The sequence below is a fragment of the Gobio gobio genome, assembly GCF_949357685.1.
Source record: "Gobio gobio genome assembly, chromosome: 5".
Classification (NCBI taxonomy): Eukaryota; Metazoa; Chordata; class Actinopteri; order Cypriniformes; family Gobionidae; genus Gobio; species Gobio gobio.
Genome location: NC_137101.1, coordinates 34,006,057 through 34,470,851, shown reverse-complemented (window position 1 = coordinate 34,470,851; position 464,795 = coordinate 34,006,057). Strand labels below are relative to the sequence as shown.

Here is a 464,795-nt window from a genome sequence, read left to right as displayed (position 1 = left end):
GACTCATTAAAAACAACATTTGCTCCTCCATTCCTGACACTTTGGACCCTCTTCAGTTTGCCTATCGTCCCAATAGATCGACTGAAGATGCCATCTCTCACATCCTTCACTCCTGCCTCACTCACATCGACAGCAAAAGTGGGAACTATGTCAGGCTGCTATTTATTGACTATAGCTCAGCCTTTAACACCATAGTTCCCATTAAGCTAACACACAAACTCCTGGATCTAGGCCTGAATTCTTCTCTCTGCCTCTGGATTGAAGATTTCCTCACTGGCAGACCCCAGGCGGTGAGAGTAGGCCAGTTCACCTCCACCTCCATCACCCTGAGTGTTGGAGCTCCACAGGGCTGTGTGCTGAGTCCCCTGCTCTACTCTCTCTACACCCATGACTGTTTGTCCACACACAGCTCCACCTCTATCATCAAGTTTGCTGATGATACTGTTGTCCTGGGTCTCATCTCCAACAACAATGAGACGGCATACTTGGATGAAGTGGAGCAACTGACATCATGGTGCCAGGACAACTGTCTCTCTCTGAATGTTAACAAGACCAAAGAACTGATTGTGGACTTCAGGAAGAGACAGCATCGGTCATACTCCCCTCTCATGATCAGCGGGACACCGGTAGAGAGAGTGAGCAGCTTCAAATACCTGGGTGTGAACATCTCCGAGGATCTGACCTGGACTACACACATCCAGACACAGGTGAAAAAAGCCAGGCAAAGACTGTACCACCTGCGCCAGCTGAGGAAATTCAGGGTTTCACCAGCCATCCTGAAAACTTTCTATCGAGGGGCGATAGAAAGTGTCCTGACTCAGTGCATCACAGCGTGGTACGGGAACAGCACCAGTCACGATTCCAAAGCCCTGCAAAGAGTGGTGCGCTTATCCGAGCGCATCTCAGGCTCAGCTCTCCCGTCTCTGCAGGACATCTACACCAAACGCTGCAGAGGTAGAGCTACTAAAATCATCAGAGACATTAATCACCCTGCAAACTCTCACTTCACCCTGCTGCCATCTGGTAAGCGCTTCCGTAGCCTGATGGCAAAGACTGAAAGACTCAGGAGGAGTTTCTTCCCCCAGGCCATCAGACTCCTGAACTCAGTCACGTGACTTCACTTCACCCCAGCACACACATAAACATCCAGTTTAAACATTAACATCCACATACTGCAATTGCACTGCACTTTACTTTCCTATTGTTACTGCGTAACAACCTGTAATAAACCTTGCACATTATACTTCTTTATATATACATATATATATATTTATGTTAACCACTTATTTCTAAGTCTACAGTTTATCTCACTTATCATATCCACTTATTTTGTTATATTTTTATATTTTAATTTTTATCTTATTTCCTATTTTTATCTTTTACTTGATTTATTTATAATTCTACTTATGTTAATACTTTTTATTCTAATTTTATTCTATTTCTATTTTAATTTCTTGTAACTGTTATTTGCACTGTCCATGGAGCGGACCTGTTTACATTTCACTGCCAGTTGTATATTGTGCATATAACTGTGTATGTGACAAATAAAACTCTTGAATCTTGAATCTTGCACATACATTTCAGACATTTTAGAAAAAGTGAAAAGTCTTTACTTGAAAGCCCCAAACTACTTGGAGATGCTGGGGATTGAAGCCAGGACCTCATACATGCAAAACATGCGTTGTCCAACTGTCTAAGAAACAGTTAATAAGGTTGGTGGATTGTACCACATTGCTTGGAGATGCTGGGGATTGAACCCAGGACCTCATACATGCGAAGCATGCGCTCTACCACTGAGCTACATCCCCTAATTGGACATGGCTTTTTAATCTTGTGTAGATACATGTGCCTTCTATTTGAGCTACATTGGTTATAAAGGGTGACATTGGAATAGATGCACATACTAAAAAGTCAAAAAGTATTAAATGCCCATGAGAAGGATGCAATACTAATGCAATACTAGACATTGCAGTTAAGGCATGACCATTGGACAGTGAAATGCTCGTTGGGTCAGCAGGGTCAGACAAAAACAGGTGGTGAAGAAAAGACACCTGTTAACTGCAAAAGAATTAAGAATTAAGGTGAAGAATTAAGGGTGAAACCATCAGGAACCCTTTAGTCTCCAGCGTATCCATTTTCCAAAGCTGCAACTCCGTTTTGGGAGTTCATTTTAGTCCATCCTGAAGTCCGTTTTGCAGAGATGGACTAAAATGAACTCCCAAAACGTACTGCCAGATTCTGGAAGATGAATTCTTCAAACAGTGGTACTAGAGGATGTGGTGCTGGTCCTTCAAGAGTCACTCTCAACCTATCTGTCCATAAAGCCTATAAAAAAACCTTCTTCATGTATTTTACAACACTTCAGCTTGTGATTCTTATCTAGTGGGGGTCATTTTTTAGGATTCTTTACCTAAATGAAGTCTCTGAGATCCTGACACCTTGCACTTCTGGAGACTCCAGGTAGGTTGCAGCTTTGGAAAATGGATGCGCTGGAGACTAAAGGGTTCCTGATGGTTTCACCCTTAATTCTTCACCTTAATTCTTAATTCTTTTGCAGTTAACAGGTGTCTTTTCTTCACCACCTGTTTTTGTCAGATCCTGCAGACCCAACGAGCATTTCACTGTCCAATGGTCACGCCTTAACTGCAATGTCTAGTATTGCATTAGTATTGCATCCTTCTCATGGGCATTTAATACTTTTTGACTTTTCAGTCTGAGTTAAATCCCTTTTTTGGCTCAATTTATCTGTAAAAGAAAACATGCGTAATAATTCTGCACACCTGAATATAAGGTGATTTTCATTTCCAGCCTTCATGAACAATTATATATCACTTATACATTATTAAATACTAAATCAATAGTAGTTATTAGGATTACTGTGGTTTGGAATTGGTCAAATGTGCCTGGAAAAAAAATATGATCAGAAAATCAACGTGCCTAATAATTCTGCACTCCCTGTATTGACATGAGAGCCAGAGGTCTAAGAAACAGTTAATAAGGTTGTTGGATAGTACCACATTTCTTGGAGATGCTGGGGATTGAACCCAGGACCTCATACATGCAAAGCATGCGCTCTACCACTGAGCTACATCCCCTGACTGTTAACAAAAGTTTTCTGCTTTGTATTTACATGTGCCTTTCAATCAAAATGTGCAGGTTATAAATGTCATTACTGGAATAAATTGACGTGAGGTACAGAGGTTTAAGAAACAATTAATAAGGTTGGTGGATAGTTCCACATTGCTTGGAGATGCTGGGGATTGAACCCAGGACCTCATACATGCAAAACATGCGCTCTACCACTGAGCTACTTCCCCTAATATAAACATAGTTTTTTTAATCTTGTGTAGATACATGTGCCTTATATTTGAGCTACATTGGTGATAAAGGGTGACATTGGAATAGATGCACATACATTTCAGACATTTTAGAAAAAGTGAAAAGTCTTTACTTGAAAGCCCCAAACTGCTTGGAGATGCTTGGGAATTGAAGCCAGGACCTCATACATGCAAAACATGCGCTCTACCACTGACCTACATCCCCTAACACGGTCTTTATTTCTTCATCTTGTGTAGATACATTTGCCTTCTATTTGAGCTACATTGGTGATAAAGGGTGACATTGGAATAGATGCACATACATTTCAGACATTTTAGAAAAAGTGAAAAGTCTTTACTTGAAAGCCCCAAACTGCTTGGAGATGCTGGGGATTGAAGCCTTTCAATCAAAATGTGCAGGTGATAAATGTCATTACTGGAATATATTGACATGAGGGACAGAGGTCTAAGAAACAGTTAATAAGGTTGGTGGATTGTACCACATTGCTTGGAGATGCTGGGGATTGAATCCAGGACCTCATACATGCGAAGCATGCGCTCTACCACTGAGCTACATCCCCTGACTGTTGAGAAAAGTTTTCTGCTGTGTATTTACATGTGCCTTTCAATCAAAATGTGCAGGTTATAAATGTCATTACTGGAATATATTGACATGAGGGACAGAGGTTTAAGAAACAGTTAATAAGGTTGGTGGATAGTACCACATTGCGTGGAGATGCTGGGGATTGAAGCCAGGACCTCACACAGGCAAAGCATGCGCTCTACCACTGAGTCTTTGTTTTTTTCACCTAGTCTAGATACATGCGCCTTCTATTTGAGCTAAATTGGTGATAAAGGGTGACATTGGAATAGATGTTTCAGATATTATAGAAACAGGAAAAGTCTTTACTTAAAAGCCCCAAACTGCATGGAGATGCTGGGGATTGAACCCAGGACCTCATGCGCTCTACCACTAGCTACATCCCCTGACTGGCTGACAAATATTTTCTGCTGTGTATTTACATGTGTCTTTCAATCAAAATGTGCAGGTTATAAATGTCATTACTGGAATGTATTGACAAGAGGGGCTGAGGTTTTAGAAACAGACAATATGGTTGATGGATAGCTCCACATTGCTTGGAGTTGCTGGTGATTGAACCCAGGACCACTTTACCACATCCCCTAACAGGGTCATTGTTTTTTCATCTTGTGTAGATACAAGCGCCTTCTATTTGAGCTAAATTGGTGATAAAGGGTGACATTGGAATAGATGCACATCCGTTTCAGAAACAGGGAAAGTCTTTACTTGAAAGCCCCAAACTGCTTGGAGATGCTGGGGATTGAACCCAGGACCTTATACATGCAAAGCATGCACTCTACCACTGAGCTACATCCCCTACTGTAGTCATTGTTTTTTCACCTTGTGAAACACTGAAGCAGTTTTGCAGCCCTTTCTGAGGGTCAGGACAAGGGTTTAGCAAAAATCTCTGGCATGCATAACCCGTCTCCTACCAACAGCCCATCAAAAAACCCTGTCATAGAACAGAAATGGGAAAATTGAGGACATTTTGTTGTCACAATTAAAAAGTGTTTTGTACCGTACCAAATACCTTCCTCAAAGCGCTGACACAAAACAGACTCACAGATATTTTTAGAGTCATGCACTATCAGGAAAGGCAAGGGTATTTTGTCTGTCCCTAAAAAATCTTTCTCTGTGATATGCTTGTCTAACAATTTGCATGGAGATGTCCATAGGATTTGGAAGGAAATGTGAAGCCATTGCAACAGATGCTGGGAATTATTTACATCACCTATATGTGGCAAAGTGCCGGGTTGTGATGATGTAACAAGACATGGGCGGCTGACACCTCAGTGGCACAAGCTGAAAGCGCATTGAAGCTGAGGGACATCATCGGGAACCCATGCGTGGGGAGGCAAGGACTCGGATTCACCCACTTCCAGCAATGGGGAAAAGCAGTCTCAAGGCAGAAGAGGGACATGATTCAAGCCGAGGTCCGACACCTGGAGGAAGAAAGGCGCAGGTCTAGGGCTGTTGAACTCGGAGCACAAGGAGCCTGGACAAAGTGGGACCTGCCAAAGCGGAAGATCACGTGGCCGGAGATCTGGAGACTGGAGCCCTTTCGTATTTCCTTCCTGCTCCGTTCAGTGTACGATACCCTTCCATCACCAACAAACCTCCACAGATGGGGAATGAGGGAGGACCCATAGTGTAGGCTATGCGGAGGGAGGGGAACAATGGCGCACATATTGGCAGGATGCAAAACAGCTCTTAGCTGGACATTAGGAACATTAGGAAGATACAGATGGCACCATGACAAGGTTCTCAGTGCACTGGCTGAGAGTTAATATACATAACGTTATATATTTAGTCCTTCAAATTGTAGTTTTTCCAAATATTGTTGTACACAGAATTCTGTGATATTACAGTTTTTCTCAATTGCTAAAATACTAAAACCCATTGGCTGAACAAAATTTGCAGATCTCACTTCCCAGCTAGCAGGGAACGTTCTCAGAACTTTGGCTAACATTCCCTAAAAGTTTGGTTAAAGTTCTGAAGAAAACATTTGAATGTAATGTTTAACGAATATTTTAGGAATGTTTTCTCATTTAAAATTTTTTTCCTATAGCGTTAAATGTAAACCAAGATATAACATTTTAACTGCAACATTCAAAGGATGTTTTAGGAATGTTTCTGAGGTAACAAGTTGTACAATGATCTCAATAAAACATTGTCCCAATGCTTCATAATAACAAAGGAAGAACATTCTCTCTGCCACATTAGGAAACTGTTTTGAGGATATCATTGAGAGATGAGATGTTGAATGTTCTTTATAAAACGTTCTTCTAATGTGACGAGTTAACAAAATAAGAACATTTTACTTGCAACATTTTGAGTATATTTTGGGAATGTTATTAAATTGAAAGTTTTCATAATGATCTCAATAAAACATTGTCCCAATATTTCATAATAACAAAGGAAGAACATTCTCTCTGCCACATTAGGAAACTGTTTTGAGGATATCATTGAGAGATGAGATGTTGAATGTTCTTTATAAAACGTTCTTCTAATGCGACGAGTTAACAAAATTAGAACATTTTACTTGCAACATTTTGAGTATATTTTGAGAATGTTTATAAATTTAAAGTTTTTATAATGATCTCAATAAAACATTGTCCCAATGTTTAATAATAACAAAGAAAGAACATTATCTCTGCCACATTATATATAATATTTCAACTTTTGCCGCTGCGCTCTGTGACGATTACCAGCGCGGCATCCAAAAAGTTTTGAAAACTCCGCCTACTTTGCTCTGGCGTAGCACAACGCAAATCGTGTTGTATCCGAAGGGCAACGCTGAACCTAGCGGCCAGAGCCGCGCATTCCGCGTCCTGTGTGAAAGCCTTGTTTATACTTTCGCCTATCTCCGCAGCGCGAGACTCCGCTGACTGCTCGCGCTCCTCCCCAAAAAGGACGAGGCGTTTATACTCGACGCGCTCGCCGTTGTGCAATTCTTTGAAACGACAGGGGGCGACTCGGAGTAATTGTTCTTTAAACCATCATAAAAAAGCGTCGAGAAGAAGTGGGCTAATGTACACAGGTGATGTTTATTTTAGTATACTTCACCGAAAACGACACTTCAAAAAAATGGTGTAAAACTCAGTAAACCTTGATATTATTACTTGTGACATGAGAACTTGTGACAACTAAATTAACGATCTCTTAAATAGTTCCTAATTTCACTAAACTTTTTCATTTAGTTTCGTGATTTAAAAAAAAAAAAATCTTTATTTAAAAGGGCTTATTTCTGCGTTTGTAGGCTCATTTTGTAAATATAAGCACCTAATTTGTATGTGCAAACTGCCTCGACTCGGGTAAAAGACTGTTTGGTGGCTCTTTGTATTTCTTTCCATTTTTCAAAAGAATATCTAATGTTACACTGTATGTATGTATGTGTGTATATGTATGTGTATATATATATATATATATATATATATATATATATATATATATATATATATATATATATGTATACATTAGGGATGCCACAATTCTCAATATAATATTGAACCGTTCGGTACGGCATTCACAGTTCAATACGCGCTTGTGAATTGCGTTTTTTTCGGTTTCGCATTTAATTAATAATTTTTCTACAAATTATATAATTTGCCTCCATCCCAATACTGAACAACACGACATACATTCACATCACACGTTACGTGGTAGAGTTATACTGACGGAACACTATAGTTATTCACAATCACGAAAGTTCATTATTTGCATGCGTTTTAAAGCCTTGCCGGTTTCATTCGCGTGCGCGGTTTTAACATGCGCTTTTCAGAGCGCGCGCACTAAACGTCTGTCAAACACGTGATTACAGGACTAAGTAGTCGTCTTACTGCGCTAATACTGTCAAATACACACATGTTTAACATAAACACAGTCGGTTATGTCTAAAGTGAAAGTAAAATCGCAATCGTTTCTGTATATTAGATGCACGCAGGTCTTAAATTGACAACAGGGCAGTGAACACACGATCCTTAAAGGGACAGTTCACCTATAAAATGATGTCATTATTTACTCACTCTAATATTGTTCCAAACCTGTATTCATTTCTCAATGACAGAATTTTCATTTTTGAGTGAAATATCCCTTTAATGTTAATACAACAACAAAAGACAAAGAGAAAATCACTCACTGCTCTTGACTGAAAAACTAATACAGTAGCTTTAATAAGAATCAGTCTATATTTTATATTGAAGTCTATGTAGTGTTTTATTTTTACATTCATTCATTCAATTTCATACTTAAATGCTGCTGTACTGCTCTGAGCTGCCAGTGTAAATCTTTATATATATTTATTTTATATTATACAATACACTAGGAATGTGTACAAGGTTTTTTTTTAAGTAAAGCTTTAAGTTTAAGTAAGGTTTTTCAATTCTTTTAAGTAAAAAAAAAAAAAAAGAGTATTGCAATAAAAAAATTGTCTTTTTTCTCTTTAACCTCTTGCTGTTCCTGTCGCCTAAGAATAGAATAACAAAAAATGTATGTGACAAGCCATCAGAAACGAACAGAACCGAACCGAAAACCGTGGTTAAAAACCGAGGTATGTATTGAACCGTGGACTAACTGTATTGTTGCATCCCTAGTATATATATATATATATATATATATATATATATATATATATATATATATATATATATATATATATATATATATATATATATATATATATATATATATATATATAATCCATTAGATACAGATATAGATGAGCCCTTTGCCAAGAGAGAGAAGAAAATAACTGCCACTGCCACAATGAATCAGACTCCACAGATGCCAAAAATGCCATCCTGTAAGTAAATGGTACTGAGTAACCACAAAGTGTTTGATGTCTGTGTAATATCTTTGTCTTGTTTTCCTCAGAAATTTGTATATATACTTTCAGTGAACTGCATTGACTTTCTAACTTGCTATGACGTTGTGTTTTTAGTCACCCCATCAATGGATTTGTTTTCAGCCAGACACAACGAGGACAGCCCAAGTAAGTTTCCATTTTAACATTAATCCATTTTGGTTTTTACCCCTGGCTGGCTGTACATTTAGGAAAATAGGGGTAAAATATGCACGCCTCAGCCTAAAAACATACAAGAACAGAGTAATTGAGGGACTGCCGAAGAAAAAAAAACACCCCTTCAACTGAAAATTCATTACAAAAATTAGTTAGCTTTCCTACTATGGAGGTCAATGTAGAGCTCAAACGTCTGTTGCTAACTTTCATTAAAACATCTTATTTTGTGTTCAGCGTAAAAATGTAATGTGTACGGTTTATTACAAGAGTAAGTGATGACAAAATTGTCATTTTTGGGTGAAGACGTACTTTTACACTCTCTTTGGCTTTGAAAATGCTTTTAAACACTTAAAGGGATAGCTTCACCCCAAAACTTATTATTTTTATTTGATGTTTATCTGCTTACCCCCAGGGCATTAGATGTAGGTGTGTTTGTTTCTTCAGTAGAACACAAATGAAGATTTTTAACTTCAGCCGTTGCTCTGTGTCAGTCGTATAATTGATGTCAATGGGGCCTGTTTATTGTATGAGAGCTATGAGCGTGAAAAAAAATAGACATACGAATCCATATTAAACCCTGCGGCTCGTGCTGATACATTGATGTCTTAAGACACGAAACAATCGGTTTCTGCGAGAAACCCAACAGTATTTATGGTATTAGTTTACCTCTTATCAGACGAATGTCATCACGTCTTCCCACCCACAGTATTTATGGTATTAGTTTACCTCTTATCAGACGAATGTCATCACGTCGTCCCACCAGCATCATTTCCGGCGAGTAAGGTCAAAATACCGGTGCGTTCATAGATCTACATAGATTCCTCATTAGTGCCATCAATTCCTCATTAGTAAGACATCAATGTATCGTCACGAGCCGTAGGGTTTAATATGGATTCCTATGTCTGTGTGTTTTTTACTCTCATAGCTCAAATACTATAAACGGACCCAAGTGAAATAAATAATACGACTGACATACTGCAACGGTTGGAGTTAAAATTTAATTTGTGTTCTACTGAAGAAACAAACACACATACATCTTTGGATGAACTGGGGGTAAGCAGAAAAAACATAAAATTTTCCTAACTATCCCTTTAAACATTTGTACAATCAAAAGCTCCCATGTGTTGACCATTGTAGACAATCACAGACATATTTGTTGAGTGCAGTACCATAATGGCCAATCAGAAGCATTTATCAATATACTCAACAGTGCTCAAAATTTATTTTTGGGTGAACCAACCGCTTTTAAAGAAGAATTCAAAATTCTGTCATCATTTACAACCCCAAATCAGAAAAAGTTGGGACAGTATGGAAAACGCAAAAAAAAAAGAAAAAAAGAAGTGATTTCAAAATTTACTTTGACTTGTATTTCATTGCAGACAATATGAACACAAAATATTTAATGTTTTGTCTGGTTAACTTCATGTCATTTGTAAATATGCATCCTTTCCTGTCATTCAGACCTGCAACACATTTCAAAAAAAGTTGGGACAGGAGCAATTTAGGGCTAGTAATGAGGTATGAGGTAAAATGGTTAAATAATGATGTGATTTGAAACAGGTGATGTCAACAGGTGATTGTAATTATGATTTGGTACAAAAGCAGCATCCAAGAAAAGGTCTAATCCTTTAGGAGCAAAGATGGGCCGAGGATCGCCAGTTTGCCAACAAATACGTGAGAAAATTATTGAAATGTTTAAAAACAATGTTCCTCAAAGAAAGATAGGAAGAGATTTGGATATTTCACATTCAACAGTGCATAACATAATTAAAAGATTCAAGGAATCTGGAGGAATGTCAGTGCGTAAAGGACAAGGGCGCAAGCCTAAGCTGAACAACCGTGATCTCCGATCCCTCAGGCGGCACTGCATCAAGAATCGTCATTCATCTATAAGCGATATCACACATGGGCTCAGGACTACTTTGGCAAACCTTTGTCAAGTACCACAATACGTAGTTACATCCACAAATGCCAGTTAAAACGGTACTGTGCCAAAAGGAAGCCCTATGTTAACAGTGTCCAGAAGCGCCGTCGACTTCTCTGGGCTCGGAGGCATCTGGGATGGACCATCACACAGTGGAAACGTGTACTGTGGTCAGATGAATCAGTATTTCAGGTATTTTTTGAGAGGAATGGACGCCGTGTGCTCCGGACCAAAGAAGAAAAGGATCATCCAGACTGTTACCAGCAACAAGTCCAAAAGCCAGGGTCTGTCATGGTATGGGGTTGTGTCAGTGCCCTTGGCAAAGGTAACTTCTGTGAAGGCTCCATTAATGCTGAAAAGTACATAGAGATTTTGGAGCATAATATGCTGCCTTCAAGAAGACATCTTTTCCAGGGACGTCCATGCATATTTCAACAAGACAATGCAAAACCACATTCTGCACACATTACAAAGTCCTGGCTGCGGAGGAAGAGGGTACGGGTACTTGACTGGCCTGCCTGCAGTCCCGACCTGTCTCCAATAGAGAATGTGTGGCGCATTTTGAAGCGCAAAATGCGAGAACGAAGACCCCGTACTGTTGCCCACCTTAAGACTTGTTTGCAGGAAGAATGGGACAAAATTACAGAGACACTTCATCACTTGGTGTCTTCAGTCCCTAAACGTCTTTTAAGTGTTGTGAAAAGGAATGGCAACATTACAAAGTGGTAAATGCTTTACTGTCCCAACTTTTTTTTAAATGTGTTGCAGGTCTGAAGGACAGGAAAGGATGCATATTTACAAATGACATGAAGTTGACCAGACAAAACATGAAATATTTTGTGTTCATATTGTCTGCAATGAAATACAAGTCAAAGTAAATTTAGAAAGCACTTCTTTTTTTTGTTGTTCCATTTTTCATACTGTCCCAACTTTTTCTGATTTGGGGTTGTACATGCCCTCTTGTCATTTCAAACCTGTATGAATTACTGTCCTCTGCAGAATTTTGAACAATGTTGGTAACAAAACAGCACAGCCCCCATTCACATCAAATGATAACACAATTACTTGAGCTACTTTAAAGCGATATGTCACTACCAAATCAAAATTTCCCCACATTTTACTCACCCTCAAGGTTTGAGAGAAGACCTTTGTTAAGACCACAGAGCCATGTCGAGCATTATTTGATCGATGGATGCACTATTTGAAGCTTAACTTGTTAACCCGCATCGGATCGTGGGCGGGGCGGGGCGGTTGACGTGAGTGGGCGTGTGTGTACTTTTATTTACTTTTGTTTTATACAAAATATTCAATCAACTATCACAAACTATGCATAATTTGAAAGCTAAAACACTCAAGATTCATGTTCTGAACTTGTTTTTGCAATAAATACACCAGAGAGGAAAGGGTTAAATGAAACGCTAAAGGACCGGCCATGTAAACATTAGCATAATATTAGCGATACTCATCTTTCATCTCCTGTCGTTCAGATCAGATCGGACGAATCCAATAAACACCCGCATACATCTCTGTGTAAGAGTCCACTCTTCAAAATGCATCCCACTTTTTAATCCAAAACAACGAAAAAATAGGGAAAAAACTAAAAATCCTCCGTTGTTTGCAAGAGAGTTTTGAGTTAGCGTAATCAATCATGTCCATTTTCAATGAAATATCGATTCTAATCCGTTTCTGGCAAACTCCCCCTGCAAGAATAGTCTCTCCCACGTGAAATGGATCAACCCTCGTCTCTCTCCTTCAATCAGAGTCTCTCCTGTGATGCATCATATAGAGGAAGCGCCTTACAGGCTTGGTGAGCTGTCAATCATTGCACCCATGGTTTTCGTTGGATAAAGGCACTCGGTGCCCAGCCAATGCCTTTCCAACAAAGGTTTGATTGATGGACTTAGTAACCAATCAAAAGGCATTATCTTGCGCAGTTTACGTAAGTAGGCTTTGGTGAATACTGTTTGTGCGCTGTGGGCGCGCTCTCTATGGCAGAAACTGCAGTGGAGCCCGCAGACTCTTACTGACACTTATTATCAGCTAAATGAGTTTTTTACACTTTGTAATCTCTGTAAATAGTTGCTTTAGTTTTTCAGTAACTGTTTATCCATTATAATTAGTAGTTTATTGCAGTTTATTGCAGATTTATTTGAATGAAAAACTACTCTTTACAATAGCAAATGTTCTGAAATAAATGGCCTTTTTGAAAGGACGCCTAGACTTTTCTTGACATAAAAGCTCACAGAAGCTACATTACTGAGAGAATCATCCTCATATTTGAATCATTACATGATTAGACATTCAGTTTTATATTTAAGTTATTTTCAGGCTCTTAACATTAAATTATAATATTTTTTTCCCTAAGTGAAAACAAAAAACGTGAGTCACTTACATGTATATTTACATATATATTACTCTGTTCCCATATTACTTTGAGTTATTATGACTGTTGGGTAGCAACATTTCAAGTGTCTAGTTTAAAATAAGACCAGGTTTATGAATATAGACCATAGGGTTTAAGAGCTGCAGACATTTTCATTTGGGTATATCGTTTTCAAAGAATTCTCAAAAATGGGGCGCAGGTTAAGAGGTTAAAAAAGTCAACAATTCACTCCCATTCTACCGATTGGAAGTAAAATTATACGTAGGATTTTAACTTTGCCTGTATTGTTCTTCAAGAATATAACCATATTCAGTTAGGATGCCTTGAGGGCGAGTAAAACATGAGGAAGTGTTGATTTGGTAGTGAAATATCACTTTAAGGCAAACATGGTTGGAGAAAATTTCTGTATTTTGCACTGTCTACATTACCTGGTATTCTTTGATCAGACAGCTCGTCTCTTCACCAAGGTACATGATCAGGCACTTCAGCAGGCTCTCCTTCTGATGCCTGTGACTCTGCAAAATGTAAAAGATGTATTGTTTTTATTAGACCAAAACACTACTAAATTAATAAGCAATTTTGTTCACATGCAACCAATACCTGATCCATAACTTTATAATAGTGTCCTTAGTTTTTTCACGGAGGACTCCACCTTTGCTCCTAACAACCTGGAGAAGCTGAAAGCTCTGTCTGTCCAAAAAGGCCATAAATCTCGATTGTAAAGGTAAGGTCGTGATGCGCAAAAATTCAGCATTAATCTGTAAGAAAGAGAAACAGAAAATAGACTTCTGTAAAAAAAAAAAGATTTTACTCTGAGAACTAGTTGTAAAAATACACAAAGTAGGGCTGCACGATTTGGGGGAAATATCTAATTGTGATTAGTCTGGTTAAAAATTTTTTACAAATGAAAAGTGTGTGTGTATTACATTGTGTTTATATATTTATATGAATAATAATAATCATTATGATTATTATTATTGCTAAATAAAAATATTTAATAAAATAAGAAATATTACTATTACAATATTTCCATTATTAAAAATTGAGTATTTAAGAATAAATATAACAATATAATACTACTACTACTAATAATAATAATAATATTTATATTTTACAGAAAAATTATTTAACAAAAACTGTTAATATGCAGACAACCTATGACTAATAATCATTAGAAAGGTCTAAGGATTTATTGTAAAATTATTATAAAAAATCTGTGCTTTTTCTGTGATATCAATTTCTTAAAGTCTGTCTTTAATATTAAATATGAGCCTCTTATGCATCCACTGTGGGGAAAAAACAACTGTATATTTAAGAAAAACATATGGCTTGTCATATAGAGCATGAACTGTAGATAAACACTCTCATTATTGTTGTTTTACTATGAGAATTATTTATTTAGAGAGAAGTATGATTTCTCATTTGTTACCAAAAAGTTTAATTCATACTGGAGGCCAGAGGGCGCCCTCGAGCGGAAACTCCATATTTGCCCTAGAAGAAGTAATCGTTCGTTTTCAGGAAATCCCTATGGGAAATCTCTAACGTGAAGCGGCTGAATAAAAGGAAGATAGGAACGCTTTGACTGAGAATATATGAAGACAATAAACATGACTGCATCAAGATATGTTATTCGAGCCTTATCGGGCATTTTTGTTATAATAAAGCAGAGCTGATTTACATAGACTCTTATCACTGTATATAATACTCTAGAATAACAACATCGTCTGCCTCATTCTGTGATAAGAAACCACATCAGCTCTCAAACACTCGACTGACTAAATGAAGTGAGTTAAAACATGTTATTAAACGTATTGTGTTGGACAACATCGTGATGAGGGAAACTTGTAAACCTTCTAGCTAAGTTAGTAAAACAGCAGTACAACATAATATTTTATGAAATCATACATGTATAATGTTAATAATAACGTAGACTAACCATGTTCCGTACACTTTTCGCCATTCACCGCACGCTGTTGAGAGCCAGACAAGCATGTTTGTGTGATCCTTCCCTAGGTGAATACCCATTGGACAGTCCACACTTTGATTGATGTCTTTTGGACCAAAAATATTTGAGAAAAGTGGGGAAAAGTACCTCCTCCGCTGGTGTACGGAAGATGATGAGCGTTAATGGTGTTCCGTACAGGTTACAATGATGTTCCGTACAGAGCGAATAACTTGATTTCAACTGCGAAAAGTGACATTTATCTGATAAATTGTGAGCTGTGTGTTTATTTTAACTAAAGAAAACATCATTTAAATGAATAATAAAGGTGAATACCTTTTTATTTGGTTAAAATGTAAGTTAATTGCAGGTTCAATAAGAGAACCATGCGATCTACGCATGATTGTGTCGTGATATTAATTATGGCATGTGAGTTAAGCATGAACCATGTGAAACATTGGGGAATAATATTACCATATATTTCTGAAGACAAAGAAGGGCAAACAATTTGCATTGATTACTTTTTTTTAATGATAAACCAATGTGTAAACTTCAAAACTCTGCCTGTCTCAGCCTGAGTGGCGCCAAGCGGTCATCGCCTGCAATTTAACGTTTAAAAAATCCCATTTAAAAGCATTTATTCAACAAAAGGTCATATATTTAACAATTTGTGATAAAATAATATTCATTTAATAAAGACTGTAATACTCTGAGAAGCATGAATTAAATCAAAATGTACATTTTCGCTGCTCTAGTCATCTCCCCACACAAGCTGCACTCTGACGTGCAGCTTCCCCACCCTCCAATTTCAAGCGCAGTGGGCGCACCATGCAAATTTACTGAAATCTCACTGGAACAAACGGCGGTAGGCTCTCTGTCTTGATCGGATGTGAAAGAGGGAGAAATGACGATGACACGGATATATAGTTTATGTATGACCAGGAAATATTCACCCAGCGATCAGTGGTAAAAGTTCATCTGTGCGGAACATCGTTGTGTACGGAACATGGTTAGTCTACGTTACACCCAAACTTATGTTTAAAATTACTTACCAATTTTCTTGATTCCCGTTTCACCACACCGAGTTCATCCATGCGGTGTAACAAGATGGCGGTAAGCTGAACGTCCTCACGCACGACCACGGATGACGTTAGAAGTCACGTGACAATGGGAAGTAATATTTTTAATTTAATTTAAAGAAATGTATTTACTTTACACTCACAAGACTTACTTTTAATTTGAATCAACCTAACTTTTTTACTTAACACTGATGGCTTGACAGAAAATTAAATGTTTTGAGTTAGATCAAGTATAAAAACTTATTTAGAGTAATGACATGCCTTGTGCACTTTTTTCAGTGTAATAAAGTATTCTCGTAAGTTTATAATATGCCATTGAAAATACATACGGGTGAGGGGTTCAAATGCGGGTCGCCATGTTGCCCCTCCATCTTGAAAGTACATTAGCCAAAGTAAAATTCAAGCTTTGCCTTTCGCGTTTTAACACTCGATGGCACCGTGTCGAATGTGTACGAGGTCGAACTGGAAGCCATGTTAATCTTGGACTAAATCGGCCACCGTAGGAGTTAAAACGAAATCGGAATTGAGAGGAACAGAAACTAATATTCACTGGATGGTAGGGCTGTGCAATTAATCGAATTTCGATTTCGATTTTGCCTCCCAACGATCACCAAAATAGTACAATCGAGAAAAAACGATTATTTTGCCATGTTCAGTTTTGCAAGAACACTCTTATTTTGTCTTGCGTTCTGAATGAAACGCGCACGCGCACATCCGCCCCTCCCGAAGCCACAAACACTCTCAGGTCGTGAGTCTCGTGACTCGTGTGCATATCATCCGCTGGAATTTAAAAACTCGGCGCGAGTAAAGATGGCAGAAGGAGGGCAGTTACAGCAGCGTTTGGTGAGCAAAAAAGGCAAAACCAACTCCGTTGTCTGGGAACAGTTTGGCTTCGAGGAATCAGACGACGAGCAGAAACATGCTACGTGCAAGATTTGCTACATATGGTAGTGGCTGCAACGCAAGGGAACACCACGAATTTGTTTAACCACTTGAAAATTAAACACAGAGTGATCTATGACAATCTAATATACACAGCAAAATCCCCAGTGTTAAATTAACACTCCTCAGTGTACATATGTGTCCACACTACAGGGTGTTAAAAGTAACACTTAAGAAGTGTTAAAGTTAATGAGATAATTAAGTGATTAATTAAGTGATGATTGACCATTAGTGATGAGAAACACAAGAACTACAACTGACTTCAGCCACAGCTTTAGATGAAATCAACTGAAGATAAAAGAAGACATTAAATCTCTGCAGATCTCAGCAGAGGAGGATTAAACAACTCCACAAACAGCATTACCAGCTTCACACATTACTAGCCAGACTGACTTTATTTCTGTCAGACGACTACAGAAGCTCTTACTGAGGTTTAGATGTTGATGATTTATTGAAAATAATAGTTTTGTTTGACGCCACCATTATGGTGATCAGTATTGCTTTAGTTGGGCTCTTCACCCTTGACTTGTCAGCAGTTTCTCTCTGGCTGCTGTAGCTGTTTGATACAGTGAGAACAGCAAAAGAAAATTGATGATGACAAGTTGATGACAGATTATGTTGGCTTGTTGTTGGTGATACAGTTGTTATCATATAGTGCCTTATTTGCTGATCTCCTGACAGTCATTGATTATAGTAGCCTTGTGACTCTACAGCCGGAGATCGAGCAGTGTTTTCATCAGATAAACTGATCAATGTTTAAAATGTGTACAGTCTTGTTTTCCGGTTTAATAACACAGCACACAATAAGCACTCAAACTCCTGCGAGTTGTTCTCACACACATACATCAAGAATCAGCCTATGAATCTCAACAATGGTGACATGCTTCATGCCACAATGCATTCTGGGTGCATCATGCAAAACTCATCAATGGCTCCTAGAATGTATCGAGGCATGAAGCATGTCACCATTGTTGAGATTCATAGGCAGATTCTTGATGTCTGTGTGTGAGTTAATTTTGCAGGACTTAAAAGTGATTAGTGTAGAATCTGCTTTACAACCTATTCAGCTTTACTGATTAAAACTTATCTGGATCTTTCCTGGAATCACAGTAAAAACAAAGTTAATAGTATATTGCTCAGACTCAGCCCTAAGATCAGTGATTTAAATCACTATACAATGATCATGTTCTTATCACTGAGCAGCCGAACAGCATCTGTTGTGTTTTCTCTTGCTTTTCTTGCCATAGCAAACTCAGTTACTGCAGCCAGAAAAAACACTAACATTAAAAAGTCATCAAACTGCCCAACTAAAGAAAACACTGATCACCATGGTGACATTAAAAAAAAGTTTCAACACAAAATCAACAAAAATTTTATTCTCAATAAGAGCTTCTGTAGTCGTCTGACAGAAATAAAGTCAGTCTGGTTAGTAATGTGTAAAGCTGGTAATGCTGTTTGTGGAGTTGTTTAATCCTCCTCTGCTGAGATCTTCAGAGATTTAATGTCTTCTTTTATCTTCAGTTGATTTCATCTAAAGCTGTGGCTGAAGTCAGTTGTAGTTCTTGTGTTTCTCTTCACAAATGGTCAATCATCACTTAATTAATCACTTAATTATCTCATTAACTTTAACACTTCTTAAGTGTTACTTTTAACACCCTGTAGTGTGGACACATATGTACACTGAGGAGTGTTAATTTAACACTGGGGATTTTGCTGTGTAGAAACAAAAACTGACGAGAGCAGGGATGCCGTGTAAACGTCCTTTTTTTCCTTCATATTTTTCAAATAATTCTCTCTTTGTAAACTTTGTTCAATGCATGCGAGTGCTGCCATTTCGCCGTCTTCACCCGGGTTTAGTGCCAGAAGACGCGAATGAGAAGACGCGCACGCTGTGAGAAAATGTGCGTCTCACAGCGCGCAAATATTGAGTTATCTTTCAAGTCTTGCTCTTGAACGGACAAACTCACACAAAACGTATGTCAACATGTCCATCGTGATGAGTATTCTAGCAGACATAGTCTGAATATGCCTTAAGTGAACTTTATACAGTCGAGAAAGACGACGTATATCCGAGCTTTAGGTCTTAAAGGGGCAGTATCATTAGGTCTTAAAGGGGCAGTAGCCTTTACTGTTGTCTGTTTAATGTCAAACAACAAAAGACAAGGACATCACTCACCGCTCTTGATTTCTGATTGCTGAACACTTTGATCACTTCCACTTGCTGCACTGCACTCATCACCTGGGCTATTTATACGTGTGTCTCACTCAGCCTTGTTGTCAGATTGTTGCAGTTTGTCTGGAGGTTCCTTACTGTTTTGTGTGTTCCTGGTCGTGGCTCTTTGTTTTGCCTGCTTCATTCGTCTGTGCTTTGTCCAGAGATCTGTCCTAACTCTACTGTGAACCTGAGTATAATAAATATCTGTTGTTGAACTCTCTATTGGATTTTCTGCCTTTTTCCTGTCACCAGACGTAACATTCAGCTGCTGCTTTTGAAAAAAACCTCATTCAGTTACTGTGAACTATATTGATGTCTTATTCAATCTATCATATTTTAAAATATATGACAGACATTGTACATTAGATTATTTAATATTTACCATGTATACAATATATAATATGATAATTATATATATATCATGTAATATAAATCAATATATTTAAGACATATGTTCCCATATAAATCTGATTATATTATCTTTACATTGAGGTATATTATCACATATAATTTTACATATATATTTACATATATATATACAATGGCTCTTTCAATATATAATTTCATATAATGAGGGATATATTTCAAAATACATAACAATATATTAAATAGTATAATAATATGTGTTTATTCAATATATGAAAACGGCAATAATTTGTCCCATATATTGCAATATATAACTTACATATAAAATATACTATTATAAAATATATCATATGATATATTACTATGTAAATCTCACAATATATGGAGACACATGAAATATATTGTCACGTAATATATTGAGAAATATATTTTTGTTGCGTAAGGGCACACAACGATGATTTCCATGTGAACACCGTATTTACTGCCTTAATGTGGCCATGACGAAACTTTAATGGTGCATATTGCTTAACACGCTAATGTTACTTTGACGGTCAGATGGAGTTAAAAAGGCTAGCAAGAATAAACGCTTTTCATAACCAAATCAACAGCTAAAATACCTTTGTCTTTCTCTTAAAGGGGTCATAGAATGACATTTTTGTACAAGTTAATATGATTCTTTAGTGTCTAAATGAAAAGTTTGTAATATACTTTAATTACAAATTCTCATTAGTATTGTAAGAAAACACTCATTTTACCTGGTCAAACCCAGCTCAGTTTTCGGCAAGTCATTTCAGTGTATGTGACTTTAAATGATAATGAGCTTTGCTCACCCCGCCCCCTCTGCTCTGTGGGGCGTTCGGTTCGACCCAAGCCTGTAGTGCTCCAGTCAGAAATTGAAGCTTTCGCGCCTCGATCGCCCCCCGGTGGCCGGTCCCAGTATAGCTCCTAAACCCCGCCTCTCCATGTATTAGAATGGGCGCGAGACACACTAAACAATTTAATTACACTTCAAATAATTGTTTCCTAAAGATGGTTTCTGTCATTTTAGGCAGTTTTTATTACAATAATTTCATTTCAAGTGTTCGTTTTTTAAATAAGTTTAGTTTTAGTGAGTTATTTGATGCTATAAAAACGGGGGGTGTGACGTCATGATTGACAGCTGAGATTGACGGCTTCTCTGAGTGAAGTTGTCACTGAGGCACTAACAGACTTTTTTCTGGATTTTTGGGAGGAGATTGGAGCTTTAGCTTTAATTTCTACACTTCCATAACTGTTTATTTCACACCAACATAATGAATTGTTCTGCAACTGCGAGAGTGTGGGCGGGCTTTTGATAATCGCGCCTCTACTTCCTGTTCTCTACTGCGCAACTCCGGTCCCGAGATCGCTACTGCGCAGACTCGGTCCCAAGATGTCAGCGCCGTGAGCGGGCCTATGAAAGCTTCAACTTTGGTCAGCGGAAGTCAATGGAGTCGCGTCGTCCATATTTTTTTACGGTCTATGGTTCGACCCGACACAACACCACAACACACGTGGAGTGTTGCCTTGACAACATTTGAGGGTATATTTTCGAGAAATAATGGCAACGGGAGTCTCTGAGGACACATCTGAGCAACATTATCATTTTGAACCGGAGTCGGACCAGGAACAGATGACGAACCCATCGAAGTTCGAACAGGACGTTTCTGAATGGTTGGTTAACGTCATGTCACTTTGATCTATCTTTGTACTGGCAGAGTAGCGTAGTTGCTATGTGTTTACTGATGTATATGTTAGTTCATTGACAGATTGATGTTATGTTATAAGATTTTTTTTTTTACATTACTTCTTAATCAGTAACAGACACCGTTATAAACCATGTACAAAAGTAAGCTTAGTGTAGTGTTACCACATAAACTTTATCACCCGAGTACACAGTTTGTAATAACAAAAATAACGCGTTGTTCATTATAAACGTGGGATTATGAATTATATTGAGAACGTCATACACAGAAAGCATGCCGTAATGTAACTTACCCTGTAAACTTTAGCCTCATTCATCGTGAAGCGTGCAAGCGATTTGCAAAGATTAATATAAAGGTTAATAAAACGTTACACTCACATCTTCCTGAGGTGCAGCAGGAACACGATCCTTTTTTCAAGAGCAGCTTATTAGCAAAACCTGCTTTATACTGACGCTCGTTTATAAAGCAGTCTGCTGAGAAATGATTCGCGCAAACATTGACGTTGATCGGGGGGAATATTCCCTTCTAAAACAAAACTCAGCAGCCACTGGGTCTTCAGCGGTTCGGATTTAGGAACATCAAAATGACTGCTGTGTTCGTTATTACACCCAAGAACACAACACCACAATCGCTTAGACGCCATTCTGCTGCAGCGTATCAACAATGGCGGACTGATGACAGCTCGCTCAGGGCGGGTCTGTGTTGAAACGCTGCTGTCAATCAACAATCTTAGGAGGGGCGTACACCGTGTAACGTCACACGGTCAGACGGCTCGATTTGAGACAGGGGAAAATATATAAGGAGATTAAAAAAAAACACTGGATGTATTTTTATCATTATAGGAGGGTTGAGTACAGGCACTGCCAACACACATTTCCATATAATCAACTTGTAAAAGTGCATGTACCATTCTATGACCCCTTTAAAATATCTAAAAGCTTGTTTACTTTGCCACTGTTTAATAGATTAGATCCGCTGCAGTTTTATTAAAGGCTAAGGTTACGTCAAGAAATGTGTTTAATTAAAATATTAAAAATAATACCTGGTTTATTGACTTTTATAGTAACTTGTTTGGATATAATTATAGAAAGGGTGGGTCCTGCACCCTGATATTTGTGAACTTGGCTTTTACCCACTTATAATAATATGATTGTATTTGTAAACAGCATTAGTTAAGGCATTAGGTAACAATGATATTAATCTTTGTTATTTTAGTAGTAAATGTTAACTATATTTAATATGCTATATAAACATGGACAGATCAATGACGAAGATTAATGTAAATGCTGAAAAACTCCATTCTAATTTAATACAAATATTTTATTGTGTGACACCCCCCACCCCCCACCCTTTGTCATTTTAATCTGTAAAGGTGTAACTTCCATAGAACTAACATTGCTTATTTTGAATTTATCCTTAGACGAGCTGACCGGAAGCCCAGTGTCCATTCTCGCATCTGCAGCTGTCATTTTCCTGCAGGGGAAAAAAATGTCCCTGCACTCAAAAAAATATTTTGGTCTAAATATAAGTTTTATGTATTTGAATTACATTACAATTTTCCATCCATTTGGACTACATAGTTTTAACATAAACAAACAAATAAACTTAATGTGATTCATATTTGTCAGTCAAACATAAATGAAATAGGTAAGTTTTATGTAATGGTACACAGAAAAATGCCCATGATAAATTAACACAGCCTAGTGCACACTACTGAGATAAAGTACCATTGAAGCAGTGTTCAAGTTAATGATATAATTGAGTGATGATTGAGAATTAATGATGAACACCTGATGATAATGAGCAGAATCACTGATGGAAAGAGAAACACAAGAACTACAACTGACTTCAGCCACAGCCTTAGATGAAATCAACTGAAGATAAAAGAAGACATTAAATCTCTGAAGATATCAGTAGATGAGGATTAAACAACTTCACAAACAGCATTATGAGCTTCACGCATTACTAACCAGACTGACTTTATTTCTGTAATTTCTGTTTTAAGAAAATAATAGTTTCATAGTATGGAAGTCACCATACTGGAGATGAGTGTCTGCTTTAGTTGGGCTCTTGACCCTGAATTTGTTTAGCTTTAGTTTTTCTCTGGCTCCTTTAACTGTGTGTTTATAAAGCACATTTGTTATTTCAAGGGAATCCAAGAGAAAATATTATCAGGTGATGTTGGCTATTTGTTTTGGCCTGAATCACTGCTCTAATTTAGAGGCTAATTAGCTGGTTATAGAGGTAATGTGTTATTAATTGTGTTGTATTCATAGTATTAGCCATGGGATTATGCAGCAAAAGATACAGGACGGTTGTGTTAATTGAATAATATCCAGATAAAAAATGTAAAAAAAGTGCACAAAAGGTTTTAATCTACGGCATTACTTAGACACACACAGACATCATGAATCAGCGTTTGAATCTCTACAATGGTGACAATCAAAAAAAATTAAGATAAACAGATCAACTTTGAACATAAAACAAGCAACTGAAATGTCACGACAAAAACAGCAAAGGTAAAAGCAATTAGTAAGTATCAAAGAAAATTTGTCAATTCAGATGCATAATTTATTCATGCCGCAATGCATGCTGGGACACATGGGGGGGGGGGGGGGTTGATTGGTGGTACCCAACATGCACTGCAGCTTGAAGATTTTAATTGATTGTCACCATTGTTGAGATTCATACATTGATTCTTGATGTCTGTGTATATCTAAGCAATGCCATAGATTTAAATCCTGCATATTATTAGAATACCACAACGGTGCTGTAATTCATGCTGTAGAATCACATGGCAACTATTATGAATAAAACAAAACTATTAACACAGTACCACAATAACCAGAGTATTAGACTCCGAATGAGATCAGTGATTTAGCCACACAATGTCATTAACAATATATAAATAGCCAACATCACCAGATATTCTCTTGGATTCCCTTGCCATTAGGGGTGTAACGATTCGTTTTAACAACGATTCGATTCGTATCACGATTTGAGGTTGTCGATACGATTCAAGGACGATATTGGTTAATTTAGAACGATACGATCTGAAACGATTCAGTGACTTGAAATCGATTCAGTAACTTTTTAGCCAAAAATTGTGTGACTGAAATAAATATCTGGATACTGGTCAGTGCAGGTGAAGTTTCCTAGATTCCTGTTGTTTCTTGTAAGGGAATCAGGTATAATCAGGGTTGTGAGCGCGTTGTTTGTGTTTGAGCTCCGTCAAATTGATTCATAATCCTTGATTTTCTTCTTAATACTCGCTTACAAACGAATACTTTCTATTATTTACAGCGTGTGAACATATCTCCGATACGATTCTCTATAAAAAAACAATCGGATTGCTTTGATATCGCTACTTATATCCGAACTTCCGCTACTAGCCGTAGCCCGCTAGCCTTGCACGCGTGGTAACTTGTTTAACGTTACACCCGGTAAACACTGATAGCTACAATTCGCCATCGTAGCACTTCTGCTACAATGGCGAATAACTCGGATGTGTGTCTAATGTTACCTTTGAGTGCAGGTGAGGACACGTTCGAGCTGCATTCGGTGCAGTTGGAGTTGGAGTCGTTGGCGAGGCAGATTCGCAGCCTTCTAGACAGACAAGCTGTGCTGAGAGAGCGGCGAACGGCGCTTGAAACATCACGCGCCGATGCGCACAAGTCAGTGGATACTAACATTTTGACTCCGACCTCGTCTACTCCGCGTGTTTCTCTGCACAGGACCCAAGCACCCAGGACGCGATCATCATCCCTGGTTTCGTTCACTCCGGCACCGACACAGCGCCATGGACCCTGGGTGTTTCCACAGCGGAAGACGCGAGCCAGGACCAGAGCGAGGACCTCTCCGCCCCTCCCGGTCTTCGAGATCTCCACCCGGAACCGCTTCTCCCCTCTTCGCGAGACGGAACGCGACGCTGTGGTCATCGGTACTTCCATCGTCCGGCATGTCCACGCTACCTCAGGTAAAGGCAAGGTTATCACTCACTGCTTTCCTGGTGCTCGAGTTCTCGATGTCGCTGCGCAGGTTCCCGAGATCCTGAACGGTGACGAGCGCATCGGAGCTGTCGTGCTGCACGCGGGGACGAACGACACCAGGCTGCGGCAGACGGAGGTTCTGAAGAGGGACTACAGGAGCCTGATCGAGACGGTGCGCAGAACATCGCCTGAAGCAACGATCATCGTGTCCGGACCGCTTCCCACGTACCGACTAGGACATGAAAAGTTCAGTAGATTATTTGCTCTAAATGAATGGTTAATGTCATGGTGTAATGAACAGAAGCTGCTCTTTGTAAATAATTGGAATCTGTTTTGGGAGCGACCTAGGCTCTTCCGTCCTGATGGTCTTCACCCCAGCAGAATCGGAGCGGCTCTTCTGTCGGACAACATCTCCAGAGCGCTGCACACCGCCATCATATGACTAGTAAGTCAAAGTCCAAATAACAGTATTTGCTGTCCTAACTTAATTGACATAAGTACCAATGTAGAACATTATATAGAAACTGTGTCTGAACATAACTGTGTAGAACATTATATAGAAACTGTGTCTATTCCTCGTTTAGTGAGGTCAAACATTAAATCTACTGTAAGATCTAGGAAAAATCTAATTGTGATTAAACCAGAAAATCTCAATATTAGTGAACAAAAACAATGCTGTCCAAACTTAATTGACATAAGTACCAATGTAGAACATTATATAGAAACTGTGTCTGAACATAACTGTGTAGAACATTATATAGAAACTGTGTCTATTCCTCGTTTAGTGAGGTCAAACATTAAATCTATTGTAAGATCTAGGAAAAATCTAATTGTGATTAAACCAGAAAATCTCAATATTAGTGAACAAAACCAATTTTGTACTAACTTAATTGACATAAGTACCAATGTAGAACATTATATAGAAACTGTGTCTATTCCTCGTTTAGTGAGGTCAAACATTAAATCTACTGTAGGATCTAGGAAAAATCTAATTGTGATTAAACCAGAAAATCGCAATATTAGTGAACAAAAACAATTTCTAAAACTAGGTCTTCTAAACATTAGATCGCTCACACCTAAGGCGGTTATTGTAAATGAAATGGTCACAGATAATAGTTTCGATGTACTTTGCCTTACTGAAACCTGGCTTAAGCCAAATGATTATTTCGGTCTTAATGAGTCTACTCCACCAGGATACTGTTATAAGCATGAGCCCCGTCTGATTGGTCGTGGCGGCGGTGTTGCAACAATATATAGAGATATTCTTAATGTTACCCAGAAAACAGGTCACAGGTTTAATTCATTTGAAGTACTAGTGCTAAATGTCACGCTATTAGATGTAAGAAAGAAATCTGTATTATCTCTAGCCTTGGCTACTGTATATAGACCTCCAGGGCCCTATGCTGATTTCCTAAAAGAGTTTGCAGACTTTCTCTCAGATCTATTGGTCAACGTCGATAAAGCAGTAATTGTTGGAGATTTTAACATACACGTAGATAACACAAATGACGCGTTAGGGGCTGCGTTTACAGATCTATTAAATTCCTTTGGGGTCAAGCAAAACGTCACTGGTCCCACTCATCGTCTTAATCACACACTAGATTTAATTATATCACATGGAACCAACCCAACCGATATAGATATTATACCGCAAAGTGATGATGTCACTGACCATTACATGGTAACTTGCATACTGCGTACTGCTGAAATCTGTCATGTTGCGCCACGTTATCGACCAGGCAGAACAATCCTTCCAACCACTATAGATAGATTCTCAAATAGCTTACCTGATCTGGCTCAGCTGCTAAGTGAACCCAAACAAACAGATGAACTAGAGGAAATGGCTAGCAGTATGAGCACCATTTTCTCTAGTACATTAGAAATTGTAGCACCAATTAGATTAAAAAAGGTTAGAGAGAAAACTAAAGCACCATGGTACAACAGTGCTACACATGTTATCAAGAGAGAAACTCGTAACTTCGAGCGTAAATGGAAACAAACTAATTTAGAGGTCTTTAGAATCGCATGGAAAGAAAGTATGTCACGTTATAAAAAGGCCCTAAAAGCAGCCAGGGCTGAGCATCTCCGCAAACTAATAGAAAATAACCAAAATAATCCAAGGTTTTTATTTAACACTGTGGCTAGACTAACAAATAAACAAGCATCGCCTGAACAAAATATTCCGTTACAGTTTAGTAGTAATGATTTTATGAACTTCTTCGCTGACAAAATAGAAAGCATCAGAAACAAAATTGTAAATGTACAATCATTAATGATGTCTTATGATTCAACCGCAATTATCGCCCCTCAAGAACTACTACACCGCTTTACAACCATAGGACAGGAAGAGCTAAATAAACTTATCATTGCATCTAAACCAACAACATGTTTATTAGATCCAATACCCACTAAACTACTGAAAGAGTTGTTACCTGTAGTGGAAGAGCCTCTTCTCAATATTATTAACTCGTCTTTATCTTTAGGTCATGTTCCAAGAATATTCAAGTTGGCAGTCATAAAGCCTCTCATTAAGAAGCCACAATTAGATCATAATAACCTAGCAAATTACAGACCAATATCAAATCTTCCATTCATGTCTAAAATACTAGAAAAAGTTGTGTCCGCTCAATTGTGCTCTTTCTTGCAAGAAAATGATATCTATGAAAAATTTCAATCAGGATTCAGGCCGCATCACAGCACAGAAACCGCACTCGTTAAAATCACAAATGATTTACTTCTAGCTTCTGACCAAGGCTGTATCTCAATACTAGTTCTACTTGATCTTAGTGCTGCGTTCGATACTATAGATCATAAAATACTATTAGATCGACTTCAAAATTACACTGGTGTTCAGGGACAGGCATTAAACTGGTTTAGATCGTATTTATCAGACCGCTACCATTTTGTCTGTCTAAATGGGGAAAAATCAAAGATGACGTCAGTAGACTATGGGGTGCCGCAAGGATCCGTGCTAGGCCCTCTGCTATTCTCTATATATATGCTGCCACTTGGTAATATTATAAGAAAACATGGAATTAATTTCCACTGTTATGCTGATGACACTCAATTATATATTTCATCACGACCAGATGAAAACGCTAAATTATCTAAACTGACAGCGTGTGTTGATGATATTAAACACTGGATGACGTGTAATTTTCTGCTATTAAATTCAGATAAAACGGAGGTGTTACTTATTGGTCCAAAAAATTGCCCACAAAACCTCTCACAATACAACTTTAACTTGGAAGGATGTCCTGTCGCTTTATCCACTACAGTAAGAGACCTGGGTGTTATATTAGACCGCAACTTGTCTTTCGAAAGTCATATTTCATATGTTACAAGAACGGCATTTTTCCACCTTAGAAACATTGCCAAGCTACGTAACATGCTATCTATTTCTGATGCAGAAAAGTTAGTTCATGCATTCATGACCTCGAGACTAGATTACTGTAATGCTTTATTAGCTGGTTGTCCTGCATCATCGATAAACAAACTACAGTTAGTCCAAAACGCAGCTGCTAGAGTTCTTACTAGGTCAAGAAAATATGATCATATAACACCAATTTTATCATCCCTACACTGGTTACCTATTAAGTTCCGTATCAATTACAAAGTATTGCTACTGACCTATAAAGCCCTAAATGGGTTAGCTCCAGTGTATTTAACTGATCTTTTATCGCCCTACAATCCATCGCGCTCTTTAAGATCACTAAACTCGAGGCTTCTGGTCATTCCTAGGATATCTAAGTCCACTAAAGGAGGGAGGGCATTTTCACATTTAGCTCCTAAACTCTGGAATAGTCTTCCGGATATTGTTCGAGGTTCAGACTCGCTGTCCCAGTTTAAAACTAGATTAAAGACGCATCTCTTTAGCCAAGCATTCACATTATAAATAAGTTTTATACTACAGTTAAATCGCACCAACAGCATTAATATTCTGAACAGCAGCTATGCTAATTATTTCCCATCTGCTTTTCTGTTGTTATCTCGGGACACTAGTCCCGAGGTAACTAGTTCGTCAGCTCCAGTTTGTATCCAGCCTCTGATGGAGACTTCAGATGCCCCTGTGATGAGACGACTCGACGCCTGTGAAGAGACGACTCAACGCCAGCGTTGTTATGGCCTAAAATAATACTTTTTTTTTTTTAACATTCTCTTTTCTAACATTTTTTAATGTACATTTATGAAATGCACTTTCTGTGAAGCTGCTTTGAAACAATGTGTATTGTGAAAAGCGCTATACAAATAAATTTGAATTGAATTTGAATTGAATTATAAATTAATTATGGATATAAACAAACAAGTAAACAACAATTAATGGCAAATGCATTCAAATTTTATTTGAATAAAGTGCAACCAACAGTTTAGGTTGAATTAACAGGAAGTTAACCTTTTCTGCTCTCATTTTCAATATTCAATACATTTTCAATAAAAGCACAGTAAGTGCAACCAACATTTCAACAGTAGGTTTACCTGCTACTTCTGCTTTTGTTTTCCAACATAAAAATATTACAATATTAATATCAAAAATAAAGTGCAACTAACTTCTCTTCAGGTTTAATTAATAGTAGGTTTACCTGCTACTTTTGCTGTTGTGTTTCAACATTAAAATAATATAAATACAATATTAATATAAAAAATAAAGTGCAACTAACTTCTCTTCAGGTTTAATTAATAGTAGGTTTACCTGCTACTTTTGCTGTTGTGTTTCAACATTAAAATAATATAAATACAATATTAATATCAAAAATAAAGTGCAACCAACATTTCTTCAGGTTGAATAAACTGGCTGAACCTGCTACTACTCTCAGTTTAATAAACAAACAATATTTAACAAAAGATAAAATGTAACCAACTACTCTTCAATGACTCTACAGATTTTTTTTCCAAAAATATCAACATGATCTGACCGCAGAACACTTCTCAGTGCGTTCATTATGTCACCAGCAGTACTAAAAACTCGCTCTGCTGGCACACTGGTGCCAGGAATGCACAGGTAACAAGCAAGGGTTGAAAGGACAGGTAGCTCTTTCTCCTGGTGGCTTGATAATATCGCTCGTTGGCTTCTCCTCTACCATCCGCCATGCAATGTTTTGTTTTCTTAGCGCTGCTGCTGGTGCGTGCGTTGCGATGATGTCACAGATAGGCAGACTGAATCGAGTAACGTTTGACGCCTTTATCATTAAAAGTGCTAAGAAAAAACATCCTTATAAAGTCTGACGTGCTTAAATCCAATGCGTTATTTCCTATTATCGATACAATCGATTGATTACCTTTTAAAACAATGTTAGATCGATATATGTCGTCCGGAAGGCCAAGTTGCCGAGCACAGATCGATGTAGTTAGATCATAGGAATATAAATCGATACATCGATGTAGTAGATGAATCGTTACACCCCTACTTGCCATAACAAATGTGCTTTATAAACACACAGTTAAAGGAGCTAGAGAAAAAAGTTAAAGAGTTAAGAGCCCAACTAAAGCAGACACTGATCTCCAGCATGGTGACTTCAAACAAAACTATAAAAAGAAAATTACAGAAATAAAGTCAGTCTGGTTAATAATGTGTGAAGCTGGTAATGCTGTTTGTGGAGTTGTTTAATCCTCTTCTGCCAAGATCTTCAGATTTAATGTCTTCTTTTATCTTCAGTTGATTTCATCTAAGGCTGTGGCTGAAGTCAGTTGTAGTTCTTGTGTATCTCTTTCCGTCAGTGATTCTGCTCATTATCATCAGGTGTTCATCATTAATTCTCAATCATCACTCAATTATCTCATTAACTTGAACACTGCTTCAATGGTACTTTATCTCAGTAGTGTGCACTAGGCTGTGTTAATTTATCATGGGCATTTTTCTGTGTACCATTACATAAAACTTACTGTAGTAAAGGTTGTTTGTACGGGAAGAAGGAGGCGGGAACCGGCGAACGATCAAAGTATTTAATAAAACATAAACACAAAATAAAATGGCGGCGACAGCCCCTCACGGTCGACTGCCGCCTACACACACACAAACACAAAATGAAAACAAAAAGGCTGCAGCCCCTCGCGGACGACTGCAGCGTGCACATAACAAAAACGTCCAGGCCTGGTCCTCTCTCGTCCCTCACTGTCGTCGCTCCTCCTTTATACTCCCTCACTCCTCCGCAAGGGCCGAGATCGCTGCGGCTCGCAGCTGGCGCTCATCCTCTCTGATGAGCGCCGCCTCGTCCCGCCCTCACGGTCCCTCGGCCTCGCTGCTCGCCACACTTACCTATTTCATTTACGTTTGACTGACAAATATGAATCACATTAAGTTTATTTGTTTGTTTATGTTAAAACTATGTAGTAGGGCTGCAACGACGCGTCGACGTCGTCGATGACGTCGACTACGAAAATACGTCGACGTGCGTGAAATGCGTCGACGCGTCGGCGGCACATTATTTACGTTCTAGAATGGAACAGAAGATCTAGAATAATGGCAGCTTCTGCTCCCGGGCACAGTGAAAATTATAATTTATCATATAAAGCCAGACCGCGACATTCAAAAGTGTGGGAGTACTTTAAACAGAAGCCGAGTAAAACTGTGCTTTGTTCGCTCTGTAACGCCGGTTTCACACTGCGCGCGCAGGCAGAGCAGAAGCTGTGCGCGTGGAGAGCGGGAGCTTTCACACTGCCAATCAGTGTTGCCAAGTCCGCTTTTTTCCGCGGAATTGGGCTACTTCTACACTGTTGCCGCGGGCTGTGTCTCATGTCCGCGGGTTGAAGCAAAAAAACACACATATTTAACCCCCCGAACGCGATGTTTACCAGAGAACCTCCCCGAAACGCGATTGGGCTTGTTTTGAGTAACGAATGGGTGGGTTTTGTTGTGTAAACCTGGCAACCCTTCCAGTGTTCTCTCGCGCAGCTGAACCATGGCGCGTGTATTGCAACAGACGGTCACATTTTCCGGGGTTCTTCTCCGACCCCAGTACGTCTCGTGCTTTTATTTATTATGGGCTGCATATATCTCCTGTTAATGCGACCTGGTTCCCCTCTGTCCCAAACACATATGCATAAAACATGCTGTATATAGGTAGTTTACATGATTAAAGAAACATTAAAGTTAAGATATGCCTCTAGCTTTAATCATTTAAATGTGTCTTTGAAGTTTGGGCAAAAACTTCTGGCAGCTTTAGTCGTTGTTTATGCACATGTATCTTCAAAATAGACGACTAGTTATACTATATTAAAACTATGCTGAAAGCTCCTGTATGTGAACCTTTTGCAGATAAATACAAGTGCATTTTCGTTTACTATTGACACAAATCAATAAGTAAATCATACTCAACTACTAGCCTATAGTAAACAACTTTTCCTAATTAGGCCTACTCTGTATACATTTTATTATGAATAGTATCATTCTATATTATGTTTAAAAAGCTTCTTGTGTTCATATATTTCATTATAAAATGGCATACTATGTACACTACCTTTCCTGAAATACAATTAATATTGTCATCATTCATTGATTTCATGTTAAAATAATATAAAAATTCACTACCCTCTTTGAAATACAATAATCAGTAAAAAAGAATCATAAGATTAATCTGGGAAAATAATCGTTAGATTAGTCGACTAATCGAAAAAATAATCGTTAGATTAGTCGACAGAAAAAATAATCGTTAGTTGCAGCTCTACTATGTAGTCCAAATGGATGGAAAATTGTAATGTAATTCAAATACATAAAACTTATATTTAGACCAAAATATTTTTTTGAGTGTGTTTTGTTTTTATCCACAAATGTTCCCACTGGACAAATTTTGGAAGATCATTCATACTCCCTGAGACAGGATAGCGCTGATGTGCCTAAAAATGTTCCACCACCCATGGATGAAGAGGAGGAAATGGCTACACAATTTATGGCTGACAATGACTATGAACCATCTCCGGCTGATCAAACCCTCACTATCAATTCTGAGGAACAACCAAATAGTAGCACAACTAAAGAAGTCTGAACGAAGAAAAATAATCCAGCTTGAGATTTAGTTAGAGCATTCCATAGCAGAGATTCAGTTTCTCAAAGACAAACTCCAAGGGCAAACGAGTAACTGTCATGTAAATGGTATTCAGCCTCTCAGATGAGTGAAAGTGTGATTCGGATGGAGACAGGATTGCCAGATAGAGATACTTTCAGTGCTGTGTGTGAATATGTTGTTCGTTTTGAGGATTCCATTACGTACTGATAGATTTTGTATTTAAATCTTCCAGGCCAGTTCCTGTTTGTAAAATGAGCACCATTTGTCTTTAATGGCCCTTGGAGCCCATGAGTGATTGGATTAGCATCTATGCATTTGAATGTCACTGTTATGCTGATTGGATCAGTATCGATGGCAGGAACGTTTGGGGTGTGTAAGAACGATCTCCTGTGGGAGGTCCTAACAGTTTCCCTTTGTCTGAAGCCCTTTGTCTTCCCTGTATAAAGTTCTGTCTCAGAACACAGATGGAGGTGGGTTAAGATTGTTGAAGGGCGGCATGATAACATCGATGCTGAAAGACTGCTACACTACAAACCTTCAATAAATTCTTCTCCCCACAAGAACTCTGGTCAAGCTTACACTGTAAAAATGGCTGTGAAATCTACAGTTATTTACTGTAGATTTCACAGTAACAGTACTGTAAACGATTTTTACAGTAGAATATTGTAAAGTTTACAGTAAGACCGTAAAAAACACAGTAGTCCAAGCATTACAGTTGAAATCACAGTAGTCAAAGCATTACTGTAAAAAAATCACAATTTAGCCACTATAGTACTGTAAATAGTAAAGTAAACTACTGTAATTTTCCTTTTTTTATCATATCTTTCTTTGTACCCCTTTCACATGGACGGCCCGAGATTATTGTTGTTCAGAATTCATTACCGGAATATGATATAAATACTCGAAGGTGAGCTTTAAGTCAGGGCCGTGCAGAGAGTTCGTCAGGGGTAGGGGCTCAAATGTAAATGGAAGTAGGGCTGGGCGATATATATCGTGAGATTGTTATGCGCTTCTCATCAGTAAAGCCGGTTAATTGATTAGTAGTAAATCGCCTTCACCTGCTTTCAGATGGAGCGGCATTTACTACAAAGCTAAAACTCCAGTGTTAAATTAAGAAAGAAGTTAGAGAAGTTAATGAGATAATTAAGTGATTAATTTAGTGATGATTGAGCATTATTGAAGACACCTGATGTTAACAAGCAGAATCACTGAAGGAGAAAATCATAAATTGTAAGCCACCGTTATGGGGATGGGTGTGTGCATTAGTTGGGCTCTTGACCCTTATATTCTTAACTTTAGATTTTGTTTGTCTGCTGTTATTGATTTATAGCAGTCTAATTAACAAAGAAAAGTGTGATCTGATAGTGTTGGCTATGTTTTGACATAATCATGCGATGATCAGAAAAATGAAACATTTTGAGAAAGTTTGGTTTAACTTGTTAACAGCAGCTTTGTGATTTTACAGTATGTGAATATCATTTTTTTTCTTATAATCTAAAATATTTAATAAACATTGTTCTGATCAAAAAACTTTCAAATTAATTTACTTAGAAACACAGACATCAATAATCAGCCTGTGAGTCTCAACAATGGTGACAATAATAAAGCATGTTGCAGTGGCTACCACCAATCACAACTCATTAATGGCTCCCATCATGCATTGCGGTATGAATAAATTATGATCTGAATTGTCTATGTAATTTTCTTTTCCTAATTGACTATTCTTCTCGTCACCATTGTTGAGATGCATAGACTGAATCTTGACGTCTGTGTGTGGCTAAAAGAAAAGTTTTTTTTTTTTTAAAACAACTTTTAAGAAATCCTTTATATTATGTCTAAAACTTTGTATATTTATGCAGAATCACAGTTATGCTGTAAACCGCAACATAAATCAAAAATATAGTTCAAATGATGATTGTCATAATATAACCAACAGATCACTTTTTATCTTTGCTCTTCTGGCAGTTATAACTCAGATACAGCAGCCAGACAAAATCTAAAGTTAATAACATAAGGGTCAAGAGCCCAACTAAAGCAAACACCCATCCCCATAACGGTGGCTTACAATTTGAGATTTTCTCCTTCAGAGATTCTGCTTGTTATCATCAGGTGTCTTCAATAATGATCAATCATCACTAAATTAATCACTTAATTATCTCATTACCTTCAACACTCTTGAGTGGACTCATATACACTCCCAGGAGTGTTAATTTAACACTGGAGTTTTTGCTGTGTACAAAGAGCCGTAGTTAACTGACAAGCTGAGCCATATCGCATTAATTATCGCTGGCGATATGTCCACGATATTAATGCGATATGGCTCAGCTTGTCAGTTAACTACGGCTCTTTGTAGTAAATGCTGCGCCATCTGAAAGCAGGTGAAGCCGATTTACTACTAATCAATTAACCGGCTTTACTGATGAGATGCGCATAACAATCTCACGATATATATCGCCCAGCCCTAAATGGAAGTACAGTACCCTTACTGTAAAAAGTATTCACAGTAACTTACTGGCCAATCGTTGCCAGTAAGTTACTGTAAATTTTACGGTAAATTTTTTACAGTGTACTTATTTTATGTATTGGAGAAATCTAATACATTGGCGAGCCACCCAAACGACTGCTCGGCCAAATATACCAAAATCTAACAGTACTTTGCTGGATGGAGACCCAAAGAAATCATCCTTGAGGACCAGATTTTCATAACCTTGATGAAAATTTGCCCCAACTATACACATGTTCACTTGGCTGCACTCTTTCACTGTAGTACAAGGACTGTAAGTAATGTATTAATGGCATTTATAGAGGTTTTTCACAAGGTCCTTTTTAAGGATATAATGAGTACTGTTCCCAGCCGGGAGAAAAACCATACCTGGATGCCGTCTTCATTTCTACCTTTCCAAAATTGCAGAATATTATTGGATTGCACTGACATCAAAATTGCTATTCCCAAACAAATGGATACACAGAAAGAGACCTATTCTCATACCGTGGCATACACTCCTTCAAAGTACTCATTGGGGTGGCACCAAATGCTGTGATTACCTACTGCAGCAAACTTTACCCAGGATCTGTAAGTGATAAGGAGACAGTACTTGATTATGGTGTTTTGAACCATTTTAAGCCTGGAGACCTGACAAGGGATTCCTAATCCACAACATTCTGCCAGAAGGAGTCACAGTAAACATTCCCCCATTCCTCAGTCACGGCCAACTGACACACAGTGAAGCACATGCTACAAAGCTGATTGCACCGTTTAAAAGATTTTCAAATTCTGAGATTTATTCCATCTCACTTGCGGCACTTTGCAGATAAACTGGTTCAGGTATGCTGTGCACTAGTGAACCTCCAAAGTCCTCTCATAAAAGAAGTGGCAACAGAATAGTGCAAAAACGCTCCTGCTCTCCATCCAGCCATTGACATCAGGCTCCTGCTCTCCATCCAGCCAGAAACACCTGCTCTCCATCCAGCCATTAACATCAAGCTCCTGCTCTCCATTCTCTCATCGTTCAGTTAAGCTCAGCCCAGCTTCTATTACACTGTGTCAACACCAGGTGCGATGTGACACACAGCTTGTTCTAATGGGATTTTCGCATTGCACCGCGACCTCATACAGGAAGAAATATGTCAACAAATTTTTGATTGTTCAGGTTTTTTACAACTATTTTTTAATTCTTAACAAAATGAAGCATAACACCACATTCAGGACACTCCACCCGCCAAATAATAAATTGAAAGTTTACCCCAAAAATTAAGATTCTGTCATATCATTCCAAATAACTTGACAATAACTAACATTCATTTTAATAATAACTATGTACATTTTAGCCGATTTAATAATAAACAGTTCTCTTTATAAACTATGTATATATTGAACAATATTTACAGTTTACTTTTGTGCCAGCTGTGGAAGCATGTGGGACGTAAAAAAGTCTTCCAGGACTTGCAGGTTTGTTTGCCAAGTGTCATCTCTGGATATGGGGATGATGACACTTTGTTTTGTGGTCCACACAGTAAAGTAGCAGGTTTCTCTTGCAGTGAGGTGAAGCTGCCCCTGTACTTGATGCCAGTAGGGGTGGTCTCTGCGCAGGCTGTAAACACCCCCTTCCATACTGACACAGAAGCACTGCTTCACTAATTGACTTTTCTCTTGCATCGTAGGGACACTTGGCCTCCAATATTGCAGATGACCCCACCAGACCATCTGGAGATGCTCCCAACACTCCTGATGGAGACAGTCACAAGCCAGACTCCTGGACTTGCATCTGAGTTGCTGTGGTGAATGCCTGGATGGCTTCACTCTCGTTCACAATACCCCACTGTACAGACAAAACACCCTCTAGGGCTTGTTGCTTTCCTAGCAGCCTAGCAAGAAGTGAAACAGTCACACGCTTTGACCTAAGGACAGCTCCAAAGTGGCAGTCAGCCTTCCACGTCTAAATAAATGCCAGTTTGGATTGTTGCGCTGACCAGTTGTTGCCACCTGAATAGCCCTCCGTTCCTCCTCTGACAAAGCCATACTGGCCAGGATAGCTTCAGACCCCTGATGACCTACAGACTCTACAATTCTAGGAACAGAATGTGCTTCCAAGGTGTGAGGATTCTCTTCAGGCTCAGGTGAGAGAAGCCAGGACATTCCTGAGAACCTGCTCCTGAGTCTGTTCCTCAGCCAATCACGATCCTCTGCTGTTGGCTCTCGTGTCAATGGGTTATAAGGCTCATTCGGTGGAGGGAACAGCTCCTCTACAGAGTGTGTGCTCTTAGCTGCTTTGGGCTTCTTCCACTGACATGTGGTGTCTGTGCAGCTGAAATTGTGGATGGCAAAGATGGCCAAAGCAGCTGCATGGCTGCATTTGTATTGTCCATATGCCATCTTTCCCTGTTGAGACCTGTAATGTGAATTATAAATAATAAATATTTAAGATATATTTATGTAAATATATATATACTCTTGCTGTAAGGTTTCTGTGGCTCAGTGATTAGAGCATTTTGTTTACTGTGCAAAAGGTTGCGAGTTCAATTCTCAGAGAACACGCTGATATGTATACCCTGAATTCACTGTAAGTTGCCTGTCTGACAAATACCAAAAATTACATGTTAAACTATTGTATAGTACTTACTTGTATACTATTGTAACTACACTCCAGTCAGCTCACAGTAATGTGAATGTGAGATAACATTTATTACACTAGCTCTCACATTGGGGCTTGTGGATTACCAGGTAAAAATATATATAAAATGTGAACAAAATGAGTATATATGGTTTATTTAGGGAACATATATGGTTTAATTATAATATATTCTAATAAGCATTTGTTGATGCTATTGGACAATTCTCTTTAAATTCAACATATATAATTATATACAACTATTATATTGAATGTTTGGAATTTATCTGTGTTATGCTTGTTCAGAGATTGTTTGTATAGTTATCTTAAATAGATAGAACCCTATTATAACTCCTCTATCTCTCCATAGTTTTACTTACCGAGACTCGATAAACCTTGTCCCTCATGCTGGCCCTTACAATACCGGTAAGTAAGCCAGCATCTAAGCTGCACTGTTCTACATGTCCAGATTTATAGTGGTTCTCTCCTCGATCTATGGTTTTTCTATCGTCTAAGAAAAAGGACATAAGATTAGAAATTGATACGGCCATAGCTAACGTCGTTAGTGCTTCTGAGATGGTAAAAGCGCGTTTTTTTTTCTGGCGAATAAGCAAATGGTATGCAAACATACAATCAAACATAATACAGTGAAAAGATCATTTGAAAAGACATTTTGGCCACTATGAATCAACGTCCATCCCACCACCATAATAGTAACAAACAGTATGGTGACATGGTACAACATGTATGTTTTGCACATGTGATAATGTAACGGGAAAACAACATTCTGCATGTTGAAATGTGCAGTAAGTGCTCATTTATTTCACCCCCATTTCCTTTAAAAAAATCTATTTTGCACTAGGTACACAAAATACTTCCTCTCAACGTCTTTTGGACAAAAATGTCCCCATTGGACCCATTAAAACTGCAATTTTTAATCCCACTATAAAATGATGCAATCTATGTAAATAGGCTTTTATTCTGTTGGCAGAAAATTGAATGGTGCCACTTTTTTCAGGTTAGGCCTATAAATAAAATACTCACTTTATTCCTGTTTTCTGCTTCTGCATATTATAAAGACAATTTGATAAATTATGCAGCTATAACTGTGTGGGTGTGTTATGGATGTCAGAGAGTGGTTTGTATGTGTGTAATAAAAAAATTGTGTGTGGGTGTGCGTGTGCTTTAATATTTGAGAGAGAAAAACTCAACTACACTGCAAATCACAAATCCAAATACTGTGTGTATCAGTGGAGTTTTGCTGGCATCTAATGGGGAAACTGTGGTACTGCGCCCAAACAAACTGACAGAAAGCTCATTTTTTTATATCAACCTCAAATTTTTTACTTTTTTTATTTATGGCTTTTGTTTTCTAGCAGTTTTAGAGTTTACCATGTTTCATAAAAACTATATGTTATATAAAATATTATTCATAAACTTAACACTATAACCTTTTTTTTCACTTTTTAAACTTTTAGTTTGGCTTCAACAATATCTGCCAAGGGTCGTCTTTAAAATAAGATCAAACTTAAGTTTGTGCTCCCAATATTATTTTTTAATGACAGTTTTTTGACATGGATATTTTTGTCCTCTATGGACCGGTGTGTAACTTTTTAAAATTGATGCACAAGGGTTAAATGTACCCAGCCAGCAGAGTCATGTGGGGCCCATATGGGTGTCACCTGGGCTGTCTAACTGGGGCCCAGTCAGTTTTGTCCTCAGTTTCCATGTAGGCCCCACATGGGCTAGCCCAGATGAACTTAACACTGCTGAGTGTGCACACTACAGGCTGTTAAATGTAACTGAATCAGTGTTGGAGTTAATGAGATAATTAAGTGATTAATAGAGTAATGACTGAATATTACTGAAGACTCCTGATGATAACAAGCAGAATCACTGAAGGACAGAGAAACACAACAGACTTCAGACACAACTTCACAAAAGCATTATCAGATTCCCTTTTTACCTATTAGATTGACTTTCTGTTATCTTAGTTTTTATAATTCCCACTGAGCAAAGGCGTACGTTGAAAAGACGTCCACTGAGGAGCCAGAATGAAAGTTTTTATGACGTCTGTTTTTGACGTGTTCTGCACGTCCAATATAGACATTCATGGAACCTCAGGGTTAAAAACTAGTTCAAATTGTGGAAATATTTTCCATTTGTAATTGCAAAGCAACTCACAGACAGTGTGTGTTTGTCCAGAAATCATGAAAATAAAAGAAACTTAGCTCACACCTTTAGACACTTTAGAAAACTTATAATCTGTAATTCACACATCTTTGGATCGTGAGAGAATCGTGGGATTCAATCCAGGATCTTCTTGCTGTGAGGAGACAGTGTTTCCCATTGAGACACTGGTGCTGCCCTTAATCACAGACATAAGACACACTTTGACTATTTCTGTCAGACGTCTACAGAAGCTCTTACTGAGAATTAACAGAGCTTTAGATGTTGATATTTATGTTTCATTTGAAGTCACCATTGTGGTGGGAAGCGTTTGCTTTAGTTGGGCTCTTGGTCCCCGTATTTGTGTTAGCTTTTCTTTGGCTGCTGTAACTGTGTGTGAGAAACACAATAGTTATGGCTGAGAAAGCAAAGATAAAGTAACTTCAGGTGTTGTCAGCTCCTTGTTGATGACTAAATCATCAGAAGTCTAGAATCTTATGTTATGCTTTTGAGTTTTGTGTTCATGTTTGGCAAATAATAATTTGTTTATATACTATAACTTGTGAATCCACTGTATCGGGACTAATAGCAATAAAATAATCACTTATCCTGAAAGATGATAAAACTGCATGTGCACATTGTTTTGAGAAAATATTTCACATAGTCACACGCAGACATCAAGATTTTGCATATGATTCACAACAACGGTGACAATCATAAAAAAAAACTTCATGCTGCAATGCATGATGGGTAGCTTCAAAGTACAAAACTCATGCTTGATAGTCACCATTGTTGTGAATCATATGCAAAATCTTGATGTCTGCGTGTGACTATGTGACATATTTTCTCTAAACAATGTGCAGCTGCTGTTTAATCATCTTTCAGAATGAGTGATTTGTTTATTGCTATTGGTGTCAATACAGTGGATTCACAAGGTTATAGTAGGCTATATAAACAAATTATTATTTGCCGAACAAGAACCTAAAACTCAAAAGCACAACATCAGATTCTAGACTTCTGATGATTTAGTCATCAACAAGAAGCTGACAACACCTTAAGTCACTTTATCTTTGCTTTCTCAGCCATAACTATTGTGTTTCACACACACAGTTACAGCAGCCAAAGAAAAGCTAACTCAAGTACAGGAACCAAGAGCCCAACTAAAGCAAACGCTTCCCACCACAATGGTGACTTCAAATGAAACATAAACATCAACATCTAAACCTCTGTTAATTCTCAGTAAGAGCTTCTGTAGACGTCTGACAGAAATAGTCAAAGTGTGTCTTATGTCTGTGATTAAGGGCAGCACCAGTGTCTCAATGGGAAACACTGTCTCCTCACAGCAAGAAGATCCTGGATTGAATCCCACGATTCTCTCACGATCCAAAGATGTGTGATTTACAGATGCTAAGTTGTCTAAAATGTCTAAAGGTGTGAGCTAAGTTTCTTTTATTTTCATGATTTCTGGACAAACACACACTGTCTGTGAGTTGCTTTGCAATTACAAATGGAAAATATGTCCACAATGAGCAGATTTGAACTAGTTTTTAACCTTGAGGTTCCATGAACGTCTATATCGGACGTGCAGAACACGTCAAAAACAGACGTCATAAAAACTTTCATTCTGGCTCCTCAGTGGACGTCTTTTCAACGTACACCTTTGCTCAGTGGGAATTATCAATAAAAACTAAGATAACAGAAAGTCAATCTAATAGGTAAAAAGGGAATCTGATAATGCTTTTGTGAAGTTGTGTCTGAAGTCTGTTGTGTTTCTCTGTCCTTCAGTGATTCTGCTTGTTATCATCAGGAGTCTTCAGTAATATTCAGTCTTTACTCTATTAATCACTTAATTATCTCATTAACTCCAACACTGATTCAGTTACATTTAACAGCCTGTAGTGTGCACACTGAGCAGTGTTCAGTTCATCTGGGCTAGCCCATGTGGGGCCTACATGGAAACTGAGGACAAAACTGGCTGGGCCCCAGTTAGACAGCCCAGGTGACACCCATATGGGCCCCACATGACTCTGCTGGCTGGGTACTATGTATGTTAACATTTAGTCGGTTGGAAGTCAGAGTTCCTGCTACTGAAGTCAACTAGCTTGAATAGGTGCTTGAAAACAATTATAAGTGGACTCAAGGCTTATGAGAAACTAAGCATATTGTATTATTTCTGTTTATTGACTGAGGAATTGGCATTGAACAGGCAGCAACTCAACCTCCATCCCTGCATTTAATCCATTACAAATATGAATACATTTTCACACACCCTGCAGTGCCACCTGCCTCTCCTTTTGTCTCTTCCATGGTTGCATCATGGTTCTCCTAATAAATTAACAATTGTAGCCTATATGATATTGCAAACAAAGTAATAGTGGACTTGTATATGATCAGTTCTGTTTATCTTGGGCTCTTCTGTATGTGGAACATTTATAAAAGGCACAAACTTTCACATATGCATCATTAATTCCTTTTAAGACCTGACCTTACACCCTCCACAGTAGGGATGGGCGATATCTTATCGTTTGCGATATACCGGTAAAAATCCTCCCTGCGATAAGAATTTGTCTTCCCGCGATAATAACGATAAGTCTTAGTTGATGACGCATTTCTGTGTGCGACGGTCTGCGATGCATTCGCAGCTCGCATGTTGAGCGAAAACAACAATGGCGGACGGCAGCAGTGAAGCTGAGGAGGAGTTAACTGCAAAACGAGGCGCTACCTCAACAATTTGGAACTGGTTTGGTTATAGAAAATCAGATGTGGAGCAAACGACCATTATATGCAAAGTTTGCAAGAAAACGGTGGTTACAAAGGGTGGAAACACATCCAATTTGTTCCACCATCTTAAATACAGACACAAACCTGAGTATGAAGAAAATATGAAGATGCGTGAGGAGAAAGAGTCATCATCAAGTAAGCCTCAAGTTAAGAAATGTCCTACTCAGACGAAAATTTCCAGCGCATTTGCAAATTGCATTCCTTATGATAACAAAAGTAAACGATGGGCCGAACTAACGGACGCGGTGGCGTTTTGTTTGGCAAAAGACATGTTGCCATTCCAAACTGTCGAGAAGGTAGGATTCAAGCGAATGATCCATAAACTCGACGCAAGATATAAGATGCCTTCAAGAAAGTATTTCTCCAAAACGGCGCTGCCAGCAATGTATGATGAGTGTCGTAGTAGGTTACAAACAACGCTGTCTACGGTGGAGTTTTTTGCCTCAACTGCAGACATGTGGACTAGCAGAGCGACCGAGCCGTACATTAGCCTCACGGTCCACTATGTAACTGTCACGTGAAACTTAGAGAAAACTAAAGTGAGGACTCATGTGCGCGAAGGAATGATTTTTAATATAAAATAAACATAAACAAAACCAAAAAACCCACGAGGGGGGAAAAAACATAACATAACAGAAAACTGAATAACTTGAACATACCAAGGGATCACAGAGAAGGGAGACGTAGACAGAACAACGTACCGACAAGGACTGAGAACACAAGGGAACTATTTAAAGGGTACAAATGAGGCAGGTGATTAGGGAACACAGGTGGGGCAAATTAAACCAATGACAAGATAACAAGGAGGGTGGGAACTAGACTAGGACGGAAAATAACAAACCACCACATGTGCTGCACAGGACAAGACAGGTATGTGACAATAACAAACGACTGGAGTTTGAACAGCTGCTGCCTCCAGACAAGTTTTTTTCCAGATGACCACACGGGAGAAAACATTGCGAGTGGTTTAAAGCTGTTTCTTCAAGATTGGGATTTAGATGAGAAGAAACAGGTGTGCCTGACAACGGACAGTGGAGCTAATATAGTAAAAGCAGTCACTCTGAACATGTGGACAAGACTGTCTTGCTTTGGCCATTGTCTACACATTGCTATTGGTAAGCATACTCTCTCTCAGTGTCAATGTATTTTATGCATGCACACATTGAGCATAGTAACATTTTCATTAGAGGTAATATGTACGTTTGTGTGCTGTAAAGCTTGATATTAACACCCACCAGTTGAATTTTATATATAATAAAATTATAAACTCGCACTACACTTAAGTCAGTGATAATAATGTTAATAATTGTTCTTTTAAAATGTAAATGTTTTTTCACTTTCTGTATATCATTTTTGAATAACTGGAAATGAAAGCATTATAATAGTTACTTAATAAAATATTTTTATTAAATTGTGATCATGTTAAATACAAAATTTGTTGCATTAAAATGTGTGGTTTAAAGATTATTACCTTTTTCTTTGTATTTATATATATATATATATATATATATATATATATATATATATATATATATATATATATATATATATATATATATATATATATATATATATATATTTATACATATATATATAATATATATTTTTTTTTTTTACATTATGACAGGCAAAAAAAGTTTATTTGAAGCCCTGATTGTGTACATTTAAGATTCATTTTTAACTGAACTCTCATTCAATTTGTTGTTGTTTTGCAGAGAGAAGCATGAGGGATCCCAGGATTGACAGAGCTGTGGGGGTTTGTAAGAAGGTCGTCTGTGCATTCTCACACAGCTGGAAAAAGCAGCGAGCACTCAAAGATGCTCAAGTAGAACTTGGCCTTCCTCCACACAAACTTGTGACTGAATCACCAACACGATGGGGATCAAGGCAGAAGATGATTCAGCGCCTGCTTGAGCAAGAGAAGGCCATCACACATGTCCTGGCTGCTGACAGGTCAACCAGGCATCTGGTACTTACATGGCAGGATATTGATATCCTGGACTCTGTCAGTAAGGCACTTGGGCCTCTTCTTGATTTCACAGATGCCCTCTCCTCTGAAAACTATGTCACAGTGTCGTGCTTGAAGCCTACTCTTCACCTATTCAACAACGAGCTGCTGCAGAGGAAAGATGAAGACACTGATCTCACCAAGACAATTAAAAGTTCAATACTGGACTATATGAACACCAAATACAGTGACCCAGAGGTTCAGGAACTAATAAACATGGCAACGTTTCTTGATCCACGCTTCCGCATGCAGTATTTGAGTCCAGAAGAGATCCTGGTCATCAAAGCTAGAGTGGTCAGAGAGGTGGAATCCCTTTCGGTCAAGCCAAGTGATGCTGCTACCCCTGAAACATCAGGTGAATCTACAAAAGAAGCCCAGAGTGCATCAAAGAAGCAGAGGAAGAGTCTAGGAAGCTTTTTCAAGAAACCAGCTGCTGAGATGACCACCAGTTTTTCTGACACAGAGAAAATCGAGGCCGAACTAAACGGCTACTTGCATGGTTCACTGGCAGATAGTGAGAGCAACCCCCTCACATGGTGGAAGGTACAGGAGGTGAATTTCCCTAACACCAGTCGTTTGGCAAAAAAATACCTGTGCATCCCCGCCACAAGTACACCCTCAGAGAGGGTATTCAGTGCTAGTGGAAATGTGGTAACATGCCAAAGGTCCCTTCTGAAACCAGCTACAGTAAATATGTTAGTCTTCTTGACAAAAAATCTTGAGGTGTGAGCATGCAGTGTTCTCTTTTTGAATTTTGATACCTGAATCACATGCTTAAATAGTATGTGTGTTTGTTATAACTTGCAGTACCCAAAGTGTTCATGGTAGCCTGTATTTATTTTAATTTTTTTACAATTTAAGATTATATCAGTGTTGTTTACACTTTAATTGAAAATTATTTTATTTAATTTTGTGTTTTGCATTATTTACACAATAGTATGTGAGTTTGTTACAACTTGCAGTACCCAAAGTTTTCATGGCAGCCTGTATTTATTTTAATTTTTTTACAATTTAAGATTATATCAGTGTTTACACTTTAATTGAAAATTATTTAATTTAATTTAGTTGTGTTTTGCACTATTTACACAATGTAACTTTAACTGAAGACATATTTGGGATTGTTACTTTTTGTTACAATGTTTTGCACTACCTTTAGTCTTTGTTCGATGAGACAAGAGTGTGTAATAACTTGCACTACCTAATTGGTAGCATGTTCATACATATTTAAATTCTAAGAGTGTACAATGGAAGTTTCTGTTTGTTACTTTATCAGGTTTAATTTGTACATGGTTGGGATTGTTACTTTTGCTGTTTGCACAATGAGAGTAAATAAATACAGAATCTATGTTTACATTTCAAACTTGTAATTGATTTATTTTATGTAATTTCAGGAGCCTATTTGATACGTTTTACTTTTAGATCAATGTTTGTGAGGCTCTCAAGACTGCATGCAGCTATCATTTGTACCCAAAAACAGTGAGTGAGTGGTACTACATTTATATCGTCATTTATATCGTTATCGCAATAAAAACAGAAAATATCGTGATATAATTTTCAGTCCATATCACCCATCCCTACTCCACAGTCTGTTACTTCATCTGTAACTCCATGTGCCACTCCTTCCTCACCTGTCTCTTCCCTGATGGTCCCTTCCTTCTCCTGATGACATATATATATATATATATATATATATATATATATATATATATATATATATATATATATATATATATATATATATATATATATAATTAAAAACAAAAACAAAGTAAATATAGGCTTTGGTAAATAATAGGTTATGATGTTGTCCTGTCCTTGTGTAAATGTGTTGTATAATTGCTTACACTAGCCTTACAAAAAAAATCTGTAACGTTATTTCCTGTTATGGTTTTAATTTTCTGGGGTGGCATTATGCTGAAATGAGATGAGAGAACATTTTACTTTTGCTAAGGTTAACACAGAAAAATCGTTTGCCAGCTATATCTATATCTGGCTAGCTATCTAACGTAGCACCTCTCGCAAAGCACACGTGCCATTCAAAATTCCATTGTGGATTTAATCGTCATATGCCTCGTATCTATTCAATTTTTCAATTCAATTTTAAAAAGTTTGCTAACTTCAACCACTTGACTGAGAGTAATTTACCTCATACAAAGTCGAGTCGTATTCCATTTCATAGCTGGTGCGCACCGCCGGTAACGTTCCTAGTGTAATGTTAACTCCTTTCTGCCAATCAGATGCTCCGAGTCCGAGTCCTGAAAAGTGAAGAAAATGAAGCTGGTGGGCGAATGGTGATTATTCAAATACTAGGTGTTTCTCAATGTCAAGGATCCTTCCTCTGCAGGACTGGTCCTTCCAAGTCACTTCCTTCAGAGGCTAGGCAAGGCTCCTCTTTAGCATTCGGAGAACACGTAAATGGAACAGGCTAGCAAGTGCACGTCAGCCTCATTACGTCAGTGAAAAGGTCCGTTAGCCATCAATAACGTAATTTGTATAACGGTTGTAATTTGTACTGGCATTTAAAAGTTAAACTTTACTTATATTTACTACGGTTATAACAAATGTTTGGTAACGTAAATACTTACACTTGAAAGCATATTGCCCCATTAACGCTCCAACTCCGCCAACGTCCGATATTTATTATTTTTTGAACAAGATAGCAAAGCTGCGCGCATAGGATTGTGGGTGATTTGAGAACGCTAAGAGCGCGAAGTCTACTCGTAAGCATCCTTTCCTGTATATGGCATATTTTTTGAACAAAGGACTCAGACCTTGGTTGAAATTCCGAGGATCCTCGACATTGGAACAGCCCTTCGACGGACGTCGATGACGTAGCATTCTCAGAATTCTGGCTTCCGAGGATCCTTCCTTGGCATTGAGAAACACCTTCTGTATAGCATGAAATGGGACTTATCACTCTGGCTTTGACTTGCTGGCAAAACCGAATATCATCTTTGTCGCACTCGCGCTTTCAAAATAAAAGTTCCAAATGTACAGTTTTTGTTCCAGCGGTATAGGCTAATTTTTGGGTGGGACACATGCAGCATTTTCCCACCCGGAGGATCACTGAGGGCCCCTAGTGGGCTGTGGCCCACAGGTTGGGAACCACTGTTATAAAGGAATAAAATGGTCAAACATGACATCCTGCCATTATTTACAACTAACCATTTTCTCTACAACTTTTTTTTTTTTATCAGTGAGCGGGAGTATTTTGACAGGAGGTTTGAACAACAATTAAAGAACAATGGCAAGCCATTGGGGAGACATCCTCCTAGTTCATGTTTTTAATAAATGGTGTTAATAAATAATATTGTTGTTCACAAAAAAAGTTGTCTTTTTGTCAGATGGCTAAATTGAATTGAGGGATGAATTGTGTTTGTCTTCATAAAATGCTATGTAGGACACTGTTCTGTAGCTTTATGACAAACAATAGTGAATACTACAACATTTCATTGATGTCGGATAGGTTAAATATGGTTGAACTTTATATATACATTCACAACAACATTTATCATCTCCTGTATATATAGATATTTTAATCTGTAGTGCAGATCATTACATTGTCTATCTGATATCTTAATGTAACGCTTATATTTAATTAAATTCACAAAAACCTCTCAATTAGTCAACGTCTATGGACGGGACGGTTATACATTTACATTACATTTATATTTATGCATTTGGCAGATGCTTTTATCCAAAGCGACTTACAACTGAGGAGTACAGGAAGCGATCCGTCATGAAGAGGCGAAGAAACGCAAAAAGTGACATTACTCAGAGCATCATACGCCAGGGTAGGGAGGGAGTAAAGAAAAATAGAAGTAAAATTATTTTTTAAGATGAGTATAATTGCTCACGGAAGTTTTCAGCTTTCTTTTGAATGTAGTCAGTGATTCTGCATTTCTGCATAAGTTGGGTGTAGCTATGGCAGAGTTATTATGCATCAAACAAATAAATGAAAGATTATTTGTTATTTACTAGCATTAGTTATATTACCTCTAATGTAAATTAGAAAATCACATACTGATAATATAAAACAATGCCACGGTCTCTGGAAAGAGGTTTGGTTAAGTGATATTATGGTTCCACGCGGTTGAGTGAACAGTCCAAAGGCAGTGGCTTCTTCCACTGGTTGTGCTGGGTGACAATGCAGTGGGGAAAGGAGCTGGAATCAGCTCTGGAAAGTTTGTTTGTGTTAGTCCTCCAAGATCCAATTAAAATTTAACAAACCTTTGTCCACTATTATGGAGCCCTGGAATGTGCTGTTAACCACAATGGCCATGGGGAAATGTGTGTCCATGGCAATTGTGTCCATGTATTGGATACAGAAATTCAAAATTCCCAAACATTGTTACAAAAATTTTATATTTTTATAATTATATAATAATTATAATACTTAAGCAAATGCAACATTAGATACAGATATGAGTAGTACTCACAAGACAAATGAACAAAAGCGACTCGAGAGGTTAAATAATTTTTATAGTTATAATAGTTTCCTGCTTTAATGGTTATGTTCTGTTTGGGACTCTTATATTGTATTTCCTTTATTCCTGCTCATTATTTGTTGCCATTTTTTTTGATTACTCACCTGCACCTGATTTGATAAACACCTGCAGAGCATAAGGCCCGTCCACACGAAGAGGCTTTTAGCTGTATACGTAAAAATGTTATATCGTATCAGCATTTCGTCCAGACGGATCCGGTGTTTTAGGAGCCTGAAACCGGTATTTTTTTAAACCAGGTCCCAGAGTGGATAAATCTGAAACATTCACATATGTTTTGTGAAACAGTGATGTCATCACACCACATCCCGCACGGTAAAGACTAGAAGGTATGGGCACTGGGCATGCGCACATCAATATTGCATAATTTCATTACTGTATTTGCATTATTGAAAGGGTAGGTTTAGGGTTGGGGAAGGTGTAGGCAATAATAAAACACAATCTGGTAAGTAGTAAATTTATTTAGTTATGTTATCATGAGATTTTGCCTCACTTCTGACCGTTGCTGTACCCATTCTAGCCACAACTCTTCTTCTCTTGTTTTTAGTGTATTTCTGTGGCAGAATTAGAGCTACATACTGGTCTGGCATGTATACTACATTGTTTTGAGTCGATTTCAGTGGTTCCGTGTACGCAGATATTTCTTAAGACGAGGGGGAAAAAATATCGGAGAGGGCTTCGTGTGGATGTGGCTTAAATCTGTTACGTGCCAAGGAAATTGTGTCACATAAATTAATAATTGTGTTTCTCATAATTTGTCATTAGGACAGATGGACATATGATCAACAGTAACGTAATCATCCACGTCATCAAAGGCGCTTGGGTTGAATTTGTTCTAATCCTAAACGGAGAACTTGTTCGTATATGCATTCACCTTTACTCTTTCTCTCAGAAATGATGATCGTGTTGGTAAGTACTCTGTGTATCCTTAAATTCTTTTTTTTCAACACCGGCAAAGATCGTTTACACTCATCTTTTTCTTCTAGCGTTACTTATTTCAGCGTGCGGGAGGCAGGGTTGCCAAGTTTTTACAACAAAACCCTTCCAATTGCTACTCAAAACTAGCCAAAAACAAGCCCAATAGCTTTCCGGGGGGGTTCTCAGGAAAAAAAAATGGTATTGGGGGGTAAAATATAAGTTTTTTTGGCAGGGCTGCCTATAATAAAATCACAACATTTGTGCTGACGTGTGATGCGGGAAAACAAGTAACCCTCCGAGCAATCTAGAGTAAGTAATGCATTGCGAATGTTTGCTTCGCTTTTGGTGTGCACACACTAGGGCTGCAACTAACGATTATTTTGATAATCGATTAATCAGTCAATTATTTTTTACGATTAATCGGTTTATGCACTTTTATTTTAGTTTTGCCCATTTTTTTACTAAGTAAATTATTAACAAAGGGTCTTTATCATTCAAATTTTTAGACTTTTTAGAGATTTTAACCATTTTGCATGGTCATATCCTCATCAAAAACATACCTGGAGTTGTGTTTTATTATGTGTTAGTAATCCTTTGTCGAACACTTCGGCAATCAAAACACTGACCCATACATACTCTAGCAAATTTCACAAGGAGATTTCAAATAATGTTTTCACCATGGCAGTCCTTAGGGCTCCTAAAGTAGTTTAACATCCCGAACAAAGCTTATTACGCCGCATTCACACGGGGCGTCGGCGTCAACGCTTCTCGTTTACTCTGAATAGGTGACGTCATGCATTGACGAACTGAATTGTGGGTTCTGTTGCGTCGCTTCACTCGCGTTGCAAGCGGCAAAAGTTGAAGATTTCTCAACTTTTCAAGCGCCAACGCAGGCGTCATCCAATCAGATCACCCTGTGCAAATATCCTAGAGCAGACGCTAGCCAATCGCGTTCGTTTAAAACACCGGTGAATGAAGAGTGAAGAACGATCTAAAATGGAGGAAAAGCTAATAATTCTGGTGGGTAATCACCCGGTCCTTTACTACCAATCATTATTTACATACCGGGACACAAACTGGAGAGACCAGGCCTGGAAGGAGGTGGCAGAGACGGTTGGAGAATCTGGAATGTATCGTGCTTGTATTCCGTCCGTGTACTCTGTTTATCATTGAATGACAGGCAGCATATCATATCATGTGTGGTTCAAATAGGCGCTATCCCCCAGCCAAATGAGGAATCAAATATTAAAGTGATCAGTTTTCATACACAAAATAGTCTCACAGACTAGCTGTCAAAAAAGGCGCTTTTTTTGTGTTGTGTTGTGGTCCAAGCGGCAAGTAATGTGATTAGCTGTTGTCACTATGACGGTCGCGTCAGCACCAAGCTTCAGCCACGCCCTCCGTCAAGCGTTGACGCCGAAGCCCCGTGTGAATGCGGCGTTAAGGAATCTTTCAGAACATATTTTCACGAAGAATAAGAATAAAACAGAATAAAATTGCAGTAAATTGCATTTTATTATTTTTTTTCTTGTAAGCACACAGCTTATACCTGGGAAACAGCTTTATTCGAAGGATTTTTTACAATTTCACAGCATAAGCTATAAAGTGCCAATGGCATGAAACCTGAATGGAACTCACATTTTAAAGTAAAATTTTAAGTAAAATCCATCAGAAGGTTGTCCAGAAATAAAATTGGACAAACACAAAAAACCTGCTGTACAAAAAAGTGCATTTCAAATACATTTAAACATTTACCTCTCTCATTCAGTCATAATTAGGCTGCAAGACTGAATTATGAACTGGTAGAAGACAAACTGATCACAGAACATGTTTGTAAAGCTTTAAATGTTAATTGTTAAAAAGCAATGTTATCAGCTTTTACGACTAAACATTTACAAACAACATTGTACTGCAGAATCTGCACAAATAAAAGTCTTTGCATCTGTGAAATGATTCAGTGATTTTCATCGGATTTAAATATGGAGTGGTCCTTAAACAGTGCAAAATTTTTAAAATGTAATAAAGCAATAAAATGTTAAACAAAACAGCTGAGCTTATGCCTGAATTGACAGGAATTCGACTACCTGTAGGAAATGAGGCAGAACACTATTCACTCATTATTTGAGAAAAAACTTTGCATTGCAGTGCAAAAAGGTCAACACGTCCAAATGTTCAGGGCTTAGGCTTGCTCTCTTTTTAGAGGCTATGTTTCCTGCCGCAGAAAACAGCCGCTCTGCTGTGGTGTGGAAGTGCTTGGTATACAGAGGTAGGACTTTGCTAATCTTGACAAAAAGGGATATTTCACCTCATTCAACTTCCACCACTCTAACGGATTTTCCCCCTTGGGAATGGACTTCTCACCAAAGTACGTGAGGACCTCCTGCCTTACTTTCCTACTGAGCTCCTCAGCTTCTCCTTCCTTGGCTTCTTCCTCACTGCTGGTGTCGGAATCCAGAAGAGAATCAATTAAGGAGAGAGGAACCTTTTCAGGAGCAGGTGGTGTACTGTCAGGTGCTGGACACAGGGGGGCGGCAGCTGCTCCATTTCAACTGCCTTCATTTGGACTTTGACTTGAACTTTGAAGCCGTCCTCAGAAGAAAGAAACTTTAGTTTACGAAACCTTGGATCCAGGGAAGAACTAAGGATTACAGTGTTATGTGTTGTGTCACAGAAAGTGGTTTCACTCTTCCATCGTTGTTCAAGCTGTTCTAAAGCTGTGTGAAGGAACGCTTATGCACCTGGTGTTTCAAAATCCATACCTTGCATTGACTTGACCAATCCTTTTACCAATGGTGGCACAGAGGAAATTGTAGTGTATTTTTCACCACTCATGTACTCTGTGGCACAGTCAAAAGGCTTCAGGGCTGTGGAAAGCTCTTCAATTAGGTTCCACTGGTCTGGTTTTAAGTCTAAATATTGCTTGCCTGTTTTTGTCACAGTTAGGTCCGACCACGTTGCAGTAACAGGCCACCATTGCTCAAGCAGGCGACAGATCATTTGATAAGTACTGTTCCATCTAGTACTAACTTCAGTACTAGCTTCAGTCTGGTGGATTCAAGTTCACTTCTTTTAAAATGCTCAACAAGGCATCGTGAAGCTCCAACCGCTTTGGCAATGATCTGGTGTTTAAGAGTAGAGGTGAGAACAAGCTGCAATGTGTGACCTAAGAGAGGCCCGTCCGTATTTCTCCTCCAGTAGTCAAGCAGCAGCCACAATGTTGGCCCCATTGTCGTGCACAATAGCAGATATTTTATCAGGAAGAATTTCAAATTTGTCCAATATTTCTTCCAATCACCCTGCAATATTTTGTGCAGTATGTCTCTCCTCCAACGGCATAGTAGAGAGGCAAATTAACTCCATTTGCCAGTCGATTCCAATGTAGTGGCATGTGATTCCCAAGTATGCTTCAGTGGCTACACTAGTCCAAATGTCTGCAGTCAGAGCCACTTTGCTGTCAATGGCTGATTTTTTACTTGATCCACTGTGGTATTGTTTTACTTGACCAACAACCTCGCAAAATTTGTTCTAGAGGGGATAGTGTAACCTGGATTGAATGACTTTATCATTTGTTGGAAGCCTGCTCCTTCCACCATTGAGAGCGGTCTCATGTCCTTTCACTAGCATGTTTAAAACATTGTCTGTCAATGGTGCACATTGCTGCGGGGTGAGTATCTTCTTGTTGCACACAAAATCACTAAGATTGGTTTGTTTCTTCCTAAAACACACACAAAAAAAATGACAGAATAAGTACGATTTTAAAACCAAAACGAACATTTTCATTTTAATTATGAACAAATCAGCACCAATATTTCTAACACTGTATGGCGTTATATTAACCTCTTACCCCACGCCTTAACTGAGCGTATTGTCTCCAGTTTGACTTTATTAGTTGTTATTGTTGCTTGTCTGGCACGTTTTTCTTGCTTTTAAGTTCCTGCTTTGTTGTTGTTTTTGTAACTTTTTTGTGGCTTTTTTTTCCGTTACTCTTTTATCATGTTTTCATCACATTTTTTGTTGCGTTTTCATCCTTGTTATTTCAACGCTTTTTTCATGAAGCTTTTAGATCCAAACTGGAGAAAGTGTGCTCGGTTCAGGTGGGGGTTAAGAGGTTAAACAACGACAATCATGTGTCGATACATTATATAACTGACAAGTATTTTTGCGTGGAGTAAACTCACCGTGCCGGTGCTTCGTCCTCCACTTCCATACACGTGTTTTCGTTTAAGGTGCTCGTGCAGAGACGTAGTACTCCCGTGCCAGGCCAGTTCAGTAGTGCAGTGTTTACAGGTTACTCTTTTTTGAAGGCTTAAAGTAAAGTGCTCCCACACTTTGGATGACTTCGTTCGATTAGTTTTGTCTTCCGCTTTTTTCTTTTTCTTTCTCGGGCTTACTCCACTGCCGCCTGCCTCCGCCATCTCCCTGAATGCTACAGAGACGCTGTGCGGGAAGCACGTGAAATAAAACGAGGCCAGCTATTGGCTATTTGCTTTCTCCTGCTGTACTGGCTGAGTAAAACCTCCGGTGGCGCTTACTGCCACACTGTGGTCACCGCAGATTTAAAATATGCACGAAATGAGCCGCTTACGGCAAATAAAAGTTATTTACCAACTAATTGATGACTAAATTAGTTGACAACTATTTTAATAATCTATTTTAATTGATTAAATCGATTAGTTGTTTCAGCTCTAGCACACACCATTATAATGCACTTTCTTTATACACAGCTCACTGTGCGTGTCCAAGAGAGATAAAGAGATGCTGATTTACTTGCACTTTGTGAAATTTAGCCGCATTTCCACCGAAATTACCCGGAACAATTTGTCCCAGGAACTTTTCCCCCAACAGACCTGTTGCTGTCTGCGTTTCCATCACAGTACTGTGAAAATTAGGCAAATTAGTTCAGTGACATAGGACTCTGCATGACTTTCCAGTTCCCGCTGGATTTTGCTTTTTATTAATAAAGCCTCAACCTGGTCGTCAGTCCATCGGTCATATTTTTTAAACTCCACTGCTGATTCGAATAGCAAACAACTCTTACTGCACGCACTGCAACAGACTTTTAAAAATGTGGTTGAAATAAAAACCTGCGTGCAGTTAATCAAAATGCTGCATGAACTCAAACAATTAGCATGTTCAGCCCTCAAGTCCCACCCCCAAAAGTTCCTGAACTTTTTAAAAAGTACTACCTCACAAGCAGGGACTTTCTAGAGGGGACATTTTTACCCGGAACTTCAATTAGACACTGGTCCCTGCAGTCCAGTTCACCAAAGCCGCGTTTCCACCGAAATTACCCGGAACTATTTGTACCAGGAACTTTTTTCCCAGGAACTTTTTCTCCCCCAGACCTGCTACTTTCTGCGTTTCCACCGCGGTCTAAAGTACCGGGGAGATTAGGCAAATTAGCCCGGTGACGTGAGAATGCGCGCGACTGCTCCTCCCAGTCACCGACGGACATGAATCACTTTTGCGCGATACTGTCTGCAACAATAACATGTGTAGGTGATGCAAGCAGCGCTGCTTTTGCATACACATTACCAACACTGCTTATTTTAACGTGCACTTTCACCTGGTTTGACCATTTTAATGCAAAATGGGATGATGGGCAATCCAAAATCTGAATGTGTTGTAATAGCTCAATTCCAAAATATTTTCTATAAAAGGATAATGAGGTCAGTCATTCATGACAGATGTGTGAAAAGTTAATTGAATGAAAACAATAGACTGAATTAAGCGGTTGAAAGATTAGGTACTAGACTGCAAGTATTTATTTATCACAATAACATCTCTAAGCATTCACAAAAAAAAAAAAAATCACATGACTAGTATTACAATATGCTTCATTAAATGCATAATTTTAGAGACTTCTTCCTCAAATTTGAAATGAAGCAGGACCACACGTATGGCTTCACTTAAGTTGTGGTTATAAGTTATTATACTACATTCACATAGTTATACATTTAAAAATATAATATTTGGGTTTTCTAGATATATTTATGTGCATATTCAGAAAGACTTGCGAGCAGCAGCCCTTTTATTTGCTTCCAACACTACAATTAGAAAGTGGTTATATAGTTAGAATGTGGAAATTAAAAAGACACAGTGACATTTTACACATTTGACTTTATTTTAGACAGATTAGTTCTTACAAAATGAAAATAAGTGTGCAAAGACAAATAAATTACTAGAACAATAAAATGAAATTATAAAATGTGAAAACAACAATATAAAAAAGTGTATTTTTCAGTCACCTGTCCAAGAGCTGTGCCAACACGTACAATATATAAAGTACAAATGTGATAGAGCAAATGCTTCATTCAAGCGGCTGGTCATTGTGGCTACTTCTTGAACAACTGGACAAACGGTCCAAGAACAGACAGAAACCCGGTCTGAAAGTCCCTCTGCTGCCGTCTGCTTTCTTCCGCTTCTGACTGGTGGAATGCCAGCTCTTGCCTCCTCATCTCTCCTCGGCCTGGCTCTCCAGTAACAGCTGCATATATTGGTCTCGCTGTTCTTGTCCATGCTGCAGGACGGCCCGGTTAGCATCCTCCATGTCCCTCAGTGCATCAAGAAAAGTCAGTCCCTTTTCCTTTTCCCTAAGTAGAAAACTTGCACAGAAGCACATGGAAATTAATACACAAGGCAACCATGAAACAATAGAAACCATCAATTAATTATTTAGTGTTTTCACTACAAATAATGAACAATTGTTTGCCCAGCTTGAACAATGCCCAGTGTGCAATTTCTATCATTGGCAAAAGTTTACAATTAAAAACAACAAAACTACTCAAAACCATTATGGATTACACATCAGTTTTTAAATATATACACATTTTGTCAGCTTTATACCTCTGGCGTGTGTGTGTTTCGGCAGGAGACACGGGACGAGGGCTAACGTGTACTGGTGACCGTGGGGGAAAATACGCTGGTCTCCGTTGCCTGCAATTCATCAGGGCCACCCGTTACGTCTGGAAAAGCACGTTGAAAAAAGTTACTGCAACGTTACACTGCAACGAGTTTAATAGATGATACCAAGATGAGATATTTACCTTCAACCCACTCGGATTCCGGGATGGTTTCCAACAACGCACTAGCCGAGTCTTTCGTTACCGCTGCCCTAGAAAAGGATGGTCTGTGTCCCAACAACGCGTCCAGGCGGTCATGCCACTTGTTGATACGCCGGTCGGAACCGCTCCGGTTGTTATGATCCTTTAATTTCTTGTAATCTTGTCTTAATTTCTTTAACTTCTCTCTGCACTGTTTTCCAGTGTGACTGGAACCGAGTCGATATCTTCAGGTAACGTTATACCTTTTCATTGCGGGTCGCCGTTTCCAGTTCCCGCTGGATGTCCTCCTCCGCATATATGCTCAAAGCCTGAACCTAGTCGTCGGTCGAATTTTTTTGTTGAACTCCATTGTTGCAAAGAAAATATTTACTGAACGCAGAACCCACCTCGCAAAAAACTTGTAAAAATGGCGGTGGGGAAAAAAATGCTGCTAGAGCTCAACCAATCAGCATGTTCAGCGCCCAAGTCCCACCCCCGAAAGTTCCCGACCTTTTCAAAAGTACCACCTCGCAAGCAGGGCCGTTTGGAGGGGGAAATATTTACCCGGAACTTCATTTAGACCTTAGTTCCTGCGGTCGAAACACACCGAGTTCCCCCCCAAAGTTCCTGGTTCCGGGGGAAAGTTCCTGCGGTGGAAACACGGCTCAAGTACCACCCCGAAGTCGCTAGTTCCTGGAGAAAGTTCCTGCGGTGGAAACGCGGCTTTAGTCTGAGAGAAAGATTTCAAATTATAAATTTTTTTTTTCATAAGCGTAAAAGGACAGAATATCCTCACACAAAATATTACGATAATCTGCATTATTGATTCAGTTTGACTCTTTATTTCTGACTGATTATTTACATTGTGGCATTTCACAGCAAGAATAAAGGTTATAAAAGGTGTTTGTTTCCGAGGTTGTTAACTGAATCAAATAAATGAGCGACGGAACATTACAATTTAAATTAATTTCATACTGTACATATTTTCTGGTGCCATTTTAAATTGCCAAGCCATTTAAATCTCTTTCCACACAAGGAACACAAATAGGGTCTCACATATGCATGACTTTTTAGGTGTATCTCTAAGTGTGATGGCAAAAGAAACTTTTTATTACACTGATCACAATTAAATCTCCTTCCTCCAGAGTGGATGCGCAAGTGATTTTTGAAATGGCTCATTTTTCTAAATCTCTTACGACACTCAGAACACTGCAATTTCTTTCCAGAATGACATTGTGAATGACGTTTCAAGTCTCTTTTATACGTGAAACTCTTTCCACACTTAAGACATATAAAGGGCTTCTCTCCAGTGTGAACTCTTGTGTGAACTTCAAGGTTTCCTTTACGTGTGAAACTCCTTCCACACAGAGGGCAGATGAAAGGCTTCTCTCCAGTGTGAACTCTTATGTGAATATCAAGGTTTGCTTTGTTTATGAAAGTCCTTCCACAAAGATGGCACATGAAAGGCTTCTCTCTAAGGTGAGTCATTACATGATTCTCAAGTTCTGTACTGTCTGTGAAACTCCTTCCGCACTGATGACAGAGAAAACAGTTCTCTCTTGAGTGAACTCTCATGTGGTAATTAAAAGTTACTTTATGTCTGAATTTTTTCCCACACTGATCACATGTGTAAGGCTTCTCTCCAGTGTGAATTCTCATGTGAACCTTGAAATTTCCTTTAAGAGCAAAACTCTTTCCACAGTGATGGCATATGAAAGGCTTCTCTCCGGTGTGAGTTACTATATGATTCTTAAGGTGATTCCTGTTTGTGAAACTCCTACCACACTCATGACACATAAAACGGTTCTCTCTTGAGTGAATCTTCAAGTGCCGATCAAGATTTTCTTTACACCCGAAACTCTTTCCACACTGAACACATGTGAACGGCTTCTCTCCAGTGTGAATTCTGACAGGAGTCTGAAGACTTTCTTTTTGTGAGAAGCTCTTCTCATTCAGTTTGCAGGTATAAGGGATCTCCTCGGTGTGACTTCTCATGTGACAATTAAGGGATCCTTTACGTGTAAAACTCTTTCCACACTGATCACATGTGTAAGGCTTCTCTTTGGTGTGACTTCTCATGTGAGTCTTAAGGCTTTCTTTTCGTGTGAAGCTCTTCCCACACAGTTTACAGATGAAAGGGCTTTCTCCAGTGTGGCTTCTCATGTGGGTATTAAGGGTTCCTTTACGTGTAAAACTCTTTCCACACTGAAGGCATATGTATGGCTTCTCTCCAGTGTGACCTCTCATGTGAGTCTTAAGACTGTCTTTTCGTGAAAATTTGTTACCACAAAGTTTGCAGGTGAAAGGGCTCTCTCCAGTGTGGCTTCTCATGTGGGTTTTAAGGTTTCCTTTGAGTGTGAAACTCTTTCCACACTGAAGACATGTGAAAGGCTTCTCACTAGTGTGAAGTCTCATGTGGACATTAAGGTTTCCTTTTTGAGTAAAACTTTTACCACAGTGAAAGCAGGTGAATTCACTTTTAGTTCCTATCTTTCGAGCTCTTTTTTGTGAGGCAGTCTTTTCATTCTGAGAGCACTGAGACTTCTCTCCAATTATGAAATCTTGATGTTCCTCAAACTGTTTTTTTTCTTCCACTTGATTAAATTCTTGACTCTCCTCTTTCAGTGCCATCAGGTCTAAAGTAAAAAAAAAGACATAAGATAACCCCAGTGTAAAGGCACAAAGCAACAGACATCAAAACCAACATAAAATCATTAAATAATCAAAACCAGCATAAAGCATCAAAACCAACAACACATATGCTAGATCATTTATGCACTAAGCCAGTGGTTCTCAAAGTGTGGTACGAGTACCACTAGTGGTACTCAGGCTGCCTCTAGTGGTACGCAGAGGAATCACTAAATAAATTAATGTTAAAACACAATACATTTTAATGTAATCTTTATTTGAGTAAAGTTTTTTTTTACATGTAAGTACAGTACAGTTTAAATGTAACTTTACAACACATTTTAATTTAATCCTTATTTAATTATTTCATTTACCTGTATGTAAGCACAGTGCAGTGTTAAAGGGGTGGTAAAAACACAATTTCACTTTTCTAACTTTAGCTAGTGTGTAATGTTGCTGTTTGAGCATAAACAACATCTGCAAAGTTACAACGTTCGAAGTTTAAAGCAAAGGGAGAAATTTGCTTTTAAAGAAATCAATTTCTAAGGACTACAGCAAACGGCCGGTAGGGACTACAGACATTCCTCCAGGGTTGCGGACATCACCAGTCACAATATTTACATAAACCCCTCCTCCGAGAATAAGGGGGGCGAGGCCATTTTTTATTGCTGTGGAGAAGGGTTGTTGTGGTATTCTTATATTTCATGTCATTTGTAGGACTGAATTGCAACGTGCAGTCTATCTGCTGTGCTGTGGGCTGTGAACAACAAATCTGGTTCGTAAGCTGGAGTGTTGTTGCCGCAATGCAGACGAAAATGCTGTTATTTTCATCCGGATTGCACGTCCACTTTGTTCAGGCTTCCTAGGGACGGGGGAGTTAGGGATCAATGGTTATCTCCCTCTCTGTGCTGCACATTTCACGGAGGAAAGCTTCCACAATCTTCGCGAGTTCAATGCAGGATTCGCACAACGGCTTGTCCTGAAAGATGGATTTAAAAACAGAAGCTGTTTACGGGCCACAACCTGTAAGTATGATTTATTTTTCGTCGATGTGTTTTCCTGTAATAGTTCGTATTGTTAATTGTACGTTGTCGCAAGGAAGTAAACAAATGACAACGCTGTTTGGCTCTGCAAACCAGTTTGTTAAATGCTCATTCATTCTTAACGTTATCCGAAAAACACCTAACGTTACAAAAATCTCAACAGCGAACTCTGAATTTGTGTAAATTATTCTTTGATTAGAGATTTTATGTATTGTTTATCTACATGCTCGGGTCTACAGGCATGCTAAACATAGTTCTGTGTTTGATTTGGCTACTATAGTAAAGCCAATGTTTAGTATTCATTTTGGGATAAAAGTTCTTGCGACAGATATTTGACTATAATCGTTCTAAAAATACAAAAGTAACAGTGCCATTCAGTAGCGATCACTACAGATCCGCAGTCTTTACTCAAAAAATCCCTTTAAGGACTGTAGTAGGCTATACAAAAACAAACCATTCTGAAACGTCGATTAACAGCCATTCTTGAACAGGTTCTGCTCGTTCATCTTCACTAAAATGTTCTGGGTCCGATTCGGGCTCAAATTGGTATGGTTTTATTGACGCCATTGTTTCTAATACTACCAAAGCACAGTCTACCGGTAAAGGTAAGGGGCGTGACGTTTCCGAAAAACGTGCACTAGGCGGTTTGCGAATCACAACACACTGGGCCAGCAAACCAATCAGAGCCCATTGCGTATTTTTGAGGGACCGGCTTCATAGAACCCGGAAACCATCAGACCGTTTTTACAAGGAGGGACAGAGCAGTGTAGAATAAAGGTAAAATATATGAAAAATAATTCAATTTTTTTTAAACGAAGCATGAACACGTTACAGTGCACCCCACAAACACAATCAAGCCTTCAAAATAATGTGTTTTACCACCCCTTTAATGTACAAACTGTTTTTACGATGTTAAATTGGCTGACAACAATAAATATTCCTATTAGGAATAAACTGCCTCGTTTTTGAACTGTGCAGAGCTGTAGCTGAATAGTTAGGCCTACTGTATTTTAATGTTGGTCATTATGGTGGTACTTAGAGAGCCAAATATTTTCTGAGGTGGTACTTGGTATAAAAAGTTTGAGAACCACTGCACTAAGCTACTGAAAGAGGTGTTACCTTAAATATCAAAAACTCTTCTCAATACTGTTAACTACTTGCTTTCTTTAGGACCCGTCCAAAAATGCAGTTATCAAATCCTTTATAACTTACAGCTTGACCCAGAACTGGTTTATTGTAGACCAAAGAATGTGCAAGACCTTGAGAATTTTCTGTTGAACAGTGGGCAGTTTAAATTACTAGGACAAACGAGATTCATGATCAACTATCCAAAAGGGTAACAAGGATTCCTCTGAGAGGAAGTGCTTATGGAAGTTTGCAAGTTTATGTGAAAAGTGAAGTGGAAGCTCAGGACTTTAAGAGTCTATATGGTCTACTCAGGGGCGTCGCTAGTACATAATATTTAATATACAACACGCTACTTTTAGGAAAAACATGTCTCTCTAGTTTTCCTAGTATTCTTATTGTTAAATTCAGTTAAAGAAAACTGTTAAATTCAGTTAAAGAAAACTATTTCAGCCAGCGATGCACAGAAAAAGAACCATATTGGTAACTTTCTTAGTGGCTAGTTTTTAAATTATGTTACAAAAATGAAGGTTACACTGACACCTGCCAACGGTGAGTGAACTGAGAAAATGTATGTGCCAAAATATCTCTTTTTCGTTAAATATATGTATTTGTCATTATGGCAATTCTATTATTTAGCTAGAATTAACAGAGATAACTTGCACAATCATACACAAGCTAGTCTCCCAGTAAAAATCCATCCGTTTCAAAAGATCCTTCAAGAATATGTTTATCATGTTGAGGGTCTTTATGCAGACCTGCAAACTCATAAGTGGTGAAAAAAGGTGACATTTTTCCGAATAAAATACTTGTAGGGGGGTCTGGGGCATTGCCCCCCAGTTGAAATTTGTTGTGGTTTTAACATGTAAACGAAGCATTCTGGTGCACTTTAACAAGAAAGTAAAGGGAAAAGACAACATTTGCTTTCAACAGTCCTTTCACAATTTGATTTGATATTGATTAAAATGGGGCCTATCAGGTACAGTACATAGCAAATTGTATGTACTGTACAATGTGAGGGGGGATTTTGGTGGTGTAAATATTTATTCTGAAGCAATATTCTCATCAGTGTTATATCAGCTTTTACGTACTTAAATCTGCATTATTTACCCCAGGGCGTTATTTACTTTATAAAGGCCATTTTTTAACCTTATTAAATGTATGCATAATCCATGTCAAATTCTTACATTTGATCAATAAATTCCTTGAACGTTTAAATGTACAAATAAGAAAAAAAATTCATGATATTTTAAACATGAAACTAAACCGCCAATAAGTGGCAGCAAGTGACTGTCTTAATGAGTGAGTCATTGAGTCGTTCGTTCAAACGATTCATTCAAACCCTGAATCATTCAGTAACAAAACACCGCGCTTAGTGTTGCTTTCCTTTGGAACCCTTTTCTCATCGAAATAGAACAAAAAAAGTAAATGTTGTTTGTGTCTAAAATGTAAGTAATTTAATATAAACTAGGCTACTTGTTTATTTTATCACAAAATTCAACATAAGCTCCCTTAGTCGACTTGTGTTATTGACAATATCATAAGTTATAAATAAAACTAAAACTTTTTTTACCCCAGTATGTTTCTTCTGTGAGTTTATAGTGTTGTTATGTTCATTTGTTTTGATTTCTCCACGAATGTCTCTCTCAGGCAGACTTTGTTTGTTACTAGAAATACACTATCCCTTATCAATCGCTGTTTACATTGAAATGTAATAAAACCAGAATCATTCTCGCGTTTCTGGTTATTTTATTAACTTATAAGATACTTGTCTGGTCACTTGTAATGCCGAGCCCTTACAGTCTATTGTTTGAACTGAGCCGCTACAGTGATCTGTGAATGTCACACCACATTAGAGCACCAAAAAAGATTGCGACATCTCGAGAGACGTCTAAGGTCTCACTCCAGTCTATGGGAAATTAGCCCATTTCCAATTATTATTGTGAAGTTAACAAATACTTTCAAACTTCTTTTGCTTTTCAACTATTTTTCTTTATTTTCAGATTTAACTGAAGGGTCATCCCCCCCTCCCCCCCCCATTATGTATAATGACAATAATAATTGTGTATGTGCATTTCTATGTTTTAAACAGAATTACGATTAATCTAATATATGTAGCAGGGCATTCAGTTAGTTTTAAAAGAAACAGAAGGTTGTCAGTGTATTTTATTGGGCTTTAATTTTGCCAGCTTTAAAAATCCGTCAATTCTTTACGTTTTACCCCTTATTTTTAGTGAGAGTTGGCATGGGCCACTGACAGATGACAGTTGCTCGCCCCCCTCTTTCTCCCCTGCCTTGCTCTGCCACATCCACTCCCCTCCCCTCTTCTCTCTTTTTCAAAAAGATTGTGAGGTGGACTTGAGCTGAAATAGGGGGGTTTCATGACCCTTTAGCAGGGTTCATACAGATACTGTTTAATTAAATTCCAGGACTTTAAAATAAAATAAAAAAACTTTCTTCAAATGAATTTGTGGATTGGATTAAAATATCTGGATTAAATTGTCTGAGATTACTGTGCAATCTCCTGTTCCCTGAAAATGACAGATACATTGGCTGGCAGCAAGACAGGAATGTAGTGACATATAATTGAAAAAGACACCTGACGAAAAAACTTTAATTTAGCAATTCGTTTAGTTTTACATTTGAAGCCAATTTGACATTAATACCCTAAAAATCTATCTTCTAAAGTTTCTTCATGATCAAGATGAAGTTATCTGCATGTCAGGCACTGCATCAAGCCACTCCCGTAATATCTGTCACCACCACTTCTCTATATCAATATTATTTTCAAATGAACTTTTATATTATTATTATTATTTAAAATTATTATTGCACCTGGTTTCTTGTAATGATGTAGCAGCCGTTGGGACAGATTTTAAGTATCAACATTGCTTAAAAAGATGCAATCTAATCCTGTTTACATGAAATAAGCCAACCATCTTGATGGAGAATTTTGAAGGACCTGCTCCATATCAAATAAAATCACTTTAATTAGGACACTTATATTACATTCTTCAAAAATATAATTCATTTATGTAGAGCTGGACATTTTAAATAAGGTTCAAATGAAGTTCAGCTTTGAGAATGAAACCAACCTGTTTGTTCCTCAGTATCTTCATGTTTCAAACTGAATACTTCTTCAATCTTCATGTCTTCACTCTCCTCTTTAATCAATGCCATCTTTATAATAGTGTCACGTGGATCTCCGTTGCTTCACCAGGAGTTTTTCTATGTGTCCGAACACTGTCATGTTGAAGATGAGAATAATTAACAGAAAGAAAAGACAAACTAAATTTATTGGTGCGTCTCAATCAGCTCCCTAGTTCAGAAGTCAACACACTGGTAAGAGAGTCAGTCAGAGTCATAGTTAATGGATTACATATTTAATAATTACACTTTCCTCAAAACAAATAGCTTTAAAGGGTTAATTAAACTATTCTGAGATTAACAGATATATGTGTTACACATCATAAAAGACAATGTTAGCGTTTTAACTGCAAGAAGAAACTAGTTCTTAATATTTTTAGTAAAACAAACTTCAAAAGCTAATAAATGATTCACTTTGAAAGCCTCGAAACAGAAGGGGTCTCCACTTGCGCTCAGCACACACAGGGCTCTATGCTAACATTTTTCTATAATAAAAAAATATTTAGGAGCACAGTCAAAAATTTAGGAACACTTTTTCTGATCAATAACTTTCCCATTACGTCTATATTTGCCCCTTTATATTAATTTCCAGGGGCATTTTTACCATTATAAGAGCGCCCCATAATTATTAAATGTATGCATCATCTTTTGTCAATTTCTGGAATTAAAATAAAAAAAATTTAAATGTTAATTACTAGTTAATTGTTAGAACAATAAGATCATCAATTGAATCAACAATCAACTGTTACCAATCAAATGAAATCAGCGTCAAAATATCCATCTTTGCACTGCAGAAGTGGCACAGACGCTCCATCTGAAGTGGTATTTAGACATTTACATAGACTGTCTAATGCAGCTCATGGGTAAATAATGTTGTATGAATGTTTTAAAAATAAATTTTTGAATTTAGAAATATGAAAAAATTACACTTTAAAAGTTTGAAATTTAAAAAAAAAAAGTATATAGTGTAAATATGAAAATAAATCCGCCATTAGGTGGCGGCAAGTCTTAATGAGTGAGTCATTCATTTAATAATTCAAAATGCATATTCATTCAGGAATCACAGTTGCTCGGAGATGCGCAACAGTTCTGGTGTGGCTTTGTTTGAAACCATTTTCACAAAATGGAGCAAAAACAGACCGTATTTGTGGCTAAAACGTTGTTAATATCAAGTTGTTTATTGGACTTTTGTACAAAATCAGTATCACATTTGCAATCATGCCAATACTCGGAACAATAGGAGTCTGTCTACTCGTGTGACATTGCTTAAAAGCTGCAATCTGTAACTTTTGGCGCTCTGGCGCTTAATAAACAGAACTCCATGCGTCTTGCGGAAGAACATTGTAGCCGGAGCTATTTCTCTCAGTTTATGACTATTTCTCTCTGTTGATGGCGGCGAGTCACGCTGCGACCCGAACCTGACTAAAATAGTCCCAATATAAACACTTATTATACGTGTACCGTTTGGAAAATGGGTTCATGATTTACTCGCTCATTATATAAATTTTGAAGTCAAAAAAAGTTACGGACTGCAGCTTAAACTATATATCATGTACAATAAAAAATAAAATCAAGAATTTATACAGGGGCTTTTTTTGTGGCATTTTTGTCCCACGCCCCTGTTAATTTCCTTGTTTATGATAATCCAAATGTAGTATGGATACGTCAAACCTGTTTCACCTTGTACACAATCTTTGAAGTAGTCGCCCACGTCTTTTGCACTTGCTCTGCTGACTGAAGGCATGAAAAGCAGCCGATCGCAGGACGAAATGTAACTGTTGCTCAGTGTTGATGCACGTTGGGATTTCTACTTTTTATTTCCGATTTTTTTCAGTCGCACGCAGTAATTTTCAGTCGCAAATGTGACCAAAATGTTCGCAGTATAGATCCCTGACACACACACCAGGGTAGGAAATTATTGGGGACTTGAAGCAAAAATGCCACCAAAATTAATAAAACTGTACAAAGAATTCAAGATATAGGGGTAACATAATTGCAAATCGCATAGATTTTAGCACAGGGTTCCTCAAATCCAGTCCTGGAGGGCCAGTGTCCTGCAGAGTTTAGCTCAAACCATGATTGAACTCACCTACCTGCAATTTTCTTCAGCTTCAGAGCTTGTTTAGGTGTGTTTAGCCCAGTTTTCACCGAAATTACCCGGAACAATTTGTACCATGAACTTTTTTGAAGGAACTTTTTCCCCCCAGACCTGCTACTATCTGCGTTTCCACTGCGGTCTAAGGTACTGTGAAGATTAGCCAAAGATTGCGTGCGACTGCTCCTCGCAGTCAGCGACGGACAGTAATAATTTTTGCGCGACACTGTCAGCAACAATAACAAGTATGGAGGAGATTCAAGCAGCGCTGCTTTTGCTGGTTATGTATTGGTTTACTAAAGAGGTAATGAACAAAACGGCGGAAAAGAGTCGAGCACTGATACTGAAGCGTATTCTGAAAGCTCGTAAAGCTAGATTTAAAATAAGACAACGTATGTTATTATCAGCTATTATGGACATTGACCGTGAGACAGTTTAACTCGATCAGTTTAACTCTTCTTGCTTAGAGATTTTAGATGCCGTGGCTCCTGTCAAAGTCAGGGGGAGAAAAGACAAATCGCAGCCTTGGTTGAACAGTACTACCCGTGCTCTTAGGGAGGAGTGTAGGAAGGCTGAATGCAAATGAGTTAAAGATAAATTACAAGTGTCTTATGAGATTTTGAAGAACCGTTTGAACGAGTATCAAGGAGCTGTTAAATTGGCTAGATCAAATTATTTCTCTGTCATCATCTCCAGAAACTGTTATAATTCTAGAGTACTTTTTTCTACTGTAAATGCTGTTCTTCATCCTACTGCTACTCCTGCACTCAGTCCTTCTGCTGACAGGTGTGAAGAGTTTTTAAAAAAATGTATTGGTAAGGTTGATGGAATTAGTTATTCAGCCCCTTTTAAAAAAACCCGCCTTAGACCCATTTGACATGAGTAGTTTTCGTCCGATCTCAAAATTGCCATTTATTTCTAAGATACTAGAAAAAATTGTGAATGTACAGCTTAATGACTTTTTAATTAGGAATAATATTCCCAATAGATTCCAATCAGGTTTTAGAGTTGGTCATAGTACAGAATCTGCTCTTTTGAGAGTTTCTAATGATATCCTTCGAGCTGTTGATTCTGGGAACCGTGTTGTCTTGCTGATGTTAGATCTTGCAGCTGCATTTGATCATAACATTCTCATTGATCGTCTTAGGGATCATATTGGTATTCAGGGCTTAGCCCTGAAATGGTTCACTTCCTATTTGAAAGATAGGACTTTTTCAGTTTGCTTAGGGGATTATTGTTCTTCCGTTGCCCCCCTTGTGTGTGGGGTTCCACAGGGCTCAATACTAGTCTAGGACCAATTTTATTTTCCCTTTATATGCTCCCTCTAGGTTCTATCTTTGAGAAATTTGGGATTCTGTATCATCTTTATGCGGATGATTTTCAAATTTATTTACCAATGAAACATGGGCATAAATGTGCCATTCAGTCTCTTCATGCATGTTTGGCAGAAGTTAAGTGCTGGCTTGCGAAAAACTTTCTCCAATTAAATGAGGATAAGACCGAGATTTTTTATTTGGAAACAAGGGGTGTGTGGATGATGACTGCCTGGGGTTGTTTCCTGGGAAAAAACTGTCTAGTGTAAGGAACCTTGGTGTCATTTTTGACTCTGAGCTGAAATTTGAGCAGCAAATCAACGCTGTCATTAAAGCAGCACTAGGTAACTTTTCAACCTTCATAATATATTTTCAAGACTCTTGTGATGATACATCGACTTACAATATGACATGTCTGCCATAGCCTGATGGGGTCTGTATCGTTTTTAATCGTACTTTTAAACTTCGGGTTTCGGGTAGTAACCCGAGAAAAAAAAGAACTACAAAATTCGACTGCTTTACGGCATATACGTCACTTTCACCACCACCCACACTTCCTTAAATTCGGACATGCAACTAAACAACTATCGTTTGTTTGCCGGATGTTATAGTCATGGCCGAAGCAGCACAGACAAATAAGAAAGCAAAGGTTTTGTCGGAGGAAAGCAAAAAGAGGAAACGAGAAAGTGATCGGATTAAAGGCAGGACGAGGATCAACATTGGGCCAGCGTTTGCTCATTGGCGTGAGCTGAAGGAGGAGGGGCTACATTCTTGCAAGTAAATACGTAAGACGTACAAAATCATATTTTAGGATACCTATCATGTCTGATATTTGTTTATTTGTCTTGCCTCAAGCTATAATGCAAATCGATTTTTCAAATTTGCAGATTCATCTATGGTAGCTTGATATTATAATATTGGCGATATATGGTTATTACCTACCACTCAAACATTGAATTGAAGTATCATAGATTCTGTAAAACGGTAACCAATAGACTAGGCTACTATAATGACGCTGGCTTGTAAACGTGAGCATTGCGGTCATTTGGCGTTTGAAAAAAATAAAACCCATGAAATTATATTCATATGACATGCTGAAACATGTGCCACTGTACCTGGGATAAATACATTTCACACGCGACGCAAGCAGAACACCTGCATGTGAACTCCACAGACATGTGAACTCCTCCTGCAGTGTTCAGGGCTATCATGGTTGTCATGTCAACAAATGCACGTGCGCAGCATCCCCTGACAGAGTTTACGCCAGTAGTAGAGGACAATACTGTTTCCCAACTGTAGGGGGACCCCGAGAGCAAAACCTACCTAGTGCTGCTTTAAGAATAGCTTCTTCCATCTTAGATTAATATCTAAATTGAAATCTATCCTTACTTTTAATGATATGGAGAAGGTTGTTCATGCCTTTGTTTCATCGCGTTTGGATTATTGTAATGTGTTGTATCTGGGTGTGAGTCAGGCTTCCCTCTCCCGTTTGCAGCTTGTTAAGAATTCAGCTGCCAGACTTTTAACGGGTACTAAGAAGAGAGAACATATTACTCCAGTTTTAATTAAACTGCATTGGCTACCCATACGATATAGAATTCAATACAAAGCGGTGTTGTATGTTTTTAAGTCTCTGCATGGTCTAGCCCCTGAGTAGGGTTGGGCATCGAGAACCGGTTCCAACTTGGAACCGTTTAAAAAATAACGATGCCATTGGAATCGTTTAGAAATGTTGTTTTCGATTCCGATCATCGGTTCCAAACGCGCAAGTCTTCGGAAGTGCTTGCCGCCCCCGTTTGTTCTGTTGCAGCCATGGAGCACGGTAAGCGGCGCTCAAGAGTGTGGCTTTATTTCACTTTTTTTTTTAAAAGCCTGGGTCGGCAAACTTATTTCTTGCACGGGAGGATGCACTACAAATATGTGGTGTATAAATTAACGAGTGTAGCGTGTTTGAAATGCTGCGCAGGTCTGTCCTCCTCAGGCAACCCTGCGCTAACCAACGTTATTAAAGGGATAGTTCACCCTGAAATTAAAATAAAGCCTTCTTTTACTTACCCTGATGTTGTCCCAGTGCCCTATGTCCTATGACATTTAAAATACTGTTCCTGCACGTGCTCCTTCCTATTATGGCAGTGAATGGCGATTAGCTAAAACATTACAAAAAATAAACAAATGTATCACGCAACGATACAGGGACGCGTGCCCTATGGAAAGTGTTCAGGGGGCACACTATAAGGTTTTGCGAGAAAGAAACCGTATTATTCAGTCAAAACACTGAGCTCGGCCGTTATTCTGAGCGTGCTCCTCTGTGTACGCTATGAGCCGTCAGCAGCCGCCGGCGCTCATGCCTACTATAATAACTCTTGTCATTGCACCCAGGATAAGCACACACACACATGCACCATTTTGAGAAATCAAGCTCAATAGAAAAAAACGTGATTCTCGTCTTTTCTATAACGTATATGATAAGAAATAATACTAATAATATAACCTCCTTAAGTGAATATTGTGTACCGGTTGTCATGACAATATTGCACGAGGCTACTGCGGCTTGGAGTGCGCACACACAGGAACACGCGCATTTGAACAACAGCTGGGTAAAAGATGTAAAAGATGGCTTTATTTTCATTTCAGGGTGAACTAACATTATCCCACCTTGTCATAATCAGGTAAGTGATTGTAGTGTAATAACAAAGCCCTTGACCAAATTGCGAATTGTGGTGAACAACAACGTTACTGAAATTATTTTTCCCCCTCGTAGATAAATGTAGCTATACGCAAATTGCCCACGCTAGTAGCGGTCCGAATATGACTGCTGTTAATGCTATTGTTAAACCGGGACTCGGTGTGAAACTCCATTCACCTTTGCAGCAAAGCAAGTGAAAATGCCAGCGGAGAAAGTCCCAAAACTAAGGCTCATTTCACAGAGGAAAATTGTATTTTGATTCAATAATGAGTTTGTGACATGTTGTGACTCCACCCCTCAAAGAATCGGAATCGAGAATCGAAAAGAACCATAATCGAAACTAAGAATCGGAATCAGAATCGTTCAAATCAAAACGATGCCCAACCCTACCCTGAGTATGTTACTGATTTAATCAGCCGCTGTCAATCCAGCAGGTCTCTGCGTTCAAATGATTAGTTGCTTCTCGTGGTTCCACGAACACGTTTAAAATGTAAAGGTGACCGGGCTTTCTCTGTTGCAGCTCCTCGGCTTTGGAATAACCTTCCTCTGTCTGTAAAAACCTGTCCTTCATTGGGTGTCTTTCAGAGTGCGCTTAAAACTTATTTGTTTTCCTTAGCATTTAATAATGCTTTGTAAGTTGTGTATGTTATATGTTTGTATTGTTTTTGTGTTTTTTACTTTTTCTTTTATACCTCCTGTACAGCACTTTGGTTTCACTTGTGTTGTTGAAAGTGCTTTATAAATAAATAAAGTAAAGTAAGTAAAGTAGACGAACGCACGCCATCGGACAGAAAGAGCCAGACTGATATTTACTGAACGCAGAACGAACCTTGCAAAAGACTTTTAAAAATGCCGGTTGAAATAATGCAGCGTGAGCTCAACCAATCAGCATGTTCAGCACCCAAATCCCACCCCCGAAAGTTCCTGAACCTTGAAAAAGTACTACCTCGCGAGCAGGGCCGTTCGGAAGGGGAAATATTTACCCAGAATTTCATTTAGACCCTGGTTCCTGCGGTCGAAACACACCGAGTACCACCCCAAAATTCCTAGTTCCTGGGGAAAGTAACTGTGGTGGAAACGCAGCTTTTGATTAGGGTTGGAACTAAACTCTGCAGGGCAGTGGCCCTTCAGGACCAGATGTGAGGAACCCTGTTTTATGGCGTCGGTCCGTGTGACGTAATTTTCATCATCAGGAGGGTTTTTTTATGCATTTCTCATGTTATATTAAGGAAACATTAAAATAAAGTAATGTGTCAATGCATATCGAAACAATCAAATAAAGTTATTTGTCTGAGTGCATGTTGCTGATCATTGCCTTTCATTCACTTAAGTTAATGGTGTTTGAGGTTACAGTTTCAAATAGGCCCAGCAAGATCACTGTTTGCAATGTTTGAAATATAGGAAGAAAAATATAAATATTGTTTTGGGGGGGGGGGGTTACATGAATGTATATCTGAATGAATCTGAATGATATATCGCCCAGCCCTATCATTCTGTATTTGCCAAGTCTTTAAATTATGCAATTTAATGTCAAAAACAATTGCTCATGCTACATGTTTGTATCTTTGTTTGGACCGTGATTAAAATGCAGTAGTTTGGCCTGTTATAGAGCAAATAAACAAAAAAATAATTTGCTTAAACAAAGAAAAAAAAATTGTCAGCTGGTATCGGAAATAGCCAATTTGCTTGTAAACCCCCCCCCCCCCCCCCCCCCTTTATTTGCTATTAACTAGTAGACACAAATTAATAGACGGTATGTTGAAAGAAAAGCCATTTAATGACCATAGCATGTTAGTTTGCTAGAAAAATTTGCTATAGAGAGGAGCATTTTGCTAAATATGTGCACTATTCATTACAAATGTATTATATCATTAAAGTATTACAGGGTTATTATAATTAAAAACACATTTAATTATAATGTTGTTAATTTTAACCTTTAATAATAATACCACCTGACAGGGCTCTCTGTATGTTTACAGCATTAGATGAGTTTTTTTTCTTGAGGAAAAATTAACATGTACCTAATATTTATCCAAATGAATTGATAATTTAATTTTAATCGTGAAATTGCCAATTGACCGATTTTTTTAAACCCCCCTGCCCCTTTCCATAATTCTCACTCCAAGCTAAACTCAAAGTTGGCAGCCCTGGGTTGGTGATGTATCAGTTCACAGGTCGAATGTCCGAATTTGTATGGTGGTTAAAAAAAATTCCAAGCTGTCAGGAATGCAGTCCAACCGAACCGTGCCCACCTGCTCCGTGAATTTCGCTACTGGAAGCTACATTATAGGAAATTTCTCAGCAATGAGGTGATAACTTCACTGTTTTTGCAAACAAACTAATAATTTTAATAGTTACAGACGCAAGCAGGTAATTCTCTTTCTCTCGCTCTCTCATATTCATTCAAATATGAATTATACCGCGCTACTAAAATAACAAACGGAAATGACAGTTATATCTGCAAACAACCATGGCAGCTTTTAACTTGTCCATACGGGCAAATAATCATAGCCACCCGACGTGATTTATAAAATAATGTTAGTACGGCCATTCAAAACCCGAGGGTCAGCCATGTCGGCGTCGCACAGTAAATCGATCGACAACATAATCGTTTTGGACAGAGATACCAGTCGTGTCTAAAGTGAATGCAAACAAAAATCAAATATTGTCAAAAGATTAGATCTGTGTATCAAGACTTGCAGTGTAAAGCCAGTTTTTCTGTTACTCGTGTAAATGCGCTTTACCCACAAAAATAACGTACATAAATGTTAGATAAAGCATTGTGATGTTAGTTTCAATAAACATTAATTCATTTTACAAAACTATAAAAATGCATGAATAGTTTGTATTGATTAAAACACTTTTTAAATTCTTAAAAACACAAACCTTTTTTTCTTCAGCCGAAAGGCAGACGCAGGAGCGCAGCGCAGACATATGACATCACAGCACGAGACCAAAATTAAAGTCCTATATAGTTCATAGAAACCTATAGTGCATAGAAATTTAAGTGAGAAATAAAAATGTAATAAAACACATACAAAGACAATTGTCAGAGCTATTTAGAGTTTAATTCTTTAAATACATGTCCAAGGATGTGCTGAAAATAACAACCAGTGAAAGAGTAACACATGAGATTCTGTCTAAAAGACAGTCATGTTTGAGTGCAAACCATTTATACCAAGAGCTGGGATCTTCTTTTTTGTTCAATAACAAGCCATTTAAAAAAAAATTTGTTTGATGGATTTTTCGAGAGTTTTAAAGTTAGTTATGTTAGTGCTGCGTGATATCATTGCGCCTGCTGCACCCATGGTACGGCAGCAAAGTTCCGTAAATGAGAGAATAGTTCCTAGCCATATCGGCCTAGAAAATCACAACTTTTCATTTTCCGTCGGTCTTAGTACATGATGTAACTACAGAAGTAAAATTTTAAAAAGGAAAAATATCGAAACTCTTTGGTCATTTATTTGAGCGAGATGCTAACTGTCTAATCAGATTCAATGATGTATGCTAAGCTATGCTGAAAGTGCTACTGCCAGACCTGGAGATCGGCTGAATGGATTCGAAAATGGTAAAACTCAACTGTTTAACTCTAGGGTTGTTGGAAAATGAGCCTATTTTCAAAAATAATTGCGTGTTCCTTTAACAAAATTTTGTGTTTTACACAATAAACAACTCTAACAGCACAAATGCTAATTAGGAATGTGTCGCAGAGACGCTGGCATCTGATCGCAAATGTTCTCCAGCCGATGTTTGGACGATGCAAAGCTGTAAATCCTGGACACTACATGGGCTTTCTAGGACCTTTAATTATTTAGGCTGGCTTGACATTACACACTATTTATAATGTAGGGGTGTCCCCGATTAAGGATTTACATTGAATCAGAATTGTCAAGTCTTGCCTATCGTGTGTGATATTTATTTTATATTTAATGGCAAATAAATAACTGCAGAAAGGCCACACTGCAGACAAGATTTGCATTTCACATGTCAGCAAATGTCGCTCACATCGCTCCAGGCAGGTTTTTGAACTCGTAAATCACGACTTCAAACCACGACTCACAACTTTGTAGCGCCACGCCAAACTGCCTGAGCACAAGGAATTGTGGTAACAAGATGTAAACAAAGCATGGCGGACCGTACGAGGCTTATGCTCATTTACAATAACTTCTATCGCCAAAGGTGCTTACTCCTTGCTTATTTGAGGGAAACGGAGGAGAAAACACTGTGCATAAGGCAAGAGAAGCTGTTATACCTTTTATTTTACGTTATTTGTACAATACAGTGTACGACTTCCATAAACACTGCATCCGCAGGGGCTGCCATTGTTGTTTCGCAGGCTATGTGACGTCAGAGCTCGTAGCTGGGAGTACATCGATCTAGTACGAGTTCACGGGTGGTAAGTCACAGGTTTGACTGCCGTTCCAGTGCACTTTCACGGGTAGAAGGTTAGAAAAACACGGGTTATGGGTTGCCTGGAATGCGGCATAAGTACAGCGCAACATCGATTAATTTAATTTAAATTCATTTAGAACAGAATTAAATTAGAACATAATATACCTTTCTAATAAACGACAAAAAAAGTAAAAAAATAAGTCAGTATCAAGTCACAAGGTGCAGAACAAATGTGTGCAAAATGCCTAAAATGCAGGGGAACATATATTCAAAACACAAGCCACAAATAGTCAAATTAGAGAACCCTGAGTGATCAATAAATACAATTTTAAATATTAAATGATTAAAATCACACAAATATAGGCCAAATTTTTGTCATTTTAACTCCAGAGACAACAATAAACGCTAAACTGGAGTGGCAGTCTTTTTGCTAAACATGTCCACAGCATCCAAAAAGCAAATTAGAACCGGCTGGAATGTTTTGAAATCACTTGTACCCTAATACTAATACTACTATACTATACTATACTTAAAGTCTGATCTCGTGTCATAAAACTTTATCTCTTGAACATTCAACAATAATATATTAATATAATATCATATATATATATATATATATATATATATATATATACATTAACAACAATATCTCCTTGTCTACATTCAGGCCGATACCAGAACATGCAGTTGCACACGCACAAAAGAGACTAACCAATCATATCCAATCATAGCCTCCCCGAACGGGTCAGTTAAAAGTCAATGGGGACAGAGGCGTGCCCTTTCTCTGTAACTTCACCTGCGGGTGTCGCTGTTGGACACTTACTTAATGTCACATTTTGTAATATTTGCGATGTTTTATTTTTGTTATGTAGATAATTTTCCATTCCAGTTTATTTTGAGGAGACATTCCCTTGCCTACTCGGAGGAAACGCCCCTGACACACACATCACTCGCACACAGAGATCGGAGATCGCGCTGTGCACACAGAAGCACAGAAACTCAGCCCACTTTCACGGGTAGAAGACACAGATTGCGTCAAAACCTAGATTTTTAAGCCTTATACTTTACCGACTACGCAACTGAAACGGTTTTTTTTCCCCCCACATTACTATATTGATTCATTTTTGGAGCAATTTTTGTTTGTTAAATTCAAGTTTTTGGTTTTTAAAGTGACAACCAAGCAGCCAGCGGCCGACAGTGAATTGACAACATGTTGGATCACTATAGCCTCTCAAATCAACACTTGACTTGCCTACATTAAAATTCACAGATATAAAACTCTTAAAACATATCACAATGTTAGTTTAAATGTTTAATATCTCCACCACAGTAAAAAAAAGGCATTTTTGACAAGCTAAGGTATAGACTGCTCTGCTGCTCGCAGGCTATACAATCTAAGCAAAACAAAACCAACAACAGGAGAAAAGACTCACTGAGATTAAAATCTTTTTTCTTTGCTGGAATGTCCTTGTCAAGATAGGCAGCTGAGTTTGCATATTCAATTATACATCAAAGTTAAATATACTCATAAAACATGCAACCAGTTAAAAACATTTACACACCATTAATTTACTCTCAAAGTTGCGTAGTCAAATTTTAAAATAACTACAAGTCACTATTTTAGCTTCATCTCTGGAGAAAATTCCAGTCTGAGGAAGTTTTACCAAGCTCAAAGGGTACACAAAGATTGTAATTCAATTGAAAATGTAATGAATAATTGTAATTAAGTTTCCAATGAATAAAACAACAAAGATAAGAGGGCAGATAACCCAAATTGGCTTTATATATCAGCAAATATCAGTGCATTTTCATTAAATGTTCAACGATGGCCAAGCAACCCTTTTGCCCTCATGCCTGGACTATGCATAAAAAATCAAAGCTTCACCACAGGACATGGCCCTTCTTATTTCCAAGAGTTAGACTAATAAAAAAAAAAAGTCCAATTCCAAACGAAAAACTTGCTTACTGCATGCCATGGAGGTGCCGGCGTGATTGGCCTTAATTGATAGGTGTCTATAATAAGGGAATTAAATTACTCACGGTTTGGTTTTTATCATGGTTTTAGGGTCACAGTTGGTGTACAGTTTGGTATGTGCTATGTTCATGGAAAGTAGGACAACTGTCAAATTAAAATAAAGAAAATAAGAACATTTTAATCAAACTACAAGCAACAGCACAAATACATACAATAGAGCAAAGATGCATATCAAATAAACAGTGCTTTTCAGGTACAGTAATTGAATAAAGTAATCAAATATAAAATAACATTGCATATTATTGTATTCACTGTGTAAATTTAAGCTTAATCATTATTGAAGTTACAAAAGCTATTAAGTCAAGAGCAGTGAGTGATTACTTTGTCATTTGTTGTTTGATTAACATTAAAAACACAAATATTATGCTGCTGTCACTTTAAGACATAATGCAAGGATCCTGTACATACTATACATGAACACGGGTCTTTCTCAACTGTTTTACGTTTTACTCAAGGGTTACTACTCTTTATCGAAGGACATCCTGGGATTTTTAATGACCACAGAGAGTCTGGACCTCGGTTTAATGTTTCATCCAAAGTAACGGATTAACAAGCAGTATCCGTAAGAGTAATAATACCGTTAAATCCTTAACGATACCCATCCCTAGTAGTGCTAGTATTAGGTGGTCCAATGGACCCAAACACCACATACTTTATGTAAAATAAATGTGTAGTGGTTGCACACCACAAACTACACCCAAATGAGCCAAGGTCAACAAATACCAGTATGTTAATTCCACCATGTTTCTTTTTAGTAAGCTTTAACAAAACAGATTCCATAAACCCAAACATAATAGGATTAAATAGTTTTTACGTTCAGGAAAGCCCAGCCCTTCATTGGGTCATGGAGTTGGATGCTGTGCTGTGCCTCCACCTCGTCTGGCTTACAACTAACTGTTGTTACTTGGTAATAAAAAAATTAACATTACCTCATGTTTGTGATTACTGAAAAAATCTTAAATAACCTATTATCTCTACACATTAGGTTAAATTCAAAGGCCTACTGCCTAGAATTTCTGAAAGACGTCTGTCTCTGGTCTGGCCTCCAATTCTTGTCTAAAATTTGATGTCTTGTCGACAAATAATTTATGATGTTAGTCACACATGTCTCACAAATCTAATCAGAAATGCTTGAGTCAGTGTTTTTTTCACATGTCATATCTTCACTGTCATGTATCCTTACTTTGAGAAGAGTCCATATTGCTGGGTTCCAGGGTGAAACAGGGCTATGGAGGATACTGGTTGGGCCTGTGAAATCACTATTATGAAATACAAATATTATAAAAAAGATAAATCTAGCATGTCTGTCACCACAAGTCTTTTTTGAATTTTTCAGATCATATATGCACTATGCATACCTGCCAACAGTCTCCCTATTTTTAACCCTTCATCTCACCATGATTCCGATTCATAATTGATCCCGTCATTCTTCCAACTTCATAATGATTCTAAAATTAATTGGGTGTTTTATCTGTTTTTATGTATCAATATAAAATGTCTAGCGATGCTGAGTCTTAGATGTGACTTTGATGCGATTTATTTATTTTCTGCTCATTTGAATCACACTCAATCACGATCACTCACCCTGCTAAAATCCATGTTGTAGTTATTTATCGCCCTCCAGGTCAACTGGGGAACTTCTTGGAGGAGTTGGATATGTTACTCTCTCACTTTCCCGAGGATGGCACTCCTCTGGTACTGCTCGGTGACTTCAACATTCACCTTGATAAACCACAGGCTGCAGACTTCACCACTCTTCTGACCTCATTTGACCTTAAGCGAGTATCTACTGCAGCTACTCACAAATCAGGTAATCATCTGGACCTTATCTACACGCGCTACTGCTCCACCGACGACCCTTTAGTTACTCCATTGCACACCTCTGATCACTTTCTCATCACTCTTAACCTCCTACTGACTCCTGACACAACACACACTCCTCCCCAGATCACCTTTCGGCGTAATCTACGCTCACTCTCTCCCTCCCGTCTATCCACTATGGTTTCATCCTCACTCCCTCCACCTGCTCAGTTCTCAGCACTGGACACTAACAGTGCTACTGACACTCTTTGCTCCACTCTAACATCTTGCTTGGACAACCTCTGTCCCGTTTCAACCAGGCCAGCCCGCACCACTCCCTCTGCCCCCTGGCTGTCTGATGTTCTCCGCGAACATCGTTCTGGGCTCCGGGCGGCAGAGAGGAAGTGGCGAAAAACTAAAAACACTACTGACCTGACCCTGTATCAGTCTCTCCTTGCTTCTTTCTCTGCTAATGTCTCCACTGCTAAATCTACATACTACCACAACAAAATCAACAACTGCTCTGACTCTCGTGCACTTTTCAGAACATTCTCTTCACTCCTTTGTCCTCCTCCCCCCCCTCCTTCATCAACTCTTACAGCTGGCGACTTTGCATCATTTTTCACAAATAAAATCTCCTCCATCAGCAGCCAATTCTCCGCACCACAAACCGACACGCACATCTCAACAACCATCACACATACGCTCCCCTCTTTTTCTCTGCTCTCTGAAGCTGACATCTCCAAACTCATCCTTTCCAACCACCCCACTACCTGTCCACTTGACCCTATCCCCACTCACCTCCTTCAGGCCATCTCTTCTTCTGTTACTCCTGCACTCACTCACATTGTCAACACCTCTCTTCACACCGGGACTTTCCCCACAGCATTTAAGCAGGCTCGGGTAACCCCACTGCTTAAGAAACCCTCTCTGAACCCAGCACTTTTAGAAAACTACAGACCGGTATCCCTTCTGCCTTTCATTGCAAAGACACTCGAGCGAGTTGTTTTTAACCAGCTCTCTACGTTTCTTGAACAGAACAACCTCCTGGATATCAACCAATCTGGCTTCAAAAGTGGCCACTCAACTGAGACTGCCCTGCTCTCGGTTACTGAAGCACTGAGACAGGCAAGAGCGGCTTCCAAATCCACAGTACTTATCTTACTGGATTTGTCTGCTGCTTTTGACACAGTTAACCACCAGATACTCCTGTCAACTCTCATGGAGATGGGCATCTCAGGAACTGCTCTCCAGTGGCTCAAGTCTTACCTCTCAGGTAGGTCCTTCAGAGTGTCATGGAGAGGTGAAGTGTCTAAGTCACATCATCTAGCCACTGGAGTTCCCCAGGGCTCAGTGCTTGGACCACTTCTCTTCTCCATCTACATGTCATCACTGGGAACTGTCATTCAGAAACATGGCTTTTCCTATCATTGCTATGCTGACGACACTCAACTCTACTTCTCATTTCAACCAGATGATCCCACGGTTGGTGGTCGTATCGCTGCCTGCCTAACAGACATTTCTGCCTGGATGAAGGAACATCACCTGCAACTCAACCTTCCAAAGACAGAACTGCTTGTGGTCTCAGCCAACCCAGCACTTCATCATAATCTCTCCATTCAGCTAGGATCATCAACCATAACTCCGTCCAGGACAGCCAGGAATCTTGGAGTTGTGATTGATGATCAGCTAAAATTCACTGACCACATTACTGCAACATCCCGGTCCTGCAGATTTGCGTTATACAATATTAGGAGGATCAGACCCTTCCTATCAGAGCAGGCCACACAACTCCTGGTCCAAGCTCTTGTTCTCTCCAGACTGGACTATTGTAATGCTCTTCTAGCGGGCCTTTCGGCATGCACTATCAAACCCTTGCAACTGATCCAGAATGCAGCGGCAAGGGTGGTCTTTAACGAGCCGAAGAGAGCGCACGTCACGCCTCTCTTCATCAGTCTCCACTGGCTGCCAATAGCTGCTCGCATCAAATTCAAGTCACTGGTGCTCGCCTTCAAAGCAACCACTGGCTCTGCACCAATATACCTAAACTCGCTTGTTCAGACTTACACACCCTCCAGGAGCTTACGGTCTGCCAGTGAACGACGCCTTGTAGTGCCATACCAAAGAGGCATGAAATCACTCTCACGGACCTTTTCCTGGACTGCCCCCACCTGGTGGAATAACCTGCCTATCTCAATTCGAGCCGCCGAGTCTGTAGCCATTTTCAAAAAACGGCTAAAGACACGTCTTTTCCAGCAGCACCTAACCAATCAAGAATAGCACTTAACATTCCATTCGATTCATTTTCTGTCTGTCTAATTTATTTAAAAAAAAAAAAAAAAAAAAAAAAAAAAAAAAAAAAAATTGTGTGTTCTGTGTTAGATTAACTGAGACTTGTTACAGCACTTGCATACTGTAGCCCTTGACCGTTCTAGTTGCTTCTATTGCTCTCATTTGTAAGTCGCTTTGGATAAAAGCGTCTGCTAAATGACTAAATGTAAATGTAAAATGTAAATTTATTTTGACACACACATCAAAATAAGCTTACCAGCTCTGATGGCATCTATGCTCTTTGGTCTTCTGACCACTGGTAAGGGAGGAGGGCTTTTATGTGTCTTGGAGAGAGTCTATGAAACCTTTTTGGTGTTTTGGGTTTGGGTGGTGTTTCTGGTAAAGTTGCCAGAAGGTCATCTTCTTCTGATGGAAGTGATGATGTTGATGAGGGTGATGGTGATCATTGGTGAGTCATTTTGGAATATGTTCTTACTTCCTTCGTTGTTGTTGTTGTTGTTGTTGTTGTTTTTGTTGTACTACAGTTTTAACCTCTTTTTCTTTGTCTGAGTTTAGGTCTAATGTCACACATGACCTTCACACTTTTTTATTTTGTCAATTGAATCTATAAGCAACATTTAGCATGTTAACTATTCAACTGTAACATAATCTAATTAGATGTAGTGATAGTAGTTGACAATATCAGAACAACATGTAAATAACAAAGAAACAACAGAAGGTGAAGTACACGATTGCACATTTCTTACCTGATTCATAGAGCACACGTGACCAGCACTTTTATGGTTCGGGGACATCCTTTTTTTGGCCACTTCTGAGAATCTGGAACTTGTCCCTAGGGGTTAGGGACATCTGAAAAACCACTCCTTTGCCACCAGGCCAGTTTTGCTTTCCTTCTCAAATAGTACTATTCGATACATATTCACCTAATACAAAATAATTAAGACAATAAAAACGTTGGCTTTTGGAGGTTAAACACACATATTGCAAATTACGCACCTTTACAAATCCGTGTTTACTTACTTCTTTATGATAACATACTCACTTGTCATTATAACATTTAAAAAGGTTAAGACAAAACTATACCTCCATTATGCCTATAAACAGCACCATACAGTGACCCTTCAACAAGCTGTCAAACGCGCCCCTCCCTCCCTCCCTCCGCCTTGCCCAAGTCATGCTTCAACCACAAAGCTACTTTTTGCAACCAAGTGACAGTGTTGCGTGAATGCAGACGCATAGGAATATCATGATCACAGTAGCCTATAGAGAATCATGGGGAAAACACTGATAGCAAATGGTAAATAATTGGATGTTCTTTATTTGAGTGAGCCAGCGTAAGGCCAGGCTATGGATAGATAACAAAATGTATAGGCCATATAGTGAGAAAATAGTCAAAAATGTTGCGCACCAGAAGGAATACAGTCAGCTGTAGACCTACTGGTACAGGAGTCTCAAGCTACCTGGCCCAAGATCAGTGGCTTTTTGATGGGTTGGTCAAGTTTAAGGGTGAAGAGCTCTGTGTTATATTGGGTGTAATGTTATGCACAGTGAAACAATGGTGGTAGAGGTCCAGATGTGTGTTCTCACCTTACGCCTAAACTTTCTACTCTCTGCATTTGTACAGACACTCTCTCCGCTAGATTCTTCACAACCTGGCAGCAGGGAGATTCTAGGTTCCTGACAAGCCTCTTTAGTTTTTGCATTTTAAATTTTCAAATTTGAAGGCACTGAAGGAATCCAGGTTCCCACGCACCTTGATATATTGTGCAAGGTGCACAAGGTTGTGCACATTGTAGGAAAGGTATGTCACCATACAGCTTTACTTAGTGCTGAAAAAATAACACAAGCACATCATTTGCATAGTCAGTGTACTCCTCAAGCAGTGCTTTGTTTGACAGTATGAACACTCCAAACAAACAAAAGTAAAAAGTGCTGGTATACTGCAGTATGCAGGAAGTCTTTAAGGAGTGCAGGACCAGTATAAAGCAGGAACTGGCAGACTTCAGAGGCTTTCCATCAGTCTACCTCGTTCAAAGGTCTTGGCCTTTGTGCAAACTCCACTGGCACACTTTTTCTGATCTTCAAGAGCTTCTCAGAGAGAATCTTCACCTGTAAACCTGAGAGCTTGCAAACCAGTGGACCCTTGAGCCACAGGTACAAGAGTCGCCTTATGACACCCAGGTATATAAGATGCATGTAGTCTAATGGAAACCCACTGACCATCGCCAAAGATGTGGCAATCAGAGGTGAAGATCCGAGATGATGCCCTTCATCAGCCCTTTCTTTTAAGTCTTTGTCAGTGCAGAGGCGGGCATCAGTTTGAGGGAATATCACTATAAAGTTCACATATTCCCCCTCCTGGATACATTTCTCAGACCCTGAGTAGCTTGTGTGTCCTTTAATATTCTTCACAAAAGCTGTGGCTGGAGCATCACAGAGCATTGAGCACAGTTGGAGCCACATGGTAATTCCTTGAAATATAAATCCGTCCTCCAATGTAACAACTCCAGCCACAAAATCTTCCAGGTCATCAATGAGTGATGGTTTGGCACAGAAAAGCCCGATCACAAATGGCTGATCCTGGGGGTGGTTCTTGATGATTCCAAGAATGGGCCAGAACTGGATGGACAAACTTTTCAAAACTGGCAACCCATCCACATTTGCTTGAAATTCTAAGCATACACCACTAGCCAAGCTGAACTTATTTGCCTCCAAAGTGGTCTTCATTGACTTAAGGAGTAATGGTATGTCCCACCAGCCTTTTCCTGGACCACTGACTCTGACCGTGAAGTTCCAAGTATTGTTCGTGCATCAGCTGGATTGATGGATTATGGTACTTTAGAATTTTCAATAAATTATTCAATGCACTGATATATTTTCTTCCAATGCCCAGGTTGCCAATCTACTTCCCAGATGAGCTTCCTCTTCTTCACCAAAGTTACTGTCATCAGACTTGTAAGGAATCTAACTCCTCAGGGTAAGATGATTCACAGTTCATCTTCAGTGTTAACTGGATATTCACAATTGTCAACTGGTACATTTTCAGCCCTACAGCCAAAACCAGAACAAGACTGAATTGACTCCAATTGTTGGTTAAAGCTACACTGTGTGTTATTTTTCCCCATCTAGCGGTGAAAAGGTATATGACCATCCAGTGAATATTAGTTTCTGTTCCTCTCAATTCCGATTTCGTTTTATCTCCTACGGTGGCCGATTAGTCCAAGATTAACATGGCTTCCAGTTCGACCTCGTCCACATTCGACACGGCGCCATCGAGTGTTAAAACGCGAAAGGCGAAGCTTGAATTTACGGGTATGTCCATCTTTGGCTAATGTACTTTCAAGATGGAGGGGCAACATGGCGACCGGCATTCGAACCCCTCACCCGTATGTATTTTCAATGGCATATTATAAACTTATGAGAATACTTTATTACTTGAAAGAAGTAAATATACATTAATGAGCACATATATTTTTGAAAGAACTAAGTGTTTTTAGCTAAGAATAAACTAAAAAAGTTACACAGTGTAGCTTTAACTGTAGTATGATGAACACAAAGATCATGCAGTCTAGGTTTCTCAATGCCCTCGATCACAACTCCTATTTCTTCTGTTCCTGTAGAATCTCTTCGGATTATGTAAATCCCCATGAAAGTGTTTGCAGTTTCATTTTCTGCATCCTCGATGGCCTGGACAAGACGCAAAACACTTGGTTAAGCCTGGGCATACACTGTGTGATTTCTGTACTATTTCAGTAAGGTTCTCAACTCATACTCTATGAGTAGATCACATGCGATGTAAAGCCAAAGCTCACAATTTATGTGTTCACACTATACGATTGTCAAGCTGCGTCTTGACTGCTCACACTATATGTGTGAAATATTTGCGCGATAAACCCCCGTGCCGGGTTGCACCGATAGAACATGATGTGACAAATCAGAGAATTTAACATTTCCAATTTATTTTTTAATATTTAATTAATATTTGTAATAATATTATTGCCCCATTTTAGGTCTATTATACAATGAATTATAGCGTTTTGGGTGCCTGAAAACGCAAACTTTTGAGACATTTTTAGCGGCTGCCACATTCTTTTTTAGCCTTTTGAATACCATGAAAATTAAACTTAATTAAACTAATTAAGAATTAAACTTACATATTGACCCGGAAGTATACAAACGTCTTTTTGTTGGGTGCTGTTGCCATGGTGAATCATAATTTCGGAGCTCCAATGATCGTGGCTTTTCATGGTTAGGGTGCATGTGCTTAACTCAAAGCTTTTTCGTTAAAGCTTGGCTAGCTTACGCCACAACCTGCTCTAAGCCATCCATCTCTAGTGACAGAACTGCACCCATCCCCACATCACTTGCATCAGTGTCTAGGATGAATGTCTTATGTGGGTCGGGATACGCTAGAACTGGAGTGGTCACAAGGGCTGTTTTGAGCTTTAAAGGTCCCGTTTTTCGTGATTTTTTAAGCTTTGATTGTGTTTACAGTGTGCAATATAACATGTGTTCATGTTTCGCGTGTAAAAAAACACAGTATTTTTCACACAATTTACTTATCTGTATACTGCTGTTTTCACTGTCCTCAAAACGGCTTGAAAGATTTCCCTGTTCTATGAAGTCCCTCCTTCAGAAATACGTAACGAGTTCTGATTGTGCCAGCGGTTCCCGTGTTGTGATTCGACAGCAGCTTAGCGCACGCAAGAGCGCACGCAAGAGCGCACGTTACCGGAAAGGTCACGCCTCTTACCATAACGGGGATGCATGCGCTCAATGATCTCTAAGGACAGCGTCCCTGGGAAAGCCAAACAAAGGTGACTTGACTCCGGGATGAAAATAACAGCGTCTCGACGACATGGCGACAAACAAACTCTACAAACGCAACCGAACGCAACACTTCCTCTACTCCACGCGGGAGCAACAAGACCACGCCCCCTTTTTCGCGTACTCTTGTGGGCGGAGGTTAGTCGACAAACTGTTCTACTGACGTAATTAAAGCAGGATGTACAGAGTTGTAGTCCCAACCAGCCGTTCGCTGTAGGCTTTGAAAGGGAACTTCTGTTAAATAAAATATCTCGCTTGGCATTGAACTTTGAGCTTTATAATTTTACAGGTATTATATATGCTTTAACAGCAACATTACACACTAACTAAAGTTTGAAAAATGGGATCACGAAGAACAGGACCTTTAAAAACGCCTGTTGACACTCATCGTCCCACTTAAATTTTCGACCTTCCTCCCTGAGGCGGTGTAATGGTCGCGCCATTTCAGCGAACCCCTTAAAGCTGCAGTCCGTAGTTTTTCCTCTTTGTCGCCATCTCTGTTCGAAATCTACAATTGCAGTTATTGACGGAATTATCAACTTTACGTGAATTGTGCCACGACACAGCGCGGATTAATCCAATGTTATGGGGAGAATGTGCGGCTGTCAGTCACTGCACCGGTGTGGATAATGTCATTCGGAATCACAGATTCTACTTTTTGAGAGTATGACCAATATAAGAATTTTCACCGGAAAATGTCATCTCAACAAGTAGATAACATAATAATAATAATAAAAATACATTTTATTTGTAACGCACTTTACATTAAACAAAATCTCGATGTGCTACAGATTTAAAACAAAAAAATTAACATTAACATATTCAAAGGATTAGAATTTAAAAAAAACAGAATGAAAGAGAAAAACGAATTTTCTGAATATTTTTAAATACAAACGCTTCGGTTACTTACGTAACCTCGGTTCCCTGAGAAGAGGGAACGAGTATTGCGTTTGCTAAACGCTATGGGGAATTTCATTTCCTCGAGATTTTGAAGCAATTTTTATCCTAAAAATACTATGTAAAACGCAGTGCAGCTGCACAGCTCTCAGCAGGAAGCAGCTGCGTGCTGATTGGCTGTGCCGCTGCTACTGCAGGAACCTATGGCGGGACCGCTGGGCGGGACGGACCAATCAGGTCCTTCTATACTCCCGCCACAAGGGGCAGCAGAATTTGCATAGCCAAGGGTATATAAGACCCTGTCTCACCAGGTTCGTCAGGTTAAATCGACTGAAGCGACTCCCTGAGCAAGCGAAGCACGGCAAGCAAACGCAATACTCGTTCCCTCTTCTCAGGGAACCGAGGTTACGTAAGTAACCGAATACTTTTGTACTCTTGTATTGCGTTTATACTCGAGTACTCTCGTATTGCGTTTGCTAAACGCTATGGGGAACCAATGCAAAACGCCGTGCTCGCTTAACGGCTCTCCGACCTAAGTGGGCCCGTAAATATGATATTCATAGAAGTCCCAAATATGAGCCAGACCTGAGTCGGGCCATTTAATGAGAATAACACGCAAAGATACGTGTAGTATATAAAATATATATATAGACCCGACAGAGTCGAGTCCTATAAGGAATGTGCTCATGACTTATACAAATACTTAACCCAGACCGGACTATCGGCCATAAGGGGTTAATATGTATTATACGGCGAGAAGCCCAGCCTGTAAGGCAGGGACATCCAAATTATAAAATCTGATAAAAGTGGACGGGGAGGCCCAGCCTGCCCCCACACAGATATCATACAGAGAAATGCCAGTAGACCAAGCCCATGACGAGGCCATGCCTCTAGTAGAATGGACTTTGATGCCTATAGGGCAGTTGAGATATTTGGACTCGTAAGCCAGCGAGATAGCATCCACTATCCATCGTGACAAGGTCTGCTTTGTAACCACGCACCCGCGGGTGCGGCCGCCAAAGCACACAAAGAGCTGTTCAGTTTGTCTGAAAGCAGCGGAACGCTCTATGCATATTCTCAGCGCTCTGACAGGACAGAGCAAATTAGCATCCTCCTCATCTAACGATGATGAGAGTGCTGAAAGTGAAATGACCTGTGCTCTGAACGGAGTTGAAAGCACTTAGGTACATATCCATGTCTTGGTTTGAGGACACCTTTAGAGTCGTTTGGCCCAAATTCACTGAGAGCGCGTGTAGATCACCCACTCGCTTAACTGATGCGATCGCTACCAGAAAAGCGGTCTTGAGTGATAGGAGCTTTAAGCTCACCGAATGCAGAGGGTCGAATGTTGAGCCTTTCACAGCATCCAGGACCGTGGACAGGTCCCATATAGGGACTGAAGGGGGGCGAGGTGTGAAGCCTTCTAGCCCCTTTGAGGAAGCGCACGATAAGATCGTTCTTTCCCAGTGACAGTCCATTCACTTGAATGTGACACAATGCTATAGCAGCCACATAAACTTGAGCGTGGAGGGGGAACGACCCGCGTCCAGCAGCTCTTGTAAAAAAGTGAGCACTTCTGACACTTCAAAAATTATGTGGGGTCAGGCTTCGTGCTTTACACCAGTCCGAAAAGACTGACCATTTGCCTGAATAGAGCCGCCTGGTTGCGGGGGCTCTAACTTCAGAAATAGTGTTTAATACATTTTCAGAGAGGTTCTCATGTACCCGTTGATGGGCCAGACATGAAGCGCCCATAGATCGGGACGGGGATGCCAGATCTGTCGTTTCGCCTGCATGAGGAGGTCTCTCCTCAGCGGTATTGGCCACAGGGCTGTATCTGACATCCAACTTAGCAGTGAGAACCAAAGCTGATTTCTCCACAGCGGGGCTATCAAAAGCACAGCGCACTTGCTCTCCCTGATCCTCTCTATGACCTGAGGTAACATTGAGATTGGGGGAAAAGCATAAAGAGGGAGTTTGGGCCATTCATGGGCCAACGCATCCTTGTGCTTGGAGAATTATATTAGGCATTGAGCATTGTCTTGTGAGGCGAAAAGATCCACTTTTGCCTTTCCAAACATGCCCCAAATTGTCTGAATCGTTTGTGGGTGAAGAGACCACTCTGCTGGGGACACTTTGCCCCTGGACAGCATGTCTGGACCCAAATTCAGAATGCCTGGCACGTGAGTCGCCCTCAGCGAGCTCAGGTTGTGCTCTGCCCATATTAGGACTTTTTCCGCCATTGTGTGTAGACCAATAGATCTTAGACCGCCCTGGCGATATATATAGGCTACCACTGACCTGCTGTCCGTTCGGATCAGGACATGGTGGTGCTTTATGTACGGAAGAAAAGCTCTTAGCGATAGCGTGACCGCTTTCATCTCTAGACAGTTTATGTGAAGGCTCTTTTCCGAGTCTGACCAGACACCGGAGACTGGCCTGCCCTCGTGAAGGGCTCCCCAACCTAGGTTGGATGCATCTGTCGAGATAACTTTCCACTTCGTAACAGTGCCCAAACTCACGCCCGTCTGATACCAGACGGAATCTTTCCAAGGAGCCAGAGCCAACACACAGCTGTGGTTTGTAATCGGCCCGAGAGCCATGCGTGAGCTGGAACGCGGCGATTCAGCCAGCGCTGTAGGGGGCGCATGTGTAACAGACCTAGTCTGAGAACTGGCGCCGCCGAGGCCATGAGACCCAGCATCCTCTGAAAGTGTTTGAGAAGAGTGTATGCACCGGACCTGAGGGAAACCGCTCGGTTCTGAACAGAGAGCGCGCGCTGTGACGTCAGTTGCGTGTTCATCTGTAGTGAGTCTAACACTGTTCCCAGAAACTAAACGTTCTGTGTGGGAGACAATGAACTCTTTGCCACGTTGAATCTGAGGCCCAAGCATTTTAGATGGTTGAAAAGCCAAGATCTGTGGTTCAATAACTGTATCTCTGACTGAGCTATTATGAGCCAGTCGTCGAGATAGTTGAGAAATCTCATTCCCCGAAGCCTCAGCAGGGTTAGCGCCGCTTCCATGCACTTTGTAAACGTGCGGGGAGCCAGAGATAGACCAAAGGGTAACACCCTGTTTTGGTAAACTTTACCCTCGAAGGCGAATCTCAAGAATGGCCTGCGATGGGGGGCAATTTGTATGTGGAAAAAGGCATCTTCTAGATCCACAGTGAAAAACCAATCTCCCGGGCGAATGCGCGCAAGGATTTGTTTTATTTTCAACATTTTGAACGGGCGCTTCATAAGGGCCTTGTTCAGATGTCTGAGATCTAGAATGGCCTGAGACCACCACCCTCTTTTGGCACAAGGAAGTAGCGACTGTAAAAGCCTGACTCGCTCTGTGAGGGGTGCACGGTTTCCACCGCTCCCTTTATTTAACAGTTTTGATATTTCGGTTCGAAGCACGGACTCATGTGGCTTCTCACCGCTGTCTCTACCACAGTGCAAAGCACGGTGGTCTGCGAGCGAACTGTAGCGAGTAACCTTGTTATCGAAGCCAGGGGTTGAATTAATTTGTGGGGCGGGTCACTGAGTAACAGGGACCTGTTAGCCCGGTTGCACTGTGCTAGTGGCACTGTGAGAGGCGGCGTGCACTGAATGGTGACGCACACTTTATTTGGGTCGCAATACGAGAGTACTCTCGAAAGGGAACTAAAAACTAGAATATAGAAATGAGAGAAATAAATTACAGACATTTTTTTTCTCAAATAAAACAAATAATGAATCTGTCAAATAAAATTCAATAATATTGCAATTGCGTTTTAAAGGTGAACATTTATTTGAATGCATGGAAAGCGTAGGTTATTCATGTGAAAAAAAACATTAAGTGTCAGTTCACACAAAAATTCAAATACCATTATTCACCCTTGTGTCATCCAAAAACTGGCTTAAAGGATTAGTTAAAGCTACACTGTGTAACTTTTTTAGTCTATTCTTAGCTAAAAACACTTAGTTCTTTCAAAAATATATGTGCTCATTAATGTATATTTACTTCTTTCAAGTAATAAAGTATTCTCGTAAGTTTATAATATGCCATTGAAAATACATAAGGTAATGGGATCTAACGGTGGTCGCCATGTTGCCCCTCCATCTTGAAAGTACATTAGCCAAAGAGGGACATACCCGTAAATTCAAGCCTCGCCTTTCGCGTTTTCATCTCAGCAGCGTCCAGTAACAGAGTTATACGGAGTTTTCCTTGCTTGTTTATTCCTCAAAAGTCTGTTTTTTTTGGTCTGGTATTTCTGTGCGTTAATAACTCCGTAAGTAATAATAGTTATTGTCATTGTAGATGTGTTTCAGAGTGTGTCATCGCGTCATTCAGTTGATGTCACCTCAGAAGTATTTTTGTGTCAACATACAATAGCGTAATGCTCACCTATTTGAATAATCATTCAGTTATTTTGTTATCAACAATGTTTATTTGTTTATAGAAAATGCTTGTAATGTATGTTGATGGAAATATGTATCAGGTCTGATCGGCATATTAACAATTGTTATACAGAGCGCACTGCAGTGCTAACGTTAAAGCGGCGCACACACTTTTGTAACTGGACACCGCTTGTTAGCAGCGGCAGCTCTGCTCCTTTTAATGCAGCTGCATTTAGTGCCTATATATGGTACAATAAGCTCTGGTTTACGGTTACATTATACAAATGTTACTTATAAGTATAGTTATACAGTTCTTAACGGTGTATGTATATTTACCATCCTTATTTGTTCTCTCACAGAAACCACATTTATGTACATATCCACGCAAACCTGCTTATGCCTTGCAATTGGATGACTGAATAAACATTACTATCATCAAAGTTCACTCTGGATTAGCTGCAGTTCTTTCTAGCCGAATAATTAGGTCAGTTGAGTTCCAACGGTCCCACTGCGCACTGAATATCCCACAGGCACCGTGTCGAATGTGGACGAGGTAGAACTGGAAGCCATGTTAATCTTGGACTAAATCGGCCACCGTAGGAGTTGAAACGAAATCGGAATTGAGAGGAACAGAAACGAAAATTCACTGGATGGTCATATACCTTTTCACCACTAGATGGGGGAAAATATCACACAGTGTAGCTTTAACCCAAAAATGAAAATTCTGTCATTAATGACTCACCCTAATGTCGTTTCAAACTCGTAAGACCTAGTTCATCTCCGGAACACAGTTTAAGATATTTTAGATTTAGTCCGAGAGCTTTCTGTCCTTCCATTGAAAGTGTATGTGTCACAAGGTGACGAAGTGAGGCGGAACTAAGTCCCGTTAGAAGTTGTTCCCCCCCCGGAACGTTGTTGGTGTAACACCAGGCCGGTTCCGGTTGGACGTGTGCCCCTACAAAATGGTGGCTAATGGCGGATGATGAGCAGGTGTGAGAGATGACAGAGGAGAGTATAAAAAGGAAGTAGAGAGACAGTTCAGCGTTCTTCCTTCCCCGAGAGAAGTCCTTTCTTCATTGGGTGTGTTGGTTCACGGAGGTTTCTGGAGGGTGCGCAAAGGCGCGGCTGTACAAAGGGTGAAGTGGCATTTGCATGGATACGGTTGAAAGGAGTTACAGAGTTGAGTACAGACTGGAGAAACGCCATCAACATCAGAACGGAGATAAGTAGTATGAGTATCGGATTTCATTGAATGTATGCACCTGCACTGAACTGAATATGAAGTTGTGAAGTGTACTGATCACGAGTGTCATTGTCACCTGAGAGAGCGTTTGAACCAAGTCATCATTGAACTATATTCTCTTCTTATGAGTGTGATCGAGTGTTAAGGGAGTGTCCTCCACGCTTCAGTAAAAAGGTATCTTATCCCATCCAACATCTGAAGAAACGGATTCAGTACGACAGTGGAGGGATTGACCAACGGGTGAGTGCTGGCCTTGTTGCACTGAGTGAGAGTGGATATGCAGTGCCTGAATTGATGTGTTGCACAGTATTGCATTGAAGTGAGGTTGCAGTGTGTGGGGATTAAATTGACTGCCGTTGCACTCCCTATTTTTCCTATCCTTATCCGTTGTCACTGAAGAAGGATTTCAGGTGTTGAATGTGAATACCCCCTTTATGCAAATGTGGAAAGAAGATATGCATTGTATAACGTACTCTGTCTGTCAGTAAAGAAATCCCTCGATCAGTGCTCATCTATGTGATGACTGCCCGAGTCAAAAGAAGGTGAGCCACCCATTGAACCTCTGCCTGTTGGATAGAAACACACCCAGCCGTAAGCCTGTTCTCTTGTCCCCAGGGGAAATGTGTGTAGTTGAATAATCTATCCTGTTGTTAGCAGAGCATTCCTCCGCCAATGGCCTGCCATGTGATGTCCGCCTAAAGTGCGCCACCCAGTGAACCTACCTCTGCCTGCTTGATAGAAGCACACCCAGCCGTAAGCCTGTTCTCTTGCCCTATGGGGAAATACGTGTGTAGTTGAATAACCTATCCTGTTGTTAACAGAGCATCCCTCCGCCAACGGCCACCCATGTGATGTCCGCATAGAGTGAGACACTCTGTGAACTTTCCTCATCTGCTGACCGGAGCACGCGTCAGCCAACATTCTTCCGCCTGGAAGGGAGACACTTAGTGAGCCTACCCCTGCCTGCCCTGCAGAAGTATACCCTAGTGGTAAGCCTTTGGCTTGTACTGAAGAAACACGTGCATGCATGGATAAAGTGACTCCGCTCTGCTCGATGTTCTAACAAATTATACTTACCAGGAGACTCACCTGTCCGTCCAAAAGAAGTCCCTTCCCGATTTAAATCTCTGTTCTGTTCAAATGTTCTAACAAGTTCCACTTACCAGGAGACTCCCCTGTCCATCCAAAGGAAGGCCCCCTTCGTCTAAAGACTCTGTTCGGTCCAATGTTCTAACAAGTTCTACTTACCAGGAGACTCACCTGTCCATCCAAAGGAAGGCCCCCCCTTCGACTAAAGACTCTGTTCGGTCCAAATGTTCTAACAAGTTCCACTTACCAGGAGACTCACCTGTCCATCCAAAGGAAGGCCCCCCCTTCGACTAAAGACTCTGTTCGGTCCAAATGTTCTAACAAGTTTCACTTACCAGGAGACTCACCTGTCCATCCAAAGGAAGGCCCCCCTTCAACTAAAGACTCTGTTTTGCTCAATTGTCCTATACCGTTCTACTTACCAGGACACTCACCTGTGTTTCGGACAGGTGACCGACTTCCCCTCCCCTCCTCTGGTCAGTGGTTCGGCCCCCGCATCGGTGGGTGGACCTAGAGGCCCCATTGAGACTTTTTATATAAAACTTTAAAAAAAAAATAAAACTTGTTTTACTCTGATTCCTTGTCTATCTGATCTCTGGCACACTCCTCGAGGTGGTACTGGGTTTTAGGGGTGGGTGTAGACTGGTTTGACCCCCCCCGACCTGTGACATATGCACTCTACAGTCTGTGTCCAGAAAGGTATGAAAAACATTTGGGTAGGTTTTTGGGATATTTTATGTTGAGAGCATAAAGCAATCCCATCATATTCAGATACGCATTTGGTACGTCACCAAGTCCTCTCAGAACAACTGCTTCCTCAATGACAAGGGGCCACATCACTGGGGTTGCAGGGAATGGCATCACCACTATCTTCCACCACTGTGATGATTCCAAGAGTCATGCCCCTGATCATGTTCCTAAGAATCTGTGTGCTGTATTAAAAAATGACAAACTTCAAAATGTGCTTTCACATTCAAAGACTTAAACACAACATTAGTACACCAAATCTTAATTACCATAAGTCAACGAATCATATATTTTTCACACATTCTCCATCCACATACTTAGAAATAATACATTAACTTCAACTACTCAACTGCCTCCAGCGTGCCTCCTTACTTTCCACATACCTCACAGATCTTTATGAATTGTGATGGATTTTCAGGCATGAACCATGGCAGCCCCTGCAGTACTGCAACCCTCTTCCGTTGATTTGATGCCTCCCCCTAAAGAAAAAAATGTTTACTTATAACTGTTGTTAGAAGTTGATTTACTGATCTGAGGCCTGTTTCATTGAAGCCAGTTTCAGTGTTTATTTAGTTTTAGTGTTTTTCCTTCGTTCTTCTTCAGGACACAAATTAAGATATTTTTGATGAAAGCAGAGAGCTTTCTGACCCAACTACGAACTACTACATTCAAGGCCCAGAAAGGTACTAAGGACATCGTTAATTGACCTATCGCTAAGCCCCTCCCCTCGAACGCAGATGAGCCAATAGCAGTTGAGTATCAGTTGCACTGGGACCGGAACTCGGACATCTTTAGGTGTCAGCGCCATAGAGATGCATTGGAAAATCTGAAGCTCTCATCGTTTTGATGGTGTTTATGCTACACAAATGCTAAAACATAGTGCCTGAGGTACTGTAACACTGATTCCAGGTATCCTGAGAGGATTTTCTGTTTGTCATACTCTCGTTAAGTTACGATTAAAATCCCTGCTAACATACAAACCGAAATAACTAACTGTTCTCACGTCATGTAACGTTAAAGGGTTAGTTCACCCAAAAATGAAAATTCTGTCATTAATTACTTACCCTCATGTCGTTCGACACCCGTAAGACCTCCGTTCATCTTCGGAACAGAAATGAAGATATTTTAGTTGAAATCTGATGGCTCTGAAAGGCCTCCATTGGCACAATGGCACGTTACACTCTCAAGACCCTTAAAAGGCACTAAAGACGTCGTTACAAAGTCCATCTCACTACAGTGGTTCTAAAATAACTTTATGAATCGGCGACAATAGTTTTTGTGCGCAAAAAACCCCTAAATAACGACTTACATAGTGATGACGATTTCAAAACACGGCCTCATGAAGCTTCGAAGCGTTATGAATCAGCGAGTCGATTCAGCAGTTTGAATCGCCAAATTTCAGCAGTTTGGCGGTTTGACACGCGATCCGAATCATCATTCGGCTCACTGATTCATAACGCTTCGAAGCTTCATGAGGCCGTGTTTTGAAATCGTCATCACTATGTAAGTCGTTATTTAGGGGTTTTTTGCGCACAAAAACTATTGTCGCCGATTCATAAAGTTATTTTAGAACCACTGTAGTGAGATGGACTTTGTAACGACGTCTTTGGTACCTTTTAAGGGTCTTGAGAGTTGTGCCAATGGAGGCCTTTCAGAGCCATCAGATTTCAACTAAAATATCTTCATTTCTGTTCCGAAGATGAACGGAGGTCTTAAGGGTGTCGAACGACATGAGGGTAAGTGATTAATGACAGAATTTTCATTTTTGGGTGAACTAACCCTTTAACACTATAGGTCAAAAACACGAAGGTCTACATTTCAGTGCCTCTCCATATTAAACTGCTTATATGTAAATTAATTTCATTTTAGATATGTTTACGGTCTACATTATCTGTCCTACGAAGGAGGACTCGTATTTTGATGGGTATTATAGTCTCCGGGTAACGAAAGGAAGAGCTTGCACGCAGTTCATCGGAGATGTTTTGCAGATACAAAGTTTACCGGTTATTAACTGCACCCTCGAAAAGGCATACAGTCTGTCTGTGTATATGTATGTTTACTGTTAGTTGTTTGAGTGTTTTTGTGTAATTTGCTGTGTATGTTAATGGTAATGCAACGAAGAGAGATAGTTTGTGAATGAGACGTTAATGCGCACTTCTTATGCTTTGTTTGTTCAGCTCTTACGATGATTTTTTGGAGTGAATAACGATGCAATAAACTTGATAAACCATCAGTTAAGTTTGGCCATCATTCGGACGGGATATACGCTACAATCTGTGTCCAAAAACATCTTGGGAGAAGGTTTTCACACTGACAGCTGCACATTGTAAGATATAGCAACAGTAACTAAGGGGGGCGGGGCTTACCGATAGGTCAATTGAGTCCATGTGACACCAGTAGTTCAAGTGTAATGTTGTGAAGCCACGAGAATAATTTTTGTGCGCAAAGAAAACAAAAATAATGACTCTGTTCAAAAATGTTTGCTCTTCCATATCAGTCTTTGACACACAGATAAAAGAGTGCCACAACGCATGTGTGTACATTCCTCTGCTTGACACGGAAAAGAAGAAATGGTTGAATAAAGTCAATATTTTTGTTTTATTTTCACACATACAGTATTCTTGTAGCTTCATTAAGTTAAGGTTGATCCACTGATGCCACACAGACTATTTTATAGATGTCCATAATACCTTTCTGGGCCTTGAAACTTGGTAATTACATTTCTGTCTATGAAGGGTCTGAAAGGTTGTGGATTTCAATCCAAATATCTTAATTTGTGTTCCGAAAAAGGTCTTGCAGGTTTGGAACAACATGAGAGTGAGTAATTATTGGCAGACCATTAATTTTTGGATGAACTATTCCTTTAAACTGATAGAATTAAGTCAAATACTATACACTGTGAATAAATGGAGGAATTTTGCATATTCATAGTACTGTACACTAAATGAAGCAAGGGTATAAAAAGTTACAATCAAGCTACAATATTTTAAATGATTAGTTTAGTTTAAAATGAAGATTACCTCATGATTTACTCAAGTCATGAAGATAATCTGTTTACTGTATCTGTCCCTATTAAATAAACTATAAATAAATAAGTCATCCTAGGGGTATATGACATTTTTCTTTCAGACGAACACAATCAGAGTTATATTAATAAACACTCTGATGCTTACAAGCTTTATAATGGCAGTGAACTGCAACCAACAGTTATAAGCTCATAAAAGTGCTCCACCGGCTCGGGGGTTAATAAAGGCCTTCTAAAGCAAAGCGATGCGTTTGTGTAAGAAAAATATCCATAATTAATTCTACTTGCACATAAAACTTACGCAATTTGTGACGTATGAAGGCCTTTATTAACCCACCAGAGCCGTGTGGAGCAGTTGATGGATGTATTTACTTTTTTAGGCTTATAACTGATGGTTGTAATTAACTGCCATTATAAAGTCCGGAAGCATCAGGGTGTTTTTTCATACAACTCTGATTGTGTTCGTCTGAAAGAAGATTGTCATATACACCTAGGATGACTTGAGGGTGAGTAAATGGGGGGAAATCATGGGGCAATATTCATTTTTGGGTGAACTAATCCTTTGAATACTTCTGCATTAACAAATTAACTTCAATATTTGCAGCAAAAATTATGCTGGACAAATTATACAGTTCAACGTGAATGCCGCAGCACAGAGTCGGACAGATTGTTAATGGTTCCTGGCCAAATGTTTTTTTAGAGCAAACTCAGTTCTAAATTAACACACACGTCTTTATAGATGCAGGGAAGTGGACAATTACTTGCGTGATGGCAGTGCTTCACCTTGTAGTGCCTTATGACAATGCGTTGATTGGTTGTTGTGAAATAGCAGAACTTGCAGCTCCACTTCATTGGTCAAGCTTGCGGCACTGCCTTAAGTAATTCTATGAAGAAAAGAAAAATTATGTCAACCAACATTTAATAAACAGAGTACAGAAATCAAGATTAGAGTAATAGAACTACAGTAATAGTGTCTCACAAAATGTATTGATATATATTTATTGACATGTATTTATAAAATTAAAAATGTAATGTTACAGAGCTGTTTTATTGCCTCTAAACAATCATACTAAACTACATTTGAGTGTGAGGAATGTTAGTTTTTTTACTGTGTTAGCTTGGTGGCTGTCTGAGACACTTGCACTAAGATAGATCAACATTAGAATTTATTAATAAAAGCTAGACTTTCCTATCCATCCTAAATTGTAGAGGTGAATATGACCAAAACCTTATTTCACGGAAAGAGACATTTATTTTTTTAATAATATGATTGACAGGCCAGTTTAAACGGTGACAGGATGGACCAGATGGATCTAAACAACAGAGCTGTCCATTAAAGATGCAGTTATAACGTAACGTTATATCCCAAAGCTTGACTACTTGTACACAGAAGTGTTCATAAGAGTACATGATTTTAGGGAACAGTGTAGTTTGGCGAAACACGGACACGTAACGTTAAGCATTTCACCATAGTTTTTGGGAAAACACGGTAAAACTAGACAGCTGAACAACTTTTCAGTTATGGAGCATCCAGTTTGAACACCGGAGGATTCTTGATAATCCTGCCGCACCACTCACACAGTTTCACATTAAATGACATTATATTTGTCAGCTCGTTGATATCATACTCACGCGTCGAAGCTGCTTTGCCTGTATGGTGATTAATGTTAGACTCACTGATTTGGCGGTGACACGACAGTGATTATGAACGCGCGTTATGCCATTCATCCCTATCACGTATTTCTCAAAAAAAAAAAAAACTGAATTCGGTGTCATTTTAATATATAACGTTATATAAAAAATATGGGGGGATCGAAATATCCTCCGAGTTAAATTTTAACGTCTAGCCACGTGCCTATTTGGCATCTAAATGAAATAATGTTGCATGATAAATAAAAGGAAAACAAGTAATAATTGACTAGTTTTATAGATTTTAACTATAGTTTGCTAACTATCAACTACATAAATGGCCAAACTGGGTTAGAAACGGTCCAATGTGATATAGTTAATAGTTAAGCTTATATAGCTTCTTAATATAGAAACGTTGATACGTAAACAATACATGGATGGTTACTTCATATGTAATTTTACAAGTTATTACTACCACCAGCACAAAGTCTCTATTATTACTATGACCATTAATTAATTTATGTTTAACTGGTGATGTGGTAGAACAGAACTTGCAGAACAGAGAGTTGAAATAGATGATCCTAAACATCGACAGACCCAGGAAAGCCGACACATATGTCCAATAACCTTCCCTTGTGGTCACACACAGCCTGGAGCTGCACTGAATGGAATAATTGTCTGTTGAAATAACAGGCTGCATTGACAGCTGGGGGCTTAATGTGGATGTGGCAGCCATCAATAGCTCCAACTGCCATGTGAAAAGCAGAAGACCCTGTGCCAGTCTAGCAAACCCTGCACCAATCTCCTCCAGCTCTTCACCCTGAGGGAGACACACCATATTTTTTAGCAGGCCAAAGGAAAGCCCTGCTGACTTTGTGCACAACCTGTGCACTATTGACTTAGGGATACCAAAGGCTGAGGCAACAACCCGATAGGATGCAGCATGGGCCAGCCCGAACACAAACATCACCACCTCTACGTCTTTTGACCATCCATGGTCAACCTCATAAGGCAGTGCAGCTATGAGGAAGACTATGCATTGCCTGGTCAGGCACAGATAGGGGTGGGGTAGAGGTCAGATTCTCTGTCCAGAAACAGCCTCAGGATGGGGACTGTTGCATTCAGCTGACAGTATGGTGTGATGTTGTCAGTCTACAAAACAATAAAAAAGGGCTCCAGTAGTGTATATATATAATGGCAATAGTAAATAATAACGTTATATACGAATAGAAAGGAATAGAAATGTCAAATGTTTTTTTTTCGTTTACGTGACTGCGTAACTAGGCAACAACACTATCATCCATTATATGACGTCTTCGTAGTATGTCCCAGAACATACATACTCTTTTACTACACACTCAAAAGTATTGTACTTTTCCATAACCAAAAAAACCACAACATACTTTTAGTACGCTAATTGGGACACAGCATATCCCTTTCCAGCCTTACTAATCTTGATCGTATGTCTTCAGAGTGCTCCTTTTTGCGAGGTACGGTTCACATTAGTTGATGCTTCTTACGAACAGCAGTCAATGTTTGTGTCTTTTATCCATCAAAGTAGCTCTAAACCACACCTTCAAAAGTATTTAAATAATTGGATTCCAGGTCACTGTTTAAGTTGAATTTACTCAAAACATTTGAAGAAACTGGTTGCCCTAAATCAATTAAGTAATATGCACTTAAAAATGTCAGTATTTCATTTTCAATATACTCTTTTTTTTTCAGTATTCAATTTTAAGTGCCAGTTCACCTTTTCCTAGTTGGAACATTACCTGCTGAATAAAATACAAAGTATTTTGTTATACAGTTAGGGTAGTCCAGGTACAGGGCATAAATCCGTCCGGAAACAAAGGACAGAAGTCCTAAGGTTGGTCATTCATCCATCACCCAACATCCTTCCAAGACGATCCTCACTCTAGATGGGTTTAGCTGAGGACTTTCTTGATCAACACAGATGATTCTCACTGGAGTTTGTCTGTATGAGTCCTTGTCAACTGCACTTAAGAGAGGAAGAAAAGACTGTCAAAGAAATGATCATATAATAATGCGTCAGATGATGCTGTTGTCAAATACTCATGCTGGGTTCACGCCATGTGTTAATTATCATAATTCCAAGATGACAACGTGAGGCTCTACTCAGCTGTTCTTGGATTATGCATTTCTATGGCAACACTATCAACAGCTAAATGAATCCGCAGCAGGCAGGTGGTGCAGTGGTCATGTGGTACAAGTAGGAGCTCTTTCCCAGTTTACAGATCGTAATTAGAAGTTCTACGAGAACGTGAACACTTTTTACAAGCTGGAATCTCAGAATTATGTTAATCACGACACGGCGTGAATGCACCTAGATACATACTGGGTATACTGTAGAAAGAGCTGGTCATTGAAGTACCATCTGGCTGATGTCAGGCTTGTCGTTGACAACTTTTCTGTGAGGAGCAAATATTAAAGGTCCTGTTCTTCGTGATCCCATTTTTCAAACTTTAGTTAGTGTGTAATGTTGCTGTTAGAGCATAAATAATACCTGTAAAATTATAAAGCTCAAAGTTCAATGCCAAGCAAGATATTTTATTTGACAGAAGTTCCCTTTCAAAGCCTACAGCGAACGGCCGGTTTGGACTACATCCTGGTACATCCTGCTTTAATTACGTCAGTAGAACAGTTTGTCGACTAACCTCCGCCCACAAGAATACATGAAAAAGGGGGCGTGGTCTTGTTGCTCCCTCGTGGAGAAGAGGAAGTGTTGCGTTCGGTTCGGTTCGGTTCGGTTCGGTTCGGTTGCGTTCGGTTGCGTTTGTCGCCATGTCGTTCAGACGCTGTTATTTTCATCCCGGAGTCAAATCACCTTTGTTTTGCCTTCAGGGGCTGTAGTTTGAGCGCGTTCATCTCCCCGTTATGGTAAGAGGTGTGACCTTTCCGGGCAACGTGAGCTAAGCTGCTGTCGAATCACAACACGGGAACCGCTGGCACAATCAGAACTCGTTACGTATTTCTGAAGGAGGGACTTCATAGAATGAGGAAATTCTCAGGCCGTTTTGAGGACAGTGAAAACAGCAGTACACAGATAAGTAAATTGTGTGAAAAATACTGTGTTTTTTTACACATGAAACATGAACACATGTTATATTGCACACTGTAAACACAATCAAAGCTTCAAAAAAACACGAAAAACGGGACCTTTAAAGTTACTCGCTGCGTTCCAATTCGCCTACTTTTACTACGTCCTAAAAGTATGTACTCTTTTTGTGAAGAAAAAGTACATACTTTTGAGTGTGTAGCAGAAGAGTATGCAAGCTTTGGGACATACTACTTAGTCATCTTTAACAGACTCTGTTGCTTAGTTACATGCGTCCCGTCACCGTTTAAACTGCCTTGTCAATCATCGTCACAGTTCAAATCCTCCACATTCAATTTAAATTCCTACCGTATCGGACTCCTTTCATGTGTTTGCAAAGTTAATGGCCAAACATATCATTACAACAGTTCTCAATGCTGCTGCAGGTGAAGTATAATGTGGCTAACATTGAAGAAATATCTTTTTGTCAGGTTAAATACTGAAAATTGCTCACTCAAACCCCTTTATCTAATCCTCTCTACGTAACCGCCAGACTCGCATGACCGTCATGTTTGTAGTTTTACACTTTTTATCCGCGTTTGTAGTTCTAATCGAATCCTCGTCCATCTCGCAATGGGTTGTGGGCAATATCAGCCGTTAGAGTGCGCATCGATCTGCACTTCGAATTATGACCGGAAATAGTAGACCATCCGGGAATCTTTGGAATACTCTTTTCAACATACTACGATTTGGGACATACTAATTCGAATACTATTTAGTACGGATAGTATGCGAATTAGGACGCAGCGACAGTCTTTATAATGGCACCTGACTTTATGCACGCACAATCTTCTGCTGGCTGTGATTTATAAAGGGATTTTTATAAATCTGAATTTTTTTGTTTGTACGCAAAATCTAGCTTTTGTGCATACGTACACTTTTAGGGTGAAATCTATGGAAAGTTTTATAAATGAGGCCCCTGGAGTTTTGGTGTGAAGGCGGGTAAGTGTACATATTAAGTCTCTCATTAGCCATGTTTATTATTATTATTATTATTAATTAATGTGGTGTTATTAAGATCTATTCTTTCTTTTTGGTCTTATCTATATTTTAATTCCTAAATTAGAAAAATTGTCTTTATTGGAATGCCACATAATAATTCTGACAATTTACTGGGTCTTTCTTTTAATGCAAAAATTCACATTTTTAATATTTAGAGATAACCCTCATACTAAACAAAACTCATTTAAACACTCAAGAGCCGATTATCATTATTGTATGTATTTTAGAAAAATTGCCGTATCATCTGCTACCGTCATTTAAATTATTGGTAAAATTCACAGGTCAAGAAACAATGGTTTAAAACAGAATTTCTACCTCTTTGTCACACTCCAGCACATTAGGTGGCGCTCTACAGCTTTTATCGGTTTACAACTCGCCAGTAAATCCACCGCAGAAGAAGTTAATCCTGCGGGTGATGTGCTTCGGCTCAAGAAAGGTTTGCGTTTATAAGCGTTTAATGTGTTTAAATTGATACAAACCGTTCAGACAATATTATAGTACTAACATTCATTGTGTGATAAAGCGCATCCACACATAAGTAACAGAAAAGATGCGTCTTATTTTCTGTGGAGAGTGTTGATGTAAAATAATTGAATGTAAATGCAATGTGCATAACGTTATTCACATTGCTTTCATGCAATTTTTACTTCACTTTCTGATACAATCATCAAATATATTATTTAGAACAAATCAAAGTTGTTCAAATAAGTGAATATTTCCTGCTTAAAGTCGTTTATTCACAAATGACTGGTTTGATTCTCTTAAATATGTCTTTTCCTCTGGGGTTTGTGTGCAATAACTGGATAGCATTATATATTAGACAGGATTGGAGATTAATCAATCAAATCATAAATAAATATGCCACAATAAAAACAGTAACTTGCAAATCTTAATTTATTTCAGGACTGTGACAACACCTGCAATGGTGACAATTGCCTCACTCACACAATGTTGCACATTAAAATGGAAAATAATACAAATTATAGGGTATCTTGAGAGGCTAACTAAACAAATTGAAATAGTGATGCTTTCTCTCAAGTTCAACAAAGTTAGTTGAATTTTCTTGTCAAAATTAGTGATTGTCCATTGGCAATAATGCAGGCAGAATTTTGATTACGCACATGCTGTTCAAAACTATAAATGCAATGAGAACACAAACATGTGTAATAACTTTTACAAACCAGTAGCAAATGTTTTCTTGAGTGCAATATTAAATATGATCTACAAATCAATAACAATGTGAATCATATGCCTAAATATGAAATACTGTATAATAATTTGTATAATTCTGTATAATGTGTGTTCTAGTGTGTTGTAGGGCTGGACAATAATTAAATATCAATATATATTGCAATATAATTTTTTTCAATAACGGTGATATGATTTTTAAACACATTTAATATTTCGATATATACATAACAGCATTTCTCACTTACTTGACGTTCAGGGCGCAGCCGTCAAAAAGAGCAGTACAGGATTGGCTACTTGCTTGATGACGTACACCACAGAAATGCAGCTAGTGCTAAGCAGCAGTAGGAGGATCCAACAGTAGGATCCAACGCGGCAAGTTTTAGTTACAGAATGAGTACCCCTGACCGCAATACAAACATGACTGAACGAGCTTCCACAAGCAAGGAGAAAGCAAAAGAGAGGAAGGACTAATTGAGTGGCGTGGAAGTGGTTCGGCTATCTAAGATCTGGTATTAAACTTCAGGTTTCAGTGTTATGCGGGGTGTAACAATTCACCGATATAGATTGATGCATCGATCTAATGTCTAGCAATACAATGCATCAATGCCAAGCATTAAAAATCAATACGTGAAGGCTATTTATATATTCAAGAGGCACATTTGTTTTAACTCTCTCCACATTAGGGATGGGCGATATGGACTTAAAAATGTATCCCGATATTTTCTAGTATTTATTGCGATAAAGATATCAATGACGATAAATGTAGTATAATTCCCCATGTTTTTGGATACAAGTGAGAGCTGCATGCATTCTTGAGAGACTCAGAAAAACAAACAATGATCTAGTAAAACCTACCTGTCATCAAATAGGCTCCTATAATATAAATATATATATATATATATATATATATATATATATATATATATATATATATATATATATATATATATATATATATATATATATATATATATATATAATTTTTTTATTATTATTATTTCTTTTTTCATTTTTTTTATGTATAATTCCACACCAGCCTTTTCAGAAATGAAAAAGTTGCAGATATAATTGTCTTCTGTAAAAGTGCAGGTAATGTTTAAATAGTGCAACTGTGCTGAAAAACATCACACAATACAAACAATAATAATTCAAATCAATGACAAGTTTTACATGTAAACCGATTCTGTAGTTATTCATACACTCATGGTGCAAACAGTGATAAAAATAGCAGAAACAGCAAAAGTAATTATCCCAAAAATGTCTTCAGATTACAAAAAAGTTGAAAATAATGATTTAATGATAGAACTTCAGTAATTTGAGTTAATAATACCACAAATTCTTCTACTAATAAAAATAAACTGGACTAAGGAATAATGAGCTTCTGGGTTCATGAATATTAATCACGTTGTCAGCGCTCATTCAAACTGATTTGCTGAAATCAAAACACAGTAATAGGTGCACGCCAGCCAATGAGATTCCTGTTTGTGCATTCGTTTCTTCCTGTTCATGAAAGGCTGAATAATTCCAAATAAACGCCATTATTTTACAGAAAAATACAACAAAGGATATTGTTTACATGTAGCACATCAATTCTGTGTGGTATAAGACTCTCTCGCTCTCTCTTTGAGTGTGTGTGAAACACTGAGTGCTCTCAGTCGCGCGCCTCACACTAGTGTTTAATGTGCATCAAATACACTGCGCATTCATTTAGTTGAACTGAAATAGTATGCTTTACCGATCGATTGAGAAAGAGCGAATATCTTAAGTGCTCAGTCCATGTGCTCAGCGAGTGAAAATACATCTGTATGGTTCAGATTGCCCTCAGGTAGCCCCTCGTTTAGCTATTAACTCTTCCGCAGCTTCCGCCATAGTTGTTTTCGCTCTGCTCGTGAGATGCGGATTCAGTGCCATCCCGCTGCGCGTAGGACACCAAGTGCTGCGGGGGGCACCACAAGAAAATCTCTCTTCAACCCCCGTTCAGCTATACAAAGTGACGAACGCAGCCACCGCGGCCATCATAAAGTAATAACGCTTAGGGCATCAAGACGGCCAGCGGCGGCACTATGCGGATGGGTCGCGCCATCAACTAGGCTTTATCGTTATTATCACGGGAAGACAAATTCTTATCGTGGGGAGAATTTTTACCGGTATATCGCAAACGATAAGATATCGCCCATCCCTACTATACATTTTCACACAATGTCAGTCTATGAATTATTGCCAACGTGTTCATTCTCGTTTAAAAATGACCTTTCAGAGCTTGTGAAAGGCACTCGGACAGTGCTTCACGAAAGTTTATCATTTGCTCTTGTTTAAAGCCTTGCTGCGCGCACTCCTCTCAAACAGCACAATAAGGCCACTGAATTGAGTCTTCTTTTATTTATTTTTTTGTTTCAGTAGATAAAGGTCTGTGGTTTTGCTTATAAGGATAATATAGCACTGTGAATCGTTCTTAACACTGAAATTTAAAACTGTTAAAAGAAAAGGCTCAATAAACTGGGACATAGGAGCGCTGCACGCTGTGACATTGTGTTGCTTTAAGCGCATCATTCTGCACACAGGATGCGCATAAGTGCTTTGTGCCATTGAGGGTATGCACGTGACGTCACCGTAAGCTGGAGTGACTGAGGCTTTTATATAGTTCATATCGATATCAGAATTATATCGTATCGACCGAAATTAAGAAATATATCGTGATATAAATTTTGGCCATATCGTCCAGCCCTAGTGTGTTGTAGCGTTAGTTTTGAGTGTTTTTGGCTAATCGGGTAATTTGAGGCCTTTTTTGGGGGGGTCCCGAGACAAGTATGTACATGCTTTAATATTTCGTATTTAGACCACTTTTATAATTGATCACTATCAGGATGTGAAGAGAGCTTCAACCAGAAAAGCAAAACGCGTTTTTTTTTTTTTTGTTGCCTACCCTACCTTAAACTATCACTCTAGGGAGCTGTTGGGAATCACCCCGAGATTTAGTTTAGATTAATTTTACTTTCTGTTAATTATTCCTTTCTTAAACAGGACAGAGTGTGTGAACACGCAGAACTACTCCTGGTGAAGCAGGTGAGATCCACGTAACATACAAGATGGCGTTTATTAAAGAGGAGAGTGAAGAAATGAAGATTGAAGAAGTATTCAGTGTGAAACAAGAAGATACTGAGGAACAAATAGGTTGGTTTCATTCTCAAAGCTGAACTAAAAAATGTTTACGTTTAAAATGTTAATGTCTACAGAAATTAATGATATTTTTAAGAATGTCTTATGACTGTCCAACCCTCTACAATGCAAGTAAATCACTCGCATATGCTCCTGCTCCGGAGCAGGTTATGTTCCAGGGTTAGTTTGCTTAAAAGGTATTCAGATGTATTTTATATAATTAATATAGTTATTAATATAACCAAATTTGTTTCAGTTATATAATATACAATATTATATATTAATTCTAAAGAATTATAATAACAAATAAATTAATCATTTTAAATGTTAACGCAATTCAAATATATTTATTATTTATTTTATTGTCATTTCACACAGGGATCTGCATTCAAATAATTAGCATCAAACAAACAATATAATCCTTATGCTCAGTGAATAAAAATTACTTATTTAGAGAAAATATTGAAAAAATAGCACAGCCCGTAAATGCCCCATATGACCCTGCCAGTCATTACTGTAGATGATAATGTCATCCAGATAGGCAGATGCATGGGGCCAGAGAATGTGGTCCATGAGTGGCTGAAAAGTGTCCCGTGTCCCGAACAACCTGAAAGGAAGCATCTCAAATTGGTGTAATCCAAACAGCGTTGTGAAGGGACCTGCCAATATCCTTTTTGTTAAGTCCAATGTCAAATAAAAACGAGCCGTACCCAGCCGATAAAGCAACTCCTCAACCTGGGGCATTGGATATGCATCGACTTTACTGATCGGTTACACAGAATATTGGTACTTGGTATTACCGACGTAATTCGATCGGTGCCCTTAAAAGCACAGAGTTTGGTACCCAACCCTAGTACCCAGCCGATTAAGCAACTCCTCAACCTGGGGCATTGGATATTTACTGATCTGTAACACAGAATATTGCGCGCACACACAGATACACGGTCTCTCCAAGGTTGGAGTTAGTTTAGCTCCAGTTCTAACCAGAAAGTTTCCCAAAACATACTGATAACATGTGCTTTCTCTCAGTAAAGAGGTACAGACAGTATTCACCATAATTATTTAGTGTTTCAGTAAAAGGAAATTATATAATATAAAATGAAAGACAAATTCATATTTCATATCTGGAAGCCGGGCTAAGTGAAGTAAGCACTGTTACTTCACTCCTGGCATGTTTCTATCAAGTGTTTAGCGACACATCACACATCCCTAGGCCAGACCCTCAGTCACTCCTCAGAGACCAAATACAAACTTTAGAAAACATACAACCCCAAATCAGAAAAAGTTGGGACAGTATGGAAAACGCAAATAAATAAAAAAAAAGAAGTGATTTCTAAATTTACTTTGACTTGTATTTCATTGCAGACAGTATGAACACAAAATATTTCATGTTTTGTCTGGTCAACTTCAAGTCATTTGTAAATATGCATCCTTTCCTGTCATTCAGACCGGCAACACATTTCAAAAAAAGTTGGGACAGGAGCAATTTAGGGCTAGTAATGAGGTAAAATGGTTAAATAATGATGTGATTTGAAACAGGTGATGTCAACAGGTGATTGTAATTATGATTTGGTAAAAAGCAGCATCCAAGAAAGGTCTAATCCTCTAGGAGCAAAGATGGGCCGAGGATCGCCAGTTTACCAACAAATACGTGAGAAAATTATTGAAATGTTTAAAAACAATGTTCCTCAAAGAAAGATAGGAAGAGATTTGGATATTTCACATTCAACAGTGCATAACATAATTAAAAGATTCAAGGAATCTGGAGGAATTTCAGTGCGTAAAGGACAAGGGCGCAAGCCTAAGCTGAACAACCGTGATCTCCGATCCCTCAGGCGGCACTGCATCAAGAATCGTCATTCATCTATAAGCGATATCACCACATGGGCTCAGGACTACTTTGGCAAACCTTTGTCAAGTACCACAATACGTAGTTACATCCACAAATGCCAGTTAAAACTGTACTGTGCCAAAAGGAAGTCCTATGTTAACAGTGTCCAGAAGCGTCGTTGACTTCTCTGGGCTTGGAGGCATCTGGGATGGACCATCACACAGTGGAAATGTGTACTGTGGTCAGATGAATCAGTATTTGAGGTATTTTTTGGGAGGAATGGACGCCGTGTGCTCCGGACCAAAGAAGAAAAGGATCATCCAGACTGTTACCAGCAACAAGTCCAAAAGCCAGGGTCTGTCATGGTATGGGGTTGTGTCAGTGCCCTTGGCAAAGGTAACTTGCACTTCTGTGAAGGCACCATTAATGCTGAAAAGTACATAGAGATTTTGGAGCATAATATGCTGCCTTCAAGAAGACATCTTTTCCAGGGACGTCCATGCATATTTCAACAAGACAATACAAAACCACATTCTGCACACATTACAAAGTCCTGGCTGCGGAGGAAGAGGGTACGGGTACTTGACTGGCCTGCCTGCAGTCCCGACCTGTCTCCAATAGAGAATGTGTGGCGCATTTTAAAGCGCAAAATGCGAGAACGAAGACCCCGTACTGTTGCCGACCTTAACACTTGTTTGCAGGAAGAATGGGACAAAATTACACCTGAAACACTTCATCACTTGGTGTCTTCAGTCCCTAAACGTCTTTTAAGTGTTGTGAAAAGGAATGGCAACATAACAAAGTGGTAAATGCTTTACTGTCCCAACTTTTTTTGAAATGTGTTGCAGGTCTGAATGACAGGAAAGGATGCATATTTACAAATGACATGAAGTTGACCAGACAAAACATGAAATATTTTGTGTTCATATTGTCTGCAATGAAATACAAGTCAAAGTAAATTTAGAAATCACTTCTTTTTTTTTTTATTTGCGTTTTCCATACTGTCCCAACTTTTTCTGATTTGGGGTTGTATATGAAGAAACGAACAATCAGTGGTTCCATTGATTAAGTAAAATCATAACGGGAAAGAATCATTAAAAAAAACATAATAATAATCTGTGCGTGTGTGGGTATATATATGTGTGTATAGGTATATTGAAGCGGCAGTGGATTTCAGAATCCGCCCCTCTCAGTAGTCAATAGGAAATATCAGTTTACATTTAAAAAAATTCCTTTTTCCATTAACTGTAATAGAAAATTTTTGTATGCACATGGAGTCTGACAACAGCCGGTATGATCTGATCTCACCATCATCGAGTCCGTCCGGGTTTACATGAAGAAACAGAAAAATTCAAATTCATGATGCTTGGCTTTTGAGCTACATAAAAATCGGTTTATCAAAGTTCCAACGAATAATGGCAAATAAAGTAGTGGTGATAACGAAGCGCTGCTTTGTTAACCCTCTGAACCCAACGGACGTGCTGTTGCGTTCTGCTGTATTTTTCCACATGACACCGTAAATCAATTTAAAACACAGCCACAAGAGATATGTCTTTAAAAAGTGTACACAAATAAAAGTGGACACTTCAAGCTCACAATAAAAACTAAATGTTGTGCTTTTCGCTAAGTAAAGAAAACAAACAGGATACGCGTTCTCCCGTCTGTCTCCCCATGAAGAATGTCTTCATCGAAAGACTGGGTGATTAATGAAGTGGGCTATTAAGACGTGTAATATTTGGGGGAGCAGTGTGCATTTTGATGAGAAAATGTAATTCAAGTGTCGTACATGTAATTTGACTATATATCAGCATGTAAACTTGAAGCACAAACATCAGCCCAGCCCTTCCCATAATGAAATAAAGAAGACTTTTGAATGTTTTGTACATTAATAACCTCACACACTATGTGATAGCTTGCATGAAAACTGCTTTAACGATAAGTTGACTGCTTTTTGACAGTTCGAGTCCCGTGACAAGTATGACTATATGGGCGGTTTTGTTAAACAAGCTTTTGCCATTGCAGTAATGAAATCTCTTATTTTTTTCATCCTTACAATAATACCAGCATCATGTAGTACAAATGTTTACAGGCTTTCGGAATTGACGAATGGTTTCGTCTGTTTATTCAGCAGTATAAAACTTCAGATCAGGGTTTTTTTCTTGTTTACTTATTAGAGGTGCAGAACACCACACAGCAACTTTTCGGCATTGCAACTTTTCGGCATTGCACCAGGCAAAAATCGTAATCATTACAAAAAGTAAAGATGGCTCAAAAGTTCATTCAAATGGCTTGTTTTCCCCCACGGCATAAACGGATATGACATTTTTGTGGGTGTTCCCAATAATGCCGAACAAGTCTATGCCTTTCTCCACTGACGTTCTATGATGTTCAAAGTGTTTCTAAGGATACTGATTTTTTAGAAGGCAGCTGTCTGACTCTGAGATGGTGAATGGGAACATGGTTTGTGTAACATTAGCAACATATTATTAGCTGTTTGATAATGTAAATAAAGGTGACATGACAAGCAAAAGGCTAATCATATGTGACCCCGCCTGGGATATTTACACTGAGTGCAAATAGCTGTAGATGCTATTTACAAAGTGAAAATAGTGATATATTATATTTACACAAGTTCTTTGCAATATAAATAGTAATTAAATGTAATTTATACTTTATTTTGACAGATACATACTATTTGCACCTCAGTATTGTACATTAACAGGCTGCAATAATAATATAGTGTAAATGATTATAAATGGATAATTATATTATTAAATATTATTATTATTAAATGGATGCTGCCTTAAAGGGACAATAAAAGCTACACCTACCCCTAACCCTACCCAATAAATGTGTTTATTATTATTAAACATTTCGTTAGGCACTTTATTTCCACATTCAGAACATTTTCTTTTTTTTAATGAAAGTAAATGCCTTTCCGATGTGATTTGTGTTGAGAAAAGAGAGGAGAGCAAGCTCTGCAAAAGGCGGATTCGAACCCGTGTTGATCATGTCAAAACAATGATCCATTAGCCATATGCTTTACTGATTGCACCACTGAAGACGTTGAATTAGAAGCAGGTTTTTTATATGTTGTTTGGCAAAGCCAGGCATTGTTAGGCAGAGCTAGTGCGAATAGCACTTGCCAACAAGGCCCGCTATTTGCCCTTGGTGTGAATAGACAGTCCGTCTATTGTATTGTACTGGTCTTGTAGTTCACATGGGTAAGGTATTTTGGTGGTGGTGAATAAACATGGTCATCACACACTGTACAAAGTCCATTTTTGACCCACAAAAAAATCCTATTTAAGATCGGTTATATACAGGGTTCCCACTACTGGAAAACCTGGAAAATTGATGACAAATTTTCCAGTCCTGAAAAAAAAAAGAAGATTTTCTTTAGCTGAGTACAAAAGAGTTTATCAAAGGCCCAAACAATTACCGCTAGTTGCAGAAAGTGCAATGTTCAGGAATGCTGAGTTTTGACACATGAGAGAAGGATTTTGAATAATGATGTTTAGTCTTGTGTTGCCACTTTACCATTTCCAGTTTGATAAAGTTATTCACTGCTCAAATGTAGCGTATGTTAACTGGTAAGCAGTTATCTAAATACATAATTTTGTTATAAAGTCAGATTTGCGTGATATAAACTCGCAATTGCGTGTTACAAAAGCATACATTTTTGGTTTTGATCCTTTAAATGTTTTTAACTATTTCAATGTCTTTTGCTTTGTGACATTAAACTGGTTTCAACTTGTATTTGTCTTTTTCACCTTAGACCTGATGGCACTGAAAGAGGAGGGTCAAGAGCTGAATGATATGGAAGAGAGAGATCATTATGAAAAACATGATTTCATGACTGGACAAAGGTCTACACCAGTTGAAAAGAGCTCTCAAAAAAGAGCTGAAAAGACAGGAATTAAAAAGTATTTTACCTGCCAACAGTGTGGAAAGAGTTTTGATCAACGTGGAAACCTTCAAGTTCACATGAGACTTCACACTGGAGAGAAGCCTTACTCCTGTCAACAATGTGGAAAGAGTTTCTCTCAAAAAGGAAAACTTAAAGTCCACATGAGAATTCACACTGGAGAGAAGCCTTACTCCTGTCAACAATGTGGAAAACGTTTCTCTCAAAAAGGAAAACTTAAAGTCCACATGAGAATTCACACTGGAGAGTGTCCTTTCACCTGCCAACAGTGTGGAAAGCGTTTCAGTGAAAAGGGAAACCTTAAAGTTCACATGAGAATTCACACTGGAGGGAGCTCGTTCACCTGCCAACGGTGTGGAAAGAGTTTCACTCAAAAAGGAAACCTTAAAGCTCACATGAGAATTCACACTGGAGAGAAGCCTTACTCCTGTCAACAATGTGGAAAGAGTTTCACTCAAAAAGGAAAACTTAAAGTCCACATGAGAATTCACACTGGAGAGTGTCCTTTCACCTGCCAACAGTGTGGAAAGAGTTTCAGTGAAAAGGGAAACCTTAAAGCTCACATGAGAATTCACACTGGAGGGAGCTCGTTCACCTGCCAACAGTGTGGAAAGAGTTTCATTCAAAAAGGAAACCTTAAAGCTCACATGAGAATTCACACCGGAAAGAAGCCTCATACCTGCAAACTCTGTGGGAAGAGCTTCACACGGGAACTAGGCCTTCGATGTCACATGCAAGTTCACACTGGAGAAAAGCTGTTCGTATGTGGTCAGTGTGGAAAGAGTTTCACACGCAAAGCGACCCTTGAGACCCACAGAAGAGTTCACACTGGAGAGAAGCCGTTCGTATGTGCTCAGTGTGGAAAAAGTTTCATAGATAAACAAAATCTTAATCAGCACATGAGGATTCACTCCAGACCGAAGTGCTTTAAATGTCGTCAGTGCGGACGTACATTCAAAGGCATGAAGTGGCTTGAGAATCATGTAATAACTCACAATGGAGAGAAGCCTTTCATGTGCCATCACTGTGGAAAGAGTTTTACAATTGAAGAAAAGCTTCAAACTCACATGAGACTTCACACTGGAAAGAGGCCTTTCACATGTCTTCAGCGTGAGAAGTTTCTCGTACCAAAGAGTCATGAAACGCCATTTGCAAACTCGCTCTGGAGGAAAGAAATTTCATTGTGATCAGTGTAATAAAAAATTTCTTTTGCCATTACACTTAAAGATACACCTGAAAAGTCACACAGATTTGAGACCCTATTCGTGTTCTTTGTGTGGAAAGAGTTTCACAAGGCTTTGCAATTTAAGATGGCTCCAGAAAACACGTATGTGTGTAAAATTAAGGCTACGCTCACGCTTCAAATGAATGCGGGACAAAACAAATGTCTGCTCAATCCTTGTTTATTTTTTTTAACAATTTAAAATATATGAGCGACATTTAATTAATCAGTAAATATCTTCATATTTATGAAAGTTGCTCTTTTTTGTGTGATTGTAGTCGAACCAATACATTTTGGGTTTATTTTTTACCCTATTCATCTGACCCACCGTTTTATCCTTAAAGGTAGGGTAGGTAGGATTTGGTTAAAAAAAGTTTTTTCCAAATTTGTTTAAACTTTCTTTATATATCAATACATAATTAAAATGTAAGTACTCAGAAAAAGAAAGTATAAAAATTGAGTGTCTGTAGACCTCTCACGACTGTTTTAAAGACAGCTCATTATTTCCATTCACTCCACCTTCTCCCTTCTGGGCTCTTTCCAAAGCCACGTCCCCAAAACACATGAACGCGCTACGCCGACCACGATCAGCTAAAGGCGCATTATTTACCCGAGACGAGCGGAGAACAAGTGCATGTAGTGACATCATGTCAGAATCACATGTAATAAAAAATCTAACTTTATCATTATGAATATAAACAAATAAGATGTCTTTTAGTACTCACTATCAAGCTAGAATAACGATACTGGTAAAAGTTTAAAATACACACACAACACAGTGTCTACGACACACACAGATACAAGATAAAAACATCAACATAAACATTGGTAGAGTATATATAAACAAACCAAGGGCCGAAATAAAGGTGCAGGTAAAGTTCCCGGTGAACATGGTAAAAGAGTTCAGACAGAGGGTAGTAGCTAAAGCTAACTTAGTTCTAAAAAAAGTTCCTGGATGCGGTGTACTAGCTTTTACACATGCATTTTGTTATCTAAAGTTACATTTTGCGAAATTCAACACGACTGCGATCAACTTGAGCTAGGCATATTGAGTATTTATCATCTCTACTAATGGTTCTCTAAGTGTATAACATTGTAACTTTATGCTAAGTAATGTTATGTTAGCTATATTAGGCAGCTACGTGTGCTAGTGAGACATGCTTCATGAAAACATAAACCAAAAAAATGTATAATCAAAATGAAAGATTACCTGTCCGGCAGAAATACAGCCTCGTGAACTCCTCAAATCAAACGGGTGCGCCAGGGTTGCCAGGTTTTCACAACAAAATCCGGCCAATTGCTACTCAAAACTAGCCCAAAACAAGCCCAATCGTGTTTCTCCGGTAAAAATCGCGTTTGGGGGGTAAAATATGTCATTTTGGTAGTGCTGCCTGCTAAAATTCGCAAATCCCGGGGCAAAATATCACATAATTGGGGTCGCTTCAACCCGCGGACATGAAAAACAGCCCGCGGCAACAGTGTTTGAAGTAGCCCGACTTGGCAACACTGGGGCGTGCGCATGTGGGCAGATCCTGGAGCAAAAGCGGCGGTAGCCATGGTAGCAAGAGAGAGTGACAGTCGCCCAAGCCAATCACTTGTTTCGGCCCGAACTAAAATAATGAGCGTTGTTTATTGCAGATTAAAAAGTCTAGAGTCACTCGATTTTTATACTCTTTTTTTCAGAGTACTTAAATTTTAATTATGTATTGACATATAAAGAAAGTTTAAACAAATTTGGACAAAAGTGTTTTAGATCATTCTTACCTACACCACCTTTAAAGATATTTTTTATTACGAAAAATCAATATCGTTATTTCTTGAATGTTATTTTTTTAATGCAAAAATTTTCATCTACAAACAAAAGTGGCTTTAATCTCCTTTGTTTTCTTTTCCTTGTTGAATTTAACTCATGTTTCATCCCTCAGGCTTATAAATAACAAAAAAAAAGCATTATGATGAATTATTCAAAGATATTTAACCATGTCATTGTGCTTTTTCCTGTGTACATTATCTCAAACACCATGGGTTTGCGTACATTGTAGTACATGTTTTCTGTTATTTTGTCATTATAGCGTCACTGAAGAAACTAGACCACTAGCTAACAAACATACAGGAAGCAGTTTATCCTTTCCAGAATGTTTAATTCTATGATCCTTATTTATTAAACTGAAATATGTCATCTTTATCACTTAACCAGATATAATAGACATTAAAAATACTATTTTTTATTTTACACACCTTTATATTTAGGTGCAGTTTCACAAAACATGGTTTGATGGCAAACCATGTAGGACAATGACGGAAAACTCATCCACTGTTAGTGTTCCACCCTGTTATGCTCAGAGTCATTTTTAAATAATAATTTGACAGCAGCATTAAATGTTTTGCATACTTATGTCTTATTTTGGGAGGTGAGCAGCATTAACAGCATATACAGTATATGTTTTTGAACATTTTTAAAAAATGATTATTTACCATCCTGTTGGCAAAAATGGGTACAAGTACCTGTTCTTTATAATCAAGACACTCTCTTCATTAATAATTTTTTTGTTATTGTTTCAAGAATATAAAAAAAATACCATGATGGCATAAGGGACATATACTATCCAAGAAAAGCTCATTATTATTTAACATTTACATTATTAACATTTTGTGATAAATATTTGATACACTGACGATATAGCAGGTTTGCCCACTTACAAAGCATGTAGAAGTCTGCAATTTTTATCATAGGTAAACTGTGAGTGATGGAATCTAAAACAAAAATCCAGAAAATCACATTGTATGATTTTTAAGTAATTAATTTGCATTTTATTGCATGACATAAGTATTTGATACAGCAGAAAAGCAGAACTTAATATTTGGTACAGAAACCTTTGTTTGCAATTACAGAGATCATGCATTTCCTGTAGTTCTTGACCAGGTTTGCACACACTGTAGCAGGGATTTTGCCCCACTCCTCCATACAGACCTTCTCCAGTTCCTTCAGGTTTCGGGGCTGTCGCTGGGCAATATGGACTTTCAGCTCCCTCCAAAGATTTTCTATTGGGTTCAGGTCTGGAGACTGGCTAGGCCACTCCAGGAGCTTGAGATGCTTCTTACGGAGCCACTCCTTAGTTGCCATGCTGAAAGACCCAGCCACGACCCATCTTCAATGCTCTTACTGAGGGAAGGAGGTTGTTGGCCAAGATCTCGCGATACATGGCCCCATCCATCCTCCCCTCAATACGGTCCAGTCGTCCTGTCCCTTTTGCAGAAAAGCATCCCCAAAGCAGGGCTCCAGACTGCGACTAAAACGGTCGCATTTGCGACCAAATATATACATTTGCGAGTGATATTTTTGCTGAGATCGCCATTGGCGACCATTCTGTGATGAGTAGCCCATCACATCTTTTGTTGTTGTTGACGTAATAAAATGAGACGATGCACAGCAAAGTTACAACAGAAAAAACCTCACTGAGTCTGAGCCCCAAAATACGCGTCAGAAACGGATGTCGAAATGCTTTTTCAAAGCCCTCATCTCTATCGAGCAACAATGCTGACGGCTGTGCCAGCCTGAGAGAGATCGAAATCAATGGAGACGTGTCAATGAATGAACATCCAAGTACCCTACTCTACTTGTAAAAGTACAGGAAGGCAAGTGTCTATTTCGTGCACACAATGGCCCTCATTTATCAAAAGTGCGTACACAAAATTTCCAGCGTACACCCAAAACCACGGTGACTTTTGAGATTTATCAATATGGACGTTGGCGTACAGCACGCTCAAATCCTACGCCAGCTCAGGAGGTGGTGTACGCACGTTTTTGAGTTAGTGCGAAAATGCGCAGAAAAACAATTCCTTACACTACAAAACGCACTGACAAAGATATGCTATATTAAGACCCACTGTAAAAAACAACATCAACAACAAATAAAGCCCTATTCGCACGGGATAAGTAGGCTATTATCTGGGGACCTCGTGTGATTTAGAAATTACTCCCCCACATCTGAATTTTGCGTGGCACATTCGCACGGGATAAGCTGTGATTTTACTCGAATTTACTGACTTATCTCCCGGATATGATGTTACTTGAAAATGTTTTTTCATTATATAGCTGTATGAAATTATAAACAGTCGTATCGATATCATTTTGATTGTTTTATAGTAATACAAATAATTTCGTTCAGTTAGAGAACAGACGCAATTAAAAAACTTAACTAAGCAATATAATAACAATATACGGCGGAAGATTCAGTTTCAAAGCTAAATGTAAAAGTGCCCATTTAAGCGAGTTGTCATTGTACTGTTCTGTTTTTGTGTTTTTCATTAAGAATAATATTAAACACACCATTCAAGCAATTTACTCCCAAATTGTGCTCATTCTAAAGTGAAAGTAGTAGCCTATAATCCGCGCGGCCGCACGGAAATTCATAACGGTGCACATATGCAGCCTAGCTTCATTCTTCGTGAAAGATAAAGATAGAAATGCTCACAGGACACAAAAACCTTGCAAAAATTATATACGATCCGCCTAATCCCGGCCAAATAGATGCCGATTTGCACGGGACTAATATTGTCACAGGACCTCGGTGTTCGGCGAAATATGGTAGGTAATTTGCGGGGGAATTTTTACTTTACATATTACAGACATGGCCGATTCGCACGGGATTAAGATCACAGACATTCTCTGCGATTATTACAAATCACCAGAGGTCCCACATATACTAATCCCGTGCGAATAAGTAATTATAAACTTCAGTGTTTATTTTTGTGCAACATGGACTTCAATGTTTAATTTGTGTGACTTTACCAAAGCATTTGATTTGTAGGCATATGTATTCCTCCAGTTGCGAGCCTGTGCGCTTTACCTGACGGTTCAAGGTTAGGCCCGGCAGAACTGGGACTGAAAATAATTCAGACTGACAAAATAATAAAAATGGCATTCTTCTTCTTTTAAATAATAATACAATAAATAATAATAATAACGACATTCTTCTTCTAAATAACAATAAGCGTCATTAATAATACAAATCATAATAATAATAATAAGAATCTTACAAATTGTCATGCAATTATATTAATGTGAATGAATGGTACTCCACATCACATCATCATCACTATTGTACACCCCAATACATGTGATGTGATACGAAATTAAATGCATATTATTTCAAAATATGTGCTGTAAAATAATGAATTGTGATAGGTAATTTCTCATCCAAACAGCTATTTAAACTGGATTTCCACCGTACACCTTTTTGTGGGCGCCTTTAATCCCACTCTTTAAACTCCCAAATAAAACAATTTAGTTTTTTTTCCACTTCCCTGGTGATGGTCTCGATCTGCACGTCAGAGAAGTTTCGCTTCATTGCCGTCTTCTGTGTGTCCATGGCGTAAAATAAGGGCGTGGGCAGTGTTGCCACAGTTACTTTGAAAAAGTAATCTGATTACTGATTACTCCTTTAAAAAGTAACTTAGTTACTTTACAGATTACTTGATTTTAAAAGTAACTAAGTTAGATTACAAGTTACTTCATTAGTTACATTCAGCAGCTGCTAATAACACCCCCGCCGCCTCAACATAAAAATCACAACTGTTTTTGCCAACACTTACTTTATTGGAAGTGCACAACAGTAACATCAAAAATACCTCCTGACATTTTAAGTTGAACTTAAAAACTATTTCCTGGAGGAAAAAAAGAATAAAAATAAAATAAAGATAGTCTTATAAAAAATAAAATAAAGACAGTCTTTCTTTACCTGACATGTCCAAACTTACCATTTATAATGTACATTGTTTATAAATGTAACTATTACATTCTTTTTAACATGTTTTATGAACATTGGACCTGTTGTTCACAGCATTAGAGCAACAAGGAGTGGTTTTACAAAACAAAACAAGTGTATAACACCACAGGCTGATATCATGTCTACTTTTGTTACTAATCACATGCTATGAGTGAAACAGTGGAGTGGGGCGAGTAAACCAGAGGTTGTACCTCATTAAAAGAAGCTTCTCAAACCTCTTGTCAGAAAGTCTATTTCTTCTAGGCGTGAGCACCAAACCTCCCAGACTGAAAAGCCGCTCCACAGGAGCACTTGATGGAGTTGGAGTATTATATTTCAAGAAAATGTTCTTTATGTTTGAAAACTGATGCAGAATCTGAAGGTCATAGGCTGACCTCAGGTAGTCCATGACTTCATTTTCTGCAGAGTAGGTCTCCTCTGGCTCTGCCTCAAAAGTGAAAAAGTCGATCTCACCTCGGCTGGCAGATGTGGTGGCCACACTGGCAGAGCTCTGGGCTGCAGGAACAGTTGTGCGGCGGCATTCTGCTGTCAGAAGCTCTTTTACTCGCTCCCTCCTACTTGCATCTCTCAGCCATCGGAGTTTGAATTGTGGACAACTGACAGCTGCAAGAAGGGCATCTTTGTCGTCCAGCACACCAGCAAAACGAGTTTGAACAGCCTGAAAAATATAATTGATATGTTTATGCCTACAAGGCCAACTATTTATTATGTCATTGAATTACTTGCAAACCATGCCTAATATGGGATTAATATTATGCATTTAATTTTGTTTTAAGTTACTTATTGACATTTGTATTTGTTTTAATCTTCTTTTGCAATGATAATGAATATTCTGTTCCATCCATGTTCATGAATAATGTGATGCAAGAAATTTTAACTAGCTTAAAATATGGAACATACCTGCACTATGGCATCTGGAAGGCCTGCAGTCATCCTGGAGAGGGTGTCTTTCACAGCCAGGGTCTTCTGCGTCAGAACTTCAAGTGTGGGTAGTAAGGTCCCATAAGGACAGTCGCCTTGTAAAATGTCCAGTGCTGTAGTCAGAGGCTTCATGGCTGTGCAGTACTCATGCAGGAACTGGTACTCTTGGTCTTTGAAGCACTTAACTCTCAGATTGGTGCTCAGAGTATTCAGCTCACTCATGGGGATTTCTGCAATTCTCTGTACAGCATCAAAAAAAGAATTCCACCTTGTGGATGTTGGTACCAGGAGCTTTCTTTTGCTGACTTCCTCCACTGTTTCTGATGCAAGGGTAGATCTACTTGATTTGGTCCAAAGAGCTGCACATTTTGCTGTGCTGCTCCTATACACAGCCTTGCTCTCTGCATTGGAAGTTAAATATTTCTCCACATAATTTGTGCAAATGAGGTTGATGGTATGTGAAGCACACCTGTGGTGCGGGGGAAGAGACAGCTGGCCATCACTTTCATCCTCAGCTGAGAGGATTTCTGACAGATCTAAAAAAGTGACATCATCATCATCTGTGGGGGTGGACTCTCCCTCCTCCGTATCATCATCGGACTCTGTGACGGGCTGATAAACTTTAAACGCCTTAACAAAGTTGGATCCATTATCAGTCACTGTTGCAACTACTTTGTTGAGTAGTCCATATGTAGAGTGAATATTTTCGATTTCTGCACCAATAACATCATGCGTGTGTCTACCGCGAATTCTCCTACATGCCAATGCAGCCTTGTTGCGCTCTAATGTGGATCTACTGATCCAGTGGAGCGTTACTCCCATATAACTTCTGTTGTTAGCGGTCCAAATATCCGCGGTAGTTGACACAAAGTCGACCTCATTCAGCGCGGCCTTCAGATTTCTCTCCATCACTGCATACTCCTTCTCCATGTAAGAAGAAAAGGCTGTTCTGTGAGGCAGCTCGGCATTAACAGTAGTAGGGATCTTGTTTATAATGGCACGAAACGAGGGCGAGTCAACAGTGTTTAATGGCAGCATTTCCTCTACAACATACTGCCCGACCAACTTCTTCAACTCTTCCCCACTTACTGGTTTTGCACTGAAGTCCAGCTTTTGTTGTTTGGGTGGTGGCGGCAGTGGGGGACCTCTTGCTTTCCGCTTCGCACCTGGTGGGACTTGCTCTGTAAGTTTGACTGTGCAGTGCTGCGACTCCAAGTGTTTCTTCAAATTTGACGTAGTGTTTTTGTAGCTAGATAGCACTTTGTCGCCACCAGCACAGAGTGTACAACGAACTTTAATATTGCCATCATTAGCTGACACAAACTCAAAATAGTGACTGTATTTCCAGCTAGAAAACGCGCATCTCTCTCCTCCCTCCATTCTCGTTTAGTTTTTGTCGCTGCGTGTGTATTACACGTGACGTCACGTGAACTGTCCTCATGCTGAAAACGTGACTTGTTGCATACGTGACTTCTCTCCCCGAGACGGAAGAAGAAAGCAAAAATATATATTTTTACTAAGGAAAATGATACAAAATAGTAACGCACAGTGACTTGGAAAAGTTACTTTAATCTGATTACTGGTTTGGAAATAGTAACGCGATAGATTACTCGTTACTGGAAAAAGTGGTCACATTAGAGTAACGCGTTACTAAGTAACGCGTTACCGGCATCACTGGGCGTGGGGGAGGCAGAGACTTGAATATATAGGGGCGTGTTATTCTAATGATCGTTTTCAGCCGCGGCATTTATCAAGGGCAGGTTTTGCGTACGCCTGGATTTCAGAGGTGCGCACAGCTTCATAAATCAGGCGGTGAGAGGAGTGTAAGCATAATCTTACGCCAACATATCCGCCCGTTTTTACGCAAGATTGATAAATGAGGGCCAATGTGGTTAACCACAACAGATAAACATGTAAGCTGTGTGGACGCCAACTAATCAGTAACAATTCTCGTTTTTAATTGATACTGATATGGATTCTTATCTCAATATATTTTACTCATATATTTTAAACTTTTCTGTTACTGCCTTAACTTCACAGGAATACGCAAAACGTATCACCGCCCTTCCTGAAGGGCTATTTTAAATAGTGAATAAAATTCCTTTCTTGCTTTGCATTGTTGACTCTCTTAACTTGTTATCGGAAGGAAAAATAAGATCACGGATGTTTTTGATCATGCTTATTTGTCCGCGGTGAAGTTTAGCAGATGTATGTGTGTGCGTGGATATGTTTGAGTGTGTTTGTGATGAGCAGATCGCGGTTATATCCGCAGGTCAGGCGGACCAAATAATAAAACATAACATTGTAATTAATTGCGGGTGGATGAGAGATAAATAATTAATATGTTGATATTATTAAAGACACGGAACGCTTATTTCACTGTAAAATGCAACAAACACCTCCTAGTGGACAGTATATAAAACACAAAGGAAAAACCCTACATGAGATATTGCTTAAAGGTCCTGTTCTTCGTGATCCCATTTTTCAAACTTTAGTTAGTGTGTAATGTTGCTGTTAGAGCATAAATAATACCTGTAAAATTATAAAGCTCAAAGTTCAATGCCAAGCGAGATATTTTATTTAACAGAAGTTCCCTTTCAAAGCCTACAGCGAACGGCCGGTTTGGACTACATCCTGGTACATCCTGCTTTAATTACGTCAGTAGAACAGTTTGTTGACTAACCTCCGCCCATAAGAATACGCAAAAAAGGGGCGTGGTCTTGTTGCTCTCCCACGTGGAGAAGAGGAAGTGTTGAGTTAGGTTGCGTTTGTAGAGTGTGTTTGTCGCCAAGTCGTCGAGACGCTGTTATTTTCATCCCGGAGTCAAATCACCTTTCTTTGGCCAGGGACGCTGTAGTTTGAGCACATGCATCTCCCCGTTATGGTAAGAGGCGTGACCTTTCCGGGCAACGTGCGCTAAGCTGCTGCCAAATCACAACACGGGAACCGCTGGCACAATCAGAACTCGTTACGTATTTCTGAAGGAGGGACTTTCATAGAACAGGGAAATCTTTCAAGACGTTTTTAGGACAGTGAAAACAGCGGTATACAGATAAGTAAATTGTGTGAAAAATACTGTTTTTTTACACACGAAACATGAACACGTTATATTGCACACTGTAAACACAATCAAAGCTTAAAAAAAACAGGAAAAACGGGACCTTTAATAATTTAACAGTTTTACCTAAAAAATATACACTAACTTAATAGAAATTATTCTGATAAGAATTTTCCAACATAGTGATTGGAAATATATGTTTAAAACTTTTTTCTTCAGGTAATAATTTGCTGAATTTACCAAATTAACAAAAGGAAGGAAAGTTGTGTGTGTGTGGTGTTGTTAAAATGTTAAAGGGGTGGTACAACACATTCTTTTGAAGGCTTGATTGTGTTTGTGGGGTGCACTGTAACATGGGTTCATGCTTCGTAAAAAAAAAAAAATTGCATTATTTTTCATATATTTGACCTTTATTCTACACTGCTCTGTCCCTCCTTGTAAAACGGTCTGATGGTTTACGGGTTGTATGAAGCCAGTCCCTCAAAAATATGCAATGGGCTCAGATTGGTTAGCTGGCCCAGTGTGTTGTGATTCGCTAACCGCAGTGCACGTTTGTCGGAAACGTCCCGCCCCTTACCTTTACCCGGAGGCTGTGCTTTGGTCAGTATTAGAAACAATAAAACCATACCAATTTGAGCCCGAATCAGACCCAGACAATTTTAGTGAAGATGATCGAGCAGAACCTGTTCAGTCCTCAAGAGTAAAGACTGCGGATCTATAGTGATCGTTACTGAATGGCACTGTTTCTTTTGTATTTTTAGAACGATTATAGCCAAATATCTGTTGCAAGAACTATTAACCCAAAACGAACACTAAATATTGGCTTTACTAGTAAGTTAGCCAAATCACACACAGAACCATGTTTAGCATGCCTGCAGATAAACAATACATAAAAGCTCTAATCAAAGAATAATTTACATTAATGCCAAGTTCGCTCTTGAGATTTTAACGCTAATGTTTGTAACGTTAGGTGTTCGACGGATAACGTTAAGTATGAATGAGCATTTAACAGACTGGTTTGCAGAACAGCGTTGTCATTTGTTTACTTCCTTGCTACAACGTACAATTAACCTATTACAGGAAAACACATCGATGAAAAATAAATCAGACTTACAGGTTGTGGCCCATAAACAGCTTCTGTTTGTAAATCCATCTTTCAGGACAAGCCGTTCTGCAAATCCTGCATTGAACTCGTGAAGATGGTTGAAGTTTTCCTCCGTGAAATGTGCAGCGCGCGCGAACAAAGCAAGTACCCCAGACCTGCAATCCGGATGAAAATAACAGCGTTTTGTAGGCATTGCAGCAACACCACTCCAGCCTAACTATATCACAACAGTGCCGCGATACAAAATGGAATCAGCGTTTTGAATCGCCAAATTTCAGCAGTTTGGCGGTTTGACACGCGATCCGAATCATGATTCGGCTCATTGATTCATAACGCTTCGAAGCTTCATGATGCCTTGTTTTGAAATCGTCATCACTATGTAAGTCGTTATTTAAGGGTTTTTTTGCACACAAAAACTATTCTCGCCAATTTATAAAATTATTTTAGAACCACTGTAGTGAGATAGACGTTGTAACGACGTCTTTAGTACCTTTTAAGGGTCTTGAGAGTGTAAAGTGCCATTGTGCCAATGGAGGCCTTTCAGAGCCATCAGATTTCAACTAAAATATCTTCATTTCTGTTCCGAAGATGAAGGGAGGTCTTACGGGTGTCGAACGACATGAGGGTAAGTAATTAACGACATAATTTTCATTTTTGGGTGAACTAACCCTTTAAAAGCAAATATCTCAAAAAAGACAATTTTTTTTTTACAAAAACAGTTGCCTTAATGAGCTAAAAGTGCAATTCAGCACGCCCATATAATTGCTCAAGAAAATTCAAAACACGTTTATTCTTTTGTGGCACTTATAAAATAGTTTGGCGCCTAACTTTTTCCCTTATAGAAGCCAATGGCTCCTTAATTGATATTTTTGTCTGGAGCCCTGCAAAGAATGATGTTTCCACCTCCATGCTTCACGGTTGAGATGATGTTTTTGGGGTTGTACTCATCCTTCTTCTTCCTCCAAACACGGCGAGTGGAGTTTAGACCAAGCTGCTCTGTCTCCTCCATGCCACGTGTGTAGCGGCAGCAGTGCTGCGCCAGCTGTCTGGAGGTGAACCTGCCGGTCAGCTGCTCATCAGTGAGGCCTCAGATGCCCTGCTGTTGCTCCAGCTCCCTCCTTTTCACCTCACTCGGCAGAGCCACATCTCCCTCGTCCCAGACGAAAATGGAGGCAGAGAGCTTTGCCATAAACAGGCCGTTAGAGCAGGTGGCTGTCAGTGTGCAGACCTGCAGTGAAGCGGCACATGAAGTGCCACACATCAAGATGAACCACAAGATCACTCCAGCCGCTGAACATGGCAGCTGCTCTGGGTGTTCCCACAGAAGAGCAGCAGTCAACACATACAGGAGAGTGGGGGGAGTGACTCCAGCCACCTCAAACCTCCTCACCAGGCCTGTGGTTATGGGCTGCAGTCCCTGACCCTCATGTGAGGTGAGCACAGACATGAGGACCTGTCTGTGCTCATTGCCCACATTGGTGACCCAGGCTGCGGTCCCAGCTGCATCTCCCGGCAGTTTTTTGGCCACCTGTTGTCGAAAAAAAACGAACAATTCAAAGAGCTCCAAACATGCCTTACATGTACAAAGAATCAAATCTATATGTGCAGTTTTATTTAAAATAATCTGTGATTAATATGTTACCTGTTTTGTGGAGTCCATTTTCAGAAGGGACCCAAAGACAGAGGTGACCCTGGCTTTTAGCTCACTATAACGGGACCGGACATCCTCCACGTGGGCAGAGATGAGTCACTTGGCAGTTGGTACAGGTGGCATCGGAGGTGGAGGTGTTATGGGCCGTGTGATGGTACCCTGGAACGGGTCACATGCAGACAGGTACTGCAAGGTCCTCCCCACCCAATCTCTCACTATGCTGTTCGCAAAGTTTGTGATATAACATTGTGGTACTGTTGCCAAGAGAGCACTCCCTCATCAATTTTGCCACATGCACATCGAAAGAGAACCTGTTAAAACAAACAGACAAACCAAGGCAAAGTTTATTAAAGTTAATAAAAAATATATAATTCTAGAGAAAAGGTGTGATGTTTCCTACACACACAAAAAAACTGGGCTCAATGGGGGGTTGTTAACTCCTGAATAGGTGGCGGGTATAACTGCTAGATCAGTTTGTAGGACCACATCCTGTAGGGCATCCACAAACACAGCGGCCAGGTGAAGAACACATCCGGCGATGCTGGAGGTTGATGATACTGCAGACGTGGCTGGGGAGGGTACCGCCACATCTGAAGTTTGTCAGTCAGCACTGCTCTTCTACCCTGGCTTTGAAAGAGAGGGAGCAGCCGATCCACTCGTGTTGTTCCGTTGGAAGGGAACGCTTCCAGGCCGCAAGGATAACAACCTATACACACAAAAAAAAGTTATACAAGAATAATAAATTATTATATTATTATTAATAATATAATATATATATAAATATATATATAGATATATATATATATATATATATATATGAAGCATACTTCTGGTGTGAAAACTGTACCTCCGAAGCCGCTGACAGCAGCCTTTGAGTGGTTCTTTACTCCAAGCGAGGTGAGTGGATCGGCGCTGAAGGTGATGGAACACAATTTTAATTTTGTAATTAATACTAATGATTTAATTATTTTCAGTTAATAGGCATTTATGATTACTTAATACCATATGATGTTAGTAAACAAAACACCCTGTGGCTCCACCTCCATGGCTGAAGCCAGAAGATCTTCGTCTGTTGTCTCTGAGTGCAGAAAATTGACAGTGTTATTTATAATTGCATTAGAATGTGCATAGAATTACGCCAGGTATAGATCTAAAAACTCACCGTGTGCTGTGGCTGGCTGGGAATGGGAGCTTTGGGTGGAATGAGGAGAAGCCAGACGTGAACAGTGCGCGGCAGGCTGGGATGCAATTTTCTTCTGGTCCCTCTGCAAGATGTATCTCTTCAGGGCAACCATCTCGCTGCCTGCACTTGAGTCCTTGTTCTTAATGAACTCCACATAGCTGCATAAGAAACAAAATAATATACAAAAAATGCATAGAAACAGCAATACAATTAACAATCTAGCAGAGACATATCTTACTTTTTCCTCTGCCTGTCCTTGGCCTCATAGAGCTCTTTGTAGTTGCTCTTCCTGTGGACCCCAAAGCCCACCAGACAGTCACCCTCACAGCCAGGTAACGTTCCTTCTCTCTGTCTGCGAACTTTGATGTGTGAGCATACTTGAGAAAGGTATCTTTGTTAGCCATGAGGGCACCTCTGTCCAACCTGCCAGCCTTGCGCTCCCGCTGATGCCCAGACAGGACCATGATGGAGTAACCAAGGTCATTCTCCAGCATCCACTTGATGGTTTTCCCCCTGTCTTGACCAAACTGGATGCCACTTTGACTTGCCACCAGCAGGTCATCAGAGAGATCCCGTCCACCCTGGATAATCCTGACCTTGGCCTCCTCAGCGCAGGCTTAGGGTCCTTTGACACAAAGGGCACCCCTTAGCCACTTGTGAAAGGTGGACATTCTCAACAGTGGCTGCCTTCTTAGACAGCCTCAGCACCAGCTCTCCAGCCTCAAAATGAAGCTTAGGCTTACTTTCCATTCTGTGCACAATACACTGAAAACCTGAAACTTTTCTGCTCCTTGGTTCACCGTTGGACCATTCTCAAAGAACAAATCAAGAATTTTACACTTAAGGCATTGTCACCAACCAGGTGGGAGTGCAGAGTTGAAGCTGTGAAAGCTGTCCGCTACCAGCTGCCTGAAATTGGGAAGGCATTAACTGCTCTAAAGGAGTACGCTGCTGAGAAACGAGATGCAGATGTTGTCTCTACAGCTGAAAGCATCTGCCAGGAGCTGCAGAAATGGCCTTTTGTGGTAAGTACCATAGTGTTGTACAATGTGTTGATCCAGATAAACAAAGTGAGTAAGATCCTGCAGAGCCCCAAAGTTTCAGTCGAGACAGTGAGGGAAGAAATCAGAGCTGTGAAATAATTCCTTCAGGAACAGCTTGAGTATGAGGGAACAGAGCAAACTCAGTCAACAGTAGGGTTGGGTATCGTTTGGGTTTTTTTCGATTCCGGTGCCAAACCGATACTTTTAAAACGGTACTGGTGCCTAAACGGTGCCTGAACCGATACTTTAAAAAAAAGGCCACAAAACGGGGTGGATGACATTAAATAGCTTTTTATTTTATTTATTTTTTATTTAAATTGAACCATTTATTAAAAGTTTAATGTATACTTAAATAAATAAATAAATAAATACAAAACACAATTTACTTATTTACAAATTCACAGTAAAACCTAAGCCACCTAACCCAACTACAACAAGCCTAATATAACTCTAAATAACAGTTACAGTAATAACAGCAGTCGTCTGTATTCTTGGTCTGCTACAAACCAGCTTCGAGCTTCAGCTTTATTTTGAAATATGATCATATTCTCTGGCTAAATATTTTAGAACGCATCGCCTTAATGTTTCCATGGCAACGCGTTATGTTTCTCACATGACACAGCAGCCGCAATAGCGCTGACAGCTCAGCTGTATCGGGATTATTTCGTTTTTTCTTTTTATTCAAAATATTCACAAATTTCTTAACTGTGTCACGAACTATCTGATGTTCAAATGTGCGAGTGAATGTGTGTTAGTTGATCTATAAAGCGCAATGGGCGGCGCCATGTTAGTTTGCGCCTCAGAATCGGATCTGTCGGATTTACAACACTTGAGTTCATTCTCGTCTCACGAAATACATGAAAGTAAGTGACCAGTGAACTGGAAGAAGAATAGAGTAAACTATATAGTTACTATATAATGTGCATCTGATGTGAATAAAACACGTAACGTTAGTCAAATTATAACCGTCTGAAAAGATTGTCATAGACAATGACAATCATAGACATCATAGACATGTTTCATAGACATCAGTGTGGGTTTTTACTTGTAGCCTACTTATGAGCATTTAAATGTCTGAAACCTGAATTATGTCTGAAACCTGAAATAAACATGATGTGGTTGAAAACACTGAATAGTTGTCATGAGTTGTGATGTGACCAGCGCTGAGCGTCTGTCTCTGGCTCAGCCAAAGCGTGAAAGCACGTTTGAATTTTGGCACCGAAATCTGCGTTCTGATTCGGTCCGGTACATACCGGTTATATAAGTTATATAAGGTTATAAGGTTACATACCGGAGCCATATTGGCACCGGGTTTCGGTACCCAACCCTAGTCAACAGCAGAAGAGCTCTTCAAAAGAGAGTTTTTTCTGCCTCTAATAGATACAGCTCTTGTCACAGTAGAGGACAGATTTTCCAACATGGAAAGCTTCTACGAGCTTTATGGATTTCTCTACTCGTTCGACATAATGAGAAGCACTGATAAGGAAGAGAAACTGGATGAATGCTGCCACAGATTAGAGCAGAGGATGGATGACATTGATCTGAAGCTTGAGGAAAAATACTTCCTGCTAAACAAAGTTATTTGCGGAACCATCCAACCAGACGAATCACACAGCAGAGCTTCATCATGAATGCCGTCTGCACACTGCCATAGTCCCATAAATGTAGTACAACTCAACAGGTAGAGAAACAAGTAACTGATCAACAACCTAATCGATGGCACAAACAGGGAGCAAGACCCAAAGGCACTCGAGACATCAGACTGTCACGAGCATCACATATTGCCGCAGTAGCATGCTCTACCCCAGACACAAGGATTGCAAACACTAGTTTCCTACCACCAAATATATGTGGGTGAGGAATCTCCAAACGTGATAAATGTGACCGAACACAGATCGAATCAGCCCGTAGCTAACACTGATGCTAACAGGCGCTCAAGGTCAAGCAGACAGCGGCCCTCAGCTCAGAGCGCAGCCGAGCCCAGGACTCTGATAGTGGGTGACTCCACAGTCAGAAACTTTAGCAGCAGGGATACAACTACATGCTGCCTTCCACAAGCAACAGTGTCTGATGTAAACAGGGAACTTAAGAAGATTCTGATGAAACATAAGACTGCAAATCGACTAATCATTCATGTGGGGAAGAACGATATTCAAAGAGAGCAGTCAGAACTCCTTTAGAGGGATTTCAATTAACTTTTTGAAACACTTAGAAAACTGAAAGTTCAGCCGTTCATCAGTGGACCACTTCCAGCAAAAGGAACAAATAGGTTCTCACGGCTACTTGGGCTTAATACATGGCTGCAAAAAACCTGCAACATGAAGGGAGTGAACTTTATCGACAATTTTAATCTCTTCTGGAGTCAGAGACAACTGTTTACATCAAATGGCCTCCACCCAAACAAACTCGGTGCAAGAGTGCTAAAGGACAATATTTATTTTTTCCTTCATCATCCTTCAGCTGTGTGTGCAAACCCACTCAACCTGGATGGCACACACACCAGTAAAGAGTATGGACGATCACAGGACTTCATTTCAGCACCTGAATGGACATGCGGTTGATACACCCCACAAGGACAATGATAACACCACGCAGCCACAACAACCACTTCTCATGGACACACTCCCAGCTGAGCCCCACCCTCAGAGCTCACCACAGACAGACTGTGACGGATTAGAACTGATCCAAGTGACACAGATCGAGGCACTAAACAGTAACATCTCAGCCCAGACTGTGGAGTCTGTGGAGGCACTGGTAAAAATGGGGACCATCGGGGGTCAGACTGGTGAACTTTTACGCCTTATGTGTGGTCTGAGCAATAAGCTGGAAGAAATGTCTAAGTCACTCCATGAACCGGACGATAACATATTGCAGCTTCCGGTAACACCAGAGCAACAGCCCCCCTCACCAGACATGTTATTCCTCTCTACAGCATCTACTGAGCTTCACAGAGAAAATGGATTTTGGAACCAGACCATAACACTCGATCTCTGCGAGCCCCCAGATATCAACCAAAAAGCGTCAAGCCCCACAACCCCCAAATACTGTGGGCCCAGCTCGCTCTGCCCGTCCTCCTGTGAGATTTCTTCGGTCACAACGCCAGGGCACACACCCTCCTCCATCCATCTGCACCAAAAACAACTGATACCAGCTCTCAGTGATGTGTTCTGGGTCCTCGCAACGTCAACAGCAACCTTATCAAATGTTTACAAAACAAGCAGGAACCCAGTGTGACTGTCTCTTTCTCTATTTCTGTTCTGTTACGTGATAGAAAGTCTAAGGCCTTCTCAGGCCGTATGGCAAATCCATCTAATCTTCTGCCTGTTACTTGTCAAACTAAGATTACTGTGGGGGAAAAAATTTAAATTAATACTGTTAAGTTAGCACTTTTAAACATCCGTTCACTTAAAAACAAATAATTTCTAGTCAACGACTTAATAACCACAAACAACCTAGATTTTTTGCTTCTGAATGAAACGTGGCTAGAAGACAGCTGCAGTGCAACAGTCCTCAATGAAACAGCCCCTCCTAACTTTTATGAGTGTCTGCCGAGCAGTCAGGAGGGGTGGAGGTGTAGCTGCTTTATTTAAAGATGTTTATCAATGTAAGCAAGTATCATTTGGTGACTATTTGTCTCTAGAATATCTGGGCATTGTGCTAAAAGGTGCTCCACTCATTCTGCTTATCATTATTTACAGGCCTCCGAAATATTCTCCGGCCTTTATTGATGACTTCACAGAGCTGTTATCAGCAATCTCATCTGAGTATGACTGTTTTGCTATTGCTGGGGATTTTAACATTCATATTGACAATGCTGAATCCAGTACAACAAAAGATCTCATGACTGTTCTTAACACTTTTGATTTGACACAACATGTACACGGACCCACACATGATCGTGGACACACTCTAGATTTACTTATCAGTAAGGGTCTAAACATTTCCTCGATAGTTATTAAGGATGTGGCACTGTCTGATCATTTCTGTATTTTTTTTTATATATCAATCTCTCCTGCCATTGAAACTAGATCTGTCTCTGTCAAAAAGAGATGCTTAAATGAGAACACTAGTGTGCTGTTTATGAAGGCTATATATCAAACACCAAGCATATCTGCAGACTCTGTTGATTTTCTCCTTGACTCTTTTAACTCAAAAGTTAAGAGTGTAATTGATGATATTGCTCCTGTGAAAGTCAGAAAAAAGAGTGGCAAACAAAAAGCACCTTGGAGAAACTCAACAGCAGTGCAATTAATGAAAAGACAATGCATGGAATCTGAACACATGTGGCGAAAGACAAAACTTGTAGTCCATTATAAGATCTATAAAGACAGTCTTTGTGCTTTCAATGTGGAACTAGGCAAAGCTAGACAGACCTTTTCAAATATTATAAACAGAAACATTAACAACACGCGCACTCTTTTTGCTACTGTAGAGAGACTAACAAACCCTCAGAGTCACATTCCCAATGAAATGCTCTCAGACAGCAAATGTAGTGAGTTTGCTTTCTTCTTCTCCGAGAAAATCAATAATATCAGAAATGCGATCAGCACATCCTTGAGTTGCTCTGGGGTGAGTCAGATCAGACTACAACCTCAGAAAGTTACTATGACTGATTTCGAAGCAATTGATGGTAACATTTTAGAAGAAACGGTACAGCACCTTAAAACATCAACCTGCACCCTTGACACACCCCCCACTTCTTTTTTCAAAAGCGTATTTAACTGTTTAGAAGCAGATCTCCTAGAAGTGGTAAACGCCTCACTTCTTTCTGGGATTTTTCCAAACTCCCTTAAAACCGCAGTAGTTAAGCCTCTCCTGAAAAAGAAAAATCTGGATAACTCCATATTGAGCAACTACAGACCAATCTCAAATCTCCCCTTCATAGGCAAGATCATTGAAAAAGCTGTTTTCAGTCAGCTGAACAAATTCTTAAGCTCAAACGGATACTTTGACAATTTTCAATCTGGTTTCCGACCGCATCACAGCACAGAGACAACGCTCATAAAGATAATAAATTATATTCGCCTCAATACAGATACAGGCAAAACATCAATTCTGGTACTACTCGACCTCAGTGCTGCATTCGACACTGTTGACCACAACATACTTCTTGACAGGCTAGAAAATTGGGTTGGGCTTTCTGGAATGGTCCTCAAATGGTTCAGGTCATACTTACAAGGGAGAGGTTATTATGTGAGTATAGGTGACCATAAGTCTGAGTGGACATCCATGACATGCGGAGTCCCACAAGGGTCAATTCTTGCGCCACTCCTATTCAACCTGTATATGCTGCCACTCAGGCAAATAATGAAAAATAACAAAATTGCTTACCACAGCTATGCTGACGACACCCAGATCTACTTAGCCATATCACCTAATGACTATAGCCCCATTGACTCTCTGTGTAAATGCATTGATAAAGTTAACAGTTGGATGTGCCAAAACTTTCTTCAGTTAAACAAAGACAAAACTGAAATCACTACATTTGGAAAAAAAGATGAAATTCTCAAGGTGAACGCATATCTTGAGGCTAAAGGTCAAAATCAAAACAATCAAGTCAGGAATCTTGGTGTGATTTTGGAGTCAGACCTGAGTTTCAGTAGTCATGTCAAAGCAATAACTAAATCAGCTTACTATCATCTGAAAAATATTGCAAGAATTAGATGCTTTATTTCCAGGCAAGACTTATAGAAACTCGTTCATGCCTTTATCACCAGTAGGGTGGACTATTGTAATGGTCTCCTCGCCTGCCTTCCCAAAAAGACCATTAGACAGCTGCAGCTCATACAGAACGCTGCTGCCAGGATCCTGACCAGAACCAGAAAATATGACCATATCACAGCAGTCCTCAGGTCTTTACACTGGCTTCCAATTACATTTAGGATCGATTTTAAAGTGCTGTTACTTGTATATAAATCACTAAATGACCTAGGACCTCAATACATTGCAGATATGCTGATTAAATACAAACCCAACAGATCACTCAGATCATCAGGATCAAGTCAATTAGAAATACCAAGGGTTCACTCAAAGCAAGGAGAGTCTGCTTTTAGCTATTATGCCAGCCGTAGCTGGAACCAGCTTCCTGAACAGATCAGATGTGCTCCAACAGTAGCCACTTTCAAATCCAGACTCAAAACACATCTCTTTAGCTGTGTATTTACTGAATGAGCACTGTGCCACTGTACGTGCTTTGTCCGAACTGCTTGCATTTTAATTTATATGTTTCAATTTAACCCTGTTTTTATTTTCAGTTTTTAATTATACTCTTTATTTTTATCTTTCAATATTTTTATTTTGTTAAGGCTGTCCGGGTGGAAGAGGTTGAGAGACGGGGAGCGATAAATAAGTGGGGTGGATAAACCATAGGTGGATGACTGATTCTGTGGTAAATGCAACGTGATTGAATAAAAATGAATTTTGAGATATCACGTGGGCGTGGAGGCCGTGCTTTGAGCCGGTTAAAAACCACAGAAGCAGACAGCCAATATGGGGAAGTCCCAAAGTTGCGTATTCCCTCCGGTGCGAGGAAGACCCGTTTAGATCTGCTCTGACGGGTAAAACATCTAGAGAACGCCCTCAAGTTAGGCCAAGAAGATTTGTCTGTAAGTGTACTGTCTAAATTCACAGTTAGCTGATAAATATTTTTAAAGTAAACCTGACTCTCCATTTTCTTCCACCACAGATAGGTGTTTTCATCTTAATTTTTTATTTCTTTTCATTCCTATTATAACTGTTTTAATTCACTTACGAATATTTTTATTTCATTTCTGTGTTAAGCACTTTGAATTGCCACTGTGTATGAATTGTGCTATACAAATAAACTTGTCTTGCCTTGCCTTAAAGGGTGCAGTTGGGTCCTTCCAGCTACATGTCTCATCACCATTTGAGATACTTGACTATATATAAAGAGAATATACTTGACATCTATCCAAATTTGAGTATAGCTTTCAGACTCCTCCTTACTCTCCCTGTTACAGTAGCTTCAGGTGAGAGAAGTTTCTCATCACAGAAACTAAATATTAAAACGTACCTCAGATCAACTATGTCACAGGACAGGCTTTCTGCCCTAGCTGTTCTCTCCATCGAGCAGGATGGGAGCTGGAGCAACAGCAGGGCATCTGAGGCCTCACTGATGAGCAGCTGACCACTGGACATGGAATCGTAATAAGGGAGATAAAAGAGAATTATTCTGTGCCACAATGGGACGAATTGGAGGATCAACCTTGTATGGATCTTAGGAAGAGTATAAATCACAGGTCTTATCGGATGTTGACAATACAAAAAGTAAAATTCTGACTAGGATATCCACCCTTGTGTTTTCACATTCCTTAAAGTCCACATGAAATCAAAATCGATCTTATTTACTTTGTTAGCCCACATTACTGGTCTTAGGGTGAACAACTAATCCGTGCAAGTTAATACACAGAAAAAAATTGTTTGCCGTGGTAATCTTTAATCAAAATCTGAAAAGTAACTTCCGGTCTGGAATGGTGTTCCCTTTCTGATGATGACTGTGTGACGGCTTGGGTTCGAATATCCTTAACCATTCCCCTCCAACCGTTAGTCTGCTATGAGTGAGAGCTGGAGAGTAGGAGCGCTGAAGTAAAACCCTGCCCTCTATTCAGTATTCTGTTTCACTTAGAAATACGTCACAGCACTGAAATAAAATCGGTTGGAACTTCCAGTTCAGTGTGACTTTAAAAAGGACAATACATCAGCTTGATAAATATTAGTGGGATCATTGGGAAGCTTCTTATAAAACCTTGTGTTTTGTAATTGTGAGAGAATTTCGTGCTGATATTTAATTGTGTCTTGGTCTATGATCGCCCCTCCTTTATCTGCAGGTTTTATAATAATATGCAGATCATTGATCAATTCAGTCAGAGCCATTTTCTCATTCAACAAAAGATTATGAAAACGTTTCTTATTGGAAGAGCAAGTTTTCATTACATCTTGTCTGACTGCACGACAAAAGGTATGGATAGTATGGTTAGACACATTCGGACAAAATGTGCTTTTAGATCTAAAAGGTGTAGACCTACTAGATGCAACAGAATCCGATTTTGAAAAATAAACAATGTAATTTTATCTATCTGAAACATTTAAAGAGATCCACTTTAAGATCAAAATAATAAACACCACTAGTTGGGACAAATGACAGTCCTTTGGATAAAACCCTAAGTTGGTCATCTAACATTTTCAGAAATGTTAATTACTGTCTCTTTGAGAAGCTCTGAGTCCGCGGCCGTAGACTTCTTTGAGGCCATTGAACCTCTTCGGCATTTCTTCTTCTTTGTGGTCTCTGTAAAGGAGCGCGTCTGCCCCAAAAAAAGGGTAGAAACTTGTGCACTTGAATCACTGTCCATGGTAAACTCACTCTCAGTAGAATCACTCTGTCCATTAAAATTACGCGAATCAGTGCCTCTCGCCTGATTGTTAAGTCGAGATGTGGTACCAGATGAACCACGGACTGGTGCAATGTGTGTAACATTGTCACTGATGTAGGAAGTGGTAGCTGCTGGTCTGATATCTTCATACCTCATTCCGAAGAAAATCCTCTGTATCTTGTTTATATTTCTTTAACTTGATTTCCTTCAAATTGTGGATGTGGATGACTTGATAAAGATAAGAATGGAGTCAAAGTCAATTTGAGAAGTAGCTAATCATTCGTCGGGGTTGCGTTCATCGATTGTTATTGTTTATCTCAGTTCAGCAGAAAAAAGCACTTTAGTTGCTAGTAATGTTGAAATGGTTGTTTTCCGTGCAGATTTGGGGAACGTTCATAGGACGTCCAGTGGCCATTCGGGACATTTAGAGGACTTTCGCTTAAAGTCCTTTGAATGTAATTTTATTTTACTTTTAGGTCAACCAAATAAAACAGACACATGAGAAATTGTAAGGAACAAAGTACATTTATTTTAATCAAACAATTAATTGAACTCTTTCCGTGTGTGTGTGTGTGTGTGTGTGTGTGTGTGTGTGTGTGTGTGTGTGTGTGTGTGTGTGTGTGTGTGTGTGTGTGTGTGTGTGTGTGTGTGTGTGTGTGTGTGTGTGTGTGTGCGTAAATGTGTGTCCGGCAAACACGCTAGGCTGTTGATGTGTGTGTCTCTAGTTGTCAGCTGTGGCCGGGGTTATTCTGATGGCAAATCTTCCGTTGCCTTCTAACCTTAAACAACGAAATAAACAAATTCAGTAGTGTCTTGCAATTAACACCCTAGCAATATTTTTAAAGGGATAACAAATTCTATGTTAAAACTGAAAAGCACCCAAGCATGCACCCAAATCTTTTTTAACGTAATATTTTAATTTGTATCTGTTTGTCATTATTATTACTTTGTCACACACGCATCTCAGACACAGCTTAGAGATCATGTAGGCCTACATTCGAAAAATAACCTACCCTCTATTCTTGTTTTACTAAAACATCAAGTATTGTATGTTATATTATGAAAAATATTGTTTTTATTATGATCTTTGATATTATTATGACATTGTCTGCAACAGAGCCGCTAATGGGGTGAAAGGTGGTGACAATTATAGGGGGCCCACTAAATCCAGTAGTTATGCTATATATATATATATATATATATATATATATATATATATATATATATATATATATATATATATATATATATATATATATATATATGCCTACTCTTATGAATTATTAAAATATATATATTTGTATGCCTGAGAGTTAAATGAAAACCACAAAACACATTACATTTTTAGATAAAGAAGTTTCCTAAAATTCCTCTCTCCCCCTCCCTAAAAATAGTTGAATCCGATGGTTATTAATTATTTCAGCTCAGTTAGCGGCAAACAGAGACCCAATAAAATGAACAGAACCAATAACAGTTGACACTGCCCCGAGAACAGTTGACGTTAGAATAGTTATAGTGTAAGCGACAAAAACTGAGACTGAGTGAAAATGTCGGGGAAAAATCTGGGTACCATGCCATCAAAAGGAAAGGGAGGCCAGGAAAATGGCTTAATCAAAAGGACTTTCAACAAGTAATAAGATCCCCAACTGCGACGCGCACTCCGGTACTTTGTGCACCGATTACGCGCTTAAAATCCTCATCTTTTATGCGCTATTATGTAGTTTGTTGGTTTGTATTTACAATGCAGAAAAATAGATATGCGTGTCACAAGGATTACAAACTTGCCGGTTGCTTATGATATTTTTAACTGCTCATTGCTATTGATGGATACATTTAGTAGCTTTATTTAATAAAATAGCACATTATCCTCATCAAAAATGAAGACAGTGAGAAGTGGTTTTATTTTACATTTGACTGCATTCTTTTTAATTTCAGACTATTTATCTTTGTTAGACATTAGACTAACTGGAAATACACTTTATAGGCCTGTTATATTGCTTGTACTTAAAAAACAACAACTATTTTATCATTTTGCTAATTTCTTGTCTTTTGTTGTTATTTTATTAGTTTGTCTTGCATAATTGCTTGATGATTTAAAACATTAATAAGTTATTAATCGCTTAATTCCATTGTTTTAATATAATATATACAACTTTGCAATAAACTTCATTTGCATTTATTTATTTGTCTGTTTTGTTATTTTGTAAGAAATCCTTATTAGGTGCTGGTCTGCAGTGTAAAGCGGAAGACACTCTTGTTAATTAAGCGCGCATTTTTGGCATTCGATTACGCGCACATTTCATCTGGATAAGCTGGTTGGTTACTACTTGTTTTAGGTGACAAGTTTTAGGTAAAACAATGGTGTCACACGTTTCCGGGGCAACCATGTCCAACACGATCACATGTGAATGCGTATCAATAGTACGAGTGTGCAATGTCGTGGAATGTATTTGCCAAAATGAAGTTTTGGTTCATATGGGCATATATGGGCTCAAGCGTGCATATGGTTACGGAGTTTTTCGCGTGCATATGACACGCTCTTGGGTAGGATGGGCGTGGGGGGTTTGTGTGTATAATACGCCATAAAGTGTGTATCATATGCACACGAAAAATTCATTTTTATACATTCCACGACATTGCACACTCGTATTATTTAAACCCATTTTTGTGTGATCTGGCTCCAACACTCAGTCACAGGTCAGAGATTGCGTGAAAATGCCCTTTATTAATGTTTTACTGTGACATCAAGTAATGTGATATCTTTGATATTGTTCTGATATTATTGCCTGGAGCATAAATTTTTACTTGTTTGGCGATTAGATCTATCTAGTCTATATCTGTCTGTTCATCCGTCTGTCTGTTAGTGTGAGAATAAAAAATTTCTTGGCTGACTGTTTATAACTGATCAGATTAAATGTTTTCATGCACTTTTTTCGCGATCTGGGGCATGTTTTAGGATCTGAGCAATCATCTCCTCCACACTCTGGGATTTTTGGTGTGGGTATGCCTTACTGCAGGCACCTTAATTCAATGCAGAGATCACAGTTATTAAAACTAGAACTCAGATAGATGTAGAAAGTTCTATTAAAAATCTTGTTTTCAAAATAGAACATGCAATGAATATTTATGTATTGAGAACTAACAGCTTTTACATTTACAACGTACATTCTTATTTACAACCTAGTTTCAAGCATTCCAAATAATTTGAGATCTTGGGGATTGACACAGACACAAATAGTCATTTGTGGCAAGTTTTGAAACGTACGTATGATGACGTCATTGATTAGGAGCTGCTGAAATTTTAGTTTTCCCTTTCTTCCAATTTTTTTCAGCATCCTCCGTATTCCATCTCCCAAGCTGCCTCCACACTGAAGACACAGATAACGAATCTACAAACAACAAAAATCAGCAATTAATGTTTTAAATTTACTTCAGGTTAACAAGGACTAATAATGTTGCTCGTGTTGTGGCACATACCATCTTCTTTCGAAAGTCTGCATCTTTCAGCAGATCGGACAGCTCTTGTAATTCCAGCACCGTTTTACAATGCTCCTCTAGCTCCTCTGTAAGATCCGAGACAGAGGTGCTTGGCTGACTCACTGACTGCTGCATGTTTCCGACCGCTGCAGTGATGTTGTCCTGGATTTGATCTAGTTTCAGCATGATCCTCCTCTCCAAATTTTCAAATAACTTGTATATTTCTGTTCAAAATGTAATAATCACAGCATAAAAAAAATAAAAAATAAATATATATATATAAATATTTATATAATTATGCTGAAATTAAATATTTACCATCTCAAAGAGATTGTGGATCATTCACACTACCTAAAACAAGTCACAAAAAAAAAGTTTAGATCAATATCTGTATCCATGTGTATAGTCATCAAAAAGATTATAAAAACTTTTTTTAGTGTACCTTGATTCTGCCGGTTGGCAGAAATTGACTGATGTGGCTTCAGTTGTGATGTTGAAGGAGATGTAACTGTAAACAAATCACAAAAAAAGAAAAGAAAAAAAAAATTATTATAAAATTTATGTCGGTAAGACCCATTAATAGTCCAACAGGTGCATGCTTGAGCTGTACAGTTTTTTTTAATTTGTTTACAGCCATAAAAATAATCTTATTGCCGTATGTTTAAATCACGCGGCTATACTTTTGAAAACCAGTTTAATGTTTATGTAACATTGTAAGTACCTCATTGAAATGCAGTTTTGCATTTTTTACAAAAAAGAAGAACGAAACTGAAATTAAATGTTGTGGTAGCCTAATCAACATTACACCACAAGTACTATAGACTAACCTGGAATATTCCTTTAATTCAATGGAAGTATAGCTATTTAAATTAAACATTGAATGAAAATGAAAACATTTAAATCTACTCACAGTAAGGTGCCTCAGGCAACATTACAGCAGATATTTTTTCTTTGTTTTTCATTGGTTGTTCCTCATCTAACTCAGAGAAAAAAACAGTGAGTAGAAAAATTTGAATAAAATAAACAAACATATGAAAGTAAATCATAGTGACCTAACCTTCATCAAGCTTCTCAGCTGAAAAATCAAAATATTAACAGGGACTTTGAATTTTTAAAGTTTTCTCCACAATGAATGCCCTCCTCTGAAGTGACTTTCTTTCTACATATGAGAATGCCTAATGTTAGCCATGTATGTTCCGTAGAGACGTGAATCACACAGTGTCAGCAGATATGGCTGTAGATTTGTGTAGACTCTGCATAACATTGAGTTGTCCACCCCTTCTGACACCACCTCACAACATTCATCCTCACAAACACATTGTTTGGGCCTTTCAATGATACCACTTTTCCTTGTTTGCTATCTTTAGCTTTGCTGTTTCCTCCAGACGATTTGCTACTTGAGTTAAGACATTTTTTCCAGACCAGACCATTTTCTTCACCTGATGTAGATAGTTTTCGAACTTAAATGCTGCAGTTGTCAAGGCAGCCAAAGTTTTGAGCATCTTCTGAAAGGTGCAGCAATGAATGGACGTTGTACACTAAAAATGTTTCCCCATACAGCTCCCATCCTTTCTCCACAAAGTATTGCAGTAGTTGGCTGGCATAAGGCCCTTGTGCCTTTGTAAGTTCTGGAGTTACTAAGATGCACAGAGCAGTGCTAAAACACAAGTGTTCATACAGTTGTCCTTGTAGTGCTCCCTTCAGAACTATCTTCCCTGTGTATAATGAAAACTGCCTGAACTCAGTTGCTTTCCAACGCTCAATTTCTTGCAACCCTCTTGGCTTTCTGGCAAAGCAGTCAGGAATTGTTTTCTTCAACCTATTGCTTACACAGGCCACATCTCCAGATGACATGCGGTACTCTGATCGACCTCTTGTCCACAATAGCAGCAACTTTTTCATGACCCCAAGGCAGGTCTGGTGCATATAATCTATGAGAAATTATTTGACCATGTCAATTGGGAGGACAGAGAAAGGCGAAATCTTCTCTTCTTAATGGTGTTCTGGTTGCCAACATTCCCTGAATGATTGGTCTGTCCTCAAGGTCAGATTGTCAACATCAGGATACATCATCCAACCATCCCAGGATGCCATCTGGGTGCATCTATCGCACCCATAGTAACCAGAGAACTGCTTGACGCACTTGACCATGGCTTTGGCTGGAGCATCACAGGTAACTCATCTCAGTTGGATGTTTAAATGCTTGCCTTTCCAGGTCAGACCATTCTGCATTAGTTCTGCCAATTCCTGATCTGTGTCACTAACAAAGTCTTGTGTTTTGGGTTTGGATGCAGCAGTGGTAAGGCAGAGGGGGAAGATGCATGCTGGTGTCAAATGAATGGAACAAAGAACTGGCCAGAAAAACAAGTTTGAACTTTTGAATAATGTTAGCCCATCAACGTTTATGGAGAGGTCAAGTGACTGCAGATGATCTGTCATAGCTGCAGGATATCTGCTCAGATGTTTTGAGAGCTGATCTGCCACACTAAACTGTACACTCTCAACAGCATCTTTGGTAGTAAGTTCATAATGGTTCTCATTTCCAAAGAGTGTCCTTGCAGTATGGGGGAGTTCTGCATGCCCATGTCTTTTAAGGATGTTTAAGAGAGCATCCACATCATTATGTTTAACTTGAAACATACATGCCCATTCTGAAAGTTCTTCCCTGAGCATGGTTGTTTCTTGTTCTCTCTCAGAACTTGACAGGGCTAGATCTGAAAACAAGCCAAGATTTTCCTCCTCAAAGTGCTGTTTGTGACTAAGACTGTCACTATCAGCAATGCTGGCCATCTCAACTGAATGGATTGTTTCATTGTTGGCTGCCTTCTTTTGTGCCCTTATTTAGTACTGAACTTTACGTACTGAACATTACGCGTATACAGACAGGAGCCATCTTGGAAAACAGTCTCGACAAGTCGAGCCACGAACGCTGTGCTAAGTGATGAACTGTGACTTGGAATCTCATATGGTCCGTTGTTTCCGGAAGAAAGCACTGAACGCAACAGAGAAAATAAATAAATAAAAATAATTTAAAAAAAAAACTGAACGCAGAGACTAGTGCTTCCAAAGGATACACACTAAAGAGATGCCGGATTATTCAACCGTTTTCAACCTTTTCCAAGATGGCTCCTGTCTGTATACGCGTAATGTACTGTCTTTATAAAGTATCTCCTTATTAAACTGTTTGTACACTTACAAAGTTCTCAATGCTTCGGTTTGCATGTAGGGACCCTCAATATGCTACCGTGTTAGTGTGAGGCTATTTTGAGCCTTGTTAGTGGTATTAACTAGCGATTTAATTTTACTTATTATTTGCCCCATAGACTAGCGTTATAAGCTAATCTGTTTTTAGAGAGAAAACTCTTTACATTCGATTTTCATGAAAACGCATCCCAGAGAACGATCTACTCGGATCCACTCGTGTTAATTACCCCTAGGTTCATTTTTCACTGGAGTTGTCCTTTAAGGCCACCTAATATAAAGTGGGCCCATAAAAATTTTAATGTAATTAATTAAATGTTAATGTAATGTATAAAGGTTTAAAGATAATTCCAAAAAGATATGTATTGATACATAAATTCAGGCCGAAATGATGGTCTGTGCAGTCCACACCCAATTGTGACCTTAGGAATAAGTTAATGAAGTGAATCACATATTTCTACAAACAAAGGAGGTGAATTATTATTGTGATTTGCCCCAAAAGCACTGGCGAGCCTATTGTTTTTATGGTCCGCTTAAATATTATTTTCAGTGTATTTGCACAGTATTCAACCCTAGACCTCATTTTGATTAAACCCCACGTTTTGTGGGCATTCCCAGTAATGCCGACCAAGTCTATACTGCCCTCTAGTAAACCCACAGGTTAACCGGAAATGATGCTTATGTGTTATATGCACACAGCACGACTGGCAGATGGATTGCTGGAAGGCTGCGGGTTCAAACCCCTTTAAAAGGTAAGATTTTCGATCATTTAAATGCTAAAATTCGTTTAATTATCACTACAGTAAATGTGTTTTACAGTAAAAACACAATGCATCAAAGTTTGTTGCATACGGGGCCCATGCTGACCCCGTTTTTTACCCGTGAGCCAAAAAAACGATTTTAACGAAATTAAGATGAAATCTTGAATAAAGGCGCCATTTTCTCATTTCTGCTTATTTCATTTCAAATTTGAAAACAAACTATCAAAACGTACAAGGACCGCCAACCTCTGTTTAGAGCCTTTCCCTTCTGCTGGCCTCCTTAACAGACAAAGAGCTGTTCTGAGGTTCTGAAGATCTGCATGCAGTCCACGTATAAACGGGGACACAGAAACCCAACGGGTGCACTTGCAAGTTCACCACCTGGTCCTTAAAGGGAGCGGTGGGAACTTTGGGCACGTATTCAGGCCGGTTGCTCAGGATGACGTGAGTTAGCTGGCCCAAATTGACTAAAGGTAAAGGATGTGAACACAATCAGGAGCACTGTCTTATGAGACAGGATCTTAATCTTAAACTTATTGTAAAAAATTATGTAATGCTATATGTACACTACACATACATACTATACACTTTACACATGACCCGTGTGTTTTTCTAGCCTTTTTCTAGCCTGTATGGTAACCAGTAAAAGCAGATTAGATATGATGACCATAGACAGTCTGATAAACACATGCTCATAATAAAAGACAGTACATACATACACAGTAAATTTTATGAATTTTGTTGTCTTTTTTTTCGCCAGATACCTGGCCACTGGAGATTCCTTCAGAACAATTGCCTTCAGTTAACGAGTTGGGCACTTTACTGTCTCAGGCATTGTGAGGGAGGTGGCCAGTGCCATCTGGACAGCCCTGGTGGAGGAGACTATGCCAGTTCCCAACATGGATGACTGGAGGGCCATCGCTGACAGGTTCTATGTGCGTTGAAATTTTCCAAATTGTCTTGGTGCCATCAATTGGAAACATGTAGTTTTACAAGCACCTTCAAATTCTGGGTCCCTCTTTTTGAACTATAAATCCACTTACTCACTGGTTCTTCTGGCCGTTGTTGATGCCAACTATCTTTTTAGGGTTGTGGATGTTGGGGGCTATGGCAAGACCAGTGACAGTGGAACACTCCACAATTCGGCATTTGGAGAAGGCCTCAGAGATGGCACACTTGGTTTACCACCAAATGCTGCTATCCCAGGAGCAGAGCAGCAGGTGCCTCTTCCATATGTGTTTGTGGGGTATGAGGGCTTCCCACTGATGACCAACCTCTTGTGGCCATACCCTGGACATCACATCACACCAGAGAAAAGGGTGTTCAATTACTGCCTCAGCCGGGCTAGGTTGGTAGATGAGTGCGCCTTTGGCATCCTCTCAGCTCGGTGGCGGATGTACCGCCGCGTCATTGCAACCAGTCCAGAGGTTGCAGAGGTGTGTGTGAAGGCCACATGTGTGTTGCACAACTTCCTGCGCATGAAGACACTGGAAAGGGGGAGAAGATGCGCACACAGAGCTGAACCCACCATTGAGCCATCTTCAGCTCCTGAAGTACTGAAATAATAATGTATTTGAGAGCTTTGTTAGGTTCTGAGTGTGGGTGCCACACTCTTCTTCTGCTGTTGCAGGTATGAGGAGCTGGTGGCTGAAGTGTGGGGCTACTCCCTGGCAGAAACAAAGCTGATATTTCCTACTGACACACTACAGCAAAAGATAAAAAAGTAAGATTCAACCTTTTGGGGGGTGAAAATACTAATGTGTCTAAGACTTTTGCACAGTGCTGTATTTCTATTTTAAAATGAATACAATTAGGTTTTCCCTCCCCATGTACAAATCATGTACATTCCCTCCCCATGTACATGATTATTCTAAAACATCTTGTCTATCATTTCTAAAAATATCTTGGCAAAATTCACTTGTTTAGTGCAGAAAAAAAGCAATTTATAGCAGCAAGCTGAAAAGACTGCGTCTTTCTCTAATGTTTATTTAGATCATGCCCGGCGGAGGTGCAAAAAAAAAAAACACAGCCATAGTTTTCACTCTCTTAACACCAAAAAGACAGTTCACCCATCAAATTTAACCCATTACATGTAGAATAAAGGTGTATCAAAGCACATTTCCCTATAGTCGTATGTAAATTACGGCACGCAAAGTTTGTATTTAATACAACGTTATCGTATCGTGAGATGGCAGAGCACAAGAGAACAACTGAGTCTGAGGTAACTGATCGCTTTTGTGATCTCGCTCACCTCAATCTGCTTAATCCTGGTGATGTCAGTGCCCTAAACGATCATATAATGGATAAGGAAGTTACTGAAGAGGAGTTAGTTTAGCTATGCTGCAGGTGCGCTGTGCTTGCAATTTCTAAAAATGTACACTAGCTGTGCGATCTAAACAACGGGTGATCACAAGACTGCCCATGATAAACAATAGAAAACATATTTCGCTACTTACTAAGTTGCTGTTCTTTTCAGAGTACCGCTAGCTAGTCCCCTTGTGTAGAGATGCAGCTTATAATTTCTAGATTTCATATTTTCATATTCAGTTCATACCTTTATTTTGAATTAGTGATGAACACGGAAAAAAAATTAAGATTTGTAGACAACCAATTTGTTTTCATGAGTTCAAAATATAACATTCAGTCAATTTTGAGATAAAAAGTTCTGGAAATGTTTTAAATATAAAGGAAAAAATATATATAGATTTGCCATTTGAGATGCAGCACTGAGCTATAATGTATATGTTATTTTATATTTATTAGAGGTTGAATTCAAATCAAATACTGCTAAGCTGCTTATACTACTTCTGAATAGGATGTCTACTTCATAAAATGTATGAAAATTATGGAAATATATGGTTCAGATCTCTCAAACCATATGAAAATGGAGACACCCTTGGTTAGTAATGGAGCTTGGATGTCATCTAGTGAAAAAGTTTGGTACTGCACCCAGACAAAATACTGAAAGCTAATTTTTTGATATATCAACCTAAAACTTTGAACACAACTTGTTCATATTTCTGGCTTTGATTGTCTTGTAGTTTTAGAATAAAACATGTTTTGTAAAATACATATTATTATAAAATATTATTACAAAATATATATTTTTACATTTTCATAAACTTAAACTTTTATAACTTTTTTCTATTTTACTTTCATAATTTATTTGACATCTACAATAATTTGCCAAGTGTCTTCTTTAAAGCAAGACCAATCTTAGGTCTATATTCCAAAGCATTCTTTAATTACAGCCATTTAAGTTTGGATAGTGCATTTTCATGTCTATGCGAAAGAAATGGGGTGACAGTTATTTAAACCTGTTTTTCTCAAAATTCCATTCCTAAAAATCATAGCGATCAGCCGACTTTAGATAACCATAACTTTTGTTTCAGACAAGCCTTGAAAGAAATACAAATATATATTTGAAAAGGGGTTGGCCCCAGCTTTCATATGGTATCAAACGCTGTAAAAGGTAAAATTTCACCATGTGTACCAAATTTTGATGTCACCAGTATTATCATAAAAAACATATTGAGGGAATGGCATTGATTAACATCATATACTCTTTGACAGGTATATAAAATTAAAAGTGTCCTAAAAAGTAAATGACCCACTGAGATATGTTGGGAAGGCTCTTCCATGCTTCTAAGTAAACTATTAAAATTACTATTCAAAAGTTGTGAAACCAACAAAATATTTTCCCTAAACCAATTAACTAAAAAGAGAGGTGTATTTTGTTGTATAATGTATTTACTATTCCAAATTAAGCATTTGTGAGGGGGAAAATTGTGTTTGTTTGTATACATTCATCCACAATAACACTGCCTGTTTATGAAAATTGTAACATTTTATGGGAAGCTTGTTAATATTAAAATTACAATTAAGGAGAAATTCAATACCACCAACTTTTGTAGAAAATAATATTAGGGATATAATACCATAATATATCTTTGGAATGAGTATAGTTTTGTGTCCATTTAATTTTAAATATAGCATTAGATATTTCAAAATCAAGCACATTCAGCCCACCTTGGTTAAGCGAATTACAGTGTTTTTTCCCCTTCAAATAAAATCATTTAATTTATCTAATCATTAATGATTGTTTGGAACATCTATTGCCATTGTAGTGTAAATTAGTCTAGACAACCCTTCAGATTTTGATAATAAAACCCTCCCATTTAAAGATAAGTCTCTCATTAGCCATGTTTTTTTTTATTTTTTTTTTATTTTTTTATGATTATTAGTAATTAATGGGGTGTAATTAAGATCTATTCTTTCTTTTTGGTCTTTGCATATTTTAATTCCTAAATGAGAAAGATGGTCTTTAATTGGAAAGTATTCCAATTAAAGTATTTGTCATACTTCTGACAAGTTACTGGGTCTTTCTTTTAATGCAAATAATTCACATTTTTAATATTTAGTGATAACCCTGATACTAAATAGAACTCATTAAGACACTCACGAGCGAATTTTAATTGTATCTTTAAAAAAAAAATGCTGTATCATCTGCTACCGTGAATTAAATTATTTGAAAAATGCACAGGTCAAGAAACAATGGTTTGAAACAGAAACTCTTCCTTTTTGTCACACTCCAGCACATTAGGTGGCGCTCTGCAACTTCTAGTCGGTTTGCAACTCGCCAGTTAATCCAACGCAGAAGAAGACTACGTCATATGCCTGCGCCTCCTGTGTCTGATGTGTTTCGGCTGAAGAAAGGTTTGTGATTTAAGCATTTAAAGTGTTTCAATTTGATATAAACCGTTCACAAAACGATAAAGTTTTTAAAGCGCTGTAAAATGAAAGGATAATTATCCAACATAACATTGTAATGCTGTATCTAACATGTATTAGCGTTATTTTGTTGCGTGCAAACGCAAGTAACAAAAAGATGCGTGTAATTTTCCTAATAACTGTCGAGACGTCCCTAATGTGATATCATTTAATGTACATAAGAGGTGAACAAAGGTTTTCGTTGTGAAAAGGGCCTTTTCTGACTTCAAACACAACATTTAAGCCTTTTCTTTTGCGCCTCTGGGTCACAACACAGCTCGGTATTTCAACCGCAACATCAAAATAGCGCTTTATAATTGACCATCTGTGAGATAAACGGGAGAAAATCAGCAGATACAAACCAAATACTCAGACACTGGCAGTCAGTCTTCTTTCTATATTTTTATAGCAACAAAAAGATACAGGTACAGTCCAAAACAAATTTAGTTAATCCTTAATGGATTCAATAAAAACGTTTCCAGTTACAGCGGTAGAACATTTATGTGTTTAAAAAAAAAAAAAAAACGTTATAAATTATTCGTATGAAAATATAGATAGCTTAAATTTGTAATAACCATGACACTCAATAAACTAAGATTAGCATTCCTGATCTTAACACGTCATCAACCTTAGTTTACAATCATTACTTAGTACAATAAAAACAGAAAATGGTATAATGATATTCTGGCACATATGTTATGATTTGCAGCACACAAGCTACTGTACATGAGCAATTCTTAAGAGTGTGATCACCTTTTTATTTAATTAATAATTAAAACGAACACCGACAAATCACATTAAAAAGCATTAGAATTAGGTTATAGACCCCTTAATGGTTCACGTCACAGGAAAGTTTGCAGTGCGCGTGTCGGAGTCAGAAAGTTCATTACATCCCATTGACTTGTGTGTTAACCAGAGAATTTCTCGTCAAGAAAAAATGCCTACTTGCATCGTTAACTGTGAAAATCTTACCAGTTATGGAGTCAAGTTTTTCAGGATTCCTGCAGGATCTCATCCGTTAAAATAAAATGTTACGACATCTGTGGCTGCAAGCTATTAAATGGGCTGGGGTGTGTTAATGATGTCACACAGGTGATGGAGTAATAACTACTTTAATCAATGAGTTTGAGATCGAATTCATGCTAGATTTTTTGCTATAAATTATAGACATGGTATCTGTGGAATAATTCTCTTATTTAATTAAGTAATTAAGTTATTTTGCTGTATTTCCAGATTCAACCATAAGCTCGTTCTTACTAGGGCACGTACGTAGCCTACATGTGAACTCTTCAAAAAAAGGTGCTTTAAATCTTTTGACAAACTAACTAATAAATGACATGTATGTATTCTAAATAAAATATATGATCGTACTGAATGTCAGCTTGCTTATTTTGCTCAAGATAAGGATTTAAGTCCATGTTTCATGCAAACAAGAAGCTATGCTTCTAACCACAGGTTGAGAGCAGCCATTCCAACCACACAACATTTTGCGATGCTGTTTGCGAATGATCGTTGGAACTATGGTTTTGGGAGACACCGACTCAGTGAATTATGTTGATAACGACAGAACTTGCGAGTTGCGACCATAGTTGGCTAACGATGCTTTTGCAAATTCATTTAACCTTGCACAAACAATATAAATTGGTACATTTCTAGTCATTGTCTGTGTTTTATATGTGCCTTATAAATACATGCCCTCTGTAGCAAACCTAAGCTACTAGTCCATTATCTGGTGCTATGAAATTAAGCCACGGTAAAAAGAGTGAAGTGTTACAAACGGTGGTAGTAGTTAGCCGCAGGCTAGTGCCAACATTGTGACAACAACGGTAGAGTTAAGCCATGGTAAGTAAACAAAATGTTTTCTGTAAACTGTAGACTGATTTAATAGTTAGGTGAAGTTTGATATCTGGCAATAATTGTGACCTGTGGCATGCTACAGACTATCTTTACATTATCGCTTTCACTATGTTTTAAGAAGAGAGACTACAAATTAAACCATAATAATGTTCGCATTGCTTTCATGCGCTTTGTTACAATCATCAAGTATTGAGAACTTATTAAAGTTATTCAATATGTGAATATTTCCAGCCTAAAGTCTTTTATTTACAAATAACTGGTTTGATTCTCTTAAATGAGTCATATCCTCTGGGGTTTGTTTGTGTGCAATAACTGTTTAGCATTATATTTTAGACAAGATTGGAGATTAATCAATCAAATCATAAATAAATATGCCACAACAATAACTCTCAAATCTTTAATTTATCTCAGGACTGTAACAACACCTGCAACCACCAATTACACCAATGGTAGGGTTAAATAAACAGTTTGAAATAATTATTATTTTTGTCAAGTTCAACAAAGTAAAATTTTCTTGTCAAAATTAGCCATCATCCATTGGCAATAATGCAGGCTGAAATTCGATTATGCTACTATCGGAGCCTGATGTGACCACGCAGACCTTGATAGGCTTATTTCGGGTACTGGAAAGTAGTAATGGGAGAAATGGAGCTATTTGAAATCCTTAGTCGACTAAAGGCTTAGCAAAAGGAATCACTGCACCTGCTGGTCAAAACAAAACAGTGCATGTTTTAAAGGTCCTGTTCTTCGTGATCCCATTTTTCAAACTTTAGTTAGTGTGTAATGTTGCTGTTAGAGCATAAATAATACCTGTTAAATTATAAAGCTCAAAGTTCAATGCCAAGCGAGATATTTTATTTGACAGAAGTTCCCTTTCAAAGCCTACAGCGAACGGCCGGTTTGGACTACATCCCTGTACATCCTGCTTTAATGACGTCAGTAGAATAGTTTGTTGACTAACCTCCGCCCACAAGAATATGCGAAAAAGGGGCCGTGGTCTTGTTGCTCCCTCGTGGAGAAAAGGAAGTGGCGCTCGGTTCGGTTCGGTTGCGTTTGTCGCCATGTCATTCAGACGCTGTTATTTTCATCCCGGAGTCAAATCACCTTTGTTTGGCCTTCAGGGGCTGTAGTTTGAGCGCGTTCATCTCCCCGTTATGGTAAGAGGTGTGACCTTTCCGGGCAACGTGCGCTAAGCTGCTGTCGAATCACAACACGGGAACCGCTGGCACAATCAGAACTCGTTACGTATTTCTGAAGGAGGGACTTCATAGAACGAGGAAATTCTCAGGCCGTTTTGAGGACAGTGAAAACAGCAGTATACAGATAAGTAAATTGTGTGAAAAATACTTTTTTTTTTACACATGAAACATGAACACGTTATATTGCACACTGTAAACACAATCAAAGCTTAAAAAAAAACACGAAAAACGGGACCTTTTAAACTTTAATTTTATACACTTGAAACCTACATTTTGTCCCTCTGAACAAATGACACGCATGTTCAGCTCATTGGTTCTCAGTATCGAACGTGTCCGAAAGAAACGGTTCGTTCCGATTCGAGAACTGTTAACTCGAGAACCGCTGTATGTTCAGTAGTAGGCCTACACGCTCCGTATCATCTGCTCGTGAGTTCTCATCAGTTCTCTCAGCACAACATGTCTCAGTTCAGTGAACTGTTGGAGTTACTAGAGTAACATATATTTAAGGATATTAGTCTATTTCTTGTTGGAGGGACTGTCACTCATGTCAGAAAGTGAGCAACTTTAGTAACTTGTGGATCAGCGCTGACTTGATACTTGAACTGTTTAGAACGATTCCGTCCGATTTGGGGAACTGGTTCGACCGGTTCACTAAAAAGAACGATTCGATAATGAACCAGACATCACTAGTCCACTGACTACTGAACTAGGGAGCTGATGGAGATACTAGAGATTTAATTTGGATTTGTCTTTTCTTTCTGTTAATTATTCTCTTCTTAAACAGGACAGTGTCCAAACACACCGAAAATCTCTTGGTGAAGCTACTGAGATCCACGTGACAAACAAGATGGCGTTGATTAAAGAGGAGAGTGAAGAAATGAAGATTGAAGAAGTATACAGTGTGAAACAAGAAGATGCTGAGGAACAAATAGGTTGGTTTCATTATCAAAGCTGAACTCAGTCATTTAAAATGTTGAAGTCTACAGAAATTAATGATATTTTTTAGGTGTCACAATATATCGCAATACAAATATGCAACAATATGTATCATGGATGGTGACAATATGTATTGGAAATAGTTGCTACTATAAAATGTTGAATATAATGTATAATATTGCAATGGGGGAATATGTGTAGGTCATGTTACCAGTAAAAAGTGGCCTACATTTATTTTTAAATATATCTAGTCAATGACAGAGTGCAAGAATATTCATCTAAAATAATTATTTATTTTCAGCTTCAGAATCATGCATATTTTTATTGTGGTGTCACCACTGTCCAGTGCATTGTGTGACCAGCACCAAGTCCAAGCCTATTCATTTCCACCCACAATGTAATATCACATTTAGCATTTTAAATCAACAGTACATTTATTTAACCTTTTACCATATGTCTTGGTGTATCGCAATAATATTGTATCGTGAGTTCAGTATCATATGTATCGAATAGTGACATTAGGATATCGTTACACCCGTAATATTTTTTAAGAATGTCTTATGAGTGTCCTATTTAAAGCAGTTTTATTTGATGTCTAGTGGGTCGCCTCTTGGGCAGTAGGAGTGGGAATCTCTAGGCACCTCAGGACTTTTTTTATTATAAATTAATTAGGTTACCAACTTTAAAACTTTTTAACCACTTAAACTCTGCAGCATATTTTGAATTTTTTAGAGGATTTGGCATATCTGAATTTAAAAGAGTGCCCTTCCCACATACATTGGAGTAAATGGATAAAAATGGTCTCATTTTACAGAAAACACTCTGAATTTTAACATGGTGGTGGAATATTGCATATATTATATTGTATAAATTCACAATTTTATGATAAACACATATAAAAAGTCATTTTTTGATACTGTTTTTAATTAATATTTTATATATATATATATATATATATATATATATATATATATATATATATAAAAATTGTCCCTTTAGAAACTTTCTTTTGATTCCACTAGGTGGCAGTAAACAGGGGAAAAAAGATTTTTCTTGATATCACCTTCTAAAAAAAAGTTATCGAGATTTATCTGAAAGGAGTCACTGGTGTCTCCAAGTCTACTTTTACGGTGTACATTTTTTATTTCTGAAACAATAGAGCATACCTGAATTTAAAAGAGCGTCCTACCCACATACATTGGAGTAAATGGATAAAAATGGTCTCATTTTACAGGAAACACTCTAAATTTTAACACAGTGGTGGAATATTGCATATATATTTATTGTATTTATTCAAAATTTTATGATAAACAAGGATAACAAGTCAGATTTTGATTGATTTTTTTTTTTTAAATAAGTTTTTATTTGAGTCTGTAATTTAGGACCCGTTTGGTGTATGTTCCTGCGGAAGGTTTCTTTTGAATCATCTAGGTGGCAGTGAATAGACAAAAAAAGAATTATCTTTCTATCATCTTCTTAACAAAAGTTATTGAGATTTAACTGAAAGGAGTCACTAGCGTCTCCAAGTCTACTTTTACAGTCTCCATTTTTGATTGTTAAAAGAATTGGGCTTTCCTGAATGTAAAAGAGCGTCCCACCCACATACATTGGAGTAAATGGATAAAAATGGTCTAATTTTACAGAAAACACTCTAAATTTTAACCCAGTGGTGGATAATGTTATACATTTTATTTTATTTATTCACAATTCTATGATAAACAAGGATAAAAAGTCAGATATTGATTAATTTAAAAAAAAAAGTTTTTATTTGAGAGTCTGTAATTTAGGACCCGTTTGGTGTATTTCCCTGCGGAAGGTTTCTTTTGAATCATCTAGGTGGCAGTGAATAGACAAAAAAAGAATTATCTTTCTATCATCATCTTAACAAAAGTTATTTAGCTTTAATTGAAGAAAGGCAATGTCTTCTCTGAAGTCTCCACGTTTACTCCATAAACCCAAATTATTCAAAGTGCAAAAACAGGCTTATTACCTGTAAAATACTATTTTTACCATGTTACATTTGACAAGAGAATAAACACTTTATCACCTAACTTAACCCATGTCATGTAATATATTAACAAAATAATGAAAAGTAGCAGAAAGTAGCAGTTCTTGTATTTTATTATACATAAAGATAAACTCCAAGAAAATAAATTAAATGTTTTAGAGAAAAATGTGCAAAAAACAGTGCAAAAACACAATATACAAATCTAAGATATAAAATAACTATATACAGCACATAGTAACTATAAAAAGTCAACAAGTTACTATAGAAGAAAAAGAAAAAAGCATAACATGTAGTTTTTGTTTTTTGCAAACGTTGAAATATTGCAATAGTTGATGGAACTGCACATTATCCAGACGAGTGTCCATCAGTGTGCCATTTTCTAAAACAGTTTCTAGATGGCACCAAGCACAATGGTACATTGCACTTTGTACAGTACAATAGAGTCTTTACTTTGAGGCCTGAAAGTTTGTACAAAGCACAAATTCTCCTCCCACTTGCGGCATCTGACCCAAAGTACTCCGGACAACATTGCTCACCTGCTGCTGTGGCAGATGTGGACGGCTCCGGGGCATGCGATGTGGACGGCTCCGGGGTATCTGAGGTGCTGGATTGTGTAGCCAGCTCAGACACAAGCCTCTCCCTAAATTCCTTCTGGCTGAGAGGACTTTTGTTCTGGGATTTGCAGTGGTGCTGGTGCAGAATGAAAGAGTTTACTACTGCAATGTCAACAAAATGAAAAAAAAAAAGTCTTGTACCATTTCTTCGTTTTGTGAAGGACATTATAGTACCCGATGAGGGCATCCGACAGATCCACACCTCCCATGTGTTTATTGTAGTCTTTCACTGCTGCTGGAATCGGGACACTGTGCCTTTCCCATACACCTTCGGGACTCTTGACACGCCTGAGGACCTCATCACCGTCATATGCCTTGTGCATTGTTGAACACAGTCACCTCTCTTGTGTCCATCCACTTTACAAAGAGAAGCTTCCCATCTCGGAGCCATCGAATGGTTCCCCTTTGGGCTCTGCGGCTGATGTCATTCGCCTTGGTTTTGTGGAAGCCCCGCCGGTTGGTCCGTATAGTGCCACACGCCAGAGTCTTCTTGGCAAGCAAGTCCGTAAAAAGGCATAGGCTCGTATAGAAATTGTCCATAAAAAGCTGGTAGCCTTTGCCGAGAAGTGACAGATCCAGAAGCTGCATTACAGAATCATAACTGAGCCCTTTTCCAGTGGCCAGGGAAGATTTGCCTTCATAAACGAAGAAGTTCCACGTGTAACCACAGGCAGAATCAGCCAGCACGAAGAGTTTGTAGCCCCACTTGGTCGGCTTCTCTTTTATGTACTGCTTGATGCTGATTCGCGCCCTTGAAGCCACCATCCTCTCATCCACTGCTTGCTGTCTGTCTGGATGGAAATAGGTTTTGCATGCCAAGACGATGTCATTGTACAGGGGCTTGATCTTCTGAAGTCTGTCGTAGGCTTCAGTTCCCACTTTTCTTGAGTTGTCTCGATCATCCTCAGGATTGCTGAGGTGCAGGTTCCAAGAAATGGCCTGAAATCTGGACCTTGACATGACCGATTTTGGGAATGGTAGGCGAAAAATTTCTTTACCAGACCAGTAATCAACGATGTTTTTTGCACAGAGGAGCCCCATGTAGATGACAAGTGCAATGTACTGATACAGTTCGTGTGCATTCAAAGGCAACCAAAGGAAACGTTTTCCAGCCTCCGCCCGCATTTGTGCAAAGGTGTTGGTGTTTTTCACAATGGTTTCCACCACAGAGCCTGTAAAGAAGAGCTGAAAGAGCTGCAGAGGGGAATAGATCCTGTCCATTACAAGCTGCGCTCCTGGGTTTCTTTTTGGGAGGAAATTTGGTAGCGCTGGAACCTCATCCTCCACACTGCAGTCATTCCACCTTTCTGTGCCATCATCCTCAGACATCGCACTTGCTGACCTTTTTGTCCCCTGTACATGAGACCTCCCTCTGGTTTGCTTGCTGGCAGTTCCAGCTCTTTGTGGCCTCACAGAATCACCAACAGAGGATGTTGGGGTCTTGGAGGTGTGAGGTGGGGAAACAACCTCCTTGCTGCTGGTGCATGGCAAATCTGGCTGCCACTCTTCCTCACTGTCCAGACTGCAAAACAAAACAAATTTATAAATCCACATTGCTATTTAGAAATGCATGCTGATATTACATGCACAAAAATAATTCACATATGCACATAACGGATACAAGAATATAATTTGCATATCCACATAAGATACACAAATAAATGTGCATTCAAATATGAATGCAACAGAAACATGTAGAATGCATTTTATGTATACATTACAAAACAAATGTAAATAAAAGCTGCACATATGCATGCCATAGTTCAAATAAGCTTGGGAGCATTTGCTTTTGACATACACACATGCATCAATGCAAGTGATGAACAAACGCGTGCAAAACTAAAAATATGCATATCAAATTATTTTGGCACATGTTGGTGCAAAACAGCACAAAAAGCTTGCAAAAGCTCCCAAGCTTATTTTATCATTTCATGCATATGTTTTTAGGTGAAAAAAATGCTCAAATACTCATGCACAAACATGTATGCGACACACACAAAAAAATCAGCACGTGCTTGGTTAGCAAAACATGCTATTCTGAATTAGCGCGTGCATGGGTTATAATATTTCTCGATGTCTGTTGCATGCATATTTTGTATTGTTGCATGCATTTGTTCATGAAATACACAAATACAATGTTTATAAGTTCGAAATGGGTACTTATGCAATGCATGCATATGTTTTTAGGTGAAAAAAATCCTCAAATACTCATGCACAAACACACGACACACTAAAAAAAAAATCTGCATGTGCTAACTAAATCACCCATGCATTCTGAATCATCGCGTGCATGCATGGGTTATAATATTTCTCGATGTCTGTTGCATGCATATTGTGTATTGTTGCATGCATTTGTTCATGAAATACACAAATACAACGTTTAGAAGTTCGAAATGTGTACTTACTCAAATTCAGGATCTTCGCCCGCATTGTACGCTGCTTGTCTGACAGAGTCAAAACTTCCATCACTGCAAGTTTCAGTATCGCTCTCGCGATCAAGCTCTGCCAAAACAGCCTCCACACCGACAAAAAACTTTCTTGAAGCCATTGTTCAAAAACAAACACTCCAATCAATCCTAAAAACCACGCAATAAATCGAAAAACCAATATCACTAACCACGCCAAACTCTTCTGCAATGATTGCTGCCAGCCGCTGGAAAATCATGAAGACGACCCGCCTCCTAAACTTTGGGAAGGGAGATCTCGGGCTCTGATCGGTCTACAATCATGATCGACATGTCTATCGATCACTAAAAAGCTCAGCTTTTTTGACGTATGACGCAATACGTGATGACGTCATCAGACATCGCGCCTGATAGAGATGATCCACTGAAAGTATTTATCTGCATCGCATGTTTTGATCTGGACATCGGTGACATATTACAGTGTCATTTGGCCATGCATGCTCACAGACATGTGAAAATACTCTCATTTTGAAGAAAACAACCTAAGGAACGAGCTGATCTAGCGTTTGTGGCTAGTAGCTCCACACGGAGTAAGTGATCCGAGCAGGAATATGACTCGTGTTTGCTTGTTCAAAAGAATCGATTCAGTTTTCGTAAATCTTTTGATAATAATGTTACTGTAAATTGTTGGATCGGTGAAATAGAGAGTGAGAGCTTTCATTTGATATATGACTTGTCTATTTTTGGTGAGTTTGTGATATAAATATTAAATTTAATATCGCTCATACCATTTTTTCAAGGGGGGGTCGAATTTAGACCTTATTATCTTCTTCTATGTAACATAAATGCTAAAGTGATTGGGTTTTCCTGAAAGCTGAGGTTCTAAGCTTTCAAACAATACCAAATATATTTATGTTTGTGATGCACAACTTAGAGATTTTTTTAAATGATTATGATGATGCAAAATTGGACCCACCGGTGGGTCCGCAGAGTTAAAGTGGTTAAAATTAAAAATGTAATAAACAATTGTATGTTAATAATGTTTTACTAACTATCTAGCTTCACAAAGCACAAGCAAAAATAGTAAATAATTAAGAGGAACAAAGAAACATGGCCTGTTGCATAAAGCTAACTGAACAAACTCTATAAATCCGATCTCACAAAGCTCTGTATAAATGTTCTGTCAACTCCGGTTTGATTCAGAGTTTGTGATTAACTCTGAAGCACGTGCACCTGAAAGTGTGACGTGCGGCAAACAGCCAATCACACATAACATGGAAAGCGTCAGTTTGATTCACTTCTCTTCTGAAGACAGATCGTTTTGAAAATTATCATGAAATTAAACACGTTTACAAGGCAGGAATAAACACTTCTGTGGTACCTAAAGTTTAAGACAGCAGCTGAAAGAAAATATCTGACTAGGCCTATATCATTACATGATCTGAATCAAAGAAATATGCCTAATAATTATAGGTTCACAAAGAGTTCAAATTAATTTCATTTAAAAGCAAAGTTTAATATTATGTGCCAATGAATATAGTAATTATATGAATATATTATTAATTAAAAGTAATTATAATTCATATATAAATAATTAGCAGCAAAAGATGAGCAATTTTGTCTCTAAGGTTTTTTCACTCTAAACTGCTTTAATTTGGAGTGAGAGATACAGGGGAAGTGGCTTTACTGCATCTGATGCATGTCACTTTACTCAGGGTTTACTTTAGGGTTGCAAAGTTTCCAGGATTTTTAATGGAAATTTACAGAAGTTTTTGGAAAGTTGCTGGAAAATTTCCCAGGAAGTTTTCATCCCGTTTGTACCCCTACTCACAGGTGGTTGGTCCATTTTGGGTTTGCAATCTCTAACCCAGAATAAAACCTGCTCCCGAGCAGGTTGGCAGAGTAGTGCAAGTTACCATGACAATGAACACCGATCCAACTTCTTGAGCCGAAAAAACAGAGTTTGCTCAAACTAATCTCAAACTTACCTGGGTAGCAACTGAAACCAGCTTTGTACAACAAGGCCAAAGGTATTAAGATTTGGTCAATTGGATCACAAGTGTATGATGCTAAATACAGGTCTAAACGGGGTCTAAAATGTTTTGAGCTTGTCCACTTTCGACCACTTCCAGTGCTTTTGTAGTGTAAACGCTTGTGGTTGAAAGCGTTGAACAGCCACAAAAGTCTGCCTACTCTCCACCTCCTGACCCAATGCAAAAAGGGAAGTGCGCTAACCTGATGGGATTTAAACTTTGTCGGTTAAGGACCCAAGTTAGGTTTGAAGACGAAAAACAAAACCAAGCACTGTTCTCTTACCGTTCCTGATTTTTAAAGGGGTGGTAAAACACATTCTTTTGAAGGCTTGACTGTGTTTGTGGGGTGCACTGTAACGTGTTCATGCTTCGTTTAAAAAAAATTTGCCTTATTTTTCATATATTTGACCTTTATTCTACACTGCTCTGTCCCTCCTTGTAAAACGGTCTGATGCTTTCCGGGTTGTATGAAGCCAGTCCCTCAAAAATACGCAGTGGGCTCTGATTGGTTAGCTGGCCCAGTGTGTTGTGATTCGCTAAACGCCTAGTGCACGTATGTCGGAAACGTCACGCCCCTTACCGGAGGCTGTGCTTGCTTTGGTCAGTATTAGAAACAACGGCGTCAATAAAACCATCTGAGCCCGAATCAGACCCAGAACATTTTAGTGAAGATGATCGAGCAGAACCTGTTCAGTCCTCAAGAGTAAAGACTGCGGATCTATAGTGATCGCTACTGAATGGCACTTTAACTTTTGTATTTTTAGAACGATTATAGCCAAATATCTGTCGCAAGAACTAACCCAAAACGAACACTAAGCACTGGCTTTAACTAGTAAGTTAGCCAAATCACACACAGAACCATGTTTAGCATGCCTGTAGATAAACAATACATAAAAGCTCTAATCAAAGAATCATTTACACTAATGCCAGGTTCGCTGATGAGATTTTAACGTTAGTGTTTGTAATGTTAGGTGTTCGTCAGATAACGTTAAGTATGAATGAGCATTTAACAGACTGGTTTGCAGAACAGCGTTGTCATCTGTTTACTTCCTTGCTACAACCTATTACAGGAAAACACATCGATGAAAAATAAATCAGACTTACAGGTTGTGGCCCGTAAACAGCTTCTGTTTGTAAATCCAGCTTTCAGGACAAGCCGTTGTGCATATCCTGTATTGAACTCGCGAAGTTTGTGGAAGTTTGTGTTGTCCTCCGTGAAATGTGCAGCGCGCGCGTCATGCATCCACGCACCGGCAGTGTTTTTTTCACGCAGCTGACGTTGTGCAAATCTGGCATTGAAATCGCGAAGACGGTGGATGTTTTCCTCTGTTAGATGTGCTGCAGGGAGCCCTGCGCGCGCCTGATTCCCCGCTGACTCAAACACACGTGCATATAACATGCTGTATGTTAAACGCTCTGCAACGCACCCCCGTCCCAAGGAAGGCTGAACAGAGCAAGTACCCCAGACCTGCAATCCGGATGGAAATAACAGCGTTTCCTCTGCATCGCGGCAACAACACTCCAGCCTAACTATACCACAACAGCGCCGCGATACAAAATGGCCTCACCCCCCCTTATTTAATATTCTCGGAGGAGGGGTTTATGTAAATATTGAGCCTGTTGATGTCACCAACCCTGGAGGAATGTGTGTAGTCGCCTACTGGCCGTTTGCTGTAGTTCTTAGAAACTGATTTCTTTAAAAGCAAATATCTCCCTTTGCTTTAAACTTTGAACGTTGTAACTTTGCAGATGTTGTTTATGCTCAAGCAGCAACATTACACGCTAGCTAAAGTTAGAATAGTGAAATCGTGGTTTACCACCCCTTTAACACGCACTCACAGCCAGTGTTGGGGTAATGCATTACAAGTAACTTGAGTTTCGTAATCAAAAGTACTTTTTCAAGTAACTAATAAAGTAATGCATTACTTTCAAAATTTTACAACACATAGCCGAGTTACTTTTTCAAATAAGTAATGCAAGTTACTTTGTTTTCCCATGTATTGACTGACATCGCAAGAAGAACGGACCCCAGATGAGAAAAAGTAACGTAACATTACATTTCTTAAAAAGTAACTAAGTAACACAATATTTAGTAAGGGAGTAACGTAATATTGAGAAGAAAAAAAAAGTGGACAAAAGAGACAGATTAAGGCCCTGTCTACACGATGGGAAAACGCAGATATTTCCCTGCGTTTTGGCCTGTCATTTACACGAAAACGCAGTTTTTATCCCAGAAAACGATTATTTCTAAAAACGCCCGTTATGTGTTGCCGTGTCAACTGGGAGAAACAGGGTTTTAGGTTCTCAAACGTCACATTATGCGCCAGAAAATGCTTACGTCATGTGAGCGCCCTATGTTTAGAGTTTGTTTGATCATGGATGCAGTTAAGGTGGTACTCATTTTTACTTTTGCGCAAACGCTTTTGGCCTGTTTGCATTTGCAAACACAACTGCTGTACTATATCGAGGAGCACAAACGAACCTCGCGCCATGTCTGTTGTTTTGAAAGGAACAGGAAGTCGCTTGTGCTATTTGTTGTTGTCGATTTTGAGGATTCTGATTGGCTTGCATGGCTTTATCCTTCTCCCTACACTGCCGGATTCTGCATAGTTATGATGGCACTCGACGGCATATTAATGCGGGTTGATGTAAACGTCAACTTTTTTGAAAACGATGTTGTGTGCACGGTTATTTTTGAAAACGGATCGGGGGAAATATTAGTTTCTCTAAATACCCGGCTATGTGTAAATGTGGCCTAAAACACTAGGTGTTAACTGGTAGCCTATGTGTCTTCCTCGTCTACTTGTGATCCAATCGACCAAAACGCATCTTAATACCAGGTGTAAACAGGGCCTAAAGCCCAAAGTATACTATGGCTGTCCACACTGACCGTGTGATGTAATTTTCATCATCCCAAAAAGTTGGTGTGCCTGTAACCTCAAGAGGTATTAAAGGTATCTCAATATCCTTTCAAATTCTGATTTTTGAAAATCAAGTTTTAAATGTTGTTTATATGTCTGTGTTGTTTTTAATATGCTTTTAGACAAACCATGTGCAATTTAAACACCATTGCTGAGTATTTTCTCCTTAAAGGGCATATTGCAGGTTATTTTTTTTTTTAACTAATATATAAACCTTGTATGAAAATACCTTATGAAAATGTAATGCAGGGTTTCTCAAATCATAATTTGAAAGTGTATACAAACAGAACTAAGCAACTTTTTCTATGAAATGTTACTTTAATTTTATTCCTGACTTTTCAAATCAGTCTCTGTGACTTTTTCCATATAAATTTACATTTATGCATTTGGCAGACGCTTTTATCCAAAGCCAACCCATGACCTTGGCGTTGCTAGTGCCATGCTCTACTGTTTGAGCTACAGGAAAGCTGTAAATAGTTCTAAGCACCTTGTTTTATGATCTGTCCTGACAATAATTTATTTCATGTATAAATAGGATAATGTAATATTGCACACTGTTTCTTTGCATTTATTTTGGATTTATTGTCAGTACTGGGCTCGCAGTTTACGTGGGTAAGGTACTTTGTACTGTGTGTGTGGATTACCGCGTTTGTCCACCACCACCAAAGACCATTTTTAACCCACGAAAATATATTTTAGAATTTATAATTTTGATGCTTTAATGGTTTTTGTTAAATATTTATTCCTTTTTCTTTGTGCCACTAAATTGGTGTCAACTTTGTTTTTTTCACTTTAGACCAGATGGCGCTGAAAGAGGAGAAACATGAGAAACATGATTTCATGACTGGAAAAAAATCTACACGGATTGGAAAGACCTCACGAAACCGAGCTAAAAAGACTGGAAAGAAAAAGTTTTTCACCTGCCAACAGTGTGAAAAGAGTTTTGATCAGCGTGGAAATCTTAAAGTCCACATGAGAGTTCACACTGGAGAGAAGCCTTACGCCTGCAAACATTGTGGAAAGAGTTTCAATGAAAAAGGAAACCTTAACGTTCACACGAGAATTCACACTGGAGAGAAGCCTTACTCCTGTAAACAATGTGGAAAGAGTTTCACTCAAAAAGGAAACCTTACAAACCACATGAGAATTCACACTGGAGAGAGCTCTTTCAATTGCCAACAGTGTGGAAAGAGTTTCAGTGAAAAGGGAAACCTTAAAGTTCACATGAGAATTCACACTGGAGAGAGCTCTTTTACCTGCAAACAGTGTGGAAAGAGTTTCACTCAAAATGGAAACCTTAAAAAGCACATGAGGATTCACACCGGAGAGAAACCTTATACCTGCAGACTCTGCGAGAAGAGCTTCACACGGGAACTGGGCCTTAGGTATCACATGCACATTCACACTGGAGAAAAGCCGTTCGTATGTGGTCAGTGTGGAAAGAGTTTCACACGCAAAGTGACCCTTGAGACCCACATGAGAGTTCACACTGGAGAGAAGCCGTTCCCGTGTGCTCAGTGTGGAAAAAGTTTCAGATGTAGAGAGAACCTTAATCAGCACATGAGGATTCACTCCAAAGTGAACTGTTTTATATGTCATCAGTGCGGGAGTAGTTTCAGAGACATGAAGCGTCTTAAGAATCATGTAATAACTCACAATGGAGAGAAGCCTTTCATGTGCCATCACTGTGGAAAGAGTTTTACAATTGAAGAAAAGCTTCAAACTCACATGAGACTTCACACTGGAAAGAGGCCTTTCACATGTCTTCAGCGTGAGAAAAGTTTCTCGTACCAAAGAGTCATGAAACGTCATTTGCAAACTCGCTCTGGAGGAAAGAAATTTCATTGTGATCAGTGTAATAAAAAATTTCTTTTGCCATTACACTTAAAGATACACCTGAAAAGTCACACAGATTTGAGACCCTATTCGTGTTCTTTGTGTGGAAAGAGTTTTAAAAGGCTCTGCAATTTAAAATGGCACCAGAAAACGCGTATCTGTGTAAAATTAAGGCTACGCTCACGCCGCAAATGAATGTGGGACAAATCGATTTTCTGCTCTGTTTATTTGGGGTAAGACTGTTCACATGACCTTTATATACTCACTGGCCACTTTATTAGGTACACCTGTTCCACAACTTGTTAACACAAATATCTAATCATCCAATCACGTGGCAGCAACTCCACATTTAGGCATGGTCAAGACAAAGTTCAAACTGAGCATCAGAATGGGGAAGATGGATAAATGGATAAAATAGCAAGTGAGCGGCAGTTCTGTGCTTGAAAATGTCTTGATGTCAGAGGAGAATGGCAAGACTGGTTCGAGCTCATAGAAAGGCAACAGTAACTCCAACCACTCGTTTCAACCAAGGTCGACAGAAGAAGCATCTCTGAACACACAACACTTGAACCTTGAAGCAGATGGGCAACAGCAGTTGAAGATCACACAGAGAGCAACTCCTTTCAGCTAAGAATAAGAAACTGAGGCAACAATTTGCATGGGCTCACCAACATTGGACAATAAAAGATTGTAAAAAGGATGCCTAGTTTAATGAGGCTAATTTCTACTGTGCCATTCAGATTGTAGGGTCAAGTTTGATTTGGTGTAAACAACATGAAAGTATGGATCCATCTTGCCTTGTATGAACGATTCAGACTGTTGGTGGTGGTGTGATGGTATGGGGGATATTTTCTTGGCACTCTTTGGGCCCCTTAGTACCAATTGAGCATTGGTAGCACCCATCTTATGATTGCTACATCCAGCAGGAGAACGCATCATGTCACAAAGCTCAAATAATTTTAAAATGGTTTCTTGAACATGACTTCATTGTACTCAAATGGCCTCCACAGTCAACAGATCTCAAACCAATAGAGCATCTTTGGGATGTGGTGGAAAAAGGAGATTCGCATCATGAATGTGCAGCCAACAAATCTGCAACAGTATGGACCAAAATCTCTGAGGAATATTTCCAGCACCTTGTTGAATGAATTAAGGCAGTTTTGAAGGCAAAAGGGGGTTCAACCCGATACTAGCAAGTAGAGCTGCAACTAACGATTATTTTTTCTGTCGACTAATCTAACGATTATTTTTTCGATTAGTCGACTAATCTAACGATTATTTTTCCAGATTAATCTTATTATTCTTTTTTACTGATTATTGTATTTCAAAGAGGGTAGTGAATTTGTATATTATTTTAACATGAAATCAATGAATGATGACAATATTAATTATATTTCAGGAAGGGTAGTATACATAGTATGCCATTTTATAATGAAATATATGAACACAAGAAGCTTTTTAAACATAATATATAATGATACTATTCATCATAAAATGTATACAGAGTAGGCCTAATTAGGAAAAGTTGTTTACTATAGTAGTTGAGTATGATTTACTTATTGATTTTTGTCAATAGTAAACGAAAATGCACTTGTATTTATCTGCAAAAGGTTCACATACAGGAGCTTTCAGCATAGTGTTAATGTATAACTAGTCGTCTATTTTGAAGATACATGTGCATAAACAACGACTAAAGCTGCCAGAAGTTTTTGCCCAAACTTCAAAGACACATTTAAATGATTAAAGCTAGAGGCATATCTTAACTTTAATGTTACTTTAATCATGTAAACTACCTATATACAACAAGTTATTATGCATATGTGTTTGGGACAGAGCGGAACCAGGTCGCATTTACAGCAGATATATGCAGCCCATAATAAATAAAAGCACGAGACGTACTGGGGTCGGAGAAGAACCCAGGAAAATGTGACCGTCTGTTGCAATACACGCGTGGCGCGTTCAGCTGCGCGAGAGAACCATGGAGAAGAACACTGGCAGCAGGGTTGCCAGGTTTACACAACAAAACCCACCCATTCGTTACTCAAAACTAGCCCAAAACAAGCTCAATCGCGTTTCGGGGAGGTTCTTTGGTAAACATCGCGTTCGGGGGGTTAAATATGTGTGTTTTTTGATTCAACCCGCGGACATGAGACGCAGCCCGCGGCAACAGTGTAGAAGTAGCCCAATTCCGCGGAAAAAAGCGGACTTGGCAACACTGACTGGCAGTGTGAAAGCTCCCGCTCTCCACGCGCACAGCTCCCGCTCTGCCACCGCGCGCAGTGTGAAACCGGCGTTACAGAGTTTTATTCGGCTTCTGTTTAAAGTACTCCCACACTTTTGAATGTCGCGGTCTGGCTTTATATGATAAATGATCATTTTCACTATGCCCGGGAGCAGAAGCTGCCATTATTCTAGATCTTCTGTTCCATTCTAGAACGTAAATATTGTGCCGCACACGCGTCGTTGCAGCCCTACTAGCAAGGTATACTTAATAAAGTGGCCAGTGAGTGTGGCCCATACCAGATACTCAAACAGAATGGAGTATTATAGTTGTTCAGATGTCACATCTATTGTCTTTTAGTGAGAGGTTGCGGTAGACACCCTCTAATTTTCCCTGTATAGATATTCCATTTCATATATTGATACCATGGAATCAAAAGATATATATAAACCTTCTGTTTTGCAGTGAAATTCTGCTGTGTAAATACAAAATTATAAATAAAAAGACAAACTGAATGAAGTAAGGAATATTGCACTGCATTATTTGTTTAATCTGTAGTGAATGCATGTACAAGTAAACATAAATGGTTAATTCCATGTCAACGCAACCAGAGGCCCCCGGGTAATTTCTTGTGGAAGAACTACATAAATGAAAAAAAAAAGAAAATATGCTATGGATTAATATTTACTATGTAATTCACAGTTTTGTTGAGGGGGGGGTCAAAATGCTGAGGGGGGAGGATATGACATCGGTTTATTTTTACATAGAGGCAGGTACGTCGTTTCATAAATGCATATTACGCCTGTTGAGTTAGTTCAAAAATTGGGAAAAAACAGTGTTTAGATTAATTAAAGTTATCTCAATATCTTATTCTGGTTCTTAATGAAGTAACAGATATTGATTAATCATTCAGTCTTGCCAATCGTCATTTGAGAGCATATAAGCAGAAGTCATTGAGCCGTCTCAGCGACAATTCTTCTGTCATGACTTTTCATGCTCTGCAGTGTTCTCTTCCGTCCTCTTCCATCATTTCTAATGATATTACACATAAGTGGCATACTTATACTTGTATAATTACATAGAATAAGTGACGAATAATAAGATACTGGTGGATGAATGATGATCTTCCATCAATGTCTGTTTCAGTGTTGTGAGCTTGTATACTATGGCACTTGGTAAACAGTAGACCTTGTTAATCTGAGCGATCAATCCAAGGCCGTTCCAATTGCAAAACAATGGGTGATTGGCCTCTACATATCATCCCTACCCACCCACCATATCCTAGATCAAGTTTCCATTGGTTGGACTAGCCAACGTTTTCAAACACTGCATTGGAACAAGACCGGATCCTCAAATATATTGATATATAATGTACTTTACTATAAAACTCGGAGGCACTTTTTTGTTATGGCTATTTCACTAATTCATCAGAATTAAATGTAGCCAGACATATTAATACAAGCATCCAACTTCTTAAAAAATAATTAGTATTATCATTTAATTTATCAGCATTAAATACAGCCAAATATAAATCAGACAGGTAAACACAGACTGATCAAATGAAAGATTTAAGCACAGCCTTTCATCCAGACCAATATGCTTTGCAGTATGCCAAATCCTTTGATGATGCGCTCGCTGGGGAGAGATAGCCCTCTCTGATCTGAGGCAGCACCGTATAACCATGTTCCTTCGCACTCGCAAAAGTCGAATGGGTCGAGGGCACAAAGACACATGATGTATTTATGAACGAGTTAACTTGTCAAAGAGGCTAACTTTAAGTGTTTCGGGGGTCTCTTGTTTTTTGTAATCTGGCCCCTGCATGAGCGACCGCCCCGAGTTTCCCTCTTTACCATCACAGGAGGAATGCTCAGAGGCGTCAAACTCACATCCAACAGAAAACACTAGATTCAGTATCCTCTGCCCAAGCCGAAGAAGCGTCGGGGCATGCTTCGGTAGTCAGGCAAAAGGACATCACGATCTGGAGAGAGAGCGATAGTGACGAACCTGTCTCTCGCTCCTCAGCCAGCTCGACACGCGAGCCCCACGATCGCATTGTGGGTGCTACCCTTTGAAACAAGCAAAGTGAACGCAAAGCACTTTAACTGTGAACAATTCACAATGCTCGCAATCACCATGCTCAAACACAAGGGCATGCTCTTCCCCCAAACACACAAAGCAATGCTGATGTGTGTCCGATTCAGCCGTAGTAAATGAACACAGAGGCACACACTTTGTTTTGTATATTTTTTATTTTTGTTTTACTTGTCAGACAGAGTGTAGAGGAATAAGAGAAAATGTTTTCTGTGCAAAATTTACTCTTAGCAGAGAAACAGAGCTTGAGAAGTACACACACACAGACACCGTGTGGTCTGAAGACAAAAAGACCTGTCATTGCCCCTGTGGCACTAGTAGTGGGAAGTTCGGATCATTTTACTGACTCGGATCTTTGAGTCTCATTCAGCAAAATGAACTAATCTTTTTTCCGAGTCATTTCGTTCATTTCAGAAAAATATAATTAAAATGACATGTTAAATAGCCCAACCCATCTAGTACTTATGAAAATGTTGATTACATTTGTAAAACTAAATAAAAATAAACTATAGGGTACTGCAACCAAAGCCAAATGATAAGAAACTGAAACGTTTAATTAATTGATTAGTTGTTGGGTCAGGCTATTGCAGTCTAACTCTGTTAGTTCACCTCACCTCCTGATCCAAAACAGTCTTTCTTTTGCAACTTCATATTTATCACGTTTGTTCTCCGCCTCTCGTGTCTTCGAACTCCTCGAGACGTTAGTTGTCAACTCGTCTGTGTCTGACTCTGATCTGGGGCTGGGCCGGGCCATGTGACACAGGTCTGGGAACAGAATGATTAGTTCATCTTTCGAGTCTCAAGTCTCGAGTTCGGGTTTGAGTCTTTCGTTCTTCCTGTCAGTCCCATAGAGTCTATGCTGTCAGTAACGGAAACAGAAAAGATTTGTTCTTTCGAGTTCGGGTTTGAGTCTTTCGTTCTTCCTGTCAGTCCCATAGAGTCTATGCTGTCAGTAGCGGAAACAGAAAAGATTAGTTCTTACGAGTCTTTTGGGTTTGACGTTTGAGTCATTCGTTCTTTTAGCACGTAGTTATTTTATTTTATTTTTTTATATATAACTCTCAGTTAATATCAGACAAACAAATATGGGAAATATATTGACTAGTCTAACATCACAAATTCAAGTCAATTAGACTATTACTCATTTTGAATCATATAGCACAAACACACACACACACACACACACACATATATATATATATATATATATCTATATATATATATAGATATATATATGTGTGTGTGTGTAATATGTTTTTGTATAGGTGCTATAGGCCTATAAGCTATGTTACAAAGGTTTAGGTAACATTTTTAAACTGATTTTTATTCATTAATAACACAAGGACAAAAAATTTGTCACAATTTGTGATGTTAGACTTGAATAGTCAATATATTTCCCATATTTGTACATGTCTGATATTAACTGAGAATTATATATATAAAAATAAAATAAAAAAATAACTACGTGCTTGTTAGTAAAAAGGTTGTAAACTAGTGTTCAATACGGTGACAAGTCACGTGGCAAAAGAACGAATGACTCAAAAGTCAAACCCGAAAGACTCATAAGAACGAATCTTTTCTGTTTCCGTTACTGACAGCATAGACTCTATGGGACTGACAGGAAGGACGAGAGACTCAAACCCGAACTCGAAAGAACGAATCTTTTCTGTTTCCGTTACTGACAGCATAGACTCTATGGGACTGACAGGAAGAACGAAAGACTCAAACCCGAACTCGAAAGAACGAATCTTTTCTGTTTCCGTTACTGACAGCATAGACTCTATGGGACTGACAGGAAGAACGAAAGACTCAAACCCGAACTCGAGACTCGAAAGATGAACTAATCATTTTTGTTCTTTCCAGTACAGATTCAGCGTAATGCGCATGCGCGGTCAACACAAAATGAACGAATCACTCTCTGAGACAACTCGGTAGTCCCGAGTCATATTAAAGATTCGTTCAAAATGAACGAATCGTTCATGAACGACACATCACTACTATTATAAATTTCATCTGATTATGAAAAGTGCAAAGATTCGAGTGGGTCAGAAATTAGTTGTTATTAGCCTATATTTTGTTTAATCTTAAGTTTCGTTTTGTATGAATCCCTTCTTTAAATTGAATTTTGTTTTGTATAAATTGTATCTTAATTTTAATCAAGGTTTCGTCAGCCAATTGCTTGGATTTAATAAACAACAAGCAAATAGAGTGAGCACATCAGCTGGAGTGCGTCTCATAAATAAATGAAACTCAGCAGCTACTGCCTCACAGACATGAGAAATATGTGTATAGAAAGCTTGAAATGTCTACTTTTCTTTAACTTCTAGTTAAGAAAAGAAATAGACTAGCTAAGCAATGCGCAGTGTTAACGCGAGCAGCTCATGATGCTGCGCTTCATCACTGTGTGCTGTGAGTTTAACACGCATTTTTAGACTAATCCTGACTAGTGCAACTTTGTACACATTTGTTTCTTAGTTGTAGTATTACTTTGCTAAAAAAATATATTATTTCTGATTATGGCATAGCTTTCTGCTCACCCAATTAGACTTATAAAGTAATGATTAAAAAAAACACAAACGATCAAGGGACATCACTGTCACATGGCATAGACGATCGAAATGTGCATTCCGTCTTGCACATGTGTAGGTTTCCTGTGTCAAATTGTACGCAAACAGGAAATTATAAGGCAGATAAGTTTCTCATGTGCACGCGATAAGTCGCTAGGATGCAATTCATGAAAATTGGGCACTTCTGGAAAAGATTTTGATTTTTGGCAGGGTGTTAGGTATGGGCCTAAGGTTTTCAAAAATCCATGGATACAAGTTGGGGTGACCCCTAGAGGCAGTTATCCATAAAATCCAAATTGGCCCACACCGAAAAGAGAAAAGGTTATATCTCAGCTTCCTTTAGTCTTAAATTGTTGTATAATGTCATTTTTTCTACTTTGTTTGATACAAGGAATCCAATTCTGATATATTTGTTTTATTTTAAGTCCATTTTCATGTTACATCTATTATCATAGTCATATTTAGCTCAAATAAACTGTCAGTATCTCTGAAAAAGTCACATTGAAATATTACTCAGGGCCCTAGACCCATATTTTTACCTCCAAGGTATGCTTTTCTTTGTTGATTGGACAGGTCACTATTACTATAGTGTCAAAAATCACATGTTGTGACCAAAAGGACCATTGTTGAGGATTTAAATGAACACAACTTCAGAACTATGCCACAGTGAAAAGTTATATTAGGCTTCTCACCATGTTAAGGATCAATATTACATTTTAGTCAAATAACAAACAAAAAAAACAATACATACTTAAACATCATGTATTTATTAAAAAAAAAAAATGTTTCACTCTTCATCATTATTAGTACAGCCTCCCTCACACTTGCACAATGTGGTACAGCGAAGTCCAGCTCGTTGGCACTTACAGTTGCCCTTACAGGCAACCACACAGCCACAGTTGAGGAGGAGTGAGCATCCCTTGCTGACATCTTCCAGATCTGTCCAATATAGCACCCAGACTTTGGTTCTGTCATTCCATTCCCAACCCCACTCACTTGGGTCTGGAATCTCTGGAGTTTTGGAGAGGGACTGCTTCCAGACAAAAGCTGCAGTGTGCAGGGCACACTTCCCATGCTGGAATAAGGCATGCTGGGTCGGGGGGATTGAATCCAGGGACTTGAGGCCATGAGTGAAAAGAAGCTTCCGGGCTTCATTGACTGACTTGACACCGCAGCACAATGGCAAAGTCATTTGGAAGCTTGATAAAGGTGCCTTCAGAACCTTCAAGGGTTAGAGGTGGAGGGTCCACCCCCATGTTGTCATGAGTGAGATGGTTGGTTAGGGATATAGCAGTGCCATGGAGCTTAAATCGACCAGAATCATCAATATTATCAACTCCACCAGTAGTGAAAACTCCCTGCTTCATGTTTGATGGAACAACAACTCCTTTAACCCATTTACTCCTAAAACGCCTGCTAAAAACGCCTATAAAAACCTATGTTATTCTAGGATAAATATCCTTATCTCCTGAGGGTTTTCTGAAAAAATACTAAGAATTGTCAACGTCTACCAAAACCTTAATATCTCAGCCTCTGTAGCACTTAGAAATATGAAATAAAATGCATTTTAAAGGTAAGAATCACAGGTTTTATTAAAACATGCTCCCTTAGCACTAACATAACAACACATTTTTCTAAACATTCCCAAAATCATATGGGGAAGAAAAAATATATAATTCAAATATATAAAATATAATACATAAAATGTTAAACATGCCAACACATTGAATAAGGCATCTTGTTATGAGAGAGAGGTGGGGAAAGTCCTGAGGTGGAACTGGGAACAGTCTTAGTCTCTGAGCTCCATGGCTCAGATCTCTCCTCTTTGACTTTTGAACAGCATTATCCTCTCACACACACACACACACACACACACACACACACACACACACACACACACACACACACACACACACACACACACACACACACACACACACACACACACACACACACACACACACACACACAGACAGACAAACACACTGACTGACACACACACACACACAGATCAAATCATTTGTGGCGAACGACGTGGTACATGAAGCACTCGCGGTGCAGAGGAAGGTTACACTGCCTGCACCCCATCAGAGTTGACCCAGGACGCACGTCGGTGCCGCAGTGCTTCAGAGAACACTCCCTGCAGGTCTTCCTCTTGTTGTTGATCTGGACCAGGTCATGCTCAGCAGAAGCTCCAGTTGGGCTGGTGGGGTGCACATTAGGAGCACTTCTCGCAGTGACGGGGACGATCAGCTCCTGGGTCAGATCCTCCAGCCAGTCCTTGTAGCCGCCCCTCCTGTACTTCCACTTGGCTCCTCCCGCAGACTTGGCAGCCACAAAGGCATTGTAGCACGCCACCGTAACAAAATAAAAGAACAGCCTTCTCCACCACTTCGTAGACCGATGATGGATCTGGTAGTAGCCCACCATCTGGTCCAGAAGATCGACTCCTTTCATATGTTGCTGATACAAGACACAAAAGGTCAACTCATCCCGCTGCGCCACATTGAACTCGTGCTTGTTCAACCCAGCCTTCTTTGTGAGCTGTTTATTCTTGGGGAGGTCCTTTCGGTTGGCACGCACCGTTCCACAAGCTTGCACCCCTCTGACCTTGAGGTCCACCATCAACTTCACACTGGTGTAAAAGTTGTCCATGTATACGGACAGGTTGGACCCGTAATAAGGGGTCACCAGGTCTGACACTATCCGGTGAGCCAGGTCTTTCTCCGTCTTACCCTGAATGGCACCCGTGTACACCTGAAAATTGGTGACGTAGCCTGTTTTGCTCTCCGCCATGACCCACACTTTTATTCCCCACTTCACCGGCTTCATGGAGAGGTACTGCCGGAAGCCCAGGCGGCCCTTGTACTTCACCATGGACTCATCCACGGTCACAAAGCCATTGACCTCATAGAGCGCCTTGAAACTAACCAGGAGGAGGTCCATCCACTGCCGGATCTTCCAGAGCTTGTCTGTTTTGTTCACGGCAGGGTCCGTGTTATCTTGGAGATGGAGATATCTGAAAATGCATATGACAAGATTAATTTATAACATAACATTTACTGCCATCATTATATTTATTTATATGTATTATGTTATTTATGTGTGTATATTTATTTTTATTGTTATTTATTCATTATGCCATAATTATGACTATTTATTCATTATGCCATTATTGTATTCAGATTTATTATGCCATTTATTCATTATGCCGGTATTGTATTTATATATTAACATTATTGTATTTATTATTATCATTATCAACCATCATCACCATAATTATATCATTTATAATGCTATTTATTCATTATGCCATTATTGTATTACTATTTATTATGCTATTTATTCATTATGCCAGTATTGTATTTATATATTAACATTATTGTATTTATTAATATCATTATACACCATCATCACAATTTTATTATTTATTATGCTATTTATTCATTATGCCAGTATAGTATTTATATATTAACATTATTGTATTTATTATCATTATCAACCATCATCACAATTTTATTATTTATTATGCTATTTATTCATTATGCCATTATTGTATTACTATTTATTATGCTAGTTATTCATTATAAAAAGAGAACAAAACACAAATCATTACCTCCAGATCATGTCGAAGCGGTCCCTTGCCATGGCCTTGGGGACGTTGGTCTGGTACAACCATTTTGTCTGCCTCCAGAAATCCCTGCGTGCTGGCAGCTTCAAAATACCGAAGGCGAGACACAGACCGACAAATGTTTTCATCTCCGTTTTGGAGACAGCGTTCCACTTCGAGTTGGTGGGGGTCTGACCGCGCGTCTGTTCGGCGTACCGATTAGTTTCCGTCACCAACATGTCCCAAAGCTCATCGGTAAAAATATGCGAAAAGACATCCAGGGGGCTAGCATCCACGGGGATCGGCTGTTTCACCCCCGGTTTGCGGGTGAACTGCTTTGCCTTGCGCGGCTGGTAACCCTCAGTTCTCCAGTCTACCTGGAATCCGTAAAAGCCATCCTCCTCCTCCTCCTCTCCTTCTGTGTCCCACAAATTTCACTCCTGTGCTCTATCCAAAGGATCATCCGGCATGTTTTCATCATAATCATCCTCTACCACCTCCTCCCTCTCAAACTCCTCACTATCTTCCAACTCAATGTCACTCCCCTCGCTGTCAAAATCCTCCTCTGTCGTTGCCATTTTCAAGCTCGCGTCTCCGAAAAATCCAAAACAAATGCACGTGTATGTCTGATTGATTGACATGATTTTCAGCGAACCACAGTACATTTGGGTGGTCACGTGGTCTTTAGAAACTCAACAAGACCCACCTCATGTGTATTTGAACCAATGACAGTGTGTTCTATGCTGCACGCGCCATGAAATGAATGACAAACACAAAATGCTGCGCCACGCAGCAGCCGGCAGGAGGTTCAGAGTTGCGCAACGCAGTAACCGTCGGTAGATGTAATGTTTCGGCGCGCAGCATCCAGCGCAAATGGGTTAACTGCAAACTGTCTTGACATGACACGGGCAAGGGCCCTCCTGACATCCATGACTCGTTCATAAGATACTGACATGCCAAGTGCATGGAACTTCTTGATGATGCCTTTTATTGCGATCATTTCCATGCAGTTTCAGTCCCACATAGAGTGGAAAGGGTGTCTCTCTCTCCTTCCTCTGATAGAGGGTGAGGGCTTGACTACTTTGCTTTGCAGCATTGCTGCATATCAACTGACTAATAGTGCAGGCGACTCTGACCCTGGCATTGATGGTGGCCTGATTCTCTTCATTCTTCTCAACAGTGCTTGAGCCTTGAATCAAAACATCTAGAAGGGTCTGAAGAGGTTTTGCAACTGGCTCACTTAACTGTGCGTTCACACCGCCGCCGGCGAGAGCGTCAAAGTGGCCGGAAGTCATTCATTCTCAATGGGAGCCCGGCGGCGAGCTCCGGCGAGAGCGGCGCGGCTCGTCTTGGACGATTTGGGCGTCGAGGAGAGTTGGGATCAGGTCAACTTTATGGTAATGAGCTACGACGCGCTTCGGCGGCAACCAATGGGAATGTAGAAGTGCTCCGCTTGAGATGATTCTAGAGAACGCAGCGCTGTAAACTTTGGTTCCGACCACATTAGTTCCCAAGCAAAATAGAGAGAGGTTGATCACTGCTGGTGCGGCGGGTTTGATAAGAAGATGCGCAACATTATTTATACACCACACAAATGGCTTTTAATTGGTTTATTTCGTTAGCAAACATGTAACTATATTTGTTAAGTTCTTTCCATCAATCTGCTTTTTTTAACTTTCACATTTAAATGATTTCATGAGGTTATATTATACGGTTATACCCTACTTGTGGTCAGTCAGCACAAACGCCGATCAACATGATTGTTTGCTTTGCAGCCCCTTTAAATGCTGTTTCAAAAAAGACCAAGCATTCGATCTACGTCAGAGCGGCAGCGCGTCCACGAATCTTCTACAGCGTCGATGGCAGGGCGGCCAGAGCGAAGTTTGACGCTCTCGCCGGCGGCGGTGTGAACGCACAGTTATGACATTTTGATGTAAAGGATCCATTGAAAGGCATCTGTTGCAGAAGGATGTATTTGCGCAGCATAAGACCCACTTCAACTATTGTCTTCGCCTCATCTTTGGTCACTTGAAGGCAAGAGGTCTGAGCCACAGCTGCACCAACTGTCTTCTTGTGGGATATGTAGACATCACGGCCCTCTGATAAAGCAGACCACTCAGGCCCAAGCTTCTTTAGGAGGTTTGAATCGTTTCTGGTGCACATATGTTCCACTCCAGCCCAGTTGCTCTAGACGACGATCAGAAAGTTTCCTCAAGTCAGCTAGCTTAAAGGTAGATTCATTATGCTGTACATATGCTACAAGCTGAGCAATAACTAATGGATCATACTGCATTGGCATTTTCATTGCTTCTGATTTCTTTCTTTCTTCTGCACGAGCATCATTGTTTAGTTTTGTGTAGCAGGATGATAACTGACATCTCCAGCTCCTGAATCAACTGCAGTGTTTAGCCTGGCATAAACTGCCCAGTTTTTTTTATTCCAGGGCCCATTTGTTGAGATTCTTTGAACAGTTCTCACTCCTAGCCCTGTAAATGGGCTCAGTGGTATCATCTTCATATTTTTCACAGTAAACACACGGCAGTTTTTTACGGTCTAGGCTACCATTAAAACTTGACCTGTTTTTTTTGGGACTGAAAGTAGCCACTTCACTGTTTGACTCCTCCCTTGGTCTCTTATTGCTAGCTCGCTGCAAAATATGAGACCGGAAGTGTCCTCAACATCCATGATGATACTTAGCCTTTTTTTTTTTCCCAAGGTGCGGGTTATCCCTGATCCATCCAGGGCTACATTTGTATGACTAGCTACCTCAAAACTCCCTTGGATGTTTAATATTGTTACAATCTGCTGATTTTCTTTCAATTGAGAAATGAAGCGGAATTTGCATATATTAGCTAGCTAGATAGCAAGCTACCAAGAGCTAGCAAGATCAGGAATCAACGAATTCAAACTACTCTAATTTGGCAGGGCAAGTCAGTGTACCCTTAAAATATGTAAAATCACTGTACACTTACCTCACATATGGTCCTTGTATCATATCAAGTAGAAAAAGTGTCATTGTACAACAATTTAAGACTAAAGGAAGTTGAGATATAATCTTTTCTCTTTTATGCGGGCACCATTCTGGTTTTTATAGATACCGGCCACTAGAGGGCCACCGCAACTTGTATCCATGGTTTTTTAAAAACCTTAGGCCCATACCTAACACCCTGCCAAAAATCAAAAACTTTTCCAGAAGTGCCAATTTTCATGATTGGATTCCTTCCCACCTATAGTCTGTATATTTTTATTTTTTGCAAAGGTCCCTTTAGGGGCTCCTTAAAAATCATTTGAGATAGAAATAAAAGTTATGACTATAGTGATGTGCCCAGTCAGAATTATTAGATTTATTAAACAAATTAAAAATATTTGCAATAATAAACAATATCACTACCGATAACGATCATCATATATTAATAAAATATAGGCCTATATATATATATATATATATATATATATATATATATATATATATATATATATATATATATATATATATATATATATATATATATATATATATATATATATATATATATATATAGTGCTGGGCATCGATTAAAAAAAATTAACTAATTAATCACATTTTTTTCTGTAATTAATCGCGATTAATCGCAAGTTTTTAATATTTTAAGTTTTTAATATTTTGATATTGTAATAATTTCAGTTACTCTCCAAATTAATGTATAAACAATTTAAAGACAGCATATTTTAAATATGTGTCGTATTGTCATCTTTTTATGAATGAAGGCCAGTACTGATACTGTACACCAGTACATCACTGATACTAAAGTCTCTATGAAACATTAATGACGTTACATTACAGTATAACTGAAAGCTCCCAATTTCAACATTTATTAGGCTTTAAAAAAAACTTTTAATTTAAGTGAACTTAAAACAATCTTTACATAAACCCAAAATAATAAATGTTATATTTACCCATGGCCTTCCCTGTTATATATATACAGAAATGTAATAATTATCAAACCTTCCTTAACTGCATAAATAATAAATGAAATATAGATAAATCATCATTAAACCTAAAATTGTCTCTGTTCCCGTTGTTCTTCGATGAACATTAATGACAGGCATCATCAGTGCTCCTGTCACTTTAAAGGGGCTATATGCGTTTTTCTGAAATTTAAACTCGCGACTGACACCTGTGGCCAAAAAACAGAACTGCTCTCATTTTCTGTTCGCTCTCGCAGCGGTGGTGACGTCACATCCGCAGACAGCGCGGGAAAAGACAACCCGCCAGAAAATAGGAAAAATAGGATACAGGCTTATAGGTGCACCCACTGTGAGCGGACAAGGTGTCAGTATGCTCATCAGGAGATGTTTGAGTCATAAATGGTAAAATAAAAAGGCTATTGTTACGTTTATTTTGGGGAAAAAGTTGCATATAGCCCCTTTAAGAACAGCCGCGGATCTCACGTGCTGTCCCGCGCATCTCATTTCCTCACAACTCTTTAAGTTCATTTAAGACGTTATTGTGGCGAGCAGCGAGGCCGAGGGACCGTGAGGGCGGGACGAGGCGGCGCTCATCAGAGAGGATGAGCGCCAGCTGCGAGCCGCAGCGATCTCGGCCCTTGCGGAGGAGTGAGGGAGTATAAAGGAGGAGTGACGACAGTGAGGGACGAGAGAGGACCAGGCCTGGACGTTTTGTGTTATGTTTTATTTTGTGTTCGCTGCAGTCGTCCGTGAGGGGCTGCAGCTTTTTATTTTTACTTTGTGTTTGTGTGTAGGCGGCAGTCGGCCGTGAGGGGCTGCCGCCGCCATTTTATTTTGTGTTTATTTGATTAAAAGTTTGTTTAATGTTCGCCGGTTCCCGCCTCCTTCTTCCCGTACAAACAACATTTACTACAGTTATTTAACTAATTTAAGACTCCTAATATGAGAATACTCAAAATCCTCTGTGTTATTGTTTGTTCAAGAGCAAAAGAGAAACTGACGCGAGTCTATCTATGCGTCGTGTGTGTGTGTGTGTGTGTGTGTGTGTGTGTGTGTGTGTCAGTGTCCCTTGATTAGCTGCCATGAGACGCATCCACACACACACACACACACACACACACACACCGACAGGACATTGGCATACAGCGCGCTCTCTTGTGTCTTGTCGCTTGGAAGCATTTACATGAATAGGAGCGCGGTGATCATGTAACGCTAAGCAAAAATGGATATAAAAACGGACGCTGCGTTATTTGCGTTAAATATTTTTAATGCGTTAAGCTGAAAAAATTAATCGCTACCGTTAACGCGTTAATTTGCCCAGCCCTAATATATATATATATACATATACATGATGTGTTTATAACATTTTTGCTATAAAAAACAATTGTTATAAAAGATAGGATCATAAGATGCGCAAATTCGGGGTGACATAATTTTTTACCAAATTTTTTTGCTTTGTAGAAAGCCTTTCTTAGAAACGAATTTCGTTTTGTATAAATTGTATATTAATTTTAGTAAATGTTACATCAACGAATTGCTTGAATCTAATAAATAAAAAGCAAATATAACAGACAATATAATAACCGTGACATGGAGGCACCGGTGCGCCGCGTTCATTGCATTGCGCATGAACTGCAGCGCATCTAATCATAAATAAATTAAACTCAGCATAGGCCAATGCATATTTGTTGCATTGGATGGATCAGTATCCTTTATCCTCTACAACAGACCAGGGGCCTCATTTATAAAACTTTGCGTAGGATTTGCGTCGTACGATGTGGCGTACGGATGAAACATAGGACGTACGTACGCACAGAAATATTCGGATTTATAAAACCGTGCGCACGCACATCCTACGCAGTTTTCCCTTAATAAATTACAATCAATTCTAAATGTAGCGCAGCTTTTGCGGCTTCATGTCACGCCCATAGTTGCCCATAATTAGTCCGTGAAACGCCCACAAGTTAATATTCATCGATTGCGAAATCATGGCAAATACAGAGAGGAAATCAAAAAAACGTAACTTCACTCAATGTGAAGTAGAAATTATCGTTGGCGAGGTGGAAAAGAGGAGAAAAATATTTTTTGGAGGGCACAGTGTGGGCATTACTAATGCCAAAAAGGCACTTGAGGTGCAAAAGGTTGCAGATGCCGTAAATTCTGTAGCCTCACAACCTCGGACCGTGGCCGAAATAAAAAAGAAATGGTCGGACATCAAAGTCGAGGCAAAAAAGCGTCTAGCGCTCCATCGCCAGAGTGTGTCTGCCACGGGTGGGGGAAAGGGGACACCGGAGCTGACCCCTCTTGATGAGAGACTGGCGGCAATTATTGGGGAATCCCTATTAATCCCTATCCCTATTATCTACGTGGAAATGGGAAATAGTTCAGTGCAAATGTAATTTCTTGCAGCTTTCTGAATAGTTGAGACATACGTCATGTTATTTTATCGAAAATAAAACAAACAAAAGGCATTTGCATGAATACCATGATTCCGTAGCTGATGAAGAAATTTTTACTATGAAAACAACTTTCCCCAATGGACAATTAATACATCTATCTATCTATTTATCTATATATCTCCCTAATTATCTATCTATCAGTCAATCTAATTGCATCTATATCTGCTCCGCCAGACGGACTGTAACGAATCCACTGGAGGCAAGTTGAGAACCCAAGTGCAGTTTATTTACAACGTGATACTCAGAATCCAATGGTGACTTTGACTTGACATGACTTGAACTGAAACCAACTTGACTAAAAAAACATGACAGACAGACACTCACCAACAGCGGTTACACATAGCAATACTCGACCAAGACACATGGCAAACATGAGGGCTTAAATACACACACTAATGACAAGACAAGTGACACCTGTGAACAGTGATTAAACAATGAACCAATGACAGGACAAGACACAAGATCACGTGAGGGCATGGGAGTCACATGACAATGAAACACATGACAAAACCAGGAAGCTGACAGAACAAGACAAACTTAGAAACATGACAGTAAACATGAACTAAAAACATGAAACATGAACTAACACCAAAACACCCTGTGACAGATCCCTCCCTCTATGGGCGGCCCCTGACGCCCAAACAATACCAACACATCAATGGCCTAACAACAGAGAGTCTCAACAAAAAGTCTTGGGGGGCGGTCTTGGGGGAGGGATGGTGGGCCAGGCCCGTGCAGGGGCACCGGACCCAGACATGACCTGGACGGGCCTGGGCGCGTGGGCGGACCTGGACCCTGAGGCGTGGGCGGACCTGGACCCTGAGGCGTGGGCGGACCTGGACCCTGAGGCGTGGGCAGACCTGGACCCTGAGGCGTGGGCGAACCTGGACCCTGTGGCGTGGGCGGACCTGGACCCTGTGGCGTGGGCGGACCTGGACCCTGTGGCGTGGGCGGACCTGGACCCTGTGGCGTGGGCGGACCTGGACCCTGTGGCGTGGGCGGACCTGGACCCTGTGGCGTGGGCGGACCTGGACCCTCGGGCGTGGGAGGACCTGGACCCTCGGGCGTGGGAGGACCTGGACCCTCGGGCGTGGGAGGACCTGGACCCTCGGGCGTGGGAGGACCTGGACCCTCGGGCGTGGGAGGACCTGGACCCTCGGGCGTGGGAGGACCTGGACCCTCGGGCGTGGGAGGACCTGGACCCTCGGGCGTGGGAGGACCTGGACCCTCGGGCGTGGGAGGACCTGGACCCTCGGGCGTGGGAGGACCTGGACCCTCGGGCGTGGGAGGACCTGGACCCTCGGGCGTGGGAGGACCTGGACCCTCGGGCGTGGGAGGACCTGGACCCTCGGGCGTGGGAGGACCTGGACCCTCGGGCGTGGGAGGACCTGGACCCTCGGGCGTGGGTGGCCATGGCGGCAACGGCAGTTCACCGGGCCATGGCGGCAACGGGAGTTCATCAGGCCATGGCGGTAACGGGAGTTCATCAGGCCATGGCGGTAATGGGAGTTCATCAGGCCACAGAGGCGGGGCCTTCATGGCCTCCATGTACCCCTTGCCCCCCCCAAAAATTTTCTTGGGCGGGACAGCGGGGCCGTGGGCTGGAGCCTGGACGGGGCCGTGGGCTGGAGCCTGGACGGGGCCGTGGGCTGGAGCCTGGACGGGGCCGTGGGCTGGAGCCTGGACGGGGCCGTGGGCTGGAGCCTGGACGGGGCCTTGGGCTGGAGCCTGGACGGGGCCGTGGGCTGGAGCCTGGACGGGGCCGTGGGCTGGAGCCTGGACGGGGCCGTGGGCTGGAGCCTGGACGGGGCCGTGGGCTGGAGCCTGGACGGGGCCTTGGGCTGGAGCCTGGACGGGGCCTTGGGCTGGAGCCTGGACGGGGCCTTGGGCTGGAGCCTGGACGGGGCCTTGGGCTGGAGCCTGGACGGGGCCTTGGGCTGGAGCCTGGACGTGGGCTGGAGCATGGACGTGGGCTGGAGCCTGGACGTGGGCTGGAGCCTGGACGTGGGCTGGAGCCTGGACTTGGGCTGGAGCATGGACGTGGGCTGGAGCATGGACGTGGGCTGGAGCATGGACGTGGGCTGGAGCGGATGACTCTGGCTGGGTTGTGGTGGGTACTGTGGGGTTGTGGGGCCCCTCCTCCACAGTCCCCACCGTAAAAGAAGACCCAGCCAGCAGAAGAGCAAAGTCAATATATTGGGCCAGGGAAAAATGGATCTTCCCCCCTGGCATCTGTGAGCGGATAGGGTCGTTTAGCCCAAACCTAAAAATGTCCTTGAGGGCCACGTCATTAAAGTTAATCACATGACTGAGTTCACAAAAGTTCTGAACATAATTTTCAATGGCCTGATGGCCTTGACGAAGGCGTAGGAGGGCAACTGCTGGGTCCATTGTTGACGGTCGAGTATTCTGTAACGAATCCACTGGAGGCAAGTTGAGAACCCAAGTGCAGTTTATTTACAACGTGATACTCAGAATCCAATGGTGACTTTGACTTGACATGACTTGAACTGAAACCAACTTGACTAAAAAACATGACAGACAGACACTCACCAACAGCGGTTACACATAGCAATACTCGACCAAGACACATGGCAAACATGAGGGCTTAAATACACACACTAATGACAAGACAAGTGACACCTGTGAACAGTGATTAAACAATGAACCAATGACAGGACAAGACACAAGATCACGTGAGGGCATGGGAGTCACATGACAATGAAACACATGACAAAACCAGGAAGCTGACAGAACAAGACAAACTTAGAAACATGACAGTAAACATGAACTAAAAACATGAAACATGAACTAACACCAAAACACCCTGTGACACGGACACATTGACGAGAATATCAGTTTTGTACATTATTTCGTTCTGTTTACCATATTATTTATGAGGATGAATTGCATAACATGCCAATATTGTTTTGGTTTTTTTTGCATTTCTGTTGTAATTTTCGTTTGATTTTGTTTGTTTTACACTGCAGATCGATCAAACGGGTGTTCGTGTAGGCTGTTAATTGTAATACTTGCTTTATGAAGTCTTCATGTTCTTTATGAGAGGCAGTATAGCCATTTCTTTTACACAACGGTCTACAGTTTCACACACTTTCACGTGTTTCTTCCATCTGCCGACGGTGTCGCCATTTCTCATTTCACCCGTTTTTGTGCGTACGCCTGGGTCAGGGCTTGCGTGAAGGACCGCACATTTTCCCGTCAAGTTTGCTTTTTATAAATACCAATTATTGCGTAGAGAGTGGCGTACGCCTTCTTTTGTGTGTACGCAACATTTATAAATGAGGCCCCAGGGCTTTCTCGCGGCGCATCAGCAGAGCATTGCATCGTCAATAGCCCGCAAAACAAACAAGGCCACGTGTAGCATCTTCAAGGCAATTTTTATTTTAATTTCAGAACATGCACTGCACGGGTGCGAAATGTACAAAAATAAAATAAATACACTGCATCAATTGTTTTCACAAGCAGTTATTTTTCGGACTATTAAATTAACCAAGAAAAAAAAAGAAGAAAAACACTCAATAGTGACATATGAGGTGCCGGATTCAATAAAAAAGCTGGTGAATTATACTCGATATGCTGGTCTATAGTATAGTAATGTATAGCTTAAGCACAGCATAGTAATGATGTAATTTTTTATATATATATACCGTCTGTTGTATTATAACTTATAAGATCATTGACGAATCTTAGAAAACAGCACTAACAAAATGAGAACATTTGATGGATATGGATAAAATGAAGAGTACACATTTGTTATTGCATTTTTGCTTGACATTGTGTACCCCTTTTAAAGCATTGAAATCAATTTTGCACATATGCATTTGCCTTTAGGTGAAGGAATAACAAACACAACATGCTCTGCTAATACACTGCCGCCTGGAGACACCTCACCCTCTGCAATTCCTGATATCCAGGGAGCACCTGTAGATCCTGCTGACTGGCCAGCCCTCTGTGATGCGGTAAGGACAGAGTTAGTTAGCAGAGGACCATACCAGACAAGTCCAGACTTTACATTTCCAAAAAGAGATGATGGGAGAAGCTGCCACCACAAACACTTCTACGGGAAATTAGTAAATGGGGAGAAAATCAAGAGAAGCTGGCTTGTATATTCAAGGAAAAAAAAATACTCTGTATTGCTTCTGCTGCAAGCTCTTTTCACAGAAAAATTATTCCCTCATTAGTAGTGGCCTAAATGACTGGAAGAATTGTAGTGAGATCCTGAAAAGCCACGAGCACAGTCCAGAGCATTCAGGGCACATGACCGCATGGAAGGAATTGGAGACTCGACTTGAAAAGGGCCAGACAATTGATCAAATGGAAATGACACTCCTTCAAGCTGAAAGGAGGAGGTGGCGTGAAGTCCTGACCAGGTTGGTGGCCATAATACAGTCTTTGGCCGAGCGAAATATTCCCCTTCGGGGGAACTCAGACAGGCTATACCAGCCAAATAATGGAAACTTCCTCAAGGAAGTTGAGCTCATAGCCAAGTTTGACCCTGTCCTCAAACAGCATGTTGCTGATGTGGAAAGAGGAGCCAGCCATACAACATACTTAGCAAAGGATACTCAAAATGAACTAATTGATTGCATTGGTGAAAAAATTGTACACTATATGTTAAAGGAGATAAAGCAAGCCAAATACTATTCAATTATTTTGGATTGCACCCCAGACCTCAGACACATAGAACAGTTATCTGTTATAGTTAGAATGGTTGCAGTAGATGACACAGACACCCCTACAGTAAAAGAACATTTCATGGGGTTCCTTGAGGTGGAATCATCCACGGGAGAAAGCCTCTCCAACCTTATTCTGAAGAGACTAGAAGAGTTTAACCTTCCCTTTGAAGACTGCCGGGGACAGTCTTACGACAATGGCGCCAACATGAAGGGAAAGTCAAAAGGCGTCCAAGCCAGACTTTTGAAACAAAATCCCAGGGCTTTATTTGTCCCATGCAGAGCACATACATTAAATCTTGTTGTTGCTGATGCAGCAAAAAGCTCCACAGATGCAATTAACTATTTTGGCTACCTACAGAGAATTTTTACTCTATTCTCTGCCTCCACACAAAGGTGGACCATCCTAAAGCACCATGTCAAAACAACTCTGAAATCCTGGTCGGATACAAGATGGGAAAGTCGCATTAACAGCGTACAGGCTGTGAAATTCCAGACAGCAGAGGTGAGGGATGCACTTCTTGAGGTCAGGTAGAAAGGCACTGATTCTATGATTAAAACTGAGGCACAGTCTTTGGCTGAAGAGGTTAGGTCATACCGCTTCTCCATTTGTAGCGTTGTGTGGTATGACATGCTGGCAAAAATTCATCATGTCAGCAAAGCATTGCAGTCAATGTCTATGCAACTGGATGTGGCTCTGAATCTCCTGAGGACAACTGAAGCCTCTCTGGTCAGCTACAGAAGCACTGGGTTCGCTTCTGCTCAGGTATCAGCAAGAGATCTCTGTGAAGAGATGAATGTGGACACTGTCCTAAAGCAGAAGAGGCTAAGAAAAAACAAAAGACAGTTCTCTTATGAATCCCCTGATGAGCCAGAGGGAGATGCGCTAAAGAAATTGGAAATTGTTGATGTGTCAGTTACATCACTGCAAGAACGCTTCAAGCTCTTGGGTGATGTTGAGGACAAGTTTGGAGAGTTGGTGAACTTTCCTAATTTGCCAGAGGAAGAACTTGCAAAGGAGTGCGAAAACCTCAGCAACACTCTGAGCCACGGTGACCATAAAAATGTTGACGGCAGGGAACTGGCACTTGAGTTGAAAAATTTCCCAGTGTTGCCAAAAGATGGCATGACGACAATGGAGATTCTGAATTACTTGAAGGAGAAGAAACTTGAAGAAGTTTTTTCCAAATATGTGGGTGGCCCTAAGAATTGCGGTCACACTTCCTGTGACAGTAGCTTCTGCTGAAAGAAGTAGTCATTATGCTACCGTGGTAGTGTGAGGCTATTTTGAGCCTTGTTAGTGGTATTAACTAGCGATTTACTTTAACTTACTCTCTGCCCCATATACTAGCGTTATAAGCTAATCTGTTTTTAGAGATACAACTCTTTACATTCGATTATCATGAAAACGCATCCCAGAGAACGATCTACTCGGTAACCATTACCCCTAGGCTCATTTTTCACTGGAGTTGTCCTTTAAACAAAAATTAAAGCTTTTTTGACATTCTATTGCTTGTGGTGATTTTCCTTGTTTATTTCTTTGCTTAAGGCAGGGGTGCCCAATCCTGCTCCTGCCGATCGACTGTCCTGCACAGTTCATCTCCAACCCTTATCAAACACACCTGCCTTTAATTTTCAAGTGATCCTGAAGACGTTAATTGGTTGCTTCAGGTATGTTTGATTAGGGTTAGAGATGAACTGTGCAGGACAGTGGATCGGCAGGAGCAGGATTGGGCACCCCTGGCTTAAGGTCTTATTTATTAAAAAAAATTAATTGTTTGTTTACAAAAGGTGAAAATCGGGAATGATGGAACAGTCACTGTCTCGTCACATTGTTGGGAGACTGCAAGAGCTAGTACCACCCCCAATGGGATGGCACGGGTGCTACTGATGGGGCTCTTCAGTGTGGATATCCTCCTCAAGTCCAACCTGAAAGGAGGGGTCAGCAAGCTGGATCCCTGTGCTGATCGTCGGAAGGCTCTCGACCCGAGGAAACTTCAAGCTTTACTAGGTAAATCGTTTTTAGAGCTGGTGCTTTCCAGAATCTACCAGGCGGGGGGAGGGGGTCGAGATTTTCTCTAACCTGAGGGGCAGCTGGAGGAGTGAGGAGGGGTAGAGTAATCATTGTTGTTCTGTTCCACAGATACTGTTGTTTCCGACGGCCAAGGAAGCTGATGTCAGAAAATCCATTAATGGTAGAATCTGCGAGCTAAGACACCAGGGGCCTCATTTATAAACGTTGCGTATGCACAAAAGAAGGCGTACGCCGCTCTCTATGCAATAATTGGTATTTATAAAAAGCAAACTTGACGGGAAAATGTGCGGTCCTTCACGCAAGCTCTGACCCAGGCGTACACACAAAAACGGGTGAAATGAGAAATGGCGACACCGTCGGCAGATGGAAGAAACACGTGAAAGTGTGTGAAACTGTAGAACGTTGTGTAAAAGAAATGGCTATACTGCCTCTCATAAACATGAAAACTTCACAAAGCAAGTCTTACAATTAACAGCCTACACAAACACCTGTTTGATCGATCTGCAGTGTAAAACAAACGAAAATTACAACAGAAATGCAAATTAACACATATTTGCAAAAAGAAAAGTGAAATATGTTCTGCAATAATATTGGCATGTTATGCAATTCATCCTCATAAATAATATGGTAAACAGAACGAAATAATGTAGCCTACAAAACTTGTCAATGTGTCCGTCTGGCGGAGCAGATATAGATGTAATTAGATAGACAGATAGATAATTAGATAGATAGATAGATAGATAGATAGATAGATAGATAGATTTATTAATTGTCCGCTGGGGAAAGTTGTTTTCATAGTAAAAATGTATTAATCAGCTACGGAATCATGGTATTCGTGCATAGGCCTATGCCTTTAGTTTGTTTTATTTTTGATAAAATAACATATGACGTATGTCTCAACCATTCAGAAAACTGCAAGAAGTTACATTTGAACTGAACTATTTCCCATTTCCACGTAGAAAATAGGGATAGGGATTAATAGGGATTCCCCAATAATTGCCGCCAGTCTCTCATCAAGAGGGGTCAGCTCCGGTGTCCCCTTTCCCCCACCCGTGGCAGACACACTCTGGCGATGGAGCGCTAGACGCTTTTTTGCCTCGACTTTGATGTCCGACCATTTCTTTTTTATTTCGGCCATCGTCCGAGGTTGTGAGCATTTACGGCGTCTGCAACCTTTTGCCACTCAAGTGCCTTTTTGGCATTAGTAATGCCCACACTGTACCCTCCAAACAAAATTGTTCTCCTCTTTTCCACCACGCCAACAATAACTTCTACTTCAAATTGAGTGAAGTTACGTTTTTTTGATTTCCTCTCTGTGTTTGCCATGATTTCGCAAATTATGAATATTAACTTGTGGGCGTTTCACTGATTATTTATGGGCAACTATGGGCGTGACATGAAGCCACAAAAGCTGCGTATTTCTGTGCGTATGCACGTCCTATGTTTCATCCGCACGCCACTTCTGACGCAAATCCTACGCAAAGTTTTATAAATGAGGCCCCAGGTGAAGTCCAAAAGTGTGCTCGTTTAAAGAAGAACCAAGATGGACTCCTAACCAGGATAACGCACTGTTTTACAGTTTTTATTTATTTATAATTATTATTTTTTTGTTTTTCTTTTATAGAAATGTTATTTATATTTTATAACAGCACTGCTGAATGTTTAGAGCAGACATTGAAATTGCTTTAATTTATAATTTGTATTTTGTATATTTTGTGTTCAATGGTACCGTTTAAAAATTTTGCACTGTTAAGTTTATCTGACCACATGGTTTTAATACTGGTAGGCCTGTGTAGCTCTTTATTATCTACCTGATTAAAAGAAAATAAAGATGGCTTTTGATAGATTACCCATTAGTCTGTGTTAATATGTGGTATAAAGGTTTGCACATATATTGCAGATTACATATTAATTCATATTTTAGATGTTACATGTAAATATACTATATATATCACCATATATGTATATACATTGTATGTGCATGTTCTCATATGTACACATGTTGTGTGTATATGTATATTTCACATATATTTTCACATTATATTTTATAATATTACATGTATTTAAAATGTATTCCACAATATATTGAACACATATCTATACATATATTTAATGTATGTAATTCCATATAATATTCCATATATTTAAAATGTATTCCACAATATATTGAACACATATCTATACATATATTTCATGTATATAATTCCACATAATTTTACATATATTTAAAATATATTCTACCATGTATTAAACATACATGTGACACTATATCTTTACATATATTACCAAAACATTTTCCCATATAAATTGAAATACATTATGGTAGATATTTATAAATATAATATTGCATATATTTTGGGATATATAAATGCATATATTAATTATTCACATTCAATATATTGTAATATATTGAAAGCGGCAATCATTTGTATATTTTGCAATATATTAAAATATATTACATGAATATATAATATATGTATCATCAATATATTATTCAATGTATTCAAATATATAATATATTGGAAAATAAAAGGGAAAAATAATATATTACAATACATTTTAAGAAATATATTGGTAAATATATTTTCCTTTCATAAGGGCAGCTCCTTGTTGATGACTAAATCATCGGAAAGTGATCATCTGACGTTGTGTTTTAAGATTTGTGTTCTTGTTTGGCACAATAGTCATGTTTATAGCCACTATAACCTTGTGAAATTGCAGTATTGGCACCAATAGCAATAAAGGTCCCATGGCATGGCATTTTTCTATTATTTTATAATGTTTCCTGAGGTGTACTTATATTGTTAGTATGATTTTTACATCATAAAATGTCATAATTTAGAAATAAAAGGCATTTTTTCAATATTGATGTTTGCCCTGTGGCTGAATGCCCTGTTTCAAGAGAGTCTGCTGTGAGACTTCAGTAAAAAACGCCCACTGTTGTGATTGGCTGACATCTTTGAATTTTAAATGAGCGTAGGGGGCGTGGTTCAATGAGGTCTACGAGGCACGAGCAGGCACGAGCTGCTGCCAGAGAGACGGATGGACCTGAGTTCACTTCACATCAGTTCTCAGCATGTCTCAGTTCAGTGAACTGTTGTAGTTACAGCATATACTTCAGGTTATTAGTCTATTTCTAGTCGGAGGGACTGTCACTCATGTCAGAAAGTTAGTAACTTTAGTAAATTATGGATCAGCGCTGACTGGAGACGTGAACCATTTAGAACGATTCAGTCCGATTTGGTGAACTGATTCGGTTCACTAAAAAGAACCGGTTCAAAAGAAAGATCGTTCGCAAACTGGACATCACTAACGTACGGAGATCAGCGATTGCTAACAAAGTTATTTATAGTAACTACTGAGTTATGAGAGCGCTGTCAGTCAGCGTGAGTTTATTGTGTTTGTATCTCAGAGTTCTGAATAAACACGAGTCCCAGTCACGACGAGTCCGTCTTCATCATTATTACCAACTTTGTAACACATGCAAAGTACCATTACAGCTGTCGAGATGAACGAGTTACGAGTAAGTGTTGATAATAGCATTATTTTTAGATATGTTCCTATCATATGAAAAGCGTCAGTGACGCGCATTGAGTACACAGCGCAAACAAAGACACAACAGCAGTAATCGAATGTAATCCAGTTTATTGTGGGGAAAGCTGGCTAGCCTAGCCGGATACCCTCACGCTTACCCCCCTTCTGCTTAAACTCGCACCGCGTAAGGCGCCTCCGCCTCCGCTGTGGGCCAGATGCAGTACTGGGGGTCGGTGATGTTGAAGGCCGACCGGCCAGTGCAGCCCGAGCTTCGGCGTGTGTGAGGTTTATCTCTAAAGATGTTACTTTGCTGATGTTGAGCAGAAACGACTGTATGCACATTTTAGAACAGATAGACGCGACGAGGACGTACAAAAACACTGACTCACAAGATAGAAAACACGAAAACACCGTTCTGTCGGGAGAGAGAGAAGCCGCAGTGTGTGCACGAATAATAAATAATTAGCTACACATCAGAAATCACTGATCACAGATCAGAAGGAACTGAAAAAAGACTTCTGTTTTCATTTGTACATCCAAACACTGAGAAACAGCCAGCATTCACTCGTTCACAAGCAATGATCTCTCGAGCGCTTGCATGGGCGTGCCAGATTCTCTGGGCGGAGGAAAGGGAGGTAACCGTTCCTGCTTGGACGTCAAACCAGGAGACTTCAGGATTGGCTAGTCTGGCCTGTCATTTTCTCAAAGGCAGAGAAAGACAACCAGAACTCGGGTTTACACCGATCAACATTTCTATCCACTTGGGGACAATATTCAGTCTAGGGGAACTCTTATTAATGTTGAAAAACCTCATAAAATGAAAATTTCATGCCATGGGACCTTTAAAATTATAATTTATCCTGAAGGATGATTAAACAGCATGTGCACACAATGTTTTGAGCAAATATTTCACATAGTCACACACAGACATCAAGATTTTGCATTTGATTCACAACAACGGTGAATCAACAAAACTAAAGCTTTTAGATACATGGAGTGGAGGAAAAACTAATGTTTTTCATTAATTATGAGTTAGCAAGCATGTTCACGTCTTCATAGTAGCCAGCAGGTAAATAGACAGACCCCAAAATTGACCAATCACAGCACATAGCACACAAATTATATTGACATCCAAATACAGTAGTCGTCATTAACTAAGCATTAGCTTCTCATGACTTCATCATGTGGCCCCTCAACTAAAGTGGTGACTTGGTCATTTGAAACACTGATGAACAATGTGTTATTAACGATGGCATAATTGTGAAAAGACATGCAAATGAAAGTTCAAGCCTTTACACACAATGGCCCTCATTTATCAATCTTGCGTAGAAACGGGCGTATATGTTGGCGTAAGATTATGCTTACACTCCTCTCACCGCCTGATTTATTAAGCTGTGCGCACCTCTGAAATCCAGGCGTACGCAAAACCTACCCTTGAAAAATGCCGCGGCTGAAAACGATCGTCATTAGAATAACACGCCCCTATATATTCAAGTCTCCGCCTCCCCCACGCCCTCATTTTACGCCATGGACACACGGAAGATGGCAAAGAAGCGAAACTTCTCCGACGTGGAGATCGAGACCATCACCGGGGAAGTGGAAAAAAAACTAAATTGTTTTATTTGGGAGTTTAAAGAGTGGGATTAAAGGCGCCCACAAAAAGGTGTACGGTGGAAATCCAGTTTAAATAGCTGTTTGGATGAGAAATTACCTATCACAATTCATTATTTTACAGCACGTGTTTTGAAATAATTAGCATTTAATTTCGTATCAAGTCACATGAATTGGGGTGTACAATAGTGATGATAATGTGATGTGGAGTACCATTCATTCACATTAATAATTGCATGACAATTTTGTAAGATTCTTATTATTATTATGATTTGTATTATTAATGACGCTTATTGTTAGAAGAAGAATGTCGTTATTATTATTTATTTTATTATTATTTAAAAGAAGAAGAATGTCATTTTTATTATTTTGTCAGTCTGAATTATTTTCAGTCCCAGTCCGTGCGCAGCTGCCGGGCCTAACCTTGAACCGTCAGGTAAAGCGCACAGGCTCGCAACTGGAGGAATACATATGCCTACAAATCAAATGCTTTGGTAAAGTCACACAAATTAAACATTGAAGTCCATGTTGCACAAAAATAAACACTGAAGTTTATAATTACTATATCCCTATTTGCACGGGATTAGTAGCCTATTATGTGGGGACCTCTGGTGATTTGTAATAATTGCAGAGAATGTCATCTTAATCCCGTGCAAATCGGCCATGTCTGTAATATGTAAAGTAAAAATTCCCCCGCAAATGACCTACCATATTTCGCCGAACACCGTCCTGTGATAATATTAGTCCCGTGCGAATCGGCATCTCTGTGATTTGGCCGGGATTAGGCCGATCGTATATCATTTTTGCAAGGTTTTTGTGTCCTGTGCGCATTTCTATCTTTATCTTTCACGAAGAATGGAGCTAGGCTGCATATAATGCGCACCGTTACTTCCCGTGCGGCCGCGCGGATTATAGGCTACTACTTTCACTTTAAAATGAGCACAATTTGGGAGTAATTGCTGGAATGGTGTGTTTAATATTATTCTTAATGAAAAACACAAAAACAGAACAGTACAATGACAACTCGCTTAAATGGGCGCTTTTACATTAGCTTTGAAACTGAATCTTCCGTCGTATATTATTATATTGCTCAGTTACGTTTTTAATTGCGTCTGTTCTCTAACTGAACGAAATTATTTGTATTACTATAAAACAATCAAAATGATATCGATACGACTGTTTATAATTTCATACAGCTATATAACGAAAAAACATTTTCAAGTAACATCATATCCGGGAGATAAGTCAGTAAATTCGAGTAAAATCACAGCTTATCCCGTGCGAATGCGCCACACAAAATTCAGATGTGGGGGAGTAATTTCTAAATCACACGAGGTCCCCAGACAATACTTATCCCGTGCGAATAGGGCTTTATTTGTTGTTGTTGTTTTTTTTACAGTGGGTCATAATATAGCATATCTTTGTCAGTGCGTTTTGTGATGTTAGGAATTGTTTTTCTGCGCATTTTCGCACTAACTCAAAACGTGCGTACACCACCTCCTGAGCTGGTGTAGGATTTGAGCCGTACGCCAACGTCCATATTGATAAATCTCAAAGTCACCGTGGTTTTGGGTGTACGCCAGGTGTAGGCTGGAAAATTGGTGTACGCACTTTTGATAAATGAGGGCCAATGTACTGTGGACATAAAAGGACTTTGATCTTAACTTTACCGCTTTATTCTTAAACAATATAAACCAGTTAAATCAACAGCAATACCTGAGAAGAGCTGAGAAGGAATTCAGTACATTATCATGAACTTTAAGTGCCTGTATATCTGAAAACACTTAACAAACCATAAAGCTGTCAAAGGTTTTACAACAAAAAAAAAAAATAAAAAAGCTACTCATGAAATATGCTGAACAAAACTAAACAAATACATGGCACAAACACATATGCAAAGTACTAGTTTAGTTCTTATAAATATCCAGCAAGGATCCATCATCTTTCTTCTTTAGCATAGCTGAAGCTGTAGGCTCCTGTTCACAAAATCCCCTGCAAGTTTCAGCAAACCTTTTCAGGCTGTCCTTTCTTTTAAAAGTGGACCTCAATGTATTGAACAGATCCGGGTTAGTTGCTGCAAGTTCTGCAATCGGAGCCTGAAACTCAGTAGTATTCCAATCTTCCCCGAGCTTTGTATTAGCTTCCTTTTTAATCTTTTCAAACACCATGTTGTAGCGGTGGAGGGAGTCGTCAGAGGTTTTGACTGTAGGACAAGACAAAGCATTAATGGTTGAATCCAATTAAATCGAACCAGCCTAGTTTGATACCCAGATAGCATTGTGACATTGAGTCAATGTTGAAATTCCATCAGAATCATCAATTTGGTTGAGGTTGAAATGTCAATGCTAAATAACATTGGATCAATGTTGAAAATTCGATGCAAAATAAATAGTGTACCAATGTTGAAAATGCAATGCTAAATAATATTGGATCAATGTTGATAATAACATGTTTTTCAGTATTGAAAAGACAAACATTGAATCAATGTTGATTTTTGGTCAGCTTAATTCTCCACTGGTGAGGCTTACTCAATCTATCTGTCCCATCATTCAACATGTTAAAGCAAATCCAAATCAATTGGGTACATTTCTGTGAAATGTGAGCACATTCATTCTCCTCAAAGGATGAATCTCCACCAACAAGTGTGTGGATTAACAAAGAACTCCTACCATAAATTTAATTCAATGGGACGAACCAGTTGATTATTATTAGTAGGCATATTGTTAATATTACTGTTTTAATTATTGTTTTAAAATCGCCTCCATCATGGAAAACATCTCCAATCCTCTAGTGTTTTCGGCTAGCTAGCACATGCAGATAGATAAATGACTGTCACAGAGTCCTTAATTCTTGTGGTCATCCAGTTATATAAATCATAGCCTGTTTTAAATTTATAGAATGTAGGCTATTATTATTATTTAAATCATGCATAATTTATATACATTTAATTATTTATCTAAAGAATACAGGGTTAATAAAGAATTTTGAATATTTTCCCCTACCGAATGCACATTCAGATCAAAGCGTGGCTTAACATGAACGTCTATATCGGACGTGCAGAACACGTCAAAAACAGACGTCATAAAAACTTTCATTCTGGCTCCTCAGTGGACGTCTTTTCAACGTACGCCTCTAGGAGCAAAGACATTGAAAAGACATCTTTTGGACATAACTTTGCTCAGTGGGACATTTCAAGTTTCACTTCATTTTGTAGTACATTTGTAATGTATAATTAATCACATTTCCAAATATTTACTAACTTCTTGTTGTTTTAGGTGCATTACAAGTGAATGCTGATAAAAAGGAAGCATCAGAGTTCATCTTTGCTGGGACGGTGCACAAATGGCTCCGTTACACCCCTGAAAGGCTTGGGGGCATTGCTCGTGGTGGAAACCCCTGAGTTTAGAGTATTCAGAGTATTTCATTCTTTCTTATACCTTTTTTCTTTCAGTAGTACTGTCCCATTTCTGTCTTTATTGACGAGTTTCCATTTGTATTTACTTCCGTTTTGCCAGGTTGTCATGTTTTTCACTTGTGTTATAAATTCAGATGTAATTGTTTTAAGTCAATGTGAGATTTCCTGTTGTAACTGTGGGGGCATAAATATATACATTTGCATGTAAACTGAAGGATGTTGTTTACTTTGAGTGACTTTTTGATAAACAATAATATAAATTGCTGCCATACATGAAAATTAACTGGCATAGAATCCTGCTGTACATAAAGCAAGATTGATTTATAGTGTTTCTATGTTGATTCAGTGATAAATAAGTGATTTAATTGTAGTTGAAAAAATATTGATTTTAAGCCCATCTTGATCTATTTTTCATCATTGAAATAACATTATTTCAGGGTGCAAAACTGTTAAATTTCAACATTGATTCAATGATATTTCAGTTGATGCATTAACATTGATTCAACGTTGATTCAGTGTTGGTCTGCTATCTGGGTATGCAAACATCTTTTTGTTGGGTGCTGTTGCCATGGTGAATCGTAATTTTGGAGCTCCATTGATCGTGGCTTTTAATAGTTGGAGTGCATGTGCTTAACTCAGAGTCAGTCTACTCAGAGTTGATTGAACTACCTCAATTGAGCTGTTCTGAAACCCAAAACTCAGAGTTTCCCATCTCAGAGTTAGTCAACTCAGAGTTCAGGTTTAAACTCAGAGTTGGTTGAACCTTCTTACTGAAACGGGCCCCAGGTGTAGTGGCCTTTCAAAATCTCACATGGTTCTGTTTGGTATCACACTTGGATGTGAACTGTGTAATTACATTGTTAATAATGTTTAATGGTTTTTTATTATTATTTACAATTGAAAATTTTGTTACGTTTTTAATGTGTGGTTTGGTGTGCATAATATCTGAATTGGATGCCTTAAATCATTTGATATCCATGGATACTTTTTGGAAGGACACCTACATTTACCTTAAAAATGCTTGCACAATTTTTTGTGTGTGTGTGTGGGGGTCATTCTCAAATATAAACACAAACTCATATAAATATGAACATTGTAGGAATTGTGGGCGTACACACAAATTAATCTTCTAGATGATTCGTTCAAGCATAATTCCACACAAAACCCAATTCAACACTCCAGACTCCAACAGCATTTTTATTGTGTCTACAACCTGTACACGTGACCATTACACATGTACTGTATATCACTCCCAATTCATGTACTCATGTAACTATTGAATGAGTGAATGAAAGTGCACCGTGCGTGGTATCTTTTTGTTTGTTTGTGTATAATTCAACAGATGAGTTCAATTAAATCTATGTAGAATGCATCATGTTCTTATGAGAAGAAATCGGGTCTAAATTTACTCTCTGCTTAGAGCAGGAAAATAAATGACCGCAGATAACGTAATTTATGGGGAGGGTGGAGACAGTCACCCCCGAACCAAGATGATCCCTAATTGGCTAGAACCCACCCAGGGGGATGGGCAAATATTTGAGTTTAATCTCAGAACACAAACAAAGAATGAGCTCTGCTCGCAGTGCAGTTCTCAGTTCCTAGCAGTTCCAGAAGCCGCCCAAGGAGACGGTCGTGGCAGACTAAGATCAGAGAAAACGGGTAAACGATTTCTTTCCGGCCATATGAATACTCTTCTTTCACTTTCCTTTCTTTTACTTAGAACACGAGACTCAACGGAAAGAAAATAAACCTAAGTTAAGTTTCGCCGCTATGTTCTCAACGAATCTGCATCGGGCACGCTTCAACTTCAGAAAACACCCACAAGACTTCCCATCCAGCCGTCAACATGCCACGTGATTGGCTTCCCAAGACCTCGATCAAAAGACATGACAGCGAATCAAAGAACTGGGAGAACCCCTCTCCAGAGAATTCCCATTCAAAAGATGACACTAGACACAAAAGAAAGTAACCTCCAGATTCAGAACTGGTGCATTGAGATCAAATTTAATAACCTCGCCTAAGAAACGATAGGAGGATTACATTTATGAAATAATTTCTCACTCTTAAAACTCATTCTTTCCTCACTATCTGGGATCTTTCTTTCTGCTATGCGTATGAGTGTGTTTGTGTTAGATATTAGTTTTATGTGTTAGACGCAGGGGTGTCCAACCCTGGTCCTGGAGAGCTACCACCCTGCAGATTTTAGCTCCAACCTCAATCAAACACACCTGAACTAGCTAATCATGGTGTTCAGGGTGCTAAATATTTACAGACAGGTGTGTTGGAGCAGGGTTGGACACCCCTGTGTTAGAGTAATCAATAAAGTTTTCTTTGTATTCAAAGATAAGTCTTCTTGTGTTATGTGCTTACGAATTTAATGTCTTAAACTGCTGGGGCCCGTTTCAGTAAGGAGGTTCAACCAACTCTGAGTTTAAACCTGAATTCTGAGTTGACTTACTCTGAGATGGGAAACTCTGAGTTTTGGGTTTCAGAACAGCTGAATTGAGGTAGTTCAATCAACTCTGAGTAGACTGACTCTGAGTTAAGCACATGCACTCCAACTATGAAAAGCCACGATCAATGGAGCTCCGAAATTACGATTCACCATGGCAACAGCACCCAACAAAAAGATGTTTGCATACTTCCGGGTCAATATGTAAGTTTAATTCTTAATTATTTGAATTAAGTTTAATTTTCATGGTATCCAAAAGGCAAAAAAAGAATGTGGCAGCAGCTAAAAATGAAAAATAAAAACATAATTCAATCAGGTAAAGCTTTAAGCATAAAATGTTCATGGGTGTAGGTTTCATGACTTTACAAACATTTGACATATTAATTAAATATCATTCAGTGTCCAATGTGCAGCAGCTTTTCCCACATAGACCCTTTTCACAGTGATGACGTGTTTTAATGGTCATCAATATCGTAAATCCAAAAACGTTTTTTGTATTTTTTAAATGTATGTACATTTATAACACTAATACTTTGTATTATATTACTTTTGCATCATATTACAAAAAACAAGTTACCGCTGCTGTGTTTCTAATACAGTGTCTATGGGAGTGATGGTGAAAATTAACATCTTTCTCTCTTTCCACTTCCGTTATCAAACTCACTCTATTTTTCCCTCTTTTCGAAAGTTGTTAAATCACTATTGTGGAGTTTTTCTTTTGCTATTTGAGCAAATGGGGACACAAAAAATATATATTTAATTTATTCTTTCATTCACTGCTATTAAAGTTAACCCTATGACGACTTCCGCTCTGAGAAACCCAGAAATGTGAAAAGGGTCTATGCTCTTTTCACATAATGAAATGTTCTCTGATCCCACTTGTTACATTTATTAATTAGGGTAATGAGATTAAACATTTGACTTCTACTCAGGCCAGCCAAACACCAGCACCACTGACAGATGAAGAGGAGATGGAGGAAGAATATTAACACCCAACAGGAAAAAGAATAAAATATTTGTAGGAAATGAAGATGACCATAAAAATTGTAAATAAATGTATTTAACAGCTGTGGTGGTGGTTATGGCATATATGGCAGCATCCTTTCATTCCATACAGTAATCCATTTTCAGAAAGTGTGATGATGGGAATATGAGTGTCATCAATGCATCCAACCACTGGAAATCCTAAAGGAAATTCTAATTTTAAGGATACTTCTAGAGGTTTATCAAGTGAACGTCAGGATCCTTCCTGTATAAAAGCACATGCCATTTTTGTCAGTTTGACAGTGTCCTCATGATGAAAATATAAGCAATGAATGAATGCCTCCACTGCAAAGAATGCTTTTCTCACTATGTATTTTTGTCAAGTGGCAGATAATTTAATTTGTTTTAAGTAAACTTCGCTTACTTTAGATTTAGATTAAATTTATAATTTGTTGATATTTGTACTTGAAATACGACCAAAATACTCAGTAAAAAAAGCATTAGTGCAGTTTGAATTAATGAATAAACTATTTAAACACAGCTGGCGCTTTAAAAAAGGGGAGGAGACTGAAAGAAACTCTGGGTTTACCAAAGAAAACCTGCTCCTGACCAGGTTAGGTTCACAGAGTAAGTTACCGTGGTAACTGACTCTGAGTATAAGTTACCTCTCTTTCAGAAACGGGGTTGACTTACCCTGCTTTCTCAGGTTTGACTTACCTCCCATTCTGAAACAGAAAACCCAGAGTTTCCCTTATTTCAGGGTTAACATACTCAGAGTTTTCACTTAACCTCCTTTCTGAAACGGGCCCCTGATCTGTTACCTGGCTGTTAAATAGTGTTTCACTATTGTTCGGATACTAATATCCGCTGTAGAATTGATAGTGGACGCTGGACGAGTCATTTGCTCGGCCGTAAAATAGACTCTTTCAAAATTCCCTATGAATTCATTCATTCATTCATTCGAGCTAAAAATACCTTTTTCCCTATAAGTTCTTACAACATAAAAATTTTGTTTATCCACCTATGTGTGTAAGCCACGTCAAATCAGTTTCTGAATGTTTTTAATAATAATAATAAAAAAGCAGTCGCTTTTTATACTATTTAAGCTTTTCATAATTCCCATAAAACTATAGATAATTCTAACATATGGCTTCAAAATAACAAATATTATGTTTTTGCATTCTGTCATTAAAGATGACTCAAATAATGCAGTGCAATGTTCATTATTTCATTGAGTTTGTCCTTTTATTTCTAATTTTATTTACAATATTGCATTTCACAGCAAAATAGAAGTTTGCTTATCTAAAATTTTGATTCTGAGATATTAAACCGAATCAAAATTGTAAGTGACGCACGCTGCTATACAATCGTAAATAATTTCGCACAGATGCATATTTTCTGGTGCCATTTTAAACTTCTGAGCCATTTAAAACCCTTTCCACACAAAGAACAAAAATAGGGTCTCAAAAATGCATGCCTTTTCATGTGTATCTTTAAGTGTGATGGCAAAAGAAATGTTTTATTACAAAGATGACAATTAAATTGCCTCCCTGAGTAAATCTGCATGTGATTTTCCAAATTGCTCCTTTTTATCAACCTCTTGACAGACTCAGAATCCTGCCATTTATTTTCAGAATGACTTTGCAAATGACGTTTCAAGTCCTTCTGATATGTGAATCTCTTTCCACACTGAGGACACGTGAAAGGCTTCTCCCCAGTGTGAATTCTTATGTGAGTCTGAAGGTTTCCTTTAACTGTGAAACTCTTTCCACACTGAGGGCAGGTGTAAGGCTTCTCTCCAGTGTGAACCCTTATGTGTACCTTAAGGCTTGCTTTGCTTCTGCAAGTCTTTCCACAGTGATGGCACATTAAAGGATTCTCTCCGGTGTGAGTCATTACGTGATTCTTAAGGTGATTTCGGTCTGTGAAACTCTTTCCACACTGACGACATATCTCTTGATTGCTGTTCTCTCTTAAGTGAATCCTCATGTGGTAATTAAGGCTTATTTTACATCTGAAACGCTTTGCACAATGACCACATACGAATGGCCTCTCTCCAGTGTGAATTCTCATGTGAATATTAAGACCTTCTTTTCGTGAGAAGCTCTTTCCGCACAGTTTGCAGGCAAAAGGGTTCTCTCCAGGGTGAGTTCTCATGTGGGCATTAAGGGTTCCTTTATGTGTAAAGCTCTTTCCACACCAGTGGCAGGTGAAAGGCTTCTCTCCGGTGTGAATTCTCGAATGCACTTTAAGACTTCCTTTTTGAGTGAAACCTTTTCCACAATGTTGGCAGCTGTAAGGCTTCTCTCCAGTGTGAAGTCTCATGTGGACTTTAAGGTCTCCAGGTTGACTGAAACTCTTTCCACATTGTTGGCAGGTGAAATTACTTCTAGTTGCTGTGTTCTGAGCACTTTGTGAGCAAATATTTTCAGTCTGTGAGCAACTAAAATATTCTTCTCCAGTTGTCATACCATGAAGTTTCTCATTCTGATCTTTTTCTTTCATTATATTCAGTTCTTGACTCTCCTCTTTCAGCAACATCAGGTCTAAGATGAAAAAAGACATGTTAACACCAGTTTAATGACACAAAGCAAAATATTTCCTGTCATCATCTCAATATTGTTTAATCCTCACTTCAGGACAATTCCCAAAGAACTTTTAAGATGGCAGACATTAACACATTTATTTATTATTGGCCTAGCAGAACGGGTTAATTATAGACTGATCTCAAATTTACCATTTTTGTATTAAATAATAGAAAATGCATTAAGTTGGCATCAGTGGACACATAATAGCACTGATTATGTCCTATCTAACAGACAGCTACTTTGTGTAAATTAAGAGATGCCTTATTAAACGCAGTGCCACTGGGCTCAATATTAGGGCCTCTGCTTTTCTCTTATTCATTACCATTAGTATTCATTGTTATGCCAATAATACTACTTTCTTTCCTAATTTTGCTAAAGTTGCTGCTGCAGTCAAACCACCAATACCACTGCCAATCACAATGATGTCCAAGTTTCTGGGCACTTTTATTTATTCAATTTCAAATGGATTCAAATGCACTGTAACATCGTTTTCTACAGTTAAAAACCTTGCTGTAGTGTTGAGAGCAACCTGTTCTTGGAAATTTGATTTCCAATGTCTTCCAAAACAAGGCAACGGGGTATGCTTCAGGGGTACCACACGTATCCACTAGTGCTCATTGGATACATGAGAGGTAAATATTAAGATAGAAACAACAAATTATTCCAAGGCACTCACATGGTACATGATAACATAAGCCCAATTTTGTCATCACTAAACTGACTGCCTGTTAGATTTTATATCAGTTGTAAAATTCCACTAATAACAAAAAGATTTTTATGCATATCCAATAAATGAGAAGCAACATTGGCACTGACATCGCTTTTACGATATGGATTCGACAGCACCGCCACAAACAGTGAGTAACAGTGTTCATTAATGCCTTATCTGTGATCAGTGATTTCTGATGTGTAGCTAAATATTCAAGTCCACACAGACTTTCTATATAAATCCTTTATGCAGCCGTGAATCAAGCCAGTGACTAAACGATCAACTTCACATCGTTTCTCTAAGTTGCATGAAACAAATCTGTTATTTAAATTGTGATTAGATGCTAGATTAGCAATCAAAGAACACTCTCTTTATAATGTTCGGCGCTGTCAATCACTCGTCACGGGTGTATACTAGGGCTGTAATCAACCAAAGAAAATCTTGGTCGACTGAAGTCCTGACATTTTCGACTAAAAATCGACTAAAATGACGTTAGGAAAAAAAAACGTTAAATTAATTAGCTGCGCACTGTGTGCAGTACTTGGTAGCCTTGTTGTCTGCCTAAATGAGTTATAAATAAACATAAAAAACTAGAAGGCTATTTGCAGTATATTAAATAGCTTTTGACCTGATTATTTTGCACTGAAATGAGTCAGACACGAGTCTGATGGCTCTGACAGTGTTGCATCGCATGCACCTGTTCAATATCATAGCCTATGACTTCCGAAAATATAGTACTATATGTTGTCAACTAGATATATCATCTCAAGAACTTTTGAGGAATATGTAACATCATTTAGATAATTGTTTTTGTCATATGTATTATAATAACTGACAGACAGTATCAGCCGCTCTGTGACGTTCAAACCATAGACCGTAAAAAAACATATGGAGCTGAGCTCAGCTTCGCGGCTGAGACACGAATAGACTATTAACTTAAAGCTTTTACTCTTAAACACAGAAGGCACGTCCACTTTAATAAAAAAGGAATATTTATTAAACAAGCCAGATCAAGAGCAGAAAAAACGCTCACAATTAAATAAATAATATACAAGAAAAATAGCCTTCTTCAATCTGTCTCTCTTCTCCAGTGGGTTGGGCTAATCCAAAAGAAGTGGAAACAATGGGGGTGTTCTGAAGACAGTCGGTTACCTGTGAAACAGGGGTGCTCTGAAAACACCCCCATTAGCAATTAGTGCTTTCCACCTGATGAAATGAACGCGGCGCGGCAAAACTGATGAAATGAACGCGGCAAAACTGACAGTACAGATCAACTTAGCGCGGTGTTGTGACGCTTCCCCTCATGTGTATGTTGATGGGCGTTCCTCAAGTTTACCGCTATGGGCGTGCGTTTGAGCCAGCGGGGTATGAAACACAAAGGACCAGCGAGAGACTTCTCTTCGCCAGTTGGTTGGGCTAATCCAAAAGAAGTGGAAACAATGGGGGTGTTCTGAAGACAGTCTGTTACCTGTGAAACAGGGGTGCTCTGAAAACACCCCCATTAGCAATAAGTGCTTTCCACCTGATGAAATGAACGCGGCAAAACTGATGAAATGAACGCGGCAAAAAAATCGACCAATCAGAATTTTGGTCGAGCCAGAACGTATCAACTAATAATCAACTAATCGACTGGGAGATTACAGCCCTAGTGTATACACTTGCCCAAACTGCCGTTATAACGAATGACACTGTTATACTGCACAATAAAGCTCTTACTGTATTCATATCGATGTTGTGTTTGCTGTTAGTTTTGGTGACGAGATCACTGTATTCACGCGATCAACAGACTGTCTGTGTACTCAGTGCTCAAAACTGCAGCTTTTCATGTGATGGGAAAAGATATAAAAATAATGCTTGACAGCTGTAATGGTAAAGAAAACGTAGTAAAAGTATTCGAGAGCGGTTCCACATGTTACAAAGTTCGTAGAATAAGGAGGAAGATGACAGGGTCGGTGTGGCTGGGACTTTGTTTATTCAGAACTCTCAGATACAAACAAAATAAACTTGCGCTCTCAACAACTCGGTACAATAAAACTTTACTCAGCTATCTTTCTCCAGAGGTCTCTGTCTGGTCTATGAGTCCGTCTCTCTCTCTGGCACTGGCAGTGAGTGCAGATCTTGCTAAACCACGACCCCTCCGCCACAAGATCTAATACTCATTTTGAATGCAAAAATGTCAGCCAATCACAACAGTGATTTCACTGAAATCTCACAGCAGAAACGCCCCTTCAAACAGAGCATTCAAGTAGGGCTGCTCGATTATGGAAAAAATCATAATCACGATTATTTTAGTCAATATTGAAATCACGATTATGTAACACGATTATTTCACATGACTTTGGGAATGTGTTGTATTTATTAAAAATACACCTTTCAACAATTCAATTGAAATTGTAACATTTGTTGTACTTTTTGAACTATTAAAATAAATAATATAACATATTCGAATCAAAGTATAAAAGTATTCACGTAAAAATGATAACCACAAATAAATAAGATCAACAATATGGTTCGGCTAGATATGCTTTTCAGGTACGTCAAACATTAGTTTTCAGGTACAGAAATGTATCAAATGTAAAATAACATTGCATATTTGAGTGCATAAATTAAAGATTAATCCTATTAAACTTACAAAAGCTATTCAATCAAGAGCGGTGAGTGATGTCCTTGTCTTTTGTTGTTTGACATTAAACAGACAGCAGTAAAGGCTACTGCCCCTTTAAGACCTCGCGTCTTCTTTATCGACTGTATAAAGTTCACTTAAGGCATATACAGACTATGTCTGCTAAGATACTCATCAAGATGGACATGTTGACATACGTTTTGTGTGAGTTTGTCCGTTTAAGAGCAAGACTTGAAAGAGAACTCAATATTTGCGCGCTGAGAGACGTGTGCGCGCTCTCGGATGAGGGCACAGAGACACATTTTCTCACAGCGCGCGCGGCTTCTCATTCTAAACCTAAACCCTAAAGCACTACACCCGGGTGATGACGGTGAAAACGACTGGTCATATTCGAAAATATGGCAGCACTCGCAATCTCGCATGCATTGAACAAAGTTTACAAAGAGAGAATTATTTGAAAAATATGAAGGAAAAAAAGGACGTTTACACGGCTCCCCTGGTCTCGTCAGTTTTTGTTTCTTTATTAGATTGTCATAGGTCACTCTGTTTAATTTTCAAGTGGTTAAACAAATTCGTGGTGTTCCCTTGCGTTGCAGCCACTACCATGTAGCAAATCTTAGCATGTTTCTGCTCGTCGTCTGATTCCTCGAAGCCAAACTGTTCCCAGACAACAGAGTTGGTTTTGCCTTTTTTGCTCACCAAACGCTGCTGTAACTGCCCTCCTTCTGCCATCTTTACTCGCGCCGAGTTTTTAAATTCCAGCGGATGATATGCACACGAGTCACGAGACTCACGACCTGAGAGAGATTTGTGGGTTCGGGAGGGGCGGATGTGCGCGTGCGCGTTTCATTCAGAACGCAAGACAAAATAATCGTTTTTTTCTCGATTGTACTATTTTGGTGATCGTTGGGAGGCAAAATCGAAATCGAAATTCGATTAATTGCACAGCCCTACATTCAAGCCAGAGGGCTAATATCATAATAGAAAAATGCTTTTTATTTCTAAATTATGACATTTTATGATGTAAAAATCATACTAACAATACACCTCAAGAAACATAAAATAAAATAAAAATCCACGCCAAGGGACCTTTAAAAATCTTTACTCGTTTTTCATTATCTACTTCTATAAACCATTTGTGACAGAATATGAATGATATGAATAAATAAAGATAGTATTCTCAATGGACATGAGTAGAGACTTGGACACGGAAACAGCATTCCTTACATCACAACTTTTGATTAAATTAATTTACTGATGAGTATGTTCAGGTATGTCAATGTGTTATTTGTGTGAGCGTTTGTATAATGTTTGTTACTGTAGAGTCTATGTTTTGTTAGATACGGTTACATTAAGTGATGATTTAATGGTTTTCAATTCAGAAGTTGATATTGGGTTTAAAGGATTAGTTCACTTCCTGATAATTTACTCAACCCCCAACTCATCCAAGATGTTCATGTCTTTCTGTCTTCAGTCGAAAAGAAATTAAGTGTTTTGAGGAAAACATTCCAGGATTTTTCTCCATATAATGGACTTCAATGGCAACCAACCGGTTTGAAGGTCCAAATCAATGCAGTTTCAAAAGGCTTCAGAGGCTCTGCATGATCCCAGACGGAATAGGGTCTTATCAAATAGGGTGGTACTTCCGCCTACTTCAAGCGTGACATTTCTGACGTGATTACACAATCATGAGCAATTTAAGTTAAAAAGTATATAAATTGTAAAAAAAAAACTTGAAAATGGCAGATGGTTTCGCTAGATAAGACCCTATTCCTCAGCTGGGATCGTGCAGAGCCTTTGAAGCCATTCGAAGCCTTTTGAAACTGCATTGACTTAGACCTTCGACCTGGTTGGTTGCTATTGAAGTCTATTATGTGGAGAAAAATCCTGGAATCCTTTTGAAATGTCTGCGCCTTACTTTTGCAGTTGCTCAATCCTTTTAATTCAATTCTCAAGCAGAATTGAATTCAATTGAATTCAATTCAAAATATTAACAAAAACTATATAGTATCTCAGTGATACTACCAGTGATACTATTTCGAATCAAATAAATGCAGCCTTGGTGAGCAGAAGAGACTTCTTTCAAAAACAATCAAAATAGTAATATATATATACATACATACACACATATTAGTGCTGGGAACAGGCCTGTCGCGATAGTCAATAAATCAATTAATCGCACGATTTTTCCACTTGCATGCTTGTTTATTTTCCTCGTGTCTCTCTCTCTCTCTCTCTCTCTCGCTGACTGCGCGCACCTAGTCCGTTTGGGGAGGTGTTTATACTCAATGGGCAGACTGGGTGCCGGCGTGATGAGACATGCTCGGCCAGATTCGCCTGGAACTCGTGCTTCTTCGGTTGCAAAGCCGCGCACAAAGTTACAAAATTTGATGTGCACAACGTCAAGCGAAATGGGGTCTCGGACTCAACGCGCACTACCGCCCGCTACGCGTTGACGCCATTTTTGCCGCGCGCACCCGCGCGCTCGTGCGGCCACGTCAGTTAAAACGAGGCTTAAAGCTACACTGAAGTTGGCAATTTGATAAATGCAAGTAAATTCTTCATCTTAATCTTTGTGTGCATCAAGTTCAATCTTTGTGTGCTAAAAAGGCACATAAGTTCCTGTAGAGATAGCAATAAATATTCAGCTTTTTTTGCCAAATAAATGAAAAGCATGGCATCAATCAGTACGTTTACATGGACAACAATACTCCGATATTAATCTGATTAAGATAATACTCTGATTAAGAAACTACCATGTAAACAGCGATTTCTAATTACCTTAAAGGGGGGGTGAAATGCTGTTTCATGCATACTGATCTTTTTGCACTGTTAAAGACTTGGATTCCCATGCTAAACATGGACACCGTTTCATAAGCTAAGGTGGACGTTTGATGGGAGTATTTCTTTGCCAAAATTAGTACTTCCTGTTAGTCATAAGTTTCGTAAAGTTTTTTTCGATCATGGGTCCGCTTGACGTCAACAGGGCGGAATTTCCTTATATGGGCCGTACGGACAATTCTACCGGAAGAGCGCGCGCGAGAGAGAGAGCGTGAAAGCAATAGGCTACGCCCATCAAAGCGCTGGCTCGTACAGATGGAATTTGCTTTTCCGGATCAACAACTGAGTTGCGCAAATATTTATGTCTGTTCCCTGCATTTCGGTGCCGATTGTTTTATAAACAAGGCCCAGTTCGACGCCGGATTTTCAGATCGCCTAATACTGAAGGATGGAGCGGTCCCAACGATAAAGGTCCCAACGTTGGAACCGCAGGTTTGACTGCTTCAAATGTCTGTTTTTGCCTATGCCCATCAAGTAGCCCAAACATGATCAGGTATTGATCAATGGAGCATGCGATGTATAGTGTGTGTACATTTGTTTAGCTGGCCACTATATGTGTATGTTTGTGTATTGTAAAAGCACTCCAAACAACAATACACAAAGAATGGGGAAATATGTTGAACTAAATAAGCGCGCTTCTTCATTCAAATGCGCTACTATTCCATGTCTTTCTATGTAAACACTAGCCTGACGCGCAAAACCAGTCCGCTTACTACAAATCATGTCTTCACAAACCACGCGTAAACACACACACACATACACACACACACACACACACACACACACACACACACACACACACACACACACACACACACACACACACACACACACACACACACACACACACACACACACACACACACACACACACACACACACACACACACACACACACTGTAACACTCGCGCTTGACATGGTGTTCTAAATAACACAAGCCGCTAAACATATTATATAGTTAGTGTAACTTATACCACATAGTCGACGTCCTGCTCTAGTCGTTTTTGCTGCTGCTCCTGTTCAACTTCAGCCTCTGGGTCTGATTCCGGATCATAGATGTATGGCTGTATCTGATTAAAAGCCATTTTTTATGTTGAATAAAGTTTTTCCGCTTTTAGGGATGACGCAGCTCTCAGACGCACTCAACACAGTAACAGCGGCGCGCGCTCAACATTCTTTAGCTCCGCCCACACGATACGCCCCCAGCCGCACGGCTTTTTCCGGAAAGACTCGGAACAGCGCATCTTTCTTTTATAATTATAATAAAAATAAAGACTTTTCGGAGATATGCAGGATGCAGTGCTACTCTATAGGTACTCAAGATTGACATGAGACTGACTGAAACTGAGTGTTTCCCCCCCCCATTAATCCGGTTAAAGCCATACTCGAATTAAACAAGAATTAAGACATGTGGAGTATGCCTATTTTAGTCGCATTATGGAAGTGCATTGTAGACATATACACACCTTAATCTAACTATTAACGTTGTGTAGGAGTTTTCGCCGCATTTTGTGACAGGACACACACACACACCAGGCAAGTGCAGAGGGGAGGGCTTTGGGGGCTCGAGCCCCTGCCCTTTTAAAAAAATTATCAAATGTGCCCCTCTCAAAAATCGTCAATAATATTGTGACCAATAAAACAGAATTTGAATTATAATTAACATAACAGTGCGTACAAAACAGTAACAAAGCGCTCAAATGTCCCGTTTGTCTTTTACGCATCTGTCATTCTGAAATGTCGTTGCAATGACGTGTTGCTATGGTGCGTGTCTTGCTTGACTGCTCATTCTGACACTGGCTCCTCTATTTTTCTCTTTGTGTTTGTTACGAGCCCCTGCTCTTTCTCGTTTCCTCTTCTTCCTGAGCATAGTTGCCAATTGGATGGGGGCGGAGCCTGATGATTCCTAACACCTGAGGCCTCTGCCTATTTAAGAGCTGCTGGTGGCACTTCAGTTGGGGGCCTACCTCAGGAAACCTGTTGTTTGTGGTTTTCTTTTGTACAGGATGGTGAGTTTCATTTGTCTAGTTATATTAGGTTAGCGGGAAAGCATAGGCAAGTAAGCTGACCCGGAAGATTCTTTTGTGTATATTCTTTTGTGTTTCTCGGGAGTTAGGAAAGCATTTACTCTGAGTTGTAGTTTAGATTAGTTAGCTCACCAGTCCTTATTTTAAGTTCTGTACATTTATATTATTGTTTGTTTTGTTACTTTCCATTGCCAATAAATGTTATATTTATTTTTTTATTGCCCTGGCCTTTTGATGTCGTGTGTTGATACCTTCCTGAATGGCTCTTATGTTGGTACCTATTTTGGGTCGTAACAGTGTTGTAATAAATCTGCTCATTGTAAAAGTAAAATACAATAAGTTTGTATCTGTAATCCCAGATTCATAATTGTCTGCTTACAACAGCAGCCTCTAGGCTAGTGAGCCATATGGCCATTCAGTCAACGGCAGAAAAGAACAATCCAAACAATCACAATTTTAAAACCTTTCATCATTAGATCTCAGCTAGCTTTCCTCAGAGATGGTCCCAATAATGTGCTTAAAGTTAAGTCAAATTCAGTTTGTGCATGATTACATGATATAACAATTTTTTTAATACTGTATCCTGAATTGTGGATAATTAAGCTAAATATCATATGCTGAAGTAAATTTCTGGAGTGTTAACGATAAAAGAAAAAAAAACAACAACAACCGTACAGAACCGAAAACCGCGAGCCTAAAACCGTGATACGAACCATGGGTTTTGTGAACCGTGGCACCCTAATATGCACCAAAAATACAATCATCCGTAGCAGTTTTCATCCATTGTATTTATTGTTTTTGGTGTTTATTCAAGTGCATTTTTTGTTAACAGACTGAGAGTCCATTGCTTTTATTGCTTTTGGTTGTTTTGTTAATTATTGTGGATATTTAAAATGTTTTCCATTTTCAGTGTTAAATAGTCTTTAGAAATAAAAGTTTATTGATCATTGAAAAGGTGTACCTGCATTATTATGCCATTATCATTATTTTAAATGAAAATGGTCTCAGAACGACAATATTATCGCTTATTGCAATAATTTCTTGGCCAATTTATCGTCCAGCAAAATGTGTTAATGTGACAGGCCTAGCTGTGAATCGATTAAAAAAATTAACTAATTAATCACATTTTTTCTGTAATTAATCATGATTAAATCGCAATTAAAAAAAACATTGACGTTTTTAATATTTTGCTATTGTAATAATTTCAGTTACTCTCCAAATTAATGAGGAAACAATTTAAAGACAGAATATTTTAAATAGTTGTAATGGCATCTTTTTATGAAGGAAGGCCAGTATCACTGATACTAATGTCTCTGTGAAACATTAATGACGTTACATTACAGTATAACCAGAGCCCGTCTACGGAGAGCCTGCCCACTCCCTATTAAGCCCTGTTGTACAGAATTTTGGTTGTAGTACCACCAGAGTTCCACTGGGGGCGATCGCCATGAGTGCAAAATGAATGGAAGTCAATGGGGCTTGACGGCTAAATTTGTCTCTTTCACCCGATTGCCGTTGAGAAATCTCAGAAATGATTGTAGATTTTGCAAGTTCAACATGGGTTTTAGGTCGAAAGTTGAATGAACGAGTACTTATGTCCTTTTGATTTCTTACAGGTTGAGTTGTTGTTGTCCATAACACGCTAGCATTCTGCTAATGAACGCTGATTGGTCAGTGAAGGACTGATTACGACCAGAGATCCCGCTTGATGGCATCGTGTCATCTGAAGCGGGACCAGAAACAAACAAAACAAAAACTCTTCTAGCACGTGTATTTACCTGTGTCAGCTGTGTTGTCGATGCCTCGAGAGAAAAGAAAGTGCAGAGCGCGAAAGCACCAGAGCGACTGAAGGATTGCCGTTAAGCAGTATCTCTGGTCGTACATGTGTATGACGTCATTGACACTTTAAAAGACTTTTTAAAGCAAATAAGTGACTCTAAAAAATCTAACACCCAGCAATGTGTAATTTATTTGCATTTCCTTTCGAATACAACATTCAAATTACTAGATAAAAAATTATATCCTGAGAAAAGTGGATTTTTATTGGTATAGCGCCATAGACCTCCATTCATTCTGCACTCGTCCTGTGAGCGCCCTCATATGGAATCAGAGAGGAACTGCAACCAGTTCAGAAGCCGGAAGTTCAGTGAGAGTGAAACTTCTCGCCATATTAGACATTCTCTGGTATAACTGAAAGCTACCAATTTCAACATTAGGCTTTAAAAAAACTACTTTTAATTTAATTGAATTTAAAACAATCTTTACATAACCTATTAAATAAACATTAAAATTTTGTATTTACCCATGGCCTTCCCTGTTAGACATAGTCTGCACAGAAATTGAATAAAGTTATCAACACCTTTCTTAACTGCATAAATAAATGAAATATAGATTAATCATCATTAAAGCTAAACATTTTTTACGTTGTTCTTTGATGAACATTAATGACAGACATCATCAGTGCTGCTGTCACTTTAAGATCAGCCGCTGCCGAACATGATGCGGATCTGACGCGCTGTCACGCGCATCTCATTTTCTCACCAGTTCATTTAACGTTATTCAAATAATTTAAGACTCCTAATGTGAGAATACTCGACAAAACAACATTCTCTGTGTTGTTATTTTTTGTTCAAGAGCGAAAGAGAACTCGATGTGTTCATGAGACTGGTGCGTGTGTGTAGCTTCCTAGGTGGTGAATCAGTATATCATGTAACGTTCATGAATGTGGACAACTCCCTAATCAGTGCCCTGACTACTGAACTAGGGATCTGATTGAGACGCAGCCACACAGGCAGGACATTGACATACGTGTTCTCTTGTGTCTTGTCGCACTTAGGTTGTTTAAAAGCATTTACATGAATAAGAGCATGATCATATAATGTTACGCAGGACAAAAATGGATATAAAAACGCATGCTGCGTTAAATATTTGTAATACGTTAACGTGAAAAAAATGAAATCACCATATATATTCTAAATGCGCTCCTAAATTTTTCAACTTAGTGCTCTCTTTGGTGAAAAAGTAAGCGTCAAGTATCATTCGTTTCTGAAGAGGGAAACATTTTGAGAAAGATCAAATGACTGAGTTAAGTTGAGAAGGAAACCAACCTGTTTGTTCCTTCGTGTCGTCTTCTTGTTTCACACAGAATATTTCTTCAATCTTGAAGTCTTCACTCTCCACTTTAATAAACGCCATCGTTATTGTGCTTCAGGTGGCTCTTTGTTGCTTCACCAGAAGTTTTTCGTTGTGTTTGGACACTCTGTCATAAAATGAGAATAATTAACAGAGAGAAAAATAAATCCAAACTAAATCTCTGGGTGCGTCTCAATCTGCTCCCTGGTTTAGCAGTCACCTACTATCTCTGAGAAATGCAGCTCTGTTGAGGAAAATAATAAACAAACAAACAAACAAACAAACTACTAACTAATACAAGAATACAAAATTAGAAAAAACACTTAGTACTTTATTATGATCTACGTTTGCTGTTTACTATTTTGTAAATGTTATATTTAATACACAGCAATAATAAAAAAAAGTTGCAGTTTTCCTCGTTTCATTTACAGTTTTGACCAGCACGCGGTGAATCGCGCGCTTTATTCCAAAGTAAGAAACATTAGTTTAAATAGCACGAGCAATAATTCGCTGTACTCACAAAGATAACATTCAAACTAGCGAAATAATTACAATGTCACACTCAGTAACAATGAAACCGAATTATTTTAAAAGCCCTGCAATTTCGTTAACGGGTTGCATCGATTAAAACACTTTAAAATGCTTAAAAGCACAAACCTTAGAACAGCCAAATCAAGGATGCAGCAGGAGCGCGGCGCGGTCGTATGACGTGACATACCTACACCAAAATAAAAGTTCTCATCCGTGATCACAAAAGCGTGGAATTTTAAAGCTCATACAAGTAATAAAAATACGTCAGATGTGTTCAGAGTTTAATTTTACAACTTTAAATACATGTTTCCCAATGAATAACTGCAACATCTAATATGTGAAATTTTGTCTAAAAGGCTAAACAGTCAATTTTGGGTGCACTGTCATGCACATTTTCGAAATAACCATAGCCACAGCAAAAACTGTTGTTTTACTGTACAAGTAACACTATTTATATATAAAAATTAAACCTTTACTAAGGCCACATAATAGTTTAAAAACACAAAACCATCCAAATATGAAAAACGAACAGTTAAAGGGTTAGTTCACCCAAAAATTTAAATTCTGTCATTAATTACAGACATAAATTACTCACCCTCATGTCGTTCGACACCCGTAAGACCTCCGTTCATATTCGGAACACAAATGAAGATATTTTTGTTGAAAGCTGATGACTGAGAAAGGCTTCAGATAGGCCTCCATTGGCATTCTGTACATTTACACTCCCAAGACCCATAAAAGGCACTTAAAACGTTGTTACAAAGTCCATCTCACCACAGTGACTCTACAATAATTTTACGATGCGACGACAATAGTTTTTGTGCGCAAAAAAAAAAATAAAAAAAACACCTTTATCCAACTTGTTCTTGTCTTCCGTGTGTGCCTCCACGACGCATGCGCGAGAAAATGACGTAGCGCCGGGGTTCTGGAATCCATGAAATGCACACTTTAGTCCAATTTTGAGAACTACGCCGAGACCTAAAGCACGATCAATGTAGAATTCAACAGCTTAGAAGAAATCGCTTCTGGGTCATGTGTCCGTACGCCGGATCTGCATCATATTCTCGCGCATGCGTCGAAACAAAAACTATTGTCGTCGCATCGTAAAATTATTGTAGAGCCACTGTTGTGAGATGGACTTTGTAACGACGTTTTAAGTGCCTTTTATCGGTCTTGGGAGTGTAAATATACAGAATGCCAATGGAGGCCTATCTAAAGCCTTTCTCAGTCATCAGCTTTCAACAAAAATATCTTCATTTGTGTACCGAATATGAACGGAGGTCTTACGGGTGTCGAACGACATGAGGGTGAGTAATTAATGACAGAATTTTCATTTTTGGGTGAACTAACCCTTTAACTATAAATTGGGCAAAATAATTTTTTATTCTGTGTGTATTTTCTCTGATTTATCTAAGAAATTACATTTGTAAAACATCTAAACTCTTTGTAGGTTTTTTTTTTCTTCATACAGGAAATTCTCACCAATCTTTTCCAGAGACCAGCGTGTGTCACTCAAGCTAGTGTTGGTTCAGAGAAACATGGTTGCAATCAAAATTATTTCACCTAACCTCTTACAAAAAATAAATTTTATTTAAAGTTACAGTGGTTAAACTATGGTTTGTAGTAAAAAACCATAGTAACTACGAAATGAATCATGGTTTAACTATAGTAATTCAAAAAAGTTTTTTGGAGTATTTGGTTCTTCTGGTTTAAAAAGTTAAACCAATATCACGAAAAGTGAGGTATGCCTTATAATTCGTACTGATGATTGGTTGGGCTGGAGAGTACACGTCTACCTCATCCGTTTCTGATATTTTCTCCACATTATTCATGAGAATGAGTAATCCAATTATTGCACTGTATTATGCATGAAAGCAGAAACGGGTGTAGTTTGCTGTAACCCCATTAAATACTTTGAGGAATTTCAGGGTGTGTCACATCTTTGAAGCATACTCAATGTTGAAGATGCAGTGTATTGCCATTAAAACAACTATGGTAGCCATGGTCACATCGTCTACTTCACAGAACTTCTCCTCTTCCAACATTATTTCTAGTAGAGACTCTTCATCCAAGGCATATCCCTTTATATATAGCACAGGGTTGGGTATGCTTGGTTTCTAAACAAAGAGAGGATAATGTTATATTAGGTATAATGATATATAGCAGTTCAAATATTGTTTATGATTATTATTTTTTTCCAAACATTTTTAAAAATACTTTGTGATATCTGATGTTAGTATATCAGCAGTCTTAAATGGGCCGAATAATGAAAAAGAACATATAGTCCTAAAATATATATGGTGGAAAATATAGTGGATAATCATAAAAAGTTATAATATTTGTTTTGGTTGCAAGAATCCTATTATAAGTGGATCTCAGTTTAAATGTAATATACATTATAAACAAATTTATAGGACACCCTTAAAGGAAAAGTACCCCCAAAATTCTGTCATCATTTACACGTAAGTTGTAGCTGCTGTTATAGTGGAACCTGACATATACATTTATCCCATATAATATATTCCATATAATATATGTTTCTGTCTGTATAAAAACCTCTGCACATAGTAACATAGAATACTGTTTAAGATTATATTACTGTAATGCTCTACTGGGTGGTTGCCCTGCTCGCTTAATAAACAAACTCCAGCTGGTCCAAAACGCAGAAGCTCGAGTACTTACTAGAACCAGAAAGTATGACTTATTGACCAAATCAACTGCAGGCGGTCGATCCTTTACTTATTTAGCAACTAAACTCTGGAACAGTCTTCCTAGCATTGTCACTCTGTCAGTTTAAATCTAGACTAAAATCACATCTCTTTACTATGGCATACACATAGAACATTATCAATTAATATTATTCAAATCAGATAAATGATTGTTTTAGGCTGCATTAGCTAGGTCGGCCGGAAATGGGAACACTTCCCATAACACCTGATGTACTCATTACATCATAAAAAGAATAGCATCTACGCTAATGTCAGTCTCTCTGTTTATCCCGAGGTTTACTCTAGTCGACACGACCAACACATTCACAAAGTGTCTGCAGAGACTGTCAGATAGACTCCCCCTTGTGAACTCCTCATCGCCACGACATCCAGTGGCACTGATCCACAGGTCTCCGGCGTGATGACTCCGATCTTCAACCAGATGGAACTGGACAAATACATTGAATGTTCCGATCTAATATGACTTCTGACCTGTAATGCTGCCTGAATCATAATAATACACTTTTTGTTCGTTGGCCAGAAGAGAACTGGCACCTTGACTGAGCCTGGTTTCTACCAAGGTTTTTTTCCCTCCATTCTGTCACCTAATGGAGTTTTAGTTCCTTGCCACTGTCACCTTTGGCTTGCTTAGTTATATATCGTCGCTGTCCGATGAAAACCACGTATGTCCATTTTGCCGATTTTGAGATTTTTCGACGGATTGAATGTCCAGGTTCATTTCCGTATACAGTATGCTTCACATATCTAAATGGCCAATGAAAAGTTGTTAAATCATGTCATCTGATTTTCACGTATATCCATTTGGTGTCAAAGCTGTCAATCACGTCGCGTATCTCCCCGCCCTGTGGAAGCATCTCGTCGGTCTCGTGAAGTTTCATCGAAGCTCAGCACTGGATAGCCGAAAGTACGACATTGAAGCTCTCCACAGTTTAGTTCTAATCTAGTTCTTCACAGATTAGTTTGCTTGCTAGTATGTAAATAAACTTGGTCTTATTGATAAGATTCAAACTTTTTTTTCTTAGTCAAACTGATCAAATTATAGCCTGTAATTCTACTGTCATGATTGTCACTAGAACATGCCTCACTCATACTGCTATCACCGCTTGCCAGAGGCGGAGAATGTCCAGCACATATTCCTCTGTCAATATGAAACGCGACTTGGCCATTCTAATTAATGATCGGAAGAACGCGTATCGACCACCGTTACTGTAAAATATGCACGTATGTCCATTTAAACTCAATTTTGGTCAAATGTGGATTATATCATTACACTGGCAAGAATATGGTTACATGAAAAGATGCCGTACCAAGTATGACAACGCTACATTCAACTGCTTTTGAAATACGGTGTTTTTTTTCACTTCCTGAAAAGTAACCGTTTTGGACATACGTGAGTTTCATCGGGCAGCGACGATATACTATGTTACTGATCTGCCCGCATTGACCCTATATGACAATTGAAATGAGCTGGATAACATCACTCTCTTCTCCAGAGCGGCTGTACAGCCGAATCAAATTCTGTTGCATTATTTTCCTGTTAAAGGTCCCATGGCATGAAATTTTAATTTTATGAGGTTTTTCAACATTAATATGAGTTCCCCTAGCCTGAATATTGTCCCCAAGTGGCTAGAAATTTTGATTGTTGTAAACCGAGTTCTGGGTCTCTTTCTCTGCCTTTGAGAAAATGACAGCCCAGACGAGCTGATCTGGAATTTTCCTGTTATGACCTCATAACAGGAACGGTTTCCTCCGCCCAGAGAATCTGGCACGCCCATGCGAGCGCCATATTTGTCCTCAAGAGATCATGGCTTGTGAACGAGTGAATGCTGGCAGTTTCTCAGTGTTTGGAAACAGAAGTCTTTTTTCAGTTCCTTCTGATCTGTGATCAGTGATTTCTTATGTGTAGCTAATTATTTATTATTCGTGCACACGCTGCGACTTCTCTCTCTCCCAACAGAACGGTGTTTTCGTGTTTTCTATCTTGTGAGTCAGTGTTTTTGTACGTCCTCGTCGCGTCTATCAGTTCTAAAATGTGCATACAGTCGTTTCTGCTCAACATCAGCAGACTCACATCTTTAGAGATAAACCTCACACACACCGAAGCTCGGGCTGCACTGGCCGGTCGGCCTTCAACATCACCGACCCCCAGTACTGCATCTGGCCCACAGCGGAGGCACCAAACGCGGCGTGAGATTAAGCAGAAGGGGGGTTAGTGTGAGCATATCAGGGCTAGCCAGCCTAGCCCCACAATAAACTGTATTACATTCGATTACTGCTGTTGTGTCTTTGTTTGCGCTGTGTACTCAATGCGCATCACTGACGCTTTTCATATGATAGGAAAATATCTAAAAATAATGCTGTAATCAACACTTACTCGTAACTCGTTCATCTCGACAGCTGTAATGGTTCATTACATGTGTTACAAAGTTGGTAATAAGGATAAAGACGGACTCGGTGTGACTGGGACTCGTGTTTATTCAGAACTCTCAGATACAAACACAATAAACTCACGCTGACAGCGCTCTCATAACTCAGTAGTTACTATAAATAACTTTTTTTGCAATCTCTCCGTCTCTGGTACATTAGTGATGTCCGGTTCGCGAACGAATCATTCTTTTGAACTGGTTCTTTTTAGTGAACCGAATCAGTTCACCAAATCGGACTGAATCGTTCTAAACGGTTCGCTTCTCCAGTCAGCGCTGATCCATAATTTACTAAAGTTACTAACTTTCTGACATGAGTGACAGCCCCTCCGTCTAGAAATAGACTAATAACCTGAAGTATATGCTGTAACTACAACAGTTCACTGAACTGAGATGTGCTGAGAACTGATGAGAAGTGAACTCAGGTCCATCCGTCTCTCTGGCAGCAGCTCGTGCAGGGTTGTCAGATGCCAGCAGGGTTTTCCAGCCCAAAACTTCGCCAAAAACCAAGCCCTACCAAGCAATTTTTTTTGGCTTGTTTCTCGTTTAAATACATTTAAATCATTAACAAGCTATAAAATTAACCATTTATCGACTAGCCTATCCTATTTCAGAAACAACATTCAATGAAATGAACGCAACGGTCCTTGTACTTTTGCCATTCCTTTTTCGTTTTTAACCATGGAAACAAAAACAAAAATGGAATGGTTGTTGTATTTTTAAATACTATGTTGAATAACAAAATTTAAATCAAAACGTAGGCTATACACAAATTCCATGCGCACAAAATAAAATAACTTATTTTTGGATTTTTTTTAAATTACGTTTTGCATTTTTATAAACTAAAAACAAACAGATTCATATAAAAAATGTAAATTTACAAATGTTCTTTTGTAAAATTATTTCCAGGTAAAGATAGGATCAGTCAAATGAAACACAACAAACTTACATATAATGATTACAAATTAAAAAACGAACGGAATGTCGTCCAATTTTCTAATACTATTATTTGATGACAACAATACATTTGGAAAACAAAATACAACCATTTCTGCTTTTTTTTCTTTTAAACAAAAAACCAAGCTGCACCCTTTTTTAAATTTCATCTTTCATTCCGAAATAGAATAATGAATGAACAAAAAAGTACACTGACCGACCTTCTATGCCTCTGTCCGTAGTCATTCTATTGATTCCAGAAGAAAAGGCGCTGCCATGGGCACTGTTAGAATCTGTGTATTGACGCAAAAACCCTAGAAATTTAATTGAGCATATTTACACATTAAAAAAAAGTTTAAATCATTTAGCCTATATTATTTGTAATAAAATAATAATAAGGTATTAGGAAAATTACCTTGTATCTGCTAATTTTATTAATCAGTGTTCAAATAAAAAAAGAAGAAACCGCGTTTCCATATTTAATTTCTGGTTTAAAAAAGGAAAACGGAATGGACGCAAAAGCGTCCTCAGTCTGACTATTATACTATTAAACTATAAGCTTATGTTACGGAAAATAATGCGATCAACTTCTGTTTATTGTCAATAAAAGTCACTTGGAACAAAAGCATTAGCCTAACATGAAAACATTGAGTGGATATATGGACATACAAAATAACCCATTTTAACATTTTAATTATTTCAAATAGACACATGAAACATGCATATTCATGAATAACATTACATGAAAAACGCGTTGAACATTTATAGAACATTTATAGAACATGTCAGTGCGCTCTTTGCAGAAGCAGAACGTTCATGCATGGCGGGCCATCTCTAGACAAAAAAAATTGATTAACTCAAAATTTGATTAACACAAAAACAAATATAGTGTTAATAAAATTATTTATTTGTACAGGTCGAACTGCCTGAGCCTATTCCCCATCAAACAGGAGTGTGAGTTTTCGTGAAAATCGCTTTGAACAATTATTAAGAATAATTTGATTAGCACAAAAGCTCTAGTAAATACTACAGTCAAACTTCCACAACAACTCTCGGGGCGGACGGAATGTAGCTGATGTCAAGCCATTACGCGCAAGACCTGTGCGCACGTCCATCAATCCGGAAAGAAGGGGTAAACCCATCCTGCTTCGTAGGTCATCTTTCAGCAGAGTGACTTGAGAAAAAGCTCTTTCAACTGGAGCGTTGGATATGTGTAGGGTGAGCAACTTTATAGCACCAAAAGCTAAATCCTGGAAACATTGGTTTCCTCCAGCATCTTTAAAAGATTCCACCTCAAGCCAGAATGCATCAATGCCCAGGTTGGGAGAAAAACCTGCTGAGGCAACATTTCTCAACTTAGTCTCAAGAGAATTGAGAGAGCCAGAAAAAAACTCCCTAGGCAGCTCTCGGACTGTTAGCTTGTAGGACATCACGGCAGCAGGACATAGGAGCTCCAGCTTTGCAAGCAGCTCCATGGATGCAGGCAGGCACATTTGGTATTGGACCAGGAGTTCTTTCATAAAGTCTGTGCAACGTGTTTGGATCAGTAGCTTCATTTCAGGGGATAAGGTGCTTTCTTCCAGCTTTTGGCTGAATGTGGTCCCCAAGTCAGCGTCTGCAGGTGAGAGATAGACACTGGTGGAATTTAGGTCCAATTCTCTGAGTTGTTTTTCATTATTCATGCGGAAAACGCTAGGCTTGATAATGCGTCTCATTGTTGACATGTAGAGCCGGTTAAGGTCTCGGAATACAGCAAGGCTGTCCCCAGTCTCCAACTGGAAATTCTTGTTCACGGCCTTAATTTCAAACAGCAGCGGACGTAGAAAATGCACTTACAGACTTTTTGTTTTGTCTTTGTACATCTCGCTGAGGAGACGCGCGGCATAACAATGCTCAGCATTAGCAGCCAATGCAAAATGTAAGGTCAGCTCCTCGAATTGGTCCAGAATTCGGTCTATGCAGTCTGCTGTGTAGAAGATTTTATTAGTTAAAAATTAGCAGTTTAAGGCTAATGAAAAGACACTATTATGTTCAAATGTGTGCTGACATCTCAAGTGTGTTCAAATGTGTGCTGACTGTGTTTAAATGTATGCTGACTTTGAGAATGCCCTTTAGAAGGACAGGAACAGAATTAGAACTTAGAATGTGGTAATATGTGAGCCAGGGGGTTGTTACCATGTTAGGAAGACAACAGTGGTTACCAAAAAAGGAAGACAACTATGGTATATATATGACAGAAAATTCAAGTAGCAGGAGGGCCGGTGGCTGACGGCCCTCCGGCTTCATTGCTGTGTTTGGTGTGAATAAAGCCTCTTCTGGAATCACTAATCCTTTGTGAAGAAATTTTTATAAGAAGAGAATTCTTCAACAGCTGTTGCCAGCCAGCGGGTTACACTCGGGGATAGTAACTTTAGGGGAGACCCTCCATTGATGGTCTCGTATATGACTTTATAATCGGCCTGGCGCTTTGCGGAGTGTGAGAACCAGTTATACGTCTCCCTGATCAGATAGTCTATATTGCTGGGCAGCTGTTTCATCGCTTTGTGGGCAATTATATCCAGGGAGTGGCACACGCATCTTATAAGTTGTAAATTCGGTTGCCTCTGTTTCAGTAACGTGTACACCGAATGATGCCTGCCGACCATTACACTGGCCCCATCTGTTGCTATCCCCACCATATTAGTAATGTCCAGTGCACACTCCTGCAAAAATCGAATGACTGCCTCCACAATACCATTAGAATCAGCATCTGAGAGCTCCACCAAACCCAAGTAAGTGCTAATAAACTTATTGTGTTTTTTTGGAGCGATATGTTATGCATATGCAGAGCAATTTGCTCACTGTAATGTCCGTTGTCTCGTCCAAATATAGCGAGAACGGGGAGTCACCGATGTCCTCTTTTAGCTCCTGTCTAAAATGAGGTGCTAGCAATGACTTGATGACAGCAGTGCATTTTGTTCTGTGCATCTGGAATGCACCTGTCTCGTCTTTCAGTATATCTGAAAGTTCGTCAACAGCATTAATGGCCGTGTGGCACGCAATGTACGTTGCTATCCGCAGTTCTCTTCGTTTCTGGACATTGCTGTCAGGGTTACTGGACTCACCCAGTCTGCTAACTGTAAATGGTATGACCGTTGGCTGGCACCTTGGCTTATGCTTCTTGGTGGCTGCATGATCTTTGAGATCTTTTAAATGAGCACGGATATCAGCGTTGCAGTATTTGCAGTGTGCCTTTCCTTCTTCTGCACCCGGTGCAATCCATGACTTTAAGTCTGGATCTCTTTCCCACTCTTTCCTGTAACTTTTTTTATATTTTGCCCAATTTGGCATATTGGCTGTGTTAGTCAGCTAGCTAATCCCCGCTAATCCCCGGGCGGTGCCGGCTTGCCGTGAAGTGATGTAGTGAAGGTAGTGGGAGGGAGTGTCTGTTGTGAGTTTACGTCAGGGCACGTCAGCCAGCCCAGAGCTGTAGTGTGTGTGTGTGTGTGTGTGTGTGTGTGTGTGTGTGTGTGTGTGTGTGTGTGTGTGTGTGTGTGTGTGTGAGTGAGTGAGTGAGTGAGAGAGACTGCTTCCTGCTGAACAGAGGGTCGCAGGAAAAAGGATCTGAAGTGCCGGTGTTTCGGCTAAAAAAACCCCGCCGAACTGATCCAAAACCAGCCCAATTTTTATCCACCCGCCCAAACCCATTTTTGCCCGCAAAATAGATTGCGAAACCGCCCAATTGACCTATTGGTAAGCCCCTCCCATCGAACGCCGATGAGCCAATGGCAGTTGAGTATCAGTTGCACTTGGACCGGAACTCGGACATCTTTAGGTGTCAGCGCCATAGAGAAACATTGTAAAATCCGAAGCTGTTATCGGTTTGATGGTGTTTATGCTACAAAAATGCTAAACGTCGTGCCTGAGGTACTGCAACACTGATTCCAGGTGTCCTGAGAGGATTTTCTGTTTGTCATACTCTTATTAAGTTATTATTAAAGTTAGTAATTCCCTGCTAACGTACAAACCGACTAAGTTAACTATAACTAACGTTAACTGTTCTCATGCAACGGTGTAGGTCAGAAACACGAAGGTCTACATTTCAGTGCATTTCTCCATATTAAACTGATTAAATGTGAATTTATGTAATCTTACCCTGCGGTACATGAACAGTGTGTATCCTGGATGTTATCATCTGCGATCGTAACAAGAGGCTTCTCCCGTTTGCATTGAGATCTGTAAACCATCGCTTCGAAATTAATCTCTCACCATATTTATTTTATTTCTGTGAGTTTAGATATGTTTAAAGGTCTGCATTATCTGTCTTATAAGGAGGACTCCTATTTTGACGGGTGTTATAGTCTACGGGGCGGATAGTGACAGGGAGAGCTCGCACGCAGTTTATCGGAGTTGTTTTGCAGATACAAAGTTCACCAGTTATTAACTGCACCCCCGAAAAGGCATAAGGTCTGTGTATATGTTTGTTTACTGTGAGTGTTTTTGTGTAATTTGCTGTGTATGTTAATGGTAATGCCACGGAGAGAGGGCTAGAGAGAGAGTTTGTGAATGAGATGTTAAGGCGCACTTATGCTTTGTTTGTTCAGCTCTTACGATGATTTTTTGAGTGAAAAACGATGTAATAAACTTCATAAACCATCAGTAAAGTTTGGCCATCATTTGGACGGGGTATACGTTACATTCTGTGTCCAAAAACATCTTGGGATAAGGTTTTCACACTGACAGCTGTACATTGTAAGATATAGCAACTCCGTTTGTTTGTCCGAGTTAGCAACAGTAACTAAGGGGGGCGGGGCTTACCGATAGGTCAATTGGGCGGGAAACCGCCCAATATGGCAACCCTGGGCTCGTGCCTGGTAGACCTCGTTAAACGCCCCCTCCGTTCATTTCAAATGCAAAGATGTCAGCCAATCACAACAGTGGGCGTTTTTACTGAAGTCTCACAGCAGACATGCCCATTGAAACAGGGCATTAAGCCACAGGGCAAACATCAGTATTGAAAAAATGCGTTTTATTTCTAAATGATGATATTTTATGATGTAAAAATCATACTAACAATATAAGTACACCTCAGGAAACATAAAATAATAGAAAAATGCCATGCCATGGGACCTTTAACACTGTGAAGCTGCTTTGAAACAATCTGCATCGTAAAAAGCGCTATATAAATAAAGGCAACTTGACTAGACTATAATACTTATTTTGTCATACGTGTCATATATGTGACCCTGGACCACAAAACCAGTCATAAGGGTCAATTATTTTAAATTAAGATTAAGAATTATGAAAGCTTTCCATTGATGTATGGTTTGTTAGGATAGGACAATATTTTAAAATCTTGAATCTGAGTGTGCAAAAAAAAAATTGAAAAGAAAATCGCCTTTAAAGTTATCCAAATAAAGTCCTTAGCAATGCTTATTACCACTGATAATACATTTTGTATATATTTACGATAGGACATTTACAAAATATCTTCATAGAACATGATCTTAATACTTAATATCCTAATGATTTTTGACATAAAAGAAAAATCAACCATTTTGGCCCATACAATGTATTGTTGGCTATTGCCACAAATGTACTCGTGTGACTTATGACTTATGGTTTTGTGGTCCAGGGTCACATATGAAATATCTTAATATGCTCATATAAAGTAAAAACATAAATTAACATGTATGCACAGCTATGAAACAGGATAGGGTATCCATGATCTTCTCACCCTGGGGCCATGATCACATTTATCACTTCTCCTAGTAAAATGTAGCAGTTCCAATACTTGTTTGGAGGTCTGACCATTAGTGGTAAGTCTAAACGATGTCCAGAGTTGAACTCTTCCATGTAAAAAAAAAATGTTTCAACCCAATCAAAGAGTGAGCTGAAAGATTGTCCACTGAGATGGTGACTACTGTGCCATAGAGTCTTCTGTCCCAATTACATGACAGAGTAACTCCCTCTGTCTCATGACATCTTCAATCAAAGGCTGAAACAGATTGTTATAGTTGGTAAGGTCTTCTTCAATATACCAATGTCTGATTAACAATGAAAGGTAAATATTCTCAGGTTTTGATGTATAATTCTTATCAGTGATTCAGAGTTTAAAATAAACAGCTGCCAGTTTATGTTTTCCCTTTTTAAAACCTAAAGGGTTAACAATCTCAAATTCATTGATGTAGAAATGTAGATGTAGATTGGATAAGGACAAAAGTTCACAACTTTTGAACTGGTCTCCATCAGTGTAGCCCTCCACGACATCCTGATGTTTGGGTGTTTCCTCTTGGTTAAGAAATGCTCACAAATCTTTCTCAGCATAGCCTTGAGAGGTACTGGAAATGCACACCATGTCACAATAGTGCTCCATTCACTACTATTCTGTCGAAGGCATTTATCAAAAACATTTTGCTGATTAAGTAGTTCAGATAAATCAGCATCAATTTGATGTTGTTGCTGCTGAAGATGAAATCTTATAATCTCAGCATAGTGAGTGGTGAACTCCTGAAAGATAACTTGCAGGTTCTCCTCAATACAGAACCGTGGTAGCAATATAATGCTTCCCTCTTAACCCTCTATGGGTCTATTTTAGTTTATTTTTAATAAAATTAAACACCAATTTATTGTTCAAACCTATCTCAGGGAAGAAGAACTCAAATACTAATCAATGAAAGTGCAAAAAAGAGGCCACATGACCCACAGGGGTCCATTTTGTGTCTTGTTTCAGCACATGTGCACAGGTCACCTGGCTCCATATTTTCTCCAATGAAAAGTGCATTTTTCACTCATTTGCGTCCAGTTAATCACCCACAAAAAATATGAGTCACCTTCACTGGTAAGTAAAGAAGTATTTTCAAGAACTTTACATTATATATTTTAAAATGTTTTAGAGTAAATAACTAAAAACTGTGTGTTGCCTCAAGGCAACATTGTACCATAATGGAATCGCATAAGGCCATACCAGACACACTAGGTTGGAAACAAATATAGTATATTTGTAAGGAAAAGAGCTAGAATTCTCTAAATATATGTGCATTTTTGCATGATTTTGTAATGCAAATACTATAACTGCACATATTATGTTCTGCGCATTTTCTATAGCACTTAAAAAAGGTATAAAACACAACTGATGAGGATGAGGTGTCACGTGATGAGGAAGATGAGGTCATAGTGACAATCCGGCAGGGAGAGATCTCATTTCAATCTTCAAATGAGATTGAAGATGGAGATGAGGATGAAGATGGATATGATAACTTGATATGATGGTTTGGTGATACTTGTGTTCCACGATGGTACAATGTTGCCTGAGAGCAACAGCTGAATTTGAAATGTTACTTTTTATTAAATAGGAAATTTGTAATACATGAAAAACTGGATAATTGTGTTTGTTCAGGTGTCTGGTTAAAGAAATTGATGTTTTAAATAAATATATTTCTTTTTTTTTTTACATGAAAATGTCAAATGTTTCAATTTGTCCATTGTGGTACAATGTTACCTTGAGGCAACAAACTTTAAATAAATAAAAAAATGTTATGAAAATATGTATTGCTATTTTTATAGTTCCCCATTTTATGCAGGAAAAACACCACAAAAAATTTTTTACTCATTGAAATCATATTGCATACCATAGAGCAGGGGTGGCGAACTCCGGGCCTGGAGGGCCACTGTCCTGCAGAGTTCAGCTCCAACCCTGATAAAACTCACCTGCCTTTTAGCTTTCTAGTAACCCTTCAGACCATGATTAGCTTGTTCAGGTGTGTTTGATTAGGGTTGAAGCAAAACTATGCAGGACAGTGGCCCTCCAGGACCGGAGTTCGCCACCCCTGCCATAGAGGGTTCATTTTAAAATCAACAGACTAAGGGCCCTATCATACATCATATGAAAGTTCTCAATATGTTCCTCCGAGTTACAATGCTCATTATCTTCTTGATTGACCAATCTCTATGTTTGCGAATCTGCTCAGTGTAGCACAGGCTAGGGTAGGGAGGGAAAAAGGGAAGAAAGAGGAAAAGAAAGGTGTTTTTTTGTTTGTTTTTTTAATGAGGTTAAGTGCTCATGGAAGAGCTGAGTTTTTAGTTGACTTTTGAATGTTGTCAATGATTCTGCGTTTCGGATGGTGGTGGGAAGATCGTTGCACCAGCTGGGAACGGTGAATGTAAATGTTCTGGAAAGGGATTTCATGCCTCTCTGTGATGGTAGCACGTCGCTCCTAAGCTGAGCGAAGGCTTCTGGTGGGGGTGTGGACTCGTAGAATCGAGTCAAAGTATGCAGGAGCGGAGCTCGTGGTGGCTCTGTAGGCAAGAGTCAGCGCCTTGAACTTGATGCGAGCAGCGAGTGGTAGCCAGTGCAGAGAGATGAATAGAGGTGTGACGTGGGTCCTTTTGGGCTCGTTGAAAACAAGACGTGCCGCTGCATTCTGGATCATTCAAAGTGTTTGATTCGCACAAGAGGGGAGTCCAGCCAGAAGCGCATTGCAGTAGTCAAGCCTAGAAATGACCAGGGCCTGGACAAGAAGCTGTGTTGCGTGCTCTGTTAGGAATGGTCTAATCTTCCTGATGTTGTGAAGCGCAAACCTGCATGAGCGAGCTGTCTTAGAAATGTGTTCTCTGAAGGACAACTGGTCATCAAATGTTACTCCAAGATTCCTGACTGACTTTGATGGGGAAATCAGGGATGTACCTAGCTGGATGGAGAACGCATGAACGCTCGACAGAAACGCGTGTGATTGATTATAATGCTCAATGCTGACGAGAATGCAGCAGTCGAAGTTTCAAAGTTTGTTTAACCAATATTACCACTTAAACATATATTCTATTACATACATTCTTTTAAACAAATTTCCATGACTTTTCCAAAACTTTCTGGTTTATTTATTTTCCCAAAACTTTTCCAGGCCTGGAAATTGCTACTTTAAAATTCAATGACTTGAATGTCAGATGTCAACGAACCCTCCTGATGACAAAAATTACGGCATGCAGACGGTGCGCGGATGGCCGATATATACTTTGGGCTTAAGGGTGCGTGTACATGACAATGCTGTACTAAAATGGATAGGTTTTTCCTTTGACGATTACAACATTGTCCAAACGAACCCCGTTCACACAGATCCACGAAAGTGACTAGAAGCGCTGCTGCCAGGCCAGTAGATGGCACTGTCACTTTGTAAAGAAATGCTGCTCGCCTATAGACAACATATGTAATACGCATGACCTCAACGTTTTCACAAATTCACAGTTGTTTGTTGTTTACACAGAGACAATAATGGTATCGTTGAACGACCAAAGCGCATAAAACGTTTTTAATTGAAAACGGTCGTGTGTAAACTAACCCTGAACCTCACGGTTATTTATAATCATTACTGATTAAATAAATAGGTGGATATGAAAAGTTTTGAGTTGAAATTATTTTATTGTCCTACTCCACCATTGCAGCAATAATACACGAAGAATTATATTTTATGATTATTAATATATTTTATTAATGTTTCATTTGGGACATTTTAAAATAACGGTTTGTTGGTCTAGAGACGTTGTGCTTGTCGTGTAAGGAGTCTCGGGTTTGTGAATCCAACATAATTAAGATGATATTTAACTCTGATGCAGATCTGGTGGACAGTAATGTCCCATAACATTAAAATCTCATTTATTTTTATGGACTTTTATTTTGTAGGAATCTTAGTTTCATGTTTAGTTTCTTGTATAGCCCTGCCTCTTAAGTTTGTACTGCATTAATAGCAATAATAATAAGGCATAACATTATGACCCGTGACAGGTGAAGTGAATAACACTGCTTATCTCTGTTAGTGCTGTTAATTCTCAATAAGAGCTTCTGTAGTCGTCTGACAGAAATAAAGTCAGTCTGGTTAGTAATGTGTGAAGCTGGTAATGCTGTTTGTGGAGTTGTTTAATCCTCCTCTGCTGAGATCTTCAGAGATTGAATGTCTTCTTTTATCTTCAGTTGATTTCAACTAAAGCTGTGGCTGAAGTCACTTGTAGTTCTTGTCTTTCTGCTCGTCTCTTTTTCTGTTCTCTTCTCTCCTTCAGTGATTCTGCTTGTTAACAGGTTTATTAAGGCTGAGCTGACTCCATATCTAATATACACAGATTTTGTGGCTCAGATAAGGTCCAGTTCTGGTTTATTTCTTTGCTCTTGGCTGACATGTGGCATTGTTATGGCCTGCTTGTGGCCCAGATCTGGCAAACAGGAGTGGTCCACTCAAGGGCCGTCATTCCATGCAGCATGTGGGCCAGATCAGTATGCCACAAGTGCCAAATGTGGGCCAGATCTGGGCCGACACAATGTTGCTATCTGAGTGGGTGGGATATATTAGGCAGCAAGTGAACATTTTGGCCTCAGAGTTGATGTGTTAGAAGCAGGAAAAATGGACAAGCGTAAGGTTTTGAGCGAGTTTGACAAGGGCCAAAATGTGATGGCTAGACGACTGGGTCAGAGCATCTCCAAAACTGCAGCTCTTGTGGGGTGTTCCCGGTCTGCAGTGGTCAGTCTCTAACAGAGGTGAACTGGCGACAGGGTCATGGGCGGCCAAGGCTCATTGATGCACGTGGGGAGCGAAGGCTGGCCCGTGTGGTCTGATCAAACAGACGAGCTACTGGAGCTCAAACTGCTCAAGAAGTTAATACTGGTTCTGATAAGAAGGTGTCAGAATACACAGTGCCTCTCAGTTTGTTGCGTATGGGGCGGCACAGCCGCTGACCAGTCAGGGTGCCCATGCTGACCCCTGTCCACTGCCGAAAGCACCAACAGTGGCACGTGAGCATCAGAACTGGACCACAGAGCAATGGAAGAAGGTGGCCTGGTCTGATGAATCACGTGTTCTTTTACATCACGTGGATGGCCGGGTGCGTGGCTTACCTGGGGAACACATGGCACCAGGTGCACTATGGGAAGAATGCGTGGCGGTGGAGGCAGTGATGCTTTGGGCAATGTTCTGCTGGGAAACCTTGGGTCCTGCCATCCATGTGGATAGATAAATAGGTCAGCCTCTTGTGGACCATGTGGATAGATAAATAGGTCAGCCTCAAGAAAAAATGCTTTGGTGGACACACAGCCTAACGGAGGCTCAGGTTGACGCCTGCTTCCTGGCTTCGCTGTAGGTCATGGTAATTCAGAAAGCGAAGATGGCCATTGGTCTTTCATGACCATGATTTCCTGTGATCTGCCGTCCCTCAAACTGCTACACTACCTGACTCCTCTTCCTTCCTTCAGTCCTGCTCAAACCATGCATGTCCTAACATCTGCTCTAACGTTAGACTCCTGCATTGATATTTGTCCAGACACATCATTATCAGATCTTGGCATTCTGTACGAGTTTTCAAAGAGGAAAGAGTTGGTTAGTCATGTATGCTCTTTATGAATGTAGGAAAATAGCTTCTGAAATGCATAGTATTTAGTACTGTATTTGTCATCAGTACCCAGAACCCAATACAGTATTGATCATTTTTAGGTGTTCCATCTATCCAAATATTTTATGTTTAGTAAAGACTAACTCCCTGAAACTGTACCGAGGCTTATGTGTGTGTTTAACAGTGTCGCTGTGGACTCACCTTTGGATAAGCAGTGGATCAAGTTTCCCGGATTGCAGAACTCTTAAAGGCTTGTCTCCACTCCACTCACCATCTCTAAAAGCACTCTACTCAGAGACCAGACTGTCGTTTCGACCACCCATTCACGATCTGAGTTGGAAGCAAGAGATCATTTCATTAACTCAAGTCATCTGTGAGCCATTACATTTGAGAGAGTCTATAAAATGGAGCACATGCCAATCCAACACATGCTATTGTGAAAACAATAAGCTTGTATCATGTAAAATATCATATTATGGCTAACTCACTTTTACTGGTCTTAAAAAGTTCACTGCAGCCAAAGTCAATGAATTTGAGCTGCAGTGTCTCTGTGTTGATCAGGATGTTGTCCGTCTTGATGTCCTTGTGGTAGACACCCCAGTCAACGCAGAGTTTGGCTACAAGCACTGCTTGGCGCATTAATCCACGTTCCACGGTTTCATCCAGGAATCCTCCTTTGCGCATGGCAAATCTGAGCAAGGTCTCACATGGATGTGGATACTCCATTATAAGGGCGTACTGTTCCGGCTCATCAAACCAATCTAACATCTGTACGATGTGGGGGCTTTTCAGAGATATATGCGCATCTGCAGATTCATAGCCACTTCCGCAAGCAGAGGTTTGGTGGACCCTGGCTGGAGAAACGTGTTTGACAAAAGATTAGCTTTCACTTTTATATGGAAACAGCAGAGTCTACAAGTCTGAGACCACTTCTATTTGGCAAATTAACGGATTACATGGCTCGCAAAATCGCTAGTTAAATCCTTTCCGAGTTTGAAGTTTTGCGAGCCCTGTATTATCAGCATGGCCATTTTTCAAAATTGGTTTATTTCTAGATTTTCAATGTGGACCCAAATGAGTGTTAAACAAATTGCGTATTGATGTATCCAAGTCTTGCCAACTTACCAATTCAATAAACTTGTTCCAGGTGTTCTTAGGTAAAAATTTGATAGCAACCTGCAAAAAGACCTGATCAAAATCTGAAAGATCGATGTGTTACATGTCCACACACATCATTTTGTGGTTAAAGCAAGAGTAGATTACCTTCTGGCCATCAAATCTACGCGTCCCTTCATGCACCAAATCCTCCCCTTCCAATCTCTTTTCACTTCGTAAAATGAGGAAATTGATAAAAAACAACATGCAAAAAGATTGGCTTATGATTCCTACATAAGAACTAGACCAATCAGAATTAGACGAATGCCAGTAGCATTAAAACTCACTAACTAGGCACAAGTGTGAGTTAATGACAGCAGACTCACCTGTAGCTGGAAAAAAAACAGATACATCAAGGGCACCTGGGACGGGTTTTGGCTCAGGATCAAATTATCAGCTGATCGCTCTCATGTGACGGCTCTGGATCGCTGTCAGGTGACGGCTCCGGATCGCTCTCAGATGACGGCTCTGGATCGCTCTCAGGTGACGGCTCCGGATCGTTCCCATCGCTCTCAGGTGTCACCTGATCGCTCTCAGGTGACTGCTCTGGATTGCTCTCAGGTGACGGCTCCGGATCGCTCTCAGGTGACGGCTCCGGATGGATAAAAATTATATATTTTTATTCACAAATCAACTTCGTCTAACATAGTTTTACTGTAAATTGAGGAAATATCAATGTAATTTCCCCATTGGGATTTTTTATACATAGTAGCATCAACAATATGATTGCAGTTATTTATTTATTTATTGTAGTATAGTTGTGTTTATGAACAAGTAACAAAATAATTTCTTCTTTTCAGAATATTGATATCAATGTTTTACGGAAAGGGCAATAGGAAGAGTGCAGACCGGTAGGGATTCAATGATAGGGATCTACTTATTTTTGGTTTCCATGAGTCCCAAATATATAAATCTATCAATTTCTAAAAGAAATGTGCATTTAAATAGAAAAGAAAGTTATAATTTTATAGAAAAACTACTTTTTTGACAATTTTCCATTGTGGCACAGCAAGTACCCTCCAATAAATATTTTTCGGTTTGTGTGATTGAAGCTATTTCATGTAATAAATACTTATTTGAAATAATATTTCATGGTTAGAACATAATGCGTCCCATAGAGGGTTAATTACTTAAGAAAATGGATTGAACGCATATTTTGAGGTAATAACCACACTGGATATCAGTTTTGGCCACTAATGTATATGTAAAGCCCCTAACAATCACAGAATTAGCCGCAAAGAAAAATAACCAGCATTATTTTTTAAACATACATAGAAAAAAGTTACATTTTCACTGTTTATGACTATTATTGGAGTTATTAATCGCATGTTATTTCTGCTACAGTTGTGTTTGTGTCGATCTCTCTGTGACGTCACAATCTATCTGTGTGGGGGGGGGGCTCTGGGATTTTACTCGCGTTGCGCTCAGGATTAATTTGTATAATATTTTTATTATTATTTATTTTTATACCATTTTATCTAAAATAAGATTTTTTTTCCTCAATGGCTGTAGCTGAGCCATATTTCATATTTAAAGGTGCAGTGTGTGAATTTTAGCACGACCACTAAACAGCCCGTGAGAAGGTCTCCGGTACGAGCGGCACATCTCTCGTGATTTAATTTAGTTTAAAGCCATTTTGTGCATTTGTTTTTATATTAAATGTGTTTATAGACTAAACACCATTAAAGCCATTCTAGATATAGAAACAGTTTTTTAATTGAAGAGCGTGCGCTACAAACAGCACAAAACGCAGCTCACGTCACTAAACGTGTAACGTTACGTGTTCAATTCAAGCGTTCCGCACTCGTGTTGAAAACTGAAGCCGGCGCATCTCGAATGACATTCTTACTCAAAAGCATCCACTAAATGTTACCGTCACTGTGTGTTGTGTAGCGAGTATTGAGGTCTCATGTGTTCAGGTACTGCATTACTACTATTATATAGATATAGTATTTACACAATATTTATTGTGTTATTTACTTAGATATTTCTTAGATAAGTCAAGCGTAAACTTTAAGTGAGGTTTAATTCAATGTTATATTTTTTGAGTAAAATGTATTGCAAAGGAAACTTCAACTAGAAATAGCACTGAAGTTAAAATTACTTATTTTCTTTGTTCATTTTACTTAACTTAGTTAAGTTTACTTAATTCCTAATGAAAAATATGTGCAAAAGCTTGCCAAAGAAAAATTAAGTAAATCTTACTTATTGTTTTTTTCAGTGTACAGCTCAGACAACATTTACTCTCATGTTTATCACTGTTAGCAGTGGTTTATGAAACTTCAGAGGGTTTCCTGTAAAATGACTCCAGTATTGTGTGTTTAGAGACACTGGCCCTCATTTATCAAAAGTGCGTACACCAAATTTCCAGCGTACACCTGGCGTACACCCAAAACCACGGTGACTTTGAGATTTATCAATATGGACGTTGGAGTACGGCACGCTCAAATCCTACGCCAGCTCAGGAGGTGGTGTACGCACGTTTTGAGTTAGTGCGAAAATGCGCAGAAAAACAATTCCTAACACCACAAAACGCACTGACAAAGAAATGCTATATTAAGACCCACTGTGGAAAAAACAACAACAACAACTAAAGCCCTATTCGCACAGGATAATAGGCTATTATCTGGGGACCTCGTGTGATTTAGAAATTACTCCCCCACATCTGAATTTTGCGTGGCGCATTCGCACGGGATAAGCTGTGATTTTACTCGAATTTACTGACTTATCTCCCGGATATGATGTAAAGACTTGAAAATGTTTTTTCGTTATAGATATAGCTGTATGAAATAAACAGTCGTATCGATATCATTTTGATTGTTTTATAGTAATAAAAATAATTTCGTTCAGTTAGAGAACAGACGCAATTAAAAACGTAACTGAGCAATATAATAACAATATACGACGGAAGATTCAGTTTCAAAGCTAAATGTAAAAGCGCCCATTTAAGCGAGTTGTCATTGTACTGTTCTGTTATTGTGTTTTTCATGAAGAATAACATTAAACACACCATTCAAGCAATTTACTCCCAAATTGGTGCTCATAACCAAAAGTGAAAGTGAAAGTATCCGCGCGGCCCCACGTGACTTCCTAACGGTGCGCATTATATGCAGCCTAGCTCCATTCTTCGTGAAATATAAAGATAGAAATGCGCACAGGACACAAAAACCTTGCAAAAATTACATACGATCCACCTAATCCCGGCCAAATCACAGAGATGCCGATTCGTACGGGACTAATGTTATCGCAGGACCTCGGTGTTTGCCGAAATATGGTGGGTCATTTGCGGGGGAATTTTTACTTTACATATTACAGACATGGCCGATTCGCATGGGATTAAGATCACAGACATTCTCTGCAATTATTACAAATCACCAGAGGTCCCACATATACTAATCCCGTGCGATTAGGGAAGTAATTATAAACTTCAGTGTTTATTTTTGTGCAACATGGACTTCAATGTTTAATTTGTGTGACTTTACCAAAGCATTTGATTTGTAGGCATATGTATTCCTCCAGTTGTGAGCCTGTGCGCTTTACCTGACGGTTCAAGGTTAGGCCCGGCAGCTGCGCACGGACTGGGACTGAAAATAATTCAGACTGACAAAATAATAAAAATTACATTCTTCTTCTTTTAAATAATAATAAAATAAATAATAATAATAACGACATTCTTCTTCTAAATAACAATAAGCATCATTAATAATACAAATCATAATAATAATAAGAAGAATCTTACAAATTGTCATGCAATTATATTAATGTGAATGAATGGTACTCCACATCACATCATCATCACTATTGTACACCCCAATACATGTGACGTGATACGAAATTAAATGCTAATTATTTCAAAACACGTGCTGTAAAATAATGAATTGTGATAGGTAATTTCTCATCCAAACAGCTATTTAAACTGGACTTCCACCGTACACCTTTTTGTGGGCGCCTTTAATCCCACTCTTTAAACTCCCAAATAAAACAATTTAGTTTTTTTTCCGCTTCCCTGGTGATGGTCTCGATCACCATGTCAGAGAAGTTTCGCTTCTTTGCCGTCTTCCGTGTGTCCATGGCGTAAAATGAGGGTGTGGGGGAGGCAGAGACTTGAATATATAGGGGCGTGTTATTCTAATGACGATCGTCAGAGGTGCGCACAGCTTCATAAATCAGGCGGTGAGAGGAGTGTAAGCATAATCTTACGCCAACATATACGTCCGTTTCTACGCAAGATTGATAAATGAGGGCCACTGTGTGTGTGTGTATGGGAAGCTTTTACATTTGGGTCAGACAAATCCAGGCGGAAATGGTCCCAGAGTAATTTACTGTAAATAAGTTACTTTGTGTAAAACCAAGCGGCACCTCCCGCAGTTTCTCTTGAAGCCGATACGGAAGTGACTTAAACTGCAGTTCATGGACCGGCCAGAAGACAGACATGGACAGACTCCAGAAGAAGCAGAATCTCATTGAGCTCATGTTAAAATGCCCAACTTTACAGCAGAAGAACACATGTTTACAGTCTGGGACAAACTGTGCTTTTGGTCTGTGTAAGTGCAGAAAATGTTTGTCTTTTATTTTGTATTTTGAGTAGGTGTTTCCGGGTAGTTGGTCACGTGTGTAGGTGGGTATTTACCTGAGAGTGTTTCCTGCTTTTGGATAGACCGTGTAGAGAGGGGGTGAGTGGGGAGGAATGCTCACTTTTGTTGAGCGTTTGTAATGTTTACTATTCACTTACATCTTGACAATAAAATGTTCCTGTTACATATTTTTAAAAGGCATGTAAACGCGTCACAAAACTTTCCTGCTGCTTAGCCTCTCAGCGGCTGTAGGCGGCCGCTTCGGTCTGTATGGTTAATTTTGCTCTTCATGACGACTGTGAGGGGGTGAATGTTTTTATAACTCATTCGTTTACATTATATAAAGCCTTAAAGTTCTGCATAATTAAGGGCGTTGCCACTTTGAGTGACAGGTGGATAGCCATTTATCTGCTGTCTGTTAGTCATCACCTCAGCTCCACCCACATCCCGCCTCTTTGATCATTTTCTGTTATCCGGGTGTGACGCGCTGCCAGGATGGCAACAGCCAGCTCAACCCTACTTTACGTGTCAAAACGGCTCTTCAGAATCCTATGAGTGACGTCACGGACACTACGTCCATATTTTATATTTATAGTCTATGTGTAAAACAAATGCCAAAATGAATAACTCCAGAAAGTAGAGACTATAAGCTTTCAAATGACCACATATTAAAATGTAAAGTATATCATTGATGACGTCATCCCTGACCTTTTGGGTCCTTGAAGTTTGTAGGATCTACAAACTGTACATATTTTTCTTACACAAATGCATCGATTCGGTTCAGAAGGCCTTTATTAACAACCCGGAGCCGTGTGGAGCATGTTATTCGACAGACAGGTGCATTTTTTATGGACTTCAAAAACAGAGCAACTATGAATCAAATTCTAATGCTTGGATTAGCCTGGACTTTTTTAATATAACTCTGATTATATTCGTATGAAAGAAGAATGTCATATACGCCTAGGATGACTTGAGGGTGAGTAAATCATGGGCTAATTTCCATATTTGGGTGAACTATCCCTTTAAATAGGCTAGATGGTGTCTGTTACACTGGTGTCAGATGTTGGATGGTTGCCTGGTACAGATTCTGTGAGATTTGGGCAGCCTTGTCTAACAATTTCTTAATCTTAGGCAGAAGAGAGAATTAAGTGAATCACACCGGGTCTCGTTCACTGTTTCATGGCATGTGATTGGATATCACACTTTTATCTGCTCATCATCCACCAGATGGCACTAAAACCCATCACAGCACGTTCCTGAACGTCTGCGTTTCACTATACATGTGGAAAATTGGCTGATCTTTTAAAGTTGATTCTGTCCTAATTTGATCTAATATTAGGCTTTTATTTATTTATTTATAAATGTTGTAGATCTATGTAGCCAATCAAAATCAATAAAATGACAGATTAGCTATATTTTGAGAGGTTGTGTTCATTATTTTCATTTTTGTTCAAGGTAATTAAATCAACAGAAGAATATGGCATTTGGGGTAAAAACAAACAAACAAACAATTAATTAAATGACTATCGTTTTATAAATCGGACTATATTCTGATGGTCAATATAATTTATGTAGTTGGGTAAAAGATAGCCTAAAAGATAATCACAATATTTATAATGAAACCATCATATTTAACATATGATATCATATCACATCACATGAGAAAATATATGTATTGTTACTACTGTACCCTATTATGGGAACTTATTAAAGCAGTGTAAGATTAAATTAAATTAATATTGATTTCACACACACACACACACACACACACACACACACACACACACACACACACACACACACACACACACACACACACACACACACACACACACACACACACACACACACACACACACACACACACACACACACACACACCTGTGAAATACTCCATATTAGACTGAGCATTTTAATACTTTTATTGGTATCGACTTACATTACCTAACATTTTTATAGCTAATTTTATTTATTTTCTACAAATTTTTGGAAGAACTTGGATGTCCACATTTTTTATTTGACAAAATGTACACTCATTCTTGTGTGTTTCAATTAACACATGTATGAACTCAGCTTTATGAAATCTATTTTTAACACGTAAACCACATTTATCACTATTTGCATTTATTTATTTTTTTGTTACTTATTTTTTTATTTTGAATGTTCAAAACAAATCTCCTTTTACAACAATTACTTGCACACAGAAACAATATCCTTTACAGGGGATCATAACATTCACGCATCCTTACATGTATGATCAATTCCGCAGAAAAATATTTCCAAAGGTACAAGGAAAAGAAGAAATAAGAAATTATTAACAGCATTTAAAGTAAACAATTTGAACAAACCAAACATCAACTTAAAACAAAACATGGGTTGTATTCAAGTTCCCCTGGCAAATATAACCAGTTTATTCTAATGGTCCTCCATCACCGTCATTAATGGTGCCCATCTTTCAATAAAAAGTTCCCTCTGTAATCTCAATGAATATGTAATTTTTTCCATAGTGTAAATATTTCTCAAAATTGTTAGCCATTCAGCTTGGTTTGGTGGCTCATTCTTAAGCCACTTTATTTTAACTATTTGCATTTTAAGGTAGACCTATGCACAAATGTTTTTTGCACACTAACATTATGTTTTGATCTCGCAATCGTTCATTAGTAAGTTTTTAATTATTAGTAATAATGTACATTTCTGTGAACTTTTGTGTTTTAAGACAGAGCAGTGTGTTGACAAAACCTTTATTTTGTTCAGGTGGTGTGACGTCATAAGATCGCGACGCGCTCCTGCGTCTGTTGTGAGTCAACAGAAAGGTTTGTGTTTGAAGCATTTAATGCGTTTAAATAAATGCAAACCGTTTTGTAGCAATGTAAAACAATTAAATATTACTGTATGTAATGCTGTAATAATTCCTCTAACATTAAATACCGTTGTATTTTGTGAGTATCTATACATAAGTAACAGAAAGGGTGCGTCTCATTTCGTTATATCGTGAATCGTAAACACGAATTCAGGCACTGACAAGTAGCGATGCGAGAAAAGGAGACTGTTTAACTTCCAGCAATTCACTGTTTAATTGCTGGAATCACTGCACATCTGCTTGTGAAAACCATAGACATAAGAAACGCATAGGAAACACCTATAGACATAATACCTATAACATTTATAGACATAAGAAACACACACCGTGCATACTGCCTACGTTTTTTTAAGAATTGGTATAAATGTATGCAACAAATAATGTTTCAGAGTAGTATGCTACAGTGTTGTCACATGACAAACATTATTAATTCAGCACAGCTGTCCAGGTTGTTACTTTAAAAATAAATGCTAAGTAACCATTCTTTTTATGTGGAGACCTGAGTGAAAATGTCCTTTCGACTTTCTTCACCTAACACATAAAAACTCTGTTTGTTGGTGTAAAGTCAAGTTGATTATGTGAAATTAAATAATGTTTTTCACCTAAAATCAGTTGATTAGATTTTATTTTGCTTGACAAAATGTATACTGATAAAATATTAACATAAAAGTGTGATAAAATTAACAATCAGTTAACATATAAGTCAAAAATATCTAATCAAATTATCATGTTTGAATCAAATTGTCTACGTTAGGTCAACTAATTTTAAGGATTCATGTATCAATAAAGCTCCTTAAAGGAACAGCTAACACTTTTAACTTTGTAGAATACTTAAGTTATACATGAGTAAAAAAAAAAATGTAATTATAGCTGGGTTTTTACAAAACATAACAAATAATTCTCTTAGGATTTATGGTAGAATATGCCCTACATATTAAGTAAATGGGCTATATTTTATCAGCATAAAAAAGTTAATGTAACTAATTTCCTAATTTATTAACTTGACACAGTTATTGAATAGATTTTAATCAACAATAAACAGACTTCAGCTGAACAATGGCGCTATTTTCTTGTTAGAGCTCTGTTGAAGCATTGAACTGTTTGCACTACTGAATCATTATTTTCCTTTTTATCACTATAAAGCTGCTTTGAAATAAAGCACTAAAGGTGACTTGAGGTGCTATGTAAATAAAGGTGTGATCAGAAACATGTCGTAGAGTTTAAATGACAATTTATGTAACAATAGTGTGTTCGGAAACACAGTTAGTTTGTACTGTACAGTGTACTTATAAAAGTGCAAGTGTACAAATGCAAGTATACAAGGGTTTCTCTGTACAAAAAGCACAATAACGTTTGCATTTCTCAACCGGTTATAAAAGTTTATGGTCGAAAAAAGTTCTGTGTCTAATTACTTAGAATGTCACTAGTAAGAACTTAAAAATTATTAATTTTCATAAGGAATTATAGATTTGTAAAATTTTTCTTGGTTATGTTCCTAATATGGAATTTTTAATACTGGAATCTTATTTTTCTTGGGCTGCCCCCTAATAGTTGATTAAACGTTAGTCGACGAGAAGAGGCTTTGTTGACCAAACTTGTATTAGTCGTTGAGTCACAAAAAAAAAAAGATTAGTTTATTAATACATAATTAAAATGTCTCCTTGCTATTTTTTCCGACACATTCATAATCATTACTTTTGACAGTGCTTTGTGGCAAGATTAATGCGTGTGTTTGAGTACCGGAATAGGCTATTTATTACACCTATATACTGTAAATTATGGGCTCATTATGGTTTAGTACCCCCCCCCCCCCATCCTATATATATATTTTATATAGGTGATGCTATTATAAGTTATATCTAGTTAAGTTATTATCTACATTGCAACTTATTTTAGTTGTTTAGTTTAGTTGTTTAAATGGGGAGTAAAGATGGTACCGGATTAGTTTTGATGCCGGCAGATACTCAAATTGGCAGTATCTTTATCAGTATCCGACATAGAAAGTTATATCAAGCCATCTCTACTAATTAGGCCATTTAAGGGCATTAAAGTCATCATGAAATTGGAAATAATGAAATCTCTGACTGACCCCCATTCCCATTGCACTGACTACTAAACTAAAGAGCTGGTTGAGACGCACCCAGTGATTTAGTTTGGATTTATTTTTCTTTCTGTTATTTATTCTCATGTTAAACAGGACCGAGTGTCCAAACACACGGGAAAAACTCCTGGAGAAGCAGCTGAGATCCACGTGGCACTATTATAAAGATGGCGCTTATTAAAGAGGAGAGCGAAGACATGAAAATTGAACAAGTATTTGGTGTGAAACAAGAAGATACTGAGGAACAAACAGGTTGGTTTCATTCTCAGAGCTGGACTCAGCCGACCCACCTACCAGAAGGTTTTAGACACACTGATGATTCAACTCATCAGCTTCTTATTGTGTTGAATAGGGAGGCATCTAAACCATTCTTGGAGATGGGTCCTGAGGACACTGGTCTAAACGAAATTATTTTGTGCAACACTAAACCCTAATATCTACTTCTGAAGTAAAAACAATCCATGTGTCTGAATATGCATGCTTCCATACTGTACATTATGGCAGCATTTACACTGCATGGTTCAAAAGACACAATTTTTTCCCCTTCCTGTGGCACAGATCGGATTTGACCCACGAACTTGTAAGCAGTAAGAAAGCGCACAGATTCTGATATTCTCAGATCGATTTCAGGCCTCATTAATTTGTGGAAATAAATCTGATATGAATTAGATATGTGCATTTGTGCCTGCTGTGTAAGCGGACTGATTGAATATTCCCCTGTCAATGCGAGTCATTGAAAAAAAGTGACTTTGCAGTTATTTCGAAAATATTTCGCAGTACAGATATTGCTATAACAAATCAAACATCTCTAGTTGACTAGCAGAGTACTCATTTTGTGTTAAATAAGAGGCGATCTGGAGCAGAAAATGTGTTGTATTTGAAATCATCCTGAGTTCTCGTTGCTGTTCTCGTCGGCTCGTACACAGATGTATGCTATAGTCCCGTTGTGGAGACTCTCTATTAATTCCAGTGAAATCACAAAATAAAATGCACACAAACATATCCCTGCTCTTGATCACTGATGAACACATTGGTTTTAATCAGGAGGAAAAAAACCTATACAATGGCAGATTTGAACCTAGAACCTCTAACATGCTTAACAAAAGTTCTACCACCAGAGCATTAGTACACACTAACTTTTACAGTGGATCTGTGTACATAATCACTGTTTTGTACCCTTTGTACTATATAATGATTCTGATATATGGATTAAACAATTGCATTAAAAATGCTTCTATGAATTCCATGTCAATAAATTAAACTCAATGTACTATTGAAATTGATTTCTTGATATCATAATGTTATTTTTTGTTCATTTTGCCAAGTGTAGTGTAAATAGAGATATCAGATAAGCGGGTTGTCAAAAAAAATCAGGTATAGTTAAAAGAAAATCGGAATTGGGCATCAAGACCTGCAGTGTAAATGTGAGCCAAGTAGTAAAAATGTACAGTTTGCGATTTCAGATGAAGCGAATTAACATTCATTTCTAATTATGCAACAGTATCTGACAACACATTTTTTTTGTATAAAGATAACCATGAAATGTGAGTGATCAACATACATTTGTTGTCTGATTATTTTGTCTTGTAAACACAAATTTTGTGTCTGAAAACACTTGCTCATCCGCTCATTCACTAAAACCCAAATTGCTTACCACAGCTATGTAGATCAGTGGTGTTCAAACTTTTTTAAAGCGACCCTATTTATTTATTTATTTTTTTTAGTTGTCGCGGCCCATATATAGGCCTACAACCGTTTACATTCAAACAAGTCAAGCCAAGCATAACAATACTTATATACAATGGGCCATTTGAGTGTATTCTTCATTAAACCAATAGATGGCACAAAAATTCAGCTCAGCACTTTTCCACACAATCGCTTTTGATTATTAAATTGTTTTGCAAAACACCTTTGCTGAAATTGAGGTGGAATACGGGTAAAGTTGCGGACAGGTGTGGTGGTATGGGTAAGTTTAAGGGTAGAGTTTGGTGTAAGGGAATTGTGTAACTACAACAGTTTAATTACAAATGTAACTACAGAAATTAATTACAGATGTAATTACATGCAGGTATTTTTTTTCAAAATGTAAGTACAATGTAAAAACATGTATGTACACAATAAGTGCAATGTATCAAATGATTAATTAAAATGTTAGTACATAGTTAAGGACACCTAATATAAAGTGGGTCTGTTGATTTTGCACTAATATGATAGCTAGACCTATATATGGGACGCTAATTAACTGGTTAACTGTTAACCAACAAGAATTTTAACCAGTTAATCGTTTGATTGAAAAAAACATTTAAGTAGCATTCGATTGCATTCAAAAATAATACCGGTAAATAAAGCTAAATGCTATAATGTACTACAAACATTATAAACTCTACTAACATAGAGTAGAAAAATACCCGCAGTTATTTTAGTTCCCCTCAATCCACAACAAATTGTAACGAGTGGGAATATGGTGTGGCCCCTTTAAGAGCATAGCTATTCGCATGCTGATACTAGCCAGGCCAAAGAGCCATTAAAGACAAAAAGGGGCCACGTCTGGGCTCCCAACGGTGGGCTCTCAGTGATCTGACTCATTTAAAACACAATAGAGAATAACAGGTCTGGCAGGAAAGGAGACTCTTGCCAGAGCCTTTGAAATCAGTAAAACAGGTCTGGAAGATTTGCGTAGCAAACTAATTAATCTGATATCATTTTTACCTAAAATGCTAAATGCAATGTACTTTCTAAAATGTGTAATCCCACAATTCCCCCCTTTGGGAGTTCTAATAACTCCCACATAATACAAATTTAAACCTTCATCAGTCCATTCTATAGCTTATGTTTTTTTAGCATAAGCCCCATCGTCTAGTCATGTAACTTGGAAAAAGTTACAGGCACATTTCACTTGCTCTGTGTTGATTGTCTGTAGTGACGAATGACATGCTGCCACAGAAACAAAACATGCCACTAGTGTCCGTGAAGTTCATTACGGGCAATATTCTTTTGTGGTTGGAACAGTCCTTGTGAGTTCTTTGTTGACCTTACAGGTTTCCGAACCATGAAGAATTATCTTCAGTCATCTGATGTAATTTTGCTGAAAGATCAAGAATGTCTTGTTGGATTGACCACCATGTTTGTGCATAAGTGAGTCCTTAAATGCAGCCATCTTCTGTGTTGGTGGTAGGAGAGCAACCAGGGTGCACCTGCCATTGAATTGGCTGAGCAGGATGTTATATACAGACGTTCCTCCCATCATGTGCCACCCATAGGATTCCTGCTCCTACTGAAGGCAGGTGTGGCATGCAAACGTTCTTTCCAGCAAACAAGGTGTTTCTTGACATATTCATCAGCTCTAAGAATATGTTGTTTCTGGAGTCTACACTTTGTGCGATGTCCATGATCAGTAGTAGCAAGGGAATCTTGATCATGTTGATGGAAGACTGAAGTTCCCGTAAATCATTCTCTGTGTTGTTGTTTTTTTTCTTTTCTTCTTCTTGACAGTTGACTCAGTAGTGAGTTTAGTTGTCCTTCAGAGGTTGTGGCTTCATACGCAGGTGAGAATCGGTGCATATGGGTCTGGGGACAGCCATCAATAGGTATCTGCACAAAGAAAAACAAAAGACAACAGAGCAGTATTTGTTCTAAAATACAGCAAACATCAGGGTTGTCTCATCTGTTCAATTGTAGTCTGCCATTGTTGTTCCTTCTTTCCCTATTTCTTAATTCCTGTGACACCTAAAGAAACAGTGAGGTAAGGATGGACTAGTGGATGGGGATGCCTACAAGGGAATCTTCGCCGCAGGTTTGGCCCCCTAATGCCTGTTGCATTCAGTTCTTTCCTGGGCTCCTCACTGATTCGTGTCCTATCCTATCCCTGTTGGTGGGGGAACAACTTTATAGTGTGACACATGACTCCAGGTTTTCCTTCCCTGACCCAACACTGCAGCTGTTGTAATGTTACCTTCAATCACTTGAGCTGAACAATCAACAAACAACTCCAATTCTGCATTCTCAATGGGAGTTTCTGCTATTTCATTCGTAGTTGCGTATGTAAGCGTAACACAATCATGAGTCATTTCATCTTCTAACAAAACTTCAGTCATTGCTGACATCATACATGAGGATGGGTTTGTGACTGGTGCACGCTGTAAAACAATGTTCGGGGCTGTGAGGGTCTCGTTCTCTTGTATGCTACCTTTCACAAAAATTCTTTGGTCATTGTGATGGATTACCGGGGAAAGGTAGCTACTCACAGCCCCAACAATTAGTTTTTTTCCTGGTCTTGTTGTGCTCTTAGAAGAGCCTGAATGAGCTGTCCTAAAGTTTCAGTTGATACTTGCGGAACTACATCAGGGTTGTAAGCCGGCTGAGAAGGAGCAGAATTATGCATTCTATTTCTTTTATTATCATGCCACTTCTTCCTACATTCTTTCTCCCAATGCCCTAATTTTCCACAGTAGTGGCATGTACTTTCGTTTTTAGGCCATCTATTGTCTTGTTTCGTTGGGTTAAACGTAGCTGCTGCTATTCTCACTTGGGTTTTAACATCAGCATCCCTTTACCATGTAGCTAACCTGTCTAGGTTACTTCTAAGAGTTTCGTTAGCCCATGTAACATGTAGGAATGGCAAGGCTGATCTGTACTCAGCTATAAGACCATCTGCCCAAATACGGATTAGAGCTCCTCTATCATCTAGTACTTTTTCAGAATCCTCCACTATTCCACTGTAAGTTGCAGCTGCCTGACAAAATCTTTCAGTGTATTCACTTATAGTCTCTCCTTTCTTTTGTACACATCTAGTAATTTTTGACCAATCTATTTTGGGTCCTAAGAGATTTTTTAGGATTTTCACTACACCTTCTCTCAAATCACCCTTACTGGCATGTTGCAGTTCGGAAGTAACAGCAGACTCAAAACTGTTGAGTTCAGATTCAGTTAGAATTTGTGACATCAGCTGTGTAACTTCCGGCAACGACATGTCGTAAAGACGCATTTTACTGATCAATGCCCTTCTAAATTCAGAAAATTCTGTGAGTGCTGAGGGTAAACTCTGGGATAGTCTCTCGATATCTTTGGGTCCTAGCGCTTTGGCAACAGCTTGTATTTGGACAACAGAAGAGTTGGGAGGAACACTTTCAGTTCCCTCAATTCCCTGAGACCTTCTCCTTGCCCCACACACCTTCACTGAATCTACTGGCTTATCAGTTACTGATTGGATGTCTACATCTGTTTCAAAGAAAGAATGTTATCCGGCTGACTAAATTCTCCCTCATCAGTTTTTTCTGCATCTTTGTTGCGGTGTAATTTCCTAGTCAAAGAAGATATTCTAGCCCGGAGCTCATTGTTCTGTTTCTCCAGCTCTGAGTTGCGTTTAGACTGTTCTGTAGCTATTGCTAAAACAAATTCTCTGTGACAACAAATAATGCCTTTCACATTGTTCTTGCGAATACATGCTCATAAAACTTTTTTACATTCATCAATCGACCAAGTCTTGTCTGGATGTATTTCATATTTCTGCGTTAGTTCTTGCTTAACTTTCTCTGTGACAATTAAATCCATCTGCACCCCTAACTGTGATTTGAAATCACTTTCGGTCCACAAAGGAGCTGCGAGACCACCTTTTTCAGTTGTGGGGATCAGTCTAGCACTTTTCCTAAACATTTTATGAATTTCTTTGTTACCACACACTCACAAACACTGACTTCTCTGATAATTTCTTTGTTAACACAGCTCAACTATTGTTAACTTTCTTTGACAAAAAAGAGGACAAACACAAATATTAACTAAATGTTAATCTTCCCTGCTTGAAACAGAGGATGACTCATCTCTAAAAACAAACTTTTTAGAGGGTAACACAAATATTAGCTAAATGCTAATCTTCCCTATTTAAAACAGAACAATTATTAGTTTGTGAGGCTAATCTCTTTTGTTTGACAACAGAGGATAACTTAGTTAACCAAACCCTACAGCCGTCCGTTAACTCTTCCCTGGCAGCCAGAGGATAAACAAATTTGTACTGGTCTTTTAAGGTTCTTTTGGATAGAGCAGCACTCACCATAACCCTTGGTTGAAAGATTCAGTCTGGAAAATCTTTGTTCAGCTGGAAGTTTCGCTCTGGATTCCAGTCTGGAACGTAGGCAGATCTTTATATTTGAGCTTGAAGTTTCAATCTGGATTTCAGGTGAGAAAGCTGGAAACTATCCGGGGCACAAGGCACCATCTGTTGTGAACTTCAGTTGTTTCTTGAAGAATAGACCAGGAGACGTCGGATTTAAGACAGAAGTGATTCTTTTTAATGAGAACTTTCTGTGCTGCAGGTCGTCCGAAAACAGTCTGATTTAACAGTACAAGATAATGCAATTTATCTACATTTCAAGGGGAGTGGTTATACAGCAGAGGAGGAGACATTCAAACAAAGGAATGCATATGTTGTGTAGGTAAAGGACACACCCTACTATGAAATCCCTACCAGTCCCATTGAATCAGCATAGCTATTCGCATGCTGATACTAGCCAGGCCAAAGAGCCATTAAAGACAAAAAGGGGCCACGTCTGGGCTCCCAACGGTGGGTTCTCAGTGATCTGACTCATTTAAAACACAATAGAGAAAAACAGGTCTGGCAGGAAAGGAGACTCTTGCCAGAGCCTTTGAAATCAGTAAAACAGGTCTGGAAGATTTGCGTAGCAAACTAATTAATCTGATATCATAATTTTTACCTAAAATGCTAAATGCAATGTACTTTCTAAAATTTGTAATCCCACAGGGTCAACAACACCACTGCTCATGTCCCATGTTTTCATATTAGGCTACCAGCTTATTTCAACATTTAAGTTAAAATTAAAATTCAGACACCAGCAAGTGTGTGAAATAACTTCGGATTCCGATCCAGTAAGGATCCTGATCACCGTATGAGGCAGAAATAGATTTATGCGATGCTAAAGTCTACTTATGCTAACCATTGCGATTAATAAATACACATATAATTATAGAAAATACAAAAAAAAAACACCTTTAAAGAACTTAACAAATCATATATGATTATACTTGTGTATTTATTTGGTTGCGTGTTTCATTTGTCTTTTCCCTGTGCCTTTGTTGATACCCAATAAATACCAAAGCCATTGAAGGCAAGCCTGCAACCTTAGCTGAAAAAAGCGTAATGCCCGCTAACGCTGCGATACGCAGGGAAGGAGATGAGGACTTTTTTTAATCCTTATGCTGCACCATAACGCGAATATAGCGTCAAAATCGCATCTACCGCGTCTAGTTGGACTCTTAAACATTTTGAATCAATTCGCACGTCCACAGCGAATTTGAGCGAATATTGTTGTGAACGCAAAGTTCCTTGAGGGAATGCAAAACATTTGCAAGAGAACGCAAAAAGCATCGACAAATATTTATTTCATGTTCTCAAGGTTTTTTTTTTTTTTTGCTGCAATTGTTTTCCTTGGATTTGCTTAATTGCATGAGTTCCATGCAATTAAGCGTTTCTTGGTTCATTCCATGTTTTATTGGCAACCTCTGTCATGCTAATTCAGATTAGCACAGTTGGTTTTAAATTAATCTTGTCTATTTTAGTTCAGGACTCCATAGTCCAGGTATTAGTAATCTGTACTTAATCCACGTTTCAGAAAGCCATTTTTAAAGACACAATAAATTCTACACTGAAAAAAACAATAAGTAGAAGTTTGCACAAACTTTTTTCAAGTAAATTTCACACCTAAGGAAATTAAGAAAATGTACTCAACTAAGATGAGTAAAATTAAAAAAGTGAACAAGTACATATAACTTGCCCTGTTACATTTTATTGAGTAATTTTTACTTACAAATTTGATGTAATTAATATAATTAAGTAAAACCATTTGTTCTTTTAAATGCATATTACTTGTTTTATGCAGTGCTGGTAATTATTTTAAATGAAATGAAATGTTGCTTTTATAATGTGACAAAATAATACTGTAACAATGTGCAGTTAAGAGTAATTTATTAACAAGGAATAATAGCACACAGATGCAATGCTTCACTAAATTTTAAAAGTTTAAGATAGCCTCTTAACCTCTATCAAATTATTTTGAAAGCCTTTAAAACTTAACACTGAAACAAAACCAGAAATACAAATTCAGAAATTTGTAAATGTAAAAACAACATTTGTTCAACATTTGAGTCGGAGTCAACAAGGTAGATAATTGTTTTTGAGTGGAAACATGTCAAGTCAGTCAAGTTACTTCTTAGTATCAAAACATTAACAGACTGCTGATACAATTAAACCCATTAACCTAGCCCCACCCACCACCCCCAAAAAAGGAAACTCAGAAAGTCCTTTGAAAGCCTTTTTAACTATTAAAAACCCTTTCCAGCACAATGGACATCACTGGCTCGCTGTCTCCTTTGCATGAACAAGAATCACCATCACTTCTTCCAAGAAGTCTTCTTGATTGCCATCCTAATGCAATCCAGGAAGAAATGGGGGGGGGGGGGGGTTAAATGTTAATAACGTTTAAAAAATGGTCAGGACAATTTTACATCTTTCCACATGACATCACCAATATGAGAATGAATGGGATACGGTGACTAGGAAATTAATGATTTGGAAATTGAGAAATGCATTTTTACTTAGTGTTAGTTCACAACAAAATGGAAATTATGTCATAAAAATTTTGGTCAAAATACGAGCGTGGTCATAGATGCATCCGTAGATGCCTCATTAGCGCCTGCACGGATCAGTAGAATGAGGCATCTACGATCGATATATCTATGACCACGCTCGTATTTTGACCTCACAAGTTATGGCGGAGCTTAGATATCTCTTTCGTCTGATAAGAGGTAAAATAATAGCATAAATACTGCTCGGTTTCTCGCAGAAACTGATCGTTTCGCTAGATAAGACCCTTATTCATCGTCTGGTATCGTTTAAAGCACATTGAAGCTGTACTGAAACTGTCATTTGGACCTTGAACCGTTAGGAGCCCATTGAAGTCCATTATATGGAGAAATATCCTGGAATGTTTTCATCAAAAACCTTAATTTCTTTTCGACTGTAGAAAGAAAGACATGGACATCTTGGATGACATGGGGTGAATAAATGATCAGCAAAAGTTTATTTAAAGGGGTGGTAAACCACGATTTCACTATTCTAACTTTAGCTAGCGTGTAATGTTGCTGCTTGAGCATAAACAACATCTGCAAAGTTACAACGTTCAAAGTTTAAAGCAAAGGGAGATATTTGCTTTTAAAGAAATCAGTTTCTAAGAACTACAGCAAACGGCCAGTAGGCGACTACACACATTCCTCCAGGGTTGGTGACATCAACAGGCTCAATATTTACATAAACCCCTCCTCCGAGAAGATTAAATAAGGGGGGGTGAGGCCATTTTGTATCGCGGCGCTGTTGTGGTATAGTTAGGCTGGAGTGTTGTTGCCGCGATGCCAAGGAAACGCTGTTATTTCCATCCGGATTGCAGGTCTGGGGTACTTGCTCTGTTCAGCCTTCCTTGGGACGGGGGTGCGTTGCAGAGCGTTTAACATACAGCATGTTATATGCACGTGTGTTTGAGTCAGCGGGGAATCAGGCGCGCGCAGGGCTCCCTGCAGCACATCTAACAGAGGAGAACATCCACCGTCTTCGCGATTTCAATGCCGGATTTGCACAACGTCAGCTGCGTGAAAAAAACACTGCCGGTGCGTGGATGCACGACGCGCGCGCGCTGCACATTTCACGGAGGACAACACAAACTTTGCGAGTTCAATACAGGATATGCACAACGGCTTGTCCTGAAAGCTGGATTTACAAACAGAAGCTGTTTACGGGCCACAACCTGTAAGTCTGATTTATATTTCATCGATGTGTTTTCCTGTAATAGGTTGTAGCAAGGAAGTAAACAGATGACAGCGCTGTTCTGCAAACCAGTCTGTTAAATGCTCATTCATACTTAACGTTATCCGACGAACACCTAACATTACAAACACTAACGTTAAAATCTCAACAGCGAACTTGGCATTAGTGTAAATGATTCTTTGATTAGAGCTTTTATGTATTGTTTATCTTCAGGCTTGCTAAACATGGTTCTGTGTGTGATTTGGCTAACTTACTAGTTAAAGCCAGTGCTTAGTGTTCGTTTTGGGTTAGTTCTTGCGACAGATATTTGGCTATAATCGTTCTAAAAATACAAAAGTTAAAGTGCCATTCTGTAGCGATCACTATAGACCCGCAGTCTTTACTCTTGAGGACTGAACAGGTTCTGCTCGATCATCTTCACTCAAATGTTCTGGGTCTGATTCGGGCTCATATGGTTTTATTGACGCCGACCAAAGCACAGCCTCCAGGTAAGGGACGTGACGTTTCCGACAACCGTGCACTGCGGTTAGCGAATCAGAACACACTAGGCCAGCTAACCAATCAGAACCCACTGCGTATTTTTGAGGGACTGGCTTCATACAACCCGGAAAGCATCAGACCGTTTTACAAGGAGGGACAGAGCAGTGTAGAATAAAGGTCAAATATATGAAAAATAAGGCAATTTTTTTTTTAACGAAGCATGAACACATGTTACAGTGCACCCCACAAACACAGTCAAGCCTTCAAAAGAATGTGTTTTACCACCCCTTTAAAAGTGAACTAATCCTTTAATATCGTCATTTATGTTCTGAAGATGAACAAAGGTCTTACAGGTTTCAACGACATGAGGGCGAGTATTTAATGACATAATTTTAATTTTGTCATAAACAAACACTTTAAGAAGCCATTAGTTAGTTCATTAAAAATCAAAAGGTAAGGCAACCAGCACTCTGCTTTTGGGCTGGTTGTCTTGATGACTGTTGGCAGGGGTCACACTGACCCCTTGTAACACACTTGAGGGCAATGGTTTTAACTGTAAATATTTACTGTATTTTTTGGTTGTACTATCCCTATAAATATGAATCTTTCATTTGCTTACACTTTGAATATCTTGTGTGGCAGATTAGATATAAATGTTTAGCATAACATGTCTGGGACTTACATTGCAGTCTTTGAAAAGATTTTCCTCCACTTCTCCAAGATATTCAATGAGACTGCGGATCACGACATTTCGTCTTCTCAATGGTGTGTCCCTGGGAAGAGATTTATTCCTAATAATCAATACTAAAAAAAAACAAAAAACAGAACTGACAGAACAGTCACTTTCAACCTTTTCTGAAATTTAAAATAGTATTAAAATTAACTTTTTTTTTTAAAATGGATGTGGTCGAGCAGCATTTGTGAATGATACACAAAATTATAGCAGTCAATACACAAATCAACATAACAAAACATTTAACTGGTTCATACAGCTACTTGTTGCAAACCTGATTCAATGCACTGAGTTTTGTCTTTATCTTGACTCCTGCAACAGCTCCTTAGCTTTCAAAAGCTCCAAGAGCTTTGGGGTGTAGCCATCTAGTTTGTACATAAAGGTTTGCTCAAGGGGCACAGGCACAGCAGTAATTCTTTGGAATTCATCCTTTATCTGTAAAGAGTTGAATAATCCACACACAAAAAAGTTTTTTATATGAACACCAAAGAATCAAATATAATATATACAATAATATATTATGGCTCAACTTACCTGAGCTTAAACTTAACAAAAACTAACGTTATACTGCTAACGTTAACGTTTTACGAAGCTAGTCATCATTAAGAACACTCAAAACTTTTAAAATGTACAGAATCAGGTGATGACAACACAACCATTGAATGCAATTACATTTACTGAATAACTTGAGTGCAGTGCAGACTGAAGAAACCCTCAAGTCGATGATCGCGTTCTTTCCGCGCATGCGCAGAGTCACGTGATTACTTCAAGATGACGTAAATTGTACTTGATTTTTAAAAAATGGCTTCAAGTACTTTATTAATTTGTGTAAATATGCCAGAGTAACAAGTGAAATTTACTTATCTGTTGGATGTCTAATATTTACAAGTAAAAATCGAGTACATGTTTAGATTTTACTTAATATTCTAGAGTTTTAACTTTTACTAGATTATTCTAAGCAAAAGATGCATGGTTTTTCCTGTTTTATTTACTTAGCCATAAAATCATTTTTTACAGTGTAGATAAAGGCCAACTCCTGGCTTCATTTAAACCCTGTCTGGGAAACCACACCTATAACACGTAATTGCGACTGTTCTGACTTCATCATGCGATTCTGACAGAATTGTGAGATAATAAGTTGCAATTACCTTTTTTATTTTTTATTCAGTTGTGTAAACAAGCATTCATAGCAGCTGCAGGCAATTGAATGAGAAAATTTGTTTGGTGTTCCGTTAACTACACTCACCTAAAGGATTATTAGGAGCACCATACTAATACTGTGTTTTGCCTTCAGAACTGCCTTAATTCTACGTGGTATTGATTCAACAAGGTGCTGAAAGCATTCTTTAGAAATGTTGGCCCATATTGATAGGATAGCATCATGCAGTTGATGGAGATTTGTGGGATGCACATCTAGGGTACGAAGCTCCCATTCCACCACATCCCAAAGATGCTTTATTGGGTTGAGATCTGGTGACTGTGGGGGCCATTTTAGTACAGTGAACTCATTGTCATGCAGTGTTGGGGAAAGTTACTTTGAAAAGTAATGCATTACAATATTGCGTTACTCCCTTAAAAAGTAACTAATTGAGTTACTTAGTTACTTTTTAAGAAAAGTAATGCGTTACGTTACTTTTGCGTTACTTTTTCTCACCTGGGCTGGGCTTGCTTTTTAGTTTTGTTTTTTAATAGCAAAAAAAGTCCTTTTTTGTGCTAATGTAAAGACCTCTTCATACCAAAATTTAAATAATAGGCCTCAGGCTGAGGTATAAATGTGCTGCCATTCTGGATAATGGAAGAATAGGACGTTTTACCAATAAAAACAAAAAATCTAGTAATTTTTGCTCATGGCTTAACTGAATCATCAAAGGTCAGCAGCACGACATTGGTCAATAAAGGTAGATTAAATGCATAAAAATATTTGTTCTATTTAACATTTATATATTTGAGGTTTGAGTACTCTGATTTTGCATTTGACTGATTTTATTCATTTTGAGGAGTACAGAATCTTTATTGTGCGAGTTAGTCTAGAACTACAATAACCATCATGTTTACACACAACGCCTTTCCACTTATTTTTCACAACATGGGGGCAGGAGAGCTGTCAGTCAAATAAATGTGAAAAAGTAACTTGCGTTACTTTTTTGAAAAAGTAACTCAGATATTTTGTTGTAAATTTGAAAAGTAATGCATTACTTTACTAGTTACTTGAAAAAGTAATATTATTACGTAACTCAAGTTACTTGTAATGCGTTACCCCCAACACTGTTTTCATGTTCAAGAAACCAATTTGAAATGATTCGAGCTTTGTGACATGGTGCATTATCCTGTGGAAGTAACCATCAGAGGACGGGTACATGGTGGTCATAAAGGGATGGACATGGTCAGAAACAATGCTCAGGTAGGCAGTGGCATTTAAACGATGCCCAATTGGCACTAAGGGGCCTAAAGTGTGCCAAGAAAACATCCACCACACCATTACACCACCACCACCAGCCTGCACAGTGGTAACAAGGCATGATGGATCCATGTTCTCATTCTGTTTACGCCAAATTCTGACTCTACCATCTGAATGTCTCAACAGAAATCGAGACTCATCAGACCAGGCAACATTTTTCCAGTCTTCAACTGTCCAATTTTGGTGAGCTAGTGCAAATTGTAGCCTCTTTTTCCAATTTGTAGTATAGATGAGTGGTACCCGGTGGGGTCTTCTGCTGTTGTAGCCCATCCGACTCAAGGTTTTTGCGTGTTGTGGCTTCACAAATGCTTTGCTGCATACCTCGGTTGTAACGAGTGGTTATTTCAGTCAAAGTTGCTCTTCTATCAGCTTGAATCAGTCGGCCCATTCTCCTCTGACCTCTAGCATCAACAAGGCATTTTCGCCCACAGGACTGCTGCATACCGGATGTTTTTCCCTTTTCACACCATTCTTTGTAAACCCTAGAAATGGTTGTGCGTGAAAATCCCAGTAATTGAGCAGATTGTGAAATACTCAGACCGGCCGTCTGGCACCAACAACCATGCCACGCTCAAAATTACTTAAATCACCTTTCTTTCCCATTCTGACATTCAGTTTGGAGTTCAGGAGATTGTCTTGACCAGGACCACACGCCTAAATGCATTGAAGCAACTGCCATGTGATTGGTTGATTAGATATTTGCATTAATGAGAAATTGAACAGGTGTTCCTAATAATCCTTTAGGTGGGTGTAGATGGATTATTGTTGGGGATCTAGCATACATGTTGTTGGTTTTGATGCTTTAAATGTCTAAATGTGTTGATGTATTTTACTTTGTGCCATTAAAAATTGGTCAACTTGTATTTGTCTTTTTCTGTCATAGACCTGATGGCACTGAAAGAGGAGAGTGAAGAACTGAATGAAATGAAAGATCATGATTTCATAACTGGAGAAAAATCATTTAGTTCCTCACAGACTGAAAAGACTTCCTCACGAAAAAGTGCTCAGAAGACAGGAACTGGAAGTTTTTTCACCTGCTTTGAGTGTGGAAAGAGTTTCAATCAACCTGAAGACCTTAAAGTCCACATGAGAGTTCACACTGGAGAAAAGCCTCACACCTGCCAACAGTGTGGAAGAAGTTTCACTGAAAACGGAAGCCTTAAAGTTCACATGAGAATTCACACTGGTGAGAAGCCTTTCACCTGCCAACAGTGTGGAAAGAGTTTCACTCAAAATGGAGCCCTTAAAAGCCACATGAGAACTCATACCGGAGAGAAGCCTTTCCCCTGCAAACTGTGTGGAAAGAGTTTCACAGCAGAACGAAGCTTTAGGTATCACATGAACAATCACAATGGTGTAAAGCCTTTCGCATGTGAGAAGTGTGGAAAGAGTTTTGCACGTAAAGTAACCCTTAATTCCCACATGAGAGTTCACTCAAGAGAGAACAGTTTTATATGTCTTCGGTGTGGAATGTATTTTATATATAAAAAAACATTTGATTCCCACATGAGAGTTCACACTGGAGAGAAGCCTTACACCTGCAAACTGTGTGGGACGAGCTTCTCACAAAAAGGATATCTTAGGTGTCATATGAGAATTCACACTGGAGAGAAGCCTTACACGTGTGATCAGTGTGGAAAGAGTTTCAGACAAAAAGTAACCCTAAATAGGCATGTGAGGATTCACTCAAGAGAGAACTGTTTTATATGTCATCAGTGTGGACAGAATTTCACAGACAAGAAATATCTTAAGAGGCACGTAATAACTCACATTGGAGAGAAGCCTTTCATGTGCCATCACTGTGGAAAGAGTTGCTCACACAAAGCACATCTTGAGGTTCACATAAGAGTTCACACTGGAGAGAAGCCTTACACCTGCCCTCAGTGTGGAAAGAGTTTCAGACATGATGCAAGCTTCAAAACTCACATGAGGCTTCACACTGGAGAGAAGCCTTTTACATGTCTTCAGTGTGGAAAGAGTTTCACATATCAACGAGACTTGAAACGTCATTCTGGAAAGAAACTGCAGTGTTCTGAGTGTGAGGAGGTTTAGAAAAAGGAGCAATTTCAAAAATATCCTGTTTATTCACTCTGGAGGAAGGAGATTTAATTGTGATCAATGTAATAAAAAAATCTTTTGCCATCACACTTACAGATACACCTGAAAGGTCATGCATTTGTGAGACCCTATTAGTGTTCCTTGTGTGGAAAGAGAAAATACGTGTCTGTAAAATTAAGGGTACATTCACACCGCAGTTGAATGTGGGTAAAATCTGATTTTCCCCAAATATATTTGGTGAGACTGTTCACATGACCGTTAAAATGTGACGCTCCTACTTTGCCTCATATATTTGATTAACACGTTGTAGGGCTGGGCTATAAAACTGCGATGATTATACACCGCAATATAATTTACATTGATAAGACAAGGAAAGAGTTCCATAAATGTTTACTATAATGTTTGTCAGATTCCAGATTTTCAAATAGTTGTATCTCGGCCAAATATTGTCCTATCCTAACAAACCATGCATCAATGGAAAGTTTATTTATTCATATTTCAGATGATGTATAAATAAATAAAAAAACTGGTTTTGTTTTATTATTAATGTATTATTAAAGGAGTAATGAATATAATTACAGTCTTTTTGTGTAAGTTATAGCATTTGTGCATTTATGCTCAATGTATTTAGGCTAAAGTTTAGAAATAGTATAGAAACCATATAGTTGTATTTTATCATGTGTATGTGTGTTTTTAACTGTGGTTATCATGATCTAAATGTACACTACTATGGATGATCAAGGGTTAATTTTAGTAAAACTAAACTTAAATTTGACCATATAAAAATGAGGTTGATATAATTTTTACAGATAAGACTATTTTGGTTAATGAACATAAATTCACATCCCCATCCAAACGCAATCTGCTCTCAAATATGCATTTCTAAGAGACAAAACATGCAATATTAATATTGCAGCCTGCGCTGCAAACTGTGCTAAAGATGCACGTCATCAAAGTCAGGCAACACAAACCTGTTTAATGGCTTGAAACAATATCACCAGTTAGAGCGTGCAGAAAGGTAGAAATAAATTTTTCTATTAAGATACTTATTTTGTTAAAGGGGTGGTAAACCACGATTTCACTATTCTAACTTTAGCTAACGTGTAATGTTGCTGCTTGAGCATAAACAACATCTGCAAAGTTACAACGTTCAAAGTTTAAAGCAAAGGGAGATATTTGCTTTTAAAGAAATCAGTTTCTAAGAACTACAGCAAACGGCCGCTAGGGACTACTACACATTCACCCAGGTTTTGCTGACATCACCAGGCCCAATATTTACATAAACCCCTCCTCCGGGGAATATGAAATAAGGGGGGGTGAGGCCATTTTGTATCGCGGCGCTGTTGTGGTATAGTAGGCTGGAGTGTTGTTGCCGCGATGCCAAGGAAACGCTGTTATTTTCATCCGGATTGCAGGTCTGGGGTACTTGCTCTGTTCAGCCTTCATAGGGACGGGGGTGCGTTGCAGAGCGTTTAAAATAAAAAAAACATGTTATATGCACGTGTGTTTGAGTCAGCGGGGAATCAGGCACGCGCAGGGCTCCCTGCAGCACATCCACGGAGGAGAACATCCACCGTCTTCGCGATTTCAATGCCAGATTTGCACAACGTCAGCTGCGTGAAAAAAACACTGCCGGTGCGTGGATGCATGACGCGCGCGCTGCACATTTCACGGAGGACAACACAAACTTCCACAAACTTCGCGAGTTCAATACAGGATATGCACAACGGCTTGTCCTGAAAGCTGGATTTACAAACAGAAGCTGTTCACGGGCCACAACCTGTAAGTCTGATTTATTTTTCATCGATGTGTTTTCCTGTAATAGGTTGTAGCAAGGAAGTAAACAGATGACAACGCTGTTCTGCAAACCAGTCTGTTAAATGCTCATTCATACTTAACGTTATCCGGCGAACACCTAACGTTACAAACACTAACGTTAAAATCTCAACAGCGAACCTGGCATTAGTGTAAATGATTCTTTGATTAGAGCTTTTATGTATTGTTTATCTACAGGCATGCTAAACATGGTTCTGTGTGTGATTTGGCTAACTTACTAGTTTAAGCCAGTGCTTAGTGTTTGTTTTGGGTTAGTTCTTGTGACAGATATTTGGCTATAATCGTTCTAAAAATACAAAAGTTAAAGTGCCATTCAGTAGCGATCATTATAGATCCGCAGTCTTTACTCTTGAGGACTGAACAGGTTCTGCTCGATCATCTTCACTCAAATGTTCTGGGTCTGATTCGGGCTCAGATTGGTATGGTTTTATTGACGCCGTTGTTTCTAACACTGACCAAAGCACAGCCTCCGATAAAGGTAAGGGGCGTGACGTTTCCGACATACGTGCACTAGGCGTTTAGCGAATCACAACACACTGGGCCAGCTAACCAATCTGAGCCCATCGCGTATTTTTGAGGGACTGGCTTCATACAACCCGGAAAGCATCAGACCGTTTTACAAGGAGGGACAGAGCAGTGTAGAATAAAGGTCAAATATATGAAAAATAAGGCAATTTTTTTTAAAACGAAGCATGAACACATGTTACAGTGCACCCCACAAACACAATCAAGCCTTCAAAAGAATGTGTTTTACCACCCCTTTAAGAAAAAATGACTGGAATGAAATGAATTCAAAAACGTGAAGTGAAAGACTATGTAAAGAGTAGTTTAAAACCCACAATTAACGGTCTGGTTTCCACAACTTTAACTTAGGAGCAAAAATCTGCCTTTAAACTTGAAAGAAATAAAGATTAGACATTTATTGTGGTAATTATCGATGTATGAAAATTGACTTGTATGAATATTTTTAATGTGTTCTTTTTTTTTTTTTTTTTTGTCATACCGCCCAGCTCTAATAAGTTAGAATCAAATATTAGATAAATTAACTTTTGTCTTACTGTGAAATGCCACAATGTAAGCTTATAAATAAAAGGATATAAACAGGATTTTAAAAATTGCACTGCATTGTTTGATTGATCTTTAGTGAGAGAATGCACAGGTAAACATGTTAAACAGGATTTAAATATGGCCAATGTTTGGCTACGGGTGTCTCATTGCTAATCCTATCTGTCTATCTATCTAACTATTAGGGCTGCACAATATATTGAAATATCTGCTTATACTGACTGGTGTCACCTCAGGAAAGCAGTATCCTCAGGATTTTGCATGCTTCAACACTTCTCACGCCCCTTTTATGTTTACTCAATACTCTTTAAGATTAAGAACACATAGGGCCCTGGAGCTATAGGAAACCCAAGGAAACCCTTCATAGTAGCCTTGGTGCAACCTTTTTTTTTATTTATTAAAAAACAAAAACTCCGTCACTCAGGGATCCAGTTAGTATATATTGATTGTAAAATTATAATATTAAGTATGCCCTGTATATGTATTCCAGGCTACAACACATTAAAAGCATAAATGCATGAACACAAGATGTGAGGTCAAAGCAAATAAGTTAACATTTTGCCCATCTGGCCCACACATTCCCCCATAATGTTTTAACCATTTAAATTGGAATAAATTAATTAATCAAAGAATAAATAAAGGAGAGAAACAAATAATAATAGATATGTTTGAATATACTGCAAACAATACAGGGAGTGCAGAATTATTAGGCACGTTGATTTTCTGATCATATTTTTTTTCCAGGCACATTTGACCAATTCCAAACCACAGTAATCCTAATAACTATTATTGATTTAGTATTTAATAATGTATAAGTGATATATAATTGTTCATGAAGGCTGGAAATGAAAATCACCTTATATTCAGGTGTGCAGAATTATTAGGCATGTTTTCTTTTACAGATAAATTGAGCCAAAAAAGAGATTTAACTCAGACTGAAAAGTCAAAAAGTATTAAATGCCCATGAGAAGGATGCAATACTAATGCAATACTAGACATTGCAGTTAAGGCATGACCATTGGACAGTGAAATGCTCGTTGGGTCAGCAGGATCTGACAAAAACAGGGGGTGAAGAAAAGACACCTGTTAACTGCAAAAGAATTAAGAATTAAGGTGAAGAATTAAGGGTGAAACCATCAGGAACCCTTTAGTCTCCAGCGCCACCATTTTCCAAAGCTGCAACCTACCTGGAGTCTCCAGAAGTGCAAGGTGTCAGGATCTCAGAGACTTCAGTTAGGTAAAGAATCCTAAAAAATGACCCCCACTAGATAAGAATCACAAGCTGAAATGTTGTAAAATACATTAAGAAGGTTTTTTTATAGGCTTTATGGACAGATAGGTTGAGAGTGACTCTTGAAGGACCAGCACCACATCCTCTAGTACCACTGTTTGAAGAATTCATCTTCCAGAATCTGGCAGTACGTTTTGGGAGTTCATTTTTAGTCCACTAAAAATGGACTCCCAAAAATGAACTCCCAAAACGTACTGCCAGATTCTCCAGGAGACTCCAGGTAGGTTGCAGCTTTGGAAAATGGTGGCGCTGGAGACTAAAGGGTTCCTGATGGTTTCACCCTTAATTCTTCACCTTAATTCTTAATTCTTTTGCAGTTAACAGGTGTCTTTTCTTCACCACCTGTTTTTGTCAGATCCTGCTGACCCAACGAGCATTTCACTGTCCAATGGTCACGCCTTAACTGCAATGTCTAGTATTGCATTAGTATTGCATCCTTCTCATGGGCATTTAATACTTTTTGACTTTTCAGTCTGACTTAAATCTCTTTTTTGGCTCAATTTATCTGTAAAAGAAAACATGCCTAATAATTCTGCACACCTGAATATAAGGTGATTTTCATTTCCAGCCTTCATGAACAATTATATATCACTTATACATTATTAAATACTAAATCAATAGTAGTTATTAGGATTAATGTGGTTTGGAATTGGTCAAATGTGCCTGGAAAAAAAATATGATCAGAAAATCAACGTGCCTAATAATTCTGCACTCCCTGTAATACTGCATTCCATTGTGGCGCTTTATTACTGAATTAATATTTTACTTAGGTTAAAGTTTATTAGAACAAAAAATATTTACTCAGAAGAAAGTCATAGCTTCATCCTTAATTCATGGGAACTAGGCTGTAAAGCTCTTACATTTTCCTTTGTAGTTGCCCTAAAGAAAGGATACGAGTTTTCTTGTATCCAGAGTTTAACTGTAAAGCTGAATTCACACTACCAGCGACTTTGTCGCTGCATGTACACAACTATGATGACTTCCACTATTTGGAAATTTTTCAACTAAATATCGAAATAAATCTAATTATTAAACTAAATTAACCATATAAACTAAATTACTGCTCTAATTACTAATCTAAAGCCCACACTGTCACTGTATGATAATTGAAATGAACTGATGACATTTTTTCTCCAGAATGGCTAGACGGCTGAATAAAATTATGCTGCATTATTTTCCTGTTTAACACTGTAAAGCTGCTTTGAAACAATCTGTATTGTTAAAAGCGCTATATAAATAAAGTTGACTTGACTTGACTTGACTTCCGGTTCGTGAAAAGGGTCCATTGACCGCAGTGGGATGAGGGTTTGATGCTGGACAGTCTGGCTTGTGGTGTTCTGGTCTTGTCTTTAGGTTGTTATATTTCTCACAGATTTCTGCTCATTCTAAATCAGATACAGATAAAGTAGCACAGCAAAGATTACATTTACATCAATGTGTACTTGTAATACTACTACTAATAGTAGGACAGGAAGAGTGAAATAAACTAATCATTGCTTCTAAACCAACAACATGTTTATTAGATCCAATACCAACTAAACTACTGAAAGAGTTGTTACCTGTAGCAGAAGAGCCTCTTCTCAATATTATTAATTAATCTTTAACTCTAGGTCATGTCCCAAGACCATTCAAGATGGCAGTTATAAAACCTCTCATTAAGAAACAAATTACAGACCTATTTCAAATCTTCCATTTCTGTCTAAAATACTAGAAAAAAATGTGTCTGCTCAATTTTGCTCTTACTTACAAGAAAACAATATCTATGAAAAATTTCAGTCTGGATTCAGAGCCCATCACAGCACAGAAACTGTGCTCGTTAAAATCACAAATGACTTACTCTTAGCTGCTGACCAAGGCTGTATCTCAATACTAGTTTTACTTGATCTTAGTGCAGCATTCGAAACCATAGATCATAAAATACTCTTAGATCGTCTACAAAATTACACTGGTATTCAGGGACAGGCATTAAAGTGGTTTAGATCGTATCTATCAGAGCGTTACCAATTTGTCTATTTAAACAGGGAACAATCTAAGATGACGTCGGTAAATTATAGAGTGCCGCAAGGCTCTGTGTTAGGCCCTCTGCTATTCTCAATATATATGCTGCCACTTGGTAATATTATAAGAAAACATGAAATTAGTTTTCACTGTTATGCCGATGATACTCAGTTACATATTTCAGCACGACCAGATGAAATCTCTAAATTATCCAAGCTAACAGAGTGTGTTAAAGATATAAAATATTGGATGACCTGTAATTTTCTCCTACTAAATTCAGATAAGACTGAGGTATTACTTATTGGACCAAAAACTGGTACACAGAATCTCTTAAATTATAACTTACATTTAGAAGGATGTACTGTTACTTTATCTGCTACAGTAAAAGACCTGGGCGTTATATTAGACAGCAACTTGTCTTTTGAAAATCATATTTCAAATACTACAAAAACAGCCTTCTTCCACCTCAGAAACATCGCTAAGCTACGAAACATGCTATCTGTCTCTGATGCAGAAAAGTTAGTTCATGCATTTATGACCTCGAGACTAGATTACTGTAATGCACTACTAGCTGGCTGTCCTGCCTCCTCAATAAACAAGCTACAATTAGTCCAAAATGCATCTGCTAGAGTTCTTACTAAGTCAAGAAAATATGATCACCTAACACCAATTCTAACATCTCTACACTGGTTACCTGTTAAGTTGTTAACTATTAACTATCTATTAACCTGTTACTAACTAACTATTAACCTGTTAACTATCGCCTTATAACCCATCACAATCTTTAAGATCACTAAACTCTGGGCTTCTGGTAATACAGAGGATATCTAAGTCAACTAAAGGAGGAAGAACATTTTCATATTTGGCACCTAAACTATGGAATAGCCTTCCTAATAATGTTCGGGGCTCAGACTCACTCCTCCAGTTTAAATCTAGATTAAAGACGCATCTCTTTAGCTAGGCATTCACATGATGCATCTCCTAACCTTGTACTCTATAGTTATATCAGTGCACATGATCGTCTTTGCTTAATGCCTTGAACAGCAGCTACGCTAATTATTTTTCCTTTCTGTTTTATCTCGGGACGCCCATCCCGAGGTAACTAGAGTCCGTCAGCTCCAGTCTGGATCCAGCTTCTCGTAAAGACTTCAGATGACCATCACCTGTGAAGAGACGACTCAACTCCTGCGAGGACTTCAGATGACGCAGCTCTGCATCAACACGCACTCATGCTCATCTCTATATACCCTATTCATTAACAACATGAATTCTTATTTCTGTGCCATAGGTATTATATTGATTAATAATAGATAGTTAGCTAATCTGTGTGCTTTGTATATGTGCATTTCTGAAATGCATAACATGCACAAATAAATTTAAAATGTAATGTAGATGCATTTTCTGTGAAGCTGCTTTGAAACGATATGTATCGTGAAAAGCGCTATACAAATAAATTTGAATTGAATTGAATTAATAGTGATGCTGTGGGTTTTAGTTACTAAGAAATATATGTTAGAACTTTTCAGTTTCACGTGATATGCGTGCTACTGTCTGTGTGTTTGCATAATGTAGCAGCAGTTTAGAATGATGAATAACCTGTACTAGCACTGCAAGATTCATTTTTTAAATGAATTTGATTGGATTACAGAGAGAGAGAGAGAGAGCATGCGAGTGAGTATAGCCTAATAGCGAAGCTTGTTGGTTTAATTACAGCAAAGTTATCACTTCATTGCTGAGAAATATAATGCAGCTTTCAGTAGTGTAAGCTGTTTTATTTATAAAACTCACAGGGCAGAGGTTGAAAACCAGCTCCTGAATGTTTCTGTGTGCGTGCAAGTTTCCACCTCAATAAAAAAAAAAGCTGCGATCAAGCGCATACAGGCACATCTGCTTCATAATACAACATTAAAAAGTGATCTTTGAGGGCAAATGTGTCACCCTTGCCTTGTGGTGGCTTGGAATTCAAAGGGGAATCCATGTGTTTAGACGTAGGTCGGATGTCCAAATATCGGATATGTATCTGATTTAAAACCACATTTGGAATGCAAAAAGATGTGTGCAACAAATTCTTATCTGTGTCAGATTTTTTTGTGCCGGTGTAAACGCAGCCAGAGAAAGCAGCTGCCTTCTAAAAATCAATCCTTAGAAATACTTAAGTGGAGAAAGGCATAGGCCTATAGTTTATCATAACATCATAATATACATCATAAACATAATTCACCCGCTATGTTGCTAAATGTACCAGATTTTCCATATCAACAGAAAAATATACCGGGGTAACCTGGCTTCTCTTGAGAATCCCCTGCTTCAGAGAATAGTTAATGATATGCTAAAACCTGCCCACACGTTGATGTGATTGGTTCACTGCAGTTTTAAGGAGAAAATATATGTGCAAATTCATAAGTCAACAGTACACCATTGCTGTCTTAAAGCATTTTAAAAACACCACATAGACAAACATAAAAAACGTGATTTTTCACCACAGGGGGCCTTTAAGGAGGTAAAAGCATTTTGACGGCTTTAGCAGCTAATTTGTCTCCGTAAAAAAAAATTGACACTAAAAGGCCATGTACAAACTCCAGCTGAACTAAGTTGTCACTTTACCTATTAAAATGGAAAAAAATAAGTCCAAAGATGCCTATAATAAGTGGACATGGCAACGCTGCAAATGCCTACTTGGCGAAGCATTTACGGCCATAAACAAAAATATAGAGCGAGGTGCGAGCGCAACGGTGAAACGTTCTTCAAACGCATGTTTACATAGAAAAAGAATGGAAAAGTAGCGCAGTGGAATGGTAAAAAAAACCTTTAAGGTTTAGCCAACAAAATTAACAAATATACATGGTTAAACACGTTCACTCACATTAAAGTGAATTTTTAATAACATTTAAACATTATTTTGCATTGTTTACCGACAGCTGTAAGCTGTTTGATTGGTTAGGCTACTCAAGGAGCTCTACTGGGTATGTTAAAGGTCCCATGGCATGGCATTTTTCTATTATTTTATAATGTTTCCTGAGGTGTACTTATATTGTTAGTATGATTTTTACATCATAAAATGTCATAATTTAGAAATAAAAGGCATTTTTTCAATACTGATGTTTGCCCTGTGGCTGAATGCCCTGTTTCAAGAGGCGTGTCTGCTGTGAGACTTCAGTAAAAACGGCTACTGTTGTGATTGGCTGACATCTTTGCATTTTAAATGAGCGGAGGGGGCGTGGTTTAACAGGGTCTACGAGGCACGAGTTGCTGCCAGAGAGACGGATGGACCTGAGTTCACTTCACATCAGTTCTGTCAGTCTCAGTTCAGTGACAGTTGTAGTTACGGCATATACTTCAGGTTATTAGTCTATTTCTAGTCGGAGGGGCTGTCACTCATGTCAGAAAGTTAGTAACTTTAGTAAATTATGGATCAGCGCTGACTGGAGACGCGAACCGTTTAGAACGATTCAGTCCGATTTGGTGAACTGATTCGGTTCACTAAAAAGAACCGGTTCAAAAGAAAGATCGTTCGCGAACCGGACATCACTAGTGGAGCAGAGACGGAGCTCAACGATTGCTAACTAAGTTATTTATAGTAACTACTAAGTTATGAGAGCGCTGTCAGTCAGCGCGAGTTTATTGTGTTTGTATCTCAGAGTTCTGAATAAACACGAGTCCCAGTCACACCGAGTCCGTCTTCATCATTATTACCAACTTTGTAACACATGCAAAGTACCATTACAGCTGTCGAGATGAACGAGTTACGAGTAAGTGTTGATAATAGCATTATTTTTTAGATATGTTCCTATCATATGAAAAGCGTCAGTGACGCGCATTGAGTAACGTTACACAGCGCAAACAAAGACACAACAGCAGTAATCGAATGTAATCCAGTTTATTGTGGGGAAAGCTGCCTAGCCCGGATATGCTCACGCTTACCCCCCTTCTGCTTAATCTCACGCCGCGTTTGGTGCCTCCGCTGTGGGCCAGATGCAGTACTGGGGGACGGGGATGTTGAAGGCCACCGGCCAGTGCAGCCCGAGCTTCGGCGTGTGTGAGGTTTATCTCTAAAGATGTGAGTCTGCTGATGTTGAGCAGAAACGACTGTATGCACGTTTTAGAACAGATAGACGCGACGAGGACGTACAAAAACACTGACTCACGAGATAGAAAACACCGTTCTGTCGGGAGAGAGAGAAGCCGCAGTGTGTGCACGAATAATAAATAATTAGCTACACATCAGAAATCACTGATCACAGATCAGAAGGAACTGAAAAAATACTTCTGTTTTCATTTGTACATCCAAACACTGAGAAACTGCCAGCATTCACTCGTTCACAAGCAATGATCTCTCGAGCGTTTGCATGGGCGTGCCAGATTCTCTGGGTGGAGGAAAGGGAGGTAACCGTTCCTGTTTGGACGTCAAAGCAGGAGACTTCAGGATTGGCTCGTCTGGCCTGTCATATTCTCAAAGGCAGAGAGAGACAGCCAGAACTCGGTTTACACCGATCAACATTTCTATCCACTTGGGGACAATATTCAGGCTAGGGGAACTCATATTAATGTTGAAAAACCTCATAAAATGAAAATTTCATGCCATGGGACCTTTAAGGATTGATCATGTTTGTGTCGTAGACTCCTTGTTAATGGAAAAGAATTTATGCCAGACAAAAATGCAATCATAACATAGGAACGATGATCCAGAGTTTAACCAATGCTTGTTGAGATGCAGTTGCATAAAATATGTTTAATGTGTGCTCCACTCCACATTCGTTTTAAGGTATTCCATTTTTTTTGCCACCCCAATAACATTGCTGGGTCTTACCTGGCTATGCCCCTGGTACCAGGTGTAAACAGGGCCTTGGAAGATTTATGTAATTGCAAATATTTTTAGACTCAAATGAAATTATGTCCATATTAGAAAATATACACTCTTATTTGCTTCAATACTGACACTGTGCTTTATACCCTCTTTTTAACATGTAAACCACATTTATGACTATTTGCATTTGAATACAGGTAGGCCTATGTATTAATGGTTTCTGCACACCAACATTACAGATGTATCTTTTAGACAAAATCTCACAATCTTTCATTAGTAGTTCCTAATACTAATATCAGTGTATTGACAGAACTTTTATTTTGGTCAGGTGTGTGTCATAAGGTTGCGCCGCGCTCCTGCATCTGTTGTGAGTCAACAGAAAGGTTTGTGTTTTTAGGTATTTAAAGCTGCAGTTCGTAACTTTTTTGGGTTAAAAATTATTCAAAATAAATTTTTGAGCAAGTACATAACCAGCCAGTGTTCAATACTATCTGCTTACCTTAGCTCGATTCACAACGGTAAGCCTGTAATAATGTTTTTAATTCCATTGGTACTGGTGGATTTCCGCAGGAAATTCAAGCATGTCTTTGCGTCATTATGTCACATCTGTACACATAAAGAAGGTGTCCTGGCTAGTAGGCTTTGCCTGTGAGGATGTTTGAGGCGGAGATTTAGGGCCCGTCCACATGGAGACGCGTATCACTGTATAAGTATACATTTTTTATCGTATTGGCATTTCGTCCACACGGATCCGGCGTTTTGGGAGACTGAAACCGCTATTTTTTGAAACCGGGTCCTAAAGTGGATAAATCTGAAAACGACACCCTTGCGGTTTCGTGTATACAGCTAATCCGTTTATTTTATGAAACGGTGATGTCATCACACCACGTCCTGCGCGGGGAAGACTGAGAGGGATACAACTACGGGCACTGGGCATCCTCACATCAATACTGCGTTGTTTAATTACTGTATTTGCATTATTGTAAGGGTATGTTTAGGGTTGGGGTAGGTGTATGCGTTAATAAAACACATCTGGTAAGTAGCAAATGTATTTATTGTTATTTTATTGTGAGATTTTACCTCACCTCCGACTGTTGCCGTACTCCTTCTAGCCACAACTCTTCTTCTCCGTTTTTAGTGTATTTCTGTGGCAGAATTATAGTGCCACATACTGGCCTGGCATGTATACTACATTTTGAGCCGTTTTCATGCTCTCGTGTGTACGCAGATATTTCTTGAAACGAGGAAAAAAAAAGATCGGATAGGGAAAGTTCTGGCCTCGTGTGGACTTTTCTCACAGCACTTGATATAATTAAACATATCAATTTGATGGCAGATCCAGAAAGGTTCAACCACAATCACCAGTGACAACTGGAGATTCACCCGTTGTAACATACAAAAGACTTCAGACTTTCTGGGTGCGTCTCAATCAGCTCACTAGTTGCTCGCGCACTGTCGGTCTCTCTCGCGGGCACACTCGGTCTCTCTATCAGACTGACACACCAGATATGGTTACAATATTAATTTTATTAAGGCTGTGAATTCCCAGATAGCAACATTGTGTCGGCCCAGATCTGGCTCACATCTGGCACTTGTGGCATACTGATCTGGCCCACATGCTGCGTGGAATGACGGCCCTTGAGTGGACCACTCCTGTTTGCCAGATCTGGGCCACAAGCAGGCCATAACAATGCCACATGTCAGCCAAGAGCAAAGAAATAAACCAGAACTGGACCTTATCTGAGCCACAAAACCTGTGTATATTAGATATGGAGTCAGCTCAGCCTTAATAAACCTGTTAACAAGCAGAATCACTGAAGGAGAGAAGAGAACAGAAAAAGAGACGAGCAGAAAGACAAGAACTACAACCCAGGTAGCAAAAATTGTGCGGGCCGAAAGCGGCCCAATTAAGGCTAAATCACTCGGCCGTTCCTCGGCTTGAATCTAGGTCCGATTGCTCTGCGAGCGCTCGGTTTTAAAGCGGCCCGAGCCGTCGGTTTTAAAGCGGCCCGAGCCCTTGGTTTTAAAGCGGCCCGAGCCCTCGGTTTTAAAGCGGCCCGATTGCGGAACCCCGAGTGAGGACGTAAAGCCCCCCCTCCTATCCAGTTCCATGTTCGGGCTTACCGTATTTAAACTTTAATTATTTACACTCATGTCAGGTTAATAATTACATTTCTGAGCAGCCGTTCATTATGCAATATAAACTGAAAATAAAACAGCACAAGAGAGACAGTTTTCATGTTCAATGAATTTTTTTATTGAAAAAGGTAAAGTGTGCTTTATTTAAAAACGGGGCTTGTGATTCAGACCAAAAAATAAATATTTTTTTTAATAACATTGAGATAATCACAGAATTATTGTAAATTCAACATGGAGTTCAAATAGCTACTATTTTACAATATTTAACTTTAAAACATTTAATTCTGGCACACTCCGTTTGAGTTGTCTCTAGGTGGTCTGCCTGTGTTCGCCCTCTGGCTTCGGCCACCATCCCGATCAGAGGCTAGCTGCAGCCACCTGGTGATGAGGAGCTCAATTTCCTTTTCAGTAGAGTCTTTGGTCAGGGCATTCCGGCGGACTGCATCTGAGAAAAACAAAAGACAGAAGAGGGCAGCATGACCATGATGTTACTCAGCAACCACCAAAACTTAATTTGGATGTATATTATTGTTCAGGATTCTTTGGGGAAAAAATTCAATGAACAGCATTTACTTGTATGTATCAAAAATATTACATGTATTAAAGCATTGATTAAATATACATTTTGTAACATTTTAAAGTCACTTATCACTTTAATGAATGATGAATTAAAGTATTAATTTCTCTCTTTTAAATTTTTCTACAAATGTTTGATTGTTAGTCTATCATTGTTTCCACAAATTAAGCAGCAAAAAATGTTTTTTTAACACTGATAATAAATAGTAAATGTTTGAGCATCAAATCAGCATACACTCACAGAAATATTTCACCCAAAATTTAAGATTTATGTAATTTTATTAAATGACAAATTCCCATTTATATTTTTTTCATAATTTTAACACAAATCTACCAAATAAACTTTACACAATTTATTTTCATTAGGATAATAAAACCTATTTATTTAAAATACATAAAGTTTATTGTATAAATTGCATAATAATTAAGAGAACTAAATCAGGATAATTAAAAAAGTTAAATAACATTTATTTGAATCATGTTAAATGTATATTCATGGCAGAGTTAGTTTTTATGCATTTACATCTATTTGATTTTATTTAAAAACTCATATTTTTAAAATCTATACATTAAAAGTAAATAAACTCTAAAAGATTTAATCAATTTTACAATTTATTTAATGCAATTAGTTAATAAATACTAACATTGTTTGAATAATAAGAGTTATAAAACAAACAAGATTCTGTTATTTAAAGTTTATGTGATTGGTTTTCATCAAAGTTATGAAAAAAAATCCATTTGGGAAACAGGAAACGACGTCACTTTCGCTGGACACAAGCCCTCGAGATATTGTGGGAATCCGTCACACACATCCCACTGAGCAAAGGCGTACGTTGAAAAGACGTCCACTGAGGAGCCAGAATGAAAGTTTTTATGACGTCTGTTTTTGACGTGTTCTGCACGTCCGATATAAACGCTCATGGAACCTCAAGGTTAAAAACTAGTTCAAATTATGGACATATTTTCCATTTGTAATTGCAAAGCAACTCACAGACAGTGTGTGTTTGTCCAGAAATCATGAAAATAAAAGAAACTTAGCTCACACCTTTAGACACTTTAGACAACTTATCATCTGTAATTCACACATCTTTGGATTGTGAGAGAATCGTGGGATTCAATCCAGGATCTTCTTGCTGTGAGGAGACAGTGTTTCCCACTGAGACACTGGAGCTGCCCTTAATCACAGACATAAGACACACTTTGACTATTTCTGTCAGACGTCTACAGAAGCTCTTACTGAGAATTAACAGAGGTTTAGATGTTGATGTTTATGTTTCATTTGAAGTCACCATTGTGGTGGGAAGCGTTTGCTTTAGTTGGGCTCTTGGTCCCCGTATTTGTGTTAGCTTTTCTTTGGCTGCTGTAACTGTGTGTGTGAAACACAATAGTTATGGCTGAGAAAGCAAAGATAAAGTGACTTCAGGTGTTGTCAGCTCCTTGTTGATGACTAAATCATCAGAAGTCTAGAATCTGATGTTGTGCTTTCGAGTTTTGTGTTCTTGTTTGGCAAATAATAATTTGTTTATATACTATAACCTTGTGAATCTGCTGTATTGACACCAATAGCAATAAACAAATCACTCATATTGAAAGATGATAAAACAGCATGTGCACATTGTTTTGAGAAAATATTTCTCATAGTCACACACAGACATCAAGATTTTGCATATGATTCACAACAACGGTGACAATCATAAAAAAAAAACTTCATGCTGTAATGCATGATGGGTAGCTTCAAAGTACAAAACTCATGCTTGATTGTCACCGTTGTTGTGAATCATATGCAAAATCTTGATGTCTGTGTGTGACTATGAGAAATATTTTCTCAAAACAATGTGCACCTGCTGTTTTATCATCTTTCAATATGAGTGATTTGTTTATTGCTATTGGTGTCAATACAGCAGATTCACAAGGTTGTAGTATATAAACAAATTATTATTTGCCAAAAAAGAACACAAAACTCAAAAGCACAACATCAGATTCTAGACTTCTGATGATTTATTCATCAACAAGGAGCTGACAACACCTGAAGTCACTTTATCTTTGCTTTCTCAGCCATAACTATTGTGTTTCACACACACAGTTAAAGCAGCCAAAGAAAAGCTAACTCAAGTACAGGGACCAAGAGCCCAACTAAAGCAAACGCTTCCCACCACAATGGTGACTTCAAATTAACCATAAACATCAACCTCTAAACCTCTGTTAATTCTCAGTAAGAGCTTCTGTAGACGTCTGACAGAAATAGTCAAAGTGTGTCTTATGTCTGTGATTAAGGGCAGCACCAGTGTCTCAGTGGGAAACACTGTCTCCTCACAGCAAGAAGATCCTGGATTGAATCCCACGATTCTCTCACGATCCAAAGATGTGTGAATTACAGATGATAAGTTGTCTAAAGTGTCTAAAGGTTTGAGCTAAGTTTCTTTTATTTTCATGATTTCTGGACAAACACACACTGTCTGTGAGTTGCTTTGCAATTACAAATGGAAAATATGTCCATAATTTGAACTAGTTTTTAACCTTGAGGTTCCATGAGCGTTTATATCGGACGTGCAGAACACGTCAAAAACAGACGTCATAAAAACTTTCATTCTGGCTCCTCAGTGGACGTCTTTTCAACGTACACCTTTGCTCAGTGGGATGTGTGTGACGGATTCCCACAATATCTCGAGGGCTTGTGTCCAGCGAAAGTGACGTCGTTTCCTGTTTCCCAAATGGATTTTTTTTCATAACTTTGATGAAAACCAATCACATAAACTTTAAATAACAGAATCTTGTTTGTTTTATAACTCTTATTATTCAAACAATGTTAGTATTTATTAACTAATTGCATTAAATAAATTGTAAAATTGATTAAATCTTTTAGAGTTTATTTACTTTTAATGTATAGATTTTAAAAATATGAGTTTTTAAATAAAATCAAATAGATGTAAATGCATAAAAACTAACTCTGCCATGAATATACATTTAACATGATTCAAATAAATGTTATTTAACTTTTTTAATTATCCTGATTTAGTTCTCTTAATTATTATGCAATTTATACAATAAACTTTATGTATTTTAAATAAATAGGTTTTATTATCCTAATGAAAATAAATTGTGTAAAGTTTATTTGGTAGATTTGTGTTAAAATTATGAAAAAAATATAAATGGGAATTTGTCATTTAATAAAATTACATAAATCTTAAATTTTGGGTGAAATATTTCTGTGAGTGTACGAGAATGATTTCTGAAAGATCATGTGACAAACTTTGTTAATACCAACATATTTATAAACGATTCTAATGACGAAATTCTGATTAATGCATCATTTAACTCACCAAATTCTTCTTCTCCTCTGGATTTTTTAATGTCTCTTCCAAACGTTGTAGCTCCTCAATAGTTGAAAGTGGGAGCCCAAAATGTGTTGGGTCTGGCATGATGTCTGGAACCGCTTGACTGCTGGAATTGTTTTTTTTTTTTTTCTGTATGAGGATCTCCTTGGCAATTGCTGTAAAACAAGAAAAACCAGGCATATCAAATTAGTAGCAAAACATTGTACGTAGATATGTCAAGAGTAAACTGAAAAAGATCACTTTGTAGAATTCCTACCTGTAGGCACAGCCTCCCGAGAAGACCTGTTGTGTGCGTCATGTACTTGTGGGGTGTTCTAAAAGAAAAGAAAAGATGTTTTAATCTCATCACACATATACCAAAGTGAATTTTTGTTTCCATGAGCTATAGAATAGCTTTCTTGCCCCTCTTACTTGATATCCATTTTGGCCTGATGACTGACTTCTGCCAGCTGCTGCATGGGTTGGGGTGTCAGTAGGAAGTGTAGCCCATTGACTAGGGTAGTTGGTAGTGGAGACTGAAGACCACGGTGGTGGACTAGCTGCTGGGATGTTCGCGGAAGGGGGAGAAGCCCACAGATCTACAGAATTTCTAACTTTGGGCACAGCCTCCTCACAAGACCTGTCCTGTGGGCCATGTACAGGTGGGGTGTGCTAAAAGAAAAGAAGAAAACTATTTTTTAATCTCATCACACATATACCAAAGTGTCATCACAGTTTACAACAACGTCTAAGTCATGTACAGTGTTGTCATCAGTCAGATCATCATCAACAAGATTATCAATACCTTGCAGCAAGTTAGACACAGATTTAACTGCCTTGCGTCTCAGATTTAGTCCATTTAAAAGATATTAATTTGAACTAAATAGAAAATTTGAATTGAATAAGTTAACGTCTTATTCATCAAGACTTTGTTTCATTATTGGATTGAATCAGTATTTGTTAATACATTTTTAAAAGTCTGCAAGGTGAAAAAAAAAATGCAGTAAAAAGTAAAACTGAAATATCCGAATGTAAAGCAGCTGTTATCTATGTGAAGAGTTAAAATATTTATAATTTATTCCTGTGATGAGCTGAAATTATCATCATTACTCCAGTCTTCAGTGTCACATGATCCTTCAGAAATTATAATATGAGGATTTGATTATTAACAAACATTTATGATTATTAGTGTTGAAAACAGTTGTGCTGCTTCATTTGTGGAAACCTCGATACTATTCAAACATTTGTGGCAAGATTAAAAAAATACATTATTCAAACATGCATTAAATTGATCACAAGTGACATTATTACAAAACATTTCTATTTTATGTTTTAATAAAATTAACTTTGTTCATCAAATCCTGAAAAATAAAATGCATCATGGTTTCCACAACTTAAGCAACTGTTTTCAAATCATATCCTCAAATGATTTGTGAAGGATCATGTGACACTGAAGACTAGAGTAATGATGAAAAATTCAACTTTGATCACAGGAATAAATAAATTACATTTAACAGCTTTTTATATTTGTAAATATATTTCGCAATATTACCGTTTTAATCATTTTTGATTAAATAAATGCAGCCTTAGTAAGCAGAAGATACTAAAACATTAAAAGGGCTGTCAGTTAGCACTGATTTATTCATATACTTTGTCAATAAATACCTTGAGATGGCTTGAAAAACACAAAATATATATTGTCGCAATCATGCGCCAATCAGTCATAACGAACATAACATGCGGAACAGCTCCATCTAGTAGCTAGTCTTTTGCATCTGGCCAAAAAATCCTCAGATGACGCAAAATGACTATAATTTGCGTCATCGGAGGATTTTTCCCAGAAAAAAAATTGCATAATTCTCTCGTCTCAGGGGGATATGAGGGGGGAAAGTACCATAATTTGAATAAACTACCGGGTTTCTACTGATACAAAGCCTAATGCTAAATCACTGACGTTACCCTTTAATGGTTGCCGTCTTTAGTGCCGGTTCGAATCCCGGCGACCCGCTAAAAGTGTGGGGAACTAGTTTGTTAAAATCTCGTCCCCGTAATCTACGCCAATGGGCAGCGGCAAAATATGCACTGTCCATGCATGATCACAATGTGAAATACGAGCATAAAAGACATAGGCCTAATCATGGTCATTTAAGAATATTTTAACCGGATAATCGTGCAGCTACTTAGCGAGTGCGACAAATTCTTTGCCAAGCTAGTCAATGTTTGCCACGTGCTAAATAGTGTTAGCTAGCTTCGTTCGCGTCAAGTCGGAGCCAATTTCATATTAACGTACCCTCAACTTGCACTACTTTACTCAGACATGATAAACAAGTGTTCTGTTGTTGTTTTAATAATTAGATTTGTGAATAATTTCTTTTCGTTTCATCTGGAGGGAAGGACATGTCGAATTGAACTAACGTTACGAACAAATTTAAACGGATCGATAATCAACATTTAATCAGCAACAGTTCGAAATACGTACAATTCATAGGATGTTAAGAGAACTCTATTGAAACCATGCTTGGCGTGAAATATTGATGTTCTCTTATGGAAATATGGAACACAAGACTTACCTCAGTTCACCGTAATAGCGCAGGATCGAAAAGGGATGATTCACGTCAGTCGTTGAGTTCCAAGCCTGTAGTGCTCCTGTCAGAAACTGACGCTTCCGCGCCTCGATCGCCCCCCGGTGGCCGGTCCCAGTATAGCTCCTAAACCCCACCCTTCCATGTATTAGAATGGACGCGAGACACACTAAACAATTCAAATACACTTCAAATAATTCTTAAAGATGGTTTCTGTCATTTTAGGTAGTTTTTATTACGATGATTTCATTTCAAGTGTTTGTTTTTTAAATAAGCTTAGTTTTAGGGAGTTATTTGATGCTATAAAAACGGGGGGTGTGACGTCATGACAGCTGAGATTGACGGCTTCTCTGAGAAGCTGTCACTAGTCTCTAACTAGTTTTTTCGGGATTTGGGGGAGGAGATTGGAGCTTTAACTTTAATTTCTACATTTCTATTACTGTTTATTTCACACCAACATAATGAATTGTTCTGCATGAGAGTGTGGGCGGGCTTTTGATAAACACAGGATTATAGTTTAACTATACACCTTAAAAATAGCAGGTAGAAAAATATTTTGACATCTTAAAACTGATGTTGGCCGGTAGAAAAATATTTTGGCCGGCGTTTTGTTTCTGTTGAGCCAAAAGTGAACAAGTGCCTGTCTGCAGTTGGCAAAATGACGTGGCCCAATTGCGGCTGCCACAACTCAGCCGATGCTGCGACTCAGCCGACAGCGCCGCAGGTTTTACGGAAGCGGCCCGATCCTAATTGCTAGCTGGGAACTGACTTCAGCCACAGTTTTAGATGAAAACAACTGAAGATAAAAGAAGACATTCAATCTCTGAAGATCTCAGCAGAGGAGGATTAAACAACTCCACAAACAGCATTACCAGCTTTACACATTACTAACCAGACTGATTTATTTATGTTATACGACTACAGAAGCTCTTATTGAGAATGAACAGAGGTTTAACTCTAATGTGTTTAATCTGTGTTAAAGTGTTTCCATTAGTTGGGCTTTTTACTCTTATTACGTGTCTTCCTCTTTTGGTTTCTGCGAATGTGTGTTGGTACAACACATTTGAAGTAACAAAGGAAGCTAAAGAGAAGTGACATCAGGTGAATATGATTGGTTATGTAACTACATCTTTTAAATCTTACAAAAGTTATATTGCACATCAATATTAATTGTCTTAATGAATAAAATCTTACTCTTCTTCAGTTCTGCATCTCACTGGTCCATAGTCAGCTCTATAAATATTATTTATATTTTGTAAAGTGAAATGATTTAAGCAGTTTGGTTCGAAACCTGGATGCAGAACCATACATGACGGGGGGTCCGGAACCTCCATCATACGTTTTACAACCTAAAAAGTAATGCAAGTCAATGAGTAACTCCTGTGCAGTGACTTGTCATTCATCATTTGAATTTTTTTTTATTATTACTATAGTTTATGTCGGAAGGATTATACATAACTTTATATTATTTTACATTATTTTGGATGTATGTTTTTAAAATACCTTTTGTATTTCTTTGCAGCAGATGTTTTCATTTTCTTTTGGCATTTTTGCACAGTTGCTACATAAACACCTAAACAAACAAAAGTTAATTAAACAAATATATAGTAGTTAAATAACTTTTGTTCATAAACAAGTTGTTCATGCTACAAATAAAACAATACCTTTACAAACATGCTACTACTCAGTTGTGTATTCGGATACAGTAAAACTTTTGACTAGAATATGAAAAGATAACTTACAGCAGTGACAGTGACACTACAAAAATGCAACCCCAAATCAGAAAAAGTTGGGACAGTATGGAAAACGCAAAAAAAAAAAAAAGAAGTGATTTCTAAATTTACTTTGACTTGTATTTCATTGCAGACGATATGAACACAAAATATTTCATGTTTTGTCTGGTCAACTTCATGTAATTTCAAAAAAAGTTGGGACAGGAGCAATTTAGGGCTAGTAATGCGGTAAAATGTTTAAATAATGATGTGATTTGAAACAGGTGATGTCAACAGGTGATTGTAATTATGATTTGGTACAAAAGCAGCATCCAAGAAAGGTCTAATCCTTTAGGAGCAAAGATGGGCCGAGGATCGCCAGTTTGCCAACAAATACGTGAGAAAATTATTGAAATGTTTAAAAACAATGTTCCTCAAAGAAAGATAGGAAGAGATTTGGATATTTCACATTCAACAGTGCATAACATAATTAAAAGATTCAAGGAATCTGGAGGAATTTCAGTGCGTAAAGGACAAGGGCGCAAGCCTACGCTGAACAACCGTGATCTCTGATCCCTCAGGCGGCACTGCTTCAAGAATCGTCTTTCATCTATAAGCGATATCACCACATGGGCTCAGGACTACTTTGGCAAACCTTTGTCAAGTACCACAATATGTAGTTACATCCACAAATGCCAGTTAAAACTGTACTGTGCCAAAAGGAAGCCCTATGTTAACAGTGTCCAGAAGCGCCGTCGACTTCTCTGGGCTCGGAGGCATCTGGGATGGACCATCACACAGTGGAAACGTGTACTGTGGTCAGATGAATCATTATTTCAGGTATTTTTTGAGAGGAATGGACGCCGTGTGCTCCGGACCAAAGAAGAAAAGGATCATCCAGACTGTTACCAGCAACAAGTCCAAAAGCCAGGGTCTGTCATGGTATGGGGTTGTGTCAGTGCCCTTGGCAAAGGTAACTTGCACTTCTGTGAAGGCTCCATTAATGCTGAAAAGTACATAGAGATTTTGGAGCATAATATGCTGACTTCAAGAAGACATCTTTTCCAGGGACGTCCATGCATATTTCAACAAGACAATGCAAAACCACATTCTGCACACATTACAAAGTCCTGGCTGCGGAGGAAGAGGGTACGGATACTTGACTGGCCTGCCTGCAATCCCGACCTGTCTCCAATAGAGAATGTGTGGCGCATTTTGAAGCGCAAAATGCAACAACGAAGACCCCGTACTGTTGCCCACCTTAAGACTTGTTTGCAGGAAGAATGGGACAAAATTACACCTGAAACACTTCATCACTTGGTGTCTTCAGTCCCTAAACGTCTTTTAAGTGTTGTGAAAAGGAATGGCAACATTACAAAGTGGTAAATGCTTTACTGTCCCAACTTTTTTTGAAATGTGTTGCAGGTCTGAATGACAGGAAAGGATGCATATTTACAAATTACATGAAGTTGACCAGAAAAACATGAAATATTTTGTGTTCATATTGTCTGCAATGAAATACAAGTCAAAGTAAATGTATAAATCACTTCTTATTTTTTATTTTTTTTGCATTTTCCATACTGTCCCAACTTTTTCTGATTTGGGGTTGTACTTGGAATACAAAAATACTTAGCATTCACTAACGTCCATCAAAAGCCTTGCGTGCAGAGGTTCTGCTTGACCTTCATCCCCGCTATCTGGTTCTGATTCGGGCTCAAATTGGTATGGCAATATTGACTCCATTATTTACACTGCAGATGTGACTTCTGCCCGTAATGGTAAGGGGCGTGGCGTTTGCGGACAACCTGTGCTTGGCACTTGAGCCAATAAAAATACCTGAAACTACATTTGGCCATCTAATCAATCTAAGACCATTGCGTTTTTCAGAGGGATGGGCTTCATAGAAACAGGAAGCAAACGAGCCGTTCAAAGGACAGTGGAGACAGCGGTATGGAATAAAGGTAAAATATAAGAAAAAAAAAAAAAAAGAAGTATTAAGACATGTTATACTGCGCCCCATAAACACAACCAAGCCTATAAAAAAACCACGGAACCACCCCTTTAAAGGGATAGTTCTTTATTAATATAACTTCAATTTTATTAATCTGAAAGAAGAATGTCATATACACCTAGGATGACTTGAGGGTGAGTAAATCATGGGGTGATTTTCATTTTTTGGTGAACTATCCCTTTAAATCTAAAACTAGCTAAGTAATATGTTGTATTATAATATATTAATGCCACCACCAGCGGTTTTGATAATTTTCAGATTATCAAAATACTACCAGATTCAGAATGCTGATTCAAAACAGATGGGGTCCATCAACACTCCCAAAGCTTCACAGTCCTATAGCTCGTCCAGGGTCAACATTTCATTCAGTAACATTAGGCAGTTAAAGTGTTAGTTCACCCAAAAATGAAAATGATGTCATTAATTACTCACCCTCATGTTATTCGACACCCGTAAGACAACACAAATGAAGATATTTTTGTTGAAAGCTGATGGCTGAGAAAGGCCTCAGATAGGCCCTCATTGGCATTCAGTACATTCACACTCCCAAGACCCATAAAAGGCACTAAAACGTTGTTACAAAGTCCATCTCACTACAGTGGTTCTACAATAATTTTACGAAGCGACGACAATAGTTTTTGTGCGCAAAAAAAAATCAAAATAACGACTTTATTCCACAAGTTCTTGTCTTCTGTGTAGGCCTCGGACGTGAAGTCACGAAGCACCACGACGCATGCGCGAGAATATTACGCAGATCCGGCGTTCGGACACATGACCCAGAAGCGAGGAGGAGATTTGTTTACAAGCAGAGGAAGAAGCGACGTATTTAAGCTGTTGAATTCTACATTGATCGTGCTTTAGGTCTCGGCGTAGTGCTCAAAATGGGACTAAAGTGTGCATTTCATGGATTCCCGAACGCCGGCGCTACGTCATGTTCTCGCGCATGCGTCGTGGTGCTTCGTGAGTTAACGGCAGAGGCCAAAACGGAAAACAAGGACGTGTGGAATAAAGTCGTTATTTAGATTTTTTTTTGCGCACAAAAACTATTGTCGTCGCTTCGTAAAATAATTGTAGAGCCACTGTAGTGAGATGGACTTTGTAACAACGTCTTTAGTGCCTTTTATGGTCTTGTGAGTGTGAATGTACTGAATGCCAATGGAGGCCTATCTGAGGCCTTTCTCAGCCATCAGCTTTCAACAAAAATATCTTCATTTGTGTTCCGAAGATGAACGGAGGTCTTACGGGTGTCGAACGACAGGAGGGTGAGTAATTAATTACATAATTTTCATTTTTGGGTGAACTAACCCTTTAAGTTACTGACGCTTGTTTCTGCCTCTTCATCTGTGTTATTTTGATCAGGAGATTCTGTAACGTTACTCTTTCAGATGATGTGTAATAGCAGAGAGTCTAGATGTCAAGGCTATATACAGATGTTTAACTTTCCTAAAACAAGAAGAAGTGTTATAGACTATAATTAACTAGCCAGCTAACGTTAGCTTGCATTTTGCCATATAGCCTAGTTTAGTTTAAGTTACAATAATTTTCTTAACATACCTTTATCTTGTTTTTTCTCTTCTTCGGGTTTCTTCTTTTTTCGTTTCTCTGTACCAGAGGGATATGTCCTTTTTTTTGACATTTATAACAGTAAACAGCAGCAGTGGCGTCTTATAATAATCAGATCGTCCTCTTTTTTCTTTTTAATCAAGCTGTCATTTAGTGTGGTGACCACGGGGCCCTAAGCAGCCGCTTAGTTCGCTTATGCCTTGGGCCGGCTCTGGGCTTACTACCCTGTTTGTTTTTAGTTATTGGCATGCAAGTAGCTATAATCCTGTGTGGCAAGTGACCATGTGTATTTTAGCATGATGACTCTCTCTTTGTCTCAGTATGTATGATGAGATGTTTGTTTCTTTCTTTTTTCTCCTTTTTTTTATCTCTTAACCTGCGCCCCTATTTTTGAGAATTTTCTGAAATCGACATACCCAAATAAAAATATCTGCAGCTCTTTAACCCTATGGTCTATATTCATAAATCTGATCTTATTTTAAACTAGACACTTGAACTTTTGTTACCCAAGAGTCATAATAACTCAAAGTAGTATAGGAACAGAGTAAAACAAGGTAAAATATACATGCAAGGGACCAAGGGTCTGTAATTGTAAAGAGTAGTTTTTAAAGGGGTGGTAAAACACATTCTTTTGAAGGCTTGACTGTGTTTGTGGGGTGCACTGTAACATGTGTTCATGCTTCGTTTTAAAAAAAATTGCCTTATTTTTCATATATTTGACCTTTATTCTACACTGCTCTGTCCCTCCTTGTAAAACGGTCTGATGCTTTCCGGGTTGTATGAAGCCAGTCCCTCAAAAATACGCGATGGGCTCAGATTGGTTAGCTGGCCCAGTGTGTTGTGATTCGCTAAACGCCTAGTGCACGTATGTCGGAAACGTCACGCCCCTTACCTTTATCGGAGGCTGTGCTTTGGTCAGTGTTAGAAACAACGGCGTCAATAAAACCATACCAATCTGAGCCCGAATCAGACCCAGAACATTTGAGTGAAGATGATCGAGCAGAACCTGTTCAGTCCTCAAGAGTAAAGACTGCGGATCTATAGTGATCGCTACTGAATGGCACTTTAACTTTTGTATTTTTAGAACGATTATAGCCAAATATCTGTCGCAAGAACTAACCCAAAACGAACACTAAGCACTGGCTTAAACTAGTAAGTTAGCCAAATCACACACAGAACCATGTTTAGCATGCCTGTAGATAAACAATACATAAAAGCTCTAATCAAAGAATCATTTACACTAATGCCAGGTTCGCTGTTGAGATTTTAACGTTAGTGTTTGTAATGTTAGGTGTTCGTCGGATAACGTTAAGTATGAAAGAGCTTTTAACAGACTGGTTTGCAGAACAGCGTTGTCATCTGTTTACTTCCTTGCTACAACCTATTACAGGAAAACACATCGATGAAAAATAAATCAGACTTACAGGTTGTGGCCCGTGAACAGCTTCTGTTTGTAAATCCAGCTTTCAGGACAAGCCGTTGTGCATATCCTGTATTGAACTCGCGAAGTTTGTGGAAGTTTGTGTTGTCCTCCGTGAAATGTGCAGCGCGCGCGTCGTGCATCCACGCACCGCCAGTGTTTTTTTCACGCTGCTGACGTTGTGCAAATCTGGCATTGAAATCGCGAAGACGGTGGATGTTCTCCTCCGTGGATGTGCTGCAGGAAGCCCCGCGCGCGCCTGATTCCCCGCTGACTCAAACACACGTGCATATAACATGCTGTATGTTAAACGCTCTGCAACGCACCCCCGTCCATATGAAGGCTGAACAAAGCAAGTACCCCAGACCTGCAATCCGGATGAATATAACAGCGTTTTCTCGGCATCGCGGCAACAACACTCCAGCCTAACTATACCACAACAGCGCCGCGATACAAAATGGCCTCACCCCCCCCTTATTTAATATTCTCGGAGGAGGGGTTTATGTAAATATTGAGCCTGGTGATGTCAGCAAGCCCTGGAGGAATGTGTGTAGTCGCCTACTGGCCGTTTGCTGTAGTTCTTAGAAACTGATTTCTTTAAAAGCAAATATCTCCCTTTGCTTTAAACTTTGAACGTTGTAACTTTGCAGATGTTGTTTATGCTCAAGCAGCAACATTTCACGTTAGCTAAAGTTAGAATAGTGAAATCGTGGTTTACCACCCCTTTAATTCAAATAAATCTGCAATAAACTGCTAATTATAATGGATATACAGTTACTGAAAAACTAAAGCAACTATTTACAGAATTTACAAAGTGTAAAAAACTCATTTAGTTGATAAGAACTGTCTGTCATAGAGTCTGCGCGCTCCACTCCGGTGTGTGCGTAAAACTGAGAAGCACGTGCTGGTTTGTGAATGTGAATGAAGACGTAAGCACTATAGTATGGCTGCGTCCGAAATCACGTACTATGTGAGTAGGTACTACATTTGAATTTGAACGAACTTCGCGACCATTAAAAAAGTATTTTCTATATAGTACGAATGAATGTATCATGAATGTAATCCCTACATCCGCCATGTTGTCATGATCATGTGACGTTGGCGTACTGTTTTTTGCATACTATGTAGTAGAGAAGTATTCGATTTCGGACGCAGCATATCTGTTTACATAAAATTTTGCAAGATGATGCCTTTTGATTGGTTACTACGTCCATCCATAAAAACTTTGCTGGCAAGGCATTGGCTAGGCATTGACTGACTTTATCCAACTAAAACCATGGGTGCAATGATTGACTACAGTGACAATGATTGATTACAGGCGTGGAGCCTGTAATGCGCTTCCTCTATATGATGACTCCTCAGAAAGCCTGTGATTGAAGGAGAGAGACAAGGGAGGGCTTAACAATACTGGAAGAGACTAATCTTGCAGGGGATATCGCCAGAAACGGATTAGAATCGATATTTCCTTGAAAATGGACATGATTGATTACTCAAAACGCTCATGCAAACAAAGGAGGATTTTTAGCCCCCCCCCCCCCTATTTTTTCGTTGTTTTGGATTAAAAAGTGGGATGCATTTTGAAGAGTGGACCCTAACACTGACATGAATGCTGGTGTTTATTGGATTCGTCCGATCTAATCTGAACGACAGGAGATGAAAGATGAGTACTGCGGTTATTATGCTAATGTTTAAATAGCGAGTATTTCATTTAACCCTTTCCTCTCTGGTGTATTTATTGCAAAAACAAGTTCAGAACATGAATCTTGAGTGTTTTAGCTTTCAAATGATGCATAGTTTGTGATGGTTGATTGAACACTTTTTATAAAACAAAAGTAGTTAAAAGTACAATCACGCCCACTTCCGTCAACCCCCCCACCCACGATCCGCTGTGGATCAACAAGTTTTAATGAGTGTTGAGAGTAATTTTCCTGTTTCATGTTCGGCAGGTTTAACTGAACGTCCAGGGGTTTCCAGTACTTTTAATTGGAGCCAAATGTATGTCAAGTTACATGACTGCATTGCTGTTTTGTTTTATTGTCGTGTTGGTTTTAACTTGCAGGTTTGCCTGGATCTCACCTGGGCATGTTTGTGGTGTTAATCACAGACACAGCATTGTGCTAGTGAGTTAGCTGGGAGGCTAACGTTGAGTAATCTGGCCATTGTTGGCCTTTTTGTTTCTTCCACTCAGTGCCTGTGGCTGTTTGTTTTGTTTTGTATTTTGTGAATGAATTGGTATTGAATCAATGTTTTATTTGTATATGTTCCTTTGAGTGGATATTTACTTTTGTTTATTTTGATTTATTGTGTGATTTTCTTTTAAGTAACAGTGTATCTTTTTTTTTTGTTGGTGTTCTTGAATGAGTAATTTTCAGAAACTTGTTAAATGATAAAACAGGATTACTAGAATTTTATTATTATACATTTGTGTATGTTTAAATAAAGTGACTTGTCTTTATACTGTCCACGTCTCCATGCTCACCCTGTCCTTAAAGAGATAGTTCACCCAAAAATGAAAATTAGGCCATAATTTACTCACCCTCAAGTCATCCTAGGTGTATATGACATTCTTCTTTCAGACGAATAAAATCGGAGTTATATTACACAAGTCCAGGCTAATCCAAGCATTAGAATTTGATTAATAGTTGCTCTGTTTTTGAAGTCCATAAAAAGTGCATCTGTCCGTCAAATAACATGCTCCACGCGGCTCTGGGGTGTTAATAAAGGCCTTCTGAAGCAAATCGATATTTAAAACTTTACCAAGTAAACTTTCGGCCTCCGCCTTCCGTGGAAAAGTGTTGAATGTTGAAAGTGAAACTCAAGATGCGTACGTGACGTCATGACGAGCGTACCTGGTCGTGTTAGTCTTTCGATCGGCAGGGGAACTTTCAACAATATTTCCATGTATTGAACAGGGAAGGCGGTCATCCGAAAGTTTACTTGATAAAGTTTAAAATATGGATATTTTTCTTACACAAATGCATCAATTCGCTGCAGAAGGCCTTTATTAACACCCCAGAGCCGCGTGGAGCATGTTATTTGATGGGCAGATGCACTTTTTATGGACTTCAAAAACAAAGCAACTATTAATCAAATTCTAATGCTTGGATCAGCCTGGACTTTTGTAATATAACTCCGATTTTATTAGTCTGAAAGAAGAATGTCATATACACCTAGGACAGCGACGGCGCTACACCGGGGCTAGACGGGGCTAAAGTCCCGTCAGAATTTTGAATAGCCCCGGTTTAGCCCCCACAGTGCAGAGTAAGTTAGTTAAACATTCCCGTTTTTGCTGGGAGTCTCTGTGTTTCAAACCCATCTCCCGCCCGCCCACCTCCCGTTTTGTTATTTCTCCCGGGAATCTCCCGTAATTTGTATATCCCAAACCTCGTTATATGAATAATCACATGAATTATTCCAAGGTTGTACAGTTGCCAGATTTTGTATGAAACGCCTACTCATACAATCGCCACATCCATAGACTGTAAAAAAGGCTCACATCATACACATTTCAACCCATTTGTGACCTCAACCTGGCAACCTGGCTGTTTATATCTGCGAAATCAAGCATCGCTGGTAGAAATGGAGAAGACTCAGCTGGTAGCATCCGTTTTTATTATTTCATTAAATGATCACTTTTGTTCATGCAAATGCTTTTAAACCATTCAAGAGCGACAAGGCAAAGAGAACGCGCTGTCTGTGATGCGCTGCATTACAAAAGTAGCCTAATTACTCACTAAATACGCACTGCTCTTTCTTGACTAAATAACTTTTGTAGCTTTAATATTTATTAATCCAAATAGGCTATAATGTATAATTTATGGAGTGCAAACTGATAACTTTTAAATGTATGTATATTTCCTACTTGTTATACAGGTTGGAAGGGCACAGACCATAGCCTATGAAAAATTTATTATGGGTTTATGTGAGGATTGTTCTTAAATTCACTTAAATGAAAAGTTATATTTTTTGAACACTAATAAATATCAATGTGTTATTTCATTGAAGTGTCTATGAAATGTACATAGAGACATCAGTAACTGTAGCCTATCAGTGATACTGGCCTTCGTTCATAAAAAGATGCCATTAAACAAATATTTAAAAATATTCTGTCTATATGTTGTTTCTACATTAATTTGGAGATTAACGGCGAAATTATATTTATAAATATATATTTAAAAATTACGTTTTTAATGGTGATTAATCATGATTAATCACAGAAATAAATATATGTGGTTAATCTAGTTAAGTATTTGAATTGATTGACAGCAAAAATAAAAATAAAAAAGTGTGAATTTTTATTAAAAATGATGTATTAATTCCATGTTGATATCTGCGCAATGTATGTGTATTTAGCCTGCCTCTGATATCCAGCAACCCCCATACCCCCTAATAACCCATCGATCGACCCCCACCCCCAATCTGAAGTCTCCCGCATTTTGATAACCAAATGTTGCAGGTATAGTTGAGATGGAACGTTTTTTGATAAAGATGACAAGAGCGCATGTAGGAACACCGGTCTCTGAGGGGGCCAAAGAAGCAGAAAAGAAAGAGGAGTTAGAAAGAGAAAGGTATGAGAGAGAAATTCCTGATCCAAGACATGAGAAGTTAGTTGCGGCTGCTAGCTGCTCCACAGGTGCGGCCACAGCTAGCACTAAAATAGCTACCGTGCCGACTGATTTGAGCCAGTCACCAGTTAATGGACCAAGACGCCCTCTTCTTCGACGTTATCCAGCCACAAAAGTTGGACTGCAGGATCGCTACTTTAATCGTAAATGGTATGAGCATTATAATTGGCTGGAATATTCTATTCTGAAGGACTGTGCTTTCTGCTTCGCATGCCGCCACTTTCAACGTCCCGGAAACCACGGAGAGAAGACAGCATTTACTCAGGACGGCTACCAAAACTGGAAAAAGGCGACAGGTTCGTTCAAGACACATAATGGTAGTGTGGAGCATAAATATGCAATGGCAGCTTGGACTGAGTGGACTGTTCAGAGAGAGTCTGGCTCAACAATATGCAATGCTCTGAGTGATGGCCATGAGAAAATAGTCCAAGAGAACAGAGAGTATATGAGAGCAGTTGTAGAGTCATTACGTTATACAGCATACCAGGGACTTTCACAGAGAGGAGACACAGAAAATGATACGGCTGTCAATCAGGGTAATTTCCTTGAGCTTTTACAGGTCATGGGCAAATTCAACAAAACAGTAGCACAGAAAATATCAGATAACCCTAGGAATGCTAAATACACGCATCATGACATACAGAACGAAATACTGGCAATTATGGCAAACATGATTCGGGATCAAATAAGTAGTGAAGTACAAGATGCTGAACTATTTGCATTGATGGTGGATGAGAGTAAGGACCTCAGCAAAACGGAACAAGTGTCTCTGGTGGTGCGCTATGTAAAAAATGATGAAGCTGTGGAAGAATTTCTTCATTTTACTCCAGCTGACGGGTTAGATGCGGAGTCCCTTTTCGTTACCGTCAAAGAGACTCTTTGTAAATGTAACATTGATCACACTGCCTGCATTGCTCAGTGTTATGACGGAGCGGCCGTGATGTCTGGTATTCACAACGGTGTCCAGGAGAAGTTCAGAGAAGAGGTCCCTCAGGCAATCTACATTCATTGCTACGCACACCGCCTCAATCTTGTTCTAGTGGACTGTGTCAGAAACGTCAAGGCAGCAGGCGATTTTTTTGTTATTGTGCAAGACATGTACAAGTTTTTCTCAGGCTCATTTGTCCATGCCCATTTCACTAAGAAGCAAAAGGAATTTGAGCCTTCACAGCAGCCCATTGAACTAAAGAAACTGTGTGATACGAGATGGTCCTGCCAGTACCGCTCGTTGTGGGCACTGCAAAAAACCCTTCCAGCCATCATTGCAACCTTAAAGGACATTAAATCGCAGCCAAATTCACGCAGATCGACTGACGCACGGTCACTACTCTCACTCATTGATGCTGAATTCATCCTCCACCTTATCCTGTTTGAGGATCTGTTCCGCTGTGCAAAGTTTCTGTCTGACACTCTACAGTCCCCTGATCTTTTGCTCGAGACTGCCACTGACCTTGCACACTCAGTCATCACAAGCATAAAAGAAAAGCGCACGGAGGACTCCTGGAGTGCTGTGTGGAGCAAGGCAGAGACCCTTTGCGCAAATGTCGGTGTCACCATACCGCCGACGTCCCTACAAGAGAAGAGGCAATCCCAAAAGCCACACCATCTACGGGACTTTATAATTGAAGCTCCAATCGAACATCATCCACCCATGTCATCTTCGGATGAACTCCGAACATCCTCATTCTACCCTGTCATTGACCGACTAGTGAATGAAATGACCCAACGGTTTTCTGCAGAAGCAGGTGCAGTTCTAATGGGAACGTCAGCCCTCAACCCCACGCATGCCACATTCCTTCAAAAAGAGAGCCTTGTGCCCATGGCACAGCACTATGGAATCAGAGAGGACAATCTGCTGGCTGAAGTGCACCAAATGCGCCGGCTTTTGGAAAGAAAAAAAGAAAAGGGGGAAACAGTTAGCAATGCACTGGAGTTCCTATCCATGCTTAAACCTTACAAAGACTCCTTCGCGGACATTTATAAACTTTTACGCATATCTGTCACACTGCCAGTAACATCTGCGTCATGTGAGCGCAGTTTTTCCTGCATGCGGCGTGTAAAAACCTACCTGAGAAACAGAATGGCAAACCCACGACTCAGCAACCTTGCATGCCTGTCCATACACGCCGAAAGAACCAAGGCCCTCGATGTTCAAAAGATCATAGACTCATTTGCGCTAAACCACGGTAACAGACGCATCGTCCTTCTGTAGGCTACACGTAATCACAGTCACTAAAGTTATGTTTTGTTCGTTTTAATGTTTTATGAAATGTGAAGTATGCACAGTTCTGATTATGCATATGTATTGTGTTGTTAAGGCGGAGCGCATGTGTGCTGTCCTGTGCTGTTTTACCGTTTTCTATCTGCCTAACCTCGGCACGTCATGTTTTTGAGCGAGCATTGGTTACACGTAATCCATTACATAATCACTATTGTGAAGTCAAGTGGTGTTCATTTAATGTTTAATTTAAGCGTAAAGTATGCACAGTTTTGATACATGTGTATTGTGTTGTTAATGTTGTCTTGTGATCACTTGTATTACGCTTATATCTATTTTGTTAAATATAGCCTATGCATAGCCTATTCTTTGGCCAAATATAATTTAAAACTACCCTTCTGTTGAATGTAGTGTAGGCTACCATAGCTGCTTTGAATAATAAAAATGTGACAAATTCTTTATGAAGTAACTCTGACTTGATGAATATCGATTATTTTCTTAGCACCCCCACAAATTGGTCTAGCCCCCACTTAGCACCGGTAGAGAAAAAATTCTGGCGCCGTGCATGACCTAGGATGACTTGAGGGTGAGTAAATCATGGGCTAATTTTAAGTTTTTGGTGAACTATCCCTTTAAGCAACAAACCTGTGTGCCCTTGCGTAGGGCTGTTACTTCCTGGTGTAGTCCAGATGGCGTAGTCAACTATCAGTTAAAGTTGCCTTTGTTAACCTGTTGCTCTTTTCTAACCTGACCACTCCGCCACACAATCAATGCGTGTAAAATCAATGCAGTGTGCGGGTTTCCTAGCAACTGCAGTGTGCAGCAGTGCACACAGAAGTCCAGTGTCTGCACGCAGTTGAGGTAGGCTATGAAATAAAAGAAAGACGGGAATACCTCACCCGTATCGTGGCCAGCTTCTCCACAGTATACCTATTGATAATGTTCAAGACATTAAAAGTGAAACAGCAGACCTTGCTAAGGCTGCTGAGTACAAATGAGCAGTGTGTGACACTCTGAAGCAGATGCGCACAGATGAGAAGGCTGCTATGCTTTATGATACTGTCAGGACCATTTGTGCAGCAACTCAGATCCCAGAGTCATGTGCTGCTACTAAACAAAGGAAGAAGCAGAAATGCTTGGTGGTTTATGTAGTGGACTCTGGTTGTGGAGCAGTGAGTGACCTCAGTGATGCAGAGAAGCTGAAAAGAAACCTCTACCTTGCCTCGACAGAATGGTTGCTGAGATGGATCAAAGTTTTTCATCTCTTAATGGACAAATTTTGAGAGGGGTTCCGGCCTGTAATCCTAGATCAGATAACTTTCTTTGTGAGGAGCACCTCCGAGGTCTGGCAGATCATTACAATGTTGATCTAAAATGGGAGGAGGTTTCAGTGGCTAAAAACTATCTGGCTCACTAAAAGGAAAGCCTTTCAATTAAGGATATACAATGTGTTTTCAATTTGCATGGATAGTCATGTTCCCTACCATGAAAATCCCAGTTAATAGTTGTACACAACTAATGTAGTTGTGAACGGTCATTTAGTGTGCTGAGACGGCTCCACACTTGGCTGAGGTGCACAATGGGACAAGACCGGCTTCACTGTCTTGCTGTCTTATCGGTTGAGAGGGAAGAACTTTGTAAATTGAGTCAAGTGATTGACTGTTTTGCCAAAGCAAAGAATGGGCAGTACAGTTTAATGCTCAAAGAATGAACCAACTTAGCTTGGACTTGGCTGGGGAACTGGGGAATATTTTGTTTTCTTTTAGAATATATATGCTCTTAATTTTAGTTGTTGTCATAAAATTACATATCGTCGCTGTCCGATGAAAACCACGTATGTCCATTTAGCAGATTTTGAGATTTTTCGACGGATTGAATGTCCAGGTTAATTTCCGTATACAGTATGCTTCACATATCTAAATGGCCAATGAGAAGTTGTGAAATCATGTCATCTGATTTTCACGTATATCCATTTGGTGTCAAAGCTGTCAATCACGCCGCGTATCTCCCGCCCTGTGGAGGCATCTCGCCGGTCTCGTGAAGTTGCATCTTCATTTTCACTTTTCTTTTCTGCAATACATTGCCAAATAAACATAGCCTGGTGAGACAATGACTTTCCTTCATCGAGGTAAACGTTTCCCCCCTGACATCAGACGTACGTCTAGGAGTGACAAAATTACGGTAGGACTGTACAAACAAAGTATCTGTCTAGCATTACCATGTCAGTGTATTGATTCATTGTCCTTTCATAGTTTGCAAGAGACATTTAATAAATTTATAATTAATATTAAATAAACTAAGCATATTTAATAAACTAAGACGTAGGCTATTTGAAAACTGAGCGTATTCCTCTGTCAATATGAAATGCAACTTGGCCATTCTAATTAATGATCGGAAGAACACGTATCGACCACCGTTACTGTAAAATATGCACGTATGTCCATTTAAACTCAATTTTGGTCAAATGTGGATTATATCATTACACTGGCAAGTATATGTAAAGATGCCGTACCAAGTATGACAGCGCTACATTCAACTGCTTTTGAAATACAGTGTTTTTTTCACTTCCTGAAAAGTAACCGTTTTGGACATACGTGAGTTTCATCGGTATGTTATTCAACTATGTTATATTCAAACGATATGTTGTAAATTATAAATTATTGAAAAATATTTAATTATTCATTATTATCATTGTGGTGATCAATGATATCAAGCGACTCAACTCCTGCGAGGACTTCAGATGACACAGTTCTGCATCAACACGCACCCATGCTTATCTCTATATACCCTATTCATTAACAACATGGATTCTTATGGGCACTTATTTCTGTACCTTAATTATTATATTGATTAATAATAGATTGTTAGCTAATCTGTGTGCTTTGTATATGTGGATTTCTGAAATGCATAACATGGACAAATGACTTAAATTGATTATTTTGAAAATATAAAAGTAGAAAAAAATTAAAATATAAATGTGTTTAAAAATATAAATTTAATTGAAATTAAATGTAGACACATTAATTTTCTGTGAAGCTGCTTTGAAACGATATGTATTGTGAAAAGCGCTATACAAATACATTTGAATTTAATTGAATTGAATTGAACTTCTTCCAGCAGCAACTTAGTTTTCCCAGGTACTCCAGGTACTGACCAGGCTCAACCCTGCTTAGCTTCAGCGGGCAACCAGTATTGGGTTACAAGGTGATATTGCTGCTGGTTTCATCAATGGCTCACAGTTCATGGAAACCCGTGTTGGGCAGTGCTGGTCAACCGCAACCAGTGTTGGGCACGTTACTTTAAAAAAGTAATTAGTTATAGTTACTAGTTACTTCTTACAAATAGTAACTGAGTTAGTAACTGAGTTACATCATTATAAAAGTAACTAATTACCAGGGAACGTAATTACTGCGTTACTTTTTTTTTTCCCCCAAATGTTCAAATATGTCAAATAACTTGGATGCCCCCAATATTTAATATGTTAAATGAATGAATTGGACACTAAATAGAATAAATTATTATTAGAAAACATTGTACATTAATGTACACTATTCCCAGCGGGCAATTGATGTCAAAACGACGTCAAATTGACATCAAACATTGACGTCAAAAAACAGGTCAAAAATGCAAATCAAATTGATGTCAAAAACTTGATGTCAATTTGACATCCACACATTGATGTCTTCCGGACCACCAAAATAATGACACAAAAGTAATAATGTAAGAACAATTTATTCATCAGGCTTATATGTAAAAAATACTATTGCATTTTGGTACATACAATACAGGATTTTGTATCTAGAAACAATATAAAGCAAATTAAAATAGCATGGAAAAAGATGATTGATGTAGATAAATGTACACCTAATCTGAATCTGAACACAGATCAATCGCTGTCCATTCCCCCATATCTGTCGGGAGCAGATATAGTTCTTCATATGATTTGTTTAAATCAGCCTCTGAAGATGCTGGGCTTGACTGCTGTACAGCACCTGAATGAAGATGGAGCAAATATTGTATTACTCGTTTCACAGCATTTAAAGCATTAATACGATTTTCAGCAACCATCACTTGTTTATCATTTACTCACAAAGTAATTTAAACTCTCTAAAGCTAGTGTTATACTTTCTGTGTTGTGCTGCCATTCTAATAATAAAAGACTTTAACTACAGTAGGCTATCTTTAGCAATCTTTACAGTAGGCTGATCTTTAGCAAACTGTGTGCCGGTTTGTTTTAGCCTATTTATTATTTATTCCACGGTAAGAACACCATAGTCTTGTGATCTATGGATGAAGAATTTCTAAAAAAGGAAATGATGATGACAAGGATATTAAACCGAGCTGAAAGGTACGGTGTGCTTTAGCGCCCCAAATACTATGGTGCGTGTCCACTGGTGTGGAGCAGAGCGAGTGTTTTCATTTAATTCCTATAGAAGCTGAGCTTCGCGCTCGCACGTGAGGGAGAAGCTCAGCTTCCAAATGAACATGAAAATGAAAACGCTCACTCTGCTCCACACCAGTGGACACACATGCCTAGTCATAGTTTTCAGTCACATGACTGTTGCGAGCCCTGGAGGGCAGCTCCTGCTGCACTATTTCAGTCACTAAAAACAGCAGGGAACATTTTGTTCATATTCGGAACACAAATGAAGATATTTTAGTGTAAAGCTGATGCTGAGAAAGGCTTCAGATAGGCCTCCATTGGCATTCAGTACACTTCCTCTCCCAGGACGCATAAAAGGCACTTAAAACGTCGTTACAAAGTCCATCTCACCACAGTGACGACAATAGTTTTTGTGCGCAAAAAAAAAATCAAAATAACACCTTTATCCAAATTGTTCTTTCCTTCCGTGTGTGCCTCCACGACGCATGCGCGAGAATATGACGCAGATCCGGCGTTCGGACACATGACCCAGAAGCGATTTGTTTACAAGCAGAGGAAGACGCGCGTGTCTAAGCTGTTGGATTCTACAGTGATCGTGCTTTAGGTCTCGGCGTAGTGCTCAAAATGGGGCTTAAGTGTGCATTTCATGGATTCCCGAACGCTGGCGCCACGTCATATTCTCGCGCATGCGTCGTGGAGGCACACACGGAAGGGAAGAACAAGCTGGATAAAGGTGTTATTTAGATTTTTTTTTGCGCACAAAAACTATTGTCGTCACTGTGGTGAGATGGACTTTGTAACGACGTTTTAAATGCCTTTTATGCGTCCTGGGAGAGGAAGTGTACTGAATGCCAATGGAGGCCTGTCTGAAGCCTTTCTCAGCATCAGCTTTACACTAAAATATCTTCATTTGTGTTCCGAATATGAACGGAGGTCTGACGGGTGTCGAACGACATGAGGGTGAGTAATTAATGACAGAATTTTCATTTTTGGGTGAACTAACCCTTTAACATGAAACACACTATAGGGTGAGTTGCACCAACATTCAATTAAATGGTTAGTTCACCCAAAAATGTAAATTCTGTCATTAATTACTTACCCTCATGTTGTTCGACACCCGTTAGACCTTGGTTCATCTTCAGACACATTAAAATATTTTAGTTGAAATCCGATGGCTGAGAAAGGCCTCCATTGGCAGCAATGACATTTCCTCTCTCAAGACCCATAAAAGGTACTTAAGACGTTGTTAAAAAGTCCTTCTCACTGCAGTGGTTCTACAATAATTTAATGAAGCGTTCTTGTGTCCCGTCTGGGCCTCTGACGTGAACGCGAGAATATGACGTAGAGCCGAAAGCGAGGAGCTTTGTTTACAAGCAGAGGAAGACTCGCCGTATCTAAGCTGCTGAATTCTACATTGATTGTGCTTTAGGTCTTGGCTTAGTGCTCAAATGGTGCTAAAGTGTGCATTTCCTGGATGCCCGAACGCCGGCTCTACGTCATATTCTCGTCCATGCGTCATGGTGCTTAGTGTATGGAGGCCTTTCTGAGCCATCGGATTTCAACAAAAATCCGTTGTTCATCTTAATTCGTGTTCCGAAGATGAACAAAGGTCTTAGTGGACTAATGTAGCATTAGATTTCTATTTTGAATAAATGTTGTTGAATAAAAAAAAAATCTATATTAAGCAGCACAACTGTTTCCATTATTAATAATAACTGAGCAGCAAATCATTCGAATGATTTCTGAAGGATCATGTGACACTGACAACTGGAGTAATGATGCTGAAAATACAGCTTTGATCACAGGAATACATTACGCTTAAAAATATATTCAAATAGAAAACAGCTGTTTTAATATTCTTTCACAATGTTATTGTCTTTACTGTACTTTTAATCAAATACATGCAGTCTTGGTGGGCATTAGATACTTTTTTCAAAGATATACAACACCAACACCAAACTTTTGAACGTGTATGTTTGAGGTTTCACTTACTAGTCACATGGTTCATAGCGCCTTAAGAGATGTCCAATAGGAGATCCACTCCAACTCTGCTACGGTGCAGGGCTTCAACCTGGAAAGCATCAACATAAACAATTTATCACAGAGCAAACAATATTTAGTATACAATGCCAGGTGTATTAAAAGGAAAGAAGCTACAGCAGAGGTGAAATGTGAGAAAGAAAGGTAAAAAAAAAAAGATCTTTCTCAGAAAAGAGAAAGATTAATACAGAACATATTTCTGTTATTCTTAGGGTATCAGAATTTATGTTTTTAGTTACTTATTCATTTAATATTGTTCATACAGCGTCACTTATATTTGGATGTCAAAGCCTTCTAAAATAAATTAAATAAAACATTTAATATGAGAAAATAAAGAGAAGATAGATGTATGTGATAGGTGAAAAATATTGTTAAAATGGATATGAGATTAATTAACTTCTTCAGTTCACCTGTGTTTCCTACTTCTCTGTCAGCAGCTTCCTTCAGACATGTTGGGATCTTGATAGCTTCCCTCTGTTGTAGAGGGGTTATTTTGTCCTTCCTGAAATCACAGAACATTTTTTTTCAATATTTTAACCAGTTTCAGCCAATTTTCGCGATCGCATTTTTTTCTGTGTAAGTGATGTCATCGATTAACATTTAACGTTACTGTAATTAGCCAACTTCTCCGCAACAGAAAGCTATAATTCAATACTGTCTGACTTAGTTGATTGCAACATACCTCTGTCTATTGTGGAAAACAAGAGTTTTCAGCACTTTCTCTCAGTGCTTTGAGCGATGCACAACGCTAAAAACTGTGTTAAGCAACACACAAAATGTATCTGTCACAGTGGATATTTGCTCTGATAGAAAAATGAGGGGATTTCTTGGATTAACTGTACACTTCATTGATGCAGCTGATAAGAAGATAAAGCTCAATTCTCATTAACTGGCCTGCAACCATTTCAAAGGCCCACACAAAGAAAGAATCGGTGAGCAATTTGAGGCCATTTGTGATGATTTTAACATTAAAGTTAAATTAGACTAACTTATTAGTGATAATGCAGCCAACATGAAGAAAGCCTTCACTATTTTCTTCCCCACTGAACAAGAGCAAGACTTGATGATCCACAGCTCTGGAATGATCTAAGATTCCAGTTTCTGTTAAACAAAAGATGGAACTCTACACTGAGACAGGTACGAGCAGCCCTGCAAACCCACTCTTATGGGGCGCTTGTGGCAGGGATGCAGAGATATTTGTTTTGGAAAGATTTATGGAAAATCCGCCTTCTGCTGCCTCCACCATTCTAGGGGTTGGTCTCACCATCAACTTCAACTCTGTAAATAGCTGTTAAACTTAATTTAAATGGACTCCCTTTTTCTGACTGAGGGACAGCTTGCCGTTTTCATGATGCAATTTTGAAGAAGCTGCCCAAATATCTTTCGGAATTTAAGGAGCTCGACTGGTGGCAATGAGACTCCCGCTGCAACTTTGTTTGTTCAGTTGCAAGACTCTATCTCTGCTGCAGATTTGACTTTAATGCGGTCCACTCTCTCTGCTTGTACGTATGTGGTTTTACAGAAAGGGTTTAGAAGGGATGGCATGTCGTGCATTTCCTGGGTGGATTGGTCTGCATATTTCTCATTCAAATAGTCCATAATACTCATCTTTTATTTTGCATAGGACAAGGCAAAAATATTATACCAGCAAAAACACCTGTTTGCCAACTGGGAAACGCCATTGACCAATGTTTGACTCGTGCTTCCTCTTCAATAAAATCCATAAAGTTGCTGAAAGTGCATTTCTCTTTATTTTACTTTTAAGAGTCAAACATAAATAAAGTCACTCACTAAACAAACGTAAATTTCATGGCTTTTGATCTTTCTTGTCTGAACGCCAGCCAACAGCCAAAGATAGTACTGTATCTGCCCACAGCACTTCCTTCCTGCCACTCCGGCATTACTCCATTATATGCCAAAGTTGTTGCCTCTTGCATGGAGAAAGTAATTCACAGCTTAATCAATGAGGACCAAACCAGTTTTATTAAGGGGCGTTATGTGTTTGATATTATGTGTTGACTCTTTCATGTACTTGATTTTGCAGACTTTGGCCCGAGTGTTTTTTTCACTTCAATGTTAAGGTTAAATCTCCTATACCCTCATTTATTCCTATTAAAGATTCTTTCATCTATTTGGTTATTACCATATATAAAAAACATCCATAAGATTGCCAGAGACAATTTTAATAACATTTTAGTCAAGGTCAAGAGTGATGGAATGTTCTTAAAGTCTCTTTTCATGGCAGAATCTCCACAATCAAAATTAATTCATTACCTCAGCTTAATTTTCTTTTCTCTATGCTGTCGCCAGGTGGTGAACCTGCAAGTGCTGCCCCTGGAGGAGGCAGACCCAGCCCTAGCTTTGCTCTGTCCCGTCTGCGCTTTGCGCCTGTACGGGGACCGAACACAGAGCTTTAGGACCTCAGACCAGCTCGTTGTCTGTTATGGAGGCCAGCAGAAGGAAAAGGCTGTCTCCAAGCAGAGGATGACCATGGCGCTTTGTTAGGATCCCAATATGTCGGTGACGTTCCTACGTGAAGTCGAACTCCACCAACTGAAAGGGAACGTCGTGGTTACGTATGTAACCCTCGTTCCCTGAAGGAGGGAACGGAGACGTCATATCCCGTCCCGTCGCCACAGTTGCTGTACCACCACTGCGCGGGCAGGTCACTAGCTTGGCTCCTCAGCTAAAAACAAACGTGCATTGCATCTGCTTCCATATTTATACCCGCGCAGCGGGTCATAGCATGACATGCAAATCCAGCACGCTCCAATCAGGCAAGATCCCAATACATCGGTGATGTTCAGGGAACGAGGGTTACATACGTAACCGAGACGTTATGTGACATACCCGGGTATGTTTAAGGGTAAGTAAGCCGATAACCTCAACTTTTGGTTCCAAAAATGGATGTAACTTTCAGGGTATGTAAGTAGCCATAGCAACTTAGTCCCTGAATATAACCTGCTCTGGAGCATTTTCTGTTCCAGGGTTAGTTTACTTCAGAGCTGTTCAGCACAAGTCCTTCCCTCATGGGTCAATTTGACCCCCATAGAAATGAACGGAATGTGAGGAATGCTTCATTTAAAAACTAAAACTGCAAAACATTATTTTATGTCTACATCTGAATGTATACTGAATGAACTGACTTTAGGACCCAGCGGAACAGCTCATTTGCTCCATATAGAACTATAAGGCCATCTAGTGGCAAGAGTCATAAAATATCATGTTATATTATAATTTTTCCACAAGAGGTTTTTCAAACACCCAATGTATTATCCTCTTAATTCAGCTCAGAATATCTTACATTGGGTGTTTGAAAATAAATAATAATGCGTAAGGATAATAATTATACATGAATTCAAGTTGAAAGAATGTGAAGAATGTGCGTAAATTATTATTTATTATTCATTGATCAAATCTAGTAACTTAAAGGTAAATAAAAAATAAAAAAATTGCTATCAAAAATATTATAAAAATCAAATCAAATAAGTTAAATTTTCGGGCTTCGGGTCATTTTGACCCAAGGGGGAAGGTTTTGTTACTAAGTGCGAGGGAAGGAGGAGGGTTAAGGAAAAAACCCCACATGAAACTAAGCTTCAAGAAAACAACAACAACAACAAAATGTCACAAAGTCTTTTCTTCATTGCTAAGCAGGTTTATTCAAGGATAGTCTGGTTTATTGTTTCCAAAATTACTCCTTGAACAAAGAGAAAGACAGAGAGATAATTCATTCATATTATGAGTATGATCACATTAATGGTACACCCAATAATCTAGAAGAATTTAGTTTTGTATTTGAATAACACTTCCTCTACAACAATACATGTGTACAGAGGTTATTACAGAGATTTTGTTTTTCTGTGCAACAATTAGTTTTAATTAATGCACAGGAAATTAATTAATTCCCTTGTGTCTGGGTTAGATTTAGTTGTTCTTAGATTTAGTCCTTTTTCACCTAGCAGTTGGTTTTCATAAGTGATATGTTTATTTAAAATATCTGAAATATCTCTGATTTAAATGTAGATGTTAAAAGACAAGGAAGTGCTTTCAAATTCATATTTAGATTTCTTTATCATTCACACAAAGTATTTTGATATAAAAGCAGGATCTTTCGTTCATCACGGTTAATGAGCTTTCTTAAAGACCCATGGTGATCGCAGCAGAGTGGTGGAAGTCCAAAGATCTGCGCCTTCTGCGTCTATATCCAGGGTCGCATGACTGAAGATGACAGAAAAGAAAATACATACATAGTAAATACATCTGTATTCTACAATGCGACGGCTGTTGAATGTGTTTTCTTCTAGACAGATCTGTCATAAAAAGTTCATAATTTACTTGGAAGCTACTGTCAAAACAATGCACATGTACTGTCCAAACATACCAGTGCACATCTGTCATTCTGTACAAGGCAGAGATGAACCTGACAGTGCAGGAAGATGCGGTCAGAGATTCCTGAGAAGGTGAACATCCTGAAGGAAAAAAGGCTTGTCGTATCAATACCATTCTGAAGAACCTCCACTGTGCCATCCTCCGGGTTGGGGCATCTAGGAAGGGAGAAAGGTTTTAGAAAAGAAGGCAATAAAGAGAAAATTATTGCATGGCAAGATTTTAATGTAGGTCATGCAAATATTTCAACATGTCCTCCAACCAATACGCCTATATAGGTCATTTGTCACTTCCCTGGTGGCGTGGTTGTAGTTGTTAATAAAAAAAGATTTGTGTTAAATGGAAATATGACAAATGGTGGTAAAAAGTCCACACATTGCATTGAAATGAACACACGTTTTGATTGGTAATGACAGTCATACGTCATTTCATCATACGTAACACAACACTGTCATTATTTTTACGCCAGTTAGAGGGCGCATGACTTTAAAACGTAAATAAAGGTCGTAATAAGGTGCTTGAAAAACGACCTCTAGAGTCTGTTTTTTTTTGGAGGACAGTCTGAAATATTTGGTCATGACCAAACATGTTTTGAGTAACAATACATGTCAACTAACTCTCATTAGAGTATTAGTAGACTGTCTGCTAATACTTTTTTTTAATGGTCCCAGAAAAGATTGTAAGAAACTTTGCAAATACACGTGAACTTATTCTACTAACCTAATGGTTAATGGTCTACTACAGTTTATTTATACAGGGAGTGCAGAATTATTAGGCACGTTGATTTTCTGATCATATTTTTTTTCCAGGCACATTTGACCAATTCCAAACCACAGTAATCCTAATAACTACTATTGATTTAGTATTTAATAATGTATAAGTGATATATAATTGTTCATGAAGGCTGGAAATGAAAAACACCTTATATTCAGGTGTGCAGAATTATTAGGCATGTTTTCTTTTACAGATAAATTGAGCCAAAAAAGAGATTTAACTCAGACTGAAAAGTCAAAAAGTATTAAATGCCCATGAGAAGGATGCAATACTAGACATTGCAGTTAAGGCATGACCATTGGACAGTGAAATGCTCGTTGGGTCAGCAGGATCTGACAAAAACAGGTGGTGAAGAAAAGACACCTGTTAACTGCAAAAGAATTAAGAATTAAGGTGAAGAATTAAGGGTGAAACCATCAGGAACCCTTTAGTCTCCAGCGCCACCATTTTCCAGAGCTGCAACCTACCTGGAGTCTCCAGAAGTGCAAGGTGTCAGGATCTCAGAGACTTCAGTTAGGTAAAGAATCCTAAAAAATGACCCCCACTAGATAAGAATCACAAGCTGAAGTGTTGTAAAATACATGAAGCCTGCTTTTTTAAAGGCTTTATAGGTTTTATAGGTTGAGAATGACTCTTGAAGGACCAGCACCACATCCTCTAGTACTACTGTTTGAAGAATTCATCTTCCAGGATCTGGCAGTACGTTTTGGGAGTTCATTTTAGTCCATCCTGAAGTCCGTTTTGCAGAGATGGACTAAAAATGAACTCCCAAAACGTACTGCCAGATTCTGGAAGATGAATTCTTCAAACAGTGGTACTAGAGGATGTGGTGCTGGTCCTTCAAGAGTCACTCTCAACCTATCTGTCCATAAAGCCTATAAAAAAACCGTCTTCATGTATTTTACAACACTTCAGCTTGTGATTCTTATCTAGTGGGGGTCATTTTTTAGGATTCTTTACCTAACTGAAGTCTCTGAGATCCTGACACCTTGCACTTCTGGAGACTCCAGGTAGGTTGCAGCTCTGGAAAATGGTGGCGCTGGAGACTACAGGGTTCCTGATGGTTTCACCCTTAATTCTTCACCTTAATTCTTAATTCTTTTGCAGTTAACAGGTGTCTTTTCTCCGCCACATGTTTTTGTCAGACCCTGCTGACCCAACGAGCATTTCACTGTCCAATGGTCATGCCTTAACTGCAATGTCTAGTATTGCATTAGTATTGCATCCTTCTCATGGGCATTTAATACTTTTTGACTTTTCAGTCTGAGTTAAATCTCTTTTTTGGCTCAATTTATCTGTAAGAGAAAACATGCCTAATAATTCTGCACACCTGAATATAAGGTGATTTTCATTTCCAGCCTTCATGAACAATTATATATCACTTATACATTATTAAATACTAAATCAATAGTAGTTATTAGGATTACTGTGGTTTGGAATTGGTCAAATGTGCCTGGAAAAAAAATATGATCAGAAAATCAACGTGCCTAATAATTCTGCACTCCCTGTACTCTAAACAGTCCTTCCAGAAAAATGCGGGGGGTTTTTTGTGATTGTTGCGGGCAAAAATCCTTGATTATGCGGCATGTTTTCTTACAAATTGCAATGGAAAATGCAGGATATTCATGCAATTTTATGAAAAAGAGAAAAAAAGCACTACATCACAGAAAGTGCTGGGAACATTTAAGTTCTCATCTTGTTTTACTGAAGACCTTAATAAACACATGGCTCAAATTTACAAAACATTGAGTCAAACAAGTTCTGTAGCTTTACAAAAGGACTATGCTACAACTTCTGAAAAAATAACTTCCTGTTTTACAGAGGTAGCTATATAAAAGATTGCTTCCAATGCACAAAGTGCAATCTCTTAAAGGGTTAGTTCACCCAAAAATGAAAATTCTGTCATTAATGACTTCCCCTCATGCCGTTGGACACCCGTAAGACCTCTGTTCATCTTCGGAACACAAATGAAGATATTTTAGTTGAAATCCAATGGCTCAGAAAGGCCTCCATTGGCACAATGCACTATGCACTCTCAAGACCCATAAAAGGTACTAAAGACGTCGTTACAAAGTCCATCTCACTACAGTGGTTCTACAATAACTTTATAAAGCGACGAGAATAGTTTTTGTGCTAAAACCTAAATAACGACTTATATAGTGATGACCGATTTCAAAAAACAGCATCATGAAGATTCAAAGCGTTATGAATCAGCGAGTCGAATCATGATTCGGATCGCGTGTCAAACTGCTGAAATACGTGACTTTGGCGATATTTCATATTTCATAACGCTTCGAAGCTTCATGATGCTTTTTTTTTTAAATCGATCAACACACCGGGAAACTGCTTTGCGCGGTCTTTTGCTGTTATTTTTGTTGGCAAATGGGAATTTGCGTGCTTCATCATGGTTTCACCGATATCTATGGTTTCACCACAGGGTTTGCAGCTTTTCGATGACGTTCACGTCAGGTAATTACATCACTTCAAAACGTTCCCATGGCAATAGGGGGAAATAGGGCAGCTCTTGTGTGAAGGAAACAAACATTTTTCAACTTTCTGCTAATATATATGACTTTTAAGCAACGAAAATGCGGGGATCATGCTGTGTAGTTGCAAAGTTACTTTATAGTTAGTAGAATGTTTAAAGTGGACCATCGAAAAAAGGTGTTACCAGATTTTGTAGTATTCACTTTCTGAGATTACAACAAATTTAGTAATTTAACCATCAAGTCACTCACTCTCTAATTATTAGATTCCAGCGAACAGGATAGTCAATATCATTAACAGGTGTGGCCCAGCAGTTGTCCAGAACTGTTGCAATTTGATTTCTATCCACTCCATCCACCTCAACAGCCACATACATCTGCTGGTTCACCTGTAGTTCCACCTCCCCATCAAATGGGTTAGTAAACTGTGCATCATGGTAGGGAATCATGCGGACCTGGTATGTGCCCTGGCCAGCAGGAAGCACAGGTTGTATCACACTGTGGGCAAAAATGTAAAATATTAGCAATCATGACTTGTAAATGGTAATGGCAATAGCTCATCATGGCTCACGTTGATTCCTAAAATTGCAGTACTGCTTTGCTTCGATCACTGTAATAAAAAACTTCACTTCATACTTCGCACTTATACTCAGAAGGTATTGAGTACCCTTACCTGACTTGAGATCGGATACCCATGGGCATAGATAGGGTCTGGATCAGAGGATACGCACAAGAAAATGTAATGTTCATCCATCTCACTCTTGAAATTATGCTCTGGTCAGTGCTTCTCAAGTTAGACTGAATGGAGTTTTGGTAGATGAAGTGAGTCCTGTTGCTCTGCAAGGACATGGACAAATGTCAATCTCAAGCTATAGGACAACTAATCATTTACACATATCTACAGTTCTAGTGACGAAACAGAAATGGAAAGAGCATTACCAACAAAATGGTACCACATATGTTGGCTTCATTGTCAAAATTAAACACAAGTCTTCCATTCTCGAGGGTTCCTTGGCAGCTTGGATCATTTAGGTGCAGGCTCTCAGATTGAAAACCAGATTCAAAAAGCTGGCAGCGGGATAGAGACATGGACCCAGTGCTGCTGGCACAAGACTCCACAGCATCTGCGATAAAGCAGATAGGTATTTGAAAGCATTCAACATAGGTATTTTTTTAAAGTTTTTAAGAAAGGGGGGGGGGGGGGGGGTGCACAGTTTGGAAAAGAACCAAGAGCTGTTATTTGTTCTCAAATCAGGCCTAGTGCAACCACGCTATGTGTCGGAGCGCTGCCCATGAGACTACCACTGAATTTAACACAACATTTTGGGGATTTTATGTTCTCAAAATTCATGTTGCATATAAACGATATTCTTGGAGAAGGTTGTAGCATGCTAATATCATGCTGTATATTGGTGGTAGTTGAGGAGATTCCCCCCTTCCACGCAAAATGCTTTGAGTACCTAGAAAAGTACAAGTAAAAATATTTGTAACAAATTTGTATTAATAATTATAATTCATTCATTATTATTATATAAGTTTGTTGACAGTCTGAAAAGTTTAATTTAAAGCAATTTAAAGCTCTACACTACAGTCAATATAAACAGCGCTTATGTACAAAATACAAATCCACCATCTTCAACAATGAATTTCAAGATAATACCTTACTCAGGGTAGACCTCATATTTAATTTTCATGAATGAAAGAAGCTGTGAGAGAAGAGCTAGTGAGGCAGACTGTTCAATTAGCAGGCATTGCACGCTTATGAGTGTTTGTACTCTTTGCACGTGGCTTGCCAAGTGGGAATCTGCTTGGGCTGTGTGCTCATGCTGATCCCCCCTGCCAGCGCTTCAGAATCAGAAAGACCTTTATTGCCAAGTGTGCTTGCGCACACAAGGAATTTACCTTGGTATTGAAGCTTCCAGTACACGCATATAAATATAACAAGACACATAATAATATTTAAGAATAACATATATAAAAAAGTATAAATTTGGAAGGCATTTAACCCTTTGAGGGGGAAATAGCCGGTAACTGTTCCTGTCCCAAGATGTTCTAGAGCCTAGTGATCAACAGGGTCAACCCGACACCATCATTAATGCTAGAGCCCTGTATACTTTGAAATGGCATATATTTCACAAGTTCACACTTAAGTTCGTATTTGGCATGCTGTCCGGAGGAAGGGCTTTGAGCTCGGAATTAGGCCCGAACCCAGAGTTACAGTTCCATGGTAAACACGTGCTGAAGTCGCGTTTGTTCTTGTGCTGTGTCGCATGTTTTTTTCAGTTTCGGATTGTTAAATACTACGCCGTGGCCAAAGTCAGGTAAAGTCAGGATATAGATTATGGTTGCAATACTTTTTTAAATAAAATTAATTCTGTAAGAGAGAAATTTACTATTGGAGTTAAGAAAAAATTAAAGCATACGAATAATTTACCATGGTTTAATGAGACATTATGGAAGCTGATGAAACATAGAGATTCAGCTTTAAAGAAAGCTATTAAGTCTGGAAGATATATAGATAGGCTTTGTTATAAAGGTTTGCGAAATAAAGTTATCCGAGAAATGAGAGTAGCTAAATCTAATTATTATCTTCATTTAATGAGTGAGGCAAAAGGTAATAGTAAGCTAATTTGGAAAAATGTAAACACGCTTTGTCGGAGGGAGCCAACTTTTAAAGAAGATTTTAAGCTACGAGTTAAGGGAAAGACCGTTGAAGATAATTATGCAATTGCTACTATTTTTAATAGCTTTTTTATTAATTCTGTTAGTGAATTAGGAGAAAAATTTGTAAAGGGGGAAATAAATATGTTTCCGAATGATGTTGGGAGTCCAAGTTTTGATATCATTAAGACTAATGAAATGCAAGTTAACACAATTATTAGTTCATTAAAAAATTCAAAATGTAAAGATGTTCATCAATTGGATACTATGTTTGTAAAAACTCATAAAGATATTTTAACTCCTATTATTACTCATTTAATTAATTTGTCATTTGAACATAGTGTTTTTCCCAATACATGGAAACAAGCTGTTGTTACTCCTATTTTTAAATCTGGAGATCATCATGAAGTTAGTAATTATAGACCGATAAGTATATTACCAGTACTCTCAAAGGTAGCAGAAAAAATTGTTTTTGAACAACTGACATCCTATTTGAAAACAGTGAAATCGGGGTTACACTGTATGCAGTTTGGTTTTAGAGCTAATTACTCTGCTGAAACAGCTACATTACATTTAATAGAGCAAATAAAATCTAAAGTTGACAAAGGGGGATTAGTTGGTGCCATATTTTTAGATCTGCGTAAAGCCTTTGATACCGTTAATCATGAAATTCTACTTTCGAAATTATCTAATTTCCACTTTTTATCTGATGCCCTAGCATGGATATCCTCGTATCTATCAAACAGAGAACAATGTGTAAAAATTAAAGGGGTTAAGTCTAGTAATTTGCATTATACAATGGGAGTACCCCAAGGATCAGTGTTAGGACCCTTATTATTCAGTCTTTATGTAAATGATCTCCCGCTTCAGTGTGATGGGATACAAGTGCAAATGTATGCTGATGACACTGTTATTTTTACGCATGCAAAAACCGCAGAGCTAGCAGCTGAAAAGCTACATGTTGCCATGGAACGAATTACACACTGGTTGGAGAATTCATGTTTGACCTTGAATATTGGTAAAACTAAAGGAATGTTTTTTTTCAAAAACAAAGGTTCAAACACCAGTGGATATTTGTATAAATGGTGAAAAGATAGAATTAGTCAATGAGTTCAATTATCTTGGTGTAATATTGGATTCAAATCTTAGCTTTAAAAAACATGTAAAGAAAATGGTGAGGAATATTAAATATAATTTAGCAAATTTCAGACAAATTAGAAATTGTCTTTCTGTTGATGTAGCCAACACTTTTATGCATGCCACAATTCTGTCTCATATTTCGTATTGTCTCACATGTTGGGGTCAAGCTGGTGAAAATGTGGTTAAGCCTTTAAAATCCTTATATAAACAAACTTTAAAAACTCTCGATAAAAAACCTAAACATTTTCATCATTGTAGCATTTTGAAGAAATACAAATTATTGAGTTTTGAAAATTATGTGCTTTTTAAAAATTTGTGTATGGTTTATAAAATTGTAAATGGTTTGGCTCCTTCGGTACTCAATGATTTTGTTGGTTTCCGTCCTAATATTTCTGAAAGATCTACTAGATCATCTATGAGAAATTGTGCTGTTCCTTTTCGTCGTTCTGCTTTTGGACAATCGTCTTTTGCTGTGAAAGCGACGAATAACTGGAATGCTTTGCCAGAAGATATAAAAGGGTGTAAATCTATTGGAATTTTTAAAATGCAGTTGAAATCTTTTTTAGAATGTAATCAGCTTTGTAAACATTGACATGGTTGCTGTTTAATTGTTTGTTTTGTGTATTTGTGTGTATATATGTATTGGGTATGTTATTTTATTGTTTATGTTGAACTGCCAAAGGACTGCGGGTGAAAATTAGCTTTGAGCTAAATCCGGTACAATACATGAAATGGAAACATTTATGTTAAAAATTGTACATGGTCCTTTTATAAAATAAAGTAAAGTAAAGTAAAGTAAAGTAAACGAATGCTGAAGTCACATTTGTTCTCGTGCTGTGCTACGTGGTTTTTCTGTTTTGATACCAAGGCGTGGCCTGCTGAATGCAATAACAACGTATCAGGCTGATATACTGTTTAAATTGGTCAATCCACAAATCAGCCAGGATGCAGAAACAAGCACAAAGCAATAAAGGGGTTAAACTCTAAAATATCAAGAGTGCTTATAATGCAAGAAGGTTTTTAGTTGAATGTATGAACGCACAACAACTGTGAGAGCACTCACCAAATATTTCATGATTTAGTTGTCCATCCAAGCAAACACAGCCATAGACACCACCTCTCTCATGACAAGCCTCATTTTCAGTGCAAGTATCACAGACTACAACAGAAAATAAGAAGACCATTGCAAAAAAACATGAAAGCAATCATTCATTTGGATCTTGACCTACCCAAATGTGTTAAAGTATATCAGTACATTAGAAAATGATCTGAAGACTATAACCATTATTTACACATTGAAACAATGAGTTGAAACAGAGAAAAGGAATAGCCATTACCACCATCAGTATGGAAAACCCAACGACCGTTTTCATTGACATTGCTGTTGGATGACAGTTCTGAAGCACTCGGTAATGAAACGGCAAATGAGTGTGACGAGTCCACTGTGTCAAAGCCAGCCTGAATGAAATATGATATGTAAACTGGAAAAATTAGGAAACTAAAATCATTTTTAATGATAACAAAATGTACAACTCACCAGCCAAACTTGTCCTGTTTCTGCAATATCACCGTAGTTGATCAGGATAAAAGAGCGAACATCATTGGAGACTAAAACCACTTGGAAAGTAACCAACTTAAAAAAAAACAAAAAGACAATTGACAACAATTATCAAAAACACACATAAAGATTTAATCAAAAATCAGAGATTAGGTCTTACCCCATCACCCCAGTAGTACGGCACACTGTCCCAGGTAGCCACAAAGGCTGATGAAGCAGTGAAAGGAACATGAGGGAAATATTGGTGAACAGCTTCAGTGACTTGTGCGAGTACATCACTGCTTGTATCCTCTCTATAGGAGATTGTTCCATTTACATTGTCAAGGTCAGTCCACAGAGGAGCAATGATGTCTATTCCAGCATTCAGATAAGGGACGAAGGCAGACAGTGGTTGAGTAAATGTCAGGTGACCATTGTTGTTCACCTAAAATTCAGATCAAATTGCTGTAGAATTATCTGCTGCCAGTCAAAAGTATCATTCATTTTACAAAGATGTTTAAAAAACATCCAGTTGTAAACTTAAACAGGAGAAAACTCTTTACTGAAAAGAATTTGACAAAAAATATTGATGCATATGTAATGGGGTGACCCTTTAAGTGCGAGTTTTGTGTTGCATGAGTGGATGGAGCTGGGCGGAAGTTAAGCTAACGGGCCCTTTAAAAATATTGGGATTTCCCATTTACATCCATTTTTCCTCTGGCATGGTATGCAGGTGTTGCGCTCATGCGTCACGAGTGCAGTCTGGTTTGCGTTAAGCATAGTTATGGGCAGACGAGGCTTTGTGAAGCACTGAAACAGTTGAAGCAAACGTGCCATATTGTTTCGAAGCTTCGAATCAATCCGACACCCGTCTCTACGGCGACACCTAGTGGTCACTTGCATGTGTTGATCTGAAATAACCTTGACAATGATCCATGTTACATAACATTTTTATTCAAAAATATTATTTGCTATTATTAGCCGACTTCTTTTTTTACACATAATTTATCCAGCCTTTGAAAAAAATCCTCTCACAAGGGACACTTGTTGCTGGCATGCACAAATATTTTTTAGCAAGTACATACAAATGAGGGAAAATTACTGCTATCTCTTTCCACTAAATTAATGGATCATGCGTTCTGGGCAAAAACGCATCTTTGATGTACTTTTTCACTTCTATTGTTGCATCAGCTGTAGCACTGTGTATCGTCTGGGTTTCACGGATATTACTATCAAACAGTTCCCAAAAAAGGCCTAGGTACAGGGGGAATGTTACCATCCTCTGCACCCTCCAAAATGGCAGGATGAGTGCTCCTCAAATGGCGCATCATGGATGATGTATTGTTGCAAAAGGCTAGCTGCCCATCACAATACACACATCTCACTTTATTTGGTGTTTCCAAATGGAAATGCTCCCACACCACAGATGTACGGCATCTCTTGGAGCCTCCATTTTTATCTATTCTATTAATATACAGTATATATCTATAGATCACATATTAATCTATATCTATATAATTCTATATCTCTAACTTATGCTGTGCTACCTGTCACTATCTAACTTAGCCTATATGAATGTGTCACTATATCTATCCTAACTATCTGTCACTGTCTATACCTATCAGTCAATATATCTATAATATAGCCTTAATGTAACTAACCAAAGCGTACTATAAATCTCTTCACAATATCATCTGCTGCCAGTCAAAAGTATCATTCATTTTACAAAGACATTTAAAAACATCCAGTTGTAAACTTAAACAGGAGAAAACTCTCTTTACTGAAAACAATTTGACAAGATTATTGATGCATAATTAATTGATGATGTAAAAAATGGAAAAACATCTTCAATCTAAAAGAAAAAGTTAAATGCTTACATAGATCTGATTGTATACTCGTCCAAAGTATTTGAAAGGCTGCTGCAAGTAAATGGCTTCAGAGCTTCCATCATCTGAAATGGGGTTTACTACATCTCCATCCCCAAAAGGCAGGAAATTAGCTGGCACAAGGAAAAGCATAAGCTCTAGTGAATTGTTTAATATTTCCAAAGGAATATAAGCTTAAAAATGGTACTGTTGAACAGTTTGAGGATCATGTTGCAGACAAGCAGGCGACTCTTTGGCTTACAGTTTGGTGATCTATCAACACGGAAAGACCAGCGACTCTCCACATTGATATTACTGCTGGACGAGAGTTCTGGGGCACTGGCTGCTGGAATTGTGAAAGAATTGACAGAGTCCACTGTGTCATAACCAGCCTGTAAAAGTAAAAAAAAAAAAAAAAGAGTATATAAAACCACAATCAAATCCTATTCCCAATAAATAATCTCTTTCCAATAAATAAGGGATTAATTCGGCCATAAGTCATTTCTGGTCATTCATTTCTGCTATTTGTTAAATGTGTTAGAATCTTCACTTCACTCACCAGCCAAACTTGTCCTGTTTCTGCAATATCACCGTAGTTGATCAGGATAAAAGAGCGTTCACCATTGGAGACTAAAACCACTTGGAAAGTAGCCGACTTCAAAAATCAAACAAAACAAACAGTGAACAATTGAGAACATTCATAACCAAAAACACACATAGAGCATTCATCAAAAATCAGAGATTAGGTCTTACCCCTCCACCAGTGATGTATGGCACACTGTCCCAGGTAGCCACAAAGGCTGATGAAGCAGTGAAAGGAACATGAGGGAAATATTGGTGAACAGCTTCAGTGACTTGTGCGAGTACATCACTGCTTGTATCCTCTCTATAGGAGATTGTTCCATTTACATTGTAAAGGTCAGTCCACAGAGGAGCAATGATGTCTATTCCAGCATTCAGATAAGGGACGAAGGCAGACAGTGGTTGAGTAAATGTCAGGTGACCATTGTTGTTCACCTAAAATTCAGATCAAATTGCTGTAGAATTATCTGCTGCCAGTCAAAAGTATCATTCATTTTACAAAGACATTTAAAAACATCCAGTTGTAAACTTAAACAGGAGAAAACTCTTTTTACTGAAAAGATTTTGATAAAAAAAATATTGATGCATAATTAATTGGTGATGTAATAAGGGGCAAAACATCTTCAATCTAAAAGAAAAAGTCCACTGCTTACATAGATCTGATTGTATACGCGTCCAAAGTATTTGAAAGGCTGCTGCAAGTAAATGGCTTCAGAGCTTCCATCATCTGAAATGGGGTTTACTACATCTCCATCCCCAAAAGGCAGGAAATTAGCTGGCACAAGGAAAAGTATAAGCTCTAGTGAATTGTTTAATATTTCCAAAGGAATATAAGCTCAAAAATGGTGCTGGTTAACAGTTTGAGGATCATGTTGCAGACAAGCAGGTGACTTTTTGGCTTACAGTTTGGTGATCTATCAACACGGAAAGACCAGCGACTCTCCACATTGATATTACTGCTGGACGAGAGTTCTGGGGCACTGGCTGCTGGAATTGTGAGAGAATTGACAGAGTCCACTGTGTCATAACCAGCCTGTAAAAGTAAATAATAATAATAAAAAAAGAGTATTTAAAACCACAATCAAATCCTATTCCCAATAAATAATCTCTTTCCTATAAATAAGGGATGAATTCGGCCATAAGTAATTTCTGGTCATTCATTTCTGCTATTTGTAAAATGTGTTAAAATCTTCACTCCACTCACCAGCCAAACTTGTCCTGTTTCTGCAATATCACCATAGTTGATCAGGATAAAAGAGCGTTCACCATTGGAGACTAAAACCACTTGGAAAGTAGCCGACTTTTTAAAAAAATATATTTAAAAAATTTGAACAATTGAGAACATTCATAACCAAAAACACACATAGAGCATTCATCAAATATCAGAGATTAGGACTTACCCCATCACCCCAGTAGTACGGCACACTGTCCCAGGTAGCCACAAAGGCTGATGAAGCAGTGAAAGGAACATGAGGGAAATATTGGTGAACAGCTTCAGTGACTTGTGCGAGTACATCACTGCTTGTATCCTCTCTATAGGAGATTGTTCCATTTACATTGTCAAGGTCAGTCCACAGAGGAGCAATGATGTCTATTCCAGCATTCAGATAAGGGACGAAGGCAGACAGTGGTTGAGTAAATGTCAGGTGACCATTGTTGTTCACCTAAAATTCAGATCAAATTGCTGTAGAATTATCTGCTGCCAGTCAAAAGTATCATTCATTTTACAAAGATGTTTAAAAAACATCCAGTTGTAAACTTAAACAGGAGAAAACTCTTTACTGAAAAGAATTTGACAAAAAATATTGATGCATATGTAATGGGGTGACCCTTTAAGTGCGAGTTTTGTGTTGCATGAGTGGATGGAGCTGGGCGGAAGTTAAGCTCACGGGCCCTTTAAAAATATTGGGATTTCCCATTTACATCCGTTTTTCCTCTGGCATGGTATGCAGGTGTTGCGCTCATGCGTCACGAGTGCAGTCTGGTTTGCGTTAAGCATAGTTATGGGCAGACGAGGCTTTGTGAAGCACTGAAACAGTTGAAGCAAACGTGCCATATTGTTTCGAAGCTTCGAATCAATCCGACACCCGTCTCTACGGCGACACCTAGTGGTCACTTGCATGTGTTGATCTGAAATAACCTTGACAATGATCCATGTTACATAACATTTTTATTCAAAAATATTATTTGCTATTATTAGCCGACTTCTTTTTTTACACATAATTTATCCAGCCTTTGAAAAAAATCCTCTCACAAGGGACACTTGTTGCTGGCATGCACAAATATTTTTTAGCAAGTACATACAAATGAGGGGAAATTACTGCTATCTCTTTCCACTAAATTAATGGATCATGCGTTCTGGGCAAAAACGCATCTTTGATGTACTTTTTCACTTCTATTGTTGCATCAGCTGTAGCACTGTGTATCGTCTGGGTTTCACGGATATTACTATCAAACAGTTCCCAAAAAAGGCCTAGGTACAGGGGGAATGTTACCATCCTCTGCACCCTCCAAAATGGCAGGATGAGTGCTCCTCAAATGGCGCATCATGGATGATGTATTGTTGCAAAAGGCTAGCTGCCCATCACAATACACACATCTCACTTTATTTGGTGTTTCCAAATGGAAATGCTCCCACACCACAGATGTACGGCATCTCTTGGAGCCTCCATTTTTATCTATTCTATTAATATACAGTATATATCTATAGATCACATATTAATCTATATCTATATAATTCTATATCTCTAACTTATGCTGTGCTACCTGTCACTATCTAACTTAGCCTATATGAATGTGTCACTATATCTATCCTAACTATCTGTCACTGTCTATACCTATCAGTCAATATATCTATAATATAGCCTTAATGTAACTAACCAAAGCGTACTATAAATCTCTTCACAATATCACTGCTATTACAAAATCTCTCTCCTCTCACAAAAACCCATGAGGTGAAGATGGATTAACTTCACTTTTAAACTGTGGTGAATTAGGTTTATACAGATGTGTGACTGTGTGGTTTTTTCCCGCCCCTTTCAATCAAACGCGAATGACGGTATACGATGGTATATCGATTTCGATTTCAGTATCAATTCATAGCCTACATATAAGGATTTGATATGTACGTTATTAACATTTTAAAATTTTAGTGTTTAGAAATCTAGTGTTTGGTCATATCTAAATATTTATTAAAATGCAAAACTGCAATACTTTTTTGAGCAACTAGATTAGATACATGTATATTGATTAAACAGCCACAAAGACACCAGTGGGTAATGGCATTACAAATGGAAATTATTATTTTTCAAGCCACAAAATGACTGTAATTTGCCTCTTTGAATAAGAATTCTCTAATTTAACCTTAATTACTATACTAATTGTAATATAAATAATACAAATATTAGAAGAAAAATATTTTAAGTGGTCATTAATGGACCATAATTATTGCACAAATAGTATTTAGTAGCAAAATATCTCAAAATATTCAATAAATATTATTGAACTAAAATATAGAACATTTATTCAATTGAAAAATAGTTAAGGTGTATGGTCACATACCTGAGGGCTAAATACAATAAAAAACATTAACATTAATGTTAACAATGTTGCATCTCCATCACTCTCCATTATAAAACGATCCTGTATGGTTGACGTAATAATCAATGCCCACTTTGCTGTACTGTTTACCAAAACTTGCTGCAAACTAGGGTTGCCACCTTTGGTGTGGCAAAATAAGGGACACCCATTCACGACCAAAAAAAAAAAACACGTCATGAAATGATTATTACATTGACTACCTGACAGCTCAATAATAAACCATAAGAAAACATGAGATCAAGTATGTGAACTTGCAACAGAGCACATTTTATATTATTTTAAATTTGATTATTTTATTTATTTCTAAAGAACTTTTTAGTAGCCTATTTGGTGCACTTTAAAGGGACAGTTCAGCCCAAAATGAAAATGCTGTCATCATTTACTCGCCCTCATGATGTTCCAGACCTGTATGAGTTTCTTTATTCTGCTGAACACAAAAGAAGATATTTTGAAGAATGTTTGTAACCAGGCTTCTTTGGGGGCACCATTGACTTCCATAGTAATCTTCCTATGTGTTCAACATAACAAAGAAATGTATACATGTTTGGAACAACTTGAGGGTGAGAAAATGATGACAGAAATTTATTTTTTGGGTGAACTGTCCCTTTAAGCAGTCATTCTGAACCACTAATCACTTTTTGAATTTCAAAAATGTTATTTTTTTAAATTAATTTACTTAAATTATGACTATATTATCATGTAGTTATTTGTCCCATTTTTATCTATTTTTTTTTTAAATGTCATAAACTTTATACGACAGGATTATTGGTTATGTATGATTATAGCGTAGCTAAATTATAAATTAATAATTACATTTATTAGGCTATAATCTATTAATTAACCTGTCTAAAAAATTATAATTCTGTCTGCCAAGCTCTGATAATTTATGGAATATTATATTAATATATTATCCATTAAAAAAAACTATAGGCTACCTTTAGAAGCACAGATGTGTCTGTCACCGCTGTTGCTTTAAGTCAGTCAGTCTGATCAACTGAAATGCTTCTCACAAAGTGTGCAGTTGGCCTGAGGTTCATCATGAGTTACTGGACAGACCCATTGATACCTTTTTGATATTCAGCTCTATATCTGGAGATCCTCTTGCGTTTAAACGGTGGACGCACGCGACGCGAGCTCGACATGTTTTTAAAAAAACGCACAACACAGGCACACGGCACAGCGCAAGTTCTCGAGACTCCGCCGCTATGACAACAAAGCCGCTAAAACGCAATCACGCACAAATGAGCTCCTGTACTACTTATTGTGAAATTGATTTGTTTATATTTGCTATCAGTATTCTCCACACTGCAAAAGCCTTGTGTGTTTATTGAACTATGTGTGACCTATGTAAAATACGGAACAAATCGCGTCCCGTATTGGTTTGATACGGAACGCGTCATTTTGCTTGTAAATACGGGACGATTCCGTATTTTACGGGACGGGTGGCAACCCTACTGCAAACACTTGTAAAGCTGAGCTGTTGTGTATCAAGCCATTCAAATGTATTGACACAGCGCTAGAAGTATTGAGAGCTTGTGAAGCTGAAGCACGTGACTGCGCGCGTCGCCGTGAGATGAAAGAGCATGTCGCAACTCCGTTTTTCAACACTCTGGCTTTAAAGACGGCATGAAATCAAATTTTACAATTCGTATTTTTATATGTAAAAATATATGTCACAATAAGGAGAAAAAGACGATCTCAACTTCCGTTTCATGCCGACTTTAATTGTTATGCCATATTAGCGCCGAAACGCTATTTATTGTTTGAATTTTGCATTAAAACTTTTTAAAAAAGTAAAAGCTTAGACTTTGTTTAATATCAAAAGCAGGTTTGGCAATTTGGCGGGAGATTAAGTTGGGCAGCGTGAGAGCGTGAGACAGAGCCTGAAAGCGTGAGTATCACGCCAAATGCGTGAGAGTTGGCAACCCTGATTGTGTGTGTGTGTGTGTGTGTGTGTGTGTGTGTGTGTGTGTGTGTGTGTGTGTGTGTGTGTATGCCAGGGTTGCCAGATCCCAGAAATATTTCCAGCCCAATGACAGCTCAAAACCCGCCCAAATGGAATGAAAACTTCTTTCAAAAACAATCAAAATAGTATAGTCAGTTTCCAAACTTATATATATGTTTGGAAACTGACTATACTATTTTGATTGTTTTTGAAAGAAGTCTCTTCTGCTCACCAAGGCTGCATTTATTTGATCCAAAATACAGCAAAAACAGTATTATTGTGAAGTACTTTTACAATTTAAAATAACTTTTTTTCCGATTTGAATGTATTTTGAAATACATTTTATTTCTGTGATTCAAAGCTGAATTTTCAGCATCATTACTCCAGTCTTTAGAATCACATGGTCCTTATGAAATCATTCGACTACGCTGATCTGCTGCTCAAGAAACAGTTCTGATTATTATCAGTGTTGAAAACAGTTGTGTACAATTTTTTTCAGAATTATTTAATGAATAGAAAGTTCAAAAGAACAGCATTTATTTGAAATATAAAGCTTTTGCAACATTATAAATTCCTATACTGTCACTTGATCAATTAAATGCATCTTTGCTGAATAAATGTTTTAATATCTTTAAGTGACTTAAATTTCTTTAAGCCCCCCCCCCCACGCCCTTTCTATTCATCAAATAATTCTAAAAGAATGATATTAGAATGATTTCTGAAGGATCATGTGACACTGAAGACTGGAGTAATGATGCTGAAAATACAGCTTTGATCACAGGAATACATAACATTTTATAATATACTCAAATAGAAAACAGCTACAGCTACTTTACAATTTAATAATATTTCACAATATTACAGCTTTTTAATAATATAAATATATATATATATATATATATATATATATATATATATATATATATATATATATATATATATATATATATATATATATATATATATATATATATATATATATATATATATATATATATATATATATGTGTGTGTGTGTGTGTGTTTATATGACAGAACTATATATACAATCTCAGGGCTGTTTTCTTTTAGACATTTGTGCTCTCTTGTCTCTTCTGAATAGATTTCAGCCGTAAAGAGAGAAAGCATTTTGGTGATGGTTTTTCTCCATTTACCTGACATTTTATAATGCTGCTTGTTCATCCACGGACAACCACCATGTAATAGACTCAGGCCTGTTACCATGTTCACACCTACTGAGGGTACTACTACTACACACCAGAGGTGCTACGGTGCTTTAGGAGGTGGTATATACCCAGGTGGGTAGTAGAGTTAGCCAGATTTGTTGAACAGAGGAAGCATGGCTTACCTGCTGTGTTGCCACCATAGACTGTAAAAAGATATGGACGTAGTGTCCGTGACGTCACCCATAAGATTCTGAAGAGCAGTTTTGAAGCGTAAAGTAGGGACGAGCTGGCCATTGCCATCATGGCAGCTCGTTATTGCGCGTCACTCCCGTTTAATAGAAAATGGGTAAAGAGGTGGGTTGTGGGTGGAGCTGAGGTGATGTGATGACTAACAGACAGCAGATAAATGGCTATCCACCTGTCACTCAAAGTAGCCATGCCCTTAATTATGCAGAACTTTAAGGCTTTATATAATGTAAACGAATGAGTTATAAAAAAAATTCACCCCCCTCACAGTTGTCATGAAGGGCAAAATTAGCCATATAGACAAAAACCACAATTTGTACCAGGCTGTAACCATGTTTTTTTTCGGCTGTAAAGTTGGGCATTTTAACATGGGGCTCAATGAGATTCTGCTCCCTTCTGGAGCCTGTCCATAGCGGTCAGTCAATGAATTGCAGTTTAAGTCACTTCCATATTGGTTTCAAGAGAAACTGGGGGAGGTTGCCGTTTGGGTGCCACAAACCGCTTTAAGTCCTGATTGGGAAACTTTGGTTTTAAGCTCAGTCAAAGTAAGGAGTATTTTCTTTTCTTTTTCTTCATGTACTCTTCATGTTTTTTGGGGTGATTTTGTTGTATTGATTTATAATCATTGCACATGCCTTTTGGGGTTATTTGAGATTGTTTGCTAACTGGTTTCACTACTAATGTTTAGTTTATATTTTCTGTTGTAGAAGGACTCTTTGTTGCTACTAGCATTCATACCACTTCCCGAGATTGCTTGGATTGCAATTTATTATCTGTGTAATTTATCTGCCTTGTGGATCTCTTGGATCTTATGCACAAAGGATTGTAAGGAATACCTGCACGTTGAATTTATTTTATCATCATCTACATTTTCACCAGACTGTCTTTTGCATCTGTGGAAAATATCCTATAAGACTTTTTACATTAAAGTCATCTTGAACACTGCTGAGTTCATCTTAGACTGGTTTTCTCTCACCAAAACTTGCAAAGACTGTGGGTATTTACAGGGAGTGCAGAATTATTAGGCACGTTGATTTTCTGATCATATTTTTTTTCCAGGCACATTTGACCAATTCCAAACCACAGTAATCCTAATAACTACTATTGATTTAGTATTTAATAATGTATAAGTGATATATAATTGTTCATGAAGGCTGGAAATGAAAATCACCTTATATTCAGGTGTGCAGAATTATTAGGCATGTTTTCTTTTACAGATAAATTGAGCCAAAAAAGAGATTTAACTCAGACTGAAAAGTCAAAAAGTATTAAATGCCCATGAGAAGGATGCAATACTAATGCAATACTAGACATTGCAGTTAAGGCGTGACCATTGGACAGTGAAATGCTCGTTGGGTCAGCAGGATCTGACAAAAACATGTGGTGAAGAAAAGACACCTGTTACCTGCAAAAGAATTAAGAATTAAGGTGAAGAATTAAGGGTGAAACCATCAGGAACCCTGTAGTCTCCAGCGCCACCATTTTCCAAAGCTGCAACCTACCTGGAGTCTCCAGAAGTGCAAGGTGTCAGGATCTCAGAGACTTCAGTTAGGTAAAGAATCCTAAAAAATGACCCCCACTAGATAAGAATCATAAGCTGAAGTGTTGTAAAATACATTAAGAAGGTTTTTTTATAGGCTTTATGGACAGATAGGTTGAGAGTGACTCTTGAAGGACCAGCACCACATCCTCTAATACCACTGTTTGAAGAATTCATCTTCCAGAATCTGGCAGTACGTTTTGGGAGTTCATTTTTAGTCCATCTCTGCAAAACGGACTTCAGGATGGACTAAAATGAACTCCCAAAACGTACTGCCAGATTCTGGAAGATGAATTCTTCAAACAGTGGTACTAGAGGATGTGGTGCTGGTCCTTCAAGAGTCATTCTCAACCTATAAAGCCTATAAAAAAGCAGGCTTCATGTATTTTACAACACTTCAGCTTGTGATTCTTATTTAGTGGGGGTCATTTTTTAGGATTCTTTACCTAACTGAAGTCTCTGAGGTCCTGACACCTTGCACTTCTGGAGACTCCAGGTAGGTTGCAGCTCTGGAAAATGGTGGCGCTGGACACTAAAGGGTTCCTGATGGTTTCACCCTTAATTCTTCACCTTAATTCTTAATTCTTTTGCAGTTAACAGGTGTCTTTTCTTCACCACATGTTTTTGTCTGACCCTGCTGACCCAACGAGCATTTCACTGTCCAATGGTCACGCCTTAACTGCAATGTCTAGTATTGCATTAGTATTGCATCCTTCTCATGGGCATTTAATACTTTTTGACTTTTCAGTCTGAGTTAAATCTCTTTTTTGGCTCAATTTATCTGTAAAAGAAAACATGCCTAATAATTCTGCACACCTGAATATAAGGTGATTTTCATTTACAGCCTTCATGAACAATTATATATCACTTATACATTATTAAATACTAAATCAATAGTAGTTATTAGGATTACTGTGGTTTGTAATTGGTCAAATGTGCCTGGAAAAAAAATATGATCAGAAAATCAACGTGCCTAATAATTCTGCACTCCCTGTATATCCAAGCCTGATTACATCTACAGTTTTTCTATCTTGTATGGTCATTGTGTGTTCTGTTTTCAGTATCCATTGTTGGTGTATTATAGATATAATTTATTTGGTTTGTTTATTTGGGTGTTTAGATAAAATTGCAAGAACACATGTTTATTGCCTGACTGTTTTGTGTGATTTAAACCTGGTTTATATTGTCTATGAAAAAATAAGTTGGTGGTTCCCTTTCTTAAAATCAGACTTATAGTAGTCTTAGACTTAAAGTAGTTAAGGCAGTTATAACCAAATCTAGGTATAACTCATGTGACGTGATCATACTTGATTTGTGATGTTACGTCAAATGCACACGTGCAGCAGTGGTTGTTGCCACTTGGTGTGTTTCCTTTGTGATTTGATTTTTATTGTATTTTTTTTTTCTTTTTGTTTCATTTTTGTTGTGTTCTTGAATACTGTGAGTGGATATTGTCACCTTTGATTGTCTGTTATCAATTTCCCTAACCATCAAGGGCTATATCTACTGTGACTGCACTGTAAAATCCAACAGTGATTCTAACTAACACTTTTTAGTTAACTTTACTTAGTGTCTTAACTCAATTGAAAAAATCTAGTAATCTGTACTATTCACATACTATTCCTTGTTTACTCAGAAAAAACAAGTTAAGATTAATTGATTGGTTTGAGTGCCATTTTGTTAAGCAAAAAAAAAAAAAAAAAAAAATACCATTATGGTGATAAGTATTCACTTTGGTTGAGCACTTGGAGCATTTATATTATTAAAACTCTCTTTCTGATGCAGCGATGCAACAAGAAATCACAGTTATTTGGTTTCAAAGGAAGAGAAGTAATAAATAGGTTGCTTTTAAAAGTTGACCTAGCTTCTGACTGAATAATTAACTATAGTTAATGAGTCAGAAATTAAGATCATCTTTTAAAATTAACCTATGTAATATTTCCCTTTGTCATATAACGATCATTTACAATTGTATTGCTAACACTTACGTCATAAACACCTGTGGAACTTTTAAATGAGTTGATATAATCCCTCTATATTTGTAACAAAAGATATTGCAGCTGATCATGCTTGAGTCACACACAGACTTCAACATTCAGCATGCAAAACACAACAATGGTAACATCTATGGCAGCTAAACTAAGTCAAGAGTAAACCTAAATTAAAAGATCAAGTACTCTCTACAGCTCTTTTTTAGCCACTAGAACTCTTGTGTAAGTGAACTATACTAATTAAGCATTTGTTAGCACAACATACTATTCCTATTTCACTTTACTTGGTTTTTTTAAGGCAATCGGTTTGCATGCTTTTTTCAAGTAAGTCTAACTAATTCGATTTTACAGTGTGGGAGGGTTTATATTTCTTTGTTTGTTTGTTTGGATTGTGGTGTTGGTTGCTTATTTGAGTGGGGTTAATTTTGCTTGTTTAATGATTTGTATGAAGGTGTCAATTGAGGTTATTGTGTGAATTCAATTGCTTTTTCTTTAATCTTCCCTTCACAAATCTTGAATTATCCCTTGGGATCTTGATATTCAAGATATACACCTACAGGTGGCCACTGTATGGTATCATGTTTTTTTCTTTTGTAAACGTTATTTGTGATTTTGTGTATTTTCTTTTGAAGTCTTGTGTCTTTTGTATGATTATTCTTTTAAACTTTTGCAAGAGTTAATTAAAGATTGGTTGTGCACATCTCTGCTTGTTCTTTCTATTTGTTTGGAAGACCTGTAGTTGTGAACATTTACAATACATATGTTATATCTTAGGAGGTGCTAGCCTCCGCTCACACATAATTAATTGATGACACAATCATTGGAAAAACATCTTCAACCAAAAAGAAAAAGTCCACTGCTTACATAGATCTGATTGTATACACGTCCAAAGTATTTGAAAGGCTGCTGCAAGTAAATGGCTTCAGAGCTTCCATCGTCTGAAATAGGGTTTACTACTTCTCCATCCCCAAAAGGCAGGAAATTAGCTGGCACTAGGAAAAGTATAAGTGCCAGTGAATTGTTTAATATTTCCAAAGGAATATAAGCTCAAAAATGGTGCTGGTTAACAGTTTGAGGATCATGTTGCAGACAAGCAGGTGACTCTTTGGCTTACAGTTTGGTGATCTATCAACACGGAAAGACCAGCGACTCTCCACATTGATATTACTGCTGGACGAGAGTTCTGGGGCACTGGCTGCTGGAATTGTGAAAGAATTGACAGAGTCCACTGTGTCATAACCAGCCTGTAAAAGTAAAAAAAAAAACAATGTAATCCTCAATCAAATCCTATTCCAAATAAACCGTCTCTTGCCTATAAACAAAGAATGAATTCAGTCATAAGTAATTTCTGGTCATTCATTTCTGCTATTTGTAAAATGTGTTAGAATCTTCACTCCACTCACCAGCCAAATTTGTCCTGTTTCTGCAATATCACCATAGTTGATCAGGATAAAAGAGCGTTCACCATTGGAGACTAAAACCACTTGGAAAGTAGCCGACTTCAAAAATCAAACAAAAAACAAACAGTAAACAATTGAGAACATTCATAACCAAAAACACACATAGAGAATTCATCAAAAATCAGAGATTAGGTCTTACCCCTCCACCAGTGATGTACGGCACACTGTCCCAGGTAGCCACAAAGGCTGATGAAGCAGTGAAAGGAACATGAGGGAAATATTGGTGAACAGCTTCAGTGACTTGTGCGAGTACATCACTGCTTGTATCCTCTCTATAGGAGATCGTTCCACCATTTACATTGTAAAGGTCAGTCCACAGAGGAGCAATGATGTCTATTCCAGCGTTCAGATAAGGGACGAAGGCAGACAGTGGTTGAGTAAACGTCAAGTGACCATTGTTGTTCACCTAAAATTCAGATCAAATTGCTGTAGAATTATCTGCTGCCAGTCAAAAGTATCATTCATTTTACAAAGACATTTAAAAACATCCAGTTGTAAACTTAAACAGGAGAAAACTCTCTTTACTGAAAACAATTTGACAAGATTATTGATGCATAATTAATTGATGATGTAAAAAATGGAAAAACATCTTCAATCTAAAAGAAAAAGTTAAATGCTTACATAGATCTGATTGTATACTCGTCCAAAGTATTTGAAAGGCTGCTGCAAGTAAATGGCTTCAGAGCTTCCATCATCTGAAATGGGGTTTACTACATCTCCATCCCCAAAAGGCAGGAAATTAGCTGGCACAAGGAAAAGCATAAGCTCTAGTGAATTGTTTAATATTTCCAAAGGAATATAAGCTCAAAAATGGTACTGTTGAACAGTTTGAGGATCATGTTGCAGACAAGCAGGCGACTCTTTGGCTTACAGTTTGGTGATCTATCAACACGGAAAGACCAGCGACTCTCCACATTGATATTACTGCTGGACGAGAGTTCTGGGGCACTGGCTGCTGGAATTGTGAAAGAATTGACAGAGTCCACTGTGTCATAACCAGCCTGTAAAAGTAAAAAAAAAAAAAAAGAGTATATAAAACCACAATCAAATCCTATTCCCAATAAATAATCTCTTTCCAATAAATAAGGGATTAATTCGGCCATAAGTCATTTCTGGTCATTCATTTCTGCTATTTGTTAAATGTGTTAGAATCTTCACTTCACTCACCAGCCAAACTTGTCCTGTTTCTGCAATATCACCGTAGTTGATCAGTATGAAAGAGCGTTCACCATTTGAGACTAAAACCACTTGGAAAGTAGCCGACTTCAAAAATCAAACAAAACAAACAGTGAACAATTGAGAACATTCATAACCAAAAACACACATAGAGCATTCATCAAAAATCAGAGATTAGGTCTTACCCCTCCACCAGTGATGTACGGCACACTGTCCCAGGTAGCCACAAAGGCTGATGAAGCAGTGAAAGGAACATGAGGGAAATATTGGTGAACAGCTTCAGTGACTTGTGCGAGTACATCACTGCTTGTATCCTCTCTATAGGAGATTGTTCCATTTACATTGTAAAGGTCAGTCCACAGAGGAGCAATGATGTCTATTCCAGCATTCAGATAAGGGACGAAGGCAGACAGTGGTTGAGTAAACGTCAAGTGACCATTGTTGTTCACCTAAAATTCAGATCAAATTGCTGTAGAATTATCTGCTGCCAGTCAAAAGTATCATTCATTTTACAAAGACATTTAAAAACATCCAGTTGTAAACTTAAACAGGAGAAAACTCTCTTTACTGAAAACAATTTGACAAGATTATTGATGCATAATTAATTGATGATGTAAAAAATGGAAAAACATCTTCAATCTAAAAGAAAAAGTTAAATGCTTACATAGATCTGATTGTATACTCGTCCAAAGTATTTGAAAGGCTGCTGCAAGTAAATGGCTTCAGAGCTTCCATCATCTGAAATGGGGTTTACTACATCTCCATCCCCAAAAGGCAGGAAATTAGCTGGCACAAGGAAAAGCATAAGCTCTAGTGAATTGTTTAATATTTCCAAAGGAATATAAGCTTAAAAATGGTACTGTTGAACAGTTTGAGGATCATGTTGCAGACAAGCAGGCGACTCTTTGGCTTACAGTTTGGTGATCTATCAACACGGAAAGACCAGCGACTCTCCACATTGATATTACTGCTGGACGAGAGTTCTGGGGCACTGGCTGCTGGAATTGTGAAAGAATTGACAGAGTCCACTGTGTCATAACCAGCCTGTAAAAGTAAAAAAAAAAAAAAAGAGTATATAAAACCACAATCAAATCCTATTCCCAATAAATAATCTCTTTCCAATAAATAAGGGATTAATTCGGCCATAAGTCATTTCTGGTCATTCATTTCTGCTATTTGTTAAATGTGTTAGAATCTTCACTTCACTCACCAGCCAAACTTGTCCTGTTTCTGCAATATCACCGTAGTTGATCAGTATGAAAGAGCGTTCACCATTTGAGACTAAAACCACTTGGAAAGTAGCCGACTTCAAAAATCAAACAAAACAAACAGTGAACAATTGAGAACATTCATAACCAAAAACACACATAGAGCATTCATCAAAAATCAGAGATTAGGTCTTACCCCTCCACCAGTGATGTACGGCACACTGTCCCAGGTAGCCACAAAGGCTGATGAAGCAGTGAAAGGAACATGAGGGAAATATTGGTGAACAGCTTCAGTGACTTGTGCGAGTACATCACTGCTTGTATCCTCTCTATAGGAGATTGTTCCATTTACATTGTAAAGGTCAGTCCACAGAGGAGCAATGATGTCTATTCCAGCATTCAGATAAGGGACGAAGGCAGACAGTGGTTGAGTAAATGTCAGGTGACCATTGTTGTTCACCTAAAATTCAGATCAAATTGCTGTAGAATTATCTGCTGCCAGTCAAAAGTATCATTCATTTTACAAAGACATTTAAAAACATCCAGTTGTAAACTTAAACAGGAGAAAACTCTTTTTACTGAAAAGATTTTGATAAAAAAAATATTGATGCATAATTAATTGGTGATGTAATAAGGGGCAAAACATCTTCAATCTAAAAGAAAAGTCCACTGCTTACATAGATCTGATTGTATACGCGTCCAAAGTATTTGAAAGGCTGCTGCAAGTAAATGGCTTCAGAGCTTCCATCATCTGAAATGGGGTTTACTACATCTCCATCCCCAAAAGGCAGGAAATTAGCTGGCACAAGGAAAAGCATAAGCTCTAGTGAATTGTTTAATATTTCCAAAGGAATATAAGCTCAAAAATGGTGCTGGTTAACAGTTTGAGGATCATGTTGCAGACAAGCAGGTGACTTTTTGGCTTACAGTTTGGTGATCTATCAACACGGAAAGACCAGCGACTCTCCACATTGATATTACTGCTGGACGAGAGTTCTGGGGCACTGGCTGCTGGAATTGTGAAAGAATTGACAGAGTCCACTGTGTCATAACCAGCCTGTAAAAGTAAATAATAATAATAAAAAAAGAGTATTTAAAACCACAATCAAATCCTATTCCCAATAAATAATCTCTTTCCTATAAATAAGGGATGAATTCGGCCATAAGTAATTTCTGGTCATTCATTTCTGCTATTTGTAAAATGTGTTAAAATCTTCACTCCACTCACCAGCCAAACTTGTCCTGTTTCTGCAATATCACCATAGTTGATCAGGATAAAAGAGCGTTCACCATTGGAGACTAAAACCACTTGGAAAGTAGCCGACTTTTTAAAAAAAAATATTTAAAAAATTTGAACAATGGAGAACATTCATAACCAAAAACACACATAGAGCATTCATCAAATATCAGAGATTAGGACTTACCCCATCACCCCAGTAGTACGGCACACTGTCCCAGGTAGCCACAAAGGCTGATGAAGCAGTGAAAGGAACATGAGGGAAATATTGGTGAACAGCTTCAGTGACTTGTGCGAGTACATCACTGCTTGTATCCTCTCTATAGGAGATTGTTCCATTTACATTGTCAAGGTCAGTCCACAGAGGAGCAATGATGTCTATTCCAGCATTCAGATAAGGGACGAAGGCAGACAGTGGTTGAGTAAATGTCAGGTGACCATTGTTGTTCACCTAAAATTCAGATCAAATTGCTGTAGAATTATCTGCTGCCCGTCAAAAGTATCATTCATTTTACAAAGATGTTTAAAAAACATCCAGTTGTAAACTTAAACAGGAGAAAACTCTTTACTGAAAAGAATTTGACAAAAAATATTGATGCATATGTAATGGGGTGACCCTTTAAGTGCGAGTTTTGTGTTGCATGAGTGGATGGAGCTGGGCGGAAGTTAAGCTCACGGGCCCTTTAAAAATATTGGGATTTCCCATTTACATCCGTTTTTCCTCTGGCATGGTATGCAGGTGTTGCGCTCATGCGTCACGAGTGCAGTCTGGTTTGCGTTAAGCATAGTTATGGGCAGACGAGGCTTTGTGAAGCACTGAAACAGTTGAAGCAAATGTGCCATATTGTTTCGAAGCTTCGAATCAATCCGACACCCGTCTCTACGGCGACACCTAGTGGTCACTTGCATGTGTTGATCTGAAATAACCTTGACAATGATCCATGTTACATAACATTTTTATTCAAAAATATTATTTGCTATTATTAGCCGACTTCTTTTTTTACACATAATTTATCCAGCCTTTGAAAAAAATCCTCTCACAAGGGACACTTGTTGCTGGCATGCACAAATATTTTTTAGCAAGTACATACAAATGAGGGAAAATTACTGCTATCTCTTTCCACTAAATTAATGGATCATGCGTTCTGGGCAAAAACGCATCTTTGATGTACTTTTTCACTTCTATTGTTGCATCAGCTGTAGCACTGTGTATCGTCTGGGTTTCACGGATATTACTATCAAACAGTTCCCAAAAAAGGCCTAGGTACAGGGGGAATGTTACCATCCTCTGCACCCTCCAAAATGGCAGGATGAGTGCTCCTCAAATGGCGCATCATGGATGATGTATTGTTGCAAAAGGCTAGCTGCCCATCACAATACACACATCTCACTTTATTTGGTGTTTCCAAATGGAAATGCTCCCACACCACAGATGTACGGCATCTCTTGGAGCCTCCATTTTTATCTATTCTATTAATATACAGTATATATCTATAGATCACATATTAATCTATATCTATATAATTCTATATCTCTAACTTATGCTGTGCTACCTGTCACTATCTAACTTAGCCTATATGAATGTGTCACTATATCTATCCTAACTATCTGTCACTGTCTATACCTATCAGTCAATATATCTATAATATAGCCTTAATGTAACTAAACAAAGCGTACTATAAATCTCTTCACAATATCACTGCTATTACAAAATCTCTCTCCTCTCACAAAAACCCATGAGGTGAAGATGGATTAACTTCACTTTTAAACTGTGGTGAATTAGGTTTATACAGATGTGTGACTGTGTGGTTTTTTCCCGCCCCTTTCAATCAAACGCAGTTTCGACAGGCGCCACCTGATGAAACACTTCGAAGCTTCATTTAGCCATAGTCATGTGACATGGGTGTTTCGAATCACAGTTCGAACCAGTGTTTCAAAATATATTCGCTTTGGGATCTCGACAAAGCGTCGAAACGTCAGTTTCGCGTCAGCCATCCCTAGTTAAGCATTGAGCTCATATTAAGCGCCGTGGACCTGTATAAGGCTGAAATTCCTGTCTAATCTTGGGCCTGAGGTTGTTCAACCGCATCAATGCATTTTAGGGTATGTCACTGCATGGTATTATGTTGCCGCATTATTTTTTAGCAGTGGCGCTTATTAATGGTGGCTTGTTTATTTAGCGTGATCCAGGCAGTATTGGTGGATTGTTCACCACTCTTACCAAGGGCTGGTTGATTCTGCTGCAGGTAGCTTTTATATGCTTTGTAAGTTGTTTGTTACTTAATGTAATTTTAGATTTAATTTACTTTTAATGACAAATGTGGGTATTTATTTTATAGAAATCTGTCTGCTGCTGTTTTGCTGCTGTGCGAGTGTGCGGTGGCTCATCACTGCGTCCCGCGGTGTTGGGTTTCCTAGTAGACTCAATTGTGCAGGGTTGCCAAATTTTAAGATTAGGTTTGAGTGAGATTTGGGGGGGGGGGGGGGGGGGGGGGGGGGCTGACGGTATACGATGGTATATCGATTTCGATTTCAGTATCAATTCATAGCCTACATATAAGGATTTGATATGTTATTACGTTATTAACATTTTAAAATGTTAGTGTTTAGAAATCTAGTGTTTGGTCATATCTAAATATTTATTAAAATGCAAAACTGCAATACTTTTTTGAGCAACTAGATTAGATACATGTATATTGATTAAACAGCCATAAAGACACCAGTGGGTAATGGCATTACAAATGGAAATTATTATTTTTCAAGCCACAAAATGACTGTAATTTGCCTCTTTGAATAAGAATTCTCTAATTTAACCTTAATTACTATACTAATTGTAATATAAATAATACAAATATTAGAAGAAAAATATTTTAAGTGGTCATTAATGGACCATAATTATTGCACAAATAGTATTTAGTAGCAAAATATCTCAAAATATTCAATAAATATTATTGAACTAAAATATAGAACATTTATTCAATTGAAAAATAGTTAAGGTGTATGGTCACATACCTGAGGGCTAAATACAATAAAAAACATTAACATTAATGTTAACAATGTTGCATCTCCATCACTCTCCATTATAAAACGATCCTGTATGGTTGACGTAATAATCAATGCCCACTTTGCTGTACTGTTTACCAAAACTTGCTGCAAACACTTGTAAAGCTGAGCTGTTGTGTATCAAGCCATTCAAATGTATTGACACAGCGCTAGAAGTATTGAGAGCTTGTGAAGCTGAAGCACGTGACTGCGCGCGTCGCCGTGAGATGAAAGAGCATGTCGCAACTCCGTTTTTCAACACTCTGGCTTTAAAGACGGCATGAAATCAAATTTTACAATTCGCATTTTTATATGTAAAAATATATGTCACAATAAGGAGAAAAAGACGATCTCAACTTCCGTTTCATGCCGACTTTAATTGTTATGCCATATTAGCGCCGAAACGCTATTTATTGTTTGAATTTTGCATTAAAACTTTTTAAAAAAGTAAAAGCTTAGACTTTGTTTAATATCAAAAGCAGGTTTGGCAATTTGGCGGGAGATTAAGTTGGGCAGCGTGAGAGCGTGAGACAGAGCCTGAAAGCGTGAGTATCACGCCAAATGCGTGAGAGTTGGCCACCCTGATTGTGTGTGTGTGTGTGTGTGTGTGTGTGTGTGTATGCCAGGGTTGCCAGATCCCAGAAATATTTCCAGCCCAATGACAGCTCAAAACCCGCCCAAATGGAATGAAAACTTCTTTCAAAAACAATCAAAATAGTATAGTCAGTTTCCAAACTTATATATATGTTTGGAAACTGACTATACTATTTTGATTGTTTTTGAAAGAAGTCTCTTCTGCTCACCAAGGCTGCATTTATTTGATCCAAAATACAGCAAAAACAGTATTATTGTGAAGTACTTTTACAATTTAAAATAACTTTTTTTCCGATTTGAATATATTTTGAAATACATTTTATTTCTGTGATTCAAAGCTGAATTTTCAGCATCATTACTCCAGTCTTTAGAATCACATGGTCCTTATGAAATCATTCGACTACGCTGATCTGCTGCTCAAGAAACAGTTCTGATTATCAGTGTTGAAAACAGTTGTGTACAATTTTTTTCAGAATTATTTAATGAATAGAAAGTTCAAAAGAACAGCATTTATTTGAAATATAAAGCTTTTGCAACATTATAAATTCCTATACTGTCACTTGATCAATTAAATGCATCTTTGCTGAATAAATGTTTTAATATCTTTAAGTGACTTAAATTTCTTTAAGCCCCCCCCCCCCCCTTTCTATTCATCAAATAATTCTAAAAGAATGATATTAGAATGATTTCTGAAGGATCATGTGACACTGAAGACTGGAGTAATGATGCTGAAAATACAGCTTTGATCACAGGAATACATAACATTTTATAATATACTCAAATAGAAAACAGCTACTTTATTTTTTTATTATATTTTACAATATTACAGCTTTTTAATAATATATATATATGTGTGTGTGTGTGTGTGTGTGTGTGTGTGTGTGTGTGTGTGTGTGTGTGTGTGTGTGTGTGTGTGTGTGTGTGTGTGTGTGTGTGTGTGTGTGTGTTTATATGACAGAACTATATATACAATCTCAGGGCTGTTTTCTTTTAGACATTTGTGCTCTCTTGTCTCTTCTGAATAGATTTCAGCCGTAAAGAGAGAAAGCATTTTGGTGATGGTTTTTCTCCATTTACCTGACATTTTATAATGCTGCTTGTTCATCCACGGACAACCACCATGTAATAGACTCAGGCCTGTTACCATGTTCACACCTACTGAGGGTACTACTACTACACACCAGAGGTGCTACGGTGCTTTAGGAGGTGGTATATACCCAGGTGGGTAGTAGAGTTAGCCAGATTTGTTGAACAGAGGAAGCATGGCTTACCTGCTGTGTTGCCACCATAGACTGTAAAAAGATATGGACGTAGTGTCCGTGACGTCACCCATAAGATTCTGAAGAGCAGTTTTGAAGCGTAAAGTAGGGACGAGCTGGCCATTGCCATCATGGCAGCTCGTTATTGCGCGTCACTCCCGTTTAATAGAAAATGGGTAAAGAGGTGGGTTGTGGGTGGAGCTGAGGTGATGTGATGACTAACAGACAGCAGATAAATGGCTATCCACCTGTCACTCAAAGTAGCCATGCCCTTAATTATGCAGAACTTTAAGGCTTTATATAATGTAAACGAATGAGTTATAAAAAAATTCACCCCCCGCACAGTTGTCATGAAGGGCAAAATTAGCCATTTAGACAAAAACCACAATTTGTACCAGGCTGTAACCATGTTTTTTTTTCGGCTGTAAAGTTGGGCATTTTAACATGGGGCTCAATGAGATTCTGCTCCCTTCTGGAGCCTGTCCATAGCGGTCAGTCAATGAATTGCAGTTTAAGTCACTTCCATATTGGTTTCAAGAGAAACTGGGGGAGGTTGCCGTTTGGGTGCCACAAACCGCTTTAAGTCCTGATTGGGAAACTTTGGTTTTAAGCTCAGTCAAAGTAAGGAGTATTTTCTTTTCTTTTTCTTCATGTATTCTTCATGTTTTCTGGGGTGATTTTGTTGTATTGATTTATAATCATTGCACATGCCTTTTGGGGTTATTTGAGATTGTTTGCTAACTGGTTTCACTACTAATGTTTAGTTTATATTTTCTGTTGTAGAAGGACTCTTTGTTGCTACTAGCATTCATACCACTTCCCGAGATTGCTTGGATTGCAATTTATTATCTGTGTAATTTATCTGCCTTGTGGATCTCTTGGATCTTATGCACAAAGGATTGTAAGGAATACCTGCACGTTGAATTTATTTTATCATCATCTACATTTTCACCAGACTGTCTTTTGCATCTGTGGAAAATATCCTATAAGACTTTTTACATTAAAGTCATCTTGAACACTGCTGAGTTCATCTTAGACTGGTTTTCTCTCACCAAAACTTGCAAAGACTGTGGGTATTTACAGGGAGTGCAGAATTATTAGGCACGTTGATTTTCTGATCATATTTTTTTTCCAGGCACATTTGACCAATTCCAAAACACAGTAATCCTAATAACTACTATTGATTTAGTATTTAATAATGTATAAGTGATATATAATTGTTCATGAAGGCTGGAAATGAAAAACACCTTATATTCAGGTGTGCAGAATTATTAGGCATGTTTTCTTTTACAGATAAATTGAGCCAAAAAAGAGATTTAACTCAGACTGAAAAGTCAAAAAGTATTAAATGCCCATGAGAAGGATGCAATACTAATGCAATACTAGACATTGCAGTTAAGGCGTGACCATTGGACAGTGAAATGCTCGTTGGGTCAGCAGGGTCAGACAAAAACAGGTGGTGAAGAAAAGACACCTGTTAACTGCAAAAGAATTAAGAATTAAGGTGAAGAATTAAGGGTGAAACCATCAGGAACCCTGTAGTCTCCAGCGCCACCATTTTCCAGAGCTGCAACCTACCTGGAGTCTCCAGAAGTGCAAGGTGTCAGGATCTCAGAGACTTCAGTTAGGTAAAGAATCCTAAAAAATGACCCCCACTAGATAAGAATCATAAGCTGAAGTGTTGTAAAATACATGAAGAAGGTTTTTTTATAGGCTTTATGGACAGATAGGTTGAGAGTGACTCTTGAAGGACCAGCACCACATCCTCTAGTACCACTGTTTGAAGAATTCATCTTCCAGAATCTGGCAGTACGTTTTGGGAGTTCATTTTTAGTCCATCTCTGCAAAACGGACTTCAGGATGGACTAAAATGAACTCCCAAAACGTACTGCCAGATTCTGGAAGATGAATTCTTCAAACAGTGGTACTAGAGGATGTGGTGCTGGTCCTTCAAGAGTCATTCTCAACCTATAAAACCTATAAAGCCTATAAAAAAGCAGGCTTCATGTATTTTACAACACTTCAGCTTGTGATTCTTATTTAGTGGGGGTCATTTTTTAGGATTCTTTACCTAACTGAAGTCTCTGAGGTCCTGACACCTTGCACTTCTGGAGACTCCAGGTAGGTTGCAGCTCTGGAAAATGGTGGCGCTGGAGACTAAAGGGTTCCTGATGGTTTCACCCTTAATTCTTCACCTTAATTCTTAATTCTTTTGCAGTTAACAGGTGTCTTTTCTTCACCACCTGTTTTTGTCTGACCCTGCTGACCCAATAAGCATTTCACTGTCCAATGGTCATGCCTTAACTGCAATGTCTAGTATTGCATTAGTATTGCATCCTTCTCATGGGCATTTAATACTTTTTGACTTTTCAGTCTGAGTTAAATCTCTTTTTTGGCTCAATTTATCTGTAAAAGAAAACATGCCTAATAATTCTGCACACCTGAATATAAGGTGATTTTCATTTACAGCCTTCATGAACAATTATATATCACTTATACATTATTAAATACTAAATCAATAGTAGTTATTAGGATTACTGTGGTTTGTAATTGGTCAAATGTGCCTGGAAAAAAAATATGATCAGAAAATCAACGTGCCTAATAATTCTGCACTCCCTGTATATCCAAGCCTGATTACATCTACAGTTTTTCTATCTTGTATGGTCATTGTGTGTTCTGTTTTCAGTATCCATTGTTGGTGTATTATAGATATAATTTATTTGGTTTGTTTATTTGGGTGTTTAGATAAAATTGCAAGAACACATGTTTATTGCCTGACTGTTTTGTGTGATTTAAACCTGGTTTATATTGTCTATGAAAAAATAAGTTGGTGGTTCCCTTTCTTAAAATCAGACTTATAGTAGTCTTAGACTTAAAGTAGTTAAGGCAGTTATAACCAAATCTAGGTATAACTCATGTGACGTGATCATACTTGATTTGTGATGTTACGTCAAATGCACACGTGCAGCAGTGGTTGTTGCCACTTGGTATGTTTCCTTTGTGATTTGATTTTTATTGTATTTTTTTTTCTTTTTTTTTCATTTTTGTTGTGTTCTTGAATACTGTGAGTGGATATTGTCACCTTTGATTGTCTGTTATCAATTTCCCTAACCATCAAGGGCTATATCTACTGTGACTGGGAGGGTTTATATTTCTTTGTTTGTTTGTTTGGATTGTGGTGTTGGTTGCTTATTTGAGTGGGGTTAATTTTGTTTGTTTAATGATTTGTATGAAGGTGTCAATTGAGGTTATTGTGTGAATTCAATTGCTTTTTCTTTAATCTTCCCTTCACAAATCTTGAATTATCCCTTGGGATCTTGATATTCAAGATATACACCTACAGGTGGCCACTGTATGGTATCATGTTTTTTTCTTTTGTAAACGTTATTTGTGATTTTGTGTATTTTCTTTTGAAGTCTTGTGTCTTTTGTATGATTATACTTTTAAACTTTTGCAAGAGTTAATTAAAGATTGGTTGTGCACATCTCTGCTTGTTCTTTCTATTTGTTTGGAAGACCTGTAGTTGTGAACATTTACAATACATATGTTATATCTTAGGAGGTGCTAGCCTCCGCTCACACATAATTAATTGATGACACAATCATTGGAAAAACATCTTCAACCAAAAAGAAAAAGTCCACTGCTTACATAGATCTGATTGTATACACGTCCAAAGTATTTGAAAGGCTGCTGCAAGTAAATGGCTTCAGAGCTTCCATCATCTGAAATAGGGTTTACTACTTCTCCATCCCCAAAAGGCAGGAAATTAGCTGGCACTAGGAAAAGTATAAGTGCCAGTGAATTGTTTAATATTTCCAAAGGAATATAAGCTCAAAAATGGTGCTGGTTAACAGTTTGAGGATCATGTTGCAGACAAGCAGGTGACTCTTTGACTTACAGTTTGGCGATCCATCAACATGGAAAGACCAGCGACTCTCCACATTGATATTACTGCTGGACGAGAGTTCTGGGGCACTGGCTGCTGGAATTGTGAAAGAATTGACAGAGTCCACTGTGTCATAACCAGCCTGTAAAAGTAAAAAAAAAAAAAAATGTAATCCTCAATCAAATCCTATTCCAAATAAATAATCTCTTGCCTATAAACAAAGATTGAAATCAGTCATAAGTAATTTCTGGTCATTGATTTCTGCTATTTGTAAAATGTGTTAGAATCTTCACTCCACTCACCAGCCAAACTTGTCCTGTTTCTGCAATATCACCATAGTTGATCAGGATAAAAGAGCGCACACCATTGGAGACTAAAACCACTTGGAAAGTAGCCGACTTCAAAAATCAAACAAAAAACAAACAGTAAACAATTGAGAACATTCATAACCAAAAACACACATAGAGCATTCATCAAAAATCAGAGATTAGGTCTTACCCCTCCACCAGTGATGTATGGCACACTGTCCCAGGTAGCCACAAAGGCTGATGAAGCAGTGAAAGGAACATGAGGGAAATATTGGTGAACAGCTTCAGTGACTTGTGCGAGTACATCACTGCTTGTATCCTCTCTATAGGAGATTGTTCCATTTACATTGTAAAGGTCAGTCCACAGAGGAGCAATGATGTCTATTCCAGCATTCAGATAAGGGATGTAGGCAGATAGTGGTTGAGTAAATGTCAGGTGACCATTGTTGTTCACCTAAAATTCAGATCAAATTGCTGTAGAATTATCTGCTGCCAGTCAAAAGTATCATTCATTTTACAAAGACATTTAAAAACATCCAGTTGTAAACTTAAACAGGAGAAAACTCTTTTTACTGAAAAGATTTTGATAAAAAAAATATTGATGCATAATTAATTGGTGATGTAATAAGGGGCAAAACATCTTCAATCTAAAAGAAAAGTCCACTGCTTACATAGATCTGATTGTATACGCGTCCAAAGTATTTGAAAGGCTGCTGCAAGTAAATGGCTTCAGAGCTTCCATCATCTGAAATGGGGTTTACTACATCTCCATCCCCAAAAGGCAGGAAATTAGCTGGCACAAGGAAAAGCATAAGCTCTAGTGAATTGTTTAATATTTCCAAAGGAATATAAGCTCAAAAATGGTGCTGGTTAACAGTTTGAGGATCATGTTGCAGACAAGCAGGTGACTTTTTGGCTTACAGTTTGGTGATCTATCAACACGGAAAGACCAGCGACTCTCCACATTGATATTACTGCTGGACGAGAGTTCTGGGGCACTGGCTGCTGGAATTGTGAAAGAATTGACAGAGTCCACTGTGTCATAACCAGCCTGTAAAAGTAAATAATAATAATAAAAAAAGAGTATTTAAAACCACAATCAAATCCTATTCCCAATAAATAATCTCTTTCCTATAAATAAGGGATGAATTCGGCCATAAGTAATTTCTGGTCATTCATTTCTGCTATTTGTAAAATGTGTTAAAATCTTCACTCCACTCACCAGCCAAATTTGTCCTGTTTCTGCAATATCACCATAGTTGATCAGGATAAAAGAGCGTTCACCATTGGAGACTAAAACCACTTGGAAAGTAGCCGACTTTTTAAAAAAAAATATTTAAAAAATTTGAACAATTGAGAACATTCATAACCAAAAACACACATAGAGCATTCATCAAATATCAGAGATTAGGACTTACCCCATCACCCCAGTAGTACGGCACACTGTCCCAGGTAGCCACAAAGGCTGATGAAGCAGTGAAAGGAACATGAGGGAAATATTGGAGAACAGCTTCAGTGACTTGTGCGAGTACATCACTGCTTGTATCCTCTCTATAGGAGATTGTTCCATTTACATTGTAAAGGTCAGTCCACAGAGGAGCAATGATGTCTATTCCAGCGTTCAGATAAGGGACGAAGGCAGATAGTGGTTGAGTAAATGTCAGGTGACCATTGTTGTTCACCTAAAATTCAGATCAAATTGCTGTAGAATTATCTGCTGCCCGTCAAAAGTATCATTCATTTTACAAAGATGTTTAAAAAACATCCAGTTGTAAACTTAAACAGGAGAAAACTCTTTACTGAAAAGAATTTGACAAAAAATATTGATGCATATGTAATGGGGTGACCCTTTAAGTGCGAGTTTTGTGTTGCATGAGTGGATGGAGCTGGGCGGAAGTTAAGCTCACGGGCCCTTTAAAAATATTGGGATTTCCCATTTACATCCGTTTTTCCTCTGGCATGGTATGCAGGTGTTGCGCTCATGCGTCACGAGTGCAGTCTGATTTGCGTTAAGCATAGTTATGGGCAGACGAGGCTTTGTGAAGCACTGAAACAGTTGAAGCAAACGTGCCATATTGTTTCGAAGCTTCGAATCAATCCGACACCCGTCTCTACGGCGACACCTAGTGGTCACTTGCATGTGTTGATCTGAAATAACCTTGACAATGATCCATGTTACATAACATTTTTATTCAAAAATATTATTTGCTATTATTAGCCGACTTCTTTTTTTACACATAATTTATCCAGCCTTTGAAAAAAATCCTCTCACAAGGGACACTTGTTGCTGGCATGCACAAATATTTTTTAGCAAGTACATACAAATGAGGGAAAATTACTGCTATCTCTTTCCACTAAATTAATGGATCATGCGTTCTGGGCAAAAACGCATCTTTGATGTACTTTTTCACTTCTATTGTTGCATCAGCTGTAGCACTGTGTATCGTCTGGGTTTCACGGATATTACTATCAAACAGTTCCCAAAAAAGGCCTAGGTACAGGGGGAATGTTACCATCCTCTGCACCCTCCAAAATGGCAGGATGAGTGCTCCTCAAATGGCGCATCATGGATGATGTATTGTTGCAAAAGGCTAGCTGCCCATCACAATACACACATCTCACTTTATTTGGTGTTTCCAAATGGAAATGCTCCCACACCACAGATGTACGGCATCTCTTGGAGCCTCCATTTTTATCTATTCTATTAATATACAGTATATATCTATAGATCACATATTAATCTATATCTATATAATTCTTTATCTCTAACTTATGCTGTGCTACCTGTCACTATCTAACTTAGCCTATATGAATGTGTCACTATATCTATCCTAACTATCTGTCACTGTCTATACCTATCAGTCAATATATCTATAATATAGCCTTAATGTAACTAACCAAAGCGTACTATAAATCTCTTCACAATATCACTTGTGGGGGGCTGACGGTATACGATGGTATATCGATTTCGATTTCAGTATCAATTCATAGCCTACATATAAGGATTTGATATGTACGTTATTAACATTTTAAAATTTTAGTGTTTAGAAATCTAGTGTTTGGTCATATCTAAATATTTATTAAAATGCAAAACTGCAATACTTTTTTGAGCAACTAGATTAGATACATGTATATTGATTAAACAGCCACAAAGACACCAGTGGGTAATGGCATTACAAATGGAAATTATTATTTTTCAAGCCACAAAATGACTGTAATTTGCCTCTTTGAATAAGAATTCTCTAATTTAACCTTAATTACTATACTAATTGTAATATAAATAATACAAATATTAGAAGAAAAATATTTTAAGTGGTCATTAATGGACCATAATTATTGCACAAATAGTATTTAGTAGCAAAATATCTCAAAATATTCAATAAATATTATTGAACTAAAATATAGAACATTTATTCAATTGAAAAATAGTTAAGGTGTATGGTCACATACCTGAGGGCTAAATACAATAAAAAACATTAACATTAATGTTAACAATGTTGCATCTCCATCACTCTCCATTATAAAACGATCCTGTATGGTTGACGTAATAATCAATGCCCACTTTGCTGTACTGTTTACCAAAACTTGCTGCAAACACTTGTAAAGCTGAGCTGTTGTGTATCAAGCCATTCAAATGTATTGACACAGCGCTAGAAGTATTGAGAGCTTGTGAAGCTGAAGCACGTGACTGCGCGCGTCGCCGTGAGATGAAAGAGCATGTCGCAACTCCGTTTTTCAACACTCTGGCTTTAAAGACGGCATGAAATCAAATTTTACAATTCGTATTTTTATATGTAAAAATATATGTCACAATAAGGAGAAAAAGACGATCTCAACTTCCGTTTCATGCCGACTTTAATTGTTATGCCATATTAGCGCCGAAACGCTATTTATTGTTTGAATTTTGCATTAAAACTTTTTAAAAAAGTAAAAGCTTAGACTTTGTTTAATATCAAAAGCAGGTTTGGCAATTTGGCGGGAGATTAAGTTGGGCAGCGTGAGAGCGTGAGACAGAGCCTGAAAGCGTGAGTATCACGCCAAATGCGTGAGAGTTGGCAACCCTGATTGTGTGTGTGTGTGGGCATGTTTTCGTGAAATATCAGGACACAAATGTGTATAATGACATGGGTATGACATAGGTATTACAAAAAGAGGGTGAAATATGAGGACGTTCCCCATGTCCTCACTTTTCAAAATGCTTATAAATCACACAGAATGAGGTTTTTTTCACAGAAAGTGAACTGCACAGTCTCCTGTGAGGGTTAGGTTTAGGGGCAGGGGCAGTGTAAGGGGATAGAAAATACGGTTTGTACGGTATAAAAACCATTACGCCTATGGAATGTCCTCACATTTCACAAAAACAAACATGTGTGTGTGTGTGTGTGTGTGTGTGTGTGTGTGTGTGTGTGTGTGTGTGTGTGTGTGTGTGTGTGTGTGTGTGTGTGTGTGTGTGTGTGTGTGTGTGTGTGTGTGTGTGTGTGTGTGTGTGTGTGTGTGTGTGTGTGTATGCCAGGGTTGCCAGATCCCAGAAATATTTCCAGCCCAATGACAGCTCAAAACCCGCCCAAATGGAATGAAAACTTCTTTCAAAAACAATCAAAATAGTATAGTCAGTTTCCAAACTTATATATATGTTTGGAAACTGACTATACTATTTTGATTGTTTTTGAAAGAAGTCTCTTCTGCTCACCAAGGCTGCATTTATTTGATCCAAAATACAGCAAAAACAGTATTATTGTGAAGTACTTTTACAATTTAAAATAACTTTTTTTCCGATTTGAATATATTTTGAAATACATTTTATTTCTGTGATTCAAAGCTGAATTTTCAGCATCATTACTCCAGTCTTTAGAATCACATGGTCCTTATGAAATCATTCGACTACGCTGATCTGCTGCTCAAGAAACAGTTCTGATTATTATCAGTGTTGAAAACAGTTGTGTACAATTTTTTTCAGAATTATTTAATGAATAGAAAGTTCAAAAGAACAGCATTTATTTGAAATATAAAGCTTTTGCAACATTATAAATTCCTATACTGTCACTTGATCAATTAAATGCATCTTTGCTGAATAAATGTTTTAATATCTTTAAGTGACTTAAATTTCTTTAAGCCCCCCCCCCCACCCCACCCCCTTTCTATTCATCAAATAATTCTAAAAGAATGATATTAGAATGATTTCTGAAGGATCATGTGACACTGAAGACTGGAGTAATGATGCTGAAAATACAGCTTTGATCACAGGAATACATAACATTTTATAATATACTCAAATAGAAAACAGCTACTTTACAATATAATAATATTTCACAATATTACAGCTTTTTAATAATATAAATATATATATATGTGTGTGTGTGTGTGTGTGTGTGTGTGTGTGTGTGTGTGTGTGTGTGTGTGTGTGTGTGTGTGTGTGTGTGTGTGTGTGTGTGTGTGTGTGTGTGTGTGTGTGTGTGTGTGTGTGTGTGTGTGTGTGTGTGTGTGTGTGTGTGTGTGTGTGTGTGTGTGTGTGTGTGTGTGTGTGTGTGTTTATATGACAGAACTATATATACAATCTCAGGGCTGTTTTCTTTTAGACATTTGTGCTCTCTTGTCTCTTCTGAATAGATTTCAGCCGTAAAGAGAGAAAGCATTTTGGTGATGGTTTTTCTCCATTTACCTGACATTTTATAATGCTGCTTGTTCATCCACGGACAACCACCATGTAATAGACTCAGGCCTGTTACCATGTTCACACCTACTGAGGGTACTACTACTACACACCAGAGGTGCTACGGTGGTATATACCCAGGTGGGTAGTAGAGTTAGCCAGATTTGTTGAACAGAGGAAGCATGGCTTACCTGCTGTGTTGCCACCATAGACTGTAAAAAGATATGGACGTAGTGTCCGTGACGTCACCCATAGGATTCTGAAGAGCAGTTTTGAAGCGTAAAGTAGGGACGAGCTGGCCATTGCCATCATGGCAGCTCGTTATTGCGCGTCACTCCCGTTTAATAGAAAATGGGTAAAGAGGTGGGTTGTGGGTGGAGCTGAGGTGATGTGATGACTAACAGACAGCAGATAAATGGCTATCCACCTGTCACTCAAAGTAGCCATGCCCTTAATTATGCAGAACTTTAAGGCTTTATATAATGTAAACGAATGAGTTATAAAAAAAATTCACCCCCCTCACAGTTGTCATGAAGGGCAAAATTAGCCATATAGACAAAAACCACAATTTGTACCAGACTGTAACCATGTTTTTTTTCGGCTGTAAAGTTGGGCATTTTAACATGGGGCTCAATGAGATTCTGCTCCCTTCTGGAGCCTGTCCATAGCGGTCAGTCAATGAATTGCAGTTTAAGTCACTTCCATATTGGTTTCAAGAGAAACTGGGGGAGGTTGCCGTTTGGGTGCCACAAACCGCTTTAAGTCCTGATTGGGAAACTTTGGTTTTAAGCTCAGTCAAAGTAAGGAGTATTTTCTTTTCTTTTTCTTCATGTACTCTTCATGTTTTTTGGGGTGATTTTGTTGTATTGATTTATAATCATTGCACATGCCTTTTGGGGTTATTTGAGATTGTTTGCTAACTGGTTTCACTACTAATGTTTAGTTTATATTTTCTGTTGTAGAAGGACTCTTTGTTGCTACTAGCATTCATACCACTTCCCGAGATTGCTTGGATTGCAATTTATTATCTGTGTAATTTATCTGCCTTGTGGATCTCTTGGATCTTATGCACAAAGGATTGTAAGGAATACCTGCACGTTGAATTTATTTTATCATCATCTACATTTTCACCAGACTGTCTTTTGCATCTGTGGAAAATATCCTATAAGACTTTTTACATTAAAGTCATCTTGAACACTGCTGAGTTCATCTTAGACTGGTTTTCTCTCACCAAAACTTGCAAAGACTGTGGGTATTTACAGGGAGTGCAGAATTATTAGGCACGTTGATTTTCTGATCATATTTTTTTTCCAGGCACATTTGACCAATTACAAACCACAGTAATCCTAATAACTACTATTGATTTAGTATTTAATAATGTATAAGTGATATATAATTGTTCATGAAGGCTGGAAATGAAAATCACCTTATATTCAGGTGTGCAGAATTATTAGGCATGTTTTCTTTTACAGATAAATTGAGCCAAAAAAGAGATTTAACTCAGACTGAAAAGTCAAAAAGTATTAAATGCCCATGAGAAGGATGCAATACTAATGCAATACTAGACATTGCAGTTAAGGCATGACCATTGGACAGTGAAATGCTCGTTGGGTCAGCAGGGTCAGACAAAAACATGTGGTGAAGAAAAGACACCTGTTACCTGCAAAATAATTAAGAATTAAGGTGAAGAATTAAGGGTGAAACCATCAGGAACCCTGTAGTCTCCAGCGCCACCATTTTCCAAAGCTGCAACCTACCTGGAGTCTCCAGAAGTGCAAGGTGTCAGGACCTCAGAGACTTCAGTTAGGTAAAGAATCCTAAAAAATGACCCCCACTAGATAAGAATCATAAGCTGAAGTGTTGTAAAATACATGAAGAAGGTTTTTTTATAGGCTTTATGGACAGATAGGTTGAGAATGACTCTTGAAGGACCAGCACCACATCCTCTAGTACCACTGTTTGAAGAATTCATCTTCCAGAATCTGGCAGTACGTTTTGGGAGTTCATTTTTAGTCCATCTCTGCAAAACGGACTTCAGGATGGACTAAAATGAACTCCCAAAACGTACTGCCAGATTCTGGAAGATGAATTCTTCAAACAGTGGTACTAGAGGATGTGGTGCTGGTCCTTCAAGAGTCATTCTCAACCTATAAAACCTATAAAGCCTATAAAAAAGCAGGCTTCATGTATTTTACAACACTTCAGCTTATGATTCTTATCTAGTGGGGGTCATTTTTTAGGATTCTTTACCTAACTGAAGTCTCTGAGATCCTGACACCTTGCACTTCTGGAGACTCCAGGTAGGTTGCAGCTCTGGAAAATGGTGGCGCTGGAGACTACAGGGTTCCTGATGGTTTCACCCTTAATTCTTCACCTTAATTCTTAATTCTTTTGCAGTTAACAGGTGTCTTTTCTTCACCACCTGTTTTTGTCTGACCCTGCTGACCCAATAAGCATTTCACTGTCCAATGGTCATGCCTTAACTGCAATGTCTAGTATTGCATTAGTATTGCATCCTTCTCATGGGCATTTAATACTTTTTGACTTTTCAGTCTGAGTTAAATCTCTTTTTTGGCTCAATTTATCTGTAAAAGAAAACATGCCTAATAATTCTGCACACCTGAATATAAGGTGATTTTCATTTCCAGCCTTCATGAACAATTATATATCACTTATACATTATTAAATACTAAATCAATAGTAGTTATTAGGATTACTGTGGTTTGTAATTGGTCAAATGTGCCTGGAAAAAAAATATGATCAGAAAATCAACGTGCCTAATAATTCTGCACTCCCTGTATATCCAAGCCTGATTACATCTACAGTTTTTCTATCTTGTATGGTCATTGTGTGTTCTGTTTTCAGTATCCATTGTTGGTGTATTATAGATATAATTTATTTGGTTTGTTTATTTGGGTGTTTAGATAAAATTGCAAGAACACATGTTTATTGCCTGACTGTTTTGTGTGATTTAAACCTGGTTTATATTGTCTATGAAAAAATAAGTTGGTGGTTCCCTTTCTTAAAATCAGACTTATAGTAGTCTTAGACTTAAAGTAGTTAAGGCAGTTATAACCAAATCTAGGTATAACTCATGTGACGTGATCATACTTGATTTGTGATGTTACGTCAAATGCACACGTGCAGCAGTGGTTGTTGCCACTTGGTATGTTTCCTTTGTGATTTGATTTTTATTGTATTTTTTTTTTCTTTTTGTTTCATTTTTGTTGTGTTCTTGAATACTGTGAGTGGATATTGTCACCTTTGATTGTCTGTTATCAATTTCCCTAACCATCAAGGGCTATATCTACTGTGACTGGGAGGGTTTATATTTCTTTGTTTGTTTGTTTGGATTGTGGTGTTGGTTGCTTATTTGAGTGGGGTTAATTTTGTTTGTTTAATGATTTGTATGAAGGTGTCAATTGAGGTTGTGTGAATTCAATTGCTTTTTCTTTAATCTTCCCTTCACAAATCTTGAATTATCCCTTGGGATCTTGATATTCAAGATAGACACCTACAGGTGGCCACTGTATGGTATCATGTTTTTTTCTTTTGTAAACGTTATTTGTGATTTTGTGTATTTTCTTTTGAAGTCTTGTGTCTTTTGTATGATTATTCTTTTAAACTTTTGCAAGAGTTAATTAAAGATTGGTTGTGCACATCTCTGCTTGTTCTTTCTATTTGTTTGGAAGACCTGTAGTTGTGAACATTTACAATACATATGTTATATCTTAGGAGGTGCTAGCCTCCGCTCACACATAATTAATTGATGACACAATCATTGGAAAAACATCTTCAACCAAAAAGAAAAAGTCCACTGCTTACATAGATCTGATTGTATACACGTCCAAAGTATTTGAAAGGCTGCTGCAAGTAAATGGCTTCAGAGCTTCCATCATCTGAAATAGGGTTTACTACATCCCCATCCCCAAAAGGCAGGAAATTAGCTGGCACTAGGAAAAGTATAAGTGCCAGTGAATTGTTTAATATTTCCAAAGGAATATAAGCTCAAAAATGGTGCTGGTTAACAGTTTGAGGATCATGTTGCAGACAAGCAGGTGACTCTTTGACTTACAGTTTGGCGATCCATCAACATGGAAAGACCAGCGACTCTCCACATTGATATTACTGCTGGACGAGAGTTCTGGGGCACTGGCTGCTGGAATTGTGAAAGAATTGACAGAGTCCACTGTGTCATAACCAGCCTGTAAAAGTAAAAAAAAAAAAAAAATGTAATCCTCAATCAAATCCTATTCCAAATAAATAATCTCTTGCCTATAAACAAAGATTGAAATCAGTCATAAGTAATTTCTGGTCATTGATTTCTGCTATTTGTAAAATGTGTTAGAATCTTCACTCCACTCACCAGCCAAACTTGTCCTGTTTCTGCAATATCACCATAGTTGATCAGGATAAAAGAGCGCACACCATTTGAGACTAAAACCACTTGGAAAGTAGCCGACTTCAAAAATCAAACAAAACAAACAGTGAACAATTGAGAACATTCATAACCAAAAACACACATAGAGCATTCATCAAAAATCAGAGATTAGGTCTTACCCCTCCACCAGTGATGTACGGCACACTGTCCCAGGTAGCCACAAAGGCTGATGAAGCAGTGAAAGGAACATGAGGGAAATATTGGTGAACAGCTTCAGTGACTTGTGCGAGTACATCACTGCTTGTATCCTCTCTATAGGAGATTGTTCCATTTACATTGTAAAGGTCAGTCCACAGAGGAGCAATGATGTCTATTCCAGCATTCAGATAAGGGACGAAGGCAGACAGTGGTTGAGTAAATGTCAGGTGACCATTGTTGTTCACCTAAAATTCAGATCAAATTGCTGTAGAATTATCTGCTGCCAGTCAAAAGTATCATTCATTTTACAAAGACATTTAAAAACAACCAGTTGTAAACTTAAACAGGAGAAAACTCTTTTTACTGAAAAGATTTTGATAAAAAAAATATTGATGCATAATTAATTGGTGATGTAATAAGGGGCAAAACATCTTCAATCTAAAAGAAAAGTCCACTGCTTACATAGATCTGATTGTATACGCGTCCAAAGTATTTGAAAGGCTGCTGCAAGTAAATGGCTTCAGAGCTTCCATCATCTGAAATGGGGTTTACTACATCTCCATCCCCAAAAGGCAGGAAATTAGCTGGCACAAGGAAAAGCATAAGCTCTAGTGAATTGTTTAATATTTCCAAAGGAATATAAGCTCAAAAATGGTGCTGGTTAACAGTTTGAGGATCATGTTGCAGACAAGCAGGTGACTTTTTGGCTTACAGTTTGGTGATCTATCAACACGGAAAGACCAGCGACTCTCCACATTGATATTACTGCTGGACGAGAGTTCTGGGGCACTGGCTGCTGGAATTGTGAAAGAATTGACAGAGTCCACTGTGTCATAACCAGCCTGTAAAAGTAAATAATAATAATAAAAAAAGAGTATTTAAAACCACAATCAAATCCTATTCCCAATAAATAATCTCTTTCCTATAAATAAGGGATGAATTCGGCCATAAGTAATTTCTGGTCATTCATTTCTGCTATCTGTAAAATGTGTTAAAATCTTCACTCCACTCACCAGCCAAACTTGTCCTGTTTCTGCAATATCACCATAGTTGATCAGGATAAAAGAGCGTTCACCATTGGAGACTAAAACCACTTGGAAAGTAGCCGACTTTTTAAAAAAAAATATTTAAAAAATTTGAACAATTGAGAACATTCATAACCAAAAACACACATAGAGCATTCATCAAATATCAGAGATTAGGACTTACCCCATCACCCCAGTAGTACGGCACACTGTCCCAGGTAGCCACAAAGGCTGATGAAGCAGTGAAAGGAACATGAGGGAAATATTGGTGAACAGCTTCAGTGACTTGTGCGAGTACATCACTGCTTGTATCCTCTCTATAGGAGATTGTTCCATTTACATTGTAAAGGTCAGTCCACAGAGGAGCAATGATGTCTATTCCAGCATTCAGATAAGGGACGAAGGCAGATAGTGGTTGAGTAAATGTCAGGTGACCATTGTTGTTCACCTAAAATTCAGATCAAATTGCTGTAGAATTATCTGCTGCCAGTCAAAAGTATCATTCATTTTACAACATTTAAAAACATCCAGTTGTAAACTTAAACAGGAGAAAACTCTCTTTACTGAAAAGATTTTGATAAAAAAAACATTGATGCATAATTAATTGGTGATGTAATAAGGGGCAAAACATCTTCAACCTAAAAGAAAAAGTCCACTGCTTACATAGATCTGATTGTATACGCGTCCAAAGTATTTGAAAGGCTGTTGCAAGTAAATGGCTTCAGAGCTTCCATCATCTGAAATGGGGTTTACTACATCTCCATCTCCAAATGGCAGGAAATTAGCTGGCACAAGAAAAAAATAAAATAAATATTGTGAGTAATCACGATTAATCGCACACTTACTGCAAAATTAATCATAGGCGATTTATCTCATTAAACACATTCATTTTGTCATAATTTGCTATATCCAGCAAAGTAAACAATCAGATTGAGACTCTCACAAACTGTATTTTCTACAAGCTTCAAGGATCATTGGAGACTCCAAAAGGACACCAAATAGCCAAATACAAGGAGTCCATATAATTATATTATATAATAAATGTATACACACCTAAGCACCCATGGAAAAAAAACATTACAGAAAAAAAACTTTACAGAATTCATAGTGTATAGTATGTGTACAGAGCAACAAGATTTTTTTTCCGGCAAAAAAACAAACAAAAAAACAATACATACATGGTTTGTGTCTTGGTGCATCAATATAACAGAGTCTCGCGCTTACTGTACGACTCCAGTATGTCACCAAAATTGCGCTTCATAAACAAATCGCAGAATATGACAAAGCTCGTGTTTTAAAGCAAAGCACACACTGGAATAGATAATACACTAAAAAGTCTCTTTTCTCTCTGATATTTCTAAAAACTACAAACATGACGGATGTGCGAATCCGACGTAGAGAAGTTAAAATAAAAGGGTTTGAATGATCAATTATGAGTATTTAACCTGACGAAAATATATTTATTCAATGTTATCCACATTATATTTCACCTGCAGCAGCATTGTGAACTTTTGTAATGATGCGTTTGGCCATTAACACATGAGGAGAGTCACTGCATTAAAGACCCATGAATGGAAGATCCAAGTGCGTCTACACTTATCTCCGATACGGTAGGAAATTAAATTGAATGTGGAGGATTTGAACTGTGACGATGATTGACAGGGCAGTTTAAATGGTGACGGGATGGATGACGAAGTAGTATGTCCCAAAGCTTGCATACTCTTCTGCTACACACTCAAAACTATGTACTTTTTCTACACACAAAGAGTACATACTTTTAGGTCGTGGTATAAGTAGGCAAATTGGGACACAGCAACAGTTTACCCATTTCACTCCAGCCAATAAGTCGCAAAAGTTGAAATGAGAAGCATAGATAGCTCAACACCTCAACACGTCTCATTTCAACACAAATCTAAAACATGGTGATGATCAACATGTAGTTCAGTAAAAATATAAACTCGAAACCATATGACAGCTAAATAACAGTGACAACAACAGCAGCATAAATCAAGATGTTTCATGCAAAGCAATAATTTTATATTATAATTACCTACACTCACAAAAAACTATGTCTAAACATAAGATTTAAGTATTTGAATTGCATATACATTTTCCATGCATTTGGATTACATAAGCACATTAATAAACTCAATGTGATTCATATATGCCAGTCATATGTAAATTAAACTGGTAATATTTATGTAATAGTCAGCAAAACACCCATGGTAAATTAACACTTCCTAGTGTTCATGCGTGTGCTCACTACTGAGTTAAAGTACCATTGAAGCAGTGTTGATGTTAATGAGATAAGTAAGTGATGATTGAGCATTAGTGATGAACACCTGATGATAATGAGCAGAATCACTGAAGGAAAGAAAAACACAAGAACTACAACTAACTTCAGCCACAGCCGAATGCCTATTTCAGACTGCCCGATTTTAGCCCCAATTTTGACTCGCCGACAGGTTTTGCGAAATCGCAGACAAATGCCCGAAATCATAGGCAAATCAGTGCTCGTGCACGTGAGTGACAATCCCGCAGTGTGAACGATCAAAGGCACGATCAGAGAGACTCGCCGATGAGACGCCGACACCCACGAGATATCTGGCATGTTAAATATCTGGACCTGTCGGCGATTCAAACAAGATACAGGACAGCGGGAGGTTCGGGGAGGAATTATAGACCAGAATATCAGTATTTTAATAGATATATTTACAATTATATCAAACAGAAACAAAGCACAAACATTTGCTTGACTAGCCGCAACAGTAGCACAAACTATTTATGGACCTCCAACTCTCTTTGCAGAACACAGTCATTGCTCCCTGTGTCTCCCCAACCATTTCCTCCACCATAATCTTTTTTCTTTTTCTCCCTTTTGCTGCAAATCAGCGCACAGACAATTTGGACCGCAAGTTTCTGCACTGCATTTTTAATAATTCCAGTCTCGCACGAGAACTCCAATCTGACGCACGTGAGATCTCGCGTTGTTTCCTCCTCACTTCTCGCGTGTGTTTTGTTGTGAAACGTAATTCGCAGACGGGACAGAGCTGTCGCTGATTCTTCCTCTTGTACAGTCATGCAGTGTGAAACCCCCTGTAGCCGATCCATCGTGCAGTGTGAACACAGCAGTAACTGAATCGTGCAGTCTGAACTAGGCATTAAATTAAATCAACTGAAGATAAAAGAAGACATATCTCTGAAGATCTCAGCAGAGGAGGATTAAACAACTCCAGAAACAGCATTACCAGCTTCACTTATTACTGACCTAACTGACTTTATTTCTGTAATTTCTGTTTTAATGAAAATAATAGTTTCATTTGAAGTCACCATGATGAAGAATTGTGTTTGCTTTAGTTGTTAGACTTTTTAGTTTTAAATAGTCTCTGACTGTTATAACTGTGTGTTTATGAAACACATTTGATATTGCAAGAAAAGCCAATATATATAATGTTTTCAGGTGATGTTGGCTATGTATTGAGGATGACATAATCATCATGTTGTGGCCTAAATCATTGATCTCATTCAAACTCTAAATCTATAGTTGGTTAGGTAATGTGTTATTAATTTTTTATTATTCATAATAGTAGTCATCTGATTCTACAGCATGAGATCCAACACTGTTGTGGAAATCAAATAATATGCAGGGGGAAAAATCGTGCATAAATGGTTTCATCTACAGCATCACTTAACGTATGAATCTCAACAATGTTGACAATCAATGAAAAATATTCAGATAAACATCAACTCTGAACATAAAGCAAGCAACTAAAATATAAAAAAAACAGCAAAAGTAAAAGCAAATAGTAAGAATCAAAGAAAATTAGTCACAATTCAGGTGCATAATTTACTCATGCCGCAATGCATGCTGGGACCCACGGGGGAGTTTTGATTGGTGGTGCCCAGCATGCACTGCAGCATGAAGCATGTCACCATTGTAGAGATTTATACGCTGATTCTTGATGTCTGTGTGTGTCAAACTAATGCAGTAGATGAAAAACTTTATAGCCCTAAATGATTGTAAAATCCTTCCTTGTTGTTCTGTTACAATGACACTGCTGGAGCTCATGCTGTAGAATCACATGGCAAATATAATGAATAATACAAAGTTGATAACACATTAGGCTTGTTCGACTTCACCCAGTGACGTGCAGACCGATCGCCGGCTGACTTGAAGCAGTGCTTGCCGGTTAGAAATTTTGTCCGACTTGAGGCAGCGCCGACGCCACGTGACAGTGACGTATGTCAACAGATTCGAGAGCAGCCGGCTATCACAGCCGGTGCACTTTCTCCAGTGCAGCTGCATGAGGCTGCACGGACTTTGATGACGACACAGCTGTTCCACGACTGGCCAGATTCACCGCATGACAGCGATCACGTGTGTTTTGTGTTTATTCTAAAACCTTCAGCTCCACTAATGCGCACAAATCTGTTTTTTATAACAGTAAAACCTCCTTTCATGTAGTTGCAATGTTATATTGTCATGTTTATCAAAATATAACTGATTAAAAACATAGACCCCACTTCATTGATAGTGTAGGCTTATATGTTGAACTTTATTCTTGTACTTCACTTCAGCTGATAAAGTATGCAAACACAGCGTGAGCGTCACTGCGGGAAGCAGAAAGTGTCCGACTTCACGTCTGTGTTTGCAGCTCCTCCCCGCCTGCACGCGGCTACTCTCGCCGATCAGTTGCATCCAGCCACAGCCGATGTCGAACACACCTATTATCTCTATGACCAGGGGCCTCATTTATAAGACTTTGCGTAGGATTTGCGTCAGAAGTGGCGTACGGATGAAACATAGGACGTGCGTACGCACACAAATATTCGGATTTATAAAACCGTGCGCACGCACATCCTACGCAGTTTTCTTTTAATAAATCACAATCAATTCTAAAAGTAGAGCAGCTTTTGCGGCTTCATGTCACGCCCATAGTTGCCCATAAATAGTCCGTGAAACGCCCACAAGTTAATATTCATCGATTGCGAAATCATTGCAAACACAGAGAGGAAATAAAAAAAAACGTAACTTCACTCAATTTGAAGTAGAAATTATCGTTGGCGAGGTGGAAAAGAGTAGAAAAATTTTGTTTTGCAGGGCACAGTGTGGGCAATACTAATGCCAAAAAGGCACTTGAATGGCAAAAGGTTGCAGATGCCGTAATGCTGTAGCCTCAAAACCTCGGACCATGGCCGAAATAAAAAAGAAATGGTCGGACATCAAAGTCGAGACAAAAAAGCGTCTAGCGCTCCATCGCCAGAGTGTGTCCTCGTTTGCCAGCAAGTATTCTTGTCTGAAGATGCGTTCACTCCGACTCCTTCCATTTGCCACATCTTTTAAGAGTGCAAGATCAGCCATTGTGCGTCATTACGCATTGTGATGGGACATTTTATTTCCATCCATTTAATTTCATCTGACAAGCTACAGATGTCGGTTATCTACGTGGAAATGGGAAATAGTTCAGTGCAAATGTAATTTCTTGCTGCTTTCTGAATGGTTGAGACATAGGCTATGTCATACGTTATTTTATCAAAAATAAAACAAACTAAAGGCATATGCATGAATACCATGATTCCGTAGCTGATGAAGACATTCTATCCATCCATCCATCCATCCATCCATCCATCCATCCATCCATCCATCCATCCATCCATCCATCCATCCATCCATCCATCCATCCATCCATCCATCCATCCATCCATCCATCCATCCATCCATCCATCCATCCATCCATCCATCTCTCTCTCTCTCTCTCTCTCTCTCTCCCTTCCTAATTATCTATCTATCAGTCAATCTAATTGCATCTATATCTGCTCCGCCAGACGGACACATTGACGAGAATATCAGTTTTGTACATTATTTCGTTCTATTTACCATATTATTTATGAGGATGAATTGCATAACATGCCAATATTATTGCAGAACATATTTCACTTTTCTTTTTGCAAATATGTGGTAATTTGCATTTCTGTTGTAATTTTCGTTTGATTTTGTTTTACACTGCAGATCGATCAAACGGGTGTTCGTGTAGGCTGTTAATTGTAAGACTTGCTTTGTGAAGTCTTCATGTTATTTATGAGAGGCAGTATTGCCATTTCTTTTACACAACGGCCTACAGTTTCACACACTTTCACGTGTTTCTTCCATCTGCCGACGGTGTCGCTATTTCTCATTTCAACGTTTTTGTGTGTTGGCCTGGGTCAGAGCTTGCGTGAAGGACCGCACATTTTCCCGTCAAGTTTGCTTTTTATAAATACCAATTATTGCGTAGAGAGCAGCGTACGCCTTCTTTTGTGCGTACGCAACATTTATAAATGAGGCCCCAGAGCATTAGACTCTGAATGAGATCAGTGATTCAGCCACTACTTGATGACACCATCATCAATAAATAGTCAACATTACCTGATCATATTTTCTCTTGGCTTTCTTTACCATAATAAATGTTCTTTATAAACAAACAGTTAAAGCAGCCAAAGAAAAACTAATGTTAAAGAGTCAAGGGTCAAGAGCCCAACCAAAGCAAACACCATTCTTCATCATGGAGACTTCAAATTAAACTATTATTTTCATTAAAACAGAAATGACAGAAATAAAGTCAGGCTGGTTAGTAATGTGTGAGGCTGGTAATGCTGTTTGTGGAGTTGTTTAATCCTCCTCTGCTGAGATCTTCAGAGATTGAATGTCTTCTTTTAACTTCAGTTGATTTAATCTTACGGCCATTTCACACTGCAAGCGTGAGCAGTGCGTGAGCTGCACGTCAGCGTAACTACACCGTGACTGCAGCTGCAGTGCAAGAGTATTCACACTGGAAGCGTTTGTAAAGCGTCACAGCACACAGTAAAATCCCCAGAGTTAAATTAACACTGCTCAGAGAACATTTGGTCCCACTCTACAGAGTGTTAAAGTAACACTGAATCAGTGTTAAAGTTAATGAGATAATTGAGAGATTAATTAAGTGATGATTGGCCATTAGTGATGAATACCTGATGATAATGAGTAGAATCACTGAAGGAAAGAGAAAAAGAAAAACACAAGAACTACGACTGACTATAAAAAAGACATTAAATCTCTGAAGATCTCAGCAGAGGAGGATTAAACAACTCCACAAACAGCATTACCAGCTTCACACATTACTAACCAGACTGACTTTATTTCTGTCAGACGTCTCTTATTGAGAATTAACAAATGTTTTGTTTGATTTTGTTGTGAAAATTGTTAGTTTTTAATGTGACCATCATGGTGATCAGTGTTTTCTTTAGTTGGGCAGTTTGATGACTTTTTAACATTAGTGTTTCTCTGGCTGCTGTAACTGAGTTTGCTATAGCAAGAGTAAACACAATCAGATGCTGTCGGCTGCTCGATGATGAGAATATGATCATTGTATAATGATTTAATTCATTGATTTTATGACTGAGTATGAGCAATATACTATTCACTTTTTTATTGTGATTTTAGAAAAGATCCAACACTGTTTTAATCAGAAAAGCTGAATAAGTTTTGCAACCGATTGTACACTAATCGTTTCTAACTCCTGCGAGATGAACTCACACACAGACATCAAGAATCTGCCTATGAATCTCAACAATGGTGACATGCTTCATGCCACAATGCATTCTGGGAGCCATAGATGAGTTTTGCGTGATGCACCCAGAATGCATTGTGGCATGAAGCATGTCACCATTGTTGAGATTCATAGGCAGATTCTTGATCTGTGTGTGTGAGTAAAACTCGCAGGAGTTAGAAGTGCTTATTGTGTGATGTGTTATTAAACCGCAGTACAAATCTTACGTAATTTTTTTTTGATAATTGTTTAGTTTCTCTGATGATAACATTGCTGGATCTTCTGCCCTAGAATCACAATGCTCCTATAATCAATGACTTTCAGGGAATCAGCAAATTAGGCACTATATGATGATAACAACTGTATCATAAACAACAAGCGTCAAGATTTTCTTGCCATTTTCACCGTAACGAACAGTTACAGCAGCCAGAGAAAAACTTATGTTGGCAAGTCAAGGGTCAAGAGCCCAATTAAAGCAAACACTAATCACAATAATGGTAACTTCAAACAACTTTAATTTTCAATAAAACATCAACATCTAAACCTCAATAAGAGCTTCTGTAGTCATTTGATAGAAATAAAGTCTGTCTGGTTAGTAATGTGTGAAGCTGGTAATGCTGTTTGTGGAGTTGTTTAATCCTCCTCTGCTGAGATCTTCAGAGATTGAATGTCTTTTTAATAGTCAGTCGTAGTTCTTGTGTTTTTCTTTTTCTCTTTCCTTCAGTGATTCTACTCATTATCATCAGGTGTTCACCACTAATGGTCAATTATCACTTAATTAATCTCTTAATTATCTCATTAACTTTAACACTGATTAAGTGTTACTTTAACACTCTGTAGAGTGGGACCAAATGTTCTCTGAGCAGTGTTAATTTAACTCTGGGGATTTTACTGTGCAGCGGCCCCAACGCTACATAGGCTATAATGCTCACTTATATCATATGCAAGTATTTCTTTATAAAGACAACTAGCCTATATTTGTTTTTAGAAGTTGGTCATTTATAAACTTGATAGTCTTGAAACTTTGTTAACATGGGGAGGCATAGGCTACTACAACATTCGCATGTAAATGGTAAACGACAAACACAACCAAGAAAACAGCTCCGATCATGTGGTTTCATTCATACTTTGATACTTTTACAAGACCGCAAACTCCGCAGACAAAAATAAAACGCACACTGTTTGATTTGGGTAGTGCTAGAGCCTAGACCTGTCTGTGTAGCCTACATAACAAACCAAGCTAATGTTTATATATCATATTTGCTGGCTAGCTTACTTAAGTGATATATATATATATAGGCACTATAGCCTACTTTCACACAAACTGAATAATTAAAACAGTTTAAAAGGGGTAAATGTTCTACAAATATATTTTATTCTTCATTTTCTTTTCTGACATACTCCAATTCTTGTTAAGACACACTACACGTGCTTCTTGTGTGAATTTTGAGCACTTTTTGAGTGAAATCTTATTTATTTTGTCATCAAAAGTGTGTTTTCACTTTAATTGAGCGTTAGCAGAGCAGCAAAAATAGGCTCAGCGCTGAAACCCCCGCTTCACTGCTTCTCACGCGACGCTCCTGCTTGACGCTCACACGCTGCTCCTGCTCCCGGTGTGAATGCACTCATTGATTAACATGGGCGCCGAAAAAAGAAAAAAAAAACGCGCTGCTCACACCTGCGGTGTGAAACGGCTGTAAGGCTGTGACTGAAGTCAGTTGTAGTTCTTGTGTTTCTCTTTCCTTCAGTGATTCTGCTCATTATCATCAGGTGTTCATCACTAATGGTCAATCATCACTTAATTATCTCATTAACACTGCTTCAATGGTACTTTATCTCAATAGTGAGCACAAGCATTAACACTAGGAAGTGTTAATTTAAAGGGTTACTTCCGTGATTTAGCATTAGGCTTTGTATCAGTAGAAACCCGGTAGTAAATTCAAATTATTGTACTTTCCCCCCTCATATCCCCCTGAGAAGAGAGAACTATGCATTTTATTTCTGGAAAAAAATCCTCCGATGACGCAAATATCGTCATTTTGCGTCATCTGAGGATTTTTTGGCCAGAGGCTAAAGACTACAGCCACTAGATGGAGCTGTTCTGCATGTTATCAACCCGCCCATAGAGGAGAGATCTCACGCACAGAATGTAAGACACAGACGGCCGCACAGACATTCATAATGGAGCATTGCAGAGCAAAGTGAGTGTTTCAAATTTTCAATGAATTCCTGTGATAGTTTAGCTTCCATATGCAATCTGAAAACGTGCCAGACTGGCGCTTAACGTTACCTCAACTCTGCTCAGCTCTTTGTGATGAATGAAATCTGACACTGCTGCGTCTGTGCCGTGACTTTCGTTCGGCTCACTCACACTTTATTGAAAAGACACATTCAGTTTTTAATTGTAGTGTTTATTCTCTAACTGAACGAAATGATTGTATTACTATGAAGATCAAAACGATGTAGTATGGAGTGGCCTTGTAGGGCAGCGAAGCAAGTGCATTCTGGGAGTTGTTGTCTTTTATCCACATGAAACAAAAATACATTTTCTGTCTTTTCTCAGTCTAGAAGGCACCCAATTCAAAAATAATTAAAGCTGCAAGCAGCATTTATTGGGGTTCAAGCAGTTTAAGGCCTTTAAGCACATATGCATAAAAAGATATGTTTTATTTAGCAAGCATGTAACCCCTTCAAAAACCAAAACTTGTAACTTCAAAACGATCATATAAGAGATTCAAAGGGTACAGCCAACAGAACTGGGAGCAAGGAGGATTGGGAGGTCAATTGCAAATTAAGAATTTAAGTAAGGAAAATTAATAGGAAAAAGAAAATAATGTTTTATGTTACATTAAAATAAGTGAACGTAAATATGATCAATAAGTTTGCTAATGGTTCTTAGCAAAGTATCGGAAACAATAATTTGTGAGCAAATGTAAGTGTTTAATAATTTTCAGCATGCACATTGAGAAGGAAACTCAACAGGAACAGCATTAACACAGATGACAGACTATTGCTTAGAACAGATTGATGAAAATAAAGTAGGTACAGTATTGTTAGATTTTATTTTACAATTAATTTTCATACTGTACATTGGTTTAACAGTTATCTGTTTAATAGGGGGCATTGTGTATTTTATATTGGACATTTTTCAGATGTGAAAGAGTGCAATGTGGTGTTCCTCAAGGAAGTTGTTTAGGACCATTACTATTTTCTATTTTACCAATAAACTTCCTCTTGTTTTAAAGTGTGCACAGTCATGTATGTAGACGAAACAACATTATATTAAACTGTAACATCAATTAAGCAGTTGTCTACTGCTTTGGATGAGGAATTACAATTGGTCAAAGTAGGTACAGAATAATAAGTTGGTTGTAAACTTGACAAAAACTAAAAGCATTTTGGTGATCCATAAATCAGAGTAATATCTGAAATATCACTCACCAAAGCCAGATTAGAATAACTACTTCAGATTAGTAAAGATAATTTAAGATTGTCTCTCTGCTTTGTTTTATAATAAATAATTTGTAGAGAGTTCCTAATGTCCTGTAATGTCAACCTTTATATACACTCTAAAAAGAGATGTGTTAAAAATTACACATGTTGTGTTAGTTTTAACACATGTAGTGAGTGTGCTCAGGGACAACACGTCTTGCGTCAAATTTAACACGATAAATGTGTAAGTCATTTTAACACACTAATTGTGTCAGGTAATCACATACTCAGATGTAATTTTAAAAATAAAGTGAAACTAAATTATTAAGCATTTAATCAATAGTCGAGTACAGAACGCATGTGCACACAAAGTACAATGTTTCAAACTCTATGACTCTATAAACTCAATTATTCACACTTCAACACCACATCGATGCCGCTTTTGAGAAAAGATCATGAAGAGATAACAGTTGACAGAGTTTGCGCTTTGAATTAAATTAAAATGTAGCAACTGATAAAACATTCTGTATAAATAACTTTTATTTACTTTGTTTATTACAACATAAACACTGCATACAATGCACAATGATGGTGTGTGTCGGTGCTTTATAACATGATGTGTTGAGAACAACACAACCAGATGTGTTAAAAATTGACACATGTTGTGTCAGTTTTAACACATGTAGTGTGTGTGCTCAGGGACAACACATTTCGTGTAGATTTTAACACATGTAGTGTGTGTGCTCAGGGACAACACAAGTTGTGTAGATTTTAACACATATTGTGTGTGTGTGTGCTCAGGGACAACACAAGTTGTGTAGATTTTAACACATATTGTGTGTGTGTGTGTTCTCAGGGACAACACATGTTGTGTCAGTTTTAACACATGTAGTGTGTGTGCTCAGGGACAACACATTTCGTGTAGATTTTAACACATGTAGTGTGTGTGCTCAGGGACAACACAAGTTGTGTAGATTTTAACACATATTGTGTGTGTGTGTTCTCAGGGACAACACATGTTGTGTAGATTTTAACACATGTAGTGTGTGTGCTCAGGGACAACACAAGTTGTGTAGATTTTAACACATATTGTGTGTGTGTGTGTTCTCAGGGACAACACATGTTGTGTAGATTTTAACACATGTAGTGTGTGTGCTCAGGGACAACACATGTTGTGTAGATGTTAACACATGTAGTGTGTGTGCTCAGGGACAACACATGTTGCGTAAAATTTAACACACAACCTGTGTCGTTTTCTTTAACACATCTCCGTGTTACCTGTAACTCAACTAATGTGTTATTCCTCTTACACAGAAGTGTGTTGAAACCTTTTACACAATAATGTGTTATAGTTACACAACGTGTGTCAGATGTGTGTTACATGTTACTTCGTGTTTGGATGAACACTGACACGTATTGTTAACTTGTGTTTAGTCCATTGACGTTTAATAAAGAGTGTTTGACTGTTTATTGTATTACCTGGATGTTTTAGACATCATGAATCTACACACACCAGCTCTTATTGAGATGAACAGAGGTTTAGATGTTGATGGTTCATTGAATGTTTCATCTGAAGTCACCAGAATCGTGATCAGTGGCTCCTTTATTTGAGCTCTTTACCCTTTACTTGTCTTTTAATTCTCCTCTTTCTGCTGTAACTGCCTTTTAATCAAATATGTTTGTTATAGCATGAAAGAAAACACGATCAGAAGTTTCTTGATCAAGTCATAATCTCAAGATCTGATCCAGTTTATGATTAAATGGATGGTATACATTCACTTTATTTATGTGCTGTTAGCTATAAAAGTTTTGTGAAGTTAGTCCATTATGTCCAGCAGTGCAGAATGAATTCTTAAAAAATACAAATTCAATGTTTTCAGAAAGTTTAGAGCAGCAGCAGACACTCGTCAAACACACACATCAAGAATCAGCTCATGAATCGCAACAATGGTGACAAACGCTTCATCCTGCAGTGCATGCTGGGAGTCATGGATGAGTTTTGTACTATGGTGACTCCCAGAATGCATTGCGGGATGAAGCTTTTGTTTTGTTACCATTATTGAGATTCATGAGCTGATTCTTGATATGTGTGTGTGCCTGTGTGACACTATAGACTAGAACATCCTATGTGCACAGTATATCTAAAAACAAATGTGCAGATAATGACAACAATATTATGAAATATTTATTAACAGCGCAAAATATTTTTTACAGTAAAGTTTCAGATATCAAACACTTACTTGAACTCAGCAAATGTATGCGATGATAACATTATCTTCTGATCATCATTTTCTCATGGTTAGTTCTGCTGTTTCAAGTGTGCATAATAAACACACAGTCACAGCAAACAGAGAAAACTGATGTGAAAGAGTCAAGGGTCAAGAGCTCAAATAAAGGAGCCACTAATCACGATTCTGGTGACTTCAGATGAAACATTCACTGAATCATCAACACAAATCCTGTTCATCTCAATAAGAGCTTCTGTCTGACAGAAATAAAGTCAGTCTGGTCAGTGATAACAAGTGAAAAGCGGAGAAAACATTTGAAAAAGACATTGAAAAAGAGGCATGATGTGATTGGCTGCCAAAACACCCACTGCTGTTCATCCAGAGTAACATTTAACACACATTGTGTGTTATATCTACACAACATGTGTCAAAATACCATCAACACACTCAGTGTGTTGTTTTTTAACACATCTCTTTTTAGAGTGTACATACTGTAGTTCCGGGAAGAAAACTAGCTGTGACTAAAGGTAGCCTAATTGAACTATAAAAATCTGAAAACGGTTTATATCAAATTAAAATGATTAGTGATAGTTATTAGTCTATTTTCCACGTTTGATTAGACAAATGTGTGTAATTAATGGCTCACAAAATTGGCTAAAAATCACAAAGCTGCAGATGGCAGATTATAATAGGCTATTACAGTTTAAATTATGACAGTATTAAATCACATGTTTAATTCAAAGTCAGAGTGCTTCTTATTTATTCTTAAGGAGCCTGTTTGATTTAGTTTAACCATACATGTTAATTAATGCATTAACTATAAAACATGTACTAACATGTATTAATGCTGCTGTTATTCATGCATGAATCCTTATGACTCCTGTCTTAGTTCATGATAGCTCCTCGTTTGTTCATGATTAGTTCATATCTTCACTAATCATGAGTTAATGTTTAATTAACTATTAATTCATGTATTAATACATGATTATTCATGTACTGTTATTGTAAAGTGTTACTGTGCGCTGTGCCCAGCGGGATTATCTACTTTATCACAGGTTCAGAGTTCATATTTTTGTGAATTACCATTGTTGATCATCACCATGTTTGAGATTTGTGTTGACATGAGACGTGTTGAGGTGTTGAGCTATCTATGCTTCTCGTTGTAGTGATGGGAAGTTTGGTTCTTTTACACGAACCGGTTCTTTCGGACAGTTTGTTTCAATGAACCGGTTAAAAAAAAAACTGGATCACTAGTTCTTTAATGTCCTCTCGTGTTGACTTATCATCTCTGTGTTTCTATCATCCCGGCAGATGAAAATACATTCAAGCACAAATATAAATTAATTTGTAATCGTAACTTAGTATAATAATTATCGTCATTTCTGTCATTTCTATCATCCCGGTGGATGAAAATACATTCAAGCACATTCATATAGAGTAATCGTAACTTAGTATAATAATTATTGTCATCATCATCTTGGATAAGTTCTTACATTTACGTTTTGCAAAAGCACTCAATACAGCCACTGTTGTGCATATGCGGATGTTTACACAGTTTAAATAAACTTACATTTACATAACATAAATTTACACCAATCCTCGGTTCACCCGTGCTCATATTATCAGAACAGCATCAGTTGTCCGAGAGAAATTTTTCGGTTCAGATGGTGCTGCCACGCATACTCACTTTGCTCAGTCTCTCGGCTCATTGGTTCTCAGTATCGAACGTGTTCGAAAGAACGAACATGTCAGAAAGAAAGTTCTCGATTTTGTACTGGTGATCCGAGAACCGCTGCAACACGTTCCTGACTCGAGAACCATGTTCATGTTGTGTAGTGAATTTTGAAAATCAAAAACACAACAATTGTATTGGCGTACATTGCAAAACATTGTTTCGTTGCCTTGACAAGAAGTTTTAAGTTTAGAAGACTACCTGGTACTGAACAAAGGTTTTTTAAGATAATATTAACTGGAGTAGATTAGTTGAGATAACTTAAAAAGTTGAATGCGATAAGTTGCCTTATTATTTTAAGTTAGCTCAACAATTTATTATTTACAGTGTGCAGCCCAGGGGGGAGCCGTCGTAATAGCCTGCACTGGCTTGGCTTCAAGCAACTCTTTCCCATCAGTCCTTACTTTGTAGTGTCATCCAGTTTGTTGCGGTGGCAGAGGAGGACCGTTACTGGAGATATTGTATTCGCAGTCATCTATTTGCATTTGTAGCATGACAAATAATTAACTACACTTGAAGCTTTCCTAAATTTTGAAAATATCCTGTAAGTTTCGGAGCTGTAAACTTCCTTTTTAATCAAAGAAAAGCTTTTATTGACATCATGCCCAGCAAACGCTTGATCTCAGTATGTGCCAGGCTGTTACATCTGAGTGTGGTGAAACACCGCCTCTGCAGAAGAAGATCAACACCTACTTCATCACTGCCTGTTTAGCCCCGCCCACCGATTTGTGCATGTAACATAGGCCTAGTGTTAAACTAGATCGAACTACCAAGCAATAAACATGCCGTTTAGGATTACAAAATATTGTGCAGTGTCTGGGCTCGACAGTAATGCAACATGTAAGTAACTGTCTTCATTCTAATGCCTGATCTGAAATATCAGGCATTAATGATTCATGTAGTCAGATGTTCTTTGTCTGTGTGTCAGTAAATCAAACCAGTGACTAAACGTCAACTTGCGTTGTTTCTCTGTTATTTAACGGTGTATAAATGCTATAAAGAAAGCGATCAAAGAAATCTCCCTTTGCAATCATTGGAGCAGCATGCGCTGAACCTGTCAATCAAACAGGAGAGTTTTATCAGCGTTTATCAGTGACTCCCGTTTTATTCAACAAATATCTTACCTATATCACATTTTCAATGTTAGTGAAGATGAAATCATTCGTTAGTGTACAGAAACTTTTGAGAGTTGCAATGACGAGATCACTGCTTTCATGCACTCAATATGTGTGTGATCGGCTACAATGCTCATCACTGCAACCTTTCATGCCACAATCTTAATATAATGCCATAGATCTTAATATAATGTCATAGATCTAAACGTAATGCAACACTTTTCACAATTAGTTAACCATGAGAGCTGTAGTAGTAAAAACGCCCTAAAAGAGAAAGTAATACTATTTCAAATGGAAAGACGTTAACCAATCACAGCAGTGGATGTTTACACTGAACTCTCACATCAGACACGCCCCTTAAAACAGGGCATTCAGAGCAGAGGGCTAAAATCAGGGTAGGAAAAATGCCTTTTATTTATTCTTTCGGAACAACCCGACGAGTGTTCCTCAGGCCATACCCCTCTCTTGCACAGCGCAACCCATGGAGCTGCCAGGTAAAGCCGCTGGTCCCTCTCGTGGTGGACCTAGCGTCTCATTCGGGGCTCCGACAGATGACGCTATGTCGATCGCTGCATTGCAAGGTGGGCTGTGCTGCTGCCTTCGAGAGTGCCAGCATCGCTTGAGTCTGATCCCGAGCTGACGGCCATGCTTGCCTGGGCTGCTGAGAGCATCGAGCTTCAGTGGAACCCTCTGCCATGTCTCGAGCACTCAAGGCTGGATGATTGGTTCTTGGGCGCGGCCCGTGCTGACACCCGTAAGCACCCACCTCCAGATCCGTTCTTCCCGAAAGTGCATGAGGAGGTCATGAAATCGTGGAAGTTCCTTTTAACTTCTCGCGATCGCTCGACGGCATCCTCCTCCGTCTTCACTGCTCTCGATTGCGCCGCAACCAAAGGGTGCACTGGGGTCCCCCAGGTGGAGCACTCTGTAGCGATGCAGTTATACCCTCCGAGCGGCTCCACCTGGCGTGGTGACCCAAATCACCTGTCCAAGGCCTGTAGGTTTTCTTCCACTCTTGTGGCCAAAGCCTACAGAGCTGCGGGTCAGGCCACATTCACCTGGCATGCTATGGCCATCTTGCAGGTCCATCAGGCAAAGGCTCAGAAGCCTGCACGAAGGTAGTGCTGACCTGGCACTTGCGCAAGAGCTACGCACAGCAGCAAACCTCGCCCTCTGGGCGACGAAGGTTACTGCACGTTCTCTGGGTCAGGTGATGTCCACTTGTGTGGTCCAGAGCGTCACATATGGCTCAACCTGGCAGATATGCGGAAGGCTGAGTGGACTAAGTTCTATTAACCAGACTAAACGGACTAAACAGATTTATTTATTAACTTTATTTCTGTCATCTACAGATCCAGGCATCTATAGAAGTTATTATTGAGAATTAACAGAGTTTTAGATGTTAATATTTTGTTGACATTATGGTGATCAGTGTTTGCTTTAGTTGGGCAGTTTGACTCTTGACCTTATAATATTATTTTTTATCTTGCTGCTTTAACTGTGTTTGTTATGGCAAGAACTGCAAGTGAAATTGTGCTCAAATGATGTCAGCTATTTGATGATGATAAAGATACGATCATCATATAGTGTTTATTCACTGATCATATTCAGAGTCTTTACTTGTTTAAATATCACGTTATTAATTTCTCATTACTGATTGTAAAAGTCCTGTGATTGTTCAGCAGTGTTCTAATCTGAGGAATTGTGCACCAAAATGTTTTAAAGATACACGCAGATATTAAAGAATCAGCGTATGAATCTCAATAACGGTGACATGCTTCATGCCGCAATGCATTCTGGGTGTTTCATACAAAACTAGTCAATGCCTCCCAGAATGCATTGTGGCATGAACCATGTCACCATTGTTGAGATTCATTTGCAGACTATTGATGTCAGAGTGAGTCTGATAGAAGCTATCTTCTTGATATCATCGGTGAAATAGACAACTATATGATGATCATATCTTCATCATCAAATAAGACTATATCATATGATCACATTTTCTCTTGCGTTACTTGTTCTATCAAACACAGTTACTGCAGCAAAAGAAAAACTAATGTTAAAAAGTCAAGTCAAACTACCTAACTAAAATATACATTGATCACCATAATCAGAGGTGTCAAAAGTATTCACATTCATTACTCAAGTAGAAGTATAGATACTAGGGTTTAAAAAGACTTTGTAGAAGTTGAAGTATCAACTCAAGCTTTTTACTCAAGTAAAAGTGTAAAAGTACTGGTTTCAAAACTACTTAAAGTATAAAAGTAAAACTAATGTAAGGGGAAAAAATGCCATTAAAGGGGTAGTTCACCCAAAAATGAAAATTCTGCCATCATTTACTCACCCTCAAGTACTTCCAACCGGTATGAGTTTCTTTGTTCTGAAGATATTTTGAAGAATGTTTGTAACCAAGCAGATAGAGAAAGCATTGACTGCCATAGCAGGGGCAAAATGCTATGGCAGTCAATGGTTGCATATAATCTGCTTGGTTACAAACATTCTTCAAAATATCTTCAGAACAAAGAAACTCATACCGGTTGGAACAACTTGAGGGTGAGTAAATAATGACAGAATTTTCATTTTTGGGTGAACTAATCCTTTAAGGACAAAAGATTAGGCCGTGCCACAGTGCATACCCCACCTCCTCAAAAAAAAAAAATTTCTAAAGGCCATAATGACTATAATGTTATAGTAAAAATTTAATGTTGACATTTTTTAGATGCATAGGCTACCCGTTTCAGCTGCATATATTCCCATTGAAAATCAACGCATTTTAGGACTATGCAAATACATTAAAGAACCATATGTGTACTACTGAGCAAAAAGTCAAAATTCAGAGGCATGTTATCAATAACCAATATTTGAATGTGTGATCAGTGTGGCCAGATTGGGTTGACGATTTCCAGCCCAAAAACTCACCAAATGTGCATTTATATTCAAAAAATGGTTATTGATAACATGCCTCTGAATTTTGACTTTTTCCACCTTTACAATACTTATAGGCAACTAGTCACTCCAAGAAAAATCCCAAAACTTTAACTGCCAAAATAATGTGACATTATTTTATTGCCATTACAATCCATGTTGATAAGTAAGTTACCATTTTATCTCCTTAAAACATAACATTGATGATAAAAAAACGGATCAAATATGACTATATGTCCAGGTAGAAACTGTCAAAACGGCTATACCTCAGAAAAACACAATGTCAACAGTAAGAAGCCAATTTATGTGCAAAAAGTGCCCAATATAGAGATTGGAAAAGCAATGTAATAAACAGGCATTTCACACGTTAATGCACACACCACTGCCAAAATGCGTAATTCATTGATACTGTACAATAATCCGCCAACAAAAAATAACAACAATGCGCTTACCTTTGTGTTGCACTTTGCTTTGACAAAACTACAGTACGTCTTTTGTGAAGTACATGGCACATGCACTTAGTACAGTCAGAACGGATTAATCGTTGATTTAAACCTCTTTCAGCAGCTGTCGGGGTTGCTAGTTGCAGATGTCCTGAGTGTGTGTATGACGATGGACAGGAGTCATGGTTATATTTATAAAGAGTCTTCGTGTCACAGGTGTAATTCACGTTTGAGAGTTGAGTCACTCTCCCACTCTTTACTGTAGATACAACTTACTGTATATTTATGCCACTGGCATAGCGATCACTGGAATATACAGCTACGAGTTATCACGCTAAAAACCCGGCTAAAGTCATGAATGAGCACGTCTGCCTGCTGATCGCTGATTGGCTGAAAGTGCGTGCTCTCGTCGGCGAGAACCCGCCCTATCTGGCAACATGGTGTGTGATTTGTCCAGGTGCAGGCGTGATTGATCGCGCACAACCCAATAGGGTGTCGGAATGGTTTGTGTTTATCCTTCTCATCCAACCACAATCAAATTCACTCTATCCGGATGGCACGATTTATCTGGATACAGTGCATAGTTTGTTTTTTTTGACGACAAGCCGGAATGAAAACATGCCGAAATGGAATAGGAGTAACGAGGCTATTATTAAAATGTAAGGAGTAGAAAGTACAGATCATTGCTTGAAAATGTAAGGAGTAGAAGTAAAAAGTAGGCTGAAAAATAATTACTCCAGTAAAGTATAGATCCCCAAAATTTCTACTTAAGTAAGGTAACAAAGTATTTGTACTTCGTTACTTGACACCTCTGACCATAATGGTGATGTCAAACTGAACTATTCTTTTCAATAAATCATCAACATCTAAACCTCTGTTAATTCTCAATAAGAGCTTCTGTAGTCGTCTGACAGAAATAAAGTAAGTCTGGTTAGTGATGTGTGAAGCTGGTAATGCTGTTTGTGGAGTTGTTTAATCCTCCTTTGCTGAGATCTTCAGAGATTTAATGTGCTGCCACACATTTTACCCTTTTGTACGTTTTTTATTTTTATTTTTATTTTGCGGTGCTTATTCCAACCAAAATTAAACGTCTGTCTGACGTTGGAGCTTGACGTCAAACAAACGTTGGGTTTAGACGTTAACCCGATTTTAATTTTCAACCAAAATATGACATCTGACTGACGTTGGATTAGTTGGAGTCCAACGTCTTTCTGACATCACATTGACATACTGTGCCTGCTGGGTTACTGCAGAGCAAGGACTGAACACAATCAAATATTAGTGTCACCTTCACCAGATCCACCATCAAGTGACAAAGCTGTCAGTGATCAAAATATTGGGCCCTATCTTGCACCCAGCGCAATTGACTTTGTACACCGACGCGTGTGTCATTCCTATTTTGCACTCGCGCAAAGCGCGCTTTTCCCTCCACAGAAGCACGTCGCTAAACTAGTGAATGAACTTGCGCTACCTGGGCGGTTCAGCGCAAAAAAGGAGGCGTGTTCCGGCGCAAACAATCCCTGGTGCTATTTTGCTGTTCCATTAAACAATTGCGCCACTGACCAGAAAAAACCTAGTCTAAAGTCAGTGGCGTGTTGCGCGTTGTTCATTATGCTATTTTAAGGGCGCATTCTTGACCATAATGTATAGCGTGCACAACGCGCATACACTTTGCTCATGTAATCTACACAGATGCAACAGTTATTTTTTCAAATCATAAATTGTTACACTAAAAAATATTAACACATGAGATGACGGAAATCATTGTGGTGTGCCACGAAGATGTGAAAAAATAGGCATAAATCTAGCTTACAAATTATTCAGGCTAATTGTAGTCTAATAATTAAGGAGACCTGTTTGCCCAATAGTGGCAACTTCTGGTGAGGGTGGACGCAGCGATGTCCTCTGCTGGCGTCAGGTCCTGAGTAGAGGCAGATCCACCTCCCGTTACACGGCGTGCCCGATTGATGCTGGCAAGCTTGGACTTTCCCCGTCTTCTGATGTCATTGTAGCGCTTGCGGCACTGGTGCGACGTCCTGGGGATGCCAGCTGATGAAACAATTGTGGCTATTTCCTCCCACGCCTGTTTAACCGACGCTATTTTGGGTGGGTTTCTCCCATCCCCATACAACACAACTTCTCTGTCTTTCACTGCTCTTACAAGAACATCAGTCTCCTCGGCTGTGAACCGCTCCTGGCGTGCGCCTGGTAAATACACCATAATAATAGCAATCCATAATGGAACTTGCGCACCTGGTTTTTACAGGGAATGTTGGATGACGCTCTGATTGGTTTATTCACGTTACGCCCAAACCACACCTATGAATAATGAAGCTACTTCAGACCAACCCATTTTAGATTTGCGCCGGGCGCAAGAGCCATTTATCCCGCCGGGAAAATAGCAACAGCGCCGAGACCCGCCCACAAAGTTACTTGCGCTTCGCGCTTTGACACTTGCGTTTCAGATCGTTAAAATAGGGCCCATTGAGTTTGAAGATGTTGAAAATGATCGTTTTGAGAATATGTACTGAATGTACTGAGAAATGAGTTCTGACGAGGACAGTGATGACGGTGTAAAACGTCTGCTCAAACGGAACCCTTCCAAGCGCCAAAAGCTAACGAAATATGCTTTATTTTGTTTATTCTTCTGTTATTGCTAATACCAGGAGAGGTTTATATTATCGGTAGAGATCCATCCGTGTTAGATATAGATCCGGGTCGCTAAAGACCCGAATATGTAAGAACGATTGGCGAAATAGTCATGAATTTAAGGGTTAATCACTTAAAGCTACACTGTGTAACTTTTTTAGTCTATTCTTAGCTAAAAACACTTAGTTCTTTCAAAAATATATGTGCTCATTAATATATATTTACTTCTTTCAAGTAATAAAGTATTCTCGTAAGTTTATAATATGCCATTGAAAATACATAAGGTAATGGGATCTAACGGTGGTCGCCATGTTGCCCCTCCATCTTGAAAGTACATTAGCCAAAGAGGGACATACCCGTAAATTCAAGCTTCGCCTTTCGTGTTTTAACCGGTTTTAATACACTGTACAAAATTCTCTGCCTCGCGCATGTGCGCGTCAACTTGTTCAGACTTGTCTGGTGCATGTGCAGAGAGTTTTCATCTCAGCAGCGTCCAGTAACAGAGTTATACAGAGTTTTCCTGGCTTGTTTATTCCTCAAAAGTCTGTTTTTCCTTGTGTGGTATTTCTGTGCGTTAATAACTCCGTAAGTAATAATAGTTATTGTCATTGTAGATGTGTTTCAGAGTGTGTTATCGCGTAATTCAGTTGATGTCACCTCAGAAGTATTTTTGTGTCAACATACAATAGCGTAATGCTCATCTATTTGAATAATCATTCAGTTATTTTGTTATCAACAATGTTTATTCGTTTTTAGAAAATATTTGCTTGTAATGTATGTTGATGGAAATATGTATCAGGTCTGATCGGCATATTAACAATTGTTATACAGAGCGCACTGCAGTGCTAACGTTAAAGCTGCGCACACACTTTTGTAACCGGACACCGCTTACCCAGCCAGCAGAGTCATGTGGGGCCCATATGGGTGTCACCTGGGCTGTCTAACTGGGGCCCAGCCAGTTTTGTCCTCAGTTTCCATGTAGGCCCCACATGGGCTAGCCCAGATGAACTGAACACTGCTCAGTGTGCACACTACAGGCTGTTAAATGTAACTGAATCAGTGTTGGAGTTAATGAGATAATTAAGTGATTAATAGAGTAAAGACTGAATATTACTGAAGACTCCTGATGATAACAAGCAGAATCACTGAAGGACAGAGAAACACAACAGACTTCAGACACAACTTCACAAAAGCATTATCAGCTTCCCTTTTTACCTATTAGATTGACTTTCTGTTATCTTAGTTTTTATTGATAATTCCCACTGAGCAAAGGTGTACGTTGAAAAGACGTCCACTGAGGAGCCAGAATGAAAGTTTTTATGACGTCTGTTTTTGACGTGTTCTGCACGTCCGATATAGACGTTCATGGAACCTCAAGGTTAAAAACTAGTTCAAATCTGCTCATTGTGGACATATTTTCCATTTGTAATTGCAAAGCAACTCACAGACAGTGTGTGTTTGTCCAGAAATCATGAAAATAAAAGAAACTTAGCTCACACCTTTAGACATTTTAGACAACTTAGCATCTGTAAATCACACATCTTTGGATCGTGAGAGAATCGTGGGATTCAATCCAGGATCTTCTTGCTGTGAGGAGACAGTGTTTCCCATTGAGACACTGGTGCTGCCCTTAATCACAGACATAAGACACACTTTGACTATTTCTGTCAGACGTCTACAGAAGCTCTAACTGAGAATTAACAGAGCTTTAGATGTTGATGTTTATGGTGAATTTGAAGCCACCATTGTGGTGGGAAGCGTTTGCTTTAGTTGGGCTCTTGGTTCCTGTACTTGAGTTAGCTTTTCTTTGGCTGCTGTAACTGTGTGTGTGAAACACAATAGTTATGGCTGAGAAAGCAAAGATAAAGTGACTTAAGGTGTTGTCAGCTTCTTGTTGATGACTAAATCATCAGAAGTCTAGAATCTGATGTTGTGCTTTTGAGTTTTAGGTTCTTGTTCGGCAAATAATAATTTGTTTATATAGCCTACTATAACCTTGTGAATCCACTGTATTGACACCAATAGCAATAAACAAATTACTCATTCTGAAAGATGATTAAACAGCAGCTGCACATTGTTTTGAGAAAATATGTCACATAGTCACACGCAGACATCAAGATTTTGCATATGATTCACAACAATGGTGACTATCAAGCATGAGTTTTGTACTTTGAAGCTACCCATCATGCATTGCAGCATGAAGTTTTTTTTATGATTGTCACCGTTGTTGTGAATCATATGCAAAATCTTGATGTCTACGTGTGACTATGTGAAATATTTTCTCAAAACAATGTGCACATGCAGTTTTATCATCTTTCAGGATAAGTGATTATTTTATTGCTATTAGTCCCGATACAGTGGATTCACAAGTTATAGTATATAAACAAATTATTATTTGCCAAACATGAACACAAAACTCAAAAGCATAACATAAGATTCTAGACTTCTGATGATTTAGTCATCAACAAGGAGCTGACAACACCTGAAGTTAATTTATCTTTGCTTTCTCAGCCATAACTATTGTGTTTCTCACACACAGTTACAGCAGCCAAAGAAAAGCTAACACAAATACGGGGACCAAGAGCCCAACTAAAGCAAACGCTTCCCACCACAATGGTGACTTCAAATGAAACATAAATATCAACATCTAAAGCTCTGTTAATTCTCAGTAAGAGCTTCTGTAGACGTCTGACAGAAATAGTCAAAGTGTGTCTTATGTCTGTGATTAAGGGCAGCACCAGTGTCTCAGTGGGAAACACTGTCTCCTCACAGCAAGAAGATCCTGGATTGAATCCCACGATTCTCTCACGATCCAAAGATGTGTGAATTACAGATTATAAGTTTTCTAAAGTGTCTAAAGGTGTGAGCTAAGTTTCTTTTATTTTCATGATTTCTGGACAAACACACACTGTCTGTGAGTTGCTTTGCAATTACAAATGGAAAATATTTCCACAATTTGAACTAGTTTTTAACCCTGAGGTTCCATGAATGTCTATATTGGACGTGCAGAACACGTCAAAAACAGACGTCATAAAAACTTTCATTCTGGCTCCTCAGTGGACGTCTTTTCAACGTACGCCTTTGCTCAGTGGGAATTATAAAAACTAAGATAACAGAAAGTCAATCTAATAGGTAAAAAGGGAATCTGATAATGCTTTTGTGAAGTTGTGTCTGAAGTCTGTTGTGTTTCTCTGTCCTTCAGTGATTCTGCTTGTTATCATCAGGAGTCTTCAGTAATATTCAGTCATTACTCTATTAATCACTTAATTATCTCATTAACTCCAACACTGATTCAGTTACATTTAACAGCCTGTAGTGTGCACACTGAGCAGTGTTAAGTTCATCTGGGCTAGCCCATGTGGGGCCTACATGGAAACTGAGGACAAAACTGACTGGGCCCCAGTTAGACAGCCCAGGTGACACCCATATGGGCCCCACATGACTCTGCTGGCTGGGAATTGTTAGCAGCGGCAGCTCCGCTCCTTTTAATGCAGCTGCATTTAGCGCCTATATATGGTACAATAAGCTCTGGTTTACGGTTACATTATACAAATGTAACTTATAAGTATAGTTATACAGTTCTTAACTGTGTATGTATATTTACCATCCTTATTATTTCTCTCACAGAAACCACATTTATGTACATATCCACGCAAACCTGTTTATGCCTTGCAATTGGATGACTGAATAAACATTACTATCATCAAAGTTCACTCTGGATTAGCTGCAGTTCTTTCTAGCCGAATAATTAGGCCAGTTGAGTTCCAACCATCCCACTGCGCACAGAATATCCCACAGGCACCGTGTCGAATGTGGACGAGGTCGAACTGGAAGCCATGTTAATCTTGGACTAAATCGGCCACCGTAGGAGTTGAAACGAAATCGGAATAGAGAGGAACAGAAACTAAAATTCACTGGATGGTCATATACCTTTTCACCACTAGATGGGGGAAAATATCACACAGTGTAGCTTTAACAATACAATTATTATCCAATTATCATACTGGGAACTAGAAATGTTCTATAACTCATTCAATTTGAGTTCTCTTTCAGTCATTATGTCCACCTAACGTTCGGTAATATTTGAGTGCAGTGAACTCATTTTTATTTAGTACCTATAACTGTTAGGTTTTACAGTGTGCTCTACTGCTTCAAATTGGTTGAATATGGAGGAACTGCATGAGCACGGATATGAGAAAATGTCCTCGTGAGCTATCTCTCAGCTGGTGTGGCATCTTCTAGAAGCCTCCAGTGTCGCCCTCTAAACATGTCAGATTACATTCAAACTGGTGGGCAAGGCCTATATAGCGGCAGGTTAGACTAGTGGAGCCCTGCACACTATGCCATTTTTGCAGGCCCACCAGACTGACCTCCTGAAGAACCTGGATCAAGCTCAAACTCTGCAGGGCCACGGTGTAACGAAGTTCAGGGAAGAAGGAGATGGGAACTGGCAAACGTTAAACGTTAGTACATGACAAAATAAACAAACAACAAATTGAAAATAAAGTTGCCACACACCCCCATCGCCCTTTGCTGGCCAGGGGGCACCCACGAGACTGCACTCTGCTCCCTGCCTCTTCCAGCGGACCTCCGCACGCTTGACAGGGGCATTGCCATCCACTATGGTATAGCGGACTCCCTGAAACCGGGGAGGAAACTGTGCGAACTGAATCTCATAGCCGAGCCTGATCGTTCGAGCGAGCCAGCGGGACAGATTGGGAAGCTCTATCCAGGCTCCCAAAAACTGAACCAGCAGGGTAATGCGAACTACAGGTGTACCCACATTGAGGCAACATAGCAGAATGACCGGCCCAAACATGGGAGGCGGAGTGTCCCGAAGTGGGGTCATGTTAATGTTTGCACATCGCACACTGTCAACCAGTCAGTCAGATGTCATATTTTGGTTGAAAATCAAAACCGGGTTGACGTCTGAACCCAACGTTTGTTTGATGTCAAGTTCCAACATCAGACAGACGTTTAATTTTGGTTGGAATAAGCACCGCACAGTAAGAAAAAAAAAGAAAATTATAAAAAAGGGTCAAATGTGTGGCAGCACATTAAATCTCTGAAGATCTCAGCAGAGGAGGATTAAACAACTCCACAAACAGCATTACCAGCTTCACACATTACTTACCATATTGACTTTATTTCTGTCAGAGAAGCTCTTATTGAGAATTAACAGAGGTTTAGATGTTGATGATTTATTGAAAGGAATAGTTCAGTTTGACATCACCATTATTGTGATCAGTGTTTACTTTAGTTGGGTAGTTTGACTTGACTTTTTAACATTGTAACTGTGTTTGTTAAGAAAAGAAATGCAAGAGAAAATGTGATCAGATGATATTGTCTTATTTGATGATAAAGATATGATCATCATATAGTGGTCTATTTCACTGAAGTCATTCAGAATCTAATCTGTTGATACATGGTCATTTTGTATTATTATTATTATAGCAAGCCTGTATTTCTACATTGTCCACTAAACATTTTGATCGCCAGCATCTATTCGACTCACTCAGACATCAATAATCTACATATGAATCTCAACAATGGTGACATGCTTCATGCCACAATGCATTCTGGGAGCCATTGACTAGTTTTGTATGAAGCACCAAGAATTCCAAAAATTCAACATCTGCCCAACGTTGGAGCTTGATGTCAAACAAACATTGGATTTAGACGTCAAACCAATTTTCATTTTCAACCAAAATCCAACGTCTGACATAGTGTATCAGCTAATCAAGCAGTTTAGAAATAAACTTTGCTGGACAGTGGATCCTAAGGAGCAGGGTTGAAGATATTTTCCACCCACTAGAATTATGTTAATATATTATATTATACACTGCAAAAAGAGATGTGTTAAAAAAACAAAGAGTGTGTTGATGGTATTTTGACACGTGTAGATATAACACAATATGTGTTAAAACGTTACTCTGGATAGAACAGCAGTGGGTGGAGGGCAGTTTGTGTTTCTGAAAAAAATGATAGTTTATGAGTTTTTTATGGGATACCATATAATTATATACCTAAGATTTAATAGTAAGATTTCTTGAGTAGTTCTATTTAACTAACAGTGTTGTGTCATGTTCTGCAAACATCTTAAATACTATTATTCTCAACATAGTTTTAATCTGTCATTTTCAGCTATATGGCACCTTAAAAAACTATGTGCAATCGGTTTCCACGCTTTATTCAAGTAAAGTGAACGTATTTTTAGTAGTTCAACTAGCATTGAATGCACTTAACACTCATCAAGTTGTGTCAACTTAATTCTATCTGTGATCTGAGGAAGTGTACTCCCAGAATGAATTGTGGCACATTTAAATGAATTGCTTTATTTTACCATTTTATTTGCTGTCTTTTGTCAGTATAACCCCAATAACGACAGCAAATACAATTGTAATGGTCTTATTAAGTTAAAAAAAAGAGGGGGGGGGGGGGGTTGGGCTGGGGGACCTTCTTACCATTGTTGTGTTTTGCATGCTGAATGTTGAAGTCTTTGTGTGACTCAATTGTAATTGTAAAATATTGTCACAAAAATAGAGGGACTATATCAACCCAGTAAAAAGTTTTTGTCATTAATGTTAGCAATCAAATTCAAAGTGTGTATATATATATATATATATATATATATATATATATATATATATATATATATATATATATATATATATATATATATATATATATATATATATATATATATATAGTGTGTATATATATGTATGTATGTGTATATATGTATATGTATATATATATGTATATATATAGGGAGTGCAGAATTATTAGGCACGTTGATTTTCTGATCATATTTTTTTTCCAGGCACATTTGACCAATTCCAAACCACAGTAATCCTAATAACTACTATTGATTTAGTATTTAATAATGTATAAGTGATATATAATTGTTCATGAAGGCTGGAAATGAAAATCACCTTATATTCAGGTGTGCAGAATTATTAGGCATGTTTTCTTTTACAGATAAATTGAGCCAAAAAAGAGATTTAACTCAGACTGAAAAGTCAAAAAGTATTAAATGCCCATGAGAAGGATGCAATACTAATGCAATACTAGACATTGCAGTTAAGGCATGACCATTGGACAGTGAAATGCTCGTTGGGTCAGCAGGATCTGACAAAAACAGGTGGTGAAGAAAAGACACCTGTTAACTGCAAAAGAATTAAGAATTAAGGTGAAGAATTAAGGGTGAAACCATCAGGAACCCTTTAGTCTCCAGCGCCACCATTTTCCAGAGCTGCAACCTACCTGGAGTCTCCAGAAGTGCAAGGTGTCAGGATCTCAGAAACTTCAGTTAGGTAAAGAATCCTAAAAAATGACCCCCACTAAATAAGAATCACAAGCTGAAGTGTTGTAAAATACATGAAGCCTGCTTTTTTATAGGCTTTATAGGTTTTATAGGTTGAGAATGACTCTTGAAGGACCAGCACCACATCCTCTAGTACCACTGTTTGAAGAATTCATCTTCCAGAATCTGGCAGTACGTTTTGGGAGTTCATTTTTAGTCCATCTCTGCAAAACGGACTTCAGGATGGACTAAAATGAACTCCCAAAACGTACTGCCAGATTCTGGAAGATGAATTCTTCAAACAGTGGTACTAGAGGATGTGGTGCTGGTCCTTCAAGAGTCACTCTCAACCGATCTGTCCATAAAGCCTATAAAAAAACCTTCTTCATGTATTTTACAACACTTGAGCTTATGATTCTTATCTAGTGGGGGTCATTTTTTAGGATTCTTTACCTAACTGAAGTCTCTGAGATCCTGACACCTTGCACTTCTGGAGACTCCAGGTAGGTTGCAGCTTTGGAAAATGGTGGCGCTGGAGACTAAAGGGTTCCTGATGGTTTCACCCTTAATTCTTCACCTTAATTCTTAATTCTTTTGCAGTTAACAGGTGTCTTTTCTCCGCCACCTGTTTTTGTCAGATCCTGCTGACCCAACGAGCATTTCACTGTCCAATGGTCATGCCTTAACTGCAATGTCTAGTATTGCATTAGTATTGCATCCTTCTCATGGGCATTTAATACTTTTTGACTTTTCAGTCTGAGTTAAATCTCTTTTTTGGCTCAATTTATCTGTAAAAGAAAACATGCCTAATAATTCTGCACACCTGAATATAAGGTGATTTTCATTTCCAGCCTTCATGAACAATTATATATCACTTATACATTATTAAATACTAAATCAATAGTAGTTATTAGGATTACTGTGGTTTGGAATTGGTCAAATGTGTCTGGAAAAAAAATATGATCAGAAAATCAACGTGCCTAATAATTCTGCACTCCCTGTATATATATATATATATACACACACACACATACATACACACATACGTATGTATGTATGTATGTATATATATGTATGTATGTATATATGTATATATATATATATGTATATATATATATATATATTTATACATATATATATATTTATATATATATATATATATATATATATGTATGTATATACATACATACGTACGGGTGCGTATGTATATGTATATGTATATGTATATATATATATATATATATATATAAACTTTCATTCCTTTGAAATCAAATCATTGTGATTTCTTGTACCATTGCTGTATAGAGAGAGATTTACAATAATAAATGAAGTTCCAAGCGCCCAACAAATGGGAACACTAATCACCATAATGGTGAGAAATTTTAGGAAATCAATATAAATTTATGAAGTCAACTTATGTGACAAAAATTTTTTTGTATTGTCAATAACATTCAAGATGACTGGAGAGTGAGTGAATGCATCTAAGAAGAACGATGACTACAGAAGTGGAGGAAATTAGTGAAAAGTCTATCAAGAATTGCCCCGCCTCAAAAACCTTTTGACCGCCCGCCCTCTTTTTTTGTTGTTGCTTTGACAAAATGGTACTCAAACCAGTCAAGTAATGTTTACTTGGGTTTTCTGAGTAACAAATGCACAGCATGCAAATAGTTCAGATTACTAAATAGTTTTAAGTAAGTTAAACAAATAAAGTTAAAGTTAACTAAAAAGTCTTAGTAAGAACAACTGTTGGATTTTACAGTGTACACAACATCTGTTGTCCTGAGCACACACACTTCATGTGTTAAATTCTACACAACGTGTTGTACTGGAGCACACACACTTCATGCGTTAAAATCTACACAACATTTGTTGTCCCTGAGCACACTCAGTACATGTGTTAAAATCTACACAACATGTGTTGTCCCTGAGCACACACACTACATGTGTTAAAATCTACACAACATGTGTTGTCCCTGAGCATACACACTACATGTGTTAAAATCTACATAACATGTGTTGTCCCTTAGCACACTCAGTACATGTGTTAAAATCTACACAACATGTGTCCTTTTTAACACATCTCTGTTTACAGGTTGTGTTGTTTTCAACATCATTTTATAAAGCGCGCTGACACTCACCATCAATGTGCAATGTATGCAGTGTTTATGTTATCAAACAAACAGGCCTATGTACATACAAGTTATTCATATACATTCAGGGCTTGACATTAACACCCGCCAAATGTGGGTAGATTTCAGCTGTGGCGATTTCAGCTGTAAGGCAGCCACTCCCACTAGCCACTTTTGCGGGTTGAATATAATTTCAGCCTACGGCCAAATTAAATGCCAAGACCGTTGTATCACAAAATATTACAATTCACAAAATTACAATTCAATTACAATTATTTATCTATTAACTTGCAGTTAGTGAAGACTGGGCTAGGCAGAATAGCACTGAATGACACACCACAGAAGCACTCTCTCTCGCACTCATGATCAGTTCTCCTTGCGCCTGAATACACGCGACCACAGATGTCAAAATTTCCGTCTGGAGTATCTCGCATGAACACAGTCAGTTATGGCTTAAGTGTACGTAAACAGGTGGGTAATAACTGGATATGTGTCAGAATATTACGTTGTAACGCATTGTGTACAAATGAAAATAGGGATAGCTCACTTAACGTAACTGGAGTTGATGCAAACACGGAGGCGATCGACATTAAACAGCTCACACTTTATTCCCTGCAAAACTCTCACAAGAGTGCGTCACAAACTCCATTCCGTCCACAGCATTACTTAATAAAACAAAATAACTAAATGTTAGGAACAGAAAATAATCCGCACACATGGGTGCTCGGCGCAGGGCGCACATACACAAAACGCAGGCAGTTCAACAGGGAGCGCACTCTTAAAGGGGCCACATTGTATTCATACTCGTTATAATGTCATTAATGCTAATCAAACAACTACAGGTTTTAAATAAATGTATAGGCCTACATATTAAATAAACCTACTGTATCTGTATCTTTTTTTTTTTTTTAGAGAAATTTACTATTGTTTTTGTAATTTGCTTCTTTGTTCTTTTATATAGCCAAAATAACAAAAATAACCTGTATATAAAATGTCTCATATTAGCCATATTGCCCACCCCTTGCCCACCTGCACACCAGCTGATATACACTATAGTCTTGATTTGGGTGGTCACTCTGCATTGAAAGTTTGAAAGGGTTTTAAATCTTCTAAATCAAGTAAAATGACTCAAAATCAAGTAATTTAAGCATGCCAAAGTCAACTTTAATCATATAAAATGTAATTTCCAAGCAAAAGGTTAATGTCAGGCCCTGTATACATTGTTTTATCAGTTGCTACATTTTAATTTAATTCAAAATGCAAACTCTGTTAACTGTTATCTCTTCATGTACTTTTCTCAAAAGCAGCATCGTCGATGAGGTGTTGAAGTGTGAGTAATTGAAAAATGTACAGTCTGTCCAGTCATTGAGTTTGAAATATTGTACAGACATTGTACTTTGTTTGCACATGCGTTCTGTACTCGACTATTGATTAAATGCTTAATAATTTAGTTTCACTTTATTTTTTAAATTACATCTGAGTATGTAATTACCTGACACAATTTGTGTGTTAAAATGACATACACATTAAATTTGAATTTTGACAACATGTGTTGTCCCTCAGCACACTAACTACATGTTAAAACTGACACGTCATTTTCAATACATCTCTTTTTAGAGTGTATGTTAGTATTTGCTTATAAATATTATATGTTAATATTTGCTTGTAAAAGCAATAGAAGAATTCTCCTCAATAAGCCTAACGATTTGCCACCTTATTCATGGGATGCCAACATTTGTATGGAGGAAGAAGAAGAAGAAGAAGAAGAAGAAGAAGAAGAAGAAGAAGAAGAAGAAGAAGAAGAAGAAGAAGAAGAAGAAGAATCATGAGAATGAAAATGAGAAGAAGATGAAAAGAAGAAGTGATACTTTGCAAGTACCACTAACTATTATATTGTCATTACCTTGTGCCTTAGTCAATTCACCTGCAGGAGAACAGACAATTTTGTTTCAGACAATTACTATTAAAAGTGCATAATGAGTTATTTTTTTGACAATTAAACTCCTTAACAACAAATGGAATTTACATAAATTACATTCTAAATTGCATTATATAGAGGATATTTTATGAATAATGTTTTACATATTTTTCAATAATATTTTCATCAGTATTTTCTTTATTGATTTCATTATTCACCTTTGATCATTTAAGATTGATATTGATATTGATTTTCACTTTTTTTTTAACATTTTATTTTTTATTTTCTTGTGTTCAATTAGGTTTAATTATCTGGGTCTGCTCCACTTAACAGTTTTAATTTCCTGAATGTGCTCCTCCCGAAATTTGTTTATAAAACATCAATTTTCTTTAGACAAGTACAAAGTACAAAGCGTCCTTCAGGATCTGAAAGTATTTGCTCTGCAAGAAACATGATTGTTTTATGTATCAGAATTGCAGTACCTCTGGATCTGCTATTAAAACTAGAGTGAAATACTTGACCAACCCATTTTTTACGCAATCTGATGTGATCACCTGTACGCAGATGTGTCTCCTGAAGAAACATAATATCAGAGGACAGTGTTTTTAGATGAGAGAAAACTCTGGAATGTTTAATTTTGCCTCCCAACGTACGTACATTCCATGTAATGATTCTAATATTGTGTCCAACTCCTCCCCCCTTAGAATTAACAGGAGACTTTTTCTTGAGCCAAGTTCTGTCCAAAAGACGTCTTTTCAATGTGATGTTATAACTGTGTGTGTGAGAAACACAATAGTTATGGCTGAGAAAGCAAAGATAAAGTGACTTCAGGTGTTGTCAGTTCCTTGTTGATGATTAAATCATCAGAAGTCTAGAATCTGATGTTGTGCTTCAGTAGCAATAAAATAATCACTTATTCTGAAAAATTATAAAACAGAATGTGCACATTGTTTTGAGAAAATACTTCTCATAGTCACACACAGACATCAAGATTTTGCATATGATTCACAACAACGGTGACAATCAAAACAAAAAAAACTTCATGCTGCAATGCATGATGGGTAGCTTCATAGTACAAAACTCAAACTTGATTGTCATCGTTGTTGTGAAGCATAGACATAATCTTGATGTCTGTGTGTGACTATGTGAAATATTTGCTCAAAATGTTGTTAGCACATACTGTTTTATCATCCTTCAGGATAAATGATAATTTTAATGCTACTGGTGCCAATACAGTAGATTCACAAGGTTATAGTGGCTTTAAACAAATGACTATTGCTCCAAACAAGCACACAAAACACAATATTAGCTGCTTGCTTTCTGATGATTTAGTCATCAACAAGGAGCTGACAACACCTGATGTCACTTTATCTTTGCTTTCTCAGCCACAACTATTGTGCCAAAAAAAGACTAACACAACTACGGGAACCAAGAGGCCAACTAAAGCAAACGCTTCCCACCACGATGGTGACTTCAAATGAAACATAAATATCAACATCCAAAGCTCTGTTAATTCTCAGTAAGAGCTTCTGTAGACGTCTGACAGGAATAGTCAAAGTGTGTCTTATGTCTGTGATTAAGGGCAGCTCCAGTGTCTCAGTGGGAAACACTGTCTCCTCACAGCAAGAAGATCCTGGATTGAATCCCACGATTCTCTCACGATCCAAAGATGTGTGAATTACAGATGCTAAGTTGTCTAAAGTGTCTAAAGGTGTGAGCTAAGTTTCTTTTATTTCCATGATTTCTGGACAAATACACACTGTCTGTGAGTTGCTTTGCAATTACAAATGGAAATTATGTCCACAATGAGCAAATTTGATCGTTTTTAACCTTGAGGTTTCATGAACATCTATATCGGACGTGCAGAACACGTCAAAAACAGACGTCATAAAAACTTTCATTCTGGCTCCTCAGTGGACGTCTTTTCAACGTACGAGGCGTACGTTGAAAAGACGTTCACTGAGGAGCCAGAATGAAAGTTTTTAGGGGCAAAGACATTGAAAAGAAGTCTTTTGGGCATAACTTTGCTCAGTGGGCACTTAGTGGCCAGAAGTTAGTTTATCACAACCGATTATGTAGTGGAGTTGACTCCAACAAACTTAAAGTATTTAACACCAATAAGACAGAATCACCCTATTAAAGAATACACAGGGTGCAGTTCAGTAAATGTACAAAACAAGTAACGGTACTCATAGTCTGGCAAGAAAGAGGTGAGTCGAGCAAAAGTCGAAATAGTACTCCGTATTTTTGAGAGGAAAATTAAAATAATAAAATAAATAAAAGGGGAAGAAAAGAAAAAAAAAGGAAAAAAGGTATCTCCTTATCGTCAACGTCCCTCGTAAAATTAGATTTTTTTTGCAGCCTCAGGAGAGTCAAAGTAGTACTCCGTATTGTTGAAAAAAAGGTCTCTCCTTATCGTCAAAAAGAGAACGCTTGAAAAGAGAGGAGAGAGAAGAAAAAAAGGGTCTCTCCTAGTCAATGGAGAATCGAAATAGTACTCCGTATCTGTCCAGGGAAGTTAGATCAAAATAAAACGAACATCGCGTTTGTACAACAGGCCATTGATGTTGTTGAACGAAGCTCTCTTTAATTACGTGAATAGTAAAAGTAAGAGATTGAGGAGGGGGGAAAAAAAGGTTCTCTCCTTGTCGTCAACACCGCCCGTAAAATTACTCTGTAAAGTTTTGATATATTTTTTGCAGCCTCAGGAGAATCGTAGTAGTACTCCTTATTGTTGAAGAAAAGAAAAAAAGGGTTCTCTCTTTATAGTCAAAAAGAGAACGCTTGAAAAGAGAGGAGAAAAAATAAAATAACAAAAAAGGGTCTCTCCTAATCAACGGAGAATCAAAATAGTACTCCGTATCTGCTTGGGTAAGTTAAATCAAACCAAAACGAAACTAACACCACGTTTGTACAACAGGCCATTGATGTTGTTGAACAAAGCTCTCCTTAATTACATGCATAGTAAAAGTAAGAGATTGAGGAGAGGGGAAAAAAGGGGTCTCTCTTTATCGTCAACGCCGCCCGTAAAATTACACAGCAAAGTTTTGATGGTATAATTTTTCTGCAGCCTCAGGAGAATCGAAATAATACTCCTATATTGTTGTATGACACACAAAGTCTGGCTGGATAGATCATACCAAAACGAACACCGTGTTTCAACAGGCCCTTGATGTTGTTGAACTAAGCTCTCCTATTAGCCACCAAAGCGCAGAAGTCCACATAGAATTTGATATTATGTCCCTTGAATGAATTCTTTTGACGATCTTGCCGATTTCAGCATGGCCTCCTTCTCTATGTAGCGGTGAAATCTCGATGATCGGACGAGGATTTTGACCGTGGCGGGCTTTGGGTCTCAGGCTCCGATTAGCTCAATCAAGCTCTGGTGGGGTGGGAAGGGCGTCGCTGACAACCTCGGCAAATCAATCTGTCATAAACTGCCTGACGTCCTTTCCCTCGATATCTTCCGGAAGAACGACCACACAAATATTCTGCCTTTTGGATCTTCCACGTTAGATCTTAAAACGACATTCTCCTCCGTTGCCGACACCAACTTCGACTGAAGTGTAGAGACCTCCTGCTCGATATGTGTTAACCTGTCGCTGTGATCGGATAAACTAGTTTCCATATCAGTGATGATAGTCACCAAGAGTTGCCAAGGTAGATCCAATAGAAGCAATGGACGAGTGAATGGTCTCCAGCAACGAATTTAGCAGCGCGGTGAGTTACCCGTAATGTTTCTCCTTAGTTTATCCAGTTTGCTCACCAGTGTGTTGGTTGTTTGCGGGCTAGAGGCGTCGTCCAACATCCTGCCGCTTTCCTGCCCAGGATTAGGCGCCTAGTTTTGAGGGTTAATTTTACCGCCGACTCGCTTAACTTTACTCATCAGGAACAAGTAACGTTAACCGAGACCAAAAGTAGCAAGAAAAAAAGTGAACAAGCCCCAAATATAGTGTTAATAAGAAATAATTGTGAAATTTAAGTCGGAGCGCTGACACCACGCGTCTTTCCACTACATGGCTAAAATCGGAAGTCCCACATGCTTGTATTTTTGAGAGAGAATAATGTTTATGCATGGTTTAAAAAAAAAAAATGTTTTAAAGGGGTGGTAAAACACATTCTTTTGAAGGCTTGACTGTGTTTGTGGGGTGCACTGTAACATGTGTTCATGCTTCGTTTAAAAAAAAATGGCCTTATTTTTCATATATTTGACCTTGATATATTATAGTTTATCCCCGGTGATTTGCGCATGCGCGGGTTGTGAGCGCGTTGTTTGTGTTTGAGCTCCGTCAAATTGATTCATAATCCTTGATTTTCTTCTTAATACTCGCTTACAAACGAATACTTTCTATTATTTACAGCGTGTGAACATATCTCCGATACGATTCTCTATAAAAAACAATCGGATTGCCTTGATATCGCTACTTATATCCGAACTTCCGCTACTAGCCGTAGCCCGCTAGCCTTGCACGCGTGGTAACTTGTTTACACCGGTAGCCCGCTAGCCTTGCACGCGTGGTAACTTGTTTAACGTTACACCCGGTAAACACTGATAGCTACAATTCGCCATCGTAGCACTTCTGCTACAATGACGAATAACTCGGATGTGTGTCTAATGTTACCTTTGAGTGCAGGTGAGGACACGTTCGAGCTGCATTCGGTGCAGTTGGAGTTGGAGTCGTTGGCGAGTCAGATTCGCGGCCTTCTAGACAGACAAGCTGTGCTGAGAGAGCGGCGAACGGCGCTTGAAACATCACGCGCCGATGCGCACAAGTCAGTGGATACTAACATTTTGACTCCGACCTCGTCTACTCCGCGTGTTTCTCTGCACAGGACCCAAGCACCCAGGACGCGATCATCATCCCTGGTTTCGTTCACTCCGGCACCGACACAGCGCCATGGACCCTGGGTGTTTCCACAGCGGAAGACGCGAGCCAGGACCAGAGCGAGGACCTCTCCGCCCCTCCCGGTCTTCGAGATCTCCACCCGGAACCGCTTCTCCCCTCTTCGCGAGACGGAACGCGACGCTGTGGTCATCGGTACTTCCATCGTCCGGCATGTCCACGCTACCTCAGGTAAAGGCAAGGTTATCACTCACTGCTTTCCTGGTGCTCGAGTTCTCGATGTCGCTGCGCAGGTTCCCGAGATCCTGAACGGTGACGAACGCATCGGAGCTGTCGTGCTGCACGCGGGGACGAACGACACCAGGCTGCGACAGACGGAGGTTCTGAAGAGGGACTACAGGAGCCTGATCGAGACGGTGCGCAGAACATCGCCTGAAGCAGCGATCATCGTGTCCGGACCGCTTCCCACGTACCGACTAGGACATGAAAAGTTCAGTAGATTATTTGCTCTAAATGAATGGTTAATGTCATGGTGTAATGAACAGAAGCTGCTCTTTGTAAATAATTGGAATCTGTTTTGGGAGCGACCTAGGCTCTTCCGTCCTGATGGCCTTCACCCCAGCAGAATCGGAGCGGCTCTTCTGTCGGACAACATCTCCAGAGCGCTGCACACCATCATATGACTAGTAAGTCAAAGTCCAAATAACAGTATTTGCTGTCCTAACTTAATTGACATAAGTACCAATGTAGAACATTATATAGAAACTGTGTCTGAACATAACTGTGTAGAACATTATATAGAAACTGTGTCTATTCCTCGTTTAGTGAGGTCAAACATTACATCTACTGTAAGATCTAGGAAAAATCTAATTGTGATTAAACCAGAAAATCTCAATATTAGTGAACAAAACCAATTTTGTACTAACTTAATTGACATAAGTACCAATGTAGAACATTATATAGAAACTGTGTCTATTCCTCGTTTAGTGAGGTCAAACATTAAATCTACTGTAGGATCTAGGAAAAATCTAATTGTGATTAAACCAGAAAATCTCAATATTAGTGAACAAAAACAATTTCTAAAACTAGGTCTTCTAAACATTAGATCGCTCACACCTAAGGCGGTTATTGTAAATGAAATGGTCACAGATAATAGTTTCGATGTACTTTGCCTTACTGAAACCTGGCTTAAGCCAAATGATTATTTCGGTCTAAATGAGTCTACTCCGCCAGGATACTGTTATAAGCATGAGCCCCGTCTGATTGGTCGTGGCGGCGGTGTTGCAACAATATATAGAGATATTCTTAATGTTACCCAGAAAACAGGTCACAGGTTTAATTCATTTGAAGTACTAGTGCTAAATGTCACGCTATTAGATGTAAGAAAGAAATCTGTATTATCTCTAGCCTTAGCTACTGTATATAGACCTCCAGGGCCCTATGCTGCTTTCCTAAAAGAGTTTGCAGACTTTCTCTCAGATCTATTGGTCAACGTCGATAAAGCATTAATTGTTGGAGATTTTAACATACACGTAGATAACACAAATGACGCGTTAGGGGCTGCGTTTACAGATCTATTAAATTCCTTTGGGGTCAAGCAAAACGTCACTGGTCCCACTCATCGTCTTAATCACACACTAGATTTAATTATATCACATGGAACCAACCCAACCGATATAGATATTATACCACAAAGTGATGATGTCACTGACCATTACATGGTAACTTGCATACTGCGTACTGCTGAAATCTGTCATGTTGCGCCACGTTATCGACCAGGCAGAACAATCCTTCCAACCACTATAGATAGATTCTCAAATACCTTACCTGATCTGGCTCAGCTGCTCAGTGAACCCAAACAAACAGATGAACTAGAGGAAATGACTAGCAGTATGAGCACCATTTTCTCTAGTACATTAGAAATTGTAGCACCAATTAGATTAAAAAAGGTTAGAGAGAAAACTAAAGCACCATGGTACAACAGTGCTACACATGTTATCAAGAGAGAAACTCGTAACTTAGAGCGTAAATGGAAACATACTAATTTAGAGGTCTTTAGAATCGCATGGAAAGAAAGTATGTCACGTTATAAAAAGGCCCTAAAAGCAGCCAGGGCTGAGCATCTCCGCAAACTAATAGAAAATAACCAAAATAACCCAAGGTTTTTATTTAACACTGTGGCTAGACTAACAAATAAACAAGCATCGCCTGAACAAAATATTCCGTTACAGTTTAGTAGTAATGATTTTATGAACTTCTTCGCTGACAAAATAGAAAGCATCAGAAACAAAATTGTAAATGTACAATCATTAATGATGTCTTATGATTCAACCGCAATTATCGCCCCTCAAGAACTACTACACCGCTTTACAACCATAGGACAGGAAGAGCTAAATAAACTTATCATTGCATCTAAACCAACAACATGTTTATTAGATCCAATACCCACTAAACTACTGAAAGAGTTGTTACCTGTAGTGGAAGAGCCTCTTCTCAATATTATTAACTCGTCTTTATCTTTAGGTCATGTTCCAAGAATATTCAAGTTGGCAGTCATAAAGCCTCTCATTAAGAAGCCACAATTAGATCATAATAACCTAGCAAATTACAGACCAATATCAAATCTTCCATTCATGTCTAAAATACTAGAAAAAGTTGTGTCCGCTCAATTGTGCTCTTTCTTGCAAGAAAATGATATCTATGAAAAATTTCAATCAGGATTCAGGCAGCATCATAGCACAGAAACTGCACTCGTTAAAATCACAAATGATTTACTTCTAGCTTCTGACCAAGGCTGTATCTCAATACTAGTTCTACTTGATCTTAGTGCTGCGTTCGATACTATAGATCATAAAATACTATTAGATCGACTTCAAAATTACACTGGTGTTCAGGGACAGGCATTAAACTGGTTTAGATCGTATTTATCAGACCGCTACCATTTTGTCTGTCTAAATGGGGAAAAATCAAAGATAACATCAGTAGACTATGGGGTGCCGCAAGGATCCGTGCTAGGCCCTCTGCTATTCTCAATATATATGCTGCCACTTGGTAATATTATAAGAAAACATGGAATTAATTTCCACTGTTATGCTGATGACACTCAATTATATATTTCATCACGACCAGATGAAAACGCTAAATTATCTAAACTGACAGCGTGTGTTGATGATATTAAACACTGGATGACGTGTAATTTTCTGCTATTAAATTCAGATAAAACGGAGGTGTTACTTATTGGTCCAAAAAATTGCCCACAAAACCTCTCACAATACAACTTTAACTTGGAAGGATGTCCTGTCGCTTTATCCACTACAGTAAGAGACCTGGGTGTTATATTAGACCGCAACTTATCTTTCGAAAGTCATATTTCATATGTTACAAAAACGGCATTTTTCCACCTTAGAAACATTGCCAAGCTACGTAACATGCTATCTATTTCTGATGCAGAAAAGTTAGTTCATGCATTCATGACCTCGAGATTAGATTACTGTAATGCTTTATTAGCTGGTTGTCCTGCATCATCGATAAACAAACTGCAGTTAGTCCAAAACGCAGCTGCTAGAGTGCTTACTAGGTCAAGAAAATATGATCATATAACACCAATTTTATCATCCCTACACTGGTTACCTATTAAGTTCCGTATCAATTACAAAGTATTGCTACTGACCTATAAAGCCCTAAATGGGTTAGCTCCAGTGTATTTAACTGATCTTTTATCGCCCTACAATCCATCGCGCTCTTTAAGATCACTAAACTCGAGGCTTCTGGTCATTCCTAGGATATCTAAGTCCACTAAAGGAGGGAGGGCTTTTTCACATTTAGCTCCTAAACTCTGGAATAGTCTTCCTGATATTGTTCGAGGTTCAGACACGCTGTCCCAGTTTAAAACTAGATTAAAGACGCATCTCTTTAGCCAAGCATTCACATTATAATTAAGTTTTATACTACAGTTAAATCGCACCAACAGCATTAATATTCTGAACAGCAGCTATGCTAATTATTTCCCATCTGCTTTTCTGTTGTTATCTCGGGACACTAGTCCCGAGGTAACTAGTTCGTCAGCTCCAGTTTGTATCCAGCCTCTGATGGAGACTTCAGATGCCCCGACACCTGTGATGAGACGACTCGACGCCTGTGAAGAGACGACTCAACGCCAGCGTTGTTATGGCCTAAAATAATACATGATTGATTAACTTATCCTAACATTTTTTCTTTAACATTCTCTTTTCTAACATTTTTTAATGTACATTTATGAAATGCACTTTCTGTGAAGCTGCTTTGAAACAATGTGTATTGTGAAAAGCGCTATACAAATACATTTGAATTGAATTGAATTGAATTGAATTATTCTACACTGCTCTGTCCCTCCTTGTAAAACGGTCTGATGCTTTCCGGGTTGTATGAACCCAGTCCCTCAAAAATACGCAGTGGGCTCTGATTGGTTAGCTGGCCCAGTGTGTTGTGATTCGCTAACCGCCTAGTGCACGTTTGTCGGAAACGTCACGCCCCTTACCGGAGGCTGTGCTTTGGTCAGTATTAGAAACAACGGCGTCAATAAAACCATATGAGCCCGAATCAGACCCAGAACATTTGAGTGAAGATGATCGAGCAGAACCTGTTCAGTCCTCAAGAGTAAAGACTGCGGATCTATAATGATCGCTACTGAATGGCACTTTAACTTTTGTATTTTTAGAACGATTATAGCCAAATATCTGTCGCAAGAACTAACCCAAAACGAACACTAAGCACTAGCTTTAACTAGTAAGTTAGCCAAATCACACACAGAACCATGTTTAGCATGCCTGTAGATAAACAATACATAAAAGCTCTAATCAAAGAATCATTTACACTAATGCCAGGTTCGCTGTTGAGATTTTAACGTTAGTGTTTGTAACGTTAGGTGTTCGTCTGATAACGTTTAGTATGAATGAGCATTTAACAGACTGGTTTGCAGAACAGCGTTGTCATCTGTTTACTTCCTTGCTACAACCTATTACAGGAAAACACATCGATGAAAAATAAATCAGACTTACAGGTTGTGGCCCGTAAACAGCTTCTGTTTGTAAATCCAGCTTTCAGGACAAGCCGTTGTGCATATCCTGTATTGAACTCGCGAAGTTTGTGGAAGTTTGTGTTGTCCTCCGTGAAATGTGCAGCGCGCGCGTCGTGCATCCACGCACTGGCAGTGTTTTTTTCACGCAGCTGACGTTGTGCAAATCTGGCATTGAAATCGCGAAGACGGTGGATGTTTTCCTCTGTTAGATGTGCTGCAGGGAGCCCTGCGCGCGCCTGATTCCCCGCTGACTCAAACACACGTGCATATAACATGCTGTATGTTAAACGCTCTGCAACGCACCCCCGTCCCAAGGAAGGCTGAACAGAGCAAGTACCCCAGACCTGCAATCCGGATGAAAATAACAGCGTTTCCTTGGCATCGCGGCAACAACACTCCAGCCTAACTATACCACAACAGCGCCGCGATACAAAATGGCCTCACCCCCCCTTATTTAATATTCTCGGAGGAGGGGTTTATGTAAATATTGAGCCTGTTGATGTCACCAACCCTGCAGGAATGTGTGTAGTCGCATGCTGGCCGTTTGCTGTAGTTCTTAGAAACTGATTTCTTTAAAAGCAAATATCTCCCTTTGCTTTAAACTTTGAACGTTGTAACTTTGCAGATGTTGTTTATGCTCAAGCAGCAACATTAGATTAGATTAGATTAGATTCAACTTTATTGTCATTACACAAGTACAAGTACAAGGCAACGAAATGCAGTTTAGGTCTAACCAGAAGTGCAATAGCAGCAAGTGCAGGATATACAATGGATGCGTAAGTGCAGGACATGGATATGTACTGAATATGTATAAATATGTATAAATAGAGAGACGTTATTACTATAAACAGAACTGAATTTACAGGTGAATATGTACAGTGAATAAATATACAGATGGCTATTACTATAAACAGAATTTACAGGTGAATATGTACTATGAATACAATATACAGATGGCTATTACTATAAACAGAATTTTACAGATAGAGGTATACAATAATATGTTAGGCTAATATGAGGAATAGCAGTGGATTAGGGTAGTGCAATAAATTATGGACAGAGCTATCCGGAAAAAAAAGTGTAAAATGCAGTGGAAAGTGGTTGCATATTACATTTAGAAGTACAGTGCAAAAATGCAAATGTAAACATTGGTACTATAAATACAGTCGGCAGTGCAAATGAGCATAATCCAGTTAAGATATGGCAGTGCAAGATGCATATGTAAACAGTTGTTACTGTGATAAACAGTCGGTAGTGCAAATAACAAAGTGAAGGAAGATGTGAGGTATGAGAGTTATCAGTTTATGAGGGAAGTGGATCAACGGGGGTTTGAGTTCAATAAAGAGACAGCTCTGGGGAAAAAACTGTTCTTTAGTCTGCTGGTCCTGGTCCGGTGGATCCTGAAACGCCTGTCGGAGGGCAGGAGAGAAAACAGTCTGTGGGCTGGGTGAGAGGAGTCCTTGAGGATGCTGCGAGCTCGATGCAGGCAGCGTTTCCTCTGGATGTGCTCGATGGCAGGCAGTGGAGTCCCTGTGATGCGCTGGGCAGTTTTCACCACCCGCTGCAGTGCCTTGCGCTCCGCAACAGAGCAGCTCCCATACCACACTGCCACACAGTTGGTCAGGATGCTTTCTATTGCGCAGCGATAGAAGTTCACCAGGATAGCCGAGGAGAGCTGATTCTTCCTCAGTGTCCTCAGGAAGAAGAGGCGCTGGTGAGCCTTCTTGACCAGGCTGGAGGTGTTGGTCGTCCACGACATGTCCGCCGAGATGTGGGTCCCCAGGAACTTGAAACTGGAGACACGTTCAACAGCCATTCCATTGAGGTGGATGGTGTCGTGTGTGCCTCTTGACTCTTTCCTGAAGTCCACGATGAGCTCCTTCGTTTTGGTGGTGTTGAGGAGCAGGTTATTATCAGCGCACCATGTGGCCAGGTGCTGGATCTCTTCCCTGTAGGCGGTCTCATCGTTGTTGCTTATGAGCCCGATCACCGTAGTGTCGTCCGCAAACTTGACGATAGAATTAGATCCATACACAGGCTTGCAGTCGGCGGTGAAGAGGGAGTAGAGAAACGGGCTTAGCACACAGCCCTGTGGTACACCAGTGTTGAGTGTGATGGATGTGGAGCAGGTGAATCCTGAACGAACATTCTGGGGTCTGTCAGTTAGGAAGTCCAAAATCCAGTTACACATTGAAGTGTTGATGCCCAGGTCTCCAAGTTTGGCTATTAACTTGGATGGGATGACAGTGTTGAATGCTGAGCTGAAGTCAACAAACAGCATGCGTGCATAAGTGTTCTTATTGTCCAGGTGAGTGAGCACAGAGTGCAGTGCCATGGAAACGGCATCCTCTGTGCTCCTATTGCTGCGGTAGGCAAACTGGTGTGAGTCCAATGTGGATGGTATAGAGTCTTTTAGGTGTTCCAGGACCAGCCGCTCAAAGCACTTCATGACGATGGGTGTGAGTGCTACAGGGCGGTAGTCATTAGGGCACCTCGGGTTAGAGTGTTTTGGCACTGGCACAATGGAAGTGCGTTTAAAGCATGAAGGTACAGCTGCTTGGGCAAGAGACAGGTTGAAAATGTCTGTAAAAACCCCAGCGAGCTGCTCCGCACATGCCCTGAGCACACGTCCAGGGATGTTGTCTGGTCCAGCAGCCTTGTGTGCGCTGATCCGGCTCAGTGCCTTGCAGACATCTGTGGAGGAGAGTGTGATTGGTGGGTGGTCAGCTGAGGGTTTGAGCTTGGTGGCAGTTTCTCTGTTGTCTCTTTCAAAACGAGCATAAAAGTAATTTAGCTCGTTCAGGAAGTTGACATCAGTGGCTGCGGGGGTGGAGTGGGTGGGTTTGTAGTCACTGATAGCCTGAATGCCCTGCCACATGCGTCGAGGGTCAGAGTTGGAAAAGTGACCCTCTATCTTTAGCTTGTAGCAGTGCTTGGCCTTTTTGATGCCCCTCTTCAGGTTTGCCCTGGACGTACTGTAGGCTTGTGCATCACCTGATCTGAAGGCAGTATTGCGTGACTTCAGCAGGAGTCGAACTTCCCTGTTCATCCAAGGCTTCTGATTAGGGTATGTGGTGATCTGTTTCTGGGTTGTAACACTGTCGATGGTGGTATTGATATGATCCAATACAGAGGAAGTGAATGAGTCAATGTCCGTGTGAGCGCCACTGGTGGCTTGAGAAGCAAACATACTCCAGTCTGTGTTTAGAAACCTTTCCTGGAGTGTGGAGTCTGCCCCCGCAGGCCACACCTTGATGGTCTTTACTGATGGCTTCACACGGTTGATGAGGGGTGAATATTTGGGTGATAGAAACAAAGAGAGGTGGTCTGACTGTCCCAGGTGGGGGAGGGGTGTCGCAACGTAAGCTCCAGCCATGTTTGTATATACATGGTCTAAGGTTTTGTTTCCTCTGGTGTGGCAGGAAACATGCTGGTGAAACTTGGGTAGCACTGACTTTAGGTTTGAATGATTAAAGTCACCTGCAACAATAAACGCAGCTTCCGGGTGATCAGTCTGTTGTTTACTGATGGCTGCGTGAAGTTCTTTCATTGCAAGCTTGGCATCAGCATCCGGGGGAATATAGGCTGCAGTGATAATAGTGGAAGTGAACTCCCGCGGTAGATAAAACGGTCTACATTCAACCATGAGAAACTCCAGGTTAGCTGAACAATGACTCCCAACAATAGCAGAGTTTGTGCACCAAGCTTTGTTAATATAAATGCACAATCCACCCCCTCTGCTCTTCCCGGAGCCATCTAGTGTTCTATCCGCCCGGAGTGTGTGGCGTCCCGCTAGCTCAATAGCGGTGTCCGGTATTCCGCTGTTTAACCAGGTTTCAGTGAAGATTAGGACGTTACAGTTCAAAAGTTTCTTACTGTGTGTAATGCTGAGTCGAATCTCCTCCATTTTGTTCACTAGCGATCGTACATTGGCAAGGAAAATGCTGGGTAAAGAGAGCCGGTAAGGAGTTAGCCTTAGCTTAGCTCTTAGACCTCCACGCTTACCCCGCCTTTGTTTACGATCACAGCGCCACCTTCTAGCACTTCCGCCCGGCCGGGCAGAGCGCATCGCCTCGGGCGTCCTAGCGATCTCGGGAAGGAGTTGAAGATTGTCCATAAAACTGTCGGAAATTCGCAAACCAATATCCAAAAGCTCACAACGGGTGTACGATGTAAAAGCACAACTGTTCTGTACGAACAGACCCGAGATGAACAAGAAAAATACCGCAAAATTGCAGAATCTGGAGAGACGCTGAGCCTCGCGATCTACTCGCGCCGCCATCTTGGTCTTATCATTAGACGTTACACGTTAGCTAAAGTTAGAATAGTGAAATCGTGGTTTACCACCCCTTTAAATTAAGGCCTCAAAACAGATAGATAGATATGTATCCACAAGACTTTTGACTAAAGGGTTTTGTTGCCTAGATTTTTTGCTTTAAACTGATGTGAGAATCATTGAGCCTACTCATTCACATAAAACAATAAATTAATTTACATTTTGTTAGACATTTGGCTTTACAAAGGCAGTATGCGAGGAGGCGTGAACGTTAATGAATAATGCTGGAATCACACCTGAGAGAACAAAAGAACGCATAATGGGCCGCATAATGACCTGCATAATGAATGAGCTTGAGGTTTGTAACTGAGAGGGAGCTAAGCAACAGGACAAAGGAAATATATTTTGTTGTGGATTATTTAGAAAGTAGTCAACAAAGGTCTATTATATTTTAAATGATCAAAAGATTTGACAACACTTCAAAAAATGCTCTTCTTATTTACTATTTTTTCTTGTTTCCAGTACAAATATCTAAAAATCTTAAATCAAGATTCATGTACTAGATAAGTACAATTTTCTGGGGGGGGCAAAAAAATCTAAATTAAGTGAGTTTTTGCTTAAAACAAGCTAAATTATCTGCCAAAACAAGAAACAAGATTTCAATCAGAAATGTTTTTGAAAGAAGTCTCATGCTAAAAAAAACTGTAATATTGTGACACTGAACCCAATTCAGTATTCAGTAAATACAAATAACTGAATAATTGGTAATGATGAATGTTATAAGTAAAATATTTGGGATTTAAAACAACATAATGCAATGCAATTATGATTTCAAATAGTATAGGGTGACTTCAGGTTTATTGGGACACTTTTCTCCCAGTCATTTCAATGGCAAACATTTTCTGAATCATTTGATTTTGTAAACTATCACACACACACAATACTCAAATATAATTTCGAGCTTCAGTTCATTCATGAGACATGCATGATCGCCAGCGCTAAGGCTATTGTCTGCTATATTTGCTTCTTATTAAATAAGAAACAAATATATTAAAGGTCCCATGGCATGAAATTTTCATTTTATGAGGTATTTCAACATTAATATGAGTTCCCCTAGCCTGAATATTGTCCCCAAGTGGATAGAAATGTTGATCGGTGTAAAACCGAGTTCTGGATGTCTTTCTCTGCCTTTGAGAAAATGACAGGCCAGACTAGCCAATCCTGAAGTCTCCTGTTTTGACGTCCACACAGGAACGGTTACCTCCCTTTCCTCCGCCCAGAGAATCTGGTACACCCATGCAAGCGCTCGAGAGATCATTGTTTGTGAACGAGTGAATGCTGGCAGTTTCTCAGTGTTTGGATGTACAAATGAAAACAGAAGTCTTTTTTCAGTTCCTTCTGATCTGTGATCAGTGATTTCTTATGTGTAGCTAATTATTTATTATTCGTGCACACACAGCGGCTTCTCTCTCTCCCGACAGAACGGTGTTTTCATGTTTTCTATCTTTTGAGTCAGTGTTTTTGTACGTCCTCGTCGCGTCTATCTGTTCTTAAATGTGCATACAGTCGGGAGTTTCTGCTCAACATCGGCAGAGCCACATCTTTAGAGATAAACCTCACACACGCCGAAGCTCGGCCTTCAACATCCCAGTACTGCATCTGGCCCACAGCGGAGGCACCAAACGCGGCGTGAGATTAAGCAGAAGGAGGGTAAGCATGAGGGTATCCGGCTAGGCTAGCCAGCTATTCCCACAATAAACTGGATTACATTCGATTACTGCTGTTGTGTCTTTGTTTGCGCTGTGTACTCAATGCGCGTCACTGGCGCTTTTCATATGATTGGAACATATCTAGAAATAATGCTTTAATCAAACTTACTAACTCGTTCATCTCGCTGTAATGGTACATTGCATGTGTTACAAAGTTGGTAGAATAATGATGAAGACGGACTCGGCGTGACTGGGACTCGTGTTTATTCAGAACTCTCAGATACAAACACAATAAACTCGCGCTGACAGACAGCGCTCTCACAACTCAGTAGTTACTATAAATAACTTTGTTAGCAATCGCTCCGTCTCCATGATGTCCGGCTCGCGAACGAATCATTCTTTTGAATCGGTTCTTTTTAGTGAACCGAACCAGTTCACCAAAACGGACTGAATCGTTCAAAACAGTTCGTGTCTCGAGTCAGCGCTGATCCATAATTTACTAAAGTTACTAACTTTCTGACATGAGTGACAGCCCCTCCGACTAGAAATAAACTAATAACCTGAAGTATATGCTAGTAACTACAACAGTTCACCCTGAACTGAGACATGCTGAGAGAACTGATGAGAAGTTAACTCAGGTCCATCCGTCTCTCTGGCAGCAGAACGTGCGTCGTAGACCTCGTTAAACCACGCCCCCTCCGCTCATTTCAAATGCAAAGATGTCAGCCAATCACAACAGTGAGCGTTTTTACTGAAGTCTCACAGCAGACACGCCTCTTGAAACAGGGCATTCAGCCACAGGGCAAACAACAGTATAGAAAATATGCCTTTTATTTCTAAATTATGACATTTTATAATGTAAAAATCATACTAACAATATAAGCACACCTCAGGAAACACTATAAAATAATAGAAAAATGCCATGCCATGGGACCTTTAAAAACATTGATTAAAATTAACAATTTATACAAAACAAAATTCACTTTAAAGAAAGGCTTTCTACAAAACAAAACTCCAGAATAATTTCTGACAAACTTTGATATATAAAAAAATAATAATATTAGGCTATAATATTTAAACATCAATATGAAGCAAAATACGTTTGACTGGTACTATATTTATAGCATCTGAGCAGACATTTGCGAATAAAAGCTTTATTTTGATGTGACACTAGGCTCTTTTACAATAAACACGTTATAATCTGTCCAAAAAAGGCCAAATAAATCTTGTCTAAACAGTCTATGACATTTTATGTTGCAGCAGGATTCATATTTAAACAGTCTTTTTGCATTTAATATTCACAGATGCTAACAGAATAAACTTAGCCTACCACAATCAGCGGCTGAATCCGTTGCTCTGAATAGAACATGAACAGCTTTTCATGAGGATAATTATTACAGGATTATTTCGCGTCTCAAAACGATGTAGCTGAATAATAGCACTACTTGATGTGTTTATTTGAGTTGATGTGTGGGCGTTGACGCATGGATCGTCAGTATTTGAATCTCAAAGAACGCAAACTCCAGGGGCATGGTTGCATTAGCAGATAATGAGACGCTCGGGAACGACGGACATGTCTCTCTTTTCAAACAGATTACATAAACACAGAATATTTACATGATTTAAAACCTGACATTTCTTTAGACATATGTCACATGTTTGTGTGATAAGTTTTCACTAAGCTACAGGTCATTTTCTGAAGAGAATCAGATTAGACATCATTGAGAGAGAGGCTGCAGATCGCGCATCATGTTTGTTTTCTTTATTTTGCAAAAAGCACAATATTTTGTTTTTTTTGTGACTGTACACAAAAAAATAGAAACTTGGCCAGAGGAGAACTGGCACCCTGACTGAGTCTGGTTTCTCCTACGGTTTATTTTTCTCTATTATGCCACCTAATGGAGTTTTGGTTCCTTGCCACTGTCGCCTTTGGCTTGGCTTGCTCTGTTGGGGACACTAAATTTTCAACTAAAATATCCATATAAATCTAATTACTAATCTAAATGAACTATATCAACTAAATTACTGATCTGCCCACATTGTCACTATATGATAACTGAAATGAGCTAGATGATATCACCGTTTTCTCCAGAGCGGCTGTACAGCCGAATCAAATTCTGTTGCATTATTTTCCAGTTTAAAGGGATAGTTCACCCAAAAATGAAAATTAGCCCATAATTTACTCACCCTCAAGTCATCCGAGTATATGACATTTTTCTTTCAGACTAATAAAATCGGAGTTATATTACAAAAGTCCAGGCTAATCTAAGCATTAAATTAGATTTATAGTTGCTCTGTTTTTGAAGTCCATAAAAAGTGCATCTGCCCATCAAATAACATGCTCCACGTGGCTCTGGGGTGTAGGCCTTCTGAAGCGAATTGATGCATTTGTGTAAGAAAAATATCCATATTTAAAACTTTATAAAGTAAACTTTCGACGACGCCTTCCCTGTTCAATACGTGGAAAAATTGTTGAAAGTTCCCCTGCCGATCGAAAGACTAACACGACCAGGTACGCTCGTCATGACGTCACGTACGCATCTTGAGTTTCACTTTCAACATTCAACACTTTTCCACAGAAGGGGGTCAGCCGAAATTTTACTTGATAAAGTTTTAAATATGGATATTTTTCTTACACAAACGCGTCGATTCGCTTCAGAAGGCCTTTATTAACACCCCGGAGCCGCGTGGAGCACATTATTTGACGGACAGATGCACTTTTTATGGACTTCAAAAACAGAGCAACTATAAATCCAAATCAAATGCTTGAATTAGCCTGGACTTGTGTAATATAACTCAGATTTTATTCGTCTGACAGAAGAATGTCATACACACCTAGAGGGTGAGTAAATTATGGGCTCATTTTAATTTTTGGGTGAACTATCCCTTTAACACTGTGAAGCTGCTTTGAAACAATCTGCATTGCAAAAAGCTCTGTATAAATAAAGTTGACTTGACTTGACTAACACAACCATAAAGGTTGGTACATTGTGCTGCTTCAAGGTCTCGTAGACTGCAATTACAAGTTCCTTGACATCGATGTTGGCTGGCCAGGGAAATGCAAAGATGCTTTCGTGTTTGAATGTTCTCGCCCCTCCCAAAAGCTTGAGAATGAATCATTCTTTCCAAAAATAACAAGAAAGATGTATGGGGTTGATATACCCGTTCTGATTGTGGCTGACTCTGCATACAGTTTAAGCAACAATGTTTTGAAGCCTTTCTCTGAAGGCACAGCAACTGCTTCGCATTAATGTGAAGCATGCATTTGGACGGCTTAAGGGCAGAAGGGATGAAAGGAATGAGGACAAGCAACATAAAATACATTGTCAGCATGTTTTGTGCTACACAACTTCTGTGAAAACTTTAATCTGCAATTCATCAACACCCCACTACACTCGGAGAGTTACTTGACTACTTGAGTAGCCACAGGAGCAGATCAATGATGATACCATTCAAACTCCACAAAGTCAACGAGGGAGAACACATCCTCAAGGCTTTAGAGGTTTTTATTAATCAGTTGTCATAAAAACACTGACAAGAAATCCAGCACAACAAGTATAATTTGAACTTCTGATGACAAAAGTTGTTACTTCAACAGTTTTGTGCAAATGCTTAAGTTTAAATGTCTTTAACATCAATATGCTATGGCTGGTGTTTTTCTGGCGGTACAATGCATTTCTGATCCTTTTTATTCATGTTTCAGAATGAGTGCAGTGACCACACTGCTGAACCTCGAGGGCACTGCCCCGGTCTCTTGTGTACCAGTGACATGGAGGTCACTCCCCCGTCCACATCCTCTTTACCACCCCCATCCCCATTGTCTTCTGAGTCTTTGGATTGGCCTTCAACTGGCTCCCCGTCACTCTCTCCACCTGTTTCAAAGAAGCGCAAGAGGGACCAGCTCACACTGGTACAAGAAGCATTTATGGCTCGGTTGAGCAAGTATGGGCCACAGCAATTTTGCTATCTGTGTTGGGTCTATAACTAAATGGATCTTTGCCAGGTTTGAGTATTGGAACTATAACTGTCTGTTTCCATATTAGCAGCATTTTACCTGTATTGCATCAAGTGTGACGTCTCTCATATGGCCTAACATGCTATAGCATACACCATCTTTCCCTGGTGTCTGGGTTCCTCTCACCGAATGTCGCCCCTTCTTGAGATAATTTTATGATCACTTTATGTTCCTCGTCCTGTCATGTTGCAACAATTATACTTTGTGCCCTCAATAACCCTTCTTTGAAGCCCATCTCACTTCCTGAATCGTCACTTCCTTCTGCCATCTCCTACCCAGACACAGTCCAGCTGTTGCCAAAACCCGCCAGCTCCTTTGGGGCCCATGGGTCTTGTAGTAGCATGCAACCAAGATGGCATTGGGCTAGTTTTGTTTTGCAGGCCTGTCAATCCTGCCTCTCATACCACCTGATCTAATAAAATATGTAATAAAAAATGAAGCGAGATGTAATGCCAGTTGGGTCATAAGGTAGTTCATACATGTCACCCGGTTTAATTAATTATGACAATTGGGCTAAAGAAATGATGAAAGGCGATGAGATTAATCATCAAGAGCTGGGAGGACAAATAGGAGAACTTCTGCATTTGATTTTCTGAAACAGTATGGAATGACAAAACTTCCTAATTCTTGGCATGATGACAGAGAACAACAAACTCAATGACATTTACAACCACAGAAACTGCCTCAACCGCCCATGGTACACTTTCACTTTCAGCAGCCCATTTTAGAGTTTCAGCATTTAAAGCCGTTCCCAAAGTCTGCCATGCCACAGTACCAGGTGCAGTCTCAGACCCATTATCAACCACAACATCAACACAGGTCAGGACAAAACCACAGTCCTCTTCAAAAAGATGTCCTCACCAAAAACAATGAAAGTGACGATGCCCAGATTGAACAGAGAAAAATGTGACAGCTTGCACCCATTGTTTTATGTGTGATGCAGAGGGCCCAAAACTGTCGACTGACTTGGGAACCCAAAATTCAGGGAAATTAGGGTTGATAAGTGCTGAAGGATCTAAGTAAAGAAACCGTCCAAATAAGAAATTCATCATGCTGCAGCCAGATATTTTTTCAAAACAAATCATACCAACCAAACCAGTTTTTCAATACTAACCGTACTCCGCATGTAAGGGAAAAGTGTCTGCTGAAATGTACCCTAACCAGTCATCCTGTCAGTGTTATTTTAGACACAGGAGCCCAGGTGAGCTTTATGAACGATCCTCAACCAGATGGAACTGGATAAATATTCTGAATGTCCCGACCCAATCTGACTTCTGACCTGTAATGCTGCCTGAATCATAATCATACACTGCTCGTTCATTGGCCAGAGGCCTGGCCCCCGACTGAGCCTGGTTTCTCCCTAGGTTTTTTTTTTTTCTTCCATTCTGTCAGTTTTGGTTCCTTGCCACTGTCGCCTTTGGCTTGCTTAGTTGGGGACACTAAATATTCAACAATATTATTGATCTACCTTCACTGACACCATTGTGTCAGAACTGAATTGAGATGGACGATGACATCACTGTTTTCTTCAGAGCGGCAGTATAGATGTAATACGGCTGTAACAGAAACGAACCATCACTGAACTTTCTTAAGGTAGACCATTTTCTTCGAGATCTGCTGTACCGCCGACACAAACTTTGTGCATTATTTTCCTGTTATCAATGTAAAGCTGCTTTGAAACAATCTGTATATCAAAAAGCGTTTTATAAATAAAAATGACTTGACTTGACTTGTACCTGAAGTGGAAAGACATGTGCTGCGTCCCAATTCGCCTGCTTATACTACGCCCCCAAAAGTATGTACTCTTTTCGTGAAGAAAAAGTACATCGTTTTGAATGTGCAGAGGAAGAATATGCATGTTTTGGGACACACTACTACATCAAAAATTGGGTCTACGTAAAAATAGACCTATATATTGTTAGAATAATGATGAAATTAATCCTTTTATTCCCAACATATATACAGGAATAAGGACTGATGTGAGGAGGTATTACTCCCAATGTGTAACCAAGAATGATGCCAAATGTATAGAGGCCTATGTTAACCACACAATATGTTATGCATGGCTTTATGATGTAAGAAATATATAGAAAAGAAAGATATAGAGGAGGTTTTATAAGGAACCTTTATGTTAGACTTTAGAGTCTTGTAGGAAAATATAGTGGAGGTTTTATAGAGAACCTTTATGTTTGACTTTATAAGAGTCACAAGAAGAATAGAAATGGCAAAGTGAAGTGAAGAGTTGTTTATATGGCCGAGAAACTTTTATAAGAAGTTTTTATTTTTCACAACTTTTATGTATAAGCTGTTTATGAGGCCGAAAAGCCTGAAGGAGGTTTTTCTTATACAACTTTTATAAATGACTTTGTAAGCATGGAAAAACATGATATTGTGAAAATGTCTTACTTTGGTTCATGGCAAGGATACAGACACATGGTTTTGTGAAAATGTTTTTATTTTGGTTTTATAGCAAAGACACGGAAGCAAAGACTTTTTGTGAAAATGTTTTTATTTTGGTTTTATAAGTAAAGACACGGAAGTAAAGACTTTTTTGTGAGAATGTTTTTATTTTATTTTGTGATGAAGACACGAAAGCAAAGATGTTTTGTAAAAATGTTTTATCTTCATAATAGAGACACAAAGACAAAAACTTTGTAGAAAATGTTTTATTGGTTGATTAAAATGAACACACTGAACCATTGGTATGAAAGTTATTTATATACGTAAAAGACAAGCAAGCGAAGTGTAAACTGTATTAGCATGCAAGTATGTAATAAAGCATTTAAACAAAGGAGTAGGATTTTACCATAGGATGATGTCTTACAGACGAGACGCAGGAGGAGATGGAGGATCCAAGCCAAGAAACGGAGAATGAGGGAACACGAGGCATTATATACTGATATGTTGAAACAACTGAGGGAGTTAACAGTGGTCCAAAATATTGGATTGGATGAGCTATGCCTATGTGACTGAATATGTAATGAAGAGGTGTGATGATGAAATGATATATAAGGTATCGTTTGCCATATGGAATCCAGAAGCTGAGACGACATGCTGCTTCTCCATTGCTTGATGATCCGAGCCTGACATCTGCTGGTGACTTTTGTGAACTGCCGCTTTTTGTTACTTAGGACTTTTTCTTTTTATAAACTTTTATTTGATTGTATGTAAAACCTTTTGTTAATAGAAAAATAAATCTACTTATAATTGATTTATAAAAGAAATCGTTTGCCACGTCTCTGCTTTCTAAACGAGTTGATTTGAACCTGACACGGAGGGGGTCTGTTCTTCTAGAAAGTGAGTATAAATTTATATTTATGATCTAGTTAAGGATTCGACCTGCTTTACCTAGCCTGAGGTTGTAAACTAAAAATAGGTAGAAGGTGTGTGGGATAGAAATAGATCGTACACCGAATAACATGGCGCCCAACTAGCGGGGCACGATTGCTTATTGATTTCTGGCCAAAATCAATAAACAAAGTGCTGACGAAAAACGTGATTATTGTATAGAAAGTATAATATAAAGAAAGCTTAAAAATAGGATTAAGGAGAAATCCTAAAAAGACGTGTAAAGTCAAATGAAAATATAATTTAGAAACTAATTATATTAAACCTAAAGAAAGGTTGAACTAACAATAGTTTTGAAATCTCGAGGGATGAGATAAAAGTCTAAAAAGGAAGGTATCCTGTAGACGAAGAATAATTCAGGGAAGAATTATTACTATAACCAAGGAATGGGTTATTAAAAAAGCCTAAAAATAGGATTAAGGAAAATCCTAGAAGGACTTGTAAAGTCAAACGAAAATATAATTCAGAAACGGATTATATTAAACCTAGAAAAAGGTTAAACCAGTAGTGTTGATCTCAAAGAGTGAGATGAAAGTCTAAGAAAGGAAGGTATCCTGTAGACGAAAAATAATTCAGGGAAGAATTATTAATATAACCTAGAAAAAGGTTATTAAGTGCATGCACGACACTACTAGAATCTCTATTATATTATATTGGAGTACGGAAAAAACGGTGAGAGCCGGATAAAAGAAGTACAGTCCGATAGGGTATTAAAAGTTTGGTTAATACGCCGATATGATAGAGATTGGCTAAATCTTAAGTGTAAGAAGATTTAGTGTAGACTGTGTGAACTGCTCAACGAAGTGCACGTCGTTGAATAGGAATCATAGTGACAAGCAAATCCATATTAGAGTGTAAGATTGATAATATACTCAGTAATAATATGGATAGAGAAGGCTTGATAAGATAAAATCGACAATAAGGGCTAATTGCGATTTTAGCTGTGACTTCCATCCAGAAAATTGTTAAACAAAAAGTATATGAAATCAATTAAGAAGTTTCTGAAGAAAATGTCAGAAGAACAAAAAATTGATGAGAGAAGTGATACTCCTGAAAGGCAGGGAGCCACAAATAGAGATATGAAAGGAGTTAGGGAATATACTGAACAAGGTGAACAAAGAAACCTAGTTTCTGAAAATAGAACTCCGATTGGGGTAACAGAGAAAAGAGCTTATAGAGAAAGCAGTTCAAGTTCTGAGGAAAGTCTAAGGGATGAAAGTGTAGATGAGGAATTAAATTCCACAAGAATTAGCACAGAGTTTGAAGTCAGTAGTGAAGACGAGATAGTGCTCAGAAAAGAGACTAGATTAAAACACAAAAAAGGTGTAAAAATAACTTTACAGAGAGTGACCAAACAAATAAAGAATGATTGGCCAGAAGTAGAGTTAAGAGGAACTAAGTACAGAAATCCCAGCGGAAAGAAAAGAGATCAGGAATTGTTGAGCAAGTGGAATAAGAGAGTAATACCTGAGAAAGAATTAACTTATGGTCAAGTGAAGACTGCCAGCATGTCCCCGTCTGCGACAGAAATAGCCGAACAAGAAGGTTGGTCAAAGGCAGGCAAACAGACTTTGTTCCAAGAGGGATATGAGTATAATAGAAAAACAGTGAAAGAATTAGACAATATGATAAAAATATTGAAGAAACAGAATAAACAATTACAAAGAAAATTAGAAACAACTAGAGCTTCTAGACAAATTGAGAATCTGAATGTGGCCCCAGAAGAAATCTGGGAGGAAGAAAGCGAAGAGGCCATAAATCAAGGAGAGTTAGAGAGACGGGAAGCCCCTAGGGAGAGAGAAACCCCAGTGAGGCAGCTGCACTTCAGCACTCCAAGGAGAACAGAGGGAGAGAGAAATGAGGAGCAAAATATCCAAGCAAAATTATTAGAATTAAAATTAACTGACGTTGTGAGAAACCAAATAGGTTCAAGGAAACCAAATGAAGATTACTGCAGTTATATGGATAGAATCATTAAAGCGGCAACGCAGGCGGACTTAGGTTCTGAAGCAGTAACAAGATTAGTGCACACTTGTACAGGGCATGCCATTACAGCACAGGCTTTGCAGAAGGTTAGAGACCTCACTGGAGTCGAAGATAAATACAAACAATGGCAAGACATGCTAGTAAATGCAAATAAAGAACAAGTGCCGTTACTTGGCGTATGGTCATCAATTGAGGATGAGATTCCTATGTCAGACAAAGTAAGACTGCTACGAGACGTAGGACGTAAAATACCGGGAGGACAGAGACTGGTGACCATCCTAAATAACACAACTAAAAAACAAATAGAAGAGAGACTAGCTGAATATGATTTAAATACTCAGTTTGTAAAAAGGAAGGAACCACAAAGTGCAAAGTTTCAGAAACAACGAAAAGATAAAGTAATGAATAAACAGAGAGCCCCAGTGGAGAACAGTAAACCGTATAACACAAGATTCCAAGCTAGGCAGGGTGACAAAGGTCAGTCCAACAGGCCTAAAAACTGGAACACTAAAAAGACGACATGGCAGAGAGATAGTAGTGCAAAGAAAACCTTTAAGGATAACAGAAATGGTACTGCACAAAAAGCGAGTTATGTTCCAGCAGGGGAATGGGAAAAATTAACCCCAGCACAAAAAGATCAAGTAATACAAAAACGCAAAAATACTGAATCCAGTGTAAAGAGATTTGGAAGAAGCAAATTAAATCTAAATGCGGAAGCACGAGAAGATAGTGAAAGAGAAGAAAATGTCGGAGACAGAAACAGTGCAGGAAGAAATGAACAATGAAATGAAATTGGCCTGTTGAAGGAGCACATCTGTGATGAGAGAGTTTTGGAGAGAGACGAAGATTTTTTTGTAAAGGTGAAAGGTGTAGAATTCCTGTTGGATACAGGAGCTCAGATATCCTCCACAACAGAGCCAATAAATTACACAGGCAAAGTACTAGTTCAAACGTATAATGGTAAAATAGAAGAAGAACCAATGGGAGAAAAATTTGGTGTGAATATGATAAGAGGTAGTGAGAATTTACTTGCAGGAAGAGATCTAAAAAAGGTGCTGAGATTGAAGGAGGTAGATACAGAACAGGAGTTAGCTCGCATCAGAAATAAAATGATCGGTAGTGAGGAATCAAAAGAAGAATTGATACAAGCATTGAAACAGACTCCGTGCGGAAAATATAAAAATGACACCGGACTAGTTGATCAAAAATATGCACATGAGATTCTAGGCGGAATGCACAAGCCACAGAGACAATATCCAATAAACAAATTGGGAAAAAATGAGCTGGATCAAACGATAACAGAATTATTAGAACAGGGAGTTATTAAAGAAGTGCCTTCAGCGATCACAAACAGTCCTCTGCAATTAGTGCCAAAACCTGGAAAACAAGGATTCAGATTAGTGACAAATTTTAGGGCCCTTAATAAATTGACCCGTCCAGACCGTCGATACCTGATTAATGCAAGGGACACAATTGAGAAATTGAAGGATGGCAAATATCTAACGAAGTTGGATCTGATAAATGGATTTTGGGCAATCCCATTATCGGAGAATAGTCAAGAGAAAACCGCCTTTACGGTGGGAAATAAACATTATCTATACCAACGTTTGCCACAAGGGTATGTAAATTCTTCAGTTGTGTTCCAGGCAGTAATGATGGAAATATTAAAAGATCTGCCAGTGGAAGTGTACATCGATGACATTTTGATTACAAATGACGATGAGAAAGAACACGTAAAAACCGTAAAAGAGGTATTGAAAAGAATAGCAGAGGCAGGCTTGAAAATCAATATAAAGAAAAGTGAAATTATGACAGACCTAGTTGAATTTCTAGGATTCTGGGTGTCTGCGGGTAATCGAGGTGTTACAAAAACTATGAAGGAAAAAATAGCCGAGATAAAGACACCAGAGAACGTCAAAAATGTACAACAGATGATGGGACTAATGAATTATGTCAGAGACGTAATCCCAAAATTTAGTCAGATGGCGAAACCGATTTATGGCACAATAAAAGGGAACAAATTGAATTGGACTGAGGATGCGGAGAATGCACTTAGTGCTTTAAAGGAAGCAATTTTGTGCTCAGGACAGCTGGAAGGCAGAGAGGATGACAAAAATCTAGAGGTTGATATAGATGAGACTGGCTATCAATTAATAATACGAAACGAAAAAAGCTGCGTACCAATACGCATTATGACAGGAAACTGGGAGAGCCCAGAGAAAAAGTTTCTACCAGTTGAGAAGAAATTAGCTGCAATCAGTAAAAGATATGCAGAACTAAAAGGTCTGGCCAGGGAAAGGCAGATAATGATTAACACAGATGAAATGGTACTGGCCCATCTAAATAAGAATAAGATCAAAGATGCTAAGGCCCAAAATACCAGATGGCAGAGATGGCAGAACGTTATACTAGACCCTAGCATAACTATAATCAACAAAGAACGCAAGAAATGTCAGAAGACAAAATTACCATCCTTTAAAGGAATAATGGTATATACTGATGGATCCAAAACTTTGGCAGACAGCGAAGCCCATTGGGCGTATATAATCAAAAGGAAAAAAGGCAACGAAGTGACAGACAAGGGATCTTGTCCTGGCACAGCTCAAACGGCAGAAGTAATGGCAGTGCTCAAAGCGCTAGAGAAACTGAAAGAAATGCATGCCAAACAAGCTATCATAGTTACGGATAGCAAATATGTTGAGACAAGTCTAAATGAAAACTTAGATGTCTGGAAACAGAACGGCTTCTGTAAATACAATAAAAAACCGATTGAGCATGAACAGATGTGGAAAGAGATAGACACTCTAGCAGAAGATTTAGACCTGGTCGTAATTCACCAAAAGGGGCATTCCAGGGAAGATACAGAGTTGTCTCAAGGGAATGAAGCAGTTGACAAATTGGCTAGACTCAGGAGAGTTGTCATAATTGAAGAGAAGGGGACAGATGCCCTAAAGAAACTGCATGACTGTTTAAAGCACCCTGGTGTAAACTTAATGGGTAGAGTTTTATCAGACAATAACATGAATATTCCTAATTGGAGGCAGAAGTACAGGGAAATCAAGTTAAAATGTGAGGACTGCATGAGAAAAGGTTACCACAGAACAATCAGAAAAGATTATGGGAGGATACTCCCAGATAAAACAAATGTGGAATGGGACTTAGATATAGCCGGCCCACTCAACCCGCGCACAAAAAAGGGCAATAAGTACTTTTTAGTTGCGGTTAAAGCTTATCTAAATAAAATATGGGCCAAGCCATTAAAAGACCCCAGCGCTAAAAACATAATCAAGGCACTTGATGAATTAATGTCTGCATGGAATAGGCCTGAATGTATTAGAGTAGATAATGGATCATACTTTGTCGGAAACGAACTAGAGAATTGGCTAGCAGAAAAACATATAAAATTGATCAAATCTCTCCGTTATAGGCCAGAATCGAACGGCCTGAGTGAACGATCAATTGGCAGCTTAAAAAGCTTTTTTCGAGCCAATTATAACAACACAGAGTGGGATGAACACATGGAAGAGGCTTTGTATTTCGTTAATATGAATACAGGGAGTAGAAAAGCCAAAAAAGAAATTGAACAGCCTGAAGACCAGTGTCAGGTGGGAGATTTTGTGTGGATACAATTGACAAACAAACATCCAACAAAACCGTTCAAAGATCTAATTACGAAAAGAGACAGAGTTCTAGAAATCGTAGATAAACACACGGTTCGGCTAGAGCAGAATGGAGTATGGAGCAAAGCCAATCTGATTTTAATCAAATGATTGTAAGTAAGATGAGACCTCTTGGGACACCCAGGGAGTTTGAAGTTAAGGCTGGATAGCGGCAAACCCCGAGAGACTGAATGTAAATCTAAACCCCCAGAGACTGACTGTAAATCTGTAGGTGGTTTGAAACAGTATTACACTTCAAAGTTGCTCAAAGTACGAAATGCCCCGAAAGATCTCTGTGAAGTGGGCTATCAATTTTCTGGATGGAATGTACAATTCAACATGGTAACATGTAGGATATGGATAGGAAAACTATAAATATAAAATGAGAAAAAAGAAAGCTATAGAGAAGAGACTGGCTGGCAGAAAAGCCAAAAAATTATTACTGAAATTAGTAATATAGTGAAAAATGGGCAGCACAGCATGGCTCGGATCATCAAGCAATGTAAGTATGGAACTATATTTTTTTTTACCTTGCAATTACAATGAAGGGGAATGGATATTGAAGGATTTTTAAGAAGGGGAAATAAGCCCAATTGAAGTATTAAAAATCTCTTCAATACCCAATACACAAGCTCGTAAGGGAGACTAGAGTGTATGAATTTGTGAAGCACTTGAGAATTAAAACACCAAGGGAAGTTTGATGTATTACAGGAATGGAGGCAGAGAGCCAGCGTGGGTCTTCTAGGTAAAGAACTCCCAGGAGACAACGAAGGTGGAATCAGCCGTGTGTACAGAGGCCAGCTATGGCAGGAGTGGTAATTACCGTTGCGATAGCCTTAATCATATTATGGACCATGACTAAGCTGAATGATACAGAGAGAGACACAGTACACATTGATCCAGATTATGAGATGGACACTACCTTTCTGATAAACGAAGGGCAGAGTGAGAAAGGGAGAAAGCTAGAACAGGCGAAGTTGCCTGAGACAAACGGGAAAAAGATGAAAAAAGTAAAGGACAGAAATATCATAAATGAATGTAAAGAAGAATTCACAGACGAAAGATATACGATGTATGAAACAAGAGAGAAATTAAGTAATCCAATTCCTGGGTTGAAGTGGTATAGCGAAAGTACAAGAATAGCTGAAATAGCTTTGGAACGAAATAAATTCGGAGAAAATGAGGAGAAGCTTTATCAAATAAGCATTAAGACGAATAAATACTGGGAAGATTGTAGTGATAGTGACTTAAAGAAATGCGCTGAGACAAGCTATAATTGGAAGTTGCACAATGTATGGAGAGATAAAGTAATAAGAAAATTGATTGAACAATTCAATGATAAAGACTGTAAGGAACATGAGATGAGTTGGATCGGATGTACATGCATGCAGAAATGGAAGTGTGAGGAAGACGAAGCAGAGGACAGATATGATAACGAGGAACATTGGTTGTTGTTTAATAATGCAAATGGAATTGTAAGTCAAGGTGTAAAGTTAATAACTATCTTGGAGCACTCTCAAAGATGGATCGATATGATCACGGAAGATAGTACAATGACAGATCAGATGATACTTCAGTTTAGATTATTTGACATATTGGAAGATGTAGCCACAAGAGAGAATGAAAGAGTAACTCCGATCAAAATAACAAATAGAGAAAACGGAAAAGGAGTAGTTGTTAGTTATGAAAATAACCTATTAGGGAAATATTATCCAGTTCCGATTGTGAGGGTGAGAGCGAAAACAGATAAAGAGGTTGTGTTGTGGAGAATTCCCAAAGGGATAACGGAGTACCACAGGAAAGAGGATATCCCTGAACCAGCATATATGATGACACTAGGTGACAGGGGAAAGCTGTCAAAAGAAGAAAAAATGGTTGATTTTAAAAGATTTTGGACCGTGGTGTGGAGTACGGGTAGCCACCGTTGGATGCACACGGGATGGACGTTTGACAATGAGGAGTTAGATGGGAATTGGAGGAGAAATGAGATAAATCAAGGAATATGCAGAATGGTTTCAGAACCAATAGCAACTGAAAAAACAATTTATGCTGACACCCTAGGAACCTTCAGTTCACAAGAAATTGGTAGATGTATGCCACCATTTCCTTTTTATTTTATGTTGGCCAGGAAACAATTTTTCAATAAACAACTGCATAACGTAGAGCCCAGAAAAGCAACATTCAAAGAAGAAATTCACGATGTAAGTGATAAAGTGAAAAGGAAATTTTTAAGAATGGCCGGAATCGGAGAGAACACCTATGAATCAATAAAGTGGCTAATGAATAACTTTAAACTGATATTGACCATGATGACGGTAATATTTGTATTGATTCTAATCGAATGCACAGGATTGGGGAGGATTTTACGATTGTGCATGGTAGCTGCGTGGAGATTGGGCAAATATATTAAGTGCTGTGAGCAGGAAAGACCGAGATCAAACAGTTTGGCTCAAGGGCCCCGAGACTCCCCACGGGGAATAGGTGTAGTCGAACCTATAAGAAGAGTGAGCAGAGTATAAGACGAATGCATGAGATGCCATGAACTATTGTGGCCGGAGACAGAAGTTATTCTGTGCATGGGTAGCCTGTGCAACAAATGCTTTGCTAAAAACCAATAATGTAATATGGTACAATGAACGAGATGTGATGGAATACTGTGTTGATGTGTTTAAGATGTTAGAGGTGATTAATGTACAAATGATGGAGAAACTGAAATATATGTTCATGGAGCTCCACCCAGTGGAGAAAGAAGTGTATAGCGACCTATTGGCTCATAGACTGTGGAGTAAGGAAGAGCAATTGTTTGTGCATATATTACATGCCAGCGGTAGAGGCTGTGATTTGAGAGTGATTAAATACAATGAGATATTTTATCTTATAGCTCAAAGGAATGAAGGACCTCAGATTGGGAGAGAGGCCGAGGGCCAAACCCCGTTTAACAGCCCAGGATTCCAGGATGAGGAAGACGGCTTGGGCCAAGGTAGAAATGCCAGAGACTCTAATTCCGATATTGAACTGGTGCAAAACCTGTACGATTGATGGAAAAAGCCGCACCTTTATCTGTGAAACTCCTGATGGGCAGTTAATCGGGGCATGTCAACATGAAATAGCTAATGGAAAATGGATGCGAAAGATGTTTGGCGCATACCTAACAATTATTAAGCAAAGCACAAAAAATTGGCCTTCCACAACTCGAATTAACGGAAAGATAATAGGCAGTGATTTGATCAAACCAAAAAACAAAAAACCCTGGGTGGAAAGATTCATGAACATATCTCAAAGAAATGTTTACACTGAAACTGGGCAAACTTATACTCAGCTCACCAAGTATGACAAGACAAGGAAGTGTTATGTAAATTACCTTAATTTGGAAATAAAAGACTAAAATTTGCATAAGGGGCATGTTAGAATAATGATGAAATTAATCCTTTTATTCCCAACATATATACAGGAATAAGGACTGATGTGAGGAGGTATTACTCCCAATGTGTAACCAAGAATGATGCCAAATGTATAGAGGCCTATGTTAACCACACAATATGTTATGCATGGCTTTATGATGTAAGAAATATATAGAAAAGAAAGATATAGAGGAGGTTTTATAAGGAACCTTTATGTTAGACTTTAGAGTCTTGTAGGAAAATATAGTGGAGGTTTTATAGAGAACCTTTATGTTTGACTTTATAAGAGTCACAAGAAGAATAGAAATGGCAAAGTGAAGTGAAGAGTTGTTTATATGGCCGAGAAACTTTTATAAGAAGTTTTTATTTTTCACAACTTTTATGTATAAGCTGTTTATGAGGCCGAAAAGCCTGAAGGAGGTTTTTCTTATACAACTTTTATAAATGACTTTGTAAGCATGGAAAAACATGATATTGTGAAAATGTCTTACTTTGGTTCATGGCAAGGATACAGACACATGGTTTTGTGAAAATGTTTTTATTTTGGTTTTATAGCAAAGACACGGGAGCAAAGACTTTTTGTGAAAATGTTTTTATTTTGGTTTTATAAGTAAAGACACGGAAGTAAAGACTTTTTTGTGAGAATGTTTTTATTATATTTTGTGATGAAGACACGAAAGCAAAGATGTTTTGTAAAAATGTTTTATCTTCATAATAGAGACACAAAGACAAAAACTTTGTAGAAAATGTTTTATTGGTTGATTAAAATGAACACACTGAACCATTGGTATGAAAGTTATTTATATACGTAAAAGACAAGCAAGCGAAGTGTAAACTGTATTAGCATGCAAGTATGTAATAAAGCATTTAAACAAAGGAGTAGGATTTTACCATAGGATGATGTCTTACAGACGAGACGCAGGAGGAGATGGAGGATCCAAGCCAGGAAACGGAGAATGAGGGAACACGAGGCATTATATACTGATATGTTGAAACAACTGAGGGAGTTAACAGTGGTCCAAAATATTGGATTGGATGAGCTATGCCTATGTGACTGAATATGTAATGAAGAGGTGTGATGATGAAATGATATATAAGGTATCGTTTGCCATATGGAATCCAGAAGCTGAGACGACATGCTGCTTCTCCATTGCTTGATGATCCGAGCCTGACATCTGCTGGTGACTTTTGTGAACTGCCGCTTTTTGTTACTTAGGACTTTTTCTTTTTATAAACTTTTATTTGATTGTATGTAAAACCTTTTGTTAATAGAAAAATAAATCTACTTATAATTGATTTATAAAAGAAATCGTTTGCCACGTCTCTGCTTTCTAAACGAGTTGATTTGAACCTGACACGGAGGGGGTCTGTTCTTCTAGAAAGTGAGTATAAATTTATATTTATGATCTAGTTAAGGATTCGACCTGCTTTACCTAGCCTGAGGTTGTAAACTAAAAATAGGTAGAAGGTGTGTGGGATAGAAATAGATCGTACACCGAATAACAATATATATAAATATAATATATAAATAGACCATTTAATAGACCTATATAAATTTGACCATTTGTCGCATTGTTACGTTCATCCTTACATCTGCTGACAATCATCCAGACAATCAACATTCATACATTCATTATGTTTTTGCCATTGCACAATTGCACGTACATTACATACATTGCTCACATTTCATTTATCCTTACCGTGCCCTAAATTGCTTATTATCTTTGTTCTACAAATGCTTACCAGCATATCGATGAGACAAGAAAGAGGGTGTTGGCGCAGATCTGCAACTCACAAGTGTAATGTGCGGGGAATGTTGCTGATGTTTTTGCGCAATACCATATGTATACAATGCATGACAAACTTACAACATTTGCATTATGCCTATACGTTTTGATATTGAAATGTTTTAAGTTCACTATGCTTAAAATGAATTTATATTATCCTAAAATATTACAGTGGCGGCTCCAGACAATTTTGATTGGGGGGCAATGGGGGGTCCTGGTCATTTCAAGGGGGGTCTCATGAAAACCAACAAAAAATACAGTGGACACGGCTAATAACTGCATATTACTGCTAGTAAACAACAAAAACAACACAGCATATCAACTACTTTGTTTTTAATTAATTAATCAATTGCAGTTTGCAAACAATATGCTCAAACTTGAATTGCCATAGCCACACCCATGACAGAAAACAAAATAGTATCTATTCTCAGACTCTCACCACCTTTTGATTGCCCTACTTCTGTCCAGTTTCCCCCTGTCCTCTTCTCTGCTCCTTTTACTCTCCAGTCTCCTCCTGTCTTTTTATCTGGTCCTCTTACTCTCCAGTCTCCTCCTGACATCTTCTCTGCTCCTCTTTTGTCCAGTCTCCTCTTGTCTTCTCTCCATTTTCCACAGGTGTGATTTCCTGCAACAATTGTGTTTATAGCACATTAAATACAGTACAATTTAAACCTGTTAAAATATAATGTAAGGAGTGTACTCGCCACTTAAAAGAGAACAATTCGCCTGTTGTTATGATTGGCTGCAAACCCAGATAGCAACATTGTGTCGGCCCAGATCTGGCCCACATTTGGCACTTGTGGCATACTGATCTGGCCCACATGCTGCGTGGAATGACAGCCCTTGAGTGGACCACTCCTGTTTGCCAGATCTGGGCCACAAGCAGGCCATAACAATGCCACATGTCAGCCAAGAGCAAAGAAATAAACCAGAACTGGACCTTATCTGAGCCACAAAATCTGTTTATATTAGATATGGAGTCAGCTCACCCTTAATAAACCTGTAAACAAGCAGAATCACTGAAGGAGAGAAGAGAACAGAAACACACATTACTAACCAGACTGACTTTATTTCTGTTATGCGACTACAGAAGCTCTTACTGAGAATTAACAGAGGTTTAACTCTAATGTGTTTCATCACATCAGAGTTTCCATTAGTTGGGCTCTTTACTCTTATTAAGTGTCTTCCTATTTTGGCTTCTGTGAATGTGTGTTGGTAAAACACATTTGAAGTAGCAAAGGAAGCTAAAGAGAAGTGACATCAGGGGAATAGGATTACCTGGTGATGGATTTAAAACTTCAAATGTGTTTTACCAACACACATTTGCGGAAGCCAAAAGAGACTGGTGACTTCAGATGAAACACATTAGAGTTAAACTTCTGTTAATTCTCAATAAGAGCTTCTGTAGACGTATAACAGAAATAAAGTCAGTCAGGAGTGGTCCACTCAAAGGCCGTCAGTCTGTGAATTGATGCCTGTTTAATAGATAATCCTACACTATAGTACTGACATGCCCATCTGGTATCTGACAGACGTTTTAATTCCACAGCTCTTTTAGTGGGCTCAAGTTCTGTTTGTTTCTCCATGAACACTTTGTGAGTTACGTAACCAGAAAAAAAGTTGTAAAGTAGCTGAACTGTGATTATGAACGTTCTTGACACTTTGTGCGCATGCGCAGGTTGTGAGCGCGTTGTTTGTGTTTGAGCTCCGTCAAATTGATTCATAATCCTTGATTTTCTTCTTAACACTCGCTTACAAACGAATACTTTCTATTATTTACAGCGTTTGAACATATCTCCGATACGATTCTCTATAAAAAACAATCGGATTGCTTTGATATCGCTACTTATATCTGAACTTCCGCTACTAGCCGTAGCCCGCTAGCATTGCACGCGTGGTATCTTGTTTAACGTTACACCCGGTAACCACTGATACCTACAATTCGCCATCGTAGCACATCTGCTACAATGGCGAATAACTCGGATGTGTGTCTAATGTTACCTTTGAGTGCAGGTGAGGACACGTTCGAGCTGCATTCGGTGCAGTTGGAGTTGGAGTCGTTGGAGAAGCAGATTCGCGGCCTTCTAGACAGACAAGCTGTGCTGAGAGAGCGGCGAACAGCGCTTGAAAGTAGTTTTGAAAGTTTTTCAACCAGGACGCGATTATCATTCCTGGTTTCGTTCACTCCGGCACCGACACAGCACCATGGACCCTGGATGTTTCCACAGTGGAAGACGCGAGCCAGGACCAGAGCTAGTACCTCTCCGCCCCTCCCGGTCTTCGAGATCTCCACCCGGAACCGCTTCTTCCCTCTTCGCGAGACAGAACGCGACGCTGTGGTCATTGGTACTTCCATCGTCCGGCATGTCCACGCTACCTCAGGTAAAGGCAAGGTTATCACTCACTGCTTTCCTGGTGCTCGTGTTCTCGATGTCGCTGCGCAGGTTCCCGAGATCCTGAACGGTGACGAGCGCATCGGAGCTGTCGTGCTGCACGCGGGAACGAACGACACCAGGCTGCGGCAGACGGAGGTTCTGAAGAAGGACTACAGGAGCCTGATCGAGACGGTGCGCAGAACATCGCCTGAAGCAACGATCGTCGTTTCTGGACCGCTTCCCACGTACCGACTAGGACATGAAAAGTTCAGTAGACTATTTGCTCTAAATGAATGGTTAATATCATGGTGTAATGAACAGAAGCTGCTCTTTGTAAATAAATGGAATCTGTTTTGGGAGCGACCTAGGCTCTTCCGTCCTGATGGCCTTCACCCCACCAGAATCGGAGCGGCTCTTCTGTCGGACAACATCTCCAGAACGCTGCACACCATCAAGTAAGTCAAAGTCCAAATCACAGTCTTTGCTGTCCTAACTTAATTGACATAAGTACCAATGTAGAACATTATATATAAACTGTGTCTATTCCTCGTTTAGTGAGGTCAAACATTAAATCTACTGTAGGATCTAGGAAAAATCTAATTGTGATTAAACCAGAAAATCTCAATATTAGTGAACAAAAACAATTTTGTCCTAACTTAATTGACATAAGTACCAATGTAGAACATTATATATAAACTGTGTCTATTCCTCGTTTAGTGAGGTCAAACATTAAATCTACTGTAGGATCTAAGAAAAATCTAATTGTGATTAAACCAGAAAATCGCAATATTAGTGAACAAAAACAATTTCTAAAACTAGGTCTTCTAAACATTAGATTGCTCACACCTAAGGCGGTTATTGTAAATGAAATGGTCACAGATAATAGTTTCGATGTACTTTGCCTTACTGAAACCTGGCTTAAGCCAAATGATTATTTCGGTCTTAATGAGTCTACTCCACCAGGATACTGTTATAAGCATGAGCCCCGTCTGATTGGCCGTGGCGGCGGTGTTGCAACAATCTATAGAGATATTCTTAATGTTACTCAGAAAACAGGTCACAGGTTTAATTAGTTTGAAGTACTAGTGCTAAATGTTACGCTCTTAGATGTAAGAAAGAAATCCGTATTATCTCTAGCCTTGGCTACTGTATATAGACCTCCAGGGCCCTATGCTGATTTCCTAAAAGAGTTTGCAGACTTTCTCTAAGATCTATTGGTCAACGTCGATAAAGCATTAATTGTTGGAGATTTTAACATACACGTAGATAACACAAATGATGCGTTAGGGGCTGCGTTTACAGATCTATTAAATTCCTTTGGGGTCAAGCAAAGCGTCCCTGGTCCCACTCATCGTCTTAATCACACACTAGATTTAATTTTATCACATGGAACCAACCCAACCGATATAGATATTATACCGCAAAGTGATGATGTCACTGACCATTACTTGGTAACTTGCATACTGCGTACTGCTGAAATCTGTCATGTTGCGCCACGTTATCGACCAGGCAGAACAATCCTTCCAACCACTATAGATAGATTCTCAAATAGCTTACCTGATGCGAGTTTCTCTCTTGATAACATGTGTAGCACTGTTGTAGCATGGTGCTTTAGTTTTCAACTGCTCAGTGAACCCAAACAAACAGATGAACTAGAGGAAATGACTAGCAGTATGAGCACCATTTTCTCTAGTACATTAGAAATTGTGGCACCAATTAGATTAAAAAAGGTTAAAGAGAAAACTAAAGCACCATGGTACAACAGTGCTACACATGTTATCAAGAGAGAAACTCGCAACTTAGAGCGTAAATGGAAACAAACTAATTTAGAGGTCTTTAGAATCGCGTGGAAAGATAGTATGTCACGTTATAAAAAGGCCCTATAAGCAGCCAGGGCTGAGCATCTCCGCAAACTAATAGAAAATAACCAAAATAATCCAAGGTTTTTATTTAACACTGTGGCTAGACTAACAAATAAACAAGCATCGCCTGAACAAAATATTCCGTTACAGTTTAGTAGTAATGATTTTATAAATTTCTTCACTGAGAAAATAGAAAGCCTCAGAAACAAAATTGTAAACGTACAATCTTTAATGATGTCTTATGATTCAACCGCAATCATCGCCCCTCAAGAACTACTACACCGCTTTACAACTATAGGACAGGAAGAGCTAAATAAACTTATCATTGCATCTAAACCAACAACATGTTTATTAGATCCAATACCCACTAAACTACTGAAAGAGTTGTTACCTGTAGTGGAAGAGCATCTTCTCAATATTATTAACTCGTCTTTATCTTTAGGTCATGTTCCAAGAGTATTCAAGTTGGCAGTCATAAAACCTCTCATTAAGAAGCCACAATTAGATCATAATAACCTAGCAAATTACAGACCAATTTCAAATCTTCCATTCATGTCTAAAATACTAGAAAAAGTTGTGTCCGCTCAATTGTGCTCTTTCTTGCAAGAAAATGATATCTATGAAAAATTTCAATCAGGATTCAGGCCGCATCACAGCACAGAAACCGCGCTCGTTAAAATCACAAATGATGTACTTCTAGCTTCTGACCAAGGCTGTATCTCAATACTAGTTCCCTTTCGTTCAGTCACTACGACGTACGTTAGTGACTAACGAATGGGGGTTTCGCCTAGAAGCCAATTACCTTCGAGGTGTTTAACAGCGCCCAATGGCGTGCCAATGCCATGGGCAATGCGGAATTTGCATGCGTAACTCCGCCCCACCGCGTGGGTATATAAGGAAGTACGCTGGCAACATCGCATTATGTTTCTGCTTTGGAGCCAAGAGTACCGCTTCACTCCTTCAAGCCTTCAACTGAGTCTTTGTCAGCCTTCGAGACGAGCAGCTTTCCAGAGGCGTTGGATTTTCGGCGCGTTCCAGTGATCGCATACTGCCTGCCTGCTGATCTGCGCAGTGGTCCGTCTGACAGCTGGTGTGTGGTCCCTGGGCGCTTCGGCGTCTCTGCGAAGCTTCTTCTCTAAAAGAGCATACACGTGGCACGTCCTTTTCAGGATGTCTCGCCCGTGTACTTCTGGGTGTGGCCGGTCGTTGACTTCCTTCGATGGGCACGATCTCTGCTTGGTATACTTGGGCGTTCAGCATGCTCAAGCAGCGTTCGTGGATGAGTCATGTTCCCACTGCGGGAACATGACCATCGCTGTTCTGCGGTCTAGACTCAAAGACCTTCGTACTGAAGTGAGAGTCCCCTCAACCACACCCGATCTACCGCGCCCCCCGTGGCCGGTACTCGGGCTGGTGGTCAGGGTGACCTGAGGGTTACGGTGTGGAACAAAGCCCCGACGCTCATGCCTTGGGCCACACCCCCCTCTAGCGTTCCGCAACCCGTGAGTGTCCAGGCTGAAATCGCGGGGCCAGCTCCGGCTCCCCCGCGCATTTCGTTTGGCGCTCCGGAGGATGATGCGATGTCGGTCACCGCATCACAAGGTGGGCTCGAGTCCTCTGAGGATGAAGACTCGGCTGTGCTGCCGCCTTCGGGCACGCCAGCATTGCCCGAGTCAGACCCAGAGCTGACAGCCATGTTGTCTCGGGCAGCCGCGAGTTTAGGGATAGAGTGGAACCCTCCGCCCTGTCCCGAACGCTCGCGGCTCGATGATTGGTATCTGGGGGCCCGCGCTGACTCACGTCAGTCCCCGCCCTCAATACCTTTCTTTCCCGAGCTGCATGAGGAGATTGCCCGGTCCTGGAAGTCCCCGTTGTCTTCCCGTGATCGGTCTGCAGTCTCCTCCGCCTTCTCCATCCTTGATGGGGCCGCGGCCAAAGGGTACACTGGGGTCCCCCAGGTTGAACGTTCTGTTGCGATGCAACTATGTCCTCAGAGCGCTTCGACCTGGCGAGGTGATCCTAAGCACCCCTCCAAAGCCTGTCGATTCACATCAACCTTGGTGGCGAAATCGCAGAGAGCTGCGGGGCAGGCTGCCGCCTCTTTGCATGCCATGGCGACCCTACAGGTCTACCAGGCCAGGATCCTCAGGGACATGCACGAGGGTGCAGTTGATCCGGGGCTCTTAAATGAGCTGCGTGCCGCCACTGACCTCGCTCTCCGGGCGACGAAGGTGACCGCACGCTCCCTGGGTCAAGTGATGTCCACAAATGTGGTCCAGGAGCGATACTTGTGGCTAAACCTGTCCGATATGCGGGACACCGAGCGAACACGCTTCCTCGATGCCCCCATATCCCAGGCTGGCCTCTTCGGCGGAGCGGTTGAAAACTTTGCCCAACAGTTTTCAACCGCCCAGAAGCAGGCTGAGGCTCTCAAACACGTACTGCCCCGGCGGCCAGCTGCTGCCTCCACCCAGCCGCCGGCACAGTCGCCTCAGCCTGCTTGCCGCCGAGGACGCCCTCCTAAGGCTCCCGCCCCTCCCACCCGGTCCCAGCAGCAGCCTTCACCCGGGCCGGGTCGCGGAGGAAGCCGTAGGAAGGCGTCCAAGTCCCCTCAGGCCGCCCCGCGCCCCGCTAAACGACAGGCCAAGCGGCGCTCCTGAGACGGACGGCTCAGGGATGGGAAATTCTTTCGAGGAGATGGTAGCAGGACCACTCCCTCCCCCGGTGGAGGGCCGGGGGAGAATCCTTTGTTTAGCTGCTGGCCCCCGGGTCAGCAGCACCCTAATCTGGTCAAAGAAAGAATTAACACTCCCATCCCTGATCCCCCAGAGTCCGGTGATGCCAGTGCGCGCCACCCACGGGTCCCGCCACTCGCATCCCACTCTGTCGCCAGCCCCCTGGCAGAGCAGACCCCAGTGGAACGCGCGTCCTTCCCTGGTCTCCTCTGTCAGGACGCAGCCGTTAACCGCACCCCCACACCGGGACGCCCAACAGCCTCCCTTGTCCGGGTCGGTAACGCTGCATCGCTGCCCCACATCGGGTACGTCTGTAGTCCGAATGACCCCACTCGTACAGTTCCTGGGAGCCTGGCTTCAGATTCCAGGGATGTCCGGCTGGGTCGAGAAGACAGTCAGGCGGCTACGCGATTCAGTTCGCGCAGGTTCCTCCCTGTTTCCGGGGAGTCCGCTTTACTATGGTCGGGGCCAATGCCCCTGTCATGAGAGCGGAGGTTGCCACCCTACTGGTGAAGGGTGCGATCGAATCTGTCCCTCCAGCCGAGATGAAGTCCGGGTTCTACAGCCCCTACTTCATTGTACCCAAAAAGACCGGTGGGTTGAGGCCAATCCTGGACCTGCGCATCTTGAACCCTTACCTTCATAAATTTCCGTTCAAGATGTTGACAGCGAAACGCCTTTTCGAATGCGTTCGTCCCGGCGATTGGTTTGCAGCGATCGACCTGAAGGACGCCTACTTTCATGTCTCCATCTTACGTCGACACAGACCGTTCCTACGGTTTGCTTTCGAGGGGCGGGCATACCAGTACGCGGTCCTCCCATTCGGGCTATCTCTGTCCCCTCGCGTCTTTACGAAGATTGCCGAGGCAGCCCTTGCGCCCCTACGGCAGCACGGGGTTCATATCCTGAACTACCTCGACGACTGGCTCATACTGAGTCACTCTCGAGAGCAGGTTTGCGAACACAGAGATCTGGTTCTCCACCACTTAGCCTGTCTGGGCCTTCGGGTCAACTGGGAGAAGAGCAAACTCTGCCCAGTGCAGAGGATCTCTTTTCTCGGTATGGAGATCGACTCGGTCGCCATGTGCGCGCAGCTTACGAGCGCGCGCGCGCAGTCTCTGCTGACTTGCCTCCGTCAAATCGAGAGCAAGAGTGCGGTTTCACTGAAACATTTTCAGAGGCTCCTGGGGCATATGGCATCGGTAGCCGCGGTAACGCCGCTCGGATTGTTACATATGAGACCGCTTCTGTTTGCCTCCCAAGACTCTTCCCATTGCAGCCTGTACTATTCCCTGACCGAGGGCACGCTCGGCACGGATGCACTGGCTCACAGCTGGCCCCAGGGCCTGGGCTTATATGCGTTTCCCCCAGTGAGCCTTCTCGCACGAGTTCTGTGCAAGATCAGGGAGGACAAGGAGCAGGTCATGTTGGTCGCCCCGTATTGGCACGGCCAGACCTGGTTCTCAGAACTGCTACTCCTTGCGACAGCCCCTCCCTGGCCTATTCCTCTGAGACCGGACCTCCTCTCTCAGAGACGGGGCACCCTTTGGCACCCGCGTCCAGCGCTCTGGAAGCTCCACGTGTGGCTTCTGGACGGGACGCGGCAGGTTTGAGTGGCCTGCCACCCACGGTGGCCGCCACCATCACTTCCGCTAGGGCAGAGTCTACACGACACCTCTATGCGTTGAAGTGGAACCTCTTCGTCACCTGGTGCTCTTCCTGCCAAGAAGACCCCTGGAAATGCCCGATCGGGTCCATGCTTGAGTTTCTCCAAGAGGGGCTGGAGCGAAGGCTGTCTCCCTCCACCCTCAAAGTTTATGTGGCCGCTATATCTGCCCACCACGATCTCTTGGAGAACAAGAAGGTAAGTCAGCACGACCTGATCATCAGGTTCCTGAGGGGGGCGAGGAGACTGAATCCTCCTCGCTCTCCTCTCGTTCCCTCTTGGGACCTCTCAGTAGTCCTAAGTGCTCTGCAGAGGCCTCCCTTTGAGCCTTTGCGGTCGGTCGATATTAAGTTTCTGTCGATGAAGACGGCTCTGCTGACCGCATTGGCCTCTCTTTAGAGGGTCGGGGACCTACAGGCATTTTCGGTTGACGAAGCGTGCCTAGATTTCGGGCTGGCTAACTCTCACGTGACCTTGAGACCCCGGCCTGGATATGTGCCTAAGGTTCCTACCACTCCCTTCAGAGATCAGGTAGTGAACCTGCAAGCGCTGCCTTTGGAGGAGGCAGACCCAGCCTTGGCATTGCTCTGTCCAGTACGCGCTCTCCGCGCTTATGTAGACATGACGCAGTGTTTCAGGACCTCAGACCAGCTCTTTGTCTGTTATGGTGGAGAGCGGAAGGGAAGTGCTCTCTCAAAGCAGAGGTTGTCTCACTGGATAGTAGACACCATTGTTTTGGCATACCAGCAGCAAGGTAGACCATGTCCCCTTGGTGTGAGGGCACACTCCACCCGGAGTGTGGCCTCCTCTTGGGCTCTAGCGCATGGCGCCTCGCTAACAGACATCTGCAGAGCTGCAGGCTGGGCGACACCCAACACATTCGCCAGATTCTACAATCTCCAAGTGGAGCCAGTGTCCGACTATGTACTCGCCCCCCCGAGGGGCCGGTAATGGGCCAGGCTAAGGTGTCTTCGCTTGCTCGCCACTCCACTCCACGGACTGGATACGTGCAATATTTTCCTCAGGTGAGCTCTCCGAGAGCCCTGAGCTCCTCCAGCACTGTTGACGCCGACATCAGTTCAGTCTGCCCCTTCGAGCCCAGACCCTCATGTCCGGCCAGGTGCCCCGTGTGCATGGTTCCCTCCGGCGACCCCCACACGAGTATTTCCACCGTAAGCCTCCTCAGTGAGCAGGTGTCTTTCCCTTGGCAAGCCCTGCCACCCCTAGGGTTAAAAATCCACCTTCGGCTGGTACCCTAGAGTTCTTCCATATGCAGCCCACAGCGGGTCATATGTGTACTCTCTAAGTCCTCCCCACGGGTAGGCATCCTTGGCATTCCCTCACTGGGATATGCTTCCCAGTGTACCTTGGTAATCCTGTGATAAGTGGGAGTCCTACGGTGGCGGGATCTCACACTTACGCAGGCCACTTTATATTGGAACCCCCATTCGTTAGTCACTAACGTACGTCGTAGTGACTGAACGAAAGGGAACGTCTCGGTTACTTATGTAACCCTCGTTCCCTGAGGAGGGAACGGAGACGTACGTTCCTCAGCCACATCAGCTGTGCTGCTGGAACGTGGAGTTCAGATCTTGGCTCCGCAGCACATACATAATGCGATGTTGCCAGCGTACTTCCTTATATACCCACGCGGTGGGGCGGAGTTACGCATGCAAATTCCGCATTGCCCATGGCATTGGCACGCCATTGGGCGCTGTTAAACACCTCGAAGGTAATTGGCTTCTAGGCGAAACCCCCATTCGTTAGTCACTAACGTACATCTCCGTTCCCTCCTCAGGGAACGAGGGTTACATACGTAACCGAGACGTTCTACTCGATCTTAGTGCTGCGTTCGATACTATAGATCATAAAATACTATTAGATCGACTTCAAAATTACACTGGTGTTCGGGGACAGGCATTAAACTGGTTTAGATCGTATTTATCAGACCGCTACCATTTTGTCTGTTTAAATGGGGAAAAATCAAAGATAACGTCAGTAGACTATGGGGTGCCGCAAGGATCCGTGCTAGGCCCTCTGCTATTCTCAATATATATGCTGCCACTTGGTAATATTATAAGAAAACATGGAATTAATTTCCACTGTTATGCTGATGACACTCAATTATATATTTCATCACGACCAGATGAAAACGCTAAATTATCTAAACTGACAGCGTGTGTTGAAGATATTAAATACTGGATGACGTGTAATTTTCTGCTATTAAATTCAGATAAAACGGAGGTATTCCTTATTGGTCCAAAAAACTGCCCACAAAACCTCTCACAATACAACTTTAACTTGGAAGGATGTCCTGTCACTTTATCCACTACAGTAAAAGACCTGGGTGTTATATTAGACCGCAACTTGTCTTTCGAAAATCATATTTCATATGTTACAAGAACGGCATTTTTCCACCTTAGAAACATTGCTAAGCTACGTAACATGCTATCTATTTCTGATGCAGAAAAGTTAGTTCATGCATTCATGACCTCGAGACTAGATTACTGTAATGCTTTATTAGCTGGTTGTCCTGCATCATCAATAAACAAGCTACAGTTAGTCCAAAACGCAGCTGCTAGAGTTCTTACTAGGTCAAGAAAATATGATCATATAACACCAATTTTATCATCTCTACACTGGTTACCTATTAAGTTCCGTATCAATTACAAAGTATTGCTACTGACCTATAAAGCCCTAAATGGTTTAGCTCCAGTGTATTTCACGGATCTTCTATCGCCCTACAATCCATCGCGCTCTTTAAGATCACTAAACTCGAGGCTTCTGGTCATTCCTAGGATATCTAAGTCCACTAAAGGACGCCGGGCATTTTCACATTTAGCTCCTAAACTCTGGAATAGTCTTCCTGATATTGTTCGAGGTTCAGACTCGCTGTCCCAGTTTAAAACTAGATTAAAGACGCATCTCTTTAGCCAAGCATTCACATTATAAATACGTTTTATACTACAGTTAAATCGGATCAAAAACATTAATATTCTGAACAGCAGCTATGCTAATTATTTCCCATCTGCTTTTCTGTTGTTATCTCGGGACACTAGTCCGTAACTAGTAACTAGTTCGTCAGCTCCAGTTTGTATCCAGCCTCTCATGGAGACTTCAGATGCCCCAACACCTGTGATGAGACGACTCGACGCCTGTGAAGAGACGACTCGACGCCAGCGTTGTTATGGCCTAAAATAATACATGATTGATTAATTTATTCTAAAATTTTTCTTTAACATTCTCTTTCTAACATTTTTCAATGTACATTTATGAAATGCACTTTCTGTAAAGCTGCTTTGAAACAATGTGTATTGTGAAAAGCGCTAAACAAATAAATTTGAATTGAATTGAATTGAACTGTGGCAAAGCAGTCAGCAACTGGTTTTTGCATTACCTGGCCCACTAGATAATTTTTTGGAAACAGTGATATCAAACTTCCCCAGCAGATGTAACATTTCAAGGAAATTACCTCTGTTGGTGGGCTGTTCATTCTCTCGGTGGCCTCTCTGACCAATGGTTTGACAAGCTGTAAAGCACAGTGACTCAACAACTGCTCGCATGTACATCCTGTTTTCTTTAACAATTTTCTTATGTCCATCGTCATGGAGGTGCGTCAAAATCCTTGATCCGTTTTTCTCTCTCTCCTTAAATTCACACCACCCTTCCATTGCCACTTTGTGAGAAGCACTGGTGTTATGTTGCGCCAGTTTCTCTCCTCATTTTCTCAAGTTTTTAAACCCTTCCTGGGTGAAGCACTTTTCTGACTGACCACCAGATCCATGCACACTGAAAAAAAATACGACAGGCAAAACAAAAAGCAGCGTCTTTTGACACAGAATATTCAAGCCACTGGTACTGTTTGAGCCACGAGTAACTAAAACCCCTGGATGCTACACTGTAAAAAATTTCAAGTGCTTTCAACGAATTATTATTTAACTAGTTCCACCGATTTTTTACGTTCACTCAATTTCATGCTACAAATTGTTACCTGAATTAATATTTTTTAATTGGCTCAAACTTGACTTAAACTTTAAAATGTACATTTAATCAATTAGTTTTAAAATTACTTGAATTAATTATTTTTAATTGGCTCAAACTTGACTTCAACATTAAAATGTACGTTTACTCAATTAGTTTCAAAATAACTTGAATTAATTATTTTTAATTGCCTCAAACTTGACTTCAACATTAAAATGTATGTTTACTCAATTAGTTTTAAAGTTAGTTGAATTAATATTTTTTAGTTGGCTTAAACTTGACTTCAACATTAAAATGTACGTTTATTCAAATTGTTTCATAATTAATTCAACTAAAACATTTTAATTAGGGGTTTCGTCATTTTTAAATTGTTTTAATCATTAATAGAAATTGCTGTGGAACTAGTTACAAAATGTAGAATCATAACAATAAAACAGAATTAATAACATACTACCCATATAAACCTCCCACATAATATCAATGAGTTAAGCCAATATATGATTACTATATTTTTTATCATCAATCAGCTTACAGCATCTGATTATATTTTCTCTTGCTGTTCTCGCCATAACAAACAGACACAGCTGTCAAGAGAAAAACTAATGTTAAAAAGTCAAGAGCCGGACTAAAGCACACACTGATCACCACAATGGTAACATCAAATCAAACTATTACTTTCAAATAAGTAATCAACATCTAAGCCTCTTCTTAATTCTTAATACGAACTTCTGTAGATGTCTGACAGAAATAAAGTCAGTCTGGTTAGTAATAAGTGAAGCTAATGTTGTTTGTGGAGTTGTTTAATCAGATCTTGAGAGATGTAATGTATTTTATCTTCAGTTGATTTCATCCAAGGCTGTGGCTGGAAGTAGTTCTTGTGTTTCTCTTTCCTTCAGTGATTATGCTTGTTAACAGCAGGTCTTCTTCACTAATACAAAATCATTATTCAATCACTTAATTATCTCATTACCTCCAACACTGATTTTGGGCCCTATTTTAACGATCTGAAACGCAAGTGTAAAAGCGCGAAGCGCAAGTAACTTTGTGGGCGGGTCTCGGCGCTGTTGCTATTTTCCCGGCGGGATAAATGGCTCTTGCGCCCGGCGCAAATCTAAAATGGGTTGGTCTGAAGTAGCTTCATTATTCATAGGTGTGGTTTGGGCGTAACGTGAATAAACCAATCAGAGCGTCATCCAACATTCCCTGTAAAAGCAGGTGCGCAAGTTCCATTATGGATTGCTATTATTATGGCGTATTTACCAGGCGCACGCCAGGAGCGGTTCACAGCCGAGGAGACTGATGTGCTTGTAAGAGCTGTGAAAGACAGAGAAGTTGTGTTGTATGGGGATGGTAGAAACCCACCCAAAATAGCGCCGGTTAAACAGGCGTGGGAGGAAATAGCCACAATTATTTCATCAGCTGGCATCCCCAGGACGTCGCACCAGTGCCGCGAGCGCTACAATGACATCAGAAGACGGGGAAAGTCCAAGCTTGCCAGCATCAATCGGGCACGCCGTGTAACGGGAGGTGCATCTGCCTCTACTCAGGACCTGACGCCAGCAGAGGACATCGCTGCGTCCACCCTCACCGATTTTTTTTCCTGGTTCTTGACGGACAAACCAATTTGTTAGATGTCCTTATATACATATATGTCTTGCCAGAAGTTGCCACTATTGGGCAAACAGGTCTCCTTAATTATTAGACTACAATTAGCCTGAATAATTTGTAAGCTAGATTTATGCCTATTTTTTCACATCTTCGTGGCACACCACAATGATTTCCGTCATCTCATGTGTTAATATTTTTTAGTGTAACAATTTATGATTTGCAAAAATAACTGTTGCATCTGTGTAGATTACATGAGCAAAGTGTATGCGCGTTGTGCACGCTATACATTATGGTCAAGCATGCGCCCTTAAAATAGCATAATGAACAACGCGCAACGCGCCACTGACTTTAGACTAGGTTTTTTCTAGTCAGTGGCGCAACTGTTTAATGGAACAGCAAAATAGCACCAGGGATTGTTTGCGCCGGAACACGCCTCCTTTTTTGCGCTGAACCGCCCAGGTAGCGCAAGTTCATTCACTAGTTTAGCGACCTGCTTCTGTGGAGGGAAAAGCGCGCTTTGCGCGGGTGCAAAATAGGAATGACACATGCGTCGGTGTACAAAGTCAATTGCGCTGGGTGCAAGATAGGGCCCTAAGTGTTACATTAAACAGACTGTAGTGTGCACACTAAGCAGTGTTAATTTCATCTGGGCAAATCCATGTGGGGCCTACATGGAAACTGGGTGCAAAACTGGCTGGGTCCCAGTTAGATAGCCCAGGTCAAACCCATTTGGGCCCCACATGGCTCTGTTGGCTGGGATGGTGGGGGTCGGGTGGAGTCGGAATCCCCTGGGGGAGAAATTCTGTGTTCTAAATGTTTATTAATAATGTACTGTTGTCAGGTCAATTAAAAAGTACAGTATGTTTACTGGACAAAGTTATCATTCATGCTAATACTGTCAAATACACGCAAGGTTTACATAAACACAGTTGGTTATATCTAAAGTGAAAAGTAAATAATACAAGTCTTAACGCCATGGGATCCCTTTAAGAAGAATTAATAGCACACAACATGCTGAGATTAAGACTAAAATACATTATAGTATTACAGTTTTTTAACACTAACATAAGTTGTATTACTTAAACGTGGTTAAAGACCACGTTAACGTAACGTAAAGCCGCGTTTCCACCGCAGTAACTTTCCCCAGGAACTAGGAACACTCGGTGTGTTTCGACCACAGGAACCAGGGTCTAAATTAAGTTCCTGGTAAATATTTCCCCCTCCGAACGGCCCTGCTCCTGAGGTAGTACTTTTTCAAAGTTAGGGAACTTTCGGTGGTGATACTTGAGCCGCGTTTCCACCGAAATTACCCGGAACAATTTGTACCAGTAACTTTTTTTACAGGAACTTTTCCCCCCCAGACCTGCTACTGTCTGCGTTTCCACTGCGGTCTAAAGTACCGGGAAGATTAGGAAAATTAGTCCGGTAATGTAGGACTGCGCGCGGCTGCTGGTGGAAACGCGGCTTAAATAACGTTCGCTCTCTTTGACATGGGACATATCGTTAACGTTACCTCATAAAACGCTGATAAATACTAAAACATCGAATATGTTCAACTTTGTACGTTTTTACATAAAATAATTAACGTTAACGTTAGTTTTATATGAGCATTTATTCGGTGACGAGTGAACTTGACATAGACATCACTTAAATATCCCCATTTCCCTTGGATATATAACTTACAAAACACTTCTAACGTTAAATATCCACACAAATATCATTAAATATAGTTTACGCTTTTATCAACACATTATGCTGCTGATATGCTGTCTCCTGGTGAAAGAAACCCGCAAACTGCGCGAAGTCCTTTGATCTGTAACAATCCTTCCGCGAAGTCAAACGAGCAATACAGATCCTTCCGCGAAGTCAAACGAGCAATACAGATAATTCCGAGAAGTCAAATGAGCTCTTGTACGTATTTATTCATTAAAATTAGGCAGATTAAATAAAAAAATTAACTACATATGTTAATGAACTATATATTTATATTAAATATATGTATAGAAGTGTAAAGTGTTATCCATCTTCTCATCATAATGCAGATAAGCCTACCATCATAAACAAAACATCAAAAATACATCTAATTTCACAAATGTTGTTTTAATATATAATATCAAATATTTCTAACAGCCCATTTCAACAGCACAAACTAAAATATATTTTCCATAGTAAAATATTGTGTGTAAAATATTGTGTTGGCCTTAATAGCCTACTTTTATAAAATATTGACTGGATTTGCGTTTTTTAGTCCAGTCAACATTTGCAATTCTAAATGTTAACTGGATTTGAAAATATCAATTAATTGAATGTTTTTCAAATATATTTCTGCAGACTTAATATAATATGTCTTCTTAACTAAGCACAAGAAAGAAAATTAGTTCAACATATATTTTTTTGCTCTTCCAACATTTTATTAATTGGCGTTTTTAGTGTAGCTGCCCCTGTGATCCAAAAGAACGACGCGGGTATGATTTTAGTTGAGGCTGTCTTGGTTTCTCGGCTGGGCCATGGCTTAAATCCCCCCGTTAAATCCACTCCGCCATCAGGATTCCCACCATCCGTGCCAGCTGTAGCGCTCGATGAGGCGCCATTTCATCAGCTCACCTGTCTCCTCTGCCTCAGAGGCTGCAAGTTGCTCCGGTCGCACCTCCTCATCCTCCAATTCCTCGGTGTCCTCTGTTTCTAGGATCAAGCAGGGCTCTCCCTCCACTGCAAAGGGTATATTTTCACTCCTATTGCTATAATTTCCGTCTGCTCTCAATTTTTTTCGAGGTATGACAAAGCGATCCATTTTAAGCTTCAAGCTATAGAGCTTTAGCGTAGCAGTTCTTGCGGGCTCGCGGCAGCGCCTTGAACGCAATGACACTAGGCGCAGCGACTTTCATGGGGCGTTGCAGTGATTCTTATGTTTATATTTTTTTATATGTCGAATCAATTATTAATGAATTAGCATTGATTCGGACCTTCAGCATTTTGGTTGCAATTGAAAACCATTATATGATGAAAAATCCTGGAATGTTTTCTTCAAAAAACGTTCTTTTCGGCTGAAGAAAGAAAGACATGAACATCTTGGATGAGATGGGGGTGAGTAAATTATCATGAAATTTTCATTTTGGGGTGAACTAATCCTTTAATAAAGGCCTTCTGAAGAGAAGCCATGCATTTTGTGTAAGAAAAATATCCATATTTTTGACTTTATAGACTAAAATATCTAGCTTCCGGCAGTCGACCGTACGCGTCTACTTACCCGACGCATGATGTATTGACGAACACGGATACGTAGAGGATAGAGGAAAACAAAACACTGGTCACAAATTTGAATTTAAAGAGGATTCGATATAAGAGAAGAGCTTGATTTTGTTGCCCAGAGAGATGTCGAAGCTTACGCTACTCCTACATCATACATCGCGTCTCTCAGTTCACTCTTTTGTCGCAAGTAGTCCGCCGGAAGCTAGTTATTTTAGTCTATAAAGTTATAAATATGGATATCTATATTATCAATATAGGATATTAACTGTTTATTAGTACTTATATCACACAGTAATTATAGTACACATATTAAAGCTTTATTCTGCATGAGTTTATTCTACATCCCTTCCTTAATCCTACCCAATACCTAAGCTTTACAACCTTACTAACTAATGAGCAGTAATTAGGGGTTTATTGAGACAAAGTCATAGTTAATAGTTAATTAAAAAAGTCATAGTTAATAGTTAGTTAATAGTGAGAATTGGACCCTAAAGTGTGACCATATTTCCTATTGTACCGAACCTGTATCAAACCGTGACCCCAAAACCGAGGTACATACCGGACCGTGACTTTTGTGTACCGTTACACACCAACTGTACAGCACAGTTCACCATATAAAGTGATCGAGTCTCTTCAGAACAGTTGGACTAAACTGCTCAATTCATATATTTTAGCTTTACGATCTCTTTATGAACTTTTTGAATCGTCAAAGTAGACTGTCAATGGAAGTACAGAAACCGCTCAGATTTTATCAAAATGAAGATGAATGAACGTCTTATGGGTTTGGAACGACATTAGGGTAATTTTAAGAACTTAAATTTGTGGGTGAACTAAACTTTAAACATTAACAAAGTTTAATAAATACTGTAAAAATGTATTGCTCATTGTTAGTTCATGTTAGTTAATACATTACAATAAAGTCTCATTTGTTAATATTAGTTAAGGACTTACCACTCAGGTTACATAAACACATAAAGAGGTGTTTCTAAAATCATGACCAATCCATTTACATATGAACGCACAGTTAGGCTTAACGTTACCGGTACCTAACACTTAGGCTGTGGCACCGACATGATAACAGAAACGAGCAAATTACAAATCTTTTGGCAAATCTTGCCATTAAATAAGTTAACATTTGCATTGTGAATGACATGACAAACACAAATCTTACCTGGAGCTCAACACTTCGCGGTCCTGCTGGAAGGCAATGAACCCCGATATTGATTTCCGCTTGGGTGCATTGACGCAGTTTGCGATGACAGAACTAATAAGCGATTTGTGGGTGTTTCATTATTTTTTTTAATGTTGCTGATATTACTGTTAACAAATAGTTTGTGTAGGTAGAATGCCATTACGAAACAAAAATATAGGATATATAAGTTATAAAATATATAAGTAATTTTCTAATTTTCTGAGATACTAGATACTTTTCTTGGTTGTCAGTTATAATCATCAAAATTAAAAGAAATAAACATTTGAAATATCAGTCTGTGTGTAATGAATGAATATAATATACAAGTTTCACTTTTTGAATGGAATTTGTGAAATAAATAAACTTGATTATATTCTAATTATATGACCAGCACCTGTATAATGTTTCTACATTAACTTGGTACATCAGATGGTAACATTGTTTTAGGTTGTCATTACAGTGATTTAGAATCAACATCACATTGTAACATTGATCAAACAAGATTACCAAAGATTTTTAATTTTAATATTGATTCAGCATCAGTGATGTAGAATCAATCAAAGCGTAATGTTGATTCAACAATATCAACATTGATTATTTTTGTTAATTTCAATATTGATTCAGCATCCTGTCAGGTTTACAGGCAGAGACAGAGGATGAGGTGAACTCAAAGGATATTTATTTACAGAGACACGAACACAGGAACGGGGAATTCAGGTGAGTAACAGAACAAGCACTCCTGGACAGTCACTTAGCTGAAGGTAATGGAGTTTGTCAATTGCAGGGAATGGAGAACACAAGGCTCGAGGAACTGAAGACAAAGAAGAAGACATTGAGTTCTCAGGTGAGTAGCAGGTAAGGAATCCAGGTACATTTGACGAGACCAGACACTGTAGTCTTCTTCTTCTACAAATTTTTTTCTATTAGCGAGAGGCAACTAACAATTTAGGTGCATATCCGCCACCTGCTGTACTGGAGTGTGGGTCAGAGAAAATGGTAAAGCTTGGAGAGAAATAAATAAATAAAATTAATGATAATAAATAAAATAAATACAACAATAAAAAATAAAAAAATAATATTTTTAATAATAATAATAATAATAATATTCCAGTTTCTTTAAGAAAAATAAATACTGCTTTATGTATCTGTTCTTCATTAAATATACTCTTAAGATTTAACACACTCACCCCATGCTTCTCTAACTCATCTTTTAATCTTATTCTCTGTCTCATACTTAATGCAGTGACATAAGACATGCTCCACTGACTCTTCCTCCATTCCACAATCACACATACCTGAAGGATGTTTACTCAATAAATGCATTGTTTTATTTAAACCAGTATGTCCTAACCTCATTCTTGATATTATGATTTGCTCTCTTGAAGTTCTTCCAGATGATTTCACTTTACCTACTATTGGTTTTATTTTGTATAAATTACGTCCTTTACTTTCTTCATCCCATTGCTTTTGCCATGCACTTAATTTCTTCATGACTATTTGCTACCTCCATTATCCTGTCTTGTTTTAAAGCTTGCTTTGCTAAAACATCTGCCATCTCATTCCCCTAAATTCCTCTATGGGCTGGAATCCACATAAATCTAACTATTATTTCTATATGCTTTAAACTATGCAGTATTTCATATATTTCATAAACAAAATCAGGTCTGTTATGAGATGATAAAGACTGCAAAGAAAACAATGCTGGTAAACTATCTGAGCATATCACTGACATTTTAATCTTATTATATTCTACCCATTGTAATGCATTTAAAATAGCTAACATCTCAACTGAAAATACTGTTAAATGGTCAGGTGTTCTTTCCCTAATTTGTATCTTCAAATCTGGAATAACAAATGCAAAGCCAGTCTTTTCACTCTTAGGTTCCTTTGATCCATCAGTAAATATCACAATAAAATACTTATACCTTGTTCTCAATCTCTCTTCAACTATATCTGCCCAATTTCCTTTACCTTTAAGTCTCTTTATTTCATCTTGTATATGCAAATCTAAAATAAATGTCAGACACTGTAGTTCTTCTTCTTTGGTGTTTATTGGCGGTTGGCAACCTAACTTATTGGTGCATTACAGCCACCGACTGGAATGGAGTATGGATAAGGCTATTATTTGTATAAGGCATATAAATAAACAAACAAAAAACAATCAAAACAAATAAGCAAACTGGAAAATAAAACATAACAAATAAACAAACAAACAAACAAACAAACAATCAAAACGTTATATTCTTTTGTATAATTTACTTACTTTCAAAAATGTAATAATATCATCAGTTGTGTGAACACAGGGACATGGTAATCAGTCACCTCAGCCTGTTGGGTCTTCGGGTCAACCGAGAGAAGAGCAAACTCTGTCCCACGCAGAGGATCTCTTATCTTGGCATGGAGTTGGATTCGGTCAAACGGACTGCGCGCCTCACAGAGGAGCGAGTCCGGTCGGTGTTGAACTGCTTGAATTCATTCAATGGCAGGACAGTGGTCCCACTGAAACTTTTTCAGAGTCTCCTGGGGCATATGGCATCTGCAGCCGCGGTAACGCCGCTTGGATTGCTTCATATGAGACCGCTTCAGCACTAGCTTCGCGGCCGAATCCCGAGGTGGGCGTGGCAGAGCGGCAAGTACCGGGCCCCAGTGACTCCTTACTGCCGCCAAACTTTCAGCCAGTGGTTGGACCCTTCGTTTCTACGGGCCAGAGTGCCCTTAGAACAAGTGTCCAGGCATGCTGTGGTCTTCACGGATGCCTCGTCCACGGGCTGGGGGGCCACGTACAACGGGCATGCAGTTGCGGGTCTGTGGACGGGACCCCAATTGCATTGGCATATCAATTGCCTCGAGTTGTTTGCGGTACATCTGGCACTGCGCCGCCTCAAGGGGCCGCTACGTGGCAGGCATGTACTGGTCCGTACGGACAGCACTGCGGCCGTTGCGTACATCAACCGTCAGGGTGGTCTACGCTCCTGTCGCATGTTCCAACTCGCCCGCCACCTCCTCCTTTGGAGTCAGAAGCAGATGAGATTGCTTCGTGTCATTCACATCCCAGGTGCGCTCAACCGGACAGCCGACGAGCTCTCACGGCAGCCGACACCTTCAGGGGAGTGGCGACTCCATCCCCAGGTGGTCCAGCTGATATGGGGCCTCTTCGCACAGGTAGACCTGTTTGCCTTTCCGGACTCGACCCATTGCCAGTTGTACTATTCCCTGACCGGGGGCAACCTCGGCACAGATGCACTGGCGCACAGCTGGCCCCGGCACCTACGCAAGTATGTGTTTCCCCCAGTGAGCCTTCGTGCACAGACCCTGTGCAAAGTCAGGGAGGACGAGGAGCAGGTCTTGTTAGTTGCGCCCTACTGGCCCGACCGGACCTGGTTCTCAGAACTAACTCTCCGCGCGACAGCCCCTCCTTGGCCGATTCCCCTGAGGAAGGACCTTCTTTCTCAGGGACAGGGCACTCTATGGCAACCGCGTCCAGACCTCTGGAAACTCCATGTCTGGTCCCTGGACGGGACGCGGAGGTTCTAGGTGGGCTACCACAGGCAGTGGTAGACACCATCGCTTCTGCTAGAGCCCCCTCTACGAGGCGCCTCTACGCTCTGAAGTGGAACCTGTTCGTTGAATGGTGCTCTTCCCACCGGGAAGACCCTCGAAGGTGTTCGGTTAGTGTCGTGCTTTTTTCCTGCAAGATGGGCTGGAGCGAAGGCTGTCTCCCTCCACCCTCAAAGTGTACGTCGCAGCAATAGCGGTGCATCACGACGCAGTCGAAGGTAAGTCCTTTGGGAAGCATGACCTAATTGTCCAGTTCCTCAGAGGTGCGAGGAGGCTAAATCCTCCTTGTCCAAACTCGTTACTCTCTTGGGACTTGGCTCTAGTGCGCAGAGCACTTCAGAGCCCTCCCTTTGAGCCTTTGCAGTCCATAGAGATTAAAATCCTGTCAATGAAGACAGTGCTCCTGATCGCTTTGGCCTCTATCAAGAGGGTAGGGGACCTGCATGCACTTTCGGTCAACGAATCGTGCCTAGAATGGATACGTGCCCAAGGTTCCTACCACTCCCTTTCAGGACCAGGTGGTGAACCTGCAAGCGCTGCCTTCGGAGGAGGCAGACCCAGCCCTAGCTTTGTTATGTCCCGTCTGCACTCTTCGCGCTTACATAGACCAGACTCAAAGCTTTAGGACCTCAGAGCAACTCTTCGTCTTTTACGGAGGCCAGCAGAAGGGAAAGGCTTTCTCCAAGCAGAGGTTAGCCCACTGGATAGTGGATGCTATCGTCTTGGCTTACCAGTCCCAAGACGTGCCTTGCCCATTCGGGTTGCGAGCACACTCGACAAGGAGTGTTGCTTCTTCCTGGGCGCTGGCTCAAGGCACCTCGCTGACAGATATATGTAGAGCTGTGGGCTTGGCGACACCTAACACGTTCGCTAGATTCTATAGCCTCCGTGTAGAGCCGGTATCTAATAACTCCGCTAACAGCGCTTATCATATGTATACAGATACATGCGCAGTTATCTCATTGTATTGCAGAACAGAGGCGCCAGAATGCAATAATACAACATAGTAAGGCAAGTGTGTGAAGTTTCAGTCCACTTGTGCCCTGCCCCTGTGTATATACAGTTACCTATCATTGAGTCCAGAGTAAACTTGCAGAAGGGTTTCACTGACCCCATTGGCATCCCTCAGTGCATCGGTGCCGTGGATGGGACCCATGTGTTTTCATGTGGACAGAGATTTATTTTTTTGTGTGTGTGTGGACGCGATTGTTTTTTAAAACTGAGGAGGAAAAACTCAGGTTATAAAAATACCTGTGTATGTGTGGACTAGGCCATAGTGTAATGATAATTCAACAATATTACCATTTATTATTGTTGTTAATTTCAATAGTTTCAATGTCAGTGATGGAGAATCCATCATAGTCTAATGTTGATTCAATAGCATTACCATTGATTTTTTTGTTCACCATTGTTTCAACATTAAATGTGGGTGCAAACATGATATTGAACTAACATCAGTTCATAATGTTGATTCAATTATATCATAATTGATTTTTCGTTGAAATCTTAACATTGTTTCAACAGTAACTGAGGGTGCAAAAGGGATGTTTTAAAGAATATCACTTTGTAATATTGAATCAATGATATTAGCATTGATTTGAGGTTGAAATCTCAACATTGCTTCAACATTAGGGTGCAAGAGTGATACTAAACCAACATCATTTTGTAACGTTAATTCAATGCAATTAGCGTTGACTCATCAACACTGACTCAACATTGTTTTAATGGTTACATGCCATCTGGAACGCATCTACAATATCAGTATCCTGTTTTTTCTGGCAAAAGTCCTAACAATTTCATCCATATCTAAGGATCACATTCTCATTCTCAGAGTGACGGAGTGGTACAGATTTCATGCACAAAGAATTTTGACTACGCCACCCTTAGGAATTTCACCCAGGGAAATATAAATGACACCTAAAAGATTGTTATTAGGTCACACAGGTTCGAATCTCTTATTAAAGAAGGTAGGCAGAAAACGTGGGTATCGTATAAAAAATACAAAGTTTAATGTAAAGAAGAAAAATCACAATTTAAATAGCATCCTTTCTTCAAGGCAGCGTCTGACAGCTTTTTAGAGGTGCATGGCTGACAACGGTTTCAAATAAACCAAAAACAACAAAGACACAAACACAACATTTTACCTAACTAATATTTGCACAACTCACAAAACAAACTACCCCGATATCATTTAATCAATGTAACAATGTTGAGTCAGTGTTGATGCGTCAACGCCAATTACATTGAATTAACGTTACAAAGTGATGTTACTTTAGCATCAATCTTGCACCCTCAGTTAATGTTGAAGCAATGTTGAGATTTCAACAACAAATCAATGATATTATCATTGATTCAAGATTACAGAATATTTTTAACACTAGAACTGCCATGACGGTCAAAATGACCGTTTTGAAATGTATATATACAATAACTTTGTTGAAGAAAAAAATACAATCTTGCTGATTTGTGACTTTTCCTAAAAGTGTTTCTATTTTTACTTACAATAGATTTTATATAAATTACATAAAAGGCAAAAAAAATATGAGCATTTCTACCTATTAAAGCCATAACGGTCATATTGACCGCTCTAAATCTCGCGCGATTCTATTGTTTTATTGTCTCTGTCAGCGTCTCCAGTAGGCTACTATTAGCGCTCATTTGATTATAAATACAAATTCTTGGACAACAAATTATTATTGCCTTTTAAAAAATAGATTTATAAAGAGTTTATAGGGATTGTTTATAAAATGTCTAATACAAATAATAGAATGAAGAGAAATATGACTTTTGCCATGGCCTTGGAAATACTTCACAATCTGGACAGTGATGACTCTGATGCAGGGGCGCTGTCTGAGGTAGAAAGTGACAGCGACCATTCCTGGGTGCAAGACAACAGTTCATCCTCATCAGAGAGTGAGTCAAAGTCCGTAAAAAGGAAAAAGAGGTGGCTACCTTCCTCGGAGATTAGGGAACCAGATATCATAGGCCTTCCCGAACCAGTACCTGCACTTGAGCCAGCTGGAGTGCTCAGCCCGCCCTTAGAGTCATCTCAGCCGGAGGTGGCTGTGGAAAAGGGAAAGGATGGGACGGTGTGGACCATCCTTCAGTCAACTGAACATCCAGGGAGAAGGCAGAGCCAAAATGTTCTGACTGAAGCTGCCGGTCCCACCGCATACGCAAAGCGCAACATCGAAGATGCGCTCACTGCCTTTCTGTGTTTGTTTGACGATGGCATGTTGAAACACATCAGGGACTGCACTGTGGCTGAGGCACATCAGCACCGTGGTGACAGCTCATGGGACCTGACAGTGGCTGAACTGAAAGCCTTCATAGCTCTATTGTATATCTGTGGAGCACAGGGTGCGAAGAACATGGAATTGGGGAGCCTTTGGTCGGAGAAATGGGGCTTCCCGTTTTTCAAAGAAACCATAGCCAGAAATCGTTTCAGGGAGATAATGAGATTCCTGCGGTTCTCGCAGGAAAAAGAATAAAAAAGAAACCTGACGTGTGCGTCTGCAGGATGACAGGTTTGCCCTGGTATCGGCCACTTGGAACAAGTTTATTCAGAACAGCATAGCCTGTTACAAGCCCGGTGCCGACATAACCATAGATGAGCAGCTGTTCCCCACCAAGGCCCGGTGCAGATTTCTTCAGTACATGGGGAATAAGCCTGATAAATTTGGCATCAAATTTTGGCTGGCTGCTGATGTCCGTTCGAAATACATGCTGAACGGGGCTCCGTATCTGGGTAAAGAAGAGGAAGGAAGCAGAGGTCAGCTCGTGGGAGAGAGTGTGGTGCTGAAACTGGCGGAACCATTCTTGGGCAAGGGAAGAAATATTACAACAGATAATTTCTTCACTTCACTGAAACTGGCCACCGGCTTACAGGCCAAGAAGACGAGCCTGGTTGGCACTATGGGAAAAAGTAAGCGCGAGTTGCCCCCCTCCGCAAAAGAGCATGCGGAGTTGTATAACACAAAAAGTGCTAAAATGTGCGGTTGCGACGCTCACGATATACCTGGGAAAGCAGAGGAAGAATGTGTGCATTTTGAGCTCCCTGCACACAAGCGTGGGCATCACTGATGGGCCGAAAGCAAAGCCGGAGTCTGTGACCAATTACAATAACACCAAGTATGGGGTGTATGTCCTAGATCAGATGGCACGGGCATACTCTGTGAAAGGCGGTACACGTAGATGACCAGTGGCTGTATTTTGCAACATCCTTGACCTTGCTGGAATCAATGCCCACATCAATGCCCACATCCTGACACAAGGTCCCAAACAAAAGCAAAATCAACCCCCGTCACTGACACCAAAACGGAGACAGTGCCAGGTGCGGAGAATCTGCAAACAAAATAAAACGCACGACACCTGCTGCAAATGCCACAAACCCGTGTGTGGCAATTGTGCGAGAAGAACAGAAGTAACTTGTGTTGACTGTGAATCTTAAATAGCCGAGCACGATATAGATATATAATATATCATATATTTATTTAATATAAAATTTGTAGCGTAATTGTTTTATGGTTCCAAACTTCGTTCGTGACTCTTTTTAACTTTAGAGCTGCTTGTTTCCAGCTTATGTTCTGTGTTATAATGTATCATAAATGTTGTAAAAAATAAATAAATAATAATCAAATAGATCATTTTAAATGTTATTTTGTTGTTCTGAGTTATGTAAAATAAATACAGAGAAATACTGAATATGCAATAATTACATTTTACCATGAAATGATGCGAATATTTCTAAATGTATAATTATCATTTTTAACTAAATAAAAAATGTACATGTTGATGTTATTTGTTTTTTTAAAAGATATCCTAACACAGTTAATACATTAATCTCTCATTTGGGCAATTTATTTAGAGATTATAGAGTTTATAATATAGCGGTCAAAATGACCCCTCACGGCTGTTCTAGTAGTTTTGTTAAACATCACTTTTGCACCCTCAGTTACTGTTGAAACAATGTTGAGATTTCAACAAAAATTAATTGTAATATCATTGAATCAACTTTATGAACTGATAGTTCAATATCATGTTTGCACCTGCATGTAATGTTGAATCAATGGAGAGATAAAAATGTTAATGGTAATGCTATTGAATCAACAATCAATATTGCAATTAACAAAAATAATCAATGGTAATATTGTTGAATCAATGTTACACTATGATGTTGATTCTACATCACTGATGTTGAATCAACACTGAAATTATCAAAAATCTTTGGTAATATCTTTATCGTTAATATCGTTACTTTAGGATGAATTCTACATCACTGATGTTGAATCAACACATTAAAAAATGGGAATGTTGTTTGATCAAGGTGACAATGTGATGTTGATTCTAGATCACTTTTGTTGAAACTGAAAATACAACTGAAATGTAATGACAACAAAACAAATGTTGAAAAACAATGCTGCCATCTGATATACCAAGTTAAAGTTGAAACTACATTAATATTTCAACTACACTTCAATTGACCATTTCAAATTTGGAGAAAACCTTTTAAAATATAAATAACACCTTCTCAGCAGTTTTGTCAATTTATTTTATTTAACAGTGTGAAGTCTGATGTCATTATAACTACAGGTGGTCCAACGGTTCAGGTTTTAAAAATCTGGCTTGCATCAGACTACTGCTTCTTTTCCTTTGGGTTCTCTGAAATCTGAAAAAGAAAGCATGACATTATCGACTGGGTAAACCCAGCCTGATCTTCCAGCGATTTGATTTCGCCCGGCAACTCTGTCTGGAAACCCGTACATTGATTTCTACTGCTTCTGGTACACTTTTGCGGGAACCAATCACAGACTGGCTTATCCACCTGGCCCGCTATTGGAGGGATTATCACGATGATGGATAGAGAAGCGATGGGTCGTCAAAGAGTATAGAAGCCCAAGAGGCGAAACTCAATAGAACGCTCCATAGCAACAGTTGCCCCCATGACGTGACGGCGCGGCCGCCATTATGGACTGAAAACGGAAGGAAAACGCAATGGCAAAGTCAATGGCACTGAACCAACTTAACATAACAAAAACTTAACATAACTTAATTTTTTCTGGCCGTCATATCTAAAATAAAAACAATTTAAAATACATTAATGAGGATGACCAACGTTAAATGACAGAAAATGTTTATGAAAGAAACAAGAAAACGTCTATGTGTTGGTTATGCATGGCCTAATTACCCTAAGGAAAATAGTATTTTGGGACAAAATATTACTATAGTACTAATTCAATTCAATTCAAATTTATTTGTATAGCGCTTTTCACAATACACATTGTTTCAAAGAAGCTTTACAGAAAGTGCATTTCATAAATGTACATTGAAAAATGTTAGAAAGAGAATGTTAAAGATAAATGTTAGAAAAAGTTAATCAATCATGTATTAATTTAGGCCATACCAACGCTGGCGTTGAGTCGTCTCTTCACTGGCGTCGAGTCGTCTCATCACAGGTGTTGGGGCATCTGAAGTCTCCATGAGAGGCTGGATACAAACTGGAGCTGACGAACTATTTACCTCGGGACTAGTGTCCTGAGATAACAACAGAAAAGCAGATGGGAAATAATTAGCATAGCTGCTGTTCAGAATATTAATGCTTTTGATCCGATTTAACTGTAGTATAAAAGGTAATTATAATGTGAATGCTTGGCTAAAGAGATGCGTCTTTAATCTAGTTTTAAACTGGGACAGCGAGTCTGAACCTCGAACAATATCAGGAAGACTATTCCAGAGTTTAGGAGCTAAATGTGAAAAAGCCCTCCCTCCTTTAGTGGACTAAGATATCCTGGGAATGACCAGAAGCCTCGAGTTTAGTGATCTTAAAGAGCGCGATGGATTGTAGGGCGATAGAAGATCCGTTAAATACACTGGAGCTAAACCATTTAGGGCTTTATAGGTCAGTAGCAATACTTTGTAATTGATACGGAACTTAATAGGTAACCAGAGTAGAGATGATAAAATTGGTGTTATATGATCATATTTTCTTGACCTAGTAAGAACTCTAGCAGCTGCGTTTTGGACTAACTGTAGCTTGTTTATTGATGATGCAGGACAACCAGCTAATAAAGCATTACAGTAATCTAGTCTCGAGGTCATGAATGCATGAACTTACTTTTCTTCATCAGAAATAGATAGCATGTTACGTAGCTTAGCAATGTTTCTAAGGTGGAAAAATGCCGTTCTTGTAACATATAAAATATGATTTTCGAAAGACAAGTTGCGGTCTAATATAACACCCAGGTCTTTTACTGTAGTGGATAAAGTGACAAGACATCCTTCCAAGTTAAAGTTGTAATGTGGGAGGTTTTGTGGGCAGTTTTTTGGACCAATAAGTAATACCTCCGTTTTATCTTAATTTAATAGCAGAAAATTACACGTCATCCAGTATTTAATATCTTCAACACACGCTGTCAGTTTAGATAATTTAGTGTTTACTATAAGACTACTATAGAAATACTATAGCGGCTCTAGGATATTAGAGGTATTACAGAACATAACATACTTCTGTGATGTTCTGTAATACCTCTATAATATTTTAAAGCTGCTATAGTGGTCTTATCGTACTTCTATAGTATGTCCCAAATTACTATAGTATTCCTATAAGATTACTATAATATTTTGTCCCAAAATACTATAAGATTCCTATAGTACTTTTTCGTAAGGGTATGCCCCCCACCAAAACGGCTTTCATTAGCCTACCACTTACGGTTTGCAAAGATACAATTATTAAATTACTGCAAACCTTAAATCTATCAATATTTATGTTCTATTATGCATTTTCCTTGTTATATGAATAACAGAAATTCATGAAATAATATATAGGCAGACACACAGTAATAAGATATTTATTCAAATGTTGATTTTGAAATTAGTGAACATCACCATATATATGATTTGGAAATTATATTTCCACTTAAATGAGTTATTACCAAGCGGCGTTTGGAGTCTATGGAGTTGTCGCGACTCTCTCTCTCTATGGCTCTGGTATAAACAAGACATTTTAATACGCCCCCAAGGGCCACCCCCTGAATAATCCCAATTCACTTATTTTTCTCATTTTAGCAGGATGAGCACCCCACAACCCCACAGGTGACCCTATTGGGATTTTGGGGTCACCAGCTTGGAGTTCAGGGCCTTGGAAGGCTCCCAGCCCAACGCATGTGGAAAGGCCAAGCGGCAACCTCCTGCTGTTTCTCTTGAAGCCAATACGGAAGTGCCTTAAACTGCAATTCATCGTCTGGCCGCTAGGGACAGGCTCCAGAAGGGAGCAGAATCTCATTGAGCCCCATGTTAAAATGGCCAACTTTACAGCAGAATAAAACATGTTTACAGCCTGGTACAAATTGTGGTTTTGGTCTATACGGCTAATTTTGCCCTTCATGACAACTGTGAGGGGGGTGAATTTTTTTATAACTCATTCGTTTACATTATATAAAGCCTTAAAGTTCTGCATAATTAAGGGCGTGGACACTTCGAGTGACAGGTGGATAGCCATTTATCTGCTGTCTGTTAGTCATCGCGTCACTTAAGCTCCACCCACGTCCCGCCTCTTTGCCCATTTTCTGTTATCCGGGAGTGACGCGCTGCCAAGATGGCGACAGCCATCTCGTCCATACTTTGCGCTTCAGAACGGCTCATCAGAATCCTATGGGTGACGTCACGGACACTACATCCATATTTTTTTACAGTCTATGGTTATTACCTTTGTGTATCCTTTGGAAATCGATGAAATGCCAAATCGCTTCTGGTGGACTGATCATTTTTGCAATTTATTGTAGAACACTGCTTGCGTTTTGACCACTTGCTCATCTTCACAGTTGTGAGGCGCGCTAACGATTTATGCAGCTTTCAGTCCATAATTGCGGCCGCGCCTCCGCAGCGCCATCTACAGACTGTTACCCATAACACAACAGAGTTTCGCCTCATGGGCTTCTATACTCTTTGGGGTCGTTGCCCGTTGATCACGCCTCTTGTGGTCTGATTGGTTGAAGGACTATCCAATTGCGTACAGAGTCATTTGAATTATGCTTGTTTATCACGCCTCTTGTGGTCTGATTGGTTGAAGGACTATCCAATTGCGTACAGAGTCATTTAATTTATGCGCGTTTATGCTCACGTGTGCAGTAGAAAATACAGAGCAGACTCCCCAGACCAATGTTCAATTGAGCTTGGTCTGGTGATAGCCAGACAAATTACATTACTTAAGAAGTCGATTCAGTTGTCATACATAAAGTCACATTCAAGAATGTTAATTTACTAATCATAATATGATTCACTTAATATGAAAAAGTTGCTCAACACAAAATATTCAAACTATGATTATAGTATGTTTAAATTCTGTATATTTATTCTAGTTTTCTAAAATCTATTAATGCTTCAATATCAAAAGAAAGTGTATCTGATTTTTCCCACCGAGTTTCTCCAGCCTTAATTAAACACGCCTTGCAGCTGATCAAGGTCATTAGGATCAATAGCTGTATCCCAAAGTGAAGGGTGCGCACTTCGAAGGCCGTGAACTTCGAAGGCCAGGGTTGCCAGGTCTGCAGAACAAAACCCCTCCAAATTGCTAAGCAAAAGTAGCGGAATCTCGGCCAAAATATGCCAAAACGCAGGGGGCGCCCGGTAGAAATATTGCTAAAGTAAAGACAACTTAAACCTGTGGACTTTAGGCTACAAACAACCCACATCAACAGTAAATGCAGCCCAATTCCAGACTTGGCAACACTGAACCGAGCATCGTTGAATGGGCTATAGCAGGTGTGTGACAACTGACAGCGGACGTTCGCGAGGAGATTTTAAAAAGAGAAATGAAGCAGAAAAGGTTTTTTTTGTGCTTTTTTATGAGTTTTATTGGATTTTGACATGCTTTAAAGCCTGCAACGGACATTAGCACGTAAATCTGTAGCCTATGGTTATTAAATTAAATATTTAATCGTTAAGTTGCAACTATTGTTTATTTATTATGTTAAATGTAACTGTTACAATATATTTTAAACATTTATATGTTTACTTCCAAGTCTTTATTTAAGTACTTATTTTTATTCAACTCACATCATCTCAGATGCATTGTAGCCTACTTTTTATGACATGGCAGCCGTCGACGATTCAGCCCCGCAAACCTGCGGACAGTGGAAATATGCAAGATGATGTCCCGCTGGCACAGGCCTTAGGGTCACTATTGTGCATTACCATCCCGGTCCAGCTCTACCAGCGTCTCCCGCTCAGCTCAATGAAAGTGTAGAAATGTTTTCTTCTGTTTTAGCTGTTAATTTAAATTTCTGTTGTTTCTGTTGTTAAACTTAACTTATATTGTAGGCCTATGAATAGTTGTAAAAAGTAGGGGAGACCGGGGATAGTTGTAACACGGGTCAGTTGTAACAACTCCAATCTGTCCAATCAGGAACTAGTTACAAATCACCTGATTCACTTCGCACATGCTCAGTTTAGTCCTTATTCCACAAGTAAGTGTACATTGGATTAATTAGGGCAGTTCTTGATTATGGATGTATGATTTATCAATCTGCTTCGAGAACATTGCTAAAAAAGTTGTATGTAATTCAATATCAGGCTTTGAGAATCTGCTGTTGTGCTTTTAAAACAACCTCAGTAGCAGCACTTCAAGTAGAAATGAATGAAATGTCATTGAATATTAGAAGAAATCAGATAGCATTAACTTACTGGGTAAATTTAAAGGGACATAAGGAAAATCACCCGACTCAGAAGGTGTTACAACCTTGTCAAGAAAAGGAAAGAAGATCGATTAATAGCTTTTGTTAGATAATTAGAAGATGCAGTCAATGAGATAGGGATAGGGGATATAATGTTAAGCCCCACTGTACCATTATCCAGTGTTCCACCTTGGCTATTAGGGGAGTTAGGGGTAGATATGCACCTTTTAGAGCAGAAAAAAGAGAGAAGTATAGATATGATTCAGGTTATTAGATATTTAGAGGATCATTATTCTATGTTTAGTAAAATATACACTGATGCATCAAAAACAGATACTAATAGAGTAGGAGTAGCATTCAGTATGCCAGAATTAAATGTTATATTAAATAAAAGAATTAGTGATACTTTATCAGTGTTTACAGGGGAAATGTTGGCAATTCGTTTAGCACTTGAGTGGGTAGAAAATAAAAAGCCAAGTTAAGTGTTAATAGGGCATAGCTGTCAACATTGAACATTGAAAATAAGGGAGATTTCCCGGATTCCATCCACAAAATAAGGGATTTTTTTTTCACGATTCTTACCCACACACTTAAAAAAAAAAAAAAGCCGTCAGCGGCCTGATCCATCATCGCACATCACACTCATCTACTACTCTCCTTGAAGTTCACTTCCCGCTACTTTTTCCCTCTTCCTCCCGCCCGCCGCTGCAACTGTCTTCTTCTTCTTCTTCTTCTTCTTCTTCGATAGTAGCCTAAGCCAGTGTTTCCCAACCTTTTTTCAGTTATGGCACCCTTTGAAAATGTTCTCCATTTTGTGGCACCCCCTATCATACGTTACGCGGTTTTAGGTTCACCGTTTCGGTATGGTTCAGTATTTGCTATGTTCAGGGAAAAAAGGACTACTGTCAAATAAAAATAAAGGAAATAATAAGAACAAATCATTTTAAATACAAGCAGCAGCGAAGTGATGTCCCTGTCTTTTGTTGTTTGACATTAAACAGACAGCAGTAAAGGCTACTGCCCCTTTAAGACCTAAAGCACGGATATGCGTCGTCTTTCTCGACTGTATAAAGTTTACTCAAGGCATATACAGACTATGTCTGCTAGAATACTCATCAAGATGGACATATTGACATACTTTTTGCGTGACTTTGTCCGTTCAAGAGCAAGACTTGAAAGATAACTCAATATTTGCGCGCTGTGAGACGTGTGCGTGCTTTCGGATGAGCGCACAGAGACACATTTTCTCACAGCGCGCGAGTCTTCTCATTCTCGTCTTCTGGCTCTAAACCCGGGTGATGACGGCGAAAATGACTGGTCATATTCGAACATATGGCATGCAATGAACAAAGTTTACAAAGAGAGAATTATTTGAATTTTTTTTAATATTTATATATATAATATATATATATTAAGGACTTTTACACGGCACCCCTGCTCTAGTCAGACGGCACCCCGGTTGGGAAACACTGGCCTAAGCTACTGTCTGTGTACTGCCACCTGCTGGACTGGAGGTCTAGCAACCCATCCAAGAGCAAGCCACTTCACAGACACAGATAGTTGCGTGTTCTGAGTTAACACAATCAGAGCGTAAAAATACGGGATATTTTAAGGGAAAATACTAAAACGGGAAGACAGCGGGAAAAGAGCTAAAATACGTGAGAAACCCGGAAAAAACGGGAGGGTTGACAGCTATGTAATAGGGTCAGATTCAAGTAGTGTTCTAACAAGTTTTAAAAACATACAGTCAGAAGCAGGACAGGACATTATTTCGAGAATGAGGTTTGGACATACTGGATTAAATAGTACGCTTAAGATAATAGGGAAGCATGAAACTGGGTTGTGTGAGCAGTGTAATAGTATAGAGCAGGGGTTTTCAAATTGGGTGAATGTGAGCCTCCCCTTAGAGTAGGTAAGGACAGCCGAGCCCCCCCTTCCCCAAAATCCTGTCCGCCTGCTATAACCCACACACGCCTCGGCAGTAAATGCCATCTTCTGTGTGTTCCTGGCAATGATGAGTTTCAATAACAACTAATAAAATGTAAATATTTTTTCATATTGTATTTTATTTCCTTTTTTTTTTTTTAAGAAGTGCATTCATAAATCTTTGCAACAGCAAATAACTTCCAACTTTATGCAGGCCTATTTGAGGCTACTTTTAAAAATCACAGAACATCAGTAGGCCTAACCATAAGTCAACAAAACATGCTTAACATGTGAATGTTACAAGTGTGAAACTTGTGTCTGGGTCTTAAAGGGATAGTTCACTTTAAAATGAAAATTCTGTCATCATATACTCCCCCTCAATTTGTTTCAAGCCTGTATGAATTTCTTCTGCTGCACACAAAGCAAGATATTTTGAAGAATGTCAGTAACCAAACAGTTAACTGGTCCCATTGACTTCCATAGTAAGAAAAAAAATATATACTATGGAGGTCAATGGGACCAGTTAACTGTTTGGTTACTGACAAAATATCTTGCTTTGTGTTTAGCAGAAGAAAGAAATTCATACAGGCTTGAAACAAATTGAGGGTGAGTATATGATGACAGAATTTTCATTTTAAAGTGAACTATCTCTTTAAGCGCACATTTTAATGCACATCGTCTCGAACAAAATCAGCACAATGGACAGCTCTCTGATCAATGAACGACAACGCTTTTTGTTCACAGAGCGCATAACACATAACAGTCAACTGCATTGAAGGCATGTTATCAGATCAAAAATATTTGCATTACAATTTGCAAAAAGATTTGCATTACAAAAAAATGTAAATACATTCAGATTTAAACAATAAACAAAATCCACCATTCACGTCATTTGCACGTGTCATTCACGTCATTTGCACGTGTCATTCACTCATTTGAATTTAAATTTTTAACCGCCCATATCAGTGGGAACAATGAGGACGCGCTTTTGACGCGCAGAGGTGTTCGATGCGGGGCTGCACTGCAGAGAGAAATAAACGCAAGTCGTCCTCCACCTGCAGCCTTGATCTGTATTTATTTTTAATCATGGTCAGTGCGGAAAACCCACACTCACACAAGTAAGTGGAGGTGAAGGGGATTAGGACTTGCATAGCCTTAGTGGAGATCTGAGGGAACTCGCTCTCTACAGACAACCAGAAACGCGTGATCGTCATTTCTGCCAGTCTCTGCTTCAAGTCCACATTCGAGCTGAGATCGACCAGGGCCTCCTCCTCCTGCAGGCTCAGTCCATCACTGGGTGTGGCGGGGAAAGCGAACGGATTTCTCACCCACTGATTTCCCATTGCGTCCTCTCCAAAATACTCGCCAAACTGTTCACGCAACCCATTCAAATGCGCAGTGATGACCGGTTGGACAGAATTAAGAGGCAGCCCTGTCTTCTCCGCAACATCCTCCAGGGTTGGGAACATTTCCACAGAACCTCGTTCAACACGAGCACACCACAAGTCCAGTTTTTTCCTGAACCCAGACACTTGGTCGTGTGCCGAAAAGACGTGGCACTCTTTGCCCTGGAGCGAGGTGTTGAGGGAGTTGATCCTATCGAAGATGTCGGAGAGATAGGCCAACATAGCAAGCCAGTTCATGTCTGCCAGATGTTTTGCCAGTGGGGAGTTAATCTCGGTGAGGAAGAGGAGGACTTCTTCGCGCAAATCGCACAGCCTGGTGAGGGCTTTGCCCCGAGAGAGCCACCTGACCTCGGAGTGCAGGAGCAGCTGCTGAAAGTTAGCGCCCATCTCATTGCAGAGAATTGAGAACAGACGGGCGTTTAAGGCACGCGATTTAATTAAGTTCACAATTTTGACAGCCTCATCAAGAACTGCGCGCAATTCTTGGGGCATCCTTTTTGTTGCTAAAGCCTGACGATGGATAATACAGTGCTTCCAGACAGCCGCAGGGGCAACTGTCTGCACCTGTTTTACGAGACCGCTGTGACGGCCAGTCATTGCTCTTGCCCCATCAGTGCATATCCCACAACACCGGCCCCAGTCAAGGCAATTAGACTCGTAAAAGTTATTCAAGGCCTTGAAAAGTTCGTCAGCTGTTGTGCGGGCGGGTAGAGGAACGCAAAAAAAAAAATCTTCCTGCACACTGAGGTCTTTAATAAAGCGAACGTACACCATCAGTTGAGCACAGTGTGCGACGTCAGTGGACTCATCCAGCTGAATGGCGTGAAAGGGGCTTTCACGAACACAGTCCAGGACCTGCTCTTTGACATCACAAGCCATGTCTGATATTCGCCGCTGGATGGTATTGTCAGACATAGGGATCACGTCAAGTTTAGCAGCAGCTGCTTCTCCCAGCATTACTGAACACATATCTCTAGCTGCAGGGAGTAGCAATGTTTCGCCGATGTTGTGTGGTTTGCCTGCCTTCGCTATATGTAGCGCGACACGATACGATGCTTCTGTCGCCTTGATGTTAACAGTGCCAAACAACTGTATTATTGTTTTTTGTGACTGCAAATCGTCACGCTTCCTCTCAAAAAACTCAACGGGCTTGTTCACTAAATTTGTGTGTTTGGTTTCAATGTGACGCCGAAGTTTGCATGGTCTCATGCTATCATTTGCCAGCACCTCCTTGCAGACCACACACTGCGGCAGAGGTGCAGCCTCGGACCCCGAACAGGTGAATCCCAACTTTAAGTATTCAGGATCATATTTCCTACGTTTTTTGCTGGGTCCTGTCTCCTCCCTTAACGCTGACTTCTGTTGACTTGGGACAAGGAAACGATGCATTTTTAAAGCTAATACACGCAGAGTTACAGATATCAATAGAGATGTATGAATTCACAACTTTCCCGAAAACATTTCACATGGTCGCTATGGCAACGTAGAACAACAATCCAAAAAACAAACTTCCGGTTTACGTTAGCCTGAATTACTGCTATCAGTTCGATTTCGACAGTTATATTGAGTGAATTGTTAATGTACCTTGGTTGTTTTTGTTAAAGCTTAATACAAATTTAAAATAAAAAAGTTCGATTTCGTGCATTGATTTGTATTAGTAGGCCTACACTAGTCTTTTCTGTCTGTGTCAGCTGCAAAAATTAAGTTGAAGATCGCCATCTCCGTATTGAACACGCCTAGCCTACAGAGAGAAATGCACATCATGGATTACATTGAGTAACGTTAGCTAGCCTATTTCTTTTCGTTTTGTATAGTTTCATTTAAAGAAATGTAAAGCTTTCTTAAATATTTTTCATGTCTATGAGGCATAAACTGAGTTTCAATTAATTTATAATAAAAAATTAAAGAGATATGAGATATGAATTTATGATGCGCTCCAGTTCACGCGTGCAATGCAATTGATCGCGGCTATATTTGCTTCTTATTTATTAAATCCAGGCAATTTGTTGAATAAACATTTATTAAAATTAAGATACAATTTATACAAAACGAAATTCACTTTAAACTAAAGAAAGTCTTTCTACAAAACGAAACTTAATGAAGTGGTCAATCATGTCTGACCCACTCCATGTCCCCGATGCATCCTATACTCATGGTGTTCACTTTTCATAATCAACATATAGATGGAAAAAAATAACATATAATATTTTAACATATGAAACTAAATGCGCTTATTTAATGGCTACAACACATAGTCTATTAGGCACATTCAAATTAATTCTCCAATTAATTTTAAAATGATTGAAAAAAATAAACATAGCCTACCCCTTAAAAAAATAATTGTATTGCAGTTTTTTCTAAGTACAAGAAACACTCTTTCTGCGTAGAGTGTTTGTGTTGAAAACAGGTGCCATTCATAAAATCCTTCAGTTTTCGAGTAGGCCTATTGTTTGAGCACCTGTGCACACGTTGAGCCAGAAGGAGCCATTGCTTAATCTGTCAGCATTACTACTTGTCAGTAATCAGTCAACTCGTTTGTACCACTACGCGAGTATCCCGCGTAGCTTTTACCCAGTATACCGCGACGCGAGTATATGTTTTCTTTTTTTTTTTTTCACGTCGCGCCTCCCCTGTGGCTCTTTGGCGCCCCCCAGGGGAGGCGCGCCTCACCTATTGAAAACCGCTGGTATAGAGTCAATAGAAAGGAAAAGAACATGACAATATATGACATACCAGGTCTTGTGAGGATAGCAGTTCCATCTGCAGTTAACACCAATGAATATTTAAGCTGGATTCCAGTGCAGTGGAATTTGGCCATACAATCCAGACATATTTGAAGCGAGTGAGTTTATACCTTCACAAGTCACAGATCGTCTTGATCCAGCCGTCCACCAGGCCACTCCTTCAGATGCCTAACAGGACACACCTCCAGCTGCTCATCTGACCACTCCTCCAGCTGCCCACTGGGCCACACCAACAGCTGCCCATCTGACCACTCCTCCAGCTGCCCACCAGGCCCCACTTACAGCTGTCCATCTGACCACTCCTCCAGCTGCCCACTGGGCCACACCAACAGCTGCCCATCTGACCACTCCTCCAGCTGCCCACCAGGCCCCACTTACAGCTGTGCATCTGACCACTCCTCCAGCTGCCCACTGGGCCACACCAACAGCTGCCCATCTGACCACTCCTCCAGCTGCCCACTTTGTCCGTTCAAGAGCAAGACTTGAAAGATAACTCAATATTTGCGCGCTGTGAGACGTGTGCGCGCTCTCGGATGAGTGCACAGAGACACATTTTCTCACAGCGCGCGAGTCTTCTCATTCGCGTCTTCTGGCTCTAAACCCGGGTGATGACGGCGAAAATGACTGGTCATATTCGAACATATGGCATGCAATGAACAAAGTTTACAAAGAGAGAATTATTTGAATTATATATATATATATATATATATATATATATATATATATATATATATATATATATATATATATATATATATATATATATATATATATATATATTAAGGACTTTTACACGGCACCCCTGCTCTAGTCAGACGGCACCCCGGTTGGGAAACACTGGCCTAAGCTACTGTCTGTGTACTGCCACCTGCTGGACTGGAGGTCTAGCAACCCATCCAAGAGCAAGCCACTTCACAGACACAGATAGTTGCGTGTTCTGAGTTAACACAATCAGAGCGTAAAAATACGGGATATTTTACGGGAAAATACTAAAACGGGAAGACAGCGGGAAAAGAGCTAAAATACGTGAGAAACCCGGAAAAAACGGGAGGGTTGACAGCTGTAATAGGGTCAGATTCAAGTAGTGTTCTAACAAGTTTTAAAAACATATAGTCAGAAGCAGGACAGGACATTATTTCAAGAATGAGGTTTGGACATACTAGATTAAATAGTACGCTTAAGATAATAGGGAAGCATGAAACTGGGTTGTGTGAGCAGTGTAATAGTATAGAGTCAATAGAAAGGAAAAGAACATGACATTATATGACAAACCAGGTCTTGTGAGGATAGCAGTTCCCTCTGCAGTTAACACCAATGAATATTTAAGCTGGATTCCAGTGCAGTGGAATTTGGCCATACAATCCAGACATATTTGAAGCGAGTGAGTTTATACCTTCACAAGTCACAGATCGTCTTGATCCAGCCGTCCACCAGGCCACTCCTCCAGCTGCCGACCAGGCCACTCCTTCAGATGTCTAACAGGACACACCTCCAGCTGCTCATCTGACCACTCCTCCAGCTGCCCACTGGGCCACACCAACAGCTGTCCATCTGACCACTCCTCCAGCTGCCCACCAGGCCCCACTTACAGCTGTCCATCTGACCACTCCTCCAGCTGCCCACTGGGCCACACCAACAGCTGCCCATCTGACCACTCCTCCAGCTGCCCACCAGGCCCCACTTACAGCTGTCCATCTGACCATTCCTCCAGCTGCCCACAAGGCAACTCCTCAAATTTTCCACCTGACTGCTCCTTCAGCTGCCTACCAGGCCACTCCTCCAGTTGCCCACAAGGTCACTCCAGAAATGTTCCACCAGTCCACAACTCCTCTAAGCCACTTCTCTATCGCCTCATCAAGCTTTAGCTCAGGTGACGTGCGACCCTTACCAAAAGCTGCACCAAGGAAAGTCCCTGCAACAGGAAGAAAGAGGAGACTGACAGCAATACTCACTGATACTCACTTTAATGAATGTTGGTAACCAGACAATTGACTGCTACGGCTACCATTGATTTCTATAGTAGGAAAAAATACTATGGAAGTCAATATCTTCTTTTGTGTATTAGAATTTAATAGATTTATAAATTTAGGGAATATAACTGATCTCCGTTCAGTTTAGCCTGTTTCCACTGAAACTCAAATTATAAAAAATGTCTTGTGTTTATTGAAAAAGTGACTGACATGGCTATTTTGTGATATTTCAAGAGATTAAGGTCTTCATAAGGTAAATCTGCAGCTTTAAAGGGATAGTTCACTCCAAAATGAAAATTGTCATCATTTAGGCTACATTGAATATACAGAATATATTATGTAAGATTTTTGTTTTTGAAAAAAACATTCGCTCCCCACGCGCACAAGAGATCCTTCACCCATGGGACCCCAGCTCCTGAAAGGAAATAAAAAAATTAACTTTAAAACATAGTTACATTAAACCACAGTTTGATCATGTTGTCACAGTACAGTCATGGATCAGACAATAATAATGTACAAACTATCACAAATCAAATCACAATAAAAAGATATATCCTACAAATATTCACACAATAGAAAAAAAGAAAAGATAAATTAACTAAATTCAAACAGTAGGGGAGACAGGGCTCGCACGGAGCAAACACATAGTTTATGCCCCTGTTCCAGTAATCCGTGAGCGTCAATCCCAAAATAAAAGGAAACTATAAATCAATGAAACCAGACAGCAACAACCCCCTCTATTTGTTTAAAGATAACGGCGTTCTTGCAGTGTGGCAGCAGAGAAGTGACAGGGCTGTAATTATAGCGACAGCAGATAAAACGATCGCCACGAACAGGAGGGAGAATCCTGGGCCAAATACAAACAAAGAAAAACAAAACAATTACTAAAATGCATGCATCAGCTGCTAGAATTTCCAACTCATAACTGAGACGACACTTACCAGAAAAGGACATTGTGCTCTATTATCCCTTTACAGGCACGGGTACACAGCATTCATATAAACCGCCGCTTAACTGGGATACAGGGAACTGCACACAACTCATCAGCCAATCCCTAAGCCCAGAGCGCAGTTAAACAATCTGCTTTCCACAGAACAGTTAACACACATACCTGAGAGGTGAGCAGTCTTAGAAGGGATGGGGAGTTGACTCTGGGGCTGCGTCCGAAAACCTAGGCAGCTGACTTGTTGCCTCGCTGCCTTATCAGACAATGACTTGTAAGTCAGCATTTGTGCAATAAAGGCACCTCACAAAACTAATTTCGGACAGACTTCTTAGGCAGTGTAACCGTTTAATGATCTACAGCAAAATAGAGAGAGCTTTGGTGAGGACTAAACAAATATTGAATTACTACATTAGTAATTTCTTGCTAGAAATTACATCAGACAATGTTGGTAAAAAACGTACATTTACACACAAACTGACCAGCAAATGGAACGCACAGGATTGTGGGATATCAAAGGCAGCGAAGGAATGTGACCTTGAAATATGTCCTCCGAAGGCAGCATTTTCCAGGTTTCGGACGCAGCCAGAATAGCCTCAGAGTCAGGGTCGACTCCAGCACACGAATCGACTTTCTGTGTTGACTCAGTTGCTGTGTCCGAAATCGCTCACTTGTTTACTGAGGGTGCGTCTCAATCAGCTCCCTAGTTCAATAGTCAGGGCACTGATCAGGGAGTCAGCCCATTGACTGATTCCCTGATCAGTGCCCTGACTATTGAACTAGGGAGCTGATTGAGGCACACCCTGATTCTCTAATCCCTATATAGTGCATGGCAGTTGAGTGCACACGTCTTTAGTACCAAATAAAAGGTACTAAAGATGTCGTTACAAAGTCCATCTCACTACAGTGGTTCTACAATAACTTTATGAAGCGACAAGGATAGTTTTTGTGCGCAAAAACAACCTAAATAACTATATAGTGATGACCGTTTTCAAAACACCGCATCATGAGGCTTCGAAGCGTTATGAATCAGCGAGATGTTTCTTCAACAAGACCACAAAATGTGCTTGTGATAACGTCTTAGCTCACATGATAACGTCAACATGGTGCATAAAGTGCGGATCGCATTCATACTTAACGGGATCAGGCTATTTAGTACCTACTCTTTTAGTGCTCGTTAAGTAAGTACTTGAGTACCTACTCAATGAGTATGATGTTTCGAACGCAGCCACTGTCAACAACAGAAAGGGGAGAAGCCGGACGTGACTCATCACAGGCTATAGCCAACCAGCTCTTAAATAGGAGGCACTCCTCGCTGATATACTCACAAATGTCAATCACCACCACTTAACTCATTCATTCGGTTACATCAGCTCACATTCTCATGGGCCAATATCACTAAATTACTCCTTCTTTGGTGTAACATACACAGACGAAAAGGGGTCAGAACCCGTGACAGAGTTGAAAGATAACTCTCACATGATGCTGAGGACACCCCAATGACAAAGGCAGTTACATACAACTTATGTCGCTCTGGAATGCATCTTTGTAGCTTTGCAATTGTTTGCAAAAAATTGACAGGTCTGTTTCACCAGGAAATTGTTTGGTGAGCATAGGTTTGGCAACACGGATTCATTTCCCAGACTTACAGTATCTGTAGTGCCAGCAAGCAAATGTAGTAGGCTCAACAATGTGGCATCTAGAAATGCACTAGACGTTGGCACAAGGCAAGATTTGGCTTTCATCAAATCAGCATTTTAAGTGGAAAATCTATTTTCCATTTCAAGAAAGGCCCTGTCGAAAATGGAAAGCAAGGATCTTTTCAGAGACTGACTGGGAAGTATTGTAGAATTATCACAGTCAGTGTGGCCCACTGTGGAATACACAACACTGTAATCTAGTTGTGTGTTTAGTGTTCTTCTCTTGGAAGGGTGTAAATCACCACGTCTGAAACTCATCTCTGCTAATTGCCTTTAGGGACTCCAAGGATGCACTGACAACCTCACCAGCTTTACACATGTCCACTGTCTGAGACTGGAGAATAGAATTAGAAATATCCCATGTAAAAAAAAAATTGCCTTTCGAGTGGCAAAATCATCCTCTGCAATGTTTGATGCGATGGATGCTGAGAAGAATGTCTTCATTCTCGATAATGCATCTTGTGACATCATAATGGCTTTTCCATCGAATTTCCAATAATCGTTTAAGATAAGGCCCATCATTTTTCTCAGCCACGTAGTGGTGATGGAAACGGTTGTATAGGGAACTGGCAAAGTAAAAAAGTTTTTCCCACATGGATCACACTGGATGGCATGCACAACTGCTAAATGTAGCTGGTGGTTATAACTGAAGGTAAGGTATACACGACCAGGCTTGTTTTGCAGCAGGGATTGTACACCACCTCACACCCCACTCATCACTGAGAAACATCATAGCACTAACTAACTATGTTGTCAGCACTGTAGCCAGGAACTGAGAGGTGGCTCAGTATTTGAGTGGAAATGTATTCAGCATCTAGTTGTTGCAAGTCAAGCAACCCAATCAAATGCTCCTCTGGCAAGGAATTGCAAACCTAATTATTACAGAAAAGTTTTCCACATTACACTTGCCTCGTGTCCCATCGCTTTTAAGGCAAAACCCTGCTGAGTCAGCCTCAGAAAGCACCATATCATCCAGTTTCTATGGTTCCACGCAGCCCATGCTCGTTTACACAGAGAAATTTAACCACACCTCCGATGCTTTTCAAATAATACCAGTTTTTTCCAAATGCATTTTGCCCACTAGCATGCAGTCTATATTTCCGCCAGACGCCTCCCGATATTTTAATTCAGACCAGGCTGCCATAGACTGCACGTGACAGTGGCTGGATGCATGTTTCTGAATACCAGTCGCATTCCATTGCTGCTTTCCAATTGGTATAACCACGTGAGGTAAAAACAACATCTCTCTCCTTAGCGACGCCGAACTTACAACAGGGAAAACAGAAGCATGTGTACCGCAAAACTCTGTATTCAAGCAATGGATGCGGATGCTACCATCCAGCATTAAATGCCCTTGATTTGGACCCAAATGCACGTTTGGGGTAGCTATTTAATATTGGCTGGGACGGTGCGTTTACATTTATGTCCAGTATTTCACTGGCACCGACAATGTGATTTTGGCGGGCTGAGGAGGAGGGAGACGGATTTATTTATGGAAAAAATTTTGTTTTTGAAACAACAGTGGCCACATCACTGCTGCTGAAGCCATTAACAGACTCATTTATAGGCACCAAAAACCTATGCATTGTAATCAAATACTTGTTAACTGCTTGCAAATGTTATCGTTCGTGTGGTGTGATGTGTCTCTGTCAGAATCTCTCCGCTACTGAAGGCTAAACGTGAGTGTGGAATGCAGTAAGTTGCTTTCAGCCAATAAAAATACTGCAATTTTCTGGTTTTATTTTTTGTATGATTGGGGCAGTCTACAGCCCTCCCTCAAACTTCTCAGCACACAGTCTGCCTCAGATTGCTTTTAAACAATGCGCAAATCTTAAAAATAAAAGATTAATGCTGTCTTTGCCTAAATTCTGATTTGGTGGGTAAGACAGACGTTGGCTGCCTTGATCCGGCCCCGGTTGAGGCTGAACACTGGTAACACAGACTATCGCAGCAAGCCTAGTTATATATATACACTCACCTAAAGGATTATTAGGAACACTATACTAATACTGTGTT

General features: G+C 39.0%; 8 protein-coding genes and 1 long non-coding RNA gene across 11 annotated transcripts; 5 read left to right on the top strand and 4 right to left on the bottom strand.

The window, feature by feature from the left end:
* The first annotated feature begins 24,952 nt into the window (after positions 1-24,952).
* LOC307127021 (uncharacterized protein) lies at positions 24,953-394,297 on the top strand. The gene is made up of 3 exons (XM_079817954.1): positions 24,953-26,137; positions 26,340-29,512; positions 394,029-394,297. The coding sequence occupies exon 1, from the start codon at positions 24,979-24,981 to the stop codon at positions 25,918-25,920; it is 942 nt and encodes a 313-aa protein (XP_079674080.1). The 5' UTR covers positions 24,953-24,978; the 3' UTR covers positions 25,921-26,137; positions 26,340-29,512; positions 394,029-394,297.
* On the bottom strand, positions 57,069-58,581 carry LOC307126674. Its single transcript, XR_013816525.1, has 3 exons — positions 58,014-58,581; positions 57,814-57,932; positions 57,069-57,572 (listed from the first exon to the last, which is right to left on the bottom strand). It is a non-coding gene; the product is annotated as an uncharacterized lncRNA (long non-coding RNA).
* On the bottom strand, positions 58,777-75,015 carry LOC307126673 (uncharacterized protein). The gene is made up of 3 exons (XM_079817315.1): positions 74,934-75,015; positions 65,902-66,049; positions 58,777-60,646 (listed from the first exon to the last, which is right to left on the bottom strand). Exons 2-3 carry the CDS (start codon positions 65,984-65,986, stop codon positions 58,980-58,982), a joined length of 1,752 nt encoding a protein of 583 aa, XP_079673441.1. The 5' UTR covers positions 65,987-66,049; positions 74,934-75,015; the 3' UTR covers positions 58,777-58,979.
* Positions 80,348-82,599, top strand: LOC307126672 (uncharacterized protein). Its single transcript, XM_079817314.1, has 2 exons — positions 80,348-81,550; positions 81,749-82,599. The coding sequence occupies exons 1-2, from the start codon at positions 80,473-80,475 to the stop codon at positions 82,552-82,554; spliced, it is 1,884 nt and encodes a 627-aa protein (XP_079673440.1). The 5' UTR covers positions 80,348-80,472; the 3' UTR covers positions 82,555-82,599.
* On the top strand, positions 104,896-118,214 carry LOC307126200 (uncharacterized protein). 2 transcript variants are annotated; one of them, XM_079816627.1, is made up of 3 exons: positions 104,896-104,945; positions 108,722-108,871; positions 114,466-118,214. In XM_079816627.1, the coding sequence occupies exons 2-3, from the start codon at positions 108,787-108,789 to the stop codon at positions 115,800-115,802; spliced, it is 1,422 nt and encodes a 473-aa protein (XP_079672753.1). In that variant the 5' UTR covers positions 104,896-104,945; positions 108,722-108,786; the 3' UTR covers positions 115,803-118,214. The 2 variants fall into 2 exon arrangements, with proteins under 2 accessions (XP_079672753.1, XP_079672754.1); XM_079816628.1 differs by having other exon boundaries at positions 104,897-104,945; positions 108,722-108,763; positions 114,466-117,768.
* Positions 151,068-169,815, top strand: LOC307127016 (uncharacterized protein). The gene is made up of 3 exons (XM_079817945.1): positions 151,068-151,132; positions 155,027-155,174; positions 165,956-169,815. The coding sequence occupies exons 2-3, from the start codon at positions 155,090-155,092 to the stop codon at positions 167,188-167,190; spliced, it is 1,320 nt and encodes a 439-aa protein (XP_079674071.1). The 5' UTR covers positions 151,068-151,132; positions 155,027-155,089; the 3' UTR covers positions 167,191-169,815.
* LOC307126207 (uncharacterized protein) lies at positions 203,846-217,239 on the bottom strand. The gene is made up of 3 exons (XM_079816635.1): positions 217,195-217,239; positions 216,513-216,781; positions 203,846-205,162 (listed from the first exon to the last, which is right to left on the bottom strand). The coding sequence occupies exons 2-3, from the start codon at positions 216,598-216,600 to the stop codon at positions 203,976-203,978; spliced, it is 1,275 nt and encodes a 424-aa protein (XP_079672761.1). The 5' UTR covers positions 216,601-216,781; positions 217,195-217,239; the 3' UTR covers positions 203,846-203,975.
* Positions 242,991-264,277, top strand: LOC307126277 (uncharacterized protein). Of its 2 annotated transcripts, XR_013816473.1 has the most exons (4): positions 242,991-243,047; positions 245,292-245,447; positions 259,576-261,812; positions 263,353-264,277. XR_013816473.1 is itself a non-coding variant. In XM_079816742.1 (3 exons), exons 2-3 carry the CDS (start codon positions 245,363-245,365, stop codon positions 260,742-260,744), a joined length of 1,254 nt encoding a protein of 417 aa, XP_079672868.1. In that variant the 5' UTR covers positions 242,996-243,047; positions 245,292-245,362; the 3' UTR covers positions 260,745-263,690. The 2 variants fall into 2 exon arrangements, 1 of the variants encoding a protein (XP_079672868.1); XM_079816742.1 differs by having other exon boundaries at positions 242,996-243,047; positions 259,576-263,690.
* A 51,270-nt stretch (positions 394,298-445,567) lies between the features above and the next one.
* LOC307126278 (zinc finger BED domain-containing protein 5-like) lies at positions 445,568-456,811 on the bottom strand (the record flags this gene model as incomplete). The annotated part of the gene is made up of 2 exons (XM_079816743.1): positions 445,568-445,684; positions 455,204-456,811. The coding sequence occupies 2 exons, from the start codon at positions 456,809-456,811 to the stop codon at positions 445,568-445,570; spliced, it is 1,725 nt and encodes a 574-aa protein (XP_079672869.1).
* Between the last annotated feature and the right edge of the window lie 7,984 nt (positions 456,812-464,795).

Bases quoted from the DNA above. Each gene is read 5' to 3' on its own strand.
- LOC307127021 (XM_079817954.1), top strand. From the start codon at position 24,979: ATGGCGAATAACTCGGATGTGTGTCTAATGTTACCTTTGAGTGCAGGT.
- LOC307126673 (XM_079817315.1), bottom strand. From the start codon at position 65,986: ATGGCATTGATTAAAGAGGAGAGTGAAGACATGAAGATTGAAGAAGTA. The intron at 60,647-65,901 runs GTTGGTTTCATT...TTTTTACTTTAG, and splicing joins AGATACTGAGGAACAAACAG to ACCTGATGGCACTGAAAGAG.
- LOC307126672 (XM_079817314.1), top strand. From the start codon at position 80,473: ATGGTTTCATCCTCACTCCCTCCACCTGCTCAGTTCTCAGCACTGGAC. The intron at 81,551-81,748 runs GTAGGTCCTTCA...CATTTCAACCAG, and splicing joins GCTCAAGTCTTACCTCTCAG to ATGATCCCACGGTTGGTGGT.
- LOC307126200 (XM_079816627.1), top strand. From the start codon at position 108,787: ATGGCGTTTATTAAAGAGGAGAGTGAAGAAATGAAGATTGAAGAAGTA. The intron at 108,872-114,465 runs GTTGGTTTCATT...TTTTCACCTTAG, and splicing joins AGATACTGAGGAACAAATAG to ACCTGATGGCACTGAAAGAG.
- LOC307127016 (XM_079817945.1), top strand. From the start codon at position 155,090: ATGGCGTTGATTAAAGAGGAGAGTGAAGAAATGAAGATTGAAGAAGTA. The intron at 155,175-165,955 runs GTTGGTTTCATT...TTTTCACTTTAG, and splicing joins AGATGCTGAGGAACAAATAG to ACCAGATGGCGCTGAAAGAG.
- LOC307126207 (XM_079816635.1), bottom strand. From the start codon at position 216,600: ATGGCGTTTATTAAAGTGGAGAGTGAAGACTTCAAGATTGAAGAAATA. The intron at 205,163-216,512 runs GTTGGTTTCCTT...TTTTCATCTTAG, and splicing joins CGACACGAAGGAACAAACAG to ACCTGATGTTGCTGAAAGAG.
- LOC307126277 (XM_079816742.1), top strand. From the start codon at position 245,363: ATGGCGCTTATTAAAGAGGAGAGCGAAGACATGAAAATTGAACAAGTA. The intron at 245,448-259,575 runs GTTGGTTTCATT...TTTCTGTCATAG, and splicing joins AGATACTGAGGAACAAACAG to ACCTGATGGCACTGAAAGAG.